Consider the following 576,716-nt stretch of genomic DNA (forward strand, 5'->3'; position numbering starts at 1 on the left):
CTGGTGGGGCTTACCTCGCCCTTGGAGCCTCCCCTTGGAATCTGGGCACCATGTCTTCCTCTGCATATTCAGATTTGTTGTTGAATTAAAGCAACCTCCACTTTTTCTTCTCTCAGAGCTGGGCTTCTAGCCGTTGGTATTTATAGCTATTTCTTTTGTGTTACATGTTTCTATCTGTACTTTTTACATTTTAATTACTCTATCAAGACTTCTTTTGAATATTTTCCCCGTCTCCTTTGATTCCTCTTTCTGCGTTGTCCATTTATCTCAGGCTGAGTTGCTACTATCCCTACAATAGTTCTTCCTTTCATTTATTCAACAGATATTTATTGAATGCCTACTATATGCTAGGCACTGACCAAGGACTTGGAGATACAAGGGCAAACATGGCAGACAGGATCTCTGCTCTTATGGAGAGTTCATTTTAGTGTGGAAGACATATAAATGAATAATGTGATTTCAAATAATGACATACGCTGTAACAAAAATAAGGTAGCATAATGAAGTAGAGAGCTAGGTTTAGTTGAATATGTAAGCTATTCTTTTTAATAGGATGATTAAGGCCTCTCTAGAAGGTGACTTTGAGCTGAGAAGAGAATGACATAACAACTGGGGAAAGAGCATTCTACGTAGCGGGAACAATAAGAATGAAGGCATTGAGGTCAGAAAGGACTGTTCAAGGAACACAAAGAAGGCTACTGTGGCCGTAGTGTAAAGAGGGTAAGGTGGACAGGAGCTGAGGTTGGAGAAGTGGACAGGGGTCAGGGCACACCGGATGCTGCTGTCCATCTTACTGGAGGACCCTATAGAGTTGCTTATAGAAGACAACTTACAGAAGTCTTGGTACTGATTTTGGAGTTTATTCTAAGGAGGCCACCAGATGATTTTAAGCCAGGGAATGAGAAGATCACTTTGGCTAGCGTGTTGAGAATAAACTGTGAGGGGAAAGAGGAGAAGCAGGGGGATCAGTTGGAGGCTACTCTTTTTCGTTAGAAAGGTATTTTGATTTGTTAAATCCAAGTGACACAGACTGACTTACACAAGGACGTGTTTCACTTCATATATAAGAAGTCCAGTTGCAGGGTGAACTCCAGGGTTGGTTGTTTCAGAAACTCCATGATGTCATCAAGGAGACCCCTCTGCCATCCCTGGATTTTGTTTCGTTCTCATGTTAACCACAAAATAGCTGTTATGCCTCTGAGAGTTATGCTCCCAAATCACCAAGACCAGAGGTAGGAGAGAAATTAGTATATCATGCGGCAATCTCTTAGCAAGTGTCCTCTCTTCTAAATTTGCCCCATACCTCTTTGGTTACTCCTGAACCTTTCACTGACAGAAGTTATGGAATTATTAGTATTTACTTGGGCTAATACTTCGGGGTTGGAATGGGTAATAGGGAGTCAGCCTCTGCTGCTCTAGTCCAGAGAGAAATAAATAATGAATGGCTAGCCAACTGTGTGTATATAGCAGGACCTCAAATAAAAGTAAACCAAAATCAAACAAACAAAGCAACCCTCCTACTTTGGACCCTTCAGAAAAAAACAATATTCCCCTGACATTTCTCTTTCCAAATTGTGCTGTCCTCCTTGTAACATACAAGAAGATATTCAACTAACTTTTCAAGTTTGCTTATAAAGAGAGTGAATATTTGAATGTCTCTTATATGACAGGTAATACTCGGGGAAGTTTACAAATGAGAACTGTGTTAGACTTTACAAACATCTGATGAAGTAAGTATTTCTAAATCCATTTTGCAGAACAAAACGCTGGGCCTAATTAAATTGATGAAGGTCACACAGCAATTTTTACCATTCTCCAAAGTCCATGTACGTTCTTCTACAATTTTAAGAATAAAATAAAAGAATATGTATGGCTATAGTTGAATCTGAATGCTTGAGCCTTTTTTCAGGATTCTGCATAGATAGCTTGCCTAGATCTTGATAGCTGGATCTCATTTTTAGCTTCCAAGGGCTCACAGGCAATATGAAAAGCAATAATCTTCAAATTTGAACAAATAAAGGTCAGAAGTGATATATATCACCCAGAAGCAGACTCCAGAGTCATATCTCTTTCTGTTTGGCAACTCACCTGTTATAAAGGTAGTGCCTAATTATTTTAAAAAATCCTTAGGTGGGAGGGTTTTCTTGTGGATGTTGAGATGCTAATCTTTTATGTAGTGGGTATTATGAAAGCAAAGTCGACAAAAATACAGACTCTTTCCACCTGAAGGCAAGTTATTTATTCCACTCAGTTTGGGGTTTTCTCTTTGTGTTTTTAACCTTTGCCTCAGTGTATACTCTGCACACATACTGACCAAATCATAGCTGCTGGGATGTGAAATTAGATGATTTAAAGATTCACTTCTGATTCCCAGGATATGCTTCAGGACATACTGTGATGTGCTTTAGGGCATAAAATGATCTTAAGCTGAGGTTAAGGGGGAAAAAAATCTCTGCAGTAACAATAAATATTGCACAGTGGCAAGGTGGTTAGAAAATAATGTTCTTAAATTTTTTTCTGAACAGCTAGCTATACTTGTCATAAAATCACGTTATAAGGCAGGAAACTAAACTGTATCAACTGTTGGCTTATTATATATTGGAAACTCCTTAAGTTATTCAATATGTTGTAAGTTGTTCTCATCAGTTCAAAGATGAAATTCACTTTGTTTTTTTCTAAACTAGCTTTGGACCAACGTGTAGAGCTAAAAATAAATATAAAACTTCTGGGAGAGTTTTGATACACCCAGATTTCAATTTGTCCATGGTAATGAGGGAAAAAGGAGATGGTAGCTCCTGAACGTCCAGTTCTAAAGAATGGAGTATTGGTGTAGAAAACAAGATAATTCTTCCAGGGCTTTGATTGATCTGTCATTTGCATAATCAGGAGTAAAGGACAATCTTAGAGTATAGTCTCCCAAATAACTTTTATCTGTGTTACCAGAAAACAATGAAACATTGACTCAATGCTTCCTGAACGTGTTCCTTTCTACCCTCTGGCAGAGCTTCTAATAAGTGAACTGATCAGAAAACAGTGGAGGAAAGTAGGCAGAAAAAGAAACAAGGAATCTGGGTTAATTTCCAAACTGAATAATCAGCTTCCTACTAAAAAAGAGAATTGGCAAGGCTGTATGGAAGGTTCCATGATTCCTTCATTCCCATTGTGGCAGCAGTATGTGAGCTGGCAAGAGAGACCTGCAAATACTATGGATAAACCTAATCATTTCTCAAAGGCTCCCATTTAACTCACTATAATTTAAGATTACACAGCCCTACTTGCCCTGCATACATCCTCTTCTGTGTTGAGTCTACAACTTTGCTTGAGAACCTAGCAATCATTGCCCTGAATGGTGTGTTAACATGGAGTGCTTTGTAGTTGGTGACACTTGGGAATTTGCAAGCTTGGCCCGGGAAAAAAAATTCTGTCCTCCCTCTCTGAATCTTGGAAAAACTTGGCCACTATCCCAGTGGCCCATATCCCCTGATTCCCTACTCCAGCCATCTTTTTATGATTAAAAAAAAAAAATCCTGCTCCAGGTTGGTGTAGAGTAAAGATCTGGGTGGGGCTAATGGGCTTCTGTCCCACACAGCCTAGCTACTGCTCAACAGAGCAGAAATTATTGAAATCCTTAGAAAGCCTGCATTGCTCTATTAATACACTGAGTTTACATATAAGGGAACAGAACTCAGAGCATTTAAATGACTTACCCAACTTCACACAGTTAGTACTGGAGTCAGAATTCAGACACACACGCTGGTCTGATGCTAAAGACCATACTCTTGCCGCTACACCATGCTATCTCCCAGATGTATATAAAGGGAAAAACGTAAACACGAAGAGGTAACGTGGAAAGTTTTCTCTAAAAGGTATGTGGCATGTAATAAGCATTTAATAAATATTTCTTGAATAAAAGAACTGTATTAACAATTGATTTTTGGTTTTTTTTCCTTTATACTTGCTAAATTAAAAAAAAATGAATATTCACTACTTTTACAATTACTAAAAAGAAGGAAATGAAAGAAAGAAGAGTTGCCCTTTTCCACAGATGCAGAAAGTAGTTCCAGAAATTAAAAATGCCTTTAAAGAAATTTTGGATGAGAAATATTCTTTAGAGGTCAAATCATCACTATTAGCACAGGGTCATTTATTGTTGGTTTAATGGATTCAATTCTTAGAATGGTCAATGTCACACAGTGACCTTGTGGTTCTCTTTCCCTTGGTCTCTCCATCTGTGAGCAGATTTTAATCCCTGTCACCTACCCAGGAGAATGAGATGTTCTAGTGAGTACAGAAATATAAAGTACTCTCCAAAGTTTGGATGAAAGGCCTTGGGATTAGAGAAAAGTGTTAAGTTGCAAGCCAGTACACATTCAACAATTACTTGATTTATAGTCCATAAGGATTTAGACAGATCATGGAGAAGTACAGAAGGGAAAGGAATGACTGCCAATGTGCATCCACAGACCTTGATATTTCATAACTGCATAAGAAGAATTACACTCCGTGAAAAGTCAGCCTTTGTCTTCCTAATGTAGATGGAGAGCCACATCTAATCTTTGGATCTCAAGCATAAAGTAAGAGAGATACACATAGATTCTTAAAATTTGGAAAACAGAATTTTGGAAGGGAAATCTCCTCTCCCCATGATCTCTAAATTTAGAGATGTGTCATCATGGAAAATACTGGGAACAGAAGCTTAGCTTAACAAATCACACAAATGACTTAGGGCAAAAATGCTCAACTCTACGCAATACTATCAATTGCATGAAAGATTTGTCCTGTTGTCTAGAGCAGCACTGTTCCACAGAACTTTCTTTGATGTGGGAAATGTTCTCTTCTGAACCATCCAAAACAAAAGCCACTGGCTGTGAATGAGCAATTAAACTGTGGCTGGTGTGACTGAGGAACTAAAATATCAATCTTATTTAATTTTAATTAATTTGTATATAAAGTTAAATAGCCACATAGTGCTAGTGGCCCAGGTCTAGAGACAAATTAATATACCAGAAGTTTCTATTTCATCGCTTCTGGCTTAAGTAGGATTAATTCCAATAGCTATGCTGGCTTGTCAAACCCAGTTGGGTCAGAAGAGCCCTCTCAGAAATTAGACTTCAATGGGAGAAAATTCTCTCTCCATTATTCCATGACTCTAGAAGTTCTTAAACCAGGGCATCCTCTCACAGTAAGGAACACAAAGGCCCCTTCAAGCAATTGTTGGCTTCTTTATTGAGTGGCTACTTCTCTGTAGATAACGCTGAGAGACAGACTGACATAGGACTTCTCAAGAATATTTATTCCATGTGAATCATTCTGTATCCATTAGTATTCATACACACATTCATTCATTCAAAAAATATCAAGCGTCTATCATGGGCCAGATGCTGTTCTCACAAAGATAATTTTCCACTGTTACCATATTGATGTGTTGCCTCTACCTCATACGCACATGTTGGGGCAGCATGGCATGGAGGAAGGAGCTTTGGAATCAGACCAACCTGAAATAGCACTATTTCCTAGAACAGAGTTTGGCAAAATTTTTTTTGTAAAGAGCCACATAATAAATGTTTTAGGCTCTGTGAACCACAAAATTTCTTTCACGTCTATTCAACTCTCCAGTTATGTCAAATAAACCATGAACAATACATAACCATATGAGCTTGGCTGTGTTCCAATAAAACTTTATTTATGGGCACTGGAATTTGAATTTCATGTATTTCCTGTATAACAAAATATTATTTTTCTTTAGATTTTTTCAATCATTAAAAAAGGTAAAAATTGGGCTTCCCTGGTGGTCCAGTGGTTGAGAGTCCGCCTGCCGATGCAGGGGATGCGGGTTCGTGCCCCGGTCCAGGAAGATCCCACATGCCGTGGAGCGGCTGGGCCCGTGAGCCATGGCCGCGGAGCCTGCGTGTTCGGAGCCTGTGCTCCGCAACGGGAGAGGCCTGCGTACCACACACACAAAAAAATCTCCTACTAGGAATCTGGGTTATTGGCTGGGTTAGAAAGATTTAACAGTGTATTAAGGGTCAGAGAATGTGACTTTGCTAACTTTGAAGATGGGTAAGAAAGTAATATACATACCGTAAAAGTCATCTGTTTAAAGTGAAAAATTCAGGGAATTCCCTGGCGGTCCAGTGGTTAGGACTTGGCACTTTCACTGCCGTGACCCGGGTCCAATCCCTGCTGGGGAAACTAAGATCCCGCAAGCTGTGCAGCGCAGCCAAAACAACAACAACAAAAAAGTGAAAAATTCAGTGGTTTTTAGCATGATTACATATGCTGTAATTGTGTCCCTATAGATTTGCCTGTTCTGAACTTTTAATATAAATGAAGTCATACAATATGTAGTCTTTTGTGACTGTGATGAGACTTTATGTGTGACTTAATCTAATGTTTTTGAGGGTTATCCATGTTGTAGCATGTACTAATACTTCATTCCTATTTATTGCTGAATAGTATTCCACTGTATGGACGTACCACATTTGTTTATCCATTCATCAGTTGATGAGCATTTGGGTTATTTCTACTTTGGGGTAATTATGAATACTGCTATTAATATCCATGTGCAAGTTTTTGTGTGGACATAGGTTTTCTATTCTCTTGGATATAACTAGGAGTGGAATTTCTGGATCATATGGTAACTCTATGTTTAACATTTTAGGAGCTACCAGATGGTTTTTCAAAGTGGCTGCACTGTTTTATATTTCTACCAGCAATATATGAGGGCTTCAATTTTTCCATATTGTCACCATCACTTGTTGTCTGTCTTTTTAAATTTTATTCATCCTAGTGGATGTGAAGTAGTATCATATCATGATTTTTATTTGTGTTTCCCTGATGACTAATGACGTTCAGCATCTTTTCATGTGCTTATTAGCTATCTGAGTAGTTTATTTGGAAAGCTAGTCAGATTCTTAGCCTACGTTTAAAATGGGTTATTTACTTTTGATTGTTGAGTTGTAAGAGATTGTCTTTATATTTTCTAGATGAAAGTCCCTTGTAATATATATGACTTCCAAATACTTTCCCCCATTCTGGAGGTTGTCTTTTTTACTTTCTTGATAGTGTCCTTTGAGAGTGTGAGTTTTTTGTTTGTGAAGTCCAATTTATCCAATTTTCCTTTTGCTGCTTGTGCTTTTAGAGTAATATCTAATAAATCATTGCTAAGCCAGGTCACAGACATGTATTCCTTTGTTTTCTTCTAAGAGTTTTATAGTTTTTAAAACCTATTTTAGGTTGTTTATTACATTTAGGTCTCTGATCCACTTTGAACTAACTTTTACACATGATGTGAGGTAGGTGTTCAACTTCATTATTTTGCATGCAAACATCCAGTTGTCCCAGAACCATTTGTCAGAAAGACTATTCTGCTATTGCATTGTTTTGGCACCTTTGCTGAAAATCAATTGACCATAAATGTTAAGGTTTTATTTATGAATTCTTAATTAGAATTAATATATTTCATTGATTTATTTGTCTCTCCTTGTGCCAGTACCACCCTGTCTTGATTACCGTAGCTTTTTAATGTTTTGAAATTGGGAAGCCTGAGTCTTCCAACTTTTCGTTTTTCTTTCTCAAGAATGTTTTGACTATTCTGTCTCCACATTTTCATACAAATTTTAGTATCAGCTTGTCAATTTCTGCAAAGAAGCCAGCCAGGATATTGATAGGATTTCCAGGGAACTTGTAGATCATTTTGGGGCAAATCTTAACAAAATTAAATCTTCTGATCTATGAGTATGGGATGTCTTTCTGTTTATTTGGATCTTCTTTAACTTCTTTCAACAATGTTTTGTAGTTTACAATGTGCAAGCCTTGCACTTTTTTGGTTAAGTTTATTTCTGCGTGTTTTAAAATGCACCCACTGTTGCAGCATAAAAAGCCAAAAGAGGGAAATGCAGAATGGTCTGACTCCTTCACCTAAACTCACCAATAAGGCAATTCATTTCTTCTCTGACAAGAAAAGATGGAAGTGGGAAGAGGAAGGATAGAAAGAGAACTGGAAGTGTTATTTCTTTTATTTTTTTAAAAATAAATTTGTTTATTTATTTATTTTTGGCTGTGTTGGGTCTGCATTGCTGTGTGCTGGCTTTCTCTAGTTGAGGCGAGCGGGGACTACACTTTGCTGCAGTGTGCGGGCTTATTGTGGTGGCTTCTCTTGTTGCGGAGCACGGGCTCTAGGCACACAGGCTTCAGTAGTTGCAGCATGCAGGCTCAGTAGTTGTGGCGCACGGGCTTAGTTGCTCCGCGACATGTGGGATCTTCCCAAACCAGGGCTTGAACCCGTGTCCCCTGCATTGGCAGGCGGATTCTTAGCCACTGTGCCACCAGGGAAGTCCCTGGAAGTGTTGTTTCAACACAGTTCTTTCCTAGGACCAAAAAGTTCCTTTCAGGCAACATGACCAGAGGAAAATAGGGATTCTCTCTATTAGAGAACTTGGTGATTGACTAGATATGACAGTTAAGGAGAAGAAAGTATCAAGAATAATTCCACAGTTTCTTGTGTGAGCAACTGGGTACATAGTAATACTAGTAGATGGGGGAAGATTCAGAAGAGCCATTTCTGAGAGAATATATTGAGATTGGTTTGGACAGGTTAGCTTTAAGATGTCTCTGAAATGTGTGAACAAGGATGAATATATAGCTAAGTGTATAGATATGGACCTCAGAAGGCTAGCAACAAAGTTAATTTGGCCTAATTAGCATATTAATGGTAAATTAAAATGTGCAGAGCAGTTGGAGTCATCTAGGGAGAATTTATAGTTTTACATGAGAATAGAGCCTAGAACTAAGTTTTGGGAAATTCCATCATTTACTGGAGAGGTAGGGCACGATGAGTTGGGGAAGTCGAGAAAAAGAGATATCAACTATAGGAGGAAACAGGAGATTGCTGTGTCCTGAAACCAAGAGTAGAGAATGTTTAAACAGGAAGGAGTGTGTAAAATACCATAGAGACGTCAGGTAGACACAGCTAGACCAAGTAATTTTTTTTTTTTTGCGGTACGCAGGCCTCTCAACTGTTGTGGCGTCTCCCGTTGCGGAGCACAGGCTCTGGACGCGCAGGCTCAGTGGCCATGGCTCACGGGCCCAGCCGCTCCGCGGCATGTGGGATCATCCTGGACCAGGGCACGAACCGAACCCATATTCCCTGCATCAGCAGGTGGACTCTCAACCACTGCGCCACCAGGGAAGCCCTAGACCAATTAAATTTGATGACATCAAGGTCTTCGGTGACCTTGGCAAGAACTGTTTCAGGGGATTTGTGGTAGGATGGAGGACAAGATTCTAGGGAGCTAATATAACAGAGAAAGGGGCTAAAATAGACATAGTGACTGTGAATAAAAACAGAGAGAGAGGTAGCTGGTGGGGGAAATACAGCTGAAAAAAGGTTTTTTTCTTCAGAGAAGAGAAACTTGAGAATGTTTAAATGTTGATGGCAAAGAGGCCACAGAGAGTAAATCAAATATACCTCAATAAAAATATATAAATAAAAGGGAAAAAAGAACAATTAAGATGGTAAAAATGTATACACTAGGTTTCAAAGACTTGATATAAAATAGAATGTAAAATATAACATTACTCATTTGTTGTATTGACTATATGTTGAAATAATATTTTAGATATATTAGAGTCAATAAAATATTTTAAAAAGAGGCCACAGAGAAAAGAAGGATGAAGATGAGTTAATCCTATCCTAATCCATAGGATTAGGTTCTTAAGAAGGCAGGACTATTAGAGGATCCATAGTACACGCAGAGGGATTATCCTCTTAAATAAAGAGATCATTCATTCCTCACTGCGGAAGGATGCAAGATACATTGATGCACATACCTTTTAGGTTTGCTGTTGGTGAAGGTTTGCTGTTTGCTGTAGTGCTTGTTTCCTTGCTGGAAAGGAACAGGTAAGTGGGGGAGGCTGGGTATTTAAGGAGAGTTGAGATTATGACAAATGGAAGAGTGGGCCAACAAAAGAGATATCACAGTACTGCTGGATGGTATGGAGGGCTCAATGTTTGTGTGTGCAGGAGGGGCTATTTTTGAGGGAGACATGGACATGTGATGTGATGGAACCAAAATGCAGATGACTGGAGCAATAAACCTAAACTGAAGAGGTGGTGGGTTTAGGCTAAGATTGCTTCCAACTCTTTCTTGTTTCCAAGCAGTGGCTGAAATTAGAGAAGGACTGGGTGGCTATGAGTGACAATAGCCAAATGCCTGTCTTTATTTTCCCACAATACTAGACAGTGTTTCCAGTTCTGTTCTATTATAAAGAGAGAGCCAAAGCCGGCTTTGTAGAACAAGGATTCCTACCTTGGTTTCCTCCTCCAGCTGCCTGGTGCTAACAGCTTGGAGTATTTTATTACAGTCATACGACTGGTACCTACAATTCAGAGTAAGAGCCCAGACAAGAATTTGTGCCATCCAATTAGAAAAGGTCATTGAACTAATCCTGAGCTGGAATGGGGGTAGAGGGAGATGTAACTGGCAAGGCTAATTTTGTCATGTGGCATGCAAGGGCATGTGGCAAGCTGATGGTCTCTGCCTTACCTAAGGTAAGAGCCCATAACCCTTGGTTGTGATCCTGTGTATGAGGAAGGAAACACTTACACTAACAATTACCATGAGGTTGTATTCAAGAGCAAGCCCACAAGCTTTCCCTAGCCATAAACAATCACAGAATGCCACGGCAGCCTTGGAATATTATCCTCCTCATCTCCTGGTGAGACTTTGTGTCTGTGCCTTGGCGACCTCACACTTACTCTGTGAATCATGTTGCAGCAGCAACATTTATCACATTATGTGCTGAGAAAAGTAAAAGAAATGGGAGTTGGCTGAAATGAACAAAGTAAAGCAGGGATTGTTGATTAAGGAGTCAAATTGCTAACTCTCAGATAATACCCATGTGGTAAAGATAATTGTCACAGGATCAAAATATTAGTGGTGTTTCTCTCTGAATGTGTTTAAAAAAGAAATTAGTTGTCTCAAAATGTTGCAAGGAAACATGACTAGTGACAGAGTATAAATCAACACTTTTCATGGAAGACTATAATGCATTTTAATTAATATTAATCTCCCATGCATCTTACATGTCCAGTATCTAGAAGTGACACAATCTCATTTTTGATTAGGAGGTTTGGAAACATTTTACTTTCAAATAATTGGCTCAGGGTAATAATGAAAGTATTACTGTTGGTCATGGTAATAATAATGATAATAAAATTATTATAGCTACCATTTATAACTCACTTGGTACCAGACACTCTGCTAAGCATTTTGCAAGTGTTGTGTCATTTAAGCCATACAACACCCTTATGAGCTGGTACTGTTATTTTATGGTATTTATTTTACACAAGTCTATTTAACCAGCAAGGAAGCTAGGCACTACTAAAATGTCAGGGCTGGAATACACCCGGGTGTATCTGTCTCTAGACTCCATGCTCTGCTGTATTCTGCCATTTCCTCTGTTACCCTACTATCTCCATGCCTCTGTTTCCTCTGTATAAAATAACTAATTGCATCAGTCTCATTGGGATTTAAGGATTAAATGAGACAATACATGTAAAACTCTGATAATAATACAAGTACATAGAATATACTCAAGTAAATGCTACTTGCATGACTGCACTAGAGTAAATGATGTATCCATTAGAAGTCTTACTGGGTGTGTTGTCTCTCCTGATAATCAGTCAACTTGCTCTTTGAACTGCTTTTCTTGCAGTAGCTTGAACAGGGCTGACCTAACCATAAACTCTTTCTTGGGATCAAAAGCTAACAATAAACTGTAGCCCTGTGCTACAGTTTAAAGAAACAGAATAAAGTAAAGCCTAAGGAGCCCATAGGGAAACCATATGCCTAGCTACAAACATGTAACAATATACTGTATTCAGCTAAACAAAATCTGTTTAAAGGAAAGATGGTGTTCAGCAACAGGCGCTTTGAGAAGAATTTGGTTCCTTAAAACTACAGCTTTCTAAAATGTGGGAGCAAAATCAGGGCCAACATAAGAAAATTTGTGAAGGTCCATTGGTGTGAGGATTTCTAGAATGTGAGGTCATCCACTTGGTCTTCACTTACCCATGTTTTCAGGAAGCTGCCATTTTAAACCTCACTTGGGAATAAGACTCAGCAACAAAAAGGAAGGACCTATTGATCCAAGCTACTGTGTGAATGAGTTTTAAAATAATTATGCCCAGGGCTTCCCTGGTGGCGCAGTGGTTGAGAGTCCGCCTGCCGATGCAGGGGACACGGGTTCGTGCCCTGGTCCGGGAGGATCCCACATGCCGCGGAGTGGCTGAGTCCATGAGCCATGGCTGCTGAGCCTGCGCGTCCAGAGCCTGTGCTCCGCAACGGGAGAGGCCACAACAGTGAGAGGCCCACGTACCGCAAAAAATAATAATAATAATAATTATTATGCCCAGTGAAAGAAACAAGACAAAAAGAGGACATTCTGGGCTTCCCTGGTGGCGCAGTGGTTGAGAGTCTGCCTGCCGATTCAGGGGACACAGGTACATGCCCCGGTCCGGGAAGATCCCACATGCCGCAGAGCGGCTGAGTCCGTGAGCCATGGCCACTGAGCCTGTGCGTCCGGAGCCTGTGCTCCGCAATGGGAGAGGCCACAGCAGAGAGAGGCCCGCATACCGCAAAAAAAAAAAAAAAAGAGGACATTCTGTATGATTTCATTTATATAAAATTCTAAAATAAGAAACAATAGTGACACAAAGTAGATCACTGGTTGCCTGGAAATGGGCAGGGATGTGGAGGGAAGCATGGCAAAGGAACATACAGAAACTTTTGGAGGGTGATGATTTCACAGGTGTATACATATGACAAAACATATCCAACTGTATACTTTAAACATGTGCAGTTTATTGTACTTCAATTATACCTCAATAAAGCTATTTTAAAACTTTCACAGGATACTTTAGGAAATTCTTTTTATAAATTATAACTTTTATAATATTTTCTTTCAAAGATATTGTCAATTCTTACTCATTTGTTAAAACAATTTTGGGTTTTCTTATAAACTTGAACTTCTTTGTTGAAGTCAGAATTAGCTTTCAGGTTTTACTTATTCACTTACACATGCATGGTTGCACCCCTACCCTCCGACACACAGATACACATACACACAAACCTGCTAAGATTCTGATGAACTGCACTGAACTATACATTAATTTTGGAATAAAAGACATTTTTATGATATTGTTATGAACCACGAATATGGTATATCTCCATTTATGCAGGTCTTCTTTAATGTCTTTCAAGAGTTTTACAATTTTCTTTATATAGGTCTTGTACATTTCTAAGTATCTATGATTTTACTACTATTGAAATGATATTTTTAAAATAAATTTTCTGTTGAAAGTTTATAAAAATACAAATGATTTTTAAATGATTTTTAATCCAGTTACCTTTTATTAATTATTTAGATTTTTTTGATTTTGTTGATTCTTTTAGGTTATTTTATGTAGACAGTGATGGCATCCGCAAATATCAAGAATTATTTATACTTCCTTTCTGATTCTCAAAACCCTTATTTCTTTCTCTTGCCTTGTTGCTTTGGCTAGGTTCTCCAATACAGACATGAATATAAATGGTAATAGATTATTTTTTCTTACCCCATTCCTAATCTTAAAGGAAATGATTTTAATATTTCATCATTAAATAGGAGTTTACTTTGTTTTAAACCACTGACTCAATTTTTAAAAGAGTTATAGGACTATTTTCTGTTCCTTCATTAGTCAATTTTACTAAGTTACATTTTCCTAGAATTTGTTTTCAAATCCAATACCATAAAGTTGGTCATGATACTCTTTTCCATCTTTAGTTATGATTTCTGTTTTATTTCTCATTTTGCCTGTGAAAGCATTATCTTTTTTTCCTGATAAACCTTGTCACTGTTTTGTCAGTTTTATGTTTATAAGAACTTTTAACTTATTTAAAGGCTTATAAGTTTATAAGAATTTTATAAGAAACAACTTTTAAATTTGCAGATTATTTCTCTTTTATGCATGTCCCAAATCTGTACTAATATTTTTTACCCTCTCTCCTATTACTGTGAACAGACTATCTGTGCTCAAAGCTAAGTCTAACCCCTTCATTTGTGCATTAAATTTCATTCCCTTCTCCTACTCAAAAACATTGGTCTGACAATTCTCATTTCTTTCCCTGCATCATCATATTCCCCCCCTTATTATTGGAACATTTCCATCAACATAAAACATACTATTATTTCTTCAACTTACAACAACAACATCAATGTTCTCCTGACCCCATTACTTCCAGATGCTGCCCTATTTCTCTTTTCCTCTACAGCAAAACTCCTTTAAAAAGTTGTCTGTACTTGCTGTTTCCAATGTATCCTCTCATTTTTTTTCTTGAACCCACTCTACTCAGGCCTCTGCACCAGCCACTGCTATGAAACTCCTTTTCTCCAGGTCATCAGTATTGCTAAAATCCAGTTGCAATCTCTTGGTCCTTTTCTTATTTGCCTGATTAGTAGCATTTGACACAGTTGCTTATTCTCTTTTCTTCCCTTGGCTTCCAGCACACCACACTCGCCTGCTATCCCTAATCTATTTCTGGCTACTGCCTCTCAATCTCTTTTGCTGGTTCCTTCTCATATTATCAACATCTAAAATTTGAAGTAGCTCTTGGCTTAATCCTTGGACTTCATTTCTCTATCTACACCACTGTTTGGTGATGTCATCCTGTATCATGGCTCCTAAATATTCATCTATATTCTAATGACTCCAAAATTATATCTCCATCTCACGTGTTTCTCCAGCACACCACTGTTAACTCCATTTGCTGCATGACCACCATAAACCCCCAATAATGACTGGCGGACCAAGTGGCATTTAGGGTTCCTAGAAGTCAGAACCAGTTCAAAGCCAGTGCCTCGTAGTTCCCAAAAGATCTGGGTACTTCTTTTTCCCATAGCACGTTCATACTAATAAATGCCTACAGTTTCCTTTGGAAAAGGCTTGAAGGAAGATTCATAGTATATATGTATGGCAGGGTAGCAGGCTCTACCTTCAAATGAACTTAACCTCTCCCCTTCAATCAAGGGGTTCTAGGCTTATATATATAAACTGGGTGAGAGGTTATGACACTGCATTGTGTCAGTCCACACCTAGTTTCTCTCAGACATTTGAATTGTTTCTATTTTATAGATCAAGTAACATTTTAGTGACCCGTCTATACATTTTATCCCTAGAGACACTGTAAACAATTTTCCACTGCCAAAGATATTTGCAACTCAAAACATACTAATTACCAGTTTATTCCTTCTGCCCATTATGGTAAACACATCCACATTGTCAGTTAAGCACTGATACTTGGCTAAGTGTCAGTTAAGCCTCTGCAAATGCAGTTTCCTACTGAAAATCAGAGAGCACATTTCAATGGCAGTATCACCCACTTTTGTACTTATAAATAACAGCAACCAGAGAGCTTTCCCAAGATTCAGGTTCTCCCCTCACCAATGTAAATGGGGTGTCCTTGGAGCCTTCTCAGTGAATGCAGTGTGGGTTAAAGGTAACGGAGGGGTGGGACTGTAGGTCACAGGTGATAAATGTCTCTAACATTCTTTTCTCCCCAAGCCTTTTGGATCTGCTTTTCTACATTTTCCCAGGGGTGTTTTGGCATCTCAATCTCATTAAATGCAGGCTATCAAAGAGTCAGATGTCACTCATTCAAAATAAACTATTAGAACCACCTCCAATGAACACATTCAATCCAGAAACACTCATAAAACCATCAACATCGATAAGCTTGGTTCTTTCTGGAATTCTGTTCCTTCCTCCTTGGGCAAACACCCTTAGAATCCATTCACAATATTCCTCATTTTCTCTCTGTAAATGTTCCAATGCACACAGACTCTATCCTTCACCACAGTCCTTGTTACCTTCCTTGCTACAGTGCTGAAGGACAGTAACCCTTTGGTTTTCTAAGGACCTGCTTCAGTCAGCATTTTACCATCAATCACAAGTGAGGCTTTGATTGATCGTATGTCAGTTCATGTCATAGATCACTAACAATGCATTTTCCATGAACAAGTAGCTCAACGCTCAATGCAAGCCCACAAAATGACCAAATTAACCCTAAAGTACTATGTTTGATGGTATGTTTCATAGGACTACTCCTAGTGCCAAAATCTTTATCAGTCGGGATCCCTTCAAAAGCAAAGCATATCAATGTTTTGAAATGAATTGACTTAATGGAATGAATTACTAATTATGTCTAAAGTTGTATTTTACGTAACAGAGAAACAAAAAGAGCGAGCACTAGAGAGAGAGGGAGAAAACATGAAGTGTCATAGAGGCAGCAACTCAAGGAAGCAGTTACCACCCTTAGGGCTGGGGGTGGGAGACAAGGGGGAGAGTTTGGAATTTTTAAACCCTAGAAGCTGGAAGGAGGGCCTATGGTGCTGGAAGTCAGACTTCCAATGACAACGCGGCTCTGCTTAGCTGGTGCAGATATCTTTTTGTGTTGGGCTGGGGCAATGAGGGGGGTGGGGGTGGGTGATGGGGACGTTTCTACCAGTATGGGAAAAATTAAAACTGGATCCAGCTGCTGTTTTTTTTTTTTTTTTGCGGTACGTGGGCCTCTCACTGCTGTGGCCTCTCCCGTTGCGGAGCACAGGCTCTGGACGCACAGGCTCAGCGGCCATGGCTCATGGGCCCAGCCGCTCCACTGCATGTGGGATCTTCCCAGACCGGGGCGCGAACCCGTGTCCCCAGCATCGGGAGGCAGACTCTCAACCACTGCGCCACCAGGGAAGCCCACAGCTGCTGTTTTTGAGAGGGACTGCTGCTTCCAAGGTAAACAGTACTGCGAGGCAGATGCTTACAGGAACAAGAACAGATAGGAATCAAATAGGAATCTACGGTAAATAATTTGCAATACTTCGGGGCTCATTCTTACCTTGCAATCAAACTACACTTTAAAGTTATAGCACAGCAATTCCTTGTTAGGGAAAAATAAAGACCAAATTCTTAACACCAAGTGAAAATAGCACACATCCAATATAGACAAAACTGTGGTAGAAGACGTTACTTTTTCGTCCCTCTTACTTTGCGCACGTATCTGAAAGCAAAACATCTGTTTGCTGCACATGTATGCAAGCAAAATATTTTGGGTTTATCCAAATGGGCACACAATTTTTATTTGTTTCCACAGGATAGTCCTTGACTAGAAAGCACTGTGCGAAGAAAATTAGCCAGGGTATAATGTCAAAATATCACCTTCAATTGTGTATTTATTTATTGTGATTTTGGGTGAAAAAAGATATTATTCTAAAAAAAAAAAAAAAAAGAAAGTTGTCCACAATGTGATTTAATTTTTCAGGAGCTATAATGAAGCATTGCTAAATGAACATACTTATTATATGAGGTAAAATTTCACTTGAGATTTAAGTGTTGCTTCTGGGACGGAAAAAGTAAAACCACCTTTATTTTCAGGCCACAGAATTTTGTTGAAAATCTGAAGAAAAATTCTACAAAATTACTGGCTGATACGAATTTAGCAAAGTTGCAAGATGCCTGGCCAATGCACAAAAATCAAGTTTATTTCTATATATGAGAAATAATCAATTGGAAAGTAATATGTAAAAAGTATCATTTATAATAAAATGAAATACTTAGGAATGAATTTATAAAATATGTGTAAGACCTGTATAACTTTAAACTGTAATAGAAAGTAAACTAATATTTGCTGAAAAAAAGTAGATATAGTATTAATCTTAAATTAATTATATTATTAAATTAACACATTAAATTAAAATACTAAATTAATATAATATTAAAATGTTTTAAAATTATGTTCTTTAATATAAAACAATTTCTCATAAAATTATTAGTTATCAGAAGAATATAAAATTAAACTACATACATCGTTTTGTTTTTTTTTTTGCGGTACGCGGGCCTCTCACTGCCGTGGCCTCCCCCGCCGCAGAGCACAGGCTCCAGTGGCCATGGCCCACGGGCCAAGCCGCTCTGCGGCATGCGGGATCCTTCCGGACCAGGGCACAAACCCGTGTCCCCTGCATCAACAGGCGGAGTCCCAACCACTGCGCCACCAGGGAAGCCCAACTACATACATCTTTAACTAAATATTTTAAACCAACTATACACCAATAAAAATTAAAAAAAATTAAACCACAAATAGACACTACAGTTACAATGTAATGGCTAAAATTAAAAATACAATACAAAGTGCTGGTAAGATGTGGAAATAACAAAACTCTCACACGTTGCATATGGGAATACAAGAATGGTACAGGCACGTTGGCAGTTTTGCAGTTTCTTATGAACTAAAACATATACCCACCATATGACCCAGCAGTTCCATTCTAACTATCCAAAGAAATGAAAACATATTCATGTCCACAGAATAAACTGTACAGCAATATTCATAGAAACTTTGTCCATAATGGCCAAGAACTGGAAACAAATCAAATGTCCTCAAAAACATAATGCTAAATAAAAGACATCAAATACAGAAGACCGTATGATTCCATTTATATGAAATTCTAGAAAAGTCAAAACTACAGTGATATAAAGCAGACCCTTAGGCTTTAAGGTCTGGAGTTTGTTGGGGTGGGGGAAGGATTAACTGCAAAAGGAAAAATAACTTTCTGATGTGATGGAAATATTCTGTATCATGATTATGTGGTATTTATACAACTGGGTGCATTTATCCAATCTCATCAAATTGCTCATTTAAGATTGGCAAATGTTATTGTATGTAAATTATACCTCAATAAGCTAATTTTTTTAAATTTGCAAGAGAAAACTAAATTTTCTTTCATGAAAGTAAGAGTAATTTACCCTTTCACTAGGGATGTCACCTAATGCCTCTGGTCAATTTCTGAGGGGGCAAAGTGAGACGACAAAGAGAGAGCAAAACTCAAAATTTCCTTTAGCTCAGGGGAGTAAAACCATAAAATGTAATTTCTTAAAATATGTTTAACCATAAAATGTATTTCCAAATAACTTATACTTGTGACTTACTGTAGCATCAGTATTTGGACACCCATTATACCGATAGTACCGCAGGCCAGCTGTGTTGGCCAGAGAAGCAAAGACAGTCTACAGAAAGAGAATAACTTGGGCAAGTGAGTCAAGAAACATCTGCCATTCCTCTACCGTGTCTCCCAACCCTCCCTCAACACCAGAGGTCACAGACCTTGAAAAGAGAATGAGAGAACCAGATCAGGACCCCGATTCTCAACCGGAATACACCCACACATGCTACACGGTGCCAGGGCAAGGAGTGGGAGAGGACTGAGGGGAAACCACCACTCTTCCCCTCTGGTCCCTTGAGCCCTAGATGTAGCTGTTGATAAGGGAAGGAAAGGTCTGAACTAGAGTTAAGACTGGAGTTGTAAATTGGATAGTCTTTTAACACCAAAAGTGACTGGGAAGGTATATCTGCCGGAGATGTGGCTAAAGAATTTACAATCAGGAAAGGAAGGGGGGATGCAAGATAGGACACTGAGGAAAGTGTTTAAACAAAAATAATTCCTGTTTCATGTTTGAGCTGACCTATTCAATAAACTGGTACTTTCAAATTCTGGCCTGTTCACTTGCAGCTGTTGACCTTAGGCAAGTTACTTAACTTACTTTTGCCCTATGTATGAAATGGGAATTCATGAGATAAGACGTATAAAGCTTAGAAAAAGCACTGAACCCATAATGTGTTCAATTCACACCAGCTTTCATCATCATTATAATTCACATTATCTCATTAAACTCAATGGGCCTGGCAATAAGCGGTGATGGGATTAACAGGGGACATATATGCATTCCAAGAAATGGAGTGTGAAAAAGGAGAGGTAGGGAAGGTAAGGAACTGGAGAGTAGATGACCTACCTAACAGATTCAAATTCAAATTTTAAAAGATCTAGACGGGCCAAACAAAACCACTCTACAGACAAATTCTGCCCTGGAGACTGCAATTTCCAACATAATTTCAAGATATTCAACTCCAACCTGGACCTGACCACCCAGTCAGCTTTAACCCCTTCTCCTGTATTGCCTCTCTATCCTGTCAATTCCCACATCCTATTCGTGCCTCCATTCAATGAATCCTTAGCTTTCTCTCCAAAATAATTTCTGAATACTTCCTCTCTTTGCCCACTTCCACACCTGTATTGGTCAGCTTTTCCTGCAAACCTAGGGTCTTACAACATTAAAGGTATATTTTTCTTGTTCACTCTTTGATGGTCAGCAGAGGCAGATGTGCTTCTGTCTGTAGTTGGCTGGGCTCCAGACTTTGGATCAGGAACAAGTTTATATCACGTATCTCTCATCATTCTTAGACCAGCAGCTATCTGGGGCATGTACTTCCTGTGGCAAGGGGCAGGAGCACAAGCGGGTGAATAAGAAAAGCACAGTCTCTCCTGAGTTCTTAGCCCGAAACTGGCATATTGTGACTTCTTCCCTCTTTGTACTGACCAAAGCAAACCACACGGCCAATCTCAACATCAGTGAGGCTGGGAAATATACTCCATTCACTCTCGTGGAAGGTATTGCAAAGTCATATGGGGAAGGGTGTAAATGTGTAATTCCAACAAAGGGAAGGTGTGGATAATTGTGAACAATGAATGAATCAATTGACAAAATCCCATCTTTTGGTCGTAATTATTCATGTCCCTCTCATACCCAAATTACACTTTAGTCCTCCCCAATTAACACCACAAGGATGGAGACATGTGGAGCAGAAATGAACCCAACCCCAGCCTAAAGCCAACTCCAACTTGGGTGACCTGCAACCTGAAACAGAGCTACTTGGCTAATCCAGCCTAAATCAGCAGACCTGTAAGTGTGAAAATAAGTGCTGATATAAGACACTGAGTTTGGGGGTAGTTTTATTAGGTAGTATTTATGTGGCACTAGCTGATTAATATAATGCACTTTCTCATAATTCTTCTATGTCCTTGACATGACTTCAACACTTCCTCCATCTTCTTAAATCCTTCCTATGTCTCAGATTGACCCAAATGGTCTTTCAGTTCCTATATCTTTATCTCATCTCCAATAACGTCTACAGAGGCTATGCTACTTACTTTGTACTTTAAATATAGTCATTCTGTGTATTTTTGAAAACTTGTTATTCACTCATATTTCAACAAAGATTTTTGAACCCTTACTATGTGAACAATGACAAGAGCTGGGAATACAAGGATGAAAACAGGATCCAGCTTCTTGGACTGTACAATCTAATAAGAACAAAATAGTAACAACTAAGATGGTACATGAATGCTCTAATTCCAATGTATCAGTTTTAGATGCTTAATTAAGTTTTAAGCTAGGACAGAGTTAAAAGTGAGGATTATTATATTCTTTCTTGATCCCTTTATAGTACTAAGAGACAGAGCTTTTCTAGAGTAAGTTTTCAATAAGCAGTTGTTTTCTTTTTGTTAAATGGTCACTTCATCACAACTGCCTTTGTGCTATGTCTAGCAGCTGAGTCTTTCATCCACTGTTCCCAAACATTTGCTGAATGGCTATTATGTGCCAGGCATTGTGCAAGGCCAAGGTGGTCTTGGCTGCCAAGGAGAGTATAGTCTGGAGGAGACTATACTCATCCAGGCATGTATACACATAATTATGATAGCACTTAAGATACACAAGAGTATCAAGAGCAAAGAAGAGTGACCAAGTTCATTTGGGGAAGTAACATTATAATTTTATATTATAATTGGATCATTAAAGTGTAGAAATTTTTCAGGCAGGAAAAATGGGAAAGGCTACTGTAGGTCACAAGAACATCTTGTACAAAAGAAACTAACACACCACTGTAAAGCAATTATACGCCAAAGAAGATGTTAAAAAAAAAAGTACATCGGCATGAATAAGCAGATGGGTTTGGAGATTAGCAAAGCATTAAGTATGCATAGAATTTAGGCTGGGTGGGAGCTGAGTGATGAGCGATGAGGCCACAGCTGAGCTGAGAAGAGCTTTATATGCCAAAGTAATAAACTGAGATATTATTCTATGGAGGTCGAGCAACAAATGGAACATTTTAAGAATGAAAGAACTGTTATTGGATACTTTTATTTATTTGAGGGTGACCACCTCATGACAATGTAGAGACTGGAACAAATAAAGATAACTTGATTATAAAAAGACCAGTTAGGAAACAGTTCCAGGCCCAACATGATAAAGGCTCAGCTAGGCTGGAGGGTGGACTGGAGAGGTGTTTCTGCAAGAGTTGACAGGATATGCCGAGCCGGTGGATGGGAAATATAGAGAGCAGGGTAAACCAGGTCTGCATTGTGTCTAAGCTGGGAGCCGAATGGGACTTTTACGCCTTGTTAAGATAGGAGGAAAGGCAGGTTCTGAGTAGAAAGAGCAATCTAGATGTAAATCCTGTCCTACCCATTTCTCTGCAATTTGGGTAAGGTATTTCACTTTTCTGAACTAGAGCTGCACCATCTATAAAATGGAAAAATAATATCTACTTTATGGGATTGTCATATAGGTTAAATAGGAGTAAAACATAAAAGCATTGAGCGTACTGCATGGACAGAGAAGGTGCTTGATAAATATTTGTTGAATGAAGGAAACTGACTGAAGTAGAGTGAATAGCGAGACCAGCGTTTTAAATGAGGCTTGATTATGTGACCTTGAGCATGTTACCTAACCTTGATGACACTCAGTTTCCTCACATGTGAAACAGCGAAAATCTGTCCTACCTCGCTGGCTTGTTGGGAAGATTAAATCTGAAATCCTATGCAGAGCCTGATGCAGTCACTGGCACATAATCGGTGCTGAATAAATGCATTGAATGAAAGTATAAATTCATTCAACTGTGCTCAGTATACCTGTTTTAAGGAGATAGAAAACTACCTCAGTTTAGTAAATATTTACATTCACACTTACACAAATACACACAAAAGAGGATCTTATGTTTGTTTCACATTGAATTTAAAATGGTAAGCTTCCATTATTTGGAAAGTTAACTTAGAAAAGTTCATTCTTCAATAATGTTAAAAAAATGGCATGCCTCTCTAATATACTTGTGTTATATAAAAACTAGAAACTACCTTCATATTTTCTCATTAGAAACAAAGCCATGTACACAGCTAAATCTTTGTGCAGAGTGTAGGTGACCTGTGTAACTTTTACTCCAAAGAAGTGGTACTAGACTGAGAAAACTTGAGAACCACTATTTTTAAATAACACAAGTACTACCAGCATTAATCCATTTAATTGTTTGAATGCCTTTGACGATTCACTGTGGATACTATTCCTGCTTGAATAAATGAATTTTACTTTGTATACTGTGGCTGTGACAGATGCTGGTATATGGTCTCCAGTATCTTTCCTTCTCCACCTTCTTTTAATAGATGAGACCACCCCTCCACCCTTCCTCCTCCATCCCATCTTTTAGAAACATGGTCTCCCAGCTACAGACTACATTTCCCAGCATCCCTTGAAGCTAAGTAAGTTCATGTGCTAAAGTTCTGGGCAATGGGAGAGGAGAATTGATATCTTTCATTTCTGGGTCACCTCCTTAAAGACACTTGCCCTGGACTCTCTCCTATTCCCTTCTTCTACGGGCTGTAGCACAGACGTGGTAGAAACCCAGCTTTGCTAATGCTGATGAGCACATCAGGGAATGGCGATGCAGCAGAAAGGAAGAAACCTGTGTTGTTTCATGACCTTCACCACCTGGACCAGAGGGACTGTAATGCGAGAAATACATCTCTATCTACGTAAGCCACTACATTTGGGTTTTGTTTGTTTTTAAAACATTTCTGGGAGGGAGGGTTAGAGCATCTCAACCTCTACCCCATGGAATGCAGGGTTTTACCTTGTTTTACAAGAAAAAAAAATTGTTTCAATTGTGAAAATTGCCCTTAAGACTTTATGGGACAAACAGATTTTTAAATATGAAAGTCCAAAGTGTCAGGCTGAACTTTCTGAATACTCATTATTACACCAAGGTTACTACAGGGGCTTTTCCATCACTCCTTATTTGGTAACAGTATTTTGAGTTCTAATGGGGAATACTTGTCAATTTGGTTGGTTTTGATTATGAGTATGCTGTTGTTTGTAATGAAGTAGCGGTTTCCCATTTCTTTTACTAATCCTGCCAGTGAGTGCCGGTTGAAAAAACTAAAGACCTTTCAACTTGCCCTATCTCTATGAAGCTTAACCATAAATTAGATAAAGGAATGGGTGTCTCAAAAGAGAATATCTAAAAAAAAAAGGTTCATCAAATTTTAACCTTGAAATAATAGTGTCAATTTTGTATACCATAATCACTGATTTCCATTAAAAAAATTTTGTTGACTAAAGGACAATATTGGAAATAGAATTTTATTGTATGATTCAAGATTCTAGTTTTGTATACCTTCAGTAATAGGGTATCTTGCATCAGTATTTTTATTACTAGTGTAATGAATAGCTGTGAGACGGTTTATTTGTCAAAAATAAACTTAATAAAAAGATAGTTAACATAAAAGAATTAGAGCACCACGTGATGGTGGAATATAGCATAATATAGCCAGAACTCATCAAAATTATCATACACAGCCACTTACATAACTTAATCACACATAGGACTGTCTTAGATCAACTGACTTTGGAAAGTAACTGCACTGCTGATGTTTCAGTCACTATCAATAATTCTCAACTTCAGAGAAGTTAAATCAGTTTCTTCCCCTCGGCTTCCCAATAACCAGTGACAGCTGTTGTAGTGGAAAGAACCCTTGGCTAGGAATCAGGAAACTTCATTGCTAGCCCTGGCTTTCCTACTTACTAAGTGTGAATTTGAGCAGGTCATTTAACCTGTGTGCAGGGTAATTATGAAGTTCAGAAAAAGATAATCTATAAGAAGCATTTTGGAAAATAAAAATCTTTATACAAATACACAATAGTATATATATATATATATATACACACATACGTATGTATGTATGTGTGTGTTATGTAAGGAAAGCATCATTAACAATATAAAGCCACCTATAAATGTGTTCATATATATACATATGAACACATATATACACGTGTGTTTATAAAGATATGCACACATCAGCTAAATTGAAAAGTTTTACTATTTAGGATTTATTTCCCGGCTGCTTCTAAAGTGAGTCAAGGCAGTTATAGGTTAGCACACAATGCAAAGGTGCAACGAGACGCTTTAAAACAAAACAAAGTCCATGCAGATGACACTTGAGAAGCATGTTTTAGTGGAGCCCTCCTGCTCTTCATTGATGGCTAAAAGCAAAGCAGATAAGGGGACTTTCGTTCCCTTATTAGTAATAACAGATTACTAATAGTTTATTGAACACTTGTGAACTGCCCCCCACAAATAAAAGTTGGAATCTTAATAATGACCTACATCTAATCATACAATGTCACCCATATCCCATTACTCTGTCACTGTCTCCCTGGGTAATAAAGTTAATAAGCCAACTCTGCCAGAGTTCTCTGGAAGTAACATCTGAGAGGTGTCAAGTTCCCATAGTGGAATACAAGGCACACACTAGGCTTGTACCCTAAATTCAGCAGGACTGTTATTATAACATTCTTCTGAACTTTTTTCCTTAGTGATCATCTTGAATCGTGAGATGATAAGAATAAGAATGACTAATCTTTCCTTTTCCTAGTCCCACACCACCTGTTAGTTTTAAGTGAGCTACATTCCTTTTTATATACAGGTAAATAAATTAGGAATTAATTTCATTGTGAGGTGGAGGGTTAATACAAACAACTTTGATTCATCAGCTCAGGCAATACCATTCTATTTGAAACCATCCATCAATTCCCTTTGATCTTTTCAAAAAACATGCAAAAGTAAAGCATTGCGTTTTATGGCCTTAGTCCTTAACACGAACAATGAATATATTAGACTGTATTTTTATTGGACAGATTAGTATTGACGGTCATCTGACTCAAACTGAAAATCTCAGAGTAAAATCATTAGGTTAACGCTGGAACTAGCAAAGAATGGCATTGGAGATTCTCCCCCCATGCCCCAGTCTTTTAAGAAATGATAACATATAATAAAATGGGTTAGAAATCTCTGCACAGATGGCATGGAAACAAAAAAGCAAGAGCTGGTCATTGACTATCACTTTCATACTTCGTTCTACTGGTGTGCTTGGCCTCATTGCTTAACCAAAGCATCACTCCAGAAGGGTCTACAGGCATTAAAAAATACTCACGACTGGGATATAGGTCTTTCAGAAGTTGGAATTTCTGGGTGGGATGAATTGGGAGATTGGGATTGACATATATACACTACTATGTATAAAATAGATAACTAATGAGAACCTATAGTATAGCACGGGGACCTCTACTTAATGCTCTGTGGTGACCTAAATGGGAAGGAATATGTATACGTACAACTGATTCACTTTGCTGTACAGCAGAAACCAAAACAACATTGTAAAGCAGCTATACTCCAATAAAAATTAACTTAAAAAAAATATGTCCCCTACCCCCAGTCTTGTGGCTGATGCCTGAAATTCCACTATTACAGGCTCCTTTCATCACTTCAAAATATTTGATCACTGTGTAAATAAAAATGCATATTAGAGTAAAAATATTTTAAACAATTATGTATAAAAAATAATTTGGAATTTCTTCTCCAGTCTAATATTTCTATTTTCTGATACTTACAAGAAAAAAAGTTCCTAAAGAAGAATTCTGCAGCAATATATTCAAAGTTTGCCACCTTAGAACTGAACCGTAATATGCCTTTCTTCCAAAGGAGGCCTCCAAATGCAGTCTCATTTAGTATCATGGTGTACCTGCCAAACAGGCCGCAGAGAGCGCCAGCCCCGTCTGACAAATGGAGGCCTAAGTGTCATTCCAGCCTCTCCCTATGCAGAGAAAACGAGGGGAAGCAGTGACAGCCACATATTCTACTCATTTCTTGAATGTGCATTTGTGAGCTCACATGTCAATGACAGACTCCTTGAGCAGGTTCAGAGTAAACAAATAGAATACGTTGGGAATGCCAGTCATTGTGATTCAAAATTTAACCAGTCTCTCGGAGCAGGCAAAGGGACAAAATGTATGCAAGTAAACACAGTCTAGTTGACCTCCGACTCACCTGACTCCTCTTGTCCTCTTGGAGTCGTAAATACCTGCCCCGGTTGGCAGGTGTCTTCTAGAACAGAGACAGTGGAGAGGGAGAGGAGCCCCAAACACTTAGTCTTTATATGCCCCCCTCTTTCTGTTCAAACATGCTCTTCACTCTGATTGGCTTCTGGTTCTCTCACTGCCCCTTGCCTTTGACGTGTTCTCCACTCAGCAACACTCAAGGTTAATTGTCTCCAACTTCCCCAAAGCATCTACGCATGTCCTGGGCACACATGTGTATTTCCAGTGACCCAAAATGACAGTTAGTGGGAAGTAGCTTCTTGTAACTCCTTTTCCTGGAGACTTGTCTCTCCTTTGCACTGCTTGTCTTCTAAAACACTAAGGGAGGTTATCTATTCTTTTCACTCACAGGTTATAAAACACAACACGGTTCTGTTTTAGAAGGATGATCAGCATGACTGGCATATCACTGCTAGAAAGAAAACTCAGGTTCCATATTTGAACCCCTAGCTCGTCTTCCAAATCAAGCACCTCCAAAAAATTATGAACCCTTTACTGCTTTTCTCTTTGTCATTCCTACTCAGATTAACAGTATTTTCCTTTCCTAATACGTTTTTCTTTTTTCATTTTTCTTCTTTACAAAGTTTTCTTTATAAAGTTTCTTCTCACAAAGTTGAAGCTATGGGTTATTTTTCTGAAAAAAGAAAAAATCTTTATCCCTAGCTTCACACACCATACTATAGAATGAACACATGTGATTTCCAAAGAGCAATAACTGGAATAGCTTGTTTGTCATTCCATCTTCATTTCTTAACTGAGAAAATGAATATTCAGGTCAAATTCTGTGGTAATGGGAATAAATTCTGTGGTGAAGGGAGTTTCCAAGTTCGTTTCTTAGAATGAAATTTTATTATACCTATTATTGAGTGAAAGCAAAAGAGAAGCTTAGGAATCATTCAGCTGTGCGTTGTCTTTGCTCTTATAATGGTATTTGCTGAAAGGGCAGATATCCAATATACCATTTTTGAATTCCATCATGACCATTTCTGGTAACCAGAATGTGACAGCATGATCACCTACATGTAATTGAATTTTACAGCTTTGGTCTTCACAGTGACTGTGAAAACATTAAAAAAAAAATCATGTGTAATTGAATTTAACTGATTTCTGCCAAATAGATAAATATCAGCTTTCCCTCAAGTCTTTATTTCAGTGAAATTCAATTAGTAATGAGATTTAACATTTCCAACAATAAATTTATAACATACTAAATTTAATCTCTTGAAATCTTGAAACAAACTAACGCATCCCTCCCCGCCAATTCCTCTACATGGAGATGTATTGAATGTCCTCTCAGAATTCTCAAATGTTGAGTTATTTTTGATTCAGAACATTTCCACTGGTTGCCCTTGAGTAGACCTGCCATATTATCACATTACCTTTGGAATCTCTTTAGACTGTGACTGACATTCTCAGCAAGGCAACTAGATATGAACACCTTCTCCACTGACTTTTTTTTAATAATAAAATGACATCTCCCTTGAGTAACTGGTCACCTTGCAAGGTCTCAATCCATTGAGTTGAGTACATGTGTTACTATTCCAATGAACTATAGGAATTTCTTTTTTTTGCTCAACTTAGAAGTAACAAGAACTTTGTTAATATCTCCCCACGTATTTGAGCTGTGAAGTTCACAATATTTTCCTAGAGAATTACATTCCTCAATATTTCTTGTACTTTTTTCCATCCTCCACCCCAATTGTACATATACAAGTACCACCTGCTTTTGGAAAGTTTGCTTTATGCAACTCTGCTTTTACAAAAGACCTACATTAGTACCTGTTTTCCCTAACCAGAAGAAATCCAAATAGGATTTTCGCTTTTATGAAAAAAGGTACATAACTGTTTCTTTGCTTTATGCCATTTCGGTTTATTAAGGTTTCATAGGAACGCTCTATTTTATGGTAGCAAGGGAAGTGTGTGTGTGTGTGTGTGTGTATGCATGCGTGTTCTCATACATCTATAGTTAAAAATATAAGTTCTATATCAAGTCCCACCTATCTAACTCACAATTTAGACTTTGATAAAATAAAATTTTTTTAAAGGGGTAGAAAGGTATAAATTTCCAGTTATAAAATAAATCAGTTATAAAACTATTATAAAACCAAACTATTGGGTGTAAGACAGGCTACAAGGATGCATTGTACAACACGGGGAATATAGTCAATATTGTGTAATAATTGTAAATGGAGTGTAACCTTTTAAAATTGTATAAAAAGTTGAACATTTTTTAAAAAAGAAGAGGCATCAGTGAGATATATACTTAGAATTATTTAGAAGAATGTTGCTAAGAAAAATTCCAGAAAAAAAGTCATAGGGATGTAATGTATAGCATGGTGACTATAGTTAACAATCCTATATTGTATATTTGGAATTTGATAAGAGAGTAGATCTTAAAAGTCCTTACCACAAGGAAAACAATTTTTGTAATTATATATGGGGAATAACTGGTCACCTTGCAAGGTTAGATGGAGACAGATGTGGTGAGAGGCAGACTTACTGTAGTGATCATTGCTCAATATATACAAATATCAAATCATTATGTTGCACATTTGAAATGAATATAGTGTTATATATCAATTATACCTCAATAAAAATAAAGTTTTCAATAAAAAATGAAAATTTTCATTAAGCTCTTAACACTGCTCTCTGTGGATACAGGTCAGGGTATGCTATCTTTCATAATAATCTTTTTCATATGGTCTCTCTGAAAAATATCTGTGAAGTCACTTTCTCCTTGTCTTCATCTCCCCATTCCAGGTACCCAAACTAGTCTTCAGAAGTATGTTTAGCTAACAAAGACTTCAAATGTTCTGTCTACGCCCAAGATACCTTCATTTTAATCAAGAATGAGTCTTAGTGAATTTCTAAAGAGGAGGTCTCCAGATACCCTTGATGGGGGTGGGGGGGGAACTGGGGTGGAAAGACTGCAAGTGCTCTGAAAGGGAGAAAAAAAGAAAAGTGGCAAAATATATATAACTTGTAATTTTAAGGAGCAAAACTGTGCCAACTAAAATAGTGTTTTGATACATTATTTCTAATCTTTACCCTGCAGAGTTGGCATTATTATTAGCCCCATGTTTACGAATAAGGAAGCTGAAGCTTCCAGTTGTTACATGCTTTGCCCAGGGTCAGGCAGCAGTGAAGTGGAAGAGCCAGCACTCACACCAGGTCTATGGACGCTCATGCCCACTCACCTGTGTCTGCATATTTTTATTACACTGTCAGAAGGCTTTGGGGAAGGATAAGTGAGAGCTCAAAATCTCCAAGTATCAGCTCCAAGTAATGTGGAATTTGTACAGGAAGAGAGGTTGGACCAGAAAATATATATGGAAAACCTAAAAATGCCCCTCCCTCCATCTTTCTGAAACCCAAGGCAAGTATCAGAGTAAAATAGAATGAACATGGACTTAGAAGTCAGAAGGCACTGGGTCAAATTCAGTTTCTGCCAGTTATTATACTAGCTTGGGTAAAATTACTTACTTCTTTGGTGCCAAGTTCTCTCATAGAAAAAATGAATATGATAATATCTACTCCATCGGCTACAGTGAAGATTAAATGAAATAACTTATGTGAAAGTCTCAAGACGAGTGCCCCACTCATAGCATGATTTTAATAAATGGTCCTTTCTAATCCTTTCATCCATTGTTATAGTTTATTTACAACCTTTAAATAGATGCAAAGGAAGAGGCTTTTAAATCTGTAACAACATATTCTCATGCGCACTGGACCACAGGTGTACCATCATGCCTAAGAGCATGAATTCTAAATCCTAACTTCTGGTTAATATCATGGCTCTACTCTTTAAACGTTGTGTAATCTTAGCACAGTTGCTCAACACTTCTGTGCCTCGGTTTCCTTATCTGTAAAATAGAGTTAATGATGGAACTTACCTTGTGAGATTTTGTAAGGTATGAATTTATTAATGCAAGTGAAGTGCTTATTACAGCGACTGGCATTTCGTAAGTGCTCCATAAATGCTAGCTATAATTACTAACCAAGCAAATAATACAGTTAGCACACTAATTCTCAACCAGGGGTGATTTTGAGCCCCAGGGAACATTTGGTAATGTTGAAGATTTTTGGTTGTTACAACTCAGCAAGGAAATGGTATCTAGAGGGCAGAGGCCAGGATGCTGCTAAACATTCTAATATACACAAGACAACCCCCATGACAAATAATTATCCAGTCTAAAATATCAATAGTGCCAAGGCTGAGAAATACTGAGCTGAGAAAAATCATCCCTGGTCAACAGAGATGCTGAGATATTTCCCCATGGGGCATGAGAGGTCACGAAGCAAAGATTGCTGGAAAACCAAAAATAGCCCTACAGAAACTGCAACCCATTTAATATCCAGTAAGCTAACACTGGAAAAAGTAAAAGTAATTATTGACTGTATGGGTCTGTAACAGCATGTCTTAGAGTTATTTTAAAATGCTCTTTTAAAAGAGTAATATTCCTCATTAGAATCACTATTCTAAAATTCACTGAATAAGAATTCTGAGAGTGAATGAACAAGGATGCATAAGGGCTTTAGAGACCACACCATAAAAATTAATGTTGGCAAATTTATCCGGATTCCCTCTGCCAGAGGACCTTGCAAGTGAAAATGGTCTGCCAATAATGGATACTGGGTAGGAAAGAAAGTGGGCACGAATTTTCATGCTCCTTATTTATATTTTCACCCTCCTCATCCTCGCTCAGATACTTTGTGGGTGATGGGATTAAAGAAAGCTAAATGTGAAGGACTCAGAGCATCTCTTTTCTCACAGTCTCAACATCTCAGGTGAATTTAGCAGGATCTCTAGCTGGGAGAATTCCTTATCAATCCTCTCTGCGTGTTTCTCTACTTCTCCTCCAGCCTGAGCTGAAGAAGGTATGTTGGCAACTTGAACCAGAAACCAGTAAGCCCAGGGGATGGCTTTTTCTTACCAAAAACAAAAACTAGGCTTCAAAGTCTGAGGAAGAAAATAGGGAGCTCTCCATGAGGAACACACCCTTGGTCCTGACCTTCATTATTTGGGACTTAATGGTTGGTACTCAGGTAACTGGAAAGTTACAGTGAGGCCTCTTTTCCTTCTTCAGTCATTAGCAGGGAGGTGTTGCTCAAACACAGAGCACTGTTCCAGTGAACACAAGACACATGAAGAGGTATGACTCCTTTCTCATGCTTGCAAGTGAGATCCACCAGAGAAGGTCATGTGTGTCTAGGATGGACTGAATGATGTCTGCCGTATGTCAAGGGAGGACCCTTTGCAGTAGCCTGATTACAGTGGGTTGGATAATGGTGCCCAAATATATCAGGTCCTAACCCCTGGAACCTGTAAATATTACCTTATTTGGAAAAAGGGTCTTTGCAGATGTGATCCTTTGCAGGATCTTGAGGTGGGAAGTTTATCTTGGATTATCTGAATGGGCCTTAAATGTAATCATGAGTGTCATTTTTTTCCCTTAAGTATATTGATTTACAATATTATATTAGTTTTAGGTGTACAACATAGTGGTTCACTATTTTTATAGATTATACTGCATGTAAAGTTATTATAAACAATAGCTCTATTTCCCTGTGCTGTACAATATATCCTTGTTGCTTATCCATTTTATACATAGTAGTTTGTATCTCTTAATCCCCTAACCCCATCTTGCCCCTCCCCTCCTCCCTATCCCCACTGGTAACCACTAGTTTGTTCTCTGTATCTGTGAGTCTGTTTCTCTTCTGTTGTATACCTTTGTTTTACTTTTTAGATTCCACATATAAGTGATAACAGAGTATTTGTCTTTTTCTTTTTCTGCCTGACTTATTTCACTAAGCCTAATACTCCCTAGGTCTATCCACGTTGTTGCAAATGGCAGAATTTCATTCTTTTTTATGGCTGAATAATATTCCATTATACATCTATCTCACATCTTCTTTATCCATTCATCTGTTGATGGATACTTATGTTGGTTCCCTATCTTGGCTATTGTAAATAATGCTGTTATGAACACTGAGGTGAATGTATCTTTTCAAACTAGCGTTTTCATTTTCATAGATGAGTATTCTTATGAAAGAAAGGCAGAGAAAGATCTGATACACTGGGAAGAGGAGAAGGTCATGTGACCATGAGACAGAGATTGGAGGGATGTGGCCACAAGCCAAGGAATGCTGGCAGCCTCCAGAACTTGGAAGGGTCAAGGAATGGATTCTCCCTTTGAGCCTCTGAAGCAAGTGCAGCCCTTGATTACTGTCCAGTGAAAAGGATTTTGGACTTCTGGCTTCAAGAACTGTGAGACAATACATTTCTGTTGTTTTAAGCCACTGGTTTGTGGTAATTCGTTTCAGCAACAACAGGAAACGAATATACTCGTCATGACTGTGGATTCTCTTCTCACAGACCTCTATTAGCCTAACCTAAGGGAAAGAGGAGGTGGAAGAAAAAGAAAAATTAAGAAACAGAATGCAAGCAAGAGATAAAGGAAGAGGAGGAGGAGGAGAAGAAAGAAGAATCAGGAAAAAAGTGGAGGAGAAATAACTCACTGAATGGTACAGGTCATGTGTGAATCATATTGGGGAGAAGTTCACATAGCCCCTAAAGTCCACTTCTATCAGTGTGGTGGGTATTAAGGCTATGCCCAGGCCTGGGTCAGAAGAGGAATTTGTCTTTAAAACTTCTTATGATTCATCTAATAGTTGTAATGTAGCTTACTGAATTTTTTCTCATCGAGGTCACCAATGACCTCCTTTTGGTTAAAAAGCAGTAACCCCTTAGTCATCAAGTTCTTTAACCTGACATGCCAACACTATATATCCTTCAAGATCCTGCTCATAACCCACTTCCTCTACAAAATCTCCCTTGACCTGTGTTATTTTTCTGAATTCCTATTACACTCACAGGAAGTATGTCTGTTATTATTTCTGCCCCTTTAAAAAGAGGCCAGAACTGCTTGCTGCTAAACATCCCAAAATGTATAAAACGCCCCCTACAGCAAAGAATTATATTTTTATCCCCCTTCAGCAATTTTCACAGGGCTGGTCTGTAAGAGTCCTGTGGTGACTGACTATCGCTGCTTTGAGTCCAGCAATACAGATAGTCTCATCTCTTTCACTTCTACCTATTTATTGTATTGATGATCGATACATATGGTGATCGATATTAGAATTATGTCCCTGTGGCATGCTAGGTCTAAGTCATAAAAAAATACATTGACAAAATTCACTGTCTTGCTGGTTAAGAAAATCTACTCATATATTTCAGAAAGTTTTCCAACTAGAAGAGTTGAGGCCAGAAAGCATTTCTCATTCATCCTAATTTAACCCCAAAATGCAATTAATGGCAACCCCTCAAGTCTTTAATATTCAAAGCATCTGAAGATTTACGTTATTATCAGAAGAGTTACAGGTTTGTCCTAAAATACACCTGCTTTCTGGTATTCATTTCCCAATATGTGGCAAGTCTCATATAATGGAAGCTTATTTTTTAATTGATATATGCTCCTGGCTTAACATTTCCAAAAGGAAAGTTTTCATTCTGGGGCCTATTTATGCTTTTAGTATTGCTCATTTGCATCCAGCGTAACTGAAATTGAAGCTCAGTTCAGGAAACTATCCCACGGTAAGTGATCAGATAATTGCCCACATGCAAACCATTATGCACACACATGGCTAAAGAATCTAGTCAAGGATATACAACTGTTTGTGAGCAGTCCTCGTGATTTCACTTTTTTATTTTTTAAGCATAAAAATACCAAAGGCACATTGTGGCATTCCCATCACGTAAAAGCAGTGAATATAAACCACATCATACAATTAAGAATCACAAACACACAGAGAATGGTAATAAATTAAGTAAAACAACTGAACTAATTAACATACTTCCAAAACAGAAAACCAAGACTTAAAACATTATATACCTTAGTGAAATAACAGCTGCTCTTATTACAAACCATATATTCCATTAGTGTGGTATTTTGTAATTTATTGCCTTTCCCACCTTGGAAAAATTATGTTACAGTTATAAGGCCATATTAACATTTTTTGGCCTTCTATAAGTAACAGCTTTTGAAACTGGACATGCAGCTATCCATTAAGTCAGTTGCCCGAAAAAAAGCTTTCTTTTTTTTTTTTTTTAGCTCTTTCAGAATGCTCCAAAAGAATGATTCAGCGAAATCATAAAAAGATTAATTCATAATAATGAAATGATGAACTTCATAAAATATAAATGCCCTTCCCACCTAATGTGTTATCTATGTATCTAAAGCATGATGCAGTCACAATATCCACATTTACCAGATTTCTATTCTGATGACCTTAGTTAGTCTGGAATAATGGTGAGGATCAAAAGGCCCACACAGCCTGGAAAGCTTAGAGGGTTTTAGGTAGGGAAAAGGGTTCTTGACTAGGCTGGTATTACTAGGTTCCTTTTTTCAGCTTTCCAAAGAGAATCCTGCAGGTTGTGCTCTGTTCTCCTGTTTGCTCATGATAAAATGCTTAGCATTCTACTACCGCTTCTGACACTCAAACTTCACTCTGCCCCTGAAAAAGGAAAATCATTTTCTTCAACCAGGGCCTTCTTCCTTGCATTAATATTAATATCCCATGAGAATATTAGCTCTGGAGGAAAGAATGTGGTGGCAAAATTCCATATTTTCTCATGAGATTCACTCCCAACTTCCACTCACACATTAATAGGACGGTCAGGAGAAAAGCTCGCCATTCCCCCCCGCCTCTCTTCACACTTCCCCTCAGCTTCTTCTGACACCCACTCTGTTTTTATTTTTCTTTCCTACTGAACAAGAAGCCACTTTTATTAGTAGAGGCTCTTCTTTAGGCAGAGTATATTTTGTATTTATTAGAGCAAACAAGGATTTAAGTTTAAAAAAATTGGTTGGCACTGGCTAGAGTGTAGAGACAGAAAATGGAGTCTGCTCAGTCCCCTAGGCTCTAACCCCACCTGACGGCTCTTTCTCCCCTCTCTTGGGCTGCAGGAAGGATGCATCAAAACCTAATGTATTATCAAGCCTTAGTAATATTTAAGCAAGGTCAGTGGAGTTGACAGTTGTTGCCTCTCTTTTTTTTTTTCCTAGAAATGCTATTTAAAAGACTTTCTGGAAAAAAAGAAACTCCTTAATGCCATTAATTCTTCTGCATTTTAAACATCTGAATTTTGCATTTTAAAATAAAAATCATTAAAGTGGCTCTTTGCAAATGTGGCCGAGTGACAAAATACATGCATTCAAATGTGGGCTCTATGCTTATGAATGTATGATTTTGAATAAGTTATTCAACCTCTCTGTGTCTCAATTTCCTCATGTGAGATATATTTCTGAATGAAAATGATAAATACCAACCTCATAGGCTTTTGAGTTAAACTATGGAAAGTATTTCAGCATAGAGTTGGCACTCAAGAAATATATGATGAATTTATACAATCTAACAGAATAAATATGCTAATTATAGAATCCAAATACTTTCACCTCTGATTGTTGTATAGTTTGAGTGATCTGTTGCTGTTTAGTAAAAGGAGACAAGAATCTGAGCTCACTGGAGAATTTTACAGATTAAGGGGATCAGGCCTAGATGTTAAAGAAAAGTCAGAAAGTTTTATGGAGAACCAATGTGTGCCATGTTCTGAGCCTGCCATTTTTCGTGTGCCATTACACATAAGTCTCTAAACAGTTCTTCTGAAGGAGACACAATTAGTTCCACTGTGCAGATGAGATAAATGAGCTCAGAAATGTTAACTACCCCAAATCACACTTACCCCAGCTAGTAAGTCAGTGGTAGAGGTAGGATTCTAATCCTACACCATTTTAAAACCAAATATAACATGGAAAAAGGAGGAAGGCAGACTGTGCAAGTAAAATGATTTTATGAAAATGTCATTATTGAAGAGATCACTGACAAGGTTTGTTTATAATCCAAATATGGTTTGGTATCTGTCAGAATTAGCTTCAAGGTAGAGATTCATACTACACACTGTTCAGTTTTAATCCAGTGAAGAATGAATGCCACTGTGTTTTTCAACAGCAGACTCACAGACCATCAGAGATAGAAAGCGACCCAGAAGACCATTTAGTCCAACCTCCTCTGTTAACACCTAAGAGACACAAGAGGTGCAATGGCCGGCCCAATGTCATACAGGTGATTAGTGGCTGAAGTAGCCAGGATTCTTCTGGACCCAACAGTCCTCCCCTTGCAGCATGCAGGATAGCCAACTGGGACACCATGGTTTTAAATCCATCCATTTAGATGCATGTAAATTCTAGTTCATTTTAAATACCCCAACTCCTACTTTAGCACTTAAACCTAAAAAGAATATTAGAGTGATTCTTAAAATTATTTAGGAAGATATAATAAATAATGAGCACATTCTCTAGTGAAAATAAGCTTCTATGATCTAGAATCTTCTTTTTAAAAACTGACTAAAATTCTGGGATTGTTGTGTTTTATCAAACAAGAACAGGGCTTCCCTGTGGTGCAGTGGTTGAGAATCTGCCTGCCAGTGCAAGGGACATGGGTTCAAGCCCTGGTCTGGGAAGATCCCACATGCTGCAGATCAACTAGGCCCGTGAGCCACAACTACTGAGCCTGCGCGTCTGGAGCCTGTGCTCCGCAACAAGAGAGGCCGCGACAGTGAAAGTACCGTGCACCGCGATGAAGAGTGGCTCCCGCTCGCCACAACTAGAGGAAGCCCGCACACAGAAACGAAGACCCAACACAGCCAAAAATAAATAAATAAATTTATATAAAAACAACAACAACAACAAAAAACAAGAACAAAAATTAAATATTGTCTGGGTAGAAGAGCCCTTTAACGGAAAGTATTGCTCTTTATACAGAGAGGAATTAAAAAGATACTTTAACTTTTTGTTGTTGTTGCTGTACTGCATTCATTCACCAAATGTTTACTGAACGTCAAACAGCCATGACAGCAGGAGTTCTACTTTTCTTGCATATTTCACAGCACTCATTACAGTGCTGGGCTTTTGGTAGTCATTGATTAATTGGCGGTACCTTATCCTATGTTCAGTATATTAAACCACTTCAGGACAAAAGTCATTGAGGTTATGTCAGCTACTATTTATTTCCTCCTACAGAGGTGAAGGAAGGACACAGCTCTTGACTGTTCCAATGCTTGTGTTGCCCCGAACCATGCAGCATGATATGCACTTTCTTAGTTATAATATCATCAGTAATGTAAAGTCCAACGTTTTACATGTGCATGTACTGTCTCTTAGGCTGGCAACCATCAGGCTATGTGATGGTAGCCATACTGAAAAAAACTGCACTATCTAATTATGTCATAGTACACAGTTCTATCATAGGGCCAAGCTTTGTTAATGCAGGTTATAAAAGACAGATGAAAAGCACATTATCCATTGCTTCAGCAATAGTGCATTATTACAAACATAAGAAGAAAGCTAAAAATGCCAGATCTTGGGAAGATCAAACTTTTGACCTAAACTTCAAAATATGCAAAACATTACTTTGGTAGAAAGGGTTTTGGATTGCAATAGCAGTGTGGAGAGAAAGGAAGTACTAAAGGTAAAGACAAAGAAGGATGGAAGTACACAATTCTAAGTGATTCTTATGGCAGACACTTAGCCAGGTCAGCACATAAATTGTTAACTGACAAGCAGTTGTCATATGAACTAACTGAGTTTCTCAAGCCAAACATCCTGAAATAAAGGAATGCTGGTGGGCTGAATAAGCAACGAAACCACAATTAGCCACAAATTCGCTGGATATGGGCAGGCCTCTATAAGGCCTAGCAAAGATTTACCTGCCTTGTTGTGAAAAGGCTGAAGCATCTTCCTGCAGATGACACTGAAAAGTCAACAATCATGGAGCAATTGATCTTAATTCATCACATGGGTCTCTCCACTTTCCCTAAAGTGCCGTACAGCAAAATTAACTTGGGATTTAAAGGACTGACGTTACAATCTCAAGGATTTTGTTCTACATTATCCATCCAGTGGAAAAGTTCTGGCAAACTATGTGATGATGGTAGGAATCTCTACAAAGATCCACAAATATCATGGCAACACATACTCAGGCCTCAGCTATACACTTACAGAAACACAAGAGATGGTGCATGCAATGGTAACACAGATACTTAACGGATATCCATTATGGAAAATTCAGCACATTTCAAGCTCAGTAAATTAGTTATTAATATTGGTGACGTAAGGGTGTTATCTGATTGGTGTGGTTTTCCTGCCATCAGGCCACTGAAGGCATAATTTAAACCATTAAGTGGAAATTCCAAGAGCACTATGATTTGAATTCTCATGAATACAATCAGGCAACTGGGTTGTTAAGTGATGAAAGGCTCTGCAAATCTGGCTATCAAGATCAGTTAATAAACAACATTTGCTCACTGTAGTAGGGAAGGATGGCTGACAGCGTAGGTGTGGTTAGTTCAGTTATCAAATGCATTCGAAGACTGAAAATATGCCATCCACTGTGCTAGATAAAACACGATGCCTTTATTTAAAGAGCTTACTGTCTAGTGAAGCATCTTGTAATTTAGAAATATAGTAATTATATTTAGAGCATATATACATAAATCGTCAATTAAAGATGCCTTCTAGGTACCACTGATTGCATTCAGCAATTTTCTACATAGATTTCAAAGATTCTGACTCTCAATAATGATTGAAAGAGTTAAGAAGATGTCCAATCTATGATGATATCAAAACTATAATAAAAACCTAACTCTTGGTTCCTATTACACACATTTTTCTATATGCCAGGCCTTTGGCTCATAATTATAAAAATGCACTACAAATATTAAACTGGTGTTGATTTCCTTTGGTCTGACCTTCCCAAGTCCTACCTGGATTTCAAATATTAATAAACGTCTCTTCACACAAGTTACGGGTAACTTGGGAATTAGCTCCCATGATGCTACCAGCAAAAGGTAAGTAATTCTGTTGGTAACAGTATTACTTTTGTAAAACTGATCAAACATTTGTATAAAGTTATGGTGTTGAGACCAGTACCAAAATAAATATGAATCTTAGTCTGGTGTTTGTCACTTTGATGAGCATATATCATATTAGGAAAGTCTGTAGGTTTCAAATGTGTTGTCTGCACATGTGGAAGGACAAAGAAGACTCTTTACACATCCATGCTTTCAATATATAACACCCGAGTTACAAGATACCAGAAGATTTTAAGTTTTTCTTCTTTAGATGCCTACTTTGTTTCCAGTTCACTTATAATCACTCTCTGAGAGGAGCAATAAACACTAAATATTTAAGGGTAATGAAAATTTAGCCTGAACATCTACTTGCATGAACATCACATGGGAAAGTTTTTTCTTTAGCTGCTCTGTGGTACCAGTGTCTGTGACCGTACATCCCACTGAGAAATACAGAGTCCCAAAGAGCAAAATTAAGGGTAGAGAACATCTGACTTCAATCATGGGCGTCAGGATAAGAAATGCATAACACATGGTCACAACTCAAAAGCAGTGATCTCGAGGTTACTGCAGAGGATGGCAGCTGTTCAGTTGGACATCTGGATCTCTGTGGCTCCAGAAACGGATTGTTCTCACATGAGATCTGTCTATGAGAAGCTCAGCCTGTCTTCAGTAACAATTCTAACAATTTGAATGAAAGCTTCATGTAGTGCCCAACAAATAATAAATTTTCACATATACACAATATCCTTGTTTCTGGAAAGTAAATGTTGCCCAGAAGCAAAATATTAAAATTAGAAGGATCACTTTGGGGTTGTATGGCTGTGTCCAAACTGATCCTTCACCTTTAGTGTTTACCCTCAAAAGATTATCAAGGGTAATGTAAGGGTTTTTACATACTGTCTTCCTGTATTATTTGACACTATCTGAATATATATAACTTTTTGCTTACTTTTCAAAAGTTCAGTTTCATTCTCTTTTCTAAGAGCAATAATCAGCAAAAGGGGCATGAAAGGTTAGCGCATGCAAGTCTAGTTTAGTATGCAAGTCTAGTTGTATCAATTTCAAACTGTGTATAACTATTCTAATTGGTAAGCAGGAATTAAGAAGTATGATCATATTTAAACATACATGTCCAGCTAATCAACTTTATCAGTGCACTAAGCGAAGAAATTATACTTAAATTCTTTACAATTACAAGGTTAAGACTGGTAATACGTACAGAAGACCTTTTTTTTACCCAATTAAACAAGACATAATAGATTCACACTAATTAATAACGATGTAGAAATGGATAGACGATTGAATTAATGGAAATGATGCTTTCTTGGGTGGAAGGCCACTAGCCCTGAGTAACTTACGAACCTGAGTATGTGGTTGGCACAGTCCCCATTCAACAGTGGGAAGATTTTTCCAAGGCATATAGCAGCAGGTGTAATAAAATGCATCTGTATATTCAGTCTGTTTTTATAAAAAATTATCTATATAACCACTTGGTACAAATTTCAAACCATAAAATAACTGAAGACACTTTAAACACAGTTGAGGGGTTATGCTATTTGCTCAGCTTACTTGGTTTTGTTATTTATGCAAGACCTGTACATTTCAGTACTTTTCTTGCTGCAGTTGGCTAGCTGGAGGCGGGGGGCTCCTTAGCAGAGACTCTGAAGGGGGCTATCACAGTGTAGCTGCTCCAGAAACAAGCACTCTTCCAAAAAACACACTTTCTTTGATGTATGGCATAGTGTAATATTTAAATCAAGTGTTCAGAAACTGAAAGAAGTTCCTGAAAAGATTTAGTTAAGATACATTAGAATTGGAAAATTCTGAATAGCTTTTGATTTAGTCCATTCCTACGTAAATAAGGGGAAGAGGAAGCAACTTAATTTCAAACAGTTCAAATTATCAGTGATACATAATGGAGGGTACAAGATGTAAGGTAAAAGGCCAAGACAAATTATATATGGCCATTAATTATCAGAGGACAACGAGATGGAATGACATAATAAATCCCTGATCTCAGTTGTAGACAGTGAGGAAAAGTTGGAAGAGACTTAAATGTTCAACAGTCATTAAATCAAAATCTTTCTTAAGGTGACAATGTCAGAGGCTGGAAATGTTACTCTGAAACACAGTGGATGCCTGTGAGCCACTGGCACAGACGGGAAAAACTGAAATCCCATGTGAAATGATCATGCAGAACTAATGCCCCAAATCGGATTGCTCCCAAGTTCCTCGGAGGGAAGGAAACAGGATAAAAATTCAGCCCTGACGAAGTTCACACCCTTTTGATAATCAGATACTAGCTTGCACTTCAAACCAGAGAGAAGAGCTACACCTGTAGGTCCTGATTTAACTGGATGCCTTCATAACAATCTTGGTGAATGGTTGAAGGGTTCTGGTTAATAGAAGCCTGCTAGGAGAAGCAGGTGGAGAAGTGACCTCTAATAGTAAATCAAGCATCTTTGGAAGCTGCTTTATGTCCTTAATCTGGGTGACCCTCAGGCCTGGAGTCATAGTATGGATACCTGGGAGAATATATATTATTAGAAACCAAATAACCCTTGCACAAAACCAGGGAAAGAATTTTTTTTTTTTTAGTTTTGGGATAGAGACTAAAACTCAGAGAAGGCTATAGTCAAATGAACCTTTAAGGCATGGCTCTTGAACTCCAGCATTCACCAGAATCACCTAGAAGACTTGTTAGAGCACAGATTGCTGGCTCCATCCCCAGGGTTTCTGAATCCCTAGGTCTGGAGATGGTCGGAGAACCTGTAGTTCTAACAAGCTCTCAGGAGCTGTTGGGGTGCTGGTACTGCAGGTCTGGGGACCACACTTTGAAAACCAGCGCTTTAAGGAATACTGAATAAAAGGATATGTATCTTCCTCACAGAAAACTATGATTTGTCCTCAATGGAATCTAATCAGAAGGTTTACATGCAGTTAAAATTAAAAAATGAGCAATGAGCACTACCGTTAATTTGGAACAGTCAAACTAACCTCACAAAAGCCTTCTCCAATGGATGGTCTCAGTCAAAGCACAGAATGAACCTTGGCCAGCAGCGTGAGGTCTCTCAAGCTTGCAGCTGTTGGGAGGAGGCTGCTCTGCCAGTGACTCTGGGCAGGAAGTTCCTCGTTAGAACTGATGCTTCTCTTTTACTCAGCTCGGAGGGAAAAGAAGAAAAAGAGGCAAGAGCCTCTAGGCTTCTCCAAACTTCTTTTAACTATCTGACCTCCCCAAAGCCACCAAGTTAGATGGTGGCTTTGCTGCCATGGCTGCTTGACTTGTGGTAACTGGCAGCTCGAGGTTCAGGGTGATGCTAAGGCATAAATCACACCTATATCTTCACTCATGGTGGGCTTACTGACAGCATAAATAAAATGAAAATCCAAAATGACAGACAAGCACAGGGCACTGAGACCGAAAATTATCTGAAATAAGGCCACTTTGCACCTGATCCAAACTGCCAGCCAGCAGTCCATAAAGAGCATTAAGCAACAGTGTAACTTTCATCAGAAATAGGACTTCATAGCGCACATCAAGTTCAACGGGACTTCTCACAATGCTGCTTTCCAGGACCCTGCGTCAGATAAAGAATGGAGCGCTCCCGCAGCTTTTTCTTTCAAGTAAACAGTTTAAAATGTATGTTGTTGATGACAACACAGCTTCCGTGTTCATATCCTTTTACAGGACGCCTGCCATTCTTCATTCCCTTATTCCACCAAGTGCTCAGCAATAACGGGCCAACAAAATCTAAACTAGCATTACCACTACCCTAGGGATACCACTGAATGAGAGTTACGCAGTATGATCTGATAATAGCTGGCTTCAAGAGCTGAAAAGGAAAAAAATGTCTTGTAAAGGGGATATACTAGACGTTTAGATTTTAAATCCTATGTGCAACATGACACACAGTTTGGGAATTGCTCTTTTGGCTTTCAGGTAAAAAAAAGTGATAGAAATAGGTTATCATATATGAAATACATATAAATACTTCTTTAAAATATAGCTGCGCATCATCACACAAGGATGAAGAGAAACAATCTTGTTTTACCAACAGAAGCCTTTCGTACCTGGTTAACAGACCAGCCCACATCATTAGAAAAAAACTTAAGCGTTTCATGTGTTAATCTCACTAGCTCTTTATGGTGCCATTATCCTGATGTCTTGAAAGGCATACACAGGACAAGCGAGCATGACTCCAGTCCACAGGCTTGCCCAAGTCAAGGACATAAAGGTCCTTCCAAAGGTCCTTGAGGAAATGACTATGGATCCCGGGGAAAGAAATGCGAGACAGTGGGAGGGAAAAGTATTTCCAATTGAAATATAGCATGTCAAGAACAAAGAGAGGCTGCCTCATGTGTCAAAGAATATAACGTGGATTTAGCCTTTCTTTAAAGTTTGATAACTTTTTATGGGACCCTGTGAATAAAACTGATTTTTTTAGTAAAAAAAAAAAAAGAATAGAGAGGTGCACTATAATGAAGTACAAATTTTCACACTACTGGCCAAGTTTTTTTCTTTTAAAAGCCAGTTGAACTCTCCGTGGCTTCAAATGATTCAGAAATCCACCTGACTCTAAATTGAAACATTTGTAAGGAAAAACAAAAGGAAACTAATTTGATGGAAAACCTGATACTTAAAACATTAGACGTGTCCTGTTGTCACACGAAAAGCCCATAAACAATCCCCAGGAAATAAAAATAGAATCCGGGTAATAAAGTCTAACCTTTTTTCCGCGTGGTGCTTAGTCTAGTTCCACTGGCCCACAGGGTGCCGCTCGCAGAGGCCTCCGATCCGGCGTTTCAGACCAGAGCTCCCCGTGAGAAATGCCTGCCCCGACACCTCAGCTCGGCGGACTGTGTGGAAAAGGGCTGCTCACGACTCTGCGATTCAAGATGGCGGATGCGGGCCGTGCGCAGAGACTCTGCGCCCGGCACTGTGATCTGGGGCCTGAGCAGCGCAGCTGCACCTGCCTTGCAACAACTCCGCCTCCCGCCCCTCTGCCAAGGTCCCTATAAAGCGGTCCGGCCCACGGCCAATCGGCAGATCGCGTGCTCTAGAGCTCTCGCCTCTCCATTCTCTGATTAAAGAGTAAAGCTTGTCTTTGCTTCTGAACCAAACTTGGTCTTGTTCTATTGGCTTGATCAACACTGGGCAGAAGGACCCTTGCTGGGGACTGGCTCTGGAGGATTCGTAACACTTAAAAAATAAAGGTATGATTTTAAGAAAACATTAAGTCAGGATTTAAAGGAGACTGTCAATTAGTGACAAATGAACATATAATATTATCCTACTTTCCCTCAGAATAAGATATTTTCTCTTAATTTATAACATCTGAACTGTTGGTAGTTTAATATCCACTACTTTTGTTTAAAAAAATACTGCTTCAAGCTAGTATTCTGATCTTCTATTTCCAGTCGAGTATACAGCTAAGATGACACAGAGCTCCTGTATTTAAGGATAAATAGTAATTTTTGTTTTTATGTAAATAATGCCGGTCAAAATGCCTTACCAAAGAATAAAAAATGAGAGGGTGTCAAGTCGTGAGGCTCTATGGAGAGGGGATAGAAGACAGTCTGGGCATGAACGTCCAGCATCTGCCAGTTTGAGAAAAACAGAGCATTCATTCCAGGGAATGGCAAGTATGCAATGTCAATGCCTTAAAACATAGCAAGTTATTGTTAGAATTACAGGTGATAAATGTATGGCTGTATTTTGACTACAGCAGCATTTTTTCCCCCAGATTCCCACCTATATGCTCAAAAGCATAAGGTTTTACATTTTGAAAGGTGGAGGTCATCAGATTATATGTTGCTTTAACTATTCTCCTGAAAGGGATCTAACATGCTGCTACGTTTAGAAATCCAATATACTCCTGCAGAGAGCAAGGTGGGAAGTTCACATCCACAGCTGTCTCATGGCTTTGGACCACGTCAGAGTCAAGCTGTGTTATGGAAGAAAAGATACCTAGCCACAGAAGTATTCCTGGGCTTTCAACCACGAGAGTAGTCAAGGACACGTGACATTCAAATCCCTTTCTTAATTGGCTGGCTCTGAAAGACATGAAGGTGCTACAAAACCCCAGTCAGCCAGCCGCTTCATTGTAGGTTTTTGAGGTATCAGACACCAGAGGTCAACAGTAAGGGCTGACTTGGTAAAACACTCAGAGTGACTTGGGTTGGGTTTGGATTTGGGTAGGATGTGGGCACAGGATAGAGCAGGAGAGGCTAAGATGGGGACAGATGAGGTTAAAACTTAAAGGTTCAGCTGGTTTTACAGCAGATTCGTTTACTTTGTTATTAATCGAAAGCAAGGGAGACTTCTCTGAAGTTTGTTTGGGGGCTTGGAATCTAAAATTCTGCTTCTAGATGTAAGCATTTCTCCTAGCCTTAACCTAGATGTGTCGTGTTTTGTACGGAAATGAAACTAGACGGAATCTTTCATGGTTTAAATTTCTTTTTTCAAATAGGGATAAGCTGATACGTTTTTACTGCTAAACATCTGAGAACTTAAAAGTTGAAAGATGTAACTATTTTTATATCATACTTCAGAGCATGAAATGCCTTTACATACAAACTTTCCCAAATTTACTTTCCAGCTTAAGGTTCATGGTTTAGTTTTTTTTTTTTTTGCGGTACGCAGACCTCTCACTGTTGTGGCCTCTCCCATTGCGGAGCACAGGCTCCGGACGCGCAGGCTACCGGCCATGGCTCCCGGGCCCAGCCGCTCTGCGGCATGTGGGATCTTCCCGGACCGGTGCACGAACTCGTGTCCCCTGCATCAGCAGGCGGACTCTCAACCACTGCGCCACCAGGGATGCCCCATGGTTTAGTTTTGATCCAAGAAAACCAGATGCTTTCATGAGGACAGCTTCCTCATTTGAAGGCCATGAAAATCACAAATTTTCTGTTTTGTTTTAAATTGAGAGAAAATACTGGGACAGTTTGTTTGAAGAGGGGTATAAGAATCTTGGAAAAGGAATAACTTCCTCAATGATAATTCACATCGTTGGCCACCATATGATGTGTAGCTGGGCTTATGGTACAAATACTGAGTAAAACAATTTGAGATATTTACCCTTTCCTAAAATAGGGTTTGCTAAGTAAATATACCACCTAATTATATGTAAGAATTTAGTCCCAAATAAAACAATTATTTTTTAACTGTAAGATTCAATACAGATTAGAGAAAATGTAATAAACACTGTGATTCTAAGTATGCTTTACATACCTCTGACTTGAGCCTCATGCATTTACCACAGTTGAAAGGAGGAGAATGAAGAAAAATAGGCTTAATTGTTTTCTTAGCTAAGTAGGTAGGCATTTTTTATCCACATAACCTTTAAATCCAAATGCCTTATGTGCACTATTATGTTAAGCTATAGATTTCATCTCTTTATTGGTAAAAATATGTAAACTATAACAAGAAGGAAAATTCGTGATTCTGGGAAACGGCATAAGATGTTATATAACCAACTGGTTTCCAGCCTTCAAATCAGACATTAGTCAAGGAAATAATAATGACCTTAGCCAATGGGAAAAACATCAAGCCAGATTCCTCCCAGCTGTGTTTCTCCCCTCTGTGGCCTTCAGTAACTTCAATGGAAGTTTAGTATGTTTAGGGAGAAAGGTGGCCAGAAGAATCAAAATTATTAAACCAAAAAGGTCAATCTTCAAATTAAGTCTTGGACCATGATCATTTCAAGAATAAGGTTTATCCCTTCCAATGTCCTAGAGCTACAAGCAATATGGCTGACCAACCACTCAATGGGGCTGATATCACACATTATCTTGCCAAAGGGGTGAGTAAAGGAAAAACAGTTGCTGGCTTTGAAATGTACAAATCAAGCTATTAGTGTTTCTTTAGCATTCCTTTTAATTTCCCACTCAAGCTTATGGTGACTGCAAGAGATAGGAAAAATCCTCAGAGGAGGCAGGTCCTTGGATTTAATTCCATATAAACAGAGGGCCAAGGAATTTTGACAAAATTGTTGCTCACAAAAAGCTAACTTTGCCTTTGAAGTTCTTGTGCGTTCCATACTTAAAGTCAGACACCTTTATTCATCCAACCATAGTATGCGGCCTTCAATAATATGATATCATGCTTTATTTTTTTTTAGATTAAAAACAGTCTTTCATAAGATCCCTCTCTGTTATAAAATCATCAGCTAACATGTTTTCAAGGATTTGCCAAGTACACAATCTGAATTACCTTCACTTTTCAGGCCTAACTGGCCTGATGTAATTTTTTTTTTTTAATGACCACAGATGTGCTAATAATGCTTTAGATCAGTTTCTATTAAAAAGAATGGACCACATGAAGTTCTTCCCAACACATTAAGTGAAAGGGTATCTAACCATTATCTGTAGGATTTAAATAAAACCTGTTAATTTTCTCCCTTATTTCCTTCCCAGTTAGTCATTTAGATCCAAGGAGATAAAATATCAATATTATGGTACTGGTCAAAACATCAAGGAAAAAATACTGACATAATTTTTCAATACCCCAGATATTACCATAGAGTGATACCACCCCCACTAGAACCTCTGGTGCTCATTAGCACATCAATGGCTCCAAGTCTCAAGGTTAGATACAAACAAATCAAACCTGCTTAGTGGTGTCTACTCCAGAATTTCTCCAGCCAGCCTGAACACATCACTCCTTTCTCACGTAATTCCTAGTGCCAAACAAACTTTGGGACATACACACCTGTACTTATGTCTCTTTTTTCCTTCTTAACACCATGACTGGTGTTTACTGGTTTACTGGTAATAACTCAGTAAAAGGTTTTTGGAATGAATAAATGAGAAAATGCAAGGCTGTACTATCAGAGGTTATGTAGATTGTACTGGTAAATTTTGAAATAAAATATCTCTGTCTTCCGTAGTGACCATTGAGTTCCAGTTCACGGAGAATGCCATTTCTTCTGCACATTCAAATGTGGTAAGTTAGGAAAACGTATCTTGAGTAGAAAAAGAAGCATCTTCATGAAATATGAGAAATCTAAAAAGTGAGTAGATGTTAACAAACACAAAATGTAATGCACATTCCAAAGATATCTCTTTATTGTCCTTGTCTCTGTTCAGAATCTTTCCATTATGACTCAGTGGGATTTAGTTCCTGGATGTTTTTTCTTATTTAGCATTTAATAGAAATCTTTCTCCACTGGTAGATCAGCATGTAAAGGGGATAGGTTCTTAAAAACACTTTGATGTCGAGAAAGGCTAAGATGCTGAAAGCAGATAGATAGTACCAAATTATACTAGAACTCTTGGCAAGTAGATGTCATGGACACAGGAGTTTGGTGCTGTGATTTTGGTCAGAGTAAACCAAAGATGGTCCAGGATATGACTGGAGTGGTCACAGTGGGATATTTGGCCACAAAGAGACAAATAAATAAATTGTGCTACGAATGAATTCTTTAGAGCTCTACAATTCAAATATCATTTGTAAATTCTTTATTGCTATAAAAAATGGATGATTGGAAAAAAATTTTAAGATACTGCACGTAGTAGCAGACTGCTGAGATGATGGATGTAACAATCCTGAACATTTGTAAAGCGGACTGCCTAATATTATATATGCATATCTCCATGACATGTTATAACACATGATAACTTATGAGGGAGAAAGCATCAAAATAAAATCAATTGTATATAAACACTCCCTGAATTTAAAGTGCTGGCAACTTCTGCCTCAAGGGGTACTCATTTTCCTCCTTTTTAGCCAGTCATTTTTGAAACACCTCAATTATAAATCCAAATTTTGGTCAGAAAAATGTGACTGACGACACCTGAAAAAGGAAAATGCAAGGTGAAAAATATTATTCTTTCTCTGCTGGTATAAGTTGCCAATAAGTTAGTTGCATGTCATTCACGAGCTGATATCATTTGGATTGGTTTAACTTATATCATCCACAAAGACCAACTGCACTGTTATTTCAGTCAATGGTTGGCAATGCTGAAGAGCAGAAGCTACAGATAGTCTGCTAGATAATCTGGGCCAAACTGTGGCAAGGATACATATGCTATTATTTATAAAACACTCATGTAAAGCAACTAATTACATTTTGCTGTTTTTGCTTTCGTATTCCTCCTTTTTGGACTGTGGACTTGTTCCATCCATCAGTAAACTTGTGGCATCTTCCTTGATTGAAGGTGAATCTGGAGCAACTGTTCTTTGGATAAATGCTGGCAAGGTAGGAGAAAAGAGAAAAATAAACCTAGATGAATAGAATCCCTGGGCTGACAAAACTGTAAGTAATCACTGCATTTGATCGAGTTTTCTGTAAACTTTACATGGACTAACAAATCTTCAATGTAGGAATAAAATAGTTTACTATGTTTTTAAAAACACATATTCATGGGATTTAATTTTGTTTTAGATTTGAAGAGTGAGGGTGGAAGATGTGTGTTTGTTCAGTATATAGTGATATTAAAGCATTAATATGCTAATTAATAGCATTAATTCTGCTAAATCAGAATTTTAGAGGGTGAAATCTTAAGGGCCTCCTTTTCATAGAATCCTCTTTTTTACACAGAAGGAAACAGACTAGATCTGGAATGTAGGTTTACTGTTTTTCTACTACCTCTTCCCTCTCTTCTGAGCTCCAGATGCCTATATCCAAATGTCTATGTCAAACACTCCCACCTGATTTATAATCTCTGATGTCTGCCCATCGCTCGCTCTCTTCATCTTAGAAAATGATACACTCATCCACCCAGTTTCTCAAACCCTGGTTCCTTCTTTCCTTTGGCCGGCCTGCTCGACCCATCCAATTTAAGAGTAAGTTCTGAGGATTCTACCGCCCATTTCACCTGATTCCTTCTGCTTCACACCACCTCTGTTACCATCAGCCCAGCCCAAGCCACCATTTCCTCTCTTTCTGTTTTCATCTTGCCTCCTTCTCCACACACCAGAATGATCTTTCTAAAAGGTAAATCCGATTATGTCACTCTACTGCATTAACCCTTCCCTCCCCCCGCGCCCCCCAGCCTCCCAGCAAAATTAGAATAAAATCCAAACACCTGATGGTGGCTGAAAAGGCTCCACCAGGGCCTCAGCTCCCACCACTGTCTCTCCCAATCACTCTCTCCCTCACTCATTCTCACTCTCCCTCCTTCTCTCCCTCCCTCCCTCCCTCCCTCTCTCACTCCTTCAGTGTTCCATCTCTCTAGAAGACCATACCCCTTTCTTCTCTGGGGCCTCTGCACTTACTGCTCCCTCTATCAGGAAAACTCTTCCCACCCAATTTTAACTCAGCTGGTTCTTCTTGCCATTCAAGTTTCAGGTCAATTGTAACCTTCTGATCACTAATATATAGTTCTGGCCCTGGTACCTTCTATGATTTCACCTTTATAGCACCAGTCACCATTTTGCTTGTTTATTGCTTACTACCTGTTTCTTCCATGAGATGAGGTGACCTTTTCTGTCTTAGTCACTACTGTATTCCCCCAGAGCCAAACACAGAGCCTCGTGCATAGTCTCTTAGTAAATGTTGTTTGAACGCGTGAATATATTTTAAGGGATTTCAAAATGATAGTCAACTGGGGATTTTCTAGCTGCTTTCTAGAAAGCATTTATAGAGTACATACCTTGTCAAATCGCAATAATCAGAACTCAGTTATTTAAAAATATCTGGCACCTAACTGGTCAGTGAAAAGATAATCACCAAAAAATAAATAAAAAAGCACTATCACATACAATGAACCTATAAGATGGAGAGGTAGAAAGATTGTGCTTTCATGAAATAAATAAATCCTATAAAGGACAAGAAATAATATTTTACATCAGCAGTACCCCAACATTTTTATTGCTGTAAATCTTTGGCACTTTAGTTTACAAGTTTGAGGACAGACTACACATGAAGCATCCATTCAGTTAGCCAGGGGGATCCTGAAGTACAACACAGAAGTGAAGAGTATTGCTGTTCTCGCTGTGATCAAGTCCCATCTGAGGGACTTAAACCTCCATTAAAGGAACGTCAGAAAACAAATTAAGAATACTAACTTTTCTTTTTATAGCGACATATTCTGAAGTAAGGAAGTAAAAAAAAGTACTTGTTAGTAACTTTCATTGATTTGCTTTTCTAAGAACATCAAGTTAAATTAATATGTAAGATTCACTTCCAGCTCCTGAAGTAGTCTGCAGATAACATTTCCCCCCCCATGAAAAATCACTGTCCTTTCTTTTTGGGATTATTTATTTATTTAAATAAACATTATTTACCACAATGTTAGAATTATGGAAAAATTGCAATCTGCATTTATTTTAAAAATTGAGTTTATAGATACCAACTCCACAAACATTTAGCATTTGAATCTCAAAGAACTCGAGATTTCGAGGAGTCATCAGTTTACTCCAGACTTCATTCAAACCCAGTCTGGTCCGGGCCCCAGGAGTGAGGGCCCTGTCCTGAGTTGTGTTCCTTTAGCCTAAAAGGAGCTATACATGGAGACCAGTGGTCAGTCACTACTTATAAAAAGTAAAAATGACAGTTTCAAAAGCTGGCATTATGAGTCTCTCTTACTAAGCCCCCACTGTCTACAGGCTGCAGGTAATGGAATCCAAGCCTCCTAAAAGAGTGTCCTGAATCATGGCCATAGCTTCCAGCCAGCCAGGATAAATTTGGTAGTAATCACGGCTCTAAATAATGGATTTCTGTGTTCCTATTTCCAATGGTAATATAAACTTACAATTTATATATTTCTTCCCTTCTTCCTGGCAGGAGGAATCTACCTTTTCTTGAATTGACCTGAACTACACAAAGCTGACATAAATTACTACTTAAAACAAACTTTCATTAATGCTGGATCATTTCAGAGACCACAAATTATGCAGTATTTTCCCATTTCCTTTGTTTTTTCCATGGTCAGTGATTCTACACTTTCGTTTGGTCACAGTTTTGACAGGGCACCTAAGTCAGCAGAATGAGTGCCTTAGCGTCAACAGCACAGACAAAAGGGCCTCATCCAGTACCAATCCCAACCTGAGTAAGAAGGAGCCTGTTCTGTGGGCTCATAAACTCGTGTCTGCCTCAGCACCTCAGTTACTCCCCGGGTCTCCATACAGGTCTCAACTGCTCTGAACTCCAACACCCAGCTTTCATGCTTCATTCAGAGGTTAAGAAAATCCAGTACTCGCTAGTCAGACATAAAAGCTGGGGTTTTCTCAGTAGCGTTTTATTTTTGTAAGATTTCTTTTTAGCCAAAGCGTACATACATACACATATCAAATAGCACCAAAGGGCTACATAGAAAGACAGCAGTCTCTTGCTCCATCCCTCCCAGCCCCACACTCCTTCTCCCCAGACTCAACCGCAATCAACCCTTTATTTTTTTTATTTTTTATTTATTTTTTTCGGTACGTGGGCCTCTCACTGTTGTGGCCTCTCGCATTGCGGAGCACAGGCTCCGGACGCGCAGGCTCAGTGGCCATGGCTCACGGGCCCAGCCGCACCACGGCATGTGGGAATCTTCCCGGACCGGGGCACGAACCCGTGTCCCCTGCATCGGCAGGCGGACTCTCAACCACTGAGCCACCAGGGAAGCCCACAATCAACCCTTTTAGCTTTATTTTCTGTACTTGCTTCAATTTTTGAAAGAAAAAGCTGATATTGCTATTTTCTGATTTATCATTTTTAGACTTATCCACACCCATCCACTTTCCCTCATCCCATCCTCCCTATATAGTTACATCTGGACTTGTAGTTATGTCAATAGTATTTACATTATTATGACTATGTAAATATGGCTCACACAAACCTAATAGGTCTACTATGACAATGTTTCTTGCTCATTTTTTCCTGGAGTTATTAATTGATTATTTATTAAAATTCATTAATAAATTAATTTTTGTTTGTTTTTATTTACTCTTTATAACCATTCTCAATTGTTTCTAATAGCTCAGTTATACCTATAATAATCATATGTCTATTAGTAGTTTTTCTAAGCACTCAAATGAATCAAATAATCTATCAGTTTGTTTATTTCCTAAAGATTCTCCTGAGGGAATCTTTTCTTTCTTCCTTCACTATGATATAACTAAAGAATATGAGTGTCCAGATGAAAAGCTCCCCCCGCAACCCTGCCCCAGCAAATAGTTAGAAAACTCAATAAACCAAGACCCACAGGGAGGCATATCATCACAAAACTCACTGGGGTTAAAGGGACAATCCTAAAAGTTGCTGGGCCAGGGGTGAGGGTGGGGCAGTGGTGGTGAAAAGGATCACGTCAAAGGAATGGGAGTCAAAACAAAAAGACATAAGGTTTTTCAACAGCAACACTGGATTTTGGAAGATGATTGTGCAATGACTTCAGAAGAAAAGTCCTTTTTAACCTAGAATTTTATAGCCAGCCAAAGTCTCAGTCAAGTGTGAGTGGAAGAAACCCATTCTCAGAGATACAAAAACTGAAAATATTTACCTCCCTTTCTTGGATGTGCTCCCACAAAAGATGTGCAACAGCTGTTTGTTGGGTGAGCCCTCATTATCCGCCCCGCTTCTGGCCTTTGTTCTGTTTGCTTTGTTCTCTCATCCCAGGACTCTCACTAATCAGGTACTGTCCTCCTTGTATTGATTTTCTGAATATCTTATCTTTTCTCTCCTATTGTCCCATTCTTTCTTTTTCCTTATCTTCTACTTTGTAGGTTTCTCAACTTTGTTTTCCACCTTTCTAGTTCATATTTTAAATGTCTGAGACCTCTTATCCTGTGTTCCTTTTTTATAGCATCTTGCTCATATTTTTACTAAATGTACTATTTTCTCGTTTCTCTGAGGGCATTAATGATATTTTTAAGATATCTTCCATTCCCTGTATTATCGAATTACTGTAGGCTCCATTTTTCTCTTTGTTGATCTTGACAGATCTCCTTTTTAATTTTGAAGTTTCAAGAAAAATTACAGGACAGTTTCTATAACTAAGCTGAAATTGTGCTACAAAAATGGAGGAGTATTCAGGATGATTCTAATTCGCTTCCAAAAATACTACATCATGAAAAAGATATAAAAAATTCAAGGTTCATCAGAAAAGCAAATAAGAATAAACATTATTTCTAGAAATAAGTTTAGTAAATCACTTAAAATGATTAACAATAGTACCTATGATTAAACTTTTTAAAGTAACCTTAAAAACATGGAGGTAAGTATGGGAGGAAACTCATAAAACAAACTTGTCAAAAAGAACAGTAAAACTATGTGTAAATAAATAAATAATGTATCAATAAATTAATAAAGAGGTTTACTTTCTAAGCTAAATTTTCAGTCAGATTGTACAATATAGACTATAATAAGTATTTTCTTATCCAAATTATGTTCTCAATGATATTTTTTCCTATTCTTATTTAACTTTATTTTTTTTGAGCCAGTGTATTTATATAGAAACCTATGGCAGCCTATAAGTACTATATCTTAGAGAAATGACCAGGGCTAGTCATGAAATGTTACTGAATGAAAAGCTGAATACAGTTTCTTTTATTGCCTGTCACAGTATTAAATAAAATTCTAAAAAATTTCATGTTTTCCCCTTAATGTCTTCTAACCACTTTCTTCTAGGTACCTTTCTAGGGAGCCTTATGAAAGTCATAATGGCAAAATTAAATACCAGTAGAACAATGACCTCTGTGCTCATATCATGGCGCTGTTTATTTCCAGGCTCTTAAATGTCTTAATGGATGGGATATGATGTTTGATGGTGCTCTGTCCCCACCCTCCTCCTCTTCCATGCTTACATACATCAAACAGACCTGAGGAAATTTTTCCATTGCTTAATATGAAAAATAAAAATTTTGTCCTATGTGTATATCACATTCTGAGGTACAGTAACCAAACCTGAGATATGATCCAATTTGAAGGGTGACTGCCAGATTAGAATAGCAGAGAGTTTATGAAAATATATAGAATCACTTGGTAAAATGGTTAGGACAGGAAAGGGAAAATGCTTAGCTTTTGCAATAAAATAATTACGATATAATGGAAGCCAAACCATTTATCAGAAACCAGTAAATATTTATTTGATGAATCTATGAATATAAATCAGCAAAAATGAGAGTTATCATTTTTGGATTTGACCTACTTCCTTGTGGCTAATTTTGATATTTTATTTTATAGCAGCCTAGTTTTTTTAAATGACAGCATTGTCTAATTGAATGTACAAACTCTATGTCCATGGAAAACTGAAGAGCTAAATGGTTATCTAACTAAGAATCTATTAACATTTGAGTCCCAAATGGATTGGATAAAAGTGGACTTGAGATAAAAAACTCATACACTCATTCATCTCATATTAATTGAGCCTTTACTATGTGCCAAGTTCTATATAGGATGCTGAGGAAACAGTGGTGCATAAAACAGACATCACTCCTAACATCATGGAGTTCACTCTTCGGTGAAGAGAAGAGTCAGTAAACAAAATGTCACTCAAATAGCAAATAATTCCATAATTAGTATGAGAAAGGTTTTAAAGGAAAATTGTAATGCTTTGTGGGCACACATAACAGAAACCATACTTAAAACTGTGAGTCCTGAAGGCTTCTTTAAGGACATTACATCCAAGGTGAAGCATAAGTGGCTGGAGATGGTATCCTGGGTCAACAGACTCACACTTTGTCAATGTGTGTGACATTTTATCAATATTTACACTGTATTATTCACAGAATGAAATCGGACGATAATAGTTTTCATATCCTTATTCTTTGCACAAAATTAGATATTTTTGAACAGTTCTATGCAGAGATTTTCTACTTTCTGATGACTTGAATTTTATTACAATACCATCTAACTTCCTTACCCACTCATCCATAGTTACTAGCAATCTCCAGGCCAAAAAAAAGTTGCTTAATTAAGATTTTTACCTTGGGTAATTCATTTTCAGTTTTTATGAGAAGTGTAAGGTCTAAAAAGAAGCGATTCCATATATTTTTAGTAAGTTAGGTAATATTATAAATGTACTTGGGTATTATTTGTATGATTCATAATGAACATTTTTTCAAACTTACAAGATGAATATTACTATCATGTACTGGCCTTATGCTTTAATCTTTCCATGAGATGCATTTTCTTAAATCCAATTTAAAAGCTGGTACAGGACATCATTACTTACAGTGCAAGTGTGAAAATTGAGGACTAGACAGGAAGCAGCTGTGATCCTGCCAAGAGGATGACTGATCTAACCCATGAGCGTGGGAACTTTCAGCAAAGTTTCTGTCATCCTAAAAAAGAGAGCACAGCATTTTAGTTCAAATCATTGAAAAATGTAAGGCTTGGGATTCACTTAAATGTACTGAAAATAAAATTGAACCTCAAGATACCAGCTATGTTACACCACAGTTTAATATAATTATAATCCTTGTAAAAAATAAAATGCGTGGATGTTAAAGAAAATATGAAAAAACGAGAGAGAAGGAAATCATCTGTAGCCATAACAGCATAACATATTTCTTTCCAGTCTTTTTTTTCCTGTGGATAATATTTGTAAATATTGTTGTAAAACTCTGTTATTTATTTACATTTAATAATATAAACATTTTAAAAGTCATTAACCTTTAGCTTTATGTTACTCATATACTGTCTAGTGAATATACCATGCTTTACTCAGGTATTACTCTTCTGGGCATTTAGGTGGTTTCCAATGTTTTACTCCTATAAATAACACTATGAGAAATACCTTTAAATATATAACCTTTCCCATATTTAGGTCTATTCCTTATGACAAATTCTTGGGTGGAAATACGGGGTCAATAAAAACAATTTGATGTTTTTAAATACGTTTACCTAGACTGCTTTCCATAATGATTATACAAATACTCATTCAACAAATATTTAATACATAAACCAAAATGAATACAGAAAGGTCCCTCTCCTCATGGACTGTATGAATGTGTCCTTTTCCCCAAATCTTAGCTGAAAAATGGAATTAGGGAATTATATCTTTGAAAAATTTTACTAATTAAATAGGTTAAAAAACAGGTGCTTTAAGATACATTTACTTGATAAAAAATTGCAATTTTTTTCTCTTAAATGTTTTCTAATTATTTACTTCACTTCATTTTTTCTTTCTTGCACTCATTCATTCATTCAACAATCGTTTATTTGGCACCTACTATATGCTGGTCAAAGGGCAAATAAAACACTGGTGTATATGATCATGAAATCTTCAGGATTGCAGGAGAGAAAGGCATTAAATAAACTATACAAAACACAATATAGTTTAAAACTATGATAAGAGCTATAAGAAGAAGAATGGGAAATAATAGGCAGAACTACATTTAGATTTGGGGTCCAGAGAAGTTTCCTCTGGTAGGTGATATTTAAGGCAATAATTTGAATGCTGAGTATGAATCAATGGGTTAGCCAGATGAAAACTCATAGGTGGAGGATGGAAAAGTGGGAGGTAAGGGGGAGCAGAAGGGTGGTCAGGGAGTGGTGCTCTAGGCTCGTGTGAAGGTGCTAAGAAGGTAAGAAAGAGTTTGGTGTGTTTGAAGAACTGAAGGAAAGCCCATGGCTTAGGCACACTGAGCCTGGGGAAGTGGTTACAATGAGATCCAGAGGTGGGATTTGGATGTGGGTTTTTTCTTACTTAAGTACAATCGGAAGGCAATCAAGGGTTTTGAGGAGAGGAATGACATGCTTTGATTTGTATTTCTCAAAGATCACTCTGGCCTCTTTGTGGAAAACAGACTGAAACAGCACAAATGTAGAAGTGGGAATACCAGTTAAAAGACTGTGATTGAGGATGACTGCGGGGTCAAGGGAGAGGAAGGGATCAAGAATGGTGGCAAAGGTTCTAGATGAAACAACTGCTGGTTAGGTGGCCTAAACAGATTCTTCAAAACAGTAAGGCCTCATGTAGCATGACTATCTGATGAATTAGTTGTCGTTCTCTGCGCTAAGTACCAAGTTTATATTTTATTTCTTTGTCACATATATATGTATGCAAATGCAAAAGAAAGGCCAAAAAAGAACAAGTCTGTGTGTGTGTGTGTGGTGCACACACACATGCAAACTCACACACACGTCTGTAAAAGACACATTTATTCTGAGCTAAAAGCATGGACATAATCCTAAAATGACTTAAGATCATCAGTTTTCATGTACCAAAAGGGAGTTTAGGTTCATTTAGGATGAAGGCCCTGTGGTTTTTAACCAAGTGATTTATAGTTTTCACTAATTATGAGAATTTCATAAGAAACTGGAAGTCATTCATTGTAGCATTCCTGGAAAGGAAAGGATATGCAGTTGACGCTTGAACAACGCAGGGGTTAGGAGCACCGACCCTCTGTGCAGTCAAAAATCCACGTATAGCTTATAGTTGGCCCTCTGTATCCATGGTTCTGCAACTGTGGAGTCAACCAACTGTGGATTGTGTAGTACTGTAGTATTTACTATTGAAAAAAAAATCTGCATGTAAGTGGACATATGCAGTTCAAACCTGTGTTGTTCAAAGTTCGACTGTATTAAACTTCCTCATTTTCTATATATGAAAAAAAAGAAATGTGAGTGGTTGAATAAGTCAACAATTTTAAGGGAAAGGGATAACAGTCCTAAATTTTATGTACATATTAACACAGTGCCAAAAATATATGAAGCAAAACTGATAGAACTATAAGGAAAAAATAGACAAAACCATAATTATAGTTGGATATTTCAACATTCCTCTCTCAGTAACTGATAAAACAGTAGGCAGAAAACCAGTAAACATAAAGAAGACTTGAACAACACTACTGGCCAGCTAGACCTAATTGACATTTATAGAATACCCTACCCCAAAACAGCTGATTACAAGTATTTTTCAAGCGCACATCCAATATTCTCCAAAACAGACTACATGCTGGGTGATAAAACAAATCTCAATAAGTTTAAGATGACTGAAATTATACAAAGGATGCCATCTAACCACATGGGGTGAAAGAAGAAATCAACAACAGAAGGATATCTGAAAAATTCCCCCAAATTTAGAAATTAAAGAACATACTTCTAAATAGCTCATGGGTGGGTCAAGGTAGAGATCAAAAGAAAAATGAGAAAATATTTTAACTATATGAAAAGAAAAGCATAATTTATCAAAATTTGTGAGACTCAGTTAAAACAGTTTGGAGGGAAATGTATAACATTAAACGTGTATATTACAAAAGAAGAAACGTCTCAAATTGATAATCCAAGTTTCCACCTTAAGAAACTAGAAAACAAAGAGCAAATTAAACCTACATTAAGTAAAAGGAAGGAAATAATAAAGAGCAAAGATCAATTAAATAGAAAGCAGAAAAGTACTGAAAAAATGAAACCCATACTGTTATTCTTTTTAAGATCAATAAAATTTAAAAACCTCTACTGAGATTAATTAAGAAAAAAGAGGGAAGATATAAATTGCCAATATGACGAATGAAAGAGGAATATTACTAGAACATCTATAGACATTAAGAAGGTAATTAGGAAATATTTTGAACAACTCTGCCAATGTATTAGACAACTAAGATAAAACGGGTACAAATAAACAGCCTTAAAATGTGTCATCCATGGGCTTCCCTGGTGGCTCAGTGGTTGAGAGTCCGCCTGCCGATGCAGGGGACACAGGTTCGTGTCCCAGTCTGGGAGGATCCCGCATGCCGCGGAGCGCCTGGGCCCGTGAGCCATGGCCGCTGGGCCTGCACGTCCGGAGCCTGTGCTCCGCAACAGGAGAGGCCACAACAGTGAGAGGCCGGCGTACCGCAAAAAAAAAAAAAAAAAAAAAAAAAGTGTCATCCAGTATACTTCTAGGCATCTATATTAGGTTAATAAATTAAAAATACGGACAAAGATTTTTATACCAAGATGTTCATCAAGCGACTACTTATAATAGAAAAAATCTGAAATTAACCTTAAATTTCCAACAATAGGAGATCAGGAAAGTAAAGTATGGTAGAACCATAATGATAGTAATGATGATGATAGAGAAAATTCCTACATATATACAATGTTACATGAAAAAAGGAGGAAATAAAATTATCAACAAATGGTGATTTCAATATAAAAAGTTATTTATAAGTAAGAGCTGGGAAACATACACCCTTAAATTACACAAATAGGTTTTTAAAAATATTTGTTGGATTATTTATTTTCTTGTTAATTTTTTTTGTATTTCCTAAATATGCCATATTTTTAACTGTCATATGCCAAGAAGCTGGTTGTATAATTAAAAATATAAGTGGTTCTTTTTCTGGTAACAGAAAAGATATAATCTATGGTTTGATGCCAGTTGATTTTGTTTTAGAAATTTAAAACCATACCTTGGGAAGAGCGAATAGGATTTGACTATCCTGCGTACCTCATCCTTCCTCTGGGAGGCACATTTTGAGGCTGTCATTGCGCCATCTGCTTCATTCAGCAAGACGCCCAGACTTACACCTCCACTCCTGTCCTTTCTCACTGTCTTTCTCAGCCCAGGTGTCAATGGGCAAAATGTGAGTGTTTGCTTTTCCTTATTTTTTCCTTTCTCTTACTGGCCCATAATCAACTAAGCATCTCTTAGCGGGAAACCATAGATTATGCTTTTCTCTTTCACATTTTATATAGGAACCATGATTAAGTGGAGATTTATCGCATTGATTGAAAGCATAATTCTCCTTTCTATCTGTGTATCTTCCAGCTCCACCCAGGCCTTTAGTATGGCACATCTGAACCATAATAGCCAGATCCACAGCTCTGCCTCTAGTTGGCCCATGTCAACTCATTCTAAAGTAGCTATTGGAATACACCTGGGACTCAATGAACAGTTGACCCTTAAACAACACAGGTTTGAACTGTGTGTGTCTAGTTAAACACAGATTTTTTTTCAATAGTAAATACTATAGTTCTACATGATCTGCTATTTGTTGAACCCAAGGATGTGGAAATGTGGATGCGGAACTGTGGATGTGAAGGGCTGACTACAAGTCTGATTTTCCACTGCATGGAGGGTCAGTGCCCCTAACTACTGAGCTGTTCAACGGTCAGCTGTATGTCTTTAAGTTCCCACATTTTCTAAGTCTTCAAAAGACTGTCAGAGTCCCCAATGCTACCTTGAAAGATAAGTAATGAAATGAACCCTGAAAGAACATACTAAAAGAAAAACATTTCACGATCCCTTTGAACAATCAACATATCAGAATATGAAAACAATATCTTCATATTCTCCAATTATACATTGATTAACTTGTGGAATTTCTGTCTAAGTAAAGTTTACAGGGTGACCATAAGATGACTGTTTCTTTCTAATTCCTACCTGTTTTTCTGTTAAATACTTAAATATTAAAAAGGAAGTACTGGTTAAAAAGGAAGATTCTTTGCAATTTTAATAATCCTAGCTTTTGCTTTTTGCCAACTCTTATATCCTTAGCACAGGGACCTATTTTTATTTCTGTCTTAGGTCTCAACAAGCTATTTAACCAGAATTCCCTGCAAAAATTCCACTGGGTGAAGGAACTTGCATTTTCTAATATTTTCCCTGGGTTTCTTCCACTTCTCTTTCATAACCCACATTGTAATTGGTTTCTTAAAAGTTGTTCCAACCCAACTAAATCTTTTTGCTAAACTGATCTCTAATGATTAATATTTAATGATGCCCACCAAGTATTTTTCTCTCAGAAATACTGTAAGTTCAAAGTTTATAAGACAAATGATGCATTTAATTTTTTGTAAATTTTAATTTATCCAACTCTTTCCCCAGAGTAAAGGAAAAAGCACTTACGTGTTTCTGAATCTGTGGCAGAAATGTTTTCCTGAATTTGTCTCTAGCTTAACAATGCACTGTTCCCCACTCTTAATTCCCAATTCTCCATCAGTGCTCGAAAAAGCTTAACCACTTCCTCAGTAAACTTTATTCCTATTTGAAACTTCAATCTGGACAGACAGTTTACTTAAAGTCTGCCCTCCATAACTCAATCTGCACGGCTGCTATTATATAGCATTTTACCTCCATGAGGGTGGGGCTTTGATCACCTCTTTCTACCTACCAATCCCAATATTCCACAATTTAGCACAGTGCCATTTGCAACTCAATAAGAAACTCAATAATGATCATATATAATTATTCTTGACCAAAGTATAGAAATGAAAGTTTGCTATGTGGAAGTTGGGAAGAAGGAGAGTGTCACTCTCACATTCTCATTTTCTTCATATAAGGAAATGAGGGCGCTGGACCAGGTCATCTCCTAAGATTTCTCAGCACTAACGTTTTCTAATTCTAATCTACCCGAGCAGAACCACTGAACAACCAGTACATCTAGCTATGCAAACTATCTTTTCCAAATTTATACCATAATACTATAAACATGAAGCCACGCTCATGAACAGACTCATGTAAATACCGTGTTAGATCAGGAAATTTGATAAATTTACCTTTATGCAATTGATTATTTTATGGTATAAAATTTAATATTACTAGTGACTCACTAATGAAAAAGGTCATACTCAGTTTTTGTTTTGTTTTGTTTTTTTACTCATTTTGGACTTGGCTCTACATGACTTTAATCCATTTTCAGAAACTGAATATATTCATAGTGGGTAGAAATTTGCCATAAACAAGGATACTCAAAAAGATGTCACTGACTTAAGAAACAAAAGCAGAGATGCAGAGATATTTTGTAATGATGGTGCCTCACTGGAATCAGTGCTTCCTCTCTTAAAGTGACTATTTCAAAGGAAACAGTGATTGTTTGGATGAATACGTTATAACATGTTTATTTAAAAACTAATAAGACATTTAATTGGTATTCCTTATGTATCTAGTATTCATATCTAGAATTTTGAATTTGACATGATTAACAATGGTATCTTTATAGTTAAACTCCTTCATAATCTTTCCTTTCTTAATGTTCTTGTTGCGTAAATTATTGGGAAAGGTGAAGAAAGCATGTGGCTTGTTAGGGGAACTGGGTTTGGTAGAGTTATGTGCTCATCTAAGTACCCATGTTGATTCCTAAATAAGCACTTTTGATCCATTGCTAGTTTCAGGTTTTATACCAAAGAAAAATACCAACTCATTTGGCAACCTTTCGTTTAACTTTTAAAGAGCAAGATGTAATCAACTAGTTAAATATTATGGCTGGATCACTTCAAAGGCATAAAAATTGCTTCAGAGTTCAGCATGATTTGATTGCCTACGAGGTTTCAGATGTGTCATCTAAGCATTACTGGAAAAATAGCAATTAAACTTTTGTTAGAATTCCATAAAAGGCTAAAGTTAGAAAAAAGAAAGTTTAATCACCAATTTAGCATGAATTGTGTATTCTGGAGCCGAAGATAAGGCAGACAGTGTCTACCCTCAAAAATCATACAATCCAGTAGAATAGCATTTCCCAGATTTCATTATTTACCTATAGTTATCTTACTATTTCTTTTATGTTAACTTAAAGATTAGCCTTGGACCCTAAATCTGTATATAGGAGAGGCTTAAAGGATGGCAAAATTGCTTGGGGTTGGGGGAAGCGTGGAGTTATATTTACGTAGGAGATTACATGGGATTTCTTAACAAAGCATGGAGAGAGGTGGTTATAAATGAGATAACTGGGGTATTGTGGGGTTAAAGCTCCCTCAAATTCCCCCATGATTGCTACTACTGTTCCCAAGCAATATTTGTAAAATTATCTGAATAATACACTGGTGATATATTTTAGTAGTCATTAAATAAAAATCACCTACAGTCTTGAATTGCACGAGGAGTTATGCATTGCGTGCTTCAGAAGCTACAATTGTAGAAGATTTAAGATATGTACAGAAATAGCTGACCTTAGAAAGAAAGTGCTAACAGCCATTAATTGCTATGAGCAAAGCATAAACAAACCACGGAGAGATTCAAGGAGGGAGAAATAGCTTCCAGGAGCAAAGCACATTCTTATAGCATACACATGCTTACATTGAACAAATATGACAAAGGGCTTCGGCAAACTCTGGCTTCAAAACCTGTGCTGAAAGCCATTATCAACACTTCCTCACCTACCTCATCTTATCCTGTAAAAATCTGCTTCTTTAAAAAGAAATTGCATATGAACTCTTCTACTGGAAATTGAAAATCATGATGTTTTTTTCAGGAGGAGGAAGGATGGGAACAAAATATGCCTTTTGTGATTTTACTAAAAAATCCACTGCTAATTAAAACCATATATTCAGCATGGGTAGAGAGCAAAAAGGGCAGGTAGCAAATGGGAATATCTTGGACAAAACCATGCTCTTTCGTGAATTCAGATTAGCAATGCTGTGTTATTGGCTGACTTTTGAACATTCTGTTCTATTTGAAACAGCTGGGACAGCAAGGAAGTCTGTATGTCCTACAGAAACCCAGTTAGGCCTCATGAACGGGAAGCTGTGAAATGTTTCTGTTGTCTACACAGAGACAATCTGGGTCAGATTCAGCTTTGAATTGAATTCTAAATTTAAACTTTTAGATCAGGCTTTGACCAGTTAACTTGGTAAGCTTAGTACAATATATTACATTATGCTCTCAGCAGTTGTGGACATTGGTCCTGCTAAAACTCTCAATAGGTTTCTAGAAATCTGATCAGTTGGTCCTGGTGATTGCCATGGGAGTAAACAGCAGGAGTTGGTTCTCTTTCTGGATTGAAAGAGAACCTGACTTGTACACTTTCTGCTACACTTCCCCTCCACCAGCAGTGTGGCCATATTGGATGTCTCACTGCCTTCTGACATCAGCAATGACATGAGAGCAGCCAGCTGCCAATACAGTTCTGCTAGTCCAACAGTTATTTGTCTGCTAACAGTAATACAGTCAGGGGTCTACAACTGTAATGCTAATAGTGATCCTTTTCCCTGTACCTTGTCATCACAAGCCTCTTTTCAAGACTTGAGAGCATCTTTCTTCTCTGAACTCCCACTGCAGTTTTTTTGGGTCACCCTTACAGCATGTACCCCTTTCTCCTTTGTACTACAGTTGTCTGTGTGAAGACTCTGGGTTCCTAAGGACTGGCAATGGCTCTTCTTACTATGCCGTCATCCTCTCCGGCTTCCAGCACAGCGCTTTATACACAATGTAAACCCAGTAAAGGTTTGCTGAATGTTGTATTTAACAACAACGAGAGCAAACTTGAACATCTCACAACTAGAACAGAAGCTCTAAAAGGCACGGATCTTTGTTTTGTTCACGGACGTGAGTCCCAGGGGCCTAGAAAGTTCCTGGCACATAGCTGAAACTCAATAAATATTTGTTGAGTGAATGGATAGTATTATGACTTTATAAAGAGCTTGGGTAAATAAAGAGTTTTGGTAAATAAAGAAAAGAGAATATTTTACATAATGTGTAAAGGAAGTAGGAGTAGATTGGTAGTTTCTCCTTTCTCTAGAGCAGGAATTGGCAAATTTCTCCCGTAGAGGGCTTGATAATAAATATGTTAGGTTTCGTGGGCCATACAGTTTCTGTTGCAACTACTCAACTCTGCCACTGAGTATGAAAGCAGTCACAGACAACATATGAATAAATAAAAGTGGCTGTGTTCCAGTAAAACTTTACTTACAAAAGCAGTCAGCAAGCAAGGTTCGGCCCACGGGTGGTAGTTTGCCAAACTGTGCTCTCAAACAACTGTGCAAGAATTATCTATAAGGATGAAGAGGACTAGATTACTATTCCCTACTTGAAGACCATGCCTTCTGCATGTTTGTACATCCTGCCACTCCCACCTCCAACGGGTAGTGCAGTGCTTTTGCAACATAGTATCTGTATAGTCTATGTCTGTTGCATTAAACTGAATCCTACACTAACTGATTTCCTGGAACCAGAGTTTATAGTGGAACCAATGAACTCAAGAGCCTTTTCTTTGAACTCTGTCCTAGCAAAATATGACAGAAGTCAAGAGCTGCTGAAATAACATCTTATGAAACTGATGTAGTAAATGGGACACCTTATCCCTTGATAGAAAGAGTCTCAATGCCTCTTATTATTTTCTTCAAGATGTCCATAGTTAATCAGAGGTAGCTTTTCTGATTATCCATGCCTCCCCTCTCATTCTTGATAAATAACTTATTTTCATAAAAAGCATACAAGCAAATGATCATTGGTATCTACAATTCACAAAAATGCGTTCTCACATTTTTCTCAACAATGACTACAAAAGATGTGATATTCTCATGAGTTTTGTGTTAGATCGCTACATTATTTCAGGCCAGACTTCTGCTGCACGTGATAGTAACCTACATATTCATCAGTAAAATGGATTAACATTTAAAAATGTTTAGTATTAATGTGGGACAATGTCATCACAAAATGTGCTTTGTGGCTCTTCCTTATATTTGTACTGCCTATTTGCAAAATTTTCAACCTGATTTCTCATTCTGATAAGTGTTGGCCTCACAAACCAGGCTTGATTTCCTCTTCAGCTGCAAATGTAATTTTAAAGAGAACTCCAATGAGATTACTGGCTGAACGTGTTAAACATTCATAGCTTTGCCATATGCTGTTATGGAAATTGCATTGATTTATAGCAATTTGGGTGCCACTAGACAGCGCTGACTTACCTAATACCGGATCTAACTGTATTGGGAAATAATGTTTTTAATGCTTCATTTGCATCCAGACCTCTATTGAATTAAGAGGCATATAATGTGTTTATGTACTTTTGGAGACAACTGACTTTTATTTATTAAAGATATAGTCCCTACATTTGGTGACTTCTAAAAAAATTAAGGAATATCAGGTACAAATTTATACTATAATAGCCTGCTGCTCAAGGATATAGATTCTTGAAGCCAGGCAGATTTAGGTTTGAACCCTGATTCAACCACTTAACTGCCCTATAACTTCGTTTCCTTCAATGGTAAAAATGGAAAAATAATGGTGCCAACTGACAGGGTTGCTGTGAGGATTAAATGAGGTAATGCACATAAAGCATGAGACACATACAAAAAGAGCAATTTTATGTAGTTTGTTCTAGTATATGCTCAATAATGAGTCGTTATTATTATTAGCTCTTGTTACCTAAGCCTTTCACTTCTGTTTAAAGTTAGTGGCACTCCTCTCAGTGGTGGAGAAATGCTTGAGTATATGGGACCTGATGAGAATGTTGGAAGACAATTTAAAATTCACCATATGAGACAGCAAGGTCACTAATATAGTAAATAATACCAATATAAAAAGCAAAGGTAAAAAAGCACAAAGCCCCAGGACGCCCTCTTTACAATAAGGGTATAAATAACATGGCATAACTGTGTTAAATTTTTGTTTGAGATGGAGAAGTGAAGTGCTCATTTTAAGCATGCTAGGGAGGACTTATGTAAATGAATACTGTCTTTATATCCACTGAGCATTCTATCCAATTACATTCAGAGGAGGCAAGAAGCATCTTAAAAATAATTATATTTGGCTGAAATAAGTGAATATATACAGTGTAATGAATATTCATATATATTGAAGTTTGTAAGAGTATAAAAAAGCCAAAAGAACCTTTAGTGTTTTTTTATTTTCTGAATCGACTTGGAGTGTACATTAGAATATAGATGGATTCTCTCTAGGTCAGTGTTCTCGATGGGGGGCAATTTTGCCCTCTAGGGCAGGGATCCCCAACCCCTGGGCTGTGGACTGGTGCCCGTCCATGGCCTGTTGGGAACCGGGCCGCACAGCAGGAGGTGAGCAGCTAGCAAGCAAGTGAAGCTTCATCTGCCGCTCCCCATTGCTCCCCATTGCTCCCCATCGCTCGCATTACTGCCTGAACCATCCCTCACTCCCCCCCCCCACCCCCTGCCCTGTCCGTGGAAAAACTGTCTTCCACAAAACTGGTCCCTGGTGCCAAAAAGTTTGGGGACCGCTGCTCTAGGGGATGTTTGGCAATATCTGGAGACACATTTAGATGCCACAACCTGGGATGGGGAATGCTACCGGTATTTAGTAAGTAGATTCTTAGGGATGCTGCTAAACATCCTACAATGCATAGGACAGCCTCTACAACAAAGAATTACCTGGCACAAATGTCACTAATGCCGGGGTTAAGAAGCCCTGCTCTAGGCTAATAACTGTTCAGGGTCAAATGAGTTTAAAGTCACCCATACCCCACATGGATCTTGGACAGACTCTAGGGAATGGTAGGCTTTTTGTCAATACGGTCAGATCTTCCCACTCTCCTATGTTGATTCCACACTAGTGAACCACAGGCTGAAGTAGTAACATGGAGTTCTTATTCTTATGAAAGGAATGACTATAAATGCCAACGCTATGAAAGACTATATGTTACTTCACCTACTGGGGATCTCAGCACCCAGAGTAGTTGAACTTACGTACTGAGAGGGGCCACCATCCACACTAAGCCTCTGACCAATCAAGAGACCAGAGGTTTCCTGGCTCAGGATTTCTTAAGCAGCATCAATTCCCATAGACAAACAACATATTAAGCAACAATGGCATAAACTTAAAGATGAGTTCTCAGGTAAGAAGTTATAAACACAGTCTTTGGATTTTTATTTTCTACTTCTACAGAATTGAAAATCTATCTCCTACATCAAGAAATTTCTTTTATAAGTAGTACCCTTACACAAAACCTGCAAAAGCTACTTAGAAAGCTGTAGCCATAAACATGAATAATGCCCAAAGACTGAAAGTGTATATAAAGGGCATTACTTGGAAGCTTGGGATTCTGTACTTGGTGTCATCCAGGCGCTGCTGAAGAGACTCTCTGTGAACTCTGTACTTAGAAGATCTCCCGTCAATTCTGTCAGATAAACTGCGCGAACCCTGCAAAAACAACAAAGGGTCTAAACTGGTAGGTGAAAGAAAAACCAGTGCTTGAAATTAAAATAAGAAAGTTTTGATATGTAGATGATTAATCATTATAGCCGTTTAGAGAGATATATAGAGGAGTCATAGGTTCCCAAGGATAAAGAAGAAAACGATCACTTTGGATGCTATCATAAAAATAAAAACAGGGTCCCACATTGGTTATTTGAATTTCTTTTCACTGCTAGTCCCCATGCCAATCTGAAATGACTTCCTTCCTTTAGCTGAAGGAAGGCAAAAAGGTTTAATTAACAGTGAGTTGTCCAAAGATGGAACTTAATGATACCATGCCACTTTTGGATGTTATATACTATCCCTTGGAATAGTACCTGGCATCAAAATATACTCTTTGTTCAACATTTTGACTTTTAACTATTACATCACGTAGATTTTTAAACCTAAGGATAGCTCATCTGCCCTCAAAAGCATAAAATAATTCAGGTAATAAATTAAGACAGAAAAAATTTCCAGGGCCTGCCTTCCTTCCTTTCTATTTTTCCTTCATTCTGGGGAGAGAGGATAGAACACAGCAAATAAGTCACCACAGCCAGTTTTTTAGACATTTCTATTATGAATTAGGGAGAAATTAGAATAGAGTTAGGGCAACTGATTTTCATATGTAAGAAAAATCATCTATGGGATTTAGTTCCCCAAATAGCCCCAAAGAACTTTTTGAATGTTCAAACTGGAAGGGGTATTAGAATTCCAAAGTTCCCATTTTTATTAAAAAAAAAAAACAGTTACAGCCCAGGTAAGTTAAGAATGACCTGTCCAAGGCTAGGCAATTTGCGGCAAACTGGGCTTGGAACCCAGTGCTATTCCCTCTCCTCCATATCAAATATGTAATGTTTAAATGTAGGACTGTCGAGTTGAATCACTTCTTCCATAAGGGGGGAAAAAATGAGAGAGAGAGACTATGACACCTTTAAATAAGAATAAAGTCAAAACCATCTCAATAAGTTGAGGTTTGTATTCATACTTAAGAGTCACAGACTACAGTATTGCCAAAAAAATATGTGAAATGCATTTTCACATATATGCTAGTGATGCCGGTGTGAGGAGGAACGACAGAGATAATATTGTTCAAGTCTCTCATATTTTATGGATGAGGAAATATTCCCTGAGATATTAAGTGATTTTGTCTGGTGCATGAGCATAGAACAGAACTTAGGTCTTTGAACTCTTGTTAACAGCGTACTGAATTTTAGAAAGTTTTGGGTTTTGAAAAATATAATCTACGTCTAATAACCTAAAGGCTTCATGTATTTTTATTTAAGGCTATGTTTAGTTGTTTTCATTAAATTGATTACATGACCTCTTTTTAATCATACAGATGGCTTTAGAGTACATATGGAATGGGTTTCAAGCTACAGGCAGTAGGGCAAAGCAGATGGGCTTTGCTGTAAACACAGAGAAGTAGATCGTAGATTTCTCTAATTTACATACCCCAAACCTCAGTTTCCTGAGCTGTAAAATGGGGGAAAATAATGCCAATCTATAGGGTGTCTCTGAGGATTTGAAGAAATGTAATGTAAAGTACTTAGCTACTGCCCGCCACATAGCAGTGCATAATACTTGCTAACGAACTCCTTTCCCTTTTAAAGGTAAAGGTTTCAATTTTAATGACTAATACTGGAAAGTACAATTCTGAAATTTGAAAAACACTGTCCCTAAAAATTTCACTATATAGGCACCTTCCTATGTGAGTGTGTGCACATATAAGCTAGATTTGTAGATAATCACTAGCCTATAAGATGAAAAATAATAATAAATTTTTTGGCAATAGTAGAGAACACAACTTTTAAATTACCCTTATGAACGTTCTGTTTAATGTAGACCACTGGGGGAAAAATGAGCTGTCACTGGAGGTTAAACTTTATTTTTTTTATGCTGGTATAAGACAGGCATTAGTTTTTCAATGGCAAATGCCACTTGTTTCTAATACCTTCTGGTGCCGGCCTTTCATTCACTTAGATAACTTCTATTAGCTAAAGAAGAAAAAAGTGGAAAGGACATGGGTGTAACATATTGTCTGCTTTCCATATCGGGTCATATAAGGGTGAAAAGAAATTGCATCTTCTTGAACACTGGTTTCATAATTCTTTGATAGAGATTTAGGCTGCAAATATGCAATTAAATCATGAGAAAGAATTAAAACTTTAGTAAAATATACTAGGAACACTTGGCTTTATTCTATAAGTGATATTCTAGATTTCTAGATGTGTCAGCTCAACCCTAGATCCCACTCAAAAATGTTTAGTTACTGAACTAGCAAAATACACTTAATGAAATTTTAAGATAGTGTAGACCTTGAAAGTTACATCATATCAGAACCTCTAATAAATCAACATGGCATGATCTGGTTATATTTCTTACTCACTATATCCTCAAATAATATGTTAGAGTTAAGCAGAATCTATATATAAGTTATATTTTAAAGCTAACGTGAAATAAACAGTTAAATCGTTTTCAAAGAGAAACTCTCATCTCTGTTCATACAGGGTCAAGAAATTACAAACCACTAAAACTGTCCATTACATATGCACCCCTATGGGGACATGTGCTGTCTGGCCTGGACCTTGTCTGGCAGGACTGGGTGGCAGGGTCATATTTACAGTAGGTAAATTCCGACATGTAATTAACTGGCTTGATAATAAAGTCCTTTGTGGTTAGAGTTCTATCAATAAATAACATTGGATATAAAATCTAAAATTCTATGTGGATCGGAATTCATATATTGTAGTACAGGGATAACCTGTGCACTACTGTATCTCTAAGACAAACAGTACTCTGGAAATTTATAATTTAAAAAAAGAAGATAATTCATAAATTAAAATTGTTTATCAAAAAAGTCATTTAATTCCTTTAAAAGAATTAAAAGGAATGTGTAATTCCTTTTAATTCTTAGGTTTTACTAAATTATAGTTAAAGCTTTAGGGGGCCAAATGAGCTTCTGGTAATAGGGTAAAAGCCTCTATTTTCCTATATTGCGCTAATATGTAAGTTCCATTATTTTCAATGCTGGCTTCAGAAATGTCAATAAGCTCTGATAAGATTGAGTGTTAAGAGTCCCCAATGTTTTATGGTCTTTCCTCCCTCCCTACAATTTTCTTTGCACATCAGGAAGATGTCAAGTGCTTTCACTCAGATAAAAATACTGAAAGAGAAAAGCCAAACTCTTTCTCACTCTGAAGCCTTTGAAATCTTCTAGTAGGCTCAGTTTCTCAGGCACAGACTCCAGATGGTCTAAGGCCACTCGGGTACTCTAGAAAACACAAGGCAAGCAAACATTATGAAAAATTGATTAATACTTTCAGAATCCAAGTACTAAAAATCAGTCGTACCATTGGTATAAGCAGTTCAAGCTGTAGATTTAGAGAGTCAAATAACAAATAGGATGTCTAAGATAAATGTATCTACATGAGAAAAAATTTTTTCAAGAAGAATATGAGATGCATTTGCAAGACTGATTTGAATATAAGAGCCTCCTAGATAAGTGCTTGCAACTGATATACTATCAAACTTTCTATAGAGAATTTCATATTAATTTAAAAACCTGCTTCAGTGAACATCAGAAATAAATCGTAAGGTAATACTGAGAAATAGATGAATTTGCAGTTACTTATCTATGGAGCATATTAGAGATCCTCACATGTTGCCATTATAAAGAAGAAAAGAGCTCTCAACAATTATTTTAGTTAAAAAGGAAAAGAGTAGTTCTCAAAAGACTTGGAAGAAATAATCTGAAATTAAATATGTGCGACAGGGACACAAGGTCCTGTTGATAACAAATCAGTAACTTCTACAGTCTTTGATTAGCTAGTCACTGATTTACACATACTGATATAACCACTAAGAGGGAATGCTCTGAAAATTATTTCAAAGCAAATGTTGAACTAAGAGGTTAAATGGTAGAATAACCTTGAGACCAGAGACTGTACCATATACACCTCTGTATTCTTAGTCCTGTCACAGGGTAGGCACACAGATAGTAGCTTTTACATTTAAAACGAATTGTAATTATTCAATGAAATAAAAAATAAACCCTAGGGCTGTGCATGGGAAGAAAGTGTCCTGCAGGAACCTGGACATAAGTTTGCACAGAGCTATCAGGAAGTTAGTGACCACCCACTATTCCATGTACTTCCCCTACATCTCCCACGTGAATGGTTCTGCACAATAGATTATGAATGAAAGTGACATGTGTCATTTCTGGACTGAGACAGTTAAGAGTCTGTGTGTTCCCTTTTCCACCTCAGACCCTGCCATAAGGACCCTGGAGGCCACATATTCCGGACGGCAGAGCTACAGGATAGAGGAGAGCCGCCCACCATACTGGACTTAATGTGAGTGAAAAATCAACTTTTATGGTGCTAAGCCATAAGATTTCATGGTTTGTTAGCTACCAATGCATAGCATAGAATTTATTGCAAATAATACCTGAGAATTATGTAATTTAATAATAGGCTAATCAGGTGGTCAAATGGCTTTTTTTCTTTTTCTTTCTTTCTTTGGTGGGAGGAGGCTTCAAATTATATGTGCGTCAGGGTTTGTTTCTCAGGGGAGTTCAATTTTTTTGGAGCTAGCCTGGGTCAGGAACTGCTGTTCTTATCATCTGGTATGCTCACTTTCATTTACTCTTCCTGTCCCTATCTCACCCTGATGCTCTGTCTTCACCTCCCATCCGGAGCTTCTCCAGAGCATAGCCTTACATCTCCTGCAGGGGTTCTGGAGGAGCAGGGATGGAGACAGACAGTGGAGGGTCTAACTCTTCCCTGAAGACACTTTCAATGTACTCATTTCCACTCTCTCCTTCTGCAATAAAAGGGTACCACTAGCTCAAAAGCCTTTCAGAAATTCTACAGGGTGAATAAAATTTGCTTTCCGTAGCTATCCCCTTGACAGGCATTTGGGTTTCACCTCTGTCATGAGGCATTTTACCCTTTTTCTTTCGATGTTCTTTGACTTGGCATTATAGATGTCTTCTAGTTGTCAACATGTAAGCCACTGTTTCTATCGCTTCATATTTGTATTCTTCTAATGTGATTTTTGAGAGAGTAGCAGAAACATCCTTACTTTGACCATTTTGAAATTGGAAGTTGTACATGCTGTTTCTTCACATTCATAACTTTTCAAGTTCCACTTAAACTTCCTTTTCGAGTTCCATTTAAAAGACTTAGTATTTTGTTCCTTCCGATTAACACTTACATTGTTAGTCTTTTTTGTGGCATGTGCTCAACTCAAACTGCCATGCATTTTAAATAGATTTATTTAATTATTTCATGAATAGGAAAGATTAATCAAAATAACATGTTTCTTAGAGACAGACTCACAGACATGGAGAACTGGCTTGTGGTTGCCGGGGGTTGGGGGGATGGGGTGGGGGGGTGGGGAGGGATGGACTGGGAAGTTGGGGTCAGTGGTTGCAAACTATTTACACATAGAATGGATAAACAACAAGGTCCTACCGTATAGCCCAGGGAACTATATTCAATATCCTGAGATATACCATAATGGAAAAGAATATAAAAAAGAATGTGTATATATATGTATAACTGAGTCACTGCTATACAGCAGAAATGAACACAACATTGTAAATCAACTATACTTCAATTAAAAAAATGACATGTTTCTTAACATAGGCCCTAATGTGTAGATTTAGGAGAACTAGTAGTTTTAGTCACCATATATGCTATATTCATTTAAATAGTAAAATTATAGCTTTCCTCAATAATTATATTGGCCCTTGAATAGTAAAATCCAAATCAATGCCATGGTGATTTTAAAGCAAAATTTTATGCATTGGATAAAATCTTCTTCATAAACAATTGTTTCAGTACAACTTGTAGTTTTAAAACTTTATTTCCTTTTTTTTCATCCCATAATTTTTTTCATTCAAAAGTGACCCTCTGAACCTGGGTTAAATATGTTATACTTACTTTGATCTTAAAATAAGCAAATGATCTCTTTCCCTACTGTAAAGCTAGCAGGTTATATAAATATTTTTGCTTAAAATTTTCAATCACTCAGGTGATGCATTAAAAAGGTTTTTTCCTAGCATGTTTACACATACTGGTTTATTCTATTTGATTATGTTTTGGGGGTACATATTCAAATAGCTAATTTTTTTTGAGTAAACCTTCAACCTTAAAAATTTGCTTGGCTTCTTCTTTCTTAACCGGTTATTTTTCTACTTCCCTCCCCTAACCCCCCCCCCCCGCGTCTCCATTAACATCTTTATACTTTCTCTTCATCTATTGTAGTTGTGATTATTTTATATTCCATTTATGGATTGTTTCTCAATATCTTGCTCAATATCAGAAATACTTTCTGGTACACATGTCCTTCTCTTCATCCTTATATTCTAGTCAGTTAAGTAACACCAAATGTATATCTAGATACCACAGAAAGATCCATAAGACGTAGATGGCACACTTTCTCTTCTGCAGGAACTTTAAATTTACTGGAGGGAGAATATGCATATGTAAAAGATGTAAGAATTATACAAAGAAAAAAGTTAATTGCATTTATTTTAAGGAAATTACATGTATAGATGCTGAGATTTCTAAGGCATCTGCAACAATAAGACATAAATTAATGAAGATAATGAGTCCAGGCCTGCAGTCACCTCAGGCCTCATAATTTCATAATTAAGTGGTATTTGGAGAGTACATTTATTTTCTGGCCTTCTCTCCCTCTATATGTATGTTAGTGTGCTTAAACCTACCACGTTGTCATATAGATTTAAAAAGTATGCATATGCACATTCAAACTCCGTCTTCTTTTTTTTTTTTTTTTTTCCGTCTTTTGTTTTTTAATGTGAGATTGGCTGGCATCCTGTGCTTAGAGTCTTGTCACATTACATGGCATTTTAAGTTCACTTTTCCCCAAAAGCTAACTGTGCTAGAGAGACAAGAACTAATAGCAGATGGGAAGTCTAAACAGGGAACTTGCTTGGATTTTAAAGGTGCCAATGAGGACCTACAGCATGCTATTTCCTAGGGCAAAATATCTCATGCGGAGTCAGGGAAACTTTTTATTTTTTAAGTTGATTAATTACTTCTGCCTTACATGGTCGAATGCATTAAAGGGCACATATGAGTCTCCACTGGTAGAATTAAGGGAACAATTTCTCAAGTTTATGAATAATGGCACCAGGAAATGACAGGTGCTTAACCTGTCTTTAATTTTCTTAAATCAATTTTCTAGAAGAACTAAATTGGACATTCACATAGGGGTTTAAAGAGTGTTTCTCTTTTGAAAATGTTACAAGATAATAAATTTCATATCTAATTTGAAAAGAGAGAAATTCACAATTAAGACTCCATTTCATAAAAAACTGATACAATACGCTGATTATAGTACTTGCTTTATCTCAGAGGCTTAAGGAGCTGGACTTCCACTGGCCTAGGAAGCAAATGATCAATTACTCCTAATCCTGTTTAGTAGGATAATGAAAGACTAACTATAAAAATGTAATTCAATTTTGAATACAATTCTTAATCCTCATTCCACTGTATAATGTAGATACTAAGGTTATCCCCATTTTACAGATGAGACAACTGAGGACCAAAGTGTAAATAACTTCCTCACAGTCATGTGGTGGCAAAACTGGTATGCAAATCCAAGCAGTCTGAATGCAGAAATGTCAGTGTTATTATATAAATATTTTCATGGCAAATCACCAATTGAAAAGGACAGCAACCAGTAGCTGTAATAGTGCATGCTTTAGGTAAATTCCTAATCCCTTGTTAGCTATCAACTCTTAGCAGCTAGAATTTTGAAGATATGTCCTTGATGAGCTCGTTTCTGGAAAAAGAAGTCTTAAGATGAACCCAGGAAGAATTTCATCTTGCCAGTGCTGAAGGGTCTGTGCTCAAGACCGTGCATCCAATATATATACACACACAAGGGGTCAGGACAGTCTTTCTGTTGATTAGAGGACGTTAGGTATGAGATTGAGTTTTATGATACTAATATCCCCTTTTCTTTTTTTGTAACATTTAGCACTAGAATAGCACACTATCTGTCCACAAGAGGTGCTTCAACAAATGTTGGCCACATAAAGACAAAGGCAGAGTTACCGTGTTCTAATCAACCCGCTGAATCTTGACCTCTGTATTAAAAACCTAGAAGCAAAAGTTTGCTATTTCATTTATTTTCTCTAGACTAAGGGCAAGATCCAGTGGCAGAAACAACAGTGAAATTCAGAAGTCCTGTCTGTTAGGACTTCCGGCTTCTGTACGTACGGGCGTGTTTAGATACCTGTTGGAAGGGGCAATGAATCAGCTGGCAATGTTACTATTCCAAAATCTTCAACACACACCAAACTGCTGTGGGGTTGAACAGTTTGTACTGGTCCACAGTATATTTTTCTTTAGGTGTTCCTTTGCTTCAGACTTGAGGGAAATTGAATAATATAGTATGACAACATAAGTAGCAGCTATTAGGAATTAGAAGGGGCTTCACTGCAATTCTTAGATTCCTGTCTCCTGTAGAGAAAGCTTACGAAACAGAACATACTTTTCTTTGTAAAAATGTACATGTTATTTTCCTATTAACATATAACAACCACCATTTTCTTATAGTGCTATTGAAATCATATGTTTTGAGGTTTTGGATGATACATAAAGGATATGGTGTCTACATTTTTATTTTAAAAATGTGTGTGCATTTTTGGCACTATATAGATATTAAATACATGAGGTTATGAAGCAGTTTATTTGGGTTCAAAAATGCAATTCCATTTCATTTGGAAAGAGATTCACTTAAAAACTTTTTTGACAAATGGCTGAAAGATGGTAAAAGGACCTGAGTAAACAAGTTTGAAGGAGAGGAAGAGTGAGATCATGAAAAAGAGAGACTGTCTGCCTTTTCACTTGAGGTGACTAGATCCAGCACAGCTATATTGGCTTCACAGGGTCCTCTTTTCATCCAAACTGTATGACACTTGCTGGAACCAAGTGAAAAAGTAGCAGAGGCTGGGCTGCCAAAGTCATTTCGTAGACACACATCCTTCAAAGAGCCTCAGAGCTCAAAGTCATGTGGATTTCTTGGAATATCAGAGGAGTCCTCTATTTCTAGATTGTGTACTTTTGATACCGAGCAGGACCCTGTGGGGCTCCTGGGCACAAAAGCCTTTCTGTGTCCTCCATGTCTCGATAACAGGAAATAGGCTTCATTCAGCCTCCATGACCTTCCCTGAGTTCCAGTGAGAAGGTTCAAACAGTTGCTAATTAGGGAAGGGAGGGGATGTGGAGACAAGGGAGGAACAGTCAAGAGAAACAAAAATGCAGCCTCGGGGCAGGGTTCTTGTTCCCCATTAAGGGATATACATATATAACAATATCTGAGCTGTTCTGCAGATACTGAAAGCCCCACAAGGTGGGAGAAATTAATGGTATGCTGCTCTCAAGCAGGCAGACCCCAGACGTGTTGGAACCAGAAGGTTGATGATGCTAACTCCCACTTACCTCACCACCAACCAATCAGAAGAGTGTCTGCAAGCTGATCACACCCTCTCTGAACCATTACCATGAAACTTCTCACTATCGCCTCCATGTTGAGACACACAGTTTTTGAGGCAGAAGCCCGCTGTGGCCCCTTTGCCTGGCAAAGCAGTAAAGCTGTTCTTTTCTACTTCACCCAAAACTCTTGTCTCCAAGATTTAATTTGGTGACAGGGTACAGAGGCCGGGTATGGCTTCACTTTAAGAGAGTTTTAAAAATCAGACACCCACTTAGAAGTGTTTACATGTGTCTCAGGGTAAGAGGGTACATAAGGCTTGTTAAAAAGACAAACAAAAAAAAACACCAGTTAATGTGGCAATATGGCATCAGTGACTCTATTTGATCTAAAATCCAGAACTTTTGTCAACAACAAATTCTATTTGTCTTCATATAATACCATTCTAATCAAACATGGTAGAAGATCTCCTTTGAAAAGCACAAATTTATGAAATTTGAGAATAGGTAGAATATCTTCACTAGAAAATTTGAATAAAGAAGGCTTTCTAGGTATTTTCCAACTCTCGTTCACAGTAATTTTTTTCAGTGAAGAACTATAAAAAACCTAGAGAATCTGTCATTCCAGATTATTGCTTTCTTGTTTCTAGACATAACCAAATGATGAGTTACAGTCAACCCATGATCTTATTATTAGCTTAATTTGGGGATTTTTTTTCAATAAGAGAACACCAAGAATGAGTTGAAGGAGAAAGGAATACAGAAGGAATAAAGACACATATCTCTTCCCCTTGAGATCCCCTCTTTAAATATTTTTCCTGATATAAAGGAAAAATAACACACAAAGAATAGTGAGGACTAGTTTAGTGTTCTCTGTATGCTAGATAACGAACTGGGCCCTTACAACCAGTCTATAAGGAGGAGGGTCTTGAGATCCACACTTTAATTTCTGTGAAATCACTTCATTTCTTAAAATTGAAAACTAAATGCCCTCAACAAAGGAAAGAAATTTAAGAACTTTTGCCCCCAAATTGTGATTGCATGTTAATAATGGGCAAACAGTATAAGCAAATGTTTGCTGAAAGAGACAGAGTTTAGCAATTTCTGCTTAAGGTGGCAGATAAAGAAACTATGTTTGTGAGATTTACTGGTCCCAGTCACGTGTTTCAAGCTGGCTGATGGAGGACAGTGGTGAGGTGGAAGGGATGCTGAACCAGAAGTCAGCCTATCTCATTTGTGGAGATGCACAGTTCCAGCAACATTAATTGTATTTTGTGGTTTCCCCTGCCCTTCTAAGCTTCAGTCTTTTATTTGCAAAATGGGGATAAATAATGATGGTCTTTATTATCCCATACTCATAGAGTAACTGTGATAATCAAGTAAGAGTGAATGTGAAAGTACATTGAAAACTGTCAAGTACTTTCTAAATAGTATTAAAAAAAACCTGATTCTGTGAAATACTGTCAGCTCAAGGATTCTCAAATGGAGAAAAGGAGGTCAGTGACAATCTAAATTTGACAATCTAAAATTACTAATAAAAATTAGTCAACAGAGTACAAAGCAGAAACAAGGCAAACTTAATTAAAACTATATCCAATATTTAGAAATACATTACTGTTCTAAAGACATCATCCAAAACATAAAAGTAATAAAATTGTAATGGCACACAAATTGCTTTTGTACATACTGTGCCCTCGGTGGAGAATGTTCCCTGCAGTCTCCTTATCTGGTTAAAACTTTTCCCCCCAACATTATGAGCATTTTCAAGCATACAGGAAATCTGAAAGAAATTTATCGAGATCACACAAATACCCACCACCTAAGTTCTACTATTAACATTTTGTTATATTTACTTTATCACATATTCACCTATCCATCCCCACGTCTATCCATTAACCCAACTTACTTTTTGGACGCATTACAAAGTAAACTGTGTACATTAGTACACTTTACCCTAAAGACTTCAGCATGCATACCATTAACTCCACTTGAATATGTTTAATGTAAAATTTACATTAATTTGTAATGAAATGTATAAATCTTAAGTGAACTGGTTAATTTTTATTATCTTTCATCACTTCCTCAGGCAAGGCACCCACGCCTTCACTGATTTCTGTCAAATAAGCTCTCAGTTAAATCATGAGCCTTTCCTTTGCAACAAGTATTAGAGTACTAGTGTTCCATTTATTTGTGCGGTTATTTAATTAATGCTTGTGTTGACACTGGGCAGTAAGCATCCTCCGGGTGGCGAATGTCTGTCTTTGTTCCCCACTGTACCCACGGTCTACCCAGTGCTTCCACAGAAAAGGTATTCAATAACTGCTTCTTGAGTGAACGAATGCAATTTACTCAATGAAGGGGAGGGATTTATCCATTTATTCAATCTTCAAGCATTTACTAAACACTGACTCTATAGCAGACACTGTTCTACAGGTGAGCTGAGGGAGGGCCCAAGATGAGGCTGAAGATGCCTATGGTAAGATCTTACAGAGCCTTTAGGCCACAGTGAAGTAAGTGTATTTAATTCTGAATGAGACAGAAGGTCTTCTGAGGGTTTTCAGCAGAGGAGTGACATGCTCTAAAAGGAACCTCTGATGCTGTTTGCAGACTGCTGGCCCCTGAGCCCCAAGCAAGGGAAGAATTGGTGGAGTTTGGGAGTATTGTGAGAAGGGGGCAAGGCGTCTCACTCCCAGGATGGGGACCTACTGAGCAGTGGAAACTCTGAGACCCACGTCAGGGGTACCATATGGGTGGAGTTCCCTGAGAAATTTATTGGGAGAATGTACTGAAACCCCAGAAGGGCAATGGTGCCACATCTAAAGCTCTTGATTTACCCCAAATACTCTTACATCTCAAGAATAGTCATTCTGACCATAAACTTCTGAAAATGTCTTAAATGTCCACAAAATAGTTTCTCTAATAATGATAAATTATTTAGATTACTCAGATAATATTTTTATTTGTGGTAGCCTTCTGTTTAAGGACATCAAGATATATTTGAGGCAGCAAGGTACAGGGGAAAAGATCACTGAGTAGCAATCAGGAGATAAAAAGTTATATCTCAGGTTTGCCATTACCAGTTATATGAACTTGGGAAAATCATTTAACCCTTGGATCTCAGTTTCCAAATCAGGAAAATGGGAAAGAAGGATCTAAAAATCTCTAAGAGCCCTTCTGGCTCTAGATTTATTCTGCTGTAGCTTTAACTTCTTCCCATAGTAGGTTGGGAGGTTGAAAGGTTGGAAAGAGTAAGAAAAATGGCTTTCTATAAAGAGAAAGTAAAATAAGGAGAAAACCATTTAGGGATTACTGTTTACCCAAGAACACCTGAGGGGTGGAAAAACCTTCATTCTTCTGTGGCAGAAAGCAAAGTCAATGACTGCATAAGGAAAACAGGAAGAAAGATATTTCTGTCATCTTGGGTATTTGCCCTATCAAATTACTAACTCCAAATATTTGTCATTTTGTATTTTTAGAACAGATACTTCCAAAAGCAGGCAAAGAACTTGCTTTTCTTTTTTTTTTTCCATTTTATAACTGTCCTAATTAAAAAAAAATTAAAACAGAAAAAAGATTTTACAGTTTTGCCCTCATCTAGATGCTGCTAATTAGCTTCTGGTTCTATTACCATAAATGTTATTCTATATTTTTGCTTCTGTCAAAGTTTCTGTGCCATCATGACTTTGCACACTGTGGACCAAACAAATATTGCTGCCATTCTGGTAAACAACAAATGTAGCCTTGCCAGCAATCCATCAGCCAATGCAGCCACCTCCAATGATGTGCCCTGAGGGGAATTCAGGATGGAGATAAACAGGATACTGGCCCTAGATAGTTAAGATGCATATCTAAGCAATCATTTCAATGAACCTGGACTCATTCATCTTCCCATACATAGAAAAAACACTAAAATCATTAACTTGAGATGGCTGTTTTTTGTGATTAGCAGCAATCTTTCGATGTTTGACTTTTTCTTTTTTTTTTTCCCAGCAAAAACTCCTATATATCTTGGCTCCTTCCTTACCTCTTTGAAACAGTTCCTCAGAGCTATCTGAGAGCCTATATCCCGATTATATAGTCCTCAGTAAGATTACCAAAGAAAACATAATTCTCGACTTTTAGGTTGTGCTTTTTTGTTTGTTTGTTTTGTTTTGTTTTTTCAGTCGACAACGTAAAGGCCCATCTGTCTGGAATATCCTCTACACGCTGCTTAAATTAGCCCACTGATTGTCCTTCTGCAAGACTTGGCTTGGTTACTACCTCCTCTAACATGGCAGTTAAAAGCATGGCCTCTTGAGTGGTCCGAGTTGAAACCCTGATTTAGTCTCCTACTGGCCACGTGTGCCTACGGAAGTTCCTGATCCTTCTGCACTGGGACTCAGTTTCTTCACCTATAAACAGGAATGATAATAACACCCATAGCGTAGAACTATTTTAAGGATCAAATATATTAACATGTAAAGTACTCAGAATGGGGAAGGGCACTAGTAAGCACTCAATAAACACTAGCTATTGTTACAACGATAATACTAGTTATTATTCCGTGAACATCTCTCCTAAAGTATGTGTTGGGTACCCATCCTCAGAGCTTCCCATGCACACACATGCCTCCTATCACCTGTCTAATCGCTTCCTGTCTATTTGTCCCTTTCAGTAGACAGCAAATTTCTTAAAGGCAGGACTATATTCTTCCTTAATTTCCAGGGCTGAGTACTTGCTATTATACACAATAGATTTTAGTTTTATGGGGGAAAAGAAAACAACAAAAAGCCTTCTCAACGCAAAGATCAATAAATACTCATTTAGAACTTATAAGTGTTGTAGAAACATATATGTAGCACAAATTATTTTCTAAAAGTACAATTGAAAACCTGACTTGAGGGACAGTGAATGTTTTTAAACACTCAAAATTAAATAAACAAATGGAAGAAAACGAGGGACAGTAAAGTTGAGTTGAATGGTCCAGACAGAGTAAAAGAGAGGAAGATGAGAATAAAATCTTTTGTGGGCCTAATAATGTCCTAATAAGGAAATGTGGGATGTGAACAGCAAACTGTCTCCTGTGGATGAGCTGATAGGGGCTTAGCCACTTGAGGCCAGGAAGACACTGGTCACAGGGCAGATACTGAGAAATGCTAATCATTTTCCTGAATACTGCAAGGCCCTTGCCCCAAGCCCTCAAGATATGCGAAAGCAGGCAATCACATTTGCCTCTTCCATATTTAACATGGAACAGAGGGTCCTGATATGGAACACTGATAAGGAATGATAATTGTTCTGGCTGAGGTAGGGTCCAGGCTAATTTACTTAAAAGCTCCTTGGTGAGGTGAACGTAATTAATCTTCTCTGTTCTCAAAGTAAAGGGTTATTTTCTTTTAAAGAGTTGTCCTGTGTTCTAAAAAGGAACGACAAAACAAATTAATCGTTTTCCATTACTCTGCACACAGCACTTGGATGCTGAGAGAGCATGTGAACAGTTAATCCGCCTATATGGATGAGTTTCTGGTGACAGGCAGATCAGATCTAAATAGAAATCAGGCAAGGTATTTTATTTTTATCATTGTGGCTTTGAGACTTAATTCAAAAATAACTGAGACCAACTCTGACTATACTTTTAAAGTTTGCTTTCATAATTAATCCTTTTTTGAACACTTAGAAACACTCTTTTGGATCCTGTACAAAGCATTTCCCTGGCCGACCGCTGCCAAAGCAGACAGAAGCAGAGACTATCTAGAATCCTTCAAAACTATTGAAAATTCAACTGAACTATCTCTTAAGGCCATACTTAGTTCAAAGTACCAGTAATTTGAAGTTATAGCAATAAATTTTGGAAGACAGCCCACCTAAACAAGTAATGTTAAAGGTGAATTCTAAGTATGTTTGAGAGGCTCTGTTAAGGTACGTCCTGAATGGCTGAACAGAAGGGCAAGAGAGGATAGATGAAGTATATGTGAGCAAAAGTATGTATTTTTAAATAAATTCATCTAGTTTCTGAATTTGCAAGCCCTGGCTGAGAAAGATGGACCATGAAAGCCACTGGGCATTACACAACTGACAATATTATTTGATGAGCAAATTCATCTGACATTTGCCACAAACAATCGTCTTCCTGAAACTTCAATTGCTAGAAAGGTTTTTTTCTTTTTTCCAAATGAAAGCCATGTATTCATTCAACTGGACAACAATGAAGCTTTGTGGCCTGGTGGTTAGTATGAAAAGGAGTTGGTTTTGCCAAAACAATTTGAAATTTTGAACTTAGTCTCCCTCCCCCCACTTCTTTTTTAACATACTCAACTAAAATGAACGAGTTCTGTAGCCCTTACTAGACACATTAAAAAAAAAAAAATGAAACTAAACAAAAAAACAACCAACAAACCCCCTGAAGTAGCCAAAACCACATGACTTTGGACATTTAAAGTATGTTGTAAAAACTTAGAAAACATGCAATACTCTGGAAATTAGTCAGGATTTCACAGCATTTATTATACAGAAACTGGATAGGACACCTGGCCTTCCCTTTATCCAACAGCATTTACTAAGTACCTACTATGTACAAATCAAACTATAACATCACTACATCAGACTTCATTTTGCTAAAGCTGATTAGATTTAGTTCAAGCATATTCTTTTGGTTCCTGAATGAAAATAAGTTATTAGGGCAGTAGAGAGAAATATTTATAATTTTTTGTTAACTGCCTTTTCTCATTAAATTGGAAAATTTTAAGTATAGGGATTAAGCCTTACTTACTATTCTTTAAATCTATGGTGTTAATATATAATAGCTACTCAATAAATATTTATTGAATTTGGTGCTATAATTGCTTCTCAGTCATCCAGTAACTACATATATGCAACAATATTTTTAAAATTTGCTAATGTGAAAGATAGATAATTTATATTTGATTTGGGGATAATTCCATATCCTGTCAAGTGAATGTGGGCGTGTCAGGAGTTCTGGGATATACTCTATATAATGAAGTTGCAACAGTAACATCAATTACATGAGACAGGTACTCCACTTCTTCTTTGAGGACGCCTGCTCCCTAAATTTTCTTGAGATATTCTAGGACATGACACCTACAAGGAATACCAGTTAGGAAGAGCAAATATGAAGTATTACATAATATTGCTTTCCCTGTCCTTCCTTCCCTCCCACCCAACTTTAGTTGGAGGCCAAAGGTAAGAGCTTTGCTCTGTATTATTTCTAAGAAGGTACAGACATAGGTACATATCACAGCCATGCAGAGCTCAAACTTTAAATATATATATGGTCTCTTCCTCTTAAACTTAGAGGGAATCCAGTGCTTTAAAGGAAATTTCTGGAGATGCAAACAAGATGCCTATTGATAGTGAAAACTGGGTCTATCAAGTTTATGGTAATAGGTAATATCGCTTGAAGTCAGTTGCAATTTGAACACTGTGGGAACTACAGGAGATTCATTCATAACAAAAACAAACAAGCAAACAGAAAACAAAGAAACAAGGAGATAGGAATACAGAATGGCAGTTTGTTCCTAGATCTCGGAACACAACAGCATACTTTTGCTTAATCTTTGGTGTATCGGTAATAATTAGTCATCACCATTTACTATTCTGGTCCAACGGGTGAAGTTTCTTTTTTTTTTTTATGATTTTTTAAAAAATTTAATTTATTTTTTGGCTGTGTTGGGTCTTTGTTGCTGTGCACAGGCTTTCTCTAGTTGCGGCGAGCGGGGTCTACTCTTCGCTGCGGTGCACGGGCCTCTCATAGCGGTGGCTTCGCTTGTTGTGGAGCCTTCTCTTGTTGCAGAGCACGCGTTCTAGGCACAGTACTTGCAGCACGTGGGCTCAGTAATTGCGGCACGTGGGCCCTAGAGCACATGGGCTTCAGTAGTTGTGGTGCGTGGGCTCAGTAGTTGCGGCTCGTGGGCTCTAGAGTGCAGGCTCAGTAGTTGTGGTGCACAGGCTTAGTTGCTCTGTAGCATGTGGGATCTTCCTGAACCAGGGGTCGAACCCGTGCCCCCGGAATTGGCAGGCTAATTCTTAACCACCGTGCCACCAGGGAAGTCCCCAACGGGTGAAGTTTTAAAAAAATATTTTAGCTACTTGATAAATAACTTAAAGAATATAAAGAGATAGTAAAAAAAAATGTCATTAGAAGTTTTAGTAAGAAGTTAAGCACGTTATATATTCTCTTGATTTAGAAGGTATGAACGCAACGGACTACTGAATAACTGTCATCCATGATTCTGGAAAACACCCATCTTGTAAATACTGGTTAGAAATTTCAAATATATTTCTAATGAGTTCTATTTTATCATTACTTCTGGCTTGTTCTCTTGCACTTGCTTCTTCAAAACACAATACCTCTAAAAATGTGACAGCTTCTAATTTGTTTTAATATAAATTTATTTATTTATTTGTGGCTGCGTTGGGTCTTCATTGTTGTGCACAGGCTTTCTCTAGCTGTGGTGAGTGGGGGCTACTCTTCTTCGCGGTGCACAGGCTTCTCGTTGTGGTGGCTTCTCTTGCTGTGGAGCACGGGCTCTAGGCGCACATATGGGCTCAGCAGTTGTGGCTGACGGGCTCTAGAGTGCAGGCTCAGTAGTTGTGGCGCATGGGTTTAGTTGCTCCGCCACATGTGGGATCTTCCCGGACCAGGGCCTGAACCTATGTTCCCTGCATTGGCAGGCGGATTCTTAACCACTGTGCCACCAGGGAAGCCCTGCTTCTAATTTTTAAAAAATTGATAATGCAGTCTTCTTTACTACATAATTGCAGATTTTTTTCATTTTTTAGATTTATAAGTATAAATTAGAATGGTCAGTCCAACAAAAAATTTCATTTCTATATTATCTTTTCCTTTCCATCACATTTTTATACAACCTGCTTTCAGCGTTTGCCCATTTATGAACCATATGAAGTAAATTATGGTGCACAAACATAACTAAAGATGAAAGAGTACTGTCACACATTCTTTCAGCAAATGCACTGCTCCAGGTTCTTGTTGCCAAATGTTGCATAATGAAGTCCTTCTTGTTGATTAAGTAACTGGAAGAGAGCACCCTATTTCCTCTTTGTCCTCAGAAATAGGTTGTTCATTCATTGATTTGCAAAAAATTCATCTATGATATTATCATTTGAAGACTCATAATCTGACTTTTGCTTATACAATCAATTTCACCATCATCATTAGTATCTGGAATGCTACTGTCTGTCTCTTTATATTCATCTTCTGATTCATCTAATAAGTATGAAATGTCTTCCTCTGTCAGTTTCCTTCTCTTTGTCATTATGGGAGAAAATGAGAAATTCTGAACTATCAACCTGCATCCAATAAAAGTAATAATAATAAAGAAAAAGACTATAAAACTTCTTCTTGAAAGATAATACAATATTTTGATGCAAGGTACTTCTCCGTGGCATTGCTACATGTCTTATGATGGCTTTTATCCCAGAATAGCTTTTCAAGAATGTTTCTATAGCAAACAGATTTGGAAATACACTGTCTTCCTCTTAGGCAAAGGTTCGGTAGAATTTCTTGTAGTTCCCTTTATAAGACTGGGGTTACATAAGCTCAGGCTTCCTCAGCTATAACACAAATTCACTGCATGTGCAACACCCACCCGGACCCATCCCCGTATTGCCCCTGAGGGACTTGGGAGGCAAAGGGAAATGATACAAACATGCAGCTCATGGGGCCAGCTGTGCTGTGACTAATAAAGTCCTTTGTCTCATGTCTTCTTCCAGCATCCGTAAAAGTACGGCAGGCTAACTTGGTAACTGGTGAGAAGGGTAAAATTCTCAGACTCTTCAGTTCTTGATATACTTTGGACAACACAATAAGAAAATTGAAATGTTATGTAACAGTGATGATTTAGGTCACTTATTGCAACATCCTTCTGTGTGATCCCCTTATCCCTCCATCTTCATATGATTTTGGTCTCTTCTAGCATATTTGGGAACAACTGACAAGTACCAATAAAATAATTTCTAGGATGATGAAATAGGAAAATGTTTCAAGAAAATAAGATCACCAAGATTCATTATACATCTTGGATTTATAATAGGCTTCAATAGACTCATGGTGTTTGCAAGACACAATTAATTTTTTCTATCTTAAAAGTGAGGAAAATTTCTCTTTGCTCTTTGTAAGAACCAAAAAAAAAAAAAAGAAAAAAAAAGAATTAAAAAAAAATCAATCCTTACCAAAAGAAATTAATAGACTAAGTTTGGGTCCAAATGGCCCTGATGGTATAATAAAGATTAAACCACCCTTGAAAAACTCTTTGCCTTTTATCATCACCTCTCAGATCCTGTTCATCCTTTAGTACCTAATTTCTCCTTCCTGGGAGCCTTTGTAAACTACTTCTGTGGAGTCTGATATGAAGTCTGGTAGTTCATGAAGTACTTGTCCTATGCTGCTTTGCAAGATAAACCATGCTTTATACTCAGTCCTTTACATGGGTTAGTTGGTGGTCATTTGTTGAATAGAGAAATGAATGAAAGAAATGAGTGGAGAAATGAGTGTGATTTCACAGAGGGGGGAACTAACACAAAAGTAGAAAAGAGGAGAAACAAGAAGAGAGATGAGAGAGGCAGGTAGTCAAAAGAAAACTGATTGAATAGCCAATTTGCTCAGTATACTGATTTAAAAAACAACGTATTTGTTTTTTAAACTCTTTACATGGTTTCCAAAAATACTAGTTTGTAAACTGGACAATTCATTAAGGTTTATTAAAATCAGAGAATTAAACATTTGGTGAGCTCATGACTGGGTAAATTTGCCCTTGAAGTTAGGCCCAACAAGGTTAAATTTTAGTAAGAAGCTACAAGTAAGCACACGAGATTCCTGGAAATTTTTTAAAAAATAATGTTTGAGAAAGAATCTTATGAATGTTGTTTTGGTAGATTGGAAATTATATGTTGTAGGCACAGAATACATGATGGTATCAGTAGAAAAGGCATGAAATTAACTCAGTGGAAATTAATAGGACTACATCCAACAGACATGAAGGCAGAGTAACACTAGGCTCTAGGGGATGGACTGTAAAGACACATTCTTAAAGGGCACAAAGAAGATGGCTTAAATCAGTGATTCCCACACATGACTGCACGTTAGAATCATCTGAGGAACTTTAGAAACTACTGGGTCCTATCCCAGGTCAACTGAATCTGGAGGCAGGAATGTGTTGAACTAAAATTATTAGGATTATTAAATAAGAACTATAAATCTAACTTTCTCAGACCCTAAATTTGAAATAATTAAATTGAATTTTGGAGGTAAAATGTATATAACATAGAGTGCCAAGACACATAACCAGTGTGACAAAACTAGGACCAGAATGCAAATATCCCGATTAGTCAGCCAAGTCTTTCTAGTCCATGTATTGCTCCTGTGACTGGGAAAGGTAGTGCACACATAAGAGAGGATTATTTGTTTTAAATTAGAAACGGACTTTCCATCCATTACCTCATTTGATCTTCTCAGCAAATCTGTGACACAAATAGGATAAGTAATAGGCCCATTTCATAGATAATAGAAATTAGGATCAGAGGGGTTAAGTGAGTTGTCCATGTGAAAGAGCCAGGATTCACAACCAGGTCTTCGAACTCTCAGGGCACCAAATTCTAATCGTTCTCTAAGAAATGTGGAGATCACCTGGCTTTTGCCTTACCCTCTCAGTCAACTCCTTCATGTCTGGGAACAAATACACTCTTCTTCAAGGAAAAACTAATGTCTAATGTAGAGTTCTGGGGTATTACAAAGCAAAACAAGTTCTGAGTTAGAAATGATAGGGATAAAAGCTGAAAACAGTAAGTTCTCTAACAAGATATAAAGGGAGTACTTCACAGAATCTAGGTGTTTTAAGTCAGTGAGTCTATATTTAATATGCTTTAGACTATCTGGTTAATGTCTGATGACAATGAAACAAACAAGTCAGGATGTGTTCTATTGGCCTTTGCTACGGATATAGGTAGAGTGAGATCCTAGTAGAGAAAAACATTGAAGAAGCTCCAGAAAATCATTTACAGAGCACGAACTATGCGAAATAAGAACAGAGCCTAAAGACAATAATGAGGCAAGGGCTACTTTGATGGCCTTTCACTGTTTGGTGTTCAAGTATAATGTATTTGGGGGCAATGATAGGATAAAATCGTTCACTAATGTTAAATAATTAACACAAGACCACTTTGGATATTTATATTAATAGTGCTAATAGTGACAGTATACTCTCTCCAGCCTTTCATCTGAGATCAAAGCTTGTTAAAAGCCCTAAACAAACTTTATAAACAGTTGTGTAAGTGGAATTAGAGTATAAAATTAGAAAAAGATCGACTGAGGCATTTAATATCACTGAGCAAAAGCTCAGGACACAACTAGTAATGCAGCCAAGGGGCACGCCAACACTCTTCAACATTCACAAGGAAGAAAACCAGATTAAAGCTGCTTTATTAAACTCCATGTACCAAGAGGTCGAGGGCATATTTTGACAATTCTAAATATGATTCAAGAATTCAGTGTCCTGTTTATGACTCTACTTCTTGCCCTGCTCAAGGTAAATATGGGATCTCGTTGTTAATTGTCTTCCTCTTCACTTAGTATCATTCACTAGGTACTTACTTATAAAGCATTCCTTCATGTCTTCATTACTCTCAACATTCACAAGTGGAGTATGTGGAATGGAAAGAACACGGAACCACTAATCAGGACAAATGAATTCTAGCCCTTGATTTGCCATATTTGGCTATTCATAAATTCCTCTGTCCTCCATACTTCTTATTTATAGGGTGAGGGGTTTTGACAAGGGTCTCTAAGAGTCCTTCCATTTGTAACATTACCTAGAATGTGAGATCCACGGCAGCAGGGACCCAATCTGCTATATGCCCGAGGACACTGTCGAGATATGGCAGGGATTCAACAAGTATCTGTTGTATACAATTACGTGATTAAATCAGGGTAAATTGTTTGAAAGCAACTATTCATAGGGTGGAAATTTTTTAATGAAGATAATTTTTTTAAAATTCCTCCTAGACTAGAGTCTACTAAGTAAAAGACATTTAAAATATGACCCAGTCCAGCACAATTAAAAAAAAAATTTAAAAACTGAAATGTAGAGAGGTTAAACAACGTGCCCGGAGTCACGTGCCTGGTTATCGGGGAGGATATGACCAGAACCCACCATTTCTGACTCTAAATCAGATACTGTTGTACTATATCACTTTCCATCATTTAAAACTAGGCATATAATAGTTTTCAGCTGAAACCTGTATGCAATTGGTTAAAATTAGGTGCACAAAATGAAAAATTCCCAAATTAGCTTTTTATGTAAAGGCTACTTCAAAATGTGTGTAACACACACTACTCCCACCAACTATATATTAAGGGTGTAATACCAATATTTCATTTTATAGTTAGATTAGGTTCTTAAAAAGATGTAATACATTATTACTCTGAGATTTCACCCAGATATGCTCTCTTAAAGAGAACAGAAAGCATTTCTTATATGTATTATATTTTTCAGAAAGATACTTCAGAAAGTGTTTTGTAATATATACACTCATATTATCTTCACAATACAAAACAAGCGCTTTTTACCCATAGAATGCACTGTTATTGATAGTGTTTGGAACAGGACTATAAAACACATCATCAAGCAAGGCAGTTAGGCAGTCTGACCACTTATCAGCATCAACTATGAAGCTGTCAGACTGACCTCCAAACACTGAGGAGTTCAATAATACTAAATTCATCTGCTGGTGAAGCTGCATTCATTATGTAATTTCTCAATGATACTTTCCCTATGTCACCGCACTTATGAAAAATCTGACAGCGCTGTGAGAAACGATCTTTGCAGGCTGAAGGAAGTCTTACATTTTTAAATTGGTCATCACCTTTTGCCACAAGGTTGCAACTCTGTATAAACAGCCCACTGGTTTCAGCACCATTTTCTTCATTTTAACATAAGCACAGTCATGTTTTTGCAATTTAACCCTTTGAAGATGACCCCATTATTGGAAAATATACACATTTTAATACTGACGAACACAGAATACAGACTCTGTATTTTGGGACAAGGTGGCGAAAGGAGAATGTCTAGATTGTTTCAACCAAGATCCCTCATGAGAGATTCATGAGGATATTTCCGTTTGCCCTCGATGCGAATATACAGAAGGTAGACTAACATTAGAGCAGTGGGAAACTTGGCAGAACGGGCTAGGACAGGGTTTGTGCAAAACCTTTTTCCGGTTTCAGTTTGAATGGGTTCCCAGGAAGTGTCAAGTTCGAACAAATCCAAAATTTTACAATGCAGCTCAGCCAAAACTGCTGAGATTCACCTGATTCTGGGTCAAAACCGTACAGAGCACACTGCGTTTTATTTGGTGTAAAGCCAATTTGACTGAACCTTTCAGGCAACTTCAATGAGAGGCTTATAGCCTTGGCAAGACCAAAAATGAACCTGGCTTGATCTTTGGTTTTGAAACAGCAAGTTCTGGCTTTATAAAGAGATAAAGGCAAGTTTTACCCAGCTTCAAGATTCTTACAAATACTTAGAAGAGGCACTGCAGATAATTAACTGTTATTTGGCCACATTTACATACTCAAGTCAGTTATTTCCTCAGCTAAACCAGGACACTTTAGTTAAATACATTAACACTATTGGGTCCATATACTCCTAACTGCCCCAGAGCAGATTCTGGTGTCCTAACAAAGAATAATGGTCCTTCTTCAACAACTTATGTGCCTGTAGACTGGCTTGCACACGTAGTAGGGTGAAGCACAATTAGTGTTAGATCCATAGTGGGAAGGGAAGGAAATTGAAAGTAAATCCCCAACAATCAGTGTCTAACAGTAGACAGGTGAAATCAGAATATGCAGCATCACTTAGTAATTTCTAGAGACATACTGGCATACTCTTGTACGCGTGGATACCAAGATCTTGAAGATCAACTGGTATGCATACTTCAAGTCTGGTACCACTAATATTAGCTGAATGAATCCTTCAGAGATGTGCTTAAGCCTCTAGCAGTTTTTTAAAAATAGAAATCATATTTCTAACAGTTTTCCTGTGTCTTGTAATTCTTCTCAGATAGGCAAATTTGTGCATGTTTTTCTCCATATAGCTGCAGGTTAGGATTTATCCTGTAAATTATGTTATCTCTGCAAGTATATCCTAAAAATACAGGAAGCTTAGATTGTTTTAAGTAACTTTGGTTTGAGAAGTTGATTAAACACTGACAAATTGCAACTACACAGTTACACATTTGCTCTCAGTCAACACTTTTCAAAATTTTGATTACATCCTCCTTAAATAATTTTTAAACTGTATATCTCCCTTACTCTCCCCCCTTCCATACACACATTTTTAAGTTGTCAGAATGTTTTCATCATAAGTTTAGGTAGTTGCAAAGGATGAAAATTCTGGAATGTAGTAAATAGTGTCATTTTCAAATAAAACTTTTATATTACTCATATAAACTTATCCAGTGAACTTTAAATCTCATTAATTTGTTACCACCATTTATCCACTTCCAAAATAACTAAATACTATCCTCTTTAAAAGATAGATTTTATATGATTCCTTTTCCCTTTGAATTTATTTCAAATCTGTTTTCCCTCACCGACTTTTATCCTAATATAAAATATACTTATGCTTGCAGGCCTATTTATTGGTTATCCTATCATACTTTATCCTTCTCTGTAACAAAAATGTATACATATATACAGAGAGAAGAACTGATTTTTAAAACTCTCTGTAACCATAATGCTCTAAGTGTTAAACATTATTATGGATTGAATTATCATGTAATTAATATTAGGTATATTAAAATTTTTGAGAAAAAATTAAATGTGAAATGTCAAAAAACCTCAAGGCTTCCAAATGTATATCTCTTACTGGGATGGATATAGCTTCCTCTTCTCCTGTACTCAATTAGCTCATGTATCCATGGGTAAATGCTAATTTTGTTTCAATAAGACAGCGTTCCATTTCTATTTCTGTTTTTTGTTTCTATAGATTTACTCACTGAGAAGTCTTGTTCACATAAAAAAGTACGTGAGAATGAAATTAGTTTTGTTATAACAATGTCACTCAATTTCTTGAATGCCTTCCTAGTTTTATAGCAAAGATTACACAGTGATCTGTCATCAAAAATTAATTTAAATGATCTACCAGCTCGATTAGGTCCTCTTTCAATTTTGTTGAAAGCAAAGAATTAGAAACCACTTGACTTGCCAAAGGATTGTAATGTAGTTATTAAAGTCATTCACTTTCCATTTCTGGAAGGTAAACCCAAAAGGCTTTACTCACCAAGACTTAAATGACTACAACTGTTCTTTTTTCACTTAGAGATATTTCATTGAACTTAACACATGCAAAAAATAAAAATCTCAATTTTAATACCATTCTATCAGTATGAAATTTTAATATATTTATTTTATCTCAGCATTAAATATATCTGCATCCAAAACTTAGAGCTGCAGACTGGCAAAGCCAGTCCTCATTGTCAAACCAATCAGCCAAATCAGCAGTACTTTCTGGCAGAAAAAAGTCTGACTTCATTTTTCAATTCTATGTAATGTGTTGATGTGTGCTCGTGACAACCGTCTCACTTTTGAATCATAATTCTAAGACAGATAAATAGATAAGGCACGGAGCCGGACCAGAGTTTGTCACCTGGATGAAATAAGACACTGCGGCTTTCAATGATTTCTTTCCAACACATCTTAGCTTTGTTTTCTGGAGCTATACATTCTCTGATTATAGTAGGTGGTGGAAGAGGTGAGGTCATTAAATAAAACTGTCTTTACTCCTCCTCAACATCCATCAACAATACATGTCGATTTCAGAACAACCCATTCTCAACACCCCAAATATCTAATACAACCCTTTGTTCTTATCAAAAATATATGGATGACTAAGAAGGACAAGAAGCCTTACCTTAGTGACCTGATTAAAGGAGGACATGAAGGCACCCAAATCATAAACTGCCCCTTGTTTGGCACCCTGATGTGCCTGGGGGAATTTGCCATCATGGGACCCTGGATGGGTGAGAAGGAAGCCTTTCTTCTGCAAAGTGGGAGGGGGCTGATTATGAAAAGTAAGAGGGCCTCTTCAAGCCGAGCTATTTTAAGAGAACGTGCAGGTAGTAGCTGAGGATATAAAAATGGATTCTCCTAAACCTACTTGTGTCTTGACTGCCCCTTGGAAGATCTTTGTGTACTCTTGGAGGTACTCTACGGGAAGACTGTGCTGTACCTCACCAGTTCTCTTTGAACCTTACTGTCAGGGACAGCATTAATCATTTCGTTGTAAAATTAAAAAAAAAAAAAAGTGCTGCTAACATGTTTCAATTTCCTTTGCTTTTTGGTAAAATGTGTCATAGATACAAATGAGTACATAAAACATATACATAAAGAAAATGACAATTTTTGTGGTTTTAGTCATCATTTCCCTGATTATGAATGAAGCTGAATATACTCTTACATGTTTCTTCTTCAACTGAAATGCCTGCTTATGCCTTTTATCCTTTTTCTTTTTTCTTTTTTTTAAATCTGCATTGTTTATCTTTTTCTAATTGCTTTGTTGGCAATAAGATTTGGATACAAACTGATTTGGATACAAACTGCTAGTCAGTTATATCTTCTGCTACAAATGTGTTCCAAGTGTGGCTTTTCTTTTCATTCTTTTTATGTTGTCTTTTGATTTATGGAAGTTCTTAACTTTGATGTGGTCAAATCAGTCATTTCCTTTATGACCTATGTTTTCAGTGCCCCTCCCCTCACCCCTAGAAATCCTCCAAAGTCCCAAGGTCATGACGATACTAAACTATACTTCGTTTTAAAGCCTTACGGTTTCATCATTCACATTTAGGCTTTCACCCACTTTTGCATCTGAGATAGGGGTTCAATTTCATTTTTTTCATACCATCTATTAAAAAGTCCATCCTTACTCCTCTGATATGTGATGCCAGGTATGTCAGACATCAAGTTTCTATGTACACATATTTGTTTCTGGATTCTCTATTTGATTACATGAACCTATTTATATATTCCTGTGTCAAGACTACACTATCTTAATTTCAATAGCTCTAATAAGGTTATATGTATGTTAGGAAAACTCTCCCCACTTCCTCTTCTTCAGAAGTATCTTGACTATTCCAGAGTGTCTTCTCTATAAAGGCTCGAATTTTTTTTTTTTTTTTTGCGGTACGCGGGCCTCTCACTGTTGTGGCCTCTCCCGTTGCGGAGCACAGGCTCCGGACGCGCAGGCTCAGCGGCCATGGCTCACGGGCCCAGCTGCTCCGCGGCAAGTGGGATCCTCCCGGACCGGGGCACGAACCCGTGTCCCCTGCATCGGCAGGCGGACTCTCAACCACTGCGCCACCAGGGAAGCCCAAAAGCTCGAATGTTTTTGTCAGATATTTTCCTGTATACTTTGTATTCTTTGTTACTTTTGTACTGATATAGTAACTTTAATAACATTTTCTCAGCGATTGTTGCTGGAGTTAGAAGGAAAAGGGACTTTCAAGTACTGGTTTCTATCAAACTTGTTAAACTATTTTTCATAATTTAACTATGAATTCCTAGAGCTTTTTATACAAACAATAATATTACTTTCAAATAATGATAGTTTTACTGCTCTGGTTAATACCACCAACACAGTGTCTAACAGAAACTGTAGAATGGGGCATCCTTTGTTTATTCCTGGTCTTAAAGAGGGACTTTCAAAATGCTAAGGTGAGGTTTGCCAGAGATTTTTTTTCACATGACCTTTATCAGATTAAGGAAGTTCTCTTCTATTCTTAGTTTTCTAAAAGGTTTATGAGGATGATAATGATATCATAGGAATAAATCTTCTTATTCATCTATTGGGATGACCTTATTAAATTTATTTCTCCTCAATCTGTCACTATGGTGAATAACACTGACTGAGTTTTTAATTTTAAACCAACTCAATTCCTGGAATAAACTCAATTAATTGATGAATTGGTAATTTGTCAGTGTTCATGAGTAATTTTCCTTTTTATACCTTCCAGGATTTATTTTGCTAATATTTGTATATAATATTTTTGTATCCATGTTAATATGTGAGAAGTTCCTTAATTTCCCTTATTTATACATTCCGTCTGGTTTTGTCTCAAAGGTTATGCCAATTCCTAATGAGTTGGGCATGTCCTTTCTTTTATTTATTGACCTGTGAGTTGTTTAGAAGTTTACTTTGAAATTTCCAAAAGTCTATAGCTTATTTCGTTCTTTTTGAATCTTAAAGCTAGTTATAATCATGTCACTAAATTCCGGTCCACGGAAATGAACAGAAATGATATGTGCAAATTCTAGTTTTCACTCAAGGCAAGTTACATACATGCTCTCCCTTTCTTTCTTTTGTCTAGTTACAATATTAATCTAAGGGCTGGAGTGGAACAGACATCTTAGATCAGGAGGCAGAAGCAGTATATTGAAGATGGTAGAGCAAAACAACAAAAGAAGCCTGGGTTTCTGACACCATACCTGCCATGGACACCATATATTTGGATTGTTAAACGAGAGTGAAACTAATTTCTATCTGACTTAACCCATAATTCTTTTTGGATTTCTCTTAACTGAGGTCATGCTAACTCTAACTAACACAAAGGTATTGAGAATCTAAATTATCATGGCATTTATGGAAATGAAAATAAAGACAGATCTGAGGTGCGATATGACAAACAGAATTTGTATCTCCAAGCTGAACAGCCTTCCCTTCCCTTTCATTTCCTAAAATGACCCTGACTTCTTATTGTACTGCCTATATCTCCTCTTCTCCCTTGACCTCCCACTTACTAAGTTCACTAGTGCCTTTCTATAAACAAGGGTAATCACTCTAACCCTGCCTTTCTGGCACCAAACTGTCCCAATTCCTAATTTTCCTAGCACAGTCCTAAAGTTGTATTACCTCCACATGCGCTTTCCCTCTTCCTGCTTGCAGGCTCTCACCACTCCACTCCAGTGGAGTGGTGGTTGCACACCACCACTCCAGCTGTGCTCCTGCACACCACATTCACCACGCCACAACCCCTGATTGAAAACCATTAATGACTACTTATTGGCTAAATAGCCATGCTACCGCCTTTCACCTCCCAACCTCGTAATGGACACAACAGAGAATGCAAAGCAATCACAGCAGTGCTCTCCAAAAGAGCAGCCCAGAGTCCTTCCCAAAAGAATGTTTCAATAGCCAGTACTGACCAGTAGGAACTGGCACTCAGGAAGAAACCCACTTGTATCCCTGATATAAAAGATAAAATCTAAACTCCTTGGTTTGTATTTCAAAACCCCGAAGTGTCTATTACTCTCTCAAAGTTTTACAGACAATGAGGCTATTAAAAAAAAAAAAATGATGTGAAAGCCTTTGAAATGGAACAAAAACTTACTGGGTATTTTCAATGAAAAACTAGTTTTTGCCTCGCGGACCCTTCTGGGTTTTTTGATTCTACAGGATCTCTGTATCAGTCACTGTCTTTGAGCTATTTATAACTCTGTGAGTTATAGATGACTGATTGATTGCTATGCAAATGATTCTTGTACATAGACATGAAATAAATTTTGTCTGGGGAGGTTCAATTGATTTCCTTCCTCCACTATGGAAGAAGCCAGTTTTGCCTCTATTTTAAATTCACTTCAGTACTCTATTGCTCTTTGAATGTTCAAGTGAGTTGTAACATCTTGCTCATTCTCTGATTAATTAATGAGTTAAACTCATTTGTCATGAGTTCATTTTATATTTGTATGAGAGTCATGATTTCATGATTTTGCCTTAAAATTTTTTTTTTAAATATCCTTTTAGCTAACTCTTTTTTCTTTTTTCTTTCTTTCTTTTTTTTTTTTGCAGTACGCGGGCCTCTCACTGTTGTGGCCTCTCCAGTTGCAGAGCACAGGCTCCGGACGCGCAGGCTCAACGGCCATGGCTCACGGGCCCAGCCGCTCCGCGGCATGTGGGATCTTCCTGGACCGGGGCACGAACCCATGTCCCCTGCATCGGCAGGCGGACTCTCAACCACTGCGCCACCAGGGAAGCCCTAGCTAACTCTTTTTTCATTATTGCCTTTAAACTTTTATTACATCCCCAATACAGAATGTCTTCTCTGGCTCTTTCTACCTGACACTACTGATTCTTCCCATTTCAGAGAGGAAACAAATCTCCTCCATCATGTCCTCAAACTACAAAAGCCATGCTTTTCCATGACGAACCTAGACTGCAATGATGTTAATTTATTTTACAATTATTGTTTCTTTGTAATGCCTTCTACAAAATGCACTGTTTCATTCACATGTTGTAGACAGTGCATATTTATCTTACATCATTAATTCATTTATATGTAAGCAACTTCTCTCCTCAATTAAAGTGCAAGCTCCTTGAGAGAACTGATCACAATTCCTTTTCCTTTTCTCCTCTTCACTGTCTACCTAGTACCTTAGTGCCCAATAAATATCCACTCTGAGTCCCCAGTATGTGTAGGAAGGATGCTTGCAAGCTGGTAACCACTAGTTTGTTCTCTGTATCTGTGAGTCTGTTTCTCTTCTGTTTTGTTTTATACCTTTGTTTTACTTTTTAGATTCCACAGACAAATACTCTGTTATCACTTATATGTGGAATCTAAAAAGGATCCTAAAAAGGATCCTTCCAACCAAGATTTTTTTCAGGTAATCACTTAGCTTTATTTGGGGAATCAACCTACTATGTTTTGGCTGAAGGTGGTTCCTTCCTAGGAGAATTCACACTAAACTTTAATGAAGATCATGGGAGCTTCTGTGAAACACCAAATAAAGTGTAACACTGATCAGAAAGGCTAGGGAAAAAAGAATAAATTGATATGCTTCTGGGTACTTTTTTCCCTCAACTATCAGTACTGTGTATACCTATATTCCTAAGAATAGTCTATGTGAGGATTATATACATTCAGTTCAACATTCATTCTTTGATTTTACAAATGTTTATTGATTGTCAACTATATGTTAGAAATGTTTTGCAGGCCCTGGGGGTGCATTTGTAAATAAAATGTAATTTCTATTCCAAGAAGCTTACCTGCTAGTGAAGAAGGAGAGGGAAGTATTGAGAAAGAAAAGGGAAACAGACACAACTGCGACCTGAGCATATAGATAATTGGTGACAAGCCAAATCACGTTGCTCGTTATGACAAAAAAGACCTTCTTATTTTCAGGTATTATAACTACTAAACCTTTAAAATTAATCTATTGTAAATACTCCTAATGGAATAATGAAATTTCAAATTTTGCAGATCTGTATCACCAGGACACGTACCCTACATTCAAAGCCTTACATACCCTAATACCACCTAAACCAAATGAGAGACCACCAACATTTTTCTATGGTTTAAGTGCTAAGTTGTGAGAGACTAATAAATGGTCTTGAGACTGCTTCCAGCATATCTGATTTTCTGAGCTATAAAATGCTTTACCAGCTGAACAGTCTACCAAGTATATTAAATCCACTCTTTATAATGCCATACGAAGTCAAAGGATTTCATAACATTTGAGCATTAACATTATTACTGAGCATTTTCATTTTTCATTCATTATTACCGAGGTTTTACTTATGATAATTATTTCAAATTAAAACCATCTTGAGAAAACTGCCACTGTAAAAAACCTAGTTCATTTAACCAGTTTTATTTTTCTCATGATGATTTTTTATTTTTTACCTTTATTCTTAGAGGAACCCTTAGAATAAGGCATTTAAGATTTTATACCATAGCACTATGTTAGTAAAGAGATTATGTAAATAAAAAAGACCAACAAATACTAATAAAAGTTATAGGCTTCTTGTTGTTATTGATAATTTTCAGCTTCACATGACATACTAGTATAATCAAAATGATTAAATAAGAAATAATAAGCAATCACTTAATGATAATGATAACCTAACACTTGTCAGGTCCTAAATATTTTCACATATATTTTCTTTCTTAATTCTCACAACAGTGTGATAAAATATGTTTAATTCTATTCACTTTTACAGACGAAGGAATCAAGAAACAAGCGATTTACTAAATGTTGAAGTGGCATTTTGTGTACTGAACCCAGGTCCTCAAACTCAACATTTCTGTTTTGGTTCATACTTTTAAAAAGAGCATTTAATTTACAAGCCAAATACTGTTGGCAAGACACTTTCTAAGGATAAGTAAAATATATGTGGAGGAACACTAAACATTTTATTCACTTACGATGTCATCATGCTGAAACCAAGAAAGTCAGTGTACTTTCCCAATGGCCTGGTTAAATCTAAGGAATAGATTATTTCCCAGCTAGGGTCTGCACACTGTCGATCAAAATCACTTGCTTACACAGGACTAAAATACTCTCAATTAGCATCTTTCCTTTCCTCACACTCAAAATATAAATATTTTATTCTTAATTAGCCTTATTGTTTAAAAGTTTCTTATTTTTCATCTGCTCATTAAAAACATTAAAAAAAAATCACCACTAGACCCAAGTCACTCAATATTTTGTGTGTTTTCAAAAGTTTTAAACACAAAATATGCATATTCAATATTTGCATCATACTCTCCATATAGCTTTAAATACCTCCCCCTGTATATAATAGCATGTCAATATTTTCTTTTTGAAAATATGACTTTTAATGGCTGAATAATATTTCATCGTTAGGTGGTACCATAATTTATTTTACCATTCTTTCAATTCATGTGGTTTTTATTATAAAAATGTTTATTTATAAAGTAATCTAACCATGTTTTTTAAAACTTGAGGAACAGAGAAAGGAATGATATCACAGCCCTAATTCTTGTCTAACAAGTCGCTATTATAAGATTTGCTTGCTTCTATTCTTTTTTTTATACACCTATCATCATATGTTATCATTAAAGTACATGTAATTTTATATCTTGAATTTGTTTCCATTTAACATTATATAATAAATCTTTTCCAAAATCTTTGTGTCATGCTGGGTGGAAATTTCACACTTTATCTAACCATTACTTTATTGCCGAATAATAAGTCATCTCCCCTTTTTTTCTATAAAAATGTATATCATTTTCCAATAAATATTGCAAGCATGTAATCTTTATATATTTGCACTTAAAAAAAATGATTTCCTAATATCAGATTCCTACAAGTAAGATTACTGAAAAAAAGGCTAACCAGTTTTTATCATTATTTGGATATTGTAAAAAAAAAAAATGTTGACTGCCCTTCAAAGTATAAATAGCAACCTAATCTCAGTTTCTTATCAACTAGTCCTTTTAGTGATTGGGAAATACAGAAACAAATAAGCATAATTACATTTAAGCTAATTATGTTTTCCATAAATTAGTGCATCACCTGTCTTGAGAGAGCAGTGACCACTTAAACACACACAATTTTTTTCTTAATTCCTTTTTTTTTTTTTTTTCATTTTAAAAGTTTGTATCTACATATCTTTCTGGTATAGTTTAGCTTACTTTCCCCTTTGAATCTTAGATATAGTTTTAGAAATGCTTTCCAGAACTGCTTCCTTTGGGGAGTGCTCTGAAATCCACATCAGGACACAGCAGTAATCCTGATAGAAGGACAAAGAAAATGCCCCAACTTACCGTTTCTAACGCATGTACACGGTCCTGCAAATAAAGCATATTACATAATTATTAAAACAAAGCTATAAAAAATCATTTCAAGTTTACTTAATTTTTAGATTTTCTATTTATCCTCTATGAACAATAACATTTAAAAAATGTAAAAAATGAAAATTCCTACTCAGGATAATCTCTCCAATAGAAAAATAGTCACAAAAGAATCATTTTCTCATCTCAACTAGTGTTAGGAGGACTACAAGGTTTAATTTAATAGTAAATACCATAAATTCAAACATAGTTACTAAGTGGAATAGATTTTATCACTTTTGCATTGGTAAAATTATTTATCTATTTAGTGAAATATAACTATTAGATCTGAATATATGAACCACTAGACAATAGTAGTGATTTAAAAAAGGAATTTAGCACATATACCAGCTCTCAATTAGGTATACAGCACAAAGTATGCTCTCACAGGAAGTAAAGTTCAGACATAAGAATGACTTCACCAATTAAAATTAATAAGTACACTGTTAATTGAAACAAGGCAGGAAAAGTGAATGAGAAAGATATGTCACATGCAGCCAATCCTGAACCCAGATAGGTCTTCATTACCTACAATATCTTAGAAGGTTTCATAGAAATACTGGTTTTACAAAGAGTCAGTGATAATATCGCTTTAAAAACTAAATGATTAAGAATGGTTTCATTCTCAATCCAACAGTTGTGTTCTCAACTCTTCCCAGAGCTAACAGTTACATACTAAAAGTTTTTACCAAAAAAAAAAAAAAAGCTGACTTGAGAGATAGGAGACTGAAAATTCAAGGAAGTGCAAAGCCATCCTTTTTACGAGGGTCAAGGCCACTTTTCTTTCTATTCTTTCATTTTAAGTAGTTGGAGGAGATATATAAAATCTGGATTTTTAAAAATTAAATTGTTTGCGCTAAGAGGGAAAGGAAGGAAAATGGTGCAGAGGGCCATTCAGCTCAGATCTCTGTGACCGTACAGAGACTGACAGAGACCCATGACACTTAGGAGCATAAACTTGGCTCTCCCCTGCATTCCCCCAGCTTCACCTAACACACAGAGGCCTTGCCTTTGAGGACTTCTGCAACCCAGCCTTCAACCCTCAGACTGTGAAACTGGGTTGAACATTTCTGCCTCTTTAAATATTTGGCTATGTGGGCACAAGCTAAATGAATATATTATGCAAAATCAGCCCAAAGCAGATTGTTTTTAGCAATATAATCTGTTTAATTACATTCTGTTGGCATACTTGAGAGAACCTCACCCTTGCCCCCATAATTTTCATAAAATAACTGCTATTTTATCGGTGACTTGTGTACTGTCACATTTGAGTAGCTCGTAATAAATGCATACAATGCCTCAAGGGGGCTTTGATCTGCTCTTACCAGGCATCTTATTCACAGTGCATCTGGGACAAAATCATTCAGCAAAGTGTTATCATCACTTGCAGACTGAACAGAGCCTCGTTAGACAGTCTTCGGGCAGTATCGCATTCATATGAACCACCTTGGAAGGCTGAAAATATTTACAGCCACTATTTGGGCCTTAAGTTTTCCCCACACCATGTACCTATGGGGCTCATATTATTTAGAATTAGCATATTTTAAAAGCACACATACAGCTGGTTTGAAATCCGTGATGTCATATGATGCCAAAATAGTACAACTGAATTAAATTCCATTTTAATTCATAGCTCACTGTTTGGTAAAGATAAACTGATATAATTTATGTATTACTGTCTTCATTTTACTTAAATATTTGTTACAGGATTTTAAAATACGCACTGTCACGGATTACATGTTTGTGTACTCAGAATTCATGCATTAAAACCCCAATCCCTAATGTGATGGCATTTGGAGATGTGGCCTTTGGGAGGTAACCAGGTCATGAGGATCGAGCCTTCATGGGATTAGTGCCCTTATAAGAAGAGACACAAGAATGCTTGCTTCTCTTTCTGCTCTCTGCCAGGTAAGGGAATAAGGAGAAGATGGCCATCTACAAGCCAGGAAGAGGTCCCTTACCAAGAACCGAATCTGCCAGCACCTCGACCTTGGACTTGCCAGCCTCCAGAACCGTGAGAAGTAAATGTTTGCTGTTTAAGCCATCCAGGCTACAATAATTTGTTATAGCAGTCCCAGCTGACTGAAACATATGCCTAGTCTATAAGGCTAAAACGCAAATGGTCAAAAAACCTCAATTTCGTTAAAATATAAAGATCAATAATCTATTTCAATACAATTTACTTATGTCTGTCTATAATGTACTCCATTCCAAAATGGTACTGCGATAGCTTTCAATGAAAAATATATATGTTAAGAAAATGAGAAAATTGGGGAAACAAGAAATTCAATTCATTAGTCTGAATTTAAATAATTCCGTTTGCCAATCAACAACAGCTAATAGGATACCAGTCATTGTTGCCAATTAGTGAGCTCTGTCTAAATTGCAGTTTTGTTGGCCTTAATTGTAGGCCATAAATAAAAACAAACTACTCCTAATCTTTATGAACTTATTAACTTGCTTTTTTTTTTAACATCTTTATTAGAGTATAATTGCTTTACAATGGTGTGTTAGTTTCTGCTGTATAACAAAGTGAATCAGCTATCTGTATACATATATCCCCATATCCCTCCCTCTTGCACCTCCCTCCCACCCTCCCTATCCCACCCTCTAGGTGGTCACAAAGCACCCAGCTGACCTCCCTGTGCTACGCGGCTGCTTCCCACTAGCTATCTATTTTACGTTTGGTAGTGTACATACGTCCATGCCACTCTCTCACTTCGTCCCAGCTTACCCTTCCCCCTCCCCATGTCCTCTAGTCCATTCTCTATGTCTGCGTCTTTATTCCTGTCCTGCCCCTACATTCTTCAGAACCTTCTTTTTTGTTGTTTTTTTAGATTCCATATATATATGTTAGCATACGGTATTTGTTTTTCTCTTTCTGAGTTACTTCACTCTGTATGACAGACTCTAGGTCCATCCACCTCACTACAAATAACTCTTTTTATGGCTGAGTAATATTCTATTGTATATATGTGCCACATCTTTATCCATTCATCTGTCGATGGACACTTAGGTTGCTTCCACGTCCTGGCTATTGTAAATAGTGAGGCAATGAACACTGTGGTATGTGACTCTTTTTGAATTATGGTTTTCTCAGGTTATATGCCCAGTAGTGGGATTGCTGGGTCGTATGGTAGTTCTATTTTTAGTTTTTTAAGGAACCTCCATACTGTTCTCCATAGTGGCTGTATCAATTTAAGAAATGTATTGCAAAATTTAAATGGTTGAAGTTGACTTCTTTTTTGGCAGAAAAGATTAGTTATTATAATTCTGTATATAAAAGAATTAGGCTACTGCAAATCTCTATTCTCAAACAAAATATTTGCATACTTCTGCTCATGTTCTTATCATTAAAATATCCGATAACTTAAGCCAATATTGTGGCACTGATACAGTCTATGAAAACACATGCCAGTATACGTCCTGGAATGAATATATAATTATACCAAAATATATTCTCCCTATCCTCTCCCACTCTTACTATAACTGCAACTGTAGTGTTTTGTTGTTGCTGTTTAATCTTCAATTTTCATTTCAACAGATTTTATCTTCAAGCTTGGCCTGCAGGTTCAACACTCTCCCTCCTCTCCTACCACATACACACTCCTAAGGTTAGATCCCCAAAAGAAAAGAATTGCTAGGATATTGAAAGGGGGAAGAGTAGGTGAGAGGAGTAGAGGGGGAAGACAGAAGTAATGAAGTAATGAAGACACTCTCAGTATAATCATGACATTTCAGGTGGTTTTAATAAATCAGTGGTTCTTATTTTTGTAGCCATGGACTTTGAGAATCCTTTCCCCAGGAAAATGTACACTATACACAACACACAGAATTTTGTATATATTTTTAGGGGAATTGCAGACTCTCTGAAACCCACTCATGGGCCTCCAAGTGCTTTTACTCCAAATAAAAACACTTGAAATAAGATGTAAGAATTATTTTATTAGACCAAATAATTTATTTTAAATAAATTATTTTATTATGCCAAATAAACTATTTTATTAGACCAAATCTATTTATTTCTCCTGTATGAAATATTTCTGGATAACAAGGAAAGAAACAATGGGGAGTGGAAGGTTAAAAATTGGAGGAGAGGTTTCCTTCAAATGTTTTGAAGAAAAAAGCTCTTAGGGAAAAAATATGTTTTATCGTTACCAGTTTTTTTGTGATTGGAGAGTCCCTTTCCCACTATTTTTTAGTGCTATTTAAGATGGGGAAAGCCTAAGAAAAACCTAAAATGGCAACAATTATTTTAATGTTTACTCTTAAGGATTATACATACAGTCACTGCATAGTCCTTGAGTTACAATGAAGAGTACTAGCTGCTATTATCAGTGTGAATACTACATACCATTTCTAAATGAAAATAATAATGCTAGAAATCACATTTTAATTTATTCTGGGCTTGACAGATGGAGTAAGGTGAGTTATATTTTTGAGAAGGACAATAGCACATGCACTATAAAAAAAAGATGTATTTTAACTTTTTATCATTAGGTTAGTAACCTGTCTTGAGCTGTATATATTCCTTTGCTACCTGGTCACAGTGGGGCGTACATTAGAGTTTATGAATAAACCAAAGCAAATTCATTAGTATCACTGGAGATGGGAACATATTTGTAGGCTGTTAGGAAATGAACGCTACGTGGAGAGCTGGTATCTGAATCCTTGGTCATTAACAGTTTATTTGACTCAGCTGAGCCAATCAACTAGTCACATTGATTCATCCATCCCATCTAAGAAATGAAATAGAGACTCACAGGTCTGAATACTCAGAGTTCTCTCCCCCGGATAAGTAGAGCTGTACAGGTCTAGTGACTTTATCACAATAATGCAGCATTTTCCAAAAGTGCTTTAAATACATCCATTAGCATACAAAAAAAGCACAATACTGGCGTAAAAATATAATGAAAGTCTCTATTGCTTCCGAGTCTAAGAAACATTACAAGCATAGACTAATTCTGGAAACTTCTCTGTACTGAAGGGCCATGATGAACATATAATTTTCAAAAAGAAAACCCACAGTGAGGACTCCCTCTCATCACTGTTCTAAATGCACAAAGCCTGTTTTCTGGAAGAAAAATCCACTGAGCTTCACCCAGAGAGACCACTGCAGGGCATTTTTCCTGTCAATGTTATCTTGGTTTAATCAACACTCACACTTTACCTGCTGTTTCGTACATGAAGGTTATAAAATGAAATGCATTTTTCCTCTATGCATTTTTCCACATGACAACCCATTACATTTAACAAATTGTCGATCATTTTTTTAAATAATTCAAAGAGTTAGAAATAATTTCAAATGTATTCTTTTCCACACTTCAAGATATTAAAGTGAAAGAAAAGGAAAAGGCTTTTATTAACCACCTCAAAAAAAGATCAGTGTTTCATAGTCATTCTAAAAAATTAAAACAAAATAGATAAAAATCGTAAACAACCTCAATGTTGCAACACCAAAGTTTTAAAATATAGCATAAGTTGGCTTTGAATACACACAGAAGTCAAAGATCTGTACATAAAATTGCATGTTATCTATTAAAAGTCAAAGTTACTCTATATTTTAAAAACCTTTAGAATGAATGACATTAGGGCAGCATGCAGTGGTTTCCCATCATCTGGTGTTCAATTTAGCCATCATTAGATATTTCTGGTCAATCTTTGTTAACTCATTTCACTAGCTGCTTATGTGCCTTTTTCAAATAATGTACCTCAGGGTTCAAAATAACAAAACAGAAATGCTGAAAAGAAAACCACAACAAGGCATCAGGATTTTACCTAAAAAGTCATCAATAAGAAAACCCAACATTTGGGTTATCAAGAAAAGCCAGTTTAAAGGTACGTATTATTTCCTAGCCTAGTAATGATCCTTGTTATCTACCTTTCACTTGGGGACTGGAAAATCAGAAGCAGAAACAATGACAAAATTTAAGAACAAAGCCGAAGTGTGTGCTCCACATTTCTGACCTGTTCTCTCATCCACTACCGTTGCCAGATAGGGACCTGAGGCAGCCAGTTTTGCTTCTGTAGCTTTCTTCTGCTGTATTCTCAGGCTAGCGGTTTGGTTTGCGGTATTGTTATGAGGCCGTTGTTGACTACTGCACTTGCATTCAGTACTATTCAGGAAAGGCTGAGGTTGCACTTACACTGAAGTGGGATGTGTACATGGGTTTGCGGAGCAGGGAATACAAGTGGGGTGAAGGAGGAAAATGAAGAGAAAGCATGGAAATGGGGCTCTGTTGGTTTGTTTCAACAGATTTCACACTAGAAAATGCAGCCAGAAAGGCTAGGTAAGGGTTTTGCTTAAAATCCCTGTAAGCATTTCTAGTCAACAGTACAAAACTAATACCAAAAAAAAAAAAAAAAAAATCTCAGATTTACCCTTTATATTTTAGAACACAAAGCAAGGCAATGAGATTTCTTCCCCCTGCCCCCCTTTAAAATAAAGAATCACTGTAAGTTTCTTCTTTAATGCACAATGTAATACGGCGCATAGGTGTGCGCCTACAGGATAAGACTGCAACCCAAATGAAGGGCAAAAGCCAGAATTAACTTTCTGTTGGTACTGCTCAGTTCCACAGTGAAACTGCTAGTAACAGGCAACAAAAGTTCAGTGAATGACATCTAGACTGGAGAACACCTAAAAGTTATTTGCAGATAATATAAAGGCTATGATCATGGTTAGGGGTAATGCAAATGATAACCAATGTAATTTCAAAGATTGTCCCCAAAAGAGATGCAGGAACAGGAGTTGAGTAGCAGGGGAAAAAGCTAACAATCCAGAAACCAACACACCACATTTTTTTTCAAGGATTTACACCTTATGAAATAAAGTACATGTCTCCAGTTGTGAGGCCTGTCATATATCAGCTGAATATGCTCTGAACTCTTATGCAAATCATAGTGCAGTGGTGATTATGGCATAATTTATGAGTAGGTCTGTGTCATGCATAACTTGTGGAAAACAACTGGGTGTGCTTTTTTTTTTTTCAGGGTGTGTATCTGACTGCCACCAAACATAGCTGATCTAATAAGACTCCCTGAGGCTAACATCTCCTTTGTTTCCCTCAAGTGTGCACATCTCTTGGGTTTCCAAGTGAAGCATGTTCACAAGGAAACCCATATAATCACAGAACCCTTTGTCCCAAGCTCCTTGCTCTTGAATATTTGAATTGCAACACTTGATTGTTGACTACTGTGCATGTCACATGGCTGAGTCATTAAATGGCAAAAGCAAACAGTCCACCTTGGGAATTAAATTGTAATTCCAATAATCCACATCCTAATTTACATGGAAAGTCATTTACTCAATTCTTTTCAGGAATTAAAACATAAGGAATATTATATTAGATACTCTCCTTTTCACCCTCATTCCCTATTCCTTCTGCGGGCTACTGCACACAGTTATCTCTCACCATTCTATACAAAGAGAGAGGCTGCTGCTCAGAATGAACAATCAAGGCATAGACAGATTGTTTTAAAATAATGTATTTGGCTGACAAAACTCAGGCTTTTCTTGCTTCCTAACTCAGTTTGACTCAGCTTAGAACTATTACTAACCTCCATTTTGTAATACACAAGTACAGGTAGAAAGGGAAAGGTGATTAAAGGATTTAAAACTCGCCTTAGATTATATGTACTCTGATAATCAATGGTGCACTATTCTTAGTATCTACAAAAACTGAAAGAAAAAACCCAACAACTTAGTTTTCAGTTGAACTTCTGGGAAGCATACCTGAAGGCTGACTTACCCTGTATGTCCCGAAATAAAGCAGATGTATTTTGACTATTCAGTTCCAAATATTCTAAATATTTTACCTATGAAGTACTTAACTGCTTTTTCTTCAAATTGAGCTTCATTCTGATTTCTCATTGCAGTCTGACTAGCATCTTCCGAAGGTGGCATTTTAAATAGTAGCTTTGGCTGTTTAAGAGAGATGTGAGTAAAGAAAAAGAGTTGGAAAGCTCTATTGTCTACTTAAAGCACTATAAATAGTAACAGCTATAAAAATAACACAAATAGGACCATAATAATTTCTAATGATTTTTAAAGGGCCTTTAAAATGTTCCTCTAAATAACTGTTTACCCAACTAAGGTCACAAATTTTAGGGAAATCATTATTTGAAATTTAAAATACTTTACTCTTCAGGATTATAAATAAAGAATAGTGATTCATTTCAAAATATCTCCAATTGTCTGGCTTTCAAAATCATCCCAGGAAGTAACTGATCCTAAATTCCAAAGTCTATGAAGGAAGGAGTAAATAAGATGTGAGCTTGTTAACAGACGCACCTGGGCAGTTTTAGCCAGTAATGAAAGCTACTTTTAACACTCACAACCTTACCTGTGGATAATGGCCCACTAATGGAGTGTGATTTTAGGAGTTCAGGAAGGTCTGACTGATTACCCAAAATTATAGTTTCCTTCTATTTGCAAAATTATTTAAAATTCTACCAACAGAAATTTATTCTTTGAGGAAAAGGTCAAAAATTTACTCTTTGACTCTTCCCACTCCAGTTCATCTTTCAAAAGACATTCTTGAGACAGATAACCATTAAACTGTAGTTCATTCCAAGGCAGGGTCAGCAAAGTACGACAGAAGGTCACTCCAACATGCTGCCTGTTTTTATAGGTCTGCCAGCTAAGAATGGTTTTTACATTTTTATGTGGTTGAAAAAAAAAGTCAAAGTAAGAATAATCATGACGTGAAAATTACATGAAATTTAAATTTCACTTTCCATAAATAAAGTATTATTGGAACATAGCCCGCTCATTTCTTTACATATTGTCTATGGTTGTTTTCATTCTATGATGTCAGAGATGAGTTGTTGGGTGAGAGCATATGGCCTGTAAAAGTGAAAATATTTAGATACTGGTCCTTTACAGGAAGTTTGGTAACCCCCTTTTCTAAGATATTGGTGTCCTATAAAAATTACTTCCGGCCTCACAGAGGTCACCCTGTAGGAAACCCTGTATGTTACTGGAAGCAGGGGATAAGGTGAGATATGCTGACCAGGGATAAGAAACTAAAATAAGAACCAGAAAATTTTTACCCAACTTTTAAACTTTAAAGCAAAATTTAAAAGTTGTATGTGCATAAATACATATGCCCAGAATATAAACCATTCTTCAGGCTATATACGTTTCTTCCTTTTGTCCTTTATTCCTTTTATCCATTATTTTTTCTTTCCTTCCAATTTCTTTCCCTACATCATTGCTTCCTTCCTTTCTTTCTCCTCCCTCCCACTCATTTATTCATTTAATTAATTCATCCACGTTTACTGACACAGACACTATGATAGACACTGGGTACACAGTTATTAACAAGAAAGATAAGGTCTCTCTGCCTTCATGGAGCTTACATTCTAAAGGAGAAGACAAGGACATGAATAAAGAAGACACCCAGGAGCTATGATGGGGGGTAAGGGCAGAGGTTTGCTTTAGACAGGTTGATCAGGTTAAGTTCTCACAAAGAGGTGACATTTGAGCTGAAAACTAAAGGATGAAAAAGAGCTGTCACCAAAAGAGTTAAGGGAAAAGCATTATAGAGAGAGGGAGTGGCAAAGGCAAAGGCAAAGGCAAAGGTCCTGGGACAGGAAAGAATTTGCTTAGTTTAAGGAACAAAAGGGACAGTGGTATGTGTGTTGTAGTTGTTAATGAAAACATTCCTTTAAATCACCAGTATCATAAAAATCAACACCATTTATTAAAAGCTTATTATTTGCAAAAATTGTATTGGGTGCTTCTCACATATGTTCTCATTTAATGTTCACAAAAACTCTCAACGGTGAAAATGACTAACTTCATTCATTTAAGTCAGAGAAACAGACTTCAAAGATATATGTATTGAACTGTACATTGTGATTAAATGTTGGCAGTTAGACTGTAATCCAGGTCCACCTGATTCAAAGGAGTCTACATTAACTCCGAAAGACAAATAAAAGGTCACGTTAAAAAAAATGTGTGTGTTTGTTTATTTAATATGTTGACAAAACGGAGTAGTGGAAATACCATATGCTGACAGAGCAGTTTTATGAGCAAATAGCCAATAAATGCCAATATTACCACCAGGGCTATTTTTATGTGTGTGGTAGAGGTTAGAGGATATACTGGATAACTGTTCTGCAGGCTTTTCTCAAAATTACACATGCCAGAAGAGCATTCCAAAACCTTATTTTTAACAGATGTCATGTGACAGTGTAACAAAACACATACTATATCACAACAAAATTTAATGTTCAAATAAAAACCATTATTTGTACACATTTTTATATTTATTTTGGTATATAATAAAAAAAGATTATATTTTTGGCATATGCCTTTCTTAAGTAAGTTGCAACTCCCTCTGACTTCTGGGTCTGACATTAGGCCAGCTGAAACACACACAGTCAATACCACTGGGGAAAGAGCAGAAGAAAGGATAAAGGAGAGCAAAGATCTACACTTAATTAGCAGAGATGTTATGCAGTTAAATGGCACCTCTATTGTGCTGGTCTCCCAGTTCTTTTAGATCTGAGCTGCAGGAGATTAGTTTCATCACTGAACTCATAAATGGCCTCTTTCCTCCACCCCTGTTCCATTCGTGACAAATTTATTAGTTCTTTCTAACAATGAAATGAGAACCAGGGATTTCAATTACCACCAGAATGTAGTAAAGGCATGGAGTCCCTTGCAGGTAGTATTTTTCTATTTCATTTTATGGGCAAATATAGAAACATTGTTAACAGACATTAAATGTTATTTATTAGCATGCTAATAAGCCTTCACACTTTTAAAAGTAAACACTAAACTTCTAACAAATTAAACTTAGAATAGTAAGTGTAATGCAGATACTCTGGAAAAGGAATGCACTTCAGAAATAATTTTTTAAAACCAAAATAATCACTGAGTATGATAAAAAGACAAAGATATAAGAGGAGATGCTTATTAGTCATTCTTTCAGCTCAGTTTAGTTTTATCACCTTTTGCACAATTTAAAATTTATGCAAACGTTTTCAATGTTGCCTTTAATTTTTGCCAGAATATTTTGAACCTGGCTTAAAACTGAAATTGAAGAAGCCCAAGGAGGGCTTTAATAACAACTTTCTTCAGTCTGTTTATTTAAAACATGATGAATAAGCAAAAAGAAAAGGTGCAGAACTGAAAAAGAAAAATGATCCCTTCTCCTTCCTAGAAGTGTTCAAGATTACTGGATTGTTCATAATCTTGCACCAGGAATTAAAATCTTTCTCACGTGCCAATAGCTAAATATACATATAACACTGTCCAGTCACCATATACATGTGAGCTTAGAGCCTAAGGGTTTATAAGTAGTTTTAAAGTTATAGAAAGGCAGGAAGAAGTTTCACTACTATTAAGACCCCAGTGTCGCCTGACTTATTTAATGCGCTCTCTCAAAATTGTTTAGCTTCTTATAGTCTTTTTCTTGAGGAAGTAGGAGGTCAGTTAGTATTTTACCACACTAAATGCTTAATATCTTTACTAACAAATCATTCTCATAGAAAAAAATAGAAGAAATTTAAAGGAACATTTAAAGAAATGCCAGGAACCTAAACAAACAAACAAAAAAAGTGAAGAAATTCTGTTCTTCATAAGCTCACAAGGCATTTAAGCACAGTAGCACAGAAGACAAGCGAATTCTAACGCAAGTTCCAGCCTGGCCACTAACTGGCTGAGCAAGCTATGCGCCTTAGCTTTTTTATCTGTAAGATGAGAATAAAAGTATCTATCTTATAGAGTTGTTGCAAGGAATAAATGACATACATTTAGAGGTTTTAGCAGTGTATGACACAAAAGAATTGTCTGGTAGCTATTAATATCATTCATTAACAAGACAGAGGGTGATTTTTTTTCTTCTCTAATGTACAGATCATCACCCTTTGGGGTTGATTTAGCACAATCTTGACAGGAATTAACAAATGCTAAATAAGTATTTGTTAATAGATTGAAACATAACATTAGTGAGATTCCAAGATCCCAGACTGGGGAAATCCTCTGTTTCTTTATATTCTGGAAGATCAGCCAGGGATGGGAATTGGAGATAGCCCTTGAAGCGAGAACTACAGTTTCTTTCAATGATCTCCTATTAATACTTTGAACCTCAGAGATTTGTTTTATGAGTCAGCAGAAATTGTTTCACCCAGATATATATTACTGCTGAGCATTTATTTCCAAATCTGTTGTACATCACAGTCATTACTTAAAATATTGCTTTTCACAACTGTCACTGTTATCAGGAGATGGTAGACAATATAGAGAACACAATGTTATGCCCTAAATGTGGGACTTCCCTGGTGGCGCAGTGGTTAAGAATCCGCCTGCCAATGCAGGGGACATGCGCTCAAGCCCTGGTCCGGGAAGATTCCCACATGCCACGGAGCAACAAAGCCTGTGTGCCACAACTACAAATGTGCGTCACAACAAAGCCTGTGAGCCTGCACTCTACAGCCCGTGAGCCACAACTACTGAGCCCATGTGCCGCAACTACCGAAGCGCACGCACCTAGAGCCCGTGCTCCGCAACAAGAGAAGCCACTGCAATGAGAAGCCCGCACACCGCAACGAGGAGTAGCCCCTGCTCACCGCAACTAGAGAAAGCCCAAGCGCAGCAACGAAGACCCAATGCAGCCCAAAATAAGTAAAATAAATAAATTTATAAAAAAAGAACTGTGAGAAACAAACGTTTCTAGTTTAAACCACTCAGTCGCTGGTATTTTTGTTATAGCAGCCCGAAGGGACTAGACACATGGTTAGTTGTCCAAAGTTTGAGGCCCATTTAGGGATGTGACAGGAGAAGAACAAGCAGATACACGTTATGGAGCATGGTATTGAAATGATCACTCAAACTGCAACCCAAATGAAATTGCCCCAAATCGTAAGGCGACAGTTGACTGGAAACATGGCAAAAACTCCCAGACAAGTTCAACACTTGCAAAACGTCATAACGTGCTTAGATGGTTTTCATTTTTCCCAAGAAAATGCAAGTTGTTCTTTACATCAGGCCCAGTGCCCAAGGAAACCAGAGCTTGGACTCTGATGAAGGTACCAGGGGATGTTTTCTGGAAGTGTTGCTTTTTACGGTGTCAACTGCGAAAGGGATGGTGTATGGAGACAGATAAAATAAATTCCCCCCTTGAGGCAGCAATTTACAAAATCTGCAACACATACTTAGTTCATTTTCACTACTGAGCTTTTAGTAAACCTTCTGTCACAGGGTAAAATCTGGGCTTTTGAGTTCAAAGACTACACTTTGTCTTTGCATTTTTAAAATGTTTCCAAATGGCATCTGTTTTTTAGAAGCTTTTTAAGAAGCTTGATTCAAGGAGACTGCTGAATCTTTAGGACTTCTGCTTTGCATCCCTTTGGATAAACAAAACCAGCCACAGTTTTATATTTTTTATTCTCAAAAGAAAACAATCTAGTCAATCAACTTCCATACACTCAGACACAAGAATACTTCACTCTCAGGGTATTCTATTTTCCATTTTTATTGTCATAAATTTGAAATTAAAATTAAGTTGCAAATTTCACGTGAAAGAGGGTGATAAAATTTAAGGATCACTAAAATTTCAAGTGGAATCTATTTTACTGATCTTGGTTCTCTGCTCTCCTGAGGCCTGTTGACATAGTAAATTGAAGTGTGCAAATCTAATTGGCTGAGACCCTGCTTGACCCTAATACAGACTGCTAACGTTTTATCTCTGCTGAGAACTGATACCAAATTTAAGGCTTGGTAAGCCTCTTCACCTTTTGAGAAAATAGAGATTTTAATGAGCCATTAAGTCACATAGCCCGTTGCCCAAGCCTCCATCCCCTATAATCGCCCATGTTTTAAGTCATTGCTTAGGACCATTATTTTTTAATCATACATCAGACAAAGGAAAAGATACAAAGAGATTTGCCTACATTTTGAAGACTGCATCTTGGGAAGAATAAGTACATATGCATTACATTTTTGTTTCTGGAATTATAGAAGTTCCATTATAACTCTCAGGAATTATCCGAGGGATAAGCAGGATATTGCATTTACCTTCCAGTTTAATAAAGCCTTAAAGAGTCAATCCCAGTTCACCAATTTATTCAAATTGGGACTTCTAAAAACATACTTTAGGGGCTTCCCTGGTGGCGCAGTGATTGAGAGTCCGCCTGCCGTTGCAGGGGACACGGGTTTGTGCCCCGGTCCGGGAAGATCCCACATGCCGCGGAGCGGCTGGGCCCGTGAGCCATGGCCGCTGAGCCTGTGCATCCGGAGCCTGTGCTCTGCAACAGGAGAGGCCACAACAGTGAGAGGCCCGCGTACCGCAAAAACAAACAAACAAACAAAACAAAACAAAAAAACATACTTTAGTATCTCCCAAGCTAACGAGAATTTCTGGGGAAATTTAAGAATCTCTTTTACTAATCCTTCAGCTCTTCTGGAGATCTAGTGTTAGGACGCAGCATCCCACATCACCCTCACTTTCCCTTCTAAAGTAACTCAGGGACTCTTAGCTACCCCATCCCTGCTTTCTATCCACAATCTCTAAATTCCCCAAACCACAACCCAGTTTGAAAATTCAGGTTTGGACATTCTACAGTCAGGCAGAAATGACTGACAGCAAAGCCACAGAGACTACCCAGTTGGTCTGTCACTAGCCCACTTTAACCCATGGTTGCTTACTAGGGGAGGACTGGCCATCTACTGGGATTACTGAGCAGTTAATGTTCTATACTGTCAGCCTCTGCCAGGGCAATTTATTTGCCCATGTCAGTTTTCTGTCTTTGGTGGTTTTTCTTGCCTAGTTTATCTCCAACGATGTGACTGCCAACTCTACACTGGAATTCTTTTCCATAATGTAATACAACTATATTAATATTTATTAGACTTGTTCCAAAAGAACTAAGAAATTCGAGTTCTATTTTTTTCTTCAAAACACCACACTGCCATAGGCTACTCTATAAGTAGCTGTAATGAAGTAATGACTGAGGAAAAGATTATCTTCTCCTTCCAGCTCATTTCAGATGTTTGTGCCTAAGCATTGTTTAGAGGACAAAAACAAAAATCAAACACCTGCCCCTCCACTCCCAAAACATTTCCAAAAAACTAAAATCCTTCAAATGGAAGATCTCAGAATATATTTTTAAAAAGCTGTCTAGGACAGAAATTAAACATAATTACAGGTCATCTGAAAAACAACAAGTCGATAGTGCCACTTAATGTCCTTCAAGGGCATAGCTCCTGAAATGTCTCCAAAAAAAATTACTTTTTTAAAGAACATAAACCCAATTTTAAAAAATTAAATGAAGGATTCAGCTCATTTTAAATGAAAGTACTGATACTGAAGAAAGTGTCCAGAAACACTTTTTAGATTATAGATACTACAATTAAAATGTTCCCTTTTTCCTCTTAAAATAATGAGACTGATATTCATATGTAGCCCACATAGTCAATTTCATTACTGCCATATTGTGACTTTTTTCACTTTTTCATTATATTTAGTAGCCATCCAAAGATGTAACATTTCCTTTAGCACAATCATGGTTGCCTAGTGGAAGAGAGAGGAAGAGAGGAGAGGAAGAGGGAGGGGAAAGGGGAGGAAAGGAGACGGTGAGGGAGTGGCTCCACGAGGGCAGATCTCATGAAGGCAAGGATGTTTACTGTTTCAATGCCCAGCATGCAGCATGCCTGGTACACAGTAGGTGCAAATAAATAGTCCGCGTGTGGAATTCATATTTATGGAGGACCTGCCAGATACCAAGGTTTATACATTTCTAACCATAGTTAGTCCTCTCAACGGTCTTATGAAGTCAGCAATATTATTGTCCCCAATTTATATATATGAATACTGCCTCGAAATAACCTAAAGATGGCCTAGTAAAAGAGAACAATGAATAGGAAAAATCGTGTTCATAATCATCTATTTTTATCTCATTTAAAATAAAACCAAAAGCCAGATTACGGTAAGTCAGAAGAAGACGAGGGGCACATATATATTCCAGACACTCTGTTAAGTGACTGTCATAGGTAGCACTTTGAAGCTTTTCATAACGAAGCATGATACTCTTTTGGTGTGCTTTGCATTCTGGGGTTCACAAAGTGAAACGGGGGAGGAAAGCAAGAAACTGATGAAAGGTGAGCCAGGTAGGCTGGAAATTTAAAAAATAAAAGCAAAAACAACAGCAACCTTACCACTAGCAGCCATCACAAGTAAGGTGTCAGTCACTGAATACTTTTCAACTAAAGTGAGGAAGAATGGATTATCTTTTGTGTGTATTTAAAATGTTTCAGCTGATCTGCAGCGGATTAAAGAAGGGATTTGCTTGTTTCAACGTACCTCAAACCCATATGCAAATAGGACTGTGACACTGTGCCACACATTTATAGTCAAAGACCATACTTTGTTTTTAAGAAGAGCAGCACAATGTAACTGCAAATGAATGTCACACACACACACGCACACATACACGCGCGCGCACACACACACACACACACACACACACACACACAAAGCCAGACAACGTTAAGCTCCAGTGAAGAATTTTGGTAATTACCGGCTGTATTGTAAAAATCACCCAATATGTTTGTCTCCATTGTTTGTGATTCCTCTGAAGATTGAAAACACTCTCCTCTCTGCTGCTGTCCCCACCCTCGCCATTTTATCCTTTTCTGTTCCCACGGATTCCTACCACTGTGACAAATACTGACCTTTTGTTTCAATATTACATTCATGGAGGGAGGGAGAGCAGAAGAGGATACAGAGAAGGAGGGAGAGTGAAAGTAACTGTATGTGTGTGTTTGTGTGTGTGTGTATGTATGTGTACAGGAATGACAGAACTTGGAATTCGCCCCCCAGTTTTTTAAACAAAAATGAACTCTAGGACAGGGATGGTGGTTGTTTTTTAATGGGTAGACCTTAAAGATGAACCAGGAATAGGTTCTGTGTAAATAAGAGGCCAGCAGGGTGGTATTCATTTGTTTGTTTAGTCAACAGAAATTTAATGAGTACCTACTATGGAAAGGCATTATGCTACCTAGTGGATATTTACAAAAGTGAATGATTTGTTTCATAAATATGATAGGAAATTACAATTTTTTATTTTAAAATAATTTTTTATTTTAAAAGCTAAACCCCTTAGCTAAGTAGATTCAAGGATTAAACAAATATTTATTCAGCTTTACTGATTATTTGCCCTTTGAAATATTATTTGTTAAGCTTCATGACACTATGCTCCTAGAATTTATTTTCTTTAGATCTTAGACTCCTTTGCAGGATTTTCATCCTTAGCCTGTTATTTAAGTGTTGGTGTTCCACAGGGTTAAGTTTTCATTTCTTTATTCTACATACTTCCCTGGGAGTTCTCATTGCTCCTATGACTTTTATTCATTTTTAAAAATTTATTTATTATTTATTTTTGACTGTGTCGGGTCTTAGTTGCGGCACTCGGGATCTTTGTTGAGGCATGCAGGCTCTTCATCGTGGTGCATGGGCTTCTCTCTAGTTGTGGTGTGCGGGCTCCAGGGCGTGTGGGCTCTGTAGTTTGCGGCACGTGGGCTCTCTCATTGAGGCATGTGAGCTCAGTTGTTGCGACACGCGGGCTTAGTTGTCCCGTGGCATGTGGGATCTATAGTTCCCTGATCAGGGATCGAACCCCTGTCCCCTGCATCGTAAGGCGGATTCTTTGCCACTGGACCACCAGGGAAGTCCCACTCCTATGACTTTTAGTATCATCTCTATGTGATACAGAGACCAGATCTGATGACACCAAATTCTGCATGTCCAGTTCAATATAGGACATTGCCACCTGGATGTTTCAAGGTGCCCAAACTCAGAATACCATAAAATTGAACTAATTAACTTCCTCTTATCTCATGACCTAGCACAGCCATCCATGAAGTTGCCCAATCAAGAAACCAAAGAGTCATTCTTAACTCCTTTCTTTATACTCCCTAACAATCTAAAAGTTCCCTAAATTTTTATATCCTAAATTATACTAAGAAACCACCCATTCCTCTTCACACACTCTGCTACCACCCAATCCAAGTCACTGTCATGTCTCGGCAACATTCTCATGAACACTTGCTTAATTGGTCTCCCTGGTTTCAATCTTGCCTGCCCCCAATGGTTTTGGACTTTATAGCCAGTTACTTGTTAAAAATGAAAATTTGATCACATTGTTCTCTTGTTTCAAACCCTTTACTGGCTTCCCATATACTAAAGGTAAAATTCCAACTCCTTTATGAGATCCTTTAGACCTCTGTTTACCTTACAAACTCTTGTCTTGCCTCTCCTCTCTCAGACACTATACTCCACCACACTGAAATTCTTTCAGTTCCTTAAACATGAAGTTGATGCTTTTACCTCAGGCATTCCCATATCCTTCGCACTGCCTAAAACTTACCTTTACTCCAAACCCACCAATGCTAACTCCTGATTATCATTTAAATACTGGTTCCTTTGGGAAGCCGACTGGGGTTGCCACTCCACCCCTGCTCAACCTACCCACCTTCAGCCCCCTGTACTTGCACCCAACCTACCTGTATCTCTACCAAAGAGAGGTCCTGTTATATGTTCCCACAATGATGTATACATCCTCTCTAATATCATTTTTTAATATTTTATTATAAACATCTATTTAAAATTCTTTTTCTTTAATTCTGGTATAAAGGGCGACAAACTATCTAGCATAAGCAGCTTGCCCAGTACAGTGCCTTGCACAGAACTGGTACTCAATAAATATTTGTTCAATGAGTAAATGGAGCACCTTTTATTTAAAGGAACTGGGAAGTGTTTAGAGATAAATAAACACCTCCTACCCTTAAGGAGGATAACATTAAATGTAGAATGGCTGTTATACGTAATTATATGATGATAACGAGTAAATAAAATTGACTTCAATTTGGATACATGGGGATTTGCTAACACTGTAAATTGTAATGAAATATTTAGCTCTCCCTTCTGGGATAATCTAATGCACACTAAACACTTCTGGAAGACAGTTTTACGATTTTATATTACAGATAAGAAAATAGGCACAGCAAAATTACTCAAGGTTACCTAGTGAATCATAAGCAGAGCCAAGATTTAAAACTCAAAGTGGTCAATATCCAGTACTTAGTGCTATAATTTTTTGTTTTGTTTTGTTTTTTGTTTTTGCGGTACACGGGCCTCTCACTGCTGTGGCCTCTCCCATTGCGGAGCACAGGCTCCGGACGCGCAGGCTCAGCGGCCATGGCTTACGGGCCTCCGCGGCATGTGGGACCTTCCCGGACCGGGGCACGAACCCACGTCCCCTGCATCAGCAGATGGACTCTCAACCACTGCGCCACCAGGGAAGCCCAGTGCTATAATTTTTAAAAAACTACTTTTTCTTTTTCTCCCCAGAGTTCTATTTTGTGATTGTAAGACTTCTACCTGTATACTTTAATAATCTTCTCAAAAATATCACCTGTGATATTTATATTTGAATATGGAAACTCAGGAACGGAGGCCCTTTTCGATGGATTTTCCTCTAGTCTTTAAAATACAAGGCTTTGTGTGATGTGTCCCTGCACGCTTGTACGCTCTGAGAGGTATTAAGCTCCTTCTTTGCTCTTAACAGTGTTAGTATTGGGCACTAATTGCCGCTACGAAGTGCAAACGTTGAACTCTTCTGCTGTTGGACATCAGGTTGGACACTCTATGTTTAAACATCCATAGTTAGTTGGCTGGTGCATTCTAGTGCACTCAGTGGACGTTTTGGTAGAAAATGCTGCCAGTACTTAATAAATATTCGAGAAACAACATAGGCTATTACATTTAACAGGATTTCTGGTTCTAACATTCATACTGTGAGAGAAATAAACTAAAAAAAGGTTTATGATGCCATTTCAAAAGGCCAGATATGTACTAAGTACTCAATAAATATGCTTATTCTCATTGTGGTATTCTGGGGCCAATGGTAAACTTAATGCATAACCAAAATGCATAATAAAGCCTTAATCACCTTCTCACTATATACAATTAGTACACAGATATACCTTTGCTCTTTATAACAATAAGCATTGCTGACATTAATTTCTCAGAGATAGACAGGGCAAGTATACACTTGAGATTTTTTTCCTAACCCCAGACTGAACTTTCTTTCTTTTTTTTTTTTTTTTGCGGTACGCGGGCCTCTCACTGTTGTGGCCTCTCCCATTGCGGAGCACAGGCTCCGGATGCGCAGGCTCAGCGGCCATGGCTCACGGGCCCAGCCGCTCCGCGGCATGTGGGATCTTCCCGGACCGGGGCACAAACCCGTGTCCCCTGCATCGGCAGGCGGACTCTTAACCACTGCGCCACCAGGGAAGCCCTGAACTTTCTTTTTATACCTGAATACAGCACAAGATGTTAAAAGAATTCAACCTGTACAAATTGTGGCTAACACTTGCTACGTTTATTAGGTATGCAGAACACACTCCTCTTAATCATTCTTCAGTTCAATTATATAATTTTCTCTCACCAGATACAACATCAAATAGAAGAACCTCCAATTAAAGAACATTTCTCTTGCTCTTTGAGCTTTGCTTAACTCATCTTTTGTTCACCAGAAGCAAACATCTCTACCTCTAAAGCACTCAAGCCAGCTCATTATATCACTCTCCAGTCTTGCCTTGCAGCTCCAGGCCCAGGAAGAACTTTAAATGTCCAAAGTATTTACTGTTCTTAATCCCCATTGTGACGTTAAGTGAATTGGTTCTGTCATGTGAGTATAACTGATTTTGTTTCCCCTAATAAAGATAGACACTCGAGTTACCCATTTGTAAGCTAGCCCAATGTAAAAGGAAGAGAGAACTTCTGTCAGATGTCAAGTTAACATCAATTGCTCATACCATGGAAATGTCAATTAAAACTCTAGTGCAATCTTTCAAACACAATTTTCCAGTCCAAGAAATGTGTATACATCCATAGTGAACGGAGAGGCATACAAGGATAAGCTCAATATATGTGTTAATATTGTTGGTTGGTCATTAGTAGATGGTATTCATGGAGTCAGAATACTTTTGATCTTCACTTGAAAATGTAGATTCCATGAATTCATCCTCATTCATTAGCCCTGCTTTTCGGGAAAGGACTTTGTAAAGATGTTGCTTTCATTTCCTAATGCTGCAGTTCCTACTAAGCTATACCAGGGAATAAAGGTTCCTTTCAAGAGTAGCACAGAGACTGAGTTGGCTTCCTGCTTTCAGAGATTATAAATGTTCTCAAACACTTCCAAAATGAAGCAAATTCCAACTTGGGTTTCAAAGATCTCTTTATTTATTTATTTTTTTACTCCATTTGCCTTAGTGGTCTGCATGTGACAATAATGAAGGCTAACAGAGTAAAAACAAATGTTTAAACCAAAGATACCTGCCCTATTGGAGAATTTACTTTACCTGCAGAGATTCCATTTCTTCATCTTTTCTGTGAGTCTCCTCCAGCAGATCTATAATAAGAAAGTAAAATATCCATCAAAATACAATGTCAAAATGCATTGCCTCTTACTTTCAAACTCGATTCAGTCAGTAGCTTGTATAAACCGTTGTCCGGAAAGAGAATTTGATACATTTAAGTATAAGAAGCAACATGAAAGAAATGCCCTCTGATCCCAACTGGTGAGATGTGGTAGAGATCTGGATTCTGCCAAACCTAAGCTAGCTAAGAAGCCCTGGGAGGTCCTAGGTCTGGTGGCGATACCAGAAAATGAGACCAACTCAATTACAAATCCAAAATCATACCAATGTTTTAGAAATCTGGCCTAATGCTTATGTAACTCAAAAGCAACACAAAATTTTCTTTAAAAAAAAAAACCTTTTTTCGTTTGAAAGAAAAAAATAGAAACAAACCATTCGCTCTTAAAATAAGCTCCCAAGCCAAGTTCCACCTCCAGAGTCAATTTTTTAACCAAATTAAAACACCCTGGAATAATGGGTGTTATGAATGGAAGTAGAACACCACCTTAACTGTAAACTCATATTAATTATCATTTCACACTGAGAGGGTGGGAAGCATTGATGCTACATCTGACCAACTGTCTGGCACCATCTCAGAGAAATTAGTGGCTGGAAGAGAGTTCTGTCTAAATGCATGCGTATAACCATGGTATCTCAGTGCCCTAGACTAATTTATGAACTTGCTATAAAGGAAAATGAATTTGGCAAGCAGAATTTTCTGCCTGCAGCTATACCACCTTGCGCTATGATCTTATTAGATCTCACAAACCTAAAGAGGGCTGGGCTGAGTTAGAACTTGGACGAAAACTGGCAAGAAATACCTACAGCAGCGCACATTAACATTAGCATTTGCCTTACTCTGTGATTGATATAGCTTACCAAGAGGCTGTGCTGCATAAAAGGAAAATATAACGTACAGAAATTCAATATGTACCCCAGAAAGGCAAATGCAAATGTTTTTAGCAAGTGCTACTAGATGGAGTGGGAAGCAGTAATACACTGGGTAACCAAGTCACGCTGGTATATGTCATAACTGGGCAGGCAATATCCTGAAACTTCAGGAGACCTGGTAGATGATATAATTGATGGTGATGGCCCTTTGAGATTGCACAGCTAAGAGAAATACAGAGGAGTGGCAAGCAGTCCCCTCAAGACACAGTGTACTGGGATTAAGGATGAAAGTTTTTGCTATCTGTAGACGGCTGATGTTGGCTCCCCAAACACCCATAATCAGAGTTACATCAAGAAAGTTACAGGAGCATGCCAATGTATTAGGGTGTATTTTTAAAGTGTTTTTTGTTGGCACATCAGGATTTTTAGCTATATGGTACAGAAACCAACTTGGGGTGTGGTAAATTAAGTGCCCTCAATCATTCCTCTTTCTGCATCCTTACTCAATTGCATTGCGACATTGTAACTACTTCCATCAAGAGGTCACATGTATCTTGCATCTAGGCTTGCCTCCTGACTTGATTTGGTACATAGAATACAGCAGAAGCAATTCTGTGCCAATCTGCAATAAGGGTTCCAAAAGGCCTCATGCATTTTCACTTTTCCACTTGGAACTCTTTCACTACCATGTGAACAAGCCCAGGCCAGCCTGCCAGATGACAAGAGACATATGGTCCAGTATTCTTTCCACCCCTGAAACCCTGCAGGTTGCCCCAACTGGTAGCCTGCAAATGCCCAGAAGCATGGATGACTCAGATGGGAGCCCAACTGAGACCAGTCAAACTGCCCAGCTGAGCCCAGTACCGACTTCAACTCAGAGAATCATGACTTATGGAATAAATGGAATTGGGGGATGCTTTGGTACACAGCACTTGCTAACTGATAGCAACCAGCTGCTAACTGAATAGCAAGCATTCAGAATTTATTAGAAGGGTGTAAGAGTAACTTATCAATACATCTAGTAACAATAGATAACAGAAAAGTGGATTCAGACTCTGGAGAGAGTAACAACTGGTCTGGGGGTGTAGGGATGAAGGTAGCATGAACTAATGGGCATTTTATACTGGGTAACACTAATCTGTGCATTACTCCACTCAAAATGAAATTCCATAAAGAGAAGAGCTAATGAGACTAGCTTAGATCTTTTGCCTACTGCTTGGCCAGGGGAAAGTATGAAGCACTTTCACTGATAATCCCAGAAGGATTGGATGAAGAACAGAAAGGACTGTTTCCAAACATCAGCGTACTATTAACAAAAGGAGGAGGTATGGATATCAGACAGGCCAAAACAACAGCCAGTTTTAGTAATTCTATCTTCAGTACAACTCTTATCAATATTTGTGAGACATAAATTACTTCAATATCTTGGCTATCGTAAATAATGCTTCAGTAAACATGGGGGTGCATATATCTTTTTGAATTTAGTGTTTTCATTTTCTTCAGATAAATACCCAGAAGGGGAATTGCTGGATCATGTGGTAGTTCTAGTTTTAATTTTTTGAGGAACCTCCAAACTATTTTCCATAATGGCTGCACCAACTTACATTCCCACCAACAGTGCACAAGCGTTCCCTTTTCTCCACATCCTTGCCAACATTTGTTTTTGTTGTCTTCTTGATAATATCCATTCTAACAAGTGTGAGGTGGTATCTCATTATGGTTTGATTTGCATTTCCCTGATGATTAGTGATGTTGAGCATCTTTTTATGTGTACGTTGGCCGTCTGTATGTCTCCCTTGGAAAAATGTCTATTCAGCTCCACTGCCCATTTTTTAAATCAGACTGTTTTTTTTTGAAATTGGGTTGTGTGAGTTCTTTATATAATTTGGATATTAACTCCTTATTGGACATATCATTTGCAAATGTCTTCTCCCACACAGGGGGTTGCCTTTTTGTTTTGTTGATGGTTTCCTTTGCTGTGCAAAAGCTTTTCAGTTGGATGTAGTCCCATTTTGTTTATTTTTGCTTTTGTTGCCCTTGCCTGAGGAGACAGATCCAAAAAATATCGCTAAGACTGATGTCAGAGAGCTTACTGCCTATGTTTTCTTCTAGGAGTCTTATGGTTTCAGGTCTTATAAAGTCTTTAATCCATTTTGAGTTTATTTTTGTATATGGTGTAAGAAAGTGTCCATGAATGAATAAAGAAGATGTGGCACATATATACAATGAAATATTACTCAGCCATAAAGAACGAAATCTTGCCATTTGTAACAACACAGATGGACCTAGAGGGTATTATGTTAAGTGAAATAAGTCAGAGAGAGGAAGACAAATACTGTATTATTTCACTTATATGTGGAATCTAAAAAACAAAACAAAACAAAAACATACCAAAAAACCCCCAAAACAAAACAGAAACAGACTCATCAATACAGAGAACAAACTGGTGGTCCCTGGGCGTAGGGGGATGGGGTTGGGTGAAATAGGTAAAGGGGATTAAGAGGCACAAAATTCCAGTTATAAAACATGCAAGTCACAGGGATGTAATGTACTGTATAGGGAATACTGTCAATAAAATTACAATAGCTTTGCCTGATGACAGATGTTTACTAGACTTATAGTGTTGATCAATTTGTAATGTATATAAATGTCAAATCACTAAGTTGTACACCTGAAAATAACACAATATTCTATGTCAATTAAACTCCAATTTTAAAAATTAAATTAAAAAATAAGTACTTGTGAGATACAAGATCACTACTGCGTCTCTATGTGGACGTGGCCATTTTGTTCCACTATGGATATTAGGAGGTTCTCAGAGCTGAGCCCCTTGTAATGAATTGCATTGCTTAATGATACAGTGGAGCTGGAATGGTGGATAGTGGGGTCTATCAACCATTAAAGAAAACTGATCTAGTTCCTCCAGAGTCAACTTGGTATGGCAAACACCAAACCCCTTAGCTAAAACTTAACTGGATAAATAATGGGTACTGGATCTCTTATGCAGCCAAACTCAACTCACACATTTGATAAAATATATATGTAAAGGAGTTCAGTCTACCCTCAGAACTTCACAGAATTACTGCAATTTAAAAATCATGTTCTCAGTTTTCTTCAAATACATAAAGGTCATGCTGCTCTTCCAAAAAGCTGATACCAATAGCGACGCTTGCTTTTGAATGGCTGAAAAAAAACTGCCAAGGAATTCCTATAATTGATATTTAAAATACAAAATCCCCTTCTGTTCACCCCCACTGACTCTCATCCCAGCTTATATCAAGAGTATAAGTAGACACTTGTTTTTGTTTTTGTCTCCATGTCACATCCCTCCCCTTTGAGAACTTCACGTTCTTCTTTTCCATGTGATTCCTGTGAACTTTCAGTCAAGGGGTTAACTTCTTTGGCCACAAAAGTAAGTCATGACCCAGAATGGCCAATTAGAGCACCCTACCTCCCTGCACATATAAGCTAAGCAAGGCCAGCAGTGATATGGATACCAGGAAAGAATATCTCCTTCTGAAGCTGCAAGCTTATATGAGCCTGGAGCTTTCAAGGCTCTATTTTCTACTATGTCAAAGGAACTTGTACAACAATGAAGCTGGTAAAGAAGAAAGCAGAGCCAAGAAACAGAGAGCTGGTTCAGGACAGATACACCCTTATCTGAAGTCCATGTAACTCCTGAACTTCTAACACTATTTTTTTTCTTTAGTAGCGGTAGTTGGATTGCTGTCATTTCTAAAAGTCTCTGGGGATGTGGCTGTATTGAACCTTATCTCTATGCAGAAACTTGGAGAACTTAGAGTTAGCAAGAACTTTCTATTCCACAGTGAAACATTTCATTCTGCAATAAATAGATGAAGACATGAAGCTCAAAGAAGGCAAATGGTTTGCCTGCAATTACCTAGTTAGTGCTAGAGACACAACTAGAGCTTTGTTCTCCTGTTTTCCTACCCCATCATATCATGCTCTCTTTGGTACCACTCAGTACTTATTGTACCTTTCTTCATATGGTTATTTTTTAAATGCACACATTTGTATTCCTCTCACTTACCTTAGGAGTTCACTGATGTCAACAACCAGGGCTTTGATGTCTTTATACCCACAGCCTCCCTAACCACTGCTTATCTACCTTTGCTACTTAACTTGGATCCCCCAAATACCTTTCTCTGCCTACATCACTTCTCTATGCAATTGCTCACTTGTTAAGTGCATTGTTCAATTACATGCATTTGGGATGATTAACAAGGTTATCAACCTGTGCTGATGAAATATGGCTACTGGGCATCACTGAGGAGTGACTACTCTACTGCAAACAGACACAGGATGAGAGAACCTGTCCACAGGTGAGACCTCTGGACAGTTGACGTTACATAATGCTGTGACACCTGAGCGTGATGAGTGCACCTGGATATAATGAGTAAACTTGCTGTTTGTTCTTCCAGCATCAGAACAAACGATCGGCATGGAAAAAGCTGAAGGGCTGCTCTGCTCCCTTGCTCAGCACTGGCATGTTCATGTTTTGCTTTATTATTCTCTGGTTTGCTGTTCTATACAAACAGAATTCAACTGCCATGCAAATTGCTGTGGCTAAATGTGCTTCCATCAACATTAGTAAATGAAAGATATTTTTGGTGAAAAGGGCAACCATTCTGTGTATTTTCCTTGGACAGGCTCTAGCCAGTTTAAAAGAGCTGATACTAACTCATTATGACATATGGTTATTAGAGGAGGGAAAAAGTCCCACTTAAAAAAGCAGGACATCATGGATGAGAACTGGAGAATCCTGTTGTTTTGTTTTGTTTTGTTCCACGTTGCATTTCTCTGGCACATGCAGGGTAATACATCATGATCATGTTTTTGGCTAAGACTGTCTTCACCACTTCCTTCGCAACTAGTGGTCTGGCTATTTAAGGAGGTTTGACACTTTTTATGTTGATTCTGGTTCCTAGTAGCCAAGGAAACAGATAGGTTGTTTGTTTATTTGCTTTTAAAAGGAGAATCATGTTCAGGTGGGCATAACCAATACACTCATCTAGCAACTTGACCCTTCATAGAAAGGTTGGCAATCATGTTTAGAAAGGAGTAGTGTTTCTTTTCCTCTCTTTTACTATAAAATATCTCATCCTTATTATAACTCAGCCCAGCTGGTAATGAAGAGAAAGTTATAGAAACAAGGGTTTCAGACTCCGCAACATTTATAACAACAGCACCGGACACAGTAGCACTGGCAGAAGAATATGGTGAATTAGTGACTGAGGTTTAGGGAAAAGCATTAGTCTCTGGCTCCTGTATCTTCACTTAGTAATTCAGTGCACCTTTTCAATGCTACTCTATGTGTCCTGACATTCAGTGAAAACAAGAGATAATGTAAATTCTCAAAAGAATGCAATACTTTTTAAAAAGTAAATTTGTGCCATTCCTCTTTGCGGGTGGCGGTGGCAATATAATGAAATTAACCAAATTAAAGAGCGCACTACAACCCTTAAAAGGTCATAAACGATGGACCTAGCATCCCACAGTTACATACTAGATACTCCAGATTTTATCTACATGCTGAAGACAATGGTTGATTTCTCTTTTCCTTTCCTGGCTCTCTAGTTATTTAGGATTACTGACATTTTAGGGACAGAAGGGACTGCTGAAATAACCTAATGCCAAGGTTTTCAGTTTTTTTTAAAAAAAGAAGTAGAATTCTGCCTTACAAGTGAAATCACACACACTTTCAAGTGTATATTATGAATAAACAATTAAGGAAGCTGCTTTGGTGGAAGCAGAAGTGAAGGGCCTGGAGGCCAGACCACTGGACTTCCCTCCTATCCTGGGGTCAACCCCTGTGGTGCCGTGGTGGGGCAATTAAGCTCCACACTGTGCTGATTGAAAACCACTGATCTAATCCCACCTTCTCACATCTTGTAGATGAGGACTGAGTTCCGAGAGATTAAAAGCCTCTGGCGACATCACATAACTAGTAGATAGAAGTATGTGAACCTGAGCCTAGGGCTTCTGAACTGGACCAGGGTCCGATACTTTGTTTCATAAAACAGTGACTACCTTCCTTTGCCTTTCAAGGTTTCTACTGAAACGACATAGTATTTCAAGCCCTACCGTGAATGCCTATACATTTTCCAATGCCTCCCCAAACTAAAAGTAAATTTTGCTAAAGCACTTGTGTAACATCAGCAATCTATGAGAAGACCTATAGTTAACAGCTGTGCACAATAAAATTCCTCACCTCTAGGAGATAACATCAAAAGATGTGGCTGTGATGGAAAGCAAATACCTAGACACTTGAAAAAGCAGTTGTTTTTGGCAAGATGTGTTCAACATACAACATACAGAATATCTCACAACATAAAACAACAACAAAAAATCTGTTTAAATGAATGGGTAACAGTTGAATAGTGTCTCAGCTTAATGCAACATTTGCCAGTCAATGTTTTTCCTATTTTATTGTACTAGTAAACGTAAATAGGATAAATGAATAAAAATATGACTCTGTAGTAGACGAAATACCTCAAAAAACAATAAAATGTGTTGGTTTAAAATTAACATAAGTAAAACACTTAAAATAGTGTCTGGTACTTAGTAAGAGTTTATATATATATATATATGGTTTTTTTAAAAAATTACCCTTCAGTATGCCTGCTAAAATCAGAAAAATGTGTGAAAAATAATCACCTGCATTTTAAAACAAATAAGCAAAAAAAGCCCTCAAGCATCCTGCTTTTAGATTCCATCCATAATTGGTAGCTACATTATTTAGAACTCTGCCATATCTACTGCCACCCACTGGTTCATATCTGGATATACCACAATGAGCTAAGAGCTTTCTCATAAGGTCTGACCACAGAAAACACACAGGTTGAAATGAAGAATAACATTCAAAAAGTACGGCTATCCTCTGTGGTTTGTCTCAGACGCTGAAACAACATGCTGGTCTACAGATGGAGCCCAAATGGTCTAATAAATGAAAGGTTTATAATCCACTGTCTGTCTTAGGTATGTGGTAAAACATCCAAATACAGGTACTCATGTTTTATTTGATGTCAGTTCATTTCTGGTGAAACTTTCCATCTTGACAACTTTACAGAGATTTAAAACATCTTCTCCACAAAACTGCTACACTACAGAAAACAACAAAGTAATCTACCCCATTCTGCCTAATTCTTGGCTCTGGCATGAAGAAACAACAAGATATAGATTGAAAGTTCCGATTCAATCAACTATTAAGATTTTTAACATTTCTATTAGCAACAAGAGCAGAAAAAGAACATATTCATTAAGAGACAAGTAACCTGTCTTAAATCAGTCTAAGGGCTATCTTGGTCAAAAGGACTGCATGTGACAATTAGCAAAATGAGCAAGAGACGTTTATGATCTATTATAAACACCACTTCAAGAATAAGTTTCATATGCTCAAACCCAGGAACAAAATCATGTTCCTTCCTACATACAATATCTCTAAATTACAATCACCTAATGGAAACTTTGGCTTTTATTTAAATTCCTTTATCTTGGACTTTGTTCAGGTTCTAAACTCATAAGGTGCAAGTGGGTATGTATTTTGGGGCCTATAGAAATTCTGGGTATTTGACTTGTTCATCTCCTGTTTACAGAAACTATAAACGTTTGTGCTGGTTTCTTTTTTTTATTATTATTATTTATTTATTTATTTATTTATTTTTTATTTTTGTGGTATGCGGGCCTCTCACTGTTGTGGCCTCTCCTGTTGCGGAGCACAGGCTCACGGGCCCAGCAGCTCCATGGCATGTGGGATCTTCCCGGACCGGGGCACGAACCCGAGTCCCCTGCATCAGCAGGCGGACTCTCAACCACTGCGCCACCAGGGAAGCCCTGTGCTGGTTTCTTGATGCACCTACTAGTAAATTAGATCTAGCTTCCTAGGCCTTTCAGACTCCTGGGTCTACCCTAAATCTATTCTAAATACAGACCAAGTTCTGAAAACCAAACATAAAGAACAAATCTTGACAGCAATGAGAGATAAATGATACCATAGTTATAGGGGGGAAATAGAATGCTAGCTAATTTCTCATTATAATCCATGGAGGTTATTATATTTTTAAATGCTGAAAAAAAGAAATGACAACTCAGAGTCCTGTATGCAGTGAAAATATCCTTCTAGAATGAAGGTGGACTCAAGACATTCTCAGGAAGAAAAATTAAGATAATTAGTTGTCAGCAGACCTACACTAAAAAAACAACTAAAGAAAAGTCTCTAAAAAGACAAGAAATGATAAAAGAATCTTAAAAGATCAGGAAGAAAGAGCACAGTAATCAAATATGTGGATAAATCCAACAGATTTTCCTTCTCCTATTTAGCTTTTAAAATTATGTTCGATAGTTGAAACAAAATATGTAACATGATATGATGTGATTCTAAATGCATATAGAGGAATATATAAGACAATTAAATTATAAATAGGAAGGACAAAAGAACATGAAGGAAGAAAGTCTTCTACAATTCAAACTGATAAAATGACAATACCAGTAGACTTTGACAGCCATGTATATGCAGTGTAGTGTTTAGAACAACCACTGAAAAAGCTATACAAACAGATGTACTCAAAAACAGAATTGAAAAATCAAAATGGAATTCTAAAAAATGCTCAAATAACCCATAGGAAGACAGAAAAAAGGCAGAGAAATAAAAAACACAGAAAACAAACAAAAATGGCAGACATTAAGTCATAACATCAATAATTATATTACATAAAAATGGTCTAAATGTACCATTTAAAAGATAGAAGTTGGCAGACTGGATTAATGACGACTCGGCTATTAATCCATGACATTGCCCATGGACCCAACTATATGCTGTCTGTAAGAAAGTCACTTCAAATATAATGATACAGGCAGGATGAAAGTAAAAAATGGAAGAAGACACACCATGTAAATATTAATGAAAAAAAGCAGGAATGATTATATTAATATAAGATAAAGTAGATTCCAGAGCAAAGAAAATGATCAGAAACAGAAAAGAACATTATATAATGATAAAAAGGGTTAATCTACCAACTGATATAACTGAAAGGAACAATAGAAAAAATTCAAAATTAGAATTGGAGACCTCAACACCCTTCTCTCAACAATTGGTATTACAATCAGACAGAAGATCATCAAAGATATATATAAGCAAATACCAAGGATATATATAAGCATAAATATAACAGGGAAAACACGTGGAAACTAAACACTTCTAAATAAAGCATGGGTCAAAGAGAATGTCTCAAGGGAGATAAAAATATTATAAATTGAATAAAATGAAAACACAACATGTCAAAGATTATGGAACACAGTCAAAGCAGTGCAGAGGAGAAAATCTTAGAAATAATGCTTACATTAGAAAAGAAGAAAAGTCTTGAATAAATACTGTATGCTCCCACCTAAAGAACCTAAAAAATTACAAAATAAATCCCAAGCAGTGAAAGGAAAAAAATATTAAGATAACAATAGAAATCAATGAAATTGAGAATAGGAAAACAAGAGAGAAAAATCAATGAAACAAAGAGGTGCTCCTTACATAGTTCAACAGAATTGACAAACCTTTAGCAAGACTGATGAGAGAAAGAGCATGTGACATCAGTAATGAAACAGGGGATTTCACTACAGATCTTGCAGATATAAAAAGGATATTAAGGGAAGACTATGAGCAACTCTTCACATATAAATTTGACAACTCAGATGAAATGGACCACTTCCTTAAAACATATAAGGTACCATAACTTACTCAATATGAAATAACTAATTTGAATAACCTTGTAAGTATTAAGTAAATTATATTTGTAATACAAAAATTCCCAGAAAAGAAATCTCCAGGCCAGAAGGTTTCACTGGTGAATTCAACCAAATGTTTAAAAAAGAATTAGCACCAATTTTACACAATCTCTCCCAGAAAATAGAAAAAAAGGAATACTTTTTAATTCATTTTATCAAACTAGTATCACCTTGCTACAAAAAATATACAATTAAAAAAAGAAATAGAAAGAAAACTGCAGCTCCCTCCTAAATACAGATGCAAATAACCCTAACAAAATATTAGAAAATAAAATTTAACAACATATAAAAAGAATTATATATCATGACCAAGTTGGGTTTATTCTAGGGATGCAAGGTTGGTTCAATATTCAAAAATCAATCAATGTAATCCATCATTTTAACAAGCTAAAGAAGAAAGAAAATCACATAATTGTATCAATTGATGCATAAAAATTATCTGACAAAATTCATCATATAGTCATGATTAAAAAAAACTTCAGAAAAAATATAGAACTTCCTCAACTTGATAGAGTGCATCTATAAAAACCTACAACTAACATATTTAATGGTAAAAGATGAAATGTTTTCCCTGTAAGATCAGAAATACGGCAAGAATGTTCTGTCTCACAATTCTTATTCATCATGATATTGGAATACCTTTTCAATGCAAAAAGCAAGAAAAGGAAATGAAAAGTATATAGATTGGAAACAAAGAAATAAGTGTCCCTATTTGCAGATAACATGATTGTCTTCATAGAAAATCCCAAAGACTCTAACAACAACAAAAACCCAAACAGACAAAAACTAGCTCTTGAAATCATTAAGTGAGCTCAGCAAAGTCACAGGATACAAGATAAAAATACAAAAACTGATTATATTTCAATATACTTTGAATGAACAGGCAGAAACCAAAATTAAAAATTAAAATACCAATTTAAAAGACTCCCCTCCCAAGCGAAATACTTAAGTGTAAATTTAACAAAACATATAAAGGACTTACATGCAAAACAATGATGAGAAATACCATGTTCATGGACTGGAAGACTCACATTGTAAAGATAACAATTCTCTCCAAACTGATATAAAATTCAATAGAATTTCTATAAAAGTCCTAGCAATATTTTTTTGGTAGCTAAAGACAAGGTTATTCTAAAATGTGTATGGAAAGGTAAAGGAACTAGAGCAGCTTAAACAAATGAGCGAACTGAGTGAAATCAGTTTATTCAAGTTCTAGACTTGTTACAGAGCTACAGTAATCAAGACTGTGTGGTCTTGATAGAAGTATATGCACATAGATCAATGGAACAGATAGAGAACCTGATTATAGAAATGGAGAACAGATCAGTGGTGGCCAGAAGTTAAGGATGAAGTGGGGATAGAAGTGGGTGTAGCTATAAAAGGCAACATGAAGGATCTTGGTGTTGATGGAAATGTTCTGTATACTGACTGTATCAATGTCACTATTTTGGTTGTTATACTATACAATAGCTTTGTAAGATATTTCTATTGGGGGAAAATGAGTAAGGGGATCTTTGTGTATTATAGGATCTCTTAGTATTCTCACAACTTCATGTGAATAGAAAATTATCCTTGAAATAAAAAGTTTAATTAAAAAATTCAGAAGGGCTTTAGATAAAATGACAGAAAATGGATATTAAAAGTTAATTAACTAATTATGTTTTGAGGTCAATACCTCAACATGCCCTTTACCATCTATCCATCCTCATTGCAACTGCCCTAGTCCAGACAGCCATCTTCTCTTTTCTAGACAACTACAATTACCCATATTTCTAGAGCAAAGTGTATGGTTGAACTCTCTACTATTACTAAAAGAAAGAAAAAAAACGTTGGACATGCTGAGGAATATAGGGTATAAGCTTTGGTGTCAGTCACTTGGATATATAATCTTATCCATCTACTCTTCTTTCCTCCAGTCTAAAATGGGGGCAAAAATGCCAACATTCTAGGACTGTTATAATGATTATAGAAGAAATATACGTAACTTTTCAATTACACTTGACCTTTGAACTACACAGGTTTGAACTGTGCAGGTCCACTTACACACAGATTTTTTTTCAAGAAACTTGTATCAATACTACAGTACTACACAATCCATGGTTGGTTAAATCCATGGATGCGGAACTGCAGATATGGAGGGTGGAATGTAAAGTTATATGCAGATTTTTGACTGTGTGGAAGGCTGGCACCCCTAACACCCACATTGCTCAAGGCTCAACTGTAATAGTAATTATCATCATCATAATTCTTTCATCACACCTGTACAAATTATAATTATTGTTACTATCAATTATGAATACAAATTGTGTTGATGATTAGAGAGCCCCTCCTTTGCAAGAAAGAAAATAACTGGATAAAACTCCACATTGATGGGATAAAAAACATCAATATTCTCTTGAATATTGCATTCTGTTCTGAAGACTGAGACTCAACAACATTACTGCCTCCCTTTCATTATATCTTACAAACTAGAAATTAAATCTTTTCTTACTGATTTGAATTTGTGGCAGCCAACATAGTGGAATTTGTGGGAATCAATATAGTGGGAATCAATATAGTGAAATGTTGTGAAACATGCAATTGAGGTTTTACTAAATCCAAAATGGATGGATAGGGGGAAATTAGTACAAAAATTTTTAGAAAAGCTATGATATCTTCAAGTTCTATACATTCCATTTCGAAAACATATCTTGAAATTCTCACCTGAATTACTACAACAGCATCCTACCTGTGTTCCCTAGCCCCAATCTCCTCTTACTCAATCTTCCCCTACACTGTTCCAAATTATGAATCTAAAACAGAGATGCCATGTCACCCTCCATTCAAAAATGTACTGAACTGTTAATAGTATTGGATTCTATTTGTGCTGCTGAAAGTGATTGGTCATGGCTTCTTGTAGCATATATGGTCAAGTATTCTAACAATATGCCTAAGCTCAGTAGAAAGAAGTTTCTTAAATTCAGTTTTGATGTCCTCCATGGATATGGGGTGGGGGGAATAACGCAATGTAGACATCTAGTATTTCCCATGCTGAGACACATAAAGTCCAAACTCATTAATATGTCCTTTATAAAGGATATGTCTACAAATTTAGTTCCAAGACCATTGTCTTCTCTCATCACTGCAATATCTCCTTGCATTAACTGTAATGCCCTTCCTGGACTTCACTAACTAGAAAATATCTAACCATCCTTCAAATCCCAGCTAAAACAAATATCCTCTGTTGACTTTCACCAACTATCCCATACCCACTCATATTCCTGGAGATATTGCTTTAGCTTCTGTATCCCAAAGTACTTTGTTTCTACTTTTATTATTTATTCTATTATAGTAACTGCAAAATAATTATTCTGAAGTTATAACTACAATTTACTTCATTACATTTTGTTATTCCTCTATATTTTATCTCTTCTAATTCTCCTGAAACAATTGGGGCTTCCTATTCCAAAAGTTGGTATCCTCTGGCAAAAGTCAGAAGAATCAAGTCAGACCTGAAATCAGGATAACTTGAAAATTAGGACAATAGCAAAACCATGATAATACAGGCCAATCAGTAATGTTGAGGATCATGGCTAAGTTTTGACCAAGCCCATCCAAAGGAGGTATGGTTTACTCAGTATGATGAAAAAATATTAGAATGAGAGAGTCAGGAGACCTGGGTTCTAGCTCTTCCTCTGCTATTAGTTAGCTAATTAGATTTGTAAGAATGGTCACTTAATCTTTCTTGGCCACAGTGATCATGTCAATAAAATAATGGGAGTGGATTAGATTATTGCAAAGAGCTCTCTAGCACTGAAAGTTTAAGCAATGTACTTTAGTAGATTGCTGCATGGTCTCTAAATGTTACCTGTTGTCTCTTAGTTGAGTGCCTCAATCTGGATGAGTAACAATTATTCAGAATCAACATGGATGACAATCATCCCCCCAAAACTTTTTAAAAACCCAAAGAGATTCTTCACTTAGTTTAAGTAATTATTCTTATTGTTAGGACCATTTATAGATAATAAGGACACATGACAAATTCACTCTCATTCACCTCTAATATATATTTGTTTTCTTTTACACCCAGGGTAAACACACTTTTAGATAATTACAAATCTTCCCTTTTGGTTCTTCAAATCCTCACAATTACAATAATTCTTCTCTATCTTCTTATTCAGAGTTCTTTTAAATTCTAACAAATAAATTAAACCAACTGTTTTATCTGGAAGTAGAAAAACTTCACAAAATGGATTTTTACACAAATGAACTATATAACACAAATATTTTCAGTTGTCATATCAGTTTATTTTCTTGTCAGTGACACGGCAAAAAAAAAAAAAGACTGTGAAAGTCCTCAAAGGACAGCTTTCTCCCAAACCAGGCATCATACAGATCTTCTAAAGGTCAGTCAGGTATACCAAACCTAGTTCATGAATAGGGAGAATTAGGATTTTAGTGGTTTTAGTCCCTTCCCATTCATGAGAATGAAAAATGTGTGTCCCATTTAAACAAAGGGATTCAACAAATACCCAAGTAACTAGCAATAGAAAAATGAAAGTAAACCAATACAGTTGTCAATGTAAGGTTATGGCATGAAAAGAAAAATCTTAAATGAGTGTTTTCTTAGTTGTTATGTTCAGATGGCAAATGGTTTTCATGGATAATCTCACAGGTCATTGCTTCCTTTAATTAGTGACTTTTGCTAAACATAAAAAGAGTCTCAAGTAATTTTTAATACTGATTACAACTGTCTAGCCCATTAACAAATCGTCGTATTAACACTGGCCACACTGTACTGCGTATCTTTAAAGGTTACTCATTTCATTTTCTTAGATTTTAATCAGCTTTTCCTTTCCCACTAGGGTTGATCATTAAACAGTAATAGAGGTATTTTGCCTCTTTTGCTTTTGGATCTGCAGCATCTTGACTGAAAAAGAGGTCCATAAAATGCAAAAACTGTGGATCCGAAATTGGATGGTGGTGGTGACTTACAGATATAGTCAAAAAGCCAGGCTCTGTGAATTCCACCAGCAACCTGACTGAATCAATTTCATGTTGCCACAATACTTCTGGAAGAGTCTTTAAAATTCCTCTTTCCATCAGCAGCTTCTCTTATTTTCATTAGCTGGGAACAGTACATAATCATAACTGACAGGCTGGAGGGAGTTTAGGCTTATGAAACAGGGAGAGGAAAGGAAAATGTTCATTGTTCAGATTCCCTAAAATAGAGACTGCTATCTTTGTTTGGGAAACAGAATGTACTGCATTTGTAGTCTAATCCCTAGGGGTTAGGCAGGTCTACCAGTTTATAACAAACCTCAAGGGTTCTACTCTCAAAAAATGGCCTCTTTCCCCCCAGTACTTTCATTTATAAATATGTGCAGAGAACAGGACAGCCTGGCTCTTGAACACCATGCCATTACATATATATGACCTCTGTTCAAATGTCACCTTATCAGAGAGAACTTCCCTGGTCTAAGAGAAGATCTAAAACAGTACTCTCTATACTCCTGCCTTGATTTGATATTGATATATATACTATATACAAAATACGTGCACATTTTATATATACAACATTTATGAACATCAAAGGCTATGTATCTAAAGACAAACATACAGCTCACTTTCAAAATAAATGTGTACCCTAAAGAAAATAAGTATATACTAAGAAAAGATTGAAGCTGCACAATAAGTATGACCAGGGTAAACAAACTAACACAAAATTAGAGAACAAGGAGGAAGGAGATAGAGTGAGGAACAAAAGAAAAGATACATGGGGAGGACTACTATTCCAGTAGCTTTTCCCTGCTTTTCCTAAAGTAGATTTCAGTTTTCAATTCTGTCTGCACATATGCGACCATCCTGTCACCACCTCCATCGGTTCTCTTGCTGCTCTTATCTATTGCAACTCTCTTCTTTGCAGTCTCAGCTCTAGTCCTACTTGCTTCCCTGCTCTTCTGGGAATATGCCATTATCACTGCGGCAGGGTCTTCACCAAGAACAATGAGTCTTCTGCCTAGAACAAACTTCCCATTCACTCCTTGATTGCATTTAAGTCCCTGCTCAAATATCACCATACCAGAATAGGACTTCCCTGAACTAAAAAGATATAAAAGGGTACACACATCCATTCTGTCTAACTTGTGCTGCTTTTATTTTCTTCTTAGTACTTTTTGACACGTGGAACATGATTTGTATATTTGTTTAACTGTTGCCTTTTCCCCTCCACGAGAAGGAAGCACCACGAAAACAGTGATTTTGTTTGTTCAGGTCATTGAAGTATCTCAAGCAACTAGAGCACTGCCAGGCACATAGTAGGTACTCAGTAAATAACTTGTTGAATAACTGAATCTAATTCTAGCTTTCCTACTAACATAAAATTGAACTTTATTATATAGCACAGATTACATCTCATTTCACATCTTCATTTTCCTCTAACACCAACCTAATGTTGCTTAAAATAGCTTAATCACTTCCCAGTGGTTTGAGAATATAATCCACATTCCCTTTATGGACTGTTCTTTGTTTAATTTTCCAGTTTTATCTTTCACCACTCATTTTCGTATTCTAAATTCTGGTCATACTAAAAGTATTTGCAGTTCTAAAATGTAGGATTCTCCCTTCAACCTCTAAATCCTACTCTATTTCTTCTGCCTGGAGTACACTATCTATTCCATTTACCCTGACTAACTCCTAGTTGTCCTTCAGAATCCAGCAAAGCTTTCCCATTTGGGGTTAGATACCCTTAGTAATTGCTCTCACAATCACTACCCTGTGCTTTGCTTTAATATGGCATTTCCACACTATTTTTAAAAATAATAATGGTCTCCTTATTTATCTGTTCCTCCTTCCCCATTTCCTGAAGACTTCAGGAACTGCAAAGGGTCTCTTTGCACTTATTCAATACAGTACCTGGAACCCAGTAAACAAGTAATGAATACTGACTAAATGAATGTATATGATAAATTTATATCAAAAACTAAATTATTCCGGGTTTTGAGATTTGAGAGATTTCTGAATAATGACTTGAGAATACTGGTGACATATAATACTGCAAAGACTGTAAGATCACAAATTTCTACATGAGAGCCTTCATTTTCAAAAAAAACTACATAATCAAATATTTGTTATATGTAATTTCAAACATAAGGCTGAGATATTTTAAACTTGGTAAAGCATTTGGATAAGTAAATATTATGTAATTGGGAAGGGCTAAGCATGACTCATTTTTTTTTCCCCAAAAGTTACCTTGGTTAATATTTCAAGATTTGCCTATAAATGGAAATTCCTTCCCTGTAACTGACTTTGAACCCTTTAAAACCAAAACATTAAATCATATATCTTGGACAGCATAAATAGCATGAGTTTTGTTCAAGATGTCAATTTAAAGATTCCATTATGATAGCCCCCTCCACTGTCTGCTGGGTGAGCTTTTGGGTGTCCATTTTCCCACATGGTGATAGATTTGCACTTTGCTTCATCGGGTCTTCACTGGGCCAAGAACACATTTTAGATGTAATTATGGGAGCAGTCTGTGGCAGTGGAAAACCAAAGTTAACTGAACCACATGGAAATAAAACCCATGTCATTGGTGTCATTACCAGTACACTCTAACCAACAGAGTTAACCTCAATGTAAATAACAGGCAAAAATAGCACAACACTCCATCTTTTGGAGAAATCAGTCCCTTTGGAAAGAATGCAATAAGAAGGAAACACCTGAACTCATATTTTTTGGACCAAAAGAGGACAAAGTTATTGATTTTTTAAGATTATATATGTACATGGGTAAAAACATTTCAAACAGTTGAAAAAAAAGTTTACAATGAAAAGTAAACTTCACCAATCTACATAAAGAGAAGAGCACTGAAGAAGGAATAAGTGAAGGTAAAATAAAAACTTTCATTTTTCTTATTCTCAAATGTTCTAACAAATAACAGTTTGTTTAAAATAATAATAGCAACAATGTATTTGATTATATATGGCTTATGCATATATCTTTATATATAAATAAATATATATATGCTTATATATTCTCATATGTAAGTGAAATGAATGACAGTAATGATATATCAATATGATACAGGAGGGAGGAATTAAAATTATTGTTATTATAAAGTATTCACTACTCCTGAAGTGGTACAGTGTCATTTGAAAGTAGACTTGTATTAGTTATAAATGTATATTGCAAACTCTAGGGCAACCACTAAAAAAAGTAAAAAAAGTAAAAATTAAAAAATAAAAAGTAAAATATATGCTAAGAAAGAGAAGATAGAATCATATAAGATCCTCAAATAAAACCACAAAAGGCACGAAAATGGTGGAAGGGAAAACAGAAACAAAGAATAACAAATAGAAAGCAGTAATAAATATGCTTGATGTTAATCCAACTACATAAATAATCTCTTTGAATGTCAATGTTCTAAATGCATGCAGAAACTGTCAGAGTGAATTAAAAAACACCATGACCCAACTATATGTTGTCAACAAGAAATCCACTTTAAATATAGACACATATGGATTATAAGTAACTGGATGGAGGAAAGTAAACCATGCTAACACAAATTAAAAGAAAGCAGGAATAGCTATATTAATTTCAGACAGATCAGACTTTGAGCAAAGGAAGTTATTAGGGATAAAAGGGCATGACATAATAATGAAGGGGTCAATTCCCCAGGAAGATATAACAACTCCTAATGTGTATGAATCTATCAACAGAGCATCAAACTTGTGAGGCAAAAACTGATAGAATCACAAGGCGAAATAGATGTATCCACTATCATAATTGGATACTTCAACAATCTCTATCAAAAATGAACAGAATCAGTAGGCAGAAATCAGTAAGGATGTAGTTGAACTCAACAACACCCATCAATCAACTGAATATAATCAACACCTAGAGACTTCATCCAGCAACAGCAGAAGATATAACTCTTCTCAAGATCACATGGAACATTCACCAAGATAGACTACATTCTGAGCCATAAAACACACCCTGACAAATTGAAAAGGACATACAATGTCTGTTCTCAGACCACAATGGAATTAAATTAGAAATCAATAATATAAATAACTAAAAATTCCCAAATATATGGAGATTAATCAACACACTTCTAAATAACTCGTGGGTTGAAGAAGAAATATGAAGAGAAAGTAAGAATTATTTTGAACTAAATGGAAATGAAAACACAACTTACCAAAATTTGTCAGATGCCATGAAATTATTGCTAAAAAGGAAATCTGTAACACTGAATGCATATATTAGAAACAAAGAACAATCAAAAATCAATAATCTAAGTTTCTACCTTAGGAAATTAGAAAGAGAGGAAATTAAATCCAAAGTAAACAGAAGAAACAATAAAAATTAAAACAGAAATCAATGAAACCGAAAACAAGAAAACAACAGATTTTCTACCAACAAAACTAAAAGCTGGTTCTTAGTAAAGACCAATAAAAGCAGTAAGCCCCTAGCCAGGTTAACTATCACAAAAAGAGAGATGACACAAATGACTAGAATATCAGAAATGAAGAAGGGCACATCACTACAGTACCCATGGAAATCAAAAGGATAATAAAGGAATACTATGCACAACTCTATGCTCTCAAATTTGATAACCTAGATGAAACAGTGCAATCTGCCTAAACTCACACAAAAAAGAAACAGACAATCTAAATAGGCCTAAATCTATTAAAGAAAGTGAATCAATAATTAATAACCTTCCAAAACAGAAAGCACCAGGCTCAGATGAGTCCATTGGTGAATTCTACCAAACATTTATGGAAGAAATTATACCAATTCTCTACAATCTCTTCCAGAGGATAGAAGCAGATGGAGTACTTCCCAACTCATTTTATGAAACCAGAATTACCCTAGTAGCAAAACAAGGCCAAGACATTACAGGAAAACTAAAGATCAATATTTCTCAAAAAAAGATGCAAAAGTTCTCAACAAAATAATAACAAATTGAATCTGACAATGCATAAAAATAATTATACATCACAACCAAGTGGGATTCATCCTGGATATGCAAGGATGGTCCAACATTAGAAAATCAATTAATGTAAGCCATATCAATATGTTAAAAAAGAAAAATCACATGATCATATTAATATATGTACAAAAAGGGCTTGACAAAATCCAGCACATATTCATGATAAAAATCTCTGAGTAAGTTAGGAACAAAGGGGAACTATCTCAACTTGATAAAAAAATTCTACAAAAAACCTACAGCAAATTTCATACTTAATGGTGAGAAACTTTACGTTTTTCCCACTAAGATCAGGTACAGGGAAGGCAAGGATGTTCCCTCTTACCATTTCTTTTCCACACACTACTAGACACCCTTGCTAATGCCATGAGGCAAGAAACTAAAATGAAAGGTATATAGATCAGAAAGGAAGTAATAAAACTGCCTTTGTGCACAGAGGAAATAATCAGCTATGTAGAAAATCTGAAATAATTGACCAAAAATATACTGCAACTAATAAGCAAATATAGCAAGGTTGTAGGATATGAGGTTAATATACAAAAGTAATTGTTTTCCTATATACTTGCACAGAACAAGTGGTATTTGAAATTAAAAACACAATCCCATTACATTAGCGCCCCCAAAATGAAATGCTTAGGTATAAATCTAACAAAATATTTGCAAGGTCTATTTGAGGAAAACTACAAAACTCTGATGAACAAAATCAAAGAATGAAATAAATGGAGTTATATACCATGTTCATGGATATGAAGACTCAATATTGTCAAGATGTCAGTTCTTCTCAATTTGACCTACCGATTCAATGCAATCTCAATCAAAATCCCAGAAAGTTATGGATATTGATACATTGACCCAAAAGTTTACATGGAGAGGCAAAAGGCCCAGAATAGTCTATACAATATTGATGGGGAAGAAAAAAGTTGGAGGAGACTGATACTACCTAACTTCAAGACTTACTGTAAAGCTACAGCAATCAAAACAGTGTGGCACTGGTACAAGAATAGATCAATGGACCAGAATAGAGAGCCCAGAAACAGACCCACATAAACATAGTAAACTGATTTTTGACAGAGGAGCAAAGGCAATACAATGGAGCAAAGACAGTCTTTTCAACAAATGGTGCTGGAACAACTGGACACCCACATGCAAAAAAAAGAATCTAGACCCAGACCTTACATTATTCACAAAAATTAACTCAAAATGCATCATGGACCGAAGTGTAAAATACAAAACTATGGAAGTTCTAGAAAATAACATAGGAGAAAACCTAGATGACCTCGGGTATGGTGATGTCTTTTTAGAAACATCACCAAAGACAACCCAAGAAAGAAAAAAATGATGAGCTGGACTTCATTAAAATTAAAAACTTCTCTATGATACACAATATCAAGAGAATTAGAAGACAAGCCAAAGACTGGGAGAGAATGTTTGCAAAAGACATATCTGACAAAGGATGGTTATCCAAAATATACTAAGAACACTTAAAACTCAACAATAAGAAAACAAACAACATGATTATAAAATGGGCCAAAGACCTTAACAGATACCTCACCGAAGTAGATATACAGATAGCAAATAAGGATATGAACAGATGCTCCACATAATAGGTCGTCAGAGAAATACAAATTAAAACAACAATAATATACAAGTATATACCTATTGGAATGGCCCAAATCTGGAACACTGAAATCAACATATGCTAGCAAGGATGTGGAGCAAAAGGAATGTTCATACATTGCTGGTGGGAATGTAAAATGGTACAGCCACTTTGGATGACAGTTTGATGATCTCTGACAAAACTAAACACACTCTTACTACAAGATCCAGGAACTGCAGTCCTTGGTATTTACCTAAAAGAGCTGAAACTTCTGTTCACACAAAACCTGCACAGGCATGTTTATAGCAGCTTTATTCATTATTACCAAAACGTGGAAGCAATAAAGATGGCCTTCAGTAGACTGGATAAATAAACTATGAGACATGCAGACAATTGAGTATTATTCAGCACTAAAAAGAAATGAGCTACGAAGCCATTAAAAGACATTGAGGAACCTTAAATGTATAATAAAAAGTTAAAGAAGCTAATATGAAAAGACTGCATACTGTATGATCCCAATTATATGACATTCTGGAAAAGGCAAAACCATGGACACAGTACAAAGATCAGTAGTGCCAGGAGGTTGGGGCTGGGGAGAGATGAAAAGACAGAGCACAAAGGGTTTTTTAGAGCAGTGAAAATACTGGGTATGGTATTATAATGATGGATACATGTTGTTATATATTTTTGAAAACTCATAGAGTGTACAATACCAAGAGTGAATCCTAATGTAAACTATGGAATTTGGGGGATTATGATTTGTCAATGTAGGTTCAGCGAACGTAACAAATGCACCACTCTGGTGGCGGAGACTGATAGTGGGGCAGGCTATTCATGTGGGGGGGTGGGGGGTATATGGGAAATCTCTTGCTATCAATTTTGCTAAGAACTTAAAACTGCTTTAAAAAATAAAGTCTTAAAAATTTGTTTTCAAAGTAAGCTTCATTCCCCAGCACTCAAATATTGACTCCCCATCCTTTAGTTACCTTCAAGAGTCAATATCTATTACTACTTTCTAAATTTTATTTCTAGCTCAGTGTATCTGTATGTGTGTATGTGATATGTGTGTGCATATGCACAGTCCTCTTTAACAAATGGTAGCAAGTTATGTACCTGCTGTTTGTTTCATGTGTAAATCTTTGATCCATCTGGATTAATTTTGCTGAAAGGAATATAGATCACACTTTATCATTTTTTCAAGATAAATGTCTAGTTGGCTCAAAACCATTTACAGAATTACCAATCTTTTCTCTATGTATTTGAAATGAAACCTTATTGGGAACTAACCTCTGTATGTATATGAACATATCTCTGGAAATACTACTGCTCTTATAACCTGTTTGCATAGTTATTTGTTATTACCATTGATTTAACATTGCTTTATGGTTTTGTTAACTCAGAAGAGGTATAAGAATCTAACAACGTATCATGCAGTAGGTGACACAGACTGCTAAATGTGTCATTATGTTATGAATATTAGAAACTATAATTCATGGGGTACTCTCATCAATCCTGAATCCTATGTATTTTTACATAAATTAGGGATAAAACCTTTACTTTAACATTCAAGTAAAACAGTATGAGCAAACTCGTATTTTCATGCATTCCTAGTGGGAGTGGAGTGTAAATCAGTATAACCTTATGGAAGGAAATTATGCAAGCTTTACCAAAATGATCAATCTACATAACTTTTGCTTTACCAACTCTACTTCTGGAAATTTATTCCACAGCTATACTTGTGCAAATGACAAATGTATATTGCTATTCACTGCAGTGTTACAGCAAAAGCTGAGAATATCTTAAATTCATATCAGTAGGGAAACTTGTTGAATAAATTACAGCATTTTCACACAATTTCTACAGAGTTGCTAAAAAATGGGGAAGTACCTTATACATTAATATGGAAATATCTCCCAAAAAATGTTAAGAAAATAGCATAATGTTGAATAGTGTGTAGTGTGCCACCATCTGGGTAAAAATCAATAGAAAAAGAATATGTATTTTTATTTGCTTGTATATGCTAGGTTATTCCTGGCAGGATACATAAGAAAATAGGAGTAGGACTGGGAATAAGATTTTTCAATAAATCCTTTAATGTATCATTTTAGTTTTAAACCTTGGAACCAATGGTAAACATAAAGTATTTATTGAGAATCTACAATGTTCCATGAACTATATGATATGGAGTTTTCACTTTTGTTATTAAATTATTCAATCCACCTTGGTTAAACATTAAAAGACTGAAGAGAAAATATTAAGAACCTAACATTGCCATGAATTATTGAGAGGAAAAAAAGTGAGCTGGATCTTACCATCAAGTAGCCAAAAATCATGAAAAATTTTTATCTAAAGTAAACTTTAGTTTGGAATGAGAAGGAATGTATCTTATAAATTATGACTAAGTAAATCAGCAGTGAATTCTAATGAAGATACCTCAATGAGAGATATAGATAATTCAGTTTCACACAAATGTCATAGCATCTTACATTATGGCTCTTTTAAAGTAAAAACACCTTGATAAAATTACTGCTTAATTTCAAGTATTCCTCAAAGTTAAATGATATAACAATATTAAATATTTTATATAAGAGAAATCAGTAAATATTGTTCTTAATAACTTAGATAGAAAGGTACCTATTAGCATAATAATGGCTATGATCTTGCTGTTTTATGCTGTACAAGCCACAAAAATGTAGTCTGCCTTTTAATATTCTGGTAAGCATTTTTGCATTACATAGCATTACATGTAATGCATTACATAGCATTACAATGGTAAGCATTTTTGTCCAGAACTGTTTTGATAGATTTCAGAGTTCTTTTGTCTCTGATGAAATTGTGTTAAAATCACCTCTCATATCTCAAAATGAGTGAAAGGGTAAAAGAAGAAAATAGAGAGTTATGCATACATATATAATGAAAGAATAAAAAGGAAGAATTTTCAATTCTAAGGTTAGGAATATTATGGACAAACAGAATGATCATATTAATTTGATCAATGTACTTCTCTTGTTATGTATAGCATCCTTGGTGACTAATTACCACATTAAATCTTACTAGATGAGAATATTATGATTTGTATTCACTTTAAAAAGTGCCATATACTTTAATTTGAAAATTAACCAGAATTGCAATTTAAAAAATATCAAAGGACACAATACGAATCAGAAAGATCCCAAAGATCATCCTACGTAAGGGTCTAGCTGGGCTCAGGTGCTTTACTCCTTTCCCTGATCTTTCAATCAACCACCACCTGATCACCACAGGACCTGGGTGCTCTTCCTCTGTCTTCCTTCTGCTCCTCTAGTGTTTTCTCTTCAAGTCCTGCCCAAGGATCTTGGTGCTCTTTTCACACATGAGACCACTGAGCCTCGTCTCTGAGTTCTCATTTACAAAGCCAAGATATGGAAGCAATGCAAGTGCCCATCGACAGATAAGTGGATAAGAAAGATATGGGGTGTGTGTGTGTGTGTGTGTGTGTGTGTGTGTGTGTGTGTGTATATATGTATGTATATATGTATATATATGAATAAACACACACAATGGAATATTAGTCATAAAAAGAATGAAATTCTGTCATTTGCAGCAATGTGGATGGACCTAGAGAATATTATGCTTACTGAAATAAGTCAGGGAAAAACATACTAAATAATATCACTTATAAGTAAATTTAAAGAATAAAACTAACAAATATATATAGCAAAACAGAAACACACTCACAGATATAGAACATAAACTAGTGGTTACCAATGGGGAGAGGGAAAGGGGAAGGGGCAAGATAAGGGTATGGGATTAAGAGACACAAACAGCTATGTATAAAATGTAAGCAAGAAAGATATATTGTACAGCAGAGGGAATTATAGCCATTATTTTGTAATAACTTTTAAAGGAGTAAAACCTATAAAATTAGTAAATCACTATGCTGGACACCTGAAACTAATATAATATTGTAAATCAACCATACCTAAATAAAATAAATCAGTAAAACAAACCAAAAATAAATAAAAATATAATATAAAAGGATAATCATATTCTTTGAGAGTCCATGATACTGTATCTTGGAAACTGAAAGCAAACTGGTATCAAACTAGTAATGAAAACCAATCTGAAGAGGAAAAATGGACCTAGTAAAATTTAGATACCTTAATAATATTAGTGAAAATTAAAATAACAATACATCCAGATTTACTGTTGACAATATGGAATTCAACTGAATCCAGGAAAGCTCCAATAGATCTGATTACATTTTGATCCTTAAAGATCAGAGAAGCCAGAAACATTGTTCTGAAAAGCTTAAAAATAAAAGTACCTGCTAGGTAACGATGGTTGTGATCTCACAGTTATATGTAGCACATACTATATACAGTAACTTCAGTCTGCCTCAAAACTATTCCGAAATAACAGAATGCATTTTTTAAAAGTATTTTCCAAAATCATTATCCAAACAACCCTTTACCAGAAATGTTTCTCTCCTCGTCTCTCCCCAACCCCTCCATCTCCATATATATATATATATTTCTAAATATAAATTTTAACTGGCTTCAATTTATTTTGATGAAAAGTCATTTTGAATTAAGATAGGAAGCTACCCAGGAAGAGCACTAGAGTGGAACACTGGGCAGAAAACTGTAGTAAAAAGGCCTTTCAGGAAATAGAGTTCTTTATGATGGGAAAGTTCAGATATGTGCAAATCCAAATACACCTCTTCATCATCATAATAAGGAAAGTACAAAGGAAACCACTTAATTGTTTACATAAAAAGCTATTCTCATTTAATAAAGGAAAGGTGATTAGAGAAAATATTTTATATATAATTTTCTATAATAAAATCATCTCCTATATTTGACAAGACAAGGTTTTTAAATAATAGGCGGGGAATAGTCACAGAAAAGGGAATGATAGATATAGAATTAATAAGCAAGATACATAAAATATAAATAAAATGGGAAGGAAAAAATTGAGGTGGTTAAAAAAAGAAAGGATGAAAAAAAGAGGGCAATGACTTCCAAATGACAAAATGACTTAGGAATAATAGTTTATTTTGTTTACAAAATTATATTATCATTACATAATCTCCATACTGCTGCAGCCAATGGACATTTTTCTATCCCTATCTTATTTGAGATCTTTGAAGCATTTAACACCTCTGACGACATTCCTGTGCTGGAGACTCACCCTTTCCTTGGCTCACATGACAATGCTCTCCAGAGATGTCTCCTATCCTTTTGTCACTCTTTCTTTTGAGTATCTTTTGAGCAGTCACCTTCCCACGGCTAAACCTTAAATATTACTAATTAATGAGGTCTGTTCTTAAACTCGTCAGGTTAACATCCAGGGTCTCTGAAGATCTGATTCCAGAAAACAACTAGCCTAACTTCAGACCCCATGACCCACCTCTAACCATACAGAACCCTGTCCCATCCAGGCAGGCTGTTTCATGAGATCTTGTTTCATAACGTTGCTCCTTTCTTCTGAATGACTTTCTTTGCTTGGATAACTTCTACTTAACCTTTAAAACTCAGGTATAGTGTCATCTCCTCTAAGAATTTTCTCAAAAAAACCTAGAATAGGATAACATTCTTTTGGTGCTTCCACAGAAATCTTCTCATGTAATAATAGCATTCATCACTGCTTAAAAATCACTAATTCACACATCTCCTTTCCTACTAGACTATAAATTCCTTGAGGTCACAACTTTCATTTTTTCATTTTTTTACTAAGTATAAAATGTAGATAGCAAAGGTTATCAAATACACAGTTCAATGAATTATCACCAGGTGTATAACTACTCCCAGAAAGATCATATTAAAATATGATCTTTCAATTTGCATCCTCAGTGATTAGTATATAATAAACACTTAATAAATATATGATAAATAGTAACAAATGACATTAATCAGGTGTGGAGTATATTAATCATTCCAAGAAATCAGCCCAGTGCTATGATTCAAAAATTAGATTTTTACATACAAAGATTAAATATAATTTACAATGGGGAAACACTACAGTCATGTAAACTAGCAACAGTATAAAACTAAAGTTCACAATTCAACAAATACGATGTTAAGTAACAACTTTGCCATGAAACCGAAAATACAGGGAGCTTGGCATCAATACCCAGGGAAAGATCAAGGTCCATCAAATATTACTTTTGTCAGCACATGATCTGAGCTAGCCAGTTCCAGGAGGGAATAGCTATATGAGATCTCTAAAAAGTAAAAACAAAAGATGGGCATTCTACCAACAGCTAAGCAACTTAGCTTCTTAGCACTGGACATGTCAAAAGGACTGATGAAACAGGACAGCTATCCATCTGCATCATGATGAGTGGACGTGGAAGACTAAGCAGGGTAGGCAGGAGAAATGTCAGAGGGACGTGGAGAGCACAACTCCATGAGTCAAATGTTTGGAAGGGACAGCAGCAGACAGGCCCACACTGGTGTACAGGACTGAGAGATAAATTGTCTCAATTTATGTCACAACAGTCTATAACCTGGGAGGCTAAACAGCAGAAGCTTAAATACGGAAAGGCTATATAAGCAATAGCAACAGATTCTAAACGATGGGACTAACTACAGATGTACTTCACCTAGAAAGGGCTAAAGGTTTCCGGTGGCCTGTTCAATTTCACTCTTGCCGATATGAACAGTGTCCCTGCCAGACTCAAATAATTATTTAACAAAACTTAAAAATTTGCATTCGGTTTCAGTATTGCATTTTTACTTCCCTGATAGTTCATTCAGTGAGAGCTATAATACAAAGGAAAGATGCTTAATAGGAATCATAGTGACAATGACCATAATAATAGCTAAAATTTACGAGTGCTTACTGTGGTCCATATACTGTACTAAAGGTGTTCATGCATTTTCTCATTTAATCCCTACCCAATTATGTAGAGACTATCACTTTCCCCATTTTACAGAGAAGGAGACAGGTTGAGAGAGAAACTAACCTTCACGACTGGGAATTAGCAAAACTGGATATCTAATTCAGAATGGACTGAGAACCTGCACTTTTCTCTGTTATGTTAAATCACCCAAATTCAAATGATTTCTTTCTGTGATAAAAGTATTTAAAAAATCAAGTGGTCACATTTCTAATCATGATGATGGAGGCTAATGGGATTCTTAGGAAGCAAATAGCAGAAGGGTCTTGTAAGATGTCCAAGTTTACTTTAGTTCTCCCAATCATTTATAAATGGTTCAAATTCACATCACTATACATCACAAAGAACTATATGGAGTCTCACTGAGGAAAGAGTGGAAAAATTAGATTGAATCATCAAGAACTAACAATCTGTAGTTTTAAAACCTAAATTATTATAACTACTGGTATTGAATTAGAATGTCAGAGCTACAAGGACATTTAGAGATGATGAAGTTTAAAAACAAAAAAGAGAAAACTGAAACCCAGGGAGAAGAGGTGACATAAGTAATGGCCCCACAGTCTAGTCTGTATAGAACAAAGACTACATATTTCTTAGAACACAGTCCAATGATTCTGTTACTCACAGGGCCCCAGTAAAAATTACTCAGCCCCCGATACAAAAAACTTCCAATAGTTGGGCTGGCAATTTTGCAATCAATAAATCATAGTATAACCACAGAGGAAAAGATCTCGAACTAAGCAAGTCGGCCTAGTTACCATACAAAAGACACTTGGGCAGCAAATAGACCTGGGTTCAAATTCAACTCTGATTCACTAGGGCAAAATATTTAATCTATGTAAAAATTATCTCTTAAGAAACATAAAAGGGTGGGGTGACTAGTAATAACTACTCATAGGATTACTGTAAGCGTTAAAGAGGAAATAGGAGAAAGCAGCTAGTATGACACACAAAACATGTTTGTTCAAATGCTGTTTTCCTTTCCTAAAATGAAATTGTGGTGTATTGGTTAAAGCATCAGCTGTGTAGTTGAGCGGCATGGGTTCAAATTCCACTTCACATAATAGCCACGTGATTTGGGCAAGATACCTAACCTCTCTGTTTTGGTTTTCTAACACACAAAATGAGAACGGACTGTTTCTAAGGATTTAATTAGATGCATAGTAAAGCACTCAGCTCATATCCTAAGACATAATAAGTGTCCTTCATTCCATTCTGTAGTATGCAAGAAATATAAGTTCAATACACCCATTTACTTTTACTCTCTAAAAGGCACTCTGTGAATACCTTTGCTTCAATTTTTATTCCCATATCATTTTTTCGGTAAAATTTAAATGTGGTCATCATGTAAATACAGTAGATGCTACAAAGAATCTAGTACAAAATAGAGAAAACTGAAGGCCAAATATCCATTCTCAATGTCCAAATTTAAAATAAATCACAATGTGTATTTACCATTCAAAATAATATCAATATACAACATGAACAATTTAGCTAAGGCCTTTGGCAATAAGATGGCTCTAGCTAAGCTAGAAGTCTTCTTACTGCACACATCTTGAAATTCTGAATAAGACAAATACACAAGAAAACAAAAGGAAGTCCCCAGATGCACAAAGAGTTAAATGAAAACCTGGGAGGTAAGAATAAGTTGTTGCTGTAGCAGACCCTGAAGTGGGGATAGGATTTCAGGGGAGGCCCTAACAGCTAGAGTTCTGAATTTTAACACCTATTAAGTGACAGGAAGGTAAGTCTTGGACCAATCCTGAATGAGACAGGAAGTTGGAACTCAGATTCCTGCAGGAAGCTGAAATCCTCTTTAAGGCCATACTTGCCAAATTTTAGCATCCAGAAGACTCACCTGGAGAGCTTATTAAAACCTCCATCCATTTCCAGAAATTCTGACTCAGCAGGTCCGGGAATTTGCATCTCTATCCAAGCTCCTAGGTAATGCTGATGCTTCTGCTCCACAGAACACATTTTGAATAAGCACTGCTCTAAGAGCTGCATCATCAGTGAAAAAGATCCAAAAAATGATCTTTCCTGACCCAGAAAAATAATAAGAAAGCTTATCTCCGACCAGTGCTCCTATGCTGTATACTGGTTTGGAGTAAAAATATACACTGCCTACATGGTATATGAGTGCTACACCTAAGAAATTAACATTAAAAAATTGGTGCTGGGTTGGGGATTCTTCTGAGGCATATGAAAGAAGTAGACATAAGACTGCTCTGTAGAGAAACTTTCACAAGCCAGATTACGTAAAATTCCTATCTAAATAACTCACAACCAATAATTACAAAACACACAAGGAAATGTTTACCATGAACAAAAGTGTACACAAATAAAAAAACAGGAAGATTGGCACCCCCAAAACTTAAGATAATAGAACAGTTGAAAACCTATAAAATAAGTTTTCAATTATTTAAAGACACATGAAGGAATAGAAAACATAAAAAAGTAACTTCTAGAAATGAAAAATAATAGCCATCATGCAATTAAAATTTCCATAGATAGGTTTTAGACATTGGTGAAGAAAGAACTGGTAAATCAGAAGAACTACATAAAGAAATTACACAGAATACAGCACAGGGGATAAAAAGATAAAAGATACCAGAGAGCAGTAAAAGTATACTAAGAGTAGGATGAGAAATTCTGACATGTGGCTAATGGGAGTTTTATGAGTTGCACAAAAATAGAGAGAAGTAATTTTAGAATAGTTAAGAATCTTCTAGAACTAGAATTCCAGGATTAAAGAATCATAGAGAGAACAAAGCAAAATAAATAAAAATAAGCTTATACTAAATACATAAAATGGTAACACTGCAGAATACATTGGCAAAAAGTATCTTAGAGGGATGAAAAAGATAAGACAACTCTTTGCAAAGAAATTACAATTTGGCTGACAGAAGATAGATAACAATGGCAAAACAGAAATTGAAAGACAGTAAGATATCTTTTAAGTGTTGAGAGAACATAACTGTCAGCCTAGAATTCTCTACTCAGGTATACAATCATTTAATAATTAAGGAAAAATAGGGGGAGACCTTCAAGATGGCGGAGGAGTGAGACGTGGAGATCGCCTTCCTCCCCACAAATACATCAGAAATACATCTACATGTGCAACAATTCCTACAGAACACCTACTGAACGCTAGCAGAAGACCTCAGACTTCCCAAAAGGCAAGAAACTCCCCACGTACCTGGGTAGGGCAAACGAAAAAAGAAAAAACAGAGAAAAAAGAATAGGGACGGGACCTGCACCACTGGGAGGGACCTGTGAAGGAGGAAAAGTTTCCACACACTAGGAAGCCCCTTCACTGGCAGAGACGGGGGGTGGCAGAGGGGAAGCTTTGGAGCCATGGAGAAGAGTGCAGCAACAGGGGTGCACAGGGCAAAGTGGAGAGATTCCCACACAGAGGATCATTGCCAGCCAGCACTCACCAGCCCGAGAGGCTTGTCTGCTCACCTGCTGGGGCGGGTGGGGGCTGGGAACTGAGGCCCGGGCTTCGGAGGTCAGACTCCAGGGAGAGGACTGGGGACAGCCTGAAGGGGGCTAGTGCGCTACAGCTGGCAGGGAGGGAGTCCAGGAAAAAGTTTGGACCTGCCTGAGTGGCAATAAACCATTGTTTTGGGGTGCGCGAGGAGAGGGGACTCAGAGCACTGCCTAAATGAGCTCCAGAGACAGGCGCGAGCCGCTGCTATCAGGATGAACACCAGAGACGGACATGAAACGCTAAGGCTGCTACTGCAGCCACCAAGAAGCTTGTGTGTAAGCACAGGTCACTATCCACACCTCCCCTCCCGGGAGCCTGTGCAGCCCGCAACTGCAGCCCACTGCGGCCAGGGTGCCGTGATCCAGGGACAACTTCCCTGGGAGAACACACGATGGGCCTGAGGCTGTTGCAACGTCACACCGGCCTCTGCTGCCACAGGCTCGCCCTGCATTCCGTACCCTTCCCTCCCCCAGGCCTGAGCCAGAGCCCCCTTATCAGCTGCTCCTTTAACCCCGTCCCGTCTGAGCGAAGAACAGATGCCCTCAGGTGACCTACATGCAGAAGCAGGGCCAAATCCAAAGCTGAACCCCAGGAGCTGTGCGAACAAAGAAGAGAAAGGGAAATCTCTCTCAGCAGCATCAGGAGCAGTGGATTAAATCTCCGAAATCAATTTGATGTACACTGCATCTGTGGAATACCTGAATAGAAAATGAATCATCCCAAAATTGAGGCGGTGGACTTTGGGAGCAATGATACATACATTTTTTTCCTTTTTCTCTTTTTGTGAGTGTGTATGTGTATGCTTCTTTCTGTGATTTTGTCTGTATAGCTTTGCTTTTACCATTTCTCCTAGGGTTCTGTCTGTTTTTTTTTTTTTAGTATAGTTTTTAGCATGTGTTATCATAGGTAGATTTGTTTTTTGGTTTGGTTGCTCTCTCCTTTCTTTCTTTTTTTAATTTTTATCTAATTTTAAAAAAATTTTTACTTTAATAACTTTATTTTCCTTCCTTCTCCCTCCCTTCCTTCCTTCCTTTTCTTCTGAGCCATGTGGTTGACAGGGTCTTGGTACTCCGGCCGGGTGTCAGGCCTGTGTCTCTGAGGTGGGAGAGCCGAGTTCAGCACATTGGTCCACCAAAGACCTCCTGGCTCCATGTAATATCAAACAGTGAAAGCTCTCCCAAAGATCTCCATCTCAACACTAAGACCCAGCTCCACTTAATGACCAGCAAGCTCCAGTGCTAGACACGACATGCCAAACAACTAGCAAGACAGGAACACGACCCCACCCATTAGCAGAAAGGCTGCCTAAGATCATAATAAGGTCACAGACACCACAAAACACACCACTGGACGTGGTCCTGGGCACCAGAAAGACAAGATCCAACCTCATGCTCCAGAACACAGCAAATAGTCCCCTCCACCAGGAAGCCTACACAACCCACTGAACCAATTTTAGACACTGGGGACAGACACCAAAAAGAATGGGAACTACAAACCTGCAGCCTGCGAAAAGGAGACCCCAAACACAGCAAGTTAAACAAAATGAGAAGACAGAGAAACACACAAGAGATGAAGAAGCAAGATAAAAACCCACCAGACCTAACAAATGAAAACGAAATACATAGTCTACGTGAAAAAGCATTCAGAGAAATGATAGTAAAGATGATCTAAAATCTTGGAAATAGAATGGAGGAAATACAAGACACGTTTAACAAACACCTAGAAGAACTAAAGAGAAAAAAAAAACAATGATGAACAACACAATAAATGAAATTTAAAATTCTCTAGAAGGAATCAAGAGCAGAGAAACTGAAGTAGAAGAATGGATAAGTGACCTGGAAGATAAAATAGTGGAAATAACAACAGAGCAGAATAAAGATAAAAGAATGAAAAGAATTGAGGACAGTCTCAGAGACCTCTGGGACAACATTACATGCAACAGAATTTGAACTATAGGGGTCCCAGAAGAAGAAGAGAAAAAGAAAGGGACTGAGAAAATATTTGAAGAGATTATAGTTGAAAACTTCCCTAATATGGGAAACGAAATAGTTAATCAAGTCCATGAACCGCAGAGAGTCCCCTACAGGATAAATCCAAGGAGAAAGATGCCAAGACACATATTAATCAAACTAGCAAAAATTAAATACAAAGAAAAAAATACTAAGAGAAGCAAGGGAAAAACAACAAATAACTTACAAGGGAATCCGCATAAGACTAACAGCTGATCTTTCAGCAGAAACTCTGCAAGCCAGAAGGGAGTGCCAGGACATATTTAAAGTGACGAAAAGAAAGAAAGATTACTCAACCCAGCAAGGATCTCATTCAGATGTGACAGAGAAATTAAAACCTTTACAGACAAGTAAAAGCTAAGAGAATTCAGCACCACCAAACCAGCTCTACAACAAACACTAAAGGAACATCTCTAGGCAGGAAAAACAAGAGAAAAGAAAGACCTACAATAACAAACACAAAACAATTGAGAATACGGTAACAGGAATATACATATCGATAATTACCTTAAATGTAAATGGATTAAATGCTCCAACCAAAAGACACAGACTGGCTGAGTAAATATAAAAACAAGACCCATATATATGCTGTCTACAAAGACCCACTTCAGACATAGGGACAGATACAGACTGAAAGTCAGGGGACAGAAAAAGATATTCCATGCAAATGGAAATCAAAAGAAAGCTGGAGTAGCAGTGCTCATATCAGACAAAATAGACTTTAAAATAAACACTACTACAAGAGACAAAGAAAGACACTACATAAGGATGAAGGGATCAATCCAAGAAGAAATAACAGTTGTAAATATTTACGCAGCCAACATAAGAGGACGTCAATACATAAGGCAAATGCTAACAGCCATAAAAGGGGAAATTGACAGTAACACAGTCATAGTAGGGGACTTCAAAGCCCCACTTTCACCAATGGGCAGATCATCCAAAATGAAAATAAAAACGGAAACACAAGCTTTAAATGACACATTAAAGAAGATGGACTTAACTGATACTTATAGCACATTCCATCTAAAAACAACAAATACACTTTCTTCTCAAGTGCTCACAGAACATTCTCCAGGATAGATCATATCCTGGGTCACAAATCAAGCCTTGGTAAATTTAAGAAAATTGAAATCATGTCAAGTATCTTTTCTGACCACAAGGCTATGAGACTAGATATCAATTACAGGAAAAAATCTGTAAGAAATACAAATACATGGAGGCTAAACAATACACTACTTAATGACCAAAAGATCACTGAAGCAATCAAAGAGGAAATCAAAAAATACCTAGAAACAATGAAAACATGATGACCCAAAACCTATGGGATGCAGCAAAAGCAGTTTTAAGAGGGAAGTTTATAGCAATACAATCCTACCTCCGGAAACAAGAAACATTTCAAATAAACAACCTAACCTTACACCTAAAGCAATTAGACAAAGAACAAAAACCCCCCAAAGTTAGCAGAAGGAAAGAAATCATAAAGATCAGATATGAAATCAATGAAAAAGAAATGATAGTAAAGATCAATAAAACTAAAAGCTGGTTCTTTGAGAAGGTAAACAAAATTGATGAACCATTAGGCAGACGCATCAAGAAAAAAAAGGGAGAACACTCAGATCAATAGAATTCGAAATGAAAAAGAAGTAACAACTGACACTGCAGAAATAAAAAGGCTCATGAGAGATTACTACAAAGCAACTCTACGCCAATAAAATCGAGAACCTCGAAGAAATGGACAAATTCTTAGAAAACCACAACTTTCCAAGACTGAACCAGGAAAAAATAGAAAACAAGCACTGAAATTGAGACTGCGATTAAAAATCTTCCAACAGGGCTTCCCTGGTGGTGCAGTGGTTGAGAATCCGCTGGCCAATGCAGGGGACGCACGTTCGTGCCCCGGTCCGGGAAGATCCCATGTGCCGCGGAGCAGCTGGGCCCGTGAGCCATGGCTGCTGGTCCTGTGCGTCTGGAGACTGTGCTCCACAACAGGAGAGGCCACAATAGTGAGAGGCCCAGGTACCGTAAAAAAAAAAAAAATCTTCCAACAAACAAAAGCCCAGAACCAGATGGCTTCACACGTCAATTTTATCAAACATTTAGAGAAGAACTAACACCTATGCTTCTCAAACTCTTCCAAAATATAACAGAGGGAGGAACACTCCTAAACTCACTCTACAATCACTCACTCACTCCACCATCACCCTGATACCAAAACCAGACAAAGATGTCACAAAGAAAGAAAACTACAGGCCAATATCACTGATGAATATCGATGAAAAAATCCTCAACAAAATACCAGCAAACAGAATCCAACAACACATTAAAAGGATCATACACCATGATCAAGTGGGATTTATCCCAGGGATGCAAGGATTCTTTGATATACACAAATCAATCAATGTGATACACCATGTTAACAAATTGAACGAGAAAAAACAATATGATCATCTCAATATACGCAGAAAAAGCTTTCAACAAAATTCAACACCGATTTATGATAATAACCCTCCAGAAAGTAGGCACAGAGGGAACTTACCTCTACATAATAAAGGTCATATATGACAAACCCACAGCCAACATCGTTCTCAATGGTGAAAGACTGAAACCACTTCCACTAAGGTCAGGAACAAGACAAGGTTGCCCACTCCCACCACCATTATTCAACATAGTTTTGGAAGTTTTACCCACAGCAATCAGAGAAGAAAAAGAAATAAAAGGAATCCAAATCAGAAAAGAAGAAGTAACGCTGTCACTGTTTGCACATGACATGATACTATACATAGTGACTCCTAAAGATGCCACCAGAAAACTACTAGAGCTAACCAATGAATTTGGTAAAGTAGCAGGATACAAAATTAATACACAGAAATCTCTTGCATTCCTAGACACTAATGATGAAAAATCTGAAAGAAAAATAAGGAAACACTCCCATTTACCACTTCAACCAAAAGAATAAAATACCTAGGAATAAACCTACCTAAGGGGAAAAAAGACCTGTATGCAGGAAACTATAAGACACTGATGAAAGAAATTAAAGATGATACAAACAGATGGAGACATATACCATGTTTTTGGATTGGAAGAATCAACATTGTGAAAATGACTATACTACCCAAAGCAATCTACAGATTCAGTGCAATCCCTATCAAACTACCAATGGCATTTTTCACAGAACTAGGACAAAAAAATTCACAATTTGTATGGAAACACAAAAGATGCCAAATAGCCAAAGCAATCTTGAGAAAGAAAAACGGAGCTGGAGGAATCAGGCTCCCTGACTTCAGACTATACTACAATGCTACAGTAATCAAGACAGTATGGTACAGGCAAGAAAATAGAAATATAGATCAATAGAACAGGACAGAAAGCCCAGAGGTAAACCCACACACCTATGGTCAATTAATCTATGAAAAAGGAGGCAAGAATATACAATGGACACAAGACAGCTTCTTCAATAAGTGGTGCTGGGAAAACTGGACAGCTACATGTAAAAGAATGAAATTATAACACTCCCTAACACCATACACAAAAATAAACTCAAAATGGATTAAAGACCTAAATGTAAGGCTAGACACTATAAAACTCTTAAAGGAAAACATAGGCAGAACACTCTACGACATAAATTACAGTAAGATTCTTTTTAACCCACCTCCTAGAGTAACAGAAATAAAACCAAAAGTAAACAAATGGGACCTAATGAAACTTAAAAGCTTTTGCATAGCAAAGGAAACCATAAACAAGATGAAAAGACAACCCTGAGAATGGGAGAAAATATTTGCAAATGAAACAACTGACAAAGGATTAATCTCCAAAATTTACAAGCAGCTCATGCAGCTCAATATCAAAAAAACAAAAAATGCAATCCAAAAATGGGCAGAAAATCTAAATAGTTATTTCTCTAAAGAAGATATACAGATAGCTAACAAACACATGAAAGGATGCTCAACACCACTAATCATTAGAGAAATGGAAATCAAAACTACAATGAGGTATCACCTCACACCAGTCAGAATGGCCATCATCAAAAAATCTACAAACAATAAATACTGGAGAGGCTGTGGAGAAAAGCGAACCCTCTTGCCATGTTAGTGGGAATGTAAATTGATACAGCCACTATGGAGAACAGTATGGAGGTTCCTTAAAAAACTGAAAATAGAACTACCATACGACCCCGCAATCTCACTACTGGGCATATACCCTGAGAAAACCATAATTCAAAAAGTGTCATGTACCACAATGTTCACTGGAGCTCTATTTACAATAGCCAGGACATGGAAGCAACCTAAGTGTCCATCGACAGATGAATGGATAAAGAAGATGTGACACATATATAAAATGTAATATTACTCAGCCATAAAAAGAAACGAAATTGAGTTATGTGTAGTGAGTTGGATGGACCTAGAGTCTGTCATACAGAGTGAAGTAAGTCAGAAAAAGAAAAACACATACCGTATGCTAACATATAAATATGAAAAAAAAAAAAAGGATATGAAGAACCTAGGGGCAGGACAGGAATAAAGACACACATGTAGAGAATGGACTTGAGGAGAAAGTGAGGGAATGGCATGGACATATATACACTAACAGATGTAAATAGGTAGCTAGTGGGAAGCAGCTGCATAGCACAGGGAGATCAGCTCGGTGCTTTCTGACCACCTAGAGGGCTGGGATAGGGAGGGTGGGAGGGAGACGCAAGAGGGAGGAGATATGGGGATACATGTATATGTATAGCTGATTCACTTTGTTATAAAGCAGAAACTAACACAACATTGTAAATCAATAATACTCCAATAAAGATGTTAAAAATAATAATAATAATTAAGGCAAGATAAAAGAAAATTCCAAGACAGAGAATTTACCACTCATTGAAAAAACTAGTAAATGGTACTTTTCAGTAAAAAGGAAAGTGAGCCCAGAAGAAAAGACTGGGTCACAGGGACAATCATGAGCAATGAAAATGGTAAATATATGCGTAAATCTAAAAAAGCACCATGATTAACAACAATAACTAATTTAAGAAGGCTTTAAAACAAGATGGAACTAAAACCAGGTAATTCTAATATGTAAAATGGGGTGAGTGAAGAGATTAAAAGGATTCTAAGGTCCTTTTAATGTTTGAGGATCCAGATACTGAGTGACTGTATATTTATGTCAAGGAGTCATGTTATAGTTTCAAAGGAGTGTACTAAAATAATAGAAATAGGAGGCAATACTTCCAAATATGTAGACATGAAAAATGTAAAGAAAACTGAAACAAGTTAAGGATACGTACATAAACAGTAAAAGTATAAATATACACACAAGAATGATATGTAACTGAGTTCAGGATAGTGGTCACAACTAGAGCCTGAAAGAAGGGAAAGGAATATGCTTAGGATCCTAACAATAGGCAGCAATGTTTTCATGCAAATATGGCAACGTGTTGTCATCTGCTAAATCCAGGTTGTGGGTACGTGAACTTCCACCATTTTGATTTCTGTCTACTATGTGTTTGAAATATTTCAGGATGGATTTTTTTTTTAGGTGAAGAAAGCAAAGAAGTTTACCTAAGGCAACATAATAAGAAAGGCTTAGTTAGCTGGATAGAGCTCATATTTATTTCCCAAAAGAAGTCACAGTGGGCTAAATTAATTGGGTGGCAGGCCCAATGAAAACCAGGTTTAAAAATCTCTAATATATATTCTCTCTCCTCTTGAATCTCTATCTATTTGGTTTGTCTATGCGTCTTTGATTATAGAAGAGCTTATAATGAAAAATATATATACCAAAAAGTCGTGTTTCCATCAGTGATCAGAAGTGGAGATGAATGAATAAGAGATGATATTAGACATGATTTAAAGCAAATTATACAAATCAAACAAAATTTTGTAAAACTGTTTGAAGGACAATAGGACTATACTAACCAGCTTAAAACATACACATAATAAAGTCAGAAAGGCTAAAAACAGTCTGTGGGCTTCCCTGGTGGCGCAGTGGCTGAGAGTCCACCTGCCGATGCAGGGGACACGGGTTCGTGCCCCGGTCCGGGAAGATCCCATATGCCGCGGAGCGGCTGGGCCCGTGAGCCACGGCCACTGAGCCTGCGCGTCCGGAGCCTGTGCTCCGCAACGGGAGAGGCCACAACAGTGAGAGGCCCATGTACCGCAAAAAAACCAAAAAACAAACAAACAAAAAAAAACAGTCTGCATTCTAGATTAGCCTTTGAAATGTATTAGTTTTCTTATTTCTCAAATGTCAAGCTCCAAATCTGCTGTGATATATTATTTTGCTTCAGTGGATCTCCAATCTCAGCATTTTTCACTGATAACTCAATCCCTCTCCTACTTGTAAGGGTGTTTTTTGTTTTTTTTTCCACTCAACATTATATAAAACTCATGCTTCTTTTTTCTTTAATGACTCATATTTACAGTATGTTGTTTATTAATTCCAAAACAATTCCTGTTAGTGACTGTTATTATATCCCCAGGAGAATGAAGGCTGAAATTAGACCTTTTGACTTCCACTTCTTTCATGAGCAGGTACGTGCATGCTTGACCTTTCCCCTCTCCGGCTGTTTATTTCTTATAAGGCAGCAGCAGAAGGGCAGAAGTCAGAAAAATGTAATTCCCTGGCTAGCTTTTAAAATTAAAGTTGACAGGTACAATGGTGTAAAGGAAAAACATGTGCACACAGATGTGGTGATAGAGTTTAGGGAGCTGTTTATGGTATTATTTATGCAGCTAAAAATAGGTATCTATATTGGAGTGTTTTTTGGTCTTGTTTTGGGTTTTTTGTTTTTGTCTTTTGTTTTTACCTGTAGACAAAGATGGCATCTTCAAAATACTTCTTTTTCATTGAAATGAACCTGTCCTGTCCCTTGCTAATCTCATATATTAAGGTTTAAAGCACTGTCTGTTTCAGGTTTCATCAGCTCTGGTCAGAAATATAAAATGTCATAACTTACATTTATATTTTTTACAACAAAATATATTTGCCAATGTCAGGAAGCAGAAGAATAGGAAACTGGAATGTCACATGACTCTTTAACACATAGGAGGTACTCAAGAAACATTTGGTGAATTTGATGCTGAACTAGAGCAGAGGTCAACAAGCTGCTTCTATAAATGAGCAGATAACAACTATTTTAGATTTGCTGGCTGTATGGTCTCTTTTTCAAATACTTTACTCTGCTATTGTAGTGGGAAAGCAGCCTTAGACAATACACACACAGATGAGCATAACTGTATTACACAGTAAAACTGTATTTATCAACATTGAAATTTGAATTTCAAATTTTTTGAAAGCGACAAAAGAGTTTTCTACTTTTGAATTTTTTTTTTTTTTTTTTGGCCGTGCCACGTGGCTTGCAGGATCTTAGTTCCCTGACTAGGGATTGAACCCTAGCCCCCCTCCGCAGTCCTAACCACTGGACCGCCAGGGAATTCCCTTCTTTTGATTTTTTTGACCTTTAAAAATGCAACAACTATTCCTACTCATGGGCCACACAGAAACAGGCAGAGAGCCAGAACTGGCCTGCAGATCATAGTTTACTGATCCCAGAAACAGAGTTTAGTGACTTCATAAGCCATCTGATCTTATTCTTCAAAATTACATGTGGAATATAAAGGATTAAATTGTACAGCATAATAAATGTGTACAACAACTGAAAGCATGAGCAAAGTAGTTAAAACCACTGGCTCATTTGAAGTGTGGACACATTTACATATGTATTTTTCTTTTTGAGTAGTTTCACAAGAGACTAGTAACCTTTGATTCACATACCTGCAGGCTGAAAGCAACACATATCTTGAAAACATAGATACACTGATTTGAGCTGAGTTTTATAATAGAAACCTAAGGCTACATCTAAGGCAGAAATTCTGAATCTGTGACCTATACATCTATGCTTAGAATCAATGGCTAGTCTTTAGGGGTTCCTTGAATTCTTGATTTTGAAGTTGTAAATATTGGTTTATATGTGCATTTTTCTGTGGACTCTGGAGCTTTCATCAGATTTTCAAGGGGTCAGTGGGTTCAAAACCCAGTAACCTAGCAGATTGGAACGGATTACCTAATAGGTTCAATTACTATTCCTTTGAATCTTCAATATCCAAAAGCAAAATAATTTTTTAAGAAAAGAAAATATCTAAAAGCTTGATATTCCATTTAGTATTAGAGAAACACATATTAAAAAATAATTTCCTTCTAGAAGCGATTTTTAAGGTACCAGATTAGTTCTCTCATTCCTATAAAAATCAAGGATACCCATATTACTCTTCAAAGCCACAAAATACTAAATAGGAACTGTAGTAGGTTGAATAATGGCACCTAAAGATATCTAGGTCCTATTTCCTAGAACCTGTGAATATATTACTTTACATGGTAAAAAGGACTTTGTAGATTATAAGGATCTTGAGATGAAGATGCTACCCTGGATTGTCTAGATGGGCCTTAAATGTAACCACAATTATCATTATTAAGAAGCAGGCAGAGGGAGATTTGTCTACAGGAGAGGAAAAGCCAATGTGATGATGGAAGCAGAGACTGGAGTGATGTACTTTAAAGATGGAAGAAGGGACCACAAGCCAAGGAATACAGACAACCACTAGAAGCTGCAAAAGGCAGGAAAATGGATTCTCCTCTCAGATCTTCCAGAAGGAACCGGCCCTGTGGACACCTTAACTTTAAGCCAATGAAACTGATTTCAGACTTGTGACCTCTAGAACTGTAAGAGAATAAATTTGTGTTGTTTTAGGTAATGACCTTGTGGTAGTTTGTTATAGCCATTAACAAAGTAATACAGAAACTATTTATTCCTGCTTCCACCAGTAGGTACTAATTGGTCCTGTACCTTTTCACCTTAATTTTTATTGAGTTTAATATCTGGCACCTGAGAAATCAAGATATGAACAATTTGATTTTGAATTTTATGTTTATGTTTTCCACAATTAGAGAAATATACAAACCAAAATGACAGTTAGTAAGGGTCTAAACCTAGCCAACTTTTTTCTCCCTAAAGCAAATCCTACGAATGTATTTGTAGAATAACTACTGAGAACTTTCATGTAAGTTATGTCTCCAATATTTATACTGAAAATACTCATCTGAAAAAGAAAATTTTAGAAATTATTAGAATACCATGTGCCTTCTCTAAATACCTCGTGGTCTCAACAGAGTGCAGTCATGAAAAGAAAGCAATATCATCTCTCCAAAGACATCCCACTTTACCTTCCTCCCATCACACGTATGCATATGAAATTGAGGGACAAGGGAACAATATAAGTAGATAAAACAGCTGCCCTAAAATCCATGCATCCAAAAAATCATACATTTTATTCACAGGTAGAATCCTCAAGGTTTTTTTCAGAGTGTAATGACTTTTATACTCCATAAAATCCCAGCCAAGTAATTTTTTAGGCCAAAGTATATTTAAAGAAGTCAACCATACTCAGGCATACAGAGATTCCGGGGAACTAGTAACAGAACACATTGGGATCACTGGATGAAGCAGCATTTCAGAATTAGAAAGCAAAGAGACAAAGGAAATGTTAGAGCATGGTACAAGAGCAAGTAGTGCTATATTTATTCTCAGTTGATGCTGAGGACAATTATTGTGTTACAGTATAATCATCAAGGTTGGCAACAATGGACCCAAGTCCTTAAATATATGTTCAGCATATTCTGCTTAAGAATGTAAGGGAAAAACAAGAAGGTGTAAGGATCTTATCAAAAGACTCTCAGATGCAATTAAAACAAATATTCAAGCTTAAGCAAGTAAGTGTCAAGTACTGAAACATTTATCTGTGTGCAGCACTTCATTACTAATGCTGCTGGTAGGACACGGTAGATGTTCAATTAACATTTGATGGGTAGATCTGTGAATAAATAGTGCATTACATGAAGATAATTTGTTGAGGATGTGCTGATAACAAATGCAATAAATTATATATTTATTTCAATTTTAGTTAATAGAAATATTCAGAAATTATCTCTTTCAAGAGAAGCTTTGGAAAAAAAGAAGAAAATTAGAGAAAAGAAAACACGTAGAAAAATAATTTGAAGTCCATTTCAAAAAAGGTTTAATAAGCAGAGATTGGTTCAAGATGGCAGAGTAGAAGGACGTGCTCTCACTCCCTCTTGTGAGAGCACTGGAATCACAACTAACTGCTGAACAATCGATAGGAAGACACTGGAACTCACCAAAAAAGATACCCCACATCCAAAGACAAAGGAGAAGCCACGATGAAATGGCAACAGGGGTGCAATCACAATAAAATAAAATCCCATAATTGTTGGGTCAGTGACTCACAAATGGGAGAACACTTATACCACAGAAGTCCACCCACTGGAGTGAAAGTTCTGAGCCCCACATCAGGCTTCCCAACCTGGGGGTCCGGCAATGGGAGGAGGAATTCCTAGAGAATCAGACTTTGAAGGCTAGCGGGATTTGACTGCAGGACTTCGACAGGACTGGGGGAAACAGAGACTCCACTCCTGGAGGGCACACATAAAGTAGTGTGTGCATGGAGACCCAGGGGAAGGAGCAGTGACCACAAGGGAGACTGAACCGGACCTACCTGCTGGTATTGGAGGGTCTCCTGCAGAGGCGGGGGGTGGCTGTGGCTCACTGTGGGGACAAGGACACTGCCAGCAGAAGTTCTGGGAAGTACTCCTTGGCGTGAGCCCTCCCAGAGTCTGCCATTAGCCCCACAAGAGAGCCGGATAGGCTCCAGTGCTGGGTCGTCTCAGGCCAAACAACCAATAAGGAGGGAACCCAGCCCCACCCATTAGCGGACAAGTGGATTAAAGGTTTACTGAGCTCTGCCCACAAGAGCAACACCCAGCTCTACCCACCACCAGTCCCTCCCATCAGGAAGCTTGCACAAGCCTCTTAGATCGCCTCATCCACCAGAGGGCAGACAGCAGAAGCAAGAACTACAATTCTGCAGCATGTGGAAGGAAAACCATATTCACAGAAAGATAGACAAAATGAAAAGGCAGAGGACTATGTACCAGATGAAGAAACAAGATAAAACCCCAGAAAAACAACTAAATGAAGTGGAGATAGGCAACCTTCCAGAAAAAGAATTCAGAATAATAATAGTGAAGATGATCAAGGACCTCGAAAAAAAGTGGAGGGAAATATCGAGAAGATGCAAGAAATGTTTAACAAAGACCTAGAAGTATTAAAGAACAAACACCTAGAAGAATTAAAGAACAAACAAGGAGAGATGAACAATACAATAACTGAAATGAAAAATACACTAGAAGGAATCAATAGCAGAATAACTGAGGCAGAAGAATGGATAAGTGACCTGGAAAACAGAATGGTAGAATTCACTGCTGTGGACCAGAATAAAGAAAAAAGAATGAAAAGAAATGAAGGCAGCCTAAGAGACCTCTGGGACAACATTAAACGCAACACATTCGCACTATAACGGTCCCAGAAGGACAAGAGAAAGAGAAAGGACCCGAGAAAATATTTGAAGAGATTATAGTCGAAAACTTCCCTAACATGGGAAAGGAAATAGCCACCCAAGTCCAGGAAGGGCAGAGAGTCCCAGGCAGGATAAACCCAAGGAGAAACACGCTGAGACACATAGTAATCAAATAGACAAAAAGTAAAGACAAAGAAAAATTATTGAAAGCAACAAGGGAAGAACGACAAAAATCATACAAGGGAACTCCCATAAGGTTAACAGCAGATTTCTCACCAGAAACTCTACAAGCCAGAAGAGAGTGGCAGGACATATTTAAAGTGAAGATAGGGAAGAATCTACAACCAAGAACTCTACCTAGCAAGGATCTCATTCAGATTCAACGTAGAAATTAAAACCTTTACAGGCAAGCAAAAGCTAAGAGAATTCAGCACCACCAAACCAGCTGTACAACAAATGCTAACGGAACTTCTCTAAGTGGGAAGCACAAGAGAAGAAAAGGACTTACAAAAACAAACCCATAACAATTAAGAAAATGGTAATAAGAACATATGTAGAGATAATTACCTTAAATGTAAGTGGATTAAATGCTCCAACCAAAAGACATAGACTGCTGAATGGATACAAAAACAAGACCTGTATATATGCTGTCTACAAGAGACCCACTTCAGACTGAGGGACACAAACAGACTGAAAGTGAGGGGATGGAAAAAGATATTCCATGCAAATGGAAATCAAAAGGAAGCTGGAGTAGCAATACTCATATCAGATAAAATAGACTTTAAAATAAAGAATGTTACAAAGACATGGAAGGACACTACATAATGATCAAGGGATCAATCCAAGAAGAAGATATATTATAAATATATATGCACCCAACATAGGAGCACCTCAATACATAAGGCAACTGCTAACAGCTATAAAAGAGGAAATTGACAGTAACACAATAATAGTGGGGGCTTCAACACCTCACTTACACCAATGGACAGATCATCCAGACAGAAAATTAATAAGGAAACACAAGCTTTAAATGACACAATAGACCAGATAGATTTACTTGATATTTATAGGACATTCCATCCAAAAACAGCAGATTTACACTTTCTTCTGAAGTGCACACAGAACATTCTCCAGGATAGATCACGTCTTGGGTCACAAATCAAGCCTCAGTAAATTTAAGAAAGTTGAAATCATAACAAGCATCTTTTCCAAACACAATGTTATGAGATTAGAAAACAATTACAGGGAAAAAAAATGTAAAAAACACAAACACATGGAGGATAAACAATACGTTGCTAAATAACCAAGGGATCACTGAAGAAATCAAAGAGGAAATCAAAAAATACCTACAGACAAATTACAATGAAAAGACAATGATCCAAAACCTATGGGATGCAGCAAAAGCAGTTCTAAGAGGGAAGTTTATAGCTATACAAGCCTACCTCAAGAAACAAGAAAAATCTCAAATAAACAATCTAACCTTATACCTAAAGGAACTAGAGAAAGAAGTACAAACAAAACCCAAGGTTAGTTAGTAGAAGGAAAGAAGTCATAAAGATCAGATCAGAAATACATGAATTAGAAACAAAGAAAACAATAGCAAAGATCAATTAAACTAAAAGCTGGTTCTTTGAGAAGATAAACAAAATTGATAAACCTTTAGCCAGACTCATTAAGAAAAAGAGGGAGAGGACTCAATCAATAAAATTAGAAATGAAAAAGGAGAAGTCAGAACAGACACAACAGAGATACAAAGCATCATAAAAAACTACTACAAGTAACTCTATGCCAATAAAATGGACAACCTGGAAAAAATGGACAAACTCTTAGAAAGGTATAACCTTCCCAGAGTGAACCAGGAAGAAATAGAAAAGATGAACAGAGCAATCACAAGTAATGAAATTGAAACTGTGACTAAAAATCTTCCAACAAACAAAAGTCCAGGACCAGATGTCTTCACAGGTGAATTCTACCGAGTATTTAGAGAAGAGCTAACACCCATCCTTCTCAACCTCTTCCAAAAAATTGCAGAGGAACACTCACAAACACATTCTGTGAGGTCACCGTCACCCTGATACCAAACCCAGACAAAGATACTACAAAAAAAACAAATTACAGACCAATATCACTGATGAACATAGATGCAAAAATCTTCAACAAAATACTAGCAAACAGAATCGAACAACACATTAGAAGGATCATATAACATGATCAAGTGGGATTTATCCCAGGAATGCAAGGATTCTTCCATATACGCAAATCAATCAATGTGATACACCGTATTAACAAACTGAAGAATAAAAACCATATGATCATCTCAATAGATGCAGAGAAAGCTTCTGACAAAATTCAACACCCATTTATGATAAAAACTCTCCAGAAAGTGGGCACAGAGGGAACCTACCTCAACATAATAAAGGCCATATATGACACACCCACAGCAAACATCATTCTCAATGGTGAAAAACTGAAAGCCTTTCCACTAAGATCAGGGACAAGACAAGGATGTCCACTCTTGCCACTATTATTCAACATAGTTTTGGAAGTCCTAGTCATGGCAGTCAGAGAAGAAAAAGAAATAAAAGGAATACAAATTGGAAACGAAGAAGTAAAACTGTCACTGTTTACAGACAACACTATACTATACATAGAGAATCCTAAAGATGCCATAAGAGGTGCAGTGGTTGAGAGTACGCCTGCCAATGCAGGGGACACGGGTTTGTGCCCCGGTCCAGGAAGTTCCCACATGCTGCAGAGCAGCTAGGCCTGTGAGCCATGGCTGCTAAGCCTGCGCGTCCAGAGCCTGTGTTCCGCAATGGGAGAGGCCACAACAGTGAGAGGCCCACGTACCGCAAAAAAAAAAATAAAAAAGATGCCACCAGAAAACTACTAGAGCTAATCACTGAATTTGTTAAAGTTGCAGGATACAAAATTAATGCACAGAAATCTCAATTAATCACATAAGTTTCTGATTCAAAAGATCAGAAAGAGAAATTAAGGAAACAATCCCATTCACCATTGCAACAAAAAGAATAAAATACCTAGGAATAAACCTACCTAAGGAGGTAAAAGACCTGTTATCAGATAACTATAAGACACTGATGAAAGAAATCAAAGATGACAAACAGGTAGATATACCATGTTCTTGGACTGGAAGATTCAATATTGTTAAAATGACTATACTACCCAAAGCAATCTGCAGATTCAATGCAATCCCTATCAAATTACCAATGGCATTTTTTACAGAACTAGAACAAAAAATCTTAAAATGTATGGAGACACAAAAGACCCCAAATAGCCAAAGCACTCTTGAGGGAAAAAAATGGAGCTGGAGGAATCAAACTCCTTGACTTTAGACTATACTACAAAGCTACAGTAATCAAGACAATATGGTACTGGCACAAAAACAGAAATATAGAGCAATGGAACAGGATAGAAAGCCCAGAGATAAACCCACACACCTATGGTCAACTAATCTATGACAGGAGAGGCAAGGATATACAAAGGAGAAAAGACAGCCTCTTCAATAAGTGGTGCTGGGAAAACTGGACAGCTACATGTAAAAAGAATGAAATTAGAACACTCCCTAACACCATACCCAAAAATAAACTCAAAATGGATTAAAGACCTAAATGTAAGACCAGACACTATAAAACTCTTAGAGGAAAACACAGGCAGAACACTCTATGACATAAATCACAGCAAGATCCTTTTTGAACCACCTCCTAGAGAAATGGAAATAAAAACAAAAATAAACAAATGGGACCTAATGAACCTTAAAAGCTTTAGCACAGCAAAGGAAACTACAAACAAGACAAAAAGACCAACCTCAGCATGGGAGAAAATATTTGCAAATGAAGCAATGGACAAAGGATTAATCTCCAAAATATATAAACAGCTCATGCAGCTCAATATTAAAAAAAACAAACAACCCAATAAAAAAATGGGCAGAAGACCTAAATAGACATTTCTCCAAGGAAGACATACAGATGGCCAAGAAACACATGAAAAGCTGCTCAACATCACTATTACATTACATCACTATTACATCACTATTACTATAACATTATTAGAGAAATGCAAATCAAAACTACAATGAAGTGTCACCTCACACCAGTCAGAATGGGCATCATCAGAAAATCTACAAACAACAAATGCTGGAGAGGCTGTGGAGAAAAGGGAACCCTTTTGCACTGTTGGTGGGAATGTAAATTGATACAGCCACTATGGAGAACAGTATGGAGGTTCCTTAAAAAACTAAAAATAGAATTGCCATATGACCCAGCAATCCCACTACTGGGCATATACCCAGAGGAAACCAAAACTCAAAAAGACACATGCACCCCAATGTTCATTGCAGGACTATTTACAACAGCCAGGTCATGGAAGCAACCTAAATGCCCATCGACAGACAAATGGATAAAGAAGATGTGGTACATATATACAATGGAATGTTACTCAGCCATAAAAAGAAACGAAACTGGATAATTTGTAGAGATGTGGATGGATCTAGAGACGGTCATACAGAGTGAAGTAATTCAGAAAGAGAAAAACAAATATCACATATTAACACATATATGTAGAACCTAGAAAAACGGTATAGATGAACTGGTTTGTAGGTCAGAAATTGAGACACAGATGTAGAGAACAAACGTATGGACACCAAGGTGGGAAAGCGACAGGGGGCTGCTGTTGGTGGGATGAAGTGGGAGATTGGGACTGACATGTATACACTGATGTGTACAAAATGGATTACTAATAAGAACCTGCTGTACAAAAAATAAAGTTCAAAAATTCAAGGAAAAAAAAGCTTTAAAATAAAGTAGAAAGAGTGCTCACTCAGATTTTTTTGGTGTTAGACATAATAGAACTAGAGCAATACTCCACTAGGCTCTAAAATGAAAGTCCCATATCAGAGATTGCATTTGATTTCCCTTAAGAGTTTTTCAAGTAACCTAAAACATTTATCTTGCTCAGGCTGTGTGTGTGTTTAAATCATGTTCAAAATCTCCTCAGCACAACCCTACTGAAGGCAGTTTAGTTCCCAGGAGTAAGCACACTTGTGAAAAAGCTTAGACTGCAAGGGCAGAAAATTCAGAGAACTTCATACTGTTAGAGACCCATGGTGGTTTGACAGATCAAACTAACCTCCAAAGGGAACTTGCCCTTTGATTAGTAAGTAGATGATTATGGACATGTGCCTGAGGTTTTATTTAGAAGCATAGATTAATGCATCTGTTATCCTAAATAGTGAATGTTGGCAAGAAAGATTTTCGTTTCCCTCATTTGGGAGCACTATAGATATGTTTATTGGTACCCTCTTATCTTATCAAAAGAATGTACATTTCCTTCAGTTTCATTGCATGTCTTTAGACACAGCATCAAGTTATCAAGTTAGGAAAAGCACACTGCAAAAATGGCTATATGTAATGAAGCTTAAGAGGAGTGAATTTATTTCAACGTATTTAAACCAATTTCAAAACATGACATGGCTTTAATTAATAGGCTAAATTCCCGACATAAAATACAGCTACAATGGATGTGTATTCTCTTTGCCTGTCCAGCCTCCATTTTCTCCTTTTCCCTAAAGAGGGTGCCCAGATTTTGCTTTGGCAAACACCCCTCCCCACACTCATCCTATAAAGCTCTAGCAGGGCTAACCCCACTGTCTGGTTTTAGCTTTGGACAAGTGACTGAAACCTGGTCAATGAGAGTACACAACTGGGACTAGTTTAAGGGTAGCATACATGATCAGGTGAATCAATGTCAAGGAGCATCAGACGGAGCATCAGCATCTTTTACTGGAAGTACTGGGAAGCAAGGCTTTCCTTGTGAAAGATGTAAGAAGCCTATAGCTACTGAGGCCAGGCTGCTGCTACTTAGAGAAAGCCAGACAGAGAGTGAGTTAACACAAAGGGAAACTTTCAATTTTAAAGTGCTGACAGGTCAATGGACTAAGATTTTTGGATGCCACAAATAAATTCTCTTGTGCTCAAGATAGGGGCTAAAACTACAAATGTAGCCTAAGTCAATAAATAACCCCAACTCTTCCTTTGCCTTTCTTTTTTTTTTCCTTTTTGCTTAAGCCATTTCTTTTTCCTTAACCAGGCTTAATGTCACTTCAACCAATGTTCCTGACTAAAACAATAGCTCCTACAATTATTTTTCCTCAAATAACTTTGAGATTTTACTAGTTTGCAACAATCGAAAGAATTGCGCTTTGACTTCTCAGTGAAGCCTGAGTTCTAATCCTAGGTTCAGCAATGCAAGTTGTGTGGTCTTTGACCATCTGTGTCCTCTGTGGCTGGTTTCTTTGTGTGTAAAATACACAGAAGAGTATGTACCTTGCAGGACTGTGGTGAAGATTAAATGCACAGTGTGTCCAGCACAGCAGAAACTTGGCAAATTGCATTTCCTTTCCCTTTCTGGAGAAACAGAAGGACTTTTATATATTTATCTTTTTTTTTTTTTTGCGGTACGCGGGCCTCTCACTGTTGTGGCCTCTCCCGCCGCGGAACACAGGCTCCGGACGCGCAGGCTCAGCGGCCATGGCTCACGGGCCCAGCCGCTCCGCGGCATGTGGGATCCTCCCGAACCGGGACACGAACCCGCGTCCCCCGCATCGGCAGGCGGACTCTCAACCACTGCGCCACCAGGGAAGCCCTTATATATTTATCTTTATATTTTTTACATTTCATAAGTGGAGTGACAAAGTTTCCTCTGAGAAAGGGTTCTCAAATGCAAAAGACAAAGGTAATTAATCCTTAACACACCAATAAGAAACTTTCTTTTAAAATCAACTATATTTCAATAAAAATGTAAAAATAAAAAAGTAAAATAAATTAAAAAATCAGGACAATAATTTGAATCAGGTTTTTGGCCATAGGGATGCTAGAGGAAATGAGCAACAATAATTCTGCTGTTTATTAAGTTTAATAAAAGGTATGTATGGTGTAAAAAGAAGAAACTTTTTTTTTTAAAAGGTAAGAACACCCTGTCTTGGGGAACTAAATAATATTCTAGAAATAGGTCATTAATAAATGACCTAGTAAAATTGTTTCACACAAGCAAAAGCCTTAGTAACGTACATCAACATGAGGTATGGTCTCGGCAGGCCTAGGGTTTGTGCAGAAGTTTTTCTTTGTGATTTTTATTGTTGATTTTAATTGGTGTGAGGCTTTTGTTTTTTCTTTTATTTTCTGTAAGTGTCTGCAACTTTGAGTCACACATTCCTGAGATACTATAGTTCTAACAACATGAGAACTAGGTATCCTGGTAACAAAACATTTTGAGTTGGTTTTAGGTAGACAAATCTATTTAAGAGTGCATTGAACATGTTTTAACCATGTAGTTTGCTATTCATTGACCCAATTAAAGAACTCCATAATGAATTCAAGAAACTTGTAAATTTCTAAAGCGATGTCAGCTAGCATAAAAATTTAGAATACTTTAATTTTTCTTTTACCTTTGAAACCCAATCTAGATGATATTTCCAAATTGCTGTTACATACCCTTAAAAGAAAAAACAATCTGTGCTATTAGGTATAGAACAGTCCCTTCTGCTTTGTTTAATGTTTCTTTAGGAGTGGTCAGTATAGACATACTCCAGTTTCATTGGTGATCTAAAAACTAATAATCAACTATTACTCTTAAATATTCACATACTTCTACAAACTATGTTGGATACTTCTCTTACGTGGCATTAGATTATGAATAAAAATACATTCTATCAGCTCAAAGCAATTTATTGTAAATTATCTAACCTGTTATTTTTCAGAAATCATAGAATTCTATAAGCAACTAAAACTAAATACTTGTTATTGAGATTAAGTAGTATGGCAATGTGACATAATATTTAATATTAAAATTTTCTATAGGGTTTAGAGTTTACGCTTAGATGTGAATTCATTAGGATACTACTTTGTAGGTAGTCAATTTAAGGATTAACATTATGAAAGATTCTTTAGCATATGAAAAAGAAACTTTTAAGAAACATCCCCAAATCTGCCTTTGTAAGAAATTGAGTCATGGCAAAAACCACAAGTTACCATAGCAGTTGACTTGCTACAATAATACACACATTCTTTCTGAATTATATGGAGAACAACCAAAAAAACTCCAGCTCTCTAAGCCAATAAACAAGTATTTATATTAAATTTTCATTGTTTGATCTCATGGCAGAATCTAAGCAAGTTTTTATTTTGTAAGGACTAATCAATATAGTGAAAATAAGTTAATCAATCTAGATGGAAAAAGACAAATAACTCTACAATAATTTAGAATCACAAAAGTACTATCAGGGCACAACCTAATATAATGTGGACAGAAGGTAACATTAAGATTACGAGACATAATCTTACAATGTCAATTCTCCATAACATGTCTTATTTAGGCTTCTATTTTTTACTCATAGGCAAAAGCAAAAGAAAATCTGCAATGTCAACTTTCTGAAGAATAATTTTTACCTTTATACCAACACACTTAAAAACATTCATACTTTTTTGATCCAATAATTCCACTTAAACGAATAATCAGAAACATACAGAATTACATACAAAGATTATCATTCTCTTGTTACTTATAATAACCACATTTTCTAAAGGACCTAATGTTTGGCAATAGATTAGATATCACCTCCTTTAAGAAGCTGATGAACCCTAAGGAATAAATATACAGTTGACCCCTTAAAAACGTGGAGGTCAATCTGTGTATAATTTATAGTCAACCCTCCATACCCTTGGTTCTTCCACATCTGAGGATTCAATCAAGCACAGATCATGTAGTACGGTAGTATTTACTAGTGAAAAAAATCCAGGTATAAGTGGACCGGCACAGTTTAAACACTACTGTTTAAGGGTCAACTGTATACATTTGCTTTGCTTCTATAACACACATGCATGCAGGCGCACATACACACACACACTGAACACGATATAAAAACTACACTGTCATCTAACTTTGAAACTATTAAAGGAGTCAATAACAATTTTGTAATGTATAGGAATAACTTTTAGGATGATGGAAGAAAGAGAATGCACAGTTTTCAGAGAAGTGAAAAAATGCAGTACACTTACTACTGAAATTAAAATGAATGGTCTAGAGAGAGAAAAAATAAAATTCAAAAATTGAAGGCTAAAAAAAATTTTACTCATTTCTATTATTCATATTCAAAGACAACACTACAATATCAGTTTCTATATATGATTCAGTAGCTGCCAAGATCAATGAGTGAAGCGCCAAGAAAGCTGATCTTTGAGTTGTATTAACTGTGATTAACAAAACATGAAGCAATTTGTATTTCTCTTGTTCCATAGGAGTACAAAGTACAATGTTCACTTACTCAGGCAATTCAATTCCATAAACATACCTACTATGTGCCAAATTTAGGTGCCAGTTATACAAAGAGGAATAAAATACAGAGCCTATATTGCAGGGAGCTCACCATTTTAAGGAGAATTATCATAAAAATTTATTTCTAACGCTAGAATGTAACCTGCATAAGGACAGGAATTTTTGCCTGTTTTGCTCAGTTACATATCCTAAGCACCTAGAAAAATTTCACGATTAGTAAAAGAGAGAGGCAAAATTTGAACCAAGGTTTGTCTGACTCCAAAATCCATATTCTTAGCCAACATGTAATTCGGCTCACCAGTATTGACTCTTTACTAAGCTTCTGAATAAAAGTTGGCTTCTTCTAAAATATATAAGTTATACATTTGAAACACAACAGCAGGAACACTACATAATAATTACACAGAAATGTCAGAAAAATAGCAAGAATAGATACAATGACCACTATTATTCAGGCTCGTTCTTGATAGTTTTCTACATATGTACATAACCCTAAATAACATTGTTTCCTTTTCCTTTTAACATTTTATAAATATAATTATACTGAATGTGTTTTCTGTGACCTGCTATTTTCACTCAACTTCATACTTCTGAAACTACTATGTTGGTGAGTTGATATGTATAATGCATTCATTTAAACTTTTTAAAGTATCCTGTTGTACGGCTATACCAGTTTTTAAATTCTTCTATGGGTGGATATGTCGGGTTTTTTTCAATTTGTTTTGCCATTACAAACAGCAAGTATTTATGTGCGTAATCTCCTGGTTTAGGTGCACAAGAGTTTCTCTTGGGTGTATATCCAGGAGTGGAATTGCTCAGTCATGCGGCAAATACACATTCAACTTTATAAAACAACACTGAGTTATTTTTCATTCTTATATTTATAAACTGGGGTTATAAATATGTCCTAAAAGTGAATGAAAGTTCTATTGCTCTCATTCTCATCTCATATGTTATTATATATTTTAAAATATTTTGAAGTTTGCTAATCTAAAAAAGAAAGACAGGAAGGAAGCAAATGGTTTCCTTTATCACTTTCCTCCAGAGGGATAATAATATTGGCATGAGAGGTCTGCTTTATTAATAGTATATTTCTCACTGTGAAAGTTTCATTGTAAAGTCCCATAGCAATATTAAGATACAAATCTACTCACATCCCTCCTTGCTTAAAGCATAAAAGACATCACAGGGGATGTATGTTCAAGCTAATATTCCTTGCGCGGCTCAGAAGTTCTCCTAGCTCTGCTGCTAGCTCCTGCCTGCTTCTCCAGCCTCTTCTGTCACCACTCTTTGTCCCTCTCCCTCTCATGAATGCTGCTGACAAACTGAACCTCTTCCAGTTCCTCCAGTGAAACTTCCAAGCTTAACAATCAGTAAGCCTCTGCCTCTCACACACCTGCTCCCACACCCAGGAAAAGCAGAACATCCCACTATGTGCTCCCATCAACTGGCTGAACTATAGGTTTTAAGAAGTTGGGGATCACATCTACCTCATTCACCACTGCACTCCTTTGTCAAGCTCGCTGTCTGGTTCAGGTTAGGTCCTCAATAAATATTTAAATGGATGATTATATATTCCTAGTTAAAATAAATCTGCTCCTTATGAGAGGTAACCATTCTTGGTGTGAAAAAAATCTGAATCCATAAGTCAAAGGACCAGTCCCTAGACCATGGTGAATTTATAAAGGTCAAGGGCTACCTATAGAGCCCCTTGGGTCAAGGAGTCGTCTCTGGGTATGTATGTCCATGACAGGAAGTACCACAAATGTCCTCTTTAACATTTGCAGAAATACAACATTATTCCTCCCCCCAAACCTGTTCTTCTTCTAGTGTTCTCTCTGCCAGTGAGTAGCAGTACACATAGTCCTTTGGGTCTGCATGCCAAAAATGTACCTCTCATTCTAATCTATCACAGCGTCCTTCTGATTTAAGCTCTCTCTCAAATTTAGCTGCCTCTCAACGTTTCCGTGACCACTATGCCAAGCTGATAATATATTTTCTCTGGTACTAGAATAGTCTCTCAAGTGGCCTCCCCACTTCCATTTTTGCTCCCAGCTCTTCTCCACATTTAGTCGGGATTATCCTTTCAAAACACAAATCTGACCATATAACCCCAGCCTGATTAAAATCTAGCAATGGACTATCAGTGTTGTTAGAATAAAACAAAAATGATTGACATGGTCTATCCTACCTGTGGTAAGCAGAATAATGGTCTCCCAAAGATGCTCACATCCTAATCCCAGGAATCTAGGACTATGTGTGGTTACATGGCAAGACGGAATTAAGGTTGCAGATGGAATTAATATTGTTAATTAGCTGATGTTAAAATAAGAACATTAGCCTGGGTGACTCATGACCCAATGTTATCAGAAGGTCCTTAAAAGTAGAAGAGGGAAGCAGAAGAGTGAGAGAAGGAGGTAAGAGGACAACAGCAAGGTTGTCAGACTGATGTGATATGATGAAGATTCAGTCTACCTGTAGGGCCACAAGCCAAGGAACGTGGGCAGACTCTAGAAACTGAAAAAGCAGGAAAACAGATTCTCCCCTAGAGCCTCCAGAAAGAATGCAGCCCTTGTTTCTTGAGGTGAGATTGAATGGCTATAAACTTCCCTCTTAGAATTGCTTTTGCTGTGTCCCATAGGTTTTGGGTCATTGTGTTTTTGTTGTCATTTGTTTCTATGTATTTTTAAAATTTCTTCTTTGATTTCTTCAATGATCTCTTGGTTATTTAGTAGCACACTGTTTATACTCCATGTATTTGTGGTTTTTACAGTATTTTTTCTGAATTGATTTCCAATCTCATAGCATAGTGGTCAGAAAAGATGCTGGATAATGATTTCAATTTTCTTAAGCTTTCCGAGGCTTGATTTTGTGACCCAAGATGTAATCTATCCTGGAGAATATTCCGTGTGCACTGTTGGTGGGAATGTAAATTGACACAACCACTACGGAGAACAGCATGGAGGTTCCTTAAAAAACTAAAAATAGAACTACCATATGAACCAGCAATCCCACTACTGGGCATATACCCTGAGAAAACCATAATTCAAGAAGAGTCATGTACCACGATGTTCACTGCAGCTCTATTTACAACATCCAGGACATGGAAGCAACCTAAGTGTCCATCAACAGATGAATGGATAAAGAAGATGTGGCACATATATACAATGGAATATTACTCAGCCATAAAAAGAAACGAAATTGAGTTATTTGTAGTGAGGTGCGTGGACCTAGAGTCTGTCATACAGAGTGAAGTAAGTCAGAAAGAGAAAAAAAAGTACCGTATGCTAACACATATATATGGAATCTGACAAAAATGCTACTGATGAACCTAGTGAAAGGGCAGGAATAAAGACGCCGACATAAAGAATGGACTTGAGGACATGGGGGTGGTGGGGAGGGGAAGCTGGGGCAACGTGAGAGTGGCACGGACATATATACACTACCAAATGTAAAATAGATGGCTAGTGGGAAGCAGCCGCATAGCACAGGGAGATCAGCTTGGTGCTTTGCTATGACCTAGAGGGCTGGGATAGGGAGGATGGGAGGGAGGCTCAAGAGGGAGGGGATATGGGGACATATGTATACATATGGCTGATTCATTTTGTTGTACAACAGAAATTAACACAGCACTATGAAGCAATTATACTCCAATAAAGATGTATAAAAAAAATAAACAAAGAATGCAGCCCTGTCCATACCTTGATTTTAGCTCACTTTGGGCTTCTAACCTCCAGAACTGAAATTTACAGAAAGAAATTTGTATTGTTTAAGCAACTAAGTTTGTGGTAATTTAGGATAGCATTAATAGGAAACTAACATGCCACCTAACACTTCTGGTCTAGGCCCTCTCCTTCCTCAGAGGCGCCATGCTCTCCGCTGCGACAGGGCCTGCGAGGATTTGTTACACCTGTCTGTGTAATCCTTGGATTAATAATACCATGCCTCTAACTGATGGTAAACTCAGTTTACCACAGTAGAGATAGTATCTCCAATTTGTTCACCATCCTGTCCCAAGCTTTCACCCCAGAGCTTGACAGAAAGTAGGTTAAATAAATATTTGTTGAATGAATGCAACCAGCATATATGTACCGCACCGAATCTTCGATTACAGCCCTCTAGTGGACTTTTGCTCCAGTATTTCTCTTCTCTGATACATCTGCTATACCAACCCTGCACAGAGTCTGCTAATCTACCAAGCACATAATTCCTCAGTTTAGGAGTTCACCATGTCTCAGTACCTGTTCATGGATTAAGGTCACATAGAGAGATGGACATAAGTGGAGCACACCGCAATTCCTCCTTTTGCTACTTCTTTGCTGAGGTAAGTGGATTTAGACTACTTAGTTAACCCCTCTGGCCTTCAGGTTCTTCACTCTTAGGTCACAATAATCTCGTGGAGGTTGAAGATCTGGACAAGGAATACATGACTCGACAGTATCCAAACCTTACATTATAGGCTCTCTGTTTTCTATCCCTACCTTCCCCTCACCTTTACCTCATTTATAAACTCTATAAGGTCAAGGGCTGTGTTTGCTTTTGTGCCTCCCACTGTGTCCTACACAGTGTCCACTGCAGACATTCAGAAAATATTTTCTAAATGCATGAAGACAATCAATAAATATATACTAAACAACTGAAGAAAATATTCTGAGTAGACACATTTTTATCAGGTCAGTCTCTGTACTGTGTAATATTCTTATCTTCCTTATTGTGGGCTGAATGGTGGCCAGCTGCCAAAAGATATCAAGACCTATTCCCTGGAACTTGTGAATGTTACCTTATATGGAAACATTTTTTGCAGATGTGATTAAGTCAAGGATTTTGCAATGAGGAGATTATACTGGATTACCCAGACGTAACTGAGTGAAACATCTTGAGATGAGGAAATTATCCTGGATTATCCAGGTGGGCCCTAAATATCATCACCAATGTCCTTATAAAAGAAAGGAGATGAGACGCACAGAAGAAGAGGAGACAATGTAACAATATAGATAGAAATTAGAGGGATGCAGCCACAAATCAAAACATGCCAGCAGCCATCAGAAGCTGGAAGAAGTAAGGAACAGATTCTCTATCAGAGCTCCCAGAGGGAATGAGGCCCCGCTGACATCTTGATTTTGAATCAGTAAAACTGATTTCAGATTTCTGGCCTCCAAAACTAAGAAAGAATAAATTTCTGTTACTTTAAGCCAACAGCTTTATGGTAATTTGTTACAGCATCCACAGGGACTAATATACTCTCCTTTGGACTTCTGATCATATCCTTTCTGAAATGCCTTTCTTCCTTCTCATGTGTCAACAATATTCAGTAAATAAACAACAATGAAGAGCCAAATCATACATTCCTTCAAGTGTTCTTTCTTCCATAAAGTATTCTCTAAATACTTCCAGCCATGTAAATCTACCTCATCTGTGTATAGAGACAATAATTTCTATAGAATTTTATAATCTGGGGGCTTATGTATACCCACTGGTATATTTTTCTAATTATCCCATAGAAGCAATTCAGTGTTTAATTTTTTCTGGTGTCCCTCAGATTGTGCACAAAGCTTTATTTAGGGGCACAAAGGGCCTGGAGTGCTTTCCTCCCAGGTGCCCACAGGGCTTCATGCCTCTCTTCTCCTCAGATGTTTGCTCCTCTGTCATCTTCTTATCAGAGAGGCCAGACTGAGGGAGGAGATGGAGGCTGAGCAGCTGGAATCTGTCCCCTGTGGACAGACACTCCACGATAAAGATAATGGCAGGAGCGAGGAGGAGGTGAGTCCTGCTTGGATAAAAGATAAGGAGACTATACATTTCTCATTCTTGAGGTCAAGGAGACCTCCCTGACTACACATGCACAGAAAGACTCCTTGTCAAAAGAGGAGGAGGGGGCTTCCCATGTGGCGCAGTGGTTGAGAGTCCGCCTGCCAATGCAGGGGATACGGGTTCGTGCCCCGGTCCGGGAAGATCCCACATGCTGCGGAGCGGCTAGGCTCGTGAGCCATGGCCGCTGAGCCTGCGTGTCCGAAGCCTGTGCTCCACAATGGGAGAGGCCACAACAGTGAGAAGCCCACGTACCGTAAAAAAAAAAAAAAAAAAAAGGAGGAGGCACCACCCCAAAATAGGTGATGTCAACCTTCCCATAGGCCTCTGCGCTGGAATCCATTTTGTCCAAAGATGCATACGTGTGCTGGAGAGAGTCCTAGAACAGGTCAGGTGTGGGAAAAAAAATGAAATAATTGGCCAAAGGTAAATGAAGATCCGGAAGAACTGCCCTATATAAGTGATATGAATCACCTCTCTGGTGCGCTTCTCCTCATTAGGGGGGACGCCCACACCCTTTCTCTCCAGGTGTGCATCTCTGCCTTGCTTCTGTCTTAACTAGACAAACTGTTTCTCTGTGTGCTCTCCCACTTGTTGTGCTGTTTTTCTAATAATAAACTTTGTACCTGTTTTTACAATTTTAGCCTCCTTGAGAAATTCATTTTTCAGTGGGAGCAAGAGCCAGGGAAACTTTGCCTCCAGCCTCTAGGCCCTGGTGGACCAGCAGCTAGGATTCCTGGTTTTCACCCAGGCTGTGCAGCTCCAGTTTCGGGGCAGGGAACTAAGATCTCACTTCAAGCCACTGCTCACTGCTGTCTCCTCAAGATCAAGACCTGACCATCCAATCTAAAACTAATATCTCTTCCATATCTTTCTACCTCCTTACCCTACTTTATTTTTCTCTATAACACTTTTCATACCACCTGATATAATTCTTGTTTATGATGTCTCTTCCCCTTCCACAATAAGACAGTGAGCCCCAAAAGGGTAGGGACAGTGCTTAGCACATAGTAGGAACTCAATAAATACTTACTGAATGAATGGCTGCATGTAAGGAAATGCCAACTATTAATATTTTTATTAGCTTTATGAGGCTAAGTAGTCTGAACATAGGTGACTGAAATGATAGCTCCTGGTATTTGAAAATCTATCTCTGAATTCAACCAAGGCCCAGTATTTCAACTCTAGGAGTCCCTTTATTCAGTTTCTTCTAAAGTCAATAACCCATTACAAAACCACCTAGAGATTAAAAATAAAAAATACAGTCCTTTTCTCTTCTTTTCATTCCATTACAGGAAGCTCTGAAAGGTGACATGAGAAGAAAAAAACATGGAATGCAGGCCCCCAACTCTGTATTGCATGGACGGTTGGTTAGAATCTATGTACAATGTCCAGCAATCACAAGTTGACCATTTGTCAATGGAGTGTGCTATGTTAAAAGGTGGTATTGAACCAAAGAACTAACCCATATTAAAATCATACTTGTTTATCTACTTCTGCAAATGAGAGTTAAACTTATCTTACCTTCAAATAACCAAAACGTTTCTGATTATGAAGTTAAGTGTACAATATTAAGTCACATAGTACTCATTCTGGCAGATAGATACAAGATATGGTTCAGAAGCTGAGTTCAGACAAAACAGTTTTATGCAAAGGCTACCAAACATATGGGATAAGTTACCAAGAGAACTGCTGAAGCAAAAAACACCAGTGTGTTCACTGAGAGCAAGAAGGGTAGTTACATATGATTCAAATGAAGACTGTGGGAGAAGAGTAAAATACAAGTTTCCTGGAGAACTGGAACTCTCCCCAGCAAATGTGTGCCTGAGGTAAACTCACTGTCTCCGTTATAACTGAAAGACAATGACGGATTCTGTGCCCTTCTTAAATATATTTATGGTTGGCATTTGTTAGATCGCTTATAATGAAAATCTGTGGACCACCCATATCTTTTTATTCTAATACAATTGGTCTAAAATTAACATATTACTGGAAATAATACTCTTTGTATGTCTTAGAAACAGCTGATTACCATCTTTCAATAATAACTGGTCTTTACCTTGTGGGGTGAAAAAGAGGAGTTAAGAAGGTAAAATGCAAACGTCCCGCTCCTTTGCGTAGAATCATAACCTTACTTGGAGCCATGGCTTGTTTTGATGGAGAGTTGTGTTCTTAGACTGGAGCTGGTAAGAAGAGCTGACAGTAATTATCACATGCTGCCAGAACCAAGGAATAAACAACAAAGTTTAACTCAATCTCTCTGACTACAAAGGCAAATAACACATAATCAAATTCTTTCTTATAGAAATTGACTTTTCCATGGACCGAGACCAACAAAAGCATTCACTGCATGAAATTTATAAAAACCTCAGTAACAAAAGCATTGCTTCTAACCACCGTCCTTTGGAATATGGAACCATCTTTGTAGTTCTACTCCGAAAGGGTATTTACAGTAACACATTTTCATTTCAGAAGTGATAGATCTGTGATTAATCAGTTCAACTGGTGAGATCATAGTGCAAATAAGTCTAATTCAGGTGTATAGGAGGTACCCTCATCCTTCTTTTCTAGATTACAAAGTATGTCGTTCATGATAGGTGGGATCAAACTAGAGATGGAGGATAAACTTCTTTTTAATCTACCACGATTATTGCTAAAAAAACAAGTTTCAGGACCTATTAGTAAAGGGTAAAGACTACTACAATGACATATGGAAGGACAGTATATTCATATTATTTTTTACTCTCTCATCTACTAATTCCTCAAGTTACTATAAAGGGGCTCTCACCTCTTTCTAAAGCCACTACCAATTCTCTGACGATGTTGCGTCCAACGGACATTTTAGATGACTTACCTAACTTGACCTATATGTTGCACTGAACACTATGGACAATTTCCTCAAATTTTTTTTTTTCCACAACATTCTCTCCCTTTATCTCCTGAATCCTCACTTCTCTGTATACTTTCCTGGATCTCCTGCTTCTTTTACCATCCCTTTAAATGTTGATGCCCTCCAGGGTTCCATCTAGAGCCTTCCTCTTTTCTCACTCTTGACTTGGCCTCTGGACAATCACAAACATGAAATGTGGCTTTGACAAGTGCCCATACGTAAACAGCTCCCAAACTGGCCCTCTCAAAAGACCTATCCCTTTTTCTGAGCTTAAGTTCCAAATTCCAATAGTCTATTAGCCAACCTGATACTTAAGGGCGCTTCAAAGCCAGCATCTAAGTCTGAACTTGTTACCCACCACTGTCCTCCTAAACTCTAAGAGCATGAGTGAAATACCAGGAGAAAACACCCAGTTTTGTCACTGCCTACTTAAACTTATTTATATTAACTTATTTACATTCTTTGAGAATTGACTCCTAGCTACTGTGAAGGGCTGTTATGATGAGAATTAAATTAAATTGGTAAACACAAATTTCCAAGTTTCATTCTATTGCCCTGTAGTCTCTATCTCAGTTGAAGGTACCTTGCCCACCCAGACAGCAAGGCAGAAACCTGAGACTCATTCTGGACATCTCTCTCTCTCCCAGCATCCATAACCAATTAGCAATAGACTCTGAACTGTCTACCATCTGTGTATCTCCAGCATTTGCCCCCTTTTCTATAACTCTACACTCATTTTAGATTAAATCCTCATCATTCTCTATTGCAACCGTACACTCACATCCATGCTTCTAACTGAACCTTTATACTATTGCTCTAAACATAAAAAATACCATGGCTCCTTGTTTTACAAAAGCTAATGTTTTTTATTCTTAGCATGGGGTCCAAGTGCCTTTTCCACTTGGCCTCCATATACCTTTACAGTTCTATCAAGTGTCGATTTTCCTAGTACCTTAAGCTTCAGTCACAAACTACTGAGGTGCTGTCATTACTTCACCGTTTCTCTAGCTTTGGGTTATGAGCCCATCATTCCACCTTTTTCCTAGAGTCTGATACACTACCTGGTATAAAGTGTGCACAGAATAAATATCAACACTTGTTGAATTAAAATAGATTAAAATCAAGTTTTAAAATATTGATAGCTGCTGAAGAGTGCTTTCTGGGTTTAATGTGAATGACTGTTAAAAGGTTCAAAAAGGATATTTTTCCCTACTTTTAAGAGTATTTATCTCAACAGTGAAAGAGAGTTCTCTTGTAAATAATTAAAATAGCCATGTCAGAACAACTTAGCAATATAATTCAATTTAGTACTGCATGTGTGGGATGGGGAAGATACAAAGAAATAGGGAGATGGCCCTACCTTGAACTTAACCTGCAAACTGCTGGGATTCACGTCAGCCCAGAGATATATGAGCAGTAAGTAGAGAAGGGCCTGCCAGGAACCACTTCACATGAAAGATGGAAGAGTCTCCTGGAAAGACCTCATCCTAAGAAAAGAGGGAGTCAAACTTGGTACAGTAATAAAGCTTTAGCATTAATGGAAACAGTCATTCTTAATACAACACGGGGTGTATAATTAGGATTTATTGCTTTTGAACCTACGTTAACTGTGTAAGAATGCTGTTAGGTTCCACAAGTTTCCCAGGCATCAGCAGCGGAGCCACTGGCCAGCACACGGCAGTCAGGCCCATCAGTAATGGAGGTTGGCAGGCACCACGGCAATCAGCAGGGAGAGTCGGGAGGCCTCAGCAGTGTGGCGCACACCCGAGCTTAGGCAACGAGGTTTACCAGTGATGGTGATATATGAAATGCACAGCAACGTGCCGTCAAAGGGGCGCTGGTATCCGACAGAGGCAGCAAAGCCTGGTAGGAGCAGTAGCATGTGGCAGAAATAAACACAATCCTAGCCAAGCGGGTGGAGTGCTTGGCTCATACCAAGTGTAGTAAGTTGAACGGTGATCTGCCCAAATGCATGTCCACTTGAAACCCCAGAATGTGACCTTATTTGGACATCAGGTTAATTAAAGATCTCAAGAAGAAATCATCCCGGGTCCTAAATCCAATGTCTGGTGTCTTTATAAGAGAAAGGAGAAGGAGATTTGGATGCAGAAGCACAGACACACAGGGAAGAAGGCTATGAGATGACAGAGGTGGAAATTGATGAGTGCTGCTATAAGCTATAAGCCAAGTAATGCCAAAGATTTCCAGTCGCCACCAGAAGCTGGAAGAGGCAAGAAAGGATTATTCCCTAGACCCTTCAGAGGGAGCATGGCCCAGAAAATACCTTGATTTCTGACTTCTAGCCTCCAGGACTATGAGAGAATAGATTTCTGTCATTTTGAGCTACCCAGTTTGTGGTACGTTGTTACGGTAACTCTGGGAAATCAATAGAGCATGTGTTACCAATTAGACAAACACTTAGACTCCTCAAAATACTTGCAGCAACAGGAGAAAAGACTTTACTGTGAGGGTGAGGCCTGCAAAAGCAAGTAAGGACAAGAGCTAGTAAACCGGGGGTGTTACACTGTCGAGAGAAATGCAGTCCACTTTGTTTTATCTGCAGTATTTTTTTTAACCACCAATTGTTTCGGTTGTTTCAAAAAGAAGATACTGTCCTTCTCAGAGATCTCACTGACACACAAAAAATGAGAAATCAAAGCTCAAATACCAAAGGAGCAATTAGTAATGACCACTACTAATATTAGCCTCTTTTGTTAATATTCAACTCAAGGAAACAACACAAAATAGTATTAATATAAAACCATTCTTTCAAGGTAATCATTTAACCACTCTATTTCTGCAAAATTAAGTTCACTAGAAAATGAAAGGATGTGAGTCATGACAACTGGACTTTAGTTAGTCTCATGAATTAATTAGATAATAAAGATACAAAAAGAGGCACAGTAACATATATAGTTCACAGTGTTATTTTAATGAAATAGAACATTTTCAATAATACATTCTTAAATTACCAATTTGCATTTTATAGAAAAATAATCCATTTTCATGGAAAAAAACGTATGCTATTTCATTCAGTAAAAATGAGAGAGCAATAGTACAGGTTTGAGGAAAGACTACAAAGGGTGATAAATGGGACATATAATTCTACCTATGCGACATGGGCTGAATTATCAGAACACTCTGCATCCCAGATTCCTCATCAGTTAAGTTAGAAAGCTAATGAGGTTACTTTTCACTCTAACAAGCCATCACTCTATGAACCATATATAAACATACACTATTTTACCCACTTCTCAACAAAAATGAAGCAGTTGAGATACACTATGGGTATATTTTAAATGGTTTTCCTTTTGAAAATGATTTTCATATATGAAAATACAACCCCAATTCTTTTATTCAATAAATGTTAGTTTATATTTTATAGAAATGCATTAAAGTATTGTACCTTGCATAAAAAATGGCTGCTGTCATCAAAGAGTTAATATTCTAATAGGAAAAATTAAGCAAGAAATGAGCAGCACACAGTAAGTCTAAATAAGTTGGTAAAATCCAGCAATTGTGCTCTTTAGTATTAACCCAAATAAACTGCAAACCTATGTCCACATAAAAAGCTGCACAGGGATGTTAATAGCAGCTTTATTCATAATTGCCAAATTTTGAAAGTAACCAAGATGCCTGTCAGTAGGTGGATGGATAAATAAACTGTGCTACACCCAGACAATGGAATATTATTCAGTGCTAAAAAGGAATGATCAAGCCATGAAAAGACATGGAGGAACCTTAAATGTCTATTACAAAGTGAAAGAAGCCAATCTCAAAAGACTGCGTACTGTATGATTCCAACTCTATGACATTGTGGAAAAGGCAAGGCTATGACGACAGTTAAGATAATCAGTGATTGCCAAGGGTTCAGGAGAGAGAGGATGAACTGAGAGAGTACCGAGAATTTTTAGGGCAGTGAAAATACTCTTTATGACACTATAATGGTAGATACATTTCATTGTAAAATTTTCAAAACCCATAGAATGTATAGCACCAAGAGTGACCCCTAATGTAAACTATGGATCTTGGGTGACTATGATGTGTCAATGCAGGTTCATCAAATATAACAAGTGCACCACTCTGGTGGGGGATGCTGATAATGGGGGAGGTTGTGGGTGTGTGGAAGCAGGGGGTATAGGGGAACTCTACGTACTTTTCACTCACTTCTGCTATGAACCTAAAACTGCTCTAAAAAATAAAGTCTACTTTTTAAAAAGCAAAAATTAGTGGGAGGACTTGGAGGACAATACATTCCAAGCAAACATAAAAATATAAACAAAGGGGCTTCCCTGGTGGTGCAGTGGTTGAGAGTCCGCCTGCCGATGCAGGGGACACGGGTTCGTGCCCCGGTCCGGGAAGATCCCACATGTTGTGGAGCGGCTGGGCCCGCGAGCCATGGCCACTGAGCCTGTGTGTCCGGAGCCTGTGCTCCGCAACGGGAGAGGCCACAACAGTGAGAGGCCAGCGTACTGCAAAAATAAATAAATAAATAAAAATATAAACAAAGGCATGGAGTGAGAAAAGCACAGTGGCTATTAAGGGTTCAGGTGACATTCAGATTGGTCAAAACACACAGTTCACCAACATCAGTAACAGAATTGATCTTTAATGAATTCTTTAACGAATTGATCTTTAGTGAATAATTGATCTTTAAGGAATACATCTTAAATGTAAAACACACATACACTTTGGAAACATACATCTCTACATATATATTAATCATATATATGATATATGCATATATATACACACATCATTCAAAACAGATGTGTAGTATTCCACTAAATATATTCATGAATGTAATCAACAAATATTACTGAGTTCCTACTGTGTTCAGGCACATTTTAGATATCAGAATTTATTCAGCATTCTCTACTTTGGCCAATTATGTTGATTTCATTTGTTTATTATCATAGCACTGAGATGAACATACATGTATATAAATTTTTCACAGGTTTTTTCACTTTTCTAAGAGCAATTTCTTAGAAGTAGGTCAAAGAGTACTTTCATTTATAAGGCTTAATATATATATATGAATGAAAATTTCACTCTAGAAAGGCTGTATGAAATGTTTAAGAACACTTACATCACTACCTCTTACCAACACTATGTACCATCAGTTTAAAACAAAATCTGCCAAAAATTTCCACACAAGGAGATTTTATCTATCTCCTTCTATCTTTTCACTACATTTTGCTGTTTTGTTTTCTCTGCACGACTTATCCCATTTTCCAACCCCCTTCATTTGGAGGCCTTGCATTCTGTTGAGTACATCGAATAATCTAAGAATTATTTTTTTCCTGGAGATTGAACTACATCATTCTCAAAGTTGTGCTTTTTCTCTGAGTTTTTGGGTAATATTTTCTTTCCCTTGAACTATAGTATTTTAAAAATAGACTCTATATTGATTTCTTCTCCTTTACTGATCCTTAAACAGGGCAATAGCTGTCAAGACTCAGTCACGCCCCCTTCGAGACCTACTGTTGCAGTGGTCCTCAACTGGGGGCAATTTTGCTCCCAAGGGACATTGGGCAATGTCTGAAACAACTTTTTTTGATTGTTGAGACTGGGGAGAGTGGGTGCTACTGGCAGCTAGAGTAAAGGTCAGGAATGTGGCTAAGCAGCCTGTAATGCATAGCACAGGCTCCCCAAACAAAGAATTATACAGTCCAAAATATCTATGGTGCTGAGGTTGAGCACCTTTCTGTTAAAAAACCAGTTTATATTCACTGCTTTGGATCTAATTCACAATATTTTGCAGGCACTCATTAACATCATGTAGTTTTGCCAAGGTGGATATTGCTCTTGATCTCACTGCTTGGTTCTCAGACCCTCTAAACTAGCAGGGTATATGGAAAATTATATTTCCCTATTTGCCAAATTTAATTAGCTCCAGTATGTTTCCAGCTTTACTACAGAGAATATAGGTCAAAATATGCATGTACCCGTCCACCCCGTATGTCCTGATGAATTTCTCGAAGTTACTGCTTCTCAGTGGACACAGAAATATGGCTACCCAAAAAATCAGTGAGAGTGAGGGTTAGCTGGTTCATGGTTACTGCAGAAACTGGGTCTCTGAGTCATGAGAAAAGGTGGCGGTTAAGCAGAAGTGTCTCCCCACCTCTCTTCAGAGGGTCTTTAATTAAGGAAGTAAAGCCTGATTCAATTTTCCTCAATTCAGTTTTACCTGCCATGTGTCTATGGAGTTTAATTCTAGATTTCAGTATTAGGTTAGCTGTTAGTCTTGGTTTTTAGTATTACTGATAGTTTCTGTCTTGGTAAATAGCTTGATAGATGTTTTGGTGGGGTGTTGGAATAGTCTTCATTAGAGGCGGCAGCTAATACGCAATTATGAATTAAAGCCTGAACTACGAATTTCAGTTATCAACAACAATATATGCACCAAACTAAACTAATATTACTAATCTTTCCTTGCTATTCTTTACTTACATTATTCAACTAACATCTATTTCAAACTTTTCCTAAAAGAGATCATAAGATGGGTACATAAAAATAAAAGTATGCTAAGGAAAATACCAATTAATAAAGGGCGTCTGTAAAAGAGTATCTACGTATCTGTAAACTTTAAAAAAAAACAAACAGAGTTGTAGACGTTCATCTGTTTACTCATTCTTTCACTCAGGTATTAAATATTAGTTTAAATCTGAAATTGTATTAAACATTAATGGATCAAAGGAAAATGAACAACATACTACTTGCCTCTGGGACCTTATGAGTTTTGCAAGGAGAAAGGTTAAGATCTAATTTCAGCAAGCAGGAAACAATGATACAGTAAAATATAAGCTGGCTCACAGTAAAGTACAGATAGTATCAAGTGGGTTTCCAACACGGCTAAGAATTTCTACGAAAGGGTTTGAAAGTGTGTTTGGGCCAATGGAGCCTAGACGAATCTAGACGATTTAAGAAAGTGTAAAATACTGACATGAAGCACATTAGCAGCAACAAATGAGAAGTAGGAAAACTTAACCATAACGTTCACATGAACTTGTGGAAGAAGGGGCCTGGCAAGCAGGTAAGATCCTGCATTTGTTTCCTGAAAATGTACAGAGGTAGGGAGACAGAAATGGGGTGGGTGAGGGAGGTGGATGGGCTCCAAAGGTAAATACGAAGGACGGTGGTTCAAACTGCACTCTCCAATTTCCCCTCCGCCCCACCCCCACCCCTGCAACTAACAGGTAGTACACAAAGACGGGGCAGGTGCGACATCTGTCTTCCGAGGCCACCCATAATCTTACTTGTCCTACTTGATACTGATCTGCTGGTGGAGGTAAAAAGAAAGAAAAAAAGCCTGAAGAACATGTCTCTAGTTTCTGGTTTATGACAAAGGATGTGACATTTAGAGAGCATGAAAGAATTAAGTACCTAAAAAATAAAACTCAAAAGAAATAAAGATGCTGCTGCAGTGGAGAAAATGCGAGCCTGGTGGAAAGAATGGAGGGCAGATGAATGAAACAAAAAGATGAAGGGGAAGAAGCAGGACCTCTGAGCCTCTGCAACCTCAGGAAAAAATGATGCAAAGCTTCCCGAGATCTGGTCTCCAGGCCGCTTGGATGGGGTGTACGTGGGTTAAACAGCTGATTTTAGGGCCTCATCTTGCAATTCCAAAATCAGAATCTTTGAGGAATGGGGCTCAAAAATCTATATTTTTACAAAGTCCCTCCAAATATTTATGCATATTAACTTTTGGGAACCACTGGAATGGAGGAAGAATCTAATTCTTTCAATTTAAAAGCAATCTTCCAAATCTCATCTGACATTTTTTAAATTGTGAGATGTGACCCCTAAGTGGATCATTATATCAATTTTCTGTGTTCGGTAAGTTTCTTTGTAATGACACAGAAGCATGGAAGAGTATTAAAAAAAAAAATGACATCCTGGCATAAGGAAAGTATTGCTTCACAGAACTTTTGTTTTAGTCATAAACACATGTACAATGTATCTGTGTGTGTCCACTACACACGTGTACCAGGTAGTGACAAAAAGTGCATTTCTTATGGAAGGTCATGGTCAAAAAAATTGGAAAAGACATTATTTTATAGAGCAATAAGAGACATTCTTAGGCAATAGCAGGTCATTTCTTATGGAAGGTCATGGTCAAAAAACTTGGAAAAGACATTGTTTTACAGAGCAATAAGGGACATTCATAGGCAATAGCAGGTTTGAGGAATTCAGCACTTGACCTCAGGAAGAAGAGTTGGGTATTTGTGATTGGTGATTTTCTTCTATATAGGCCTGACATGACAAATTAGAAAGTATACTGTTTCCCTGTAGCAAATATGAGATATGTGACCTGACAAGGCTTATCAAATCCACTGGCCGGTATTTATTATTTCTGATTCACTTGGCCATGAATAAAATAGTGAGAAAAAAAATGGAATATATGTATAGTGACTCCAAAGCCCAAGATAGGAAGCTGAAGGCCTTGGCAGATAGAGTTTTCATTTCTTCTTTTAGTTGAAGGTCAGGACATTTAAATAGAAAGGGGGATATGGGAAGTGAAAAAATAGCTATATAGCTGATATAGGACAAAATGAAGTTAGTTTTCTAAACTAAGGACATGAAGCCAAAATGGGCTTCTGGCAGGGAAAGAAATTTATCTCATCATTACTAGGAAGAAAAATTTGGTGGGATTTTTATCAGAATGCCAAAGAGGATTTTGACCTGAAATGTGGGTAAGTGGAAAAAAAGTTTCAAATAAGATACTATGTGAATCACAGTTCAGGGTGAGTGAAATAGTTTATAGGAGAAAGTAACCCATGGAAAGGTAAAGGACTATATAAATAGTCATGGACATCTACATATCATTATGGAGAGTACTGGTGATGGTCACTGTGAACTTCAGAGGTGAACAGATGGAGATAAAAACTATGTCCTAAGTTTTATCAATGAGACTCACTTATTCAACAGATACTCAGTCTCTTCTCTCATTCAGAGAAGAAAGAAATGGCTTTACACCCAACAAAGTTCTATTTTAGGAAAAGAGGCACCAAATATATAAAATTATATTAATGGAACAGGATTGGTATCCAAAAAGATGCAGATAAATTACAGTGGGAGTTTAGAGAAAGAAGAAAAGACTTGGGAGGGAAATTAGGGAAAGCTTTCTGCAAGACATAGCTTATTTTGAAGTAAGTCTTATAAGAGAAATTAGACTCAAAAATCATGGCTGGAGTGGGATAATGGAATAGTAAGAATTATTTTAGAAACCGAATCTAATGAAGGGGTCAGGGAGTAGCAATATGTTCCATTATACTTATACTTATTTGTATATACGTATATTGCCATAAACATGAGTACAAACACATGAATAAAGGTAAGGAAGTACAGGGAACACCTTTTTTGTGAATAAAGGAAAGAGAAATAAATTGATATTTCTGGGGAGGATACTATATCCTTCCTTGTTAAACAGATAACATGGAAGATGCCATATCAGAACTTATTGTAAAGCCAGACCACAAAGCAAGATCTAGTAGGGAAGGAAGAACAAAAATACTAATACAATGTCTCACCTTGTCAGCAACTGTGTCTTATTTATCTCTGAATAAGTCTTGAAAGAACGAAAAAATAAATGGATGAAAGTTTCTAAAAAGGGAGCACTGGATATATTCTCGACTAGTTGGACTGGAGAACACAGGACATAATCAGGAAACGGCATGAATTTTAATTTGGCTGGAATACTGGGAGCATGTAGAAGACCATAATGTTCACCCAGGGGACTGGTGAGAAATTAACATTTCAAAGTTAGATTTGCTCTGGTTAGATGACTTGAATCCAGGCTTTACCACCTGGCTTTGTACATTTATTCATGGGAAGCCACTGAGGATACCTGAGAAAGAGGTGATGTGATCTAAAAGAATTCTAAGAAAATTAATGTGGTGATAGGTAATAGGTTGGATTTGGAGAGACTCTGGGCTAGACTGAAGGATGTGAAAATTGTCATGGTTGAAATTATGGGAGTAGATTAGGTCCCTTGAAAGAAGTCCAATGACAGAGCTTTAGAGACTTCTTCTCACCAGAAAACTTCCTGAAAGAATAGACAGTACGTGACGTTTCCACTTTCTTAACACCTATTTAACTCATGTACTTTGGCTTGAAATGGTCTCTCAAATATCAGTGGTGACCTAATTGCTAAATGTAATGTCCTTTCCTTTTCCTCAATCTTCATCTTTTTAACTTTAGTGAGGTATTTTATATGACCCTTTCTTTCTTAAAACCTTTTCTTTACACTTTTTTACTCGAGGTTTACCTACTTCTCAGATCAATATTTTCATGTCTTTTTGGTCTCTTCTTCCTATTTCTCCCCACTGCTACATGTTGGTATTTTTCAAGGTCTTATTCTTGACCTTTTTTTCTCTTTGTAAGTCTTTTTTTTTCTTTCGTCCATTCTGTGTGAACTGAATCTCCATATGCATGATCTAAATCACCCTCTATAAACTGCAACTGCTCTTCTAAACCACAGTTTTGCCATTTCAGCTTATGTTCTAATTGTCTTGAGGACACAATTTGTATAAGCAATCATCTACCTGACACCAAAATTATTTTTTTCTCTAAATGTCACCACACTTTTCATAGTCACGGTCTAAATAAATGTCACTTTCCTCTTTCTCCCTCTTAAATGAGTTAGTAATTCCTGTTGATTCTTTGTTCATATACACTCGCATCCGATCCCTTAACCTATTGGTATTGTTTCTACCTCTGTTTATGCTCTTATTATTTCATATTTCATATCTAGGCCTGATTGCCAAATAAAGGTAGGGGGTTTGGAGGTACATAAGATTATATTTTGGAACTGAGGAATAAAATATCATAACTTCCATATCACTACCCCTATATGTATAACCCTACCCTTATCCATCTATCTATCTACCTACCTACCTATTCTCTTCATATTGCCAGAGTGATCTTACTAAAATATAAATCTAGTAATGTCATATCCCTGTACACCCTTCAATTAGAGATTTATAATGATGTGCAAAATCCTTAGCTAACATGAAAGACTGGTCATAATGTGGCTACTGTATCTACTTCTAGTCGAGTCACTCACCACATGCCGTTCGCTATAATATGTCCTTCTTAATTCTACTCTGTTCCTTCCTGCTCCTCCTCTGTCTGCCTGGCATCTTGCCAAGGGTTCAGGGGTAAGTACATGACCCAGACCTGGCCATTCATAAAACAACATCCTCTTGGCCACAGTGACTGGCTCCCAGAACTACAGCTGACTGAATTAAGGAGGAGTCTCCAGGGAACTTCTGTTATGACTTTTAGGAGAGAGGCGCCTTACCATTGGGATTGTACAGCTGGTAGAAAGACAGATGGGGGATATTGGTGGTTATCATTGCCACCACTTGGCAGAAATGTGCCTGAGAAACACAAAAGAAAATGGAAAAGAGACAAAAGCAGATTCCTGACAACAGACCTTTGCTGGCCTTTTGGGTGACATGAGTCAATGGAAATCCTTTTCCTTTTGTTTAAGCCAGATTGAGTCTATCTTCCTTTCGCTGCAACTGAAAGTATCCTACTGATAAGACCTACTCAGGCAAGCCTTCACTGACCTAATCTGTTTTACTCATCCTTCTTCTGTGCTGCACATCACTGTTTCTCCTCTCCAAATACCATGAATTTAGTCACACTCAGATGAAAACCGGAGCCTTTCAAAAACCTAAGGAGAAATTTTACATCTTTGGCAAAATCCAAAGTTAATTTTCTATAATAAAGTTCTCCATTGAGATTTAATGAATAAGGGAGTCCGGGGTGGGGGGAGGGGGCTGAGGTCAATATAAATGTGAAGGATTCTCAAGTATTTCTTGAAAAATCCAAGTTTATGAAAGAAAACACACTCAGGACAACAGCTCCCCTGCTTTCAACCATCTTCTTCCTATAGTTTGAGTTACAGGTTGCATTTACTCAACCTTGTTGAAAGCAAGGGCATGCAGCCAAGGGTGGCATCCTAGAGCACTGCGTGAAAACAAATAGGACTGGAAAGATGGGACTCCTTTTTCTTTTTTCCAGCTAGAAAGTTCTTAGCCTTCTTAATCATGGAATTAGTCAGACACTAAATGTGACAAGTTCTAAGATGCCTCTGGAGAAAATTAAATTAAGTTCTATTCCACTTAAATCTAATGAGAAAATTGTGAATAAGCATACTTAAAACAAAATCAAAAGAACACCAAATCCAAATTTAACTTTTGGTCATGAAGAAAGAGACCAGAATTAATATTTACAGCATGTTACTAAACTCCCCTCCTCTGGTCATCCCCTAATATCCATGTTCCTATTTTTTACTGGCCCTGAATCCACCTGAACTCACTCATACAGACCTTTCCTGTTTTGAGCTGTCCTGGCCTAACCCTAATGTGGTGTAAATAGCACTAAGCCACCCAGCCAGGTTTGACTAGTGGGAAATCCATTCATTTCCTAAGAATAAATTGAACGTTTTTGTTTTTTTTTTAATGGTGGCATCTCATTTTTCTCAAAAGGCAGAAGTCTATTTTGGTCTTATATTTGGTGGCCATTAAATGGAGATTAAGATTCTTTCAGAGAAATGACACAAAGAAGTAGTTGCACTTCATGTGTAATTTATACATGTAATTCCCATTAATACTAGAGAACAAACATGTAAAAAGCTTGATGGAAGAAAGGGAGGGGAAAAGGGAAGTTTGAAAGAAACTCTTTTTACTAAGACAGCCAGAGGTCAGCTTTGAACAAGAACAAGAAATCTTTTGTAACCAAAAAAAACCCAACAGGTGACATGTACTGATGTTAAGCAAGACAATAAAATGTACCTTTAAAAATCCTTTTCGGAGGCAAGAGCTCTTGAATAAACACGTTTCAGCTGAAAGTGCCACTGAACATCCTGTCTCCTGTTACTGTGTATACTTGAAGTTTTTAAAAAGCTATCACCAAAGTAGGGTGCTTCACATTGATAACTTAGATCTTCCAAGAACATGGAGAAAAAAATTAAAAGTTAATTGGTTTTTAATTCACCTAGTACAAGTTTAAATAGGTAATTTTTCATTTTTGATCTGACGTTGCTTATGGGCATGGCAACTATAGAAGAATTATGGTAAGGGATATAGAAAGAGATAGAGGAAATTGGTTTTGAGTCTTCTTAGGTTTTGCGTAACATTCTTTTGTTGTTGTTGTTTGAAAGCTTTATTGCCCTATTCATATTTATGCTTGTCAGCAAATTTCCTTTGGCTACATTCAAAAGGCAGCTGTTCATCCACAGTCCCCAATGAATAAAGAATTTATCAAAGCCAATTCTTGGCCCAGTGACATGATCTGATTTCTAGAAGAGCCGCCAGCTTCCTCCTTTAAGAGAGGAGTGCGTCACAGTGTGTCACTGGGACCCAGCAGCTGGCATATTTACTTATTTTTAAATTATCTATTACTATATTCCAACGACAATACTTCGAAAGTAGGATAATCATGTAGAGATTTGCAGGCTCAGAGCAACTAGTAATGCAATTTTTTAAACATCTCTATAGATATAGAATGTCTATAACATCTTAAAATAAGAATGATGAAGATTCCTCCCTAAAAGCTGAGAACAGGTATAACAGATGTGGTACCCTTGTGAGTAGAATAGGTATGGTTGATCAAGAAACTGACAAAACCCGGCTCATGCAGTATATCAAGAGCTATTTTTATATTGGAACACCATGGGCAAAATGATATTAACTATAAAGGTTTTCTGCCACCATAGATGAAGATCCAGTTCCCAAAATAATGCTTAAAGCTACATAATGAGACTGCTGACAGAGGTCAGGGAGCAACCAGACTGTACAACAAAGCTTGTTTCCATGTAACTGACCCACCTGAACATAAAGTGTAAACATGGCCTGTGAATACTTGAGGAAATGAATTTAGAGCCATTTTTAGAAAGACAGAGTACTGTGACAAGTGTTAAAATGACTTCACAGGACAAAGCTATTGAAGACCTTTGTTCCCTTCAAGGAAATGGCAGATCTTTTAAATGAAAATAAGCTTTGCTAATTAAGACAAAAGTCATAAAGTACAAATAGGTCACAGTTTCATTGGAAAAGATGCTCTAGAGAGAAAAGTGGCAAGATTTGGTAATAATTTTGTCCCACCACAGGAAAGGAGTCAAGAAAAAAATATAGGTTCCAAAATGCTCCTCTCTGCATCAAAATAATTTATCTTAACATTACTTTGCAATTAATTATTATTACCTGCTTCAGGGCCTGTCTTTCCCACTGGACTGTATGCTTCCTGAGGGCATGGGGCTCGACACATACCAAGTGCACCATAAATATTTGTTAAATGAAGGAGGATATGCATGCACTGGTATGCAAGTAGAAAATCCCAGCCGTACTGCCATCATTTATGGCTTTCCTTCATGTAACAAGCCTGAGTGATGTCTATAATTCCCCAGTTTACTCAGTTGAGAGCTCTGCCACTTTAAACATTTGAAATTCTACTAAATATAATGAAAAACACTTGCTGATCTAAATAATTATGGTACTACCACTGAAACATGATGATAATATTTATATTTTAACTAATAGAACAGGTCAATACCAGTCTGTTACAATGGAAATTAGTGAATCAGGTATGTATTTCATTAGCAGCACCTGTTTTTTAAAAATTCATGTAAAACTATTCTAAATAATAATGACACCCATTTTCCAAGTCAGATGTGCAATTACTTGACAAATCAGGAGTACTTATAACTCTTTAATTATGATGATGGATTTTGACTACCCATGTCCCTTATCAGGTGGTTTGAGAGGCCTTTTACTGAAGTACAAAGCTAAACTTTCCCGGAATGCAGGCCCTTTTGACTGCAATGTTCCCAGAGCCATACAGTGTATGCTAAAGGCTATGTTTATCAGAGATCACAAATTTGAGGTACATGACAAATACTTACAAATGGATGGGTAGGTCTTCTATGTACACTAAAGATACCATGAATTATCAAAACTGTAACATCTTCAATGTCTCAGTACTTTATTTTCCCCTCTTCTTTACCCATATACTCTAAATACCTCAAAGACAGAATAGAAAATGGCTTTGAGATATGAAGAAAGAGGTTTAAATAACAGGATGGGGCTCACAGCATTTCAAATACTTTGTCTATATTTTGTCATTGTAAAATTAAAAATCTTCAATGTGTACATATCACCTGAATTAACATGTCAACTCATCATATGTTAAAACATCATTTGCTTATTGTATCGTACCAAGTAGTTCAGAGATACAAATGCGGTAACTGACACTCATAATAACTGTTAGTCTTGAGTAAGTTATGTACCGTTTTCTACATTAGAATACTTGCCAATTATACAGAACATAAAATTACTTCTTCTATCAGATTTTGTGATTGCAGAGATAAATCTAGAAGAGTCCATAACAAACATAAATTTAGCCTACATCAGACTTAGGTACAGACACATGCTAAATAGCAATTTAAAAGCATTAACAGATCACTGTCATGTTGACTAGAATGCTTCAACAACAACATTTACTAAATGTTTGTTATTTTTAGGTACTATGTTAAACACAGTTAATCTTCACAACAATCTTATGAGGTATATAGTATTATTTTTACTCACGATTTATGCATGAGAGGAAACCAAGGGTCAAAAATGTTATATAACACTGCCAAAGTCACATGAGAAGTAGTAAAGGAGAGCCTGACTTTTTAGCCATTTGGCTATTCTGTGTCTCTAGCACATTTTCCTTAAACGTATACCCTGAAACATATGGAGATGTTTTATCTAAATTAACCATTTTACCTGAAAAAAAGTTCTACCCAAAATCTTTAGTACTTCTTTGGTTGGAAAAAATAAAATCCATTTTCTTATCCACTGACTTCCTCATCTCTTTCTACAGAAAGCACATGCATCAAGATTCATATAAATGCACCCCCCAACCCTATACTGATAAGAGTAGCAGGACTTTTCTAAGCCACTTGCTTTCCCAGTAGTCTCTGGAATCCCTTTGTGTTAGGGTCTTAATTTGAGGGGGTTCATTTCTTTGGGAAGCCCACTAAGAAATGTGAGCACAGGGATGTCTTTCAGGATAGTGTCATACTGCCACACGGCACCTGGCTGATACAACATGGTTGTTATTGTCGATGATCATTCTTTATCTTGCCATGACCTGTCTCATCACCTCTTGGACACTTCTTGTGAAAAAATTTTTTCAAAAGCACCGTTGAACATGGAGCAGAAGAGGAAAGACTGATGCTATTGGTTTGTCTGGTAGGGGAGCACTTATTATTTAATACTCTTTTTATAATACTGGTTCCATTTTGGGAATATGGAAAACTTAGTGCCATCATTATTCAGTTTCTTCAGAAATTGAAGAAAAAAATGGACTCAGGTAAAAATGAATTACCTGGGTCAAGCTGATGACAAATTCAGTATTGGGTAGTGGAGAAATTGTGTACCAAGTTATGAATTTTGCACAACAGATCTTAGAATGATGGTATTCATTTGAAATATGAAGTTATGGAGGGAGATTCACATCTCTAAAATATTTTGATGTGAAAATGACCAGGACTCTTATGAAAACCAGGATAGTGCTAACCACCAAGGTTCGATGGAGGCTTAACTGCTGAGTGAAACTTCATTTGCGTAAACTCAGACTTGGTCACCCAATGAAACAGAAATATGGGGTTAAAGAAATAGAACTAGTAAGTATTATAAAAAGAGTATTAAATAAAAACTGTTCCCCCACCAGACAAAGCAATAGCATCCAGTCTTTCCTCCTCCTCTGCTCCACTGCCAATAGTGCTATGGCTTTATTTCCTTCCATCTGGTTAAAACTATAGCATACTGGTTTGTTGTGCTAATGTTTGTTATTGCTAGGATCACCCCTACATCTTACCACCACCATCAGTATACTTCAAAGGTGCAAGAGGCCCTGGACAACCACAGAAGAAGTCGGAAATTGTTCTTTCTGCCTAATGGTCCAAGGTTATGAATCTATTTTAATTGAAGATATGTTTCTGCTTATGATAGGGGCTAAACTGAAGTCTCTCTCTTAAGAATAACAAGAAAAATAGTGCAAATTGTTTTCAAGGGGAATATTTATACAATTGAAAGACCAAACTGTTTGCAAGAATTTCAGATGTGCTTGTTAAGTACATACATGTAAACAGACTGTAAATACAGGCCAACATTATCCTTTAAAAAGATACTGTGAAATTATAATTCTTCTTTTCATTAAAGAAGGTATTTCCTGGGCAGTTTGACTTCAAATAACTATATGTATTAAGCAATATAAGTACATTTTTCCAGAATGTTTTTTCTTTTATAATTCAAAATTTTCACTAATGCTGCCTCTCAACTCCAACTAATGAGATTTAAAAAGTGATCAGAATAACCAATAAAATATGAATTCAAAGTAGTGTTGGGGAGGGTGGCTGAAATTCCTTAATGGACTAAAGGACATCAATTGCTTAATTATACAGAATACACTGGGTTGAAACAACATCACTCAGCTTCTATCAAACATCCATCAACAGAGAGAGAAGCTTTCCGGCTGTTTAGAGAAATGCTTTTTCCAGACTTGGTAATACTACAAGATTTTTAGATATGATCAACTTGATCTGAGCTGAACACATGAGAAACAGCAGTAACAACATTTCACACGACCCCAGCAACAGAGAATAACATTTGTTGAAACATTCAATAATTAATTAATGGAAATATACATCATTTGTGGGTACTAAAATATTTAGGAAAGGTAGTCTAAATAGTTTATCTCATGAAAGGTGGCTGACTTACATGTTTTATAGTGGTAATTATTTCTGTTTAGAATATAAAATATTAAGCACACTTTCAAACATTAGATTTTAAAGTCTAAAATTAAATTTATACCTAAAACATAAATAATATTGCAGTCTCTAGAGATGGTTATTTTACTACATTTTCTAATTAATTACTGATGAAAAATTCTTTTAAAAACCACCTATTTTTAACAAATTATTATTCACTGTGACCTCAGTCATTGTAAGAATCAAAATGGATTATCAAAAATCAGAAAAGAAGAAGTAATGCTTGCAGATATCACTGTTTGCCGATAACATGACACTATACAAAGAGAATCCTAAAGATGCTACCAGAAAACTACTAGAGCTAATCAATAAATTTGGTAAAATAGAAGGATACAAAATTAATGCACAGAAATCTCTTGAATTCCTATACACTAATGATGAAAAATCTTAAAGAGAAAATGAGGAAACACTCCCATTTAGGATTGCAACAAAAAGAATAAAATAACTAGGAATAAACCTACCTAAGCAGACAAAAGACCTGTATGCAGAAAACTATAAGACACTGATGAAAGAAATTAAAGATGATACAAACAGATGGAGACATATACCATGTTCTTGGATTGGAAGAATCAACACTGTGAAAATGACTGTACAACCTAAAGCAATCTACAGATTCAATGCAATCTCTATCAAACTACCAATGGCATTTTTCACAGAACTAGGACAAAAAATTTCACAATTTGTATGGAAACACAAAAGACCCTGAATAGCCAAAGCAATCTTGAGAAAGAAAAACGGAGCTGGAGGAATCAGGCTCCCTGACTTCAGACTATACTACAAAGCTACAGTCATCAAGACAGTATGGTACTGGCACAAAAACAGAAATATAGATCAATGGAACAGGATAGAAAGCCCAGAGATAAACCCACGCACATATGGTCACCTTATCTTTGATAAAGGAGGCAAGAATATACAATGGAGAAAAGACAGCCTCTTCATTAAGTGGTGCTGGGAAAAGTGGACAGCTACATGTAAAATAATGAAATTAGAACACTCTCTAACACCATACACAAAAATAAACTCAATATGGATTAAAGACCTAAATGTAAGACCAGACACTATACAACTCTTAGAGGAAAACATAGAAATAACACTCTGACATAAACCACAGCAAGATCTTTTTGGACCCGCCTCCTGGAGTAATGAAAATAAAAACAAAAATAAAGAAATGGGCCCTAATGAAACTTAGAAGCTTTTGCACAGCAAACGAAACCATAAACAAGACGAAAAGACAACCCTCAGGATGGGAGAAAATATTTGCAAATGAAGCAACTGACAAAGGATTAATCTCCAAAATTTACAAGCAGCTCATGCAGCTCAATATCCAAAAAACAAACAACCTAATCCAAAAATGGGCAGAAGACCTAAATAGACATTTCCCCAAAGAAGATATACAGATTGACAACAAACACACGAAAGGATGCTCAACATCACTAATCGTTAGAGAAATGCAAATCAAAACTACAATGAGGTATCACCTCACACCAGTCAGAATGGCCATCATCAAAAAATCTACAAACAGGGCTTCCCTGGTGGCGCAGTGGTTGAGAGTCCGCCTGCCAATGCAGGGGACGCGGGTTCGTGCCCCGGTCCAGGAAGATCCCACATGCCATGGAGTGGCTGGGCCCGTGAGCCACGGCCACTGAGCCTGCGTGTCCAGAGCCCGTGCTCCGCAATGAGAGAGGCCACAACAGTGAGAGGCCTGTGTACCACAAAAAAAAAAAAAAAAAAAATCTACAAACAATAAATGCTGGAGAGGCTGTGGAGAAAAGGGAACCCTCTTGCACTGTTGGTGGGAATGTAAATTGATACAGCCACTATGGAGAACAGTATGGAGGTTCCTAAAAAAACTGAAAATAGAACTACCATACGACCCAGCAATCTCACTAGTGGACATATACCCTGAGAAAACAAACCATAATTCAAAAAGAGTCATGTACCACAATGTTCACTGTGGCTCTATTTACAATAGCCAGGACATGGAAGCAACCTAAGTGTTCATCCATAGATGAATGGATAAGGAAGATGTGGCACATATATACAATGGAATATTACTCGGCCAAAAAAAGAAACAAAATTGAGTTACTTGTAGTGAGACGGATGGACCTAGAGTCTGTCAGACAGAGTGAAGTAAGTCAGAAAGAGGAAAACGAATACCGTATGCTAACACATATATATGGAATCTAAAAACAAACCAAAAAAATGGTTATAAAGAACCTAGGGGCAGGATGGGAATAAAGACGTAGACCTACTAGAGAATGGACTTGAGAACACAGGGAGGGGGAAGGATAAGCTGGGACAAAGTGAGAGAGTGGCATGGACTTACATACACTACCAAATGTAAAACCGATAGCTAGTGGGAAGCAGCCGCATAGCACAGGGAAATCAGCTTGGTGCTTTGTGACCACCTAGAGGAGTGGGATAGGGAGGGTGGGAGGGAAGGAGATGCAAGACGGAAGAGACATGGGGATATATGTATATGTATAGCTGATTTACTTTGTTATAAAGCAGAAACTAACACACCATTGTAAAGAAATTATACTCCAATAAAGATATTAAAAAAAAAAGAAAATGGAGATAATTCACAGGATAAGCATGAAGAAAACATGATAGGATATAAGCAATTCTGATCTTCCAAATGACCAGAATCACTGTTTAAATGATTACTCTGTTCTCTAAACTCTCCTCCTCCTCAAAGGAAAAAAAAAAAAACAACAAAACACTTAACAGATACAGATGCCTTACATTAGATAGATAGAAAAAGATACTTTTCTTAAGAAAAAGAAAAAAAGGTGGGAGAATTGAATCAAGATGGCCGAGAAAATGGACCACTCTCTACTCCAGATCCCAGATCATAAAATGACAGTTACGAAATGAAGTAAAGAAAAAAATAAATAAGACCAAATATTATCTAAAAGAGGAAGAAGAAAATCAACTTTGAGGTATGAGCAATTCCATGGCTTTCCCAACTTTAGAGTAAAACAATTATTTAAAAGATCAGGAGAGGATGACCACCAGGGTAGATAACTTTACAATGCCATTAAACTAATTCAATCAAGTCTGTTTATAATGAGCAGCAGAGGGGAGTGATATGTGTCCCCAGGATAAACCCCTAAGTAATCCTTTTTATAAATCACTATCGATCTCAAGAAAGAAAAACAAAAAAGCTGGAAGCATTTTTTTGAAGTTTATTTTATTTTTTTATTCAGCAGGTTCTTATTAGTTATTATAATTAGCAAGCTTTTACTTTCATGTCTCAAGATCATATATCAGCTTCTTCTCCCACTAAGTTCACCATAAAATGGTGTGCTTTTTTTTTAAGTTTTGAATTTTATTTATTTTTTTATACAGCAGGTTCTTATTAGTCATCAATTTTATACACGAGTGTATACATGTCAATCCCAATCTCCCAATTCATCACACACACACAGCCTGCCACTTTCCCCCCTTGGTGTCCATATGTTTGTTCTCTACATCTGTGTCTCAATTTCTGCCCTGCAAACCAGTTCATCTGTACCATTTTTCTAGGTTCCACATATATGCGTTAATATATGATATTTGTTTTTCCCTTTCTGAATTACTTCACTCTGTATGACAGTCTATAGATGCACCCACGTCTCTACAAATGATCCAATTTCGTTTCTTTTTATGGCTGAGTAATATTCCATTGTATATATGTACCACATCTTCTTTACCCATTCATCTGTCGATGGGCATTTAGGTTGCTTCCATGACCTGGCTATTGTAAATAGTCTTGTAATGAACACTGGGGTGCATGTGTCTTTTTGAGTTTTGGTTTTCTCTGGGTATATGCCCAGTAGTGGGATTGCTGGGTCATATGGCAATTCTACTTTTAGTTTTTTAAGGAACCTCCATACTGTTCTCCACAGTGGCTGTATCAATTTACATTCCCACCAACAGTGCAAGAGGGTTCCCTTTCCTCCACAGCCTCTCCAGCATTTATTGTTTGTAGATTTTTTGATGATGGCCATTCTGACTGGTGTGAGGTGATACCTCACTGTAGTTTTGATTTGCATTTCTCTAATGATTAGTGATGTTGAGCATCCTTTCATGTGTTTGTTGGCTATCTGTATATCTTCTTTGGGGAAATGTCTATTTAGGTCTTCTGCCCATTTTTGGATTGGGTTGTTTGTTTTTTTGATATTGAGCTGTGTGGGCTGCTTGTGAATTTTGGAGATTAATCCTTTGTCAGTTGCTTCATTTGCAAATATTTTCTCCCATTCTGAGGGTTGTCTTTTCATCTTGTTTATGAAATTATGCTCCCTAATTTCAAACTGTATTACAAAACTACAGTAATTAAAACAGCAGGCATTGGCATAAAAATAGACACAAAAATCAATGGAACAGAATAGAGACCCCATAAATAAAACCACACATATGGTCAAATAATTTATGACAAAGGAGTCAAGAATATACAATGGGGGAAGGATAGTCTCTTCAATAAACGGTTTGGGGAAAACTGGACCGCCACATGCAAAACAAAACAAAACAAACAACCAAAAAACACTTGTCCATTATCTTACATAATACACAGAAAATAACTCAAAATGGATTAAGACGTAAATATAATACCTGAAGCCATAAAACTCCTACAAGAAAACACAGACAGAAAGCTCCTTGACATAGGTCTTAGTGATGATTTCTTTGAATATGACACTAAAAGCAAAAGCAACAATAAACAAGTGGAATGATATCAAACTAAAAAGCTTCTGCACAGTAAAGGAAATCATCAACAAAATGCAAAGGCAACCTACTGAATGGGAGAAAATACTTGCAAATCATATATCTCATATGAGGCTAATATCCAAAATATATAAAGAACTCATATAACTATCAGAAAAACAATCTAATTTAAAAATGGGCAGAAAATCTAAACAGACTTTTTTCCGAAGAAGACAAACAGTGTGTACATGTCAATCCCAAACTCCCAATCTATCCCTCCCCTCACTCTTCCCCCTGGTAACCATAAGCTCATTCTCTAAGTCAATGAGTCTGTTTCTGTTTTGTAAATAAGTTCATTTGTATCATTTTTTTCAGATTCTGCATATAAGCAATATCACATGATATTTGTCTTTCTCTGTCTGTCTTACTTCACTTAGTATGATAATCTCCAGGTCCATCCATGTTGCTGCAAATGGCATTATTTCATTCTTTTTAATGGCTGAGTAATATTCCATTGTATATATGTACCACTTCTTCTTTATCCATTCATCTGTACACACTGTTATATTTAAAATAGATAACCAACAAGGACCTACTGTATAGCACAGGGAACTCAGCTCAATATTCTGTAATAACATAAATGGGAAAAGAAACTGAATAAGAATAGATCTATGTATATATATAACTGAATCACTTTGCTGTACACCTGTAACTAATACAACACTGTTAATCAACTATACCCCAATATAAGATAAAAATTTTTTTAAAAAAGACATACAGATAGCCAATAGGTACATGAAAAGATGCTAAACATCAGTAATCATCGGGGAAGTGCAGATCAAAACCACAATGAGATAACAACTCATACCTGTTAGACTGGCTATTATCAAAAAGGCTAGAAACAACAGTGTTGGCAAGGATGTGGGGAAAACGGAACACTTGTGCATTGTTGGTGGGAATGCAAATTGGTGCAGCCACTGCGGAAAACAGGAAAATTGTGACTGTTATAAGCTTCCACATGCCTATCCAAGATTTTATTTGAGATTTTAACATACTCTATCATAAATGAATTGATTAAGAAAAAACCAGAAAAGATTCTAACAACAAAACTAATAAGCTAAATCATTAGATATATACAAAATTCTTACACTACAGAAATGATATACGCATATATATATTTTAAATATACATGAAATACAAAAGTATGACAGGCATTGAGATATAAAGGAAGTTTCAATAAATTTCAAGGGACAAATACTATAAACACCAGTTATCTGATAATACTGCAATTAAATTTAAAATTGGCATTGGAAATGTAGTGAAACAAAAACAAAAACAAAAATTTGAGGGATTGAAAAATCAAGTTGTACGCCTATATAATTCATAATGGAAGTTATAAAATATTTATAAATGAACAGCAATGAAAGCACCACATATCAAAACTCAGGGAATACAACTAAACATAAATAAATGTATTACTTTAATGCATTAATTTAAAATATTGGAAATAAGTTAGTTTAAATATTCTCCTTAAGAAACTAGAAAAAGAAAAAGCAGAATAAATATTGAGAGAGTAAAAGGAGTGAAATAATAAATATAAGGGCAGAAATTAATGATACAGATAATGAAAAAAGATTAGAGGGACAAGAATACCAAAATTTCTCTCAGAAAGGGAAAAATGCTAATCAACTGATCAGAAATTGATAATGGTAAAAAAGAAAAATAAAAAAAATTGTTAGAAAAAAAGTACGTGCCAGTTATAAATGTAGTTGAGTTTCTTAAACTATTAAGAGAGTACTATAACCAACTTTATGATAGTTGGCTTAAAAAAGAAATAGAAAGACTCAATAAATGCATAATCATTGAAGGCAGTAAGTGAGTAATCAAAGGTTACTGAAGTAACTCTAAAAATAAATGATGGTATAACTGCAGTTAAAATGAAGTAAGACTACAGTTTAGAACTTCCCTGGTAGCACAGTGGTTAAGAATCCACCTGCCAGTGCAGGGGACATGGGATCAAGCCCTGGTCCGGGAAGATCCCACGTGCCGCGGAGCAACTAAGCCCGTGCACCACAACTACTGAGGCTGTGCTCTAGAGCCCGCGAGCCATAACTACTGAGCCCGCCTGCCACAACTACTGAAGCCTGCACACCTAGAGCCTGTGCTCCGCAACAAGAGAAGCTACCACAATGAGAAGCCTGCACACCGCAACGAAGAGTAGCCCCCGCTTGCCGCAACTAGAGAAAGCCCGCACACAGCAACAGAGACCCAATGCAGCCAAAAATAAATAAATTAATTAAAAAAAAACCCTACAGTATATGGTCAACAGAGTAAAAATTAAAAATTTGATTATTATGTGGAAAAGTAATCTGTATAAAGCTTAAAAATCTATAATCAATAGTATATATATTTTGTTGATAGACAATATGTAGTAATAAAAGGACATAATATGTTCAGGAATGATAAACACCAAGTTCCAATAGTGGTTACCTCTAGGTTCTCTCTTCTCAGAAAGAACAGTGGATTTGGGAAGGCATAGTAATTAGTTATAGAGGCATCAACTAACTTCTTTAAACATCACAGTAGAGTAAATCAGTAAAACCCAAAGCTGTTGTTTTTTTTTTTAAGACTAAAAAATGAAAAATTATTTGTCAAGTCTGATTAAGGAAAAAAAATGAAGCAGAAAAATTTAACAACATTGAAAGATAGGAGGCCTAAGTATCTGTGAAAGTCTCATACCTTCTGGTATGAGCTGAACTGTGTTCCCCCCCAAATTCATTATGATGAAGTTAACCCCCAGTACCTCAGAATGTAAGTGAATTTGGAGATAGGTCCTTTAAAGAGGTGGTTAAGGTAGGTAATTCCCTGGTGGTCAAGGGGTTAGTACTGCCAAGGGCCCAGGCTGACCCCTAGTTGAGGAACTAAAATCCCACAAGCCACGTGGCTTGACCAAAATAAATTAATAAAAGAGGTGGTTAAGGTAAAAAGAGGTCACTAGGGTGGGTCCTAATCCAATATGACTGGTGTCTGTAAAAGAAGAGATTAGTATACACAGAGAGGGAAAAGAAGGGATTAGTATACACAGAGAGGGAAAAGCATGAAGACAGAAGGAGAGAGAAGAGGGAGCATATGGCCTCCACAAGTATAGGAAACATCTCAGAATGTACCCAACCAACCCTGTCGGCACCTTAATCTTGGATTTCTTGCCTCCAGAACTGTGATAAAATAAATTGCTATTGTTTAAGTCACCCAGTCTGCGGTACTTTGTTATGGTAGCCCTTGCAAACTAATACACATGGGCAAAGGAAGTTCCTTATTAATTGAGACAGTGTGTGTTAAGCTTTTCTGTCACTGTAACACTTGTGAGTTCTCTAATACATTGTCATTTTATTTTGGCAGACCTTTAAAAATGTCCTGAAAGGGCAAGACATTTGATTTACTGCAAACACATTTTAAATTATTTGCAAAATTTATAGTACTTGAGTAAAGTATGAGAAAAATGTTCTGAGAGGTTCAAGTATAATTTATATATGAAGAAAATACAGGGTGTGACTATAACTTTATTTTAAACCTCTCTGGGACTTCCCTGGTGGCACAGTGGTTACGAATCCACCTGCCAGGGCAGGGGACATGGGTTCGAGCCCTGGTCTGGGGAGATCCCACATGCCGCGGAGCAACTAAGCCCGTGCGCCACAATTACTGAGCCTGCGCTCTAGAGCCCGCGAGCCACAACTACTGAGCCCACATGCCACAACTACTGAAGCCCGAGCACCTAGAGGCTGTGCTCTGCAACTAGAGAAGCCAATGCAATGAGAAGCTCGTGCACTGCAACAAAGAGTAGCCCCCGCTCGCCGCAACTAGAGAAAGCCTACGTGCAGCAATGAAGACCCAACGCAGCCAAACATAAATAATAAATAAATAAATACATTTACAAAAAAAACCACCGTCTCCTTCGCTAAAGAACTGCAACCCTGGCTTGACCAATATCTTTGGTGGAATAACATTTGTTGATTATTTAAAGGCTGGTGCTTATTTAGGATGTATTTTGTGAAGACTGAGATGATCAATTGAATTCAATTACTGATTTTGTTCCAACTTTACTATAATAAAAATCTAAAAAATTAAAGCTTTACTAGCTCCAATACAAAAAAACAAAAATCCAGAAAAAAAATATGGCTGCTCATTGTATCTTAAATATAATGAAAATTATCACAACAAATTACTAATATTTCTAAGTACCCTGAGTTGCAAACAGTTTTAAGGGAAAACAACATTATCTTCAAAGTGGCAATTGGAAGCTTAAGACTAGATGAACATACAATTTCTAGACATCTGTTAGAAGTCTGAGGAGATCAGGAAATTTTTAAAGACAAGAATTTGGAAATAATCAACTGAAAATAAATGTATATCTAATTAATGTGGCCAATGCTATTATATTTATAGATCTCACTCCAGAAAAATTGGAAACTGTATTCTGGTATTCTGTGCTACAATACTCGTATTGTATTGTTGGAGGCTTAGTTTTTTGAGGAAAAAGAAATCATCTTGATGCTGCTTTTAAATATAGAAACATAACTCTGGTTTACTCTCTCTCCCAAGGTTCTTACTGGTTTGACTGCTTCCTGGTACTTGGATTTCTACTAATAAAAAGTATGTTAAAAAAGAGTTAGAAAATTTGGAAGAACACAGCTATCGCAACATGATTATCCAATTTCACTGAGAGGTTAATAAAAGGGCACAGGACTAAATGTTTCAGCGTTTCTAACCTGCAAATGTGAGACAGAACTAAAATTCCAGATATTCAGTGTTATTATAACAGATCAATATTTTTAAAACCTAAAGCCGTCACACTTCATTTATCAGCTACTGGTACCTAACTCACCTCCAACTTTCAGTTCATTTTGATAAAGATCCATCACTATTTAAAAAAATAATATAAATCTTAAAAGTATTATTTACAAAGGTTTTTTATTTACAAAGGTCTTTATGTGAGAAAGATTCTATACTTGCCTTTTCATATAAATTTGATTCAATGATTATCTCGAGGCATAAGTTATCTTGAGCCATATCACATTCAGTTGCTTTTACCTTCTTACTTTTAAATTTTACTAAATCAAAGAATCCTTACTTAAACCAAGAGGTTGTCAGAGGAATGACTATAAGCATTTGGTGGCTCCTTAGGGTGTTGTAGATAATCAGATCAAACAGAGATCCAGAAGGAGAAGAGGAGTTTGTTATAGGCGATGACACCCAGCATGTTATCAGATGGTAACTTATTAAATATAACACACTGAAAGTTAGAATGCTAAATATTTCCACTAGGGAGATAAAGGTAAACAGATTTATAAGCTGATTATTTTTGAATTAAAATAACACATGAGAACTACAAACCACTGCTCCGTGATTAAACAGCCTTGGATTACAGGTAAAGTACTGCGGGTATCAGACAGTCACAAATGCCACATTCTTTGACAGACTTCTCCATCAGTTAGTTACATATGGTTCATCATTAATAAACATATCATAAGGCAGACTTCCAGAGAAGAGTATCCAAACTAAACCTAAGATCAGTTCAGTCATTCTCAAACCTTGTGTCATGCTAAGCCACAACACAAGACAATCACTGCCTCTACAGTGAAAACAGGAAGCATAGTCCTTTTCTACACCTTATAAATAAGATAAAATCCCCTTTCTGTAACAAAGACAAGTTATGGGGAATAAAGAGAACTAAACAGGGAATTGACTGATAACAAACCAAAAAGAGTTTAGACATGTGAACAGTAAGAATTGAAATTCACCACTCTTTTTGCAAGCTGGGCAAATTGGATGCTTTACTTTAATGAACCACGGAGAAGGACTGATTGATTATAGGGGATGTTGCTTTATGGTTTACTGTTCACAAATCACTGATATCCTTATTGTATTGTCTATATATAGTAATCAGTTTTCTCCTTCTTGCGTTTTGGGGAAAGCGCTGAGGGGACAGGTTAGGGAGAATTTTACATCTTCAAAATTATCCTGGGTTTCCCTGGTGGTGCAGTGGTTGAGAGTCCGCCTGCCGATGCAGGGGACACGGGTTCGTGCCCCGGTCCGGGAAGATCCCACATGCCGCGGAGCGGCTAGGCCCGTGAGCCATGGCCACTGAGCCTGCGCGTCCAGAGCCTGTGCTCCGCAATGGGAGAGGCCACAACAGTGAGAGGCCCGCGTTCCGCAAAAAAAAAAAAAAAAAAAAAAATTATCCTCACATATCAAAACTGACAGGTTCTTGATGTTTAAAAGCAACTTTCACAATTCCAATTTAGTAAAAGCAAAAACAGAGATTTACACCAAAGAGATGACATATAAACTGACCTTGAGGCCCAGTGGCCTGCCAATTATAAATTACAGATTTCTAGGCCTATTTTTCTGGCAATATCAATAGAATATATATATAAGCTAGTTACTGGCTGTAAAATTAACAAATCTATACAATTTATTATAAAAAAGGAATTTATACTAGGAAAAACTATTGTTTAAAATATCTTCACAAGGAGCATAGTAGTTGTCTCTTGTTCTGTGAAATTAACTTGACAGCATTAAATTTTGAGATACTTATTAAGCAACAAAAGTGTACTAAACATGAACAGAAAAATCTTTTTAAAACAAATAAGGTCATAGAATTGCTAATACTAGAGTCAGTATATTAAAATACTTCTCGAAATTAGTTTCTATAAAAAGGAACTACAAAGATAACCAACAATCAAACAAACAAATCCAATATAGCTAAGTTTTTTAAGGTAAAGTATTTAGCTACAAAGCATAGGGGGTTGGGGGTGTGCGGAGCCATAATTTTGAACCAAGCTCCAATGTTTTTAATACTTTCCTTTGCCTCTTGTTTTCCATTGTCATTTATAGATATGTATTTGTGCCCGTCAAATGCCCATCTGTAATATGGTTTATTTTCCCATTTTTTTCTAAAATTTCTTTGACCTCGAAATCAGTTTCATTTCACAAGAACAGCTTATGCTTTCTAATTCAATAATGTTATTTTCTAATTCAGAAAATACTATAGCATTGGGAAGAATATTATATCACATGAAAACTAAGCAAAATCAAAAGATAACACTTTTCTGTATAATTATTCCACTGAAGTTGGTAAAAGTAAGTTAAGTGAAAGCTAACAGTGGCAATTTAATTCCTGTCTTTATCCTCTCAGAATAATTTGTTCTAAAGCTCAAGGTTCTAAACTTTTGTCTCTAAGATATTCAAGGTTTAAAAAAGAAAGTGTAATTGTTAGAAACCTTAGAAAAGACAGGCAAACGTTTATGTATAGTATGATCTATATAATAGCACGTCTCATATTCAGGGTATTTTTTTCCCCTGAAATCTATGTTAGGCCCGCAATTAACAATAAAAAGGAAATTTATAGTCTTAGCAAAATTTTAAAATTACCATTCTAGTAAAAGATTTACATAATTATAAATCATTTTAAAACACCTCCATTCTGAAATCATAAAGGAACACTTTGTGGTGGTTGTTTGCACAAAGAAAGCCAGGATATTCATTAAAAGAAATATATCAGCATTTCTTGTCTCACTAAAACTATTGTTTCATTAATGAACTGATAAGCATTTTTTAAATGCATTAAAGCAAAGGAATAATACACACAGAAATGTAAAACTGCTTACAACATATAATCCTGGCCTACCTTTGGTTTTCCTGAAGAAGACATGTATGCCTTTTTTTTCCTTTTCTTTTTTTTTAAGCATCAGAACTCTAGAAAAGATAAGCTTCCATAAACTCCCCAAAATTAATTAATAAATCCAAGAAAATGCTATCTTCACAGCAAAAATAATAAAGGATTTTGAATCACTTGTCCTTTATAGGAAACAGACAATGCTTCTGACTGGCAAATTTTGAAGCAACTCAGCAGAGAAAATAAAACAATTTTATAAATAGGATTATGAAAAAGAAGTCCATTTACCTTTCTTTTCCTAGACAAAAGATTTTTTTAGAAAGTTTCTTGAATATTTATTCTATTTTTTATTCCACTTTTAAAAATGTATACGTTTTTGGTATAGAGAACTGATAAAGGGCTGAAAGATTTTAATCAGAAAACCTGGATTCCAGCCCTAGCTTTGACCCATATCAATTGTGTGATATCTGAACTTAAAAGGATAACAGTATCTAAATCAAAGGACCTTTTTTTTTTTGGCCATGCCACATGGCTTAGTTCCCGGACACAGGGATGGAACCCATGCCCCCTACAGTGTACAGTGGAAGCACAGAGTCTTAACCACTGGACCAGCAGGGAAGTCCCTAAATCAAAAGACATTTAAAAGGATTACTAAAAGCAATTAATACTATGCTTACTGAATAGCCAGCAGTCATGAATAATGTTATTATAGTAATAATTATTCCTGTAATTATTCACCATCATTATCATCATTATTACAGATATTTTAGATATTATATCTTTATAAATATTTTCTACTTCTGCTCACCAAGAAGTGATCCTACAGCACTCAAAGTCTGTGACATATCACATTATTTCTATAAAATGGATTGGGAGGTTCTGAAAATATTCAGTCAAATGCAAAATGTATTTTGGAACAGGGAAAAGAAAATGTTCAAGAGCTTAATTTTCTTCTCTTTATAAGAAAATGTCTTTATTGAGTCTTGGAAAATTCTACAGTTTCAAATGAAGAAAAAAATATGTCTCAAAAATGTATGTGTGATATACTGAATATATATGTATAACAGTACATGTGTGAATGAGATAGAATAAAAGGGGCACAGTTCATACCAACTTGCTTTATTTTATTTCAACCATATATTCTGGCACTGAGCTTCCTTTATTATAGAGAAGACAGTAAGGTAAAACAGTCACATTGGCTTAACCACTAGAGAAGCTTATTTCATATTTTCCCCTATAAAGAGACCCAGACACCTTGTTCTACTGCATGAAAATAATATACAAATTCTCAATCCATAAAGATACTACTATGTGTAGCATAATACTTACATCTTGTTTAAAGTACAGAGCTGTTGTAAGGTTCAAATGGAAATCGCATTCTAGCTTAATGAAACCATTAATTACCGCCATTCTGCTATAGTCTCATAATCACTCCCACTCCTTTTTACACTTTCCTGCTCCCTTGCAGGATCTTAAACATACTCTTAGACACACCACTTGTTATACATATGTAAGAGGTTCTCTTGAGTAAATCCTCTGGAGTAATATTACTAGAACACGCAGTATGTGACTGTTCAACTTTATAAGGGAATACAAATTTTTATTGAGAGGTTATACTAACTTATATTACACCAACAATTCATAAGATACTGGTGACCCATATCCTTTCCAACCTTTGATATTGTTAGATTTAAATGTATGCTAAATGAGAGAAAATGGGATTTTATTGAATTAGTAACCTGCAGTTAATTCATTATTTCTTCCTATTTATTGAACCTATGTCTTTCTTCTATTAAATATTTATTCATGTTTTTTGCCCATTTTGATTGAGTTCTTTTTCTTATTGATTTTTAGTTCATTTATTCTTGATATTAATCCTTAGTAGGTAAAATTTTAGAATATCTTTTAATCTGTAGTTTATTTCTTTTCTTTTTTTTTTTTTTTTTTGGCTGTACGCGGGCCTCTCACTGTTGTGGCCTCTCCCGTTGCGGAGCACAGGCTCCGGACGCGCAGGCTCTGGACGCGCAGGCTCAGCGGCCATGTCTCACTGGCCCAGCCGCTCCGCGGCATGTGGGATCTTCCCAGACCGGGCCACGAACCTGTGTCCCCTGCATCGGCAGGCGGACTCTCAACCACTGCGCCACCAGGGAAGCCCTATTTTTTTTTTTTAAGTATCCTTTGATGAAAAGAAGTATTTAAGGCTGCCAAAACTGTCAATGAATAAGGGATACTTTAAAAATTTTTACTATATGGATCAACCACTTTTCCCTATCACATTTACTGAATACTCCTTCATTTCCCCCTAAAGTTTCATGTAAACTGTCATATTTCAAAGTTTCATGCATATATATTTTTTTCTTTTCCTCTGTTGCTGAGATTGCTACTGAATTGTCTATCCTTGAACTGATACCACCCAAGTCTTGACTACTATAGTTTCACATTAAGCTTTGGCATGTATTAGGATTAGATCCCATACTTGTTTGCTTCAGAATTTCTCTAAGCTACATTTGTTCACTTACATATCCTTAAACATTTTAGTATCAACTTATCAAGTTATATAAAAAGCACTTTGGTATTTTAATTAGAATTAATATCACCAAATCTATAGGTCAGTTTGGAAAGGATTGAGGATATTTATGATATAAAGTTTTCCTATTCATAAACATGATATATTTCATCATTTATCATTCAAAGTATTTCAGTAGTTTTATAATATGCATGTGAACATCTTACACATCTTTTCATAGATATATTCCAAAGTGCATTATCATTGTGCTGCTTTTGTAAACAGAATCTTTAAAACTATGTTTTCTAATTGCTCACTGTTAGTAAATAGAAATGTAATTGATTCTACATATTGAATTTTATATCCAGACACTTGTTAATTTCTTCTATCATTAGTAATAATTCTTCTGTAGATTCTTTTTCTTTTAACAGTCAGATTATCTATAAATCATGACAGCTTTATTTCCTACTTTCCTATCCTTACTGCATAACTTCTTTACCTTACTTTATGGCACTGGCTAGCAGCTCATACTAATAAAAGGTTGAATGGAAGTGGTGATAATGACTATTGTTCCTTACACCTGTTTTTTAAGTATCTTCCTATTTTAAATGTTGTTTTTAAGGAATATTTTGGTAGATATTTTATATCAGGTTTAAAAAGTCCTCTAATTTACTAAGAAAATTTTTTAATATGAATTTGCGTCAAACTTAATCAAATACTTTTTTTCCTACAACTACTGATAATGATCATGTGGTTTTTCTCATTTAATCCTTTAATGTGGTAAGTGGAATTTATAGATTTTCTGATATTAAACTGTCTTTGGAGTCTGGGACAAAGCTAACTTAACCATTACATATTATCTTTTTCATACGATATTAGGTATTTACATTTACATTTGTGAGTGAAATGAGTCTAAAATACTCCTTTCTTATACTCCTTCTTTGTCTTTTGTATTAAAATGATAGTGACCTCATATTTGAGACCTCTGGGAGCCAAACTGGAAAAGCACTATATCTAAGATAAGACTTTTATATATGAAGTAGTTTTAATATTAAATTACCTATAAAGAGTGTACTTCAACCTTTCTTCAACTTGGAGCACGTGTGTGTTCATGTGTATTTTTCTGCTGCTTCTCTGTTGATAATCTGTTCCTTATTTATAGACATATTAACCTTAAAAAGAGCTAGAAAGCAATTCTCCCACCCAGGTGGTTTTAATCAAAAGAAAGTAAGTTTAACCAAAAGTAGACAACAAAGAGTGAAAGAAAGTAATGTTATTTAGCTCAAAAAAACTAAAATAACAATTTAAGGAAGTCGCTTCAGTTACACAAGAAATAGAACCCTTTGCATATTTAAAGGAAAAAGTGTTCTTCCTCAGGTAACAATCTACATTACAGGAAATGCACAACTTGCTTAAGTGTGGCTGAGCCTAATGGAAAGATAAAGATATAGCTATATATCAAAAGAAAAACAGAGCAGTATTATTTATCTCACAATATATTAAAACCACAAAACTTTCACTGTAATTGGGGTATTAGACTGGCATTAACACAACAAATAATTTAGGAGCTTTAGCAAGGAAAATGTTTGGCTGCTCAAATGTTTTTAAGAGACATCTTTCATACATTTTGGAATTATATAGTAGAGTCCCTAATACAGAAAGCTAGGATGAGCTAACCTATATTTTTCTGATTTTCTTGGCTTAAGGCTGTTTGTCAACTACTATCCACCCTCTATTTTCAACATGGACAGTTACTCTTTAAGAGATATATATGCTTAAGGGAAAATTACACAGCAGCTGCAGTCATGAAGAACTGCCCATCAGTTAGCATGGATTCCCACAGTTGACCTGAGAGCCCCATTTCAATTAACACGAAAATAGAACAGCATGTATACAGTAGATTCAGACTCTCCACCACTTTTTTCTTGGATACAATCATTGAGGATAATATGTAATCCTGCTGTGAAAGGAAATAACTCAAATGCTACTTTCATGTAAAAGATCGTCTATCAAAAATATCAAAAACGCTTTTACAATGCTTAAGCCAAAATGTTCTAACTACAGTCCAAAAAAAAAGAAAAAAAAGAAAGACTCTAAATAAGTATGAGGTTAACCAGTTAGAAGCTAAAAAGTAAGAGTGAACTCTCCCCAGAAATGAAACTCTAACTCATGCTTGAAAATGAACATCTGACCATGGAATGCCTGATGACACACCACATTCTTTAAAAAAACTAAATACATAACAGATATTTTTTCAGGTGACAGATATAATATATATAAACTTGGAATTAATAAGATTTTTTATAAATCGCTGTATGAAAAACCTTAAACCAATTATTTGCCTCCTCTCTTTCTTTCTAATAGTTGCTTTACTTTATTCTGGCTTGACTTTTAATAGACGGATAAGACAGACAGATCAAGTCTCTGTCTTATTATCTATGTCTAGTTGTCTGTCAGAGCTTTTATAAAATACAGACTTGCCAGTATTTCAATTTAACCTCATCCTTAAATATTTACCCTCTACCAAAATGCATGCTTCTCCAAACTCTACAATGATTAGAACAAGTATTAAATATTATATTAACTTTATTTAAAACAAAAAATGTTTCTAGATGATCAGTAACTTCTTGAGGTCTCTAATTTTTTCCAATCCTTATGCTTAATGATTTCACCTGGACTGGTCCAGACTCCATACTGACCTTAATTCTCTGCTCTCTGCTACGTTGTTCTCATTGTAAAAATAGCCTTGGCAACAAGTACAAAGAATGCATAAATTCAGTTATTCACTAGCCTATTTATTCTATATCCATTAACAAAAATAAATGAAATCAACACTCGCTACTACGACTTAACAAATAGCATCAACTTTAGCAAGAAGCTCTTTGTAATAATAGTTCTCAAACCCAGAAACCTAATGTTTCTGTACTGAACAAACTTTCACGTTTGTTTCATTTTGTTTCCCTGATTGTTCCCTGATCAGATTAAGGCATCACACAGGAAGCTCACGGGAATCCATCCCCAATCTCCCATTCAACTTCCTATTAGTTGATGACAGCAAATAGAAGAGTATTAAAATGTTGGAAATATTTCCTAACGGTGGTTTAGAAACAATAATGGAATTATTATTCTATCTCTATTTCTGTAGGAAAACAAGTGAGGATATCCTTGCTTCATAAAGTTTTGGAATAACTATATCAGATAATTTTAATATATTTTATTATAATTATTATAATTTAATCTATACAGTTTCTTACCATCAAGTCTGAATTATATCAAATCCTTTTGAGGGCAGACTTCAATTGGGTGGAAAAAAAAAAAAAAGACCAAGAGTTAAAGATGGAGGAATCATAAGGTAGAATTTTTATCAGCAAACATAATTATCCCAAAATATTCATCAAGAAACTGTAATGGTCCGTACTTCTGCCTTGCAAACAGGTTCATCTGTACCATTTTTCTAGATTCCACATACATGCGTTAATATACGATATTTGTTTTTCTGACTTACTTCACTCTGTATGACAGTCTCTAGGTCCATCCACGTCTCTACAAATGACCCCATTTCATTCCTTTTTGTGGCTGAGTGATATCCCATTGTATATATATATATCACATCTTCTTTATCCATTTGTCTGTTGACGAGCATTTAGGTTGCTTGCTGGTTATTGTAACCAATGACCTGGTTATTGTAAATAGTGCCACAATGAACACTGGGGTTCATGTGTCTTTTTGAGTTATGGTTTTCTCTGGGTATATGCCCAGTAGTGGGATTGCTGGGACATATGGTAGTTCTATTTTTAGTTTTTTAAGGAACCACCATACCATTCTCTATAGGGGCTGTATCAATTTACATTCCCACCAACAGTGCAAGAAGGTTCTCTTTTCTCCACACCCTTTCTAGCATGTATTGTTTGCAGATTTTTTTGATGATGGCCATTCTGACTGGTGTGAGGTGATACTTCATTGTAGTTTTGATTTGCATCCCTCTAATAATTAGTGATGGTGAGCATCTTTTCATGTGCCTTTTGGCCATCTGTATGTCTTCTTTGGAGAAACGTCTATTTAGGTCTTCCGCCCATGTTTTGATTGGGTTGTTTGTTTTTTTGATATTGAGCTGCATGAGTTGTTTGTATATTTTGGAGATTAATCCTTTGTCCATTGATTCAGTTGCAAATATTTTCTCCCATTCTGAGGGTTGTCTTTTCGTCTTGTTTATGGTTTCACACAGATGTGGAGAACAAATGTATAGACGCCAACACGGGAAGGGGGGATGGGATGAACTGGGAGATTGGGATTGACATATATACACTAATAAGTATAAAATAGATAACTAATGGGAAAAAAGAAAACAATAAGTAACCAACACTATGTAATTCTCGGTAACCAACTGAACCATCTAATCAAGCTTTATAAGGCACTAAATAAATAAATATCAATAAAAATGAAATATATTGTTAAAAAAAAGAAACTGTTATGGTACCTCACAATACACCAAGCACTAGAAGTACAAAGAAGATACAAAACACTTCTTATCCAAGTTGCTCACAATCTAAGTAGGAGGAGGTCAAGCTACATCAATCTACAATTTGGAGGCAACACTGAAATGAAACGAACAAATGAATTTAGAGGGACCATCATAAAGAGAGAACAGACTTGGACTTAAAGAGGGCAAGAACAGTGGCAAGAATTCTATGCTACTCAAACTGCTACATATTTAAGTATTATTCCCAAATTTATACAGGAGATACAACTGTATGTAAATTAAAAATTGCTCAAAAATTTACTGAATATATGTTAGACTCTTAGAATACAAGCATTAAAAAGCATAAAATATATGTTAGACTCTTAGAATACAAAGAATTAGGGTTTGAGAAACTTATACATTTATGTACATATACACATATATATAATTTGTGCATAATACAACAGGCTTATTATATTAGAGGCCAAGGAAGTTCTTTTCTAAAATGGATAATATATAAAAAATATTTTAAAGTAAAAGCATTCTTAACTTGTGCATCCATCAGTTAATTTATATATAATCACAGAGTCAAATTTTAGTGACTTCCTGAACTATATACTCTTTTTAAAAAAATCATATAACAACTTGTGGAAAAGGACAAGAAGAGGGAGAAATGTACCAAAGCAAGAGAGTAGGTCTATGACACTGAATACAAGGCATGGCAATCTTGAAAATATCAACCATCCATCCTATTCTAACCCCTTCCACTTGAATTAGTAAAGTGGTCTTTTTGGTAAGCTCTTCCAAGCTTTTGAAGTAAAGGGCTTAATGTTTAAATTAGGTTCATTATTTTATACTGCTTTATGTTTATGATTGACAGAAAACATAGTTTGGCAGACTTATATTCTCTGTTACATTACTCAGAAGAGAGTTTGATGATAAGTAGCTTCAGTCTTCTGGAAATTAAATTTCTCACATTGGTTGGCCCAGGTGTAGATAAAATCACTGCAAACACACTCTAAGACATTTTAAGACAAGTGTTAAAAAAAAAATGAAACCCTACATCATGACATACACCTGAGTGACAAGAAAATATATTTCTTTTCATGTGTGTGCAATTTCAAACCAGTGTATAAAGCCTCACTTTAATGTAAGAATTTATTAACAACAAATTCAACTATCAATATCCTATTTAATACCTTACTTAAATAACTTCTGCTTTATGGCTTTCCCACATCCCTTTACTGAACTTATATCTCTTTATAACAAATCTATTTTGGAACTCAAAATAATTTCATTATATAGTATACTGAAATACTGATTATTTTCTTGCATTTTTTTCATTCATTAAAAATAAGTAACCAATGTTAGAAATAAAAATTTAATTTAAATAGTTGCCACAGAATTTTAAAACACAACATACTCTTAATAATAGTTGTGCAAAAAGGACAATATTGTAATGTTTTTCCTATTCTCCATCACAACATAAATCTACTCTAACAGTACAGCATTAAATAACTCCACAAACCTTTCTATGTTCAATTAAAACATGTACTGTGACCTATAAGTACATGTAGCATTATCTCATTGTAAAACATTAACACAGAAATTTGGTACCAAAATCCACATACCAATAAATATAGATACAAATTTTTCTTAGATTCCTGGCCTTCCCAATAGGTGTCTTTATTTTTCTTCTTCTTCTTTTTTTTTTTAAAGATCTTTTTGTTACAATATTCCTTCCATTTTATGTTTTGGTTTTTTGACCAAGAGGCATGTGGGATCTTAGCTCCCTGACCAGGGATCAAACCCACACCCCCTGCATTGGAAGGTGAAGTCTTAACCACTGCACCGCCAGGGAAGTCCCTATCTTTCTTCTTCTTTAAATGGGGTGAAATTTACTTTAAAACTTAACTACAAGCTGAAAAAGACAAATGATATTAATCAGAGGAGTCAATTCTCTGTTTAAAGAAATAATAGCGGTCATGCGGATACCTAGGAAGAAGAGAATATCATAGGTAATCCCCAATCACAGTTAAACCACAATCTTCTCCCCATTATCTGGGATCAGACTCTCAGGGGAGGATTAACCACAGCCAAGTGACAGAGAGACAGACCTAGGACATGGTCACCTTACCCACAGGCCTCAGCAACTAATCAACAGTTGACTGGGGCTGACTGTCTGGCAGGGAGAAAGAAGAGCAAACTGGTTTATTCTCCCACAAACAAGGCAGACCTTCCCAGACTTAAAAAAATTCCAACTGAAAAAATATTACCCAAAGGAAAAAAAAGTAAACTACTCATTAAATCTTCATAAATAAAGGGCTAATGAACTAACTGCACACCTCTAGAGTTGAACCAAGTGAAACTGCAGTTCTTGTAGGTGTAAACGATTCAATCTAAATTCCAGGAAGATTAAAAATTAGGATATGGTAATTAAACCTAAATGAGGTTTTTAATATCTTGAATTTATTGTTAAGATATAATAATTTAAAAATATCCCACACCCAGAAGTATGTAATAAAAATTTAAACTATTGAATTAGGTAAAGTCAGAAATTTGACAGGATGAAAGGCAAATAAAATATGCAATGCATACAAAGTAAATAGGACCATCCCATCTTGGTCATGGTCCGGGTGGATGCAAAAGGCCCCCAAAAGACAAACTGTATAACTAATCGCCTACTTAGAAGGGTTTTGAACAGAAGGTGGAAATTGGATTTGGGGATCTGACGGTTTGTTGAAACAGAAATTAAGGTTAGTTGTCAGGAAAGGCCAGGACACAAGATTCAGCCACAAGGAGGTATCAGTCAGCATATTATGAAATGGAAAGGAATGACACAATACCTATAACAGCTGGTGATGTGAGTAAAGTGATATGTGAAGAAATTTGGTTGGCTAAGAAATTTTGGAAGAGTAAAAAGGTCATGGCTCTGAATCACATCCAGAAATCAACTTCCATTAGTCATCTCTAAACTGGCAAATCTCAGATAAACTCTGCATGAAAAGTAAAATCAACCTACTGAGTTCAATTAGTCATGTGGCTATCATGATGATACCAAAGAAAGGATATGTACTCTGAATGTTAAAAGTATAAACAGGTGCAATTCACATGAAAACTGGCTATCATAACAGACTTAGGAGAATGTCCACATGATCTGGTGACACTGAATCCTGGAGACTGGAGAAAACTTCACAGGTAAAATTAAAAAGCCCAAGCATGGAATGTCCTTCTATACATCTAGTTAGTCATTAAGTGGTATTAATTATTCTAGACTATACAAAGCAGACTATGATCTCAGGCAACAATAAATTTTATTCAATAAATATTTTATTTTGGGGGGTGCTTAGACTTCTGGTTATGAAAAGATAGAGTTGGGTTAGATTATCTTTGCGGATCCTTCCGGATTTAAAACAACATGATTCTGCATGGACCGCCTCCCTCCACACATCAACTCGCCTCTACCTCAGTTTTCCTCAGATAAGGAGAGTTTGCTCATGTGCTGTGGAATTGCCCAGAACCATTTTTACAAGGAGGCTTCCTATATTTCTCTAATTTGGGAACATAGATAATATCCCCACTGGTCTAAGGCAGTGCTTCTCACACTCCAATGTGCATTTGAATCACTTAAGAGATCTTGTCAAAATGCAGACTGGAGCATGAGATTCTATATTTCTAATAATCTCTCAGGTAATGCAAATGCTGCTCGTTCATGGACCATACTTTGAATTGCAAAGGTCTGAGATACTCTGGAGGTCTCTGTGGCTTTGAAAAAAGCAACAGCAGCGTACACTAGATTTCCTAAAGTCTGTAGAGCAATAGTTCAATGAAATATTCATATTTTAGATGAAATTTAAGGCCTATTTACAAGTTCAATTTGTTTTCAAGTCCCCTATAACAAAGATACAAATTTCCATTCCATTGCTAATATTTCACTTTAGGACAACAATTTAATCGAGTCAGTTGGAAAGAAAACCACACCTACGTGTCATTTATGCAGTAGTTCTCAGAAAATACAGGTTGTAAATAGCTATGTTCTATTTCAGAAGCAATAGTATTTATTGACAGTTGGAGTTTATTTTCAAAAACACGGACTTTATCCTCTAATGAGACATAAAGTACTCTTCCAAAGCTCAACTGAAATCCAATTTTTATTCTATATGGAATTAATTTTTGGTCATTAAAAATAAACTGGTATCATTATTTCTCTTAGAGAAAAAAAAAAAGGTCATCAAATATTTTATAGGTGCTCTACAAAACAAGGATGAGAGGCCATACTTTCTTTAAAATAAAAAAACAGAACAAGAAAGCATCCAATATTAAGTTATGAAATCTAAAATTCAAAAATATTACAAAAAGGCAGCTCCAGACTTACTAATATGTTTAACTGTATCTATAAGTCAGTTGTGTGAAACTTAGACCATAATTTCCCACTTTAAAATTCTGTTGTCCCTAGATCATAATGCCTACTCAACTAATAATTTGGTTGAAATATTGTTGTTTGCATTGCCAAAATAAATACACATCTGAAAAACAGCAATAATTTAAAAGAAAAATACTGCAATTAACTATGAAATCATTTTCAATTTACATTAGATGCTAATGTTTCAAAAGGGACGTCTGAGGATGAAGATGGATATAGCGGGATGTCTGTGTTTTCTTCCACAAGTGCTTTAGACTCTTCAGTTCAAAGTTTTATTTTTTTTCCTCAAGGCAGGAGATTTCACTTGCATAGTTTCTGTACATTAACCATAACTATGGATTACCTGTTGCTTAAACTATTAAGCTAACCATATTATTAACAGTTTATGAATAGGAAAGTTAAAAAAGGAAAGGGAGTAGAGATGTTGCTGAGAGCAAAACTTGGAGTAGAAAGAGAAAACATTTGTTGCAGGGGTTGCATCTGGGCCAATGAGAAAGAGGTTGCCTAACTGTGGAAAACATGAAATGCAAGACAGGAGAAAAGCATCGGAAAGCATGCAAATACATTACCTCATAAAGGAGAAAATAGGGTTTGGGAAACATGGGGTCAGAAATTTGTTCACTGGTCCTGACAGAAGCTGGGCAAAGGCCAGGCACTGTTGCAGAAACTGGGTGACATATACGTTGAGCTTTGAGAAATAATTAGTTCACCAGTAGTTGAAGACGGAATTTGAAAGAGAGAAAAAGCATTTCCAAAGGGTCATGATATAAAATGGCAGGATGTGTTCAAATAAAGTTGGTGTTGCTGGAAGGCAGTGTCTGGGAGAGTAAGAGTATTAAGAGACTCCGAGGTAGCCAGAGCTGGAGACGCTTGGGTTCTGGGGTCACAGCTCTGCGGGAGCACAGAGCACTGGACCAGGAAGGAAAAGACCACCCCTGGTGCCACTGTCAGGTTTACAGACACTGTTCCAGCTCTCTGCTGTGACCACCACTAGGCAGTGGCTGGCTGGCTGCCACTCACCATGACCACTCCCCCCCAAAAAAAGAGACTTTCAAAGGGTCCATATAATGTGTCCCTTATACAACAGAATACTATGGAAAGGTTTTAAGCAGGAGTAAACATCTTCAGGATTCTTTGTGGATCAAGCAGACTGGTATTACAGAATAACAGACTGGATGGTGGAAAGACTTAGATACAGGGAATGTCACACGTAGTGTGTGGAAAGTCTGAACGACAGTTCAGTAGTAATGGGGTTGGGGGAAGGAGAAAGCAGTGGTGGAGGGGTTGAGGAGTATGAATTTTCAAGCTATGAAGAAGGTAAATGAGGACCACTTAATAATAGCTTGGTTACTGGGATGGGGCCAGGGCATGGGTGGCGGGGTGTGGGGAGGGGAAGGGGAGAATGGATTAAGAGGAAACTGGAAAGACCTGGAGGTTTCTAGACTGGCTGAGTGGGTAAATAAGGAATAAAGGAAGAAAAGTAGTATGTGAAAGAATATAGTAAGCTAATACTCAGACACAATGCATATGAGCTACTTGTAGGACATTCAAGCAAACATATATTTGAGAGACAGTAAGAGACCCAAATCTGATATATTTGAGAGACAGTAAGAGACCCAAATCTGATATATTTGAGAGACAGTAAGAGACCCGAATCTGAATCCTGAGGAAGAGGTTGTGGCTAGAGGTCATGAGCATTTGGATATTTAAACCATGCAAGTGGATTCAATCTCCCAAGGAGCACATAAGGTACGAAAATATAAGAGGATCTATAATCAATATTTAGGAAACACCAAAATTTAAGGAATGGGCAGAGTAAAAGGAGCTGATAGAGGAGCTTGGGAAATGCTTAGGAATGCACTTAGTAAGCAGAGAAAAGTGGTGTCAAGAGAGTTTGCTGAGGGACTTCCCTGGTGGCACAGTGGTTAAGAATCCACCTGCCAATGCGGGGGACAATGCAGGGCTCAAGCCTTGGTCTGAGAAGATCCCACATGCCGTGGAGCAACCAAGCCCATCCGCCACAACTACTGAGCCCTCACGCCACAACTACTGAGGCCTACGTGCCTAGAGCCCATGCTCTGCAACAAGAGAAGCCACCTCAATGAGAAGCCCATGCACCGCAACTAAGAGTAGCCCCCGCTCACCGCAACTAGAGAAAGCCCGCACACAGCAATGAAGACCCAACGCAGCCAAAAATAAATAAATAACTTTATTTTAATTAAAAAACGAGAGAGAGTTTGCTGAGAAGAGAACAGCTATCAACATCAAGGGCTAAAGAGAGATGAAATAACAAATGCACTGAAAAGTGGCCTGAGGATTTTACAATTAGGATACCACCCCGATCTTAGTGAGAGTGGTTTCACAAAAGCAGTAAGATGAGAAATCAGATTTCAGTAGGCTGAAGAAAAAAGGGGGCGGGGGGAGCTGAGAAAAAGAAAAAAAAAACAATGCACAAGATGGTTCTTCAGAGGTCTTTGAATAGGAATAAAATAAAACTGTACCTAGAACTGTATGAGGTTCAGAGAGGGTTGGTTGTTTGTTTGAACAGGACAGACTTGATCACATTAATATACTGCAGGAAAGGAAGCAGTAAGGACATGCATATAAAGATATAGAAGACAGTGAGGATAACTGAGGTAGGAGATCATGATTCAGAGCAAAGATGGAAGGTGGTTTTCAAGTGGAACCCCATCACCAGACTGTGCACATTATCTGGATGAAACCTGAGACATGACTCCTTGATATCAGCAGTTTATTTGAATTTGGGTCATAGCAAATCACCAAATGCCAACAACTGAAATTGAAGAAATAGAAAAGTTTTCTAAACATTGAAAGTAAGGAACTCTGGAAATCAATGAGACCTTTCAGAGATACAAGGTTTCCCTCTTATTTTAGCTTTATTCTAAAACATATCTTATCGATGAACTAGGAGTATAATGCTTGTTCTTCTTACACAATAAAAAGAATTTAGAGGTACTAGGAGTAGTTAATGGATTTTCTATTTTCATGCCATAATTATATCTCCCAAAATGTATCTAACAGTCATTCAAATAAATATCTTAAACACATCTTGAAATATCTGAGATTAGGGATTTCTAATGAAATAGTACCTAAATGATCTATTTTTCCCTCTCTAAACTTATTACTATTAAAATCAAATTTGAAAAACCTTATTTAATGGATTTTATTCTTAAAATAAGAAGGCACAGCCATTTTCTTTTTTGTCTGCACTTGTATTTTGTTTTTAATAGTGCAGGCTCACTTGGAAAATGCTGAATAGAAAACAGGCTAACATTTTAAAATAGAAATATAGAGGAACACTAGAACATCTGCTCTATTTGCTTACCTCAAAATGTGAAAATATGTTAAATCAGACTTTGAATGTGCTTTGTTTTATTTTATTAAATAAGAGTTTAGGGAGTATTACAAGAAGATTCATTGAACAAAGAGTTGTCAAGGCAAAAGTTGAAAACCAAACATACTTCAACATTTTCAGACATATCGTTATGGCATCAAACATGACCAAAGAAAGCTATTCACAGGACTGTGTACTTGTATTTGTTTAAAAAAAAAAAAAAGATATGTCAGAGACCATATATATTGTAGCTGTAGATTTTCAAATTATTATTTTTTCCTTTTGTCTTTCTGAAAATGTGGGCTTTGCCCTAGTCATTCCAAAGCATCTATCTGACTGAGTACAGGTTACAATTAGTAACTCAGGCTTTTGTTTTGAATTAGGATTACTTTAGGATTTTGTGACCTAAGGAATTCAAAGAAAAAGAACAATGTAATATTCAGCTTCTTTCACACAAAATAGGATTTATGGAGCCAGACAGGCCTTGTTCAGGACTCTGAAAAGTAACTGCCCCATAGACTGCCCCAGATGGCAAAGCCACACCACCTTGGAGGCAGAGCATTGTCGGGGAGGAGAAGGAGGCAAGGTTTAATCAGCCTTTGGTTCCCATGAGGTCTGAAAGGGAAGCAGAAGCAGCTGAGAGCCTGGCTGGAGCACCTACCTGAGAGGCTGCCATAATGTAGGGAGGCTGCACAGCAGACAGTTCTGTGGAATCAAACCGGACACATATCCAGGTCTGAGAGGAACTGAAGGCAGCAGCAGGAGTAGAGGTGAAATCAAGTCAGCCAGCGCTACAGGGAACGCTGCCCGAGATGAAATGCAGCAGACGACAAGTGACACCAGCCTCCGACTCCAGCAGTGAAAAAAGCACCGCCAGGGAAGCAACGACCAGATGGATGAAGAACTTCACTCAGTGACAGGGGAGGCAGGGGAGCTAAATTTCTTCTGCCTCAAAGATGCATAAGCTGACCTCTGCCAGGATGCAGAGGAGGCTGTCTGAGAGACTAAGCTTTCTTGGCCCAAGACAGACTAAAAGGGACTATTTTAAATTTTAAACCCGATCTGAATTTAGTTCTCTCTTTCCCACTAGTTTTCTTTGCTGCTCCACCACCGGCCTCCCCACCTCGGACATGAAGAGTCCATTGTTTAAGCTAAAAGCTGTCATCATCTTTGACTCCTTTTTCTCAAACTCCACAACCATGCTCCCCTGTGCTCACTCTGCTCCAGCCACACTGGCTTCCTGGCCATTCCTCAAATATGCAGGACACAGAGCTGCCTCAGGGCCTTTGCACTAGTGCTTCTCTCTACTTGCGATGCTCTTCTCCCAGATATGCATGTGAATTTTTCTCTTGTATTCCTTGTTCCAATGGCACTTTCTCAATGAAGCCAACTCTGATGATCTTATTTAAAACTACACTTTGCCTTTACTGGCATTCCTCGTGCCTTCTTTGTTTTTTCCCCATGGCAATTATTATCTTCTAAAATACTCTATAATTTACTTGTTTTTGTTTATTGTCTGTCTCCTGCCAAGAGAATATAACCAACACAGCTGCAAGAATTTCTGTGTATTTCATTCACTGCTGTATCTCTATTTCCAAGAATAGAGCCCAGCATTACAGTAGGCACTTGACAACTATTTGTTGAATGGATGATTAACCAAAGGTTCAAGATTCAAGAAGAAAATCAGATTAGTTATATACTGAATTAAGGAAATCACATTTCCCTATATATCCATTTGCCCTTGACATTACAGGTGCTCAAAGATGATTTATTGATTCCTTGTGTATCTACTCCTGACCATATTTTTATTATCACTCTTGCCCATTCCCTAGTACAGCCTTTGGACCAAACAATGTCTAATGAGAGTAAAACCAAAACAAAGAGTCACGTATAAAAATAGCAATTAACATTTACTGAATACATTCCAATCAATTTACCTATATCAGTGCATTTGATACAACCACCATTCCAGGTAAACAATATTATTAACTCCACCTAACAAATGAGACAACTAAGGGATAGAGAGGTTGGGAAAGTTTCTCAAGGTCAAAAATGCGGTAGAATCAGGAATCAAACCTAGGCAGTGGGAGTTCAGAGCCCTTGCACTTCCAAAGGTCCCTTGGATACCTTGTGGCAACTACCTGCTTATTTTGTGAACTACACTCTAATAAGAGCTATTCCTTTAAAATCAAGCAAAAAAAATTTCTGAGAGGTACAGTAATACAAATACAAAAAGCAAAACACTACACAGAAGATCCATATATAGCAGGGTTATTTAATCATATAAATGTCATCACCCAAAAATGTACACTATAAAAAGATTATTTGTTTTTACCATTCTTATGGTAACTCTGGACAGAAAAGAACTAAAGGAAAAGTTCTTAAAATAGAGAGTGAAAATATACAGATTGACAGATGATGCAGGAAAAAGAAGGGCAGAGATCAAAGGTAGGCAAAATCAATCACTGCTTTGTTAAAACAGTAAAACCTTAGAAACATCACTTAATCTTTCTGGGTCCATTCCTCCATTTGTAGCAGAGACAGTTATAAACACGTAAGGTATAAAGGGACCCTTCCAGTTCTCAAAACTATGATTATCGGGCTTCCCTGGTGGCGCAGTGGTTGAGAGTCCGCCTGCCAATGCAGGGGACACGGGTTCGTGTCCTGGTCCGGGAAGATCCCACATGTCGCGGAGCGGCTGGGCCCGTGAGCCATGGCCGCTGAGCCTGCATGTCCGGAGCCTGTTCTCCGCAATGGGAGAGGCCACAACAGTTAGAGGCACGCGTACCGCAAAAAAAAACAAAAAAAAAGACAAAAAAAACTATGATTATCTCCTAGTCCAAATTAAGTTGGGCACATAAGTTCTTTAGCATCTAACATTGAGACTTCATTCTCTATAGCATCCCAGTGTGTTAACATGCCTTTAGTCACTGACTTTCACATTTGTCATGGCACATTTAAAGATCCTTTTACTGAACAGTATTAGTTTTTAAGAACTTATTAAGGTCCTATTCTAATTTAAATTTTTAAAACTTCAAAAGCTAAAAAATAAGAAATTAGAAATGTGTTCACTCTTTTAACTAGGTTTGATATCTGATTTTCTTATATCAATCATTTCCAATTCAAAATATTAGAATCAATGTAATCTATTTTTCACCTTTTTATTGTGAGATAATAAGAGACTCACATGCAGCTATAAAAAATAATAGAGATGACTTATAACCTTCGCCCCTTTTCCTCCGACGGTACCAGTTTGCATAGCTGCCATTCAATACCACAACCAGGAAGTTGACGTGGATACAATCCACAGACTTTACCTGGATTTCATCAGTTTTTACCTGCACTCGTGTGTGTGTGTTTAATTCTATGCAATTTTATCACTTCATCACATGGGCAGATTCATGTGAACACCAACACAATCATGATACAGAAAGTTCCTGCACAAAGATCCCTCATCCTGCCCTTTTACAGTCACAGATACCACCCTCCTTCCCTATTTTCTTTCACAATAAAAGAAAACCAAAGAAAATCGTCTGGGCAATAACATCTTAATTTAGATTCAACCCACAAAATAATTATTGATAAAACTTTAAACTACCAGAATTAAGAAACTATTTTAGATTAGCAAGACAGATGCTTATGTAATGGGGGAAAACACACTAAAAATAACACCTTTATTTGTTCCTTACCACAGAATCAAATATAGAATGACAGTATCTCTGGGATATAATTTCAATATGTAGCTGTAAATCATTAGATTTTACTAAGATTAAACTGGGATTTAAGCAGCCGGTATTCATTTGGAGAATGAAGAAAACCATCAAGCAAACGTTCCAGCGAATAAGTTAACATTTTAGCCAAAAGAATGCTCAAATTAAATTTTCTAAGAGGAAGAAAAGAGGTACCATATACTAAATAAAATTTAGGATTTCGTTACTTGAAAATAATTATTTATGGGTGTCAAACAAATGAGATGTCAGATAGATGCATATGTTTTCATATTTTATATACAGATACATTATTGTGTGATGATTATATATACATTAGAATTCTGAGGCTCTAGTGCAAGTACATATATTTTCCCACCACATCTGTACTTCAACAAATGCAAACAACTTATTATTATAGAGATTTTCAGGACTATTCCTCATAAGCTAAACAACTATAGAAGAATCTTAGGCCCACATTTTTATGCTTGAAAAATGGAAAGGTATGTTAACTATAATTTTCTATAAAATTAAGACAGCAACAATATTGAATTATGCCAAAATTTTGGCTACATTAATTCCATCTTCCCTTTTCTCAATCTTTCCAACCCTTTCTTTCTTTCCTTCCTTGCCTCATTTCTTCCTTCCTTTTTAAACCTTTTTATTATGGAAACTTTCAAACCTATTCAAAAGCAAAGACCTAGATCAGTATAATGAACTGACATACACATTACCCAGTTACAACTTTTATCAATACCTGAACAATCTTTTTCACATACACCAAAGCCATCTGCATCACCCCATTCCAATTATTCTGCAGCAAACACCAGACTATATCACGTCATCAGTAAATATTTATTTTGAACATTCTTTTGGCTAAAATAAAATGATTCTTATGGTTTAAAACATAACTACAGGGGCTTCCCTGGTGGAGCAGTGGTTAAGAATCCACCTGCCAATGCAGGGGACACGGGTTCGAGCCCTGGTCTGGGAAGATCCCACATGCCACGGAGCAGCTAGGCCCGTGTGCCACAACTACTGAGCCTGAGCATCTGGAGCCTGTGCTCCGCAACAAGAGAGAGGCCGGTGCACTGTGATGAAGAGTGGCCCCCGCTCGCTGCAACTAGAGAAAGCCCTCGCACAGAAACGAAGACCCAACACAGCCAAAAATAAATTAATTAATTAAAAAAGATTGACTATGTAGATTAAAAAAAAAAAACATAACTACAGCACCTCAGTCACACCTAAAAAAAAAATTCTTTAATAGCAATATCACGAATGCTATTACGCAGTGTTCTTATTTCCCTGTCCTTTTTTTTTCATGTTTTTTGGGACCATGCAATGAGATTTCATGCACTGTGTTGACTGATAGGCCTCTGAAATCTCTTTTAACCTATAGATTCTCCTTCCAGCTCTTTTTATTCTCCTAATTTTTTTGGTTGAGAAAACAGATCTTCTGTCTTGTAAAGTTTTCCACAGTCTGACTTCTGATGATTGAAATGATTCCTATATATTTACCATACATTGGAAATAAGATCTAGAACCTTGATCAGACTCATTCAATTTGGTGCATATGTGTGTGAGAGAGGGAGCGAGACTACTTCACAAAGAATAAAGGGCATGGTGGTTCTGAAAACACCTGAAAATCTTCAACACTTCCCCCACGGAAAGGTGAAACATGGGAGGTGGGAGGAGGGCTATGTCCCCCTCCTTGGATATGAATAGGCTTGAGTAGCTCGTAACCTACAGGGTGCAGGAAAGTGATGCTGTGTGACTTCTGGGGCTAGGTTAGAAGAGGCAATGCAGCTTCTGCACTATTGCCCCAGGGACACTGGTGCTAGGAGTCCTGAGGCTGCCATGCTGTGAAGAAATGGAGCCACGCAAAGACTCTCTTGTAGGCAATCCTAGCCTCTGAATTCTCCCGGCCCAGATACCAGGCACTGAAGAGGCATTTCTCTTCATTGCTGCACATTACTACACATTCTTTTTTCTACCAGTCCCATACTGATAGACACTGGGTTATTTCCTCTTTCGCTATTAAAAAGTGATGCAAAAAACAGCATTATGCAGTGGGCGTTTGTATCGTTGCCACTGTATCTGTGACACAGATTCCTAGAAGTAGGATCGAGGAGGCAAAAGTAAGTGCTTATGAAAATTAACTAGATTCAAAGGCACCTTCAAAAGGGTACCATTTTTCATTCCCAGAAGCAATGTATAAAAGAGCCTGTTTCCTCACAGTTCCCAGCCTCACTGTTTATATAATAGGGATATAAACTCCTGTATATGGTAAGACTTGCAAATATTTTTCCCAATCTGTAATTTGTCTCTTTATTTTGCTTATAGTGGAGGCTTTTCAGCCATAAAAAACAAAAAACTAAAACAAAAAAAACCTTCTATGCAATCAAATATATCAATGTTTTATCCCCGTTGCCCTTGAATTTTAGCTAGTAGGTAACTTTTGCCTACTGCCAGACTATAGAGGCACTGCCCATGCTTCTTCTAGTATTTGTATAATTTCATTTTTTACACTGAAATCTGATCCATTTAAAAAATATTCAGTGGATGGCATCAGGAATGGATCTAATTTTATATTTTTCCATATAGATATCCAGTTATCCCAGTACACTTATTAAAAAGTCTATACATCTGCACTGATTTAAAATTCCAACCTTACTGTAGACTAAATTTCTTCAAGCGTTTGGGTTTATTTCTGGATTTTCTATTCTGTTCCATTGGTCTGTCAATTATTTTTTTAGATAGGTTTAGAACTGCCTTTTTCCCTTGCTCTTCTTTTTCAGATTTTGCTGGATATTCATGATTTTTCCTTCTTCCAAATGAATTTTATAATTAGCTTTCCAAGCTCAAGTTTAAAAAGAGAAAAAAAATGAGATTATATGCATATGGGTTTGCATTAAAGTCATAAATTAATTGAGAAATAAATGATATCATTATGATATTTGAGTCTTCCTATCTGAGAAAATGGTATGCCTCTTACTTCTTCCAGTATACTTCCATGTCTTTCAGGTGTGTTTTACAGTTTTCCTCATATGGGTTTTCACATGTCTTGTTAAGGTTAGTTACACCTAGGTATTTTATTTTCTTTTTTGATAAATGAATAGAGTCTTCACTTTCATTCTATCAACTGGATTTTTTTCTGAATGCTTCAATTTCTTATTACCAACAACTTTGATAGTTTACAAGTGAAATATCAAATGAAACATCGGCCTTGCTTAAGGATAATATCTGATCAATGTAGGATCCTCTAATTGTACACAGGGCATTAAGAAGTAAAGCATAATGTGGAGCTGTAAGAAAGCTGTAATGGGATCAATATGTATTTCACATTTGTCTCTATAAACAATTCACAAATGCCACAATCAGACTGTCATCTTTCTATTTCAAACTACAGAGCAATGTGGCATATCTAAAAACTAGGAGAGTAACTAAGAATAATAGAATGGCTAAAACAAGAGTTCTCTTGTTAAAAAAAAAAATAGCCAGTACAACAATTAATTCTGGACTAATAATTATTTTTGAACCTTGACCTTTGGGGAGGCAGAAACAGATATTCTATACCTATAGCTATTTGAAAAACACAGCTATTTGTTAAGTGTAGATATGTACAATCTCAGAATGATGAAATCATGTCGTAAATTGGTGCAAACATAATCTCCATTACCAAAGGGTTTTAAACACACACTGAAACAGTTTTTGTGTTCTTCTCATCTGCCTTCTTTGATAATCTGTTACTAGGCAACAGATCTTATTGACTTTTTCTCATGGGAGATCCCACAATTATAGTATGAAATCAATATAACATATTGAGTATAGAAGAAAAGTTAAGAAATACTGATTAAACACTAAGAAACAAGATATATCTATTCCTATCTATTTCAGAGTTTACTGGATTCATATATATGTGTGCATTATATATATATATATAGTCTGTACCACCTATTGAAATAATAAGTGTGAAAAATATATAGTTGTAAAAAAGTAAAAATAACTTGTCCATATCATAAAACCTAATTTCCCAGACTTTCATTCAAGTTATTCTAGAACATTATAAATATTAAAGGAATAGATATTTCTATTGACATACTCTCATTAAGGAGTATACAACTGAATACAAAATAAAGCAAGCCACTTATAAAGTTCTCTGAAAACAAAAATCATCTAATTAACCCCCTGTTGTTGGATCTACATATCACCCAGCTCAAACCCCCATAACTAGTCAGATATTTTACCGCATGCACATTCCATTGACTTTAATTGGATATTTTCTTGAGCAGAATTTTTAAAAAATCAAAAGTGATTTAGAATAACTAGAACTGACAATGTGCAAACTCCAACAAAACATTTACATAAAAAAATTGCAAGACCATAATATGACTGTGAAATAAACCATCGGATATTCAAATTGTCCAATAGTTTTCTTTAAAGTGATAAAAAAAATTACAGGCTAAAATCATTAACTTGCATACTCCAGAGCATTAAAGTAAATCTTGATAACTCACCAAATATAATAAACATCCATCCCCTTTAGAAAACAAAGCATAGCACCCCAAAACAAAAGAGCTCTTTTGGCTTACCAGAGAAGTTATCTAATTTTGTTTGTTTGTTTTTCTGATCTCCAAAAATGATTTTCATTGTTTATATAGACTGAGGTAAATGTTGAACTGAGGCAATATAAAACCAATGAATCCACTTAGGACACCTTCCCTGTAACTACTCTAAATCAGTCCTTTATTACTTGTTCTTTTTCTTTCTAATGAAGGAAAAAGAACATTCCCTTTAAAATGTGGTCTGAAAATTGACATATGAGACTACATACAGTGTGTATATATATATATAAACTATGTGTATACATACTAATATAGCATCAAATAAGACATAAAACAATTTCCCTTCAAACATAAGCAAGAAGCTATAGCATAAAATATACATGAAATTGCAGTAGTAGTGTATTTGTTTCTTAAAATGGAGTGAGAATAATTCTACAGGCCTAATGGTATTTCCTTATTTAACTCTTTGCATGCCAATTCATTTTTTATTATCTTATTCTACTACAAACGCAAGTACATTAAAGTAATTTGTTCCTTCTAGTCTAATTCCAATGATTACACATGGCCATCTTAAGGAATTAGTGCAAAATAGGATAATTCAATAATCCTCTTTAGAAAGAAACTTTTTAATTTGAAACTTTGGGGGTGGAATTAATATGAGGGTAGAAAAGTTTGAAAATACAATCAAACTAGACTTAAAATCTGCCTCCAACACAATAAGGGGTTTGAGACAGATAACTCCAATGAAAAGTAGTGTACACATTCTCTAAAGAGCTCAAAATGACAAGCCTCTTGATCATTTCAGCTTCTGTACTTCCACCTGACCCTATCAGATCAAGGCAGGCTTTTTTTTAACATTTTCATGGATGTAAAAGGAGGCTCTAGAGCCTGGGCCCTTCCCGTCCCACCCCAGATTCCATTTAACACCCTAAGGGGCCTCAGGCAGACGAGTGCAGAAACCACTGCACACATCTGACCTCTGCTGCCCCCTCAGACAGCTACTCTTAAGCTGCCTCTTGAGCCTAGAGGTATTCACACTGTCCTTGCGAAGACAGATCTAGGGAAAGGGCCTGAACTTTTCCTCCAAGTAGACTCTGGCAGTTTGATCAGAGAATTCTGGGGTCTACTACGCAGAGTATGGTCTAGAAAAAGGAGATACTGGCTTTGAGTGGGTAGCCATGTATCCATGGCCCCATATACATCTCATCCCATAGAAGGCGTTCTGAAGTAGAAAACACAAGGCAAGCATTCAGATGTATCCTCAAAAGGCAGCTCGAGATCACAAGATCTCAAGGACTACCACAGCTGTTCAACTAGAAGCCTTCTTAAAGTTCTGCCAATCAACCTATCTCAATCAGAAACACATCAGCTGTTCCATCAATGAATATCCTGAAATGACAAATAACCAAATCAGTAGCAAGGGTGCACTTTCCCTGAGCCTTGTATTTCCCCATTAGATCCAGCTCAGGCTGGACCAGCAGTCTACTTCCAAATGCCATACAACCTACAAACTCTAAACTGTAAAATTCAAGGTTAAACGAACTCCATCTTTTGCCAGATAATGCCCTATCTGGAAAGAGTACAAAATTTAATCATATCACAGGGCAGTCAAGGTAGACACAGGTATACTAAAACTGAACAATACTGTAGTAGTAGCTACAGTATTATTACTACTACTAATAGAATAGCTATCAAGAAAAGCACTTTATACAGAAGCCATTATAGAGGAAGAGCATTTTTTCTATTGCTCCTAGCATCATTCTACAAATAAGTAAGAGGAATCATCACACTCATTCCCAGAAAACATCTGGTAGTTAATATAAAACACTCTTGATAATCTGATACCAAACCACATATATATATATATATATATTTTTTTTTTTTTTTTTTTTTTGCGGTGCGGGTCTCTCACTGCTGTGGCCTCTCCCGTTGAGGATCACAGGCTCCGGACGCGCAGGCTCAGCGGCCAAGGCTCACGGGCCCAGCCGCTCCGCGGCATGTGGGATCCTCCCGGACCGGGTCCCCTGCATTGGCAGGGGGACTCTCAACCACTGCGCCATCAGGGAAGCCCCCAAACCACATTTCCACGCTTATTTTATTTCCTTCTTCCTCTCCCGCTTCTCCTCTGCTGAAATTTACTCCTGCCCCTCATCTAAGGAAACCATTTTTTATTCTTGGCTTCCTGAATTCCTTCCTATTTCCTGGGCAAGCATGGCCTTTTCAGAAGTCTATGACTCTTGTATAGCTTGTTTCAGTTGTCTACTTCTTCAGCTGTCAAACTCCTATTTAACCTTCAGAGTCCAACTGAAATAGCTTTCCGTTCCTCCAGCTCATCCAGGCAGAGACAGTGTTTTCATCATGTGTGTATACAGCACCTTCTTAGTATCTACAGCAATATATCCAAAGGCGAATTGAAGTGAATATCTAGACTATGGGGCTATAACCTCCTCTAGGGAAGGGTCAGGGTTTTATTATTCTTTGAATCTCCCCAGCCTTGCATATAGTAGGTTTATTTTTGTGTATGTATTTAAATCATAAAAAGTTTTTAAATAAGAATAACTTCTGTGTAGCATCAGGTACTGGAAAAAAGAGAAGCTTGCAAATAATAATAGCAATTCTGTTTCTAATTTTATGTCGATTGTATTCATCATCCTACAACCACCTGATCTGCACAAAGAATCAAGAGTCAGCTGCATGGAAAATCTTGGTTATTAGAAACTATGTAAAAGCAACTGGAGCCTAGCCATTCAATGCTGCAGTTTCCTATTCTATTTTTTAGCACCTAGTGTTTATCTGTCTCACTCTGCTGAGTAGTGAAAAGTTAGCAAATTCAATTCTATGAATATTATTTATGCACATGGGATCCAATTTTAATATTCTGAAAAAATAAAGCTACTTGTAAGAATATACTGAATACTGTATTATTTTTCAATATAGCAGAGGCCAGCAAAATATCAAAATGTAAATCTCAGACATCTAATTGTACAATATAATTCTCCTCAAGAAGCCCATGTTTTCTTTAGGATGTGTGTACACAATTGGAATCTTTAACTTTCCACATGAGTGTCCATGGTTGCATCACTCATTCAAGGAGTAATAATATATGCACACACACACACAAGGCTATTTCTCTCATTAGAAATATAAACAAGGTGTGTTTTTGTGCATATGCATTAGCACACATGAGCACATAAGTGTGTGTGGGCCCAACTAAATAGAAGGCATGATACAGCAGGGTTTCTCAATGCTAACTTAGAATCAACTAATATCAGACAGGAAGCGACCTAGAAAATTACCCAAGCTCTCTCATATTTGCTCCATGCTGACTGTAGCTACATCACTTCAAAGCCCCCATAAAACCAAGAGCTGAGAAGTGTTTTCCCCACTCCTTCACACTTTCTATTCACACCTCCACCTGAGAAAATCAGACCATATCCTAGACGCAGCACATTAATACCTTAAAAAACATGGAACATCTTAAAAATAGCAGTATTGTCCAATCACTCAAATACTGTATTATCAAAAGGCCAGCTCCCAACTTAAACCAACTGAAGGTCAAAATGACACTTGGAAAGATATCAATTACATAGGATTATTTTATTTTTAAAAAGTAATTATAATAATAGCTGAAAAATACTATTTCAAGTCATTAGGGCATCAAATAGTCTTCCCACATGCGCTTCATCCTTTGAAAATTTGCCTCAGCCATATTTTGAAAAACAAAATCCTAACCTCCCACAAGTCAATAAACAAATAATTTTTGAACTCTTACTGTTTGTCGGGCATTATTCTACTAGGCAGGGGCAAAGCTTATATGATTAAAAATAAGATAATTTCAAACACTGATAGAAGCAATGAAGAAAATATATGAAAATGTGAAAGCAAGTTGGAATTATTGAAGATAGCTTTCCCGTGGAGGTGATAGGCAAAAGGAAAAGTCTGGGGTAAGAGCTTTAAAAAACAGAGAGAGAAAGGAACAAGTACAAATGGCCCAAGAAAAGAATGAGACTCTCAGACTAGAAATTAGTAAAATAAAGAGGGGCAAAAAAACTGAGTGAATGTTAAGCCAAGGAATGCCTTCATCTACTTTATATAACAGCCATTTACTTGCTGTATGGCCTCGGGCAAATTGCTTGACCTCTCTGTACCTGAGTTTCCTCATCTATAAAATGGGGACCAGTAACAGCAACTACAGCATAGAGTTGTGGTAAGGATTAAATGAGTGAACATTTTCATACTTAAGAAAGTATGAAATATTTACGTGGCACAGTAATTGTAAAATGACTTCACTGCTATTTCATTAGCATTAATATTACCCATATCACCATCAATTTAAAAATATTCACTCTGCCTGGCCTGCAAATATTTGTAGATGAAACAAATAATTCCATGAATGTAAGAGTGTAGACAGGTATAAACCACCTAGGAGGTCACTGCAATGATATCCAGGCAAAAGTTGATTTTGAACCAAAAGTTGAATTTGAACCAAAGAGGCAAATTTGGAATATAGTTTATAGGTAGAGCTGATAAACTGTTTAAAGAATTAGATATGCATAGTGAAGGAAAGAATAGAAATTAAATAACACTCCTAGTTTTTAACAGATTAATTGATACACTATATGAATCACGATTTAACATGTACAATTCAATGGCTTTAAGTGTGCTCACAAAACTGTACAACCATCACCACAATTTTAGAACATTTTCATTATCCCAAAAAGAAGCCCTGTATACCTTAGTTGACACATCCCAATTCGCCCATTCCCTCCACCACCTTGGCCCTAGGCAACCACTAATCTGTTTTCTGTTTCTATAGATTTGCCTACTGGGGACATTTTTTTCAATTTATTTTTTTAAAATTGAGGTATACTTGATTTACAATGTTGTGTTGCCTATCAGGGACATATGATATAAATGGGATCATACAATATGTAGTTCTTTGTGATTGAGTCCTTTCACTTAGCTTAATGTTTTCAAGGTTCATCCATATTGTAAAATTTATTAGTGATGCATTTCTTCTTATTGTTAAATAATATTCCATTGTATAGCTAAACCACATTTTATTTACCCAATCACCAGTTGATGGACATTTGGGCTCCTTCTACTTTTTGGCTATTATGAACATTTGGCTGCTATGAATATTCATGTACAAGTTTTTACGTGGACGTATGTTTTCATTTCTTTTGGGTATATACCTTGGAATAGAAAAGCTGAGTATTATGGTAACTCTATGTTTAATGTTTTAGATAACTGCCAGACTTTTCAAATTGGCTGCACCATTTTACATTCTCATCAGCAGTGTATGAGGGTTCCAATATCTCTACATCTTTTCCAACAGTCATTATCTGTCTTTTTGATTACAGCTATCCTGGTGGGTGTGAAATGGTATCACGTCGTGGTTTTGATTTGCATGTCCCTGATGGTTAATGATGTTGAGCATCTTTTCATGTGTTCATTAGTCATTTTATATCTTCTTTGGAGAACTGCCTATTCAGACCTTTGCTCATTTTTTAATTGAGTTATTTGTCATTTCATCACTGAGTTGTAGGAGCAAAGCAAAATACCTTAAGCAAAGAAAAGGTAATTTGAGATAGAAATAATGGCCAAATCCAGCACGTCATGATAGTTCACAAAATTTGTAACCTCTTAAGGGCAAGAACTCTGCTCTCATTCACTTTGAATGATATTTGTCCCTTGCAGAGTGACTAGCAGAATTGGAAGTTAAAAATTTTAAAAAGCAAATGAAAATAGAATGCTTGAAGCAAGAAGGAAGAACCATTATCTTCAGTTTAGATAGAAAGCTATAACATTTAGAACTTATTTCCTACACATATTAACAACTAAATTTCACTACATGGGTCAATTCAAATTAGTTGGCCATGGCTACCTAGAGCAATGTTTTAGGAGGGATACTGAAGTTGTGCCTGACCCAGAGGAAACCAACTTTAGTAATGTCTGCCATGAGCATCAGAAGATGAGAATGGTAGCATGTGTGGTAGGGCACCATCCCTAAGAAGGTTTATGTATCTTGAAAATATAAAAGCAACTGAGAAAGACTTTTTTAAGCCATACAGGTTTAATTATTTTTAAAAAATTAGAGATATTTAGAGTATATTCTTCAATTTCAAAATGACCAAATGAAACATAAGGACTGTGCTTCCAATAAAACATCTACATGGGGGCCATTATCAGAATCAGAATATTGAGTCAAATGGATCATTGATCTAATTTAGTATGCCATTTCACATGCATCTCTGCAGAGCCTGTATCTCCTAATCCTCATTTCCATGTAACGCAACAAAGCCAGAATGGTGAGTCTGTTATTTTCCCACGTAACTGAACATGTGAGTTAAAGTAGAATACGAACAAGTCACACAATTCAAGAGCAATGACTTGACTAGTATAAATAAAAGTCTGTACAAATTATCAATGCCAATTCATTAATTCTAGTATAGGGATAATTTCACATTAATAGGTATTTATATCACTTTCATCTTTTCAACAAAGTTTCATAGTATTTACTTCTAAATTTTAGTAAAAATAAGGCTGACTCAAAAAAAATTAAACAACTAGTTTCAATGGACCCAAAATTTATAAGGCACAAAAACACAATAATTTTAGCAATAAAATGATACAGTCTACAAGTATATAACCATTTTGTATTTTATATATATGTATATATCACACATAGATATCTTACCTCTCTAGGTTTTCAGAAATTGAAGGAATACTGAAAAAATTCTAAACAGAAAATATACAGCAGCAAAGTGGAATCATCATATCCAAACTAAATAAAATTAGTTCAACATGACCTTGTAGTGATGTTGAGAAATATTTTTTAATTTAACCCAAGAAAACAAAATGGATTCTGATAATCCCTTGCTGTGGGTATTTAGGGATGAGATTGGGAATGTTGATCTGTCAAGACTCTGCTTGTAAGGGAGGTAGAGCCACGGTTCACTATTTTAAGCCAAAAGGGAAGAAATGAAATGCAGCATCTTATCAAGAAAGGCACAGGCATGAATGAGGATAAATGGGTACAGGGGCTTGACACCAGCAAGCCTATCCCTTGTCTCAAGTCTTTAGTTTTTTTCTGAGTGTTGACTTATTTCTCTATCACAGTTTTCTCCTCTTGACATGGAATATGATCTCTGACAGAGAGCTTTGTAACCTTTGGATACCATGTCCAAAGCATAAAAGGAGGTTCTCCTACTTTGAGCTTGACATTTTCAATCAAGGAAGGATTCAGAATGGACCAAACTGGATCTCTTGAAACAATCCCTGTGGTGAGGGGGAGCGAGCTACCAGGCCAGCTCAGGCCCGGCTACATAGCTGTCTATGTGAGTCAGGAAATCAGATACTTTAGAACAAAGAGCGGGATATGGAGCTAGAAAGTCAAACCAATTGGTATTTATTACAATTTGGCAACATTAGCAGAAGAAACAGAAAAGTAAGAAGATGAAGGTGGGAAAAACAGTTTAGGATGCAATTATGGCAATCCAGGTACCAAAAGGCAAAACAATAAAATAAAATAAAGCCAGTATAAAATGTGTCTAGAACTTAATGCTCATGTTGAGAGGGGAAATGGACAAACCTGGAGAGTAGATAGAAGCCAAACTCGGAGGGATATTGCCAATCATGGTAAAGAACTTGGCTTTTTCCCCCCTAAGTACATGAGTTATTGAAGGGTTGAGGTAGGGTAATAAGATGGTATAATTTATGTTACAAAATAACTGCTCCAGGCTGCTGAGTGGTGAATGACAGGTATGGGTCACAGTTGAATGTGACAGAATAAAGAGGCAGTAATTCCTGCACTCCCAGTCAAGCCACATTTTACAAAGGAATCCCTTTACATTATCCACTGATCCAAAGGCCTGTCACTTAACCTCCATGAGTTTCAATTTCCTTGGTAATAAATCAGGAATAAAAATACCTATCTCAAATGAAAGACTATCTCTGAGAAATTATGTAATGTGTCTAACACAGAATTTGGCATGTGGTAGATACTCAGAAAACATTAGGTCCCTTTTCATTTACTTCCTGTGTAACTAATAAAAACCCTTCCAAATTCATTAGAAGGTGCTAACTTTTGAAAAATAAAAAGCTGGAGCCAAACAACTTGGTCTAGGCAGTTGAAGCAGAGCCTAAGCAATTTAGACTCTGTAGTCTGAATGGAAAATAACCTTGACCTGAGCAAAATATTTACTAAGCTCTACACTCTAAACCAAAGACAATATGCCCTGCATGCTCCAAAGAATGAACTCTCTATTTAATAACTATCCAAATTCTTTACTGAAATCTATTCAACACACAGAAAAATCTAGGTAAAGAAGGCAAATAAACCTCCTTGAAATGTCCTTCCTTCTGATCTGCTAAAGTTATCTTTGTCTACTGCCCAGCTACATAAATAATTGTGTTATTCACTACCATCTGTTTTGAAACAGATGTATAGAAGATTAGAAAACTCAAGTAAGCTAACCTATGTAAATTATTTCTATACATCTTTAATTTTCCTTCACATATTTTGGTATTCTGGTATAGTCTTACTGTAAGATGCCTTACATCATTTTTCACATATAAAATTTTTTCATAAAGAGAAGATAAGAATATATGAGCTTCTGTTTACATTCTTCACCTTGGACTTCCTAAAGAGTTCTCAATAATCCTAGGAATCCTACTACTACAGATGAATCTCTCATCAAAGGAACGACAAGATGAAACAACAGTCAATATAGAAGGTCTTCTAAGGCTGTGCTGTCACATACATTGCCATGAACCACATGCAGCTACTGAGCATCTGAAATATGGCTGGCTGGGGCTCTGAGATGTGCTGTATGGGTAAAATACATGGCAAGTTTCGAAAGCTCCATAAAAAAAGAATGTAAGCTAACTCAATAATTTATGTTGATTATGTGTTGAAATGATCATATTTAGAATATAACGGGCTATATAAAATATATTATGAAAGCTAACTTCACATTGTATTTTTACCTTTCTTAATATGGCTTTTAAGTAACATATGTAGCTCATATTTGTGTCTCATTTCTTTGGGGCAGTATTACTCTGTAATGTTGCATATTTTTATTTAAATCAACTCGGTGTACATCTGTTTTATAAGCCAGGATATAAATACATGAAGATGAATAAATAAATAAGTGGATGAATAAATAAGTTTATGAGGGACTTCCCTGCTGGCAGTTGGGAATCCACCTGCCAATGCAGGGGACGCAGGTTCAAGCCCTATTCCAGGGGGATCCCGCATGCCGCAGAGCGACTGGGCCTGTGCGTCACTGCTGCTCAGTCTGCGCTCTGGAGCCCGCGAGCCACAACTGCTGAGCCCGTGTGCCGCGACTGCTGAGGTTTACGTGCCTGGAGCCTGTGCTCTGCAGCAGGAGAGGCCACTACGGTGAGGGGCCCACGCACCGCGGCAGGGGGTGGCCCCCCGCTCACCACAACTAGAGAGAGCCTGCATGCAGCAGCGAAGACCCAGCTCAGCCAAAAGTAAATAAATAAATAATTTTTAAAAATAGTTTATGATATCTCTGGATAAATTATTTCACAATATTGCTTAATAATTGTCTGAGGAAAATGCTATTCAAATAATTAGGTAAAGGTCAAAGTTAGTATTACATTTCATCTGATGAATAAACATGCATTAAATTAAATGCTTATGGGTCACACGCTGTGATAAGTCATGGAATATCAATATATTTAAGACAAGGTCTATGCTCTAGTGTGATTCATAGCTTTCTGAAAGGATATAAGCAAGAAAACAAGTAAGTGCAAAACAATTTCCGGTGCTTTGTGAAAGGCATCTAGAGCTCTAAAAGAAAGATGTAGAGGCCTTTTTCTTGTTTCAGGGATAGCGCTGCTGGTATTTAGTGTTTGGAGGCTGGGATAACCAAATGTCCTTCAGTGGGTGGGAGCATCCTGTACCACAAAGAACTGTCCAATTAAAAATATTCATAGTGCCCCTGAACTACTCTGGCTCCTGAACATTGTGGCGATTCCAGAGCAATATGCTCAGAGACTCCATTCTAAGAGTGCAGTCATAAGATTGCACAAAAGCATCTCTATTCTTCGGTGTATAAATATACATACACATACATAAATGTATCACATACACTTGTTTCTTTTTAACATCTTTATTGGAGTATAACTGCTTTACAATGGTGAGTTAGTTTCTGCTTTATAACAAAGTGAATCAGCTATACATGTATCTCCATATCTCTTCCCTCTTGCGTCTCCCTCCCTCCCACCCTCCCTATCCCACCCCTCTAAGTGGTCACAAAGCACTGAGCTGATCTCCCTGGGCTATGCAGCTGCTTCCCACTAGCTATCGGTTTTACATTTAGTACTGTATATATGTCCATGCCATTCTCTCACTTTGTCACAGCTTACCCTTCCCCCTCCCCATGTCCTCACGTCCATTCTCTAGTAGGTCTGTGTCTTTATTCCTGCCCTGCCCCTAGGTTCTTCATGACCTTTTTTTTTTTTCAGATTCCATATATATGTGTTAGCATACGGTATTTGTTTTCCTCTTTCTGACTTACTTCACTCTGTATGACAGACTCTAGGTCCATCCACCTCACTACAAATAACTCAATTTTGTTTCTTTTTATGGCTGAGTAATATTCCATTGTATATATGTGCCACATCTTTATCCATTCATCTGTCGATGGACAATTAGGTTGCTTCCATGTCCTGGCTATTGTAAATAGAGCTGCAATGAACATTGTGGTACATGACTCTTTTTGAATTATGGTTTTCTCAGGCACATACACTTATATATATGGTCAATAGTAACATATTTTGCCATTCTCAGTCTAAGAAAAAAATAGGTTACTTGAAGCATTTAGTAACTATAAAACAGAATTTCCATATATAAGCAAATAACTTCTTTAAAAAACTTTTCCAACTTACAAATAATATTTTTCTCACTGAGCAGGAATACCATCCTTGGCATTCTGACCTGACTCCCAATTGAGAAATAAGCAGAGAGAGGGGGAGGGAAGAACCTTCTCCATCATTTGCCAGAGAGGTCACTCTTTATTCCTTTTAACCACTAGAAAGGATATTGCTAATCTAGAATAGTATGGCGAGCAAAAGATAGGTACTACTCAATACAAAATGTTGGATTCATTAAAAGAGAAACAAGTCAAACTACCATAGATAGAAATTAAGGTATTCATTATTTGATAATAATAACTTATAAGTATGTATGAAATCTATAAAAATGTCATGCCTCGATGTCAAACCCACTCATCTCTCCCACACAAATCAAAGAAAGATCCTTTGAAGAACTGACATTCTAGAATCTTATTCAGGCTTGAGGCAACAGGAATATTTCAATCCATGCTTACATCTAGGGTAGCAAAGCTATTTGCCTCAAAAATAAGGGTGTAGTACCCTTTTCAAAATGCATTACTACATAATTTAATTATCTCTATAAGAAGCGAAAAACTCTGAACCATAAATTATGGAGGGAAATCTAGCATAATGGTGGAATAGTGTCCAAAAACTGATACCCCTTTTGCATTAAAATATTCAGGGCTAATTGTGATTTTAGCACTTGTTTTTATCCTTGCTTTGTTCATTGGCCAAACTTAAACACTTCTCATCTCCTTCAATGAAAAGTGGCACTATTATGTTCCTGGAAGCATGAGCAGGGTTCCTCAAAGCCCAATTTTAAGGTCTTAATTGGCTGAGGCAATGGGAGACCATACAAAGCCCACTTCACAGAGAAGGGCAAGATTGCCAGGTCACTTGAGAAGAGATGAAGAGCTAACTGGAAACTATTGCTGAAATCTTAGTGTTCTGGGAAGTTTTACCAAATAGTAACTTAGCAGAGAATGGAACACAATCATCCATCATGACACAGAACCCAAAGGTGCTGAAGTCAGCTTGTAAAAACAGAACAATTAAAACAGAAACAGTTACCGTCACTTAATAATTGAATATGATAACAAGCCAAGCAAGCTTTACGGAAACTGGGTACTTGATTGGTTCTGTGTGTTGTTGATATCAAATGTTCAATTATATCATCTCATAAACTCTAAGTCCCAAAAACCATGTGCTCACAAGTCAGGTGAGTTGTTACTTACTAACACTTTTGTTTTATTTGGTACTACTGGACCTGTAGTCTACTGTTACCTTTGTGAAGTTGAATAATCACCATCCATCCATCCATCCATTTACCCTTCCAACATTTGTTGTGTGTTATGTGATAAAAGACACTTAAGACATTGAATAAAATTATCTTGGCCCTCAAAGAGTTCATTATTATTTAACTAATAATAATTAATAATTAATAAACATACAACCATTATAAAAACATCCAATTTGGATAATTTTAAGTAAATTAATACTTTCATCATCAACTCTAACCACCGATGACAGGTTCCCAAAACAAACCAACAAAACCAAAGAAGACCAATTTATATTCGTGAAATTCAAGACTCTACGAAAGAGAAAAGTTAAAGGTCCAGAATTAACCTAAAAAAACTTTTAAATAATTTTATGTTCACAAAAATCAATAAAGACACATAATTTCAAAAAAAGATATCAAATGATATTTTAACGCTTTGGGGGGCTGATAACAGTGAAGACTTACTACTGGTATCCATATACTATCAGATGCTAAAATGCTCATAAATCTGTTCTACTTTGCTGTTACAAAAAATATAAAAAGAGGCTTAATTTTTTTTCAGGATACTTCCCCATGCAATTAATACCTTCTGATTATTTACTCTGGACTACTACCCTACGTGTCTGCTCCTCTGTCCATTTACTTATTACTTTCCTCAACAACTATTTTTTGCATAGCTAGTATATGCTCCTATAAATAACAAGGAAAACCAAGGTGCCTGTTGTCAAGTTCTACCTCCACTTGCCCCCGTTATATGACCAAGGTTTTTTGTTTATTTCTTTGACTTTTTTTCTCTATCAACCACTGGAATTCAATTCTTAAGTTCAGATATATTCTATCTTATTCTTATTTTCCCAGGGCCTCTTATACCAAAAATTTACTACATTATTTCTATTATCTATACTAGAGCAAAAGTTCCTTCTTTTTTCAATCATCACCCATAGGTATTAACCACAATTGATGAAAATTGAATATACAAGCAAGAAAAGTTCTATAATTCCAAGAATTAAAATATGCTAGAATTTAGCACAAGAGAAAGTTCACATAGATCAGGGGATACTGTAATTCACAATCAAAATTAAACTCTAAAAGAAAAACCTCTTGGAGAAAATATGCAGCATTAAAAAAAAAAAACCTGAAGATCTTATTAAGGGATCAAACCAAGAAGAAGATATAACAATTATAAATATATATGCACCCAACAATAGGAGCACCTCAGTGCATAAGGCAACTGCTAACAACAAAAGAGGAAATTCATGGTAACACAATAATAGTTGGGGACTTTAAAACCTCACTTACACCAATGGACAGATCATCCAAACATAAAATTAATAAGGAAACACAGGTTTAAATGACACAATAGACCAGATAGATTTAATTGATATTTATAGGACATTCCATCCAAAAATAGCAGATTACACTTTCTTGTCAAGTGCACACAGAACATTCTCCAGGATAGATGATGTCCTGGGTCACATAACAAGCCTCAGTAAATTTAAGAAAATTGAAATCATATCAAGCATCTTTTCCAATCACAACACTATGAGATTAGAAATCAATTACAGGGAAAAAAACATAAAAACACAAACACATGGAGGATAAACAATACATCACTGAATAACCAAGAGATCACTGAAGAAATCAAAGAGGAAATCAAAAAATACCTAGAGACAAATTACAATGAAAAGACAATGATCCAAAACCTATGGGATACAGCAAAAGCAGTTCTAAGAGCGAAGTTTATAGCAATACAAGCCTACCTCAAGAAACAAGAAACATCTCAAATAAACAATCTAACCTTATACCTAAAGGAACTAGAGAAAGAAGAACAAACAAAACCCAAAGTTAGTAGAAGGAAAGAAATCATAAAGATCAGAGCAGAAATAAATGAAATAGAAACAAAGAAAACAGTAGCAAAGATCAATAACACTAAAAGCTGGTTCTTTGAAAAGATAAACAAAATTGATAAACCATTAGCCGGACTCATCAAGGAAAAGAGGGAGAGCACTCAAATCAATAAAATTAGAAATGAAAAAGGAGAAGTTACAACAGACACCACAGAAATACAAAGCATCGTAAGAGACTACTCCAAGTAACTCTATGCCAATAAAATAGACAACATGGAAGAAATGGACAAAGTCATAGAAAGGTATAACCTTCCCAGACTGAACCAGGAAGAAAAAGAAAATATGAACAGACCAATCACAAATAATGAAATTGAAACTGTAATTAAAAATCTTCCAACAAACAGAAGTCCAGGACCAGATGACTTCACAGGTGAATTCTATCAAATATTTAGAGAAGCGCTAACACCCATCTTACTCAAACTCTTCCAAAAAATTACAGAGGAGGGAACACTCGCAAACACATTCTATGAGGGCACTGTCACCCTGATACCAAAACCAGACAAAGTTATTACAAAAAAAGAAAATTACAGACCAATATCACTGATGAATATAGATGCAAAAATCCTCAACAAAATACTAGCAAACAGAATGCAAAAACACATTAGAAGGATCATACACCACGATCAAATGGGATTTATCCCAGAGATGCAAGGATTCTTCAATATATGCAAAGCAATCAATGTGACACACCATATTAACAAATGGAAAAAACCATATCACCTCAATAGATGCAGAAAAAGCTTTCGACAAAATTCAACACCCATTTATGATTTAAAAAACCTCCAGAAAATAGGCATAGAGGGAACTTCCCTCAACATAATAAAGCCCATATATGACAAACCCACAGCCAACATCGTTCTCAAAGATGAAACACTGAAACCATTTCCACTAAGATCAGGAACAAGACAAGGTTGCTCACTCTCACCACTATTATTCAACATAGTCTTGGAAGTTTTAGGCACAGCAATCAGAGAAGAAAAAGAAATAAAAGGAATACAAATTGGAAAAGCAGTGAAGTTGTCACTGTTTGCAGATGACATCATACTATACATAAAGAATCCTAAAGACACAACCAGAAAACTACTAGAGCTAATCAATGAATTTGGTAAAGTAGCAGGATACAAAATTCATGCACAGAAATCTCTTGCATTCCTATATACTAAAGATGAAAAATCTGAAAGAGAAATTAAGGAATCACTCCCATTTATTTACCATTGCAACTAAAAGAATAAAATAACTAGGAATAAACCTACCTAAGCAGACAAAAGACTTGTATGTAGAAAACTGTAAGACACTGATGCAAGAAATTAAAGATGATACAAACAGATGGAGAGATATACCATGTTCTTGGATTGGAAGAATAAATTTTGTGAAAATGACTATACTACCCAAAGCAATCTACAGATTCAATGCAAGCCCTATCAAATTGCCAATGGCATTTGTTACAGAACTAGAACAAAAAAATCTTAAAATTTGCATGGCCAAAGCAGTCTTGAGGGAAAAAAAATGGAGCTGGAGGAGTCAGACTCCCTGATTTCAGACTATACTACAAAGCTACAGTAATCAAGACAATATGGCACTGGCAGAAAAACAGAAATATAGATCAATGGAACAGGATAGAAAGCCCAGAGATAAACCCACACACATATGGTCAACTAATCTATGACAAAGGAGGCAAAGATATACAAAGGAGAAAAGACAGTCTCTTCAATAAGTGGTGCTGGGAAAACTGGACAGCTACATGTAAAAGCATGAAATTAGAATACTCCCTAACACCATACACAAAAATAAACTCAAAATGGATTAGAGACCTAAATGTAAGACCGGACACTATAAAACTCTTGGAGGAAAACGGAGGAAGAACACTCTGACATAAATCACAGCAAGATATTTTTTGATCCACCTCCTAGAGTAATGGAAATAAAAACAAAAATAAACAATGGGACCTAATGAAACTTAAAAGCTTTTGCACAGTAAAGGAAACTACAAACAAGAAAGAAAGACAACCCTTAAAATGGGAGAAAATAGCTGCAAACGAATCTACGGACAAACGATTAACCTCCAAAATATATAAACAGCTCGTGCAGCTCAATATTAAAAAAACAACCAACCCAGTCCCAAAATGGGCAGAAGACCTAAATAGATATTTCTCCAAAGAAGACATAAAGATGGCCAAGAAGCACATGAAAAGCTGCTGAACATCATTAATTATTAGAGAAATGCAAATCAAAACTACAATGAGGTATCACCTCACACCAGTCAGAATGGCCATCATCAGAACCTCTACAAAGAACAAATGCTGGAGAGGGTGTGGAGAAGAGGGAACCCTCTCGCACTGTGGGTGGGAATGTAAATTGATACAGCCACTATGGAGGTTCCTTAAAAAACGAAAAACAGAATTACCAGATGACCCAGCAATCCCACTACTGGGCATATACCCAGAGAAAACCATAATTCAAAAAGACACATGCACCCCAATGTTCATTGCAGCACTATTTACAATAGCCAGGTCATGGAAGCAACCTAAATGCCCATCGACAGACCAATGGATAAAGAAGATGTGGTACATATATACAATGGAATATTAGCCATAAAAAGGAATGAAATTCGGTCATTTTTAGAGACGTGGATGGATCTAGAGACTGTCATACAGAGTGAAGTCAGTCAGAAAGAGAAAAACAAATATCGTATGTTAACGCATATATGTGGAACCTAGAAAAATGGCACAGATGAACCAGTTAGCAGGGCAGAAATAGAGAAACAGATGTAGAGAACAAACATATGGATACCAATGGGGGAAAGTGGTGGGGGTGTGTGTGATGAATTGGGAGGTTGGATTGACATGTATACACTAATATGTATAAAATGGGTGACTAATAAGAACCTGCTGTATAAAAAAAATAAATAAAATTAAATTTAAAAATTCAAAAAAAAGAACCCTGGAGAACTTAAATGGTGTTAATTGCAATTAATTGACTTGCATGGAATAACAACACATTGGTATTTTTCATCTATATTTGCAAATCTTTAGAAATTACAAATCAGGCACATGAGATCTTAAAAAAATAACTGCTGTCCCCCCTAAATAACTCTTCCCCAATAAATGCTCTAACCATTCAATTATTCTCTTCCTTCACCTAGAATAAGAAAAAAGAAGCAATATAAGGTACCATGCAGAAAAATAAATAAAAACCCCTATAAGATCTTTTTCGTAGTACATAAGCATGTCTCCCCTTTTCTTTCCCAATCTCCAAATACCCCAAAGCTAGGCACTTCCTTCATTTCCTTGTATCTTAGAAACCAACCGATATCTCCTATCTCCTATTACCTATTACCATGACATATCTGATTTAACCAAAGCAACAAGTGTTAATAACATCTGACTAATAGGGAAAATTCCTAATAACAAAATGACGAAGAAAAACTTCTCTTTATGAGTTTTACTATGATCTACACAATTTATATTGCCTCAGGGCAATTTATATTGCCTCAGTGCAATTTACAGCAATTCATAGTTATAGAAGACAGAAGAAACGATCCCCTCAGTGGCTCCTTCTTCTGAAGCACCACACCTATGTGAAAAGAAGAATTCTAGAACCAACCAGAGCCACTCCATCAATAGCTTTTCCCTTTTGTGAAGCGTACATCCACAACTATATAATCCTTTTCATAGTCTTACATGTAAACTCTTCTGTGAATCCTTAACTGAACTAGAATTTTAAATTTAAAAGACACTGTCTCTTTCACATACGGAATCCAACGAAACAACACACACTCCAAAGACATTGATAGGTAGTCACTGAAAATAAGTCACTTTTGGTTTTCCTATGGCTTGCCTAAGCAAGGAAAGTAGTTTCATTAGCACAAATTGAACTGAAGGAGTTACAAAGTAAACTATACAGCCAAATATGCACAGCAATGAATCTCATTTAACACTTCTGTCCAGGTGGTAATAAGAATAAATGGAAGGGAGGACCTTCAAGATGGAGGAGGAGTAAGATGCAGAGATCACCTTCCTCTCCACAAATACATCAGAAATACATCTACATGTGGAACAGCTCCTACAGAACACCTACTGAACGCTGGCAGAAGACCTCACACCTCCCAAAAGGCAAGAATCTCCCCACGTACCTGGGTAGGGGAAAAGAAAAAAGAAAAAACAGAGAGAAACAAGTAGGGACAGGACCTGCACCTCGGGGAGGGAGCTTGAAGGAGGAAAAGTTTCCACACACTAGGAAGGCCCTTCACTGGCAGAGATGGGGGGTGGGTGGGTAGGGGGGAAGCTTTGGAGCCACGGAGGAGAGCGCAGCAACAGGGGTGCAGAGGGCAAAGCGGAGAGATTCCCTCACAGAGGATCGGTGCCGACCAGCATTCAGCAGCCCGAGAGGCTTCTCTGCTCACCCACTGGGATGGGGTGGGGGCTGGGAGCTGAGGCTCGGGCTTCGGAAGTCAGACCCCAAGGACAGGACTGGGGTTGGCTGCGTGAACACAGCCTGAAGGGGGCTACTGCGCCACAGCTAGCTGGGAGGGAGTCCGGGAAAAAGTGTGGATCTGCCAGAGAGGCAAGAGACCATTGTTTCAGGGTGCACAAGGAGAGGGGGTTTAGAGCCCCGCCTAAATGAGCTTCAGAGACGGGTGCGAGCCACAGCTATCAGCACGGACACCAGAGATGGGCATGAAACGCTAAGGCTGCTGCTGCAACCACCAAGAATCCTGCGTGCAAGCACAGGTCACTATCCACACCTCCACTCCTGGGAGCCTGTGCAGCCCGCCACTGCCAGGGTTCCGTGATCCAGGCACAACTTCCCCGGGAGAATACACGGCACACCTCAGGCTGTTGCAACACCATGCTGGCCTCTGCCGCCGCAGGCTCACCCCGTGTTCCATACCCCTCCTTCCTCCCAGCCTGAGTGAGCCAGGGGTCCCTAATTAGCCACTCCTTTAACCCCCTCCTGTCCTGGCCAAGAACTGACACCACACAGTGACCTACATACACAGGAGGGGCCAAATCCAAAGCTGAACCCCAGGAGCTGTGCGAAAAAAGAAGACAAAGAGAAATTTCTCCCAGCAGCCTCAGGAGCAGCAGATTAAATCTCCACAATCAACTTGATGTACCCTGCATCTGTGGAATACCTGAATAGACAAAGAATCATCCCAAAATTGAGGTGGTGGACTTTGGAAGCAACCGTAGACTTGGGGTTTGCAGTACGTGACTAAATACTTTCCGATTTTTATGCCTATCTTAGTTTAGTTTTTAGCATTTGTTAGCATTAGTGGATTTATATATTGGTTTGGTTACTCTCTTCTTTTTTTTAATCACTTTTTAATTTTTAATAATTAATTTTAATAATTTCATTTTTTATTTTAATAACTTTTTAATTTTATTTTATTTTATTATTAGTAGTATTTTCTTTTTTCTTCTTTTTCCTCCCACTTCTTCTGAGCCGTGTAACTGACAGGGTGTTGGTACTCCGGCTGGGTGTCAGACCTGAGACTCTGAGGAGGGAGAGCCGAGATCAGGACACTGGCCACCAGAGACCTCCCAGACACATGTAATATCAATCAGTAAGAGCTCTCCCAGAGATCTCCATCTCAACGCTAAGACCCAGCTCCACTCAACGACCAGCAAGCTCTACTGCTGGACACTCCATGCCAAACAACTAGCAAGACAGGAAAACAACCCCACCCATTAGCAGAGAAGCTGACTAAAATCATAATAAGTTCATAGATACCCCAAAACACACCACCAGACATGGTCCTGCCCACCAGAAAGACAAGATCCAGCCTCATCCACCAGAACACAGGCACCACTCCCCTCCACCAGGAAGCCTACACAAGCCCCTGAACCAACCTTACTCACTTGGGGGCAGACACCAAAAACAAAGGGAACTACAAACCTGCAGCCTGAGAAAAGGAGACCCCCAAACACAGTAAGTTAAGCAAAACGAGAAGAAAGAGAAACACACAGCATATGAAGGAGCAAGGTAAAAACCCACCAGACCAAACAAATGAAGAGGAAATAGGCAGTCTACCTGAAAAAGAATTCAGAGTAATGACAGTAAAGATGATCCAAAATCTTGGAGATAGAATGGAGCAAATACAAGAAACGTTGAACAAGGACCTAGAAGAACTAAAGAGCAAACAAACAATGATGAACAACACAATAAATGAAATTAAAAATTTTCTAGAAGGAATCAATAGCAGAATAACTAAGGCAGAAGAATGGATAAGTGACCTGGAAGATAAGATAGTAGAAATAACTACCGCAGAGCAGAATAAAGAAAAAAGAATGAAAAGAACTGAGGACAGTCTCAGAGACCTCTGGGACAACATTAAATGCACCAACATTCGAATTATAGGGGTCCCAGAAGAAAAGAAAAATAAAAGGACTGAGAAAATATTGGAAGAGATTATAGTTGAAAACTTCCCTAATATGGGAAAGGAAATAGTCAATCAAGTCCATGAAGCACAGAGAGTTCATACAGGGTAAATCCAAGGAGAAACACACCAAGACACATATTAATCAAACTATCAAAAAATAAATTAAAAGAAAAATATTAAAAGCAGCAAGGGAAAAACAACATACAAGGGAATCCCCATAACGTTAACAGCTGATCTGTCGGCAGAAACTCTGCAAGCCAGAGAGGACTGGCAGGACATATTTAAAGTGATGAAGGGGAATAACCTACAACCAGTATTACTCTACCCAGCAAGGATCTCATTCAGACTTGATGGAGAAATCAAAAGTTTTACAGACAAGCAAAAGCTAAGAGAATTCAGTACCACCAAACCAGCTTTACAACAAATGCTAAAGGAACTTCTCTAAGCAGGAAACACAAGGGAAGCAAAAGACCCACAAAAACAATCCCAAATCAATTGAGAAAATGGTAATAGGAACATACATATCAATAATCACCTTGAATATAAATGCATTAAATGCTTCAAGGAAAAGACATACACTGGCCGAATGGATACGAAAACAAGACCCATATATATACTGTCTACAAGACACCTACTTCAGACCTAGGGACACATACAGACAGAAAGTGAGGGGATGGAAAAAGGTATGCCATGCAAATGGAAATCACAAGAACGCTGAAGTAGCAATACTCATATCAGATAAAATAGACTTTAAAATAAAGACTGTTACAAGAGACAAGGAAGGACACTAAATAATGATCAAGGGATCAATCCAAGAAGAAAACAACAATTATAAGTATTTATGCACCCAACACAGGAGCACCTCAATACATAAGGCAAATGCTAACAGCCATAAAATGAGAAATCGACAGTAACACAATACTAGTGGGGCCTTTATAACACCCCACTTACATGAACAGAAAGATCATCCAGATAGAAAATAAAAAAGGAAACACAAACTTTAAATGACACAATAAATTAGATGGACTTTATTGATATTTTTAGGACATTCTGCCCAGAAGCGGAATGACACACCTTCTTCTCAAGTGCACATCGTTCTCCAAAATAGATCACATCTTGGGTCAAAATCAAGCCTTCGGAAATTAAAGAAAATTGAAATCGTATCAGGTATATTTTCTGACCACAATACTGTGAGACTAGATATCAATTACAGGAAAAAAACTGCATAAAATACAAAGACATGGAGGCTAAACAATACACTACTAAATAAACAAGAGATCACTGAAGAACTCAAAATGGAAATCAAAAAATACCTAGAAAAAAATGACAATGAAAACATGACGACCCAAAGCTACAGGGTGTGGCAAAAGCAGTTCTAAGAGGGAAGTTTATAGCAATACAATCATACCTCAAGAAACAAGAAACACCTAAAATAAACAACCTAATATTACACCAAAAGCAATTAGAGAAAGAAGAACAAAAAGTCTCCAAAGTTAGCAGAACGAAAGGCATCATAAAGATCAGGTCACAAATAAATGAAAAAGAAATGAAGGAAATGATGGCAAAGACCAATAAAACTAAAAGCTGGTTCTTTGAGAAGATAAACAAAATTGATAAACCATTAGCCAGACTCATCAAGGAAAAAAGGGAGAAGACTCAAATCAACAGAATTAGAAATGAAAAAGGAGAAGTAACAACTGACACTGCAGAAATACAAAGGATCATGAGAGATTACTACAAGCAACTCTATGCCAACAAAATGGACAACTTGGAAGAAATGGACAAGTTCTTAGAAAAGCACACCCTTCTGAGAGTGAACCAGGAAGAAATAGAATATAAAAACAGACCAATCACAAGCACTGAAAATGAGACTGTGATTAAAAATCTTCCAACAAACAAAAGCTCAGGACCAGATGGCTTCACAGGCAAATTCTATCAAACATTTAGAGAACAACTAACACCTATCCTTCTCAAACTCCTCCAAAATATAGCAGAGGGAGGAACACTCCCCAAACCATTCTATGAGGGCACCATCACCCTGACAGCAAAACCACAGAAAGATGTCACCAAAAAAGAAAACTACAGGCCAATATCATTGATGAACATAGATGCAAAAATCCCCAACAAAATACTACCAAACAGACCCCAAAAGCACATTAAAAGGATCATACACCATGATCAAGTGGGGTTGGTCCCAGGAATGCAAGAATTCTTCAATATATGCAAATCAACCAACGTGATACACCATATTAACAAATTGAAGGAGAAAAACCATATGATCATCTCAATAGATGCAGAAAAAGCTTTCAACAAAATTCAACACCCATTTATGACAAGAACCCTCCAGAAAGACAGAGAGGGAATTTACCTCAAAATAATAAAGGCCATATATGACAAACCCACAGCCAACTTCATTCTCAATGGTGAAAGACTGAAACCATTTCCACTAAGATCAGGAACAAGACAAGGTTGCCCACTCTCACCACTATTATTCAACATAGTTTTGGAAGTTTTAGGCACAGCAACCAGAGAACAGAAGGAAATAAAAGGAATCCAAATCGGAAAAGAAGAAGTAAAACTGTCACTGTTTGCAGATGACATGATACTATACATAGAGAATCCTAAAGGTGCTATCAGAAAACTTCTAAAGCTAATCAATGAATTTGGTAGAGCAGCAGGATACAAAAGTAATGCACAGAAATCTCTTGCATTCCAATACACTACTGATAAAATCTGAAAAAGAAATTAAGGAAACACTTCCATTTACCACTGCAACAAAAAGAATAAAATAGCTAGGAATAAACCTACCTAAGCAGACAAAAGACCTGTACGAAGAAAACTATAAGACACTGATGAAAAAATTAAAGATGATACAAACAGATGGAGACATATACCATGTTCTTGGATTGGAAGAATCAACATTGTGAAAATGACTATACTACCCAAAGCAATCTACAGATTCAATGCAATCCCTATCAAACTACCAATGGCAGTTTTCACAGAACTACAACAAAAAATTTCACAATTCGTACGGAAACACAAAAGCCCCTGAATAACCAAGGCAATCTTGAGAACGAAAAATGGAGCTGGAGGAATCAGGCTCCCTGATTTCAGACTATACTACAAAGCTACAGTAATCAAGATAGTATGGTACTGGCACAAAAAGAGAAACATAGATCAATGGAACAGGATAGAAAGACCAGAGATAAACTCACGCACATATGGTCACCTTATCTTTGATAAAGGAGGCAAGAATATACAATGGAGTAAAGACAGCCTCTTCACTAAGTGGTGCTGGGAAAACAGGACAGCCGCATGTAAAAGAATGAAACTAGAACACCCCCTAACACCATACACAAAAATAAACTCAAAATGGATTAAAGACCTAAATGTAAGGCTAGACACTATAAAACTCTTAGAGGAAAACATAGGCAGAACACTCTATGACATAAATCACAGCAAGATCCTTTCTGACCCACCTCCTAGAGAAATGGAAATAAAAACAAAAATAAACAAATGGGACCTAATGAAACTTCAAAGCTTTTGCACAGCAAAGGAAACCATAAACAAGACCAAAAGACAACCCTCAGTATGGGAGAAAATATTTGCAAATGAAGCAACTGACAAAGGATTAATTTCCAAAATTTACAAACAGCTCATGCAGCTCAATTAAAAAAAAAAAAAACAACCCAACCCAAAAATGGGCAGAAGACCTAAACAGACATTTCTCCAAAGAAGATATACAGACTACCAACAAACACATGAAAGAATGTTCAACATCATTAATCATTAGAGAAATGCAAATCAAAACTACAATGAGATATCATCTCACACCAGTCAGAATGGCCATCATCAAAAAATCTAGAAACAATAAATGCTGGAGAGGGTGTGGAGAAAAGGGAACACTCTTGCACTGCTGGTGGGAATGTGAACTGGTTCAGCCACTATGGAGAACAGTTTGGAGGTTCCTTAAAAAAGTACAAATAGAACTACCATATGACCCAGCAATCCCACTACTGGGCATATACCCTGAGAAAACCAAAATTCAAAAAGAGTCATGTACCAAAATGTTCACTGCAGCTCTATTTACAATAGCCCAGAGATGGAAAGAACCTAAGTGCCCATCATCGGATGAATGGATAAAGAAGATATGGCACATATATACAATGGAATATTACTCAGCCATGAAAAGAAACGAAATTAAGTTATTTGTAGTGAGGTGGGTGTTCCTACAGTCTGTCATACAGAATGAAGTTAAGTCAGAAAGAGAAAAACACATACCATATGCTAACACACATATATGGAATCTAAAAAAAAAAAAATAGTTCTGAAGAACCTAGGGGCAGGACAGGAATAAAGACGCAGACGTAGAGATGGACTTGAGGACATGGGGAGGGGGAAGGGTAAGCTAGGACGAAGTGAGCGAGTGGAACTGACATATATACACTATCAAAGTAAAACAGATAGCTAGTGGAAAGCATCCACATGGCACAGGGAGATCAGCTTGGTGCTTTGTGCCCACTTAAAGGGCTGGGATAGGGAGGGTGGGAGGGAGAAGCAAGAGGGAGGGGATATGGGGATATATGTATATGTATAGCTGATTCATGTTGTTACACAGCAGAAGCTAACACAACATTGTAAAGCAATTATACTCTAATAAAGATGTTTAAAAAAAAGAATGGATATTTCTTTCAAAAAAAATTTTAATAAAAAATTAAATTGAAAAAAGAATAGATGGATATTTCAAGGAGAAGGGGCTGAATGTGAACATAGTTAATTCCTACAAACCAATTTCTTACAAAATGGACTTTAGGACTGAGATGCTGAAAGGTGAATAAAATATTTGAGAACCAGAAATGTAAAAGGAGGGAGACATTTCAAGGTGCTCATGGAGAAAAACTGAACTAAAGAAAGACTGTAAAAAAAATTGCAAATGAAAAATAAACTAGAAATTTAGATGGAGCTAGAGCTGTGGAAAAGTAATGAGATGCTCAGTCACCTGGCCATGGTTATGGAAGCGTGGAAATTGAAAGACCAATACAAAATCATTGTAAAAAAGTTCAGAGTGGTTTACATGGAGACGTACGTTGGAGGCCAAACAACACTTATGTCTTGTCTAACGCCAGCCTTACACCAAGACTTACACAAAAACAAGGTTACAATTTGACCTGGGGAGGGGTGATTGTAAAGAAGTTAAACAGTAAGGTACTTTAGTTTAACATGGAATGAAGATCAATTTACAGTAACCTTTAAAAAATAATCAATCAATAAAAAAGGTTTGCAAGCAGAAGCCTCAGGAGGAAGTGCAGACACTCATCCCAGCTCATTCCAGATGTCAGAGAAAGCAAACCCTAAAGCACCTGTCTGCCAGAAGTATATTTTAAATATTTGCTCCACAGATTTCAAAAGAAGAGGAAAAGATGTACAGGTACACATTTCTATGGCAACTGTATAGAAAGTGTTAGTATCGAATTCAAATCCAAAGAGCAGAAAGATATTTCAAATTCTTTTTTTTTTTTGGCACACCGCACAGCATGCAGGATTTTAGTTCCCCGACTAGGGATCGAACCTGTGCCCCCTGCAGTGGAAGCGCAGAGTCCTAACCACTGGACCTCCAGGGAATTCCCTCAAATTCTTAATTCGTATTCCTAATGTATTTAAATCAAAGCTTTTTTATTATCTCTTAATAACTGACAGATTATTTCTCTGCCTGGATTGAGAGAAGAGCAAAAAAAAGTGATAATTTTTAGATTTAAGTAGAAAATTAGTATAAACATATATGCAGATATCAATATTGCAGAACAGTGTGAATACAGTAGGCCTGTGTTTTTACACTGAGTTCCAAGTGGAATGTAAACACACATTAATTAGCTATATTTTCCTCTTTTAACAGTTTATTTTTTGAGAAGAACTTGTACATGAAGAATGTTTGCTTGAAAACTTGTTATTTCATTGAAATTGCATTTGCCTTTCCTCTCCTCCCTTAATGAACACCATTATGATAAGCATATTTAGTGAAATATTATGAGAATTTGTGTGTTTAGAGAGTATCTCTGAAGATGTATTACACACAGCCGCCATTTTCTCTTGCCTGTACTGCCCTAAAAATCATTTTAACCTCACCATGAACAATACAAATATTAAACTAAACCCATCGGAGGCCTCACTGATATGGAAGAACAAGAGATCATGTTACCTAGAAATATACCTCTGTGAAATGTTCACATTAAACAGCCATCGCCACAAAGTGCCTGGAAAGCAAGGTCAGTTCCTTGTTTAAATGAGAGTTCACAATTTCAGTTAAAGAAAGAATAAGAAAACTAACTCCTCTACTTGTTCATAATCATTAGCATTTCACTGCTGCTAAATCATACTACATAGATGTCTCCCCTTCTGAAGATCTTTGAAGAAAAAACTCCTTCCAACTGCCATAGACATTTTAGTTTCTAGTAACCTCAGAGTTTCAAAATATCTTTACATCTTAGCTAAATCCTTCAGCTGCAGTTTACATCCCCCTTCTCAAGATGAAAGTGCTCTGTGTTAAGGTGTGTTGAGTCACTACAGTCAGAACCGAAGAAGGTAGAGGGACGTTAACCTGAGAGCAACTGTTGATGACACTGCCAGACTCGGCTGAGGTTCTAGGGGGGAGATATGACCATGTTAAGGGAGGAAAGAAGGAAGAAACTGTGAATTATAAATTGGATACACACCTGTCCTGAACCCAGTGAACTCTGAAACCTTTGAAGAGAGCCAAACTTCTCATGACCAAAAAAGTAGATGGTTTGAACTTAGTTCCCTCTTTATGGGAGAGAAAGGATCTATTCCATATTAGAATTAACTTCATTAAACGGGCCTGAGGCTTGCTATTCCTAGCCATGAAATTATAGACTACCACATGCTAAAATGACGTGAAAGAAAATTCTGGGAATATTAGAGCTATCACAACTAGGGAGTTAATGTCCAAACAGCAAAACTGACCATTTTTTTCTAGAAAAGCATTTTTAGTGGTTTAGTTGTTATGGTAGCCAAAAAAGATATTTCAACAGAGCAATTTTCTTTCTAACATTCTTAATAAAAACTTGATCTCTTTACAACTTCAGGAACTAGATCCCCCAAAAGTGAGGAAGAGCAGGTTGTTTCCAGTTTGCAAGGCCCACTGAAGTTGACTGTGGAGTGCTGATCCATATTGACATGTGATATGATAGTAGGAACACAACCCTGAGTTTCACAAAGTCCTCTCCCATCTGTAATTCACTGTCCCATATCGTGAGAAACAATCTACCCCCACTGCTTCCCAGACTCAGCTGCCCGACTGTAAAATGCGATTAATAACCTCTCATGGTTGTTTTAAATATGAAATAAGACATATAAAACATATAAACAACATATAAAATCCTGAATATTAGCAAGCCCTCAAGAAATGTTAGCTTCCTTCATTCGCCTAAGGATATCTCAAAGACAATGAAGCTGAACAGTTGAACATAGAGATCAAACATCACCTGTAGGGGACTGTGGTGAGGAATCTTTTCAAAGTGTGACATGGTTAAGAAATGAATTTTAAATACTAGAGAACAAAATGAATAGTTTCAATAGGAAATAAAGCAAGTCTGTAATCTCTCATGGTTGATGTGATGAACTATTCATCTAAACTAGGAAAGAGAATGTGTGTATCAAAGTCTTTCCAAATTAGGGAGAACTTGAAGGACTTGACTCTGGAAAGATAAATAGCGGAAAGCTTCTCTTATTGCCAATTATCCTAGTTTCAAAAGATATATTGAAAACAGCTTAGTTAATACAGGACATCATCAGAGTAGTTTGGTGGATAATTCCAAGTTGTCTATTACTTCATGTTTATTCCCGTGTCTTGAAGAAGCAGAAATATGAATAAATCAACACTGATGTTTGTTTTCTTTTTGACTGGTAGAACAGACCTAAGTGTCTAAGAGTAGATATGATAAGGGGATATAGCTTCTGATGAAGACACCATAATAAATGGGATAAAGAAGAAGGATGCTAAATCTGTGCTATCCATTTATCTATTGATCTATCCATCCATCCATCCGCCTGCCCACTTACCCAAACATTCAGTAAGTATGTTTATTTCCTGTTTAAATATAAAACATGATGCCAGATGCAATGGGAAAACAAGGGTCTAAAAACAAGAGATTAAAAATATAAAGAGACATATATGCACATAATCAGAGGAAAGGGCAGTAAATGGCAAATGTCATGCAATATTCAAAAGTTTTAACAGTAATAGGGTAGTAAAAGGAAAAATGTTCCTAGCAAGGGTGATAACAAGGAAAGAGAGGGAAAAAATGATGGGGCACCTGTAAGAGTTTGAACATTAATTATTCAGCAGGGAGAAAGCCACAGAAGGTATCTGAGCCGAGCAGTCATGGGCTCTAAGCTGTGTTTAATGAAGATGCATCTGGCAGAACTGATTAGGACAGCAGTGGCGTGTGTGCACATGGTGTGTTTTCTCCAATGAAGCACTACTGGGTGGAGATCAATTATGGGGTGTGTTGCCAAGTAATTCATTATAAAAATTACAAGATCACAGTTTTAAAATGATTTCCTGTTTTTGTAGTAATCTAAGCATATTCAAGGTTATTCCTAAAAGATGTCAGTTTACCAAGTGCTTTATTAAATAGCAGAGAAATAGATGGAGGATATCTGGGGCCCAGGGAATGGTGTGAACTTGAACACACCCATAGGAGTGTGCCTGCTTGGGAAAGTCACCTGTCTTGGGGGCTCTGGCAGGCTCAGAGGTAAAGACCAATCAAGTAGAAGACAGCAACTAGAAGTCAGGAGGACCTTGCAAATAAGAAGCTTCAGCAACCTTAGAAGATATGAAGGAATAAGGAGCTAAATAAGACAGTAGTCTAAATGCAGAGGGAGGAGTAGGTAGGTGAGAAACCACCAAAAAAATCTTGGTAAAGTCACTAGTTGCAGGAGACGAGGAAGTAGAAGAAAGCAATCTTTCTTTCAAATCATAAGTGTGAGGGTAGGTTTTAAATGCTCTCAGGAAAGCTTTCAAATTAATAAATTAAGAAAATTTTCCTTGGAGTTTCAAATTAAAATTTCATAGCTATAAAGCAATATAAGCTTTATATACAATATGTTGCCATCCACTATTTTAAAATATTTCCATTTTAAATTTCACGGCACGCATGTTTATTCTCAGCCACCACATCTGTTATCTAAAGCATTATGGATCCCAGCTCCATCAACAATAAAGAATAATCAAATTTCAAATACTTAGTCAAGAATGCAACCACAAATTGAAGCTTAATATCTACCAAATGTGTACCAGTCATCTGAAAATTGAGTTCACTGTAGGGACAAATAATTTTTTTTAATCTAGTAGGTGTATAACATTAGGTCAACCACAATCTTTGTGTCTGCCCTTTAATTTCCTTATCTCATTATGTTCCAGCCAAGCTCCTTCCCACTTCAGCCCTTCACACACGTGGTTCCCTCTGCTAGGACAACTCTGCCGTCATCCCTTGCCTAGCTCATGGCTACTCAGACTCAGGTTCCCCATATGTAACTTCCTAAGGAAACCCATTATCAGTGTCTCCCTCACCACCTACTGCACAGCTAGAGCCCCCAGAGGACCTCAGAGCATAGCCTATACTCTTACATCCAGCCTATACTTTTCCACTAAGCACAGTAGGCACAGCGTCTACAGCCAATGAAAATGTCTTCATCTTAACTGATTATAAAGCCAGAAGAAAAACAAATATAATAATGAATATATAATAATAAATCTAGCCTGGATTATATTCATCTTCATACCCATGTAGTCAAAAATCTAATTTTCTTTGAAGGGACCCATGAAGGCAAAAATGCCTAAGGGGCCATAAAAGTCATAATGTGGGGCTTCCCTGATGGCGCAGTGGTTGAGAGTCCGCCTGCCGATGCAGGGGACACAGGTTCGTGCCCCGGTCCGGGGGGATCCCACATGCCGCGGAGTGGCTGGGCCCGTGAGCCATGGCCGCTGAGCCTGCGCGTCCGGAGCCTGTGCTCCACAACAGGAGAGGCCACAGCAGTGAGAGGCCCGCCTGACTGTTTTATTTTTTTTGAAAGCTGGATGATGGTACCTATTTGGGAATAACTGAAATAATAAATTTCTTAAAGCACTTAAACAGTGTCAGGCACACAGCAATAAATGTTATACAGGTGAATATAATGAAATTATATTCATTTTGAAAGTACCACATTTCACACATTTTGAGAACTGTCTCAGTGCATTTCCAAGTTAGTTTTAGTAGACTGAAAGTAATATACATATATTCTTAACTTTCTGACAAATGTCCAAAGATGGGCACATGTACCCAAAGAGGTTCAAGCAGGCTGGAGAATTACTTGACATAAACAGAACTGAGAACCAAGAGACAGAGAAACTATTACAAATCTCTAACTTCATGATTTTACTGGTGTATTAGTTTGCATGTACACTGTAACAAATTGCCACAGACTTTCTGCATTAGAACAATGCAAATTTATGATGTTACAACTCTGTACATTAGAAGTCCTGTACGGGTCTCACTGGGCTAAAATCGTGGTGTCAGCAAGGTTGCATTCCTTTCTAGAGGTTCCAGAGAAGAATCAATTTCCTTAACTTTTCTAGCTTCTTAGAGACCAGCCACATTCCTTGGCTTTGGTCAACTTCCTCTATCTTCAAGGCCATCAATGAATGGTACATTGAGTCTTTCTCACATCGAATCATGTGACTCCCTTTTCTGCTTCCGCTTTCACTTCTAAGAATGCTTATGATTACAGTAGGCCTAAATAGATAATCCAGGACAATTTCATCTCCTCTAAACCCTTATATGAATATAGCTACAAAATCTCTTTTGGCATATAATGTAACATATTAAAAGGTTCTGGGGATTAGGATGTAGACATCTTTGGGGGAGGTGAGCTGGTATTATTCTGCCTACTACAATCGATAACGAATATATACAAAACAAAAATAGAAAAGAAGCGTTAGCTTAAAAGAGCTCAAACACAGCAAAGATATGCTTTGAATTTAATAAAAGCTAATTACTAACCTAAAAACTCACATCAAATCATTTTAGCACATGCAACTTTATCTTATTTTTCTCCCTGAATATGCTCATGATTCAAATTTAAGTAGACCAGCTTTGCTGTCGTATGAAACAGCAGAAAATAATACAAATAATCTATAAAAGGATCAAAGAAGAAAATCTAGGAATTCATTTGTATAGTATATTTAACATTTATGGATTTTCCAGAATACAGAAATACATCCAATAATTTAGGAGAGGAAAAATGTAAACTTTAGATATCTGAACTCTCCATTCAATCAATACTTCACTGTTGCTAACGGACTATATTACTTAAAATATTGAAAATGTTTGTCTCCAAAATTAAGTTTAGCCAATAGAAGTAGTACAAGCATCAGGCTCATTACCCACATGGGCAGGTGGGTGGAGATACTTATACCTAACTAAAGAATAATTAGCCATAACTTTCTATTGTCAATTTACTCACTAACAATGTGAATGTTGATTATATAATTCAAAGTTGACACCTGCATAGATCTGGTTATCAGGAGCTCCAGGCATATCATTAATTTATTCAATGCTGGTCCTAGGAACATTTAGCCAATTGAGTTTAATTTCAATCCCTGTTGACCTTTGCCCTGGCTAGATTTTAAATCATAACACTAAACACATGAGAAGTAAAATTACTGTAATGAAACATATATAAGCAAAAACACAGATTAAGATTAAAATGAAATTCTGATTTGACTCAAATAGTGGACATAATTTTTTAAAAACCCACTGTTTTTCAATTGGTTTTTGAAAATAATTATGAAGAAAGCCTGAAAATACATGAGGGAAGACATAATTTCACATTAAACAAAATAATAGTTTAATGAGTTCAAATAATTTCCTCAATCAATTAAAATAATCTTTCATTATCTCTAATGATCAAGATCACTAAACTTCCGAACAAACCGGTGAAATGTAAAATAAAGTGCTAAAATAACCAGAATCCAAATAAATTACATGACACTTAGAGATTATCCCTTAATTTAGAATTTTTAATTATACTCCAATAGGCAATAGAAAAAATTGGTTTTCCTTGTTATTAGACTAGACAATGACTAACATTTATATAAGCTGCATGATCGTCAAATATTGTTTCATAACAATGAAGAATTTCTAAGTCAAAGATAACTAATGAGAACCCGCTGTATAGTACAGGGAACTCCACTTCGCTGTACAGTAGAAACTAACACTGTAAAACAACTATACCCCAATTAAAAAAAAAAAAAGAAAAAAATTCTAAGTCAATAACTACTAAACTTCTAAGAGGTCCAAGACATTAACTTCTCAATAGGTTTCCTCTCCTTCTGGAACATTCCAGCTCCAACCTACAGGCCTAAAATAGCCCAGGAAACATAAAACAACTCAGATCTACAAATCTGGCAGCACTCACTGATAGAAACTCCTTGTACATGGGCCTAGGTTAACCTGGCACATGTCAGTTAATACGACACTAAATCAAACTAAGAATATTAGTGCAGAGAATGGTTATTCCAATGAATAGAATATTCACTGGATATTTTTCTGTCATGTTTCACTTATAAATAGGTTAACATTGTTCTACCTAACAGACAAGTTCGTAAGATAGTGAAGGGAATCAAATATAAATTTCTACAACAATTAACTTTGATACTTCAGAAATATCTAAATTTAATCATCAGTTTGGCTGTCCTCCACCTCTTCTGTGTATACCATTGTAAACAAATGCTGAGATATGCAAGAAGAGATCACTATGCAGATAACCCCTGGAGAGAAGTTTTCCTCCTCCTCTTTCTTATAGAAATCCTGCTGCATTTTTCACCATGTAAATTAAAAGATATGTCCTACAAAAAACCTCCCCATATGGGCCTTAACAGAAGTAATCAGTACTCCCCTTTTCACCAGGAACATGGTGCTTATATTTCTAATAACATATTTATTTCATCCTACTTCCTAATAGATACATTTGTAAGTAGGCAACTACAACAGCCTTTGCTTGGTCTTCATTACCCATATTAAGTTCTCATTATTTCTGAATCACCAGGTAGCACCTAAAACATCTTACACCTAATACATCTTATACCCATAAGGCAAGAAATTACCATATCATCTCTCTGTCACAGAAGTTTGGGTCTTCCTGAGACCTTTTTTTATGATTTTAAGGAATAGATAAAAACAGGATCCCTCTTGTTCTCCCACCAAATCAGCTCCTCCTTCCCAACTTTGCTATTTCTCCCAATGGCAAAACCACTAAGACCTGTGAGTCTTCTCTCTTCTCTCTCATTCACCTACACTGGTCAATCCTGCACTAATTCCTCCACAAAATCTTTTGCATTTGTTGCCACTACTAATGTCCTCTGTCAGTCCCTCTTTTGCTTTTACTGAGACTTACAACAGGCTCCTAACTAGATGCATTTCCACAATCAGTACTAAGATGGGATCTAATAACTGAGTTTCAAAATATTTGGAGAAAAAAAAATCACACACACAAAGTAATAGCTGGATATTTTAAAAATCCTCTATCAGTTACTGATAGAAATAAACAATTTCAAGAAAAGAAATTAACAATATCAGTAGGGATATAGGAATCACCAGGGACATAGAACAGTGTGAAACAATTTAGCATAAGTGATTTTTACAGAACATTTCACAATAAATTCAGAACATAACATTTTCAAGTGCACATGGAAAATTTACTGAGATAGACCACATTTGGGGCCATAAAACAAGTCTCAGAAAAGGATCAAAATCATTGAATCAAGAGTATGTTTTATGACTGCAAGGGTACTAAATTTAGAAACTGATGATAAAATATCTAGAAAACTACATAACTGGAAATTAAGTAGTACACTTCAAAAAAAACCCCATAGGTCAGAGAAGAAATCACAAGGGAAATAGTTTCTAATTCAGACTAAGTGATAATAAAAAGACAAGATACCAGAATTTGTGGAATGCATTTGAAGTATTGCTAAGATGGAAATTTATAACTTTAAACGACTATATTAGGAAAGAGAAGTATTAAAATACATTTTCAACTTGGGAATCCAGGAGAATAACAAATGCTACAAAAAGGAAGTAAAAGAAAGGAAATAAAAATAACAATAGAGATCAATAAAACATTAAAAAGACAAACAACAGAAAAAAATTTAAATTTGAAGGCTGTTTCCTTAAAAATAGTAATAAAACCCTCAGCAAGACTTATAAAGAAAAAAAGAGAAAACAAATTACCTATATCAGGAATATAATAAGAGACATCAGCACAGATCTTACAGAAACTAAAAGAATTAAAAAGGGGATATTACAAAAAGCTTTAAGCCAATAAATTTGACAACTGCAATAAAATGGAAAAATATCTTAAAAGGCACACAGTAACAAAACTGACTCAAGAAGAAGCAGAAATTCTGAAAAACCATACATTAAAGAATTCAGGTTTAAAATTAAAAATCTTCCCAAAACAAAAACTACAGGCGCAGAAGATTTCATTGATGAATTTTATGCTACATTTACAAAGAAATAATACAAACTTTACACAAATGTTTCCCAAAAATAAACAACTCATGTTAAGAGTCACTGTTATACTAACATTCAAATCTGATAAAGACATTACAAGAAAAGAAGTTATAAACCAATATTCCTCACCCACACAGATGCAAAAATTCTTAACAAACTATCACTAAATCAAATCCAGCCATATGTAAAAGGAGAAATACGTTTTGACAAATTGGAGTTTATCCCAGGAAAACAAGGTTAGTTTAATATGTACTGAAGGTTCCAACCAGTTGATTAAGACAAGGGAAAAAGAAAAGAAAGAAGAAAGCAAAACTGTCCTTATTTGCAGAGGACATGATCATGTACAAGGAAAACTCTAAATGCAAGGAATAAACAACAACAACTACTAAAAGCTACTACAAGTAATAAATGAGCTTAAGGTTACAAAATACAAGTTTAATATACAAAAAAATCAATTGTATTTATACCTACTAGAAAAGAATGTTGGAAATTCAAATTTTAAAGTTATTTTATATAACATCATAAATTTAAAAAATAGGAATAAATCTAAAAAGGATGTGCAAGACCTGTTTGCTGAAAATTACAAAACATCATGAGAAAAGTTAAAGACAACCTAAATTAATGGATAGATACACCATGTTCATAGATTGGAAAATATCATCAATATTAAGATGTCCATTCTCAAATTAATCTATACATTTAACATAACCCTATCAAAACACCAGTAGGTTCTTTTCTAAGACTGACGAGCTGATTCTAAGATGTATAAAAGAATTCAAGTGCTCTATAGAAATAAAGGCAATCACTTTGAGAGATTACAAACTTCACACCTCACCTTCTGAAGCTTTTATGAAAAAGCTGGGCATTTGATATAATTATCTAAATGCACAGATATGTGGTTCTTTTGCATTTCTCCCCAATGACAGTTTTATGCTTTTATAATAGACTACTGCATATTCCTTATGCAAAGAAATGACTTACACAGTGCCAATACTGATAAATATTTACTAAAAGAAAAATGGGGTTGTAATCTAGTGTTAATTAGTGGATAGGCTATGACATATAACATGTATAGAGATCATATAGTGTTTTATCTATAAGTTCCATAACAGATTCTACTGTACTGTCTTTAAAAAAAAATTAAAGGGCATCCCTAACTTTTACTATTGGCACAATTTACATCTTTCAATTGCACTAGACCAGCAATTCTCAAAGGGTGTTTGGGCACCATCCAAGACCCCTTAATTATAATACTAAAATGTTACTTGTCTTTTCCACATTCAATTTCTCATGAATGTAAAATGCAGTTTCTTCAGGCATTACATGACAGGTAATATAACAACAGATTAGATGAAGAAGCAAAACTGAAAATGCAGCCATCTTCTTTTAAGACAGCAATTAAAGAGATTTCCAAACGTTCAAAAAACAAAGTCACTCTTTAATTTTTTTTGTATTGAAAAACAGTTAAATTTCATTGATTTTTATGTCAGTATGAATGGATTTATAATTATTATTTTAAAGGTATAAATATTTTCAAATACCCAGTTTTAATTTTTAATATGACAGATATTGATATACACAATGTACATTAATAAAAGATCTTTGAGTTCTGAAAAATTTTAAGAATGTAAAGTGATTCTGATACCAAAATTTGAGAATCACTGCAGGACAGTAACAAACAATTTTTAAGTGGTATGTGTAGAGAGAATAATCCTGACCACTAAAATAAAAAACAAAAAAAATATTTTAAAAAGAATTATCATATGTTAATGTTTAGTTTTTCTTAGTGGGACACTATATGACTCCTCTTTCTGGTTCTTAATAAAGTTTAGCAAGAGAAAAAGCCTTGGATTTCCCTGGTGGCGCAGTGGTTAAGAATCCACCTGCCAACGCAGGGGACACGAGTTCAATCCCTGGTCCGGGAAGATCCCACATGCTGCGGGGCAACAAAGTCTGTGAGCCACAGCTACTGAACCTGTGCTCTAGAGCCCACAAGCCACAACTACTGAGCCCGCATGCTGCAACTACTGAAGCCTGCACGCCCTAAAGCCCGTGGCCACAACAAAAGAAGCCACCGCAATGAGAAGCCCATGCACCACAACAATGAGTAGCCCCTGCTCACCACAACTAGAGAAAGCCTGCGTGCAGCAATGAAGACCCAACACAGCCAAAATAAATACATAAATAAATAAATTTGTATATTAAAAAAAAAGCCTAAGGCCAACACAACATAAGATACACATAGAATTCCTATAACTGATGCTATTTTTCTTCTTCCCATTATATCCATCCCTAGTAGAACCAAACAGAAAGGTAATTTTCCATGACTCTTGTCTAACTTTTAAAGTTAAGTATTGCCTACATATTAAACCCTGTGCCGTGCTCTCCCAAACTCTCCTTCCCTTACTCTACTGCTTTCAACAACGTGCTTATAACCTCATATATTACATTATTTACTTATTTATCACATTTATTTTGTCACCCCACTCAATATAATGTAAGGTAAACGAGGGTAGGATTTTTGGGACTTTCCTGGTGGTGCAGTGGTTAAGAATCTGCCTGCCAATGCAGGGGACACAGGTTCAACCCCTGGTCCAGGAATATCCCACATGCCATGGAGCAACTAACCCCATGAGTCACAACTACTGAGCCTGTGCTCTAGAGCCTGCGAGCCACAGCTACTGAGTCCACACGCCACAACTACTGAAGTGCGTGCACCACAACTACTGAAGCCCATGTGGTCTAGGGCCCGCGTGCTACAACTGAAGCCTGCACGCCTAGAGCCCGTGCTCCGCAATAATAGAAGCCCCCGCAATGAGAAGCCCACGTACCACAACGAAGAGTAGCCCTTGCTCGCCGCAACTGGAGAAAGCCCACACGCAGCAATGAAGGCCACCCAACGCAGCCAAAAAAAAAAAAAGGAAGAGTAGGATTTTTTTTCTCATTTACTGATAATATCCTTAGCACCTATAATAGTACCGAAGACAAAATAGACACAAAGTAAATATCTGTTGAATGAATTAATGGGTATTTTACTGAAGTAAAATATAAATTTTGGCATTTTACCAGGGAAGAACAAGCATGTCTTAGCAAATTAGCACTTGCAAATGGACAACAGACACAAATGCTATCTATGTACACAGGAGGGATACAGTAGCTGAAGGAGAAATTCTCAAGGAGAAACAGTTTTCTCTTCTAGACCCAGAAATGAAGATAAGGAGACAAGAGACAAGGAAAGGAGACGAATTTGGAAATTCTGTAGTTCAAACCAGAGCCAAGAGAAACAGAATTTTTTTCCCAAACATAAGATTCCACAAATATAAACAAAGAAAAATAAAAGAGTAAGAGCAGTTAACACACCTCTCTTCTCCCGATGTATTTCTTCCAGAAGCTGCTCCTGTCTTTCTATCTGTTCAAAGAGACACTGAAGCTCAGCCTCCTTGTTTTCAGTCATGTTCCCGAGTTGTTGTCTGCACAACATCAGCTGGTGCCGTAGACTCTTCTCTCTGTTTTCTCTCTCTCTCAGTTCCTCACAGAGCCATTGAAGTTTAGTCTAAAAATATGACAGTTACATCTAATTTTTTAAAAAATCTAGAAAACAGTAGCATTCCAAAACATGAGAAAGTCATGATAATCTGAATTTAGACAATAACTAACAAATTTAAGCAAAATTTTAAAATACCCATAATGTTTTAATTTGCATAATGGTTTATATCAGTTAAAAGTTTGTGCAGAAATGATTTCCTTGGATTTTTATAAAATATTTGGTATACTCTATCATCTTTGGAAAGGCAGTACTACAGAAAAGTTTGGTCTCCTAAACTTCCAGGTGTAATACAATTAACCCCCTAATTTGATATATAAAGCAGTCTGGTACAAGCATTTGAAGATCCAAAACACCCCATAATAGACCTAGAAACTGGTTATGAAGGGAATTTTAGAGATTAAAAAATAAGATAAAATTCCTAGTTTTGTTTCTAAAAATGCATATCCCCAAGGGCCCAGCTAATCAGGTAGAGAGAGAGATTCTGTATGGCATGAGGCAGATAAAGTCTGCATTTGTCCACATTTAAAACTAGGAAATTCAATCAAAGCAACTCTCTTTTCCATGGACTCTAACCTCACCAACTCTAATACTTAGATATTTAAAACAGGGATGAGGAAAGAAATCTTTCTTCCACCTTCAATAGAACAGAATTTCAGTCGGGTCTTAGGACCTTCCCAAGTGAGACTATCATCCAATTTCTAGTTGATTTTAAATAATCTAAACAGTCTTCACCTCAAAGAAGCAAAATAGGGGAAGTCATGAACTAGAAGGGAAAATGAGATTAAGCAAAGGGACAATTTCCCTGAATAGCATGAATCCATAAGCAAGAATGTTCTAGGCCTCTAGAAGTCTAGAAGGTTCTTAGGACATGCCCCAGTATATTAAAAGTAGCTGTGATGGAATTAGCCTATGATGAAGCAGAACTGGGATATGGCCCTTAGACCGGGGTCTCCCCACATACATCAGCTTTCAAACATCCCCAGAAATGAAAAAAAAGGCAGTTCCTTTGGTCAGAAGGTCTAACAGATGGTGACATAGAACAAAATGCTGTCATTAGTCAAATTATGGATAAATTATACACTTATATTGTAAGGTAACAAATGTATAATGTGTTGGGTGAAGAAAAATGGAAATCATGCTTATAAAGGCATGATTTATTAATAACAAAGCACTTTTGATCAGACCAGAGCTTATGTTAATGAGGTGGCGTAGGGTGGGGCCCCCAGATAGCCTCCGTAAGGGGCTGATCATTAGAGAGTTGAAACTTACAATCCTACTCATCAACCTCTAAGAAGGGGGATGGGGGACAGGCAGGGGAGGACTGAAGATTAAACTCTATAAAGACTCCTGAACAATGAGATAGGATGAGCTTCCAGGTTGGTGAATACATCCACATGCCAAAAGGGTGATGCACCCAAAATTCCAGAGACAGAAGTTCCAGTACTAAGGACCCTTTGGGACCTTGCCCTATATACCTCTTCATATGGCTGTTCATATGCATCCTTTATAATAAAGTAATAATAGTAAGTCAAGTATTTCCCTGAAATCTGTGAGCCATTATAGCAAATTAATGAACTATGGGAACCCCAATTTGAAGCCAGCTCAGATAGAAGTGTAGGCAACCTAGGGACTCAATACCTGTGACTGGCATCTGAAGGTGGGGGAGGGGGAGTCTTGTGGGACTGAGACCTTAAACTGCAGGATCTGCACTAACTCTGGGTAGTTAGTGTCAGAGCTGTAATTAGGTTGTAGGGCACCCAGTTGGTGAATGCAAAAAATTGAAAAATTACTTGATGTGGAAAACTCAAACTTCTGGAGTCAAAAATGTTGTGAGCAGAAACATCATAATAGTAGGTATTTCACAGGAAGGGCAGACCACTAGGAGTTTTCATCTTCACAGCTCTGATTTGCACAAGCTAAATTCTTGGTAACTGCAACAGAAATACTGGGAACTCCCTCCTCCACCAACTCTCCACTAATAGGGTGGTCACTCTACTGCAGACAAAGCAAGCTAAGAACACTGAAGTCTCAACTGTAATTTCCCCAGATTGTTTACAAGGCTTCAGTTATGAATATAACTTATGAATAGATATTTTTTAAAATCTTCAACAAAATACTATCAACCAGAATCCAGAAACATACAGAAAGGTTTTTACAGCATAATCAAGTGGGATTTATCCCAAGAATGCAAGGCTGCACTAATATCTGAAAATTAATTAATGTAATAGGCCATATTAGTAAGAATTAGGGACATAAAGCCACATGATCATATCAAAAGGTGCAGAGAAATCATATGATGAAATTCAACACCCATTCACGATGGAGACACTCAACAAACTAGGAATAGAAGGGAACTTTCTCAACGTGATAAAAGACATTTATAAAAACCCCACAACTACTATCATACTTAATGGAAAAAGACAATGCTTTCTCCCTAAGATCAGAAACAAGAAAAGAATATCTGCTCTCACCACTTCTATTCAACACTGTATTAGGAGGTCATGGCAGGGCAATTTTGCAAGAAAATGTAACAAAATATATCCACATTTAAAAAAAAGAAGTAAACATATTTGCATCTTTTTTGCAGATAACATGCCCCTGTATAAGAAAATCCTAATGATTTCACTAAAAACATATTAGAATAAAATAGTTCAGCAATGTTGTAGTATATAAGGTCAATATACATAAATCAAATTGTATCTCTATATACTTGAATGATCAATCCAAAAATAAAGTTAAAAGTCAACTGCATGTACAATAGCGTCAAAAGGATAATATACTTAATAATACACCTTTAAAAAGAACTGCAAAACACACTCTGAAAATATCTGAAAGAAAAATAACTCTACAAAACACTGTTGAAAAAAACTTTTAAATACCTAAATAAATGGGACCATATCCCATGTACAAAGATCAGACGACTTAATATAGTTTAGACAAAAATACTCCCCAAACATCCTACAGATTCAATGCAATTGCAATCAAAATCCCAGCTGGTTTTTTGGAGAAATTGACAAGCTGATCCTAAATTTCATATGGACATTCAAGGGACCCAGAATAGCCAAATAAAGTGTTGAAAAATAAGAACAAAGTTGGAGGACTCACTCTCACCCATTTCAAAGCTTACTACAGAGCTACTGTAATCAAAACAGTGTGGTACTGGCATAGGATAGACATATAGATCAATGAAATAGAATTGAGAGTCCAAAAATAAAACTATACATATACAGTCAACTGGCTTTCAACAAGAGTGTCAAAACAATCTGATGAGGAAAGAATAGTCTATTCAACCAGTGGTGCTGGGACAACTGAATAGTCACATGTAAAAGAATAGAGTTGAACCCATACCTCATACCACATAAAAAAATTAACTCAAAATGGATCAAAGACCACATGTAAAAGAATAGAGTTGAACCCATACTACATAAAAAAAATTAACTCAAAATGGATCAAAGACCTAAATGTAATTGCTAAAAATATGGCTACAAAATAAAATAAATAATTAAATAAACATTTTAAAAATAAATAAATAAAAATATAAGACTCCTAGAAGAAAACAGGGAAAAGTCTTTGTGACTTTGGTTTGGCAATCATTTCTTAGACATTACACCAAAAGCACAAGCAACCAAAGAAAAAAGCTGATAAGCTGAACTTAATCAAAATGTAAAATATTATGCTTCAATGGCCACAATTAACAAAGTGAAAAGACAACTCACTAAACAGGAGAGAATACTTATAGATCACATATCTGAGAAAGGACTTGTATCTAGGATACGTAAAGAACTCAAATAATAAATTAAAAGATAACAAATTGAGCAAAAGATCAAAATAGACATTTCTCCAAAGAAGATATATGAATGGCCAATAACCACATGAAAAGATGCTCAACATCACTAGCCATCAGGGAAATGCAAATCAAAACCACAATAGAATTCCATTTCACATCCAGCAGGATAGCTATAATCAAAAAAAAACCAGATGATAACAACTGTTAGTGTATATACAGAGAAATTTAAATTCTCATATACTGACAATAGGAATGTACAATGGTGTAGTCACCTTGGAAAAACAATCTGGACTTTCTTCAAAAGCTTAAACATAATTACCGTATAACTCAGCAATTCTCTCCTAGGTATGTACCTATGAGAAATGAAAACACACATTCACGCAAAAAACTTGTACTCAAATGTTCATAGCAGCACTATTCATGACAGGCAAGAAATAAAAATAATAGAAATGAACATCAACTGGTAAATGAATGTGGTATATCCATACAATGGACAGTTATTTAGCAAGAAGAAGTAAAGTAATGATACATACTACAACACAGATGAACCTTGATAATATTCTGCTAAATGAAAGAAGTCAATCATAAAGGATTGCATATTTTATGATTCCATGCATAGGAAATGTCCAGAACAGACAAATCTATAGAGATAAAAGCAGATTACTTGTTGACTAGTGCTACAGGGAGGGTGGGATGGGCAGATAAGGATGTGATGACTAATAGTCCAGATTGTCTTTTTGGGGTGATAAAAATGTCCTAAAATTCATGTAGTGATGGCTGCACATCTATGTGAATATACTAAAAACTACTGAATGGTAACACTAAATAGGTCAAATGTATGGTACATGAATTATATCTCAACTTAGCTGTTATGTAACAAAAGAAAGAGAGAGAGAGGGAGGGAGGGAGGGAGGAAGGAAGGGAGGGAGGAAGGAAGGGAGGGAGGGAGGGAGGGATGGAGGAAGGAAGGAAGGAAGGAAGGGGAAAGTAAAAGGGGATAGATCAACAAAGCTAAAATTAAACCTCCCTGCAGAGATGAGATCTGGCTGACCTGGCTTTAGTACTTGCTATACAATTTTTAGGCCTCTGTCTTGTCTATATGTCACTAGATAAATACAGGAAGTCCTCAACTTAAATTAGGATGTGAACTTCCAATTATGACTACAGAAATTTAGTTAAGTCTGCTTCATTTCCCAATATCCACCATGAAATACTATTGCAAATAGAAAAAGAGAAAAAAACTTCCATAGCACAGAAAACATGGCCAATTCTGCCAGATTAAAGGAGTACTTTCTACTATAACATTCCACTAATGCATTTAGGAAGAAAACACGGTGAGGGTGAGGGATATACCATCATCCCCATCTAACCACAATATGAGAGACAAGGATGTGAATTGGACTGCTCTTTAGAAAGCATACTCTCTATGTAGAGTGGAGCAAATATCGGAGGCTGGAAGTCAGGAGGCTATTACAATATTCCAAACAAGTGAAAATGGTAAGGGTTGAGCCAAAATGTACGTATTTGGTCTTAAATGTGAGGGGGGTAAGGAAGAGAAAGGAATCAGTATTGATGGCCAATTTTTAGCTTAAACTGAAACAGGAAACCTAGAAGAAGCAATGATTTAGGGGTTAAGAAGTTAACATTAGGATGAAACATATAGAAGTTGTTAGGAACAAAAGATACAGAAGCATAGATGACTAATTGGATATCTAATTATATATATATAGCTCTAAAGCTCAAGAGATATGGCCAAGAGATACAAACTAAAGAATCAACAGCCTAAAGGAAGTTAACGGCATAGGAAGAGATAAAATAGCTCATAAAGAATATCTACAGAGAAAATAGAAGAGGGTTTAGAAGAGATAAACACAAGAGAATTTCAAAATAAAATGGAGATGTAGATAGAAAGTTGGGAGGAAAATACAAGAGTCTGGGGCGATAGAACCCCAAAGGAAGAAAATACTACAACAAGGTGGATATCCTCAATGTCAAAGACTCAAAAGGAAGGGACAGGTATATCTAAAAATATACATTTTCGTCAAAAATAACTGTAGCTCAGCCCATTAGATCAAAATAGGACTGAAAGCATGAACACCAAACTGTTTATGGTGATTATGCCTTTATACCTGCAAAAGATGAGTGTAAATATCGAAATTTTATTCTCAATATTGCTATATTTGTTACTGTTTATTTCTCCATTTAGCTATGTTAGTTTTTCCTTTAAATATTTAGGTGCTCCAACATTGGGCACATATCTACAATTGTTCTCTCTTCTTGTATTGATTCCATTATAATGACCTTCTTTGTCTCTTTTTATCATTTTTTGTTTACAGTCTATTTTGTCTGATATAACTAGAGCTACCCTTGCTTTTTCCGTTTTCTCTCTTTTTTTTTGGGGGGGGGATGGGTTACCATTTGCCTGAAATGTCTTTTTCCATCACTTCACTTTCAATCTATGTGTACCTTTAAGGCTAAAGTAAGTCTTTAATAGGCAGCATATTTTTGTATCTTGTTTTTTCCTATCCATTTGGCTATTCTATGTCTTTTAATTAGAGAATTTAATCCATTTACATTTAAAGTAATTATTGATAGGTAAGGGCTTGCTATTGTCATTTTGTTAATTGTTTCCTGGATGTTTTGTAGGTTCCTTGTTCTTTGATTCTTATCCTGCTGTCTTTTTTGTGTGTGTTTTGTTGTCTTCTGGTATCAGTAGGCTTTGACTTCTTTATCATGTTGTTTTATGTAATTATTATAGGATTTCCCCTTGTGGTTACCATGAGGCTTACATAAAATATCTTAAATGTGTATCACCCTATTTTAAACTGATAACAACTTAACTTCAATAGAATTCATAAACTTTACACTTTTACTTCTCTTCCCCCTCACATTTTAGGTTATTGCTGCTACAATTTACATTTTTTAAAAAAATTCTTTAACTAAGGTTGTATGGCTATATGTGTGTGTGTACAGTTAGTTACAATCTCCAAAATGAGAATGAATTCAATGCACTAAATAATAAAAATTATTCTAGACAATTATTCAGTAAGTTTGATACAGGTCAGTTGGAAAATGATTCTAAAACATTACTACTTAAGTCATTAATTTATTAATTGATATTAACTAGGAAAAATAAGGAAAAGCCTATGCTATCACTGCTTCTATATTAAAACTACAATCTGAATCTGTAGACCACACCTTCTATTAACCTCATCAATCTTTGCCAGTTCCTCAAGAAAAATAAATAAAATGAAAAGCCCCAGTGACTATCATATTATTATTGGTATGATGCAAGGAAATAAGGGAAAGGTTAGATGTACAGTTTCTGGAAAAGATATATTTTCAACAAAGTCTTTTTGCTGTTTATTTGGCACCTCAAACATACACACATCTTTATTCTTGTATGTTAAAGAATTTAATATAATAAACCCTCAACACATTTTTCAAGAATTTGATAATAATATTCTTCGATTAAAATCTCCTAGGGAGTTTCCAAAACAACCAACATACGTGCATGCGCACACACACCCACACGCACATTACAGCTAGTTTTGCACATCATGAGGCCCTGACACATGTAATTAAATGAACAATTAGATGCTGTTAATTTTTTTTGGAAAGACATAGCACCTTGCATCTAAGTAATAAAATAGAAAAAGAGAATGGTATCTTGAAAACAGAAAAAAATCCAAAGTTCTTTTAGTTTTAATATATTAAGAAAGTTTAATTAATATTCAAAAGTAACACATTTAGGACCTGAACACTATCAATTTGAATTATAAAAAATACAATCACAAAGAAGAAGGGCTGAAAGTATGTACATACAAAAGCCCTGATAACTCTATGCCATGTAGGCATGGTCCTAAACAGCAGCTTTCAGATGCTAATCCCCTCAGGATTAGTCTAAAATCAGATAATTAATATTATCACAGATGGCTAGGTATTAGAATATAAATTGATGTATTAGAATGCTGGAGACAAGTAAATGAAATAACCTTGACATACAGAAGAAATACATACATGCAAGATGAAATCTGAAACAGATTAACCAGAAGGAATGCACTTAAAAAAATCAAATATGGATTGATAAAAGGTATGAGGTTCACAGTTGACCATAAAAATCCTTGTGAGGAAAGAGTAAAAGGAGTCAGATTATTCAACCTCTTATTTACAGGAAGACCAACATGTTCTAGGACCAATTCCCTATTAGATAATATTATAGGAGTTAATTTCATTGGTTTACATCAGAGGCATCAAATGTACATGCTAAAGGTGCCAGATAGGAAACATCTGTAAAAGTACATAGAAAATATGTTCTCTTTTGTTTTTCTTGAAAAGTTCAATTCAGGCTACTATGTTACTATTTACCATTTTGAACCACGCATGGATACAAGAGATAAATCCACTTCTCTTCAATCGACTTCAAAAAAAATAATGTGCAAGCCTAAAGATAACATCAAGTAATACTTTTCTTCCATATTGGGAATCAACAGAAAATGATGGTGATTATGTCAAACGATAGCTAACTATATTAAGAAAGCTTAATGAACAGTCAAAAGTAACACATTTAGGATCTGAACATTATCAATTTCAAATATAAAAATTTAACCACAAAAAAGAAGGGCAAGAAGGGCACCACATCTAATGTGGTGTCATGTCCATGGTTCTTCTTCTTAACTCTGTTTTCTACCACAACGGAATGAAACCCTAGTGTTATCAGATCCTCTGATATCTCAAAAGGAAAACAATTTCATGTTGCAATAATACACTTAATTGATTTTTTTTAAATGTTCATTACCAAATCAATTTTTTTAAACTCATGTGGTCCAAACAAAATGAGTCCCTGGAGATCACCAGCTTCAATCATCTGGTTTAATCTGTTCTTTCCCAATGATTTAATGGCAAATTTAGAAAATACCTTCACATTTCTTTTTCATAATGCTTTCCTACTTATTCCATCCCAGTCTTTGGCCTGTGTTCACTACCGTTGCTAAGAGATGATGATAAAAAAACAATTCTGTTTTGTCATGACAATAATCCTACTGGTTCTGATAAAAACAAACAATAACAAAAAATTATTTGCAACAAAGCATTAATCAGGTTTGATCTGTGTTATGGACTGAATTACATCCCTCTCAAAATCATATGTTAAAGCCCTAACTCTCAGTGTGACTGAATTTGGACACAGGGCCTTTAGGGAAGTAATTAACGTTAAATGAGGCCATAAGGGTAGGGCCCTAATCCTATAGGGCTAGTGTCATAAGAAGAAGAGACACTCTCTGACTCCTAACCTTCAACTTCTCCAACCATACCGCCAACCCCCACATGAGAGGTGGCCGTCTACAAGGCAAGGAGAAGTCTCACCAGAAACCAACCCTGGCAACGTGATCTTTGACTTCTAGGCTCCAGAGCTGTGAGAAAATAAATGCCTGTTGTTTAAGCTACCCACTTTTGTTATGGCAGCCCTAGCAAACTAATACAGTATGACCTATGGCTCCAGTCAATTCCTATTGAGCCTTTATTCCATTGCCATACAAAATTAAAAATAGGTTATAGTTAGATGCTTGATATGAATTGAATAAGTATCAGAATATATTATTAATCCTACGAAACAAATTAACTTATGGAAATTTAATCACCAATAATCAATTAAGAGAATCAGAGTCTGTTAGAGAAACACCCGTTATCTATCATTCATTAAGTATCTTGGAGAAACAGCTTGGAACACAGTATAGGAATAACTTTACCAATTCCAAACAATAATTTGCTGACAAGGCTATTAATCACAGTGCAAACACCATTCTATTAACCGCTCACAAGAGCATCTTACAGATTACATAATAGGCTCATTTATTTAACTACATCAACAAGTATCGCTAAGTAAGCCAAAATAGGGAAAGAATTTCTAAATAAGGTAGTTTTTTACCTTCTTAGTTGACAGCTTGCAACTAGGTGGGAATATTTTGAAGTATCTAGTAAAACAATCAAAATGATCTTTTTAATCTGTAAGAATCCTCTAATGAGATTCACTGGAATAATATACCGAAAGTCACTAAGGAGTGACTCAAAGCTAAAAACCAAGGAAAACAGAAAATTCAAATAAAAGATTATAGTTGACAGAGTTAGCAATAATATCAGCAAATAATTTTGCTGCTTTTAACTACTATGCTTCCTTCACCAAAACTCTAAAAACAATTTTGAGAGAAAATGCTTACGTAAGAACCAGAGATAAAGAGGATGGCAATTCTTTAAAATGTGCTAGATCACCAAAACAAGAATTAAACCAGAACTGCAAAGTTCAAATCTAAATCAACCTCAGAATATAATTTTCAATTATACTTTCTCCACTTTTCTGCTTGGTTTGAAAATAATCTGGAAGAAATATACCCATAATCATAGTACATATTAAAAAATACAAAATGCTTCCTCCAATTAAGCTGAGTTTGTTCCCTGTATACTACGTAAGGATATTTCCACCACGTGAATGAAGATACCTGAGTATTTGTATCACATTTTGATGTCTACACTGGAACGATAAAATACTAGATGGTCATTTGCATCCTTCAACAAGAATTAAATACAGTAGGTCTAATACTTCTCACACAATAACTGTTTTTAAAAAATCCACATCACTAAAAAGACAATATATAAATGTAAGGTTTATATTCAAGTGTAGGTCACACAATCAGTAGAAAAAAACAATGGCACAGAGTTCAGAGATCCAGGTTCCCAAACCCTTCTCAGAAACTAGTTTTATGTCCTTAGATAAAACTCAAAACTCCCACGACCCGTTTCTCATCTACAAAATGAGAAAGTCAAACTTCACAATCTCTAATGCTGCTTCAGTTATAATGCAAAAACAGTAGGGAAAAGCAAATGCTTGTCAATGCGTGAAACACGTTATATTGATACTATAAAAAGTGTGACTCTTTGGGATGATACCAAATAGGATAATATAGGAAAATCCCCAAATAACTTGGAAGTATATTTCTTATTTATATAATCTTAAAATTTACAGTACTGATCAAAGAAAACCAATAGTTGAGAACTGATATATTTACTGAAATCTAATCTGCTTGTTATTTATTCATTGGTGATATTTAAGCTGAGGAAGTAACCTGAGTAGGAAAATGCAGCAAGGCTAATTACTCTCTAAAAAAAAATATTTATTGAGCATTTAGCCAAGCCTGTGGTAAGCACTAAAGATGCAATAGGAACAGGATAGACACAGGTCACCCCTCATAACGCTTACAGATTAAAGAAAGAGGAGAAGAGTAAATGGGAGTTTCAATACAGTGGGATAAAGGCCAAGAAGGAAAAGATCTTCAGAGCCAAAGAAGCATGTAAATTCTCCTAAGATACACCTTTGTGCATCTTAAGAGAATAATGAATACCAGACTCCCAGAATTAAATGTGCTCTCTAAACAAAAGAGTACTGAGACTCCTGCATTGTGCTGAAGAGCAGTTGACATCAGCTTTTTTATTCACTATCATAAAATGATAAGTTAAGATCTGGGATCAAGAGTGATGCTTGCTAGTATTGTGGTTCCATCCTGAAAGTGACTGCCTGATGGCTCTAGATTTGATGATTTGTGCCTACTTTCTCACTGCAAGTGTCTTAGCTACTTCTCACTTCTCTCCATGATTTGAAGCTAAACTCTGCTCTATGCCTTTGTCCCTGCTTCTCTTTAGGCATTCCTGTCCAGATGGAACTTTCTGGATATCAATCCCTGTGGTGGAAACTCTTCCAATACTTCTGCTAGCTTGCCTACCTAGGACCCTGCATGTCTGTCTATTCCAATACTAACCTTTGACTGTAGTCTTCTAGTTTAAATGGAAAATCCTGGACACCTCCTTCTCCATCAGCCTCTGACATAACATTAAACATCACTTGCATACTGTCACCAAAATGTTTCTTCAGTCTGTCCCTTCCTCTGAATCTCTACAATTTCCTAAATTCAAACTTTCACCCTACCTCAACCAGAGTCCTGGGTCTCACTCAAAGACCTCTTAACTGGTGTTCCTGCCTTTGGGCTTCCCACCTCTAATCTACCTTTCACATCACTACCAGAGTGATGCTTCTAAACTATGAATACGAACATTTCACTCTCCTGTTCAAAACTCCTTCATGATTCCCCACTAAATGCAGAGCTGACCCAACCTTTGAAAATGGCATACAATGCTCTTCTTGATGGATCTAATCTCTCCCTCCTTCTGGAGCCTCATCCCTGACATTCCCTGACTCACATTTCCATACTGTATGTAGTACTGCCAAATCACTTGGGGTTTCTTTTGCATTTATCATGCTGTTTCTCTTCCAGGCCATTCCTACAATTGTTTACTCTGTATGCATGTTCCTTCCTCTTTACCTGGCTGGCTTCAAGATTTATCTGCGACATCAGCCTCCAAGGCAGCTTTTACATACCTCTGTTACAGCTCTTACATATAATGTTGAAATTAGCTACATAAGTGTCGACTTTTCTAGAGAAAACATGTTCCTCAAGAGGAAGGATCATTTCTTTAATTCATTCGTTATATCCACAGCATGTAATATAAAATTGGGGCATAGTAGCTACTTAGAAAATTCTCTGCTAAACTGAATAAAATTTGGCCTCTGCATGCCTTGTCAGGATTTATGATAAACACAAATCCTTTATCTATGGGAACTCCTTGCATAACTTAACGACCACCTCAACCCTCTTCCTCCCTGCAGTGTATTATTCTTACCCTTTATTGGTCATTTTATCTATGAACCTGGTCCAACTCTTAGTTGGGCTTCATGTTTATGTTATGTCACCAATGCCAACCAAGCAACAGTGACACAATTCCCACCCAGTCCCTTAGTTCTTCTACAATTAACACTAAAAGAAGAAATTCATTTGGCAGATTTATGAAAACAATTACCAAATGTAATCAGAGGTCCTTCTAATACAGCAAGATGTCAGCATGGACTAGCTGAATAGCAATTCTACTTTCCATATAGTTTTTGTCCTTTGATGTCAGATCTTATCTTCAATACTTATAGAGCTGTCCAGTCATAGTTCACGGGAATTACAGTATTGTAGCCCATCAATAACCTAAGCCATCTTTCTAGTAAATAGAATCAATTCCTCCTTAGTCAGTTGGTCAGCGTAGTATTGCTTATCATGACCCTTCTACACTGTAGAGGAACAGTTGCCTCATGCAGTATTAAAACTTGTCTGATCGGAAGTTCAATCCCATTAAATGATAAGGGAAAACGGCTCACTCGCTCCCAAATTAAAGAGCTATGATTAAGAGTCATCTCTGGCTCTCATAATTTAATTGAACAACAGCAGTGAAAGCTTTCTGTTCAGAAATGATAAAGATTTTAACTTGAAAGAAAATTCCAAGTACATTGCTCTGTTGTCAAAATTGTGGAGTTGGGAAAAAAAGAGAAATTCTTTATTAATGCACAAGAAGTTTCTATCTAAAAAATTCTGAGACAGCAAAACATGTCTATTCTAAATTTACTATACAGGTAGCATAAATACAAGTTTGCATTTAGTTCTATCAAAAATGGTTAGGTATGCACGGGATCACTGTATTTAAAGTAGGAGAGAAAATTTTATAAGGCTGAGTAAATTTCAATGTTCAATCATAATACTGTTAGTTTCTTATTAAGAATTTTTTTTTAAAGAGGCTTCTCTAATGAATATCTGGTTTTCAAAAGTGAACTCTGTTTTTGCACCACCTCCCACCTGTACCTTACTCACAAATCTCAGGGCCTTATCTGTGTTGACTCAAATATTCATCTTCTTGCCACTGTTATACTTAGCCAATTAGAGTACTTCTACATATTGTGTGTATGACTAAGTTTAAACATTGTATTTCTGCAGAAGCCTTCTGTGACATGCTGGCAGTGTCATACCCTCCCATCCTCCCAACATGAACACCATAGTTCTTCCTTCTTCTGTGTTCCTTTGTCAATGTTTACATATTTCTATAACAATATAAAACACTTTATGGATTTCTAAAATTTGTTTACATCTACATTTTCCCTATTAACTTTCACAGCTTGCTAACACTTACTTAATATCCCCAATGTCTGTATACAAAACAGTACTCAATCAACAAATCTTGGCTGAATGAACAAAGACTTTAAATGGTAATACACATAATAATAAGAATGTTAATTGTGAATCTGACATGGCATGTAATACATTTTCCCACTCTTTATATGGCACTGAGAAAGTCACATACCTTCTCAGAAACCTCACTTTGCTCATATTTTTAAATAAGGATATTGTACAAACTTAAAGTTTCTTTCTTGCAATAAAATCCTAAGTTGGACCACAATTGGTGAGGTTTATAGTACAGTTGGTTTTCTTATAGAATTTAAATGGGATGGAAGATTTTAGTAATTTAAAGCTGAAAAAAACTATTCTAAAAAGGAATGCAAGTGCTTAAGTATTGATAATTGAATAAACAGGTATCAACATCTTATATGCTCATAACTCTCTATATATTTCAATTAGTGAATTTCTAAGTTGATTTGATCTATGAAGATAGCTGATAACTATCTCACAGTGTAGAAGAATCTTTTTTGCTAAAATGAGCAAATTGTTCAATTGATTTATTTTTGGTTACCTTCCACTAAATTTAAATCATAATGCCAAAGAATCATGAAGCAGCAAAGTTATCTTCAGAACACAAAGTTTACCCCTCCCATTTTGTAAATGAGAAAACAAAGACACCCAGAGAGATGAATGATTTGCTTGAGCCACAAAGAGATTTGGCAGGCTTTGAGCTAACCCTCCAGAATCAGAATATAAGTATATATGTGTAAATGAAGGTTGGTTACAGCTGCCCTGACCTTTGTGCACCTCCAGAGACAAGGCCTATCCCAAGGAAAAGGCAGAGGAATTTGTCTCTCCGACAGTCTAATTCTGATATTTCAACAGTTTTACTTACTGTCATTTATTCTCTCATTCCATGCCTATATATTTAAGCTAATTTTTAAATGTTAAACTAAAAGAACATGGAAGTTTCTGGAATGCATTACAATGATATCTTTCCCAGCAATGAAGTATTATGCTTTCATATGCTCAGTTATATGTCAAAATATATGACTAGCCCAAATAGGATGCCTTGAATGTCATAAACATTATGAAAACTTTAGGATTCAAAGATTAATTACCTTGCTTTCTGCTAACCAGCGATGTGGGTCATAATTAATATCAGGACCAGATGAAAAAACCTACAAAAAAGAGGAAATCGTCTATCAGATTCTTCTCTGAGGTGAACTTACATAAATGAAAATTCTTCACCATTACATCCAAAAGTTTAGTGTCTAAACTTAAGGGTTTAAAAAGAAGAAAGTTCATACCAAGTATGAAACCAATTCCAAACCATTATTTATTTAACATGCCTATTTATGTAAGCATGTATATATGTATCCATGTATGTATGTATGTATTGACAGTAAATATTTAGCTCACATAGAGAGACATGAATCACCTTTCAAGTGCTATTACTGCTTGAATCACTGAGTCTGATTCCATGGAGTTCTGCATGGCAGGCAGCCTCATTTAAACCAATTTATTTCATTTGTGTTTGTTTCTTTTCCTCAGTTTTGTCCCAGGTAATGTATTTCACAGTGAGTTAGATGTAATTACATAGAAACCTAATTCTTTGTCTCATTTTTCCTTCTTTAATTTTATACTATGCGGGCCATTTTGTCTCATTAATGGTTGTGCAGAACTGACAGGACCTAATCAATATGACTTCATACCAACATCGCTTTGTAATTCATGATGGTAACAAAATTCTACCTTCACACCAACTCATTTATAAAATCCCTTGTCCTCTGGTTCTGCCTTATTACTGATAAAGCTACACTCAAAGGTTGTCAATGACTTCCTAATTTTAAACACAAGATTTTCTCAGTGCCTACCTTCTTTGAACTCTGTGAACTACCTATGATATTTTTGCATCACTTTTTCCTAGAAATTTTCTGCTTAAAAATATCCTATCCCTTTGCAAGAGATGTCTATTCCTATTCTCAAATACTTCTATACTTCTTAATGTGTGTGCACATCATTCCCCTAAGGAATATCATTAGGTAATTCATTTAGACATATGAATGCATAATGAGTGCTGACTACATGCCATATACAAGAGTATTATATTCTTATATCCAACCTTTCCCTCATCCATGTTTCTCATTATCTAAATCTCACTCAACTCTTGTGCCTTGCCCGCCTTTTCAGTGAGATTTCCCTTAATCACTCTAGTCCATAGTGTTTTCTTCCTCTTCTACCTCTGTACCATGTTGAATATTTGTAAACATCAATTTGTCATTGATTATGATGTTTTTATTATTCTTTTTCATTGATCTATGTCATAGTCTCAAGTCTTCAGTGATCTAAGGTATAGTGCTCAAGATTAAAGTCCAAAATAATTTGAGATAAGTACAATGTTCATATTTTGTGACTTGCTTTACAAATTTATATATAGTTTAGTATTTAAGAACAGTCACTTGATCACTTATAAGTGGTGTGACTTAATTCCTCTAAGCTGTAGGTTACCATCTGTAAAGTGAGTAAACTACCTCCTCAGGCCAAGGTATAAATTAAATAAAATGGGTGTTAGCACAGTGTCAGGCATACAGAACACCATTATCACTACTAACTGCGTATCAAGATATAAGCATCAATAAATACACTTCAGGGCTTCCCTGGTGGCACAGTCGTTGAGAGTCTGCCTGCCGATGCAGGAGATACGGGTTCGTGCCCCGGTTCGGGAGGATCCCACATGCCGTGAAGCGGCTGGGCCCGTGAGCCATGGCCGCTGAGACTGCGCGTCCGGAGCCTGTGCTCCGCAACGGGAGAGGCCACAACAGTGAGAGACCCGTGTACCACAAAAATAAATAAATAAATAAATAAACAAATAAATAAATGCACTTCAAAGTCTATTATGACAAGAGCACTGTAACAGGCATTTGTCATAAAATGATTAGAGAAACAGAAGCCATATACATGGTAATATGAGTATACTACAAAAAAAGCTCTACATAATAAGGACAGCTATCATTAGTTGAGTATCTACTAAGTGCAAGATACTTCACACTATGATGTGCACCTTCTATATCTATTTTTACTTTATCTTCATATAACCCAACTTATAAATGGGACATGAATTCTTAGAATAGAGATTACATAACTCATCCAAGGTCATATATTAACAATCTGAACCCACATCTGTCTTGGTCCAAAGCCTATCCTCTTCATGCTCCACAAATAAATGCTAAAACCAAGTGTTAGGGGAAAAGCTCTGGAATTATCAAAGATTGGTCAATGAAAATGTTGTATCTTTAATTCAGACACTTTTCTAATTGCTTCATAATAGTGGTGGTTTATTAAGTGTCTAACCACAGGTTTTCAATCACTGCATGCACTTACTAATGTGGAATAAGCAATAAATATGGCACTGAAAAAAGAAAATATAATGAGAAATAATGCCAATATTCCCAAAGACTTTTCTCAGACTCATTTGCTGCATATCTATTATGCAATCCATTCCATAGACAGTCACTTTCTACATACAATGGCTGAAAATTTCATGAGCAATATTTCAAAAATGAACAAATGACCAGGAATAATTGGAATTATTCCATTTTTGAAAACATTTTACAAGGACCACCGATCTCCCCTATATTTCTGAACTATAAAGCAAAGAATCAATTTTATTTTAACAAACACCTTGGTAGTTTCTGTGAGGTGAGAGCAAGTGTTATGTTCTTGAGTATTCCTCTTTTTTTTTTTTCAATTTTATAGGAATGAAACAACAGAAGTTATTAATGGAAAGAGACCCACAATGAAAAAAAAAGAATTCTTAAAAAAAAATCTTAATAGAATTTCCATTCTTTTAGATTTACTTTCCACCCATCACTAAGACTGAATTAGTCTTTCTCTAGGGGAAGAGGTGTAAAGACCTATTACCACAGTCACTGCATTCTTGAAAGCCTATTAAAGAATAGGGTACTTTTCAGAATATTGGAAGGATAATTTGAACCTCATAAAGAAATAAAATATTTAAGCCATCTGCTATCTGCACACTATGTTTTAGCCTGTAATTGGCCATAACAAGGTTTATATATCTTATAACACAATCCAAATGTTTCCATTTTTACATCACTACTTGACTGAAAACAAGCCATCCTGACACAAATTCTTAAATACAGAATAAATACTGCATTGTTAATCTGTGCATCTTTGTGATAAAATTAGGATTTCAAGGCTTTAAATATATGTAAACAAGACAAGTCCTAAATAAAGCATCATTCGACAGGGAAAAGAATAAACCAGCATTATAACAGGACTGAAAGTTGGTTTTCCCCTAAAGCCAATTACTTCTCATACTTGGCTCAGAGTCCTCTCAAATTGACGTCTGGGCTTTTTAAAAAATGTATATAAAAATATATATTGTAGAAATTCCATCAACTCCACCAAATTCTACCAGCTGAAATATTTCTTTTAAAGTTGAATCCTAAGGCACAAGTGTAGAATTATCATTTGATTTTCTTTAAAACATTACTTAAGGAAAAAAAAAAAAGATGGGCAGGAAGAGAGGAACAGCAGGAAGAAAGAGGGGAAAGTAGTTTAGGGAAGAGTATTTTTTTTTAATTAATTAATTTATTTAATTTTGGCTGCATTAGATCTTCGTTGCTGTGCGCGAGCTTTATCTAGTTGCGGCGAGCCAGGGCTACTCTTCGTTGCGGTGCATGGGCTTCTCACTGTGGTGGCTTCTCTTATTGCAGAGCACGTGCTCTAGGCACGCAGGCTTCAGTAGTTGTGTCTCACAGGCTCTAGAGCACAGGCTCAGCAGTTGTGGCACACGGGCTTAGCTGCTCCGCGGCATGTGGGATCTTCCCGAACCAGGGCTCAAACCCGCATCCCCTGCACTGGCAGGCGGATTCTTAACCACTGTGCCACCAGGAAAGTCCAAGGGAAGAATATTTTATATGAGAAAAAAGATGAATGACAAAATAATAAGAAGAAACATCTGAAGAGGTTAAAAAAAACCTTTATGCATAATATCATAATTCGAGTGCTGTCACATCATCAAATGAAATAAATACGGGGTAAATGATGGGCTAAATTATAATGTATTCTGGTTATACCATATTAAAGCACTGCAATGCTCTTTGTATGTAACACAGCAGTACTAGGACCTAGAGTCAGAAGAGGTGCTTACCTTCAAGGAATTAAGAACATCCATGATTAACATGTTTTTATTTATCATTTCACTAGGACTACATATTGAGTAGCAATAAGCCATTTTACAGATAGGAAAACGAAAGTAAATGTAATTTTTTTAAATAGGGAAGGCAAATAGCATAGTGGTTACTTGTTTAAGCTCCACAGTTGGACACCCGAGGTTTGAAGTCCTAGTTCTAGCTTTTGACTAGATACGTGGCCAGGGGCAAGTTACTTAACCCTTCCAAGCCTTGTTTTCTCTTTTCTAAAATGGATTTAATCTGAGTACCTAAAGGATAGAGTGGTTTCAGCAATTAAGGGAGAGGATGCGTACACCGGTACTTACTTACACGGTATCTGTAATATAATTAGTACTCAAAAGATGTTAGCCAGTAATATACTAACAACAACAAAAATAACCAGTGATAATAAAAAATTCAAAATCCAGGCTTCTTCACTCGAAGGATTTTGTTTTAGTCAGAACTGTTGCTTCCCTTGTAAGACATTTTCTTTTACAGAGTGAGATACAGGCAGTTCAGTGGAATAAAAGCATACTATCTCTTACCATGAATGTACAATAGATAAAACAGCTCATTCTAAAAAATGCAAGATATTATTCTGTTTCATAAAACTCTCTGGAATAAAAATGTGACTACCATGTAACCATGCATTAAAATCTTCTTATAATTATATATTAGGAAACTAACTGAAAGGCACAATGAGAACTCATAATTACTTTCAATTTCTCCATTGAGTCCCTGGAGAAGGTTTTACAAGCTGCATCAATTTCCTTTCCTATCACACCAAGAATGGATTCCTGTTCAGTCTCCAGACAAAGAAGTTGATCCTTGAGCTGCAATCTGGCCTCTTCCATCCTCCTTGAGTGCTCTTCTTCATTGTTTATATGTTTTTCCTAAGGCATTGATAAGAAATAAAAACAGAAGTTAATTATTAAGTGGAGACAAGAAACACGTGTAGTATCTGTACAACCAACTCAAAGAAGCATATTAGAAAACAGCTTTCAATAAATATTAGTAAAACGCTAGAAAAGGCAAAATGTCAAATAAGACAGTGCTTCTTCATTTCAGGAGAAAAAAAAAGTGTTACTACTACCTTTACCTCATTAAAACAGTTTTTTAAAATGTCTATGTTTTCAAATGCAGTTACACTGCATAAATGCTTTGAGTCATGAAAATTTGATAGAAGATGGAGGTACTTTTCAAGTAAGCAAATATACTTAATGAAAAGGGGTTTCTAAAGAACCCTTTAAGACAGGGGTCCCCAACCCCCAGGCGGTTACCGGTCCGCGGCCTGTTAGAAACCGGGCCGCACAGCAGGAGGTGAGCGGTGGGCGAGTGAGCAAAGCTTCAAGTGCCGCTCCCCTTTGCTCACATTACCGCCGGAACCATTCCCCCTGCCCCACATCTTGCACGAAAACGGTCCCTGGTGCCAAAAAGGTTGGGGACCGCTGCTTTAAGAGATTACAAGGACTTAGGGGCCCCCCTAGACAAAACAATTCTCAATCATTATGATTACACAATTTAATTGAAAATTTATTAGAGAAATTCAAGTGGTATTACACAAGGCTTGGAGGAAAATAACAGAATCACTAGAATTCTAAGTATAAACAGTGGACCAAAAAGTCATGATGGCTGGCTAGTTATGCCTTCAGTCATTACATAGTAGCCTAATCGTCTTTACCTACCCTAGTAAATACAACACAAGCAGGAAGATGATACGGCCAACAAACCAGCTTGAATTTAAAATAACAAAGAATTTTTCAATGAAAAGTAATCATGAAAAGTGGAATGGCATTCGAGCAGAATAATCATACATGATATTTCCTTGCAATTCAACTTACTTTAAAAAATGAAAGGAACACCCTCTGCACAAAAGAACAGAGTCCTTTCACAACCTGTCTTCAGCCGTTCTCTCCAGCCTCATCTCCCTCCTTTCCACTCTCTCATACTTTTAACTACTTTCAGCTCTCAAGTAGGTCTACACATGTCTCCTCCGCCCACATCTCATCTGAACAACTCACTCTGAAATTGCACTACTTCAAAATGGAACTGGCAGTCATGAGACAGCATTTACCTTCATGAGTACATCATCCCAATCTGGAGCTCAGCTTTGTAAACCTAGGAGCTGGATTTTCTTTTCTTTTTGGTACTCCAAGTTGAGTCATGTTTCAGCAGTAGAGTACATTAAGCTCACAAGAGACAAATGCACACACTAGAATACCACTCAATTAACTACATTAGCTTACCGTGAGAACCATAACTGCCATATGGATCAGAATGTAGGTATTGTTGTTACGTACCTACCCACCTATACATCTTATCCTTCAAAGTTTATCCTTCAAGACCCAGTCTCCTTTCTTTCCTGATCTCCCAATGCAGAATGTTTCCACAGTATATTATGTATCGTGTAGTTTTTTTAAAAATGTACTAAGCTATACGATAATTATTTGGTCTTGCACCTGTCTGCCTTAATAAACTGATAATTTCAGGAGGCCACAAAACATGATTATAGTCATCTTTAAACTCCTCCACTTTGCTAAATACATGATTTAAACATTTTTTGCAGACAAATTCAATACTGTAAAGATCATTTCATCAACTACCATGGAGATCTATATACTCAAAGGCCACTGAAGTGTGCTAGGTTTCCTCTATACAAACATAGGCCTCCAAACAAACATAGGCCTGCAGTGTTCTCGCTGATGTAATATTAATAAAGAAAACACTCTATCAGGGGTTGCTGACATACTTATGGGACAACTATTCATATTCGAAATCCACACAATTCACGAGGATGTTCTAATTGATCTTTCTTTTCTCTCTTCCCTCACAGCCATCTTTCTTTTTCCACTGTCACTTTTCTGTGCTCTCTGTTACTTCCCTCATTAAAAAGAAGACAAAACTATTTCTACATTTTGATGTTCTTAAGAATGCTGAAATCACTTTAACAAAGGCTGAAAATTTCATTATCCACTTCACTATCCTCTGTGAGACAGCATACCATGTCCAATCTCCCTTTGAAGTGAAACTCACAGAGCTATAAACTCACATAAACCTTAGAGAGCAGTGGGTTCAACTATCTGTTCTTTCAGGATCTCCTTCTTTGACATTTCTGACAGATCGTCATCCAACCCCTACCTACACGACCAACTCAAGTTTCAAGGAAAAGAGTAATTGACAAAGCTGCAAAATCCTTCCATTAGTCTAAGTGCTATACTCAAAAATTAAAGTAAATAAATGAATCCTCCACCCCTACTGAATCTTCTGATGTTCCAGGCAAAGGTCCAGGTTCTTTTATTTAACTCGGTTTCAGACACTGCATCATACTGGTCCTCCATCCTTTCTGCATGTCCTTCAAGACCCTAAATCTAAGAGTTAAATAAGCTCTTCCATTCTGTACCTAAGCAACTGTAATTTGATTTCTTCACTCATTCTACAAATTTTTATGGAAGGCCTACTATGGCAATACACTCTTCTGGATGCTAGGGATAGAGTAAATGAGATAGATAAGGCTTTTGCTCTCACAGAGCCAACAAATTTCTCCTTGAAATTTCTGGCTTGAGAATATCAATCTAAACACTAATTATGGCACCCAAAGAATTAGCTGTTTCTCCCACTTTCATGTTTCAGAAATAGCTCTACCAATGGAGCAAGCACAGCTAACTCTATGGGAGGAAGTTAAACTGGCTGACATTAATTCAATCAACCATCTCATTGGGGGCATACAGATTAATAAAAGCAGATGACAATATTTAGGCACTATTATGGCTATTCCCTGGTCTTCTAGTGAAATCAGAGGGAGCAGTAATTCTACAGCAACATTAACAAAACGCTATCATATTTCAAGAGAACCAGAAGTAAGACGCGGTATTTCAGAGACTATTTAGAAACATGGAAGACACAGATAGTCCAACTTCAATGTTTCAGCGTAAATGGACACAGATGCCTGGGTCTTGGGAATATAAGGAGTTTCTTTGCAGCGGGTAGGGGGATGGGGATAGACTAAGCTGACTATGACAGTCTATATGATCCAAGAAAAGGGATATCAGTCCTAGACCATGACTGAGTTGGAGAAAGAACCTTAGAAAACAAACCCAACCCTTAATTTTATGAAATGAGGAAACCAAAGTTCAGACAAAGCAACTTGACTGAAGTCAAAGAGCCAATAACCCGTAAACTGAGTCCCAACTCCCTTACTTGTGCTCTCTACTGAAATGCTATAAAGGTTGAGTTCTTAAAACTGAAGTTTAGAAAGCCAATGTGAAAAACTCAAAAAAGTTGTCAGTAGGTGTTAGGGAAGGTAATAGTCTTGTTCAGGCTTCAGAGGCAACAATAGGCCTCTGACCAAACAAAGACCCTGAAGGGAGCTACGTGCCAAACTGCTGGACCACGTAGGTCAGCAGAAATGGCGCTAGCAAGCCTGAAAACCAACAGATAAGGAAGGGAGTAAGTCACGAAGCTTCCTGGGCCTTGGGAATCTGGCCAGTTCAGCGGACATTCCGAGACTTACGAAGAGAGCGCAAAGCATTTCTGATAATGGCCAGAGCTGCATATTTGCGCGTAAGCTAGTGATTATCAGCTGCGGCTTGGCGTTAACGAGCAGGACTCCTTTGAGCAGTACTCTGAAGTCTCAGCTGTGGGGTGGACGCACTGCTCGGGACCTTCCAACTGGGACTCCAGATCACTGTTCCAGGGATTTCCCAGCGCTGCTTGGATCTGAATGTAGGGGCTTCCCCAATTTGGTGATGTATGTACGTGTACCTCTCTATATACATATATTGCTTGTCCTCATACTGTAACTTACTAATATAATAAATTTCCTTATTTCTTGCTTATTAAAGTGTGGAGTGGTTATTTTACCAGTGAATCCTCTGAACCTGAAGCTGAAAGTAAGCCTTTGGGCAAAACAGTAGCTTATATGGGGGCTAACGTAGTCATAAAGTAGAAAGAATAACTCAAAACTATTTCTGAATAAGCCTTATCACTGCAAATGAAAATATATGACATACTGGCAAATTCAGAATAGACCACAAAAAAGGGGGAAAAAACCCATCAAGCATGCACAGTATCCTAAACCTTTAGGGGCTACTGCGTCCTCTACACTGGAGATGTACCTGTGTACACATAAAATCTGCTCTAGATTTCAGTTCAAAAGTATACCTAATACCACACTAAACAAGGTACGGTTCCACAGTCAAGACAGAAGAGGTTTCATGAAGCTTCCACTTCAAGACAGGAAAGGCTTACATTGTTGACGTTTGTGTCTAAAGGAAACAAAAATCATACTACTTACAATGTCATCATACACACACACACGCACACGCACACACACACACAGCTTAATCAATGAACCTTTAATTCAAAGGATAAGAAGTGCTCCTCTAATTAGAACATTCACTCTCCCAAAGGCTATAAAGATTACAAGGAGACACAATCTTAATGAAAATAGAACAACTTCAGTAAAACTAGAGCATGTCCAAAATGTTATCTCCTTGGCCAAAGCTTATGAGATTCCTTCAATGCCTTAAGTATTCCAGAAAACCCACTTTATTTCCAATACGGTTATTACATAAAATGAAAACAGTTCTTCACACACCTTAAGAGAAACATTATAGCAAATAAAGCACACTCACACCACTAAATAAATCATTAATTTACAAAGCTAATGTTTTTCCTTTACTGAAAACTAACTTGAATAAGTGTGCAATATTTCAGCCCCAAGGCCATCTATAATACATGAGCAGGGGGTGGGAGAGACAGAGAGAGAGTAAACAGTAAGAGAGAAATCAAAGTTAAGGGCTGAAGTTAAAACTAATGCAATGTAATTCAAAGTTACTGGAAGCATGGCTTATTGAAACTATAGTCCTGCACACATCACCTAAAAAGTTTTGAGGAAGAATATTTCTGTAACTCAAGATAACTATCATGCTTAAGCCTTAAATCCAGGATACTAGCATTACAAGGCAAATTATGAAACTATCCTGAACAAAAACTGGATCTGTCTGGAAGCCATTTATCTGACTCTCTAAAGAAGGCTCACATTACTTCTGCCAACAGAGCTGACTCAGCTGCAAGGAAGCTAAGATACTATATGAAATGCCAACCAAGGCAGAAACTGCAGCATGACTAAAAGAGAAGGATCTACTATGGATATTATAGGAAATTTGAAAAGAGTTTAATCTGGAAAATTACTATACTGCAGTTCAAGCTGTCTGACAAAACAGCCAACAAAGAAATAAATAATGCATTAATTGCTGACAGATGTAACTACTTTTTTCAAACATTTCTTAAAAACAGAAGATCGTACATGAGTATGGATTTCTTAAAATTATGGCTATATATTAAACACTTAGATGGGTATCAAAAAATTAAAACCACAATATTTACAAAAATATTGTAAAACCACAATAAAGCAACAATTCTAAAATCAATAGTTAAGATCAATTTGAAAGAGTCCCCATGAATTCAACCTCCGTATATCCTTTGCCTTCTGTGAACCCAACACTACTCTGGAATAAAGAGGACAAGGGAAGGTCATAAACTGAATTTTTTACTTGTTATGAAAGTCCAATAACATGCACCTACTTCATCACTCACGTGATTATTATAGCAATGGCAGGTAACCTCAGTTCTTAGGAATACTAGGTGTTCCTTCTCTATGTTCCTGGGGCACTTTGTATGAGCTTCTGCTGTAGCACTTACTACTCTGTGTGTCTTTTATGTCTGTCACCTCAACAGACTGTGAGTTCCTCTAGGGCAAAGATCTTATTCCTCTTCATTTAAATATCTCAGCACCCCTCGTACAATGATGGTGGAAATGTAAACTGGTGTAGCCACTATGGAAAACAGTATAGAGGTTCCTCAAAAAATTAAGAATAGAACTACCATATGATCCAACTATCCCACTTCTAGGTATTCATCCGAAGAAAACAAAAACACTAATTAGAAAAGATACACGCACGCCTATGTTCATTGTAGCGTTATGTACAATAGCCATGATATGGAAACAACCTACACGCCCATAAACAGATAAATGGATAAAGAAGATGTGGTGTGTGTGTGTGCACACAGACACAAAATGAAATACTTCTCATAGATAAAAAAAGATGAAATCTTGCCATTTGCAACAACGTAGATGGAACTTGAAGGTATTATGCTAAGTGAAACAAATCAGAAAAAGACAAATACCGTATGATTTCACTCATATGTGGAATATAAAAAACAAACAAAATAAAATAAGTGAACAAGCAAAAACAAACATATAGATACAGGGAACAAAGTAATAGTTACCAGAGGGAGAAGACTGGTGGGGAGGGCAAAATGGGTAAAGGGTAATCAACTGTATGGCAACAGATGGAAACTAACTTTTTGGTGGTGAGCACACACTGCAGTGTATATAAAAGTAGAGAGTTGTACACATGAAATTTATATAATGTTGTAAACCAATGTTAGCTCAATAAAAAGTAAATTTAAAAAAAGAGAAAAAAATCACAGCATCTAATAGAGTGTCTCACATAGCAGTCAATCGATAAATCTTTCTGAAACATAAATATCCTTTAATGTTCCATTCATTCCATTAGTGTTTCTTTTTTTTTTTAGTGTATTTTCTATGTGCCAGGCATAGTCCCTAAGTACACAACAATGAAGAAGAAAAAAAAAAAAAAACCAGAATCTCTAAACTCAATAACTTCTTGTGTTTCAGTAAGTTTGTTTTTGTAATATATTAGTCAAATCATTGAGGGCAAGCATCTTGTAAGTAGCAGGTTATTATAACCATCAAAGTAAACTTATGTCAGAAAACTAAAGGCTCTGTCAGTGGTAAGTAAATCAGAATAAATTTTGAGGGTAGAGGTAATAAGATTTGCTGATGAGTTACGTATAGGTCTATGTGTGAGAGAATAAGAGAGTTCTTTACATGTATTTAGAAAGGAAAAGAACATTGTAATTCCTACTAGAAGATTAAAATCAAAATGCTACTATTTTTTGAGTTAGATATTCACTTCCTTCTCCTCTGTAAGTATATACTTTATACTATTTCCTTCAAAGGAGGGAAGAAATTATGATTAATAGTATATAAGAGTAAGAACTAAGAGCATTAGTAAAACAGTAGAGTTAATTGAAAAAAGTAATGGCATAATTAGAAAACAGGATAGATGATTTGATGCATGTTAAAGCTTGAGTGTGGAAGACTTTCCAATCTATAACCTGGTCTTAGGCAGGCTTAGGAAAGTTATCCATAAAACAGAAGTCAAAAAATGGAAATTCAAATTTAAACTTCTAACCCCATTTAAGGAAATTATTCTTGCCTCAGGCTTTTTAGTATCTTTTTCTAGGAGAATATTGAGCAATACAAAGATCATTGGCAGCACAATCAAAAAGGTGTTAGGATATGTATTGGATACATTCCTAGAAATTAATATTCACAGTTGGAAACAAAAATGCCTCTAAAGGGTATTTTATGCATTCATTAACTTTTAGGACCATTTTGTAATTATGATGTATTTCTCTTAAGTCAGTGCCTGGAAACAGAAATAACATTCGTTATTTAAAATCAGCCACTTTTGATGCATTTCTATTTCTGAAACAAAATACGGACAAGGAAACAAACAACTAGAGTTTCAAATTATGCATTTGGAACGAACATTGTTTAATTTTCAAAAGAAAAAAAGTGCATCATTCATTTCCAGAGAAATGTTTATAAGCTTACGGTGTCTTTGGAAACCATGAGAATTTCTTCCTCTCCTCTATTTTTTTCTTTAGAGGATGCTTAAGCATGCATTTATTCTTATGAAATAATATGGGAAAAAAAGTTTAAAAACAGATCTCCAAATAACATAACTCATGTATACAATAAGCACCTTCTAGTTATTGGTTTTGCATTAACTGAAAGAACATTGCTTGTTCAAGATTAAATGATAAAATGGACTGAGTCAATTGGTGCTTTAAATGGTGATAAACACAATGTAAACGAACCAGGACGTTCATCTTATGTTCCCTTTTAGGGTCTACCAATGCAAGCTAGGTCTGCTCAACATCCAGCAGAGCACTGACACAGATGCAATAGAGATCTTTCATGTGGCCTCTTCCCCTTGGCTTTACACACCACAAGCAACTGTAGGTATTTTAGCCTAACTCCTACACCCACAGGATGGGTATCACTCACAGTTTCACAAGGAAATGAAATCAAACTAGTAATAGAGGATTTTAAAGGCAAGTGCCCAAAAGGACTTCTTTCTTCTCAAGCCCTTATAGTTATCAACCACTCAGCTAAAGATTAAATGCCTTGAAATCAAGTCCAAATCAGGGGTCATAAAGACACAAACTTGGACTTCACTCCTTAAATTCACTTAAAATCAACCTCTGTGAGTGTAAATAGTTGGTGAAGAGGTCACTGCCAATGGAGGAGAGTTTGGAAATGGCTTCTCCACGCCTGTGTTCCAGTCTGGAAAGTAGACCAAATGTCCTTCTATACATCTTTATATCTTGACCCTCCCTCCACTGCAGCTGTATGTATAACTGGGCTCCCCCGGCACTGCACAATCACTCCATCTTTGCATTCTAAACTTGTTTCTTAACACCTGGCAGAGTGATTCGAGTGATTCATACATGGTAAACACTGGTGTTTCTGTCAATTCTCTGTGAAAGTAAGGACTACTGTGGCTTCAATGACTATCAGGGATTCAATTAAAAGCACTTTATAAACGGCAAATGCAAAATTTATAATGTTACCTTCAATTTGACAATTTTATTATTATTTTCATTGTTGTTTTTAAATGAGAGAAATCTGACAGGAACTTACTCATAGTATCTTAATTAGTGTTTATTTAATGTATCTGGTTTAAGTTTGCTATAGCTTTACTCTACTCACACTATTTATAATAGATGAAGCACCAAAGAAAGAGCACAGTCTGCCTAAAAATGGCGTAAAGTGTAACCATTAAGTAAATGCTAGAAGTCAACAGCTCATTTGCTTCAATTTCTTTCTCGTACTTGGAAAAAAAATAGAAATCAGAGAATTCTGCCTGCTACTATCTTAGTAAAATATGTGAAACTGTGGTTTTTGCAAAGTAGTGAATACTTTATAGAAGAGACATCTGACAATCATATATATTTTTCCACATCATGAGAAAGAAACAGCAATCCTAAACAGATGGTCAAATTAGAAACAAAACACAAATTTCAACAACACTGATTCATTTTTTCCAGTCACAGATATCTTTTATGTGGAAATATCAGGTTTTAATTAGACTTTTCTAACAAAATCATTGATGACTTCTATTCCAAAATTTGTGTCAGGCTAAAAAACATAAGAGAGGATATGGTAATGTGTTGAATATAATAACCCTAAATTTAAATTCAACACTAAAATTTCATTGAAAAGACACAAATGTGAGTCATTTTACTGGCAGTAAATAAAGGGAAAAATACAAGGAATTTATGCTCATATCCTGTTTTCCACCACAAGCTATGCAATGTTCGGCAAGTCACTATACTACACCCTCGCCCTCAGTTTCCACCATCTGTAAAAAATGGGCATGATAATTACACTTGCAAATGTGAATTATAATTACCATTTCTTAAAGATCCACATTTTGTATAAGAAAATTATTTCCTAAGTGTTTTCAGCCAACATAGCCATAGCTTTAAATATGTTGCTAGGTGTCACTTCACAAATGATTTCAATAAAGGATTTCATGAGAAGGAACAAAAGTACATTTCTACAAATCCTAATCAATTCAACACTTAGGTTCCCGTGAACTGCAACTGCCTTAGATGTCTCAAAATTTGTCTCCTAACTGTTTCACTGCAGCTTTCACACTTCCCAAAAGAACTAATAATAGAAAATAAAGGCAAAAAAAAGAGAAAGTCTTCTAAAAAAACTTAAGTATAACTATGGAAAAAACCAAGTATTCACTGAGTTAGCTAAGCATCTCAGACAGCCTACATAACCTATACACTGACCAGAAATGGTTCTTACAGAAACCCTTTTGATTAGAAAATCCTTTAATCCATTAGGCCCTATTTATCAAGTTCACTCTATAGCTTAAATAATAGGAATCTTTGGGATATAAGTCATGGGTTTTTTTTCATAGAAAACATATTTTTGTCCTGTTTTCTTGTTTTTATTTCCCCCAACCCGGTCAAAATATACACACTCGGACTTCTGGGAAGATGGCGGAAGAGTAAGACGCGGAGATCCCCTTCCTCCCCACAGATACACCAGAAATACATCTACACGTGGAAAAACTCCTACAGAACACCTACTGAACGCTGGCAGAAGACCTCACACCTCCCAAAAGGCAAGAAACCCCCCACGTACTTGAGTAGGGAAAAAGAAAAAAGAATAAACAGAGACAAAAGGATAGGGACGGGACCTGCACCAGTGGAAGGGAGCTGTGAAGGAGGAAAAGTTTCCACACACTAGGAAGCCCCTTCGTGGGCGGAAACTCTGGGTGGCGGAGAGGGAAAGCTTCAGGGCCGAGAAGGAGAGCACAGCAACAGGGGTGCGGGCGGCAAAGCATAGAGATTCCCGCACAGAGGATCGGTGCCGACCTGCACTCACCAGCCCAAGAGGTTTGTCTGCTCCCACGCCCAGGCGGGCGGGGCTGAGGGATGAGGCTCAGGATTTGGTCGGATCTCAGGGAGAGGACTGGGGTTGGCGGCGTGAACACAGCCTGCAGGTGATTAGTGCACCACGGCTGGCCGGGAGGGAGTCTGGGGAAAAGGCTGGACCTGCCTAAGAGGCAAGAGACTTTTTCTTCTCTCTTTGTTTCCTGGTGCCCGAGGAGAGGGGATTAAGAGCGCTGCTAAAAGGAGCTCCAGAAACGGGCGGGAGCCACGGATAAAAGCGGGACCCCAGAGACGGGCATAAGACACTAAGGCTGTTGCTGCCGCCACCAAGAAGCCTATGTGCGAGCACAGGTCACTATCCACAACCCCCTTCCGGGGAGCCTGTGCAGCCCGCCACTGCCAGGGTCCCGTGATCCAGAGACAACTCCCCCGGGAGAACCCACGGCACGCCTCAGGCTGGTGCAACGTCATGCCGGCCTCTGCCGCCGCAGGACCGCCCCGCACTCCATGCCCTTCCCTCCCCCCAGCCTGAGTGAGCCAGAGCCCCCGAATCAGCGGCTGCATTAACCCCGTCCTGTCTGAGCGAAGAACAAACGCACTCCAGCGACCTACACGCAGAGGCGGGGCCAAATCCAAAGCTGAGACCCTGGGAGCTGTGAGAACAAAGAAGAGAAAGGGAAATCTCTCCCAGCAGCCTCAGAAGTAGCGGCTTAAAGCTCCACAATCAACTTGATGTACCCTGCATCTGTGGAATACATGAATAGACAACGAATCTTCCCAAATTGAGGAGGCTGACTTTGAGAGCAAGATTTATGATTTTTTCCCCTTTTCCTCTTTTTATGAGTGTGTATGTGTATGCTTCTGTGCGAGATTTTGTCTGTATAGCTTTGCTTCCATCATTTGTCCCAGGGTTCTATCCGTCCGTTTTTTTTTTTCTCTTAATAATTATTTTTTAATAACTTTATTATATTTTATCTTACTATTTTATTTTACTTTGTCTTCTTTTTTCCTTCCTTCCTTCCTTCCTCCCTCCCTCCCTTCTTTCTTTCTTCCTTCCTTCCTTCCTTCCTTTTTCATTCTTTCTTTCTTTCTTCTACTAATTCTTTCTTTCTACTTTTTCTCCCTTTTCTCCTGAACCGTGTGGATGAAAGGCTCTTGGTGCTGCAGCCAGGATTAGTGCTGTGCCTCTGAGGTGGGAGAGCCAACTGCAGTACACTGGTCTAAAAGAGACCTACCAGCTGCACATAATATCAAATGGCGAAAATCTCCCAGAGATCTCCATCTCAACACCACGACCTAGCTTCACTCAACGACCAGCAAGCTACAGTGCTGGACACCCTATGCCAAACAAACAGCAAGACAGGAACACAAGCCCACCCATTAGCAGAGAGGCTGCCTAAAATCATAAGTCCACAGACACCCCAAAAAACACCACCAGACGTGGAGCTGCCCACCAGAAAGAAAAGATACAGCCTCCTACACCAGAACACAGGCACTAGTCCCCTCCACAACCCACTGAACCACCCTTAGCCACTGGGGACAGACACCAAAAACAATGGGAACTACGAACCTGCAGCCTGCAAAAAGGAGACACCAAACACAGTAAGATAAGCAAAATGAGAAGACAGAAAAACACACAGCAGATGAAGGAGCAAGATAAAAAACCCACCAGAACTAAAAAATGAAGAGGAAATACACAGTCTACCTGGAAGAGAATTCAGAATAATGATAGTAAAGATGATCGAAAATATTGGAAACAGAATAGACAAAATGCAAGAAATATTTAACAAGGACCTAGAAGAACTAAAGATGAAACAAACAATGATGAACAACACAATAAATGAAATTAAAAATACTCTAGATGGGATCAATAGCAGAATAACTGAAGCAGAAGAACGGATAAGTGACCTGGAAGATAAAATAGTGGAAATAACTACTGCAGAGCAGAATAAAGAAAAAAGAATGAAAAGAACTGAGGACAGTCTCAGAGACCTCTGGGACAACATTAAACGCACCAACATTCGAAATGTAGGGGTTCCAGAAGAAGAAGAGAAAAAGAAAGGGACTGAGAAAATATTTGAAGAGATTATAGTTGAAAACTTCCCTAATATGGGAAAGGAAATAGATAATCAAGTCCAGGAAGCACAGAGAGTCCCATACAGGATAAATCCAAGTAGAAATACGCCAAGACACATATTAATCAAACTGTCAAAAATTAAATACAAAGAAAACATTAAAAGCAGCAAGGGAAAAACAACAACACACAAGGGAATCCCCATAATGTTAACAGCTGATCTTTCAGCAGAAACTCTGCAAGCCAGAAGGGACTGGCAGGACATATTTAAAGTGATGAAGGAGAAAAATCTGCAACCAAGATTACTCTACCCAGCAAGGATCTCATTCAGATTTGATGGAGAAATTAAAACCTTTACAGACAAGCAAAAGCTGAGAGAGTTCAGCACCACCAAACCAGCTCTACAAGAAATGCTAAAGGAACTTCTCTAGGCAAGAAACACAAGAGAAGGAAAAGACCTATAATAACGAACCCAAAACAATTAAGAAAATGGGAATAGGAACATACATATTGATAATTACCTTAAATGTAAATGGACTAAATGCTCCCACCAAAAGACACAGATTGGCTGAATGGATACAAAAACAAGACCCATATCTTTGCTGTCTACCAGAGACCCATTTCAGATCTAGAGACACATAGAGACTGAAAGTGAGGGGATGGAAAAAGATATTTCATGCAAATGGAAACCAAAAGAAAGCTGGAGTAGCAATTCTCATATCAGACAAAATAGACTTTAAAATAAAGACTATTAGAAGACACAAAGAAGGACACTACATAATGATCAAGGGATCGATCCAAGAAGAAGATATAACAATTGTAAATATTTATGCACCCAACATAGGAGCACCTCAATACATAAGGCAAATACTAACAGCCATAAAAGGGGAAATCGACAGTAACACATTCATAGTAGGGGACTTTAACACCCCACTTTCACCAATGGACAGATCATCCAAAATGAAAATAAATAAGGAAACACAAGCTTTAAATGATACATTAAACAAGATGGATTTAATTGATATTTATAGGACATTCCATCCAAAAACAACAGAATACACATTTTTCTCTAGTGCTCATGGAACATTCTCCAGGATAGATCATATCTTGGGTCACAAATCAAGCCTTGGTAAATTTAAGAAAATTGAAATTGTATCAAGTATCTTTTCCAACCACAATGCTATGAGACTAGATATCAATTACAGGAAATGATCTGTAAAAATTACAAACACATGGAGGCTAAACAACACACTACTTAATAACGAAGGGATCACTGAAGAAATCAAAGAGGAAATCAAAAAATACCTAGTAACAAATGACAATGGAGACACGACGACCCAAAACCTATGGGATGCAGCAAAAGCAGTTCTAAGAGGGAAGATTATAGCAATACAATCCTACCTTAAGAAACAGGAAACATCTCGAATAAACAACCTAACCTTGCACCTAAAGCAATTAGAGAAAGAAGAACAAAAAAACCCCAAAGTTAGCAGAAGGAAAGAAATCATAAAAATCAGATCAGAAATAAATGAAAAAGAAGTGAAGGAAATGATAGAAAAGATCAATAAAACTAAAAGCTGGTTCTCTGAGAAGATGAACAAAATTGATAAACCGTTAGCCAGACTCATCAACAAAAAAAAAGGGAGAAGACTCAAATCAATAGAATTAGAAATGAAAAAGGAGAAGTAACAACTGACACTGCAGAAATACAAAAGATCATGAGAGATTACTACAAGCAACTCTATGCCAATAAAATGGACAACCTGGAATAAATGAACAAATTCTTAGAAATGCAAAACCTGCCAAGACTGAATCAGGAAGAAATAGAAAATATGAACAGACCAATCACAAGCACTGAAATTGAAATTGTGATGAAAAATCTTCCAACAAACAAAAGCCCAGGACCAGATGGCTTCACAGGCAAATTCTATCAAACATTTAGAGAAGAGCTAACACCTATCCTTCTCAAACTCTTCCAAAATATAGCAGAGGGAGGAACACTCCCAAACGCATTCTACGAGGCCACCATCACCCTGATACCAAAACCAGACGAGGATGTCACAAAGAAAGAAATCTACAGGCCAATATCACTGATGAACACAGATGCAAAAATCCTCAACAAAATACTAGCAAACAGAATCCAACAGCACATTAAACGGATCATACACCATGATCAAGTGGGGTTTATTCCAGGAATGCAAGGATTCTTCAATATACGCAAGACAATCAACATGATACACCATATTAACAAATTGAAGGAGAAAACCCATATGATCATCTCAATAGATGCAGAGAAAGCTTTCGACAAAATTCAACACCCATTTATGATAAAAACCCTGCAGAAAGTAGGCATAGAGGGAACTTTCCTCAACATAATAAAGGCCATATATGACAAATCCACAGCCAACATCATCCTCAATGGTGAAAAACTGAAAGCATATCCACTAAGATCATGAAGAAGACAAGGTTGGCCACTCTCACCACTCTTATTCAACATAGTTTTGGAAGTTTTAGCCACAGCAGTCAGAGAAGAAAAGGAAATAAAAGGAATCCAAATCGGAAAAAAAGAAGTAAAGCTGTCACTATCTGCAGATGACAGGATACTATACATAGAGAATCCTAAAGATGCTACCAGAAAACTACTAGAGCTAATCAATGAATTTGGGAAAGTAGCAGGATACAAAATTAATGCACAGAAATCTCTGGCATTCCTATATACTAATGATGAAAAATCTGAAAGTGAAATCAAGAAAACACTCCCATTTACCATTGCAACAAAAAGAATAAAATACCTAGGAATAAACCTACCTAAGGAGACAAAAGACCTATATGAAGAAAATTATAAGACACTGATGAAAGAAATTAAAGATGACACAAACAGATGGAGAGATATACCATGTTCTTGCATGGGAAGAATCAACATTGTGAAAATGACTCTACTACCCAAAGCTATCTACAGAGTCAAAGCAATCTACAGATTCAATGCAATCCCTATCAAACTACCACTGGCATTTTTCACAGAACTAGAACAAAAAATTTCACAATTTGTATGGAAACAAAAAAGACCCCGAATAGCCAAAGCAATCTTGATAACAAAAAACAGAGCTGCAGGAATCAGGCTCCCTGACTTCAGACTATACTACAAAGCTACAGTAATCAAGACAGTATGGTACTGGCACAAAAACAGAAAGGTAGATAAAAGGAACAGGATAGAAAGCCCAGAGATAAACCCATGCACATATGGTCACCTTATCTTTGATAAAGGAGGCAGGAATGTACAGTGGAGAAAGGACAGCCTCTTCAATAAGTGGTTCTGGGAAAACTGGACAGGTACATGTAAAAGTATGAGATTAGATCACTCCCTAACACCATACCCAAAAATAAGATCAAAATGGCTTAAAGACCTAAATGTAAGCTCAGAAACTATCAAACTCTTAGAGGGAAACATAGGCAGGACACTCTATGACATAAATCACAGCAAGATCCTTTTTGACCCACCTCCTAGAGAAATGGAAATAAAAACAAAAATAAACAAATGGGACCTAATGAAACTTCAAAGCTTTTGCACAGCAAAGGAAACCATAAACAAGACCAAAAGACAACCCTCAGAATGGGAGAAAATATTTGCAAATGAAGCAACTGACAAAGGATTAATCTCCAAAATTTATAAGCAGCTCATGCAGCTTTATAACAAGAACACAAATAACCCAATCCAAAAATGGGCAGAAGACCTAAATAGACATTTCTCCAAAGAAGATATACAGACTGCCAACAAACACATGAAAGAATGCTCAACATCACTATTCATTAGAGAAATGCAAATCAAAACTACAATGAGATATCATCTCACACCAGTCAGAATGGCCACCATCAAAAAATCTAGAAACAGGGCTTGCCTGGTGGCGCAGTGGTTGAGAGTCTGCCTGCCGATGCAGGGGACACAGGTTCGTGCCTCGGTCCGGGAAGATCCCACATGCCGCGGAGCGGCTGGGCCCGTGAGCCATGGCCGCTGAGCCTGCGCGTCCAGAGCCTGTGCATCCGGAGCCTGTGCTCCGAAACGGGAGAGGCCACAGCAGTGAGAGTCCCGCGTACCGCAAAAAAAAAAAAAAAAATCTAGAAACAATAAATGCTGGAGAGGGTATGGAGAAAAGGGAACCCTCTTGCACTGTTGGTGGGAATGTAAATTGATATAGCCACTGTGGAGAACAGTATGGAGGTCCCTTAAAAAACTACAAATAGAACTACCATATGACCCAGCAATCCCACTGCTGGGCATGTACCCTGAGAAAACCATAATTCAAAAAGAGTCATGTACCAAAATGTTCATTGCAGCTCTATTTACAATAGCCCGGAGATGGAAACAACCCAAGTGTCCATCATTGGATGAATGGATAAAGAAGATGTGGCACATATATACAATGGACTATAACTCAGCCATAAAAAGAAACAAAATTGTGCTACTTGTAATGAGGTGGATAGACCTAGAGTCTGTCATACAGAGTGAAGTAAGTCAGAAAGAGAAAGACAAATACCATATGATAACACATATATATGGAATTTAAGGGGAAAAAATGTCATGAAGTAAAACAGGAATACAGACACAGACCTACTAGAGAATGGACTTGAGGATATGGGGAGGGGGAAGGGTAAACTGTGACAAAACGAGAGAGAGGCATGGACATATGTACACTAGCAAACGTAAGGTACATAGCTAGTGGGAATCAGCCGCATTGCACAGGGAGATCAGCTCGGTGCTTTGTGACCACCTGGAGGGGTGGGATAGGGACGGTGGGAGGGAGACACAGGAGGGAAGAGATATGGGAACATATGTATATATATAACTGATTCATTTTGTTGTAAAGCAGAAACTAACACAACATTGTAAAGCAATTATACTCCAATAAAGATGTTAAAAAATAAAAAACAAAAAAACATACACACTCATAGAGGGAAGGGAAATGGGGGAGAGACAAAGAGAGTGAGGGGGAGGGAGGGGGAGGGGGAGAGAGAGGGAGACTGAATGTACATACATATCCATAGGTTATTGATATTTTTTATCTCCATGTAAACATATGTGTACGTACTTGCGTGTATACACACCTATCTCTTCAACCACAATTTACTTATAAATTACCTACCATGGGCTTCCCTGGTGGCGCAGTGGTTCAGAGTCCGCCTGCCGATGCAGGGGACGTGGGTTCGTGCCCCGGTCCAGAAAGATCCCACATGCCGCGGAGCAGCTAGGCCAGTGAGCCATGGCTTCTAAGCCTGCCCGTCCAGAGCCTGTACTCCACAACGGGAGAGGCCACAACAGTGAAAGGCCCACGTATCGCAAAAAAAATTACCTACCATGTGTCAGTTTCTCGGCCTCGTCTTGGAGATAAAAAAAACAACCAAGACTTGGTTCCTGTCTTCAAATAGCAAACATAATTACAAACCTGCCCACCTGTTTGGTTTGCTTAACAAACATGCCTGCAATATCACTTGCTGATAGAAATGCCAGCTCTTCCCACATCGGTGCCTCTTTGTGGACCATCATCTCAAGTGATTCAACACAGTCGGGCTGTAAACTTCCAATCAGCATAGTTCCACAGTAAGTCTTACTCCCAGTTCCCTGGCCCTTAATACCTGACACATTATTGGGTAGTTAATCAATGCTTGCTGATTTATTGCTGGGCTGAACCATTAACTGGCATCTATTTGGTAACAAAACAATAACAAAATAATGGCAGCTGCTAATCGATACCTTATCAGGTATCAGAAATTCAGCCAAGCACTTTATATACATTTTCACATTTAATTCAATAATAGAGTTTATTATTACACCTGTTTTAAGAATGATATAACTGAGGCTTTGAGTTTTGTTTTGCTTTTTGAATTTTATTTATTTTTTTATACAGCAGGTTATTAGATATCGATTTTATACACATTAGTGTATACATGTCAATCCCAATCTCCCAATTCATCACACCACCACCACCACCCTACTGCCGCTTTCCCCCCTTGGTGTCCATACGTTTGTTGTCTACATCCGTGTCTCTATTTCTGCCCTGCAAACCGGTTCATCTGTACCATTTTTCTAGGGTCTTTAGATTGATCCACGTATCTACAAATGACCCAATTTCATTCCTTTTTATGGCTGAGTAATATTCCATTGCATATATGTACCACATCTTCTTTATCCGTTCATCTGTCGATGGGCATTTAGGTTGCTTCCATGACCTGGCTATTGTAAATAGTGTTGCAGTGAACATTGGGGTACATGTGTCTTTTGGAATTATGGTTTTCTCAGGGTATATGCCGAGTAGTGGGATTGCTGGGTCATACAGTAATTCTATTTTTAGTTTTTTAAGGAAGCTCCATACTGTTCTCCATAGTGGCTGTATCAATTTACATTCCCACCAACAGTGCAAGAGTGTTCCCTTTTCTCCACACCCTCTCCAGCATTTATTGTTTGTAGATTTTCTGATGATGCCCATTCTAACTGGAGTGAGGTGATACGTCATTGTAATTTTGATTTGCATTTCTGTAATAGTGATATTGAGCAGCTTTTCATGTGCTTCTTGGCCATCTGTATGTCTTCTTTGGAGAAATGTCTATTTAGGTCTTCTGCCCATTTTTTTATTGGGTTGTATTTTTAATATTGAGCTGCATGAGCTGTTTACATATTTTGGAGATTAATCCTTTGTCCATTGATTCGTTTGCAAATAGTTTTTCCCATTCTGACGGTTGTCTTTTCGTCTTATTTGTAGTATCCTTTGCTTTGCAAAAGCTTTTAAGTTTCATTAGGTCCCATTTGTTTACTTTTGTTTTTATTTCCATTACTCTAGGAGGTGGATCAAAAAAGATCTTGCTGTGATTTATGTCAAAGAGTGTTCTTCCTATGTTATCCTCTAAGAGTTTTATAGTGTCTGGTCTGGTCTTACATTTAGGTCTCGAATCCATTTTGAGTTTATTTTTGTGTATGGTGTTAGGAAGTGTTCTAATTTCATTCTTTTACATGTAGCTGTCCAGTTTTCCCAGCACCACTTATTGAAGAGACTGTCTTTTCTCCATTGTATATGCTTGCCTCCTTTGTCATAGATTAGTTGACCATAGGTGCATGGGTTTATCTCTGGGCTTTCAATCCTGTTCCACTGAGCTATATTTCTGTTTTTGTGCCAGTACTATATTGTCTTCATTACTGTAGCTTTGTAGTATAGTGTGAAGTCAGGGAGTCTGATTCCTCCAGCTCCGCTTTTTTCCCTCAAGATTGCTTTGGCTATTCGGGGTCTTCTGTGTCTCCATACAGATTTTAAGATTTTTTGCTCTAGTTATGCAAAAAATGCCATTGGTAATTTGATAGGGATTGCATTGAATCTGTAGATTGCTTTGGGTAGTAGAGTCATTTTCACAATGCTGATTCTTCCAATCCAAGAACATGCAGTATCTCTCCATCTGTTGGTATCATCTTTAATTTCTTTCAACAGTGTCTTATAGTTTTCTGCATACAGGTCTTTTGTCTCCCTAGGTAGGTTTATTCCTAGATATTTTACTCTTTTTGTTGCAATGGTAAATGGGAGTGTTTCCTTAATTTTTCTTCAGATTTTTCGTCATTAGTGTATAGGAATCCAAGAGATTTATGTGCAGTGATTTTGTATCCTGCAACTTAACCAAGTTCATTGATTAGCTCTAGTAGTTTTCTGGTGGCATCTCTAGGATTCTCTATGTATAGTATCATGTCATTTGCAAACAGTGACAGTTTTACTTCTTCTTTTCCAATTTGTATTTCTTTTTCTTCTCTGACTGCCACGGTCAGGACTTCCAAAACTATGTCGAATAACAGTGGCGAGAGTGGACTTCCTTGTCTTGTTCCTGATCTTAGTGGAAATGCTTTTAGTTTTTCACCACTGAGCATGATGTTTGCTGTAGGTTTGTCATATATGGCCTTTATTATGTTGAGGTAGGTTCCCTCTATGCCTACTTTCTGCAGGGTTTTTATCATAAATGGGTGTTGAATTTTCTCAAAAGCTTTTTCTGAATCTATTGAGATGATCATATGGTTTTTATTCTTCTATTTGTTAATGTGGTGTATCACATTGTTTGATTTGCATATACTGGAGAATCCTTGCATCCCTGGGATAAATCCCACTTGATCATGGTGTATGATCCTTTTCATGTATTGCTGGCTTCTGTTTGCTAGTATTTTGTTGAGGATTCTTGCATGTATATTCATCAGTGATATTGGTCTGTAATTTTCTTTTTTTGTAGTATCTTTGTCTGGTGCTGGTATCAGGGTGATGGTGGCCTCATAGAATGAGTTTGGGGGTGTTCCTTCCTCTGAAATTTTTTGGAAGAGTTTGAGAAGGATGGGTGTTAGCTCTTCTCTAAATGTTTGATAGAATTCACCTGTGAGTTTCTATTTCTTCCTGGTTCAGTCTGGGAAGGTTATACCTTTCTAAGAATTTGTCCATTTCTTCCAGGTTGTCCATTTTATTGGCATAGAGTTGCTGGTAGTAGTCTCTTAGGATGCTTTGTATTTCTGCACTGTCTGTTGTAACTTCACCTTTTTCATTTCTAATTTTATTGATTTGAGTCCTCTCCCTCTTTTTCTTGATGAGTCTTGCTAATGGTTTATCAACTTTCTTTATCTTCTCAAAGAACCAGTGTTTAGTTTAATTGATCTTTGCTATTGTTTGCCTTGTTTCTCATTCATTTATTTCTGCTATCATATTTATGATTTCTTTCCTTCTGCTAACTTTGGGTTTCGTTTGTTCTTCATTCTCTAGTTCCTTTAGGTGTAACATTAGATTGTTTACCTGAGATTTTTATTTTCTTGAGGTAGGCTTGTATAGCTATAAACTTCCCTGTTAGAACTGCTTTTGCTGCATCCCATAGGTTTTGGATCATCGTGTTTTCATTGTCATTTGCCTCTAGTATTTTTTGATTTCCTCAGTGACCTCTTTGTTATTTAGTAATGTATTGTTTAGCCTCCATGTGTTTGTGCTTTTTACGTTTTTTTCCCTGTAATTGATTTCTAATCTCATAGCATTGTGGTCAGAAAAGATGCTTGATATGATTTCAATTTTCTTAAATTTATTGAGGTTTGATTTGTGACCCAAGATGTGATCTATCCTGGAGGATGTTCCATGCGCACTTGAGAAGAAAGTGTAATCTGTGGTTTTTGGATGGAAGGTCCTATAAATGTCAATTAAATCTATCTGGTCTATTGTGTCATTTAAAGCCTGTGTTTTCTTATTAATTTTCTGTTTGGATGATCTGTCCATTGGCATAAGTAAGGTGTTAAAGTCCCCCATTATTACTGTGTTACTGTCGACTTCATCTTTCAGAGCTGTTAGCAGTTGCCTTATGTATTGAGGTGCTCCTATATTGGGTGCATATATATTTATAATTGTTATATCTTCTTCTTGGGTTGATCCCTTGATCATTATGTAGTGTCCTTCCTTGTCTCTTGTAACATTCTTTAAAGTCTATTTTATCTGATATGAGTATTGCCGCTCCAGCTTTCTTTTGATTTCCCTTTGCATGGAGTATCTTTCTCTATCCTCTCACTTTCAGTCTGAATGTGTCCCTAGGTCTGAAGTGGGTCTCTTGTAGACAGCATATATATGGGTCTTGCTTTTGTATCCATTCAGCAAGACTGTGTCTTTTGGTTGGAGCATTTAATCCATTCACATTTAAGGTAATTATCAATATGTATGTTCCTATTACCATTTTTAACATTGTTTTGGGCTTGTTTTTGTAGGTACTTTTCTTCTCTTGTCTTTCCCACTTAGAGAAGTTCCTTTAGCATTTGTTGTAGAGCTGGTTTGGTGGTGCTGAATTCTCTTAGCTTTTGCTTGTCTGTAAAGCTTTTGATTTCTCCATCGAATCTGAATGAGATCCTTGCAGGGTAATCTTGCTTGTAGGTTCTTCCCTTTCATCACTTTAAGTATATCATGCCGCTCTCTTCTGGCTTCTAGAGTTTCTGCTGATAAATCAGCTGTTAACCTTATGGGAGTTCCCTTGTATGTTGTCATTTTTCCCTTGCTGCTTTCAATAATTTTTCTTTGTCTTTAATTTTGCCAATTTGATTACTATGAGTCTCGGTGTGTTTCTCCTTGGGTATTTCCTGTATAGGACTCTCTACACTTCCTGGACTTGGGTGGCTATTTCCTTTCCCATGTTAGGGAAGTTTTTGACTATAATCTCTTCAAATATTTTCTCGGGTCCTGTCTCTCTCTCTTCTCCTTCTGAGACCCCTATAATGTGAATATTGTTGTTTTTAATGTTGTCCCAGGGTCTCTGAGACTGTCCTCAGTTCTTTTCATTCTTTTTTCTTTATTTTTCTCTGCAGTAATTATTTCCACTATTTTATCTTCCAGGTCACTTATCCATTCTTCTGCCTCAGTTATACTGCTATTGATTCCTTCTATTGTAGTTTTCATTTCAGTTATTGTGTTGTTCATCTCTGTTTGTTTGTTCTTTAATTCTTCTAGATCTTTGTTAAACATTTCTTGCATCTTCTCGATCTTTGCCTCCATTCTTTCTCTGAGGTCCTGGAGCATCTTCACTATCATTATTCTGAATTCTTTTTCTGGAATGTTGCCTATCTCCACTTCATTTAGTTGTTTTTCTGGGGTTTTATCTTCTTCCTTCATCTGGTACATAGCTCTGTGCCTTTTCATCTTGTCTATCTTTCTGTGAATGTGTTTTTTGTTCCACAGGCTACATGACTGTAGTTCTTCTTGCTTCTGCTGTCTTGTCTCTCAAGGCTTTGAGTTTTAAGCAACTTGCCTAATGCCACACAGCTAGAAAATGATTTATACTCAAAGTTCTGTCTATAGCCACTAATTCTATACTACTTTCTGAAGAGAATGGCCCTATCTGTAGATGACTGAACCCAGTGAAACTTCGATTCATAGCTAACTATACTAAAAAAACAGGCCAACACAAACCACTAAGTCAATCAAAACTACATAGCAATCATGTACACAAAAAGTATTAAAGAAAAGCAAGCATATACGCTGTGTATATTTATATATGTGTGTGTGTCTATGTATCCTTAAGATTATTTACCATTTTAGACGTCATAGACATCTTTTCTCTGCATTAGGATCCATTATCATTGACTATATAGTTTTAACAACTGAAAGGCGATTTTGCTTTTAATGATCCCACTAGAAGCTTTCAACTGCAGATCTGTGTCTTATCTATTGATATATTCCACCCCCAGCATCCAGCACAATGCCTGCCACATACTAGATTGTCAGTACATAGCAGAGGAATACAGTAGTCCCCCATTATCTGCGAGGGATATGTTCCACGACCCCCAGGGGATGCCTAAAACTGAAGATAGTACCAAACCCTATACATATTATACATACATACCTATGATAATTTAGTTTAGAAATCAGGCACAGTAAGAGATTACCAACAATAACTAATAATGAAACAGAACAACTGTAACAATATACTGTAATAAAAGTTATGTGAATGTGGTCTCTCTCTCTCAAAATATCTTACTGTACTGTATTCACCCCTCTTGTGATGATAAGAGACGATACAATGCCTACATAAAATGTGATGAGATGAAATGAATGAGGTAGGCATTGTGACATAGCATTAAACTACTTCTGACCTTCTGATAATACCTCAGAAGGAGGATCACCTGCTTTGGGTGATCCTGGATCATCAAGCCATGATGATGTGGATGGTTGGATGTTAGGAGCAGAGGACTGAGATAGGTGGGGATCACGGGTGTTAGAAAGTGGGACAGCTCAAGATTTCATTATGCTACTCAGAACAAAGTGCAGTTTAAAACTTATGAATTATTTCTGGAATTTTCCATTTAATCTTTCTGGACTGCAACTGGTCCAAATTTGGTAATTTCAGTTACCATGGCAGGTAACTGAAACAATGGAAAGGGAAACCACTAATAAGGGGGGACTACTGTACAATCATTAAATTTTAAAACTCTTTTCTAAGGTGAATGTTCCACTTATATGAATGTATGACAATGCATACATACCTGGAACGTCACAGATAGTGGAGAAGCATTTATTTTAAGCAGAACAAGGTAAACTTTCAACATAAAATTTCCCCCACTCTTTCTTAAATGCAAATAATTAAACACAAAACATGTTAATACAATCTTCTGGCTAACTTTTAATTATGGAAAAGTTGGAAAATTTAGTATTATCTTCAAAGCAACTACACCCTGGCAACAGATACATTAATTATGTGTGAACATTAGACTTAGTCAAAACAAAGCATGACATAAGAACTAAATCACAATTGTCAAGATTGTAGGCCTGAATTTAGCAACTTAAGCACATTTAATCATAAACTCCAAACTAACTTAAATTTTATTTCCTTGATTTTAACAATTACTAGAAAGGTAAAAAATATATACAAAATACAGTGAAACAACAAAAAGAGGAAAAGATGAGCAAAGCATGAAGAATGTTTCTTCTAGAGGTTGATGACACCCCACCCAGTGATATTTCCTTCAACAAAGATGTTAGTTAGTAACCCTTATCAAGAACAGGAGTCATCTGGCCCAGTCTATCCTGCCTTATCCTATTATCCATATGTTAATAGTCTTTTTTTTTCTATTTGACTTCTATCACACTCCAATGCAAATCCTTTTAGGAAGTTGGTAAAGACATAGAATGCAAATTTAAGTATTCTGTCTTCTGTTCTTAGTTGACTTTTGGCCACAAAAGTAGTGACTCTAGAAGTCCCTAGTATTCTACCCAATGCCTGGTATATAGCAGACACCCCCCAAATTTTACACATCTACTGATAGGAAAGCAGTGAGCCTGCTGGGAACATTCCAAGGTTGCCAACCTTCTTAAGTTTCAGTCTCTTTAACTGCAAAAATGAGCAAAATAGTATTGATTTCATAACATGACTATGAGCATTAAAAGTGCCTAGTGCACAGTGACCACCTCATCTATTATATATTGTATTTTGAACCTCAGTTTCCTCATAGGTTAACAGGGATCAATAAAATCTAACCCAAAGAGTTGTGAGAATTCAATGAGTACACATATGTAAATCAATTGGCATAAATACTTGCCATAAAGTAGGTCTTCAATAAACCATAATTCCTTTCTTTGCTACCTTGCCTCTAAATGCCTATTTTAAGATCCAGAAGAAATTTAAAATCAAAAGTATTAGAAGGTTACTAGTTGGTTGAAAGAATAAAAATCACAGCATTCTAATAAACTTCTATGATGTCTTCTGGCACCAATACAAATTGCTATTAAAGCCTAACAATTAGCATTTAGTAGTACATAAACTATGTTCTAGGAGAAACACTAGAAGAAATTCAAAAAAGTCTTTTAAATTAGAGTTCATTCACATTTTTACCTTTTCTTCTAGTTGGTCCTTCAAACACTGGTACTTTAGCTTCAGTTTTTTGTTCTCATTTTCATTCTGAGTTAATTCCTCTGTCAGCCTGTCATACTGTGATTTCAACTTCTCTAGCTGAGAACACTGGACTTTAGCCATATTCTTATCTTCTAAGCTTTCTGCCTGAGAGAAAAAGGAGAAAAGAGAAAGTCCACTGGCCACAGACAAGCTGTACACAAAACAAATTCCACATTATATCAGTGGGCAAACACTTTGAGATTTTACTACCTCTAAGCGTTCACACATAAACATACACGCAAAGGAAACATTCTTTGCATGTGGTCAATCTCTCCTTAGCATTCACTGAGCAACCAATTAAGTGACAGGTACTCTACTAGGTGCTGAAGATAACAGGCATGAACCATAAAAGAGACAGATGCAACAGTCAATTCTGACAACGATGAACAAGAAGTGCTTAATAAAGGTGCAAGCAGAGGTACGTGCAACCCAAAGAAGGGACACTAACTGCTGAGAGGGGAAGGGTTATTAGAGAAATGTCCCCATAAGGATATAGTATGGGACATTACTGCCTGATTAGTCTCCTCATCTATAAAAGGAGCTTAACAATATTCCTATTCAAGCTACACTCTCGTTTTTGTGAAAGGCTTGCGTATTTTTTGTACAATGTAATTATTAATACCACTCTTGTGGGGCTAAAAAGATTATGGATCAGAGTAGCCAAAAAACTATAAATAACTTAATATGAAAGAGTTTACCAGTGATTATTTCAGTACCAATAGTGCAATAAAGTACCTCGTTTTCATTTATTATTTGGAATATAACCAGAATCAGCTTTAAAAAAAAACAACAGGAATAATCTGTGGATGGGATTCAATAAGGATTTGCCAGGCACGTGAAGTTAAAGACTTAAAATAACAACAATGTAAATACTGACTGTATGTCAGGCACTGCTCTAAGACCTTTTCGTACAGTTGTCCCTCATTCCATCCTCACCACAACCTGACTAGGGAGACACTGTTATTGTCTCCTGTTTTGAAATTGAAGCAGAACAACACTAATCATTTGCCGAAGGGTATGTAGTGAGTAAAGCAGAGCCAGGATTTGAACGCAGGAATTCTCTCTACTGTCCATGTTTTCAGCTGCTCTGCCTCACTGCCTTTAAAAGGACGTATATCGTACGGTTTTAAAAACCAGCTGGGTGCAACTTGCAATGTTAACTAGTTACACCTACCAGTTACTGACAGCCTGTAAGCACCCACATAGAATCTGTTTAAATTACATGTTTCAATGCCTAAAATATATTTGTTTCTTTCCTTTGTATAAGTTTATTATATGTATATAATCAAGTACATAGGAACGTAATCGCTGGAAGCAATTTCCCAAAAGGAAGAAGTTTTGTGAGTTTCAGACAAGAATCTATACCTTATTCACCCCACAAATTTCAGCTAAGACTTGATGCCACTTTGAGTTAACAAAAGAACTGATGTTTTTAATGAGGAATCCTGTATTCACTACCCAAAAATAAACTTACAAAATAAAGTCTCTTATCAGGAAAATTGTTCATTATTTTAAATTTCAGTAGAATACTTAGCATTTTTTGTGTCTTATAAAAAGTGTAGGTATAGACAGTTTTCCCCCAAGGCCAGTGGTGTCTGGGCCAGCTCATAGAGACACTCACGAACCAACTGTGCTCATCTCTTCCCAACTCTGCCTCCAGTGATGTTGTTTGATAGCTTGAAACCAGCCAAATGGGGGGTTTTATACTGCTGAACTTGGCAAATGCTACAAATCAGGGTTCCCCTCTTTGCCCCCGGAGAACCTATTTTTAAAACAGCACAGTAATGCCTAAGTTTGACTAAGAACTTACTTCTTCTTGTAGTTTCATTATTACATTTACATTTCATTTTAGGGTTTACAAAGTGATATAACACTCAAAAAAACCCTGTGACAGAGAAAGACATTACTGTTTCCATTCTACTGATGAAGTACAAAAAGGTTAAGTAACTTGACCAAGATCATATGGCCAGCAAATGGCAAAAATACAGAACTCCACCCTTGGTCTTCTGATTCCAATAAGGGCTCCTACAAAATTATTTTTGTTGAAATCATAATAAGGTGATAACCCAATATCCTTCAAATATTAATAGCAGCTAGAGTATTTCATAAAAATAGTTTACATTTAAATTTAAAAACAGGCATGAGGGCATCCCTGGTGGCGCAGTGGTTGAGAGTCCGCCTGCCAATGCAGGGGACGCAGGTTCGTGCCCTGGTCCGGGAGGATCCCACGTGCCATGGAGCGGCTGGGCCCATGAGCCATGGCCGCTGAGCCTGCGCGTCCGGAGCCTGTGCTCCGCAACGGGAGAGGCCACAGCAGTGAGAGGCCTCGGTACCGCAAAAAAAAAAAAAAAAAACAGGCATGAGAAGGGTAGATCTAGATGGGGAAAAATATAACTTCTGCAGAGAAAAAAATATGGGTAATGTATCACACTTATTAGACTCAGAAAAAGTAACAGATTAAGGTGAAGCCAAAAGACAAAGAAATGTAACATTTACAGAGCTATTTATCTAAAGCCCTCTTATACATAAATCAGTATATTAAATCTTCGATGACAACCATTGCTATCAACTCCTGTTAATTAATATAAATGAGTCAAAAGTACGGAATTATATTCATAAAATAGCATGAGGTGGGGCTGTTCCTATGGGTAACTTATTCGGTTTAAGAGAAGAGTACTGGGCTTTCACGATCTCTGGTTCTCCTGTTAAGCTCGTATGCTTCTTTTGTACCACATTATAGAGTAACTATAATATCCCTCCGCATCTCAGTCTTCCGAATTAAAAAAAAAATCTAAAGTTTTTGGAGAATCTACAGAATAGTTCTAAACGGTGTCTTCTTTATATACAGGTAATTTCTTAAAGCTTTATTGTCACCTCACTATACACAAATACAAAGCACTTCCTTTGGATGAGGAAAGCAATTTTACCACATTACAGGGAAAGAGCCAAACCAGACAGATCACAAAGCAAGTCAGCAGCAAATCCTTTGATTTCTAGCTTTTCAAACATTTTAACCCAACATCCACGGAACATGTTCTGTATGTCTCAAACATCATGCTAGACGCCATAAGAGGATACAAAAATGGCTAAGACCTGCTACCTGCCCCTCTGGAGATGTATGAAGACACAACAAACAACACCATGATATAAGGCAGCCTAAATGTGCTGTACTAGCAGTTCCAAAAAAGAGCTATGGAAACACAGAGAATAGAAAGATTTATCCCAACCTCAGTTGAGATATATGCCATCTTCAGTGAATCCATAAAAGAAGTGAAAAATTAATTGGGCCTTGAAAGATTAGGTAGCCTTTTTCCTCCTGCAGATTGAGGGAAAAGACAATCCAGTCCTCATGGTGTTTTCATACTAATAAACGGAGATTAAAAAATTAAAAATATGGAATCTATATATGATGAGGAGTGCTATGGAGAAAAACTAAAGCAGGAAGGAGGGATAGATTTATCACACTCCTGACAATCATGTTATGAAATGATTCCCCTGCATGGTGATAAATGCTAATACCATTAGATCTTGCAATATTTCCCCAAATGTAAGATCTCAATTATGCATTTACCCAGGCAACTTTGATTTGGAAAAGAAGGGGTAAATCTCAAAAGCCTTGGGTTTACAAAACCCATAAGCTGATCCACTTTAGTTACCATACCAATAAGGACCATGGTTATAGCTTCTATGGCCTTGACAAGTCTTTGCCTTTTATATTTTAGGAGATCATAAATGTTGAATGAGGGCACGTTTCAGGTCCACGACTTACTGCCGCCTCTGCCTTTCCTGAACTCCCAAAATAGCTAAACGTTCTTTTTAAAGGGCTTCAGTGCTCTGAACTAGGTGCTTCCAGGTGGCTGCTATAACTCATTTCAACCTGGCCGAACAGGCATGAATAAGCCTCTTTATTGTTAGTTCTATCTTCCCTTCAGTGCTTGGGAATACAGAATGATCTCTAAAAGTTTACGCTTTATTAACTTCATGAGCCACCAGAAAATTTCCTCCAGTATCATCAGGATAATTCAGTGCGGGTACCTTCAGTGTCCTAATATGATTCTCGGCCTCACTCTTTTCTTTCTTGAAGTGCTTCATCAGCTCCTGGATACTCTGTTCATGTTTAGTTTTCATACTCTGCAATGAGAATGTGAGATCTTCCAGCTCCCTCTGGTGAACATCTCTTTCCAGCTTTAACTGTGTAACGATTGTAGCTGTTTCTTCGTCTTTGGATTTTGCCTGTGTCTTGAGGTCAGAGAGGTTCTTGAGTACCTCTTTCCTGGCTCTCTGTTCCTCTGCCAATTTATTGGCGAGATCTGCCCGGATGGCACTCAAGTCCTTGATGGCCTCTTGCATCTCAAGAAGCTGAGCTTGGTCCTTGGCCTGGCTCTCCTTCAGCGCTGCAATTTCTTCCTCCAGGTGCGCTTTCTCAGCTTTCATCTGGCTTTGAATCTTACTCTGCGTTTTCAATTCACTTTCTAGCCTATGGATGGTATCCAGGGAATCCCTGACTTCTAGTTCAAGGTCAGCTTGATGAGACTTAACATCACTTAGTTTCTGCTCCTTACAGTGAAGCTCCTCCTCTTGAAGGGCGCGCCTGGTTAGCACATCATTCAATTCCTTTCGAAGATTCTCTATTTGTTGTAACGCTGCATAAAGCTGGCTTTTCAATTCATCCTTTTCTTTTAGAATCTATTGGGTTAGGAACAGAAAGCAAAAATTACTGTAAAATTCACCATATACACTGCCAGAAAACAAAAATAAGGTTTAAGCCACAAGGAGAAGAAAACTTCATAAAATAATATTTTGTACTTCTTTCTGGTTTTTTAATGAAAAATACTTTTTAGGCTAGAAAAAGGAAGAAAAGTACAATTGCTCTGAAGTAGTACCACACTGAGACATATGTTTCAGATTTTCATCACCAAAACATATCAATCCATGATCATAAATAATTATTTAAATGTAAGATAAAATTGATCAAAAGAATGGGGGAAAAAAGGCTCCAATTATAATTTACCAGAGGTTGAAATAATACAGTGTTACTTAAAGTAACATGATTTGCATTTCAATGGCACACTTTTTAAAAGGAGAAACCTCAAAACAGATACAAAACAGATTCGGAAGATAATACAGGGAAGCAAACAAATATAATCTACGAAAGGTTTTGGTACAATCAGTCATTATTAATCAAGTAATGTTCACAGTGACAAGAAACACGCCAGTATGTTAACAGGGAGTCTTCAAGTCCCATGAAGGTAGAAATGAGTTTAAGATTAGGAGAGGCTGGGAAAGGACTCACAAGAAAAGTCAAAGGACCAGAAGGCCATCGCCCTCTGCCAGCCTTTTTAGGGGGTTAGGGCTGACACTGAGGGACGACAGCCAAGAGCTAACCTGCTACTACTCACCATCCATCAATGCAAACAAAAAAGCCAGCAGCTAAGGAGGCTGAAACTGTCCCCCCACCCCCGCCCCAACACTGGCACCAAGACCATTTCTGTACCTGGTTACTGATGCCTACCATGGCTTGAACCCGGAAAAAAAAAAAAATTAAGATTCATTTTAGAATTAGAAATAATGAGTTAAGATGCAAACGGTTTCAAGGCATTTTTATACTTGACATTTTACACTGCAGTGTGAAACAATTCATGATAAAATGTAATGAGTCAATCACTCCAAAAAAAAAAAATAGTTTCCTCAAATCCCTCTCATTTTAACGGGGAGAATCAGCATGAAGCTAACATGAGAAATAATAAAAGGAGGGGATTAAGCAGTTGAACTCTGACCAGGAGAACTGAATTTGATTCTCAGTCCAGTCATAAGCAGTTCTATGGCCTTAAAGAAATTATTTATCTTTATAAAGATAGTAATAAAAGCTACATCAAAGGGTTGTGATGAAGACTAGTGGGAAGGGAGAAACAAAAAGTGGGGGTGGGATTTAAGTTCAAGGAGAAACCAGGATCTCAGGGAGGTACTTATGCAAGATAGTGATCAAAGCTGTGAAGAGAGGGGATAACTGATAACCCAATGTCCCTGGATTGAAAAGAGTCTGGAACACAGATGACAGAGTTTACTCTAGGAGAAAGATTTTAACGCAGGAAAAATGGCTAGGAATATAGATAAGCCTAAGGGTGGATGGATTATTTTTCTATTGCAGTGTAACAAATTCCAACAAATTTCGTGGCTTAAAACAACACCCATTTATTATCTCATTGTTTTCCAGAGGTCATAAATCCTGACAAGGTATTCTGCCTCCGGTCTCCTAATGCTAAAAGCAAGGTGTCAGCTAACCTGGGCTTTTAGCTGGAGGCTTTGGGGGGAGAATCCACTTGCAAGTTCATTCACGGTGTTGGAAAAATTTAGTTCTGTGGACCTAGGACATGTTTCCTTGCTAGCTTTGGGCCAGGGGTTTTTCTGAGCTTCTGAAGGCCACCCACACTCCTTGGCTCATGGACTCCTCTGTCTCTGCAGCCAGTAACACCACACTGAACCCTTATCATGTTTTGAATCCTTCTGACTTCCCTTTCTCCCAACAGCCAGAATAATTTATCTGCTTTGAAGGACTCCTGTGATTAGATGAGGTCCATCCAGATAATCTCCTTATCTTAAAATCAACTTGCCAAGTAACATATCATAATCATGGGAGTGATATTTCATCTTATTCACAGGTTCCAGGAGTTAGGCTGACACATCTTTGGGAGGTCACTCTACAAACCACACAAAAGAAGACAAAAACTGACAGAATCCAGTCTTGGCTGTAAGGGTAATGTGGGAGGGACCTTAGAATGAGGGGAGGGTGCATAAATATAGTGACTAATGTTTGGAACAGATAACATAGGCCCCTGGCCCTGAGTTAAGAGACTTCCATGTAGCCCTGAAGATAAAAATCATATTTCCAAGATGGTCCTAGCACATAAAATGTCTTTGATTTCAAAATACCGTAAGGTGGCTTAAACAGCAAGGATATTTATTTTTCTCACATGATGGGAAGACCAGAGATGGGGTGTCTCAAGAAGAGTCCTTCAAAGCTCAGGCTCTGATACTCTACAACTCTCCATGTTTCGCCCTCAGCTTCAGTGTTCCAAATGTTACATCAATTCATGACCAACGTGACAGCCTTTGGGTGGACAGTCTCCGACTATGTTGGTCAAGTTTAGAATTTCTTTGGCAATATAGATACTAAAAGCTAAGTAAGTTCTGTCTATTTTCTTTTGGTTAATGCTTGGCTAGTAGCCATAGCCCAACATTTTGTCTAGACATTGACTCCGAGTCTGAAAATGTCAGTGTCTTAACCGCTACCTCAGTATCCTGGACATTCCCAGGGGCCCTCAGTTGACTAGCCTTTATCTTGCGGGAATTCAAAACAATGGACTTGGGTCTCCTTTGTCTGGCCAGAAGCACTTAAATAGGAGAACTTGAAAGGGGCCTGAAAAATCAGGCTTGTTTTTTTTACCTCATTTAAATTTCTGCTAAGTTTCCTACCTCTCTCTCTTGCTTGGACTAACTTCAGCATGGATAAGCAATTTGGCTTTTCCAACTCCAAATTATCAGATTCAGTAAATGCGGATTATAGATTGCAGATTTTCAGTCTCCCAATGCCCCCAAATGTTGCTCTCTGCTTTTAGACAGATCAGTTTCAACCTATATTTGTCTTTGCCTTCCAGGACTTTTCTGAAGGCTGCAATAAGTACACAACAGACTCCAACATCCTAAAGTTTTTCTACTGGTCACTTAATACCATCCCCTGAAGCACAGCATCAAGGTCCCAAGGTATGACTTCTGATGGTTCAATCAACAGCATGGCAAGGTTTTCCAATTATTCCTTTAGAAAAGTACAATCCTCCCTGTCCTGACCCCACTTCTCCACTTAATCAACGCTACATTTTAGGTTCTTTAACTTATAGCTCCTTACTCCTAGAACTGATGTTTCACATAAGCTTGAATTTCTTCTGATGAGAACAAGGGAAAACTCCAGTTCAAGCTGGCTTAAACTACAAGGTAATTTATTATCATTCCAGGCAGAACTGCTCCACAGTATGTCAAAGCTCTAGATCCACCTCTCTGCACTGCTCTCAGTAGTACCCTCCCTTGGAGTGAGGCTTCATTCTCAGGACCATAGCAAGATAGCTTCAGCCATTTCAGACATCACAGCCAAACATAACAATGTTCAGAGAAGAGGAACATCTCCCTCCTAGTGTTATCTTTTCTTAGGAATGAGTAAATGTTTACCAGAAGCTCCCCAATAGACTTCATAGTTCATTCTTCAGAAGAAGAATAGTTCTTGATCAGACGAGGGCTATATGCATAGTAACTGGCCTACATTAATTTTTTAATGTAATGGAATGAATTGCGGTGCGGTCAGGGAGGTAACCAAGACCTCTATAGGAGCCAATTGATATCCTACGTAAGTTTTGCTAGTACCACTCAAGAGCAGGAACAGAAAAACTAGAGAGTTGGGTTGATTCCAAATTGAACATCAGTAAAACATGTGAGGTGGAAGCAAGAAATTGAAGATGCTGGTGAACATGTCGTCAGAGTAGCTTTTCACGAAGTCCAGTCTGACAGGAAAAAACCGATTCCAGGAAACAGCTGGTCAACCAAAGGAATGTGGAAAGATCCAAAGCAGATGGTAACAGTTAAAAGAGGAAAAGGGAATAAAAAAAATGTGGACAGAGGCTGAAATGTTAGAACAAAAGATCTGAACACAGAGAAATTACAGATGATGACAAATCTTAGCCATTGAAATTAGCTGCTGAGTGATTTGAAGGTCACCATAAAAGAGGAAATTAGTGAAGTATAAGGATACAGAGTTCAGTGGGTTGCTGACTTGAACTTGGAAATCACCGAAGATGCTGGCAAGAATTACATGTAATGAAACAGGCTGAGGGGAAGCCAGGTGTGAAAATCCTTGGGAAATGTGGAGGCGAAATGGAGAAATGAGTAGCAGTCAGGAACAATGGGAAGGGAATGTTCTAACCAAACACTGCTTCCATAGAAGAAGAGCTGTAAGGGAAGATTATAAGACGAGGATTGAAAATGGCTGGCGTAAAGCCAAAAGAATGATACGGCCTAAAACCATGGACATTATAGGAACAGGAACCAATTCCTCCAAGGCCTGACTGCCCAGTATATATAGTTTTTTGAATTAACTAAAAGGTACACAAGAAATATTTTTAAAGAAAAAAAGGTTATTTTTCTGCATGTGAGGGAACATGCAGAAAGACTACTGGATTATACTAACATATCAGTGCTCTAGCCTTTCTTAAACTGTGTATAACAATTACACATTAAAAAAGTATGCACTTTAGCACTGATCCTTCTTACTTTTCAACCATTAAGAAATTCAAATATTAAAAGACAGTATATATTACATATAGCTCTTTTATTTCCCTCAGCATGAAGGCAATACACAGAAGGAAAAGACGGCAATTTAAGATTCTTGAAGTCAAATACTATCAAGCAGAAAGCTCAATACATGGGCAAGCCAATTATTCTGCCAATTCAACAAGAAAAACAAGACAAAACCAAGCCAAACCTAGGGATCATTCCCATTATCCATGTTATAAAAAAGAACATGAATTTCGAAACATTCAGAAAAGTATACATTATGATCAAAATCCAAGTTCAGATTTTTTCCTTTATCATTTTCAAAGCACATATAAAAACCAATGACTTCAAAAAGCACTTTAAAAGAAAAAGGCAACGAGGGGAAGATGGCGGAAGAGTAAGACGCAGAGATCACCTTCCTCCCCACAGATACACCAGAAATACATCTACATGTGGAACAGCTCCTACAGAACACCTACTGAACGCTGGCAGAAGACCTCACACCTCCCAAAAGGCAAAAAACTCCCCACGTACCTGGGTAGGGCAAAAGAAAAAAGAATAAACAGAGACAAAAGAATAGGGACGGGACCTGCACCAGTGGGAGGGAGCTGTGAAGGAGGAAATGTTTCCACACACTAAGAAGCCCCTTCGCGGGCGGAGACTGCGGGAGGCGGAGGGGGAAAGCTTCTGAGCCGCGGAGAAGACCACAGCAAGAGGGGTGAGGAGGGTAAAGCGGAGAGATTCCCGCACAGAGGATCGGTGCCGACCCGCATTCACCAGCGCGAGAGGCTTGTCTGCTCACCCGCCGGGGTGGGCGAGGCTGGGAGCTGAGGCTCGGGCTTCAGTCACAGCGCAGGGAGAGGACTGGGGTGGGCAGCATGAACACAGCCTGCAAGGGGTTAGTGTACCACGGCTAGCCGACTAGCTCGCTAACCGGGATGGAGTCCGGGGAAAAGTTTGGACCTGCCTAAGAAGCAAGAGACTTTGTCTTCCGTCTTTGTTTCCTGGTGCCCGAGGAGAGGGGATTAAGAGCGCTGCTAAAAGGAGCTCCAGAGACTGGCGCGAGCCTCGGCTAAAAGCGCGGACCCCAGAGACGGCCGTGAGACGCTAAGGCTGCTGCTGCCGCAACCAAGAAGCCTGTGTGCGAGCACAGGTCACTATCCACACCCCCCTTCCGGGGAGCCTGTGCAGCCCGCCACTGCCAGGGTCCCGGAATCCAGGAACAACTTCCCCGGGAGAACGCACGGCGCGAATCAGCCTGGTGCAACGTCTTGCCGGCTTCTGCCGCCGCAGGCCCGCCCCGCACTCCATGCCCCTCCCTTCCCCCCCCCCCCCCCCGGCCTGAGTGCGCCAGAGCCCCCAATCAGCGGCTCCTTTAACCCCGTCCTGTCTGAGCTAAGAACAGACGCCCTCCGGCGACCTACAAGGAGAGGCGGGGCCAAATCCAAAACTACGTCCCTGGGAGCTGTGAGAACAAAGAAGAGAAAGGGAAATCTCTCCCAGCAGCCTCAGGAGCAGCGGCTTAAAGCTCCACAATCAACTTGATGTACCCTGCATCTGTGGAATACCTGAATAGACAAAGAATCATCCCAAATTGAGGAGGTGGACTTTGAGAGCAAGATTTATGATTTTTTTCCCCTTTTCCTCTTTTTGTGTGTATGTGTATGCTTCTGTGTGACATTTTGTCTGTATAACTTTGCTTCCACCATTTGTCCTTGGGTTCTATCCGTCCTTTTTGTTTTTTTTAATAACTTTTTATTTTAATAACTTTAGAATATTTTATCTTACTTTATTTTATTTTATCTTCTTTCTTTCTTTCCTTCCTTACTTCCATACTCCTTCCCTCCCTCCTTTCTTTCTTTCTTTCTTGTTCTACTAATTCTTTCTTTCTACTTTTTCTCCGTTTTATTCTGAGCCGTGTGGATGAAAGGCTCTTAGTGCTGCAGCCAGGATTAGTGCTGTGCCTCTGAGGTGGGAGAGACAACTTCAGGACACTGGTCCACAAGAGACCTCCCAGCTCCACATAATATCAAATGCCGAAAATCTCCCAGAGATCTCCATCTCAACACTAGCACCCAGCTTCACTCAACGACCAGCAAGATAGAGTGCTGGACGCCCTAACCCAAACAACTACCAAGACAGGAGCACAACCCCACCCCATTAGCAGAGAGGCTGCCTAAAATCATAATAAGTCCACAGACACCCCAAAACACACTACCAGACGTGGACATGCCCACCAGAAAGACAAGATCCAGCCTCATCCACCAGAAAACAGGCACTAGTCCCCTCCACCAGGAAGCCTACACAAACCACTGAAGCAACCTTAGACACTGGGGACAGACACCAAAAACAATGGGAACTACAAACCTGCAGCCTGCAAAAAGGAGACCCCAAACACAGTAAGATAAGCAAAATGAGAAGACAGAAAAACACACAGCACATGAAGGAGCAAGATAAAAATGCACCAGACCTAACAAATGAAGAGGAAATAGGCAGTCTACCTGAAAAAGAATTCAGAATGATAATAAAGATGATCCAAAATCTTGGAAATAGAATAGAAAAAATGCAAGAAACATTTAACAAGGACCTAGAAGAACTAAAGAGGAAACAAGCAATGATGAACAACACAATAAATGAAATTAAAAATACTCTAGAAGGAATCAATAGCAGAATAACTGAGGCAGAAGAAAGGATAAGTGACCTGGAAGATAAAATAGTGGAAATAATTACTGCAGAGCAAAATAAAGAAAAAAGAATGAAAAGAACTGAGGACAGTCTCAGAGACCTCTGGGACAACACTAAACGCACCAACATTCGAATTATAGGGGTTCCAGAAGAAGAAGAGAAAAAGAAAGGGACTGAGAAAATATTTGAAGAGATTATAGTTGAAAACTTCCCTAATATGGGAAAGGAAATAGTTAATCAAGTCCAGGAAGCACAGAGAGTCCCATACAGGATAAATCCAAGGAGAAATACGCCAAGACACATAGTAATCAAACTGTCAAGAAAACATATTAAAAGCAGCAAGGGAAAAATAACACACAAGGGAATCCCAATAAGGTTAACAACTGATCTTTCAGCAGAAACTCTGCAAGCCAGAAGGGACTGGCAGGACATATTTAAACTGATGAAGGAGAAAAACGTGCAAACGAGATTACTCTACCCAGCAAGGATCACATTCAGATTTGATGGAGAAATCAAAACCTTTACAGACAAGCAAAAGCTGAGAGAGTTCAGCACCACCAAACCAGCTCTACAAGAAATGCTAAAGGAACTTCTCTAGGCAAGAAACACAAGAGAAGGAAAAGACCTATAATAACGAACCCAAAACAATTTAGAAAATGGGAATAGGAACATACATATTGATAATTACCTTAAATGTAAATGGACTAAATGCTCCCACCAAAAGACAGAGATTGGCTGAATGGACACAAAAACAAGACCCATATCTTTGCTGTCTACCAGAGACCCACTTCAGATCTAGAGACACACAGAGACTGAAAGTGAGGGGATGGAAAAAGATATTCCATGCAAATGGAAACCAAAAGAAAGCTGGAGTAGCAATACTCATATCAGACAAAATAGACTTTAAAATAAAGACTATTAGAAGACACAAAGAAGGACACTACATAATGATCAAGGGATCGATCCAAGAAGAAGATATAACAATTGTAAATATTTATGCACCCAACATAGGAGCACCTCAATACATAAGGCAAATACTAACAGCCATAAAAGGGGAAATCGACAGTAACACATTCATAGTAGGGGACTTTAACACCCCACTTTCACCAATGGACAGATCATCCAAAATGAAAATAAATAAGGAAACACAAGCTTTAAATGATACATTAAACAAGATGGATTTAATTGATATTTATAGGACATTCCATCCAAAAACAACAGAATACACATTTTTCTCTAGTGCTCATGGAACATTCTCCAGGATAGATCATATCTTGGGTCACAAATCAAGCCTTGGTAAATTTAAGAAAATTGAAATTGTATCAAGTATCTTTTCCAACCACAATGCTATGAGACTAGATATCAATTACAGGAAATGATCTGTAAAAAATACAAACACATGGAGGCTAAACAACACACTACTTAATAACGAAGGGATCACTGAAGAAATCAAAGAGGAAATCAAAAAATACCTAGTAACAAATGACAATGGAGACACGACGACCCAAAACCTATGGGATGCAGCAAAAGCAGTTCTAAGAGGGAAGATTATAGCAATACAATCCTACCTTAAGAAACAGGAAACATCTCGAATAAACAACCTAACCTTGCACCTAAAGCAATTAGAGAAAGAAGAACAAAAAAACCCCAAAGTTAGCAGAAGGAAAGAAATCATAAAAATCAGATCAGAAATAAATGAAAAAGAAGTGAAGGAAATGATAGAAAAGATCAATAAAACTAAAAGCTGGTTCTTTGAGAAGATGAACAAAATTGATAAACCGTTAGCCAGACTCATCAACAAAAAAAAAGGGAGAAGACTCAAATCAATAGAATTAGAAATGAAAGAGGAGAAGTAACAACTGACACTGCAGAAATACAAAAGATCATGAGAGATTACTACAAGCAACTCTATGCCAATAAAATGGACAACCTGGAAGAAATGGACAAGTTCTTAGAAATGCAAAACCTGCCAAGACTGAATCAGGAAGAAATAGAAAATAAGAACAGACCAATCACAAGCACTGAAATTGAAACTGTGATGAAAAATCTTCCAACAAACAAAAGCCCAGGACCAGATGGCTTCACAGGCAAATTCTATCAAACATTTAGAGAAGAGCTAACACCTATCCTTCTCAAACTCTTCCAAAATATAGCAGAGGGAGGAACACTCCCAAACTCATTCTACGAGGCCACCATCACCCTGATACCAAAACCAGACGAGGATGTCACAAAGAAAGAAAACTACAGGCCAATATCACTGATGAACACAGATGCAAAAATCCTCAACAAAATACTAGCAAACAGAATTCAACAGCACATTAAAAGGATCATACACCATGATCAAGTGGGGTTTACTCCAGGAATGCAAGGATTCTTCAATATACACAAGTCAAACAATGTGAAAAACCATATTAACAAACTGAAGGAGAAAACCCATATGATCATCTCAATAGATGCAGAGAAAGCTTTCGACAAAATTCAACACCCATTTATGATTAAAACCCTGCAGAAAGCAGGCATAGAGGGAACTTTCCTCAACATAATGAAGGCCATATATGACAAACCCACAGCCAACATTGTCCTCAATGGTGAAAAACTGAAAGCATTTCCACTAAGATCAGGAACAAGACAAGGTTGCCCACTCTCACCACTATTATTCAACATAGTTTTGGAAGTTTTAGCCACAGCAATCAGAGAAGAAAAGGAAATAAAAGGAATCCAAATCGGAAAAGAAGTAAAGCTGTCACTGTTTGCAGATGACATGATACTATACCTAGAAAATGCTAAAGATGCTACCAGAAAACTACTAGAGGTAATCAATGAATTTGGTAAAGTAGCAGGATACAAAATTAATGCACAGAAATCTCTGGCATTCCTATACACTAATGATGAAAAATCTGAAAGTGAAATAAAGAAAATACTCCCATTTATCACTGCAACAAAAAGAATAAAATATCTAGGTATAAACCTACCTAAGGAGACAAAAGACCTGTATGCAGAAAATTATAAGACACTGATGAAAGAAATTAAAGATGATACAAATAGATGGAGAGATATACCATGTTCTTGGGTTGGAAGAATAAACATTGTGAAAATGACTCTACTACCCAAAGCAATCTACAGATTCAATGCAATCCCTATCAAACTACCACTGGCATTTTTCACAGAACTAGAACAAAAAATTTCACAATTTGTATGGAAACACAAAAGACCCCGAATACCCAAAGCAATCTTGAGAACGAAAAACGGAGCTGCAGGAATCAGGCTCCCTAACTTCAGACTATACTACAAAGCTAGAGTAATCAAGGCAGTATGGTACTGGCACAAAAACAGAAAGATAGATCAATGGAACAGGATAGAAAGCCCAGAGATAATCCCACACACATATGGTCACCTTATCTTTGATAAGGAGGCAGGAATGTACAGTGGAGAAAGAACAGCCTCTTCAATAAGTGGTGCTGGGAAAGCTGGACAGGTACATGTAAAAGTATGAGATTAGATCACTCTGTAGTGCCATACACAAAAATAAGCTCAAAATGGATTAAAGACCTAAATGTAAGGCCAGAAACTATCAAACTCTTAGAGGAAAACATAGGCAGAACACTCTATGACATAAATCACAGCAAGATCCTTTTTGACCCACCTCCTAGAGAAATGGAAATAAAAACAAAAATAAACAAATGGGACCTAATGAAACTTCAAAGCTTTTGCACAGCAAAGGAAAGTGTAAACAAGACCAACAGACAACCCTCAGAATGGGAGAAAATATTTGCAAATGAAGCAACTGACAAAGGATTAATCTCCAAAATTTATAAGCAGCTCATGCAGCTCAATAACAAAAAAACAAACAACCCAATCCAAAAATGGGCAGAAGACCTAAACAGACATTTCTCCAAAGAAGATATACAGACTGCCAACAAACACATGAAAGAATGCTCAACATCATTAATCATTAGAGAAATGCAAATCAAAACTGCAATGAGATATCATCTCACACCAGTCAGAATGGCCATCATCAAAAAATCTAGAAACAATAAATGCTGGAGAGGGTGTGGAGAAAAGGGAACACTCTTGCACTGCTGGTGGGAATGTGAATTGGTACAGCCACTATGGAGAACAGTATGGAGGTTCCTTAAAAAACTACAAATAGAATTACCATATGACCCAGCAATCCCACTACTGGGCATATACCCTGAGAAAACCATAAATCAAAAAGAGTCATGTACCAAAATGTTCACTGCAGCTCTATTTACAATAGCCCAGAGATGGAAACAACCTAAGTGTCCGTCATCGGATGAATGGATAAAGAAGATGTGGCACATATATACAATGGAATATTACTCAGCCATAAAAAGTAACAAAATTGATCTATTTTTAATGAGGTGGATAGACCTAGAGTCTGTCATACAGAGTGAAGTAAGTCAGAAACAGAAAGACAAATACCATATGCTAACCCATATATATGGAATCTAAAAAAAAAAAAAGGGTTCTGAAGAACCTAGGGGCAGAACAGGAATAAAGACACAGACGTAGAGAATGGACTTGAGGACATGGGGAGGGGGAAGGGTAAGCTGGGATGAAGTGAGAGAGTGCCATTGACGAGGATGTCACAAAGAAAGAAAACTACAGGCCAATATCACTGATGAACACAGATGCAAAAATCCTCAACAAAATACTAGCAAACAGAATTCAACAGCACATTAAAAGGATCATACACCATGATCAAGTGGGGTTTACTCCAGGAATTCAAGGATTCTTCAGTATATGCAAATCAGTCAACGTGATACACCATATATATATATAACCACCTGCAAGGTTGGGATAGGGAGGGTGGATGGGAGGGAGACACAAGAGGGAAGAGATATGGGAACATATGTATATGTATAACTGATTCACTTTGTTATAAAGCAGAAACTAACACACCATTGTAAAGCAATTATACTCTGATAAAGATGTAAAAGAAAAAGGCAAAAGTATCACCATTTATGATTAGATTATTTATATCAATAAAATTTTAGACCTTCCAATATGCGTTCATCTACATATCTCTAAAGAATATCATGATTCCCTGATATAAACATCCATGTCATTGTCTTTTTTTTCCCCCCAACATCTTTATTGGAGTATAATTGCTCTACAACAGTGCGTTAGTTTCTGCTGTGTAACACAGTGAATCAGCCATACATATACACGTATCCCCGTATCTCCTCCCTCTTGCGTCTCCCTCCCACCCTCCCTATCCCATCCCTCTAGGTGGTCACAAAGCACCGAGCTGATCTCCCTGTGCTATGCAGCTGCTTCCCACCAGTCATCCATTCTACATTTGGTAGTGTATATATGTCCATGCCACTCTCTCACCTCGTCCCAGCCCACGCCTCCCCCTCTCTGTGTCCTCAAGTCCACTCTCCACATCTGTGTGTTTATTCCTGTTCTGCCCCTAGGTTCTTCAGAACCCTTTTTTTTTTTTTTTTTTTTTTTAGATTCCATATATATGGGTTAGCGTACGGTATTTGGTTTTCTCTTAAGGAAAGTATACAACCTTACCTTTCTGGGTTTTTTCTGCAATAATATGCTATTTGTTTGATATTACATATTCTTCAGTAATGACATAGTTTTGTGATATGATATATATCTTATAATCTTACCAAGATTCCAAAATGTAAAGAGCAGAAAAAAATAAATAAGAGCAATTTTTAAGAGAATAAAAGCCTTTGGCCTTCTAATGAATTTTTAAGTGGCACATCTTAAAGCAGAAAATAAATTAAGCTGGAAAAGAAAAACAGAAGTAGGCACAGAACTATTTTGAAAATCCAAAAATTGCATTATCTGAGCATATAAAATGGCTCAACAAGGCTACTTATTAAACAATTAACTCATTCTTTAAACTATAATGTGTTTTATTTGTAAACCAGTATCATTTTTATTTTAACATACACTTCCAAATATACCCTGGAGTCATTTTTGGAAAATAATTAGTCCTAAAAAACAAAAAAGGAGTAAGCTGTATTACTACTGCCCTAAGGTGGCTCTGTGATTTTATTAAAAATTAAATACTCTTTAGAGGCATTATTCAGTAAGATATTAAAAATATACTTTTTCCAGGGCTTCCCTGGTGGCGCAGTGGTTGGGAGTCCGCCTGCCGATGCAGGGGACACGGGTTCGTGCCCCGGTCCGGGAGGATCCCACATGCCGCGGAGCGGCTGCGCCCGTGAGCCATGGCCGCTGAGCCTGCGCATCCGGAGCTTGTGCTCTGCAACGGGAGAGGCCGCAACAGTGAGAGGCCCGCGTATCGCAAAAAAAAAAAAAAAAAAATACTTTTTCCAAAGTTATTTACAATGTATTTCCACATCACAGACTTACTGGACACTTGAATTTGCAGTGAAATATCTGTTACCCTTTCTTCTTTGATTAACCGTTGCTCTAACTGCGACATGCTGCATTAATTTTTAAGGCTTTTAAAGTGGAAATTACAATGCCTGCTGTGATAATTGTAATTCTACCCTAACTGTGGCAATCACTTTAAAACTACTTCTTTGCTTATCATTAGCAATGCTAAGTGATAAAAATAATTATATCAAGAGTATTCTGGGAAATGACTGTTTAACAATTTTTAATATTCTGAAAAGCTCAATCTAGATAACTCTCAGTACCATGGATTAGGATACTGTCTGATGGCATGGACCCTTCTAAATTTCCTCTAATTAAGTAAAATCCCCAGATGGTTCTCAATCAATCAATCCCCCCAACCACTCTTCTCTCTAGCTACCTCCCTTATAGCCAGGCTCATTGAACCAGCTGCCAAACTTTAGGCTGACAACAGAATAATCAAGGTAGAGCAATTTCCTGGGATCAAATCAATTCAGATTCAAGCCTGAAAGGCTTAGAGCTGCTTTACCTTGGGGCAACTAGTCATCCAGTAAGTGTCAGATGGGTTAAAGTGAAAAGCACTCCACAATGAGTGCAAAGTGATCACTTCCTCCATCTTTTATATGTCCAAGAAATTCATACGTAAAAATGAAAGCATCTTTTCCATGACAGCTCATCTGTCATGAAATAAGCATCTGTCACTCTTAAGTGCTGACAATTGATTTTATAAATATAATTGCCCTACATTTTGCTTTCTTTTGAAAGAAAGTCGACTTATCCAAATGACTATTCTTCTGGAACACTCAGAGTTCTTGACAAGTGACAAATGACAAAGCAGAAGTGATAAACCAAGACTAAACATGGATAAAAATCAATCATGACTTTCCTGCTTATTACCTTAGAAACATCTGGGTTTAATTCAATGCAAAGATACAGTTGAGAATCAACATAGGAGCATAAAATCCATTTAAAGTAACTGATTATACAAGAGAAAAGATGATGTGAAATGCATACACAGATCAATGAAATGCTTTTTGTTGCTATCAAAGAGGCACAAAAGTCTTAAAGAGGTTTGAGATCTGATAATACCGTCAGCGAGATTATCAATGTCACTCACTTAACTTATAGAAGCTGCCAGAAAATGCTCCAGTAGTAACGGCTGCATTTTAAACGCTTCTTTCTGACCAATACTTAAGTTGAAATATACAAATAAATGAGATTTTAAAATACATGCATTGGGGGAAAAGGCATGTGATATTAAGGAAGATTTTGTGATTCTCTTCCATTTGGATATTAAAGAATAATTTCAAATTAGGGAACTAAAAGCTATACTAGAGGAGGAGAGTGGATCTATTTTAAGCGTAAACTCTAAAAAGCCACAGAATGTTAAAAGATTACAAAGGCTTTAAAACGCTTTTAAAAACTAAGTTACCTTTTACCTTGAAATAGTCTAGACATAAAGACTCTTCTATCAAGAACATCTTGATAGGTTATATGCACAGCATAGCATTCAAGTGTTTGTTCAAAGGACATATGAATGAATGGTTGGTCACAGCAAAAACCAGTCCTCAGGAATCTGGCTTTTATACCTGATTATTCTTGTCTGTCAGTTGATCAAGAGTTTCAGATTGTTTCTCCAGTGCTCGCTCTAACTTCTTATGCTTAAGCTTCCACTGCCTAATGGACTCCTGAGCTTTCACCTTCAGCTCTTCTCTCCTCTCCTCTGCCACCTGTCTCAGGGCCTCCGACTGCTGGAACTCAAGGAGGTACTGCTCGGCCTGATTGGTTGCATCCTCAGCATGCTGAGTCAGCTTTGAGATCTGGAGGTCAGCGCACTTATGTCTGGCGTCACATGTCTCAAAGTGATTCTGGATCTCCTTCAGTTCATCCAACATCTCTAGTTGCTGTTTCTCCCTGTTCTCCAATTCACATGTTAAATTCTAGGAAGAAAGCATGTGAGATATCAGGAACACGTTCTTGTCAAAATTAGATGCATAACATATCATCAAACAAGAATCACTAACGTCACTAAATTAGCAATCAATCTAGAAAATATGATCTTTTTCCATGTATTTTATGATCACACTAGTTGAGAATAATTTTTTATAAAAATATTTTCTTTTTTAGACTACTTCATTATCCAAAAAGGAAAAATATTTTTTTTTCCAATTGACTGTCACTAAAATAGAAGGTCTTGCTGATGAGAAAAACAATGTGCATTACTTTAGTAAGAACCTAGTGTTTTGTACAACTGAAGAAACGTCAATGTTTTAAAATTTGTCAGCTATCAGAGCAATTATATGCAATCATACGTAATGCTTCACTTTTTGGCAGCACCTAAAATTTTGTTATAATAAAATAAAACTCTGTAACAAAAATTGAGCATTGATGATAGAAACATCAGTAATAGATAACACTGTATGTGAAAGTCCATTTAAAAGACTCTCTATAGATAGGTTATTTCCAGCTAAATCAACATAATGTTGTAAGTTGATGAACTTACCTCGAGCTTATATAAATCACTGCAGGATAGATTTTTAAATAAACTTAAATTTATGTGGAATACATACCTAATCAAGAAAAGAACCTAACTTTTTTTTTTCTTTATTTTTTTAAGAACCTAAACTCTTAAAAGCTAGCTTCCTCAAACCAAAAGTGGTCAATAATACATTTGGAACTTACACTTAATCATCATGATTCATACATATTTTTAATCTGAGAAGAATGGGCAAAGATGGATTGTTAACTTCAAAAATGAGAGGACATTATATAACATTCTATACAAATAGAAGAATGAATATAATCATTAACATTAAGCCACTCTTGTAAAACTCTGGAAGGGAGTGACAAGTTCAAATACAAGTGCTTCCAATGTATCCCATAAGCTGTCCCTCCTGAGCCTTAGTTTCCAAATACCTGTGGTTACAACGGTGACATGAAAATGTCATGTGTCCAAGTAAGACTAGGTTCAGAAGGCTAAGATGATGCTGCAAGCTGGACAAACAATAAATATCATCTACACTGTCCTGAAGCACCTACAGAGACTGGAAACATTTAAAAACCTCCTATGACTCTAACAGCAGAATTTTCAGTTCCAGATTCATCATCCCTGAACTGTGGCTCAAATAAAGTTAAATTTCTCTCATGATTAAAGTCATGGTGTGACATTATGGCAATAACATAAAAATAATGCCTCGAAAACAAGAGGTTTGCATTTGCTCAGTTTGCTAAATTCAATGCAGCCTGGAAGAGATGAGTCACTCCTTTATCCACCCAAACAAAATAGTAAATTGAGAACTGTGCACTTGTTTGTGTGGAAAATTCTAAAATGAGATCAGAAAACCCTAGTGATGGTGGTTTACCCCTTTGCCCTTATCTAAAAGTTTTACCACTATGCCAGAAATCAGCTTTATTAACAAGCAGTAGTCAAGTGGTTTCCAGATCAACAGAGAGACACCATTTTTTTCCCCACAACAAAGACTTGGGAGACTGGTTTCACTTGCTATGTGTTAGGCAGATAATTTACAGAAAGGTTAATAAGATCTGGCTACAACACCAAAGAAGATAATAATCTAACTGTGGAGATATTCAGACTATCAGCTAAATTACAAGAGTGGATAGTACAAGGTGATGACGGACAGCTACTTGAACGGGTCTATATTCTACAGCGTGGCTGGGGAGGGTCTCTTAGGAGGTGACATATGAGCTGAGATCTAAACGAGAAGGAGCTGGCAATAATAACAACAACAACTACTACTACTACTACTACTAAAGTTCATTAAGCAGTTAAGTTGTGCAAGGGATAGTGCAAATGCTTTATACGAATTACCTCATTCAATGCCACCACAAAACTAAAGTAAGGCACTCTTACTATCTTGGTTTTACTGAAAGGTAACGAACACTTGGAACTTGCCCAAGTTCACATACCTAACAAGTGAGAGCACAGGATTCAGGCCCAGATAGTCTGACTCCAGAGCCCATGTTTTAAACTCTTTACTAAGCTTTCAGATTCCCAGAGGACCCTAACTCCATGCCTCTTAGGTCACCCACTCCCATAGTCCTATCCTAGGGTTTTTTTCAGAACTGTCACCTTTGAAGCAAAAGGTATGTCCAACCCCACCCCTCCCCATTATCTCCCCCTCAGGCCTCTGGCTTTATCTACCAATCTTCCCAGTTCCCTTTTCTTCTCCTTTTCTTCTGATACATCTGTTCCTCATTGTCAAGAGGATGACCATTCCCTTGATATTCCTTTTGCTGATTTTAAATTCCAGGCTCTTTAACCTAATTTTCTTAATTTCACTTTAGCCACTCCCTTGCTCACATCTCAAACTCCCTTTAAAAACTGCTCATCTACTGAACTTGAACAGCAAAACCACCAACTCTGGAGGAACTACAAAAATCTCCTATTTTCTATATCAGGTTACTCAGTCCTCCAAGGAAAATCACACATGAGTATCAGGCGATGTGATGGGACACTGAAAGCCATCCTCAGTGCCCAGAAATTCTTCTGCAGGCCCCCACCCAGTCCACTGTACTATCTCTGAACCTAACAGCTTTTTACTCACTGTAGGATATAACATACCTCCCCCGTGAGAAATAAAATTGAGGCTATTAGGCAGGACACCCCCCAAATTTCCTACATGTACCATCCTGAATCTTACCAATGGTTAGTCTCTCCTCCTCCCTAGGCTCTGAGGAAAAGGGATCTTTTAGAGAAACTAGCCTACCTTTGCTATTTCCTTCCACATCCATCAAGGGATTCACTATACCAGTTATGTCCTCTCCTTCATGTACTGAACCTCTCTTTCCCTACTAGATCATTCTTCTCTACTTCTCCCACCTTAAAAAACACAGTAATTTTTTTTTAAACTAAACAAACAAAACAACCTTTATCAATCTGACATGATCTTCTAACCAGCACCCTGTACTCTTCCCTTCCTGTTAAACTCCTGCAAAGAGCAATCTACACTTGATGCCCCACAATCTTATTTCCAATTCACCTCTCGATTCACTGGTACCGGTCCCGATACACAATTAAAATAACTCTCATCAAGATGCCCAAAGATAACCTACAGCCAAATACAATGGACTCTACAAATCTTTCCTAATATCCTTGTTGAATGTGGCACTGCCAATTACTTCTGCTCATTCTTAATCTCTCTTCTTCCCTGACTTTCATAATATACTCTTCACTAGTTCTCCTTTTTCTTCCTGTTTTTTCATAGTCTCCTTCCCTGGGTCTCTTCAAATATTTGGCTTTTAAATAGAGATAACTGTACAGGGTTCTAGTATTAAGCATCATTCCATCTAGACAATGCCTTTGGTGGTAAGTATATAGGTAAACAGAGATATAAGTGATTCCTAATTCAGAGCCAGACTCATCTTCTCAACTCCAAACCTTTAAATATCTAATTACGTAATGACTTTCTACACTTGGTAATCCCACGGGCATCTTAATTTCAGCACGTCAAAAAAGTGAATTTATTGGATGCCCAACTCCTAACAAAAAAAATAGTCTTTTTAAAATAGCAGTAAAGGCTCTCTGCTGAGGAAGGATAAAAATGGAGGTGGACTTGTGTATTTAAATACAGTGAGAAAGTTGGAAATAACTGCTGTAGGAAAAGAGAAAATCAACAAGAGATAAATGTTTAAAAGCTGACAAATATAAATGAGGTTACAGTTAGACAGTCTCAAATTTCTAATGGATCCAAGAGTATACAAAATTCTTCGAATTTCTCCAGCATTTCTTTTGAATCCAGAAATAAAATAAGTTCAGCATTATTTATCCTTCTGTCATTACAGAGCACAAGAATAGGCACAGGATTAATATATGCAAGCCCAGAGCTTAACAACATAATAGGAAGATCCTATTCAGTCACTCTTCTGACATTCTCTTTAATCCATCTTCCTCAAAAAACCAATCAGAATAATCTCATTGTAATAAACATTTCTCCCCCACAAATCAAAAGATTATGCTATAGAACCCTCATAACAATTCCTCCAATAAACACACACACTCATACATACATACACACACATCACACACATATACACAGAGAGAGCACATGAAGCCTACAAACACATCATTAATGCATGGATAAATGCTTTCAAGGTAGGCACGTATAGTAAATATTAGTATCCTCCTATGTACTACATGAAACGTTAAATGGAAGGCAATTTTCTTATTTATTCCATTATGATGATTTTCAATGCCAACATTACTGTCATACATTCCTGGAAGCACCTTCTACCCTGAAGAACTTTTTATATTTAAATTGTGTGAAATTATCTCAGCTACTAAAGCTGGTTAAATTTCGTATTACTTAATTAAGCCCATTATTTATTTCTCACTATGTAAGTAACCATCAAAGATAAGAACAATCCAGAAACACACTTTTTACCAAGAATTCCTTCCAGTTGGAGGGGAGGAAAAAACTTTAGAATCCTAAAGGGAACCTTTTTAGTTTCTGTGGCTGGGCCTGAGAATTAAACTAACATAAGACAGATTAACAGGAGAAAAGAACATGAATTTTATTTAATACTTTTATGTATACATAGGAGCCTTCACAGAAAAAAGAAGATGCAAAGAAGTGGTTGGGACTGAGCGCTTATATACCTTTTTAACAAAGAATTTATGGAGAGATGACAAGACAAAGGAAAAGGGATTTAATAGTGGGAAAGTGACTAGGAAATATATGGGGGAATGAAAGATAAGGGTTATTTTAGGTTTGTTTGTACAGATTCATTTTGGCATCAACTCCCAGTCTTCAATGATGACAGTGTTCTTCTCTTCCTGGTACAGAGAGAGCACCTTCCTCATGGGAAATACTGACCTGCTTTTAGGTAGAAACAGGAGGTCAGAGAGCCCTTCCTGCATCTACTGGTTCTCAAGTGCCCTTGGCTGAAAATACTCAATATGCCAAAGTGGCATATTTTCAGGTGGCATGTTCTGATTCCCTTCACAGTACATTTCCAAAAGATTTATAAAAGCTCCAACTTACTAAAACTTCATACATTTGAATGGATTTCTTTTCTCTTGCCTTCTTCAAGTGGGAAAATATATTAATGGGTAGTTGTGTTGAGGGTCTCAGGTTTGGTGATAGCTAGAAGGGTTCACAGAACTAGAAGCATATTGAAGCATATAGTGGTACTTATGGTAAGGTTTATCAGAGTGAAAAAATACAAGGCAAAATCAGCAAAGGGTAAAGGACATGCAGTGAAGACCAGTGGAAACCAGCTGCAAGCTTCCAAGAGTCTTCTCCTTCCCAGTGGAAACACACAAGACATGCTCAATTCTTCCAGCTGTGAATTCTGACAACACGTGTGAAGTGTTGTCTACCAGGGAAGCTCATCAGAGACTCAGTGCCCATAGTTTTAATTAGGGGCTAGTCACTTAGGTACTGTCTGCCTAGTATGTACCAAAATTCCAGACTCCCAGAAGGAAAGCAGGTGTTCAGCATAAACCACATTTTGTTTGTACAAAAGGTCCAGTCACAGTGAGCTACTCTTATCATTTACGAAAGGTTTCATATCAGTGTAGAGAAATGATTATCACTCAAGTTCCTAGATGTCAGACAAGGGCCTACCTTGCAAGCAGGCCCTCCTGAGGAAATCTGTCTCAGGCCTATTAAGTTAACTCTTCTCTTCCCAGTAGTAAAATGGCCAAAGAACAGAAAGGAAAAAAGATAATAACGCCCTAAATAAGTTCTTAATTAAAAAACAATTAACTATAAATAATACCTGTAAAACAATGCATTTAGAAGTTGATAGAAAAGAACCCTCTCCCTTTAAAATTGGTTGGCTTTGGCTGCCATTGGCTCCCTCTTTAATAGCTGCAGTGGTTGTACTCAAATTCTAAGAAAATTATAGACGGACTACTCATATGAATAAGGCATTAAAACACAAATAGGAAAAAAAAAAAGAGAGATATTCTATTAAAATAATAATGTAGATAGGACCCACCATAAATTCTAGCATTAACGGATCACACATCTAAGATCATAATTTTACATATTTTGATTACAAGGGATATTTATCAAGTTGAAATTACAAAAGTGGAAAAATTGGATAAGGTAGGAGAATAATGGAGCAAGTATACAGAATAAAGAAATCAGCTCTGTCTAGCATACAAAAATCTTTCCACCCACCTTCTTCCCATTTCTCATATTCATGAAGAAGAATTGCTAAGCCTACATTTAAAACATTTTCCATGAGGAATTAATTAAGGGAGAAAAAGTAGACTATGGTGTAAGTGGCAACAGTGATTATTTGTTCAACAATGTAACTAAAATACAACAAAATACAATTTCTCCTCTACTCTTAATTGACAGTCAACACACACAAAAGATTAGGCACCTTAGTGAACATTTAAAAGTAAAAACCTGAAAGAAGATGTGGCACATATATACAATGGAATATTATTCAGCCATAAAAAGAAACAAAATTTAGTTATCTGTAGTGAGGTGGATGGACCTAGAGTCTGTCATACAGAGTGAAGTCAGAAAGAGAAAAACAAATACGATACGCTAACATATATATATGGAATCCAAAAAAAAAAAAAAAAAGGTCATGAAGAACCTAGGGGCAGGATGGGAATAAAGACGCAGACCTACTAGAGAACAGACTTGAGGATACGGGGAGGGGGAAGGGTAAGCTGGGACAAAGTGAGAGAGTGGCATGGACATATATACACTATCAAATGTAAAACAGATAGCTAGTGGGAAGCTGCTGCATAGCACAGGGAGATCAGCTCGGGGCTTTGTGACCACCTAGAGGAGTGGGATAGGGAGGGTGGGAGGGAGGGAGACGCAAGAAGGAAGAGATATGGGGATATATGTATAGCTGATTCACTTTGTTATAAAGCAGAAACTAACACACCATTGTAAGGCAATTATACTCCAGTAAAGATATTAAAAAAATAAAATAAAAGTGAAAACCTGCCTCAAATAAGCCAGGGTACAGTGAATGGCATTTATTTTAAATAAACATTTCCATATACAGTATTATGTACTTCATGTGGAAACTTGTAATGGTAATGAGAAAACAGCTAGACTTAAAAGACTCAAAAGTAACACCTATAGGGAGACGGTGGTATACCACGGAAACAGCATGGCTTGAGTTCAAATCCCAACTCTGCCAGTCTATGACCTTAGAAGAACTGCTTACTATCTGTGAACCAAAGTAACAAGTGAATTTATAAAATGGGCTCAGTAACATTTACACCACAGAAGAATGATGACCTACGTGGGATCACTTAGATAAAACAGCTGGAAGAGTGACTGGCACATTTCAGGAACTCAACAATGATAGCTCGTTATAACTAACTAGAAACAATGTTAGAATTAAAGAAGCAATCCAATGCCTACATTTTAGAGATAAGGAAATGGAAGGCAGCAGAAGATAAAGTGATCAATCCAAGACAAGGGAGATAGTTTTCAGCCACAGGTCCCTAATATTCAAACCAATATTGATCCCACATCAGTATATTACTGACTTGGATACTAGCCAACCTTCTTAATAATTAAATAAGTTGCCATGCTCCTTCCTGAGACAGAAGGAAATCCTGAATAGGAATTATACAATCTCTGATGCATAGAAGTTTCTAGAACTTTTTCTGAAACAGAGAGAAAAACCACAGGATAAGGTTGACTTGGGTTAAAAAAACCCAGAAAAGTACTGTAAGAGAAATACTGATTGGGGCAAATATGACCAAGCAGGAGGGAAGCAATATCAACGGTAACTACTAGAAACAGGATCTAAGTTTGTAAATTTAAGAGAAACTATTCTGATCAGCAAGACCTCATAAAGAAGGAGACAAAGTAAGGACACAATGGACAAACTAAAGTGTAAAGAAGAGAAAAGACTGGGTCACTGATGGAAAGGAGATGAGCATCCATGACCAATGATAGCATGCGCAAGAGCCGCAGAGTGGGCGAGCCATCTGAGGCTGCTCATGAAGAGTAATAGCTCAAGAGGGCTAAAGAAGACTGGAAGATAAGTTGAGAAATCAGGTTGCGGGGATGCCAAAATCCAGTTTAAGCTTTCAACAGTTTTTAAGCAAGGGTGTAACATGATCAGACGTGCTTGAAAAAGATTAATCACCAAAGGACATTATCCTAACACTAGGATAGTAAAATATTATAGCAACATTAAAAATCATTGAAGATCATCCTTTTAAAGCAGGAAAGGACTTTGAGAACCAATTCTTCTCTCATCTAAGTTCAATTTCAGCAATCAAATTCGATGGAGCTGGTTTACAACAGACAAGAAGGAACAGTGGCATTTAAGAGACAAGAAAAAAAAAAAAACACTATTGACACTTGTCAGTCTTCCTAAAGAAAATACAGATATATTTCCCTTCAGTCCAATAAACACTTACTGCATTCAGCAACAACCAAGCTGCCAAGACACAAAGCTGAATAAGACAGTATGGTTCTATGTTCTACTCCTCTGGAGAACCATACAGCCTAGTTGGGGAAACAGACATGTAAGTTATTTTGAATAAATGCGATAAATATGAGCAATTCTTTCTTCTCTATTTCAAATTTTGCCTCTTCCCCATTTATGCTACCAATTATATACTTATGTTTTATTCTTCTACGTCTTTACCTGATTATGTAATGTTTTCTAACAATAATTATTTGTCCAAAGAAAAGAGCCCCGAACAACATTAGGGAGTGACAAAGGGAACAAAAAGAAGATAATTCAAAGTTGCTGCTGAAAGTAATAAACAGAGAGTGAGAAAGAGAGGGAAGGATGGGGAAGAGAGAGACAGAAACAGAGATAGAGAGACAATGAATGCTCATGCCAGCCAATCCCAGAACTCAAACAACCAACAGCACTAAGGCAAGAGCATGCCTAGCACTCCTGCCCTGTTTCCCTCTGATGCCTTCTTTCAAGATGGACATGCCCTTAACATTGGTGTTGGCAGGGGAAACGGGATTGAAAGGAGTATGGGGAAGAGGAAAAAGATTAACAAGAAAATCTGATCAATAAGACACCTTTCCCAAATATTCACAAATAAAGCCTTCTGTAAGAATTCAAATAATTTGATTCTGCAATGTTTAGAAAAAATACCAAAATAGGGGCAAGCCAAATGGAAATACAATCATGTGTAAAGACTCTATTTACTAATGAAAAATACAATAGTTGTACCTATACATACACACTTTTTAGTGTGCTAAACACACGCACTGTAAAATTATGTGGTGTTTGTATTATACTCATTTTACCAAAAATAAAGAATATTTTAAAATTTTAATTATTATAGAGATTAAGAATTTTTACATCTTGGCATCAATGACAACTTCATTTTAAGCATAAAATATTTTGGTTTAAAAACCCTTGGTTGGAAACACAACTCTTAATTATAATATTTACCATTTAAAAACACACAAACCACAACAGAATAATCTGTTTTACAATACAGTTCCTAGAAACCCAACAGAATAAAAGTAGTAACTGTTTGAATGTACCAAAGTGATACACTGAAACAAAAATGATGTTTAAAGCATAAAGCTCAGTTCATTACAAGGGAAAAAAAACAGTGACATTAAAGCTAATAAATAACAAGCCTCAAGTAGAATACCATTTGAAATAGAATTCAGTTAATCATCTTTAACACTATGTGAACAATGTATTTGTTCACTAATTCCAGCCCAAAATATGTCTTCCTTAAAGCAGGGACAAGATGAAAATGCTGACTGAAGAAAACAGTAACATTATATCCAAAACGAGATGCAAAGAGCCCAGTGAGGAAGATGATTAACTCAAGTAACAGGAAAAAATATTAAAATTTTATATTTTTTGTTTTTATTGAAATTAAACTCTTTTCCAGCATGTTGGAACATTTTTGTTTTCATGTGACCAGTTAATTGTATTCATAGATGATTTAGTTTCAACTAAAATGGACAGGAAGCTTTAAAAAAAAAAACTGTAAAGAAACTACAGGTTGAATATAACATTACTAATGCATGGATATGTGTTTGTAAATGTGATATTAGGTCTAACATGAATTCAACCTGTGTTTGCTGAGTACCACCAGGTTAGGCTCAAAAGCTATGAAAAAGATAAGGCAAGGTCATGTTTCTCAACAGAAAGAAAAACCTGATTACTGCACTGTTGTGTATGACCCAATAGTAGTCAGCCTCTAGCCCCACTTCCTAATATACTCTCCTATTCCATGGAGGCTACAAAACCAAATGCTCAGCACTCCCTAGAGCTAGGCTCCAGGGGCAAATCAGATGCGATGCAGAGAGATTTAGAGATTTAGAATGTGGAAGAGAGGCAGGGACCATATACTTGCTAATTTGGCTTTTTACTTCTTGCCAGCAAGGTCATAAAAGATAAAATTTATTCTGTTCTGTAGTGAATCTCTCCCTTTGTGCTATCCATCCTTTCTTGGAAGCCTAGGCAGGGCCACATCTGCCAACATCATAAACAACTATTGTATAAAATACCTAAAGCAGTTCTATTTCCCATACTAAACCCTAACTGATATTATAAAGTTTTGCCTTTACTGAGTAAATAAAAGAACTAACAGATTTAATAGGATTTCACCAGAAATTCTCAGATTCTCAATTAAGCCATGCCCCAATCACCTCTACTGGGAAATCAACTTGACATATTCTTACATGTCTTGATGAACTCATTCATTTCAGCATAATTCAGGTGTTTTATGAACAGATACCGAGAGGACAACTAATCAATTTTCCACAGTAGGAAGAACTAAGGCAAGTCTCTTTTAATAAAAGAACTCAAATCAATCAAAACAAGTGTGGTAGCACCGAAATATACCTACATGCAGTTAAAATAGGCCACCACTCATTGGGATCATACTATTTAAAACTTTTTTTTTAAGTCATGATTGGTTAAAATCTATGAGTCAATTATTTTTAACTCAAGCAAAACACGTATTAATAATCTTTAAAAACTGCTTCAAACCCTTAATGAGTGAGGGATCAGCCACATAAAACATCAGGGGCCATTATGGTAACCATGTCACAAATATTCTTCCTTTAAAAACGTTAACCTTCTGCCTTTTCTACCATACTAATTTTGACCACATATACTATTATCATTTTCTTTTCCCCCAATGAAGCAGAGACACACAAAGGATATTACTTCCAAATAATAGGTTCCTCAGTCTTTCTCAGTGATTAAAAATAATTATTTCTCCACAAGTCCTATGAGAACATACCTGCTTCATACAATTACAGTTTCCTTGTACTTTTTAATGAAACATGATACTAAGCTTAAGCAAAGTACACAAAGTAATGTTCAATTAATTAAATACATTCATCTCTTTGTGAAGAAATAAAATATTAACTTCTGCTTCATTAGCAGTGATGTTCACTACACGGAACATTTTAAATACACATTTCTTCAGAGCGTTTAACTTAAAACACAGGGGGACATATAATTATCATCTAAGGCCCCAGCAACACACTAGGGGAATTCTGACCCTGGCACACATATCTCAAAGTACATTTGCGTTTTCTTAATTTTTCTCATACTCTATAGACTGATAAATTTAACTCTGCAACTCTGATGTTTAAAGTAGGCACTCTGGGAAAAGAAAATTTGAATACAGATAGGATAAAACTGTTCTAAGCAACTGCTTTAAGCAGATTGGTATTTGGGACAACCCTTGTTGGAGGTGGAACAACCTGTGGTTACACACTTGCTATGAAATGCAACAGCCCAAAGCAGGTATCGGAGAAAGATGTTCACCTGTGACTTTCCAGTGTTGATGTGGCAGCTTAGAGGATGAAGATAAATTATGTAGTTCAACTAAAGAAATATTATTCCTAATTATATGACATATCATGAAAAGGAGAAACTAAGTGTAACATAGCACAATACTATTGCTCTACATCATTATAGAGCATTACGATTTATTTGAAACAGATCAGACACATTATCTTATATGATACAATAACCTTGTGCAATTGGGAGAAATCAATTTTTCTATTTTAGACAGGAGGAGAAAAGAGAAGCTAAGGAAAGCTAAATGAGATAAAAGAGGCCTATTTTCTTTTTGTAAAGTAAATAGTGTTTTGAACGAAACTAATGATCCCTTGAGATACCACCTCACACCCATTCAGGTGGCTACTACTTAAAAAAAAAAAAAACCAGAAACCAGAAAACAATTGGTGGAGAAATCGGACGTCTGTGCACTGTTGATGGGAAAATAAAATGGTACAGCGGCTCTAGTAAACAGTATGGTGGTTCCTCAAAAGATTAAACACAGAATTACCATATGATCCAGCAATTCCTCTTCTGGGTATGTACCCCAAAGAACTGGAAGCAGGTCTTGAAGAGATGTTTGGATACCCATGTTCAAAGCAGCGTTATTTACAGTAACTAAAATGTGGAAGCAACCCAACTATTCATCAACTGATGCATGGATAAGCTATATATACATACACACACACAATGAATATTATTCAACCTTAAAAAGGGAGGAAATTCTGCAATATGCTACAACATGGATGAACCTTGAGGGTATGAGGATATTATGCTAAGTGAAATAGCCAATCACAAAAAGACAAATACCATATGACTCCACTTACATGAGGTATTGATATTTAGAGTAGTCAAAATCATAGACAGAAAGTATAGTGGTAATTGCCAGATGCTGGGGGGAGGGGAGAATGGGGGGTTACTGTTTTAATATGTGTAGAGTTTCAGTGGGGATGGGGATGGATGATGTGATAGCTGCACAGCAATCTGAAAGTATTTAGTACCACTGAGTGGTTCACTGAAAAATGGTTAAGAAGTTAAGTTTTACGTTATGTGTACTTTACCACAAAAAAGGAAAAATATAAATAATCCCTTTTTTAACTACGGTAGACATAGAAGGGGATGGCTTTGAGAAATGCTTCTATAATCAGCCCCTCAATAAAGTCAAAGAATATGATCCTCCCCCCACACAGCCAGACCACATTCAGACAATCAAAGTAAAATCAGTGTTTTCTATACCAATGAGAATTCAAGATATGGCTCCTAAGCCAATTTCATACCATCTAATCACATTGCCACCTGTTAATTCCACTGATATTTAAAGTTCAGTAAAATTAAAAATTCAGTCACACTGACCTCATTTCAAGTGCTCAATAGGTACATCTGGCTAACCTGTGTGGACAGTGCAGATACAAAACATCTCTATCACTGCTGGAGGGCTACTGGACCCTGCTAACCTAGAGCAATCACCTGATGTTTTTCCTAATTTTTCTTATCCTTTATATCTACAGCTAGAGCCTTTGTTTCTAATGTTGATCATGTACATTCTCTTTTCTAAGTTTAAAACGAATTGCATAAATTTTACTTAAGAGTGAAAAAAAATTTTTGTTCTCAATAAAATAAATACTTAGGACAATATGTTTTGTGGGAGCAATGTGACTGAAAATGATTCACTGGGTTCTTTTGTTTGTTTTTGGTTTAGCTTTAAAGCTCTGGTCAAAGTTCATTTTATTTTGACATTTGATTTTGTGTCTTAACTGAAATATATCACTTCTTAATGTTAGTAATTTATCTATATAGCCTGTTGGATTTTTAAAATATCAATTGGAAATAAAGACAGCATAATTAATTCCTTTCCAAAGAGATACCTTTCTTTTTCCTTTCATTATTGCCTGGACCAGGAGTCCCAGTATGTTGCTGAATAAGAGGGAAGTGCTTGCCTCATTTACAACCAATAATTCACTGTTAAGCATGGTGTTTGCTATAGGTTTTCAGTAGGTACTCTGCAGTATCAAGAAGTTTCCCTCTCTTCCTTTTAACTAAGAGTTTCCCTAATTAATGGATGTTGAATTTTCATAAGTGCTTTATCTGTTGAGGTAATAATGGTTTTTTTCTCTTATGCTGGTTACTCTACAAACTTTATTTAAATCAACCAGGCGGTACTGGAATAAACCAAATATACACAAATGATATATAAAGATGACACAATTCCTAACTTGGATATATGTACTGTAAATATTTCCTCCCAATGTAGCTTGTTTTTTTCATTTTCCTAATGGTACCAAGCATAAAGCAGAAATTTTTAACTCTGTCAAAATCAAATTTATATATTTTTTCATTTATGATTCATGCTTTTGGTGTCCTAGTAAGAAACCTTTGTTTACCGGATGCTGTGAATGCTTTCATTTTCTTCCCCTGTATTAGTTATTTATCCATTACTCTTCTTTTAGTGGTTACCCTAGAGATTTCTATATGCAACCTCGACTTATTAACATTTAGATTAGTAATTTTACAACTTTCTTCATCTTAGAACCAAGGACTTTAAAAACACTTCAACTTAATGTACAATTCCCAAATTAAGCAGTATTATTGATGTAACTTTAATTTTCTGAATAATTTAAATCAGATATTATTAAAACTGGTTTTAAGTCAATATTCATTTAGACTTTTCCCAAATTTTTACCCCATGTATTGGTCTTCATTCCCTGCTACGTTTTTCTTCTTTCCTCTTCAAAAAATTACCTTGACCATATCAGTTCTACTAAAAATGAATTCATCAGTTCTTGCTGTCTAGAAATATCTTTACTTCACCTTCACTTCTGAAGAATATTTTCACTGGGTATGGATCTAGATTGGCAATTATTTTACTTCAGTACTTTGAAGACATCTTCCTATTCTTCTAGTTTCCATTTTGATCATTTATGGTAAAACATCTTCTTTCCCCTCTAGCTGCATTTGAGGTTTTCTCTTTCTCTTTGGTTTTACTAATTTTACTATGACATGTCTAGTTGTGATTTTTATTGTATCTGTCCTGCTTGGGATTCTTAGGGCTTCTTAATTATGGGAGCTGATGTCTTTTCTCTTCAAATATTGCTTCTGCCTCTCTCTTCTGCTTTTAAGATTCCAATTATATATACATTAGAACTTCAGAACTTTTCATTATGTCCCACCTATCTGTTATAAATGTTTCCATATTTTCCATCATTTGTCTCTCTGTGACTCAGAGTGGATATTTTTTTCCAAATTGGTACACTATTTCTCCCAAGGAGGAGGACTTCCCAAATGGCAATGTAAGGAGGTTAGCAGACCCTATTCCCAGCAAAACAACCAGTTAACTGGTAAAAATTATTTTAAAAAATAAAAACCATTTAAAACATCTGGAAATTGTCCTAAGGGCATAGAGCAAATAAAGAAACATTTATTTAAGAAAATCTATTAAATCTTGGTAAGAATAATGAGAGGCTGTGGCATCTCAGCCACAATCTATTCCAATGTACGCTTCCTTAGCTCAGTGTGAACGAAGCAACACTCCAGGCAAGTATAGCCCAAGAAGACAGGGCTTCCCCTATGCCCAGCTCCCAGTCTAGGGCTACAAATTCACCCATAGAGGGGCAGGCCCCCAGATCAGAATTGCAGAAGCTCTATCCCAAGAAGGCACAGCCAAAGGACAAGTCTCCTTTCCCCCAACCAACCCCCGCTTGTAGGGCAAAAGGCATAGTACATCTAGATTGCCCCCGCCCAAGTTCACTCAATACAGTGAAGGATCCATAACAGAAGGGGCAAACTGTGAAGATCAGAGACTACCATTCCTACCCAACACCACACCTGAAGAGCTGGAGTATCACTCCAGAGGGAAACAAATTATAGTCCCTGAATTCAGCTCCAATGCAGGGATGCAGAGGTTCTGCTGAGAAGGAGAGAGGTCATATGAACAGAAAGCTCAACAGCTCTGCTGTTATTTGTAACAGAGCATAAGAAAATTCATTTCTAAGGATGATGTCAAAAACAGTGGCGATCTTGGGTGTGAGCAGTTAAGAGGCTGGTGGTTTCCATATCACTAGTAGGAACAAGTGAAACAGCAGATCAGATAGAAGTTTAATAGAGAGAATCAAATAAAGGATAGCTAAGGAGAGCTCTCCTGGGATCAGAGAATGCCCCAAAGACTGGCAACACCCTAGCCTTGCATAGAGGCCCAACCTTAACTGAATCAGATTGTGGAGCAATTTATACCAAAGGGCACTGTCAAAAAATCAGCTAGCAGTTAGTGGAGAGGCTAAAAGCTAAGTGAGATAATAACAAAGTCAGCCTAGCCAGAGCTGAATGGGAGGAGCAGGGAAATAGACAATCAAAGAGAGTCCGGCTAAAACAATAATCATCCCTGGTGGTCATGGAGGCTGTGCACATACCCAAGGCTACAAATATAAATGAAGAGTGTGACATAATAATGAAATCACTAAACCTGTAAAACTATGAAACCATTGTTTCAGATTTTCAATCACCAAATACCAATTTCTATTTGAAGATATTTCTGCTGTTTTGTCTTCTGATGACTCTTTGCCTTTATATATATATAATATATATAATATATAATAATAATATATAAACAATATAATATATATATTGTTCTGTCCTTGGAGGGTAGGAGCCATCTTGGTGCAGTAGGGATGGAGGAGCCTCATGCCCACTTCCAAAGGTTCAAGGCCCCAAGCCCATACCCCTGGTTCTCCATTTTAAGCCTCACAGTGATTCTGCCCGCCCACACTGAAGAGGCCTGGTTTTTCTAGCGAATTGACACTTCAGTGCTAAATGCAAGTTCAGTGATTGTGCCTTTATTGAGGGCAATGTTGATTTCATTTGTGTACACCCAGATCCTAGCACCAGACCTAACAGGCCCTTAATCAAAATTTATTGAATGAAACGACTGCATAAGTTGTTTCTCTCATTGCCAATTAGAAAATAGAAAAAACAGAACACAAAACCAGAAACCAAACCACATACTATATTATACATTATACATCCTAAGCATATATGTGGATGGACGCCTCATAAAATTCTTTAGAGAATTAAGAAAAAAAATAAAATTCTTTAGAGAATTAAGAAAAAAAAATGTATCCAATCTTCCGTTAAACTCTACCTACCTATCCAGCTCTTAATTTAGTTATTATATATTTCAATTCTCAGATTTCTAGTGATTCTTTTCATAATGTCCTATTCTCTGCTAGGATTAAATATCTTATAACCTAATTGCTTAACATATTAATAACCATCGTTTAAAGTTGAGTTCTGTTAACACCTATATCTGAATAGTCTATCTGCTGGTTTCTATTTCTTGCTTTTTTTTCTCTTGCTAAAAAGTAGTGTGGTTTTGTTTCCTGATCTGCCTGCTAAGTTTTGATTAAAGGCTAGACATTGTATGACAAATTATAGAAACAATATCAGGGCTCAGGATGATCATACCTTCTTCCCCAAAAGATTTACAGTTGACCCTTGAACAACACAGGGGTTTAATTCAAGTATAATTTATAGTTGGCCCTCCGTATCCATGGTTCCTCCACGTCCATGGATTCAACCAACCACAGATCATGTAGTACTGAAATATTTACTATTTAGAAATATCTGCATATAAGTGGACCCATGCAATTCAAACTCATGTTGTTCAAGAGTCAACTGTACTTTTGTGTAAATGGGCAGTAAGGATAAGGACAGATAAAATCAAAGCAGATTCAAAGCTATGTTACGGTCTTTGTGACTGTTAGTGTATTTTCAGTTCACCCAGACTCCTGAAGTTTAGCCCTTTGGGTATCCCAACTGAAACTGCAAGATGTTCACCGGGCTCTTCCTCTTCAATGGGCCTAAGCTCTGTTGTAAACTCTGCTCAATTTGCGATTCAGAACCCATTACAAGGGAAAATGATGCTAAGTGTCAGGCCCATCACTTTGCACTCCACTCCTTAACAGAATACTTGATCCCTCTTGTCCTTGTCCCCAGATAACTCTCTGATAACTTCAAACAGATTTTTTTAAATATATGTCTTCCCCAGCTTTTCTAGTTTTTCTTAGTAGGAGGTACTGTTCTTTCATCAGAATTGCCAAAAGTTTGCCTAATTTATAATCTTCTTTAAGGAAAAGCAAACAGTCTAACATTTTATCATTACAGGTTCCCCCAAAATAAAAGATTGCATAATATAAACACATACTTCACCCAGTGAAGTACTAGAGACTAAATGCATGTAATAGATTTGAAAAAACTTGCTAACATTAACCTTTATGTTAGCCATAGATACTTATTAAAAACTAAAAGAATGTTTTCTCAGTGCATATGAATAATTTAATTTTCTTACAAAGATAATTCATACTATTTGAACATTTCCAAGAGTATAACGAACATGCTGACTTTTTTGTGGTTTAAGGCTCAGTACAATCTCATTTCCACTTGTAGAAAGTTGCCTGAAAACAAACACCTAAAAAACAATTTAGTTTTCCACTTAAAATGATATGCTATCAAATTAAAATCACTCTAATGATAAGGTAACGATTAGGACTACAGGTATAATGCAAGAACAGTTAAAACTGTATTATTATAAAGTCTTCTTATCCCCCTTTTAATGGCATTTGTGGTAGTCAAGAAATGAATAACCATCAATTACTGAGGCAAGAACACTACCTCATTTGTTTCATATCACCCATTTTTCTAAAGCAAGTCCTTCAATCATTATTCCCAAGGCTATATTTTATCTTTATAATTGCTTTAAATATTAAACCTATAGCTAATATATGTTTTTGATACGTCATTATTTTGTGAGGAATGTAAGTTTCTCCCTCTCTCACCACCACCTCAAGCATGCATGCACACACACGAACGAACAAGCACACACACATCATATACACACAAAGAATCAAAGGCCTACGTATTCAATTTATATGTAAAAAACGATGCAGAAAACATCATGATTTCAGAAAACAAAGAACTTGAAAATGGACATTTTTATTCCTAAATTATTTCTTTATTCACCACATTCAAATGATAAGTTATAATAAATATTAGTGATAGTTTAAAAGCAAAATTAAAATGCTCATTCCACTTCTACTTTCTGGCTTTATGGAAATATTCGTTGCAACTCAGTTACAGAAAACAGAAAAACGGCCTTTCTTCACAACTCCTAAAATTCCTATTTTTTCCATATAGATGAAAGACCTTGGAATTAAGCTAAATCTTTCAGGAAGTGTAAAGGTTTGTTTAGTTTTAGAGTTTTTACTTGTACAGCATCTGTGCCAATAATCATTTTTTAAGAACTTGGAGTACAGTGCATCTACGGTCTTAGCAATTGTCCTAATGTGAGAGTTAATTTGGTTAATAATAGTGGCAGACTTGATCTCTACTAGGTTCCACAATTTGAGCCTTTCTCTGTAAAGTTTTGCTACCAATATTTTTCTTTATAATCTAACCTGTATATTAAATATTACTTATTGCTCAGGTAATACCTTATTTTATAACATGCCCTTGGATAAGGAAGAAATTATTAAGATTTTAAAAAAAGAAGTACAATAGGAAATTACAGACAAGGTTATTAAGATGTCTAAGACCGCAGGTCTCTAAGAAGGGTTTAAAAGTAGTATTGAAGTGGGCATTACTGCATAGGAAAGTGGCCAGCTTTATATAAAAAAATGCAAAAATCAAAACAGTTTATCCTAAAAGCATGCATGAAAGGAACAATCTTCCTTCTGTTTCTAATGTACTAATCATAAAAACGTTATTATTGATTATCATTTATTTTCCACAATCTTCTCTCTTCTTAAAAGGAAATGCTGGCATTACAGTCCCAAGTTTCTCTTAATGAACAATCATGTCAGTTGTCACTCAATTATCACTTTCAAAACTTACTCTACATTATGTACAGCACCTTGCTTTTTCTTTGAAGTTCTTCATTGAATTTAAAAGTCAAATTTTTTTTTTTCCCCCAAGAAGAGTAAGTTGATGGAACATGGAGGCTGAGATCAAATCAGGAGGAATCATTGATCAAGGATGCTTGGAATTCTTATGAATACAAATAGCCTATCAAGGTTAATGAGGTTCAACTCAAGTTTAGAAGAGAGAAAAACCGCACTTAGTATTTTTTAGGCACATACAGATTTAAGGTCTTAGATAGAATTTGAAAAGTAAATTATGCAAACTCAAATGTAGCTTTCATTTGGGTTTTTCACAAGCTATTTTCATTGTTTTTTCCCCAGTGTAGAACAACTGCTTAAAATATATATTCTGGATCAACAAAAACTAATGCAACTAGTGAGAAAGAGCAAAGGTCCCCCCTTGAATACTGACAACTCTTCCAGAAATTAATGTGCTTTTAAGGAATGACCGGACAACAAATGTTAGCTTTGAAAATTAACCGTAAAATTTTTCTACAATATATTATTTCAGTCAACAAATATTAACTGAGTGCCTAAAATGGGTGAGACATTGTTTGCAGGGGTTGCGTAAAAGGATATTGAGATAAGACCTGGTTCTTACCCCATACTCATTTATGATTTGAAAAGGGTCTAAGTCTTTAATTCATAAGTGGCTCCCAGAATGCCACAAGTTTGAATTATAACATCAATGCATGCTGGTAAATGGCCCAGAGCAAACTCTGTGCACAGCAACATATCAAAAGAAACTGTAAACAGAAGGTTAAGCATCAGAGTGGAAGCACAGGAGATTGATAGAAAATCAGTTCAACATACTCCAGGAATAAAGACAGAATCTGCTAAAGTAAACAGGATCTCTGGGTACAAGAATGCTGTTACAGAGAGGCAGAGGGTGGGGGAGCCTTACCATAGCCATGAACAAACAGTCCTTTAGACATTACTCTCTGATTCTGTGTTCACCAACAACTTTTTGGTTACTAATTCAGCTTTCTAAAATGTACGTACAGGAAATTGGGAGACTGGTGCCCTGCACAAGAGAATAGTGTATAAATATCCACGTAGGATTCCCACAGGGTACATCAATGAACTGGCACTCTTTTATATACTGTTCTCTTGCAAGTGTCACTATTAATATGAACCAGCATCCTGGGTCACATTAATTCTAGGACACAGAAAACTCAAGTTTCCAGATGTCTTGTCCAGAGGACAAGACATTGAAAAATGGTATCTTTACCAGGTAGGAACATCAAGGTCAGATTTGTCTTGGTGACAGGACCGCTTTCTTCTGCAGCCCCATTTCTCCTTTATTTCAACCTGCTTTGAAATTTTAAAGAAACATACCCAGATTACTTTAAGACAGTGTGAGATGGGTGCCATAAGATCCTCAGTGACATAGGCAAAAGGATGGTTCAGAAAGAAGGATTATCACTTGCAGTGGATACAATCCAAGAAGGCTTCAGGGAGGAAAAGTTTTAGAATTTCCACAAAAAGAGGACACTATGGAAACACTGAACAACTAGAACAACAAAAGATGGAAATGAGGATGGAAGATAAAGAAAAAATGAGTCTACAAGACTGTATAAGGTTCTGCAGGAGAGGTGTTAGGTCAAGGTTAAAGAGAAAGACATTAATGATCAAACAAACCACAAGAAATGTTACTATTCAAATGTTCTTGGGCCTGATCAATAATCTCAATTTATGCATCTTTTCTTACTTACATTTGATTTCTAAAAAAGCAACTAAAGGAGATTAATTTCCACTTTTTATGGAATGTATAAGGCAATACTCCATACCACCAAAAGTAAAGCAGAGGCTAAATGTTTTTCAATTAAATTTCAATAAATTTTCCACTGTTAGAGATTAAATTGAGCGATCCATGACCTATATATATCTCTCACAAAGTCTATACTAGATGTCACTTTGAGAATAGCTTAGGAATAGATATTCAGAGGGCCTCCGCAAGTATAAAAAATAAACAAGCCATAATCAGAAGTGTCACTAAATCTAAAACAACTGATATAAATTTAATTAATTATTTTACTGTTAAAAATAAGAAAAATCAGGGAAAACTGATAAATGGTAATTTCTTCCAGGATGAACAATGTCTTTTTGTGATATGCTTTTCAATGGAAATTAGGAAAAAAATATTTCATCCCCCAAAAGGAATTTCAATTATACTTGCAACAAACTCAAAGAACATTCTATGTCAATTTTAGATTATCATCTTCATAGAACAGGGAAATCTGAGGGGTTTTTGTTCATTGCCATGTCACCAGTAACTAGAACAGTGCCTGGCATGTAATAGGTGGTCATTAACTATTTCATATGTGAGTAGATGTTCAATCTTTCTCTCCAATTGTGTTTCATATCCAAATCTATACAACCTTACCCCAACTAACCCAAGAGAATTCCAACTCTTCTGGTAACATATGTGAAAATGTAAAAGAACTATTAATTTAGGACTTTAGGGAAAGCCAGCCTCTTTCAATGAGAGCATTATTACATTATAAATAATTTTTAAATGTCTACATACTTGAGGTTTTTTCAATTTATTCCATAAATGGTAAATAAAAAGAAACAATGGGAAGGAAGGGAGAAGAGGAAGGAGGGAGGGAGCACAGACCAACATGTGGTTTTAAACAACTCAGCAAAGAGATTTTTCTACCTCTGGCATCATTAGCATAGTTTTTTTTTTTTAATATTTAACTTTGACAAAATAATCATATATTTTACCACATTTGTCAGCAGAATAAAAGGCTAAATAATTCTCATAAAAAACCTTTAAAAGTCCTACAATTACAACTGCTCTGAGAATATTTCTAGTAAGAATTTATTAAACATGTAGAGAGGAAGGCAAGATCAAGATGGCAGAGTAGGAAGACCTTCAGCTCACCTCCTCCCAAGGACACACGAAAACTACAACTACTTATAGAACAACTATCTCTGAGAATGACCTGAAGACTAGCAGAGTTGCTCTTCCACAATTAAGGATATAAAGAAAGAAAACCACACCAAGATAGGTACAAGGGGAAGAGAAGTAATTTAGTCAGAACCCAGAAGGTCAACCCCCAGCAGGTGACCCAAAAGAGAAAGGAGACGTCCTCCCTAAGGAGCAAGGGGTTCAGTCCCAACTTCGGGTACCCCAGCCCTGCAGACTGGCACCTGGAAGACAAGCCCCCTTAACTGGTTTTGAAAACCAGCAGGGCTTACAGCCAGGAGAGCTAGAGGGCTGTAGAAAACTGAGACTTTGCTCTTAAAGACTGGCAACACAAACTTACTCCAAGTCCCAGAACAGAGGCAGCAGAGTGACAAGTGCCTGACACCCTAGCTGTCCTGCCAAGACTGCCTCATCAGACCCCCCCAGCCCACACAAGCCTCCCTCTCCAGTCCCCCACCAAGGCGGCAATCCCTGGCACACCCCTGGAGAAGCCTTGGTTCATGCTGGGCTCCAACTCTAGCCCCTCTGGCTCCAGCTCCCTTGCCAAGGTGGTGGCCCTCTATGGGCCTTGGGCGAAGCCCCAGACCACACGGCTCCAGCTCCAGCACCCCTACCACCAAGGAGCAGCCCCCAGTACACCCCAGGAGAAGCCCAGGATCACTTCGGCTCCAGACCTTCCATAAAAGCCACTGGACATACATAGTCTGTATAAAGACACTCCTACACAAGGACACATCTTCAAGACATGGAGAGGTAACTGTTTCTCTTAATTCATGGAGACAAACACAGAAAGTCAAGCAAAATGATAAGACTGAGGACTCTGTTCCAAACAAAAGAACAAAATAAAACCCCAGGAAAAAGAAAACCACAAAACTTTAATGAAATGAAGGTAAGTAATTTACCTGATACAGAGCTTAAAGCAATGATCGTAAAAATGCTCACTGAACTTGGGAGAAGAACGGAAGAACACAATTAGAACTTCGAAAAAGAATTAGAAAATATAAAAGAGAAGGAATCAGAGGTGAAGAATACAATAACTGAAATGAAAAATACACTAGAGGTGATCAACTGCAGATGAGGTGATGCAGAAGGATACATAAGCAACCTGGAAAACAGAATAGCTGAAATCACTAAGTCAGAACAGGAAAAAGAAAAGAGAATGTTTACAAATGAGGAGAGCTTAAGAGACCTCTAAGATAACATCAAGCATAGTAACATTCACATTATAGAGGTGCCAGAAGGAGAGGAGAAAGAAAGGGGTAGAAAATGTATTTGATGACATAACGGCTGAAAATGTAACCTGCCGGAAGAAACAGACATCCAGGTCCAGGAAGCAAAGAAAATCCCAAACAAGATGAACCCAAAGAGATCCACACCAAGACATACCATAATTAAAACAGTAAAAGTTAAAGAGAGAGTTTTAAAGGCAGAAAAAAAAAAAAAATCAAGTCACATACAAGGGAAGCCCCATAAAGCTATCACCTGTTTTCTCGGCAGAAACATTGCAGGCCAGAAGGGAGTGGCATGATATATTTTATTTAAAGTGATGAGAGGAAAAACACCTACAACCAAGGATACTCATGTGGCAAAGTTATTCAGAATTGAAGGAGAGAGAAAGAGTTTCCCAGACAAGCAAAAACTAAGAAGAGGTTAACACCACTAAACCAGCCTTCCAAGAGATGTTAAAGGAACTTCTTTAGGGGAAAATGGAAAGGCCCTATAAAGGTAGGAAAATATATGAAAGGAAAAAACCTTACTGGTAAAGGAAAATATATAGTAAAGGCAGTGAATCAACCACTTAAAAAGCTAGTGGAAGGTTAAAAGTCAGAAAATCAACTGTAACTACAATAAACAGTTAAGGATACACAAAAAGATGTAAAATTTGACATCAAAAACATAAAACATGGTGGGGCGGAATAAAAAATGTAGAGATTTTAGACTGTGTTTAAACTTAACTATCAGCTTAAAGCTAATTAATTAATTGATTAATTAAAATACATTTTCTATTGATGCACAGACAAGATGAAAGAGAAACACAGACTGCAGTAACATTAAATATTTCCTTTGGATTATATAAAGTTATATGCTTTTAACACCAATTTTCTACCTTTCATTATTATTTAGGAAATTCTTCAAACGTGGCAACTTATTACAATTAGAACACAACTTCACTAATAAGAACAGAGTAAGACTGATACATATCTATTTCCAAATGTGTCCTCCATGTTTGATCTAATTTGCATAATTAAAATAGGAATTAAGCCATTTTCTTTTTATGAAGTTCTCTCCTTTGGTTTTTAATATTTTCTGATACTTACGCCATCTGTGCTAGATAAAAGGCAACCTGGAAATGGTAGCTGCCTAGTTACACTTCACTCATGGTTACCACATCATTCATGACTACTACACAACTCTAAATTGATGGAGGCATCACAACTCTACCTCATGGAAAACAGCTGGAGATTTGAAACCCTTTATGTTTCCAAAGAAAAAATATCAGTAATAACTTTTTGCTGTGCCTTCTGCCAGTTTCATCCCCTAAATAACTGTTCCTTCAAAGAAAAAAGGACCCTCTGTCTGAGGGATGGGCTCAATTGCTACTGGAACAAGAATATTTTCAAGTTTGATAGGTATCCTGACTTTGAGGTCCCAATGAAGAGAAATGAATTCATAGAAATTTTTGTATGTAATTAAAGTGGTCATCTATATAACTTTACCTTATCTATATCCAAACTAGAGTTCATAAAACATCACAATCTTTATATTAAAATTTCATTAAGCAATTCTATGAAACAGAACTGAAGTACTTTGAATACAGCTTAAAAACAGCAAAGTCACCTCTACTTGTGCTGCCAAATGTACTCTCTCCTTGTCTTTTCGCTCCAAGCACCGCTTCACTTCCTCTAACTCAGATGCCATTGCACTGAAGTTCAGCTGCACTCTCCAATCTGACATCTGCTTCTCCAGATCCTCTTTTTCCCGCTCAACCCCTTAAAAGAGAAAATGTAAAGCTTGATGGTTGTTCGTTACTCACAGGATAATGTACTTTCGAATGGTATGTTTTAATATTCTACCTAATACAATCCACTTATTAACTGTCACTGTCACCCAACAGACTTCTCAGAATTTGTCATTCTATTGTTTCAAGTCTCACACAGTTTTCTAAAATATACACATTGCTGTGTCATCCAATACTATCACATTTTGATACTAAACTTAAAGTGTTATCTGATTTCTAGTACAAGTTATTTCAAGAAAATTCTATGCATTTTTTCTTTAATTTGCCTTACATTCCTATATTACCCCCAAACTCTAAAACAAAAATACTGAAAGAATTTTCAACTAAGCTTCTCCACCTAACTGAAGTTACTGAAGTTCACACAACAAAACACTTTTCTTGCAACGTAAACAAATGATGCTGCTAAATTTTGATTGTGTTATGACCTCTAATCTATTAATTCTGGAGACTACTACCTACAATTGTATCACTGAACAATATAAATTGGCTTAGTATTTATTTTTAGTTCAACATGAAATACTTGGTATATGATGAACAGGACACTGTTAACACCATCTTTTTCAAAGATAAATAACACAAAAATCCTTTTCTCAATGAGCTTGCACTCCAAGAATAGAAAGAAAACATAAAAATAAAGTACTTCCATGAATTTAAGATGTCAAAAATTGGAACATATATCATCAATTTAAAACTACTCTTTTTCTAGTAGCTTCCTTTCCAGAATAGGAAAGAAGGAAGGAAACACTAGCAAATCCAATTTATAGATCATGTGTAAGACACATGCTAACTTTAGAAATATTAAAATGTCAAAATTGTACATTTTGGATGAAAGATACATAGGTATTTTAATAGTGTGATAAGAGCACTTATAGATACTAGACAAACAGTTCTCTATATCTGTATAATTTCTGGATAATACATGGTTATTATACAAAAATAGTCCAAAGGATAGAATGATTAACTCTATCTTAATGAGAAACTGAGGTAGGAAGAACTGGTTACTATGGTAGTTCTAAAAAATAGATACAAAATTTCACCAAGCAAAGGAGATGAAGTTGGGGTGATATTTCAGGGAAAGGAAACAGCATAAAGCATAGAGGAACAATATTGGATTTCATATTCAGGTAACTGCACACACAGGAGTTCTACATAGCTAATACATATGAGGGAGGGAAACAGGAGAGTCAGCAGGGAGCTATGCATTGCCAGGGAGCTTAGAAATTAGCCTACAGACCAGGAGTTAACAAACATTTTCTGTAAAGGGTCAGATAGTAAATATTTCAGCTATATGGTCTCTGTCACAACTACTTATCTCTGATATTAAATTGCAAAAGTGACCTGGACAATGCATAAATGAATGGGAGGAGCTTTAGTCCAATGAAGTTTCTTTACAAAAACAGGGGGAGGTCTGGATTTGGCCCATGGGCCATACTCTGCCCACCCCTGCTAGGACTTCAACATGAAAATATGCATATTTTTTATGTGTAAATGTATTTGACAAATATACACATTCATTCATCTTATAAATACATTTTTTATTTTATAAATTTATATATGCATATGTGTGTGCATATATCTCTCTATAGTACCTATCTACATATAGACATAGACATGTTTCATGATATATATAACATTAGTGTATACATACGTATACAAATTAACATTAGTATGAATATATTATACAAATTATGGAGATAATACACATGAATATGTGTATAAACACATACATATATGTATATTTATAAAACACATATGTATTTGGTGTGATGACATAATACTTTGATATGTTTCATAATATAGATATAAAACATGAGTGTGGATATATATAAATATATAGATATACACACATATATACATATATAATGAAACATTTATCAAAATTAAAATACTTAAAACATAAAGTATAAAATATAGTGTTACAAACACTCCTCCCACACCCAGTGGGTTATATGCTCCATTTTAAAGAACTCTTGCCACAAACAATGATGGGTCAGTACAGGATAGCAGTTAAGAGTTCAAGTCTGGGTAGAAAAAAGACTTGGTCTGCTACTTCCAACAAATGTAACTTTAAGCAAGGCACTCAATTTCTTTGTTCTTTAGTCTTTTTTTTAAGTCATTAAAATGGAAGTAAGAATACTCCCCCCTCATAGAATAGTTTTAAGAACTAAAGGAGACAGTGTAAAATGAGTAGCATAATGCCCTGTAAGAACTCAATAAATTATAATGAGAGGTTTTAATCAAGAGAATAACATGAAAGGTTTGTGTCTTAGAAGGGTCCCTTTAGTAGCAGTACAGAAGACAGATCACAGACAAGCTATTCAACAGAGTAAGACAAGTTAAGAGGGTAACAGAGATGAGATGAAGCATGCCTAAACTGGGCTAGGGGGGATAAGAAAGAAGCAACTTCAAGAGATATCAGGATCTACAAATAGACAGGACAGTAGAGACTAATTAGATGGAGGTGAGAAGGAATAAGTTTGGATGTTCTTTGTATTTTAGGCTTATCTGGATAAAGAATGATACGATCAATTAAGATAGGAAATAAAAACAGGTTTTGAGGAAAGGATGAATTCAGTTGTAAATCGGCTGACTGAGCATTCTGGAAGGGCATATATTGATGCCCAATGAACAACTCCATCTGGAGGGTTGAAGGTTAGGAGAGTGAGATGAGCTAGATTTAGGGATCATCGTTTGTAGGTGATAGCTAAGGCATAAGATTAAATAACAACCCCTAGGGAGAGGTACTAAGTGAGAAAAACCATAAATAGGATTCTAGACAACAGAGGCATTTAAAAGGCAAACTGTAAACAAAAGGAAAAGATTCAAATACAAAGACTGAAAGCAATTAAGACAGAAGAACCAGGAAAGAGTAGGAACAATGAAGTCAGTGGAAGAGTTCTAAGAGGAAACAAACAGGAGTCAAGTAAGGCAAGTAATGGAAAGATTCCTTTGAATTTGACAGAGAAGACCACTAGTAAACTAAGCAAAGTCAATTTTAGAAGTAGAAGTGGAAGTCATTTTGCAGTTGGTAGAGGAACAAACAGCAAGCAGAGCGTGATGAGTGTAATTTCTTATGTAGAATTTTTAAAAATAATACAAGTATTCTATAAAGATGAAAACTCTAGAATTGTTAAAAGAAGGTGAAGAAGTCCACTGTCACAATGACAAGAGAACTTAAAGGGTTTTTTTTTTAACCTGGGAAGTAGTTAAAAAAAAGAGATTCTTCTAGTCCTCAAAGACACCAAAAATAACTAGATTTTATGAGACAACAAAACATATAGCAAATGTACCACAGGATCTTTTTCCAAACAAAATGAGAGTTCCTATGTGCATCTTTATGAAATTTTGATGAATAATCTAATACCTTATATTTTACTGTTAAAAATAAATTTTAAAGTATTTGATGTTAAAATATGATTAAATTACAACATCAAATGAAACTTAAGCGAACTTAATGGCATGCAAATATATTAGGATAGGTATGTCAAAATTTGCCATCCAGTGAAGATTTTCTGGCAATGTGGAAATTCTAACTTAGGCAACATATTGAGTTATGTGTAGGGAATCTGGGGAATTTGTAACATCAGATGCTTACAAGAGTTTCTACAGTAATTTAGGCATCTAAGAAGCGTTAATATTTAAATAGTCTGAAATAGTCTACCAGAAACCATTATAAAATTTCAGTATCACCATTTCTGTTAAACACAAACTTTCGAAAAGAAATACATCCAGAGTAATTAAATTCCACAGCCTAAATCAATACCTCCACTGAAAAAGCATTCTAACAGTTTTCAAACACAAAGTCTTCCTAATCAACATAAGAAAAAGCCAGTCATATTGTTCATAACCACTTCTACAATGTGATTAAATTTCGTCACCAATCTCCAAGTAACAAAAATATAGAATCTTAATTGTATGCATATATTGGGAAAAAAATGTGTGTGTGTGTGTACGAATCTGAAAAAAATTCCACTACTGCCTTGCTGTCTCTTTCTAAAAGAAAGACTCATGAGATAAGCAGGTCTGACAACAGAAATGGGTTTAAAAATCAAGAAGAGAAGACATTAAAATTGGATGCTAATATCAGCAAAAAACAAGTGAAATTTGAAATTGAAGACAATACCATTTACATTAGCATCCACAAAAAATTAAATACTTAGGTATAAATCTAACAAAATATATATGATGAAAACTACCAAACTGTGATGAAAGAAATCAAAGATTAACAAAATAAATGGAGAGACATTCCATGTTCATGGACAGAAAGATTCAATACTGTCAAAATGTCAGTTCTTCCCAACTTCATCAATAGAAGCAAAGCAAGCGCAATCAAAATCCCAGCAAGTTATTTTTTGTATGACAACCTGATTCTAAAGTTACATGGAATGGCAAAGAATCCAGAATAGCCAGTGCAGTATTGAAGGAGAAGAAAAGAATTAGAGGACTGACACTATCCAACAAAACAGTGTGGTACTGGCAAAAAAGAAAAAAAATGGTCAGGTAGATACAAGGGACAGAATAGAGAGTCCAGAAGTAGGCTCACATAAAAACAGTCAACTGATCTTTGCCAAAGGAGCAAAGGCAATACAATGGAGAAAAGATAGTTTTTCAACAAATGGTGCTAGAACTGAAGACCTACATGCAAAAAAATGAATCTAGACACAGATCTTAAACCTTTCACAAAAATTAATTCAAAATAGATCACAGATTTAATGTAAAATGCAAAATTATAAAACTCTTAGAAGATAAGAGAATGATTTGGGGTTTGGTGATGGCTTTTTAGATGCAACACCAAAGTCACAGTCCATGAAAGAAAGAAATGACAAGCTGGACTTCATTAAAAATTTCGGCTCTGTGAAAGACATTGTCAAGAGAATGAAAAGACAAGCCACAGACTATGAGAAATTATTTGCAAAGACATATCTGATAAAGAACTGCTATCCAAAATATACAAAGGACTCTTAAAATTAACAATAAGAAAACAAACAAGAAACAAATAAGAATAAAACAATAAGAAAACCATACTAAGAAATGGGCCAAAGACTTTAATGAATATCTCACCAAAAAAAAATACACATATGGCAAATAAGTATATGAATAGTGCTCCACACCACATGTTAACAGGGAAATGCAAATTAAAACAACAATGATATGCCACTACAAACCTATCTGAATGGCCAAAATCCAGAACACTGACAACTTCAAATGTTGACAAGGATACAGAACAACGGGAAATCTCATTCACTGCTGGTAGAGGGAAAAATGATATAGCCATTCTGGAAGACAGTTTGGAAGATTCTTACAAAACTAAACGTACTCTTGCCATATAATCGAGCAATCACACTCTTTGGTATTTATCCAAAAGAGATGAAAACTTACATCCACACAAAAATCTGGACGCAGACATTTAATTTACAGCAGTTGTATTCATAATCGCCAAAACTCGGAAGCAACCAAGATGGGCTTCTGTATGTGAATGGATAAATAAACAGTGGTACATCCAACAATGAAATATTATGCAGTGCTTTAAAAAAAATTTTTTTTAAAAGAGCTACCAAGCCATGAAAAGCCATGGAGGAAACTTAGAGGCATATTACTAAGTAAAAGAAGCCAATATGAAAAGGCTACACACTGTATGATTCCAACCATACTAGGTTCCGGGAAAGGCAAAACTATGGAAACAATAAAAAGATCTGTACTTGCCAGAAGTTAGGGGAGAGAGGGAGGAATAGTGAAAAACAGAGGATTTTTAAGACAGTGAAACTACTCTATGATACTATAATGGTGGATACATGTCATTATGTTTGTCCAATCCTGTAGAGCACACAACAAGAGTGAACCCTAATGTAAAATACAGACTTCGGATGACAATGATGTGTCAATGTAGGGTTCATCAGTTATAACAAGTGTACCACTGTGGAGAGGGGTGTTGATGGTGGGGGAAGCTGTGACATGTGGGAGCAGGGGTACATGGGAAATCTCTGTACCTTCTGCTCAATAGTGCTATAAACATAAAATTTTAAAATTAAGTCTGTTTTTAAAAAACTGGATGCTAAATTATGATTAACTTGGAAAACCTTGTAGTAGATGAAGAAATAGGATGAAAAGAATATATAACATAAGGAAAGCGATTCTGAAAATGGGAAATATTTAAGAAAGATCAAAAAAGCCCCAGACATTTACAAATCAGAATTATACCTCTTCTAAACCTCCAGTCATCTTCTTGTTCGTCCTGATGGTTTGACTGTTGTTTGGAAGTCTGAGATACTTGATGTACTAAGCCTTTTTGATCACCTTCTGCTTTCATGAGCTGTGTACGGAGTTCTTCTACCTAAATACACATAGTCAAAAATGAAATTTTATCAGTTTTAAAAGCAGGAAAAGAATAACTGAACTTACAAATTATTTTTCTAGGGAAAAAAAATGTACTTCCAATGGGCTACTGTAAGCACAAGTTGAAGCCAAGTTAATCTCCTTGTTATGCCAAGCACAGTGGAACAGTCTCTTGCTCCATTTCTTTATTCCTCCCATTCCTTCCACAAACAATGAATGTTCTTTCCCCTTCTCTGTGTCTACTGTGACAAAGAATTTGACCACACTTTTTTTAAATCCCTATTTTCACCTCAGTCCACTCTACTGTTAATTAACCCAAACTACCTCCAATTAAGTACTATACATTTTTATATTTTTCACTTATTTTCTTTCATGTGAGCATAGTCTATTGGTTGGTAAAGTCAAATAAAATGATCACAATTTAGCACACTGTGATATCAAAGTACTGCTCAAAATAAATAAGCAATAAAAGCTGTTGAATAAACTATAAACTCCTTGAGGTAAGGTACCATTTTATTCTTCTTTGTATATCTGGAGACTAGCAAGCATGTCCACAACAACCTTTAAACAAGTCAGCAGTGGCAGAGACTCAGGTAAAGTCACAATGACAACTTTAACACATAAATCTCTTATTTCAAAAGATAAGATTAGAAATTACAAGGCAGAGTTCAAAAAAAAAAATCAGAAGGAAATGAATACAAATATAAACTTCCAAAAAAGAAACTCTAAACTCTGCCAACATTAATTCCATTGGACCACTGGCTGCAAAACAAAGCCATTACACATTTTTAAACATTTTGTAAAACAGGAGCTACGGTTTCAGATGCTTCAGGATTAACTTTCAAAACGTAATACTCCTTCTGAACGTCTAAGATGTCTGACAACTTTGCCTGCCTAGCATATTATGTAGTGAGTTATGTAAGCCACACCTCAAAACAGAGGAAGTTACAATTGCAATTTATATTAAACACAGGCAGAAAGGTAGTTAGAAACCCACATGCCTTTACCCAATGTGTATAAAATGGCTATTTCAAGTTACTGAACTTTAGATATCAGAAGCACCAAACTCCTATTATCGGCTAATGGGCTGCAAAATGTTATGCTTTAAAATTAAGCCTTATCTCTGGTTAAAAGGAAGCAGGGCAGGTAGCAGCTTGAAAATGTGAATATAAGACAGTGATGCATTCAAAGTAACTTGAACATGCAAGGTTTGTTTTATGTATTTTACTTCCGCCTACACTCTCTAACGTCTCCTTGAATAAAATTAAGCTCCTGGGAAAATCTTATCTTACACATCCAGTCTCACTTTTACACTGGTTGTGCTAAGAGAGATAATTCCTAAACTGGAAAAGCAATCAGCAAGATATGCTGTCACAGTGGGAACCTGGGCTGGTGTTTTATATTGGCTTTCTCTGAATCTTCCTGAAAGGATTTCATCTTTTGCTTATGTGTGTTAATATACATTCCTTAAGGAAAAATACTTCTAGATCTAAGGTTTTTTTCCCTTTCACAAAGACATTTAATAGGGAAAGAGACTCAATCCTGATTTAATTTAAAGCAGATTATCATAGCTTGCATAGACTTACCTGATGCAAAAGTGTTTCTCTGCTGCCTTCTGACTGATTCAATAACCTTCGAGATAGCTCCAATTCCTGTTCAAGCTAGAGTTTCAACAAAGAATAAGGAAAAATGTCCAATGGGGCAGAAAATAACTAAACTATTACAGGCTCAGTTTAAGAGGAGAAAAGTGAAAAAGTTTTCAGATTTTTACAGCTAACATAAAAGGAAAAATATCTTGCTCTAAACATATATCAATGCTCCCATTAAAATAATGGTAATTAAATAACAAAAAGTGAACCAGACCAGACTGCAGGAGGTCTTGGCTCTAGTCAGTTCCACCTCAATTATGACCCCCATTTAAATCTCTTTTTCTTAGGCCTCCTTTCTGTCACCTCTAAGTTAAGGATTTTATATTAGACAATCTGAGATCCCTTCAGTTCTAAATCATTTTAATGTAAATTCTGAAGCAGTTTTTTCTTTAAATTACTACATGTAGTATCATATGAACAAAATTAGAATAAAAATTTCAGGGACCCAATGACTCAAAGTATATTTCATCCAATTGGTTATTTTTTATATTCTTAATATTCTTATATTCCTAATATTTCCAATATTCCTAACATTTCTAAAAATTTTAATCAGAATAAGATATTTTAAATTTCCCTAATAATATTGCCATTAGATAAGTATCCACAGAAAATGTGCCAGTTAGGTGACTAAATACCCTACAAAGTCAACGTGCTTCGCTTACCTCAAGCTGAAAAATATAACAGGATGTGAAGGGGAGAAGAATATTCCACTTCAAAATATGCCTCTTGGCACAAGTATTATTCTGAGTTGATGGCAATCAAAACCCAACAGACTCAGGAAAAGCTTTTTACCTTCCCCTAAATTGCATTTAAAAACTTAAAAAGGAGGTCTGTGCCAGAAAGAGAGCTGTTACCAAAGATAACTTTCTATATCTGAAAGACCTCTTCACGGCAGGGCAAACATTTGTTTACCATACATATACTCTTCTCATCTTCCTGTGAACTGTGTTCCTCCCCTTTGAAGCCCCAAGCCCCTATTCCTTGCCTTAGTTCAGGATGGTAGATAAGCATCAACTGCCTGGCTGTCTTTGAGTCTCATATTTTTATGGGGCTCCCATACATACAAAATAAACTTGTTTTTCTCCTGTTAATCTGTTTTATGTCAATTTAATTATTATACCAGCCAAAGAACCTAGAAGGGTAAAGGGAAAATTATTTTTCCTCCCCTACAGATGGGACACTTTTGTTAAAAATCCACAGCTTACATATGATGGACATGTTTGCACTCTGTAAGGGTAAGGTTGTTTTGTGAAATCACAAATTTATATTAAGATGTTATTAAGTGCTTTGATTTGTAACAGTTATCCTAAATTATCATTTCATTTGAACAAACTACTATCTATACATTAGTCTTTCAGAAATTGTTCATGTGGAAGGTGTGACTATTGAGGAGTAGCATGAGGGAACACTGTGGTGATGGAACAGTTCTGTATTTTGACTATCGCGGCAATAAGATTGAGACTCATGAGATAAAACTGCATAGAAGTACACACACACAAACACACACTTAACACACAAATGAGTATACACATAAAGCTGGTGAAATCTGCATAAGCTCTGTACATTGCAACAGTGTCAATTTCCAGGTTTTGATGTTGGATGGCAATTATAGAAAATGTTATCACTGAGAATAACTGGCCCATGGTACATTTTTGTTTTGCAACACCTATGAATCTATTATTATTTCAAAATAATTTTTTCATACAGTTATATAAGTTTTTTAAAAGTGTACAGCAGCTCATAAAATAACCATCACATATTTTTAAAAGTACAGTTGACCCTTGAACAACATGGGTTTGAACCACACAAGTCCACTTATACACGGATTTTTTTTCACTCGTAAATACTACAGTACTATAGGATTGAATTCACATATGTGAAACCATGGCTAGAGAGAAACTGCAAATACGGAGAGCTGACTACATGTTATACTCGGATTTTTGACTGCACAGAGGGTCAGGGCACCTAAGCCCCCATTGTTCAAGGGCCAACTGTAAGTCAACTATAAAGTACATGTGGAAGCAGAGAATCCACACAAAATATTACCTGACCTGTTCTCTTGTTTCTATAAATAAATAAAAAGGGAAGAAATCGCACTGAAGTCAACATGGTTTCAAAATCTACCAGGGTCCATACGGGTCATGTTTCCTGGGTAATATCAGCATCTACAACTCCCAAAGAGCAAACGTGATGACCTGATGTACCTTGCTTACCACCGTAAAGACAGCAGGGACGCATCATGCAACTTTACATAGGTTGGTGAAATAAAATAAAGGAGGTAAGGGTAAATAGAAAAGGCAATACAGAGTAAAGAACATTATATCAGAAGCAAAATTTCACTTTATCATTCATTACCTTGGGCTTGGCCTTTAATCTACTCATTTGCAAACTGAAGAGAGTTGTTTGGCCTCTGAGCTACTTTCTAGCTCTAAAATGCTACGCTCTATAGCCTCACAGACATGAATTCATATCAAAGATACTTAATATTTAATGAGAATAGAGGATTTTTCGGAACTAGGCTGGTAACTGTTCCTATCTTCTATAACAAAAATGAGTAGATACAAAATATTCAACCTTTAAAAAACAGGTCTTTCCCAACCCTACAGTAAAGTCAACCTCTTTAAATGTTCTCCAGCAAAGAATGGTCAAGTTTAATTCACCTCTAGAAAAGGAGAGCGGCCAGGAGACAAGGTAGCGAATTACCTGTGTATGTTTCCAAGAGCAAGTAGCAGAGAGTGGCAGAGCCCTCAAGCCAAGTGACTCCACATCAAAACATAAAGGCTTCACTGCACTCTAACAAAAAACCTCAGGGACACTTTCCAAGGTACTCAATGAATATCACTGGCCCCAAACAGCATTACACTTGAAAAGTTAATTTTCAAAGGGGAGACAGCAGAAGCAAGAAGAACTACAATTCTGACCCTGTGGAAGGAAAACCACATTCACAGAAAGATAGACAAGATGAAAAGGCAGAGTACTTTGTACCAGATGAAGGAACAAGATAAAACCCCAGAAAAACAACTAAATGAAGTGGAGAAAAGCAACCTTCCAGAAAAAGTATTCAGAATACTGAGAGTGAAGATGATCCAGGACCTCAGAAAAAGAATGGAGGCAAAGATCAAGAAGATGCAAGAAATGTTTAACAAAGATCTAGAAGAATTAAAGAACAATCAAACAGGGATGAACAACACAATAACTGAAATGAAAACTACAATAGAAGGAATCAATAGCAGTATAACTGAGGCAGAAGAACGGATAAGTGACCTGGAAGACAGAATGGTAGAATTCACTGCCACAGAACAGAATAAAGAAAAAAGAATGAAAAGAAATGCAGACAGCCTAAGAGACCTCTGGGACAACATTAAATGCAACAACATTCGCATTATAGGGGTCCCAGAAGGAGAAGAGAGACACAGAAAGGACCTGAGAAAATATTTGAAGAGATTATGGTCGAACACTTCCCTAACATGGGAAAGGAAATAGCCACCCAAGTCCAGGGAGCACAGAGAGTCCCAGGTAGGATAAATCCAAGAATAAACATGCCAAGACACATAGTAATCAAATTGGTAAAAATTAAAGACAAAGAAAAATTACTGAAAGCAACAAGGGAAAAATGGCAACATACAACGGAACTCCCATAAGGTTAACAGCTGATTTCTCAGCAGAAACTCTACAAGCCCGAAGGGAGTGGCATGATATATTTACAGTGAAGAAAGGGAAGAACCTACAACCAAGATTACTCTACCCAGCAAGGATCTCATTCAGATTCGACAGAGAAATCAAAAGCTTTACAGACAAGCAAAAGCTAAGAGAATTCAGCACCACCAAACCAGCTCTACAACACATGCTAAAGGAACTTCTCTAAGTGGGAAAAACAAGAGAAGAAAAGGACCTACAAAAACAAACCCATAACAATTAAGAAAATGGTAATAGGAACATACATATCAATAATTACCTTAAACGTGAATGGATTAAATGCTCCAACCAAAAGACACAGGCTCACTGAAAGGATACAAAAACAAGACCCATATATATGCTGTCTACAGGAGACCCACTTCAGACCTAGGGACACATACAGAATGAAAGTGAGGGGACGGAAAAAGATATTCCATGCAAATGGAAATCAAAAGAAAGCTGGAGTAGCAATAATCATATCAGATAAAATAGACTTTAAAATAAAGAATGTTACAAGAGACAAGGAAGGACACTACATAATGATCAAGGGATCAATCCAAGAAGAAGATATAATAATTATAAATATATATGCACCCAGCATAGGAGCACCTCAATACATAAGGCAACTGCTAACAGCTCTAAGAGAGGAAATCGACAGTAACACAATAACAGTGGAGGACTTTAACACCTCACTTACACCGATGGACAGGTCAACCAGACAGAAAATTCATAAGGAAACACAAGCTTTAAATGACACAATAGACCTGATAAATTTAATTGATATTTATAGGACATTCCATCCAAAAACAACAGAATACACTTTCTTCTCAAGTGCGCATGGAACATCCTCCAGAATAGATCACATCTTGGGTCACAAATCAAACCTCAATAAATGTAAGAAAACTGAAATCATATCAAGCATCTTTTAGAACCACAACACTATGAGATTAGAAATCAATTACAGGGGGAAGAAAGTAAAAAACACAAACACATGGAGGCTAAACAGTATGATACTAAATAACCAAGAGATCACTGAAGAAAGCAAAGAGGAAATCGAAAACTACCTAGAGACAAATTACAACGAAAACACGACGATCCAAAACCTATGGGATGCAGCAAAAGCAGTTCTAAGAGGGAAGTATACACCTATACAAGCCTACCTCAAGAGACAAGAAACATCTCAAATAAATAATCTAACCTTACACCTAAAGGAACTAGAGAAAGACGAACAAACAAAACCCAAAGTTAGTAGAAGGAAAGAAATCATAAAGATCACAGCAGAAATAAATGAAATAGGAACAAAGAAAACAATAGCAAAGATCAATAAAACTAAAAGCTGGTTTTTTTAGAAGATAAACAACATTGATAAACCTTTAGCCAGACTCATCAAGAAAAAGAGGGAGAGGACTCAAATCAGTAAAATGAGACATGAAAAAGGAGAAGTTACAACAAACACTGCAGAAATACAAAGCATCATAAGAGACTACTCCAAGCAACTCTATGCCAAAAAAATGAACAACCTGGAAGAAATGGACAAATTCTTAGAAAGGTATAACCTTGCAAGACTGAACCAGGAAGAAATAGAAAACATGAACAGACCAATCACAAGTAATGAAATTGAAACTGTGATTAAAAATCTTCCAACAAACAAAAGTGCAGGACCAGATGATTTCACAGGTGAATTCCATGAAACATTTAGAGAACAGCTAACGCCCATCCTTCTCAAACTCTTCCAAAAAATTTCAGAGGAAGGAATGCTCCCAAACTCATTCTATGAGGCCACCACCACCCTAATACCAAAACCAGACAAAGATACTACAAAAAAATAAAGTTACAGGCCAATATCACTGATGAACATCGAAGCAAAAATCCTCAACAAAATACTAACAAACACACTGAAAGATCATACACCATGATCAAGTGGAATATATCCCAGGGATGCAAGGATTCTTCAATACACACAAATCAATCAACGTGATACACCATATTAAAAAATTGAAGAATAAAAACGATATGATCATCTCAACAGATTCAGAAAAAGCTTTTGACAAAATTCAACACCCATTTATGATAAAAACTCTCCAGAAGGTGGGCACAGAGGGAACCTACCTCAACATAATAAATGCCATATATGACAAACCCATAGCAAACATCATCTTCAATGGTGAAAAACTGAAAGCACTTCCTCTAAGATCAGGAAAAAGATAACGATGTCCACTCTCACCACTATTATTTAATATAGTTTTGGAAGTCCTGGCCACCACAGCAATCAGAGAAGAAAAAGAAATAAAAGGAATCCAAATGGGAAAAGAAGAAGTAAAACTGTCACTGTTTGCAGATGACATGATACTATACATAGAGAATCCTAAAGATGCCACCAGAAAACTACTATAGCTAACCAATGAATTTGGTAAAGTTGCAGGATACAAAATTAATGCACAGAAATCTCTTGCATTCCTATACACTAACAAGGAAAGATCAGAAATAGAAATTAACGAAACAATCCCATTCACCATTGCAACAAAAAGAATAAAATACCTAGGAATAAACCTACTAAAGGAGGTAAAAGACCTGTATTCGGAAAACTATAAGACACTGATGAAATAAATCAAAGATGACACAAACAGATAGAGAGATATACCATGTTCTTGAATTGGAAGAATCAATATTGTGACAATGACTATACTACCCAAAGCAATCTACAGTTTCAATGTAATCCCTATCAACTTACCAGTGTCATTTTTTACAAAACTAGAACAAAAAATCTTAAAATTTGTTTGGAGACACAAAAGACCCCGAATAGCCAAAGCAGTCTTGAAGGAAAAAAACGGAGCTGGAGGAGTCATACTCCCTGACTTCACTATACCACCAAGCTACAGTAGTCAAGAGAATATGGTACTGGCAGAAAAACAGAAATATATTTCAGTGGAACAGGATAGAAAGCCCAGAGATAAACCCACACACCTGTGGTCAACTAATCTATGACAAAGGAGGAAAAGATATACAATGGAGAAAAAACAGTCTCTTCAATAAGTGGTGCTGGGAAAACTGGACAGCTACATGTAAAAGAATGAAATTAGAACATTCCCTAACACCATACACAAAAATAAACTCAAAATGGATTAAAGACCTAAATGTAAGACCGGACACTATAAAACTCTTAGCGGAAACCATAGGAAGAACACTCTCTGACATAAATCACAGCAAGATCTTTTTTGATCTACTTCCTAGAGTAATGGAAATAAAAACAAAAATAAACAAATGGGACCTAATGAAACTTAAAAGCTTTTGCACAGCAAAGGAAACTACAAACAAGATGAAAAGACAAACCTCAGAATGGGAGAAAATATTTGCAAATGAAGCAATGGACAAAGGATTCACCTCCAAAATACATAAACAGCTCATGCAGCTCAATATTAAAAAAACAAACAACCCAATCAAAAAATGGGCAGAAGACCTAAATAGACAGTTCTCCAAAGAAGACACACAGACGGCCAAGAAGCACATGAAAAGCTGCTCAACATCACTAATTATTAGAGAAATGCAAATCAAAACTACAATGAGGTATCACCCCACATCAGTTACAATGGGCATCATAGAAAATCTACAAACAACAAATGCTGGAGAGGGTGTGGAGAAAAGGGGACCCTCTTGCACTGTTGGTGGGAATGTAAATTGATACAGCCACTATGGAGAACAGTATGGAGGTTTCTTAAAATTAACTAAAAATAAAATTACCAAATGATCCAGTAATCCCACTACTGGGCATATATACCCAGAGAAAACCATAATTCAAAAAGACACATGCACCACAGTGTTTGTTGCAGCACTGTTTACGATTGCCAGGTCATGGAAGCAACCTAAATGCCCATCGACAGACGAATGGATAAAGAAGATGTGGTACATATATACAATGGAATATTATTCATCCACAAAAAGGAACAAAATTGGGTCATTTGTAGAGACGTGGATGGATCTAGAGACTGTCATACAGAGTGAAGTAAGTCAGAAAAACAAATATATATTAACGCATATATGTGGAACGTAGAAAAATGGTACAGATGAACCAGTTTGCAGGGCAGAAATTGAGACACAGATGTAGAGAACAAACGTATGGACACCAAGGGGATAATGGCAGGGGTGGTGGTTGTGGTGGGATGAATTGGGAGATTGGGATTGACATATATACGCCAATATGTATTAAATAGATAAGTAATACGAAACTGCTGTATAAAAAGATAAATTAAATAAAATTCAAAACTTTAAACAAAATGTTAATTTTCAAAATCTTACTTTACTCTTTTCAGTTTCACTTTGTCTTAGCTTATTTTTCACTACTCCCTCATTCTCCTCTGCTTTAGCTTCTTGTTTCTTCAATGCCTAGAAAGAAAGACGTGGGAAAATCAGTATTATTCCAAAATACATATAAAACTGAAAGATATTACTAGGATCTATTAAGAAAAGGCTGAGGAAGATGATTATGAATTGTACAAAATATACACAGGAATTACAACCTGCTCATTCACTGAAGTCATAAGATCATTTCATTGGGGCTCAAATATGAACAACTTCCCGATCTACCTAATCAAGTTCCACTTAGTTTCACTTTTTCCCATCTTTAGGAATTCTGTAACACATTTAGAGAGCTTAGACAGCTAACAGTTTTCTTGGAAACAAACAAATTTTACCTGCCGAAATAATAGTATTTAAAAGTTATATTATCAGCTCAACAATTTTGACATAATACCTAAAACCAGTTCACTAGTTTTTCAAATTCTGAAAAAATATCAAGGTAGAAACATGCTTGCTGCATCATTATCACATACATGACATTTTATCACAACATATAACTTGCTCTTCAACCATACTTTCACATAGAGCAAAGAAAAGCATTCTTTTCTACATTTTTCTCTCTTTAATAAATTGGAAAAAAAGGAACTTTAAGATAATACAAATTTCAAAAGTTAACCACATAAGTGTTTGTTTCTATGTTAAAACAAAATTAAACTTAAGGAAAAAAATTTATATTAAGAGCAATCTTTCATAACATCTAAAAGACATTCCATTTGTTTAAAAAAAAATTCGACACTTAGCATTTAGACTTAAAAAGGTGTATGTGTAGAGGCCATCTAAGTTGAGAAAAGCCAAATTTCCAGAAGTCTTTTCCAACAAGTTCTATGATGCTCAATAGAAAAACTATTTTTAGGCAAACAGCAAAACATGTTAAAACTGTTTTGATGCAAGTATAATCAATCATATTCCAATTTCATTAACTCACATATCCAACATATATCTCCAAAGTGCATATATATGCATATATAAAATAACAATGTCCCCCCTACCCATGAGATTACAGCTCCCTCTGCATGGCTCCTGCTCTCACTAATAAAAAACAATTGACTAAAAACGCGGAGAGACACCATCAAATAAAAATAATTTTGATTTGAGTATAAATAATATAGTGTTTACTATGTCCGGGCATTCTTCTTCTTCTTACATATATTAACTAAACACATTACATATATTGAATATATACATTTAATCTTTATGATGGTTCCATGAGTTACTATTAAGTCCATTTTTTTTTTTTTTTTTTTTTTTGCGGTACGCAGGCCGCTCACTGTTGTGGCCTCTCCCGTTGGGGAGCACAGGCTCCGGACGCGCAGGTTCAGTGGCCATGGCTCACGGGCCTAGCCACTCCGCGGCATGTGGGATCTTCCCAGACCGGGGCACGAACCCGTGTCCCCTGCATCGGCAGGTGTACTCTCAATCACTGCGCCACCAGGGAAGCCCATTAAGTCCATTTTATTAAGAGGGAAGTTGGGGCTACAAGGAGTTGAATAACTTGCCCAAGGTCATTCACCAAGGTCGTGAGAGAGTCAGGACATAGACTCAGGCTGTGTGCCTCTTAACCATTGAATGGCACTGCCTCTCCACGTTGAAACAATATCAAGCTTATAGGGTGGATATGAAGACTAAATAATTTTATACTTGTAAGGCATTAAAATATACAATAAAAGACAACTATTACGATTACTAAATTGTTAACAATTGATAAAGTATTACAAAACATAATGCTTTTCAGGTAGCTATCAAATGATTTTGATGTTTATTATTTGTTCTTTACTGTAGCCTAAGTGGAATTTGTAATAATATTTACTTAAGTATGTATAATCTATTCAGTTTTGGCTGGTGGGATGTGTTTATAAATTTTTCCTGAACGAAATTATCCTAGAAACTTGAAAATTACTGCTGGCATCTTCATTTTTCCCATGCTTCCTCGGTCTAACTCCACCTAATATGTGTGTGTGTGTGTTTCTGTGACAGAGAGGGAGAGGAAGAGGGAGAGGGAAGGAGGGAGAAATATTTTTTGAAAAGATATGAATTGTTGCTGTACTTTTCATCAATTCATTTTACAATATTTGAACTATCTTATTCCTCAACATCATCATTCAACCTATAGCCCCGTCACCTGTTTTTCTTTAATGAGTTACACTTAACTGGTTATCTTTTCAATGTTTTTTTGCCAGTTATGTCATACACCTTTTATTGCCAAGTATATTCTTCATATCAAATATATATTTGCAGGTTCTCTAAAACTTAATCTAGTGCTGGTCTAGAAGTAAGTTACTGTAGAAAGCATGCTGCTGTTTTTTAAACAAACAAAATACTATTTTTTCAAGGTTCATGGATTCAGTCAATATTTTTTCATTGAACTAAAAACCAGCCTGGGTTTTTCCACAGAGAGGAGATTATGAGGAAGACTTCCTCAGGCAGTTGATAAGTTTCATCAAACTGTAAATAGTCAGCCTCCCATTCTGGATTCAAACTCCTGGGCAGAAGCCACTCCAAATGAGTATGCAGTGAAGGCTCACCCAAACCCGGTGACATCACTTAAGGCCATAAGCAACTTCAAACAAGATGGGCTTGTCCCAAATATAAGAGCCATTCACTTCCAAAGCCAAATTCAAAATCTACCTTGGAAGACTCTGCAACCTTCAAACAGTAGCTGCTAAGATCCTTCCAGTGTGATTCTGTACATCTCTTCATGTTCCAAGTTGTTTCCACCTGTGTCCTCTGCTTACTGAGGTACGAGAAACAGAAGGAGTCACCTGCTAAGGTTTTAAAACTTGACTTAACTGCATGCTGCAACTCTAGGAGTTTAACTTGCTAAGAATTTAAACCCCAAAAATTCTCCAGTGAAGAAATTTTTCCATTTTACTAACTGGAATTAATCCATTTCTGTCCCTTTCTCATGAGTTCCAAAACTTACATTTTAAAAATCCTATTACATTTTACGTCAAAAAAACAAGAAAGACATATTAACATTTCCCAAGTGTTTACATACTTTATTTTGATTAAGTCTATTAAAATGTGCTTAATTCATTTATATGCTTATTTTTACTTAGATAGACATACAAATAATCGTTGTTTATCTAGAGGTTTACATTTCCAAAGAGTAATATAAAAGATTTGGTGTCACTAAGGTGTAAGCTTCAGAAAGCCAGGGACCTCATCTGTCATGATCATATTTTAACTCTAACACAATACTTGACGCATTTTAGGTGGTAAACATATGTTATCGAATGGATGAATAAATATCCCTTTATAATTCCTGAATAACAACTTCACTTTGCAATTGGCCAATTCTGTTCATCACATATATGAAAGTTTTCCAGATTTCTCCCATCTTTCTTAACCACCATTATTTTCTCAAGCACCAAGCTGTGTTTCTTTCTGTAAAAACAATTATTACGGTGTAGTGATGTTGGAAAATAAATATTTACTTGGGGGTTTAAGTCAAAGAGTTAATAATCCTTTCCTGTTTTCAAAGTCATCATTTTAGTCTTTTCCTTAGAAAAAAATCCTCTGAATAGGTTTAAGTTTTTTTATTTTTTAAATAATCCAGATTTACAGAACAGTTGTAAAGACAGCTCAGAGTTCCCATATACTTTTCACTTAGCTTCCCCTAAAAGTAACATCTTCCATAACCAAGGTAAGTTTATTGAAACTAAGATGTTAACACTGTTACAAAACCAAAAGCTACAGACTTTACTCAACTATCAAATGTTCTTTTTCGTTCCAAGATACTTCAGAGCAGCTTGTCTCTTTAGTCTCCTCCAATCTGGGAAAGTTTCTCAATCTTTCCTTGCTTTTATGATTTCAACATTTTCGAAAATATTTCAGGTATCTTCAAGCCAGGTATTTTGTAGACTGTCCCTCAATTTGGGTTTTTCTGATGTCTTCTCATGATTAGACAAAGCTCATAAATTTGGGAACAGAATACCACAGAGGTAAGCCGTTCTCAATGCATCACACTGGTGGGTATGTGATATCAACATGACTCAGGACTAGTGATGTTAACCTTGATAGCTTGATTACGGTAGTGTGGTGTCTGCCAAATCTTCCTGCCATAAAGTTAGTATTCTTTCCTTTCCAGACTCTGTTAGAAGCAAGTCATTAAGTCCAGCCCACACTCAAAGGGAGAAGAATTAAGTTCTACCTCCCAGAGGGAGAATATCAAAGAATATGTAGAACTACGTTAAAATCACTAAAGTAATGAACAAATATTTTGGTAGATAATTTGAGGCTATGCAAGTATCCTTAAAGTTTTACCCACCAATTTTAGCTCAAAATCAGACCAACTATAACATTATCAGTACTTTTTTGGCCTACAAACTTTTCCCCCATCAAACCTTATGCCTAATGCAACCCAGACTCCTAGTAAGTTAACTCATAGCCCAGTGCTCACCACTAAGTAGAACGCTGAACCCCTTTACATTCACCTCCAGATAACCTACTTACACCAAAAACATTAATGAGTGATGTAGAATTTACGTAAGACTGTATCGGTGGATGGAGTACACTCATCAAGCCTCTATATAATCCTAACTCTCCTGGCCTACTCCACTAACCAGGAATTCTCCTTCCCCCCTGTTTCCCTACATCTTCTTCAGCTTCACTGTTCAGTTTCTTTGCAGCTTCTGGGCCTTCCCAACAGGCTTCTAAATCTCCCTCCCCGAGTTAACGCCGAGCAGTGTGCCTCTATTCCAGTTCTCAATTTTGAATGCTGACACTGATTACCATGCCCAGTACCCCATTTTCCTCACCACACAAAGAAAAGACCTGTTACCAGGATCCATCCCCCTTAAAGGGCGGTTGAGAAATAATTATTTTCTTTCTCATACTAATAGATATTTAATATTCATTTCTTATAATTAGTATAAATATTAGTAATTTTACTTGATGTGAAAGGAATAAAAATCAACAAGCTGAACTTTAATCAAACTGTGTTTTCTAGTACATGGAATTATGCCCTATAAAAACATAGTTCTTCTGAAAGTCAACTATTTTTTTTTTTAATTTGAATTTCCATGTATGAGCTGTTGAAAAAAAGAACCTCTGATTCTCCTGGATATCTAAGATTTTGCGATAAAATTTCCTTTCCTCTGAACTTTCCACCTTGTACATCTGACCAGTTATTTATAATATCACTTTTCCAAAATAATATATGTCTCTACTGTAGCTAATACTCTAAGGATATGTAAGTCTTGGAAAATTGAGGCAATAAGAACTTAAATTCTATTGTTTTCAGCAGAGGAACAAAAGTCAGGTACTGAGGAGCAACCCAAAGCAAATTACTATATTTCCACCTTATCATTTAGAAAAGTCAAACTTTAAACAACCTATAACACACCTATTAACTTTTTTTTTTTTTTTTTGCGGTACACGGGCCTCTCACTGCTGTGGCCTCTCCCGTTGTGGAGCACAGGCACTGGACGCGCAGGCTCAGCGGCCATGGCTCACGGGCCCAGCCGCTCCGCGGCATGTGGGAATTTCCCGAACCGGGGCACAAACCCGTGTCCCCTGCCTCGGCAGGCTGACTCTCAACCACTGTGCCACCAGGGAAGCCCACACCTATTAACTTTAAACCTACCTATACAACATAAGCCAGTAGACAACACACAAGCAATATTCTAGCCCAGAACACTGAACCCATTTTCTATATTACCTAGTTTAAAATGAAAGACAAAGAAAGAAAATCTAACTCTTAAGACCAAGTAAATATAATGCACTTTAAATTTCGGAAACACAGATAACAGTCAATGAGAAACAGTTTTAAAATTAACTAAATCAAAATTACAAGTCATTTCTTCAAATCTTATAACAAACTTTAACTCATTTACTACCTTTTTTAAGTGTGTAAGGCTGCACTGGATTTCTTTTCCATTTGACTTGGATCAAACAATTTAGAATTATATTAAAACTGACCCAGTAAAAGCAGCTATAAAAAGAGGAAAAAAATCACATGCCAATGACTTTCTATTACTATGTTATTTTGCCCTTTAAAGCTTTTTTTTTCCTTAAAAGCAGTTCAGCTATAAAGCTATCATGTGCCCTGCTCCTGGATTCAGATTGTCTTTTACACATTTAAGATCACAGCAACAACACTGAGCCTTAATAGAGGGCCCCTGGAGCACATTTAAATTTCTAATAACAACAATTTTTCTTCTTTTCCTTAAGTGTGCCTATTTCCATTAAAAAGACTAACATATTGAGTATTGTACTACTGCAGTTCTTTAGAGGTAGATGATTTGGAATTCTCACAAATATAATAAAAAAAATACAGCCTTTCCTTTTAAAGAGTAGGGGAAAGGAGAAAAAGAAAATGTTTGTAGACCTCTCATCTGACCATAAAAACTGCCACAACTTTGACAATAGGCATGTTTCTCAAGAGGCTCTAAAAAATAACACACTCAAAAATGTAGAACAAATAGGGAATTAAAGGCCCTTTGTCTACTTTAAATGGACCAGCAAGCTTGGGTAAGAATGATGGAGCTGGAATGAAATAAAGGTCACATGTTAACACCCACACAGGCCACTGAAATTTCCAAAACAACAAAAAAAATTATGAACATAAGCTATCCTGTCTTATCCTAATCACTCAGCAGCACTACAATTGCATGCCTTTGGTCACAAGGGCAAGAATATGTTGATGATTCACTGGTAAACCAACAGGACTATAGAAAAACAAGTCTGTGCTCATATTGAACAATAGGTCTGTAATATTATATTAAAGGTACAAACTTTTAAGTCATATTGTTCCCGTAACAATAAAGAATGAAAGTCATGTTACTGAGAATTATAAAAATACTTGCTCTTAATATATATATATGTATATACATATATATATATTATTTTTCTAAAGACTATTTTTTTAGAGCAGTTTTAAGTTCACAGCAAAATTGAGAGGAAGGTACAGACAGTTCCCATATACACTCAGCCCACACACATGCATAACCTCCCCCATTATCAACATCCTCCAACAAAACCTCCACCTTTGTTACAAGTGATGAACCTAAATTGATGCATCATAATCACCCAAAGTCCATGGTTTACACAGGGTTCACTCTTGCTGTTGAACATTCTATGGGTTGGTCAAATGTGTAATGACATGTATTCATCATTATAGTATCATACAGAGTATTTTCACTGTCCTAAAAATCCTCTGTGCTCCACCTATTCACCTCTCCCCTTCCTACCCCATCTCCTGGTAACCAATGATGTTTTTACTATCTCCATATTTTTTTTTCCAGAATGTCATGCAGTCGAAATCCTACAGTATGTGATCTTTTCAAATTAGCTTCTTTCACTTAGTAATATGCCTTTAAGCTTCCTCTATGTCTTTTCATGACTTCACAGTCATCTATTTTATAATCATTCTTCATGTAGGTACAAAATAAAAATCAGCAAATATTTTAAGCTTCACAATATGGTGATATTCTGATCCAAATTAGACCACATAAGCTATAAACTGAAGTTATAAGTTGTCTATGTTTATGTATTTTAAAAACTTAAATAGCCTTAAGGACATGTTATATTTCAAATCAAGGAAAAACATTACTAAGTACTCAGTATGTATAAAACACTGTAATTGGAACCTGACTTAACTGGAATTTTTTTTTAATATAAAAATCTGGTGTCCATTTCCAAAATTCTCTTCTGTAAACCTAAATCACAGCTCCAAAACCAAACATCAATAGAAAAATACACATTTTGAAAAGGAATATATACACATAATACAGCAGGATTTTATTGCTCAAAACTAATACTACTCATTTAAATTAACATAGATTTTATTTCTGTCAAGTTCTGTGAATTTCTAAATTTTGTTTTTTCCTAAATCAAGTTAGAGATTCCTCCCACATGAAAACTAGCTAAAGTCATGGAAAATTTTAGCCTTTAAGTTCATCCAGTTGGGGATTATCTGTGCCAACAAAAACCAAAACAAAACAAAACAAAAAATTAAGTTTCTTTTCAAGGCAGAAAACAATACATTCATATTCTAAATCCCTGAGCCAATATCTCAGAAATAGCTAAGTGATTGCTACTTAAATTATTCAAAGAAATTTATTTTTCAGGCAATACCAAGGAACAAAAATTCCATACCAACATCTACGATTTTAAAACACTTTAATAAGTGAAAGTAGAACTGCGTGACAGAAGTCCGAAGAGAATCCAATATTGATCATCACCATTATGACACCATACAGATTTTGGGGCTATCAAAGGGAGAGATTCTAAAGACTTGCTGCCAGGTGAACTATGTGTATTTTCCAGATGGAAGTGGTAAGCACATAGTGAGTAGAGTCACAAGTTGCAACCATCCTTGTTTTGCAAAGAGTAGAGTAATATCAGGTATCATGTGGTTAAGTAAGATTTATCAGTAGTTAAGTACATTGGTATTACTTCTGATGGTAAGTGTAATCCTAAATAATGTTCTTTAAAGATACCTGAGGTTTTGAAACATAAAACTCAAAGCTTCTCTTTGAGAAGGGCCTAGATGTCTTTTTCTTTTTTTTTTTTTCCCTCCTTCTTCTTATGATAAGGTGATCATTATTTCAGGAATCCAAAAAGCTTTATAGGAATTATTGTGGTAGAACAGATGAGCACATATTACTGACCTATGTTCCCTGATAAATAAATAAACTTATTGGTTCCACTACATCCATATTTATGGAGTCTGTGACTGGTTAGGGTACCCTGTGCCAATGAAGCCAGCCAAGGCCATGGGTTCAATCACTACGAGAACCAATTCCCTTTGCTCTCTTCCATGGCCATAGCCTTTACCCTAAACCTTAGCCAAAGGCCACATGGAAGACTAAGCAGGCCAGAGACCATGGATGAATCCGCGAAAATCCATTACCATGACTATAAAAATAACGCAAAAGTAAAACCCCTATTGACTAGTGTCAGGATTTTGTTCTTCAAACGTTATTAAATTTGCCAATCTGCAAAACAAAACCTTAATTATTGCCTACAAAGTTGGTATGCTGAAAAGACATATAAGTCCTTTGACTTCTTTAATTCAAAAGCAACAATGGTAATGAGTATTATTCTCCTAAATGCCATTGCTTTTACTGGAATGGATTGTATTTTTATGCAATCTTTTACTTAATAAAAATCTTGCAAGTAAAGTTAAATGTGAGCCCAACAAGTACACTTTCCAGGATTTCCTTCAAAATCAAAAAGCAACCACTCTTAGTGGAGGGTCTGTTTTTATCTGAGTAGTTTCCTCTCAAAAAAGAGACTCATAGTTTTATTAGAAATCCCAGAGCAATATGATACTTCATTTGACTTTCTAAATGCAGGACCACGGAGTTAGAATTGTTGACAAACAGAAGATCATAGATAATTATGGAAATTTAATTTAGAATTTCTCAAGTTTTATATGTATTTGAGCAGAATGTCCTGTAAATATACAACATCTTTCATTGTTCAGAGTTAGAGGGTATTATTTTACGCCTTTGGATTTTGGGGGAGAGGGGGTTGTTTCTTTTGCTTTTTTCTAATCAAAATAAAACAGTACCAAATCTATGAATAAGCCTATTTGTAGCAAAGTCATCTTTGTTTGCACAATATTACTATGCACTCAGTAGTTACCCAATAAATATTAATTGATAATGACGGAAATAGGGCTTTATAAACAGATGGTCTAGGATAAGTTTGCTGAAAACATAGATAGAAACATTCCACTCTTCAAGAAAAGCATAAAGTAGAAATTAAACAAATTAAACAAGTCCTGCACTCAGAAAATCTCAGTCTATTGTCAGACAGCTGTTCAGTCAACAAGAGCACAAACATTTTTCATCATCATCATAGCATTAACAGAATTAAATGTCTATTTTCATACAGTCCCTACACAAAGGAACTCACACAGACTCATGCTAGCCTTATTTGTTATAATTTACAATGACAATATTGGCAAGAAAAAATATGCACACATGGGAAAAGAAATGTGATTAAACAATACTTTGAGATCTAATCATATGTAGTATGAACATAAAATATGTGTCAGATTTAAATGCAACTCACAGAAGCAATGTGAGTATTTATCTATAATGTAAATCTCAACTATTTCCAATGAGAATTCGAGATGCTTTATAAGAACTCCTATGCCTATGCTGAAAGAACAGGTGAAACAAAAAATGAGTCGGAGACCATAATGGCCCTAATAGAATAAGCAGTAACTCTTCGAGAACCGAGAGCAAATAAGCAGGAAAAAAAAAAAAGAGAAAAAAAATTGTATGAGGACTAACTTCAATGAGGGTAGGACCAAGGAAACTACAAGCAAAGTGATCAACCCAGAAAGACACTCTGAAAAATGCACACTATTCGAAAACACTTGAATAATAAGAAAATGTAAGTTAGTATACATGGGAGAATTTTGGAGAAAGTTGAAATGGGGAGGTGAAAGAGGATAGAAAGTACATTACAAGCATGTAATGATTAAAAGCCTTAGGTAATTTTTTTTTATAAAGTAAAAAGCCTAACAAGACATGACATGAGTGTTAATTATATAGAAATGAGACTATAAGAATTTCAGGACAACTTACATACACACATCCTCTCACAGAACTGCACCCTTCAAAGGAATCCAAAGGCCTTAACCAGCAGGCTAACAGTTGACATGTTACCTCTTCTCTGATGTGGAATACATTTCTAAAAGTTCAGCTTTTGTTTTATCAATATTAAACAGTAGGCCCCTGAAAAACAGTTTCAAAATGGAACATTCTTTAATCCAGCTAGCTATTATTCTCAATATTTCCCAATACGAAAAAGATAGCATGGCTTGTGGAGACTTGTCCTTAATATCCACAAACCAGGCAGGAAGTTTGCACTGTGAATGGAAATTCAAGCACTGGATGAGTACAAGGTTGAAAGAGACAACATCTAAGATCTCTTCCAACTTCTGTAAGAAGTTCAGGGAAAAAAATACTTTCCACACAAAGAATAAAGTGTTTTGTTGTCATCTAAATGATCAAAGCCTAATAAAATAGACTTTATGTTAAATAAGTGGGTGGGCATGTGAGGCAAGCGGGGGGTGGGAATCAAGGAAAAGACTAAGGAAGAAGACTAAAGAACACGATATGTCTGGGACTTGCGCATTTCCAGCTGTGCCAAATAGTGTTCAACCAGCTGTGAAAGACAAATCCCCTAATATCCAGTCATTTGTTTCCATCTACTTCCTTTCTTTCAGCATGTTGACATTAATAGATTTTTCACAACCTTACAGAAAAAAAGTATTTACTCTAACCTTGCAAAGAAAAAAATAATCCACAGGTAACAAACATAAAAGAGAGAAGAAAATAGTTAGCATGGCATAAAATAAGACAAAGAGCTATGTTGTGAATCAAAAGTATAGTGGGTCAGAATTTAAATTAGTATTTCAGCCACAGATTGGTAAAGTGCTTATCAAGTAGCAATAAGCCACGGGGTAGAATCACATTCATAAAAGAACTGCCTAAAATGATTTGAAAATGCACAATCTCTTTCACCCAAATTTTCCAAAGGGCAGAGAAGGGGTAACTATTTCCTGTACGGGCTAGTCTAGAGTCTAAGCAAAGCTGAAATAACACACTTATTGAATTACAATGACTGTTAACATTTCTATTTTCCCAACTAAACTGAGAGCCCTAAAGAGCAATACATCATTTTAAGTGTTTTTAAATCCCTAGTCCCCAGCACAGCACCTGGCACATGGTAGGTCCATGAGGGTATTGGCCAAATGAATATTTCACTATGAATAGTTCTGACAACATAGCATATAACATTCATTCCTTCAAGAAACACTTACTAGACCTATGCCAGGCACTGTTCTAGGTGCTGGAGATACAGCAATGAGCAAAACAGACTAAGTGCCTACCTTCATAAAGCCTGCATCCTGCTCAGGGGGACAGATAGCTGACAGATGACAAGTAAGGAGAAGTGTTATAAAGAAAAAAAATACAGCAATGTAAGGGGCTCAGGAGTGAAGAAGGGGTGTATTATGTAGAATAACTAATAAGGCCTTTCTGAAGTAGAGCTCTGAGTGATAGGAGGGCATAAGCAATGCAACTGTTTTCAGAGTAGAAAATCCCTGGCTCTGGGAATGGAAAGTACAAATGTCCAGAAGCAGGAGGGTGCCTGACATGTCCATGGAAAAGCCAGGCGAGTGTAGTTGGCCTAGAGTAGGCAAGTGGAAGAATGACAGAATCAGAGTAAGATGGCAGGCAGGGACCACCTCAGAGGGGCCTTTTAGGCTGAAGATTTTAGATTTCATCCTGAATGTGATAAAGAAAGCACTGAAGGGTTTTGAAGAAAGAAGTGGCATTATCTGATTCTATGGGGAAAAGACTGCAGGGAAGTAAGAATGGAAGCAAGGAGGCTACTCCACTAGCTCAGGCAGGAGACAAGAGTCACAGGATGATAAATGAGAGTAGAAGTGATAAAAGGTGTGAGTTGTTATCAATTAAAATATTTTCAAGATAGAGCTGACAGAATTTAATGATGAACTGGATGTGAAGAACGGAAGAAACAGAGACAGCGAGGACATAAAAGAAACACAAAAAATTTTTCATATAAAACTAAAATTATTTTACTATCAAGATAAGTAGCCATCTTTTCAAAAAGAAATAAATCATATGAGTTACTTATTAAGATGAACCACACAAAGAGGTAAGGTTTAGCAACTTCTATACAAGTTCACAAGTCAGGAGGGGAAGGATCAGGAAATGGAGCTCCAGAGATCAAGTCTGCCCAGGCTTTGTGGCTCTGAATCACAGAATCACTCTGACTTGATCCCCATCCAAGACTGATACTGGTGATCAGCACTTCAGGTTCTCAACCTCAGAAAATAAACATGAAAAGGCGTAACTTTTTCTCACTGCCATATGAGGCCCACCAAAAAACTACATAATAAGGTTACAGCTGCAAATACTGTTCCAACCTGGTCATAATATGGGCAAGGGTATGTTAGAAAAACCTAAGCAGTTTCTCTTTTCTTGAGCAATAAATAAAACTACAGCTGCAGTATAAAAAAAAGAGAGAAAAGAAGGAAGAGAGGAAGGAAGGAAGGGAGGAAGGAAGAAAGGAAAGAACGAAAGGGAGGGAGGGAGAGAGGGAGGAAGGAAGGAAGAAAGAAAGAAAGAAAAAAAGGATCCAGCGTACTGAATAAAAATGTAAATTCACTAGAAATGCAATGAGTCATGACAGAGCTAAAAAAAAATGCTTTTCTAACAAGTAAAGAAAAACAAACAAGATTAGCCAGACGAAGAACAAACAGCATTAGAACATCAGTGGAAAATGAATATAACTGGGGTGAGTAGACAACAGGGTGCAAAGGCAATGATTATTAAGGAGAAGAAAATGATAACTAGGGAAAAGTGTTTTAGATCTATATAATATAAAAATTTAGAGAACGTGTCTTTGGTATACTTCTGTATAGCTTAGAAATATGAAATGTGGAAAATGGCATAAGACTATATGATTCCAGTGAAATAAACTCTCATATCAAATTGTAGTCTTTGTTTTACTACACATAAAAAGATTTTTCCTCAGCAGGAGGGAGAGAGGAAGAAAGGAATTATAACCCTGAATAGAAAGCCTCAAAGAAACTCTGACCAAAAGGCATAGAAATGACAGTTTTAGTGTTAAATATAACAGATGTCTTAATATGTAATACTCCACATGTCATATTTTATTTTTCAACAGTGGAAAGCAACACCATTTCAAATTTAAGTTTTCAAATAGCAATAGTTAAATAATTAGATTTTTCAAGTTGCAATATCTGTGGCCAAGTGTATTTTCAGGGAGCCCTAGGAGATGAGGTATGTGTATATATTATACGCATTTTTCAACAAAGTTTAGCAACTTTAATAAACAATGCCTGCAGGGTCACAACCGATGGTTCAATACTGACGACTAGTGGTCAAAAACATGTACTAATTCATTCATACTAAGTATTTATCCTATGATTTTTATCATCAAAATTTGAAACACGTAATGCAAATTATGTGAAAAACCTTAAAAGAACTTTCCTTACACACGTCTTGAAAATTACAAAAGAAAAAACTGTATCTGCAAAGTCTCTTAAAAAGTCTTTTCTGTCCATTATTTGCAATGTCCCCAAACCCAAGTCAATCAGCACCAGCTATTGACCCATAATGGGAAAATTCCATAAAGTGTCATTTATCTACATCCACACAGCTGAATTAACATGGTTTCAGAAATCCATAATTATTTCAAGAGGTCTTACTTTCAGATTTCATGTATCTGTGCAGCTCTAATTCTTTTTCTAACTTTGTCTGCTAGACACAAAGAGAGCAGAAATCCAGCTGTCCTAAATTTTAGACATAATTTGAAAAAACAGTAACCTGCTATAACAAAATGTTTTTATAAAGTTGAAATATTTAAAACTTAATTGTGATTGTCTGAATTCTTGAAGAATGTGGGATTTGGTTTAAATCTTCTTTTAACAAAGAAGTTAAAATTTGTTGATTTGCACTTTCTGCTCTGCAAGAATAAGATCCACAGAATAATACAAAAATGTATACAAACCTTTGAAAGAAAACTTTTTTTTTTACCAAGAACATTATATGCAGCTAAGTGGTTATTTACATTTGAAAGCAGCCTTCATTTTCCAACGACTATTCACAGAATGTCTGTGGTGTGATAAACACCATACCACAGCCCCAGAAACAGGCATGATGGATGAAGTTCCTGCCAGTGGAGGAAGAACTATTCAATACAGTAACCTAAGTAGTTATGCTATATGAGAAGACACACAATAACATAAGTAAACAAATCACAACTATAGGTGATGTAAAGTACTATTAAAAAATAAAGTAACATGACAATGACAAGGAACAACGGGGCAGAAAGGGGCTATTTTAGAAAAGGGGGCAGGAAAGTTTTCTCTGAAGAGGTGGCAATTAAACCTGAAGGATGAAAAAGGATAAGTTACACTGAGAATCAGAAGAAAAATGGTCGGATAAGACAATAAGAGGAAATCACTGTGCCTGGAATATGTATTTCTTAGAAAAATTTGTAGCGTCACACATAAACATTTTTTAAAAAACCAGAAAATGTTTAATTTTTTTACTCATAAAATACCAAATAACCAACAATGGTACTAAGCCAAATGGGAATTTTCAACAAATTTCAAGGAATTTAAAGATAAATTGTAAAAAGTTAAAAATTAAGCATACATACATATTTGAAAATTCCAAAAGGCACTCCTAAGTCTTGAATTATAGAAGAAACCATAATAGAAATTATGAAATTTAGAAATAAACTATCATAAAATAATAGCATCTCAAAACACAGGGTAATTTGTTCATGAATTTACAGCATTTATTTTAAAAAACAGACAAGTCAATTATTTAACTTGCAAGTCTGAAAAATAAAACAGCAATCCTAAAAATGAAAAATCAGAAAAAAAGTAATAGCATTAAAGGCGGAAGTTGATGAAGTAATAAACAAAGCTAGTCAAAACGAAAACTAATAAAATAATCATGTCTAGTAAGACTAATAAAGACAAAGAGAAAAAATAACTAAATAATATTAAAGAGAAAGGATACACAGCTTCAGTATCAGATTGAAAAAATAATATAGCAGGGCTTATGAATGCTTCTTTAAATATCAAAACACAACAAAATGGATAACTTATCAAATCAGGAGGGCTTCCCTCGTGGCGCAGTAGTTAGGAGTCCGCCTGCCGATGTAGGGGACATGGGTTCATACCCTGGTCTGGGAAGATCCCACGTGCCGCGGAGCGGCTAGGCCCATGAGCCATGACCGCTGAGCCTGCGCGTCCGGAGCCTGTGCTCCGCAACAGGAGAGGCCACAACAGTAAGAGGCCCACGTACCACAAAAAAAAAAAAAAAGAAAAATCAGGAATAATTACCAAACTGACTTAAAAAATAAAAAGGTTATATTGATATAAACCAAAAAATACTGAAGAAGTTGAAAATCTCACCCACCAAGAAGACAACAGGTACCAATGATTACATGAGTGAATTTTAACACACATTCAAGAAATAAACAATCCTTCTCTTAAACAGCCAGGGAAGAGAAAAAGAAGGAATCTATCTAATTCATTTTATGAGATTAATGTAACCTTGCTTTCAAAACCAAAAAAGGTAATGCAAAGAACATACAACTGATCTCAATCATAAATATAAACATACTAAAGAAAAGACAAGGAAATTAATTCAGCAATGTACAAAACAATAATATATTATGGCCAAATAAAGCTCTCAGGAATGCAAGGAGAGCTCAGCATCTACTGATAGAGTCAAATGTATTTAAATATTTAAAGAGAAAGACAGCAGCAAGAATATTTGATAAATTTCACATCCCATTCATGGTTTTTTTAAAAATCAACCTCTCTTGGCAACCTACAAATAGAGGGCAATATTCTCTATCTGATAAAGGATAGCACTCAAAACCAGGAGCAAACACCAAACCATGAGGTTAACACTTTAGAAGCATTTCTATAAATATCAGAGTAAAACAAGATTCTTGCTATCCTTCCTTATATTCAACATTGCATTTGAGTTTCTAGCCAGTGCAATAAAACCACAACAAAAGAGGAATTATAAGGGAAGAAATTAAATTGCCTTTAATTTCAAATGATATGATTAGCAACACAGTAGACAATATGTCAGTAAAGCTACTAACAAATTATAAGAGCTAATAAGATCATTAAGCAAAAATGCTGGATAAAAGAGCCACATACAAAACCAACTGCCCTCCTGTATACTACAAATAACCAATCAGAGTTGTAATAAAAGAAAATATCCCCCACACACAATTAAAAAGAAAAACCATAAGGTACCAAGGAATAAGCCTAAGATGTACGATATTGTTATAAGACAATTATAAAACATTACTGAAGAACATTAGAAAACACCTTCTCTTCAAATTAATCTACATATCTAATACAATTACAATCAAAATGCCCAGAATTTTTCATGGAACATGACAAGAGACTTTCATTATCATTTACCAAATTATAATGAAAGCTCTAATAATGGAGACAACATGTTATCAGCTCAGGAATAGACAAACAGATCAAAGCACATAGAACTCAGACAGATATCATGCAACACTGTAAAGCAGAAGGCATTTAAACCAGAGGGAAAAGAAGGCATTATTCAGAAAGGATGCTGAGGCAACTCATCAGTCACATAAGAAATAACTTAAGCCTCCTTCCTCCTGCCATTAAAAAAGTTAAATTCCTGGAAGAAAACTCAAATAATCCAGTATTTTTAAATGAGCAAAATTTATAAACAGGCCATCTGTATAGGCACAAATGAAAACTGCCAGCAAATCTGTGAAAAGATGTTCAAATTCACTAATAGGAAATGCAAATAAATATAAAAATGAGTTAACACTTAATCCTCATCAGCTTGGCAAAAATTAAAAAGAATTATAACCACTATTAACGGTAGGAATGCGGGGAAAAGGGCCACTCTCAGCCATTTTGCTGACAGAAACGTGGAGAGTCAGAACTATTTGGAAAAATAATCTGGTAACATCTATTATAATAAAAGATCTGTCCATGGTAATAAAAGATTAAGTCGGAACAACATCAGCTAGTTGGAGGAATTTCCAGAGAGTATTGATGAGAGAAGAAAGCAAGATGCAGAAATGTATATACAATGTCATCAGTTTTTATTAAAATAAAAACATACCAAAAACAGCCCCTATATATATATATACAAAGGTGTATATATTAATAGTTTATACGTATCTGTCCAGGATAATTAAGAGCACAAAGAAAAATATAAAGGGATATCCCAGGCTGTTTACACTAGTTCTTTTTATTTTAGGGAGTAGGGGTAGTGATTGATGGTGAAAAGAACAGAGGGGAAGAAACGGAAAAAATGAGCCAAGCAAATAAATAAATAAAGATGCATTTAAAAAAAGAGGCTGTTTGTACAAGCATTTATGATAGGAACACATTTAGTTATGCATTTATTTAAATTAAATATTAAAAATACTTTTTATACAATGTAATAAATGTAATAAAATACATTTATAAATGCAAATGTTAAAAGAAAACAACCATATGAGAAACAAAACTAGTTAAACATTGGATCAAAACAATGCATCAGGGTCTTCCCTGGTGGCATAGTGGTTAACAATCCGCCTGCCAGTGCAGGGGACACAGGTTTGAGTCCTGGTCCAGGAAGATCCCACATGCTGCGGAGCAACTAAGCCCGTGTGGCACAACTACTGAGCCTGCGCTCTAGAGCCCGTGAGCCACAACTACTGAGCCCGCACACCACAACTACTGAAGCCCACGCACCTAGAGCCCGTGCTCCGCAGCAAGAAAAGCCACCACAATGAGAAGACCATGCACCGCGACGAAGAGTAGCCCCTGCTCGCTGCAACTAGAGAAAGCCCGTGCGCAGCAACGAAGACTCAACGCAGCCAAAAATATAAATAAATAAATAGATAAATTTATTTAAAAAACCAATGCATCAGTACGGTCACTACTTAAAGAATTCAACAAATATTTATTAAGAGCCTACTATGTTAAATGCTAGAAATAAAAAATTCTCCAAACAAGTACAATTAAAAGCAACAATACATCAAGAAATGGTAATTAACAGTAATAATCTGAGACTAAAAACCTCACCTCACATAGTATATATTACCAGAAACTGAACAGTGAAAAGAAAAAAAGCCATCTTTGCAGAAGAAGGAGAAAAATAGTCAATGGGATTAAGGTTCATTAAAAGAATAAAAATCGTGACTCAAAATAAGGCCCAAATTTCTTCTACACACACAGTTTCACCCCCTAAAGAACGAACACTAGAGCATAAGTTTTTGAATTTTCTCTTGCTACGCACGTTCTCCTACAAAGTAGTACATACGTGGTTTTTCTGGTGTGATATTCAGTGCTTTCAGCCCCTTGTTAGTCTGGGGCCCTGTGTGTCACCCTGCCTGGGTCACTCTCTGCCTATTATACTCCACCTGGTCACCTAAGCCTGACAAAGGACTGAATTCTACAGCTCATATCCCAACAATTACAAAACTGAGGTGCCTCCTCCAAGCTTTCCTTGTGCTTTCCTCAGAACTTGTGTTTTACTTTTAAACTCTCCTTTACTTGTAAATTCCACTGTTTTTTCTCAACGTCCAGGGAGGCTATTGGTATGTTCAATGTGAGGGTGATTTAATGTGCACTTAAAAAAAAGTATCTAATAATATCAATCGGGAAAGGGAAGCTTATACTATGAAGTAAATATATGAAAATGTGGGGCATACCTACAAAAGTTTTGCAATTCATCCTTGGAAAGGCAAGTGAAGGGGGTCTAAAATCTAGCAGACTCAGAAAGGCCTCCATAATTCCAAATCAAGTAGGGGAGTCTCTAAAGGAAGAGCGGGAGAAAGGGTTAAGGAGGCCATGTTAAAACATTTAGCGGACTAGGATCTCCTCTGAACTGGCTCAGAAGTCTCAAGGGAGATGGTAAAGCTATTAAGAGGACATTAGGAAAACATTCTTGGCTTCAGTGGAAGCTTCTCCCTTAATGAGTCCAAACTAAATACATTAATAAACAGTACCCAAGGCTTTTCTTAGTTGAAGTAGCCATATCAGTCAGCATCTCTGGAGCCACAATGACATTTCTGGGAAGGAACGAATAGCTATTTGTTCATTAGGTTTCTCACAATTGATATAGATGCCAAAAGATGAAGGAAAATACTGGGGGAAATAAATCTATCAATTAATTTTTCTGTATATGGCCTTATTTTATTGACGAGACTCACATAATCTGGTTTTCTATCAGAGCACAGACTGAAAACCACTGAGCCTAGCTCCCACATTACACTGAATTCCTCACTTAGACTTCACTATCTTCTATTCAGATTCCATGCCCTGCCTGCCCCATTCTCCACGAAACAGTCTTAAACCTTAAGGAACCTGATTCACTTTAGGTTATATGCAAGCATGGAATATTCTTGGTGGGGGAAGATCAGGGAACTAGTATTTTAATATGCTACAAAATGCTCTGAAAAACATATACAAATATACACCCAACATTTATCTCATGTTTTTCATTTTATGGAATTCAATTGAACAAATAACATTCAATTTATAAGAAAGAGCTAATAAGAAAAACAAGTCAGGAATTCCCAAGATGCCATAGTCAAGAGTCAGAAATGTTATCTAAGATTTATGTAAATTCTGTACCTGCAAAAGAGTTCTGATTTGGGCTTACCATCTAATAAATACCTCTTTCATGTCCATTCCTACCTCATGCCGCTAAATTTAACTAATCAAAGTTACCTTACTATCAAGTGTCTGATCAAAAGGAATTTGTAATACGATAAATGTACTCTAATGTTAAACAAACACTTTATTGTTTTCACACTGGTTCAACAAGGAAAGACTGATGGTTACAGGCTTAATATTTGAATGCAATTAGTAAAAGTTCAGAGAACAACCATTCAAAATTTAAAAGAGCTATATGAGTGGTGCTGGGAAAATTGGACAGCTACCTGTAAAAGAATGAAATTTGAACATTCTCTAACACCATACACAAAAATAAACTCAAAATGGATTAAAGACCTAAATGTATTGGGTTGACCAAAAAGTGCATTTGTTTTTTTCCGTAAGATGGCTCCAGTAGCACTTAGTTGTCTTTAACTTCATTCGAAACAATTTTGTTAGACTGTATTGTGACAGCTGTCATATCAGTGTGCATTTTAAAACAAACTTACCAAAACTGGTGAATTTTTGTGTAGCCATTTTAATATTGAAGATGGAAGAAAAGAAACAATGTTTTCAGCCTATTATGATTTATTATTTCAAGAAAGGTAAAAATGCAACTGAAACACAGAAAAAGATTTGTACAGTGTATGGACAAGGCACTGTGACTAAGTGAACGTGTCCAAAGTGGTTTGCGAAGTTTCGTGCTGGAGATTTCTCACTGGTCAATGCTCCAGGGTCGGGTAGACCAGTTGAAGTTGATAACGATCAAATAGAGACATTTATAGAGAACAATCAACATTACACCACATGGGAGACAGCTCATATACTCAAAATATCCAAATCAAGCGCTGAAAATCATTTGCACCAGCTTGGTTATGTTAATCGCTTTGATGTTTGGGTTCCACATAAGCTAAGCAAAATAAACCTTCTTGACCATATTTCCCCATGCGATTCTCTACTTAAACATAACGAAAATGTTCCGTTTTTAAAACAAATTGTGATGGGCAATGAAAAGTGGATACTGTACAACAATGTGGAACGGAAGAGATGGTGGGGCAAGTGAAATGAACCACCACCAGCCACACCAAAGGCCGGTCTTCATCCAAAGAAGGTGAAGTTGTGTACATGGTGGGAATGGAAGGGAGTCCTCTATTATGAGCTTTTTCCGGAAAACCAAATGATTAATTCCAAAAAGTACTGCTCCCAATTAGACCAACTGAAAGCAGCACTCGACGAAAAGCGTCTGGAATTAGTCAACAGAAAACGCATAATCTTCCATCAGGATACCGCAAGACAACATGTTTCTTTGACGACCAGGCAAAAACTGTTACAGCTTGGCTGGGAAGTTCTGATTCATCTGCCGTATTCACCAGACATTGCACCTTCAGATTGCCATTTATTTCGGTCTTTACAGAATTCTCTTAATGGAAAAAATGCCAATTTTCTGGAAGACTGTAAAAAACACCTGGAACAGTTCTTTGCTCAAAAAGATAAAACGTTTTAGGAAGATGGAATTATGAAGCTGCACGAAAAAATGGCAGAAGGTAGTGGAACAAAATGGTGAATCCGTTGTTCAATAAAGTTCTTGGTGAAAATGAAAAATGTGTCTTTCATTTTTACTTTAAAAACCAAAGGAACTGTTTGGTCAACCCAATAGGAACAGATACTCTAAAATTCCTAGAGGAAAACTTAGGCAGTACGCTCTTTCACATAAATCACAGCAATATTTTTTTGGATCTGCCTCCTAGAGTAATGGAAATAAAAGCAAAAATAAACTAATGGGACCTAATTAAACTTAAAAGCTTTTGCACAACAAAGGAAACCATAAACAAAACAAAAATATAACCTATGGAATGGGAGAAAATATTTGCAAAGGATGCGCCCGAAAGGGGATTATTTTCCAAAATATACAAACTGCTCATACAGCTCAATATCCAAAAAACAAACAACCCAGTCAAAAACTGGGCAGAAGCCCTAAAGAGACATTTCTCCAAGGAAGACAAACAGATTACCTACAGACACATGAAAAGATGCTCAACAACACTAATTATTAGAGAAACGCAAATCAAAACTACAACGAGGGACTCCCTGGTGGCGCAGTGGTTGAGAGTCTGCCTGCCGATGCAGGGGATACAGGTTCGTGCCCTGGTCTGGGAGGATCCCACATGCCGCGGAGCAGCTGGGCCCGTGAGCCATGGCCGCTGAGCCTGCACGTCCGGAGCCTGTGCTCCGCAACAGGAGAGGCCACAACAGTGAGAGGCCCACGTACCGCAAAAAAAAAAAAAAAAAACTACAATGAGGTATCACCTCATCCCGGTCAGAATGGCCATCATCAAAAAGTCTACAAATAATAAATGCTGGATAGAATGTGGAGAAAAGGGAACATTTCTCCTACATTGTTGGTGGGAATGTAAATTGGTACCGCCACTATGAAGAACAGTATGGAGGTTCCTTAAAAAACTAAAAGTAGCATTACCATATGGTCCAGCAATGCCACTCTTTCCATATATCTGGAAAAGACAAAAACTCTAATTTGAAAAGATACATGCACCCCGATGTTCAAAGCAGCATTATTTACAATAGCCAAGACATGGAAGCAACCTAAATGTCCATCAATAGAGAAATGGATAAAGAAGATGTGGTACACATATACAATGGAATATTACTCAACCATAAAGAAGAATGAAATAATGCCATTTGCAGCAAAATGGATGGAACTAAAGATTATCGTACTAAGTGAAGTAAGTCTGAGAAAGACAAATATCACCTGATATCACTTATATGTGGAATCTAAAAAAGAAAAATGATACAAATGAATTTATAAAACAGAAATAGACTCACAGACATAGAAAACAAACTTATGGTTACCAAAGGGGAAAGGGGGCAGAGGACGGATAAATTAGGAGTTTCGAATTAACAGATACACAGTACTATATACAAAATAGATAAACAACAAAGTCCTGCTGTATAGCACAGGGAACTATATTCAATATCTTGCAATAACCTATAATGGAAAATAATCTGAAAAAAATACATATATATATATATATATATATATATAACTGAATCACTTTGCTGTACACCAGAAACTAACAGAACATTGTAAATCAACTATACCTTAGTTAAAAATATAGAGAGAGAGATTTTTTAAAAGGTATGTGAAAAGAATATTATTGCACAACTAATAAAACATTCATCTCTCTAAAGAGACCTCTACTGAGAAATGAAAACAATGTTGTTTAAAATGTGATATATGAGTTCTGAAGGCCAGGGAAGGCCCTCACCAAGTTAAGAAAATCTGACATTCATGTGCCAGCAGTAGCACATAAGTAGTTGAGCTTCACCAAGGGAAGTGGATTCCAGAGCACGTGCTTAGCCCTTTTGCTTAGACCAGGAAGAAAGAAAAGAAGGAGAAGAAAAAAAGGAACAGAAAAGAGTGAACAATTCTTTAAAAATTCTAAACAAGAAAAGGAGAGTGGCTTTCCCTCAACCAATTTCCAATGGCTAATACTGTGATTTTCATTAAATGGGAACAGATAAAGCTCCGAGGACCTAAGAACCTCATTAGATCACTAAAAAGAAGCAAGTTTTATTAGCCAAAACCACAGATTGACACCCTATAATACATTACACCTAGAAATCTCCAACATTCTGGAATTTTTAATGATTACTGCTAATTAAGAGATTATGACTTTTGAATGTCATAATTTTCACTAACACTGAATTATACATTTTAGGGAGGCAGGAGAACATAGTGGCTAAAAGTCCAGGCCTACTTACTCACCTACAGATTCAATTTTTCACCATAGCCAGAAACAAAATATATAAATTACTATTATCATACAGTATAGATATAGCCATAAGTATTTTTTAATAACAAAAAGAAAGCAAAGTATTTTCTCTCCCTAAACGTGACCCTTCCAGAATAGTCTAAGCCACTTAACTTGTGAGTAGGAAAACACATCAGGCTAAATTAATCCTTTCCAGTTTCCATTGCACTGTTTAATCCAAAACCACCTATTAAAAGCATATAGGTCACCACTTATATTAAAGTGACAAAATATGAAATTAAACATTTCTTATCAATAGTGATCCTCTATTGTACTGTCAGAGATGGAATTCCAAATCATTGCTCAAGCTTTTAGTCAAATTGACAATTACAATGCAAATATTCAGGCTCTGGTTTCTCAAGAATAGGGGTGGGAAGCAATCTTCCTCTCCCTCTTTCTTTGTAATTTTGTGCATTCTGCAAAGAGAATAGAATATAAGCATGGAAAACTTCTCTAATTCTCTCTCGCAAAAAAGAAGAATTGTCATTTCAGTACTATTCTTATGCTCACCAGATGCAATGTGCTTTGAGAACAAACGTATAAAAATCAAGGTTTAAAAAAAAGGCTACCCACATGCTGTATCTAATTATTCAACAAAGTATCCTCTTCAAAGTAATTACCAACTAACAAGGGTATGCTTCCTTTTGTGAAATGGAATTTTAGAAAGATCTGCTTTTGTTTTCTGTCAGCTTACGTTATAATTTCAGGTTTGCAATTTTTGTTCCTAATTTTCAACTGGCATGTCTCCTAATACTTAAAAAAAATTTTAATCTGTCAATTTAAAAGGGTTAATGATCTTCAAGCACACATAAGTGCATCTGTAGAACATCACTTTTAGAGAAAACCACTTTGTAAAAGAAAAAAACGTTCATTTTGTTTTTAAATCTTTTGGTTTTCTTGCTGTTTCTAATTTTTTACACTTTATAAATCTAAGAAACATTTAAAAGGAATCACAAGTTTTCTAGGACAGTTATAAAACATAAACAATATAATGAGAATTCACAAACCTATACCAATAATAATGAATGAATGAATGAATGAGTGGAGAAAAAGACAAGCCCTTCCTGAGAGTAGGAATCCAACTAATAAATGTGAAAGGAATGACAGAATATTTTTTAAATCACGTTTAGTATCACCTATAGCAGTAACTTTCACAAAAGAATCATCAATAGCTGCTAAAATTTGTAGGTGAAAATTTGATGAGAAATAAGCAATTTTCAAGTTTTAAAGAGCCTCCCCATAAGACAAATAATTTAAAAGGTATAATATAGTAACTTCACAGTACAGAAGCCTGGCAAGCAACACCTTAACCAATGTTCAGTTTTTACCAGTATTGGGACAAATCAACACTACATGCCCCCTGATATGATATCCTGGGAAAAACGCAACAGTTCTCTGGGTTTCCTGCCAACAGCCTATAACCTAATCTAGTCATGAGGAAAAAAATCAACAAACCTAAAACAAAAAACATTCTACAAAATAACTGGCTAGCACTCTTCAAAATTGTCAAGGTCATGAATGACAAAGAAAAACTGAAAACCTGTTCCAGATTAAAGGAGACTAAAGAGACATGATGGTCAAATGCTATATGTAATCCTGTATTGTATCTTGGACCAGAAAAGAACTTTAAGTGGCAAAATTAGAATAAAACCTATAGGTTGGAGGGTGCTTCAAGATGGTGGAGGAGTAAGACATGGAGATCACCTTCCTCCCCAAAAATACATCAAAAGTACATTTACATGTGGAACAACTTCTACAGAACACCTACTGAACACTGGCAGAAGACCTCAGACTTCCCAAAAGGCAAGAAACTCCCCACATACCTGGGTAGGGCAAAAGGAAAAACAGTGACAAAAGAATAGGGATGGGACCTGCACCAGTGGGAGGGAGCTGTGAAGGAGGAAAGGTTTCCACACATGAGGAAGCCCCTTCACTGGCAGAGACAGGGGGTGGGCGGGGAAGCTTTGGAGCCACAGGGGAGAGCGCAGCAACAGGGGAGCAAAGGACAAAGCAGAGAGATTCCCGCACAGAGGTTCGGTGCCGACAAGCACCCACCCGCCCGAGGCTTGTGTGTTCACCCGCCGGGGCGGGTGGGGGTTAGGAGCTGAGGCTCGGGCTTCAGAGGTCAGACGGCAAGGAGAGGACTGGGGTTGGCTGCATAAACACAGCCTGAAGGGGGCTAGTGTGCCACAGCTAGCCGAGAGGGAGTCCAGGAAAAAGTCTGGAACGGTCTAAGAGTCAAGAGACCATCGTTTCGGGGCACGAGAGGAAAGGGGATTCAGAGCACCGCCTAAACAATCTTCGGAGACAGGCACGAGCCGCAGCTATCAGTGCGGACCCCAGAGATGGGCATGAAACGCTAACGCTGCTGCTGCAGCCACCACGAATCCTGTGTGCAAGCACAGGAGAACACACAGCATGCCCCAGGCTACTGCAATGTCATGCCAGCCTCTGCCGCCACAGGCTCGCCCCGCATTCCATACCCCTCCCTCCTCCCGGCCTGAGTGAGCCAGAGGCCCCTAATCAGCTGCTCCTTTAACCCCCTCCCGTGCGGGCAGGGAACAGACACCCTTAGGCGGCCCACACACAGAGGTGAGGCCAAAACCGAAGCTGAACCCCAGGAGCTGCGCAAACAAAGAAGAGAAGGGAAATTACTCCGTGAAGCCTCAGGAGCAGTGGATGAAATCCCCAGAGTCAACTTGATGTACCCTGCATCTGTGGACTACCTGAATAGAGAACGAGTCATCCCCAAAGTGAGGCAGTGGACTTTGGGAGCAACTGTAGACTTGGGGTTTGCTGTCTGTGACTGCCTTGTTTCTGATTTTTATGTTTGTCTTAGTATAGTTTTTAGCACTTGATATCATTGGTGGACTTGTTTATTGGTTTGGTTGCTCTCTTCTTCTTTCTTTACTTCTTAATTTTTTATGTTAATAATTATTTTACTTTAATTATTTTATTTTTTCTTTCTGTTTTTCTCCCTCTTCTTCTGAGCCATGCGGTTGACAGGGTCTTGGTGCTCCAAACTGCTGTCAGGCCTGAGCCTCTGAGGTGGGAGAGCCACGTTAAGGACACTGGACCACGAGAGACCTCCAGACCCCACGTAATATCAATCGGCAAGAGCTCTCCCAGAGATCTCCATCTCAATGCTAAGACCCAGCTCTACTCAAGAGCCAGCAAGCTCCAGTGCTGGACACTCCATGCCAAACAACTAGCAAGATAGGAGCACAACCCCACCCATTAGCAGAGAGTCTGCCTAAAATCATACCAAGTTCACAGACACCCCAAAACACACCACCGGATGTGGTCCCACCCACCAGAAAGACAAGATCGAGCCCAACCCAACAGAACACAGGCACCAGTCCCCTCCACCAGGAAGCCTACACAAGCCCCTGGACCAACCTTAGCCACTGGGGGCAGACACCAATAACAACAGGAACTATGAACCTGTAGACTGAGAAGAGGAGACACAAAACACACTAAGCTAAGCAAACTGAGAAGACAGAGAAACACACAGCAGAAGGAGGAGCAAGGTAAAAACCCACCAAACAAAAAACAAGAAAAATCTCAAATAAACAACCTAAACTTATACCTAAAGCAATTAGAGAGAGAACAAAAAAACCCCAAAATTAGCAGAAGGAAAGAAATCAGAAAGATCAGATCAGAAATAAATGAAAAAGAAATGAAGGAAACAATAGCAAAGATCAATAAAACTAAAAGCTGGTTTTTTGAGAAGATAAACAAAATTGATAACCATTAGCCAGACTCATCAAGAAAAAAAGGGAGAAGGCTCAGATCAACAGAATTAGAAATGAAAAAGGAGAAGAAGCAACTGACACTGCAGAAATACAAAGGATCGTGAGAGATTACTACAAGCAACTCTATGCCAATAAAATGGACAACCTGGAAGGAATGGACCAGTTCTTAGAAAAGCACAAGCTTCCGAGACTGAACCACAAAGAAAGAGAAAATATAAACAGACCAATCAAGCACTGAAATTGAAACTGTGATTAAAACTCTTCCAACAAACAAAAGCCCAGGACCAGATGGCTTCACAGGTGAATTCTATCAAACATTTAGAGAAGAGCTAACACCCATCCTTCTCAAACTCTTCCAAAATATAGCAGAGGGAGGAACACTCCCAAACTCACTCTACGAGGCCACCATCACCCTGATACCAAAATCAGACAAAGACCTCACAAAAAAAGAAAACTACAGACCAATATCACTGATGAATATCGATGAAAAAAATCCTCAACAAAATACTAGCTAATAGAATACAACAGCACATTAAAAGGATCATACACCATGATCAAGTGGGGTTTATCCAAGGAATGCAAGGATTCTTCAATATAGGCAAATCAATCAATGTGATAAACCATATTAACAAACCGGAGGAGAAAAACCATATGATCATCTCAATAGATGCAGAAAAAGCTTGACAAAATTCAACACCCATTTATGATAAAAACGCTCCAGAAAGTAGGCATAGAGGGAACTTACCTCAACATAATAAAGGCCATATATGACAAACCCACAGCCAACATCGCTCTCAATGGTGAAAAACTGAAACCATTTCCTTTAAGATCAGGAACAAGACATGGTTGCTCACTCTTACCACTATTATTCAGCATAGTTTTGGAAGTTTTAGCCACAGCAGTCAGAGAAGAAAAAAGAAATAAAAGGAATCCAAATGGGAAAAGAAGAAGTAAAACTGTCACTGTTTGCAGATGACATGGTACTATACATAGAGAATCCTGAAGATGCTACCAGAAAACTACTAGGCTAATCAATGAATTTGGTAAAGTAGCAGGATACAAAATTAATGCACAGAAATCTCTTGCATTCCTATACACTAATGATGAAAAATCTGAAAGTGAAATTAAGGAAATACTCCCATTTACCACTGCAACAAGAAGAATAAAATACCTAGGAATAAACCTACCTAAGGAGACAAAAGACCTGTATGCAGAAAACCTTAAGACACTGATGAAAGAAATTAAAGATGATACAACGGAGAGATATACCATGTTCTTGGATTGGAAGAATCAACATTGTGAAAATGACTATACTACCCAAAGCACTCTACAGATTCAATGCAATCCCTATCAAACTACCACTGGCAGTTTTCACAGAACTAAAACAAACAATTTCACAACTTGTATGCAAACACAAAAGACCCCGAATAGTCAAAGCAATCTTGAGGAAAAAAAAAAGGAGCTGGAGGAATCAGGCTCCCTAACTTCAGACTATACTACAAAGCTACAGTAATCAAGACAATATGGTGCTGGCACGAAAACAGAAACATAGATCAATGGAACAGGATAGAAAGCCCAGAGATAAACCAACACACATATGGTCACCTTATCTTTGAAAGGAGGCAAGAATATACAATGTAGAAAAGACAGCCTCTTCAATAAGTGGTGCTGGGAAAACTGGGCAGCTATATGTAAAAGAATGAAATTAGAACACGTCCTAAGACCATACACAAAAATAAGCTCAAAATGGATTAAAGACCTAAATATAAGGCCAGACATTATAAAACTCATAGAGGAAAACATAGGCAGAACACTCTATGACATAAATCACAGCAAGATCCTTTTTGACCCACCTCTTAGGCAAATGGAAAAAAATAAATAAATAAACAAATGGGACCTAGTAAAACTTACAAGCTTCTGCACAGCAAAGGAAACCATAAACAAGACAAAAAGACAACCCTCAGAATGGGAGAAACATTTGCAAACGAAGCAACTGACAAAGGACTATTCTCCAAAATTTACAAGCAGCTCATGCAGCTCAAGATCAAAAAAACAAACAACCCAATCCAAAAATGGGCAGAAGACCTAAACTGACATTTCTCCAAAGAAGATATACAGATTGCCAACAAACACATGAAAGGATGTTCAACATCACTAATCATTAGAGAAATGCACATCAAAACCACAATGAGGTATCACCTCACAACAGTAAGCATGGCCATCATCAAAAAATCTACAAACAGTAAATCCTGGAGAGGGTGTGGAAGAAAGCAAACCCTCTTGCACCGTTGGTGGGAATGTAAATTGATACAGCCACTATGGAGAGTAGTATGGAGGTTCCTTAAAAAACTTAAAATAGAACTATCATGTGACCCAGCAATCCCACTATTGGGCATATACCCTGAGAAAACCATAATTCAAAAAGAGACATGTACCACAATGTTTATTGCAGCACTATTTACAATAGCCAAGACATGGAAGCAACCCAAGTGTCCATCGACAGATGAATGAATAAAGATATGGCACATATATACAATGGAATATTACTCAGCCATAAAAAGAAACAAAATTGAGTTATTTGTAGTGAGGTGGATGGACACAGAGTCTCTCATACAGAGTGAAGTAAGTCAGAAAGAGAAAAACAAATACCATATGCTAACACATATATGTGGAAACTAAAAAAAAGAAGAAAAAGAAGGGTTCTGATGAACCTAGGGGTAGGACAGGAATAAAGACGCAGACGTACAGAATGGACTTGAGGATATGGGGAGGCGGAAGGGTAAGATGGGATGAAGTGAGAGAGTTGCATTGACATATATACACTACCAAATGTAAAACAGATAGCTAACGGGAATCAGCCACATAGCACAGGGAGATCAGCTCTGTGCTTTGTGACCACCTAGAGGGGTGGGATAGGGAGGGTTGGGGGGGAGACTCAAGACGGAGGGGATATGGAGATATATGTATACATATAGTTGATTCACCCTGTTATACAGCAGAAACTAACACAACATTGTAAAGCAATTATACTCCAATAAAGACGTAAAATAAAAAATTTTTTAAAAACCTATAGGTTAAATCATAGTATTGACCCAATGTTAATTTCCTGTGACTACAGAAGAGAATGTACACACCGTATTATTTAGATTTAAAAGTATTTACATCATGTCAGCAACTAGCTCAAAAAAATTTTTAGATATACATATATATGGAGATACATATATAAAACAATAAAGCAAGTCTGGTAAAATATGAATACTGGGGGAATCAAGGTAAAGGATATACAGAAATTCTTTGTTCTAATTATTCAACTTCTTCATAAGTGTAAAATTTCGAAATAAACAGGTTACCTAAAGTGTAAGTAACCTCCGTTTTGAATTGGTTTGATGATAGTCTAGGCCAGGGATCTGCAAATTTTTTCTATAAAGGGCCAGTCAATACTAATTTTAAGCTTTGTGGGCCATATGGTCTTTTTCACAACATCTCAACTCTGCCAACGGTGTGTCCCAAAAGCACCCACAGACAAACTGAAAATGAATGGGAGTGGCTGCGTTTCAATAAAACTTTATTTACAAAAATCGGCAATGGGACAGATTCAGCCCATAGGCCAGTTTGTTTACCCCTGGTTTAGTTCACACCAAAGAAAATTAATCCAAATAATTATACTTCCAGTTAACATGTATTCAGCACATGCTAGACACTACGTTAAGTGCTTTACCCACATTAACTTATTTACCCCTGCACCAATGTGATCAAGTAAATACTATTATTATTTCCATTTTCCACAGAGGAAATGGGCCTAGAAGTGAAGGAACTTGCCCAAGGTCACACAGCCAGTAAGGCGTAGACTCTGGGTTTGAACCAGGTAGGTTTGTCTTCACACAATGAACTATAACCAATATGCTATACTTCTACAGACTGAACTATATTTTCACATGCAACAACTAAAGAATTATAACGATTTTAACAATAGCTAAATAACCACCAAAACTCAAGATTTACATTCCGAGAAGGTATTTTTCACAAACCTCCTGTAGCTGCAAAGAAATAAGTCCCAGTTGATCCTGCCGTCTTTCCACCAGCTCTCTTTCTGTACGCATCTCTCTTTCTATTTCTTGAAGCCGTCGCTCTACCCGATCTGAAACCTTAACATGAATGAAGAGAAAAGTGAGATTACAGAACTGTTAGGCAAAAAAAAAGACTAAAACTGAAGAGATATTTTACGCCAGATACACTATCGCCTAAAGCATTTAAGATTGGCTTATTTGTAGAATCCTTTTTTAATGACACTATTATAAAACAGATCACAAAAAAAATGACTGAAAGTTGCAATAGCAAACAGTCATTAGTCTCCAATTAATCCAAATCTGGATCCCAATAAAGGACTTAAATTTTCCAAAGTAGAATATAATATGTCAAAAGATCAGAGTTAAAAGTAATAAACTAGAAAATAGTGCCCTCTGGTGAGTTAGAAGAAAAATACCAACTTTGCCTACAACTGCATTTATTACTCTGTTAATGATAAACTGTTCTATCTATTTAGTTCTTTTTCATTTTAATTATCTATGAGCGTGACCTGCCTAGGAAGGTTTTGATATTTATACGCATCAAATAATTGAAAGGGCTTGTCAATCTTTGCTACTATGATCTGCTAAAAATAAACCAGCTGTAAAAGATCAAAAACTAAAGTCAAACTGCAAAGTGTTTAATTGGGACTCTCTAAAATAAACATGAAAGAATTTTCTCTCTGATGTGAGATCTTCCTTGCTAAAAGTTGTGCAAATGCAAACACACTTCAGAAGCATCACTATACAGTCCCCTAAATAAAATATACACTATTTGACTATTTGTGTGTATTTCACAGAGGAGGTACAGTAGATAGAAGAGAAGCAATAAATACAGCCCTGTTATAAGAAATCTTTTGCCATAAATTCTATAGAGTCAAGAAAGGTCCTGGTCACAAGGGATCTTACTGGGGCAATAGGAATGTTCTAAACTGGATTATGGCGATAGCTGCACAACCCAGTACTTCACTAAAAATCACTGAATTTTACACTTAAAGCAGATTAATTTTATGGTAAATTACACCTCAAGTCAGGTTGTTTTTTAAAAAGACATTGGTAAACATAAGTTTAATTAGTCAATAAAGGCTGAGCAAAAATATTCCATCAAAAAATGAGCAGTTAACATTTACCAAGACTGGTAAGTCTTGGGTTTCCAACTTCGAGTGCTGAAAAACAATTAAGATGTTTACTATGATATTCACAGTGCCTTACTAAAACTTCAAAATAGCCTTCAGCATCAAGCTTCTTATTTATCCTAACAATCAACCCTAATATCCCAACAATTTATTACTGCATCTGAAATAAAGGCAGTACCAGCTGCTATAGAAAACATTATAAATAAATACTGAAAAATAAAAAGTTGTTAATTCATTCCATTTTTACAAAATGGAAATATCTTTATCGTTCAATATCAATATAAAAAGTAATAGCAACACTTATCAAAAATAAATAACAGGGAACCACCTCAAGCACACTAGGATGGCTATTAACAAAAAACAGAAAACAAGTGCTGGGGAGGCTGCAGGGGAACTGAAACCCTGGCGCACTGGTGGTGGTTTGTAAAAGTGGGCGGCCGCTATGGAGAAGAGTGCGGTGGTTCCTTAAAAAATAAAAACAAAGGTAGCATATGATCCAGCAATTCCATTTCTAGGCATATGCCTAAAAGAACTGAAATCAGGGTCTCAGAGGGATATATGCGCACACCCATGTTCAAAGCAGCATCATCCACAATAGCCAAAATGCGGAAGCAACTCAAGTGTCCATTGACAGATAAATAGATAAACCAAATGTGGTTTATACATACAATGGAATATTATCGAGCCTTAAAAAGGAAGACATCCTTACACTTGCTATAACATGAATGAATCTTGAAGGCCTTATGCTAAGTGAGATAAGCCAATCACAAAAAGACAAATACTGTATCATTCCACTTATATCAGGTATGTAGAATAGTCATATCCATAGAAACAGAAAATAGAATGGTAGTTGCCAGAGGCTGGGGGAAGGGGGAATAGGTAGTTGTTTAATGGGTGTAGTTTCAGTTTTGTAAGATTAAAAGAGTTCTGTATTTGGTTGCACAACCACATGAAGGTACATAACACTACTAAACTGAACACTTAAAAATGGATAAGATGGTAAATTTTAGGTTATATGTATTTCACAACAATTAAAAATAAACAAACAAATATAGAATAAAAAACTTTTTAAATCTGCTAATACCACCTAGCACGAAAAAAATAATGCTAAGTACTTTGTTGTATACTTCCAGAAATTTTTCTATGCATATGTGTATGACCAGTCAAACACATATCAATTTCATTTAAATTTTTAAACAAAAATTGGTTGTTATACATAGTATTTTATAGATTTTTTCAGTTTATATATATATATATATATATATATATATATATATTTCCATTTTTTTTTTCCCACCGATCACAGACAACTTTCCATGACAACAAATCTACATCCTCATTTTTAGCAAAGGCATAGTTCTCTGTAATTGATTAAAATAATTCCCTGTTGATAATGGGATAACAATTAATATTTATTTTTAAATATTAACATCTCAGTGATGAGATGTTACTGCCATGATTAGGTTATAAAAATTCTAACTTTCAATCCTGCTAGCATGTTCTCTCTTGCCTTCTCACTTGCTTGCTCTAATGAAGCAAGCTGCCATGTTGTGAGATGCTCTGTGGAGAAACCATGTGTCAAAGAAACAAAAGAGGCCTCTGACCAACAGATCATGATGCTTGATGCTTCAGTCCATTAACCTACAAGGAACTGAATGAGCGAGGAAGCAGATCTATTCTAGTCAAGGCTTGAGATGACTGCAGCCTGTGAGAGACCCAGAGCCAAACAACCCAGCTAAGCCATGCCTGCATTCCTAACCCACAGAAACTGTGAAATAATAGAAGTTTTAAGCCACTGAGTTTGGGGAGATTTGTTATGCAGCCATAGATGACTAATGCAATTTTAAATTGGTTTTCAAATAAATCCTCACCCAAGAAATAAAGAGTCTGATGAAGAAAAATATATATATATTCTCCACTCCATCCACAAAATGGCTATCCATTTCATAGAATTTGGTTCTCCATTTCAAACTATTACAGCTCCCCATTTCTTCCATGGTAAAGGAATTTTAACTAGACAGGTGGCTACAAAATATAATCAATACATTTTCTGGCCTCTGCAGCTGCTAGCTGGCCATGTGACTTAAATTTTGGTAAATGGGATACATGCATAAATGTTGTGACAACTTCAAGAAATTATCCATAACAGATAGCGCATAGGCGCCTTTTGCTCTCATACTCATTCCTTCCTCTGTCTTGCTGCCTAGTACACAGATGCTGCCATCTCCGACCATAAATTTGAGACCATAACAGCAGGAAAAACAAAAAGAGGATGACAGGAAGAGCCTGAAGCTATTACATACTGTAGATCAGTGCACACCACGTGGAACCCTGAACTCCCTACTTCAGACTTTCCCACAGGAGAGAAATAACTTAGTCTTTTTTTCCCAATCACTATTATTTGGGGTTTTCAGCTATTTACGGCTGAAACTGATCTTAACTGACAAAGAGAAGCACTTAGTGGAAGGCAAAATGCTAAGCAAATACAACTACTGCCTTATACAACCATCGGAACATGGGAAAATAGTCATATCCTGCTCTGTTTCAGTCAAGCCTGAAGAAAACTATAATAAAATGAATAGGCACTATAGCTAGTCAGTATTGAGGAAAAAATAAAACAGATACACAAACTAGCATGATTGAAAATGAATAAACACAGGAAGTATTTTATGAATTTCAACAGTGGTAGAATTATAATCTGGTGGCCTGTAAGGCCACCAAAGTATCTTTATCGACCCAATCATCCAGACAGATCAATATGCTCAAAGTACTTTCCTTTTCCTACTGCTAATACACTGATTTACCCAACTCCAACTAAGTCAGCAACAGCCAAAGACCTAAAATACACATTTCTATAACTCCAGTTTTCTCTTTATCTATTCTTTCTCGTCTATGTCTACATTACATTCTGTATCAGTTAGGGTACAGTCTAGGCTCTCTCAAAAAGATCAAACATACATCAGCTAAAATAAGATTAGTATTACATGCGTGCTCTCTCATCTTACAGCCCAGAAGAAAGCAGGACAAGCTGGCAGGCCACTCTGCTCCCTAAGGTCATTCAGAGGTCCAGGTTCCTTCCACCTCTTGTTCCACCACCCCTAGGTAGTTATCCTCACCTGCCTGGTTTAAGCTGGGTTAATGCTACATCCCCATTTCAACCCACATAAGGAGAAAGAAAGTCCCAGACAAGTGGCTTTGTTACAAGGAGACAACCCAGAAGTTGCATGTACCACTTTTACTCACACTTAGCCACATGGTCACGACTTAGCCACACAGGAAAACTGAGACATGTCATCTCTACCTGAGTAATCACATGCCTAGATAAAACTGCCAGGGGTGTGGAGAGGGCTGATAAGGGAAGGAAGATGCAGATCTGATACTAAAGGAAAGAAGAAACTCAATACAACGGGCCGATGAGAACTAACATAACTTCAACACACATATTATAATTTTAAGGTAAGCCACCTTTCATCCTTTTTTGGAAAAGAGTAAGATAAATGCTAATTCTCAGATGAAAGTATTAAAAAGAAGACATTTAAAATACTAATTATAAAATTGAGCAGTATGTAACAAATTACAAATGCACATAGACTTTAACCTTGTAAATCCACTTCTAGAAATTTATTCTACCAATTTACTTTCCCATGTGAAAAATGGTACATGTACAAGATCAATAATTGCAGTGCTGTGTATAAAAGAAAAGATTTAAACCACCGAAATGTCCATCAATATAAGCCTGGTTAAATAAATTTTGGGACATTCATTCAATAGAATGCTTTAAATATTAAAAGAAAAGGAATTAGGAAGCTCATGAGAGGCTAATATGGAACAATCTCAAATCTCAAAAATACATTATGTGAAAAAGGCAATATACAGAACAGTGTGTTTATTAGGCTAACTGCTAACAATTAAATAACAAAAAAGGGAGAGCAGGAGAGGCCTCTCTCAGGGTAGCGACATTCAACAGGAGCCTTGAATGACAAAAGGGAGCTAGCCATGCAAAAAACTGGGGGAATAAAAGTGAAGCCAGTGCAAAGACCGTAAGGTAGGAATGAGTTTGGCAAATTCAAGGAACATAGAAAAAGCCAGATAATGCAGGCAGTATAGGCTATGCTAAGGAATTTGAAAAAGAAAAAGCTCAGGTAGGATTTTAAAAAGCATGGGAGTAATTCACTGTGATGACAATTTTTAAAAATCACTTGGGGGAATTCCCTGGCAGGCCAGTGGTTAGGACTCTGCGCTCTCACTTCTGAGGGCCCAGGTTCAATCCCTGGTCAGGGAACTAAAATCCCAAAGTCTGTGTGGCGCAGCCAAAACATAAAAAATAAAATGAAAAATAATAAAATAAAAAGTAAAAATCACTTGGTAACTGTCAGCACAGATATGCGCAATTGTAGGAGGTAAGAGACCAAGTTCAATGCAGTCTACTGCAGTGAACTCATAAAAAGTGACTGAACAGAAGTATTAAGCAGATACAGATAGAATTGAGCAAGATTTCAGAAATAAAAAGGACAAGATTTGATAATGGATTGGAAGTGTGGTATGTAGAAAAAGATGTGGAGTGAATCCTAGGTGACCACTGGATGGATTGTGATGCCCTTTCCTGAGACAGGGAAGACCAAAGCAAGAGCAAGTAAAAACAGTTCTAAACAGAATGGCATGGACTTTGTACCTAAGGACACAGCATATATTTGCAACTTTTGAATGATAAGATAATTCCCAATAATAAAAATTATTTTAAGGACTGCATTTATTATTGCCTCCTCACATTTACTTTCTATTTGTAAGACCTAAGGGAAAAATATTAACAACATCACCCAATACTAAAAAATTCGTTTTTATCAGAGTATGTACCAATCAATCAAATTTACTACTAAGATATCAAAAAGTCCTGAATCTCTAAATTTACTTATAAAAATAGCAAAATAGGGACTTCCCTGGTGGCGCAGTGGTTGAGAATCCGTCTCCCAATGCAGGGGACATGGGTTCAAGCTCTGGCCCGGGAAGATACCACATGCCGCAGAGCAACTAAGCCCATGTACTACAGCTCCTGGGCCTGAGCTCTGCAGCCCACAAGCCACAACTACTGAGCCCACGTGCGGCAACTACTGAAGCCACATGCCTAGAGCCAGTGCTCCACAACGAGAGGCCCATGCACCGTGGCGGAAGAGTGGTCCCCACTCGCCGCAACCAGAGAGAGCTTGCGTGCAGCAACGGAGACCCAATGCAGCCAAAAATAAATAAATATATTTATTAAATAAATTAATTAAATTAATTAAAATAGCAAAATAACAGAATAAAAATTAGAATACCTTTAACGTTAGCATTTAATGAAAGGAGGTGAAACAAAAGCAAAAGCATTCTGTTTATAGGATTGTATTCTGGCTTTTCAATATGTTGATCCCTCAGATCTTTAATAATGTCTGCTGGTTTAAAATACATTCCAGGGCTTCCCTGGTGGCGCAGTGGTTGAGAGTCCGCCTGCCGATGCAGGGGACACGGGTTCGTGCCCCGGTCCGGGAAGATCCCACATGCCGTGGAGCGGCTGGGCCCGTGAGCCACGGCCGCTGAGCCTGCGCGTCTGGAGCCTGTGCTCCGCAATGGGAGAGGCCACAACAGCGAGAGGCCCGCGTACCGCAAAAAAAAAAAAACAAATCCATTCCAGTAAGTATTTGTTACTTATCCTGCTGTTGTAATCTGTGCAATAACCATCTGACTAAACACAGTGTTGAGAAAGTTTTTAGAGTCAATTTATGATTAACTCTTCCAGAAGTAGCTGGATCCACGTTTACATTTTTAATTTAAATAGTGACCCTCCTACAGAAATAAAAATAAAATTGTCTTTTTCTTCCATAAATAATCAAACTTAATATGCACTCATATCACACTCAAGCGGGTAAAGCCTAGACAACTAATAGACTAAAATTTCCCCTGTGGTATGAGGCGCACAAAATATTGTTTATTATCACAATTGTTAACAGAAAATATTTTCCATAGCATCATGCTATAAATAATATCTCCCTTCCAATGGGCAGTTTGAAAAAAGAACAAACAAAATTATGATTCCCAAAGGATTAACAAATTAAATCTTGGCGTGTTTGATAGGAATACTTTTTGCCCCTCAAAGAAAAATGTGTTCTATAAACTTTCAAGATGTATTTTAGTTACTGAGAAAATGCATGATGAACAATTGCAATCTCAGAATAATGCACAATAATTCTGATTAACAGGAGTTACCAAAAGGAAGTGAAATTGGTGGGAGATAGGAGCAGTCATTCATTTTTCTTTATATATTTGTACAATATTTAAAAGTTTGCCGCAGTGAATGTGCATCACTTTGGTAATTTTATTTTACACTTAAACCTGGAGGGGGGAACACAGCTGCAGCCTCTGAGAAGTTTAATGCTCAAACAACAAAACCGCATCTTCCCTGACAACATGCTATCATGAATTCACAAATACAACACAATATGTCAAACAGTTATAAAATGTAAATGTTGACTTCAGTTGGAATAAGTGAGTCACAATATCTATATTAAGCCTTGCACAGGTTGAAAGTAAACACCACGTGGCCTTCAGAAGACCTTCTAAAATTCCACAATATTATTTTTAAGTTTTGCATTAGGCAATTGTTTCTTAATCAGAACTACATACACCCATGTGAGGTTTGACATGCTCTCTGTACAGTTATGAGACAACCCTACTTTGAAAGCAAATTACAGAAAGCACAAAACAAGGTGTAACATCACAACTTGATGCGAGGAACTAGCAGATGAACAATTCAACCAAGTGCACAGTTAGGTGTGTATGATTTTCCAGGTTTTGACAACATAAAAAGATGTGCCCTGATGAGCTGGGCCCACTGGACAGTTGAGTAAACAAGCAAGTTGTATAAACCAATTACACCAAAGAACTGAGCACTAGTGAGGTATGACATCTATGGAATAGCTGTGCAATCATAGCTTTTATCTGATGTGGGATAATTTTTGATGGATAGTAATGATGAGAGAACTCAGGCTTTCTCTGAATTCAGCTGCTAAGATTGAACTCAGTGGTTATATTTTAAACCCACATTAACACTCTAGACTATATAGACAGTACTTGCTAACTTTACTTGCTATATGAAAGAAATATAAATGAAGTAGCTCAGGTCCTCTTGTAAAAATGGCAAAACGTGAAACTTAAAAAATGTACTGTGCATTATGCAAATTAGCATTTCAAACTCCCCAAACTCAAACTATCCCACCTATCTAACAATGTCAAAAACCAGCATGACCATTGGATATGTCCACGGCTTAGTCAGATCTATAAGGATCTCAGCAGAACATTGAAGATATCTGAGTTTGGATCAAATCCCTCGATACAAGCATGCTCACGAGTTGTATACCTATGTAGCAAGTAATAGAAGCCTCATACAAGTGCATTAAGAATCACAAACATAGTAATGGAATCTGATAGATATAGAAAGATTCAGGGAGTTTCACTTCTAAAAATGACAGACTAGATAATTCAGACCAATCCTTCCACTGAAAATAACTTAAATAGCAAGAAATAATACTTTAAATATCTGTTTTAAGGCATTGGAAAGCTAAAGAGATAAAGACATATGAGACCAAGATGCAAGAGAAAAAAGAAACCCTATCCTTTCTCTCTCAAATATCAGCCCATTTCAGAAAAGGCAGCAGAGACACTGAGAAGCTTAATAATTTTTCAACAGATGCATAGGGTTAAAGAGGAAAAACAAGTTGAGAGCCCTTCCCAGGAAGGAGGTGCCTGGTTAAACTTCTCCATCCCCACAACCCAGCCTGTGGGCTGGAATCCTGAAGGACTATACAGTAGCAGGAAGGATGAATCAAAAATAGTTGAAACCTGGCACTAAAGTTTAACACTGAAATATCTCAACAATAAATGATAAGGTAATTCATGAGTGCTATGGCCCCTAATCTAATCTGTAACCAAAAGGAAACATGTCCTTTCATACATAGTAATTATCAAGTTATCTATGCAAGTTTACTTTGAAGAGAATGAAATAGTTTCTGTCATCAAAAATAACTAGACAATCAAAAGTAAACAGAAGGCAAAAACAATGCAATCAAAATCCCAGGAAAATAAGACGTAATAGAAACAGACCTATAGAAGATCCAGATGATGGAGTTATGAGACACAGATACACAGATTGAGGATTAGAACTACAAAGTAAAAAGAAAAGAAATAAAAATTCTAGAAATGAAATTGTAATAAGTGAAAATAAAAATCAGTGGGTGGTTTTAATAGATTTGATTCAGCTGAAGAAAGGGACTAAATGAAAGGTCAGAAGAAAACATTCCAAATGAAAAATGGAGAAACAAATTTTAAAAATCATAAAAATGGGGCTTCCCTGGTGGTGCAGTGGTTGAGAGTCTGCCTGCCAACGCAGGGGACATGGGAAAAGATGGAAAATGAACTAAATTAAATTTTAACAAAAGGTTCCATTAAGAGAGTTTTAAAAATAAGAAGCAGCAGCTGTAGAATAGGAGACAATATTTGCAATACGGATAACTGACAAAGTGCTTGTATACTAAATATATAAAAACCTCCCACAAATCAATAACAAAAAGACAATCAAGCCAGTAAAAAAGTGGGCAAAAGAAGCAAACTGGCATTTCAAAAAAGAAACTAGCCAATAGCCGACAAACATACGAAAAGATGCTCATCATTGAGCTCATCATTGAGCATCATGAGTAATCATGAAAATGCCAATAAAACCATGCTGAGATACTGTAAGCACCTAACATAATGGCTACTAATGAAAGACTAATGATACCAAGTCTTTGAAAAGCAACACAATTTCTCATATGCTGCTAAAGAGTGTAAATTAGTGAAGCCACTTTGAACACCTGTTTATCAGTATCTACTAAATTGGAAGGCACCTAACAATTGCACTCCATGTTATATACCAACAGAAATGCAAACACGTGCACTAAAACAATAAGATTGGTAGCAGTAGATTATGCGTAATAGCCCACAATTTGAAATAATTCAAATACCTATCATAAAATGTTAAAATATATTGCAGTATATCCATACGATGCAACACTAAGGAGCAATAAAAAATGAACAAACTGCAAGTACATGACACGTCACCCAGAAATATCACAATTATGATCAGCAAAAGAAGTCAGACACAAAAGATGCCCTACATGGTTCCATTTATATAAAAAGTTCAAAACAGGTGAAATTAATCTATAGGTTTAAAAGTCAAAATAGTGGTCAGAAAAGGAGAAATTAGTGATTGGAAGGGGGAATAAGGAGGCTTCTTGTGCACTGGCAATGTTCTATTTCTAGATCTGGGTGGTGGTTTCATGGGTGTGCTCACCTTGTAATAATTCATCAAGCTATATAATAATACATGTACTTTTCTATAAGTACATTGTACCTCCAAACTTTTTAAATTAAAAATAAGAGAAAATAAGTTGATCTCTTTAAAAATAGAGCATATCCATATCTTAGCATATGTGGCCAATAAATTCAAACTCCAAAATAAATTCAGCACATCTATGTAAGAAACTGTAAACACAGTAACATCTGGAGAAAAATTACAACTGGAGAAAAATTATCTGCTTTTATTAGGAAACTCTCAATTTTAATAAAACAAGTTAAGAAAATTCTGCTACTATCCCTTGCCTTACAAAAACAACGTTTTTGTGGTAAATGAATGAATACACAATTGCTCCTGAAGTGGATAAGTTTGCAACAGTTTAGTGACAATTTCTAATGATATTTTTCTCCTAAAAAAAGAAAAAAAACAACCTGATGATGCAAAGAAATGGACAATGTATGTACTTCATTTTTTATTTTAATTCCATCAAGAATAGTGATTTGATAAAAAGAAATCACTTAATAATGAGTGTCGGGCTTCCCTGGTGGCGCAGTGGTTGAGAGTCCGCCTGCCGATGCAGGGGACACGGGTTCGTGCCCTGGTCTGGGAAGATCCCACATGCCGCGGAGCGGCTGGGCCCGTGAGCCGTGGCCGCTGAGCCTGCGCGTCCGGAGCCTGTGCTCCGCAACGGGAGTGGCCACAACAGTGAGAGGCCCGCGTACCGCAAAAAATAAATAAATAAATAATGAGTGTCAACAATCTGAGTTTGAGATAATAAAACTCGAGAATTAGGGGTTTTTTTCAATCAGCACCACGTCAAACAAAAAACAGAGCAAGGAGCTCTCTGCAGCAATGCTGATTACACAATTCTGTGAGATGACCTGAAAACACTCAATGGGGAGCGCTACAGAGTCACTACCAAAAAATTCTGTATATCTCAAATATCATTTAATAAAAACCACAATATCACTGAATCAATAAAATTTTAAATCTCTTTCAAATATTCATAACTCTAAAAATTAATTCTATCTCTAATATACTACCACTATAAATATTTCAAACTTAAATACCTAAAATTCATGAATATTTTATAAGAGGTGCAAGAACATATTTTTAGACAAAATGCATATACTACCCAAAAAGTTAAAATCTAGTAAACTTCACCGTGATTACGACCAGCTCAATCACTCTACCACCTGTGTATGAAATAAAACTTTCTATAAATAAAGAGTTCTCACCACTTCTTGTTTTTGGGTCTCATTAAGTTTTTCAGTCAGTTCTTCCAAAGCCCTTTTTGTTTCAGCATCGGACCTAGGCACATAACAAAAAAAGAGTATTTTTTTTAAGTTGGCTATTTGAGAAAATATACATAATTCGTGAAATTTACAACATCATAATATGTTATTACATAATACTCTGCTGCAGTGGTTCTTAGACGTTAGCAAACCTATGAAACACCTGGAGGACTTGTTACAAACACAGTATCTATCAGTAGATATGCAATGGAGCCCAAGAACGTACATCCCTACAAATTCCTAGGTGATGCTGATACTGACAATCTGGGGACTACACTTTGAGAAACAATGCTATACTAGATCACCTTGAATAAACAAACACACTGAAGTATCTCCCATTTTAAATTAAGAAGAATGAAAGAGGTAAGGAGGACAAAACTCTTGATCTCACATCCTCTCCAGGAATTCGTAATCAAATTACATCTGAGTGTGCTATACAAACTCTGTCCTCACTCATTTATCTCCCATTACCTTTTTCCCATCAAATTAATAACACACATGATAAATAATCAAATCGTACAGGAAAACGTATAAAGAAAAGCAAAGCCCTTTCTCTCTCACACTTATCTGGTTCCAACCCCCGCTGGCAACCATGCTCAACTAATACGTTCTCAATTCTTTTGCGGGCTACCTCCATCATTTTCAACTCGAGATATTTTCAACTCTGTTTTGAAATATTTAACTCACATTCCTCTTCAATTTCAGATAAATTTATTACTATTTTCAGTTCTTCTATTGGTTACCTGTGTAACTTAATACATTTATACCCATTATGAATTACTCCATCATAGAGAATTAATGCTTTTTGCTTACATTCTATCATGCTCACATTTTTGTCAGCTTCCTAGTTGGATCACTAACTTTCCTGTGCTTTCTTTTTTTTCTAGAGTTTTCCGTTACCTTTTGGCCTTACACGGGCCTTATTATCACATCATTGATGTTTTTCTCCCACTTATTACTCAATCATCTACTAAGAATCTACTCCATTCTTCTCGACTACATTCTTCTCAAAGGACACTTACTTCCTGCTCGAATTCAGTGATTACTTTCTGGGCCTGCTATATGGCTATCATGCTGGAAATTACTTTCACTGAAGTCTCAGGTTAGTTTTTCTATCTCTTATAACCTATATCTTCCTTTTTCTTGGTTGCCATTTTATTTGACTCATATGCCCTTAGTAATTTCCTCAGAAAGAAGTTACCTTAAACGGTCGACTTTCTAAGTCTTTAGATCTCTTAGAAAGTCTTTACTTGTACTTCTTTCTTGGCTTTTGTGATTCCATGTGCTGCTGGATTTCCCATACCTCACTAGCTCTTTCTTCTCAAGCCAGCTCCCCTTTTTATATGACTTCTAAATATTGGAACTCCTGGGCATTCAGCTCTGTTCTTGATGTTCTCCCTACAGTTTCTCTCTAGATATCATCCATTTCCATAGCTCCAAATGCCACTTCTATATGCTTACCACACTTAAATTTATCTCTCTAATGGAGACTTCTCTTTTGAGTTCCAGAGTAAATATCTGGCTGCATATTTTACATTCCCACTTGGATGTCTCACTGGCATCTGAAACCTAACATATCCAAGGCCAAACTCTTAATTTCTATGCCTCACCTACCCCCACCAGTCTTCCATATTTCAGGAAGTGGATTTACCATCTATTCAGTTACTCAAGTCAGAAATCTGAGAGTCATCCTTGGTTTATTCTCTCTTACCCCTCATAACCAATCCATTGCCAAATCCTAGCTCTCTGTTCTCAGATAAAAACTTGAAACATCCCTGTTCATCTCTCCCTTACCATAAACCTGGTCAAGCCATCATCTCTCATGCTAATGCAACAGTCTTCTAGTTTGCCCTCCTCTAATCAGTTTTTCATATGGCATCCAAAATAGGTGAGTTCTCAGTTAACTTTATATAATCCTTTCTAAAAGTTTGCTTTCAGTAAGTACACTTATTATTATAAATAACAAGTGTACTCTTATTATTTATGTACCTTTTGCAATAAATGTCATGAAAAAAATTAAAAATTAGTAAGTAAATGAGAATATCAACCTTTCTGAATCATGTAGGAAGTTAAACCTAACAACTTCCTACCCAGAATTTTTATAAACATGAATTAAGAATTGTGGTCTAAGTAAAGCAGAGCTGGATCCTAAATCTTCCTCATCCACAAAGTTAAGCCACCAAGATTCAGAAGAAAACTGACTCTTATTTTGGCTCTAATAAAATTTTTCTGCCTTACATATGCCCCTAGGTCACACAAACTATTACCAGATGGTACCAGCCCATGGATCAGAAGATTCCCAGTCCACCACTGCATGTCCAAATGACCATTTAAACTAGTCAACTAAACCATCCCTGCAACTTCCCCTGTATCTTCCTACAGGACAACTACTTCCTGAAACTCATGTTCCTAATGCTTAATTTATACCCTTCCTTCAAATGTGGAAAAGCTACATAATAAAGCCATTCCAAGAACATACTGTATTAGAATATTAATGCCATTCTGTTGAGTTTATCAACTTGTCAGAAATAAATACCTAAGTATTAAATTAACTAACCCTTGCCATTTAAAAGATTAATAACACAGCTCAATAATATAGTTTAAAATTCAAGAATTTAAATGCCTTATTCATATCAGCTATATGTGAAAATGATCTTGAACCACAGTGTACTATAAGTGGTAAAGAGCAGACACTCTGGGGCCTTACTGCCTAGATTTGAATTCTGACTCCACCACATCCCTCCTTTGATCTCCAACAAGCTGAGTTACTTCATCTCTCCGTGCCCTGTTTCCACAACAAAAAAAAAATGGGGAAAATAATAATTACCACTTCATTAGAACTGTTGTGAGAATTAAACCTAATTCTACCTGACATGAAATAAGTGTTCAATAATATTTACTGGTGGTAGTAGTAATAATGGTAACAGCAAGGTCTTTTATTCTTATTACTAAATTTCCTGCCTTCCTCATACAGAAGCAGATAAGTTATGCAGACTATAGTTGATATTCAGATTTAACATTTACAGCTTTGACTCTTTTTGCTATAGCAACACAAAACTGTCATGTGGAATGATTTCATTAGCTCGAGTACGAGTTAGCAAGTGAACCTAGCAAGTGAACGAATTTCAATTCACCTTTTTTGTTCTCTAATCATTGCTGTATATAGATTATGACTTTTGAGATGGTATAAATGTTTATTCCTTGAAAAATATGGTCTCTAAATGAAAGTCACCTGTCACCACTGATGATGAAAATGAAGACAGTGAAGAAATCTTAAATAAAGTGATACCTCTTAGGGAATACCCAGAATTGACAAAATTGCAAAAACTGGGCAGACATAAACAACTAGCTTTTGAAGATTTCAACTGAAAGATAAAATGTCAGATTCTACAATGGCTCATGTCCACTGACAAATTCCACATTATGCTTCTATTTGCTCCAGTGTCGATCAATGGGTCTCTCTCTCCAATGTATTTGCAAATCTACCTCTTTACTAAGGTCTTGCAACATATCTCTCCATAATGTCAGCATGAAATAAAATGTTCTTAAAAATATGAAATTAATTTGTCTAACACTGAGTCATGATACATTGTAAATTCAAAGGGTTTTGAACTGTTCTATGAATATACTTTAAAATACTAGTATAAAAACATAGCACTTTTTTTTGGAAATTCATATAAACATGTCAATTACAGAACCTATTTTATTCTTCTAATAATTCACCCCTCAACAAAAATCATATTCAGCTTTTACCGGCTTCTTCTGGCAAGTTCCCGGTTGAAATCATCTCCAAGGCGAACTTGTTCACTGCTGAGGTCTCGGAGGGACTGATGAAAAGCATGAAACTAATAAAAGCAAAACAAAGTTATCCATTTAGGATTCTGTTGAATTCTTCCATAAAGATTCACTGACGGTAAGAATAAGAACTTGCTCTTTGCAATAATACCCATATTTTATAATGTTATCAAGACCTAATAAAATTTTTTCTCTCAAAGAGAAGTTTTTAAAACTATATGTAACATTGACCATTACATCCTCTATAGTGCACTATTTCACTCTTTATAGATACTCTTGAAAAGAGGTCTGGAAACTTTTTCTGTAAACAGTACAACAGCATATATTTCAGGCTTTCAGGTTCTATGGCCTGTGTCATAATTACTCAACTCTGCCATTATAGCACAAAAGTAGCCATAATCAAATGAGCATGGCTGTGTTACGGAACTTTATTCAACTAGACCACATGCCTCAGCATGCCAACCCATGCTGCCAAGAAACCCTTGCCCACATGCATGAGGAACCATGAACAAGAATGTATGGAGCAGGGCTTCCCTGGTGGAGCAGTGGTTGAGAGTCCGCCTGCCGATGCAGGGGACACGGGTTCATGCCCCGGTCCGGGAAGATCCCACATGCCACAGAGCAGCTGGGCCCATGAGCCATGGCCGCTGAGCCTGCACGTCCGGAGCCTGTGCTCCGCAACGGGAGAGGCCACAACAGTGAGAGGCCCGCGTGCCACAAAAAAAAAAAAAAAAAAAAAGAATGTATGGAGCAGCACTGTTCATGATGAGAAGACTAAAAACAAACCAAAGTCCAATAAGAATGAAATGGAGATAAACTGCAATATATTCCTCCAGCAGAGTATCACACAGCAGTGAAAATGAAATGATCAAACCTACCTACACTCCAAAAACAAAACATTAAATGGAAAAGGAAAGTTACAAAAAAAGTTACACTGCATTATTCCATCTATATAAAGTTTAACACAGGCAATACTAAGCAAGATATAAGCAGTAAAAATATTTTTAAAAATCAAGAGAATGATTAACATAGAAGTCAAAATAGTTGATAGCCCTTGGGGAAAGGAGGAGTGTAAAAGAGGTTTGGGGTGTATTATAAACGTCTATTTCTTGGTCTGGGTGGTAGTTGCATGGATTTTTCATATTGCTGTACTTTTAATGGTAAATATGTATGCTATACATGTATGTGTAGGCTATAATTTATAATAAAAAACTAAGTTATACAGACTTGCAGAAATAAAAAATTGATTCATTTCAACAAATTCACATTGTGCAACTAACCAGTGCCAGCAACTGTGCTGGGAAACAAGTGTCATGGGAGACAGATATGTAAACAAAACCACAAATGCTGCACTGGGGCATTAAGAAAGTACACAGTCATATGGAGCTAAAGGTCATCATAAGAAATGGACTAAAACAAGGAAGAACAATTAAAAAGAAAGGAGTGGAGGTAATACAGCAGATGAACAACAGACCATTCACTTAGGTTCTGCTGTGATGATTTTCCAGTTTTGCAAAGCAGAATCCTAGGACTCATCTTTGACACCGCCTTTTCACTCATTCCCACCCTCCCCAAATGGTCATCTGATCTTCAAGACCTTTCATTTTATCCACCAAATAGTTTTTAAATCTACCACTTTCTCTCCAACTCCATTTATCCTAATCCAAGTGGCCATCAGCTCACACCCAGAACACAGCAATATCCTTCTAATTGGTTTACCCACACTGACTCCATTTTCTACACTAGAGCCAGAGTGATCTTTTCGAAGTAATTGTCACCCTCTTACGTGGCTGTGTATGGTCTCAGGGTTTCACACTTTTTTAGCCACATGGCCTTCTTTAAATTACTCATAGGTGCTATCTTCCTTCCTGCCAAGGTATTTGTTCTACCTCAAATGACTCTTACTCAACTTTCGGATATCAGCTCAATCATCCTTTCTTTGGGAAGCCTTCCCTAACTGCGGCAGGTCCCTCTATAAACACTCCTATAGCCCTATGCTTCCTTCCATTAGAGCATGCATCTCGGCTCATAATTATGGGTGTATTTACATACTTTTTGATTAGTATCTAGCTCCCCCTCTAAATTGTAAGCTCTGTGAAAAGGCAAGGTTTTTGCTCATCACTGTTTCCAAGCCCAAGCACTGTCCCAGGACAAAGGCACTAAATAAATAAAATGAAAGAGTAAGTAATATTAGGATATTGTTCTCTGCTCTAGGTTTTATCACATAATCCACACTAGCAAGTTGCACCTACCAAAAAATAACACTGTCAAGGAAAAGTTTCTACAAGGCGTCTTCTAAGGCACTTGGTTCTGTTATCTCTGTATCTTATGTTATAATAAGGGAAAGCTATAGATGAGTATCCTAACAAACTCTGAGTCCTCAATCTTAAAACTACCAAAACAAAGATGTCTAAGTCAGCAACATCTCCTAGTCCTTATTTAATTAATTTAGCTACCCAACACAATAACAAAAAAAAATTTTTTTCAGCTCTTGCATAGAAGTTTAAAGAAGCAGAAAAAGAAATATAGCTATAGAACTAATACCTTCAAAATCTTTAGTGAATGCATAGAAAAAGCCTAGAATTCCTGCTTAATACAAAATGGCTCCATCAATGATTCAGCAATCAGAAAAACACTAATGGAAAAATCAATAGGTTAACCACACAAAGACTAACTTATTCATACTAAACTAAACTTAGAAAAATAGAAACTAGCTGACTTAGCAGAGCTTGGAAAAGAGCAAGCCATCTGAGCAAGGAAACAAAACATGTCCAGCTAAACTCACTTTTAAATGTTCTACAAAATATAATCCTCCATAACAAAATTCAAAATAAATGTATGATGATGATCAACACATTGAAAATAAAATACTTTACTTGGTTTAAAAAAAAACCATTACAAAGTTAGTGATGATCAAACTCTTAGTTAAAATACAGCCATAAAATTCAAGTGTTAGTGATTTAAATAGAAATGCAAGGAACCAGACTACAGAATGGGTACAAAATACCTGGCCCACGTCATCAGTCTCCCGAACAAATCGGACACCAGTTCTGGACCTATTTCGTTTAATACGCTGTTGATCCCCATAGTCCTTCAGAGGTGAGGTAGGTGGAAAACGGTGGCTCTCTTTACAGAAGAAAGAAAAGGGAAAGGATTAAAAACACCACATGAGAAGAAACGATCTAAAATTTTACTCAGGAAATACACAGCAGACATGGATATATACATGTGCCCTCAACCTGGATTATTTCCCACAGACAATCACAAACAAATATCTTGCTGTGGCCATAAAATTCCACAAAATTGGCACCTATCTTGCTCTTAAAGCAGATAAAATGAACAATTGAAATAACCTGGAACTAGAACACATCAAAAATTCTAATTGGCTGTACTTTTCTAAGAAGTAATATAGTATTTTCTCTTACATAAAAATAGTAAGTTGCTAAAAAAAAAAATAACTTTTATGACTCCCTAAAATAATACTAATAAAACAGAATTTTTCAAATAACAAATTATCTAAAATCTGAATGGTGTTTAAAAATAAGTATAGGGCTTCCCTGGTGGCACAGTGGTTCAGAGTCCGCCTGCCGATGCAGGGGACACGGGTTCGCGCCCCGGTCCGGGAGGATCCCACATGCCGCTGAGCGGCTGGGCCCGTGAGCCATGGCCGCTGAGCCTGTGCATACGGAGTCTGTGCTCCGCAACGGGGGAGGCCACAACAGTGAGAGGCCCGCGTACCGCAAAAAAATTAAATAAATAAATAAAAAATCAGTATAAACTAAACTACATAAAGAAATATAGCTGATTGTGATTTTTAATCATTATTATCATGACCAATAATGATATTAACAACACAAGCTACTAATGTTCACTCTGTCTAAATCGCCTCTCTTCACTGCAGACTTTTCTAAGTCTCTTCTATTCAAACATGAACCTCAGTGCTGTAGGGAAGTATAATTATATGCAAACTAAGTGTTATCACCTTTTATGTAGCCATTGAAATCGAGCTGCACACCAAGGATAAAATTCCCCTTTATTAACAAGTGTCACAGGATATTTCATAATGAGACTTTTGAAAAACTATGAACCTAGGACAAGACTTCTAATCCAGAAAGTACACCACACAGTAAATCCTATTTGTGTGTGTGTTTTCACTGGAGGCAGACAATTAAATAAGGTTCTGTCAGGTGAAGCTCTACATGGTCTACAGAGCCTGAGAAGAAAAAAGTAACAGACTCAGAATATCAAAGTCCCATTGAACATACTTCAAAGTATTCACTCTAAAACCCTGACTGCATCTTCTAACACCTTATTTGTATGATTTTATGTATGGATTATATTTGTCTAAATACTACATGTATCCAATATGTACTTCAGGAATATTTTTAAAACAAAGAAAAGGTTTTCAGAACATCTGAAGAGTTTACCTGTCACAGTGCCACCATCGAGGTCACTTGTACTCAGACTTGTAACAGAAATACTTCTCCCTCCTGAGTTTCTCAATAACCGTTGACTCCGCAGTTGGCCTATTGATTGCTCCAAGCTTTCTTTTAACTAAATTAAAGGATACAATGAAGTTTAAAAAACTTCCAGATACAAATAAGCCTAGAGATTTTAAAGCTATTCATGAACTATCTGGGTTCCCAAAGAGAATTTATATCAGAGAAAATTTTGAACTAAGTTATATTAATAGAAATATAAAAATAGTAAACATAAATATTTTAAGACCCAATTCTAACATCTGGTTTTAAATAGCATCTGTCACTACCTATTCCATCTTTCTATTACCATCAGATTGATGTGCCCATGCTTAGAAACATAACAAGGCCAACACATCTGAAAAAGAGAAAGCCTTCCTCCCTTCTAAACATTCCTTAAGAAACCTCAGATCTATAATAAACAGGAAAATGAACAGCTGTCACAGTGACTTCTGCTTTGAAAAAAAAGTGCACTGCCCAATTCTGTAGCAGAGTACCTTTCATTCATTCAAAGATTTCAAATCCCGGAAAACCATGTGGTCAGATGTTGGACTGTTAGTACAAACTAGGATCACAGTTGTCCAAATGCTCCAGGTTATTAGGAAGTTAGCCAGCAGGGAATATAAGACAACATCTTTTAAGACCTAAAGGGCTACAATAAATAAAATCACGCTTAATACTGAGAATATAATCCAGAGCTGTACAGAACTATTGACCTGAAAAGAGGATTCAACAAAAAGCCAAAGGAACAAAGAGTAAAACTTAGGAAAATCCACATACCCTGAATTGCTGAGAAACTTCTGGTCTAGACATTTTAGCCAAGGATGAATAAAAAATAATATTAATAAAAATAATGTATGGATCCAGAAAACAAGTTATCTATAACTCTTTAAAGAGAATGTCAAAACAAAACAATTGATTGAAAAGAGAGGGCTTCCTAAATTCAGCCAGAATTAAAAGGTAGAACACCACTGATGGAGGAAATAAGTTGGTTTCCTTGGGGAACTGTGCAGAAAGAAAGTAGCTTCAACTGAAGGAAGAGCACAGCTGAAACAATATGAGTCACAAATGAGCAAATCCTTTTTCACTTTGGTTGTTTGGACTTAGCTGTTCTGGAGAACCAAGGTTAAAATAGGCTGGATTAAAAGAAGTAGAGTTAGAATTTCAACAATTTATCTCTATTACCACTCTCATTTCTGGAAAAAAAACAAAAAAAGAAAGAAAGAAAAAGCTAATATTTCCATACCCTCTGTTCCCTGCTTCTCTAAACTGGCATTTGTGCAATACCATCCTGACTGAGTGTTCACCAGCTGTAGGACCTAGACTATCAATCCAGGAAACATACAGATGAGGCCTGGGAGAACTAAGGTCTACCTGGAGAGTAATTTATACACAAGTAAAATAAAAAACTATGTTTAACATGTAAGTAGTCAAGAGGTCTTACACAGTGAACACAAAATAGCATATCAGTAATCTATGACAAAGAGTCAGAATAAAATTGTACAGTGTTAAAATTAAAAAGCTCAAATCCAAACTGTAACATTAAAAAAGGACTAGAAAGGTAAAATGACTTTAGATCACATAAGTTAGTGACAGAACCAGCTCTACTAACTTTTCCTGTGTTTATTATTTGCATCTTTCAAGCTAAGCCTGATGTCAGTATCCTTTTTCATAGTTTTTTTTTTTTTTTAATTGAAGTAAAGTTGATTATCCTTTTGGAAGTAAAGTCAGCTGACATTTCTAATTATTGCTTCTTTTTGAACGTAATTTGCCCCTTACAGCTCTGGCTCTTTTTAAGATTTTCTCTTTGACTTTGAGTGTCAATGGTTTTACAATGATATGACTATGTACAGCTTTACTTGTAGTTATCCCATTTCTGACCCATAGAGACCATGGAATCTGTAGCTTAATCTCTTTCATGTGTTGTAAATTTTCAGCCACATCTCTTCATTCTTTCTGCCTCATTCTTTCTTTCCTCTCCTGGAAATCCAGTTGGATTTAAGTTTTATCTTTTCTACCAAATCCCATGGGTCATTTATGCTCTTTTCTGTATTGTTCATCCATTCCTCCATTCTTCTTTTTGGATATATTATGCTGATCTATCTCTCAATCTATTAATTCTCTCTTTAACTGTATACAAGCTGTTACTTAATCCATCTGTTGATGGTTTTTTCTAATTTATTTGTTTGTTTATCTTAGTTATATTTTTCAGTTTCTGTAATTTTCATTTTTTGTCTTTTTTGTTTGGTTCTTTTTAGAGTTTTCAATTGTCAAAATTCTCAATCTTTTAATTTCTTTTTTTTTTTTTTTTTTTTGCTGTACGCGGGCCTCTCACTGTTGTGGCCTCTCCCATTGCGGAGCACAGGCTCCAGACGTGCAGGCTCAGCGGCCATGGCTCATGGGCCCAGCCACTCCACGGCATGTGGGATCTTCCCGGACCGGGGCATGAACCCATATCCCCTGCATCGGCAGGCAGACTCTCAACCACTGCGCCACCAGGGAAGCCCTCAATCTTTTAATCTCTTGAACAGGTTAATCGTAGTTATTTTATAATCTCCTACTTGTTTCTCTTGTCTGTTTTTTCCCTTGGTTTTCAGTCAACTCTTGTATTTTCTTATGCCTGAGTATTTTTTTATCATGTGATAGACATTGTATATGAAAACTGTAGAGCTATTTAAAGCTCTGGATGATGACATCTTCCTTCAGAAGGGATTTGGGTTTGCTTCTATCAGGAAGTCAGGCTAGGGTCACTAGGAAACCCAATGTACCTTAATTCATTAGAACTGAGATGATTCAAAGCTGGGCTTCTGTCCCCATCAGCACTGGTCAATTTTCAATTTATCACTGCTCTGATTTTCAATTCACCATTTTTCCTAGGCTATCACTCTTTGGGGTCTCAATCAAAAGCTGGAGGGTTCCTGAACTCCAATTTTGGTCTCTCTAGCCTCTTTGAGTCTACAGATAGTTCTAATCTTATCTGCTTCTAAGCCACCTCTTTTGAAATCAGCTACTGCCTTGACAGAGAAAGACTCCCAAATGTAGGACTCTTCCTTCTGGATTTCTATTTTTGCCAGATCTTGACTATAACATTCCTCACTGCCTTGGTACTTCTCTGATGGTTTCATAATATTATTTTTTTACAATTTTTTTGCCTTTCCAGTTGATCTGAATGGGAGAGTTGATCCAAAATAATCTTATCTACCAATGCCAGAAGCAGAACTTGCCAGCATCCTTTTCATGTGGGCTTATTTGCTAACAAATCCTGAGCTGTAACTAAAAACTGATTAAGAAGATGAATTTTCACACACACATGCACACACACAATATCACTACTAACAACAACAAAAAACTCACCATGGAACATATGGGAAAATATTGCAGAACAACAGAAATGATACATTACCCCCCAAATCTAGGAGGAATAACAGATGTTAGAAAATTGATCATTTCAGAAATAAGATAAAAAGTTAGACAAACTATTTGGCAACCTCATTTTAAAACTCTCAAAAGATGTATCATAAGCCATTGAACAGATGAACAGGCTAATACATAAAGACCAAAAAAATGAGCTGTAAAAGGCAAATGAGTGAGATGACGATTTCTTTTAATCACTCCTACAAACGTCATGGCAAAAACAGATCCTCCACCTAAGATACAAAACTAAACATGTAATAAAATTAGAACCTACACTTAAAGTAGCAATAATACAACAGACACGGCACAAAATCTATTCATGATGTACAAAACCAATTTGATAACTCCTAAAATACAAAAACCAAAAGATAAAATTTGTTTAAAACTCTTTAGGATTATAACTTCTAATTAGGTGCAAAAGCAAACGAAACTCGAAATTACATAAAAACAAAACAACACTAATAAAATTCAATTTAATATTAATTTATAATACTATGATGGATAATGCTATTTTGCTGAAACTAAATCAGTGTTCCACACAGACTGTGGTACTGACTGCAATGGTGCAGATTCTAAAAGTTTATCATGAATACCTCACCACATACCAAGTGTTGATTCCATTTCCCCCACTTTCCCCTATATAAACTACCGCAAAACCAGCATCATGGAACATGTTATGACATATTTTCACCTCAACTTGATATAAATGTACCATTTACATATTAGGTCTATTCTTTTATCTCTGTTCATTTGACATTAGACTAAAACAAATGAAGCATTACAATAATGTACCAGTAAGAATAAAAATAAAACTTGGGCACTGAAATTGAATGGCAATGCTTGTTTGCAAGGTAGTTTATCCAAATTGTTAAGACATGCTTTTAAACACAGAAGTCAAGTGGGAAATCTCTCTATAGCCAAAGATGAAATAATTTGGGCATCGATAAAAATATTAACTACAATGGAATAAAGCAGTTCAAACATGAATAAATTTGTGAGTTAATGATACTCAAGGAGAAAAAAATAGTCACTGGTCACCAGCAGAGAATGTTAGGGAAATAACTCATTATTTTTGAAACTAGTAAATAAATTAAAAAAATTTTAAACCGTATAAGCTTTTAGATTAACATTAGCGTACCAAATTTTAAAATCCTCATAGAGATCTCTGAAAGCCCTGTGACATCTCTATTTGAAAGTCTGATTTGAGACAAAATATAAGTCAAGCTTAGAGAATCGAAAAATACATACAACTCTGAAAAGCTGACTATACTGCACACCAAATCTATGAAAAGAGATCATCTAGGCAGCAATGGGTCCTCCATATAAGAAGTGTGATCATTAAAAACATCATGACTCACAAGGGCCAGAGGAAAGCCTAGCAGTACTTTCCTCAGTTCTACTCCTTTTGTTTCTGTTCCTGTTGACATATTTCACACCCTAATATTTTATTTTGAGGATGAAATAAGATAATGTATGTAAAATAATTAGAGCAATGCCTAGGGAAGATTAGTTTGTTGAGTAAATGGTAGTTTTTACTGTGATGACTACACACAATGAATATAAGAGCAAAAGTAAGTGAAGAAATGGGATGTTTTAATCTGGAGAAGCTCTCTAGAAGAATGGCATTCCCTAAAAATGAGTTCACTGAATTCTTCTAGTCGTATATCTACAGGCTCTTAAACAGCAAAATTATCAATGTTCTCACTATCACCTATTTCTTTTTAACCCCACATCTAACTCCTCCATAATACAATTCAAATTTCATTCCAGCATTATCACTTTTCATTTCCTTGCCACACTTTCACCTTTTTGACCAATTCCTTTATTATTATTATTATTACTATTTATTCTTGTAAAATAGCATGCAGGTTTATCATTGGGAGGCAAGGAGGTATCACAACTATAATTTTCACTGTCTGTGACCCATCAGCAACAGACTTCAAAAGCAGCAATTTGTTATTTATACAATCATGTGTGGACTGAAGAGCCAGCAGTAAAGTTTGTCCTTTTTGCAGTTACTCATCGTTAATATACTGTTGTGTTAGCTGAAATGTGAATTGTGTTGTTTGGGGACTGGTGTTATTTGACCAAATAGGGGTAATGAAATTCATGCACATCAAAACCATGCAACAAGGACCAACTGTCTTTACCTTTCAGCATTCGGAGAGGTTTTATAGCTGTATTCAGTGGAAGAGTATGCTAAACTCCACCTCGCCTGGGACCAGAACTCTGGTTTGTTTGTTTAACTAAAAAAATATTGACTTTCCAAAATTCATTAATAGCAAGCTTCTTGACCAGTTTCTGGGAAGGTAAGGTTACAAGCAACTGTAAACAACTAAGAAACTAGGCACCAACTTCACACACACTATCAAAAATGCCTAAGAAATAAATCATATTCAGTAAAATCTGACTTCAATAAGACGAGATGAAAAAAGGCAAAGAGCCACATGGGTAAACTTCGTTGGTCAATTTACAGTTACTGATACTAATAACCAGTGTATCTCACGTATTCACATTCTCAACAAAACTAATCACATCCTTGACTAAGCTCACTGTGAGAAAGAGAAAAATATATCACACTAAAACTAGTCACTAGGAAATTCTTAAAAGATATCTACCATTACTTCCACAAAGAGACCATAATAAAAATAAAGTAGGAACAGTGATTACTCACACATAAATATAGTAGCTACCAAATATTCAAATAATTAGCTTACATACAAATGAAAACCACAACTTTAAAAAAAAAAAACCTTGATAAAAGTTCTAAATGCTGCAATTCAAAGTCAGCTTAAATTCTGGAAACATTAAAGATCTATTTAGTTTCCCCAGATACTTTCTTACTCCAAAGTATCCCTTATTTTCATACTAAGAAAATATATCCCCTAACATAACACAGATTATACAGAAATGCATGCAAAGTATAGGTAACTGCATTCACTCAGCTGCATAGTTGAGCAGAAATTGGAAACATCTGAATATTTCATCTAACCATTTAGTTTTGTTTTCACCTGACAGTAAAGACTCAGTATTTAGCAAACATTCACAATGTATATAGCACTGGTAACTATGGAGACAGTTTGTGTATTAAGTTTAGATATACCTATAATGTTGACATTAGAAACAAAAAAAAAAATTAAAGTACTTTGATTTACAAATCTTAGGGGTCAACTTGGCAAAATCCAGGGCAAGAGTAGAGGCAGAAAAGAGGTCATTTTAAAAAGTTTGTCCTGGGTAATAATGTCAACCGTAGGCACGTTGATTAAGTGCTTTCTGCTTGACTTTCCTTCACTGCCTGTTTCTCCACAGAATGCCAAGCTTGATCTGGCAATACACTGCAAAATAGATTGGTTGTAGAGCTGATTTTATCAGCTCTATTTTGGTTCCTTACAGTCTATTAAAACTAGAACAAAGAGAAGGAGGAGGACAAAAAAGGAGGTAGAAGAGGTGGAGGAGGGGAGTTTTATAAAATTAGAGTGCAAATTTATGGTTTGCATAATTTTCTGGTCCCACCATCTGTTGCTGAAATGTATTTTTTAAATGATTGCTGCTATCTTATTTTTTATTTACCAGAAAGATCATTAGCTCTGACTGCTATCCCTAACCTCTCTCCATAGGCTGATTTATGGAAATATAAGTCTATACTAATAGTTCTGAAATTTAGAAATTCCCTTTCAAATGATACATCATATTTATTTATGTAACTATTTTATTTTTAAATGAGATCTCATATATTCAAAACCCACATAGCATACATATTCTAACAATTTTTTAAATTTTTTAAAGTATTTCCATATAATATTCTGAATGTTATTAAATGAGCATACATGGGGGCTTCCCTGGTGGCCCAGTGGCTAAGACTCTGAGCTCCCAATGCAGGGGGGCTGGGTTCGATCCCTAGTCAGGGAACTAGATCCCACATGCTGCAACTAAGAGTTAGCATGCCATAACTAAAGATCCTGCATGCCTCAACTAAGACCTGGTGCAGCCAAATAAATAAATAATTTAAAAAAAAAAAAAGAACATGCATGGAAAATGGAATGTGCTCTTAATAGTACATTATTGTATTTTGGGTGGACAGACAATATAATCATGAACATAAGGGGGAAAAAGCAGCATTATGTATGCTGTCTAATTTGGCATATACTTTGAAGTCAAAACAATCAGATACACCTATCACTGTGAATGTTACAACATATTATGTTGTTTATAGTCACAATAATACACAAAAGAAACTGAAGTTAGGCTCAGTGAACTCAAGGAAAGGAAAGGAAGAATACTCAGTGCCTATAATGTACCAAGTACTTAGTGTCTATAATGTACCAAGTACTTAACCTATATTAAGAACATAGCAAATACTTGAAGATAGGGATTACTGGATGAATTAAAGAAGTAACAAGAACATAAATGCTTAGCAAGTGTCTAAAACAGCGTGACTACTTCAATAAATGTTAGTTATAATAAGGCATATATAATTATGTTCATTTTTCAGATGATTAAATTCAAGTTCAGAAAGGTTTAATAACTTGCCCAAAATCACTGAAATGGTTTCTAGTGGAAAAAAATCAGGATTCAATTTTAAGTCTGACTCCAAAGTCTACATTTTTCCACTAGCCTCAAAGCAAAATTTTGTAAAAATTATTCTCCTGTCTAGTAGTTTCATGAGAAACTTGGCAATAAAATTTTAAACATAAGACTCTAAGAATCTAATTCCTAAGATCTGAAATATATTTACAAAAAAAGTTCCTGACAGAATTCAGTTGTTCCATTATAATTTCTTACCCATACATTCTCACTACTTAGCCCTGAAGTTGTTAAAAGATGGAACAGTTCTCACCTTTAGGACAATTAGTAGAACTCAGCCAGAGAGAAAGTGATGGGTACCTTCAGCTCTGGGATATTACAAGTGGCTTGTGCCTGGCTCCAAACCATTAACATTAAGCTTCTGGGCTGTCACTATGTATATCTGACAACTGAAATCCATTGAAAAGAAGAAAAAACCTGGACTTTGTTATTTAACATTCAAATTCTTCCAAAGTTCATATATGCCAGATGGTAACGTCCTATTACTCCCAAAGGGAAATTTTAATCAGAGTACTTAATTAGAAGAAAAATTACCTATTAATGCAAGTCTCTAAGCTCTAATTTGATTTTACTATATTTTAACCACTCTTTACCTTAAAAATGTACTTAATGAATCTGCCGATTTGAAACAAAAGAACTGTATCTTTCTTTTATACCAAATATTAACTACTTTAGCCTCATCAGCTACAGTCCAAATTTCCACTGCAGAAGGTATTAACTTTTTATGTTGGATATTCTTTCCTGAGGGCATTCCATTTTTATGGCATTAACATAAAAACAGACCTGTTCTCTCATGAATAGGAACACACAGCTCTAGATATGTTCTAAACATTAAGCTAGTCAGTTGCACTATGTAACACAGGAGTATATGTTCCAAATATTCCCAGTAAACTTTCATATAAAACCAACCGCACAGGTCCTCTTTGGACCAAATGTTCTCAGACCTCCCAAGAAATTTACAGCATGAGAAATAATGCAGGATGACGCTTACTTAAGGTCATGAAGTTCATTAAGACCAAAGATCCTAAGTCATACTATCCAACTTAATATGGCTGATTGGTTGGGCTGGCTACAAGAAAGGCTTGTAAAAAAAAAAAAAAAAAAATCAGTGGTTGTTACTTAGGAAGAAGGGGGAAACCAGTGCTGGTGTAGGCAACCTGCAGAATCCACCACACTGCCTTAAGTGGCAGCTAGAACAGCCAACTTTGGCAAGCCTTCAATGCCAATCCTAGCTCAGCATCAGATTTCTTCCCATTCTGTTTCTGTATTTGTTCCATCTAACTCTCATTCTGGACATTGCACCAGCTGTAACATTAATGACTTGTGTGACAATGGGCTTTGGTTTTTCCATCAGTTAAGATAATCTCCAGAATCTAGTTTATAAATGTAAATTATATAACCCTTCAAACTTTGAATCCAAAATCCCAATTTTCAGAAAAATTAAATTCATATCACCATTAAAATGTGAGGAAGCACAACTCAATGATGTGAATGAATCCTGATGCTGGGTTTTGGGATAATATCCTATCCTTGGCTCTGTCACTGACTAACTGTGAGACTGTGGGCAAGCTAGTACCCATTCTGTGCCTTAGTATTTTTCTCTTGTAAATGAGGATAATAATAGTATCTACCTAATAGGACTGTTGAGAGAATTAAATGAGTTACCACACAAAAAACAAAAAGGTACCTGTAAACTAAGCTTATGAAGATATTCCCAAAGAGAATATGAAAAGGTAGATGCTACTTCTCTACGAAACACCACACACCCCATTGCTGATCCTCTAACACTGCTCAACTCCTCACAGAGAGAGGCCTTCACATATTATAAGCAAATAAATAAATTTAGAGTTGGAATAAAGATTCAAGAAAACAACAGTGAAATTATGTACATTTCAAGAAAAGGTAGTCAAAAAAGTGACTCATCATGACTCCTGACCCTTACAAAACCAACAGGAACAATTCTCACAATTCTCTTGTTAGGGCAGATCGTCTCAGGAGGAAAGTATTGCACTGAATATTTACATAGCTCCTCACTCACTGGCGAATTATGTTCACAAAACTGAACCTCCATAAAATAAATATGTAAGTTCATACACAGTTGACCCTTGAACAACATGGGTTTGAACTGCACTGTTCACCTGCGGATTTTTTTCAGTAGTAAATACCACAGTACTACATGATCCAAGGTTCGTTGAATCCATGAACACAGAATCACAGATACAGAGGAACTGCAGAGAGGGAGGAACCTCAGATACCAAGGGCCAACTATAAGTTATACACAAATTTTCAACTGTGTGGAAGGCCAGAGCTCCAAATCCCATGTTGTTCAAAGGTAAACTGTGTATCACTTGTATCCATTTCCTGAGGTTTAGCATTAGTATCATTTATAAAATCTAAGTTAAAAATAAAAGTTCTTGAGATACCCTCATCTACCAGAGAGCAGACAGCAGAAGCAAGAAGAACTACAATCCTGCAGCCTGTGGAACAAAAACCACATTCACAGAAAGACAGACAAGATTAAAACGAAGAGGGCTATGTAACAGATGAAGGAACAAGATAAAACCCCAGAAAAACAACTAAATGAAGTGGAGATAGGCAACCTTACAGAAAAAGAATTCAGAATAATGATAGTGAAGATGATCCAGGACCTCGGAAAAAGAATGGAGGCAAAGATCAAGAAGATGCAAAAAATGTTTAACAAAGACCTAGAAAAATTAAAGAACAAACAGAGATGAACAATACAATAACTGAAATGAAAACTACACTAGAAGGAATCAATAGCAGAATAACTGAGGCAGAAGAACGGATAAGTGACCTGGAAGACAGAATGGTGGAATTCACTGCTGCAGAACAGAATAAAGAAAAAAAGAATGAAAAGAAATGAAGACAGTCTAAGAGACCTCTGGGACAACATTAAACACAACAACATTTGCATCATAGGGGTCCCAGAAGGAGAAGAGAGAGAGAGGGGACCAGAGAAAATATTTGCAGAGATTATAGTCATAAACTTCCATAACATGGGAAAGGAAATAGCCACCCAAGTCCAGAAAGCACAGAGAGTCCCATACAGGATAAACCCAAGGAGAAACATGCCGAGACACATAGTAATCAAATTGGCAAAAATTAAAGACAAAGAAAAATTATTGAAAGCAACAAGGGAAAAACAACAAATAACACACAAGGGAATCCCCATAAGGTTAACAGCTGATCTCTCAGCAGAAACCCTACAAGCCAGAAGGGAGTGGCAGGACATACTGAAAGTGATGAAGGAGAAAAACCTGCAACCAAGACTACTCTACCCGGCAAGGATCTCATTCAGATTCGACAGAGAAATCAAAAGCTTTACAGACAAGCAAAAGCTAAGAGAACTCAGCACCACCAAACCAGCTCTACAACAAATGTTAAAGGAACTTCTCTAAGTGGCTAACACAAGAGAAGAAAAGGACCTATAAAAACAAACCCAAAACAATTAAGAAAATGGTCACAGAACTTACATATCCCTAATTACCTTAAACATGAATGGAGTAAAAGCTCCAACCAAAAGACACAGGCTTGCTGAATGGATACAAAAACAAGACCCATATATATGCTGTCTACAAGAGACCCACTTCAAATCTAGGGACACATACAGGGGATGGAAAAAGATATTCCATGCAAATGGAAATCAAAAGAAAGCTGGAGTAGGAATACTCATATCAGATAAAATAGACTTTAAAATAAAGAATGTTACAAGAGACAAGGAAGGACACTACGTAATGATCAAGGGATCAATCCAAGAAGAAGATATAACAATTATAAATATATATGCACCCAACATAGGAGCACCTCAATACATAAGGCAACTTCTAACAGCTGTAAAAGAGGAAATCGACAGTAACACAATAATAGTGGGGGACTTTAACACCTCACTTACACCAATGGACAGATCATCCAAAAGGAAAATAAATAAACAGAAGCTTTAAATGACACAACAGACAAGATAGATTTAACTGATATTTATAGGACATTCCATCCAAAAACAGCAGATTACACTTTCTTCTCAAGTGCGCACAGAACATTCTCCAGGATAGATCACATCTTGGGTCACAAATCAAGCTTCAATAAATTTAATAAAATTGAACTCATATCAAGCATCTTTTCTGACCACAGCACTATGAGAGTAGAAATCAATTACAGGGGAAAAAACACAAAAAATACAAACACATGGAGGCTAAACACTACATTACTAAATAACCAAGAGATCCCTGAAGAATTCAGAGAGGAAATCAAAAAATACGTAGAGACAAATGACAATGAAAACACGACAATCCAAAACCTATGGGATGCAGCAAAAGCAGTTCTAAGAGGGAAGTTTACACCTATACAAGCCTACCTCAAGAAACAAGAAAAATCTCAAATAAACTACCTAACCTTACACTTAAAGGAACTAGAGAAAGAAGAACAAACAAAACCCAAAGTTAGCAGAAGGAAAGAAATCATAAAGATCAGATCAGAAACAAATGCAACAGAAACAAAGAAAACAATAGCAAAGATCAATAAAACTAAAAACTGGTTCTTTCAGAAGGTAAACAAAATTGATAAGCCACTAGCCAGACTCATCAAGAAAAAAAGGGAGAAGACTCAAATCAACAGAATTAGAAACGAAAAAGGAGAAGAAACAACTGACACTGCAGAAATACAAAGGATCATGAGAGATTACTACAAGCAACTATATGCCAATAAAATGGACAGCCTGGAAGAAATGGACAAATTCTTAGAAAAGTACAACCTTCTGAGACTGAACCAAGAAGAAACAGAAAATATAAACAGACCAAACAGAAGCAATGAAATTAAGACTGTGATTAAAATCTTCCAACGAACAAAAGCCCAGGACCAGATGGCTTTCACAGGCAAATTCTATCAAACATTTAGTGAAGAGCTAACACCTATCCTTCTCAAACTCTTCCAAAATATAGCAGAGGGAGGAAAACTCCCCAACTCATTCTACAAGGCCACCATCACCCCGATACCAAAACCAGACAAAGATACTACAAAATAAGAAAATTACAGACCAATATCACTCATGAATATAGATGCAAAAATCCTCAAAAAAATATTAGCAAACAGAATCCAACAACATATTAAAAGGATCATACACCATGATCAAGTGGGGTTTATTCCAGAAATGCAAGGATTCTTCAATATATGCAAATCAATCAATGTGATACACCATATTAACAAATTGAAGAATAAAAACCAGATGATCATCTCAACAGATGCAGAAAAAGCTTTTGACAAAATTCAACACCCATTTATGATAAAAGCTCTCCAGAAAGTGGGCACAGACGGAACCTACTTCAACATAATAAAGGCCATATATGACAAACCCACAGCAAACATCATTCTCAATGGTGAAAAACTGAAAGCATTCCCTCTAAGATCAGGAACACGACAAGGATGTCCACTCTCACCGCTATTATTCAACATAGTTTTGGAAGTCCTAGCCATGGCAATCAGAGAAGAAAAAGAAATAAAAGGAATACAAATTGGAAAAGAAGAAGTAAACCTGTCACTGTTTACAGATGACATGATACTATACATAGAGAATCCTAAAGATGCCACCAGAAAACTACTACAGCTAATCAATGAATTTGGTGAAGTTGCAGGATACAAAATTAATGCACAGAAATCTCTTGCATTCCTATACACTAATGATGAAAAATCTGAAAGTGAAATTAAGGAAACACTCCCATTTACCACTGCAACAAAAAGAATAAAATACCTAGGAATAAATCTTCCTAGGGAGACAAAAGACTTGTATGCAGAAAACTATAAGACACTGATGAAAGAAATTAAAGATGATACCAACAGATGGAGAGATATGCCATGTTCTTGAATTGGAAGAATCAATATTGTGAAAATGACTATACTACCCAAAGCAATCTACAGATTCAATGCAATCCCTATCAAACTACCAATGGCATTTTTTATGGAACTAGAACAAAAAATCTTAAAATTTGTATAGACACACAAAAGACCCCGAATAGCCAAAGCAGTCTTGAGGGAAAAAACAGAGCTGGAGGAATCAGACTCCCTGACTTCAGACTATACTACAAAGCTACAGTAATCAAGACAATATGGTACTGGCACAAAAACAGAAACATAGATCAATGGAACAAGATAAAAAGCCCAGAGGTAAACCCATGCACCTATGGTCAACTAATCTATGACAAAGGAGGCGAGGATATACAATGGAGAAAAGACAGTCTCTTCAACAAGTGGTGCTGGGAAAACTGGACAGCTACATGTAAAAGTATGAAATTAGATCACTCCCTAACACCATACACAAAAATAAACTCAAAATGGATTAGAGACCTAAATGTAAGTCTGGACACTATAAAACTCTTGGAGGAAAACAGAGGAAGAGCACTCTTTGACATAAATCACAGCAAGATCTTTTTTGATCCACCTCCTAGAGTAATGGAAATAAAAAAAAAAAAAACAAATGGGACCTAGTGAAACTTCAAAGCTTTTGCCCAGCAAAGGAAACTATAAACATGACGAAAAGACAACCCTCAGAATGGGAGAAAATATTTGCAAACGAATCAACAAAGGATTAATCTCCAAAATATATTAACAGCTCATGCAGCTCAATATTAAAAAAAACAAACAACCCAATCCAAAAATGGGCAGAAGACCTAAATAGACAGTTCTCCAAAGAAGACATACAGATGGCCAAGAAGCACATGAAAAGCTGCTCAACATCACTAATTATTAGAGAAATGCAAATCAAAATGACAATTAGGTATCACCTCACACCAGTTAGAATGGGCTTCATCAGAAAATCTACAAACAACAAATGCTGGAGAGGGTGTGGAGAAAAGGGAACCCTCTTGCACTGTTGGTGGGAATGTAAACTGATACAGCCACTATGGAGAACAGTATGGAGGTTCCTTAAAAAACTAAAGTAGAATTACCATATGATCCAGCATCCCACTACTGGGCATATACCCAGAGAAAACCACAATTCAAAAAGACACATGTATCCCAGTGTTCACAGAAGCACTACCTACAGTAGCCAGGTCATGGAAGCAACCTAAATGCCCATCGACAGACGAATGGATAAAGAAGTTGTGGTACATATATACAATGGAATATTACTCAGCCATAAAAAGGAACGAAATTGGGTCATTTGTTGAGACATGTATGGATCTAGAGACTGTCATACAGAGTGAAGCCAGTCAGAAAGAGAAAAACAAATATCGTATATTAATGCATATATGTGGAACGTAGAAAAATGGTACAGATGAACCGGTTTGCAGGGCAGAAATTGAGACCCAGATGTAGAGACAAACGTATGGACATCAAGGGAGGAAAGCCACGGGGGTGTGGGTGTGGGGGTGGGGGTGTGATGAATTGGATGATTGGGATTGACATGTATACACTGATGTGTATAAAATTGATGACTAATAAGAACCTGCTGTATAAAAAAAAATAAAATTCAAAATTTTTTTAAATAAATAAATAAAAATAATAAAAGTTCTTGTCTTCCCTAGAGCAGAATGGCTGATCCCATTTCCTAGGAAATGTCTTATATTTTAAAAGAGAAATACTAATTTCAATTAGGCAATGGATATTTAACATGGAAATTTTTTTAACAGTTGAACACTGATTAAAATGGATTAACGAAAATTCAATATCCATTCATGATAAAAACTCTTACCAAAGTGGGCATAGGGGGAACATATCTCATAATAATGAAAGCTATTTATGACAAACCCACAGCCAACATAATACTCAACAGTGAAAAGCTGAAAGCCTTCCCACTAAAATCTGGAACACGACAAGGATGCCCTCTCACCACTCCTATTCAACATAGTATTGGAAGTCCTAGCCACAGCAGCCAGACAAGAAAAAGAAATAAAAGGTATCCAAATTGGAAGGGAAGAGGTAAAATTGTCATTATATGCAGATGACATGATACTATATACAGAAAACTCTAAAGACTCAACACAAAAACTACTAGAACTGATAAACGAATTCAGCAAGGTAGCAGGATACAAGGTTAGCATACAGAAATCTGTTGCATTTCTTTGCACTAACAATGAAATATCAGAAAAGGCATGTAAACAAACAGTCCCTAACAATCCCTTTTAAAATTGCATCCAAAAACAAGAAAAAGTACTTAGGAATAAACCTGACCAAAGAGGTTTCGAAAGACTTTTATGCTGAGAACTATAAAACATTGATAAAAGAAACTGAAGATGACTCAAAGAAATGGAAAGATATCCCATGCTCTTAGATTGGAAGAATTAATATAGTTAAAATGGTAATACAGCCCAAAGCAATCTACAGATTTAATGCAAACCCCATCAAAATACCCATGACATTTTTCACAGAACTACAACAAATAATCCTAAAATATATATGGAACCATAAAAGACGCAGAATTGCCAAAGTATCCTGAGGAAAAAGAACAAAGCTTGAGGCATAACCCTCCCAAACTTCAGACAATACTACAAAAAGCTACAGTAATCCAAACGGCATGGTATTGGCACAAAAACAGACATATAGATCAATGGAACAGGATAGAGAGCTCAGAAATAAACCCACATACCGACGGTCAATTAATCTACAACAAAGGAGGCAAGAATACATGATGGAGAAAAGACAGTCTCTTCAGCAAGCGGTATTGGGAAAGCTGGAAAGTCGCATGTAAATCAATGAAGTTAGAACACTCCCTCACACCATACACAAAAATAAACTCAAAATGGCTTAAAGACTTAAGACATGACACCATAAAACTCCTAGAAGAGAACATAGGCAAAACATTCTCCAACGTAAATCGTAGCAATGTTTTCTTAGGTCAGTCTCCCGTGGCAACAGAAATAAAAGCAAAAAGAAACAAATGGGACCTAATCAAATTTATAAGCTTTTGCACAGCAAAGGAAACCATAAACAAAATGAAAAGACAACCTACGGAACGGGAGAAAATATTTGCAAACAACGTGACAAAGGATTAATTTCCAAAATAAACAAACAGCTCATACAACTCAATAACAACAACAACAAAAAAATCCAATCAAAAAATGGGCAGAAGACCTAAATAGACATTTCTCCAAAGAAGACATACAGACGGTCAATAGGCATATGAAAAGTTGCTCAACATCACTAATTATTAGAGAGATGAAAATCAAAGCTGCAGTATCACCTCACACCAGTCAGAATGGCCATCATTAAAAAGTCTGCAAATAATAAATGCTAATGAGGGTGTGAAGAAAAAGGAACACTCCTACACTGTTGGTGGGAAAGTAAACTGGTGCAGCACTATGGAAAAAGGTATGGATGTTCCTTAAAAAACTAAAAACAGAATTGCCGTAAGATCCAGCAATCCCACTCCTGGGCATATCCAGAAAAAACTCTAATTCAAAAAGATGCATGCACCCCAATGTTCATAGCAGCAGTATTTACAATAGCCAAGACATGGAAGCAACCTAAATGTCCATCAACAGAAGAATGGATAAAGAAGATGTGGTATATACATATATACAATGGAATACTACTCAGCCATAAAAAATGAAATAACGCCATTTGCAGCAACATTGGATGAACCTAGAGATTATAATACTAAGTGAAGTAAGTCAGAAAGAGGAAGACAAATATCATATGATATCACTTATATGTGGAAACTAAAATATGATACAAATGAACTTATTTACAAAACAGACTCACAGACATAGAAAACTATGGTTACCAAAGGGGAAAGGGGGTAGGTGAGGGATAAATTAGGAATTTGAGATTAGCAGATACAAACTATTATATATAAAGTAGATAAACAAGGTCCTACTCTATAGCACAGGGAACTATATTCAATATCCTATAATAAACCATAATGGAAAAGAATATTAAAATATATATGCATGTGTGTATAACTGAATCACTTTGCTGTACACCAGAAACTAACACATTGTAAATCAACTATACCTCAATAAAATAATAATTATAATAACAATAATTTGAAAATGGATTAGCCTGTTACAGGCTGTTGAAAAAAAATAGCAGGTTCTACATCAAGAGAACTTGCATGAGCTGGAGCACAGTCTCAAAAAGAAAGAAACAAACAAATCACTCTCCAGGGTCCCTCCCTAAACAGAACACACAATAATTAAAATTTTTAAAATAGAGGATAATACTATCATGTACTTAGAGGACTTAAAGAATACAAATAGAAAGGTTCAGATAAATCACATGATAGTTGGCACATTACATACACTCATTTTTAGGTATGCCCATTTTACTGCTGTATTTTGTAACAGTAAGTATTTTAATGCTAAGAAAGCAATTTTCACTGAGCAGCCCATCAGATTCACTTGTTGTGAGAAATACTCTTTCTGAGTTGCACATCTTCCCATAGATTACAGCAGGTGCCCCCCCCAGGTTACTTACAGGTGGTAGGGTGGAAATCATTGCTCTATCGACAGAGTGTAAATATAAGGCAATGAGTGACATCCCCCTCTGGCATGCTGGGAGCAGAAATCATTGAGAGACAACTACTTTCAGAACAAGAATTTGAGGAAACTAAGGGGAAGACTCTAGACCAGACAAGGAACAGCCTAAAGTAAAAGGAAAGAATCTTATTTTCCTGTGTCCTATTTTAAATGAGTGGCTTTGCAGTCTAGGTACTTACAACTCAGATGGGAAAGAAATACCTGTTGAGCTTATCTACTTCTCATGTATAAAGCTACTCCCCCAGAGCTCAGCATTATTCAATTCTAGGCCTACCAATTCTAGGAGAACACATTCTGTGTTTTAAAAGCTTACCTGTACAGAAGTTTCACTTAATACATAGTTTTATTTCCCAATTGCTCAATTCAAGGGAAATTCGTCTAATATTCAACCTGACAAAGTAGGTTTTTCTCTGCTACTAGTTAATAATGTTTTTATTTTTTTACTAATAAAGAGCAAAGAATTAACTCCCATTATTAATAAGGTAGTTAAATCTAAAACATTTCATGAGCTACCCAAATATATAAAATCTATGGCCCCATCTGCAAATATACCATAAATCATAAAAATTTGGTAGATACAAGAAAGTCCAAGTTTATTTTCTAAATGAAAGTAGTAAAAAAAACCTTATGAGAGAAAATATGTTCCCTGTGCTCAAGCAATTAGCTTCCGATTACAAGCAAATGATGACTATACTTCTGCTTTGTAAAAAGAAAATAACAAATAATCAATTAAACTTGGGGCTTATGTGACAACTCAGTACAGCACAGATATATATAAAACTATCATTATAGCACACATGGAATACTAATCTTATTAGAGTGTATACTCATAATTAGAAACATGAAGGAATAAATTTCTTTGGTTTTCTAAGAGTTTACAGAAGATGAGTTAGCAAATTCCAAAACAAGGAAATAAGAGACAGAATTAGCAAAATATTAATTTAAAAAATATTCATTTTAGGGAATTCCCTGGTGGTCCAGTGGTTAGGACTCCATGCTCTCACTGCCGAGGGCCGGGGGTTCAATCCCTAGTCAGGAAACTAAAATCGCACAAGCCATGTGGCACAGCCAAAAAAAAAAAAAAAAGTAAAGCTTTCAAATTCAATAGAATCTAATCTATATAGACTAGCTGGCAAGCCATCTGACAAGCTAAATTTAAACTATAAAATAATAAAGCAGTTGAAAAGCTAAAGCTATTCACAGTGGTTACGTCCTTTATCTCACATCCATACTCCTCAACAACTAAATTTCCAAAAAGGTGGGTAAGAGTAAATGCAAACATATGTAAACATTCTTACGTGTTCTATAGCCCCCGCCTGTCCATTACTATATTCTCGATACTGTCCAAGCATCTGGTCAACTTGCCGCAGGTTCCGACTAGTGTCCTAAAGAAAGAAAGTGGACTTTATTAATTGCTCCAAACAATGTTTTCCCCAATCAATCTTAGCGGCATATCGAACAGCTAGGTCACCCATTTGCAAAAGGTACAATTTATATAATAATTAAGTTGGGTAATATACTTCATAAATATCAAATAAATCTTATTAACAGCACTGACAGAGAAACTCAAACCCATCTGCAATTTACTTGTGTGAAATCTGAAGCACAAAATTTGAATCCTTATCCAAGGTTCCATAATAAGTTGGCAACAAAACCATAAATTGGAAAAGAATCCTCACCGTCAATTTGTGCACCTCAACTAATTCAGACCCTCTTTATAGAAGAGAAATCCTGAGAAAAATCTAGTCGATTGTGTTCATGACAAGCAAATCATTAGGATCAATGTTATTTCAGTTATTACTTTACCTCAAGGACTCCATTAAGAGAAAAGAAAACAAAGTATCCTTTAACTTTTAGCTATAAAATTTGTTTGTAATTACAATAAAAATGGTTTCCACCTAAATATGCTAGGTTTCACCTGAGAGGTAAATGGAGGCATTTCTTTCAAAAATATATACTTACTAGTATGTTTCAGTAGTGGGAAAGTACAAGAATTTGTACTGCAAGAATCCAATATTATGTTAATTTAAATAAGTTTAGAAAGAAAAAGGCTCCGGAGTTTTAAATCAAATTATGGTTTCTCCACCAGAAATTAGCCTCTTCTTATCTTAAACATACTAACCCAAAGCAATTGAAAGCCAAAATCCATGTTTATCCAGGCAAAACAGAAGTAAGAGATTAAAGGGTAGGAAAAAGTCTGAGTTTCCTTTTTGCCCTTCCTCCACCTCTTTTCCAAAGCCCTTTCCTATGCAGGGAATGTAAACTGCTGCCACTCAAACTTCCAAACACTGTCAAAAATTAGCCTCTAAATAAAAATGGCATCTCAGTATCATTCATCCATGAATAAGTTACCTACCCAAAATATGAACAACTTCTCTAAAGGCAAATGTCCACAAGAAGGTAAACTATGGTAATAATTCCTATTGGTTTCACTCCCACAGAATTTTATTTGGAAATACTGCCTTATCCCAAAACATTTCCACAACCTATCATATATTTCAAATATATCTTTACTGACTGTGTTAGGCAGAATAATGCCCCCAAAGATGTCCAAGTCCTAATCCCTCGAACCTATGTGTATGTTTCCTTATATGGCAAAAGGGATTTTGCAGCTATGATTAAGTTAAGGACCGTGAGATGAGGAGATTATCCTGGATTACTGGGTGGACTCAATCAAAAGCATCCTTAAAAGTGGAAGAGGGAAGCAGAAGAGTAGTCAGAGTGATATGATGTAAGAAGTACTCAACCCACCCTTCCTGGCTTTGAAGAGGAAGGAAGGGGCTACAAAACAAGGAATGTGGGCAGCCTCTAGAAGCTGGAAAAGGAACAGATATTTCCCTAGGGCCTCCAAAAAGGAATACAGCCCTACTGACATCCTGCTTTTAGTCCAATGAAACCAGGGTCAGATTCTGACCTACAGAACTTTAAGAAAATAAATTTCTGGGTTTTTTAGACATTAGTTTTGTGCAAATTTGTTACTGTGGCATAAAAAACTAATACACTGACTGAAACCATTTCTTAGCTCAACCTAGTTAAAATCTATTACATGCAACCATTGCTAAACTAACCTGTAAAGTACTTGTTATAGTGTTGACCTTCTCAGTGACATCCACAGTAGGACGATTTCGAGTTTCCCTGTGTATTGAACTGGCAGCCCATCGACCCAATCGGTCATGAGAGCGGAAGTGGTCTGAATCGTTGGAGGATCCTGCCATTGAGGTGCAAAAATCCTTAAAAATAAATCCAGGTCAAGGTCAATCAAATGGTAAGAGCACAGAAATAAGAGATTAATTTAACTATGTACTTTTTGATCTTTTAAAGTATTTATTACATTAGCCCTTTGCCATATCATAGTTTCTAACACATAGCTTGAAAACACAAGTCATTTCCACATGTAATTCTCCCTCCTTTGTTTTTTCTGGTTTATGAGCAATTCCTCAGACATTTAAAACTCCAAATAATAATAATCACTTAGTTTTGTGCAATGCTCCTAAATTTTATAAGCTCTTTCACATACAGTATCTCACATAACTCTACCAACAACACTGTAAGGTATATGAGACACATAGATTGGTATCTCTACAATGAAGAAAAAAAAAAAACACAGATATTCTCTAAGGCTAAAACCTGCAGGTCTCAATATTAGTCTGATGTCCATTCTTTTTTTTTCTTTATTTGTTTTATATTTTTGGCTGCATTGGGTCTTTGTTGCTGCGCACAGGCTTTCTCTAGTTGCAGCGAGTGGGACCTACTCTTTCTTGCGGTGTGCAGGCTTCTCATTGCGGTGGCTTCTCTTGTTGCAGAGCATGGGCTCTAGGTGCACAGGCTTCAGTAGCTGTGGTGCACAGGCTCAGTGGTTGTGGCTCGCGGGCTCTAGAGTACAGGCTCAGTAGTTGTGGAGCGCGGGCTTAGTTGCTCCGCGGCATGTGGGATCTTCCCCGACCATGGCTCGAACCCACGTCCCCTTCATAGGCAGGTGGATTCTTAACCACTGCACCGCCAGGGAAGCCCTAGTCTGATGTCCATTCTACTAAGCTATAAGAACATGTGTATCTTTAAACAAAAATACAACACACACAGAATGACCTAAAATAAAAGAATTCCATTCACTGTACAGTGAACACTCTCATACACCTTAATTTAAAATATAGTAGAATTAAACAAATGCAGAGGTAATAGAGGTACAAACTCTACAATAACAAGTGTGTGAGAAGATGGAATCTTCAACATCTCCACCAAAACAGAAAGCCAAACATCCTGAATATAATCTCATCAGTAGAAAAGTCTCTAAATATGCTTTCCTCCTATCCTTACCTCAATTTTCAATCTAATGCAAAAGAAAATTATTTCACGCAAGACGATCTCAAAAGTTTCAGAATACCTTTTATAGAAATTGAAGAAATGAAATATATTTGTAACAAAGAAGCATCAGAGAAAATTCAATTATCAAAAGTGAAAGTTTGAGTATTCCAATAATTTCATATTCTGCTTAATAGAAGGTTAACATAATCTTTATTTTAACATTAATTGTTATAATCTTCCTAAAATCTGTATGACCAGTTTTCTGGCCTTTTAAATACAGTATGATGAAACCTCTCTTTAATAATCAAGAATATTCTGAAATTTTTGGATCTTTATTCTGAATGCATCTGGGAAGTACATGACCATACATCTAAAGCCAAGATAAAGGGAATTTGTTAAATATGTATAGATTCTCGAGCATTTAATGAAAGTAGTCATGTTTTTAATATATTAAATAAAATAAAACTAAATAAAAAGATAAGCAAGGAAGCTTGCTGTGAGTTTAGGTTTTTCAAAGTGAAATACAGTTTGTCCTTGTAGCACCAGGAAAAGAATCAACGGAACATCCAACTTCTTCGAACTGGCTGAGACACGGCTAGCAAACACCTGTCACACTCGAGCCTCTCCTCTGCCCAGGCCTCTCAACTTCCTTCCTCACCTCTCTCCTCTGGTTCTCGCCCCCTTCCCCTGTCTAGAAGTACAAAGGTACAGTGCCCACGATGTAGCTCTCTAACGTCAAAAAACATGAACAAGAAACAGGCTGAAGCAATTGTTTGGCTATGATTTTGCAGGATCACAACTGTTTAAATCCAAAAGAATAAACTTAAGAAGAAATCTTAAATGTAAAGTTCACCTTTATACTTAGGAAATCACGGGTGTGTGTGTGTGTGTGTGTCTTTGCACACCTGTGTGCACTCATGTGAGCACACCCATAAATCTATGTATGCCACATGACCTAAAATCATTTGCTCTATGTAAATGTACTTTCCAACATTTTCCATTAGTGAAAACATTTTCTGAGAGCCTGCTACAACGCTAAGTACTATATAGATGCTTACACAGACAATCCAACTTAATTCTCATAATAACTTATTAAAATGGGCAGTTAACCCCTAATCTATCGAGGATGCTGAGGGGGAGCTGTTAAGTAATAAGTCCAACACCATATAATGATTTTAAGCAGCAGACCAAGGATGCAGACCCAGGATTCAGCCAGGCTTCTCTACCTTCAGTATTCTCTTCATTCTACTTTGCTCTGCTGTCCCCTAAACACTACTTACGAACAATCTTAACAGTCAGTAAAAATCATTACAGGCAGCAGCAGGCCATGGTTCACATATTGTCTACAGCCTCTTCAACCCCCTCTCATTTCATTTAAGCATAAAAATATCAAAATGAGGAAGGCTGGGAATCAAGTAGCAATATAAAATCTGTATTAGGCACCAGGAAAAAAACTAAGTGACATATCTATGCTGCATATAATAAACAGCCTTAAAAACAAATCAAATCATTGGCCTCAGAGTAAAGGGGTTTTTATTTCCTGTTCCTTCTACTTTTTGTATAATGGAAAATAATAATTATGCCTGGATCTGTCAAATTTTTGTATCTAAAAGTATAATGAATATCATTTTAATAAGTCAAAATTCTGGAAACTAAATTGGAGTTAGGATACCACCACGCAGAATAAAAAGGTAACATTGGAAACCAGATGTTAACTATAATGGCTACTGGTGAGAGCAGGAAACAAGATAACCATCTATGAGACAACCTGATTTTTTTGAGCACCAAACTTTTAATAATAATCAGTTATCTACACACAACTTCAATGGATATAAATGGTGTATCAGACTCATCGAATGAGCAGACAGTCTGAGTTTCAATTTGACTACAAACAGTGATAACTGAAAATTTTATGGTTATTTTTTAAAATTTGAGAAAATATTTAAAATATAAAATAGTAGAGACTAATATAACAAGCATGCATGTATCTACTACCTAGAATGTTATTATTATTCTTTTCTATTTCTGTCTTCTTTATTCTATTTCTATCACCTTATTTCCCTATTATTTTTAAGAATATATTCTTAATATTGTTATTTCCCATTCTGACACGTGTGCTTCTAATATTTTTAATAAAATATTTAGAACGCTATAAATAAAATCTTAGTACCCGCTCACACTACCCTCCACCCAGTACTACTCCTGCCCCACCTCCCCTGGGATAACTACCAGAATGATTTTGTGTTTAACTTTCCACACCACACTTCTATACTTTTACCGCGGGTATATGTACCTTGCAGTCTTTCTTAATGGAAAACACATTATAATCAGTTGATAAATATTAACAAGTAAAGACATGGGATATGTGAATTTAAAACAGAAAATCTTAGCAGCATTACACAAAATTAACAACAGCATTAACTAAATTATTTGTAATTGTCACATTAAAAAAAAAAAACCTCTCACCCCTATTAAGGATTACATACTTTTAATAAGAAAAAAATCACACTTTCCAGCATGAATTTCACTATTTCACACACAAAGTCTTCAGCTTTTAATTTCAATTACTTTGAGCAATAAAAGATTTTCAAACTCCTGCATCTGATGGAACTCCTGTAGAAATATCAAGATTTTAAGGTGAGATATATCTGAGAATTTTGCATGGTTTTTTTAATAGCTTATGAAACATTCACTTTTATAGCATATGAAAGGACTTCAATTACGTGTCATAAGGGTTGAAGGACTTTAAAGACATTAAAGAATCTGATTATAATAAAAAATAGAAATTAGATTAGTATTTTATTGTTGATAAAAACTTAGCACTTTCTAAAACTATTACTGACAATTCAAAAGGTCAAACACGCCTCTCATAGGTAACAGAGAGAGCACCTGACCCTAAATGTCACAAAGCAGAAGGCAGATATGGTGGCAGAGGTCCAATCTTACCAAAAGATGCCAGTCAGCCAACACCTCCACTCCCCAGACATGGAGTTGACGGAGGAAAAGAGAAACAAATGAGAAAGGAGTGGCCACTAGAGTTAGCCCATGAAGATAGTTCCCAAGAGCTCCTTAAGATAACTAAGAGAAGCACAAAACAGTAAGCGCCAATTATACACTCTTCACTGACCATTTAGAATGTACTATTTTATACTACAAGTAAAAAATTAATCTTAAAAAAGTACTGTTTACCCTAATATCAGTGGCATTAATGAAAATAAGATTTTCAGGCCTCTGAAAATCTTCCCCCCAGTGAAATTGTGCCCAAAGTATTAGATTCATTCCATGTTGATAAAAGCATACTGAGCAGTAACATAAAGAAAACAAATATGCATGGCCATGCAAAACTGTTCTATCTAAAACCTAAGAAATATAAATTATCAGTGAGATGCTTTTCTAGACCATTAACTTGTTTTCCTTTAAATAATTATGTCTATGTTAGCCAGGTTGTAGGGGAAGGAACACTCCTAACCTCTCCTACTGGATATGTGTAAGTTGATATAAGTTGTCTGTTATGTCAGCAGTTTGTACATTTAACCTACCAACTACACTTCCAAAATTTCCCCTAACAAAATCATCTGAAATACATACAGAAATTTATATATAAGGATATTTACTGAGAAGTGATAATACAGGGAAAATAAAAACAACTTATATTTCAAATTATAAGAGAATGGTTAAAACACAGTACATACAGGTAGTAAAACAGTACACAGACATTAAAACCCTGTTTCTGGAGACATTAAACAGCAATGCAAGGGATAAAAGTATGAATCCCAATTTTGTAATAAACATTATATGATGTCTGTATGTGAATGCAAATTACCCATATACCAATTTAGAGGAGCAGGAAAGGACGATGACAAAAGGGGAAGAAAATAGAAGTATATGTATTTACCATGTAGAGTTTACAGCTGATTTCTACTTTTTAAACATTCCTATCCTTCCTGAATTTTCTACAATGATTGAATAATCAGAAAGAAAAATATATAGTTAAAAGAAAGAAAAACAAATATAAAGATCCCCTTCAGAGATAGCAGATTAATAACAAGTTGACAACCTGGAAAATGTGTTTAAATAAAAGCTATACATTCAGAACCCCCTTTTTCCTAGCAGCTGTTTCCTTTCCCTTCCTGGCAACTTACCTGACCATTCTTCCTAGTCTCCTAACATCTATCTAGGTAGGGTCATGTCACCAGTTCTCACCAATGAGCTAAAGAATTAGGATTTCAATGCCAATCTCTAATGTTTCATACTGAAGAGTACTGGCTGGCCAAAGAAACCATTTATCATGAGTTTGTGAGCTAAAAGAATGATTTTTTTTTAATTATGTATGATTCGTTCTTTGCAATTTTGTTGAACAGTCATTAGATTCAAAAAATGATTCTCTTAAACATACTAAATACTGGAATGAACTTAAAAATTGAAGGACTATGTGAAAATATATTAATGTGTACTGGCATGGCTTATGCAATCAAATTCTGCTTTGGAAAACAAATTTAAAGTGGTTCATGAATGATATTTAATCATTACTACAATTTGAATTCCAAAGAAGAATTATTAAGACTAGTAGAAAAACACCTAGTGTGCTCAAGAAAAATCTTCATCATTATTTTTAAAGAGTTAAAAGAAAAAAGTTCAGTTGGATTAGAAATGCATTCTTATTACCATAAGAAATTTCAGCATGATGTTTGTTGACAAAAGAAAAGAATTGCTAAATTTGAAGAATGATTAAAGAACTCTTAAAGAACAATTTAAAGAAACTGAATCACATAAATCCTGGTTAAATGTGAGAAAGGCATTTCCTTTAACTGGAGAAAAAGCAGTAAATACTCTCTGCAGCTTACTACCACCTACTGGTACAACAAAATTTACCATTGATGGGAAAGCAGTACTATTTACATTGTCTGCTTTTCAGATGCTGAGCTTCTTCCAAGACTCTGGAGAGGACTAAGATGGGTGACCTTGGGTGAAAGTCTCCAGAGACTTAGAGAAAGCTCTGGGTCTGAAAACAGATGGTACAATTCTTAGAATAGTTTATTTAGCTGCTCCCAACACATCAGTATTTAAAGGCATAAATATTGTTGTTTCTGCCTTAATGAACCTTATAACGAAGACATACGGCCACCAGAGCAAGTGTAATGAACCCTTCATCAATTCTCTCCCACTGAGGATCTATCCATCAAAAACAAATGCCCATATGCAAACCTGAACACTGCAAGAGAAGAAAACTGCATTCAGCCCTGTAATTTCAACCCTTTAATAAGAGAACTTGCAGTGAGTCTTTACAAACTTTCAAGTCCACCTCTTTTTTTATTTGACCTAAAGAGCCATCAGATTGTCTTCATTATAATGATGCACATTTGTGTGTATGAGAGCTGTAATTTATTGATTCTCAAGCCTCTTCTCCTCAGAGCCAGTTTAAAACAATTAGGATTTGCAAGCTGTTCCATAAAAGATAAGCAACCAGCATCAGGGGTGATGTGTCACAAAGGCTGACTAGTGCATGTTAAATAGGGGATTGCCTCTGTGGCCTCCAAGTGCCTCAAACGTCCCTGTCCAAGGCAGCTGTCCTCAAAGAACATATTCAAGGTAATGATGCTGATACTTAAAGGAGGTCAGGGGAGCTAGGGAGTGTATTTTAAGCCTAATCACTAACCAAGTTCAAAATTTTTAATACATTTCTCACTGTTTCAATAGCTGTAGGACGTGTGATTGCCTCATCCTTCAAGAGAAAAAGTTAACAAACCAGCAGAGATTACCATGTACAAACAATTATCACCTGTATCTGTCTTCTTTATGTCAGTCCTCCTCTGTAACTTAATCTCCTCAAACCCTTTTGGTAAATTCATATAAGATCAAAGTTAGATTGGAAGAATCAATACTGTCAAAATGACTATACTACCCAAGGCAATCTACAGATTCAATACAATCCCTATCAAATTACCAATGGCATTTTTCACAGAACTAGAACAAAAATTTTTTAATTATATGGAGACACAAAAGACCCCAAATAACCAAAGCTATCCTGAGAAAGAAAAATGGAGCTGGAGGAATCCAACTCCCTGGCTTCAGACAATACTATAAAGCTACAGTAATCAAAACAGTATGGTACCGGCACAAAAACAGAAATACAAATCAATGGAACAGGACAGAAAGTCCAGAAATAAACTCACACACCAATGGTCAATTAATCTACAACAAAGGAGGCAAGAATATACAATGGAGGAAAGACATTCTCTTCAATAAGTGGTGCTGGGAAAACTAGACAGCTACACATAAAAGAATGAAATTAGAACATTCTCTAACACCATACAAAAAAATAAACTCAAAATGAATCAAAGACCTAAATGTAAGGCTGGACACTATAGAACTCTTAGAGGAAAACATAGGCAGAACACTCTTTGACATAAATCACAGCAATATCTTTTTTGATCGACATCCTAGAGCAGGGGTCCCCAACCCCCAGACAGTCCATGGCCTGTTAGGAACCAGGCCACACAGCAGGAGGTGAGCGTCGGGTGAGTGAGCAAAGCTTCGTCTGTATTTACGGCCACTCCCCATCGCTCACATTACCGCCTGAGCTCCGCTTCCTGTCAGATCAGCAGCAGCATTAGATTCTCATAGGAGCGTGATCCCTACTGTGAGCTGCACATGTGTGGGATCTAGATTGCACACTCCTTATGAAAATCTAATGCCTGATGATCTGAGGTGGAGCTGAGGCAGTGATGCTAGCACTGGGGAACAGCTGCAAATACAGATTATCGTTAGCAGAGAAGTTTGACTGCATGGAGACCATAACAAATCAATTGTTTGCAGACTCATATCAAAACCCTATCAGTGAGTGGCAAGTGAATACAAGTTCAGGGCTCCCACTGATTCTGCATTATGGTGAGTTGTATAATTATTTCATTATATATTACAATGTAATAATAATAGAAATAAAGTGCAAATTAATGTAATGAGCTTGAATCACCCTGAAACCATCCCCCCTGCCCTGGTCCATAGAAAAATTGTCTTCCATGAAACGGGTCCCTGGTGCCAAAAAGGTTGGGACTGCTGTCCTAGGGTAATGAAAATAAAAACAAAAATAGACAAATGGGGCCTAATTAAACTTAAAAGCATCTACACAGCAAAAGAAAGCATAAACAAAATGAAAAGACAACCCACAGAATAGGAGAAAATATTTTCAAACAAAGAGACCAACAAGGGGTTAATCTCCAAAATATACAAACGGCTCATGCAGCTCTATGTCAAAAAAAACAAACAACCCAATTAAAAAATGGGCAGAAGATCTAAATAGACATTTCTCCAAAGAAGACATACAGAGGGCCAAAAAGCACACAAAAAGATGCTCAACATCGCTAATTATCAGAGAAATGCAAATCAAAATGACAATTAGGTATCACCTCACACGGTTCAGGATGGCTATCATCAAAAAGTCTACAAACAACAAATGCTGGAGATGGTGTGGAGAAAAGGGGACCCTCTTGCACTGTTGGTGGGAATGTAAATTGGCACAACCGCTATGGAGAACAGTATGGAGGTTCCTTAAAAAACTAAAAATAGAACTACCTATGATCAAGCAATCCCATTTCTGGGCATATCCAAAGAAAACCATAATCCGAAAGAATACATGCATCCCAATGTTCACTGCAGCACTATTTACAAAAGCCAAGACATGGAAGCAACCGAAATGTCCATCACCAGAGGAATGGATAAAGAAGATGTGGTACATATATACAATGGAATTTTACTCGGCCATAAAAAAGAATGAAATAATGCCATTTTCAGCAATGTGGATGGACCTAGAGATTATCATACTAGGTGAAGTAAGTCAGACAGAGAAAGACAAATATATGATATCACTCATATGTGGCATCAAATTTTTTTTTAAAAGATACAAATGACTTTATTTACAAAACAGAAACAGACTTACAGATATCGAAAACAAACTTATGGTTACCAAAGGGGAAACATGGCAGGGAGGGATAAGTCAGAAGCTTGGGATGAACACACACACACACACACACACACACAACTATATATAAGACAGATAACCAACAAGGACCTACTGTATAGCACAGGGAACTTGACTCAATATTCTGTGATAACCTATATGAGAATCTAAAAAAGAATGAATATATGTATACGTATAACTGGCTCACTTTGCTGTACACCAGAAACTAACACAACATTGTAAATCAACTATACTCCAGTAAAACTAAAATTGAAAATAGAATATTTAAGAGTAACTGGGATTGGGAGAGCTTTTTTAGAGAAAAGTGGTCAGGACAGGGGTCTCATAATTAGAGAACTTAATGATGAGAAGGAACCAGTCACACGGACATCTGGGGGGAACTGAATTCTAGACAGGCGGAAGAGCAAATGCAGAGCACATGAAGTAGGAAGGAGTTTGGCAGGCTTGAGAAACAGCAAAAGGCAGGAGCACAGAGAGCAAGGAGTAAGGTGGCATGGGATGAAGTCTGAGAAGCAGGCTAGGGACAGCACATGGAGAGCTTCAAGGCTGAGAGAAGTGTGGATTTTGTTCCAGTCCTCATGTAAGTTCTATGAGGGGAGGCATTTACTCTACGTATTCACTGTTGACACCACAAGGTCCAGAACTCTAACACACCTGGCACTCGGAGGAGATCCGCTGGACTGAGAGTGAATCAAGAACACCAAACGTCAAGTCATCAACTGCCCACAACCCAAGGCCAGCTCCATGTGGCGGGGACATTTTCCAAGGTGACAGAGTGGTTGAGATCTCATGCCAAATCTTTAGCTTAGGACTGCTTGGGCTACTCAACAGCATCTATTACCACCTATACGAGGACGCATAGAGGGAGCTAATTATAATGTGTCTTGCCCTGCTCCTGAATAATTAAATGTTTCATTGTAATGTTACAATTTGAATTTATTATCTTTTGTTGGGGAATAAAATTAAACATAATGAGGACTGCTAGTCTCCTCACAAAAAAAGATCCAAGTCAACTGTCCAGTCCAGTAGCTAGTTCTCAGTTAAGCCAGGAGATAATATAAGCCACAGGAACAGAATCAAAGAGGTACAACAGATTCATGCATTCGTCATTTACTGAATCGTCACTACATCAAAAATGAAAGATGAAAGTAAATAAGTCACAGTCCATGATGGGAGAGAAAGACTTGTAAAAGTTCTATATATGGTGAACTAAGTAACATGACAAAATGCCAGGGGAGTCAGGTTAGGATCTTTCCACCCATCTGGAAGGATGAGAAGAAGTTTGACAGATGGATGAGACAAAGAAACGAGATTCAGTTGAAAACCATCTGTCTCAGAGGAACTAGAGAAGAGACAAATAAGCAGAGCTCTCCCATCCTTCCACCAGGGCATGGCTTTAAAACTGTCTCCGGATATTCCTAAATATCCCCTGGGGCAGGAATGGGGTGGGTGAGTAAAATCATTCCCAGTTGAGACCTTCTGATTTACAGAATTAAGTATATATGTATACTAACATACATATACTAATATTCCAAATACACTAGGTTTGATTTTTTATTGTATGTTTCACTTATTCCTGTTGTTGCCATCCATTTCCTCTCTTCCTCTCTCCTCCTTCCTCCCTCCCTCCCTTCCTCTATCTCTCTCACACACACATACCTCTACTCCATGGATGATGCCTGGAGGACTCAGCCCCCAGGCTCCATTTTGCTCCCCTTGCTGGAGTTCAGAGGGCAGAGTCACATGGACCAGGACCCATCAAGCAGGGGGCAGGGGCATTTCTGGAAAAGGCTATGTGGCATACAAAATGACTGTTTACTCAGACATGGAGATAAAACTAGTAGCTGCTTGATTATATTATCTACCAGTTGTTAAAAATTAGTGCAGTTTTAAAAGAAAATAAAGTTACTTAACAACTCTTTCCCTGTCTCACAGATATTTTAGAGTCTTACACCTACACATACTTCTAAAATAAATGAGGCAGTTTAAAAAATTAAATTAAAACATGTCAAGATAAAAAAAAATAAACAAAAACCCAAGAGGAAAAAAAAAAAAACAGAAATGGATGCTAACAAACAGAAGATGGATTTCTTACTTGTAGTTAAGCCCTAGAATTGTACTCTCTCTATTTGCTGACAGATAAAAAATAAATACAAACTACACTATTCCCGAAACAGCAGACAATAATGCAGCCCTCTAGGGGTGCAGCCAACCCCTAATAATTGTCCAAACTGTTCCAGATTGGGCAAGAGATCAGCCTGGGCAAAGACAGAGCTAGGATCCCCGAGTTTCTAACACCATTCTGTTTAAATCAGAGGATGAAAAGTGGAGAACTACAGACCAAATCCAGCCAACCAATATGTATTTTTAAATAACACTCATTGTGTTACCTTAAAACCTTAATTTGAAAACAAAGAGACTTCACTTAAAAAATCTAATTTCCAGTTTTTCTAGAAAAATCCAAAGATCTGGCAACACTGGGGATGAATTTTCCCATGGCAACACAGATGTAAATAGTGGCTGCCCTGGAGTTTGTCATGTACCTTCCTCTTGCCCTTTGCCCTTTACAGTCCCCACTGGGCCTGCTTCAGCAGTGTGTTACCCAATTAGCAGTTGAGTTTGCAACCCTATTTTGGATAAAGAACCAAGACAAAGGAAGTTTATCAGCCTCATTCTCCAGTTAAAAATGAGCAATTCAACTGTGAAGAATTAATCAAGGTTAAATGCTCGAAAGATAATGCTTTCCTCTACAGACCAGAAGGGAAATAGTGAGTAATACAGCTTCAGTATTAGCCATGCCTATACACTGTAAAACCAGAACAAGATACAAGCATTGAGCATAAGGACTTGATTTTCAGCAAACTACTTAGAATGTTTTCACACTATTGTATATAGAAGAAATTAAATGCAGAACAGTGCTGTACCTTGCATAATCTGGCTCCAATTCTTCACCCCTCCCAAGATGCACTGCCCTCCCACCATAGGTAGAGTTACCCCCTGTCTCTGAGCTCAGCTATTTGACCTACTTTGGCCAATTGGATTTTCGCTGACATGGCACAAGCAGATGCTTGAAATGGGATTACGCACTGGAACCTACTCCCCCACAACTCTTCCATCACCATGAGGACGTGCCCATGCTATCCCACCGGAAGGTGTGGGAAACGTGGTTGCCCCAGTGGCTTCCAGCTTGGATCAGCAGGCCAGACAGCTGAGCTCAAACAAATGAGTCTAGCCAAGATAAGCAGACAAAGTGTACTGTTGTATACCGGCAAGGTTTTATTTATTATGCAGTAAAGGCCAACTGATATATATAGGTTACTAGTAAGTCATTTGATTTGGTTCAGAAGATGGTTAATTTCCTGACATTTCGTCTCGAGCCTGCTCTCCTTGAGAAAACAGGTTGGTTTCAGCCTCTTCTAACCGTAGAAGCAAAAAAGGACAGGTTCATACTAGGATGCACAAAATAAGCATTAAAAATTGATATAACAAGTGACAGGCCACCAATTTTTGAGAAAGTAATCATAAATATCAGTTGGAGCTATTTATTTGTTCCCTGTAACATTAAGGTTTTCAAAAGAAACATACGGGCTTCCCTGGTGGTGCAGTGGTTGAGAGTCCACCTGCCGATGCAGGGGACACGGGTTCGTGCCCCGGTCTGGGAAGATCCCACATGCCGCGGAGCGGCTGGGCCCGTGAGCCATGGCCACTGAGCCTGCGCGTCCGGAGCCTGTGCTCCGCAATGGGAGAGGCCACAACAGTGAGAGGCCCGCATACTGCAAAAAAAAAAAAAAGAAAAGAAAAGAAACATACTATTTCTTAAGTGTATTATAAAGCTTATTTGTTTTCTTCCTATTAGTTTTTCAAGTAGAAACAGAAACTCCTCTTGACTTTCCTAGTGAACAAAACAACATGAAAAATTTTAAGAAAGGGAAATATTTCTTATTGCTATTTATACCTTAAATTTGCATATTGCTTTATAGCTTACAAAGAATTTTCATTAGCATTTTCTCTTTTGATCTTCACCTGAATCCTATAAAGTTGGTATAATTACAACCCTTTACTTTTGTTGCTAAAGGAAAACAAAGTTTTAAGTAAAATACTTATCCATGATTGCTTTGATAAAGTTACAGTAACAGAACTGGAACCTAGATCTTGTGTCTCTAAGCCAGTGCCTTTTGCACAGCATTCTTAGATGCAAAAGAACTGTGTAAATTCCAAATACATTGTCCAATCACTGAAATGTCTGGGGGTTCTTTTGTCCTTCCCTACCATATTTCTTACGATCCATTCCCCCCACTATACACACACAACCAATGCATTTAAGGCCAAACTATTCCATATGTACCCATTTACTCAGAACTAAAGGTTTATATAATGAATACAGTATAAGATAATACAGTATTAACTATGTAAATCTGCTATACATCCAATTTTCTACAGCTATTTTAAGATGAGTTTTAAATAATCCTGTCTCGTATTAGGAATATTTACAACCTCTCTCAAGCCGAAAAGCATTCCCTTTTTTTTTTCCCAGAAATCATATCCTAAAGCCTTAAACTTAAAAAAAAAAGTATTATGAATATTTTTCCTCCACTCTTTCTCAATCCCCATATTTCTTTCTTCCCCCACTCTTCTTTTACTTTATATCTTTAGATCTCCCTTTAACTCTTCTATAATAATGAACTGGAACACTTTTTTACTGTACTTAGAAATATGATTACTCAAGAGTTTGGTATTTTTTATTCTTAATTTTTAAAGTGGGTAAAAAGAATGATGTATATATTCTTTCCAAGATATAACAAAAACTTCTATTTTTTTTAAAAGGTGATTAGAATACTTTGTACCATGAACTGTTTCCTTTAATATTTTTAAATGTATACATAAAAATTTTAAAGATATAGAATTAGAAAGGAATCCAACTATAATAAAATACAGCTCAATATCATATAAAACCAGTTACATTGAAACACTGAATTACTGCAAGTACATGGATGTAAACTCCACTTAAGAACCTCAATTTTAAAAACTTTCAAAAAACAAAAGTTGAAATAATAATGCTGAATAGCTAATGCTCTAACATCACAGCTTGCTCTATGACAATAAGCCTACAAAGTAAGTACCATTGTCATCATGATATGTAGATAAGAGGCTTAAAGAAGCTAGGTGAGGTACCCAAGGTTACACAGCTTCCAACAGCAGAGCCGAGTCGTGAGCCTTTCTTCAAGGCCCAGATTCCTAACCATGTATGTATCCCTTCTCATTACCACCAGCGCCATTCATAATTCAGGACTTTTCTTAACTCATTACTAGCCACTATAATGGTTTCTCTGAGTCTTTTTCTACCCATTCCAACCTTCACTGACACTCCACTGCCCATGTGATTGAGTCTAGGTTCTTGAATCAGGAATTCAAGACCCTAATCAAGCCACCCTTCTCTTAACGAAAGAATCATAGAAAATATAAGGCCTACATTTAGCTATTACACCAGCTCTTCTCCTACCACTTCCATCCCTCACTAATGCCATTAGGTCTGACTGAAATGCCGTCTGCTGTCGACCATTGCCACCTATATAAATTCCACCCATCTTTCCAGGTAAAGGTCAAATAATACAATCTCAGCAAAGCCTTCCATCTCCAGCCAGAAGTGATCTTTTCTCTGTCTGCATACTTATAGTTCCCTACTTATAGCAAGACAATAATTAAACATGTCCATAGTATGTAATTATTCCTGCCACAGAATCTTTTTCAATTTCTCAAATATGTTATGCTCATCTCACCATTATACCTATGCTGGAGTCACCACCTAGAACATTCTTTTCACTCCTTTTCCTTTGGCTAACTCTTACTTGTCCTTCAAGTCTCAGTTCAGAGGAAACTTCCTCTAGAAAGCCTTCCTTCACTGCCTCCACCTTAACCCTGGGCCAAGAGCCCACCTTGGACACCAACTCCTCACAGCCCAGACATAGCTAACTGGCTGTTTACTTGTCTGTCTCCCTTCTAGGCTCTAAATCTCATCATAGACTCCATTTACTTTGTTCATGGCTGTATTTCAACACCGACCATAGCGCCTGGTGTGTAGCTGGAATATTTTTTAATGAATTTACAATTAACTTCTCCTTATTACACTGTCTGATTAATCCAGAGACAAATTTCAAAGTACAGGACTTTGCAATTGGTGATTCTAATTAAATAATTGTTGGATGAAATAATTTTTGCAGTAAATAGCCTAGATTAATTATCTTAAGTCCTCAGACAATATGGATTGAACTGCAAAACGGTATAAATAAGAATACTTGATATGTCTTTAGAGTAAACAAGGATAATCATTTCAAATTCATTTGAATGTGTTAAAACTTATAACTGAATCAAACCTAGGTTTGCTTGAATTATTGCAAATCACTTTCTCATTGCTATTTGCAGCTACCTACATTCCTCAATTATTATTTATTGGTACTATAAACCTCTACACACTCCAAAGTACCTAGGCTCTTTACTATCTGTGTCCATTCTCAGTACTGTTTTAATGTACCAATTACCACTCATAAGCTAACCCGTTTTTGCCATTTTAAAGCCTTCACTCTCCCGCCATCGAGCTTTTTCCTTCTTCCTACAATCTATAAAATTATCTCTTTTTTTAATTTAACGTTTTTTTAAATAAATTTATGTACTTATTTTCAGATGCATTGGGTCTTTGTTGCTGCACGCGGGCTTTCTCTAGTTGCGGCGAGTGGGGGCTACTCTTCCTTGCAGTGCGCAGCCTTCTCATTGCGGTTGTGGAGCACGGGCTCTAGGCACGTGGGCTTCAGTATTTGCAGCACGCGGGCTCAGTCGTTTTGGCTCGCGGGCTCTAGAACGCAGGCTCAGTAGTTGTGGCGCACGGACTTAGTTGCTCTGTGGCATGCGGGATCTTCCCAGACTAGGACTCGAACCTGTGTCCCCTGCATTGGCAGGCCGATTCTTAACCACTGTGCCACCAGGGAAGTCCCTCTTTCTTTTTAAATAATCAGAGTTCACTTCTTCCAAGAAGTCTGTCTTCACTAAAAGCCTAGTTCAGGCTTAGCCTTAATTCACCTATTCATTCATCTATGAGCTCATTCATTCATGAGTACCTGTTTCATGGCAAACACTGTTCATAAAGTAGATTTTAAATGTTCATCAGCTAAATGGATTCATGTAACCACAAATACTCCCATCTCCCAAACAATCCAAGTACAAGTATTGTACAGATATATATAAAGGGTTATATGAATTTCAGGGAGGTGCTAAATATCTGATAAAGACCTGAGAAGCCTCTTAGGATCATTCATAATTATTAATAAGACACCAGAAACAAGGTTGAAGAACTAAAGTAAAAACTCAGAAAAATATTTGGATTATATGAAAACCAAAGAATTTATCACCTCTTTAAAAAAATAGAAAAAAGAACATTCCAGTAGTACAAGGTCCACAGGATAAACAGGCAATTCACAGAATACATGTAATATATTCTATTTCACTAATTAAAGAATTACAAATTAAAGTAATGATATTCCTTTTTATCTGTTTTGTACCTGTGAAAAAATGTTCTCACCACCAAGGGCACACCTTGCTGTAAGAATATTAACTAGGATAGCTTTTCTAAAGAACAATCTGGCAAGTAAAAATAAGTAATATGCACATGTTTTGACCCAGAGATTCTACTTCTATAACTATATCCCTAAGAAAAACAAAAGGAGATGTATGTATAAGATGTATGTATACCCTTAGATGTAGATGGCGGTAAAAGAGCTTCATGGCAGAATTATTTATAGTAGTAAAAAGAAAAAAAAAAAACCCACAAATCCACTGATAAGGGATACATTAAATGTATCTAGTCATTTGGGATACTATGTAGCAGTTAAAAGAGACAAGGTAAAATTTTATATGTACATTATTACAAGAAAGAAAAACACTACAGAATAGTATGAATATATTGAAACATTTCATATTAGAATCAACCCAGTGACATTATTACATGGATTACAGTGAATCTACTCTAGGTTATTTTTATATTACTCCCAAATGTGTTAAGACTGCAGTTGAAAACTTCTGGACTAAATTATCCTAACAGGCCCCTCCAGCTCTAATATTCTTTCATTCTAAGAACCTTTTACACATTTATCTTAGACAAAGTGTTATTACAAGACCCCAATCGGTCTTCCCTGCATGTTTAAGTGCCCTTTATCTAACTGAAACGTGAAAATGCTAAAGTGTCCCGAATTTTCAATCTATGATGCAAAACCTGAGTTAACACTATCCTCTTGATTATCAATGACAATTTATGTTGCATACATACACTTATAGAAATCACAGATACAGTTACCTCTTACCTCAATAATAACATAAAGACCATTATATTGATATCTTGGAAAAATAACTAAGAAAGATAATAGAAGCCTTTGAACATTTAAAGAGATGAATAACAAGAAACGTGGCTTATATGGTACACAATATAAAAATACTAACCGCAAATCAAACCCTATTAGAGGGCAATCAGAGACCACAATGTGGCCTCTGTGTGGTGGGTAGGACTGGGATTTAGAGTCAGAAGACCTGGGGATGAAGAAAGACCACTCTTTTGGCTGCAGAATCCAAGCAAATCAAATAACCTATCTGAGCCTCAATTGCCTCATTTCTAAAATAAACAGAAGGATAATAAATGTATTATATACAACATGTAAAAGGTGCCTAATACAGGGCCTGAGACAAAACAGGTTCTCAAATACTTGTCTAATAGAAGCAGGTGCATTATTATTGTTTTTATTAAGGTATCTAGTTTGTTCCCCTGAATTTTTGTAACACTGCATGTACAACCATCCTATTTAATTGTGATACTGCATGTTAGAAAGGGGTTTCTTGCTCCTTAAAAGTCTATTTGTTGCCATATTCTTTTCCACTATAAATATGCAAAAATATGTTATCTCAGAAACTCAGGGAGGAAGCATACTTACAAAGCACACCCCCAAAACTCTGTGTTGCTGTCCTCTGAGCTCAGTGCTCTTCTTAGGCACGTAAGTCTGCCTCCTATCATTTCTTCATGAGGTTCAGGGCAAAAGTCCTAGTCAAATGGATGATCTTGGTTGCCCCTACACTTTTCCCAAACCACCTACAGATAAACGAAACAAGGAGTAAAACACACCCACAACCTTAATTTTTTTTAAACAATTAAAGATAAAAATAAGCTCACCCTATGTACAGTTTGTGTACACAGCAGAGAATATATCACATCAAGTCAGAGAACAGAGAAAATGTTCCTTGGATCATGCAAAAGCCCCACTGAAGTCACAGGAATTCTTCACACCCAAGTGCCCAGCCAGCATACTCCTTACTGGTGACTTCCGCCCATACCTGGTCATGCCTTGGGCTGGCTAGAGCATGTCGCAGTGTGAACTGTAGCCCAAGTCTAGCCAAAGGTACTATCCCTAAGCATGTCTCTCAGTGGGTAAACTAAGGCAGGTAACGAAATTAATGTTACTTCTGAATTTAATGGCCCGACTCTATTTCCAAGCCAGTAAATGAACTACATGCTACCACTCCTAAAGGAAATATTTTATAAACTGCCCAGCTCTTCCTACATTTAGTATTGCAATTAAATAAGTAAAAGTAAAATGCCTTTGGTTTTAAGAGCTGTGGACAGAAATATTCTCAGTTCTTTGTGACGCCTTTCAAAGTAGTAAGAATCCACTGAAAATTATCCACAGAACTGCTGGTTGTCCACAGAAAAAATAGATCTGGGAATACATCTATCAACCACTCCAAGAAAAAAGGTATTCTCTTAATCAAAACATACAGTCAAGAGAGAGTTCAAGTTGACCCAGAGGTCATGCAATGGCAGAGAGGACACAGGTATGATGCATGTTTAACTCTTTTAACAAAGCAGCTACTACCTTCATTCTGTGAGTCACAGACACCCCCAAATTTCTGTGCCAACATGAAACTACCAAAATTTTAATCTTCTATCTGTGCTGTCCAATACAATAGTCACTAGCCATATGTGGCTAATGTGCTAAAAATGTAAACTAGATGCAATACTTAGCACCATTTTTTAAAGTTTTTTAGGATGTAAAATATCTCAAGTTTCACACTGACTACAGGTGAAAATGAAACATTTTGGATCTACTGTGCCAAACCAATTACTTAAAGAAATTTCACCAGCTCCTTTTTACTTGTTTAGTGTGTGAGTACTAGAAAATTTCACCTTGCAGTGTGGCTCACACTATGTTTCTATTAGCACAGCTCTGTATAGTTAATAAAAATAAATAACAAATACTGAGCACTCCCAACGGCCCAGGCCCTGTTAGATACTCTACGTAATACTTGGCACAAGGATACAAAGCGGTTTTACAAGATGTCCGCGGCGGTGACTGAGCTTCATCAAACCGACAAAGGATGCAGCTGGAATTCAATGTCAGGTGTTTCTACGAAATAACTCAAATACGGGGCTGTTAAATAGCTGACACTGGGGCAACTCCCATGTTGGCATAGGAAAGACAAGTCACTGATACAGCGTTCCCAAGGGTAGCAAATTTTTGTGACTCTAAAACATGTACAAAACGTCCAACTATATCCCAGGCCAGGCAAGTACACGCCAGAACGAGGGCAAACTCCTTGACAGCTCAAGCTTCACAGCTCCTAGTGGCAGGACAAGCTGCTCTCAAAAAGAGAACAACGAAGTTCAAACTCCCTGCATGACTTGACCAGGACCTGACTGTGGACACCCACGCCGAGGGAGGGGGGTGTCGGGGTGCCAGGCACGCCGTCTCCCCCAACTTTAGCACACACACCACCCATCCACGGCCTTACCCCAGATCTCGGGCGGCTCTGGCGTCCCCACCCCTGGGACGAGGGGAAGCGGGACCTAAAACGTCTACGACAGGATAGGGAAGTGGTAAAGAAAGAGCGAGGGGACGGTGGGGCGCAGGTACCTGAGACAGAAGAGGACCCCAGGTCCTTAATGCCGGATCACTGCCGAGGCCCCACCCGGCTCCCGCGGCCACCAGTGACCCACAAGGTGTAACTGACTGGACGCAGCGACGCAACCGACTCTGCTCTCCCCAGACTCGCAGCTATGGCAACTTGAACTAGCCGCCCAGCCGCGGCAAGTGTACAGTGCCCCGCTGCTACCACTTGGTCCTCTGGGGGTTGTAGTCCGTCTCATGCTCAAAAGCAAGGAGTTACTAGGGCAGTGCGGCCCCAAAAGAAACTGCATTTCCCAGGGTGCCATACGACTGGCCTTGGGGTGACTTTTCCGGAAGAAGCCGAATTAGCTGGCACCTGAGTCCCTCGGCCGCGCCCTCTTGCCCTGGTCTTTATTTTTTAAAGGGCCAGTAACTCCTATAAGCGACAAACACCAGATAATGAGCTGAGAGCTGCTTTAGCCCTGACTCTAGCATAATCAGAAGTGTCTAAAATATTTACTTTGTAAAAAATAACAAAAAAAATCAAAGCAGCTGCAATACTAACACAAACTATGTTTCTTTTACTCCTTGGGGAACAGGGAAGCGTAACTTCCAGCACTGAAATGTAAAAATCCCCTTAATACCAGGACCCAATGTCTTTTTCATTTCTTTTTTTTTAAATTTAATTTTATTTATTTTTATACAGCTGGTTCTTATATACATATTAGTGTATATATGTCAATCCCAGTGTCTTTTTCTAAAGGCTCACAAATTCTTAGAACTGGAAGCGAACAGGGAAGATTATCTAATTAAACCTTTTAGGCCTGGAAAGAGTAAATGACTCGCCTAAAACCACACAGTTCATTAATGGCAAACCCAAGGTATATGAGACTGTCACTTCATGGCTGCTGCTACCTCAGTCGTTCTAGAACATGAGAGAGACATATTCCACTCAGAGAAGCTGGTTTCAGTCATGAAAAGGTAATGATAAAAACCTCGACAAAAAATTGATCTTTGGAAAAGCTACGAAGACGGGAAAGTCAAATTAGTCAGCTGGAGCTTTGTTCCCTTCTGCTCTGCCAAAAAGACCATTGATTCTTTCCTCCTCAAGGCTAAAATCAAATTTCACTTTATCTGTGACAGCTTTCCTGGCTACCTCAAGAAGAGCCAGATCACATTTTTAAACTATGCAGTTTCCTTATTCTAATAATCTGTACCATAATTATCCATTTCCCAGTTGGTCTCTTCCACTAAATTCTAAGCCCCTCCTGTGTTTACAGGATCTTAACCTATTAAAATTGTTATTTCTCTTCTCAGCCTTTCCTCACTTCACACTCTTCCTTCATATTTCTCTCTCTCTCTCTCCCCCTCTCTCTCTCTCTCTCTCTCTCTCTCTCTTTTTCTCTTTCTCTTTCTGTCTCTCTCTCTCCCCCACTCCCACGGGGGCATGCATGCACACAAAATCATAAATAATATATATTGGAATTATTCAAATATTTTCTCTGGACAACACTGAGGTAAAGTTTATTTTATATTCAGCTTCAATATAAAATAATTCTTCTAAAGATCTACCTATGTACTTGCATCTATCTTCAAGCTATTTGCTCAAAGTTGTGTTCAAGAATGTGCTCCACCTGATACTGAAATTAAGGTGATTCAGAACAGCCTTAAACTTGCTCCATATGCATGTGGAAGCATAATAATTACTCCATTTATTCACATTTTGATTTTTCAAAACAAATGTATCAGCCATTTAATTCAGCAAATGTATGCTGAATCTTTCTATGATCCAGACATTGTATTAGACACTGAAGATGCAGTAAAAATGAGGAGGTAAACAACATAGCCTCTGCCCTCATGTTAGAGTCAAGTGAGGGAAATAGATTATTAAACAAATTATTACAAACCCAGGTGAGAGTACCACATAGGTTTCTATAGATAGACATAAAACAACTTCCTGAGGAATTGATGTCTGATTAACTGCAGGAAGAATGACTACCCAAAAAAAGCTAATGTAATCTTGGGATGAATTAATAAAAGCTGATTTTTCCACAACCTCTCTTCCCTGGTTCAACCACATTTAGAAAATTGGATTAAATTCTGGGGACCCCATTTTTAAAGTGATATTAACAATAAAAAAGCAAAATCAGAGTATACAACTGGGACTGATGGATAGAGAATCAGATTTGAGTTCACTATGATGAAGAAATTTTAAAATACATTATTAAATTTATAGCAGCTTTCTGTCATATGGTGTGCTCTCAATACACAGATATGATATCCAGAAAAAATACAGTGAAGTCAGATCATAGACTCTTTCTCCTTCTTAATAAAAGAGATAAAATAATAAAGCCAATTAAAAAAAAAGATTTTACACAAAATGTGCCTGTAACTACCAAATGACCTTAATTGCTTTTAACTGATATGGTGGGCACACATTATCCAACCCCAAAACCATAGTCAAGATGAATCACCTGAAGTTAGAGGTGGAAAAACCCACAAGGATTACCACCTGCAGTGCATAGTCTTTTTTCACAAACAATGTTAATAGAGGCACAGAGAGGTCACATGATGTATTTGGTTTGCTAGGACTGTCATAATAAAATACCACTGAATGGGTGGCTTAGACAACAGAAATTGATTTCTCACAATTCTGGAACCTGCAAATCCAAGATCAAGACGTCAGCAGGTTCAGGTCCTCCTGAGGCCTCTTTCCTTGGCCTGAGATGGTTTTCCTCTCTGTGTGTCCTCATGTGGCCTTTTCCCTGTTTGGGCAGTTGCCTGGAGTCTCTCTTCTTATAAAGACACCATCACGTTGGATTAGGGCCCCACCCTTATGACCTCATTAAACCTTAATTACCTCCTTAAAGGCTCTATCTTCAAATATTGTAACATTGAGGGTTAGAGCTTCAACATATGGGATGGGGGAGCACAGTTCAGTGCATAACACATGACTTCCCCAAAATTGTACCTATTCAGGATTAGTGTCATCAGTGATCCTCCCACCACACAATACCTTGATAAAATTAGATGTGCTGGATATTTTTTACATACCTCACCCACACTTCACCTTTACTGGGAATGCTCCTACCCATAGCATTGGGCTCCTGAAGCTTTGTTTATATTATACAAAGCCCCTATCTCTCTGACCGTGGGTGGCTGGACAAGGGACAGATACTTGAAATAATTTGGGCCAATTATGCTCTTTATCCTTTAAAACTGGGACTCGAGCATTTAATTCATTACGTGAATAGTCTTGATGTATAGGTACAAGCTGAAGTTGTCGTAGGGAGGTGACCATTTTCAACTGTGTTCAAGAAGAAACAAAAATCTAATCCACAGAGAAAGAGAGAGAGAAACAAATGGGTAAAGCAGCAGGAGTAAACTGTGCAGCCCCAGAGGAAATAAGCCTAAGAGAAGAGGGCCTTGCTTCCGGACAACTTCCAAGTTCCTGGCTCCAATCCCACTTGTATTATTAAAAGTGTTATTCCCACTTGTATATCCTGTACTTGTGACCCAGGATACACTAGAGGCAGCTGGAGGTGGTTAAATGAACAGATTTTGGAGCCAGACCACTCGGGTTCAAATCTTAGCTATAATACCTATCAACTGTGTGACCTCAAGCACATACTTAATCACTCTGTGCTTTCAATTCTTCCTCTGCAAAATGTGGATGCTAAGGATAGTACATAATGTGTAGGGTTGTTTTGAGGATAAAATTAATTAATGTGTGTGAAGGATTTAGCCCAGTGCCTAGCCCATAGTAAGCAGTCAATACAGTTTAACTGATATACACTATGATATCCTAAAATGTTAGTTCCATGAACATTGGGACCTTGTTTATTGCTTTGTTTTAGGTACTTAGAATGAAGAATAGACCATGTTGCCTTGTGATGATTTCCCTTTTGAAGCTTAAGATAAGTTCTACTGACTAAAATTCAAAGAGCTTTGACTAAGATTACACTGGTGACGCCTAACTGTCCAGCCTGTGAGATTTGAGGTATTAATGTCACATCTAGCTTTTCTGAGCAATTTCATCAAAAACCCTTTTGAACCACACCAAATATTAAACATCTAGATAGGCTAATCAATAAAGAGGTTGTGGGATGAGGCTAGCCTGAAAGCATTGACATGAACCTCACAACCCAACTCTGCTATTGTGTGGCAGACAGAGGCAGTGGTATTTCAAGTAGAAAGGGCAGAAGTTTGTTCTACCTATATCTTGCAAACTCATGCTACTGTGAAATAACAGCAGAAAACTGATTATTTCTATGTGACAAGAAAATATATTTGAAATACTAACCAAATTTTCCCCAAGTATTTTCTTGTCCGCTTGGTTCCCTCAACCACCCACCTCCATTTCAGCCAGCTAAGCTGTGCTGTGCTTATGGCTCAGAGAAGGGATGTGACCACAGGAATCAGAAAGGGAGAGGAGGCAAAAGAGAATAAAAAGAAGAGAAAGAGTAGCCTCTTCCTGACTCTTAAGCATTAAGCCTAAAGATCCTCAGATAAAGAGGATCTGGCTATATAATTTGTGAGGCCCAGTGCAAAATGAGAACATGAGGTCCTGTTCAAAACTGATTAAGGATGTTAAAATGGCAACAGCAGAGCATTAAACTAAGATCAAGGTCTTTCTGAGTGCAGGGCCCTGTGCAATTACACAGATTACAAACCCATGAAGCCAGCCCTGCTTTCAGAAAGGAGTTGTGGTATAAGCAAAGAATTTGGAAGCAAATATGAACAAGAGAAGTCCCCACAAAAGAAAAGCTATTCCTGATGGGAATTGTCATAAGAAACAGAGAAGAGAGCCCTAGGATGGGAGGTTGGGGGTTGAGGGGCAGACCTGATGGTGTTGAAGGAAAGCCCATGTCCATAGAGCACACAGCCTCCACTTAAGCAAGTACCATTCACAGCCTGAACCTAGCTGTCCTGCCCATTGGCATTAGGGGAGATTGTCCCTTCAAAAAGCATGCATTTTGCCCAGTGATTTTCCAGTCCAAGTAATGACCATCTGTACCATTAGACTTTGCTTGGTTCTGTCTAGCCATCACAGATTGTCAAGCTCCCTCATAATATCACAGGACAATTATAAGCCCTAAGAAGGAAGATGGATCACCAAAGTGGGATGCTATTGGGAAGGTAAAAAGGAAATCCTCAACATCCTAATTTGTTAGGACTGAATGAAACTACTCAAAATTCTCTCTGAACCAAGACAGTGGTGAAAGCCACTCTCTTTACACCAGCATGAGATGATCATAAATGGTCATTGACTCTCTTTTTTATTATTATATTATTATTTTTATTTATTTATTTTTGGCTGCGTTGGGTCTTCGTTGCTGTGCGTGGGCTTTCTCTAGTTGCGGTGAGCCGGGGCTACTCTTCATTGCAGTGCGTGGGCTTCTCATTGCAGTGGCTTCTCTTGCTGCGGAGCACAGACTCTAGGCACGCGGGCTTCAGTAGTTGTGGCTCATGGGCTCTAGAGCGCAGGCTCAGTAGTTGTAGCACATGGGCTTAGTTGCTCCGTGGCATGTGGGAATCTGCCCAGACTAGGGCTCAAACCCGTGTCCCCTGCATTGGCAGGCGGATTCTTAACCACTGTGCCACCAGGGAAGCCCTGTCATTGACTCCTTATGCATCAAGTTTCAAGATAACTGCAAGTCTAATAAGAGCTGAAATAAAATATAAGATGTTGCAAAAGTGGTATCACCCACTACTCCAGAATCATCTTCAGCCATTCATTGTGCAGAAGCACTGTTGATCCTGTAATATTCTTTCTAGCCATACACTTCCTAATTATAGGTATTTGTCACTGCCAAGAACATCACAAATATAAAACAGCAATTTTGATGCATTTAAATCAAAATGAAAAGCTATTAATGTACAAAGCCAAAATTGTAAGACATTTTTGTAGCTAAATAATATAGCCTATGTTCCACTTTAATAGGCACCTTTTTTTTTTTTGCGGTACGCGGGCCTCTCACTGTTGTGGCCTCTCCCACTGCGGAGAACAGGCTCCGGACGCGCAGGCTCAGCGGTCATGGCTCACGGGCCCAGCCGCTCCGCGGCATGTGGGATCTTCCTGGACCGGGGCACGAACCTGTGTTCCCTGCATCGGCAGGCGGACTCTCAACCACTGCGCCACCAGGGAAGCCCTAATAGGCACCTTTTGAAAAAAGACAAAACACATAGAGTAATTCATTGCTAAGTACCACTTTCTGATATTTGAACCATGCTAATGGTTGTCCTACATAAAGGAAAATATAATGTTCTATAGCCATTTGCATTTATCTGTTGTATTTTAAAGGATTTTTTTGTGTTTAATGGATCTGAGTGCAAACACTTCCCTTTATTTAAATGGATTCATCTTCTCATCCTGTGTGTTTATTTGCCCCAGTTTAAAAGTTATGCTAAAGAAAGAAAGTTGCTTTATTATCATACCAATTTGTTGAGCAGGCTATTAGAACATAGCCATTCGCCGAGGGCTTGTTCTAGTTTACTAAATTGAAACTGGTTGACATAGGAAATTTCACCTACATTATGATCACCACTAAGCCAATTTTATGCTGTCTAAATCTTGATTAAAATGTTACAGATTTCAATGTACCATTTCTGTTCCCAATAAAGATGGAGTAGGAGAGACCAGACTTACCCTACACCTGAATCAAACAAAAGTACAGGCAAAATATATGAAACAATGCTTTTCAAGACAGTAGACATCAGACAAAGAAGGGCAGAGAGATAGGAAACAAATAAGGTAAGCCTTATGATTGCCACAACTTACTGCCTCGAGAACATTTCCTGGGCATGGTGCAAGGAGAAGGAACTCAGGAAGAGCCCAGCAGATGCTCTGAATTGAAGAAACAGAGCTGAAAGTCGGGAAAGACCAATGTAGCTGGAGTTTGCAGAACAAACGAGTGGAGAGAACCACATAGAGAGAAAGCTCCAGAGAACTCCATGAAGTGTTCAGCAGAGTATGAGTCATCACATTTACGTGAAGAAACTGAGGCTGGAGACAGAAGCACCTTACGAGAGTGGACGGAAAAGTGCCTGTCACTCACAGGACCAGGAATAGTGACTATTCCTACCTGCTAGATTGAAACTCCTCATAATTCATGGAGCATTAGGTAGAGTACTCAGAAGAGTCTTATCTCAAGGCTGGGGAATAATTAGCAACAGATTAAATGCTACTCTGGTCCCACCTAACAAACCTTGAAAGCAAGATCCCAAAATATTAAAGTTTCCAAGTAATTTAATCATATCTGACAACAAATCTCAACTTTATGTGAAATCAAATAATTCAGTACCAACGGGGTTAAAATTTACATCAGCCATCCAAATAAGGTTATCAGGCATATAAAGAAGAATGAAGGGCTTCCCTGGTGGTGCAGTGGTTGAGAATCTGCCTGCTAATGCAGGGGACACGGGTTCGAGCCCTCGTCTTGGAAGATTCCACATGCTGCGGAGCAACTAGGCCCGTGAGCCAAGGCTGCTGAGCCTGCGCATCTGGAGCCTGTGCTCCGCAACAAGAGAGGCCGCAATAGCGAGAGGCCCGCACACTGCGATGAAGAGTGGCCCCCGCTTGCCACAACTGGAGAAAGCCCTTGCACAGAAACGAAGACCCAACACAGCCAAAAGTAAAATTAAAAATAAATAAATAAATAAAAGAAATGCATTTCCGTAAAAAAAAGAAGAATGAAAATGTAACCCATTTAAAAAAGAAAAATCGGAGTTGACGAAGATGGCGGAAGAGTAAGACGCAGAGATCACCTTCCTCCCCACAGATACATCAGAAATACATCTACATGTGGAACTACTCCTATAGAACACCCACTGAACACTGGCAGAAGACCTCAGACCTCCCAAAACGCAAGAAACTCCCCACGTACCTGGGTAGGGCAAAAGAAAAAAGAATAAACAGAGACAAAAGAATAGGGACGGGACCTGTATCAGTGGGAGGGAGCTATGAAGGAGGAAAGGTTTCCACACACTGGAAGCCCCTTCACGGGGGGAGACTGCGGGTGGCAGAGGGGGAAGCTTCGGAGCCGCGGAGGAGAGCCCAGCAACAGGGGTGCGGAGGGCAAAGCGGAGAGATTCCCGCACAAAGGATTGGTGCCGACCAACACTCACCAGCCCAAGGCTTGTCAGCTCACCCGCTGGGGCGGGCAGGGCTGGGAGCTGAGTCTCGGGCTTCTGGTCGGATCGCAGGGAGAGGACTGGGGTTGGCTGCGTGAACACAGCCTAAAGGGGGCTAGTGCGCCACGGCTAGCCGGGAGGGAGTCCGGGGAAAAGTCTGGAGCTGCTGAAGAGGCAAGAGACTTTTTCTTGCCTCTTTGTTTCCTGGTGCTCGAGGAGAGGGGATTAAGAGCGCCACTTAAAGGAGCTCCAGAGACGGGCAAGAGACGCGGCTATCAGCACAGACCCCAGAAACGGGCATGAGACGCTAAGGCTGCAGCTGCCACCACAAAGAATCCTGCATGCAAGCACAGGCCACTATCCACACCTCCCCTCCAGGGAGCCTGTGCAGCCCACCACTGCCGGGGTCCCGGGATACAGGGACAACTTCCCTGGGAGAACACACGGCGCGCCTCAGGCTGGTGCAACGTCCTGCTGGCCTCTGCCGATGCAGGCTCGCCCCGCAACCGTATCCCTCCCACCCCCGGCCTGAGTGAGCCAGAGCCCCCGAATCAGCGGCTCCTTTAACCCCGTCCTGTTTGAAAGAAGAACAGACGCCCTCAGGCGACCTACACGCAGAGGCGGAGTCAAATCCAGAGCTGAACCCCGGGAGCTGTGCGAACAAAGAAGAGAAAGGGAAATCTCTCCCAGCAACCTCAGGAGCAGCGGATTAAATCTCCACAATCAACTTGATGTACCCTGCATCTATGGAATGCATGAATAGACAACAAATCATCCCAATTTGAGAAGGTGGACTTTGGAACAAGATATATTACTTTTTCCCCTTTTCCTCTTTTTGTGAGTGTGTATGTTTATGCTACCGTGTGAGATTTTGTCTGTTTAGCTTTGCTTTCGCCATTTGTCCTAGGGTTCTGTCCACCTGATTTGTTCTTGTTTTTGACTTTTAAAAAAATTTTTTTTCTTAATAATTATTTTTTCTTTTAATAACTTTATTTTATTTTATCTTACTTTATTTTATTTTATTTTATCCTCTTTCTTTCTTTCTATTTTTTCTCCCTTTTATTCTGAGCTGTGTGGAAGACAGGCTCTTGATGCTCCAGCCAGGAGTCAGTGCTGCGCCTCTGAGGTGCGAGAGCCAACTTCAGGACACTGGACCACAAGAGACCACCCATCTCCACGTAATATCAAATGGCGAAAATCTCCCAGAGATCTCCATCTCAACGCCAAGACCCAGCTTCACTCAACGACCAGCAAGCTACAGTGCTGGACACCCTATGCCATACAACTAGCAAGACAGAAACACAACCCCACTCATTAGCAGAGAGGCTGCCCACAATCATAATAAGGCCACAGACACCCCCAAAACACACCACCAGACATGGACGTGCCCACCAGAAAGACAAGATCCAGCCTCATCCACCAGAAAACAGGCACTAGTCCCCTCCACCAGGAAGCCTACACAACCCACTGAACCAACCTTAGCTATGGGGGACAGACACCAAAAACAACAAGAATTACGAACCTGCAGCCTACAAAAAGGAGACCCCAAACATAGTAAGAAAAGCAAAATGAGAAAACAGAGAAACACACAGCAGATGAAAGAGCAAGGTAAAAACCCACCAGACCTAACAAATGAAGAGGAAATAGACCGTCTACCTGAAAAAGAATTCAGAATAATGATAGTAAAGATGATCCAAAATCTTGGAAATAGAATAGAGAAAATGCAGTAAACATTTAACAAGGACCTAGAAGAACAAAAGAGAAAGCAAGCAACGATGAACAACACAATAAATGAAATTTAAAATATTCTAGAAGGGACCAATAGGAGAATAACTGAGGCAGAAGAATGGATAACTGACCTGGAAGATAAAATAGTGGAAATAGCTACTGCAGAGCAGAATAAAGAAAAAAGAATGAATAGAACTGAGGACAGTCTCAGAGACCTCTGGGACAACATTAAATGCACCAACATTCAAATTATAGGGGTCCCAGAAGAAGAAGAGAAAAAGAAAGGGACTGAGAAAGTATTTGAAGAGATTATAGTTGAAAACTTCCCTAATATGGGAAAGGACATAGTTAACAAGTCCAGGAAGCACAGAGAGTCCTATACAGGATAAATCCAAGGAGAAACATGCCAAGAAACATATTAATCAAACTATCAAAAATTAAATAAAGGGCTTCTCTGGTGGTGCAGTGGTTGAGAGTCCACCTGCCGATGCAGGGGACATGGGTTCGTGCCCCGGTCTGGGAAGATCCCACATGCCGCGGAGTGGCTGGGCCTGTGAGACATGGCTGCTGAGCCTACATGTCCAGAGCCTGTGCTCCGCTATGGGAGAGGCCACAACAGTGAGAGGCCCGCGTACCACCAAAACAAAAAACAAAAAAAAAAACCATTAAATACAAAGAAAAAATATTAAAAGCAGCAAGGGAAGAACAACAAAAAACACACAAGGGAATCCCCATAAGGTTAACAGCTGATCTTTCAGCAGAAACTCTGCAAGCCAGAAGGGACTGGCAGGACATATTTAAAGTGATGAAGGAGAAAAACCTACAACCAAGATTACTCTACCCAGCAAGGATCTCATTCAGATTGGATGAAGAAATTAAAACCTTTACACACAAGCAAAAGCTGAGAGAGTTCAGCACCACCGAACCAGCTCTACAACAAATGCTAAAGGAACTTCTCTAGACAAGAAACACAAGAGAAGGAAAAGACCTACAATAACAAACCGAAAACAATTAAGAAAATGGGAATAGGAACATACATATTGATAATTACCTTAAATGTAAATGGAGTAAATGCTCCCACCAAAAGACACAGACTGGCTGAATGGATACAAAAACAAGACCCATATATATGCTGTCTACAAGAGACCCACTTCAGACATAGGGACACATACAGACTGAAAGTGAGGGGATGGAAAAAGATATTCTATGCAAATGGAAATCAAAAGTAAGCTGGAGCAGCAACTCTCATATCAGACAAAATAGTGTTTAAAATAAAGACTATTACAAGAGACAAAGAAGGACACTACATAATGATCAAGAGATCGATCCAAGAAGAAGATATAACAATTGTAAATCTTTATGCACCAAACATAGGAGCACCTCAATACATAAGGCAAATATTAACATCATAAAAGGGAAAATCGACAGTAACACAATCATAGTAGGGGACTTTAACACCCCACTTTCACCAATGGACAGATCATCCAAAATGAAGATAAAGAAACACAAGCTTTGAATGATACAGTAAACAAGATGGACTTAATTGATATTCATACAACATTCCATGCAAAAACAACAGAATATACTTTCTTTTCAAGTGCTCATGGAAATTCTCCAGGATAGATCATATCTTGGGGCACAAATCAAGCCTTGGTAAATTTAAGAAAATTGAAATCATATCAAGTATTTTTTCCGAGCACAACGCTATGAGACTAGATATCAATTACAGGCAAAGATCTGTAAAAAAATATAAACACATGGAGGCTAAACAATACACTGCTTAATAATGAAGTGATCACTGAATAAATCAAAGAGGAAATCAAAAAATACCTGGAAACACATGACAATGGAGACACGACGACCCAAAACCTATGGGATGCAGCAAAAGCAGTCCTAAGAGGGAAGGTTATAGCAATACAATCCTACCTTAAGAAGCAGGAAACATCTCAAATAAACAACCTAAAGCAATTAGAGAAAGAAGAACCAAAAAAACCCAAAGTTAGCAGAAAGAAAGAAATCATAATATCAGATCAGAAATAATGAAAAAGAAATGAAGGAAACAATAGCAAAGATCAATAAAACTAAAGCTGGTTCTTTGAGAAGATAAACAAAATTGATAAAACACTAGCCAGACTCATCAAGAAAAAAAGGGAGAAGACTCAAATCAATAGAATTAGAAATGAAAAAGGAGAAGTAACAACTGACACTGCAGAAATACAAAAGATCATGAGAGATTACTACAAGCAGCTCTATGCCAATAAAATGGACAACCTGGAAGAAATGGACAAATTCTTAGAAATGCACAACCTGCCAAGACTGAATCAGGAAGAAATAGAAAATATGAACAGACCAATCACAAGCACTGAAATTGAAACTGTGATTAAAAATCTTCCAACAAACAAAAGCCCAGGACCAGATGGCTTCACAGGCGAATTCTATCAAACATTTAGAGAAGAGCTAACACCTATCCTTCTCAAACTCTTCGAAAATATAGCAGAGGGAGGAACACTCCCAAACTCATTCTATGAGGCCACCATCACCCTGATACCAAAACCTGACAAAGATGTCACAAAGAAAGAAAACTACAGGCCCATATCACTGATGAACATAGATGCAAAAATCCTCAACAAAATACTAGCAAACAGAATCCAACAGCACATTAAAAGGATCATACACCATGATCAAGTGGGGTTTACTCCAGGAATTCAAGGATTCTTCAGTATATGCAAATCAGTCAACGTGATACACCATATTAAAAAATTGAAGGAGTAAAAACATATGATCATCTCAATAGATGCAGAGAAAGCTTTCAACAAAATTCAACATCCATTTGATAAAAAAAAAAAAAAACCTGCAGAAAGTAGGCATAGAGGGAACTTTCCCCAACATAATAATGCCCATATATGACAAACCCACAGGCGACATCGTCCTCAGTGGTGAAAAACTGAAACCATTTCCACTAAGATCAGGAACAAGACAAGGTTGCCCACTCTCACCACTATTATTCAACATAGTTTTGGAAGTTGTAGCCAAGCAATCAGAGAAGAAAAAGAAATAAAAGGACAAATTGTAAAAGAAGAAGTAAAGCTGTCACTGTTTGCAGATGTCACGATACTATACATAGAGAATCCTAAAGATGCTACCAGAAAACTACTAGAGCTAATCAATGAATTTGGTAAAGTAGCAGGACACAAAATTAATGCACAGAAATCTCTGGTATTCCTATACACTAATCATGAAAAATTTGAAAGTGAAATTAAGAAAACACTCCCATTTACCATTGCAACAAAAAGAGTAAAATATCTAGGAATAAATCAACCTAAGGAGACAAAAGACCTGTATGCAGAAAATTATAAGACACTGATGAAAGAAATTAAAGATGATACAAATAGATCGAGAGATATCCCATGTTCTTGGATTGGAAGAATCAACATTGTGAAAATGACTCTACTACTCAAAGCAATCTACAGATTCAATGCAATCCCTATCAAACTACCACTGGCATTTTTCACAGAACTAGAACAAAAAATTTCACACTTTGTTTGGAAACACAAAAGACCCCGAATAGCCAAGGCAATCTTGAGAACGAAAAACGGAGCTAGAGGAATCAGGCTCCCTGACTTCAGACTATACTACAAAGCTACAGTAATCAAGACAGTATGGTACTGGCACAAAACCAGAAATACAGATCAATGGAACAGGATAGAAAGCCCAGATATAAACCCACGCACATATGGTCACCTTATCTTTGATAAAGGAGGCAAGAATACACAGTGGAGAAAAGATAGCCTCTTCAATAAGTGGTGCTGGGAAAACTCGACAGATACCTGTAAAAGTATGAAATTAGAACACTCCCTAACACCATACACAAAAATAAACTCAAAATGGCTTAAAGACCTAAATGTAAGGCTAGACACTATCAAACTCTTAGAGGAAAACATAGGCAGAACACTCTATGACATCAATCACAGCAAGATCCTTTTTGACCCACCTCCTAGAGAAATGGAAGTAAAAACAAAAATAAACAAATGGGACCTAATGAAACTTAAAAGCTCTTGCACAGCAAAGGAAACCATAAACAATACCAAAACACAACCCTCAGTATGGGAGAAAATATTTGCAAATGAAGCAACTGATAAAGGATAATGTCCAAGATTTACAAGCAGCTCATGCACCTCAATATGAAAAACACAAAAAGCCCAATCCTAAAATGGGCAGAAGACCTAAATAGACATTTCCCCAAAGATGATATACAGATTGCCAACAAACACATGAAAGAATGCTCAACATCATTAATCATTAGAGAAATGCAAATCAAAAGTACAATGAGATATCATCTCACACTGGTCAGAATGGCCATCATCAAAAAATCTAGAAACAATAAATTCTGGAGAGGGTGTGGAGAAAGGGGAACACTCTTGCACTGTCGTTGTGAATGTGAATTGATACAGCCACTATGGAGAACAGTAAGGAAGTTCCTTAAAAAACTACAAATAGAACTACCATACAACCTAGCAATCCCACTACTGGGCATGTATCCTGAGAAAACCATAATTCAAAAGGAGTCATGTATCAAAATATTCATTGCAGCTCTATTTACAATAGCCAGGACATGGAAGCAACCTAAGTGTCCATCAACAGATGAATGGATAAAGAAGATGTGGCACATATATACAATGGAATATTACTCAGCCATAAAAAGAAACGAAATTGAGATATTTGTCGTGTGGTGGATGGACCTAGAGTCTGTCATATAGAGTGAAGTAAATCAGAAAGAAAAAAACAAATACCGTATGCTAACACACAGTATGGAATCTAAGAAAAAAAAAAAAGGTCATGAAGAACCTAGGGGTAAGACGGGAATAAAGACACAGACCTACTAGATAATGGAGTTGAGGATATGGGGAGGGGGAAGGGTAAGCTGTGACAAAGTGAGAGAGTGGCATGGACATATATACACTATCAAACGTAAAACAGATAGCTAGTGGGAATCTGCCGCATAGCACAGGGAGATCAGCTTGTTGCTTTGTGGCCACCTAGAGGGGTGCGATAGGGAGGGTGGGAGAGAGGGAGACGCAAGAGGGAAGAGATATGGGAACATATGTATATGTATAACTGATTCAGTTTGTTATAAAGCAGAAACTAACACACCATTGTAAAGCAATTATACTCCAATAAAGATGTTAAAAAAAAAGAAAATAAAAAAAGAAAAATCAACCAATCTAAACTGACCCAGAGCTGACAAAGATATTACAATTATCAAACACTGTTGGGGGTTGAATTATGCACCCCAAAAAGATATCTTGAAGTTCTAACACCTGGCACCTGTGAATGTCACCTTATTTGGAAATAGAGTCTTTGCAGGTATTCAAGTTAAATTGAGGTCAGAGTGGATTAGGGTGGACCCTAATCTAATGCCTGGTGTCCTTATAGGAAAAGAGAAGTATGGACACAGAGATACACAGAGAGAACATCTTGTGATGATAGAAGAGAAATTGGAGTAATGCAAGCCAAGTGACGCAAGTCAAGGATTGCTGGCAACTATCACAAGCTGGAAGAGGCAATGAAGGATCCTTCCCTAGAGCCTTCAGAGAGAGAACACCCCTGCCAACACCTTGATTTTGGACTTCTAGCCTCCAGAACTGTGAGTGAATTAATTTCTGCTGTTTTAAGCCACCAAGTTTGTGGTTCTTTTTTTTCAGCAGCCCTGGGAAACTAATTCAGATATCAAAATAGTTACTGTGATTTAGATGTTCAGAAATTTACATAGAGACAAGGAAAATACGTTAAAGCCCAAATAGAACTTCTAGATATGAAAACTTCACCTGAGATGAAAAATATACTGGTAAGACTAGTGGCAAATTAACTCTTTCAGAAAAAGAAAAAAAAGAATACTGAATATGAAAACATAGCAAAAGAAACTGTCTAAATGAAAAATAGAAAAAGAAAAGTTTTGATATAAAAAGTATCAATGAGCTCTTTGTGGGACAACTTCATTCAGCCTAATGTAAGTGTAATAATTGGAATCTCCAAAGGAGTAAAGAGAGATAAGGGGATAGAGAAAGTATTCATACATGAAGAAATAAAGCCTGAAATTTTTTCAAATTATAAAATTTGAAAACCATAAATGCACAAATCCAAGACCCTCAAAATACTGCATAAGAAAGACGAAGAAAAATACATCAAGGTACATGATAAAATGACTCTTAACCAGTGATAACAAAAGTCTTAAAAGCGTCCTATGGGAGAAAAAAACATGCTGCAAAAGAACAAAGAAAAATGACAGAAGATTTGCCCTTGGAAATGATGCAAGCAACAAGACAATGAAGCCATATTTTGTAAGTACTGAAAAGAAAAAACTGTCAGTCTATGACTCTGTACTAAGTAATGATACCCTTTAAAAATAAAGGCAAAACTAGCACTTCTCAGACACACAAAACCTGGCATAATTTATAACCAGAAGATCTGTACTACAAGAAACGTTAAAGTCTTTCAAGCAAAAGCCGGGTGACAGGAGAAAATACGGCTCTACATACACTCAGGAATGAAGACCAAAAAGGATAACTAAATGAGTCTTTTCTTATGACTTAAATTTCTTTGAAAGATAAGGGGTTATCTTAACAAAGATAATAAGAACGTATTGTAGAGTTTATAGCTTATGCATAGGTAAAAGGTACGGCAACAGAAGCATACAGGCCAGGAAAGGAGAAATGGAAGTAACACCGTTATAGGGTTCTTAAACCATACATAAAGCAGTGTAATAGCAGCTGCAGGTAGACTCTGATAACTTAAAGACATCCACTATAAACCCTAAAGCAGGCACTATAATAACCAAACAGTTATAGCTAAGAGTCAACAAAGAAGATGAAATGGAATCATAAAAACTCCTGAATTAATCCAAAGAGGTTAAAAACAGAAAAGGAAAAGGGATCAAAGAATAGATGGGATGAATAGAAAAACAGGAGCAAGATTACAGACTGAAACCTAATATCAATAATGGCATCTTGGGCTTCCCTGGTGGCACAGTGGTTGAGGGTCCGCCTGCCGAGGCAGGGGACACGGGTTCGTGCCCCGGTCCAGGAGGATCCCACATGCCGCGGAGCGGCTGGGCCCGTGAGCCATGGCCGCTGGGCCTGCGTGTCCGGAGCCTGTGCTCCGCAATGGGAGAGGCCACAACAGTGAGAGGCCCGCGTACCAGAAAAAATAAAATAAAAAATAAAAAAGTAATAATAATGGCATCAAATGTAAATGATCTACACAATCCAAATAAAAAGCAAATATTGAAAGCAAAACCTGCTTTCAATCTGCTATTTATAACAAATGGCACTTCAAATATAAGGATGCAAAGAGGTTGAAGTAAAAGTATAGAAAAAGACTAGCATGGTAACATTAATCAAAAGAAAGTTGGATTGTCTCTATCTATAACATTAAAAAGTCAATTAAAAAGAAAAGGACATCACAAGAGATAAAAAAGTACATTTAGGGAAGCTTGAAGATGGCGGAAGAGTAAGACGCGGAGATTGCCTTCCTCCCCACGGATACACCAGAAATACAGCTACACGTGGAACAACTCCTACAGAACACCTACTGAAGGCTGGTAGAAGATCTCAGACCTCCCAAAAGGCAAGAAACTCCCCACGTACCTCGGTAGGGCAAAAGAAAAAAAGAAAAAACAGAGACAAAAGAATAAGGACGGCACCTGCACCAGTGGCAGGGAGCTGTGAAGGAGGAAAAGTTTCCACACACTAGGAAGCCCCTTCGCGGGCGGAGACTGCGGGAGGCGGAGGGGGGAGCTTCGGGACCGCGGAGGAGTGCACAGCAATGGGTGCGGAGGGCAAAGCGGGGAGATTCCCGCACAGAGGATCAGGGCCGACCGGCACTCACCAGCCCGAGAGGCTTGTCTGCTCACCCGCCGGGGCGGGCGAGGCTGCGAGCTGAGGCTCGGGTTTCGGTTTCGGACGGAGCGCAGGGAGAGGACTGGGGTTGGCGGCTTGAACATAGCCTGAAGGGGTTAGTGCACAACGACTAGCCGGGAGGGAGTCCGGGGAAAAGTCTGCACCTGCTGAAGAGGCAAGAGACTTTTTCTTCCCTCTTTGTTTCCTGGTGCGCGAGGAGAGGGGTTTAAGAGCGCTGCTTAAAGGAACTCCAGAGACGGGCGCGAGCCGCGGCTAAAAGCGCGGACCCCAGAGGCGGGCGCGAGCCGCGGCTAAAAGCGCGAACCCCAGAGACGGGCGGGAGACGCTAAGGCTGCTGCCGCCGCCACCAAGGGGCCTGTGTGCGAGCACAGGTCACTCTCCACACGCCTCTTCCGCGAAGCCTGTGCAGCCCACCACTGCCAGGTTCCCGGGATGCAGGGACAACTTCCCCGGGAGAACGCACAGCGGGCCTCAGGCTGGAGCAACGTCATGCCGGCCTCTGCCGTCGCAGGCCCGCCCCGCACGCAGTGCCCCTCCCTCCCCCCCACCCCCACCCCCACCCCCGGCCTGAGTGAGCTGGAGCCACCGAATCAGCGGCTCCTTTAACCCCGTGCTGTCTGAGCAAAAAACAGACGCCCTCCAGCGACCTACACGCAGAGGCAGGGCCAAATCCAAAGCTGAGCTCCTGTGAGCTGTGAGAACAAAGAAGATAAAGGGAAATCTCTCCCAGCAGCCTCAGGAGCAGCGGATTAAAGCTCCACAATCAACTTGATATACCCTGCATCTGTGGAATACCTGAATAGACAACGAATCACCCCAAAATGAAGAGGTGGACTTTAGGAGCGAGATCTATGATTTTTTTCCCTTTTCCTCTTTTTGTGAATGTGTATGTGTATGCTTCTGTGTGAGATCTTGTCTGTATAGTCTTGCTTCCACCATTTGTCCTAGGGCTCTATCCGTCCATGGTTATTTAAAAAAAATTTTTTTCTTAATAATTAATTTTAATTGTAATAACTTTATTATACTTTACCTTCGTTCTTTCTTTCTTTCTTTCCTTCCTTCCTTCCCTCCTTTAGACAACGAATCACCCCAAATTGAGGAGGTGGTCTCTGAGAGCAAGATTTATGATTTTTCCCCCTTTACCTCTTTTTGTGAGGGTGTATGTGTATGCTTCTGTGTAAGATTTTCTCTGTACAGCTTTGCTTCCAACATTTATCCTAAGGTTCTATCCGTCCCTTTTTTTTTTCTAAATATTTTTTAATTCAATAACTATATTATACTTTATTTTATTTTTACTGTATCTTCTTTCTTTCTGTCTTTTTTCCTTCTTTCCCTCCTTCCTTCCTTCCTTCCTCCCTCCCTCCTTTCTTTCCTTCTTTGCTTCTTTCTTCCTTCCTTCCCTCCTTTCCTTCTTTCTTTCCTCATACTTCTACTAATTCTCTCTACTTTTTCTCCCTTTTATTCTGAGCCGTGTGGATGAAAGGCTCTTGGTGCTCCAGCCAGGAGTCAGGGCTCTGCCTCTGAGGTACGAGAGCCAACTTCAGGTCACTGGTCAACAAGAGACCTCCCAGCTTCACATAATATTAAACGGCGGAAATCTCCCAGAGACCTCCATCTTAACACCAGCACCCAGCTTCACTCAACGACCAGCAAGCCACAGTGCTGGACACCCTATGCCAAACAACTAGCAAAACCCCACCCATTAGCAGAGAGGCAGCCTAAAATCATAATAAGGCCACAGACACCCCAAAACACACCACCAGACGTGAACCTGCCCACTAGAGAGACAAGATCCAGCCTTATCCACCACAACACAGGCACTAGTCCCCTCCAACAGGAAGCCTACACAACCCACTGAAACAACCTTAGCCACTGGAAACAGACATCAAAAACAATGGGAACTACGAACCTGCAGCCTGCAAAAAGGAGACCCCAAACACAGTAAGATAAGCAAAATGAGAAGACAGAAAAACACACAACAGATGAAGGAGCAAGATAAAAATGCACCAGACCTAACAAATGAAGAGGAAATAGGCAGTCTACCTGAAAAAGAATTCAGAATAATGATAGTAAGGATGATCCGAAATCTTGGAAATAGAATGGACAAAATGCAGGAAACAGTTAACAAGGACCTAGAAGAAATAAAGATGAAACAAGCAACAATGAACAACGCAATAAATGAAATTAAAAATACTCTAGAAGGGATCAATAGCAGAATAACTGAGGCAGAAGAACGGATAAGTGACCTGGAAGATAAAGTAGTGGAAATAACTACTGCAGAGCAGAATAAAGAAAAAAGAATGAAAAGAACTGAGGACAGTCTCAGAGACCTCTGGGACAACATTAAACGCACCAACATTCGAATTATAGGGGTTCCAGAAGAAGAAGAGAAAAAGAAAGGGACTGAGAAAATATTTGAAGAGATTATAGTTGAAAACTTCCCTAATATGGGAAAGGAAATAGTTAATCAAGTCCAGGAAGCACAGAGAGTCCCATACAGGATAAATCCAAGGAGAAATACGCCAAGACACATATTAATCAAACTGTCAAAAATTAAATACAAAGAAAGCATATTAAAAGCAGCAAGGGAAAAACAACAAATAACACACAAGGGAATCCCCATAAGGTTAACAGCTGATCTCTCAGCAGAAACCCTACAAGCCAGAAGGGAGTGGCAGGACATACTGAAAGTGATGAAGGAGAAAAACCTGCAACCAAGACTACTCTACCCAGCAAGGATCTCATTCAGATTTGATGGAGAAATTAAAACCTTTACAGACAAGCAAAAGCTGAGAGAGTTCAGCACCACCAAACCAGCTTTACAACAAATGCTAAAGGAACATCTCTAGACAAGAAACACAAGAGAAGGAAAAGACCTATAATAACGAACCCAGAACAATTTAGAAAATGGGCATAGGAACATACATATCAATAATTACCTTAAATGTAAATGGACTAAATGCTCCCACCAAGAGACACAGATTGGCTGAATGGATACAAAAACAAGACCCTTATATATGCTGTCTACAAGAGACCCACTTCAGACCTAGAGACACATACAGACTGAAAGTAAGGGGATGGAAAAAGATATTCCATGCAAATAGAAACCAAAAGAAAGCAGGAGTAGCAATTCTCATATCAGACAAAATAGACTTTAAAATAAGGACTATTAAAAGAGACAAAGAAGGACACTACATAATGATCGATCCAAGAAGAAGATATAACAATTGTAAATATTTATGCACCCAACATAGGAGCACCTCAATACATAAGGCAAATACTAACAGCCATAAAAGGGGAGATCGACAGTAACACATTCATAGTAGGGGACTTTAACACCCCACTTTCACCAATGGACAGATCATCCAAAATGAAAATAAATAAGGAAACACAAGCTTTAAATGAGACATTAAACAAGATGGACTTAATTGATATTTATAGGACACTCCATCCAAAAACAACAGAATACACATTTTTCTCAAGTGCTCATGGAACATCCTCCAGGATAGATGATATCTTGGGTCACAAATCTAGCCTTGGTAAATTTAAGAAAATTGAAATTGTATCAAGTATCTTTTCTGACCACAACGCCATGAGACTAGATATCAATTACAGGAAAAGATCTGTAAAAAATACAAACACATGGAGCCTAAACAATACACTACTTAATAATGAAGTGATCACTGAAGAAATCAAAGAGGAAATAAAAAAATACCTAGAAACCAATGACAGTGGAGTCACAACGACCCAAAACCTATGGGATGCAGCAAAAGCAGTTCTAAGGGGGAAGTTTATAGCAATACAAGCCCACCTTAAGAAGCAGGAAACATCTCGAATAAACAACCTAACCTTGCACCTCAAGCAATTAGAGAAAGAAGAACAAAAACACCCCAAAGCTAGCAGAAGGAAAGAAATCATAATATCAGATCAGAAATAAATGAAAAAGAAATGAAGGAAACGATAGCAAAGATCAATAAAACTAAAAGGTGGTTCTTTGAGAAGATAAACAAAATAGATAAACCACTAGCCAGACTCATAAGAAAAAAAGGGAGAAGACTCAAATCAATAGAATTAGAAATGAAAGAGGAGAAGTAACAACTGACACTGCAGAAATACAAAAGATCATGAGAGATTACTACAAGCAACTCTATGCCAATAAAATGGACAATCTGGAAGAAATGGACAAATTCTTAGAAATGCACAACCTGCCAAGACTGAATCAGGAAGAAATAGAAAATATGAACAGACCAATCACAAGCACTGAAATTGAAACTGTGATTAAAAATCTTCCAACAAACAAAAGCCCAGGACCAGATGGCTTCACAGGTGAATTCTATCAAACGTTTAGAGAAGAGCTAACACCTGTCCTTCTCAAACTCTTCCAAAATATAGCAGAGGGAAGAACACTCCCAAATTCCTTCTATGAGGCCACCATCACCTTGATACCAAAACCAGACAAGGATGTTACAAAGAAAGAAAACTACAGGCCAATATCACTGATGAACATAGATGCAAAAATCCTCAACAAAATACTAGCAAACAGAATCCAACAGCACATTAAAAGGATCATACACCATGATCAAGTGGGGTTTATTCCAGGAATGCAAGGATTCTTCAATATACGCAAATCTATCAATGTGATAAACCATATTAACAAATTGAAGGAGAAAAACCATATGAAAATCTCAGTAGATGCAGAGAAAGCTTTCAACAAAATTCAACACCCATTTATGATAAAAACCCTGCAGAAAGTAGGCATAGAGGGAACTTTCCTCAACATAATAAAGGCCATATATGACAAGCCCACAGCAAACATCATCCTCAATGGTGAAAAACTGAAAGCATTTCCACTAAGATCAGGAACAAGACAAGGTTGCCCACTCTCACCACTCTTATTCAACATAGTTTTGGAAGTTTTAGCCACAGCAATCAGAGAAGAAAAGGAAATAAAAGGAATCCAAATCAGAAAAGAAGAAGTAAAGCTGTCACTGTTTGCAGATGACATGATACTATACATAGAGAATCCTAAAGATGCTACCAGAAAACTACTAGAGCTAATCAATGAATTTGGTAAAGTAGCAGGATACAAAATTAATGCACAGAAATCTCTGGCATTCCTATACACTAATGATGAAAAATCTGAAAGTGAAATCAAGAAAACACTCCCATTTACCATTGCAACAAAAAGAATAAAATATCTAGGAATAAACCTACCTAAGGAGACAAAAGACCTTTATGCCGAAAATTATAAGACACTGATGAAAGAAATTAAAGATGATACAAATAGATGGAGAGATATACCATGTTCTTGGATTGGAAGAATCAACATTGTGAAAATGACTCTACTACCCAAAGCAATCTACAGATTCAATGCAATCCCTATCAAACTACCACTGGCATTTTTCACAGAACTAGAACAAAAAATTTTGCAATTTGTATGGAAACACAAAAGACCCCGAATAGCCAAAGCAATCTTGAGAACGAAAAAAGGAGCTGGAGGAATCAGGCTCCCTGACTTCAGACTATACTACAAAGCTACAGTAATCAAGACAGTATGGTACTGGCACAAAAACAGAAAGATAGATCAATGGCACAGGATAGAAAGCCCAGAGATAAACCCACGCACATATGGACACCTTATCTTTGATAAAGGTGGCAAGAATGTACAGTGGAGAAAGGACAGCCTCTTCAATAAATGGTGCTGGGAAAACTGGACAGGTATATGTGAAAGTATGAGATTAGATCACTCCCTAACACCATACACAAAAATAAGCTCAAAATGGATTAAAGACCTAAATGTAAGGCCAGAAACTATCAAACTCTTAGAGGAAAACATAGGCAGAACACTCTATGACATCAATCACAGCAAGATCCTTTCTGACCCACCTCCTAGAGTAATGGAAATAAAAACAAAAATAAACAAATGGGACCTAATGAAACTTCAAAGCTTTTGCACAGCAAAGGAAACCATAAACAAGACCAAAAGACAACCCTCAGAATGGGAGAAAATATTTGCAAATGAAGCACCTGACAAAGGCTTAATCTCCAAACTTTACAAGCAGCTCATGCAGCTCAATAACAAAAAAACAAACAACCCAATCCAAAAATGGGCAGAAGACCTAAATAGACATTTCTCCAAAGAAGATATACAGAATGCCAACAAACACATGAAAGAATGCTCAACATCATTAATCATTAGAGAAATGCAAATCAAAACTACAATGAGATATCATCTCACACCGGTCAGAATGGCCATCATCAAAAAATCTAGAAACAATAAATGCTGGAGAGGGTGTGGATAAAAGGGAACACTCTTGCACTGCTGGTGGGAATGTGAATTGGTTCAGCCACTATGGAGAACAGTATGGAGGTTCCTTAAAAAACTACAAATAGAATTACCATATGACCCAGCAATCCCACTACTGGGCATATACCCTGAGAAAACCAAAATTCAAAAAGAGTCATGTACCAAAATGTTCATTGCAGCTCTATTTACAATAGCCCAGAGATAGAAACAACCTAAGTGCCCATCATCGGATGAATGGATAAAGAAGATGTGGCACATATATACAATGGAATATTACTCAGCCTTAAAAAGAAACGAAATTGAGCTATTTGTAATAAGATGGATAGACCTAGAGTCTGTCATACAGAGTGAAGTCAGAAAGAAAAAGACAAATACCGTATGCTAACACATATATATGGAATTTAAGAAAAAAAAATGTCATGAAGAACATAGGGGTAAGACAGGAATAAAGACGCAGACCTACTGGGGAATGGACTTGAGGATATGGGGAGGGGGAAGGGTGAGCTTTGACAGGGCGAGAGAGAGTCATGGACATATACACACTAACAAACGTAGTAAGGTAGATAGCTAGTGGGAAGCAGCCGCATGGCACTGGGATATTAGCTCGGTGCTTTGTGACAGCCTGGAGGGGTGGGATAGGGAGAGTGGGAGGGAGGGAGACGCAAGAGGGAAGACATATGGGAACATATGTATATGTATTACTGATTCACTTTGTTATAAAGCAGAAAGTAAAACACCATTGTAAAGCAATTATACCCCAATAAAGATGTTAAAAAAAAAGTACATTTAATAATGATAAAGGCATCAATTCACCAAGAAAATAAAAGAGTTCTAAATAGTTGTATATTTAATAGTAGAACTTCAAAACATATGAATCAAAAACTGATAGAAATACAATGGAAAAAAAGACAAATCCCCAATTATAGTAAGAAAATTTTAGTACCCATGTCTCAATAATTGACATAACAAGTACATAGAAAAATCAGCAAAAATATAGATGATTTGAACAACACTATCAACAACTTGATCTGTTGTCATTTGTAGAACACATTCAGAATATACATTTTTTTCAAATACACACTGAACATTTGTCAAAATAGACTTTATTCTGAGTCTCACTAAATTTAAAAGTTCTCAAGTCATACAAACTATGTTCTCTCTCTACAGTGGAATAAATTTAGAAATCAATAACAGAACAATATGTGGAAAGTCCCCAAATATTTGGAAACTAAATAACACACTACTAAATGACCCAGAAATCAAAGAAGAAAATTAGAAAGTATTGTCAGCTGAATGAAAATAAAATTACAAGATATCAAAACCTAAGAGATGTCTCTAAAGCAGTACTTAGAGGGAAAATCTATAGCACTATACAATACTATCTTTTAAAAAGGTCTCAAATCAATGACCTCAGTCTTCACCATAAGAAACTAAGAAAAGAAGGGCAAATTAAACCCAACAGATGCAAAAGAAAGGAGATAATAAAGATCTGAGCAGGTATCAATGAAATAGAACATAGAAAAACAATAGAGAATCTATGAAACAAAAAGTTGCTTCTTTGAGAATATTTATAAAATTGATAAACCTCTAGAGGTACTTATCAGGAAAGGAAGAGTGAAGACACAAATACCAGTATCAGGTATGAGAGTGCTGACATTAGAACAGATTATACAAATATGAAGAGGATAAGAGAATATTATGAACACATTTATGACAATAAGTTCAAAAATTTAGATAAAATGGACAAATTCATAGTAAGACACAAACTGTTAAAGCTGTCTCAGGAAGAATTAGATACACTGAATAGCCCTACCATCTATTTTTAGAAATTTAATTTGAAGTTAAAAACCTTCCAACAAGTAAAAATGTCCAGATAGCTTCACTGGTGAATTCTACCACATAACTAAGAAAGAAATAATATCGATTCTACACAAACTTACACAAATTTGAAGAGGAGGGAATATTTTCTAACTTATTCTATGATGGCAGAATTAGCCTTATACAAAAACTTAACAAAAACATTACAAAAAAGAAAATGACAGTTAACATCTATGCAAAACCCATAACCAAATTTTAGAAAATTTAATCATAAAATAAATTAAAAACTTAATATGTCATGATCAAGTGGGGTTTATCCCTGGAATGCAAAATGGGTTTAACATTCAAAAATCCATCACTTTTATTCACCACATTAACAGACTAAAAAAGAAAAATGCTGACTCATCTTAACAGATGCAGAAAAACCATTTGGCAAAATCTAATACCTATTCCTGATTAAAGACTCTAAGAAAAGGAGAATAGAAGGAAAATTTCTCAACCTGATAAAAAGCATTTATGGAAACTGTATACTGAACATCATATTTCATGATGAAAGAATGATTTCCCCCATATGATTAGAAACAAGATGATAACTGCCCTTAATCTTTCTACTCAAAATTGTACTGGAGTTTCTAGCCTGTGCAGTCCAATAAGAAAAAGAAATGAGAAGCATTCAGATTGGAAAAGAAGTAAACCATCTATACTCAGACAATACAACTCATCTATGTGGATAATTGGATGGAATCTATGAAACAGCTTCTAGAACTAATAAGTGAATTTCGTGATATTGCAGCCAAGCTATCAGATAACTGCAGCCCTAGCCGTCATTTTGTTTGCAACCTCATGACAGACCTTAAGCCAGAGCATCCAGTTAGACCTCTCCCAAATTGCACCACAGAAACTCTGAGATAGTAAATGTTGTTTTAAGCCAATATTTAACATTTTGGGGTTATTGATTATGCTGCAACAGATAGCTAATATAGCCATTGCCTATTCATTCATTTAACATTTATTATTTCCTAACTCTGAGCTAGGCACTGTTCTTGGTGTTAGGGATACAGTGGCCAAAAAAAAAAAAAAAAAAAAAGCAAGGTTCCTGCTTTCATGGAGCCTATATTTTGATGGGGATGGGAGAGCAGCAAGAGACAGGCAATAAATGAGTAAACTAATTAATAATAATAACCAGAGATAAGTGCTTTGGTGAGGTAATATGTTGGGGGGATCGTTACTTGAGAAAGGTTTTTCCAGAAAAACTTACGATACTTAAACAACAACTTGAATGATGTGACGATCTGGGGACAAATTGTTCCAGGCATAGAGTTCAACAATGGCAGAGGCCCAAGGGTGATAATAAACTTTCTCTTTCCAGGTCCAGCAAAGTGATGGTAAGGGCTGGATCTTGAAAAACAGGAATCAGCAAACTTGTCTTCTAGGTCAAATCCTGCCCGAGTCCTGTTCCAGTACAGCCTACAAGCTAAGAATGGCTTTTACATTTTTAGAGGGTTGTATGAAAAAGAAGAAGGAGGAGAAGATGTGACAAAGATCCTATGTGGCCCACAAAGCCTAAAACATCTAGGTTCTTCACAGGAAAATTTCTTCACAGGAAAAGTTTACAGGCACCCATAGTAGGATTTCATTGGTTAGTATAAAGAATTTATACTTAATTTTCTTTAAATTTTTTTTATTTCTTCTTTTTATTGTGGAATAGTATTCCATTGTATGGATGTATCACTCTTTGTTATCTATTACCTAGTGGAAGAACATTTGGGTGATTTCCAGTTTGGGGGGATTAGGAACAAAGCCACTAAAAAAATTGAAATACACATATTTAAAGTGCGCAGTTTGATGGATTTTGGCAAATGTATACATCCACTTATGTCCAGTCTAATCAAGATGTAGAACATTTCTATCAATATAACTGCCATGAGTTCTCTGCTGTCCTTTTCCAGTCAATCTCCCCTAACCATTATTCTGATTTCCTTCACCATAACTTCCCCCCGCCGTCCCAGAAGTTCATAAGAATGGGACCATATAGCATGCGAAAAGATGCTATATGATGCTATATGCTCCTTTTACCCAAGAAGAATTAGTAAGCAATTGAAAGGTTTTGAGAGCGAAATTGGCACAATCTGATATTTATTTTAAATTATCTTCTTGGCTACTGTGTGAAGGATGATGAGTAGACAATAGTGTGCCCCTTAAGTATTCTTCTTCCCACCTTCTGGGTGGATATATGGCTCGATAATATTCCTGGCCAGACCAGAATTTACAGGTCGACTTCAACTACATAGAGCAAAGCTCGATTCAAGAGTTCCATTCAAGGCACTCGAACAGTTTCTGCCGTTCCCGGTTCTCCCGGCAGGTGGCGCCAGAGCCCAGTTCCTGGCCTGCCTCGCCGAGTCCGCGCGCGGCAGTGAGAGCCGGACGCCGCCGAACGCCGCCAGATGGCTCCCCGCGGCGATTTCTGCGCTAATGGCTGCGCGCCGCCAGAGGTACGGGTTTGCGCTGAAGTTGGGGAGCCGTGAGGATCCCGCCGTGGGTGTCGCGCCCCGGCCTCGGCCGCACCTCGGGCTGGCAAGCCACGTGTGCCCGCCTCCGACCCTCGGCAGAGGCGTCCTAGGCCAGGAGGAGCTGAAGTTCTGCGGCACCGGCGTCCGTCCCGGGACGGTCCTTTCCGCTGCAACTTTCTCTGGATAGGGGGTGCGTGCGGATGGATCCCGACAGGCAGCGCTTTGGAAAGGCTACCCACCCATGGGAAGAGGTGACCCGTTGGGTTTAGAGCCAAGGAAAGGAGGGGGCGTGTAAACTAGGTTTTGGAGGGAAGTAATGGGAGGGGTGCGTGAGGCAGGTTGGAGAGCATAGGGGACAGCCTGGACCGGCGCTGATTGTCAGGCAACAGACGGGAGTGGCATGGGGCAAGGAAAGTGAAGTACGTAAGCTTGTTTGGGTGGAGGGTTGCCTAGGGAAACGGAGCACTTGAGAGCCTCTTCTTTCGCCTCTCCAGCCTCCTCTTTGGTGCTGAAGTCACGACCCCATCGATTTCTCCTTCCTCCCACCCCTCCCGCCCTCCTTCAGCCTGAGGGAACCCGAGGCGCAGAGGGCTGAGAATGAGGCGATAGTGGAGGATGAAGACATAGCATCGGAGCCCCGAGGACAATGAAACCGACGCCCCTGCTGCAGCTGGCGCTGCTTCTTGTCCTGCCCAGGAGCCTGAGGGGGAAAGGGTGTCCTTCTCCGCCCTGCAAATGCCACCAGGAGGACGACTTCAGAGTCACCTGCAAGGATATCCACCGCATCCCCAGCTTACCGCCCAGTACGCAGACCCTGTGAGTACCTGGGAGAGGAGAGGGGAGGACTCAGGGCTGGAAAAGGTGGATGGAAGTGCACAAAAAGAGCTTGAGAGGGTTGTGTGTGCGTGTGTGTGTGTGCGCGCGCGCGCAATGAGTAAAAACTCCATCGACCAAACGTGGGATTGCTGACGCTCGAGTTACTCATAACACAGAAAAAGTTAACGAAATTTTAGTACAAGATGAAAAGTGAGAGTTGTTCTTTCTAAAGAGCTGCTGTTCTGCACTTTGCCTACTCCCAGCCCTGGCTGAATCTTAATTTTACTTAAGATGTAAATAAGATTAATAGCAACTCAAAAACGGATCCTTTTGATCTTATTTTGGGTGATGAAAATTGCAAAAAAAAAAAGGGGGGGTTTCAACTTTTAATCTTTCTAGATGGGAAATTATCTTAGCAGGTCTCTTGATTCATCAAACAGTTGACAGAAATTTAATCAGGGCTCTTTTAAAAACACAGTCGTCCCTCGGTATACATGGGGGATTGGTTCCAGGACCCCTGTGTACACTCAAATCAGAGGATGCTCAAGTATAGCATTTGCATATCACCTATGCACATCCTCCTGTATACTTTAGATAATCTCTAAATTACTTATAATACCTAATACAATGTAAATGCTATGTAAATAGTTGCCAGTGTGTGGCAAATCCAGGTTATGCTTTTTGGAACCTTCTGGAATTTTGTTCCCCCAAATATTTTCAATCCAGTGTTGGTTGAATCTGCAGATATGAAACCTGCCCAGATGGACGGTCAACTGAATATCCTTTATACTTTGTCTGGAATTCACTTTGTATGAAGTATCTGAGTTATTTACTCAAATGTGAGATACCCACTGATGTAGTGCATCCAAAAATCTCCTTTGGGTTTGGCATGGTAGAGGTATAAAGAGATGAAATTTCATAAAGTACATTTTTATCTGTGTGTTAAATGTTACCAGATTAGAAACTTGATGTTAAATGAGTTTTGTGTGCATCTGTTCCTTAACAGATGTTGAAATCAACGATTGAAAGGATAATTGTAAACAAGGGAAGAAGGCTTTCTTGGGTGATTAGAAATAGAACAGTGGAAAGAATAGTAAGACAATCTGGTTTTACTGTTTACTTAACTGGTTAAACCCAGTTAAGGTACAAAAGCTCAGGTTATTAAAGAAAATGTAGGTAAGTGAAAAGCAATGGTGAAGTTGTATTTAAGATTTCCTCAAGAATTCAGCTCATAGGGACATTCAACAGTGGGTTATGAACGTTTTGGACACGGGTGTGTATTTCTATGCTGCGATATCTCAGTTTCTTATCTCACCTGGGTCAATTAGTGTAATAACATCCAGTGAATAACATTCATTCTCGGGCTTCCCTGGTGGTGCAGTGGTTAGGAATCCGCCTGCCAATACAGGGGACGCGGGTTCGAGCCCTGGTCTGGGAAGATCCCACATGCGGTGGAGCAACTAAGCCTGTGCACCACAGCTACTGAGCCTGCGCTCTAGAGCCTGCGAGACACAGCTACTGAAGCCCGCACGCTTAGAGCCCGTGCTCCGCAACAAGAGAAGCCACCGCAGTGAGAAGCCCACATACCAGAACGAAGAGCAGCCCCCGCTTGCCACAACTAGAGAAAGCCTGCGTGCAGCAACGAAGATCTCCATGCTGCCACTACAGAATAAAATACGTTCTTATCCTCTTGATTAAACCCCTGCATTGACTCCCCATGTCTCCCATGATAAAACTCTTTTGTACAACCTACAAGATCCTTTAAGACGTAGCCCAGTCTTTCAAACCTCATGGCTCCTACTCTGTCACACTTTTCACTCCTACTGAACAGAATTTCTGGCACTTTCCCCAAAGTTCTTTGCTCTCACAACTAACTGCCTAGGCCTTCCCTTCCACATTCTCTTCCCTCTGCCTAAAGCGACTTTTCCCTTTTCTTCATCTGGCTAATGCCTACTCCAAGGTCCAGATTAGGTGTCAACTCCTTCAGGAAGCCTCTCCTGGCCCATGACCCCTAGGCTGGGTGAGCTACCTTCTCCACAACATTCTGTGCATTCACCCTGTCCTAGCCCTTACACACAGCTTTTCCGTAACTTGATATTTCTTTGAGTGCCTGTCTAAGCAGGACGTGAGCTTCTCTAACGTTCATTCAACTCTGGAACTACTTTGATGCTCAAAAAAAAGCTTGTTAGGTGAATGAAAGAACAAACAAATATGCTGGTCTCAGATTGTCTGCTGTGTGTGGGGAGAAAGGAGGCCAGAGACATCACGACTTCAGAGACTTCTTTAAAGGGAGCAGAACTTCAAGAGTCATTGAAGAGAAATGTGGCTCTGGCAGTGGAAGGGGAGCTGGAATCATTCTGTGTATAGTTCCACCAAGGGATGAGACAAGTAGTGTCAGAGAAAGAGCAATGAAATCAGAGTCAGGATACACATCTCTTCCTCCCTCTCTCACGAACTGTGAAATTAGGTGAGATAATTTATGTGGCAGGACCCAAGTTTCCTTCAGGGTAAAAGGGAGGGTTCCATTAGGTTCTTTCTGATGCCTGTGATGCCATGAGAATAGTCTGAGGGAATCCACTGAATCACTGGATAAAGACAGTAGTGGGGAGAATCTGACCTTGAAAACAGTGGGAAGGTGGGGAGAGGGAGGGCAGGAGGGGAGCTATTCTGAAGAATGAAGTTATCCTGAGATAGAGAAGAGAAAATTGATGAAATGTATAGGTTAAAGAGCATGCTAATTTGAACAATGACCACAGCCCTGGGCAAAAGTAGCAGAATGATTTTCAAATCTTTTGGGGGCAGTAGAACTCTCCTGTGAAAGGAAAGCTTATGAGAGAAGCCAAATATGTAAAGCCAACAAGCATACTGTGCTTATTCCTGTTCTCAGTACTTCATACCTTTGAATCCTCAAGAAATCCAATCTAGCAGACGATCTTATTACTCTCATTTTATAGATGAGAAAACTGAGGCACAACAGAAATGAAGCCATTTGCTCAATGTCACAAAACTTGTAAGCGGTACTGCCAGGATGTGAAATACTGCAGAGCTGCACCCTGGGCCCCCTGCTTTCAGAGGAAAATGGGTCTCACCCTGCCAGCTCTTCCCCAGTATGGTTGTGAGGCTTTGGAGAGAAAAGTTTGAAAGCTAGTGATGTCCAATAAGCCACAGATAACCTTGGGGGCTATTGTCCCTAGAAATATGCAGTAACTCAGAAAATGGGAGGGTAAGAGGAAAATAAAACAAGGAGAGAAAGAAGGAGGGAAAGAAGAAATTGGGAGGGAGGATTGGGACAGAGGGAGGAAAAGAAAGACTACATCTATCGTACAAGGCCTTCCCTGGTGGAGCAAACCAGATCCTTGTCATTAAAAACCTGTTCTGAGTGGTAACCCCTATTCCAAATACAGATGCTGTTTAACCATTGCCTAGCCATTTCACAAATTACTATGGTGCAATTTTCCCTAACCCTTACCTTCTATCCACATAGTATGGTGCTGAAAGGTAAAGAGATTGCATCTTTCTTCACCACCCATACACCTGTCACATGGGCTGGGTGGGAGTTATACTGTTTATGGCTCCCACTGAAACAGTGGTTCTGAATCTTTTCTTCCACTTCCCCCCCCCCCAAATGGGCATGATACACTCTCTTTATAACAGTGGTTCTAACTAGGTGAGAAGTGAGGGAGAGCTGGTATCCCTACTCCCTGGTGGAACATTCTAGAATCTTTGATACACAGGTAGTCTGAAAAAATTGCTCCTTCCAATTGAGAAGTACTGATTTAAGGGAACGTTAATGAAGCAAGAAGAATAAAATTTAAGTTTTCATGTATAATTATAGATCATATTACCTTAACACCAAGGATAACAAGATTGGCCCATCACTCTCATTCAGAGAGTTGCCATTTGCTACTTCTATGTATAAGAGACCATCCCTTCTCTGAATGAGGAGGTAGATGAGGTTAGACGGCTGTTCTGGATTTCTGCGGATTCTTCCTCAAGAAAGTGCTGCCTTACCTTGCCTTGTCCTTTTAACCCACCTGCTTTTAGTTTTATGATGGTGACAATCATTGCCTCCACCCCCTCCATCCCCCACCTTCCAGAGTCTAGGGCTTCAGTGAAGTAGTGGTTTGTCCATCACGCACTTGTGTGCCTTCAGAAATGTTTCTGAAAGAGTTGTAGCTATTGTTTTCGGGTTCTGGATTTTGCTTCAGTTTTTAGTCATTTGCATTCTGTATCTGTGTCTCTAATTGATGGCCTGCCCTGGTGTCTTCTAAACTGAAGATGGTAACTCACCATCTTCAGGATTTTTGCCTTCTCTGTGTTCTACCCGTGCTATTATTTACTCAATATTTTTAGGTTGAGTCACTTCTTCAACTAAAATAAATTTGTTTATAAGGCTTATATTGTGACTATAAATGGAAAATTAGCACGCCTTGCTCTAAATAGGAGGTAACTAGAAAACTAAATACAATTAAAACATAAATGTAATTCTATTGTAGCTTGAGACTATTGTCTTTGAATGTTCTGAGCCTGAGGCTGCCTTCTCTTTGTTATAAAGGAAGTTTAATAAGTGTTCAAGAAATATCAAAGAGATATCAATCCACCAATCCTTGGTGGTGTCAGATAGACTGAAGGACAATGGAAAAGGGAATCACTTTCTCACTGTGTGATTCAATATTATTTAAAGCCATGTGGGCATTCCACCTAAAATAATCTCAAGTATCTCCAAATCACACCTGTTTTACACTTAGGGAAATGTGGATTAATTCTACATTTCACAATTACTTCAGTTACAATTAGCAGTCATAACCTGAATAACATTTGGCTTCAACCTAAAGAGAAGCCCTCTGCTTCAGCACCCATATCCTGTCCAAACATGGACCAAAGCTTTGTGTCTTATAAAGGCAGCTTCACTTCACACTTCCAGGCTCTGTGATTTATTCTCTGTTATTCTGTGTGAGTATGTGTGTGTGTATATCAGTCAAGGTTTTCATTGGTAAGTAACAGAAAACCCGCTGTGTCTCGCTTAAGGAGAAAAGAAATATTTTGAAAGAATTACATATAATTTACAGAATCATCGTAGAACCAGGCTTTGAAAATAGGCCAAGGCCCACAGCAGGCAGGAAGTTGGAAGCACCGCCAACCATCTGGTTGGAACAACTCCATGGACAATACCGTGATCACAGCCACAGAACATCTGTGGTGCTGGGCACCCAGTTGTATAGCTGCTGGACTATCTGTGTGCTGCCATAACTAATTTCTCAATTGTCCCTGCCTCTTTGAATCACCAGCCAGAGAATGATGTCCTATGTGAGAGCAACTGATTATCTGGTGTAGGTTACCTGCTGTGTCCTAGCTGCTGGGGGTAGGAAGAGGAAAGAGGTCTCCCTTTATCATTTTTGGTGTCAGCAGTGGGAGATGCAGAATAGTGTCCTTCTAATATTACACGCAATGGGGAATTTCCCACCAAAGAGGGGCCATATGCCCTCCACATGGCTCATCACTTCTTTCATTCTGCAAATGTTTATTAAGCACTGGCTATATTCCAGACACTGTGCTAAGCTCTGGATTTGGTGGAGAATGATGCCAACATGTCCCTGTCCTCAGGGATCTCACAGTCTAGTGTGGAAGCTGAATATTAATCCAGTAATCCCATAAACATGTAATTAGAATTGTGTAAGTGTGCTGAGAGTATACTTGGTGGAAATGGGCGGTGAGGGGGGGGCTAACTTTGACTGGAGTTCAAAAAAGGCTTTGAGCTGTATCCTGAACCAGTAGAATTTGGGTATAAGCGTTTCATGGAGGGTGAGGAAGCATTGTTCCAGGAGATGGAACTGCTCGTTTGAAGAACTTTGGAGAATTCTAACTTAAATGCTGAAGGGTTTGATTAATTCACTTGGGACAAAGATATTGATGGGCAACAAAATATGTACTACATACTTTCTTCATAATACAATACGGGTCAAAGTGAATTCTGATGTCAGTGGGGGCAGCTTTTGTGTCCAAAGAAGGCTTTTGAGGGTAACTGGTTTTAAAAACAAATATTTGACTCATTAAAGTAATAAATGTAAAACCTAGGGTTTTTTTTTTTTGAGTTTTCCATGTATTTATTATTTTATTTGTAAATCTAATTGTAACAATTACTTTAAGGAAGAGTTTATAATTTAATAATATCTTAATAAGTACTTTAATAAAATAATAAGTAGTTTAAATGAATACAAATGTAATATATTTTCTTTTAAAGCATGTGAATATTTGACAAAACTTTCCAAATACTTGGAAAATTCTAGAAAGTCTATTAAATTAAATCTTATAAGTACTGGGAATCCTAAGTTTTTAGATATCCCAGTGCTCTTTACGGGGCAGGAGAATAAAGTGGTTAAGAGCATGCTCTCTGGAGTGAGGTCATCTGGGTTGAATGGCTTGCTGTACTGTTTCCTAGGTATGCTTTTGAGAATGTAGGAGAGAAAAAAATTTCCCCCTACCCTTCTAAGTTCTCGGCTGGGGCCTCTGTAACAGTAACAGATTAACAAAAGAAAAGCATACAAATTTATTTAATATAAGTTTTACATGACATGACACAGAGCTTTCATAAGGAAATGAAGACCCCAAGAAGCTATTATACCTGAGCGTCTTTATGCTAGTTTTGATGAAGCATGGTGAGCCATGGAACAATATGACAAGACAAAAAAGGGTGTGAGCTAAGTGTAATAAAGGGGCAAACAGCAAAGTCTGTTCATTCAGATTCCTCTTGACTTCCCTCTGTCTTTAGAGATAGGGATGGTCCTTCCCTCTGGGTATAGGGAGGACACCTCTGACAAGAGGGTGTTGTGACCTGCTTTGGGGGAAGGTCAGAAAGTCCTCCCTGCACATGCTCTTTCTCAAATTCCTTAAAATACTCAATATGCCAAAGTTCTGTATTTTGGGGGAGCCTGTCCTAAACCCCATCAGGAACATTGCCTGATAGTTCTGTGCCTCAGTTTCTTCATCTATAAAATAAGGATAAAAGTAGTGCCTGCCTCATTGGATTGCTGGGAGGTGTGAATGACCTAACACTGTTAAAGATAATTTTCAAAGGCAGGTAAAATTATGACTCTCCTACAGCTATTAATTGAACACATTAAAGATTGTACTTAACTCACTGCAGCGTATTAGTTTCCTAAGACTGCCGTAACAGAGTATCACAAACTGAGGAGCTTACCATAACAGAAATGTATTGTCTCATGGTTCTGGAAGCTAAGTAAGAAATCAAGGTGTTAACACGGCTATGTTCCTCTGAAAGCCCTAGGGAAGAATCCTTCCTGCCTTTTCCAGCTTCTGATGGCCATGGGAATCCTTGGTGTTCCTTGGCTTGTAGCTGCAGGATGCCAATCTCTGTCTCTTTATTGATGTGGCCTTCTCTCTGTGTGTCTTTGTCTCTGTGTGTCCTTTCCTCATCTTATCACAATCCCAGTCATTGGGTTTAGGGATCACCCTACTCCAGGATGACCTCAGCTTAACTAATTATATCTACAAACACCCTATTTCCAAATAAGGTCACATACTCAGGTTCCAGGTGGACATGAGTTTTACGGGGACACTAGTCAACCCACAACAAGGAGAAAACTGGTAAGATGTTGCAATCAGCTTAAAGGAGAGCCCACAAAATCAGCACTTTTATAGATGTGGAATACCGAAGTGAACATGCTGATGGAGGCAAAACTAACTTCTTTCGTGTGGGGAAGAGTGGGCAGAGTCAACTGAAGCTCTCACAGGACAGAATTTGTGTGTCCGCAGACAAAATTGTTTCGCCTTGTTGTCAGTCATCTACAACCTACAGAGCTGTAAAGTAGCTCTTGTTGAATCAGACTCAATCTTGGAAGAATGTGCTCTAAATCAATGCATAGTTTTCCACTGAAGCACGATTTTGCCCCTACAAGGTGTATAAATGGCTTAGAACAGTTACTGGCTCACGGTAGACATTTACAAGTAAATGCAGTAAAACATAATTTCTTTTCAACTTAAATCAAAGGTTGAAATAAATTAATCATTCATTTTAAATTGGAGTTGCAAGGGCAATCTATTAGATATTCCAACAGCCCAAGTTTAAATAAGACAAAGACCGAACATACCAAATATGTATTGACTATTCTTAAACTCAACACAAACATATTGATACTGTGGATCTGAGTTAGCCTCTCATTTCTATTCTTAACTGTAAAATTTCCCAGGCTAAAAGATGTCTATTCAGTAAGCAAGTTGGTCTTCCTCCTCTAACGAACTCTGGTTTTTAAGGAACCATCCACAGGCTTCCTAAGTTCCTTGTAATTAGGGTTGCCCTATCTGAAAGGAACCTTCTCATGTACCTGTTGTCCAGGTGTAATTAATAGCATTCCTTTCATTCTCAAAGGTGTCCCAATTTGGAGGATAAATTACTAATAGAACATAAAGTCCAGAGGCCCGTAGGACATATGGGGACATTCTTAGCCTTGTTTATTGTCACCGTAACTGGGAGACAATAACTTAAAATGGGTTGGTCTCTCAATACCCCCTCAAAATCTGCAATCCCCACATAGTTAGGTAGCTAGCTTCGTTCACTGCTTCAGTTGATTTTGTGTTTCTTTGGCTCTCTTAAGATACTGAAAGTGTCTTCCCTTCTTGCTTACTGTAGGAGCCTCCGAACCTGTCCCGTCTTCCACCCCTGCCCTCCACAGTCTGTTCACACAGCAGCCAAAGAGCTTTTAAAATGTAGGTCAGGTCACGTCCCTCCTCTACTCAGGAACTTCTAACAGGGTTCCTAGTTATCTCAAGATAAAAACCAAAGTCCTTACAGTTTTGGCCCAAAAAGCCCTATGTGATTCAGACCTTCTTTACTTTTCCAATTTTATTTCTTATTACTTTCATTCGTAATTCAGCTTCCACTCCATTGGCCTCCTTGTTGTTCCTCACATTTGTCAGGATTTACACATTTGGTCCTTCCCTGCGTCTCAAACATTATTTTCCCAGACATCCCCACGGTTAATCGCTGCACCTCCTTCAAGTTTCTGTTCAGATGGTACCTTCTCAATAAGGCTTTCCTAATCACTCCATTTAAAATGTAACACTCCTGCTTTAAAACATTTTTTAATCCATAGCACTTGTCACCTTCCAGTAGCTAAGTAATTTGCTTGTTTTTATGTTTCTTGTTTATGTCTTTCTCCACAAGAATATAATCTCCACAAGGGCAAGGTTTTTGTTTTGTCTGTTGTTGTTGTTTTTATTGTTTGTCTGTTTTGTTCAGTTATGTATCCCCAGTGTCTAGAAAAGGCCTGGTATATAATCGATAGTCAGTTAGTATTTGTTTAATAGATGAACAAACACATGAATGAATGTCTCCAGAGGCACTCTAATGTTATCCCATTGGGTTCTTTGCACCCTTTTATAATTCTTTTTCCAAGTCCTTTAGTTTTATTGCCCTGTTAAGACGGATGGAATTCTGCTTTGTTTCGTATTTTTCCTGGCTATCTGGGACACTACTTCTTTAGATACTGAAGTGACATCCACATCTCTCATTGTTTGTTCATATTACTAAAGACCTGTTGATGAAGATCCTTTGAACTGCCATCCCCAAGAAATTAACTACCCCAGTGCTTTCTAAACTTCCCAAATGTAGGGCTCCTCAGCAAGAGGAAGTGGAGCAGGGCCCCTGGGATAGCTGGGACACTCAGAAGGAATCCAGGGCAAGCAGGACATTCCTTCGAAGTCTTTGGTTTATTTTTTAAATTTAACTTCCAAAAAATTACTAAAATTTTAAATTCTTTTCCATCACGTATTTGTTTTTCATGTGGCTTCTTATATACCTTCCCGGAGTTATTTCCTTGTACCTTCAGGTTAATGCATCTCTGTATTTGAATATCCCCGTCACTTGATCCACAGAAGTGCCTTGATGCATGGAATGGCAGGCACTGAAGGAGGCCAGTGAAGAAGTAGTTTGGGAGGCAGTGCTGTGTGTAAGAGCTCCATGATCAGACCAGCTCTGCAGAGGCCAAGCCCATTCAGTCCTGTTCTCAGAGACCTGGGTCCAGAATGGCTGGTTATGTCACCTGCCCCGGGTCTAAGTCTGTCTTTGTATATCAGCTCTGAGAAAGTAGTAGACATAGAAAACAAATTCACACTACTTAAAATGTGTTGTTAAATGAGTGAACTTTACCTGAATTTATCAGTCAATTAATTGAAATAGCTTTTTCCCCTCCAGAGCTGAGAAATTAAAATGATCTATTTGATTATTTTAATGTTTCTTGGTTGTACAAGGTATGCTTTTTACCCTTCAGGTTAAGATTTATTCCCAGAGAAAACCATAATTCAAAAAAACACATGCACACCAATGTTCATAGCAGCACTATTTACAATAGCCAGGACATGGAAGCAACCTAAATATCCATCAACAGAAAAATGGATAAAGAAGATGTGGTACATATATACAATGGAATATTACTCAGCCATCAAAAGGAACGAAATTGGGTTATTTGTAGAGATGTGGATGGACCTAGAGAGTGTCATACAGAGTGAACTAAGTCAGAAAGAGAAAAGCAAATATCATATAATAACACATATATGTGGAATCTAGAAAAATGGTATAGATGACCTTATTTGCAAAGCAGAAATAGAGACACAGACGTAGAGAAAAAATGTACGGATACCAAAGGGGAAAGGGGTGGGGTGGGAGGAACTGGGAGACTGGGATTGACATATATGCATTATTGATACTATGTATAAAATAGACAACTGATGGGAACATACTGTATAGCATAGAGAACTCTACCTGATGCACTGTGGTAACCTAAATGGGAGGGAAGTCCAAAAGGGAGGGTATATCTGTATGTGTATGGCTGATTCATTTTGTTGTGCAGTGGAGGCTAATGCATCATTAGCCATACTCCAATAAAAATAAAAAAAAAAAAGATTTATTAACCAGAAGTTCATGGGCTTCCTAGGGGTCTGTGGTTGGCCTCCTGGGAATCTGTGATAATGTAAAAATTTGTATACAAGAACATTAGGGCATTGCTGAGAGAGTCTATAATTCTTCTCAGATTTTTCAATGAAAATCTTTGGAGGTTTCCTGAGCTCCAAAGAAATTCTGTTTTGGCATAATTTGGCATTTTTGTGTAACTGTAAGTATACATTTGGTATCACCTATAATTCTTTTTATTATAAACATTTTTATTTTACTACAAAGAACGCTTAAACACATATTTAAACAACAAAAAAAGTCTTGATCGTTGAATGTGATATATTTTCTCCTGAATACATTAGTATGGTTACTTTTTTATGCCTCACACTTAGCCTGTCCTTTGAATAGGCTTTTCACACAGAAGTTCACTGAATGTGGCTATTCTTCAAGCCAATAGTTTAAAAACAGATCTTACAAGTGTCTAATACCTCATGTCTGGCATCAACTCCTCCACACTGACCCTGTTTCCATTTTCACTGAAGCTGGCCAGTGTGCTTCATTACTCTTTAGCCCTTCATTCCTGCAATTAAAAAATCATTGAAGAAAATTTCAAGTATGGGCAAAATGGTCCCATTTGTTCAAAGCTACAAATTGGATTTTAAAGGATACCATTTAGATGTCAGACATTACTTACTTTGCTTCATTCTTGTATGAATCCTTAAGATCATTTAGGGTGTTCTGGAAATGTTCAAAACAGATTCTTTTCTTAAAATTACAGAGCAGGCATTTGTGATTTTTAAAGCATCTTATAAATATTACTCTCTTAACGTAGTGACATGTAAATATGGCGTAGGTTTTGCACCACCACAATAGTCCAGAAATTCAAATATTTCATCTTAACTAAACTCCCCACACCCCTTTTGCTCCTGGGAAGAGCTCACTGTGTCCCAGTTTTTCTTTCAAAACCACAATCTTTGTATTTATATGATACATAAGCTCTTGGTTTACATTTTACAAGCATTAGCTTAATTTTACCCACACCCGTGTGTTATCGTAATTACTCAACTCCAGTTAGAGGATTGAAATCGTCTCTTCTTATTGCCAGGTCACTCTGTATTTTGTTATTTCAATCTTTTTGTGAGCTGGGAAACTAGAAGGCTAACTTTGGGTGAAGGATGTGGACTTGAGAACAAATAGGCTCTAAAGGGAGGGTGTCAGTGAGGGGCTTTCCTGTGGCAGAGTCTTTAGTGGGCTGGGTGACTGCTCTGTTTCCTTCTCAGCACCTTTTTCAATTATTTCTGGCTTCATGGCCATGGTCCAGAGATTTGAGATGACCAGAAATCTTACCTCTAGATAGATGGCATTTTGTTCTAGTTAGTTATTCTTCCTTCCTTTCTTCTTTCTTTTTTCAATAAATATTCATTGATCACCTATTAAATGTAAATACCATTCTAGGCATTGGAGATATATAATAAATGACCTCCTTGACCTTACATTCTAGCAGGGGAAATAGCCACCGAAAATAAATTAATAAATAAATAAGGAAAACACATAGAATGTGATAAGTATAATGGAGAAGAATAAAGGAAGGGGGAGGAGGAATGCCGGAAGTTGCATTTTAAATGGTCAGAGAAGGCCCCACTGAGAAGGTGACATTTGGATAAAGACCTGAAGGATCTAAAAAAAACTAAGCCAGGCTGGTATCTGGGTGGGGGGGATTCTGAGTAAATGCAAAGACCCAGAGTCGGGGGGACAGGAGAAGAACACGCATAGTATGTTTAAGAAGTAACAAGAAGAGAAATGTAGCTGGAGCAGAAAGAGTTGTTGGAAATGACATCAGAGCAGTTATAGATCATGTTTACTTTATAGATCATTATAAGGTATTTGTGTGTGTGTGTGTGTGTGTAAAAAATAAATAAATATTTGTTTGTTTTCTGAGTGAGATAAGAAGCTAGTAAGGGTTTTTAATCACCCCCCCCCCAAGAAAAATCGCATGAAAAAAAATACTCCCCATAGGTCAGGGTGTTAACTCACCAACCTTCCGGGTTTCTTATGCATGGATGATAAGAGTTTCCAGATATTAACAGAAAAGCCCCGGGGTGGAAGGCGAGAGGAGCATGATGCAGGGCTGAGATGCAGCACTGTCAGGGTGCACCTGGGTAAAGCCAGCTGGCTTCTGCATGAACCGGTGGCTGCGGAATGGCTAGAGTAGGAGGCATGTAAGGCTGAGAGGATCTCAAGTGAGGTATAAGAGATCTCCAATGTAGTTCACTCTTTGCACCACTCAGAATCTGCCCAAGATTTCCATTATATCCTGCTCCCATACGAAAATATGTTATCTGCAGTTTTGTAGGAATGATATGCCCTTACTTCTTTCCTGAGAGAGAGGAGGATACAAGTCCAATCTGCCACTCTCTTCAAGATGCAATCTTTGCAAAGACATAATGCAGGAGAGTTTCTGACATGAGCTAAAGTCTTCTCTGTTGTGTTTGATCCCAAGCTTGTAATTGATAGTTATCATCTCTCTGCAACTCCAATTCTAGATTTCTTTCTCCTTCGGACAGCACATTGACTGGCTGGGGTGATTGCCTAGTGGTAGGACCCACTTGCATCTCCAAGTGTTCTAAACCCTTAGCTGCCTTGCCCTTTTCAACTATAGCCGCCCCATTTTCTCATTCACCATTATCACTGGCCATAGAAGAACCAAGGTATGTCCCAGTGAAATTCCTGGGTTCTAGACATACTCCTTGCAGCTGCTAATGTGTAGCAGCCACCCCAGCTTCTCCTGGTTCTGTTATTCCCATCAGTAGAGAAACTCCTTTATTTTCCTATTCATCCACTGGTACAAGGAGCCCAAATGACCAGGTGGTTATTATAGCATCAGGCCCCCTGTGTTTTACTTTGTGGAAGTTATCTGTCCATCCAGGAACTAGGACCTCTAATCTGGCAGGAATTGAGAAGTTCAAATTCTGGAAGTAGGTCACTGTGGTGATGGTGAGAAGGGCCAATCCTACCAACTCCCCTAGGTCCTCAGACCCAGGTATTCTAGCTGTAAAGAACATAATAGCATACAATGGCTATTGGTTCAGTGTGTATACTTCATTAGATCATATCCCCAACCCTGCAGGACTTAGTCTCCAAGTTGGAACCTTAGCTGAGCCTTTAACGGGTCAGTCCCTCATTTTATTAGGCAATCTGCTTCTGCACGATGGTAGGACTAGTGGATATGGCGGTCATGCACCCTTTGTTGTGCCTCCTCTGTCATGAAATGTGTCTCTTGGTTGAGGGTTGTATTGCACTGTTGCACAAGTCGCTTGTTGCGGTATTGTGCAGGATTTCCTACTGGTAGATCAAGCATTTTGTAAGCCCTTGAATAGTGGTTCTGGTGGATGTGTTGAGGTCAGGGAAGGCAAACCGAAATCTAAAGTAAAAATTCTTTTTTAAATGAATCACTATTTTCTACAGGGTGGAAAGGGTCCAGTGTAACCAAACTGCCACCAAATGGCTGGCTGTTTTCTGGGGAAATTTACCTTATCAAGGTTGCAGCATAGGGCTCTGCTGTTGGCAGGTCGGGATTTTACAGAGGCAGTATCTTGACTAGCTGTGATGAAAAGGAGCCCATGTTTGGCTTCAGTCCCTGTCGCCATGGCCGTTTCATTCATGTTCACTGCACCATAGAATGGGTCATCTTGTCCACCTGGTTGTTGAACATCACCTCTAGGGTGGCATTGTAGAAATTTCCTTAGGGTGATCCAGCCTCCCTTTCAATCAATAGACTCCTGGTCTCAGAGATATTAAAGTTTTTTTCCAAAAATGTGCATCTTAAATTAATGAAATAGAGTGCCTCTTGATGTAGGTCAAGCAGTATTAGAGTGAAGAATTTGCCGTAACGGTAATTTTTAGGGTTAAATTAATGCCTTGATGCCAGAAAACTTGAGTTTCAAAAACAACTAGTTCTTCAGAGCGTTTGGATTTCTGAAAATTGCCATGATTTTTATCTACTATGGTTTATTAATCCAAGTTACTTTTATTACATCATAACAGTTTGAGCAATAATAGGAATTAAATGAGTTCTGTGTACTGCCTTAAAAAGCCTATCACTGTTATGTTATTTTCTTTTGTTGAATTATGTTCTGTGTGTGAACTCTGTGTCCAGCCCCATGCTATGTGTTTTCACATATGATATTTCACTTAGGACTCATGGTAGCTCTGTGAGGTAGATGTTTGACTCAAATGAGGAATCTGAGACCTAGAAATGTCATCTCTCTTATCTTTTATGTCACAACGAGTTTAAGTGAAAGGGTATTCGAACTCGGGTGTCCTAACTCTAAATCCAAGGCTCTCTCTACTAGTCTGTAGTTCTCTTCCTAAATAACTCCCCACCACCCTCTCTTAATTGATGTGAAATTCACACAGTGCACCGAGTAGTATTTAGTACGTTCATAGTGTTGTACAGCCATCACCTCTAGTTCCAAACTCTTTTCATCATCTCTAACGGAGATCCTGTACCGATTAAGCAGTCTCTCGCCATTCCCCCTCTCCACATAGCCCCTGGCAACCATTAATCTGCTTTCTGTCTCTATGGATTTACCTTTTCTAGACATTTCATATAAATGGAATCATACATATGTGACCTTTGTGTCTGGCTTCTTTTACTTCATGTTTTCACATTTCACCCACGTTGTAGGGATAGAAAGACTGTGGGTGATCAGACGAGTGGCCCAGTGCAAAAGGAGATGTAAAAGACCAAGCTTTGTTTACTTTCAAGATTTTTCATACAGGTTCATTTCTGACACACCTGTATAAAAAGGACCCCCACCCCTTGTCTAAACACCTTACACCTTAGATATAATAATGTGAACACCAAAAATGTCCATACTTATTCTCAGAGGCTTAGAGCTACAAAATAACTTTCCCATGTCAAAAGGTTTTAAGAATACCCATCTTGTGAGGGAGAGTGTTTCTAGCCAGTTGGCTGAGGAACACCATGCTCTTATCCCTTCTGGATCCCACAGCAATCTTAGTCAACACTTCTACAAAGAGGTGACTTAAGAGCAATGCATGAGCCATTATCCATAACTCTTACCCTTTTAAGAGCCAATATTTATGCAAAGGACTTCCCTCTGTTATAGGGAAGCTGCAGAACTCAAACAGTATCCCATTTGTAATGGTGTTTCTGTTAATACTATTTTCCATCTCCATTAAAAATTTTTAACCAATATGCCAATAAAGGAAATTTGCTAAGAATAAAAAAAGGTTAAATGAGAGAAGTAGATTATTCTTCCCCTTATGTTTACCAGAGTTTACTTCTCAGCTATTTCTTCCCGACCTGCTCTGGACTTGGAGGCAGAAGCTGTATGGTCAAATCCTAGCTCTCCATCAACTCACTGTGTGGAAGACTCTATTTGCTCAACTCACAGCATGAACAAGCTAGTAAGTTGTGCTATACCCACATCATGGAGTGGTTATGAGGATCACGTGAGGTTATGCTAGTAGCATGTACGTGAAATACCTGATAAACCAGAATAAAGCCTTGATCACAGGTTAACTGTTATCACTAATGCAGTAGTGGGTCTGAGAGCCTGTGAGATCTGGCCTGATTTAACCCTTGATGTGGGTATTATATTGCCTCAGGGAGGTCAGGCTTCCATGCAGGGACCATTCAGCGGCTGTTTGGCTTGAGGGTTGTACAGCTTTATTAAGAAGAGCAAACACTTGTCCACTGTGCAAAAGGGACAGTTTAAAGATTTACAAGATTTCTTATCTTCTTCCCGAGATATTCATGCCTGAGAAGTTACTTAGTAGGGTAAAGTGACCGAAATTCTAGTTGGGAGGGTCTCTGTCCCAATAAGACCCATAAATCCCTAGGAAGGGTTTATCTGTTCTGTGTCAGAGTTTGGCTGAAAGGCTTGTTAGTGTTTCCAAACTCTCCAGATGCCCCTATTTAATGCTTGGCTGGCCTTCTTTTGTAGCATAACCAAGTTGCCATTTCAAAACCATCCTCAATCCCTGGAATCTAAAACAACAAAGCCAGAAGCTCTGAAATGTGCTCTACGAAGCATGAAAGAATCCATTAAGGTTCTGTCTGATCCAGTTCTATGTGACAATAGAAGTTCTAATGTATTTATGAAGAATTCCTTCTACTCTTAAGAAACTGGGCACTTTACAGAAAGTATGTTATCTCATGGCCAAAAAAAAAAAAAAATAGAGTGACTTGGAGGGGCTATGCTTTCTTTTTATATTATATCCAATGTCTTCAGTTTCAATAGCAGCAAAGTATGGAGGGAAATATTGTGGTTAAAGCCATGTCAGCTAAAAGTCATAGTGAAGAGTAGAGGATGGAAGTTTCTGGAGCAATAAGTAAATGATTATATGACTATGTGACAGAACTCTATATAGTAAGAGTGGTAAATAGAAATGGAGGTCATAAGTCAGGAGACCTTCAATGAGTCATGAATATTTTAGCAAGGCACTTAATCTTTCTGTGTCTCACTTTTTGTATCTGTTAAATGAACACCAAGGAATGGCTCTGTCCTACCTCGGAGAACTGTTGGGTAGACCAGGGAAGTAACTGTTCAAGTGTAGAAGGTGCTCTTCATTATTCAAGGACTATCTTTCTCATTCAGCAGAGTAAGAATATGGGGGGTTATGCTTTATCAAATATTTTGGGGAACATAGATGTATCATATAGGGATTTTGAGGGAATTAGACTAAAAACAAAGCAACAACAACTAAATACTTAATTTAAAAGCATCCACATCCATCCTTTCCTCCTCCACTCTTACAATAATGGAAGAGGAGTCTCTCCACCTGTGTCCACGCTCCCTGGTCTCTTCACCCTAGACTTTTTTTCCTCTCTCTTTCTCTCCCAGATCCTTTCCACTGCTCTCCAAACACACTCACATCTCTGTCTTCTTAAAAACATCTCTATAGTTCTCACATTTTAGTCCATCTACCACTCCTACTTCCCTGCCTTCTTCCCTTCACAGCTAAATATTCATAAAGAGTTTTCTCAAGTTGCTCTCTTGATGTTTTTACTTCCTATTCATTCTTTAGCTTCGTGAAATCCGGCTTCTGCGCCCATCACTCAGTTGAAAAATCTCTTTTCCAAAGTGACTAACAATCTACGTTGAAAAATTCCGTGGACATTTTAGAAACTTTCCTGGACTGAACCTTTGGTAGCAGTGATGACCATCTCCCTTGGATTCCTCCACTTTACACTCTGATTGCCTGGCGCCTCGAAGTGGCTCTCTGATCATCATCCAAGGTAGGGCTGCTATTGCACAACGAGGGCAGATACTGAGATACTGAGCCAGTTAGGAGTGTCAGCTGCCCTCCTACAGCTTAATAGCAAGTGCTTTCTTGAACGGAGTGCTCACCTCCACAACTGGATCTCAGTTGGTCTCCGGATCACAACTGGTATTTATAGTCTCTCTCTTCCACTGTCCATTCTAAATTCCCCTCACACTCAGCTTTCACCTCAGCTGGTCTTGATGACTGATCTAGTTGTCTGATCCAAGCTTTCATTCCTGAGGGGTTTGAGCCCATGGTAGCTATACCCTTCTCGGGTCAACGTTGCTGTCCGTGTCCATTTTAGTCATAACGGAACAAGTACTTCAATATGCCCAAATGGATCAGCTGAATTCCACACATATTCCCTTCTGCTCTCACTGTGGAACAGCAGCCCTACCTCTTCCTGCTGATCAGGGTCACTTACTCTTGCCAAGATATTAACTCCTCCTTTAGTCTGCTGATTCCCTGGACATAAGGACTCCAAAATGCCTAGGTAGCAGTCATAGTTTAAAGTTCCCTGCAGAGCCAAGAATTGTAGGGATGGGAAACACAAAGATCCTTAGTGGGTCATTGGATATAAAGGCAACTGAGGATACTCCTGCTTTGGCTGCTTGGTTCCCTGGCCCATTTTTCTTCCTAATAGATCAAACATCCAAATAGAGGTTTGTGATTCAATGTGTAACATGCATAATGGTACCCCATCACGGTGGAGTATTGCCTACAAGTTGTGCCTTTTGCAGGCTATTCCATTGCTCGGTAAAATCAATTGCTTCTGGATTATATGGTACTTGATATGACCAGTGGATCCTCTGATATGGACTCACCTCCCTATCTCCTTCTCTGTGAAGTAGGTCTCATCGTCAGATGCTCTATTGTATGAGATTCTATGCCTGTGGATCAGACACTTTGAAATCTCTCAGATAGTGGTGCTGGTTGAGGCTCTAGAGGCAGGAAAGGTGAACAGTTACTGATAATGTCTACTATTATGACAATAAACCACTGGCCCTTCTAGGAAGAAAGGGCTCAATGTGGTCAACTTGTCACCAAGCAGCCATGTGGTGCTATCAAGTAATAGTGCCACATTGATTTCTGTTGCCAACTAGCTGGACTTTCAATGGTGATAGTGGCCAGATAAGCCTTGATAAGTGGGGTGGAGGGGGGCAGGGGGGTGTCTATGGTATTGGCGTGTAGTCTCCACTCTGTTAATATTCCATTTATGCTAGTTCTGGGGTGGCCAATGATGAAGGCTGGCTACTGTCAATTGATCAAGTGATTTTGTCTTGGTTATTTCAATGTTTCTTCTATGGTAGCAACTTTCTGACAGTCATTAATATATGATACAAAGGTCTTCACATTTTACACCCTTTCTCATTTATTCATTCATTCTCCTCCATCTAGCCCAAACTTTTTTCCCTTCAACCTTCTCATCTTTGTCTTTTCCTTTCTTTCCTTTTCTTTTCCTTTCCTTTCTTTTTTTCTTTTCCTTTCTTTTCTTTTCCTTTCCTTTCTTTTCTTTCCTTTTCTTTCTTTTCCTTTCCTTTCTTTTCTTTTCCTTTCCTTTCTTTTCTTCCCCCTCCCCTCCCCTCTCCTCTTCTTTTCCTTTTTGTTTTTCCCCCTGCATCCTGAACATCTTTGATTTTCTTTCACCTGGGGTCTTCTCTTCACCTTCCTTCTTTTGCACACAGCATCAGCACTTATCGTATGGAGCCTGGCCCAGATGCCACCACGTGGGGTGTGGGGCTGGGATTGCCCCCCGGTACGGCTCACAGAGTGCCCGTGGAGTGAGGGCGGGGGTTAGCACAGGGAATAGTGCTGAATGCTGCAGAAGTGAGTGGTGCTTGGCGGCAGGAACTGACGGAGGCTCAAGGGTGCCGCATCTGTTTCAGGCAGTGAATAACCTCAGACTTCTGGTAGCTGAAGACTGTGGACTGTTGCTGCCCAGCTGCCTTTTCTAGTCTTTTTCGTCCCAGGCCCCTGACCAGATGGCCAAACCATTTTTTCACAAATCCATATCTTTTTTTTTTTTTTTTTTCTGCGGTACGCGGACCTCTCACTGTTGTGGCCTCTCCCGTTGCGGAGCACAGGCTCCGGACGCACAGGCTCAGCGGCCATGGCTCACGGGCCCAGCCGCTCCGCGGCATGTGGGATCTTCCCGGACCGGGGCACGAACCCGTGTCCCCTGCATCGGCAGGCGGACTCTCAACCACTGCACCACCAGGGAAGCCCCATATCTATTTTTTATCTCTGAACACTTTTCCATGAATTGAGCCCATTAGGAAGATTTTCCCTTGCTGCCATCTTTCAAGGCCACTTCCACTTGCAGCTGATGTCGATTTTGGGTGGACATAGTGAACCAACATCTACACACCAGCAAATGATCCATTGACCAAGATCTGGCTTTTTGTTTTTCCCTTAGCTTCTCATATGGGACCTCATACAGCCATAGGTGTGAACAAGGAAGGGACTGTGCTGCAGTCTTAGTAGGTGACTTGAGGGTCTGGGTTACCTGTTCAGACAGTTTACTCATGCTTTGTAGTCCTGCCCAGGTTTGATCTTGGATGTACCACTTTCCATCTGATTAACTGCTGCTGAGTCTGCCAGGTGCTCTGACTTAGCCAGTCCTATAGAATTCAGCTCATGATGGACAGTTTAGGATGCGTGGCCTCTTGGTTGCCAGGGTCCAGTGTTCAGTCTCATTTGACTGAGAGCCCAGGAGCTTACCAAGAGCTGTTTTTCTGTACTGCAGATGGTGCGGCCTTGCTCTAGAACTCCAGGGGACTGCATTATGGTTCTCTTGTGAGGGCTAACCGTAAAGTCCAGCCAACCCAGTGGGGAGCTCTTGAGTGAAGATTGCCTGTTAGAGGAGCCCCACATTGGGTGTAAAGGGTAGGCTCTAATGCCTCTTCCATGCTCAGTCACTGGCTGTGGGCTTCCCAGGAAGAGTGGGTATTGGTTCAAACTCTGTGACAAATCTGAACTTGCTACAGATGGAGGCTGGCAGCTAACTGCCTCTTGAGAGCAAAATAGAAAGCTGTTTCTTCCAAGGTGATCGGAGTGGCATGTCTCCATGGCTGCCACATCCATTTTTCTCTTTCATCTTTTCTGTTTGCACATCCCTGGTTTTCCTTACAAGCTTCTCTTTCTCCATCCATCATTTAAACAATGTTGTTTATTAAGTTCTCTTCTCATAGGACACTTGCCCCCAACTGTCTTGTTCACTCCAATTCGTACATCTATTGAGATGCTAAATGAATTGCAATTTCAGATCTTTAGGCTAAGTCTATTTTCTGAGCACTAGATCTATATCATCCAAATGCCTGTTTAGACATCCTACAGACTCCTAACATTTATATTTCCCAAAGTGACCTCATTCTCTTCTTAGCCAAAACTACCTTTCTGTCTACTCATCTCAGTGAGTGGATCACCATTTACCCAGATACGCAAAACAGACAGCATATAATAGTATCTTTGGTACTATCTTCTCACGCATCCCTAATATCAATCCATAATCATTACCAATCTAAACATCTCTTGAATCTGTCTCTATTTCATTCGCGTTACTGCCATGCAAGTTCACACCACCACCATTGTTTTCCACCTGAACCACTATAAGTGGAGATTCTTCTGTCCTTATTAAACGCAGCAGTCAGAGTGATGTCTAAAATGTACTATGGATGGGGGTCTCAGTTCCCTGTTTAAAATACATTATTGGTTTTCGTTGTTCTCAGGAGAAATTTCAAACTCTGCTTGGTTTATGAAGCCTGTGTGATCTGGCCCTGCTCCTCTTTTCAGGCAGATCTCTTACCAGTTTCCCTCCATTTCAGTCACTTCTATTATTTCAGCGACTTTTCATTATTTTTATAGTCTAGAATGTGTATGCACTGTGCTGCTCTTATGCAGTTTTGCACAGGCTATTCCTTCTTACTGGAACATTCTTTATCTGCACTCCTTTTTTATCTGGTTAACTCTTACTCATCCTTTACTTTTTAAAATTATAATTTACATGTATAAAAGTACAAAAATAGCAATGCAGATGGCTGTGTATTACCATCAAGATTAACCAGAAGTTGGGGCTTCCCTGGTGGCGCAGTGGTTAAGAATCCTCCTGCCAATACAGGGCACACAGTTTCGATCCCTGCTCCGGGAAGATCCCACATGCCGTGTAGCAACTAAGCCCGTGCGCCACAACTACTGCGCCTGCACTCTAGAGCCCATGAGCCACAACTACTGAAGCCCGCATGCCTAGAGCCCATGCTCCACAACAAGAGAAGCCACTGCAATAAGAAGCCCGCGCACCACAATGAAGAGTAGCCCCAGCTTACCACAACTAGGGAAAGCCTGCGCACAGCAACGAAGACCCAACACAGCCAAAAATAAATAAATAAATTTATTTCAAAAAAGATCAACCAGAAGTTAACATTTGGCCTTATTTGCTTCAGCTCTCTCTTTTATACTTTAAATAAGTAAAATGTTATAGAAACAGCTAAAGCCCTACCATTAGCCTGTATTTTGCTTCTCTCCCCACCTATAGGTCAAGATATATGTCTGTTGTCTCTTGCCTTCTATTATTGCTGTTAAAAATCTGCCATCGGTCTAACTGTCATTCTTTGTCTTTGACTTCTATTTGCTTTTAAGGTCTCTTTGTCTTTGATAGTCCACAGTTTTACTATAATGCGCGTAGGTATTATTTAATTTTTATTTATCCTGTTTTGAATTCATTGTCATGAGAATTCTCAGTCATTATTTCTTTAATATTGTCTCTCCTCATTTTCTCTATTCTTTTCTTCTGTAAGCCCTATTAGATGTATTTTGGATCATTCATCTTCCATTCTTTTCTCTTAACTTCTATTTTATGTTTTCCAATATGATATCTCTCTATGCTACATTTTATCTATTTTCCATGGCTTTATCTTCCAATTCACTCTTCTTCAGCTGACTACTTTTCTATTTAATCCGTTCAGTATTACTGCATATATTTTTCATTTCTGTTATATTTCAGTTATCTGTTCTTTTTAATATTGCTCTGTTCTTTTCTGTGGTTTGGGTTATATCTTTTATGTTTTGAATTATTTTAAACAAGCTTACTTTATAGTCACTATGAAATTGTTCTATTTTCTGAAATTCTTGGGGTCTCAATTTGCTAGCATGTTGAGTCTACTAGCTCTTTCATGGTGAATTGTAACCTCCTTATTTTTAAATTTTGGATTATAAACTCATCTTCAGCAGGGCTGTGTCACTGAGAATCTTGTGCAGGCTGGGCTGTGAACCGAGCATGTTTCATCAGGAGCTCTGCATTTGTTTCTATCGGCAATGTCATGGATCTCATCACTCAGGTCCATACTTTGTGTTACTATCACTGCTTGGGAGGTATCTCAACCAGGCAGCAGTTTAAGTGCTAACCCAGACACCCACATCTGTGGGTAGGTGCATTCCAGATTCTCAAAATATTTTTTTAATACAGAATGTATACAAGGGATATACAAACTTTGGTCAGTGGGCAGATCTTTTCTGACTCACATTTTCACTAAGTGTGTAGCCATCTTACATCACTAATATTGTAAGAGTATCTTAATTCCAACTCTGCCCTTCACGTATGCCAATGTCTGTTCTTATGACCCACTGTCAGCATTAAAAGCCAAGCTCCCAGGTTACCGAGTCTGGCAATGCCTTCCCCACTATCACTTTCCTATTTCTAGAGTGCTCACAAGGCTTACCATTCTGTTTGCCGTTCTCTCTTGATACCAGGGGAGCTCACCTATCCATTGAAAGAATTATAGTGTCTTACACAGAATTTACAGATGGTCATAGTAGCAAGGATTTTGGATTGTGTAGACTTCCAGGAAGTCTCCATCTTTCAGTTTCTAGATTATTCATTCTACAGATATTTTATTGTCTCAGGGGCTTTATAGGGTGTTGAAGACAGGGTCTTAAGGAAAAGGATAGAGATCCTATGCTATCAACTGTACAATATAAATTAGGCATCAGTTTCTCCAGGAAAACTTCCCTAACTTTCCTCAAATCTAGATTACGTAGACCTAATTCAGCACCGTATGTTTCCTCGTTCTTTAACACTATTTTAATTGCATATTTACTTGTGTGTATCATCTTCTAGACTGAGTCCAGTCTCCAAGATGGTGATCTTGGTGGTGATGGTAATCTCCAAGATGGTGAAGAATGTCCTCTCGATTAATGATTCCACAGCACCTTGCACAGAGGCAGCATACTGTAGGAACTAGAATGTAATTGTCAAACGCAATTATTCCCAAAGATACTTGAAAATTTTAAGTCTTTATGAAAATTCCATTTTCAGCCTTTTATTTCCCCCCGTCATTCTTACAAATGTCAACCTTTCTTTTTTTCTCAAGTTTTTCTTCTCTGCATATAAATGTGCTCAGGCCTCCTCTATTCTTAAAAACAGAGCAAAGCAAAATGATACCTCCCCTGGTACTTGGTACCCTCTCAAGATAGCATTCTATCTATTCTTCGGTTACGTATTACTCCATTCTCCATTCCTGCCTCTGTGAGTTCTCTTAAAAGCAAGGCAAAGCATTTGCAGCAACATGGATGGATCTAGAGATTATCATACTAAGTAAAACAAGTCAGAGGGAGAAGGACAAAGATCATATGATATCACTATATGTGGAATCTAAAAAAATGATAGAAATGAACTTATTTACAAAACAGAAATAGACTCACAGACATAGAAAACAAACTTCTGGTTACCAAAGGGGAAAGGGGAGGGGAGAGATAAAGTAGGAGTTTGGGGATTAACAGATACACACTACTATATATAAAATAGATAAACAACAAGGACCTACTTTATAGCACAGGGAACTATATTCAGTATCTTGTAATAATCTATAATGGAAAGGAACCTGAAAAAGAATGTGTGTGTGTGTGTGTGTGTGCGTGCGTGTGTGTGTGTGTGTAACTGAATCACTTTGCTGTACTCTTGAAACTAACACAACATTGTAAATCAACTATACTCCAATTTAAAAAAAAGCCAGACAAAGCAGTCTTGGTGCTTCCCATATGTCATTTCCAAAGTAATACTGGTCCTCCATGGAGGCAACTTGCTGTAGTACATTGACACTGGATGCCAGCATTTATGACTTCCAGCCAATTCCCTTACCTCCTGGTGACCCCCTGAAGGCTTTGCTTTCTCATTTCTATGCGGGTACTTCAACTCTGGTTCAGTTTTTTTATATTGATTGTATTTTAACTCTACTTCAAGTCTTATGCTGCATCCCACACTTTAAAAAACTAAAACCTTTCATCCCACTTTTTCATTGACAGTACAGTTCACCTGAGATTTCTCCACCAGGTTGCTCAGCTCTGGAAGTTCTCTGCTGTTTCCTGGTAACTGACAGACCAGTACTTCGATTAGGTTACACTGCCAGTGCTAAGCGTTTTGCTTTATGTAGTTACCCCTCAGGTTCTAGTATCTTCCTTTCACTCTCATATTCCTCATTGCCACTGTTTGTTCATCCTCTATTCATTCCTCGTTCCTTTGCCACTTACTTCTGACCCCATCTTTCTACCAAAACTTGCTATCCTGTGTTTACAAGGGCTTCTTCTCAGTCTATCTTCTGGATGCTTTCTGGTATTTGAAATTCTCGTCCTTTCCTTTCCTTTCTACCCATAACACATTTATTCCAAGAACTGGAAGTTCTGTTACAAATTATCTACTTTAGGGGTTTTCAAATTTGACTACAGGTTAAAATTACCAGGAGAGCTTATTAAATATATTGGTTCCCAGGCCCCATTCCTGAAAATTCTTACCCAGTAGGTCTGAGGTAGAGGTTGGAAATCTGCATTTTAATATATTTGTTCAGTTAGGTAAAACGTGTGCGTGGTAAAAATTTAAACAATACTCATGTGTAAGTGCTAAAATGTAAGTCCTTCTCCATCCTTCCCCTTAAGTTCCCTAAATTCTCTCCCCAAAGGCAACCACTGTTAACAGTTTCTGGATAGATCCATCCATACCCAAAAGTCCATATTTTTAATATGTTTCAATTGATTTTGGTACAGCTGGTTCACCAAACTTGGGAAACCTTTTACCCTCATCTTTCTTGAAATTCTTTCTTCCCTTGAAATCCTTTATGCTGGTTGTTCACTATCTCTGACAGTCTGAACTCTGTCTTCTCGACTCATGCCTCTTACTTCTTCTGACACCTAAGTGTGGGTATTCCCTAAAGGCATTCTCCTTGATCTTCTTCTGTCTCTGTCTTCCTCCTTGACAATCCCTCCCAGACCCGTGAGTTATTCAGAGGATACACTCATCCTTCAGTCTCTCGCTCCAACATTTTAACCTCATCACAGACCAATATTTTTTCTACTTTTTAGACATTTCTGCCTGGTTGTCTGGAAGGACCTCAAATTCAACACACAAAGCAAACTCATTTTCCTGTCAACAGAACTGCTCATCCTTTGCTCTTTCCTGCCGTCTTTACAGTCTCCCATCATCATTGCCTCTTCTGTCTCTTCAATGTTATCGTACCTCTGAAATGTCTCACACTTTCATGCTCTGCGTTCCAGTTTTATGTTACAGAATTTTACACACCACTTTCACTTCTGTTTCCCATTCCCCTGCCCACTGCTCATCACCCGCTTAAGGACAGGAGCTCTGTCGTCTTTATTTCTGTGTTGTCAGCACCTTGCTCTCTCTCTCTCACATAGTTAAGTGTTCTATAGATATGTTGAGTCAATGAATACAGGATAAAGCTCAAACTTAGCTTGGTGGTTGAGATCTTCCATTTTCTACTTTACCAATTTCTTTGATTTAGGTATCTATTTACCCCTTGCTTTGACCAAAATGAACTAGTCATGCTCTCTCGCATACACGTTATACTTTTCCTTTTGTATTCCTTTGTGTATGATTCTCCTGCCTGACATGCTCATCTGCCCCATAATTGCCTATCAAAATCCTACAAATCCTGAAAGCTCAAATGCCTCCCTCATTCTTCACAGATGTTTCCCAAATCTCTAAAGCCCTGGGTCCGCACAACATTTGGATTCAGAAAATGCACCTGTCAGATTTATAAAGTCACAGGATTTTAGGTGTGGAAAAGACTTTTGAGGTTATCTAAGGCAACCCTGTATTTTACAGCTAAGAGCGCTGAGGCCCAGGAAGAATAAATGTTGTTCTCAAGCCAGTGACCCATAGAGCCAGACTTAGAAGGCAACTCTCCTGAATCCCTTTTTCAGAGCTGTGCTGCCTATGCAATTATTTTATCTTCTCTTCTAGACTATTAGCACCTAAGGTCACGGATTGAATTTTATTCAGCTGTGCTTCCCTTGTACCATCTAATCTAGTGCCTTGCAGATTCACAAAGTTATCCTGGATTGAAATGAACTTTCGTGTGCTGGTTAATTGATATTTTTAGCTAATAGCCATCTTGTCCTAGATTCCCTGGAAAACAGGGTCTGAGGCGGAGGTTACTTGCTGATGTGAGCGTGAAGAAAAAGAGAAGTAAGGCAGGGAGGGCTGGGGAGCAACGCACTGCTGCAGCTTCCTTCCCAGTAAGCCAGAAAAACTCCTGCAGGTCATGTGGTGAGTGCATCCGCACAGCCATGTAGGGCATCTGTGGACAGGCCCTGTGGAAAACCCATGTTTCAGAAGACAGTTCATAAGAAGGCACCTACCCACTCCCTCCCACCTCTTGCTTCCCATTGATTGAAGTCACTCCCCTGCACTTACAGGTGTTATCTGGCCTCTTTGATGGCTCCTTGGAAAGCCAGATTCCGTTCCCAATTAGAAGGCTTCTCATTTGAGTCCATAATAGAAGAGGATGCACATAAGATGCGTCCAATAGAATATCCCTGACCTAAGCCTGTTATGATTGTTACTGCGCTAGTTTCTATATTGATGCTAGAAACACAGGACTGGTGGCAGTTTTCTTTAAGAGAGAGGCCTGAAATAGGAATCATTTTAAAACATTTTATACAAGTAAACAGTGACATTCATGAATAAGAAGATTAAAATACAGATCGAACAAGTCCTAATTTTTTTCTCTCTTAGTCAAAAGTAATTTGTAAATTCATACACGGCTTTTAAAAAATCAGTATTTTCTCCTATAATGTTATTATGCTAAAGTAAAAGACCTAGAAACTCCTCTTTCCATTAAATTGCTCAGTATAGTACAAAAGAGTCCAGCCTTTATAACCTGTCACTCTCTGTCCTCATATGTTAAATCACATCTTTAATGAAAGCTGCTCACCAGTGCACATGACAAAAAAACACTTGAGTGGGGAAAAGAATTCTTTTTTTCAGACAAGTGGTTTTACCTACTTACAAAAAAGACTTGAGAACTTGGACACACTTCAAGAGCCTCTGAATATTTTTCTTCAGCAGAAATTCCAGCCCAGACATTCAGTAACCCAGGTTTGTTTTCAAAGTGGAAATAAAGAAACAAATTTCATAAAGACAGGGCAAAATTTGAAAGCAATTAATGTTGACAGGGCCAGGGATTTTGCTTCATTTTGTTATTAACCCTACCCCTCTTTCCAGTTTTATTGTCAGATATTGGAGAAGAGGAGAGGGGAAAAGTCTGGGAACTGAAAATAAAATTCAACAGAAAGGGGACATTTGAAAACCATGTTCAGAGTAGAGCAAGAGTAATTGAAGGAGCAGATGGTCCGAGAACACTGTAACAGCAGATGACAAATAAGAGCCTAAGGAAGGTTCATAGACTTCAAACTCTGAAAGGAATTTTGAGGACCAAGTTCAGCTGACATATTGGTGAAGTTGCTTTAAATTAATTCACACCACCAGAGGGATTCACACCATTCAGAGGAATTACATCCCTCGGTGCTGAAGAGATCCAGCCATCAGTCTCTGAAGGCACAATGTGGAATATCTGGGGAATCTTGGGGGAAAAAAAAATTTTTTTGAACAGAAAAATAGGACCCCTTTTTCCTGGCTTTCTAAAAAAGGGGAAAAGACACTTCTTACTTGCTGGGTCACTTAATTGCTCTGAGCCTCTGGTTCTTCTGCAAACTGAGGATTATTTGCTAACCCTATTATCCATCAGAATTGTTTTGAGAATTAAATAAAATCTGCAAGCTAATCATAAATCCTAAATCAATATAAAAATGTTAGCAGTTGTTTAAATCTCTTCCTTCTTTGCACGTTCACTACGCTTTACACGGACTCACGGACTCCTGTTACAGGTCTTAACACGTTGCATAATATAACTGGAAACTTTGTGTCCAGTTTCCTGACTGGAATGTGAGATCCTCAAGAGGAGAGACAGTGACTTAGTTTTTCATTTGACTGCACAACCCAAAACAGTGACTAGCACTTAGTGGGCGCTTAATCAATATTTGTTGAATGAGAAGAGATTAAAAAATAATCTCAGTAGGCTATGTTATAAATCAAACTGTGCTAGATGATAAATTTAACCGAGATGAATATAAACCCTATAATCAGCTCTAAATAATAAATTACACAGTTACAGGATGGTAACATCCTAGCCCAGATTTCATGGTAAAAAGCCTCTGGGGGCTGTAGCTAACTATAAAAAGAGCCAAGAGACAGATGAAATTCCTAAAAATATTAACATTAATTTTATTAATAGTATAGGGTATGCAAATCAAGAGAAATGATAGCCTCACTGCATTCAGCACAAGTCAAATCACATTTGAAAAGGGAAAGGACAAACTAGAGTAAATTCGGGTGACTGCCATCCAAGAAGGTAGACAGTACCCCAGGCTATATTTTACAAGTTGAAAGAGCCCAGATAGGGCCCTGGGGGAGAGAAAAATTAAAAAAAAAACAGACTTGAGCTGTTTTCGAATATTTAAAAGCTATCCGGTGTTGCCCTTGTAGGCAAAACCTAGATGGGTAAAAATTTACTTCCAAATTGGATTGTCATCTTTCAGATTTAGATACAGTATAAGACGGAATGTTCTGAAGATAGCAGCTGTTCAACGGTGGAATGGACTCCTCTAAGAGATGGAGAGACAAGCATTCAGGCTAAACACCTGTGGCTTAGACCTTCCTTGTAGTCCCCTCGGTGCCTAGCATAGCGCTGAGCACACAATCCATATTCCCTAAATATTTTTCTCAGATTGATGCCAAGGGAAACAGTCATAGTTAATTATGAGCGCATGCCTATCCTGCCCAGTAAAGTTTAGAATTGGGCAAATCACCCAGAGGCGTGATCTCCAGATTCAATTTGTGGTGTGCTCTTATCAGTACGTTTTTGAACACGTGCTCCTAATATCCACATTTACTCATAAATTCCGTGCTAAACTACTGAGCTGATCAGCACACTTTACACGCTCATAAAACACACAAATAACGTGAAGGCAAAAGGTGTGAGAAAAAGAAATGCTAGCGTGTCATCTTTCTGCACTTTAGTGGCTCGGCGTGAGCCCCTGCTTTGCAGAGAACCAGCGGGCCAGTTAAGGAGCTTAACATACTTCTGTCTCCAATGCCTGGCTGTATGGATGCTTCTTGGTGTGAATTATCTACATATCAATCTTAAATTTTTCCTTTTCCCATGTAGATAAAACTAGTTTTGATTTTTTTTAAAGAAGGGTAAGTGATTTTCTGGAGTTTCTGTATATTTTTGTAAGTCAAAAAAAGTAATAGCTTCCTGTTGACCCTGCATGATTTTGATCCTGTTTTTCTATCTTATGTCTTAAAAATAGGTGCATTCCCTTGTAAATATAATAAATTTTACAAAATTGCAACTGTGTGGTGTTCTGTTGAGACAGAAATTTAAATAAATGCATCAGCAGGAACTGAATCAAGAATTTATACTCCTTTCTGTCAGACTTTCAGTTAAATCCCAAAGTCCCAACATAAACCCAGCAGCCTTGTTTGAATACTTAGAGGTTCTTTGCTTCACCAATATCTTTTCCCTTTCCTAGGAGATTTGAACTGTTTTTGCATAAATTATTATGCAGTACAATGCTACATATTCCCATGATTGTCCTTTATTTTTGGAAACATTGTTCTTTGGCCAAGTGACTATAATTTTATTGCAACATCTTCTGAATCACATTGCTCCGTCGCAGTAAGCTTTCAGAGAACCAGCCAAGGGAGTAGTAAGAGACAAGCAGGTGTCATCTCAGAAATTTATTTCCAGTTGCCTAAGGGGCCAAAAAACTCCCACAAATTCAGATCTGATCCTCAGCAGAAAGAAGCACTCTTCCAGTAATTGGGAAAACCTGGGGTTTAAGCAATGGCACCACTAGGAATCCAATCTCTTGCCTAAGTTTTCTTGGGATTCTCATAGCAATAGAGGAGGGGAAGTCTCCTGTACTAGTTCCTCCTTGGGCCTCCCTGGCTCCTGTTTTCTCAAATCCTAATGAAATAGACCCTGTGGTCTGAGGTGGGTGGAGGTAGTGGGATAGAGAGAAAAAGAAAAAAGTTTCTTCTTGTTCAGCATCCACTCACCAAATCTGTTTCTCCCAGAGCAAACACAAGCCTTAGCACTGGTTTACCAAGTCTCTTACTGCTCTGCTCTCTGGGTACCCTGAGACCAAATCAGTAAGCTACTGAATCTCAGTTTCTTCAACTGTAAAGAAGACATTATTATTATCATTATTATTATTATCATTATATCATCATTATCATTATCATACTATTACCATCTTTTTAGTCACTTCTGTTTCCTGCACTTAATCTCATTTAACCCTCATGTCAGCCCTATGAGTCAGGTTTTGTTGTTCCCACATTACAGATAAGGAAACTGAGTTTTAGTGAGGGTTCAGGAACTCAGACAAGGTCATACAATTAGAAAAGAGTAGCCCTGGGACTTAAATGAAGCCTCTGTGACTCCAGTACCCCATGCTCTGCACCTCCCTTGGGAGCAAGAAGAGCAATACCGTCTCACAGTTATACCTTACAGAGCACTTTAATCTTTATTATACCCACCTCAGAATAATTCCATGAGGTAAACAGGAAAAATATTAACATCTCTTCTTCCCTATTCCTCTGTACCTCTTTAGCCTGCATTTTAAAAATATTTAAGGAAAGTAAAGCCTAGAAAATGCAAAGGATTTTTCTAAGCTCATATGGATAGTAAATGGAGTTGAGATTAAGCAGGCTTTAGTCCTGTGATTGCTCCACCACACTGCTTTGTCACCTAGCGATAAAGAGACCCAGCTTTGCCTATAACTAGCACTTTAACCCTAAAATGGTCATTTAAACCCTGCAGTTTTTGCCTATGAAAAATAGATGGGAGTAACAATAATAATAACTAATACCTATGTTAACTACCTCACAGTGTTATTACAAAGATCAAATGAAATCATATATGTAGGTGTTTATGGAACAAATGGACAATACACAAACCCAGACAGTGTTATCATTGGGATTATGCTGGTTAAACTATCATAGCATTATAGTACCATAGCATTATTTGCCAGTCTGGTTTCTGGCAAAATGGAAGACAGGGCAGGTTTGTGGTTAACGCTGCCCATCTCCCTGCCTTCCAATTCCCAGGTAGCACATACAACCCTGCTGCCTTTGTCCTGCCTCTCAGAAAGGAATGTTGCCTGAAAAGGCATTTGAAGGTATTTAAGAAGCAGGAGATCTTCCATATTTACTTATATTTTTATGATGAGGCTGCCTATCTCAACTGTCCCATGAGGTGGTGTTCACCGACTTGGGAAACCATCCACAGCTTGTTCTCCCCTGCATGGGACTTGGAAGCAGTTTTGTTGTGCTTTAGAGGGAAACCTGGAAAGCCAAGTGCGTTGGGCTTACACCGCTGTGAACTGTCCCAGCGCCCATTTGATATAATTGGTTACAAAGGTTAATGAAGTAGTTTAAAAGGAGGAAATAGAATCTTTGCTCTGATCCAGAACAAGGGGACAAGAAAATACTGCTATCTTTCTGAAATTTATGAAATGAAAGGGGAGGCTATTTTTATTTTTTTAAGGAACTTTTCCAAAAAAAGTAAGTTGTCTGTGTGTGTGTGTGTGTGTGCGTGTGTGTGTGTTGTGATGTGATGTGGAAGACATGAGGAGCATTGGAAGGAGCAGATCATCATTTCCTCGCTTGATTTCTTCATTCAATTCAATATTTTTGAGTGCTAACACTATGCTAGGCACTGGAAATGGGATGCTGAACAAGACAGATAAGTTGTCCATACTCTCATGGAATTTGCATTCCAGACGGGTGGCCAACATTGATCAAATGTATCATTACAAGTTTGATGGGTGTTATAAAGGAGAAAAAGAGACTTCCGTTACAACTTTATTTGTGAGCATAGTACAATGCCTTGAAGTTATTACTTATAAAGGTCAAGAAGGAGCTACTGCCACATTCTAAAGAACACCAAGTGATTTCCAACAATGAAAAACTTGAATTTCTTAAATAGCAACTATTCTGAAAAGAAGCTCGAATGGCTAATCTTGGTTCTCAGTCTCTCTAAAGCCAATATAAAGGAAATGAGAGCTATACAACATTATCTTGACCTCACTGACCACCAGATAGCCCAAGAAACAGTGCATGCAATATGGTAGAAGGAAGGATCAAAGAATGTGTTTTATAAGGATAATGAATTCTGCTGAATTTTCCCTGTCTGGGCTCTAATAATTTTGGCTTCTTTTGTAATCATACCCTGTTGGAAAGCCACATGGCTTGGACTGATTTTTGCCTACTACAGATTTTGGATTCCAAAAGTACATCTCCATGACTAAAGAAATGGGCAGTCCCAGGTTGGCTGGCTCCATCAAGAATACTTAAAACTTGATTGCACAACTGCATGGCCAACTGGGGTCTTAGCATTAACTTGAATTTTCTTACTGGCATCCAATTTTGAGGATATCATATTACTTTGGGAAGAAGGGAGTAGTTATTATGATTTTCATGGACTTGAGGGGTTTTAGTATTGGAAAGAGGGACTTGGAGATCATCTATTTTAATCTTCTACCGAATGTAAGAATCTCTTGTGGTTGATTCATGATATTCATCCTTTGAATACATATGGTAAATACTATCTCGTTTTTGAAGAATTCTGTTATCCTTTCCTGCACTGGAGAAAATCTAGCACTATTGGTCTTAGATGTGTCTACTTGAGTGCCACAGATCGAATCAGAAAGAATCTCACTTCCATTTAATGACTTTCCTCCTCCTTAGTCTTTTCTAGGCTGAACATTCCATTCTTTCCCTCCATTTTCTACACAACATGATCCTCCAAACTGCTACACTTTTGGATGATAGATTGAGGAGATGGGAGAGGAGCAAAATATTTGTCTCTTCCCTAACACATTTGCCATTTCTCTCACACACACCCACAACTTAACTTTTTTGGAAAAGTTTCTTAAGTAAATAAAAATAGCCTCCCTTTGTTTCACAAATGGCAGAAAGATAGCAGTACCTTCTTGTCCCCTTGTTCTGGATCAGAGCAAAGATTCTATTTCCTCCTTTTAAACTACTTCATTAATCCTTGTGACCGACTATATCAAATGGGCGCTGGGACAGTTCACAGCGGTGTAAGCCCAACGCACTTGGCTTTCCAGGTTTCCCTCTAAAGCACAACAAAACTGCTTCCAAGTCCCATGCAGGGGAGAATGAGCTGTGGATGGCTTCCCACCTCAGCAGGTTCGATCAGCATACCACCTGTGCCCGCATCCATATTGATATTTAAACTGCACAGAGCTACTTTAATTGTAAAGATAAAAACAGAATTTCTCCATTAATATAGCCAGATGGGGTGGCTTGCCAACTCATTCTCTGTGGTTCTAGAAAATGCCCAATAAAATAATATTGACTCTAAAATTAAGCTTTGGGTTTGAAGATGCTACCATGCTGTTGAGTCACAAGAATATATTAGTTCTAACTTTTATAATGCTACTAATTTTAGTAACTTTGGCAAAGGGAATATAAAAACAGGCTGTCCCCAATTTATAGGGTTGTGTTCCACAAGTCAGTTGTTTGGAATGTATTTCACATGTGTATTAAATTTTCCGGCTAGCCTACTAAAGAGTTTTTAACCTTAAGATGCCAGACGTTATAATACCATTTCCAGAAATCAGCTGTAAACCAGAATGCAGTCTCGGATTTTTTTTTGCTTCACATGCACCTTAGGCACCACCAGAAATATTCTGGCACCCAACACTATGTTTTACCATGTTTCTATGGGTTAAAATGTCAAATGTCCAAGTGACTACTGGGATCACTAAGAACATTTTCATGCTTGCCCTTTCCTTTCCAATAGTTAGTCCCCCTGCCCCAGTCAGCTGAACAAAGAAACCGGAAGCTCCTTGTGACCTGAGCCTGGTGGTGGTGGGAGGGTGAGGTGCAGTGATAGATGCCAAAGACCTTCTGAAAAAAAGCATACTGTCAAGTATACTTCTCAGTCTTCACTGGTTCTACTCAGACACCCCTTCTTTTCTTCCATGTCAGCCTGATTCATAGTCTCTTCATATTCATTCTCAGTCTCTTTTTTTTTCTCTGTCTTCCTGGGGGTCACAATGAAGTCTTTCAGGTTTGCTTCACTTGTCCCTTAAGCATTCTCCAAGGTTTTAATGGTTTTTCAGTTTTTCCCCCCACTGAGTAGCAAAATGAATGAATGAATGACTATTACTAGGGAAATAGGAACTATAAGGAATCTCTCTAGTAGCATCCTCTGTCCCTCAATATCTCTTTCCATTTTCTGTCTTACTAACACCTGGAAGGGAGAGGCAGGATCACCTTGACCCTACTGGTGGGTCAAGTTAAAAAAAAGGAAAAGCAAGGACAGGCCATGCTAGACCTTAAAGGAAAGAAGGTGACGTCTGTCTAGCATCTGTCTGAGCTTTGATAAAGAAGCAGAACAAAGCTTCTTGGGACATTTGGGAGTGAGGAGCTGGGACCTAGCTCTACTAGTCTTCCTTTCACCCTCTTTTCTCTTGTCACAAAGGAATAGGTGTTCCCAACCCTTTCCAAGGCCATACCCCCACCTCTGTTACCTTCTCCCCTTCTTTTCCTTTGGAGACATGTCCAGCTATTGTGGGAGCACTGTTCCCTATCCACAAAATTCAAACAGCTCTGTACAGTGACAATTTTTTGGTAACTCACAGAAGCAGAACTTGGCCCAAACTAAAGTGAGTTATTTATAGTCTTAATTCATTCATATATTTACAAGTGGCATATTCGTAAAGGGCTCTATTTTCCGGCATCTTCCTCTTTCCAGCAAAGCGTAGAAGTTAAAAGCATAGACTCTAGTGCCCCTAGCTGGACTTAAATCCTATCTCTGATACCAGGTGTGTGTGACCTTGCTTAATTTACTTAACTTCCCTGTGCCTTAGTTTCCTTGTTTGTAAAATGGAGATAATAGCAGTGCCTACCTCAGTGTTGTTGTGAAAATTAAAATGAACTGATCTATATAAAGTGCTGAGAATAATTCCTGGCACATGGTAAACACTTTACGTTTACTATTACCATCATGCTTTGTCCTTCACTGCTACCTACAAATATTATCTCATTTCCCCCTTGATGCTATCTTCCCAATAGTTAACTCTCTATCAGTTTCCTTTCATTCTGTCTTAAAGAGAAGACCATACATTCGCAGTTCCCGTTTATGTTCCGTCTGCTAAAATCCTGTCCATTATCCCTTTACTCAACTCTGTGATAACTGCTCTCCTAAAGGTCCCTTAGGACTCTTAACTGCCAATTTAAAATGTTGCAGTTTAGTTTTTATTCTGCTTGATATTCCCATAGATTATGATATTTCTGTAACAAATAGACCCTCTTCCTACCTCGTCTCCATTCTGCCTCTCCTGAGACTTGTTCATTAAATGTTGACCTTCCCCAGGATTCGATCCTTTGTTCCTTTTGCACACTCCCCAGGCTCCTTAGAAAATCTCATCCAGTATTTGTCTTTCTGTGGCTGGCTTATGTCACTTAGCATAATGTCCTCAGGGTTTTGTATGACTCCACTTATTTGGGGTATTTAAAGTCATCAAATTCATAGAATCAAAGAGTGGAGTGGTGGTTGCCTGGGGTTAGAGGGAGTCGGAAATGGGCCATTACTAATCAAGGGACATAAAGTTTCAGTTAATCAAGATGAATAAGTTCTAGAGATCTGCACAACATTGCAAATATAGTCAACAATAATGTATTATATACTTAAATATCTAAGAGGGTAGATCTCTAGTATTTTTACTAAAATCAAATAAAATTTAAAAAAAAATAAAAATAAAATAACACCTAAAACTTAAATCAGAAAAAGCTGGTAGCTGTGCAGTAGCCAGCTAGTAAGTTTTGCTTCAATTTTTCGGTAAGGAAAAGCAGTTTGCATAGTAATAGCATACTATGGCTTATGTGAAAGAGATATTTATTTTCTTTTGAACAATATTAAAACAAACAAATTATTATACAGTTCAGTAACGTAATGAGCACACAATAGAGTTAACCTTTTAAAAGTCACTTCCGGTACAATCACAGTAATGTAGCATAGACGATTAGAGTTATTTCTTGCCACCTTATAAAATTGCCTGCTCATTTCACATTTTTCTTTTAATGTTCTTCAGTGAATTATTGCATTTTATAAAAATTTCAGTCTCATCATATAATGAACCTCTATTAATTGGTTTATTTTAGTTCCATTTACTATTAATTATCAACAATGAATCACATTTAAAAGACATGTTAAAATGTCATCCTTTATTCGTGTGCTAAATTGATCATTTCTTTACAGAGTTATAAGAAAGTGATTTAAGTACCCTTCTAAAAGAATAAAATTTGAATAAACCAAAAGAAAAAGGAAAAAGAAAACCTCGTCCAATTTAACATGTCAGCTATCATCTGGATAATGATTACCAGACTTTATCATTAACCCTGAACTCTTCCAGGTACTTCAGACTTCATTTCCTATTGCCTCCTAGACATCTCCACTTGATGACCTGCAGGAAATTCAAACTCAGCTCATCTCAGCCAAGCTCATCATCTTCTCACCAATATCCTGCCCATAATCCCCACTCCCAACCCCAGAAGAATCCCACATTTGTGCTTCTTCATTCTTCATCTCAGTTTTGACGACATTGTACTTCACCGGCTAGCTTCAGCCAGAAATTCCAAATCACCACCTTTCTTTACTTTCCACATTCACTTACTCACTAAATCCCACCAATTCCTTTTCAGTATCATCACGAAAATTTACCTACTGCTTTAATAAGAACTTCCGTCAACTATCATGTAGATCAGTGGCTTCACACTTTTGACCATGACCCAGAGTGAAAAATATGTTTTGCATTGTGCCCCAGGACACAGACGTATTTATGGATGTGTGTGTTTTATTTTATTTCATTTCCCTAAACTGATGACCATGATACCCTAAATTGATTTAACAATCTACCGATGGGTTACAACCTGCAGTTTGGAAAAACACTAACCTAGAGTAATGGCACTTTTCTACCCCTTCCCTCTCCCATATCTGTAACAGGGGTTTAATACATAACACTACAGGGTGTGTGTATCAGGACCTCCAAGGGCAGGTGTTGCAATTTGAAAAAGAAAATCACCCCCCGGCAGGTGATTCTGATATCTCCTATATGTTCTACTCCGTTATCAAAACAATAAGAAATATTTATTAAGCTGTATATATGAAGCTTAAGGCAGTAGTCAAAATAAGCATGATTTACTTATCTGGCTTTTATATTTACTTTTACTCAGAGTCCTCACACGTCTCTTAACACTCCAAGCATTTCACAATTCATACCTTTGCACATATTATTCTCCTGCCTTGGAATGCCTTTCACGCTCCCTTTCATCAGGTGCATGTCTACACTTAACAATGTATATAAAAATCTATTTCTTGGACTTCCCTGGTGGCACAGTGGTTAAGAATCCGACTGCCAGTGCAGGGGACACAGGTTCGATCCCTGGTGCAGGAAGATTCCACATGCCGTGGAGCAACTAAGCCCGTGCACCACAACTACTAAGCCTGTGCTCTAGAGCCCGTGAGCCACAACTACTGAGCCCACATGCCACAACTACTGAAGCCTGTGCGCCTAGAGCCCGTGCTTCGCAACAAGAGAAGCCACCATAATGAGAAGCCTGCGCACTGCAATGAAGAGTAGCCCCCGCTCGCCACAACTAGAGAAAGCCCACACGCAGCAACCAAGACCCAACGCAGCCAAAAATTAATTAATTAATTAATTTAAAAAGAAAACTCATTATCTCTTATTAAAAAAAAGACTCTATTTCTTTACAAAAGACAACTCGATAGTAGGGGTACTGTGTCCAGTTTATGTGCTGTCCAGTTTCTCTGTTTCCTGGTGAGCATGGGCCCTGCAACAGCTCATGCAGTTCCTACTAGCTCACCCCAAAAAGCTCTGGTACATTGGCCTGCACCTCATTTTTCTCTGATGTGTTCTGATTCAGAGGTACTGAAAGTCAGGTTCAAGGTGAAACAGGAGGGAAGGGGGCAGGCACACCTTTTATTTATTTATTTATTTATTGGTTGCGCCTGGTCTTAGTGCAACCAAGCGGGCTCCTTAGTTGTGGCATGTGAACTCTTAGTTGCGGCATGCATCTGGGATCTAGTTCCCTGTCCAGGGATCGAACCCAGGCCCCCTGCATTGGGAGCTCAGAGCCTTATCCACTGCACCAACAGGAAAGTCTCAGGGCACACGTTTTAAAAGAATGACTTAGCCATAGGACATGACAAAAACTGGTTAGAACCAACTAGGTCCAAGATGGTGGAAGATTTGACTTCCAGTGGACCTTTAGCCTCATTATACGCTCATTGTAATACATTAGCATAAGCTAAGTGACACACCAACCAGCGCCATGACAGTTCCGAGGGCGACCATCGAAGATCAAAAAGTGGGTAGGGGCCCAATTCCTGGAAATCTCCGCCCCTTCCCCCGAAATAGTTGGAATAATCCTCCCACTCATTAGCCTGTGAAATTACCCAGCTCATAAAAACCAACCACCCCATATTTCAGGGCCTCTCATCTTCTGAGATGGCCCACACTCTGTCTGTGGAGTGTGTCTCTTTCTAAATAAATCCACTTCTTACCTATCACTTTGTCTCTCACTGAATTCTTTCTGTGATGAGACATCAAGAACTTGAGCTTCATTAAGTCCTGAGACTAGGTGTGTGATTGCAATTAAAAGACCTGTGCAATCTGGGTTGCACGGTTTCAAAGGTTTGTTGAAGAACAAGTAGAAAGCTGAATCTGACATTTATGGGCTGCAGGTTTTACAACCACATGGGTTTCTGATTAAGAGAGTTTCCATCCTGATGAAACCAAGGTTTTTTTCCTCATCCCTCTCCTACCTGGAAATACAACATGAGGTAGTACTGTTATGATCCCCATTTAAAGGATGAGAGAGCCAGGGCAGAGAGAGATTAAATAATTTGTGCAAGGCACATACCCAACAAGTGGTAGAGCCTATAGTTTGAAAACATCCTTAAAGATGAAAATATATTACTCACCTCTACTATTGTATTAAGGGGGGGAAAAAAGCCCTAAGAATCTAGTTTATACTTGCTTACCCAGTGGTTCAGTTTTTTCTGGCTACTAATGATATGGTCTCCAAACCCTTTTGTGTACTTTAAAATATATGTGTATTTAAAATATATGTGCTCTCAATCAGCACTTTAAAATATATGTGTATGTGTGCATGTTTCATAGACACATACTACTGTGTTAACATACCGTGTAAATTATAAGACACACACACACAAACAGAAATCCAAATATTTTAAAATTATAAATAGAGGTTCTAATTTTTTTCTGTACTCCAGAACGTTGCCTTGGACACTGTGTTTTGGAAACCAGCTATAAAGTATTATACTTAATAGAAAAACATGCTTTCCTCCATACACAGAAATAAAATTGACCTACAATCAATATTTATTCACAGAATTGCTTTTCAAGGTGTGTTGGTCTGCATGTCACGTCCCCCAGGGCAGCATTAAAGACAAGCATTTGCAGTTTTGAGATGGCTAACCCTGATTAGGAAAGTAAATTATAACTGCCACAGATTATGATCTGACTAATGTGCCCTTGAAACTGCTAGACTACAGAAGTTTTTGAATTTGGGGTCAAATAGGAGTGATGGGAAGAGGGCTGGTTGATTAACAGCAGATAAGAGTTCTAAATAATTTGACTTCTACCTAAAATAGCTATGGGACTTGGGCAAAACATTTAATAATGTCCTTTGATTAAATTGCTTTTGCATGTATTAATTCCACTGATGTCATAATAACCCTGTGAAATAAGTAGGGCAGATACTACCACCTTCATTTTACAAATGAGCAAAGGCTTAAAGAGGGAAAATAACCTGCCCACACAGCATGAGATATAAGTGGGCTTCACCACAGCATTTTTGAGTTTTGTACTGCCTTGTTTAACCTCTTTGGGGTTCACTTCTTTAAAAAAAAATGTCTATTTGTAGAACAGTTTTAGATTTAACAGGAAAATTGTGAAGATAGTACAGGTAGTTCCTATATACCCTGCACCCAGTTTCCTCTATGTTTTGGTTTGTTAGAGCTGCCATAACAAAGGACCACAGACTGGATGGCTTAAACCAGTGGTTCCCAACCTTTTTGGTACTAGGGGCCAGTTTCGTGGAAGACAAGTTTTCCATGGACTGGGGGTGGTTTGGGGATGATTCAAGCACATTACATTTATTGTGCACTTCATTTCTATTATTATTACATTGTAATATATAACAAAATAATTATACAACTTACCGTAATGCAGAATCAGTGGGAACCCTGAGCTTGTCCTCCTGCAACTAGATGGTCCCATCTGGGGGTGATGGGAGACAGTGACACCCAAAGTGTGTTGCTTATGTCCAGTCTACTCCGTAAGATGCAGCTTAATCGTCACTTGCCACTCACTGATAGGGTTTTGATATGAGTCTGCAAGCAATTGATTTATTACGGTCCCTGTGCAGTCAAACCTCTTTGCTAATGATAATCTGTATTTGCAGCCGCTCCCCAGCACTAGCATCACCTCCTCAGCTCCACCTCAGATCACCAGGCATTAGATCCTCATAAGGAGCGCGCAACCTAGGTCTCTCGCATATGCAGTTCACAGTAGGGTTCGTGCTCCGCTGAGAATCTAATGCTACAGCTGATCTGACAGGAGGCGGAGCTCAGGCGGTAATGTGAGCGATGCGAGTGGCTGTAAATACAGATGAAGCTTTGCTCACTCACCCGACGCTCACCTTCTGCTGAGCGACCACGTTCCTAACAGGCCATAGACTGGTAGCAGTCCATGGTCCGGGGGGTTGGGGACCCCTGGCTTAAACAACAGATATTTATTTTGTCATGGTCTTGGAGGCTAGAAGTCCAAGATCAAAGTACAGGCAGCTTTGGTTTCTTGTGTGGCTTCCCTCCTTGGCTTTCAGACTACCTCTTTCTCACTGTACCCTCTCAAGGTTGTCCCTTGATCTGTGTATTGTCTGTGTCCTAATCTCCTCTTCCAATAAGGACACCAGTTGATTGGATTAAAGCCCACCCCAATGACCTCATTTTAACTGAATGACCACTTTCAAGACCCTCTCTCCTGGGACTTCCCTGGTGGCACAGTGGGTAAGAATCCACCTGCTAATGCAGGTGACATGGGTTCAATCCCTGGTCCTGGAATATCCCACATGGCGTGGAGCAGCTAAGCCCATGTGCCACAACTACTGAGCCCACGTACCACAACTACTGAAGCCCACATGCCTAGACTCCATGCTCCGCAATGAGAAGCCCACGCACTGCAATGAAGAGTAGCCCCCACTCACTGCAACTAGAGAAAGCCTGCGTGCAGCCAAACTCAGCCAAAAAAAAAAAAAAAAAAAAGACCCTATCTCCTAAAGCAGTCACATTATGAGGTACTGGAGGTCAAGACTTCAAAGTATGAATTTTGCAGGGGACACAACTCAGTCCACAACACCATTTTATTAACACCTTATATTTGTATGGTACATTTGTCACAATCAATAAACTAATATTGATATATTAACTAAAGTCCATACTTTATTCATATTTCCCTAATTTTTACCTAACGACCTTTTCCTATTCCAGGATGCCATTCAAGATACCACATTACATTTTGTTGTCATTATGGACCGAACTGTGTCTCCCCTCCCCCCACCCAAATTCTTATGTCGAAGCCCTAACCCACAATGTGATGGTATTTGGAGGTGGGGTCTTTGCAAGGTAATTAGGTTTAGATGTAGTCACAAAGGTGGGGCCCTTGTGGTGGGATTCGTGCCCTTATAGGAAGTGGGAGAGACCAGAGCTCACTCTATCTCCATCATGTAAGGACAAAGCAAGAAAACTGCCATTTGCAAGCCAGGAACCAAATCCGCCAGCACCCTGATCTTGTACTTCCCAGCCTCCAGAACTGTGAGAAGTAATGTCTGTCTAAGCCACCTAGTCTATAGTATTTTGTTATTGCAGCCTGAGCAGACAGAAACAGTCATCATGTCTCCCTAGGCTCCTCTTGATTCCAACATTCTCAAGGGTTCCTTGTTTTTGATGACCCTCACAGTTTTGAGTACTGGTCAGGTATTTTGTAGAATTTTCCTCAATTGGAATTTGTCTGATGTTTTCCTTGTGATTAGACTGGGGTTACAGGTGTTTAGAGGAAGACTGCAGAGGCAAAATGCCATTCTCATCATGATTTATCACTATTAATATTAACCTTGATCTCCTGGCCGAGGTAAGGTTTTTCAGTTTCTCCACTGTAAAGTTGTTCTTTTTTCCCCTTCCATACTGTGCTCTTTGGAGGAAAGTCACTATGTGCAGCCTGAACTTAAGGAACGAGGAGTAACAGGTTTTCACAACTTTTATCTGTAAACCAGCAGGGCTGGAGTAGTTGGTTTCTAAATCACCTTTAGTTTTTTCCCCACAATCATGAGAAGTGTTTTTCTGCTTTAAAAAGAAGTCTGTATTCACAGAACAGGGTGAGAATTCTGAAAGCTTGTGGGGGTCTCTTCTTCACACCAATGACAGAGATTTGGATGCAATGCACTGTTTTCAGTAATCAGTACTCAATAATTATGTTAATTGCTGATTAGTTGCATCTGACAAACAAGAAACTCAGTACCATTTTCTATAAGGGTAAAATTTACTAGAAATTTTACCTTGAATACAAACTTTATGTAGTTTACATTTTTTATCCCAGTATATGATGCATGCAGTGAAATTCAACCAACACGAATATATAAGATAGGCAAAATAAGTGAATGTTGAATGGAAATTGTTTTCAGTCTTTATCAGAGATGAATTATTCTTAAAATAGGAAGAATTGCTAATTGTTTCATATCAATTTTCTATTTGCTGTATCAGCTTAAAAGCATCCACATTAAGAGATTCTTGAAAGCTCCAATTATTCTAGGAATAATAAACATTTTCTCTTTAAATATTGGAACACTAATTCGTTGTTCTTTAAGATTTCCTTCTTTAATGATTATAGAAGCACATCTGTTCAAGTTAGCAACAACATTTTATCCAAGCAACATGGAATTGTGTTTTACCCATAACCAGTCCTCAGATGACAAATAATTTTGCTGTTTACAAACTAATTAAAATAAAGTTTAAGCCCCATTAAACATGATTACATGGGCAAAATACCCACCTTTTTAAAGGAGAGCTCTACAGAGTTAATTTAGAAGAATGATTATAATTAATAGTTTCCACATTCTCAGATTTTTAAAACAATATTAATATAACCATACTTTTATCTCTTTGTAATTTATGGGACAGGAAGCAAATGATCCTGTCTTGAATATGGGAAAAATTTTTAAATGAAGTTTCTGGAGGTTTCAAGTCGGCAAAATGTTTTTCAATGACATCATTTGTCTTATAGGCCACTATTATTCATATACTTACTGGCTACCCTCCGCATATTGTAGGTTCTTTATTATAGAACATTTAAAATGCATAAAGATATACACTGTACTATAGCAAATACCCTCTTTCAAGAAAATTATTAATAATTTTTATAGTTTTATGGCATATGCCATATCATAAATACCATAGGATTGTGTTTTATATTTTAACATTTTATTTAATGGTATCACATTTTGTGTATAATTCTATAGTTTAACTTCTTGACTCCATATATGAGTTCAAGAGAAATTAATATTGATATATGTAGTGTAGTTTATTTTAGTGGCTATATACTATTTCATCACATAGCTAATCAAACTTTATTTATCCATTTCCTTATTGATAAGCTTCAAGTTGTTTCCAAAAGTTGACTCTTGTGAAGAATGCTGCAATGAACATCTTTGTATATGTTGCCTTGTGACAGTTTCTTTGGGGTATATACCTAAGAAAGAGGATTTGTTGGGTTGTAAGATACAGTAAACTTCAGCTTTATCAGACAATGCCAAATTACTTTTTGTAATGATTGTAGCAGAATTCACTCCTAAGAATAGAACATGAAAATTCTTATTTCCAAATATCCTCACCACATCCTTAGATGTTAAATATTTACCAATCTGATGAATATTTTTCTTGCTCTCATTTTCCTTGTAACTACTGAGGTTGAGCATTTTTCATATTTATTCATCATTTTAACTTTTTCTTCTGTAACTTGTTTATTTATTGCCTTGTCTTTCTATTGCTTCAAGGAGTCCTTTATCTATCTTGGGTATTAATGCTTTGGTATACAATTGGTAAGTATCTTTTCCCAGTCCATCACTTGCCTTTTGATTTAATTTTTAAAATATGTATTGAATAGGAAGTTATATTCTAGTCATTTAACTTTAATTGTGCAATCCTTTATTATAGAGGTAATTTAAATTTTGATGTAGCCAAATGTATCTTTAATTTCCTTTCAATCAAATCTAGTAATTTACTCCACTGAGGTCTTGCATGTCTTCCATTTTTAACTATCTTGTAGTTTTGTTTTTATTTTTCTATGAGATTTTTTCAAATTATATTTTCTAAATGATTTTTGCTGGTGTACAACAATGCTGTTGATGATTGTATGTTAATCTTGTTTAAAACCAACTTTGCTGAATTCCCTTGATTTTCCTTACAGAAAAATATATAAATATGATTGTTTTGTTTCTTCCATCTTAATATCAACTCCTAAATTTTTCTTCTCTTAGTGCATTGATTAGGAACTCCAGTACAACACTGAATACGAGCATCCTATCTTCTTGACTTTAAAGATAATGCTTTGGAAGTTTACCCATCACATATGAAATTTGCTGCATTCTTTAGTAGATACCCATTGTAAGGTATATCAATCAGGATTTAGAGTTAGAGGTAACAGAAGCTTACCCCAATTAACTTAAGCTGAAATTAGACAAATCCATTACCAAGGACACCATTGCAGGTATTGCTGCCTCATGGCACTGAGTACTGCTCCTATCATGTTCTCACTGTCATGGCTATCAGAAAACTTATCAACTTCATTATGGCTTGTTGTCACTCTCTCAAGATTCAAAGGCACATATGTGAGCAGCCAATTAGCTATAGCTAGGAAATAAGCATGATTAGGTTGGGCTTTTCCTTTCTTGTACTGTCAAGATTGTATGAGCTTCATAAAACTAGTTGGTACACCCTTCCTTCCTTCCTTCCTTCCTTCCTTCCTCTTTCTCTTGTCCTCTTTTCTTCTTTCTCCCTCCCTCCTTTCCTTCCTTTTCTTCTTTCTTTTTTTCTGGAACAATTTGTACAAGAAGGAGAGTGTCAGTTTCTTGAAGGTTTGGTAAATCCATTCAGGCTGGTGCCTTGGGGGAGACAGAGATAGATATATAGCTAGCTAGATAGAATTTAATCATTATTTGTCTATTTAGGTTTTTCTATTTCTATTTTTGGCCATTCATTTTTTTCTAGAGACTAATCAGTTTCATTTAATTTTAAAAATTTATGAGGATAAAGCTATTCATAGTATTCTTTTCAGTTATTTTTTCTTTTCTTTTTTTTTTTTTTTGCGGTACGCGGGCCTCTCACTGTTGTGGCCTCTCCCATTGTGGAGCGCAGGCTCCAGACATGCAGGCTCAGCGGCCATGGCTCACGGGCCTAGCCACTCCGCAGCATGTGGCATCTTCCCAGACCGGGGCACGAACCCGTGTCCCCTGCATCGACAGACGGACTCTCAACCACTGCACCACCAGGGAAGCCCGTTTTCAGTTATTTTTATAAATCTGTACAGTATGTGTAGTTGTAGCCTCTTTTGCATTCCTAATACAGCTACGTATTGTGCTTTCTTCCTTTTTTCTAATCAATCTTGCTAGATGTTTGTCTATTTTATTTTCTCAAAGAACCAGCTTTTATGTTTATCAAATTTTTAAAATTATGGTACAATATTTATGGCCTAAAAGGAATTATAATTAGAATTTTTAGTCATATGTAGTAATTTCTAGGAAAAAGTTTGTTTGTCTCAGTGACACTGAAAAGTCCCCTGGAAAATATGAATTAAGATTTTTTTTTTTTTCTATGTACTTCTTGCAAGGAGAATCTTAACACATGTACATATGTGTAGAGACATTTAGGTGTTTTTTTCTGATGAACATATGTCTATATAGGATTTGTTAGGTAAGCGCCATTGTGATAGACTTTGTTGCTACAAATATGAACATACATGCCCTGTCCTCCAGGAGTTTTCAAGCCAATGAAAATTTATAGCCACTTTTTATGTTCCACTCTACTGTTAGGAGTCAAGGTCATTATTAATCAGCTTTCATGACACTGGGCACTGACTTCCTGGGAAAGTGACTGGCCTGGACCTCACAGCCTCCAAAGCTTTCTCTTCATACCAGGCCACACATATGGCCCACGGAGTGATATTTACTCTGACCTTTTAGAGTCTGAGAAAACATTGTTTAGTGGTCTGGCATCATCTATATTTACTTGGCTTGATTTGGGATAGAGTATAATCCCAACTCTTGATGAAAGGATTTTCATGCCTTAACCTTATGGGTCTTGATATTTGTGGGATTATTCCCACTCATAAAGTGATTTGTGGAAAAAATGTGTACTAATCTTTAATTTAGGATTAAAACAGATATACCCAGGAGACATGGGTCTATAAAATTCACCTTAACTTGAGAAATGCAATAAATAAACATTTCTAAAATATCTTGTTGGTTCAGTTATTTCAGTCCAAAACCAATTGGAGATCTGTTCTATATCAAGATTCCCCAGCCCTGTTGCGAGAAGGAGCTGTTTTTCACAATGTCAGAGATGGTCCTCCTCAGAGCCCTACCGGGTCTGCCCATATAGAAGTGTTTGTCTCCCCAGGAAGAAACAGGATGACCTGAGCTTAAGTGTCAGACCAGAGAGAATGGTCAGATTGAATATCAACAGCCAGTCCCTGACTTTAGAGGTATCGTGGCTGATTCACATGATGCCAAATAACAAATATCTTTCTTTTAGGTGTCAGAGTCCAGTATGGTGGGGAGTTTGTATCTAGGGGATATAAAGGAGAATAAATGAGATCCTACGTTGAAAAGCCAGCCAGAGTACCTGAAAAATAGCTTTCGGTAGATTTCTTCTCTACTTCCTCCTTCTCCTCACCATCTCATCCTTAGCACCCCTCTAGAATTGTCTGTATAAGCCCTAAAGATTTGATTGGACTTTGGCACCATACAGTTAATGCTACTGGACTCTAACATGCTCCGATAGCCACAGTTTCATCGAATGGGATCGGGGTTGGTAGCCAAACTAAGCTAATGGACTTTGTCATCATAGAATTCCCACACCAAGTAGGAGGCATAAAATGACTTGGAGACCTGGTCATGCAGCTATTAGTCATGGTGTGTTAGTGGAATGCAGTCTCAAAAAGTTATTTCCTAAGTGCTTTCCAAAGACCTGGTTCTTCACACAGAGAGTTTTGGCCAACTGTAATGGCAGGGAGAAACTAGAGTGTCAGGGAGAACAGAATTGATGCTTTAAGTTTAATTTTATTTTGGATCAAATGTTCCTTAAAAATAAACCTTCACCTGATCCTAATTTTCATTTCAATGCCATAGACTGGTGATTTGAGTGTTGGGGATAGAGATCTTAGAATCTGTTTATGTGGTATAAATACAGAAATGGTCTGGTTCTGAGTAGTAGGATCATGATCAGTGTTTGGATATAAACTCAAAACCTCTCTAAGTCACGTGTTCTTTTTTGAAGCATAGAAATTGGTCTTTGCAAACACCCTAAATCCCTTTGTTTGAGAAACTTTAAATACACATTGAGTCTTCTTGCCATAAAGTTCTGCACTGCATCTAGAAAGCTTCTTTAAAAAATAGCTCTGAAAACCTGAGGCTGGCAAAGAAGTTGGATAGTTGAAGGGGAAATGATAGAGCATTCTGTTCTGTGGTAAAGGGGAACAAAGGAAGGGGGAGAAGTTATTATTGTCAATTTAAAATTTTGTTTTAAATTTCTAGTGTACAGTGTTCAAGACTGGCAAAAATTTCAGTTTGTTTTATCCAAACATAGTTACAGTGTTAGATGTGTGTTAGAAATCCAGCATGTGGATGCCACCTCCTTAAATTTTAATAGCACAAGAAATGGGAACAGCAAGGGAATAAGGAAATAAACAGAGCACAGGCTTTTGCAGTTGATGGAATACCAATGGCGCTTGGAGGTAACAAAGGTAAGATAAGGAAAGAGCTGAATTTGAGCAATGTCTCATTTTTACCCATGTTACAAGTTTCAACCAGTTCTAATGTTCTGCTAATATTTTGTAATTTTATAGATGGTAAATTTGGATGGTGGAGGAAAGGGACTGGCATTAGGGTAATGCCCGGAGGGACGCTGGAGTAACCCCAGTGCAGCTTGAAGGTACTGGGAAGGTAAAAGGAGAGAGGGAGTGTACAGAGGGAAACTTGCCCCCTTTAAAACTGAGGTCAGCTGTGTGTGACACTCCAGAGCATTATTTCTCAAAGTGTGGCCCCCAGGACAGCTTGCATCCAAATTACCTGTGAAACTGTTAAAAATCCAAGTTCCCAGATGGCAATCCAAATCATTGAAACCAGAACACTGGGAATGTGGCCTGAGACTATGCATTTCAAACAAATAGCCTAGGCAATTTCAAGGCATGCAAACTCCTGTTTGAAACTTTGTGCCAAAGAATGTCAAGGGTAAGTAAAAAAGTAAGAAAGGAACCTACAAATACCCTACATTAAAATACCATATATAAAAATGGCCACTGCTCAGGCTTCCATAACCCTTAGGTCAAACTCTCCTCTGCAATTGCCTAGAGAGTCACTGGGGAAATTTCGAACATGGAAATTTTGGAGAATCTCTAGTGTAACTGAAAGAGGGGAAGAATTGCAAAATGCCAAATACGTAGATAGCATGCCATTTATTGGGACAGATTGGCCAGGGCCCATTTCATGTCTCTCCATTCCCATCTTGAAATGTACGGTCCAGCCATACTGAGCTGACTACATGTCCTCAGATGGACCACACTTTCCCTTGTCTCCATGCCTTTGCACTTTGTTGTTCCCTCTGCCTAGAATGCCTTTCTCCCGAGGGCAGATTTCTATTTGCTTTTCACGTCTTAGTTCAAGTGTTGCTTCCTCTGAGGAGCCTGACCACCCCAAATTCCATATTGCACAATTCTCTATAATAGCACTTAACACCGTCTATTGAATTACTCACCTGTCTTTCCCACTAGCCCACTAATTTTTCAGGGCCATTTATTTATTTCCTCTATTTAGTACAGAGCTTAGTTCATGAAAGCTGCTTGCAAATATTCTTTAATAAATGACTTAATGTCACATACTGCCTAACCTGCATAATCCAGTAGCGAGAATATTGTCACTTCACGTTGTGTAAGATTCCATTTGGAGTAAGTGAGAATTTTAGTTCAATAAATGAAATCAGTCAGTTATCCAGTAGCATGAATTGATTCCACCTTTGGTTTTCCAAGGGTAGGAGAGAAACTACACACAGAGTAAGGAAGAGGTGACATGGGTAATTTTGACAAAAGTTTTAGGGTTAAATTGGTTCTGAGTGCAGCCATGCAATGAATGGGTGAGGGCTGTGTAAGGGCACTGAGCAGGAAGGACTTGGCAGGTAGGCCATAGAGAGGTTGAAAGTGTGGGGTGGAGGTGGGTTAGAGGGAGGAGGATGCAAAGTGCTTATTTCAAAATTTTACCTAGAGATGGCCCTGCACTCAAGAGTGGAGGCAGCTCTATTTACAACAGCCAGGACATGGGAGCAACCTAAGTGTCCATCGACAGACGAATGCATAAAGAAGATGGGGCACATATATACAATGGAATATTACTCAGCCATAAAAAGAAACAAGACTGAGTTATTTGTAGTGAGGCAGATGGACCAGAGTCTGTCATACAGAGTGAAGTAAGTCAGAAAGAGGAAAACAAATACCGTATGCTAACACATATATATGGAATCTTAAAAAAAAATAATGGTTCTGAAGAACCTAGGGGCAAGACAGGAATAAAGACGCAGATGTAGAGAATGGACTTGAGGACATGGGGAGGGGGAAGGGTAAGCTGTGACAAAGTGAGAGAGTAACATCGACATATATACACTACCAAACGTAAAATAGATAGCTAGTGGGAAGCAGCCGCATAGCACAGGGAGATCAGCTGGGTGCTTTGTGACCACCTAGAGGGGTGGGATAGGGAGGGTGGGAGGGAGACACAAGAGGGAGGGGATATGGGGATATATGTATATGTATAGCTGGTTCACTTTGTTACACAGCCGAAACTAACACACCATTGTAAAGCAATTATACTCCAATAAAGATGTTAAAAAAAAAAAAAAGAGTCGAGGCAGGCAACTCCTCCTTCTCTGATGGCCATGGCCTCCTTATGGCTCCTAAACACAAAACTCAAGCAGGTCCTAATTCTACCACATGAATAAATGAAGCAGGCTGTGGGGACCTGGCCTGAGAATTTGACCACCCTAAGGAAAAATGCATTCAAAATCCCAGAAAACAGATTTTCAAACAAACTTTTGAAATCTAACCAACTCAGAAGTTGAACAAGGCCTAGATTAGCTTTCTCGCACAAATCAACTTAGTAATGAAAGCAGATTTTATTTGTGCAAAGGTCAGTACTCCAGAGATACAGCAAGAGACATTTTATGAGAAGGAAACTAGATGCAGTTTGAGGAGCTGGAGGTATTAAAAGAAAAAGTGCATTCCTTAAACAAAGAGTATCAAAATGACCAAACTTTCTGAACCCAACAAGCAGACACATGATCTTATAAGTCATATAACATATGAGTTGGCCCACTCCAAAGAATCTGTGGTGCAATCAATATATAAAAAGGGTGACTCAGCTGTGCCAAAATACAAGCAAGATTGAACAGGCAAGAAAATGTGAATGGTTTAGTGCAAGCCAATCGCCATTTCTAAAACTCATTAACAAATATTTATTAAGCGTATGTGTGAGAGAGAGAGATACTTAGGCACATAAGAGGTATTTAATAAATATTATTGAATGAATGAATGAATGAATAAATAAATAAACATCTACTATGTGTCAGGTACAGTACTGGAGCTGGGGAGTAGTCCTAAGACACACATGGTATTTATTCTCATGGACATTACAGTCTAGTGGGATGACAAACAAAAGTGTTATGTGTAGAAAAGGAAGTACTAGTTTCTACTGGAGCACATATAGCAATTAATTTAAGCCAGAGGGTCAGATAAAATATCCTCTTTTGAGATGAGGAAAATTGGAGAAAAGGCTGGCTTGGGGTTGGGATAGGTGGACAGAGATGATATCATGAGTTAGATCATAATGAGATATAGTTAAGCTCAGTTAACCTGTGCACTCAATATGTTATAGTGAAACACAGGAAACTTATCTGTAATCCAAAACTCGAACCCAAAACTTTAAACCAAAGCTAGAGTTCTGCTTAAAATATGCAGCACTAGCAGTGGAAATCTTAATATCCAGGCAATGTTTATTTTAAAAACCACGTATATAGTAAATCTGTTCTTTGAAATGGAATTGATTGCCCAACAGAGCTGTTTTTCTTCCTGTCAACTTTATGCTAACTAAAAGAACTCAAGAGTATGGACATTACTTAATAAGTAGGTATTATGTTTCAGAGGAAGCCTGTATAATAATTCAGCTGAGTATAATTAATAATTTTAACTATGTAAATCTTTTGAAAATCTACTTTCACAACAACTTCCTTTGAAGTATAATTGACTTGCAATACTAGGGTCAAAACAACTTCCTTTATTCAACACATGTACATACACAATTTCTCAATCTTTTTATTGGGCTGAAATATATGGAATTGCAGGGTTTTGGTCAAAAATTATTGAATATAAGTTGTTTTGTGTGGGTTTCATACGGTTTGACCTAAAGTTCTGGAACGGTACCTTGGGATCTCTGATGAAATAAAAGGAAATCTCTGATACTTATGTCAAGGAAAAACTCGAGATCAATTCAGACTAGACAGACAGATGGATAAATAGATAGATGTTTTTCTTTCATTTTACTCTAAGATAAATGTTGAATCTGAGGGTAGTATATATTTATTTCTATCTTTAATCATTTCAAATTTCTTAGAAACATAGACTGTTAGACCTGAAAACAACCCTAGATAACTACTCAGTGAGTTTAGGTAGTTAATCAAGTAAATAAATGTTCCAATTTGCTTATTTATTTTTGTTTATACAAATCAAGATTTTATTAAGCTGCCCACTTATTTCAGTCTTGGGAGCACCATGGTTGATTTTTTTTCCTATGTTTTTATGGAAGTATAATTGATTTACAATACTATAGTTGTTTCAGGTGTACAGTGTAGTGATTTGCTATTTTACACATTACAAAATTATCACTATGATAAGTCTAGTTACCATCTGTCACCATACAAAGTTATTATAGTATTAGTGACTGTATTCCTCAGGCTGTATATTACATCCCTGACTTATTTATTTTGTTACTGGAAGTTTCTACCTCTTAATCTCCCTCATTTATTTCACTCATCCCTCCACCCCATTCCCCTCTGGTGACCACCAGTTTGTTCTCTGTATCTATGAGTCTGTTTCTACTGTGTTACATTTGTTCATTTGTTATAATTTTTAGATTCTATATATAAGTGAAATCATACAGTATTTGTCTTTCCCTGTCTGACTTATTTCACTTAGCTAATACCCTCTTGGTCCATTCGTGTTGTCACAGATGGCAAGATTTCATTCTTTAATAAATGTTTCAATTTACTGGTGGTGGTTACGGGGGCATGGGCTCTGAGGTCAAACAGATCTTGATTTATCTATTTATTTGACAAACTCTTTTTGATATCTCACCATTAAGCCAGACACTGATAGAAGCTAACTTCAAATGGTGAACAAAAGTCATCCTTACTACCTTACACAGGACTGGTTTTGTGGGACTCAGTTTTCTCTGTTATTGGGATGGGAGAAGAATAAAAGCATATGCCTCAAAGAGTTGTTATGAATATTAAATGAAATAAATGCATGGAAATTATTTAGTAAAGTGCTGAGCATATGGTAAAATTTCAGTGTATGGTAGCTGTTGACATTACTGTGGACCAAGCCCTCATTTTAAAGCTGACAAAAACGGTATCACCCACATGTTCTCATTCTCCTCACAACTCCAACTTCTCTTACCTCTGTATAGGTTTTATGCTCAGAAAGCCTTGCAATATGGTGGCAAAGACGGACACTGGGAGCTCTAGGCTTGTTCTTGCTGCTAATGATTCCAATGAGAAGACCGTGCCTTTGCCCAGCGATTAGTGGGTGGTGAGCAGAGTGAGGGGTTAGCCCCACTTGAACCACAAAGAAAGTATTTATGAGAAAGAGGGTTTCTACTACTAGAAAACAAGGATCAAGGAAAGGCAAGCTAGACAGACAAGAACTATAGCTACCACAGTTCACTTTAGTGAGACAAAGCGGAAAAAAGGGATGAATATGTGTGGTGGTAGTAGTGGGGTATGTGTGTGTGCATGCACACATATGTGTTTGTGAACTGTGAGTATGACTTAGATGACTCTAAAGCAATGGACTAGAAACCACAAAAATGATCAGTTCCTAAAGAAAAAAAGAGAAAAGTGAGCACTCACAAAAAGGTCATTTTCAAATTTGCATTCAAATTCTTTCATTGTACTCTATTTTGCACAATTCCTTATCATTTAATATGGTGAAGTCAACTACAACACTACGGATGAGAGCAATCGAAGTAAGATTCCTATGATTGCAATGATCAGAAACCTATCTCAAATTACCATTTCATGAAGATAAAGATGGGAGGTGAGGATAGGCATAGACTTACCTGGAGATGACAAGGCCAAACCAGATTTCTGTACCAGGTAGATGCAGGTGATGAACCTCTTGTATTTGCAAATACAGAAACTGTCAGGTACACCATGAGATTAGATTCTATAATCTAGAAGAATAGGAAAAGTAGGACTCCTTGAAGAAATATCCATAACAATCTGAAACTTCAAAATACATGGGCAACAGGCACTTTCTAAATGAGTATGAGTAACCACTGAATGAGTTCATGCAATGAGCAGAGTCATCAAGAATTCACACTGCTTTACCACATTGATCATAATTTGCATCAACCCAACATCCTTGATCTCAGAGCGATACTCAGAAATATTAAGAAACATGTCCCAAAGTCACACAGCCCATAATTTAGAAGGCTAGGTTGAGAGCCCATGTTCCCTGAATCTTAACCTATAGCTCTTTGTCTGTACTAGTGTTTGTCAAACTTGAGCATGCATTAGAATCATGTAAAGAGCTTGTTAAAATACACATTGGATTGCCAACCCCTGAATAAGGGCCTAAGAACTTACATTTCTTTCAAGTACACAGGCAATGCTGATGCTTTGGGTCCAGGGACCACACTGAGAATGACAGGTCTATACCAAACCTACTACCTTTAATATTTCCTCAATAATAAATATGAGATACAAGGAACTGCCAACACTCACTGAGAATTTACCATGTGTCAAGCACTGTTCTACGTATATCTATGCATGTTAATTCCCATGAGGCAGGGATAAAGCAGGCAACTTGCCCAAGGTCATACAGCTGATATGTGGCAAAGCTGGGCTGCAAAATCAGGCCATCTGGCTCCAAAGGCCAGTATCTAATTTATACACTATAGTCCACCTTTGGTACTGCAGTAGTACCTGTGGTATATGTAAGTCTACCCTTAGCACATATCTGGTGTAACGTCAGAAGACCCAGAGCTGACAAAGACAATGGCTCTTACTGGGAGCTGCTGGTGTACAGAAACTGAAGTAATGAGTAAGAAAGAATTCTTTTAGTAACATCCACAATCTCTCCATTGCCCATAATTCTACAAACAGTAATTGCAATTTGTCATATTTTTTACATTGTCTTATTTTCTAGTAAATCCCCAACAAAAAATGGAAAATGTTAAACATGAAATTATGTAGGTACTAATCAGAATACTGATAAATGTTCAATTTGATTGCAATTTTTTTCTTTAACAAAATCTGCAAGCAGAAAGTCAAGTATATAGAAATGGAAGTGGTGACAAAAAACATAAGAAGAGATATCCAAACAAGTTATCAGAATAATAAGTGTTGAGAAAGATATTGGAAGGTGGAGTCTGAATTCATGGAATCAAAGAGCAGGACTGTGAGAGCAGGGAATGATGGGGGTCAAAGTTTGGGTAATTTGGTTTCCAACCACAGAAAGAAACCTTGGATGCCTTAAGAAAAAATGTACTTAAAGACTATGAGGTTACTCATATCATTTAATAATTCCTTCCAGAATATTTCTCTTTGCTGACGAATCCCTGATCAACCTTTGAGGCCCAGCTTACGTGTCTCCTCCCCTGTAAAGTCTTCTGTCAGCATAACTGATCACTATTGCACTGACAGAGTTCATCCCTTCATTTATGGGTTAGGTGTTCTACCTGCTTGTCTTCCTCACTAGGATAAGAGCAAAAAGATTCTGTGTTTTGTCCATCTTTGTTTTCCCTAAATCTACTGATCGTAGTAAGGGAAGGAAGAAAGGAAAGAAAAGGAGTAAAGAACAGAGGAGAGGACAGTAAGAGAGAGAAGGAAAACAGAAAGGTAAAATAAATCATGTTCTCCTGCCTCTAAAGAAATTATGGTGCATGAGAGATATGGTAGCCTGGTTGTTAGATAATGGAAACCTCAATTCTACTTTATACTCAATAAACATTGTTAAATGACATTAATTGCCCTACCACTCTGGGAAGAAATCTGTAATTTTATAATGTTTTAGATCAGTTCTTTTTAATATATTTTTGCAGCTCATTCAAACCATTTAGCACACTTTTAAGTATGCAAAATATACAACCTGACTCGTGGTAAAGACATTTTCTAGGTAACGATGTCAGTAAATACATGGCTGCACTTTCAGTTATGACCTACTTTTACTCTTTTCTAAGTTTACAACCTCAGTCCGTTCTCAATGACTGATCCTGTTCAATAGCTGGTACATCACATACATTGATCTAAAAGTGGGCTTTAAAATTGCAGTTATTAGTATGGGTATGACGGTTAATTTCATGTGTTAACTTGACTGGGCCACAGAGTGCCCAGATATTTGGTGAAACATTAGGTGTTTTTGGATGACATTAACATTTGGATAGGTAGACTGAGTAAAGCAGATTGACCTCTCTAATGTGCGGGCCCCGGCTTAATCAGCTGAAGGCCTGCATAGAACAAAAAGGCTGACCCTCTTGCAGTAAGAGGAGACTCCTACTGCCTTACTGTTGAGCTGGGATACTGGTCTTTTCCTGTGCTTAGGCTTAACTGGAACACTGGCTCTTCTTGGGTCTCGAGCTAACAGCTTTTGGACTGGAACTTGTAGCATCACCTGTCTTGGTGCTCAGGCCTTTAGACTCACGTTGGAACTACACCATCAGCTCTGCTGGGTCTCTAGCTTGGCAGCTGCAAATCTTGGGACTTTCAGCTTCCACAGTCACGTGAAAACCAATTCCTTATAATAAATCTCTCTCTATATATATACATCCTGATGGTTCTGTTTCTCTGGAGAACTCTATCTAATACAATGGCTAAATCAGTAGAAATATATACTTGTTTTTTTTAATGTGAGAAGAGGTGGAAAGTTAGGTTTGGACAAATCTGAAGCTGTTTTTATGAATAAATCCCTGATACTGATTTTTATAACTTAATGCCTATATATCTTTCACGTAAAATAAGATGTAATGGGAAGGGTGTTTAGCTGGGAGTCCGGATGCTTGAGTTCTGGATTGGATTCATATTATAAACTATATGTGAAACCTTGACTAAATCACTGAATCTTTCTTTTTCTTTTCTTTTTTTTTTTTTTTTTTTTTTTGCGGTACACGGGCCTCTCACTGTTGTGGCCTCTCCCGCTGCAGAGCACAGGCTCCGGATGCGCAGGCTCAGCGGCCATGGCTCACGGGCCCAGCCGCTCCGCGGCAAGTGGGATCTTCCCGGACCAGGGCACGAACCCGTGTCCCCTGCATCGGCAGGCGGACTCTCAACCACTGCACCACCAGGGAAGCCCACACTGAATCTTTCTAGGCTCAGGTTCCCTCACTTTAAAAGTGAAAAGATGGACTATTTAGTTTCAGAATAGTAAAAATATCTAGATCCTATACCAATCTCTGGAAACAAACCAAAACCAACAAGGAAAATTAGCAACAGACATTCCCATTGTGATTATTAGAAAATCCTCATTAACTTGAACCATAATGTACATGAGGAACAGCTGTCAAGTACAGTAAAATTGGCCCAGAGGGAGGGAATAAACTGAAAGAAGAGGGCTGCTGGGGATCATAGCCTGAGAGGGCAAAGTTCTCTGAGTAGGTGGTACATACCAAGGAGCAAGACATTCATAAAACAAGATGGGTGAGCTCAAGGAGCTCTGGAAACCACACAAGGTACCCTGCAGTGGCAGGGCATGTGATAATTAATGAGGGCATTTGCAGACAAGCTAACTCTTCAAGAAGTTATCTTTGTGTTTGGCAGACCAGATGAGAAACTGAATGATAAGCATTTTAGACTCTCAATCTCCATCCTCTACAGAATGTAAACTCCATGGAGACAGGAACTTTTTTTCTGTTTTATTGCTATATTCCCCAAATCTAGAGCTGTACCTGACACAGAGAAAGTGCATAATAAATAAATAAATATTTGTAGGATGGATGGATGGATGGGTGAAGAGAGACTATGGCTAAATCAACCCCTTAACATACTTATAAGTGATACACACACACACACACACACACACACACACCCTTTCATTTTATTTGGGACCTTGATGTGAACTGAAAAATCTTCCTGCTATCCCAGAGCACCTCTCTGTCCTTCACATATCCTCATACATTATTCTGCTACACCCAGAGAAAAATCCTTCATTATCAAAAAAGAATTTGATAGGATTTATGCAAAAGCGTAAGATTTACGCAAAAAATAAAAACCTATACAAGTAACAAAGAAAAGGAACAAAACAAATAAAAATTATAAAAAGGATACCTACCAAGCTATTTTTATTGCTGTAGAGCAAACAAAACATGTGACCAAATAGTTATCTGTGAGCTCACAAAACTTAATGAGATAAAAGTCTCAAAAAAGAAAAAAGAATAAGACAACATAAAATTAAAAAAAAAATTAACTGGCAGATCTTGGGATAGAAGTGAAAAATAAAGTTATCATAGATATAAAAGCCTTGTTAGAAACAGCAATGCTGCCAATGCTGAAAATACATTCAAGACATCTTGAGAAAACTAAGCAAAATGAAATGGAAAAGAGTAAAGATTATAGTAGATGGAAAAAAGGTAGCTAAAGAACACAGAAGGAAATCCAACACATGCAACATATGTTTTAAAAGACAAGAACAGAACAAACGGAGCACAAAAATATTCCATATGTGCCAAAAACTCCTGAAATAAAAGAAGACCTGAATCTGTAGAATTAAAGGATGCAGTATTCCAACAGATATAAGTATCTCCTAATACCCATGGAAAATCTAGTAAAGTTAATGGATTTCAAAGAAAAAGAAAAAAAAATATCCACAGAAGGGTGACATAAAGATCCCATCTTAAAATCAAAAGAATTAAGGTAGCTTCAAACTTTCCACATTCAGTGCAAGGAAGAATAAAGTCATGTCTGAAAAGTTCTCAGGGAAATAAAGTGTGACCCCAAAATTGTATACCGAGACACACTAGGCACTTTATCTCACTGTTCATATATGCAATAACTTTTTCAAATATGCAAGAAGTTAGGAAAATACAAACTACATGAATTTTTAAAAAATGATTATCAAACTTAATCAAGATATGAATGTATTACATATAATAAAAGGACCAGCTGTGAGCATAGAGTCACTTTATATGTAGAACTCAGGTTAAAATAACTTGAGAGAATTATGATTATAGAACAGACTATAAACATAATAAATTATCACTTTGTAGAAATAATATAACTAACAAAAACCAGGTCTAGAGAGAAAAGAAGATGGAGGTAGTATAAGTGTACTGATTTCCTAATCTTCAAAGTATGTGTTTAAGGCTGCTCTAAGATCAAGTACATAACTAAACAAAATAAGTGTAGCAGAAAAGAAAAACAAGAAGGTGAAACTGAAAGTATTCTAAAAACATAATCACTCAGAGTGGGGCATTAATAGATACTGGTTAAAGAAAGAGAGAATGTAATATATTATTTGAAGTTATATTTTAGAAGATGACAAAAAAATTACTAGAACTAAAATTGGACCATACATCTTCCATATTATGAAAAAGAAATATACACATGGGCAAAATGAACCTAAGAAATCACAAATCAATGGTAAAATGTTAAAAACAAAGCATAAACGACTTCCGCTTCCAGAAATATTCACAATAACATGAACATAACATAAACCACTCCTGCTGAGAAAAAGTAACAAAGCAGGATAAAAAAATTATTTTTCAATCTCACAGTCATCAAGGTAGTAAAGAATTGTAACAAACAAGAGAGAAAGGAAACCTAGAGAGGTGAATCCCAGGAGTGGCTGATGATTCTGGAAGAGGTAATTAAGGGAGAAAGCACAGATTTTGGCAGCCCCATAGGGCTAGATGGTTAAAAAAAATTCTAATCTAAGTTTTGTCAAGTAGGGATCTCTGACAAAGCCCCCACATTGAGTTGGGATCCCAAAGGGCTTCATCTTAATGTAAGGAGTCACTGGAAGAAACTTGGGACTAAAGTACAGTTTCAAATCATCTCAGTCCCTATAATTGGATTAAGGTGATCTAGGATTGCTGGTGCCCCTAACCACCTCCAAAGGCAAATGTAAATCCCACCTGGAGGAAGCTAATTCCAGGCCTTAAATTATTTCAACATTTTTTTCCATATACAATGTCTTGCACAGAATTAAAAATAACCAGACAAATGAGAAGAGAAGATGATTTAATTAAAAAACCAAGAGAAATAACAGCAATAGAAATGGATGCACAGGAAATTCAGATAATGAATTCTAAGACAACTTTAAAATTTTTAATAGAAAAGATTTTTTAAAAACCCAAAGTTTGCTGTACAGTAGAAACTAACACAACATTGTAAATAACTATACCCCAATTAAAAAAAAACAAAAACAAACCAAAGTTGATTGTTTAAAAAGATGAATAAAATTGATAAACCCCAGGTGAAGCTCCTCAAAAAAAAAGAATAAGAAATGAAATGGGATATATCATTACAGAGCTTACAGATATTTTAAAAATTATTATATCATTTAAAGATATTATTAACAACTTTATGTTCCTAAATATGAGAATTTAGATAAAATGGACAAGTTTCTAGAAAAAAATTCAACTTACCAAAACCGACACAAGAAGAAATAGAAAGTCTGAATTATCCAATAAACTTAAAGAAATTAAAAACCATATCAAAGTTTCATTGTAACTTCCCCAGAGTTATCCCATTCACTTTTTCTACTTAAAACTTTATTTCCATATTTTTGAGAAAGCATTCATTTTTCTATAGGAATGTTTGGGGAATTTTAAAAAATTGTGAGTACCTATTTCCTCTTCATCTTATTTTACTCAATTTTCTCAAACTCTCCTATGATTTACTTTTAAGGATTATATGTATTAGCATCTCAATTATATTTCAAACCATAGGAGGTAGACCATGTGACAGAAGAGTGAAGGAAGAAAAGGAGTAAGGAGGGAGACATGGAAGAAGGGAGAAAAAAAAGAACTGTTCTGACTTGAATTATTAAAGTTCTGCAACCACACCCTTTGCTGCCTATTTATAGCCTTCTGACATATAGTCATGAATAGTCATGGATGTTATTAAATATGAAATATATTCAGAGAAGCAATATGAAAAGAGGTTAAGATTTGTGTGTGTGTGTGTGTGTGTGTGTGTGTGTGTGTAGTCTTGTAGTCCTTGAACAAGGTCCTTGGACAAATTACTTAACCCCTCTAATTTTCAATTTCCTAATCTATAAGATAAAGATCATCATGGTACACCTCCCATACCACTGTAAATACTAAATGAGAAAATACACGTCACAGTATTGGTACAGAGCCTAGGATAAAGCAGAATTCTATGAATAGTAGTTATTTATAATTATGATGGAGAGAAAATAAATAAAAATATATGTGATATGATTTTAGGCTTTAAAATGTGTTAATGAGGAAAAACCCAAATCAGTCAAAGTCTCTTTATGCATCCTTCATGGAAATACAAACTTTCTATCTATACTAAGTGGTAGAAATGAGTATGGCCATTCTGGGAAACTGTTCTAAGTTGGCCTACCTGATGGCCTATGAGTTGAACAAAACATTTGACATTTTTCTAAAGAAAAGAAGGTGAAATAATAACTTGGCCTTTCTTTAAAAAAATATACCAAGGACTCTGCATCCTTGCCAGTTTTCTGTTACACGGTTTGTTGAGACTGCCCAACATTGTCTGGAATTTCCAAGCCTCAGCACTATAAAAATAATTCACTAAAACCATCCTCCAAATAATTTTATATTGTGTACTTACTTAACACTGCACTTTGGACTACAGTATGGGATGGATATGCTGGGAATTATGTTGAGTTCAGTGAGAGTCCTGTATAAAGCCTATTTTGTCGTAAAGAGCAGACCCTGATGTTTAAGGAATGGTGCTGATAGGTTCCAGAAACTTATTACCTACAATTACTAGAACATATTTGTCGCAGCAAAGAGGGTATTTAAGAATGGCTGATGCAAACTCTGCAAAACAAGGTTACTGATGTTCCAGTTTGAACCTTCAAGAGCCCTTGAAGGAAAAAAAAATTACTTTCACGGTGAACTTTCAATTGCCTGCTCTCTGATGTCTAAACAGAATAGACTGAGTTCATTTTTTTCCTTGTCTCTTGGCTAAAAGACCACAGCAAACTGATCCTTCACTTAATTTCAAGAAAAAACAAATTGTATTTCTTTTGGTTAAATTCATTTTTCACCTCAGGGATTGAGTTCCAGTTCATCACATCAAAATATATTTTCTTTAAAAATCTGAAATCCTTTCCCTGAATTTTATTGAAAGTAAATTCTACTTTAATTATAATACGAGGTAAAATATTTTGGTGTTAATCCTTTTCTCTTTCAGTGAATTAAAACACATAGAAGCACTATTTAAAAATCGTGACTCGAGATAAACGTTAAATTCTTTTTACCAAGGATCTTTTGTTTTGTGAAACCAGCTTTTCCATATCTGAAGGCATCACTCAAAAAAGGACTTCACTGAAAAGTGTTTTTAATCATTCTGAATGGAATTATCTGAATATGACCTCCCAGATACTGATGCATTTGGATTTCCCATCCACTTAGACTATTTCATTCATAATCAAAAATCATGTGGTTTCATGTTCATTGTTTTTTCAGTTGAGAGGATTGTCAGGAGGAAAGGTGAATGTGACTTTCTTGTTTTTTTTGTTTCAATCAAGAGAATTGTCAATAGGAAATGATTTCTGTATAAAATACACATGGAGCAAATATGACCTTTTGGTCATGACATTTTTCCATTATTACACTGGAGATTTTTCAGAGGTACACATCATGTTTTGCTGCCCTTTTCACATAAAATTATAGCACCATAAAACTTCAGACCTGTCTGTGAAAGCTAAAGAGTATTGGGAACCAGGAAGCTCTGACTGATTGCCATGATGAATAAAACAACCAGGAAATCTCTAGATTTTTCTTCCATAGATTTGAATATCCAGGTATGCCCTGCATAAGCCCTCGATCTTAGAAAACCTGTCTATACTTTTCCAACAGGGGACAGGGGAGATGGAAAGCTGACCTGCCAGTGATATATACAGCATTATACTTGGAAGAGCATGGGTTCCCTCCACCCTGCCACTCTGCTCTTGGCATCAAGTCACCAGTTTAGGTCATGCAGTTTAGGTCTCTAGAGTCATACCTTTGGAGGAACTACAACAATAAGAGGCAAAGTGGGCATTGGCTCTGAGTATCTACATTAATATTTTGATGAATAGTATTTATCAAAACTTATTTTTAACTGAGTAATAATTTGAGTTATAGTAAAAATATAAAGTTGTTGTTGGTTGGGAAAAACATTAAGCTTCAAATTGGAGAAATAATTTTTTTTTTTTTTTTTTTTTTGGTACGCGGGCCTCTCACTGTTGTGGCCTCTCCCGTTGCGGAGCA

At 37.2% G+C, this 576,716-nt stretch overlaps 1 protein-coding gene across 8 annotated transcripts; it reads right to left on the bottom strand.

Annotated features, from left to right (window-relative positions):
- Positions 1-27,792: 27,792 nt before the first annotated feature.
- CEP128 (centrosomal protein 128) lies at positions 27,793-483,068 on the bottom strand. Of its 8 annotated transcripts, XM_089908032.1 has the most exons (26): positions 482,834-483,059; positions 480,860-481,014; positions 462,679-462,840; positions 460,909-460,995; positions 441,075-441,201; positions 439,655-439,773; positions 436,606-436,697; positions 435,560-435,637; positions 432,796-432,868; positions 421,028-421,144; positions 389,164-389,250; positions 381,133-381,207; positions 379,412-379,544; positions 373,033-373,184; positions 347,199-347,549; positions 331,276-331,926; positions 327,181-327,345; positions 300,896-301,072; positions 296,100-296,159; positions 280,968-281,160; positions 125,235-125,284; positions 103,793-103,816; positions 72,946-73,023; positions 69,603-69,716; positions 57,135-57,243; positions 27,793-50,228 (listed from the first exon to the last, which is right to left on the bottom strand). In XM_089908032.1, the coding sequence occupies exons 3-26, from the start codon at positions 462,823-462,825 to the stop codon at positions 50,101-50,103; spliced, it is 3,387 nt and encodes a 1,128-aa protein (XP_089764158.1). In that variant the 5' UTR covers positions 462,826-462,840; positions 480,860-481,014; positions 482,834-483,059; the 3' UTR covers positions 27,793-50,100. The 8 variants fall into 8 exon arrangements, with proteins under 8 accessions (XP_089764158.1, XP_089764165.1, XP_089764160.1 ...); XM_089908039.1 differs by lacking the exon at positions 347,199-347,549; XM_089908034.1 differs by lacking the exon at positions 435,560-435,637 and having other exon boundaries at positions 482,834-483,058.
- Positions 483,069-576,716: the final 93,648 nt, after the last annotated feature.

Source organism: Delphinapterus leucas, chromosome 2 (genome assembly GCF_059928025.1).
Source record: "Delphinapterus leucas isolate spDelLeu-1000000601 "Yukka" chromosome 2, BTC_Dleu_Yukka2, whole genome shotgun sequence".
In the NCBI taxonomy this organism is placed as follows: Eukaryota; Metazoa; Chordata; class Mammalia; order Artiodactyla; family Monodontidae; genus Delphinapterus; species Delphinapterus leucas.

What these genes read in the sequence shown, in the direction of transcription:
- CEP128 (XM_089908032.1), bottom strand. Translation starts at nt 462,825, where the DNA reads ATGGCAGGATCCTCCAACGATTCAGACCACTTCCGCTCTCATGACCGA. An exon ending in AGGACCAACTAGAAGAAAAG is followed by an intron (nt 301,073 to 327,180) that starts GTAAAAATGTGA and finishes TCAATGCCTTAG; the next exon opens with GAAAAACATATAAACAATGA. An exon ending in AATACATCGGGAGAAGAGAG is followed by an intron (nt 125,285 to 280,967) that starts GTGTGTTAACTG and finishes TTCTTATTATAG; the next exon opens with ATCTGCTGGAGGAGACTCAC.